We start from the raw sequence: 482,453 nt of genomic DNA, 5'->3' as shown, positions 1-482,453 counted from the left end.
AAATCGAATTAAGCCAGTTTTAGTAACCCAGTATCCTGGCCAAGTTGTACACAAACTCTTGGCCAAATCCAAGCCAACCCAAACATTACCCCAGCCATGGCACCGAATTCCTTGTTGCTCCCCTGGTGCTCCAGTCCTTCCAAAACATGTCTCCACTCCAGGGCTGAGGACATCTAGGCAAGCTGAGATTGACCTCCTTTCAGTCTATCAAAGCCATAAGCTGTAATTCTGCACAGCGATGAGACAATATTAATGACTAATCATGATCAAGTGTGCATTTTAAACCATCCAGAGCTCTTGATCAAGCCGAGCTCCATAAAATGAGCTGTTCTCCAAACATCTTGCATATCTTGCTCACTGCACAGCTGTCTGCTGAGAAAAATCTTGCCCCAGAAGGTTTGTTCAAGCACATGAAACACATTTTTAGCATCCCAAAGGTGTGTGTACTCACAGAGCTGAGAGTGCAACCTGTCTGACAGCAGCTTTCCAGAGAAAGGAGCAGGAAAGAGGCAATGGGAGATGAGATTAGCCCCCACGGAAGGAGGCTCCTGCTTGGAATATCAACACATCTTTTCAGTCTCTCTCATTGTGACTGTTTGTGCTTTTATCAAATTTTCAGTTTGCTTCTTCAGCTACGCGACCAGATGGCTCCCATGCATAATGCACTGAATCATGGCAAGGCTTGAGGTGTTTGTTATGTATAACAGCAAACACATGCACTGGACCAGGTTAAACTCTTTCACAGTTAGCATATGGAACATACTGCATATGGATGGTACTACAGCAGGTATCTATATATATGTACAGTCGGAAGATTGGAGTATCTTTTCTTCTTGCAGGTTGTCAGGAAAATGACTGTCATACCTTCAACACAAATAGCAAGAAATAGAGGCAGTGCGGTAACACATGGCACAGGACAGATGCTAGGCAATTCCCGGGATGCGCAGTGCCTGATGGCAAGGAATCCTGGTGGGCCAAGGACAGGAGGCTCTTGTTCCCCCTCTGATTTCCCCTTGTAGCTTGTGATTAAACTGGTGCTGACACCTTGCCTGGTGCCTATTTGCACAGCCAATAGCCGTGGGCAGTACTTCTGGCCATGAAGCAACTACTGAAAAAAGAGATAACCGCATTGTTTGAGGGCATCTTCGCCTCCGGCATTTTTAAAGTAGAAAACAAACCTGATTGTCTCCTGACTCGCCTCATGCAGATCTGGGGTAAATTCAAGATGCGCCACCCCTGTGAAACTTGAGGGAATAGGAGGGGTGTTTACAAATGCAGCAATCACTGCTCAGCGGAGGGTAAGGCTGTCGGGTTTATACAGAATGTACTTTGTGCCTCAGTGACAAGGCTATAAAAATCACCCTGTAGTTGTCCCTCACTGATATCTGCAAATACTCATTTCTGAGCACTGAAAGAATTGGGATAATGAAAGATGGTTTTTATATACCTAGGCGATGACTGTTTCAGAGCAGTCCAGACTGCTCTGCTGGGACTCAGTGTGAGTAACAGATCCCCAGGCGGTTGAGGGATGTCCCACATAGCACAAGTCGCTTCTGAGTGTGTGTGCTCTGGGTCGTGCCGTGAAGGAGCAGCCAAGTAGCTGGCCACTTTCCCATGACACACTCCACCCCGAGTATTTTCAGGGATGAGAAAATTATCCTTTGGCTGTTTTTCAGCCTGCTTTCCTTAGTATGTACTTGACACGCCCTCAGTGTCCGGAGTGTCGGGACACCTCCTGAGCAGGTGCCGTGCTGGCCTTTGCAGACAAGCGTGAGCGCTGGCAGGCAGCGGGACGCCCGTCAGGGGCTGCAACGGTGACCATGAACGTCAGAACGGCAGCCTGCGCCGAGCGGCTCTGAAGAAGGTTAACGCGTGTTGCCACCACCTTTGAGGTCAGCATTGGGCTCACTCTAGCAGTCCTAGAAATAGATGCCCAAGACTGACTGGGAAGAGGATTTGGCTCTGATGGATCTTGTTTAGCATTCCCAAGAGAGGAAGGCGGATTCTTTTCCTTTTTCTCTTCTAGCCTCTAACCTTGAGTCGGTCTCTGTGGGAAACATTAGTGCATTTGCCAAAAGAGCCGCCACTGTGAGCCAGATGTCCTGCTGGGTCGCACAAACCATACGTACATGTTTCCTGCAAACCATACGTACATGTTTCCTGCAAACCATACGTACATGTTACCCGCAAACCTGCATGTACCATACATACATGTTACCTGTCGCACACACCATATGTACATGTTACCTGCAAACCCAGACCTAATTCCACTAAAGACTCAAGCTAATTCCTCACTGGCAAAGCTAGAGAAAAACCCAAACAAACCTTGAGCCTAATTGCTTGAAAACAGTAGGACACCTAGTGGATTTATAGGGAATATCTTTGGGATTATGAGCAACATTTTGTCATTTTCTTGGCAAAACCGACTATGAACATATTTATAGAGGAATCACTGAAATATCAGGGTTTCTATTTAATAAATTAATCTTTTTATAGCTCTTACAGCCTCCAGTTTGCCTGAAGTTATTGCACCCTATAAAAAGCCAATGAGTATTGTTTGAATGACTTGGAAAAAAAAATAATTATGGGGAACTGGATGGTTCCCAAGGTCTGGGAATGGGAGGAACGGTATTCTGCCAGATCAAAGCCATCCCAGTTGTTCCATGTGACAGCTCTCTAATGAACTTAATGAGCAAAGTTTTATAGTCTGAGCCTGGCTCCCTGGATAATTGTACAGCTTCACAACACACATCGCCATGCTGAGCACAGCCAGCCAGCTCCTAGGGTTGTTGCAGCAGTGAATGAATTGGCCACAGAAATCAAACTGCCTTCTTCATTCCCCAGGGCTGCTCTTCTGAATCCAAATTAGAAGATGATGGGACGTGCGATAATGCTTGCCCTGCTGTCGTTGACATCGTATTTGTCTGGTAGCGACACCAACATCAAGCAGATTTTGACCCTAGATAGGAAATAAAACCCTGTGGCAGGGTGTAGTAAGAGGAAGAAGATTTTGAGCCATGTCTCAGAAATTATATCTTGGCCAGCAATTATCTTGGAGCTGCCAGTATTATCTTGCTAATATGTCTCTGGAGGCAGCAGACACAGACAAGGAGATGTGTGTTGAGTCCAAAATGGATGCAGGAAACTGATGACTTCATTTTGACAGTCATCACAAGAAACACCAAGTCATCAAGTCTGTTGCATTCGATTCCTGTTCCCAAAGCATACAAAAACGTTCCTTCCTTTCTGCTTACCATAATATTGTCCTGGAAAAAAAAACAGTCTTCAAAAGATGGTTAATTTTTCTAGAGCTGCTCCCTTCCCACTCTTCCTTCAGTGCCGCTGAGACCCCTAGAGAACAGCAAAACTGGGATGAGGTTTGATTTTGGATAGGACCCTGTTCAGATCCAGGTCCATTTTATGCCAGGGTTAGGAAAGAAAACGCTGATCTATAGAAAAGAATTCTAATTGGGTCCATTTCTTCTTATGAATTCTTTTCTTCTTAGAGCTGTAGAACTAGAAAAAGAATATAGTGGATGCTGGAATTCCAGTGAGTTATCAACAGAAAAATTCCTATAGACTCCAGGCATTTTCATTACTCCTACCTCTGCCATGGAATTATCTGAAAAATAGAACTCCTTCTACATCGTAGACCCTTTAATTTCATCCAGGGTTTTAAAAAGAGATGGTTTTATTTATTTCAGTGGATGGATTTTATACTTGAAGGCTTTTTTCTGACTGAGACGTCAAGCTGGGGGTAGTGAGTGCTAAGAGTATGCTTTTCTCTAATTTAGCAGCTGGATTGGAAAGCTTGAATTATCTCTGCATAATTGCAATGATTCATGGATTGTTAGAAAATTGCAAAGTATTGATTGGATTTCCCCCTTAGGAAATATTTCTCCTCTGATAACACAGAGTAGGTTCTGTGGCTTTGCTTTTGTCCTTCCTGCCTTCTGCCTCGGGGAAGCCAGCGGCTCCTTTCATCTGGGAAGTGGGAATTTGGGTCAACAGCCATCCAAGGACAGTTTTGAATTATTGCAATTTCTAATTCCAAATCTTTCCCTGTGCTTTGCAAAGTGATGGGCTTTGCAAAGCGTGAACAGGGATTTCAGAGCTGGAAAAGTTGGGACCAGCAGCAAATACTGGCCATCCCTGTTTCACATTCTTCTGTTTCCATGTCATTTCCATGTGTTCTGCTAAGAGCCCTCGACCTTGTTGTGGGAACGCTACAGCCATCAAAGTTGGTGACAAATTTTCGGCTTTATTAGGCCAGGATTTGTCTAGGGGTCTCAGGAGTCGGTGCCAGGAGGGAAGTGGGAGAATGAAGTGAGAATCAGGCATGGGGAGAGCCTGGTGCACAGCGCCTGGGGCTGAGCAGCTCGGAGCTGATAGCTCTGACACACATCTGCACATTCATGGTGCTGCCGAGGCAAAAGCTGGGGCCTTTTTGGCAGCTGCTGTATGAATTTGCAGAACAGAACCATAAATATGCAGTTATGAGTGTGACCTCTGCTTCTTTTCTTTGCTAAATTGAACATCCAAGGGCCAGCTGAGTATCATTCCTTGTCTCTGCTCCAGCTGCTTGGAACATGCTGCCTCCGCAAACGGTTGTGCCTAAGTACAAACTGAAGAATTATGAGAGAGCGCTAATTCAAGGTTTGCAATGAATTTAGTGTTCCTGCAAGGATGACACTAATGGCGATTAATGCAGCAGAAATGCCGGTGCTGAAGGACTGTTCCTACATTAAAAGCTGTCAGTCCCAGAGCACACAGTCCTCTGTTATTTCAGGCCTGACCTCTGCTTTTTGGCCATGTTTCACACGCATGGGAGGTGTCCCAGGCCATCCTGTCACTACAGCAGCGTGATCTGGGAGGGGACACGAAGAAAGAGCAGAGCAGCCAAAAACAGTCTTTGCTGACAGCGACATTTCCTGAGGTTTTGTATATTCTCATCTGGGCTTTGCCTGAACAGGAGCAAAATTAACCCAGGACTGAACAGAATATAAGACTTTAATTTCTGGAACTCCTTGCTAATCCAGTGCTGTCCTCAAGCCCCACCGCCAGCTGACTCCTGTTTAGATGCAAAGTTCTTTCTGCTGTTTCAGTTTTGCCTCTCTACACCATGAAGATTAGAAACAATCAAATGCATTTAAACGGGCTCGGCTAGAAATAACCCCTGCTGCTGCTTAAATACATGGTAATCTGCAGATATTTTCATGTTACGATGCATGATTGGCAAAAACTCCTCTGCTTCGTAATTTCTTAAGTTCAACAAATGATAGCAGTACAGCAATGTAGAGACTGCGATTTTTAGCTCAGCCAGCAAAGGCATTGTCCTCACTTTGTGCCCTAAAGTCTTGCATAGGATGAGCCAGTTCCAGATGAAGAACATCTGCAATGTGGTGCAAGAGGAAGTAACTCCTATGCACATGAAAAATGTAAATAAAGTGTGTTTCCAGGCTCACAAACAAAATCCAAAACACAAAAAGGAGAAGAGCTCTTACAGGAGGATGACTAAAAATACTTCATCTGTGTTATTTTTATTTTTTTTAGAATGAATAGCATTTCTGGAGGATGAAACCAGGCCTGAGAAACGTCAAGTGAAAATTAATAGCTTTTCAACACCAAAGTTGAATGGAGAACTGTAAATAGGATGTGAGATGGAAACTTTAACTACAGAGTTATAAACATACCCCAGCCTCTACGTATACAAGCATCCACTATCAATTTTAATGCACTACCCAATGCAGTGGGATAACTTCTGGGAAGAGCAGCAGGAGTGGGACAAGCATTTTCAGACTCAAGAGTTTGGGCGTTCCGGGTTCATCTGGAGATAAAAAAGATTAATCCAAAGACAACGCAGACTCCTACAGACCTTGCCATTACACTACTGCAGTGCTTTCTGCTCCTGCAAGGTCTGGCCTCGCAATGCCCTGACAGAACCAGCACATGCAATTATTCCCATGGGACACGTGGAACGGGGTCCTGGGGGTGCGACACCCCGAACGCTCGGTGGGGTTTGCGCACCTGCGAGAAGCTGGAGGCGCACGATCTGCCAGGGCACGCCAGAGGCTGACGGCAGGACGTGGTGTGAGCCCGGACCCCGATGCTCCGACCTCAGCCGTGTGCTCCCGCAGAGCCTCTGCCAGCAGCGCTGTACTCCTGTGGTGTGACGCCGCGTGGTCACACGTGTCTTTGTTATTAGTGGTTTGTTTTCTCTGCTCAGAAGCTCTGAGGCAGCGCGAACTATTTATTTTTAAATGCAGAGGATCACGTTATGGTTTGTTATCGTTCCAGCAGACAGTAACTGATGCACAGTGTTGCTGCTGATGCCCAGGGGTTACTTTCCATGCACAGAAATGATAACACAGCTGCTGATTGCAGAGATGGCGAACTTGCTGCTGCTGCTAATGGCAAGCTGGTGGAAAAAAGAGCAGTTTTAAGGGCTTTGGTTTAATCATTTGGACACAAGCGCTATTTTTATCCTCTTCTATTTAGGTCTCAAGCCTGCACCAAGGGAAGACAATGACAAAGCCTGTGTCTCCCATGGCGCAGGTGCAGGCGAGGGGGACTGGCTTTTGGGAAGGGAGAAGTGGGGCAGGCAGCGGTGCGGTGGCAGGGAAGGGGCCAGCGGCCTCTTTGCACCTCCTGAGCTGAATGAGCTTGTTGGCACCCCTGACGCCTCCATCGCGAGCTCAGTTGGCTTCGCATGCCGCTCTTGGCCCCGTTCACAGGATGGATTTGTGAGTCCTGGGGGGTTTCCTGCCAACCTGCCCTGAACTCCACAGCGGTCACGGGCAGCTCTGGGGGGAAGCCATCACCTGCCCACGTACAACTACAACTACCTGAAAGGGGCTGTAGTGAGGTGGGGTTGGCATCTTCTCCCAAGTCACTGGTGACAGAATGAGAGGAAACAGCCTCAAGCTGCATCGGGGGAGGTTTCGATTGGGTACTAGGAACAATTTCTGTAACGAAAGAGTGGCCAGACCTTGGCACAGGCTGCCAAGAGAGGTGGGGGAGTCACCATCCCTGGGGGTGTTCAAGAAACAGGTAGACATGGCACTTCAGGACATGGTTTAGGAGGTCATGGGGGGTGTTGGGTTGGGGGTTGGACTGGATGATCCTAGAGGTCTTTTCCAACCTTAATGATTCCATGATTCTATCATTCTGTGTAGGTGGCAGGAGGACACCCGCGCCGTGGCCACGGATAGGGCTGGTGGGCGCCAGCGAGCGAAGAGGTGAGGTGTTGCTGGTGCCTCTCCGTGCGTGAGGGAGCCCCGGGGGGAGCGAGGAGCATGTCCGGCCACAGTTTGGGCAAAGAAGGTCGGGGGTGGGTAAAAAAGAGGAGGAAAAAAGGTACCAGGTTCCACCGAGATTTGAACTCGGATCGCTGGATTCAGAGTCCAGAGTGCTAACCATTACACCATGGAACCGCTCTGCCTCCAGCCCCTCCCGGCGGCCTCTAGTCCCTTCCCTGACGCAGCCCGCGACCGCGGGGCGGGCGATGCGGGATGCCCGTGGGGTGCCCGCGGGGTGGGTCCGCGGGGTGAGTCCGCGGGGTGTCCGCGGGAACACGCGGTGCCAGGGGCGCTAAGGCCGGGGCGGGCGGCTCACGCCCCGGAAGCGGTTCCGCGCCGCCGCCGCGCTCCCCCGGAAGCACCTGCCCGTGGGCGGGCGGGGCGCGGAGGGCGGAAGCGCTGCGGTGGCTGCAGGGAGGGTCCGGCTCCTCCCGCTCCCAGAGCTCGGCCTCGGCGCTCCCCACCATGGGCACCCGCGACGACGAGTACGATTATCTCTTCAAAGGTAACGGCGGCGGCGCCGCCCCGTCCCCTCGGCGGCCGGGGTGTGGGGATGTGTGTGTGTGTCACCTTCCTGAGGGGGCCCGGGCCTCGGCGGGGGGCGGGGAGCGGCCTCCTCACGGCGCGACCCGCCGCGGGGGATGAGGGGGGGGCCCTCCCGGTGCTCGGGTGTTCCTGGGGCTCGATCGCCGGGGCTCTGCTGGGCGGCATCGCTCATTGCTCATCGCCCCCGGAGGGCTGCGGGCGCCGCTCGCCCCCCTCGCCCCGAAATGGTCGCGTTTGGGCCGGTTTCCCAGCGTTGATCTGCCTCTTGTCCCAGGCTTCTGCTCCCTGCAGGGGCTGAGGAGACGGCCAACCTGCCGGGATGGCGAGCAAAGATCGTCAGCGAGGATGCCCGAGGCTGATAAGGGCTACTTCCTTTTCCAGCTATCAAATAGCGCTGTAAATAAATGGGTTACATGCTCAGCGTTGGTAGATGATGCGGCTAATTTAATAAAGTAGCATTATTTGCTGCCTTCTGTGTTCTCAGCCCTTCACGAGGGGGTGCCTGCTGTTTCACACCCAGCGGGCCCCCGTCCTGTCCTGCACCTCCGCAGCACCCAGCAGAGAAGGGCAGGAATGCCTTATTGTCCAGGACCCACGCCCCTCCAGTCAGCCCTGCAGCAGCGAGTGGGTTAAAATGTTGCAGGTTGCACTGAAGTACTCAGTTTTCGCTCCCTGCCGAGTAAAATACCAGCCTGCTGTAAAGGTTCATAAAGCGTGCTGTGAAACATGTACAGAAATGCTGATGTTTTGAGGTTGACTATCCAGTGTTTTAAATCCTACTGTAAAAGCAAGCAGGGTATTGTTAAAAATAGCTGTTGATGGTATTGTAAATTTGGATTTAGGATTTAGGGTCTTGCTTGTTACGTTGTGATGGTGCGAGATCCAGTGCTTGTCATCATGAAACTTGGGTAAGGTGTTTTTATTCTGTCCCCTTAAGCTCCTGTAATAACTTTGAGGAATTAACATTCTTTTTTGGTGCCTGCTTTATCCAGTTGCCATGTGGAAAGTGGCCTTAACTCTACCTATAAATTAGTCATCTGTACCTCTATTAAAATCAAATTAGGAAGTACCAAGACGGGCCTCTCTTGTCAGCCTGCAGCATTGGCAAGGGCCTTGCTGACCACTAGATTTATTGCATCAACCAATCTTATCTTAGGTACCTAAGTGTGCGAGCTGTCAAAAGCATTGTGTTACTTTTACTTGTTCGTACAATTCTGTCAGCGTGCTTATAGTTAATGTTTTAGCTGTGAAAGGAACACCAGTGATGCAGAGTTTGTTGGGAAAGGTCCTATCTTTTATTAGACCTGCTTCCTTATATAACTGGGAAATAATTAAGCTGGGATCCAGTTATGTAGAAAAGTTCAAAGCTAATTTAGTTGATTGCCCCTCCTAAAGCTTTATCTCTTTACACTATTTCATGGAAGCTGTTGGGAGTGCAGGGAATGCTATGAAAATGGTGCTGTGGAGATGAGCGATTCAGGTTTTGCAAAGCTAAAGCAGACCGCAGGAAGTTGGTGCAATGTCACGTAACTGGGATTAATGTGGCAGCTGAAATAACATAGCAAATGCAGAGAAACGCTAATACAAACTGTGGAAACTTTTATAACTTCCCAGAGGTAACGATGATTCTAAACAAGCTGTCACCGCTCTGGAATGGTCTTGAAATTATTGCAAGTAGGTCTCTGAAATGAATGTCTCCTTACCAGGCACTGGTCAAAAAGGCAAGAGTTAGGTTAAAAACTCTTGGAAAAGGAAATGAGAACTCAGCGGGAACATTAAGCCGATGTTTGAGTGAGAGACATGAGCATCTTGGGGCTTGAGGGGAAATGTAGGCAGGTGAAAACAAAAAGATATAAAGTCTCACAGAATGTGTACACGAGTTTCGAACTGGTGCATTGCCATAAATACTATAAATGGGTTTGAAAGGCTGCACAGATTTATAGAGGAAGAAAAATACCTGTTGGGGCATTTCAGTGTGATGGTTACAATGGCAAGTCTGAAGGTGCTGCTTGTTTGAAGACGCAAGGGCTTGCTAGGACAAAGCCTGTTTGTTCTGTTACACATGATGGTTCTCAGACATCAGTTCTTGATAGTCAGACTGGGTGTTGGTCCGTAAGGTCACTTAGTCTGGTAGGACAGTTCTTCTGGGTTTATGAACTTGAAGGGACAGGGTAGGCTGGTGGGACTGAGTTCAGAGTTTGACATGATTTAAAATAATTGGGTGCTATTCTCTAGTCTAGCTGTCTTTTATTATTCTTGAGCTAAACTGCCATGCATCTGTTTATGTGAGACCTCTTCCAGCAGCCGTATGTCACAATCTGGCTGAGCTTGCTGGTGGGTGTAAACTGAGCCCACCTGTGCTGCTGTACAATTAAATCACAGTACCTATTACAAAATACCCCTCTCCTGACTCTGTTGCAAACCTTCAACATGTGCTAAAGCCTAAGCCTAGCTTGTAAAAAGACAATTTCTGGTAAATTCTACTTGTCCAGCTACACATCTTTGTATTCTTCCATACTTTTTGGGTTTAGTTGAGAGCAGTGCCTGCTGTTCCCAGCACTGCACTTGAGGAAATGCAAGACCTATGAAGTTCAGTTTGTAGAAATCTTGCTCTAATTTTAATGGGAGGAAAATATAACAGTGATATAAGGATATTACTTTATCACTTAGTAAGTTAAGCCTGGCTTAAATGCAGGAACTTTTTTGATTGAAGTAATGTACTTGCAGTGTAGATGAGTAGTTATCAAAGCTACCCTCACTTGTAGAAGATTTCTTCTGTGTTCTCTATGGACAAAGCTTGAGAGCACCTGGAACTCTGGATTTGGGGTCAGACTTTTCATTTCTGAACGTGGACCTGACCTGGGGTGATGTTCAGCTTATTAGGAAAAACTCCAGTTTCAGCTATCTGCTTCCTACTTTGCATCACGTTCATTTCTCCAACTTTTCCCTTTGACGTTGAGGAAATGCTCTGAAACTGAACAAGCTTGTTGGTTTGGGTTTTAGAAAACACTTTTTTTTTTTGTGTGTGTGTTTAGAGAAATTTGTGGGGGAAAGTGGTTGTGTGACACCCATTGATTTCTACAATGGCAGTGAGCCCTGTGCCTTCACTGCATTTGATGTGGGGTACTTTTGTGCTGTAATAGACCTACTGGCTGAGCCATTCTACTACAGAGGCGTTTGGAGGCCCAGCTCTGCGTTACATGTTGTACGTACAGGTAACGAACGACCCCCACCCCAAAGTGCCTTTGAGATGCCAGTTCTCTTTGTGGCAGGAAATGGGTGAATAAAACAGGGGGGCACAAGTGAGGAGGGAGATTGATGTGAGATGTGATCATGTTAGGTTTATCACGAGCTCCCTACAAGGTGTAGGATCAGGTCATCTTATTCATGTTTCCTTTAAACTCCAACTGAAGGGGGCAGGAAGAGCTGTTCATCAGCAGGTTCTTCTGGGGGTCATGAAGATGTGTCCAGGCAAGATCTTTATTTATGTGCCTCTTAGCAGCAGAGCTCAATGCACAGACAAGTGTTTTCAGACATTGTAATCCCTTAGTGCTGTTGTACATGCTTTAAATTGTGGAATATGCAACTTCTGTAATAACTTTTACCATAGACAATACAAACTAGTGGTGCTGGACTTTTCTGTTTTCAGCCTGATTAGGTTGTCAATACCATGTTTCATGAGATAGTTGAAATGTTCAGAAAATACTTTAATTAGGTTTAGAGGTTTAACAGAAATAAAAATTGGGTGAGTGAGCTGGAATGCTGGTGAAAAATTAATAATCCTTTCTTGACGTAGTTCTCTAAATTGCTTTTCATGCAACTTAGGAAATTGAATTCTTATTTTGGTCATCTACAGGAATAAAACTGGAATCATAGAATGAAATTTATACAGTAGTGTGGACTTCGTACTCTTTTTTTGTTGTTGTTTTTCTTCCTCCCCTTTTGACCAAATGTTTTTGTGCTGGTTTGGGCTGGGTTAGAGTTAATTTTCTTCACAGTAGCTAGTATGGGGCTGTGTTTTGGATTTGTGCTGAGAGTAATGTTGATAACCCAGGAATGTTTTAGTTCCTGCTGAGCAGGGCTTAAACAGAGCCAAGGCCTTTTCTGCTCCTCACCCCACCTCACCAGCGAGGGGCTGGGGGGGCACAAGGGGTTGGGGGGGGACACGTCTGGGACAGCTGATCCCAGCTGACCCCAGGGATGTCCCACACCGTATGGTGTCATGCTCAGTGTATAGGGCTGGGGGAAGGGGGAGACGTTCAGAGTGATGGCGTTTGCCTTCCCAAGTCACTGTTACTTGTGATGGGGCCCTGCTTCCCTGGGGATGGCTGAGCACCCGCCTGCCCATGGGAAGCAGTGAATGAATTTCTTGTTTTATTTTGCTTGCACACACAGCTTTTGCTTTACTTCTTAAACTGTCTTTAGCCCAGCTCACAAGTTTTCTCACTATTATCCTTCCAATTCTCTCTCCCTTCCCACCAGGGTGGGAGCGAGCAAGCAGCTGTGTGGCTGGGGTTAAACTGTGACAGCTTGTCTTAAACCTTTGGGCTGGTTAATGCTATAGGTAATCGAATGCATTGATTTAAAGCACGTAGTTGCAAGTATTGAACTGGCACATCACTAAACCAGTGAGATTGACCAGCCTAGTAGCAGTCACCTGGGGCAGGTAGATCACTTTCATGACTTCCAGGATGTGCCAATACAAATCTCCCCTGACTGCAAAGCTTTCTAAGGTGCTGCTCCTGTAAGGGAAGTGCTGGTCCAAAGAAGGTTATTGATGGAGGTTTTCAAGAGTAGGTCTTGTGGCTGAACTTGCTTAAATGTTTCCTCTAGACGTTCCTCCTTGCAGTGCTGATGTAGTAAAGCTGTTAGCTGATGATGCAAGTTGGGTGGTACAGGAGAAAGTCGGAGTGCAGCGCTGGAAGGGCTGTGTGCTGATGGGCACTGCAGGCCTCCAAACAGAGTGGGATTCAGACTGTAAGGTTTGATGCCTGGGGACTCATTGGAATTTAGTGAAGTCAGAGCTTGCCAACTAAAAGCTAGATCGTTAGGTCTGATCACAGGCAGACTGAGCTGTCAAGGTGATAGGGTCAGGAAAAGATATGGAAATATTAAAATCCCTCTATGCATCACAGAGAGATCTTGCCTAGAATGATGTGTGCTGTTCTCACGGAGTGGAAAAGAAATTGAAAAACTCACAGGGAAGATGTTTGGGGAAATGGACAGTCTGTTTATAGGGAAACATTAGAGAGGTTGGCTTATTTAGCTAGTAGAACAAAGCTGAGAGAAGATGCGGTCGCTTTCTGTAAATACCCCAGCGTAAACACCACTGGGAGAAGAAACTAATAAGCTAATGGACACTGCTGGCACACGAACCCCACCATCCGCTGACCGCTAATTTCTTCTGAAAATTAGAAGGCAATTTCTAACCATTAGGAGTGAGTTTCTGGAAGAGCCTAATAAAAGTGTGTGGTGCAGGAGCAATTAGCTTTAACATGGAACTAGATAACGTCATTTCCCTCCCAGAAACTCTTTGCCTGGGATAGTTAGAATGGGACTTGGCATCCAGGGTCATTCCTGCTGTATTTCTATGCTAATATACATGGGAACACTGTATAGTATAAAATATCAAAACAAGGTGGTTTGATAAGGAAAGCAAAATTAAAATTAGTAATACGATCTGAGTGGCTGTTAAAGCTGTTTCAGTTTGTAGTTGTATTCAAAGGGTGATACTTGTTCAGACTGGCAGAAGTGCAGAAAGTGTGAGGAGTCTTAGGCACCTGCTGACATCGCAAGCTGTTCTTGTGTCCCTGTTCAAGAGGAGCTGTGATGGCCCAGTTAAGTAGAGGAAATAGCTGACTTTAAGGAGGAAAGTCTAATATTTTCCCCTTTTAATTGGGACATATTAATCTGGTGCTGGAAACCATTCTGAACGTAAGTGGCATGGGATTCAGACAGGTAGGGAAAAAATCCTGGCAGAAGAATTGAAATGATCAGTCTGTTGTTAAATGACTTAAAGTTGTCCTTTGAAATAGACACTGAACAACAAAAATAGGTTTGAGGGGAATACTTAAAGGCATGCGATGCAACCTGTTAGGAAAAGGAATTGATGTGCGTAGATTGCTTTCCTTGCTCGGAGAAGTTTCTGGCCGCTGCCAAAGCCACTGCTGGCTGATAGCGGGGCTGAGGTGTGCAAAGAGAGTTGACAACTTTTGCCTCCAGGAACTTGTTGGTAACATGTCCCAGTGAATACAAATATGATGTCATCTAAAACTGTGGCCTAAACCTGCCAACATAGTTTCAAAGAGCTTATTTGCCTATGAAAGAGGAAAGCTGTGGCAGTTGGCCAGGAGGTGATGATGCAATTAGGTGCCCTGTCCCCTGCACTAAGTTTATTAGGGTTTAGCATCTCCTGTGCCAGCAGAGCTGTTCGGCCATGTCAGGGCAGCCGACACTGAACAGTGCTGACCTGTCACGTTGGAAAGCAGGATCCTATTTGCATTCAGCCTACGTGCTTGCCACCTACCTGCGCTTGTGATCTTCATAAACAGAAGTGGTTAACAGAGCCACTCTGTGCTTTATGCAACTTCTGTAGCTTGGCCGCCTGCATGCTGAGTCAGCCAGTGGAGGAAGCTGGAAAGATGTTTGTTTTGATGAAGTATTCTCCATGAGGCCATGTTTGAAGCTAGCATTTTCTGCAATTTTCATTTTATGGAGGGCGTTTCAAAGGTGCTGCTCTGCCCTTTTAGTCAGAGAAAATCCCATTTATCAGGATTGTTTTGCGTTATTTAAACAGAAGATGATGTTCAGAGGGTTGCTGTGTGGTGCAGCAGCAGATGGGAGTATTTGCGCTGCTAGACTGAGACTTAGAGCGGGGTTTCTCATGTGACTGAAGTGTGTTTGGTGGACTCATTCCTCTGTTGTACCACACAGAATCTTTAACGCTGTTCTGCAGTGCCTTAACTGTTAAATGCTGTATGTTACCGAGCAAATATTTGTTTTTTTCAAAACAAGCATAGCCCCAACTTTTTTTTTTTTGTCACCTGAGTACACACTCTTTTGCTTTGACCGGCCTTGATTCACTGCTGAACTTTAAGATTAGCCATTCTTCTCAAGGATCATCCTCTTTCTCCTCCATTTCCTTCTGTTACCAGTTCAGTACCTTATCTTCACTAAGGGCATAAGATCATCCCGAGAGGCTCCTGTTGGTGTGACTCAGGGCTGTGAATGTGTTTCATCCAGTGGCCTACATGTTGGTAGTGAGCTTTAAGTTACACTTAAACTTGCACCTTTCAACTCAGCATTACAGCACATTGCAGCAAATCCTCGTAATTTGTTTCTTCCTGTAGCAACTGGACTTTAAACCTTCTGTCAATCTTTTGTCAGGTATAGCTGAATCCTTCCAATTAGTGTGCTTGGCACTGGTGCTGTGATGAGTCAAGCTGGGCTAGGGAAGGAGGAGCGGATGGTGGCTCTAATTCTGAGGCCCAGCGATACCTTGGCAGCATTTTAGTTTCAGGCTCTGGCCTAAAGCGGCCAGGAGTCGCAGCAGCAGTGAGGGACCACGGAAGGGCAGAGTGCTATGGCTCAGGTAACATTTTTAAACTGTCCGTCAGCATGATGGTTGTCTTGTGGGTTTTTTAGGTTTGGTTTTTCTTTCTTCCATTCACAAATTTTTCTGCCGCAGTGGGGAGCCTCTCTTCTGCAAAGGTACGAAGACTATAAAATGGGGGCAGGGTCTGCTGCCTGCCCTGCGCTTCGGCCTTCTTCAGCAAAACAGGTTTCAGTTGCATGGTGTGGCGTTTTTGTTTTGTTTTTTAGTTCTAGTGTCATTACATGGATGTGAAATCCAAACTGTCCCCAACTTTTGCAGTGACAGCCGTGTATATTCTTCCTGGAGGAGGATGTCTTCCACGTTGGGCAAAGGAGACTGAAAAGTGACAAGTAAAAGTCAAGTCTAATGTCTGGTCAAAATGCTGGTGAATGTGGCAGCTCTGGTTTTCTAAAATAATATCACGCTCAGGCAGTAGATCCGTGACAAGGGTGCTGGTTTTGCCATTCTTTTACTTCATGCTTCATTCTGGAAAATAAACGCTTATTGCAGGTGATTGTCAATGTATTATCTACATCTGGCATCTGATTCTCATGTCATTTTTGTCTTGTAGTTGTACTTATTGGAGACTCTGGAGTAGGCAAGAGTAACCTTCTCTCTCGATTCACTCGCAATGAGTTTAACTTGGAAAGCAAAAGCACCATTGGAGTAGAGTTTGCAACAAGAAGCATTCAAGTTGATGGGAAGACAATAAAGGCTCAGATATGGGACACAGCAGGGCAGGAGCGATACCGAGCTATAACATCAGCGTAAGTGAGAGCTTGTATTGCTGAAGAGAAACTTTTGCTGAGGAGGGTAATTTTGGGCCCTTCTGATTCTTCAGAAACTGCAAACAGGGCATTTTTGTATTTTATCTTGTAATATCCACAACCTATGGGGGAAGGAAGCTTAAATATTATTCAGTCCAGAAACCTGATATAGTGTGTCCCTGCACTAACCAATTTACTTCTCAGTGCTCTCATGATGTGTAACTGGAGGCATTTCAAGCCTAGAATGCAAGAGCTTTGAGAGACTCATTTCAATGCAAGTGATTGATAAAGTAATATCAGTGCTGGAGGTTTTTATGAGTGGTAACCTAAGACCAGAAACCCTTCTGTAGCAGTAAGGGGAGACTGCTCACTTTGCTTGCTCATTTAATTGGAAAAAAATAGCATAGCAAAATCTGGATTTAAGTAAAGCTGGAGGTAATTGTGGGGTGGGAGAACACAGCCTGTTTCTTTTTGTGCCTCTCTCTGGTCTGAAAGGACAGCAGCTGTGGCCTTTTGTAAAGGTAATAGATCAGGCTGACATGTTTACGATCCAGTGAGTCACTCTAAAGTCTCTCTATCACTGGCCGTCCCGTACTGCACCCACAGTGATGGGTGGGGGAGACTTTTTAGGAGTAGATCAGAGGTTGAAGGTGACAGTAGCTCCCCAGAGATTCCAGAGCTTCATGTTTGGGATGCAGGGTTTGCCCCACAAGCGTGGGGCTTGGCTTACCCCCTGGCCTCTGAGCTGTCCTGGCTGCTCTGGTGGTCCTGTGGCATAACCCTAGTCTGGACGCTCTGCTTTACCGCCTCAAGTCCTACGTAGCCTGCTTCTGGATATTTTTTTGTATAGCTGTCTTAGTACTAGCTATTTCCTGTTATTGTACAGTAACTTGTCACTTCTAATCATGATGTTTCTTGGTGGTTCTCTAACACGTGTCTTCACCCACAGGTATTATCGTGGAGCTGTAGGGGCATTATTGGTGTACGATATTGCTAAGCACCTCACTTATGAGAATGTAGAGCGATGGTTGAAAGAGCTGAGAGACCATGCTGACAGCAATATTGTCATCATGCTTGTGGGAAACAAGAGTGACTTGCGCCATCTGAGAGCTGTGCCTACAGATGAGGCCAGAGCTTTTGCAGGTTGGTGAACTCAAAATAATTTCCTAATGCTAACTGGCTGGGGATCTGCCTACCTGATCTTAGGTACGCGAGCGTGCTGCTACGAGGAAAAAGAGTGCGGCTGCTGGTGTTCCTCACTGTCATGTGCTGGTGTTTGCCTCTCCTTAATTCAGTCAAGAAGGAAGCCTTGTAGAACATGCATGCTAACGCGGTTCCAAGAATCAGCCAGAGGCACTTGAAGATTTTAAGCCAGATTTAGTCTATTAATTATGCATTACTTTTCTCAGAGAAACTGTCCTATGGCTTTAGGCTTGCGTTCCTTGTATGGTGGTAGCTTTGCACCTGTATATGGCCACCTTTGTACTGACTGATCTGGAGCCCTACGCAGATGCCTGTGGCTGAACAGACTTTCATTAAACCGGCTTTCTGACCCTTGTTACTTAATTAAGATCTGTGAAAAATAATTCCAGGTTCTGTAAATCTTGCCTTGTTTTAGGTGAAATTTCTTTCATCCAGGAGCGTAGCTGGGTATCTTACGCTGAGGCTTGCTGTAGCTGCTTTTGCAGAGCTTATGGCCAGTGAGGATCCCTGCCTGCAGGGGGAGGGCTGTCGTTCCCATCAGGACTAGCCCTGTTAAATAAGCTGCGATGGCATACCAGCAGGTGGGAGGTGGAGAAACTCAATGAGGTTAAAGAAAAATCCAGAAAGCTTCCTCACACAATTCTTCAAAGTGCAGCAGATTCTCACTTTCAGTGATGCAGGAAGATGTGCCTCAAAGTAACACAGGACTGGACCGATCCCTGTGCTTGAGGATGAGTGTGAATTCTCATGTTGGTGTTGGGTGTTGCTTTCAGATCACGTAAGGGGGAAAACCCCACAACTTTTTATACCCATGCATCTCATCAGAAACACCACGTGTATAATCTGGTACAGAAGTTCTTCCAGAGGGGAAGCAGATCTGTGATGTACCCCTCTAATTATGGTATTTCTGTCCCCACAGAGAAGAATGGTTTGTCATTTATTGAGACGTCTGCTTTAGACTCTACAAATGTGGAAGCAGCTTTCCAGACTATTCTGACAGGTGAGTCATCCAGTGCTTTGTGTTTCGAGGGGGAAGGGCAGAAGGCTGCTCAGATAAGATGCAGATAGGCATTTCTTTGCCTATAAGGTGTTTAAAATTTTGCTATTTAATCATTCTTCACAGCCATAAGATTTGGAGGCCAGTTTTGAAGTGTCACTGTTGAAAGGCCAGTCTTGGACTCGGGAATGAACCCTTGTTCACTTTGATCTGCCCCAGGTTTCTAGTCAGCCTAGTTTATGTTTGAGTTTCCCATTTGTGTATGATACAGGGAGTGCCCACTGGAGGGAATTGTCTCATGCAAGCATCAAGTTAAAACAACCATTGTTTATCAGAGGAGAAGTCAATTAGTTGGTTTCCATCTTTAATGGTGACCACAGCAGTTGCCAAGGGAAAAGGGATCAAAGAGTAGAGATCCTTCCTTTGAACAATACTGGTAGTCTGAGACGTAGTGACTCCTGAGCTGCAGGGTAGTCACTGTCACTGCCTTTAATAGTCCTGGCTGGATTTTCGGCTCTGTAACATGTGATGGCAGCGACTGCTGCATTTTTTATGCTCTGTGGATAAAGTACTTCCTTTTTATTTAAACCCTTTTTTAGATAGGCAAAACTTGTTAAGAGGCTGAGACATCCAACTACAACTACGTGGGGGACCTTAACTTAACCATGGCTATAAAGGGTAGGGTAGGAATGCACAAATCGGTGTGGAAATCACTGGCTGTCATGGGACGTTGCTGTGTACCCTGTCAGCTGTAGCCAGGGCATAGTGGGACAACAGTGGCGTGTGCGGGTTTTGCGCTTTCGTCAATCCCAGCTTTGCAGATGCCTCTTAAAATCTCCTCGAAATGTCTGCAAAACATCTGAGAGACTCCTCTGGTTTTGTATGTCTCTCTGTTCTAGGTGCACTAGGGAGTGTCTTTGTTTCCTCCGAGTGCCTCCAACGTGTTTCCCAGTTGCAAATTTAAACTCCCTCCATCCCAGTGTAGCATGTGCCAGGCTACGTGATCTGCTTGGTATGAGCAGCGGCCCCACTTCTAGACTATGTGTCTCTATTAATCAGATCCCATTGCTGTGACACTGCAATCCTGTTAGTTTTGAATTTGTTTTTCTCTTTGCCTGCTAATTTAGGCATTTTTTTAAAAACATGCTAAAAAGCACTAGTTAGCTGTACTGGAACATGCAGGTGAGGAGGCAGCTAGGAAGTTATTTAATGTAACAAAAGTATAAATTCTGTAGCATTTTCTTGAGTTTGAAATGCTCTCTACCCTAGCAGTGGAGAGAGAGTGAGTTGTGAGACTGCTGGAGTATCATCTGCCTGTGTCCATCTGTTTCCTGACCTACCCTTAGTTGTAAGGCTAATGTTTTCCGACAGGTTCTGGTTCTGTTGTGTTTTTTACAGCGGGTTCCTATGCAGTAGTGCTCCTGTCCATGTACTAGCAAAAAAGTAAGTGTGTGTGTGTTAGATGAATAAACGGTGCGTAGGGATGCTTGTCGTCTTGCTGCTTCATGCAATGCTGTGACTGGAACTTGAGTTAATTTCCTCTTCAGCCAAACCGTGCAGTTCCCTTTTAACTTCAGTGTAGTCATTTGGTTGTAAATCAACCTTGCACAAATTTAAAAAAGAAAAAAAAAAGAGAAGTTGTGTGAGCTTACACATTTACTCCCTACATGACTAACTACTGATGCCATCGGAGGGTGGGTGGCTAAGGAGTGGCTGAATGCGATGGTATCGGGGATGCCTGCTGGATTTCCTGTTTTTTCACCTACCTAAAGGCAGTCCTGTCAAAAATGCTCCTGAATTTGGGCATGGATTTTTCATGAGGAAGACATTTTTATTGCTTACTTGTAACTGCTAAACCTGAACCTTCTTCCTTGATGCATTTGTCCTTGGTAGCCCCTCTCCTCTCAGGAGCACTTAGACTGAACTTTGAGGTCAGATTCTGGCCCAATGTGCTGTGTGTAACGTAGGACAGCCTTGCTGCATGCGCTTTCAGTTTTCAGAGGGCGTCAGGGCTCTCAGCTGAAGGTTAGTTAACTTTCATACTCGTTCAGCACCAGCGCTAATAAAACAGAACTGGAAATACATCAGACATTGCTTATCGCCTCCCGAGATGGCTGTCAGGCTGTCATAGCCAATATAAACTGGTCACCTAATTGGACCATTCTGTTCTCTAATGGTGATGGCTGAAGAGGTGGGAAGTTTGCTGTGTGCCCCAGGCTGCTGCCTTACTTCCACGGAGCTGCGTGACACTCAGGCGATACACTGCTGTTGCCATGGGGAAGGAGTTCACCTCTTGGGCACAGGCTAGGCTGCTTCTTTATCTCTCTTCACATGCTTCCAACTGTACCTTTTATTGCAGAAGTTATTTTGTACTCTAATTCACAGAGGTTTGATGTTTTTTCTAGTTTAATTTTTCTGTAAGGGAGAGCAGTCTGTAAGGGGAGAACAAGGAATTAAAGCTTGCCCTCTGTGGACTCTGACAGGTTGTTGAGGCCGTTGCTTTTCCACAGATGTTCCCTCCATGTTGCTCTGACAGTCTTTTGGGTAAAGAGCTCTTGGGTATGCGGACAGGAACCTTGTTCAGGAGGGACTGATTCAACTGTGCTGGGAGAAATGCTTCTGCTGATTAGTGGGCATGTGGCTTGCTCCAGACAGGAGCTCCTGTTTCAGGGAGATAAAGATGAAGTAAATAATGCATTAGCAGCAGGTTGGCTCCATCTCAGCTGTGACTGGCATGCAAAGGACAAATGTTCTGCCAATAAACTTCTCAATAACACTTCACAGCTGGCTTTTTCTGTTAATGATTTGCTTTAAAGGAAAGAGGGGAGCAGTCATCTGAGGAATGTGGTTTTCAGAGCGGTGACCCTGCAGAATCATGGATAGTCTGTGCTTGGCAAGGCTGCCTCCAAGCACAGTGCCTGCGGGTGGAATGCTCGCTGTCCTTTGAAGAAGGAAGCCGGTGAAGCCAACAGGCTTTGCCACAGGCTGCGAGCGGAGGTGGCTGACAGAAGAAGGGGCAGGGCATGCTGCTGCACCAGCTCTGCTAGTATTTGCAGTGCTGGGAACTGCACCGCAGAGACATCCCAGGCTGCTGCCGATGCTTTTCACAGAGCTCCTTAGATCTCTCCTGAACAGGGTGTCGTGACAGGTCTGTAGCAAAACTCCTTTCTCCTCCAGCCCTACTGAAGCTGGTCTGGTTGGGACAGCGATGGAAATTTGTAAGAGTACTTGCCCTGGAGGTGTAGCAGGGGCTGTGTTCAGCTTCTCCACATGTAGATTCTCAGATTAAGCCACTTTGAATAGATGGCTTTGGGCATGGGAAATAGAAATCCATTATAGTTAGCACAGCCTAAGTGAGTATGTGATCTGCTGTTGTTGCAGGTGGAAGAAGTGGGGAGAAAGCTTTTCTTTCCTCTCCCTGTACTATAAAGGACTTTTAGGGGGTGGAGTAGATCTTACATCTAGTCCTGCTGTGGATACCAGATGAGCTTTTGGGGACCTTTCCCTTCTCTGGCTTAGAGTAATGGTCCTTATCCAAATTCTTCTGTTGCAAGATGTCTAGACTTCAAGGGCTGATTGTTGTGCACACAAAGCTGCTTTGTATCATTTGGCAAATAGGAGAGACTGGTATTATAATCCTATCCACTCTGAGCATTCACAGCAGGATAAAGCATCCTTAAAGTAAACTGAAGCCTGCCTCTGTTCCTTGCCTGGCTCTGTGCTGTCTCTGTTCCCCTACTGCATTCTGCTGCCGTTTCATCTCTACGGAGTCCCATCTCCAAGGAAACAACATCACAGAGCATTAACATCAGAAATTTTAGGGATTTTCCTCTTTTGTTAGCTCTGTACACCTGAAAATGAATGAAACATTAGTGCAGGCTGAGCAGACAAGGGCCGGGCAAGCTCCTCCTGGGCAGCAGTGTCACTTTTTCCCAGCCCTCTTACAGTGCAAGCCTGTCTCACACAGTTACCAATTATGCAGTGATGCATTCTGCTGAATGTGCTCTTAATAAGGTCTCATTCGGTTACTGAGCAGAGCATAAAGTGTAGCATCTTCATTAAAAAGCGCATGTCTTCATTAGACTGGCATTCCTCTGTGTCAACCAGCTCCAGCGTAAGCTTTGCCGCTGGGCATTTTGCCCCACTGAGAGCAGGTTTAAGCTGTTCCCACCTCCCCTCACACCAGCACAGCTGTGCGTGGAGAAAGAGTGTGTGGCTGACCCAGGGAAAGGCAGGTTTTAGCCATTTAGGCCATCACCTAGGGCAGTACGCTGTGGCTGCACAAAGGTTTGTGCTGCAGAGGAGGGAGAAGCGGCAGCGAGCAACAAACTTGGTGCTGCTGCAAGTTGATTCAAGCAGCACAGCTGCTAAATGGCCTTGCAGGATTGCCAGGGAGGCCGGGCAAGCAGGGATCATGGAAATACGTTCCCAGAGTCTGGAGGGAGAGGCCCTTTATCAGCAGAGAAATCAAGTTAAGATTGGTTTTAAGGCTTCAAGGCTCACTGAAGATCTTTGCTGTCAGATGAGGGTGTCATACAGAGGGCACCCTGTTGTGAGCCCTTGCTTACAGGGGTGGGAGAAGCGTGTGACAGCTTGTGTTAGCGACCAGTATGAACTTGTGCCGGAAGTCCTTTGGAAAAGTGAGAATTGCTGCTGCCAAAGGTGCTACTAGGGAGCTTCCAGTAATGAAGGTGGCAAGAGCCTTCTCCTGTCGAATAGGAACGGGCAGCATTCTGCTCCTGGAGGTAAACTGGCTCTCTACCCCGAGCAGGGGCAGGGTAGTGGAACTGAAAACTTGCCCTGAAGAATGCAGAGCAGATCTCTTGCAGCTCTGCACACAGGTGCTCTGCTGAAGGCTGAGTGGCCTGCCACAGGGCAAGGCTGACCTGTACCTGCAGATTCCCATGTGGAGTTGCAGGTGGCTTTAAAGACCTGACTTCGTGGAATTCACTTAACTGGTGAAGTTGTTTATGTGTAAGACTGTTGGAAAGAAGAGTGAACTCAAGAAAGGGGGAAATCAGAAAATCCTTTTATGTGTGCAGCTCTTGTTCGGTTGCCTCGGTGACTTGATCTGTAACGGAGTGCCTGTGTAAAATACAGTTTTCTGAACGGTTTATCCCTATCTGAGTCTGAGCTGTCAGTTTGGAGGCCCAACAGGCAGATCCTTTCGAAGTGCCGCTTGCCAAGATTGATGTCACTGTACAGTCCATAGATCCAGCGCAGTATCTACGTGAGGGATCTTTATTTTGCCAGCAGTCCCACGGATGTGTGCAGCCCTGCTCTTGCTCCTCCCGGGGAGCACGGGGCCTCTGCTTGTGTTGGCAGCTTATATCAGCGCAGGGTTGTTGCATCAAGGGCAAGGTTTTCAAGCCTTGTTTGTCAGGGACGTTTTTAGCTCCTCAATGCCATCCCTTCCCATTGTTGTAAAAGCAGGCGCTTAGCTGCGTGATCAGCCCTTGGCAGCAAAGATGACCTCTCTGCACAAGGTTGCTCAACTTCCAGTACAGAAATGATGTCAGGACGTGCGCTAAACAGCAGCTCATTAAAATTCTGAACAAAGGCTACTCACTAACGGCAAATTTCTGGTGGGAAAGACGTGTCCTGGTTTGGGGTCAGGTGAGGCGTGTGTTTGGACAGTCCTTATCCAGCTGATAGGAGACTCCAGACCTCCAGAAGAACTTGGACCTTTGCGTTGGTTCGCCAGAGTTGTCGGCGAGCTCTGCTCATCCCTGCTTTGCTCTGCAGGAGGAGGGAAGTGCGGACACCCTTCTCTTCTGCAGCCTGGGCTTATCCAAAACCTTAGGGCAGGGCAGTGAGCTGGAGCATGCAAATCGAGCGTGGGCATCAGCTCCCTTCTCTCGGGGGCTCCGCTGCTTGGCAGCGCTGCCAGCACGCTCTGCTGTGCACAGTAGATGTGGTGATGTCATTTTAGGGTCGGCTTTTTGCTGATTCTGAAACGCTTTCAAAGTTTTTGTTAAACTCAGGTTTAGCAAGCTTTTTTCTTTTTTCTTTCTTTTTTTTTTTTTTTTTGAACTTTAATGGTTTAAAACTCAATTTGCAAGTGAGTTCCCCATGTGCTACTTTTGGTGTCCTTTGTTTCCTTTCTGGGGGTGCGGTGCTGCACATGCCGCACTCTTCTGCGCAGCGTTCCCCAGTGGCAGTGTGCTGGGAAAGGCACAGGAGTTTAAGCTGCGCTGTTCAATTTATGCTGCAATTTCTTTGTCTGGGGTCCATGTTTCTCCTCTGTAGTTGTGAAGTTTAGCTGCACTAACACAGTGACTTTTGTAAAGCCCTTGTGCCCTGCTGAAGGGGTCAGGTCTCCTCTTTTGGGCCCCAATTAACATTTTCTGAAGATCTAAAAGTGCTTGGATGATAGGCTATTGTACATGATAGGCATGTTGAGGAGAAGAAATTGCTCTTGCAGTCCTATCGGAGATAGAAATGTTGAGTGGTTGTTTTTAATCCCGCTGTTGTCTGCGGGTGTGTCAGCAAACCTGCAGCCACCATCCCCAGAGCCTTGGGAACCATCAGAAGGAATTGATGGGGTACACGATTTCTGGTTCCTAGCAAAAATATTGGTGAATTCTGTCCATTTACTAACTCTTATCTCAAGGGGAGTAAAACAGTTGGTAAAAAATGAAGTTCTTTTGCAAAAATATAAATATTTTATTCCCTGAATATAGAAAGCATCACAGTTGAACTTCTTGTGAACGCTTCTGCGCGTTGCCTGTATATTTCCAAAACTATGGGAAATCCTTATATATTTTATCCCTCGCTTCCCTCAGACTTAGCTTTCTGATGGTGTATTGCCGGTGTACCCATAATGACTAGCTCTTTCTCATCTTCCAGAGATCTATCGTATCGTTTCCCAGAAGCAAATGTCCGACAGACGCGAAAACGATATGTCTCCGAGCAACAACGTGGTTCCCATTCACGTCCCTCCAACCACTGAAAACAAACCAAAGATGCAGTGCTGTCAGAATATATAGAATTGTTCATTCTTTCCTAAAAGGCTGTGTATATTCCCCAGGTCCAAGATTTAAATATATTTGTAATTCTCGTGGTTACTTTCTTGTGTTTAGTTACTGCTTATTCCTTCTGAATTTCTCCATGTCTTAAACACTTTGATTTCAGTGTTTATTAATCTGTTGCTTCTGTGTGGCTGCAGTATTTTCCCAACACCGACTTGTCGGTTTTGGTTCAGTAAATTGTTTGGAACTGATCCGATCTCTTTCCAGCATGATGCCCGCTAGTCAGAGCGCAGACACCTTTAGTGAGCACTTGAAGGCGTTATTCTGCTCCTTGCGAAACAATTACTGTCAGGTTAACTAGGAAAATATCTCTGGGCAGGATAATCTTTCCTTGTCTTAAGATGTTGTGTACTGCATCTAAAGCTTGATGAAGTGCCCATTGCTCTGAAGTGCAATTTTAATGTAAGTTAATGTTTTTGGCTAAATCTTCAGATTGTCAAGTTGAGGATTTTTTAATAGAACATTAGAGGGGGGAGAAAAGAGAACTTCTTGCAAAAAAGCAGCAGGGTTCTCGCTACCTGCAAATGAGCTTTTGTGGTTTGGCACCTGCTGCAGAGGAGGTTGTGGCGGGAGGCAGGGCTGCTGGGAGGCTGGCCGGGGGGTCGCTGGAGGGACTCCGCTTGAGGTGCCGCTTGTGAAGAAAGCAAAAGCAGGAGCTGCGTAGCTGATGAAGGGTCACTCCAACACTGGAACTTGCAGCGTGTGTTTTGTGCTGCCCGAGACTTGGCCTCCGCAGTGCTGGTGGTATCAGGATTTGAGGATGCCTTTTTTTCTTTCGTGGCGCGCAGACCTGAAGGGTGGTGTCACGTATTACATATCGCATTTATTAATACATGCCACACGTATTAATATATTCAAATGCTTGAGTTGATGAATCGCCAACTTCCACAACCTGGCCTTAGTTTTCAGTTCTGTTTCATCCGGTATTTTTAAATTATTCCGGTGATTTGGTATACGTTCCTTAACAAAAACATCTGGAGTGGTTTTCTTACTGGATGCGTTCCTTCTGTGGTCTGTCGCCCAGTACCAACCAACTGTTCCATTAGCTTGTTCAGGGATACATGAACTGTGCCTTCTGTCACTGCACTCCGAAACCGCTGCGTATCGCTCGGCACGTGCTGCTCCCAAACACGTCATTAATGTTGAGATCTGGGGGCTGTGGGCACTGAATTTCCACAGTATTTCAAAGAACTGTTTGTTGTATAAATGCCTGCAGTTATTTACACAATTCCAGGGAAGTAATTGATTGTAGGGGACGTTTCTCAAACTCTGATACGACCCGCTTGGAACATCCAAATCTGGGTAGGCACTACCAGCTGCGTTTCGTACCCAACCTTTCTGTCTTGCGGTGCTCATGATGTGTAAGGCACACGGAAGGCATTGCTGTAGTCGGTCACTTGGTTTTTTTTTCAAAATCCATTTCTCCTCCTAGTATTGGTTCTGAAGATGCTATTTTGATCTGTTTGTAAATTACTTTGTATTTTATGCATGTACTGTATCTTGATTCGTTATTTTTTTAGATTGATTTAAAATATATTCATCCATGATTCTAATAAAGAATTACAGGGGACGACTCAGTATGGTGTTGGCTGTACTTTTTGGGAGAACTGGGATTTGACCGGGAGGTTTTCACTTACTGGAAGCCAGGAAGCTTCTTGGAACAGGCTGTGAGGAGAGGCTGAAGTGGAAGTACCCCCAGAAAAGGAACTGAAAGGGTCATGCAACGCAGTTTTGCCACCTTCACTCAGATCAGGCCTGCAGCTTTTTGGGGCTGCTGCAGTTCACAGCCCTGACAGTTTGGCAGCTTCAGGAAGCTTTTACGCTCTGAAAAGCCTGTGGGTTCACTCTAGTCAAACCTCTGAATAGCTTTTACAAACCTGTTGGTTTGTTTTTGTTTTTGGGTTGGTTTTTTTTCACATTGCGACCAGTCAGAAAATCCTGAGGGACAGAGAACTACCGCCTTCCACAGCAAACGGTTTAAGCTTTTTGATGCCAGTTCGGTGTCCTGCTGAAGAAGTGGCGCGCAGGAGCCAGGCTGCCAGCGAGCCCCGTGCGTGGTGCCCCGGCCGTTTGCTCGCCCACGGAGCGCCTGGGGCTCTGGGGACAAAGGCAGGAGAGTCCGAGGATGAGGTGCAAGACTGGCCCCTCGCTTGCTGTGGGAACTGCTCTCCCAGCACTTTCTCTGGCCAGACTGGAGCATATTTTGGAATTAACTAAATTACCGGGGCAGCCGGGTTCTAAATTCATCAACTGGAAATGCAGGACGAGTTTTACTTTGCTTCCTGTTCCGATTCACGTAGAAGGCAGCTCGGGTCAGCTGTCACGTCAGCTTTGGATTTTGCACGGTTTTATGCAAGACGCTTCCTTCTGCAGCAAGCGCGACCGAGCCCCCAGAGCTCAGGCGGCTGTCGGAGGCCGAGGCCGCCCCTGCCCCACGCAGCGCTGCCGTGCGTGCCCGTGCTTCTTCCGGCGCCTCGCAACAAAGTGCCGTGTTTAACTCCTGGGGTGCTGTGAGATGGCTGCGTGTGCTGTTAGACAAAGTAAGGACTCCGGGGGTTTCTGATGGTGCCTTTTTTTTTTCCCCACACCAGAACTTCAAAATTAATAATAAAACAGGCCTCAGAAATGCTGTGCAATAACTGATGTGGTACTTACGAACTGCTGCAACATGGAATGTGACATTTTCATGCAGTGGTTTGTAAAGCCCGCGTAAGCGACCGACTTCTAAAGCAAAATCAAGTGGTATGTACAGAGATGGAGCTTCTTACCTATTAAAGGCTTTGCTTGTGCTCTGTGGTTTCGTACTGCTCTTTCCTGACTCAGCACCGCGGTGCTCCTGGCTGGCCCCAGGCTGGGACAAGAAGGTGCTTCACAAAGTGCTTTTGGAGAGACGATTCCAGACGTTAGTCCGTCTGAACACTGACCCAACGGGGTATTGTTCCCGTTCAGCCGCTGATGAATTGTTCTCTTCCATAGCTGGCTTTACTTCTGGGCTGAAGTGTCTCTTTGCTAATAGGAGACAACTGATGTAACAGACGCTCTTGGGCTCTGAAATGAGCTTTCTGAGTTTCTGGGAACTCTGCGTAATGCTGCAGAATTGGCTTTACTTGCCAAAAGCTTTTGCTATCATATTTGAAAGTCTCAACCTTAACAATTAGGAAGCTGTTCAGCGAGCGTCAGTGGTTCTGGCGTTTGATGGGCGTTGCGGTTCTGACCCTTAAGCAGAAAGTACATGGAATTGTTCTGCTTTAAAGACATTTTTATTAAGCTAGAATTACTTATTCTATCAGTTCAAACCTGATGAATTTCCAGACTTAAATAGCTTATTGAGTGTGGCTTGTCAAATAAGAAGATTACATGCTGGGCTTTAGTTTACAAGATTTTTAGAACTATGAAGCACAAATAGTGAAAAAGCTTCAATGTGTAGCAGTCCGCTGCGTTGCCTGGGAGTCATTCGTTCCGAAGGTGTTTCTGCTGCAAACCGGTGCGTGTGATTTATCGATGAGGCTCCCCGGGAGCGCCGTCAAACCTGCCGAGCCGGCGGCCGTGTGCCCGCTCTCACCGCTGCTGGGTGCAGTAGGGAGGCTGTGCTGGCCCGTCCTCCAGCGCCCGCCCGAAGGCACGACCACCCGCTGGCGTCACCGAGCGCTGTCACGACACGCACCGAATCGCATCGCATGAGAATCAGAGAGAGGGACCTGGTGCTGGCGCTCGCCTCACGCTGCTCTTTGTAGGTGTGCGAGCGTGCGGCCGGCTGCGTTTGTGCATCGCCGCGGTCGCGCGCCCAGACCCACTAAGGTAAAACTGCTGGGGAACGAGAGCTGCTGGAGGAGTTGTAAGACACGTACGGAGCCAGTTACGTTTTGTTTTAAAGCTGGGCCTTACTTTAAATTAACTCCAAATTACAGTCTGAATTACAGCGTGGTGTTTCCTGAGAAGTCCTGCAGCAGAGAAACCAGCTTGTGGCTCGTAAGCCTGACACCTGTGGGCTTTTCTCGTCGAGGTGGGCAGCCCCTTCGAGACCAGCCCCGTCGCCTAGAGAGCTCAGACCTGAACACGGGCTGGAAGTTTCAGTCTGCAAATGAGTACGTTTGAGAAATACGCTTTGAGAGAAATTAAATTTATTTTGTACAAGGTAGAGTACCTTTGCACAGTGAACAAATATATTACAAATCTGTCTTGCCTTAAAAAAGTATTGCCATTTTGGTGCCTATTGCCTAAGCTAATGCTAATATACAAGAAGGTATTTTTTTTGTAGGTTTTGTTTGTTTGTTTCCTGTTAAGCTCTATACACATTGTTGCATTTGGTTTGAAAATCCAGCTTGGGAAAAAAAAAAAGAAAAAAAGAGGAAAACTGAGCACATCTCTGCTCTCTGGAGTCTCATCGCAAACTTTACAGCAACACACACGCAAACACTGGCCAGGCTGGCAGCTGCGACTGCTTGTGCTAGGTGTCAAGGTAGGTCTCTAACAAGAGCATTCCCTATCGAACTGCCTTTCTCTTGATTATTTTTGAGGTAAGTCTTTCTATTCACGTACATAAAATATATTCCTACTTGCCCTACAAAATAATCGCCTACTTATATCTCAGATAAGGCTTTCCTGGAAAATAAAACTGCTATTGCTGATCAGTCATTGCCCCCATGCACACATGCAGCATCCATGTAACTACTTATGCATTATCCTGCAACATGAAACTCTGCCGCTCTGGGAGCCTGGGGGATCCCTGGGCTCAGCTCGTGGGTTGCGCAGAGGGGTCAGAGCCAACGCGACCACCCGGCGGGGGCCCGGCTCCCCCGGCAGCGCATCGCCGGGGCTCCCCGTGCCCTGACGCCGGCGTGTTGCGGCAGCGAGCCCAGGGTGCTGCGCAGGCTGCCAGCGGCTCGGTACCGCCGTGCCAGGGGCTGCCATCGCCGAGGCGAGGGCTGAGCCCGTCTGCGGGGACGCGGGCTGGGCCCCACCAGGGTGCTCCGAGTGACTCGACGCCTGGTCTGACTCAGAGCCGGGACCAAGCCGCTGCCTCCGAGCTGGGAGGCTCCCTTTACCAGTCCCCTGGACCAGCAGGTTACGCGAGCGATCATGCTTTGAGCAACTGATTGGTGCTGGTTTCGGTCTCGTCTACTCCCATCAGACTGGCGAATGTGCAACAGAATTATTTTTCTTTTATATTTAAGAGGCAATCAACTTGCGACTTCCACGTTTGCCTAATAAAATTACATACTTAGACTCAATACTATTTCATGCTCAAAATCTACAAGGAACTGCTTAACGGCAAGTATTCTACTTTCTAGGTCAATAAAGATTACAAAAAAAAAATAAATCATGGTGGCTTAGTCCAAAATTTTACCATGGGCCACAAAGAGCTGCTGAACCCAGTTTCAGCTCAATTTAATGACATTTCAGGTAGAATCATCAACGGATAAAGTTGCACTACATGGTAATGCACATCAAATTAAAGGGTGTTGTCAATGGCATGCTGTGAAGTGAATCATGATGAGATGGTTTGTAAAGATGGTCTAGAGAAGCCGACGTGTCTGAGCTTTAGGAAATGAAACCAAACCGGGGTTAGTCTGGGAAACCTGCAGCGTCCCGGGGAAGGAAATGACGGTCCATCAGTTTACGCTGCCTGGCAAATCTGGTGGATTTATCTAACAAAATAGAAGCTGTATAAGGAAAATTAAAGCCTATCTGTGCCAACCAAAGTATCGTCTAGCTTGTTGAAAGTGCGGTAAGCCGGGGGTGAGGCTCGGTGTTGAAACTCAAGTCATTAGCGAAGATCAGGGACATCTGCCAAGATGTTACATTTTAAAAACTGCACAGAATGCGTCTGTGTTAATAATATTCCTCTACTCAAATACCCTGGTACTGAATATAAAGATGAACATCTCAGCGCTAATTACCAAGCATGATCTGCACAGGTTGCACATGGTGATGGCAGTAAATGAGGTTTCCAGACAGTGAAATGACAAGTTTCCCTGCTTTTGTTCAGAAAAATGTCCATTTGCATGACAAAGATGTAAAATATATTCCAGCGTGTTCCTAGTCACCTTGTCCCTAACAGTAAAAGGTTTCTTGATGCGGCTGGTAGAAATGTACATCTGTAAGTCCTTCTACTTAGCATGTTTTTGTGTTTTATTTTACAACAAAGCCAGGGTTAGAATACACGCCACGGAGAATTTTTGCCTGGAGCATGTAGACACCTTCCTGGGGTGACGTACTCCAGTCACACGTGGAAGAGGTTCTCGTTAGTTCCTGTTACCCATATAAAAATGTCTTTATAAATAACATCATGCAGCAGCAGTTGGCCCAAGCTGATGTGTTACGGTAGGTCCTTGCGTAAGACAGGCCGAAGTCCCGTCAGCATCCTGCAGCGCAGAAAAGGATTGTCTTCTCTTTTGCTTCCTCAAAGTTTGTGTTTGCAGCACAGCGCACCAGTGAAGTTCATCCCTTTACGACTGCTTGTCCCAAGATGGCCCGTGCGTCGGGCTGTGCCTTACGGGGAGGAGGTCGTAGTGACTAGGAATGTGACTGTTCCTAGGCAGGTCGTATGGATTTTGGAGGTAACTGGCACTCCGACCGCGGGCGTCTTGGACTACGCTGACAGTGGGCTCTGGGGAAGCAACGGAAACTGGGTTACAGTAACTCGCAGCGCTCTCGGAACTACTCTACTCATGCTTTTTGTCATGAGCACAGAACACGGGCTTCCCAAACCACCTCTTCCCCTTGCAGCTTTGCTGGCAGCGCACGGGGCACACCAGGGAGAAAGCCACCAAACGGGCAGGTGGTTCCCCAAGCCCTGCACATAATGTCTTCAAAAGACCAACACTTCTGTGCTTTCAAAAATCTTGCAGCTGGACTTTGCAGCAGTTTAAACCAAGGGCGCAAAGAGGGAACTGCAGCCCTCCTCTGGCGGGGCTGTAGGAGCAATTCGGTGCTGTACCACGCTCACGTCCACACGTAGCGCGGGTCCCCGCCTGGGCCTTAGCTCCCCAAATCACCGCGCTAATGCACAGGCCTCCGCGCCGCCAGCGCCTCCCTGCACTGCGCCAAGGCCGTGCTACTTGTGTCGGGAAAGGAATTAAAAAAAATCAGCATCTACAATAAACCCACGAATGGTTGGCACAGACCTTCTGCCGCCTGCCCCACTTACCAACTTCATAGATGTTTTTATTGGCTGTCGATGAAGTTGGCATTTCTGAATATGGGGACTCCCTGTGACCAGGCGATTTCATTTCCACGTAGCTGCTCTCGGAGTGTTTGCATGTTAAAATGGGGGGGTCTTTAATGGTGGCGTATGGGTTTTCACTGCTGTTCAGAGAACAAGTGCTGGAGCTGCACACAGATTCTTTCATATAATCTGCAAAACAAGAGCAGAGTGGGAGCGTTAGAGTTGTTAGCGTGCTTAGGGTAATGACAACCGAACCTCTGCAGGAAGGGTGGGGGGACATAGGGGGCAGGGGGTAAGGAAGATCCTTGAAGCATCCAGCACAGACACCCGACGCTTGTGCTCTGGGTGTGTCCAGACCATTGCATCCACAACTCACTAGCAGGAACGAAATAAAAAAACCTGCTTGATACCGAAGGTTTTCCTGTAAAAGGTTCTAGTCGTCATTTACTGCAATAGTTAATTTGAGGTGGCAATCCTTTCCCTCCCTCCCCCAAATTCCTAAGGAGCTACGTTTTCATTCGCTCCGGCTGCCTCGCAGCCCCATGCACATGGCCATGGCAAGTCGGCTCTGCAAGCAGGACCTTCTGCTGGTACTTGGCCTGCTGGGCCAGCTACAGGGTGAGCGTCCCAGGGGCTTTGGTCAACATCAAATGCTGTATATTTGAATGCAAAACATTTCCAGCAGGCTTAGAACTGCGTCAGAGCAGCACGTGCGCGTATGTCCCCCGAGAGCTCCCGTTTCTGGGGCTACCCAGCACCAGGAGAAACCGCCGTCTTCATTAAGACTGGGAGGAGGCTGCTCCTGCTAGCAGGGGAGGCTGGGCTTTCCGCAGGGGGGGGATGAGCCTCCATCTGAGCCTCCTTTTGCTTTGCTTTTTCCTTCCCGCCAATGCCATCTACTGCTCCTCTCCCCTAGGCCGGAGAAAACAGGAGGCGGTGACGGAGGAGGCACTACATGGGGAGAACAAGGTGGGCCTGAGAGTTGTAACCACCGGTGTCCCCTGTCGGTGACCCTGGCTGGAGTAGGCCAGCCTGCTGCAAGGTACAGAGCCAGTCTTGCTTTAAAAATAAATAAATAAATAAATAAAAAGAGAATAAATAGGTCTTAACATTGACATTCAAGAACGTGCCATTGCTGCTGTGTGCATCCTGCTGGGCAGTGCCATTAATTTAGAATTAGAGCGATGCAATGAAAGATGAGGCATTTTCTTGTGCTGGGTTACAGTACAAAGGCAGATCCTGGTATATATGAAATACTCCCGGTGAAATAGCGGGACTTGCAAAATAGCTGCAATCCCAGCTGCCCCCGCTATCTAGTATGGGAGACAAAAAGAGAAATTCAGGTTAAGAAATAGACAGACAACAAGATATCGCTTCTCCTTTACAACCCTCGGCTCTGTGCCTATCTGCCCCGTCCTGCTAACTCACTCCTCAGGTCTGCCTCACTCCGGGGTGCAACGCTCCCTCCCTCAGCGCTGGGGTTGTGTCTGTGTGTCTGTCCGTGTCCACCAGCCCCCGGGCCTGGCGCCCTTCGCCTTGGCTCAGCTGGGGGATGGCACCGAGCCGGCAGCCGGAGCAAGGTGTCCGGTGGCGCCCTGCGGCCTGAGGCAAGCGACTGCATTTGTGCGCTCCGATTTCTGTGTGCGAGCGCATTCAGAGAGCCCTCAGCTCTCAGGGTTAGTGAAACCAGCTTGGTAGGAAGCTCCGCTGCAAAGCAAACCAGCTGGACCATGCTGGGACCACCAGGGACGTGAGGGCTGGCAGAGGCCCTGGCACCAGTTGCAATGTTTATTTAGTAATAAAATTACGAAACTCCTCATCTGACTTCAGCCTGGGTAAGATTAACAATGCCTTCGCTTCCAAGTGAAACATGTCTGTTTTGGAACATCTCAGGAGCCAGGAGCCAAAGCAACACAAATATTCCCCTGCTGGGTTTGGCCTCCAGCTTTACCAGCCCCATCCTGGTACAGGCAAGGCAGTGAAAAGCTGTCCCGTCCTGTCCTTTTAATGAGCGATGGAGCAACCCTGCAAGACCAAAGGCTTTTTGTACATGAGTGAGCTCAATGGTATTAGCTTTTGCTATGTATATGACTTAAATTAAAGGTGCCATTCAGTCTAGGATCCGTTAGTGTTTAAAGGTGAGGAGGCAACAGACAAAGACTAACAATTCCTGTAATAAAATGAAAATCTTTAGGCTAAAAATAACCGTGCTATGGGACGGGGCCCCATTCTTCAGTCACTGGGTGAACTGTCTCATGTGGACAAGAGCTGAAAGCTCTTGGCAGTGCCCGAGCCAACACTGGCGCAGAAGCACTCACGGCTTCGGGGCCACGGCCCTGGTGAGGGCGAGAGAGACAGCCCTGAGGCTTCTGTGTCATTCTTAGCCAAAGAAAGGCTCAGCTCTACCTGCCAGCAAGTTACAGCTTCTGATGGCTACTACAAGTATGTAGTGCTCGATAGGAGAGCCTGGGCAGCTTTTAATAAGCCAGCTCTAAACCCTGGGGCGAGAGGACAGGAAGACTGTCACAGACTTGCTTCTCTGCCTCAAGCCGTGCTGCTGAGCAGATGCTCACGGGGCGAAAGGCAGGAGGAGCTCACAAAAGCGGGCAGCATGAATAGGTGCGTGCGGCTTTTGGCCCACGTGAGAAGGAGAGGGCAAAGTGAGCTGCACGTGTGAGCACGAGGCTGTCGGCACTGCGGGGGGGGATCACTACAAAGCACTCCCTGTCGGCACCACAGCTGGGAGGGAACAACCCAAAACAGGGCTGGGTTTAAATTCATAAAACTGTAGATTATAAAAGACTGCTGGCTGCTACAGCGAAACGGGGGGAGAGCGAGAAATCCTGCCCCCGCTGTGCTGTAGCACACGGGACTAGCTGTGTGGGTTGGTGGTAGTTTGTTTGGGAAAACGGGCACATCAGAGCTGGCATAGGCAGAAATCCCAGCAGATCAGCTAAACTAAAGCTAAAATTCACCTGTCGTGCTGCTGGTGCTGACGCTACCCACCAGGCAGATGTCCCTCAGGCTGTAGCCGCAGCCTCAGCCCTCCCCTTCCCAGGGAAGACCAGCGAAATACCACCTGGGCTGCCCAGACTCGTTTGGCCTCTCTCAGGAATTGCCTTTTCCCAGAAGATATCGAGGAACAGCACGCCTAAGAGCCGATTGCCGCTGACGTAAATGGGAACCCTGTGTCTAGCTAGGGATTAGCCCCTTCTCGCCAGATACAATATAATTTACGGAGCACCAGTGTATGCTTGGTCATGTGCTATACACCAGGGAGCCATTAGCCCACAAGATACACCATGTGCAAGATCGCAGAGAATTTAACTCTCAAGGATGTGGAAGGCTCTGAGTTGCTTTGTTATTAAGGTAATTTGAGGATAATTAAAAAGTCTGGCATCAATTGTCAAATTTCATTTCATGAATTAATTTAATGCAGAGCAAATGTATTTAGAACGTCTCAGCCCGTTCACCCTGCAGGCCATGTGGGAGCTCTGGCGATGCCGCCTTGTCACCCCCCCCCGGGTACCCGCGGGGTCGGCGCTCATGGCGGTGCGCAGCTCAGCCCCACCGCGGCACTGCCACCAGCAGCGCCGGCACTCGCTGTAAGCACTTGATGGGCTGGACACGCTAGAGAAATGTGGGGAATAGGCTCTAATTTTGAAGTCCCTGTCTTCTGTGTTGCCTGGATACCAAACACCAGATCTTTGAAGGAGGTGTTATTTTTGTTACCAGGGTCTGGAAATGTACTTGTCCCTCCCACAGACCGGGTTCCTCTCTTTTGCCCTGAATATCCTCTGGCATACTAATGACAAGCCTCGGTACCTACTGCCACGTTTGAAGTGCTAAGGACATACGATGTGCACAGGTAAAACATGCTCTCCTACTATTTAATCACATTTACGGATGACGTTCGGTGCAGCTTGCCTTTCTGGCTGCTTTCATTAATGTGGCTAACCCTCGCTGCTGCTAGGGCAGTAACATAACGACAGCTTATTGCTGCTTTTCAGAGTGTGACACAGTTGTGGGGACACATTCCTGTACAACAAACAAATGAACCACACTGAACCAAGCCCCACGTCCCTGAGGTAAGTGCATTAGTGCTTCTATCTGCTGGGATTTTGCTGGGTGTTGTGCAAAGCATAGGGGTTTTTTCCTTAAAATATTAGTGCCTGAGGTCACATTATTCCACCAGTGCATTGGCATTCATTTAAGAAAAAAAACCCCAACCCTAAAAATAGAAAAGGACTCAGCTGCAAATAAAAGCTTAGAAATGGTATCACTGAACATCATGCTCGGGAAAGAACCTGCTCTGAAAACCTTATGACAGTTCAACCACTGTCACCATGTGCCACGGAGCTCAGAGCTGCCCTGAAGGCTTCCTGCCGCTTTGCCGCCGCAAGGAGCTGCCAGACGCCGTGGCGTGAGCCGGGCTCCTCTGTGGGCGACCCTGGCAAACACCAACCAGCCGTGCCTAAATCCTGGGCCTCCACTGGCAGCCCGGCCGCTGCAGTTCTAGTGGCAAAAGGGACAGCCCTCTCCTGTTTGCCCTGCTCTGGGGACAGCCCCCAGCCAGGCCAGCGCGGCGCAGGGGCTGCGGAGCTGGGGGCCCTGGTCTCCTCCTCCTCGGAGAACTGGAGGAAGCTGGTGGCAGACCTGGTCCACTGCAGTTTGAACCGAGCCTCAAGCCACGGGACCCCCGTGGCCCCTCCTGGCAGTGCATCCCATGCGGCGCGCCGGGCTGGGGTCAGGAGCACCAAACATGGTTTGCAACCACAGGGCAGGCTTTCTCCAGTTAGACCTAGCAGATACAGATCAACCTTAACATGCATAGAAGTATGTGAACACAAAGCACCCGCCTGCCAAGACTTTTTGATGACAGAATCCAATTGTTTGGGACTGAGAATTTCTTTTCTGTGACTGACCCAGCTTAGCAGATGCTGCCTCTCCATCTTTCAGGGCTAACGCAGGACCTGGCAGGGGGAAGAGAGCTGTGCACTGAGCACTGGGGATGTCACCCAACTCCTGGCAGGGGCTCATCTGAGTCTGAGCGTGCCCATGCTGCCACCAGAGCCCCAGAAAGGCTGCCTGACCTTCAGGCTGGGACTGCTGGAAATCTTTAGCCGTCGAAAGGCAGACGCTTCTGAAAAAATCTCGGCTCCTAACCTCCTGCATGTTCAGCTACCGAAAATCCCTGGGAAGTCAGGAGCGTTCCCGTGTCCCCGGTGCCCTGCCCTTGCAGGTGCCAGCCGCGCCTGGCTGCAGCAGCTGGGCAGCCGCAAGGATCAGCTTTCCTGACATGGCTTCTAAGCCTGATTTTGTAATTTCTAAGGCAGTACACATGTAAAGAAAATGGCTCAAAGCCTAAATAATAAAATATGTAGCAGCAGAAAATACATTTCACAGTTTGCTGTTACTGTAATTCTTTTTCTCTTGTTCACACTGGTACCCCACTCTCTGTGACTGAGTCTATGGATGGAAATCCCTACTGTGTGTGTTTAAAGCAGCTTTTAAACTTTGTAAACGCAGTAATTTAGTTTAATCTTGAAATTAATAATTCTGAATAAAAAGAACAACTAACTATACTATAATAAGATTTTTTTTCTGATAAAGGGAATCATTGAAGTAGCTGAAGCCAGTGAATGAGTCAAATATGCACACATATCCCTTTCAATATTGTAAATGTAGCTTTATCGAGAAAGACTTAGTCATGGATTATTGGTTTCCTTCAGTGATTCTGTGTGGTAAGGTGACATTTTAGCAAATATTATAGCACTTTATTTTGTAAACAGCAGCTACAAAGTGATCAGCCTTCTCTAGGCCTGACTATAAACTGATCACCATTTTTTGTGTGGACTAGATTTCAATATTCCTTGTTAGTTCACATAAAGGTCTTGCCCTGTAACACCTCGGCCATAGCAGACCAGTGGGTGTCTTGAAAGCAGCTGTGGGAAGGTACCGTTTCCCCCATTACTCAGCTGACACCAGCTCAAGGACGCTACGGAAAGAGCCTGCGCAGTATTTACCTCCTTGGCTGATGGAGGGACGTTCCCAGCTGGCGTGTACAAACACAACAGCCCTGACGTCAGATCGAGGACCTCAGCCTGAAACCTGCGTATTCCAAATGAGACAGACTCCTCGGTCCATCTTCTGGCCTGCAAGTTCAGTGTGCCAAACCCCAGCCCAGTCAATCAGGAGCTTGTGGGGACCACCGTGCCAAGTGGTCTTGTAGTCCATACATAACTAGAATATTTTCAGTGTAAACCTGGTGGACAACTGAAATCTAAAATCCCTGGGCCTTGTGCTCATGACTCATCTATGATCCCTTTTTAGAACTGCCCTACAGCCAATGCCCACTAATTGCTTTGAGCCAGTGTGACTGGTTAATGTACTGAGTGAGGTCTTTTCTCAAGCTCTGCTATAAATCTCTTCCAGTGAAGGCCATGTAGCAGGGTCAGCTTGTTTTCTTTATTTAAGCTCAGGATAGCTAAAAGAGCCTTACAGAGCTGTGACTTAGCAGGCAAACGCACCAGTCTATCATCAGCAACTGCCACTGGAAAGCCCTTGTAGGATGGCTGATGGGTCCTAAAAGAGCTTCCCCTGGCGAGACAGCTCCAGCTGCACCTCCTGTCCCTGCAGCAAAGCCTCCCTTTTTGTCTTGTGCTGCTTTGCCAAGGCAGGAGCCTACGGCCTCGTAAAGACTTGCATCCGTAAGTCACGGGCCCCAGACATCTGGCTCGGAGTCGATTGCTGCCAGCTGAGCCAGGCAGGCATATTTTGCAGGTAATTGCTCTGTCCCTTCCTGCCTCTGCACAGCCGCTCTCCCGGGTGCTCAGGTCTCCTATCTCACCTCTTCTACGACACCCTCCTCAAACTCTTTGCCAGGGTGACTGCAGGCACTGGATACCATACCTTTGAAGCTTTTTTCCATTATGTATGTGTTCTGACGTCTATCCATCCCACAAGCACCTGCATAAAAATGATATATAATGGAAAACAAATAAATATTTATGTAAATTGGATTGCTTTGACTACCGAGCAGCACATATTCTTGCCTCTAAATTGTACATCAAGGCCCTCATTTAGGGAGGCTCTTAAGCACACCCTCAGCTGTAAGTGCGCACCCAGCTTCAGCGGGGATTCTGTGCACACCTAAAATTATGCATATGCTTAAGAGCTTCCCTGGAAGGGAGGGCCTTCCTGAAGCAGGTACTGCTCATTACCAAGAACAGCTGTCCATCAGGAGAACAGAAAAAGAAAAAAGTCATCTGCAGATACGTTAATTACTGAAACACTAAGTTGGCTTAGTAAAAGAAACCTAAAACGTATCCTTTCAAATCTGAGTCCGTAGGTTACGTTACATTACTCTGTTGCTAATTTTAGGCTTTGTTTCATTCATGGCTAGTATGTAATTTAATTCATAGTCTTAGATTCTAAGGTGTGTACAATCTTTCTAAATCACCTTACGTGACTTTGCTTATTAATTTGTGCAGTTCAATAACTGGTGTGACAATGGTCCCCGAGTGGCTACAGTGGTCTGAAAATGCAGCATCTGAGGGCAGAGAGCTGACAGCAAAGCCTTCTGCCTAATGCAGCTCCATAAGGGCTTACTGCTCCTTACCGAGGCAGAGATAGAAGGGAATGGGAACCTTTTCCATTTTCACTACTGCAAATTATCCTAGATATCAATCAAAAAGAAAATCTAATGTAAGCCTTTAAATCTTTTAAACTATAGAGTCTGATATTTCTTATTGACTGGCAAGATCAACACAAATTTGGTTACTGAGATAGAAATGTCTTTGTGGCTTATGGGATTCCCAATCAAGTAACTAAGTTACGCTGGTAAAAAAGAGCCCTGCAAACAGCATGTCCCCAGGGTCTCCCAGCTATTTGTCCTTGCATGTCCTCTGGTCTGTACAGGAAAAGCTGTCACCACCACTAGCAATGCTGTACCAGTCCCTTCTTCTGGACAGCCTTGGGTTTTTTCTAAGCTAGGAAAATCACTAAATTAGGCAATTAATGTGGTACTGGCACATCAAAGACAAACCCCTTTGCTCTGATTCTCAGAGGGTCCATCCCTGAGCACAGGAAAGGGCTCTCAGATGGGGCCCTTTCCCTTCTGGCCAAGAGTGACACCCCTCCCCCCAAAAAAACATTGGGGCACCTTCTGTTTTGTTTCCCACTGCTCATCCTGAGCCACTTCCCAGACTCACCCCGCTAAAAGAAGATGGAGAGGGCAAGGCTGACGGGGTGATTTGGGCATAGTGGGGATGCACTTTCACCTAACAGCATTAGCTGTGTGCTTTTTTCCTCCCCTGCGTTCTGCCAGGGCAGAGTCCCGAGTGCAGAGGATGGAACTAATTCATCCCTTGGCTCGCATCCACAGGGCTGGCACTCCCCTTCCCAGCTGCGGCGCTCCTGAAGGTCACCCCCGGCGCTCCTGCATCCTCCCGCCAGGGCTGAGCAAGCCTTTGGGGGCAGGAACGCCCAAGCAGTGTTTGGGCCAGGGTGCCTCCCCAATACGCAGGGTGGCTCCCACGAGAAGCAGCTCACGCCACACAGAGCAAGGCTGGCATGCAAGAAGCTGGTGAGCACACAACCCGCGTTACAGGGTGAAGGGAGCTGTAACTGCAAAGAAAGAGCAGCGACAGGGAAGAGAAGGAGACCCAGGCTAGCCCATGGGGAGGTGCACTGGACACAGCATTGCTCCTGTAGTGCAACAGCAGCACTGGAAGAGCCTCTGGCTTCAGCAGAGGGGGATAAATAATGTTGCTCAGGACCATGATCAAGTTCTCCCCAGTAACTTTAAAATATTGACCAGACACATTGGAGTTAGAGACAAAGCAAGCAGCAAAAAACATAGGAATGATCGTGTAGGACAGTGTCCTCATAACTGCTGGGGATTAATGAGATCGTTAGTATACAGGTAATGATGAATAAGTGACTGATCAAAACAGAGGTCACCCACGGAATGGTTAGCTGTGCTCACCGCACAGTCCAGCCCTGTACAAGAATGTTGCATCTGTTCTGAACGTCCCCATCAGATCTTTACAGAAATGTTCCCTTTGCGACTGCAAAGACCTGAACGAAGGCTGGAGCCTTAGGGCTGCTGTGAGGATGCAGCAATATCAACCGGCACTTTTGGTGACTCGGAGGGGAAGGACTCCACCTTCTGAGCATATTTCGTTAGCTCAGCTCCATGTGAGCTCCTGCCAGTCCTATTGGAAATGTCAGGCACGTCTGGAAGGGCTTCTGCAGCAGCAGAGGTCACTGTGTCTGCTCTGAGTAAGCCCAAACTTGCTGTGAGACCCTCCAGGAGGGCAGGCTGCTGTATTAATACAGGGTTTGTCTGAGTGAACCTGACTTCTGGTTCTGAGTCGGGTAACAGGCAGTCCTTGCCCACACTGAGCTGCAAAATAGCACATTGCCACGCTTGAGCTCAGTTCTCGCGTACTCCAGGGTAGCTGTAGAACACTGAGAATCCTTCTGATGGGAGGATGGCTAAGAAAAAGTGGGATACACCTGCTAGGAAAGATAAAGGTAGGGTTGGTGCTGCCTTGGAAGGGCTTCACTACCCCTCAAAGCCCTTCCCAACCTATTCCCTGAGATTCTGCGTTTAGTCTCCTTTTATGTCTGTTATAATTCTGTGGGGTTTATGACCCATTTTTGTGTATTCATTGCATTCCTCAGGAGGTGAAATGAATGATGGAGACATTATTTTTTTAACTGCAAAAGTAGTTAATGTGGAAAAGCTCTCAACAGGCCAGGAATCTGGCACTTCAGGAAAATCTAGGTTTAAGTTTGAAGCTCAATTGTCTGCTGGGGTGAAGTCAGAGTCTCGGCTAGAAATATTTTTCCACACCTCCTGGCTTTGAGAAAAATGCAAAGTCAGCTCTGAATCAAACTTTGTGGCTTTGGTCCTCTGGAATAAATGCAGCTTTGAGTCACTCAAGATGTGCTGCAAATCACACTGTAGTCTTTGCATTGAGGACTGCTGTCAAAAAAACATTACAGAGAAAACCATTTTTGTCTGCAGCCCGCTGTGCCCAGCACTCAAGCTAATGAGTAGGTGGTTTAGGACTTTTGACTTGCTTGGAACAGGAGCTGGGCTCTGCAGTTGCGTATTGCAGACTGGGCTAGAGCAAGAGAGATTAGTCACAGGACAAACAATTCCAGTTCTGCAACAAGAGATGGTGAATAGAAAATGCAAAGACAAGCCATTCCTTGAAACTGGTAGGACTAGGCTGCATTGAACAGGCAGTGACACACAGCGAAGGTGACAAAGCCACCTCTTTTTGGCACCACAGAGCCCCCAAACTCTGATCTCAAGCACAAGACCGTAAGAATTACTTGTGCAAATGCGCTCATCGCCAGACTCCAACTCCATTCAACAGATATGATTATCTCGGTGACAAAGCCTGATATTTGAAGCTCACAAGCAAATGTGCCAGCAGTAAAAATACAGGCTCTGTTCTGCTCCTTGACTTCCTAGTTAGAAAGAACACAAACCTGGCAATTAAAGTTCTGCAAAAGAGGCAAAATACCTGCAGTCTGGTATGATCCACTCTATGTGTTTGTACAGTGGATATATATATGTATACTTTTACATATATATAGTATATATGCATAGACAGGCATACACATGTGTAAGACTCATGTTTTTCTACATAGTTTCTTCCTTTCTGGCTCAGAGCGAGCCCCACTGATATCAGAGGGAACATATACATTGACTTAGAAATGAGTTTATATTGGGTCCTCAGTTAAGACTGAATAGTTTTTCTTCGCGTCACGTATAGCAAACAGCCTCTGGCCGTCTGTCCCGCGCTCTGCCCAGGAAGCTGGTGGGGCTCAGGCGGAGTCACTCTCATGCTTCCTTGCCCGTTTGCTCCCTCTCCTTGACCTGTGCTGCTGCGGCAGCGTGCAGGATGTGCATCTGAAATAAGGACCGTGCTGGATTCTGAAATGGGCTCTTCCTTTGGCCCTGAGGCCCCTCGGTATGAACAGCCTTTCTCTGCTCCCTCAGAGAACATCTTTCCCTTTCTAAATAAAACGCCTGAGGAATGACTCCTGGCTGAGCAAAGGCCAATGATGCAAACTAAGAGCAATCAAAAGGTGTTTTCCAAAGCTGTAAAAGTGCAGCCTGCAAGAGTGAGGAGGGCAAAGAGGGGTTCATTAAAGCACTCATGTGCCTGTCACCTGTGGGATTGCCGTTATGAGATACACCAGCAAACAGAAAGTACATGGTACTTCCAGAAAGCATTCTGGTGATCGTCTTTCAGACACAGGTCGAGAGCTACATTGCTTGGAAGTGAGGAGCTGTGGCGCCAAGCACACAGAAAAGGGCATGATACCACCAACCAGCTGAGCCGCAGCGCTCTGCTTCTGCTAGAAACAGCCTCCTGGCTTCTCCTCAGCTGCCAGCCGCGGCTCCCGAGTAAGGCAGCAGCTTCTCCTTGGGAGCAGCTGCTTCTCCTGCTCTCCCTCAGCTGTGAGATCAAAGGGGAGTCTAAGCCTGGATCCAGCGTGGTTTTCCCCATCAGAAGAGTCCCTGAATCCTTACATCCAGCCTGAGCACAGCCATGACCCTGGGAAGTGATGGTATGCCGCAGGTCAAAATACAAATGGTGTCAGCCTGGGACAGGTCTGGACAGCATCCACTGCTATTTTAACTATTTTTAGCTGAATCCAGCCATGCACACTGCTTGGCTGCTATTCCAACGCATCAGCTGGAGCACCTGTGTCATAAAATTTAAGGCTAAGAGTGGGTTGAGATGTGGTACGTCTCTTTAACTCTTCGGTACCTCCATGCATGATGCAGTTAAAAGGTCAAGATCCCCTTTGTGACCTTATTAGGGTTCACTTATTTTATGTTTATCATTCAAAAGTGAAGTTTTAAACTTTCTTCTGAAATTTGCACGTGTGAGTGGAAGCAGCGGCTTTTATTGCGCAAAAGTAATACCATGAAATTAAAACATTTTGCAGTTTCAAGTAAAAATGGCCTTGATCTGAGCAAGAATTCGATATTATGAAAGCATAAGCAAACATTAATTTTGGTACTGAAAGGGAAGAAAAAAAAATATCTCATTTTTATCAATTAAAGACATTTTGAAAGAAACAAAGAAAAAAGAAAGGAAAAAGGTATCTGGGATGCAAAATGCCATGGAATAAATTGTGACTGTTTTGCTGGAGACCACTAAGCTGAAGTATTTATCACTTCTACATCATTCTTACTGCAAAGGCATTTAGCATCACTTCTACTAGTAACAAAAAATGCATGAATGCAGGACAAATGTGGCACACAGGGAGTTCAGGACCCCGCAAGATAAAACCAACTACAACTAGTGAGCAAAGCAGTAAAATGGTAAGAGGAAAATTAACTCCATCTGAGGAGCATTTGGAAATCCTCACCACCCCAGCTCTCCGTGTTACATACAGATAAGCACAACAGCGGTTCTGCAGCTTATAACAGAGGAGAAAATGCCAATGGTTGATAATGGTGGAAAAGGCTTTGCATTGAAGCTCGACACTTTTGTGATTTTCCTGATGCAGGGCAGACTTGATCTTTGGCGCGAGGCATGGTGTGTGACCAAAAGAGCAGTGACATGATGCGATGCCTGGTGGTGCCTCATGTTAATTCCTTTGCCATGTAAGCTGTGAGATAGTTGACCTTAAAAATCCTATAATACCACTTAATACTGCACTCTCCCTCGTACTGCGTATTTTCAGTAAGATATTAGTAATCCCAGTAAAGGAAAGGGCAAATGCTTTCTGCCTCTGACAAGCCAAACTCCAAGTGCTTAGACAGGAAAACAAATAGCATCCAAAGCACTAAATCTGGATAGGTTTTGAGATAAGAGCTGCTGAAAACCCTGCTAAAACTGAAGCCAGGGAGAATAAACTCAAAAAGGGCAATTAGACTTCACTCCTGGCTTGTTTGCACTGGCTGGTGGTTCAAAATTGCCTGAAAAATGGCTACTGTATGATTAACTGGGAGATAACAGGGTGTAGCTCATGTTCTAGCTCCGCCAGAGGCTCCACGGTTTTACCAAGATGCCAGTATTTGGTGCAAAACTTTATGAAGCATGAAAGAAAAAAAATTTCCCAAATTTGAATTTTTAATGTTCTGAGTTAGTCCTTAAAAAAACATGTATAGAGTAGATGATAGTGATTCAACCGAGCAACCTAGGAAGGGAGACTAGAATGAATATTGTCTCTGCTTTCCCAATCCGCAGTTTGTGGTAAGGGAAACCATATTAATTTCTTGATTTTTCAATGCTGGCAATTCAATCAGAATAAAGACAACACCAATATACTTCATTATTTTAAGGCCTTTATGAAAGGCTGATTTGGATTTGGAATTGCTCTAAAGTCTACTAAAATGATTAAATTGTTTAAAAATTACTGACCTAGTTCATTCAGATAGGTGTAGGGTCTCCAGTCTGCAGTTTCTCTGTCAAGGATTTTGTTACTGAGCTGTTCAAAAAGTATGATAATGGGTTAATGCTGAAATAAATAGACAGTTCCCACCCAAGACTTCAGCCCAATGACGTCACGAATAAAAATGGGAGATGACTGATACCTTGGCCTCACCAGTTCAGTTCTTTATCTGTATGAATTTGACCGTTGATCACTAGCATTAGGGAAAATCACAAAGGAAAGTCACTTCACCAAGCAATGAACACAAGCATGCTGGAAAATACAGGATTGCCTTCAGTAACCAGTAATCACGACTCGAAGGCCTGTGCACACGGAGTGACATGCTGGCAGTTTCCGAGTAACTAATGAAGATGGATGGATCAAAACCACCTACAGAAGCATGCAGATAGGAGCTGCTCGGAACAAAGGGGATTTGCTAATACATCAGCGTATTTAGTTAAAAGAGATGTAATGGCTACAAGGTTTCTCTCAATTCAAGGAAAATAACATCGGCAATAACGAAGCATAAAGCCCCGTGCAGATCTGCCAGCAAAAGTGGAGAGGAGGCCAGGGCTGCCATCCAGATCCAGATACTGTTGGAAAAACAGCTCTTGCAGCGCGGCAGCTGGGACCCTCCGTGTGCCCAGGACGCAGCCGGTGGCGACGTGGCTGGAGAGGGGCGGCCGGGCACAGCCTGCGCCGCCGGGGTGGTACCATCTGGAGCAGGCTGCTGCTGCATTAAGCGCAAGTGTCAATATGCTCTTCATTTTTCTGCCGTTTGTAGAAGCCTTACTCGAGCTAGGTAATGCTTAAGCACAACGTAAAGAGGCAAGCACAGCCTCTGCCTGAGGGATGGGGATTTTGGGGACTTGGAGTAAGCTCACTGGAGCATCTCTTATGGCGGTCAGTGAAAGGAGAGGGGCTGCTGTTTTGGGGGTGCGTGGCTCTGCTAGATGGGGGCACCACAGCAGAAGTGGCTCTACAAAGCGTGTGGTGATCAGGTGAGCCCCACAAGGAGGGTCTGTGAATCACTGCAGTTGCTAAAGCAGCTGAGTTTTCCACCTCGACATTTTTCCCTTGAAAGCCACACCTGCTGAAAGTACAGCTGGTCCTGAGGAAGGGTGACTTCAAGAGCAAAACCCAAGCCTGTTTCTGAAAAATTAAATTTATGAAGCCATCATTGCTCTCCTGTGCCTGCTTCCAAACTGAAAGCCTCCTGCCTCAGTTTCAGAGGGTTCAGCTCTGCAATTTTACTGTATTTAGAAGAAAATGCTTAACAATAAAAGAGATTAAAATTGAAACACAGTGTTCAAAATTACCACAACATTTCATTTTTCCTGATCTCTCATTAATTTTTGCTTAGCTTTTATAATGGGTTTTAAGACCTGGAACAAAAAAACCCTCCACAGATGTGTTGAAGTCTATTGGGATATAAAATCCCAGCTGGTACCCAGCACCTACAGCCACACCCCAAAGGTATTTTCACCCACTTTCACAGTCCTGTTTAACAGCCCTCAGTGCCACAGCCACCCCTCGTCGGGGTGCAGCAGCCCTGCTTTGTCCCTGTGTCTGCAGAGCACCCGCCAGACTCTGAGGATGGCTTTGCAGGAAGCCCAGAGTCCCCCAGCACTCCTGGAAATACCTGAGGATGTGCACCCGAGGAAGGGGGACATGGCCCTGTGCTCTCAGGATGTGCAGCCCCACGTGTCTCCTGAGTCACAAGTACCTTTATGCTGTGTTACAGCCCAGGACCCCACGAAGGGTGAGGTGCACTGTGCAGGGTGCTGTGCAAAGAGACACGATGGCCCAAACCCTCTGTTGGGGAGCTTTCCTTAAAGGAAATACAGCCAGATGGGGAGGGATAAAAGGGCTGTCCCGTGTAGCAGTTGGGGATGCTGCTCTGTGCCCCCTAACGCAGACACAATCTCAGGGCCAGGGCAGTCACCAAGCAGAGGGGTTGAGTCTGCTGCAAGGAACACACCACGACCTGGAAGGAATAACCATGTCATGGGAGGCAGAGAAATACAGCAGGAAGGAGAAATGCTGGGCCAAGAGAGGGGAGGAAGGCATGGGGCTGGGCAGCCACGCGGCTCCTCTGCCCCTTGGTTTAGGCAGTGACCACACTGGGGAGGGCTTGGGGTCAGGAAATCTCTGGCAAAAGTTCCTCTATAACTAGGGCAATGGGGGCCAGCAGGACCCTCCCAACCAGCCAGACCTTCTCCTGGGAGCTTCCCCAAAGCTGGGTCACTGAGGGTAAAGCTGCAGAGTTCCGCAGCCTCTCCCTTATCTCTAGGGAAAGCATCTGCAAATACTCCTCTCTACCAGGAGTACCACATTTAGGACAACTACACTATATATTACAAACTACACATTGACATTTAGAAGCTTTTATCTTATCGCAGAAACTGGGTTTCATTTGGGTGAAGATTTGTAACAACCAGAGACAAAACCTTGCCCTCATTGACTGAATCCTGCTGATTGAATTCCATTGATTCAGGCTGCAGAAAGTGGTCTGATATGTTTTTACACGAAATGTAATCTGCCCTGGCTTAAACAGACACAGGAGAAACCATGGTGCAATCACTGCACAGAGTCACAGGAGGCAGCACAGATAGAAAAGGCTGTGCACACACACACGTGTGCACATACACACACACAGAATGTTGGGTCTCTCTACAAGCAATTGCACAGTATTTTTAGAGCTATTCAGCTGAAGCTGTTACACAAAATAGATTTCATCATTTGCAAAGCATGTAACTGCTCCAAATGGGCTGACCTCCAGCCTGGAAGAAAGATTCAGGACGCAAAATAGCACAAATACACTGACCACTCACACTCACACACACATATATACACATATATACACATATATGTATATACATAAAAAAGTATACACATGGGCTCACACATAAAGATAGATTAATGCCAGCACACTGAGAGAAGCCAAACCCATCTGAAAGGTAGACTCTGGCTGAAAAAGACCCTGCTGCTGAGCCACCAGCACTGACCTTGACAGAGGCATTAATTCAGGGCGGTTCTGTGCCCTGTGCTGTGCGGGAAGTGAAGCCAGATGATCACAACGGTCCCTTGTGGTCCCACAGTCCATGAATCTCACATCCGACAGCACCAGCAGCACAGTGATAGCTATATCTAGTGCCTTGTCCTGTTCCTTCTCATTTTCTGTCTCTATATATTCCCACTAAGGTAACATGTGTCACCAGCTCATTAGGCACCTCTGTACCAGCCACTCTCCTCAAGGACATGCCCAGAGCAGAGAGAAAGTTGATAAAGCTGGTTGCTTGCAATATTTCTAGAGCAATCATTGCCCGAGAGCAGTGGCTGTGACTGTGCATCCTTGCCCCTGGCATGGGCTGCGCAGCTGGTGTCTCCCAGCTGAAAACACAGGAGTCACTTCTTTATCATTATACAGCTCCTTGCACTGCCCCAAAGCTGGGAACATAACCACTGACAGCAGATACACGGTATGGGTGGATGGGGCAGGCAGAGTAAAGAAGCAACGGCAAGGTGATGAAAAGCAGATTGGTTTGTAATGTGGTCGCAGAGGAAGGAGGCCGACGTTCCTGGCCCTACACTCGGGCTGCATAAATCAGCGCAGCCCCACCGATGGCACCGTCACCTTTCATCGCCAGGACTCACGGCTTTTTTATTCATTTCCAAACTTGCAGCAATAACATGAATGCTGATTTTCAATCCAGCTGCACCACTGAGGTCACGCTTATTAAAGTCTTGGAGTTCCTTTTAATAGCTGTGGTTTTTTGCAGGATTTATAAATCAGCTCACAAACCTAAAATTTGGCATGAAGAGCTACGGGCTGGAATGGATTTTTTTAATGAGATGATTTGGGGACATTTCTAAGTTTTTCAGAATGCAGCAATTACGAAGAAATGTGATTATAGCTGTGGCTTTGTGCTACTATCATTTCTTAACACACTATAATTTGTTAACTTTTTTTTTTTTTAAGATAGAAGATAGTTCAATTTTTAGTGTGAAGCAAAATTGCTTTTCTGGAGGAAAAAATAACTTCACAGAAATTTATCCACTAAAAATCCTAGCTTGTAATTTTAGCAATTTGGTTAAAACTACCTCATATCTGGCAACTTTTCCTTTAAGATCAACGAGATAGTGGCAGGAGTAAAGCGCAGTCGTTATCTGCCCGTCTGAAGCAGCTAGATAGATCACAGTGGCAGGCTGATCACCGACATGCCATTTGTCAATGCAGGGTTTTCGAAGAAGCCCATGGTAATTAGGCAAAGAAGCGCTGGCAGGAACTCCATCATACATTTCTCCTCCAAGACAGCAACCGATAAGAGTTTTGCCATTAACTTCCCCGGCTACTGACGTCAGGTTTCCATGGTCCAAGCCCATGGCTCTCAGCTTTAGATGGCGATCCTGAACACTCTGCAGCCATTCTGTATTTGCAGTCTTCGTTTTTCTTGGGCAAGTTTTAGTCAAAGCTACTTTAATGACTCTTTCTGTGGTTGGACTCCTTTTTATTAGCTGGGTGACATCCAGTCAGACTATTTCCAGTGAGGCCTGTTTTGCAGTTTCTAATTTTATGTGAAATCTTTGGTTGAATTTAGAACTTCCTTTAATAGATGTGAATCAGCTGGCTTTAAAAATTCAACACATCTAATAGCAATTGATTTTTACGTTGTCTGTAGAAACCAGCAATACCTGGGCTGTAGCTGTGGTGCTGTTCTCCTTTGGTAAGGAGTGAGGGTGGAATTAAGAGCTCTGCAGAAGAGCAAAGTGAGAACCCTCCATTCGCTCATGGCATACCAGGGTATTTTTCACACACTTTTGCGGCCTTCTGTAAAAGGGGCATATATTCCTGCATTCATGCATAATTCAAAAACCCAAATATACAGCTGGCATTGCAGCACTGAGAGCGGTTCTGTGAACGGTCCCACCAAACGCCCTCCGAGTGAAAGAGGTCTTCGGCGTTTGAAAATCTGGTCTCTAACTCAAGCAATGAGAGCTCCGATGCAAAGACACAGGTATGGAGGTAAGTCTGCATCTCTGTTTATCTACTTTGGAAAATTTTGGTGCAGTAATTCGGCAGCAGTTTCACTTAAATTCATGTATGATATTCCTTGGTAACTCACAGCAACGTTATTATTTGGTGCCGCACATATCATAAGAATAAAAGCCAAACCTACTTGTAGGAGCTCATAGGCAAGGGTCAAATCTTGGCTTTGCTTAAACTAATAGTGAAATATCTATTGTCTTCAATGGGCCAGCAGTTCAGCCGAGCTGACACTGTGGTAGTTAAAAACTTGCGCTGAGATGCAGAAGCCTCTGCCCTTTCCTTAAACCCAGAGACACAGAGCCATTCTCCTGGACCTTGCACAGAGACCAACGCCTGCTGCCAGCCGGAGCAGACTTTAGGGGCACAGGACTGGAAGGGCTTTGATCGCTGAGTCCCTGAGCCCAGCTGCCTTTTACTGCGGCACATCACCACTTAGATAGCTGATTAAGCTCCATTTTAACAGTAATCAGATTTCTTTGTCACATTAGTCTTACTGGGAAGCTATTCCAAAATCTCACTGATCTGATGTGAGAAATCTAACTTCCAGCCTCGATGCGTTCCTGGCCAGTTCATCCTCATCTGTTCTTGTGCCAGCTCTGTCATCTAACTTAAATAGCTCTTCTCCCTCCCAGTGTTTACCCCATTGCATTTATAGATGGCAATCATACTCCGCCTCAGCCTTCATTTTGCTAGATAAAAGAAGCCAAGCCTTATTTTAGTCTCTTCTCATACGCTCCCCCTTATCTTCCCACTTGCTTTTGCCTGCATGTGTTCCAGTCTGAGCACTCCACTAGCATAACTAACTAGTCCTGCATACACTAGGAGGATTTTAATGCCTCCACTCTTACTTGTCTCTCAGCAACTTCAAAGATTTACCTTCAGGACATGTGTAAGGTCCCGAGCAGTGGCCAAACGTCTGTCTGGCAGAGGGGAAATAAGGAGGCAAGATACTTTCCCTCTGGTCCTAGAAGAGATGTGGGAAGGCTTGGCATTCCTTTCCTATGAAGACAGAGCTGTCTCACAAATCGCGGTCCTCAGTGCAATGCTGGACCTTCTAGCTTCCGCTATCCTTGCTCACCTTGCTTCCCTCGGGAAGTACCCGCCGTGTACGCTGAGAAGCACAGCAGGGTTAGTAAATGCAGCCAACAGCACAGGACAGCTGCGCTCGGTGCCCTGCAGCCAGGCTGACCCTTGCTGAGCTGGGAGAGGAAACTGGGGCAGCAGGAAAGAAAACAGATAATATGTGGATAGTTGGGTGAGAAAAGAGGATAGGAAAATGGATATGAGAAAAAAACTGATAATAGAGTGGAGAGAACACCAAGGGAAGAGGAAAGAAAAGGCAGAGAAGGAGAGAAGAGGACAAGCGGGGCAGGAGGAGCACACAAGAGAGAAAGCTGCCTCAAACCAGAGCAGGGCTGCATCTCCCTGTTAGCATCCCTTTGTACCTTTGCCCAAGCTGTCTCTCTGAAAGAAGTGAGAGAGGAATGGCTCCAGTCCATCGCCTCAAGGCATGATCTCCTTTGAGCACAGGGAGGATAATACATCCAGGGCTCTGGCTCAGCAGTTCAGAGATTCCTCTGCCATTTTTTTTCATTTTGCATCTGCACTGGTTCCTTTGTGACCCCAGCTGGCACTATAAAGAAATGAATCCTCCAAGTACAACTTGTGCACATTTCCCTGCAGAAAGTGGGAATGGCACCAGACAAACTGATTTGGAAATGAAACTCGTTAAGGCAGCCATTAGGGGCTTTATATGCTCTTTTGTCTTACTTGGCTAGTGAATTGCATAGACAGAAGAAGCATATTTTTGGCCATCCTCAACTCTTCCGTACTGCAAAGCATTCTCATGAATAAATAAGATGGTGGGAGATCTAAAGGAAAAGTCAGGCCATATATTTTGATAAGTGCCCTAAAAATACCAGATCCGTTGTATTTTCTTTTTTTAAATATCAAGACAACCTGCTGACCGACGACTGGTAGTGCTACTACAAGAAGGCAAGCAGCTTCCAGGCTACTCCAATTGCATCACCTGTGTTTTAAACCTCTTTGGCAGCTTAATATTTGAAGTAGCTCTGTGACAAGATGGCACTGCAGTCTGGGAAATCAGGATAGGTGCTTGCTTTGACCTTTTCTGAATTCATTTAAATAACTGCAACAGGATTAGTGGGCCAGACCCACACTCACGGTGCTCATCCTAAATTTGACATTATGAGCATTTGCACTTCCAATTTGGGGAGCAAAAATGCACGATGCAGGGGGACCATCTACATTGGAAAACATATTTACACATCTGTCTAAACTTTTCTCTGAGAAATCTCTGGAGCCAGCTTTTTTATTACATTTTAATGAGATTTTCTTTTAATACCCAAGAAATGTCTTACAAGAGCACATGTAGAAATATTTTTGCATGCCCTCTCTCGTAGAATAGTGTCTTTTTTGCATTAATCTTGTTCTCATGGCTTTCCAGTTAGCAGAGCTACATTTGGATTAAGGTGACACAGCCTGCAAGTACCATCATTTTTAAAGCTGACAACACTGATGAAATCAATTACATTTCCTTTTTCCTCTGCTCCCTACCCTTTTCCCCACCTTGGCTTATTAAGGCTCTGAAGCAAGAGCTGTTTTACCATTTACGATATCTAAATCTATTGCTAACGTGGTGAATTGAGTAATAGTGTTGCCCATGGATGGTCCTAGGGAATCAATAGCAACCTGTGATAAGTAAGGTACTCCTGGATGTTCAGGCAATGCAGTCTGAATAGCTCTGCTGGAGAGCCATAAGTAACAGCGGAGCTCTCAGAATGCCCCTGGACAAGAGCAGTGCTAGAAGCACCCTTGATACCTTCTTGCAACTATATGTTTGTCTGTGTCAGCAGGAAATTTGTGTGTCTACTGATCTGGGAAACAATGATCTAGCAAAGTTAGATTACTGACTTAATGCTCCATTGATTTACTTTTGTTATATTAACAGATAATTACAATTACCTAGTTATTTATCTTTTCTGAGAAGCAAACATACCTTATAGTTGCTAAGACACAAGAGGCTTATTGACCCAGACAGGCATGTGCTGAAACGCCAGTTACCACAGACAGAGATTATGAAGACACACACAGGGGACAGCGGACCTTTTTGTGTCTGTTAGAGCTACAGTGCCAGGAACTGCTACACTGGATTGTGAAATAATGCTGGCAGACAACAGGACCCAACGGGCATTGCTTTGGTTGATTTCCTTGAACTGATGAGAACATCGCTATGGTGGGGTGGGATAATATCTACCTTACTGGAGCTGTTTCCATCCAGATTACTGGTAAAGAAGCGTGAAGTCACACCACATGAGAGAGTGTGGTAGCTTGGATTGGAAAAGCAATGTACACTGCCGCTACCTTGAGATATATCTGGGAAGAAAACAAGTCATCACAAAACACTTTGGAAGCCGTAATGATTCTTAAGAAACTGAAAACATGCTAGAGACGATCTAGTTTAGAAAACTTTGTTAGAGTGCTGGCTGTTATAAATCATCCCCAGATAAAATATATCCTGAATTATCATGATGTGAAGCTCTTGACTGTTAGCATTACGTATAAGATAAAAAAGCAAAATAATTAATACAGTGTTATCCTTCTGAAGATCTTAAAAAAGTAATTCCTGGCAGTCCAGCTGCTTTGCAGGTATGGGAAGAAATGCAAAACTCAGGAAATGCATGGTGTGCAACAGTTTCTTCCTTAGTTTGAACACATGTAAGAGCTACTGATCAGAATAACCCCTGTAGTTATGAAACGTTTAACTAAACCTTTTTTTCTTGTTACAGAAAAGGTAGTTAATGTTAGAAATCAAGGTGCTATGACCCTGCTGAGGAGTCCAAAACATTTGACATAACTTCTTGTGCAAAGGCTTAGAAAAAAAAGAAGGCTCAGCACTGAAAGGCAAACTTGGGCAGTCACATTGTTATGCTTAGAGACATTTTATCTATTTCTTCACTTTAACTTATGAACACATTTACCAAACAAAATAATTTACCAAGGCATCATATTTATACTGGCAGTTCTAATGAAAACATCAATCCCAATCTGGTTCCAGCTTAATAACAAATTGATAAATAATTCAAAATACCATCAGAAGAAAGGATGAAGAATTTAAACTTAAGCAGTATCATTTAAACAGCCAAGCCCTGTAAGAAGTAAATGAATGGGTTAGTTTTAATAAACCACTGCCTTAAATTGCAGGCAGAAAGGTTAGTTATAGGGAACACCTTCACGTGGAAAGGGTAATGAAGTGCTGGGGTGGCTGCTTGCCTCCATCACCGGAGAACTTTAATGAAGGTTGCAGCAGATGGGTGAGGAAGGACAGGGCGCGGGTGCTGTCTGCGGGAGGGGGGCACCCAGTCACCATCAGGCAGTCTCTCCTTGCCCTCTGTGTTTGCATTCCTGCGAACATGCAGTTTGCTTTGCTGACATCTTGTGGAGATCTAGATTTAGCTTAATTTACTGCAAAATATCCTGTTTCAAGTAAGTGGTTTTATCTGCAGGGTGTCTATTACATAAGTGCTGTGGCACACAGCGGAGGGAGGAAACTGCACACGCACTTGCATATCTGACCGAGCGTTTATTTTCTGCTGAAACGCAGAGCAAATTTTGAGGTCAGCTCTATTTTGTAGCAAGTGCAGAGCCTTATAGTTCTAGCTGTTTTCTGAGGTTACTGCTAACAAAGTATGTCCGATCAGGATGTGATTCCAGAACTAAAGCCTTTGCGTTTAACTTCTTTCAGCTAGCTGCTGCCCAGCACAGCAGCCGGGCTGCCAGGACTTCGCCATCTCTTCTAACTATAACTCTGTGATATTTGCAATAGAATTAACAAGAAACAGATATCTCTTGGGGTCTGCAAATGAGAACTGGGGCTGGAACCCAAACATCACGATCAGTGTATGCCCATCACAAACACAGCTGCTCACATACAGCCTCGAGCCTGCTAATGAGGGATTGGCGGTTCCCCAGGGAAGCAGAACTCACCCCCCTCTTCCCACAACCTGCGGTCCCCACTAAATATAGACACTTGAATCCAAGTCCTTCTGCTTTGTAGGTGAGTGTTGATGGCTGAGTCACCCCAGCTCTCAGCTCTGCCTTCCCCTTTCCCTTATCTGTCATGCCCTTGCTCAGCTGCAGGCAAGAAGGACCAGCTTGAAGAAGAGGAGGCATGGTCCACTGCCTTTGCTGCAAGATAAGAGGGCACATACCGACGGTTACTGTGAGCCAGCTGACACATTACAAGTTCACACCCAGCTTATCTGGCTGTGGCTTATTTCATGTACCTGAAATGAGCTGAAGGAAAAGTCTACCAGACTGCCCTGCTACTTAGCGCAGTCCCGAGTTAAGGAATCTGAGCTCGCACACAAGTCTGCATGACCAAAAACCTTTTCTTCCTTCATTGCATGCAGCACCATATACTTGGAATTACTCCTTCTACACAGTTCCATTTGGTCGATACTTAAGTACCCACCCAGGCTGACTTACCTTGATAGCACAGTCCATTTTCTAGACATTTATTCATGAAGCTCTTATAACTGCTGGCTGGAAATACATCAAATTCAAATCTAATGCTATCTCAGTTAAAAAGAAAAAACCAAACACAAAACCCCCTCTCTACCCAAGGATGAGAATTTTATTCTGCTCTGAACAGTATGCAAAGACTTACATGACTGAAAAAGAAAGGGAATGATTTAAATTAAAACAGAGCAAAAAAAAACCCCCAAAACCCCAAAGGTTATGTTAATGTTAACAGTAACATGGGCAGATCAGCCCTGTGAAGGGATCCATGACGGCAGAGTCCTGCTGTGAGCCCCTTAAGCCTGAGGCTGAGCTCCAGCGGAAGACCCACGAGGTCTGGATGAAGGCCAGAACATGCTGCCACTTGAAAGACCGAGCTCCTGCCCCAAGCCTGCGCTGCGAGGTGACACAAAGAGCATTGGTCCCCATCTTGCAGTGGCAGCAGGACTGTGTAGTGTGGAAACTGGGCATAAGGCCAACCATGAAAAAAGGGAATATGTAAGCACTCTGCAGTAAATACAAACCCAGATATCTCAAGCTACAAAATGGAACTGTTTTCTTTTTCATTTTGTGTGGATTTTTGCCACTTATACAGATTGTCAGTGGGGTGGATGAAGACTCCAAGCAGGAGGGTTCACTCTGCCACCTCCTACTACACGTCACCTGCAGGATCATTTCTCTAAATGTCTTATTTAAGCTGCAGGATCCATGACGCTCTATTTGTATTGAGCTTTGCTTAGGTTTTGGCTCTCAGCATAAGATTCACCCATATCAGAAAGTTGCTGAGGACCATGATAAGACCTCAAGCATCACTTCAGCCCATAACCAAGTCTTTGTGAAAGTCCTGAAAAGAAATCACTGCTGCTCTCCAGCACTATTGCATCGTTTTCCCTTCTGTCCCCATCTCCTTGAATCAAACAACATGCACTTTAAAACCCTTTGTTGGATGCAGCGTACTGTTGTCATGCTGGGGAGCACCATTTTGATTTCAGGCTTATTTGGGAAAGTCTGCTTTCAGATCCATGTGCTGTGGTTAAGTTCTCCCAGCATGGATGGTTTTCTTTGCCACTGGCTGCTGGGCAGAGCGTGTGTTTTGCTGCCACATCCTTCATCCACAACTGCAAAAGAGTCTAAGGGCTGCCCAGGGGGTTCCCCTTCCTTATAATCTCTCTCACACATATGCACGGATTATGCGCATCAGAAGAGCTGAAGATGTAAAGACTAAAAACATTCTCCAGAAATAAATTAATGTGCTGGAAGAATCTACTGTCTCCAGGAGCTAGGGATCTGCATGGGTGACTCTGTTCAGAAACAACATCAACACTACTCTAACAAGAGTAAACAAGCAAAATAACAGTGGTGATTCAGGTTCATATATGTGTCATTATGACACCTATAGGGCTGGATACTGCAGTCATCGTTCAGGTGGAATTCCTGCTGAAGTCCATGGATTTATGTGGGATTATATTAATTGCACAAGTACATGTCCACAGTATTCTGCCCTCAATCCACAGGTGAAGGTTGAAATCCCTGCTACCTCTGCGTAATACTGCTACTGTCCTTCAGTGTCCTCTGCAATGCACAAGGCACGCACGCACCCATATACACACGTGTTCTTGCCATCCAGCCATGCTATGAATCTCTAATTCTTATCTCTGATTTTGTCTTGGTAGTCATCTCCCCATTTTCTGCTGGGGAAGATGCACGTCAGCACCTTTTTCTATCTTTCTGCTCTGTGGAAGTGAAAGGCTGAAAGCAGCATTGGTAAGGCCAAAGCTGGGAAGGTTACTGGTGGGTAGAAAGTTTCAGTAAGAGAACGTACTGGAGGAGAGTCAGAATGCGGCAGGGAGCTTTCAGAAGCCCTTGTCTAGAATTTGTAAATGCCCTTCTAAAACAAAGACCGAAACCTGAAACGCTGCTGATACCTGCAGACAACTTATGATGAGATGAAGATGGAGCAGTGTGATTTCTAACTTCTTAGTCTTCCTCTCCACGCTGAGATAGAGTTTTTCAAGGGGGAGGCAGGAAGAAAACTATTCTTGTGACCTCCAGAAAGAGATGGCTGACCCCACTGAGCTGCAGCTTCCTGAATGATAAAATTTATATTGCTACAAGGACTGCACAAAGAAAGAAAGAAAAGGCCCAGTCTCTGCATCCCCCATCACTGACTGAGATGAACAGGAAGAAAACATCCAGTTTCTTTCGAGAGAAGCCCATACAACAGCACTGACCCAGTGCTGCTCGGGATTGCAAGGACCTGGCAGGTCAGGTTTTTTACAAACTGAGCTGACAGACAGCAGCAATGCCGCAAGGGCAAGAATTAACTTGTCATTGCCCAAGGACCAGAAGACATCCCATGTTCAATGCAGCTGAAGGATGCGATCCCTCAGATATTTACCATGCATCCAGGACTTCAGCCATCCCTAAGATATATTTTTTTCTCAAGTACTTAAGTATCACACGGCATCAGGAGCTCTGGGGTAGGTGGCTGCACCTGAAAGGAATGTGGCGACCGTTGGACAGGGAGACGCAGTGCCCACAAAGACATAACCAGCAAGGATAGCCCTGGGCTGCCAATGTCTTCAAATGTAATGGTTTCCTCTCTATGTTAACTTTGAAGAATGAGAATATCCTTTCTCAGCTTTAGCCTTTTTTCACACTTCTTGCAGAGTGTCAGACTCGGATACCATCAGGTCAGCTGGGAAGTCTGCATTCATGGTAAAATATGGAGAAAAAACAACCACAGGATTTTTGTTCCCTTGTCTGAAAGGAGAAGCTCAATTACTCCAGGCAGGAACCCCCAACCTCAGCAACAGTCCTCTCCTTATTTTGAAATTTTAAAGTTGTGCCTCTTAAGCATGCTGGGTTGCACATACATTAACTGGAAAAGCACAGAAATAAATGAGGTGTAGCAGGATTTGTAAATAAATGGATGAAGTGCCAATACGAAAGAAATGGATCACTGAGAAGTTCAGAACATTTTGCCATGCCAGAGGCTGTGATCTGCTCCCTCGGAACTCGGAGCCACACTGCTGCTCAGATGTGCCACAGTTGTCTTCTGCCCGTTGACGGTCTGGCTCCTCAAATGATGTTGAAATGACAAATTTCAGGCCAAATTGTACTGGCAACTAGCCAAGGATCAGATGAGCCCTCTCTGGCAACACTTTCAGACATTTCTTACCCAAATGGGCAGCTTAACCAAAAGCCTGCAAAGCTAAAATGCAAAAATCAGGGGCAATGGGAGGAAGTCCAAGGCTCATTTTTTATCCCTATCTTGTAGCTATCAGAAGAAGGAATGCTCTAGCATAGGCCTGAGTGGTCTAAATATGAGTTTAGGAAATGGTGTTCAGCAGACAGCCCCTGATGTGTGATACACCATTGCAGGAAACTCTTTTGATATGAGGACCATTGCATGATATGAGGGCCGAAGTCATGGTGCCATGACAGAAAGTCCTTGATTAAGTCCTAGCTGTAGCCAGGCACTAATATCGTTGCCTCGGTGGGAGAGGTTCTTTCCAGGTGCATCTTGGTCAGGGAAGTCCAGAATGAAGCGTCCAGCCATGCCTCCCTGAGACAGCACAGGAGCCAAGTCAGAGCCAGCAAGAAGTGGCTGGGCCTCGTGCATTTTGACTAGAAAGCAGAAAGAAAAAGGCAATGCAGGACTGGGAAAGCAGAGCTCCAACCTCCAACCTCTGCCTGTTTCATGAGCTTGCATTTACTTGGACTTGGACTTACAGTTTCAGCCACGTAAAGGGAAGTGAAGAATTGAACTGCAATCAGAGGGCACCAAACCCCGAAGAGCTCCCCACTAGGGACAGATCGGAGGAAACAAGAAGGAAGTAAAGCCATCTCCTGTCTGGCATCCTATCTGATATTGGCTATTGAGGAACAAAGAAGAATGACAGCATTAAAAAGGAGATCACATCCTCCAAAGTTTAGCCAATCCATCAAGAAAAGCTGTCCTGTACAGCAGTGGCAGAAGATAGAAAGAAGCAAGAAATGTGATCTCAGTATGACTTTTTTTTTATCTCAAAGAGCCTTCCTCTTCCTCTCTCCTGCTTTCATCAGCTCCTGTGAAGAAATTCACACCAGCTGCCCAGACGACAGGGATTGGTCTGCACACAGAAGAAAGTGACAGCGAATAGGACCCCTCAAATCACAAACTGCAACATCAACAAAAATAAAACCTTATGATTGACCCAGTCAATCCCTTTGCTCAAGCAAAAAAAAATCATCTTCTGAAGGTTTCACAAAGGGAAAACTTCTCTGCGCTGCAATAGGAATGCAGCTGGTTTAAAAAATAGAGTTGATGTATTCCACGCGACATATTTCTTGCCTAGGTATATCCTGTATCGTGTTAAGTAAACTTTCGTATATAAAGCAGCTCAAACCACTTTTAAGCTATATTTGCTTTCCTGTCCCTGTCAAGTGTTAAAAGATCATAGTATTCAGGGGAAGAACAGAAGTGTCATTATTTTTGAGGCTAAACAACGCATGTTATACATTACAGAAGCTTGTATTTCCCCAACATAAAGGAATATAAGTCTATATTTGATTAACATAAAAAGACCCTTACCAGAAAGTGAGTAATCTGTATTAGTCATCCTCATGGCTGGAGTATAAGATACGCTTGGCATGTCATGGCCCTTCTCCTTCTGTTTCCGTCGATACCACACAAACAGTGCCAGCAAGACCATAATAATTAGAAGGAGAATAATAATTCCAATGATTGCTCCCACTGAGTGCCTCTCTGATCCAAGAGCAGGGCTAATTTTAGTATAGGGGTTTAATTCTTCCATCATAAGAGCCGCTGTTAAAAGTAATTCATAACACACTGTAAATTGAATCATGCATTTCATTTTTTAAATACTATTTTTTTAAAGCAAGTACATCAATGGAGGGGAAGAGAGAGAAAGAACGAGAGAGAGCGAGCTATTTTACAGGTGGAATTTCACTGTACCTTGATCACATCGGATTCCTTTGAAGCCCGGGCTGCAGTAGCAAGTACCTGTGACATGGTCACACGTAGCATTATTCATGCATTCACACAGTTGTTTGCAACCATACCCAAATGTTCCTGGTGAGCACTCTGGGAAGCCAAAGAAAAAGAGTGGAAAGAATTCTACTTTTTTCAGGAATGGGTGAAACGTTGCCATGGAAAATTCAGTAGAAAAGTAACCCTGGTTTCAGCGTCTCTAGGATAACACCCTAGTGTTAGATTACTATTATGCAGGAGAAAAATATATTTCATGTACAATTTGGGGTATTACTTACTAAGTTGTAACTTTCTGGAAAAGTCATTCAAGACTTCACAGGGATGAAACCAATAGTACGTACAGAGACTTTAAAAGGCTTGATATATATTACAAGGACACAGAATTTAACAGGGCTCAGAAGCTGTAGACAACAGCTTGAAAGAGCACAGCATCCTCCACCAACTCTGCATATTTTTTTCATGGAGGTAGTTGCAACGAAAAGTTTGAATGTACCTTTATATGAACACAATAGACTTTTACCAAAACAAACCCCGCATGCTTTCATACTTATCCCTACTAGTGCTAGAAGATGAATATAACGTTGTAGGTGGAATTATGGAACTGAGCGTCTGAATGGTTTGAGTTGCTCTGCTTCTGTATTAGGATTCCTAATTTAGAAGGAATTTCTACCCTGTCTTTGTATTTCTATCAAAGACAAAATGATTGAGTGTCCAGCTGAGAAATTTATTCACACAATTACCATGATGGGCTATTACAATAAATCTGTAGGCAGCTTACTATACTTCTTGAGGCACTATTCAATAAATTGAAAGAAACAGCTTCCGTCACATCCTACTTCTTTCCACGGAGAAGATGCATTATAGAATGGATGCACACTTGCTATGATTCTTTAGAATATATATAGTTGGTTTTAAGATGTGAGTTCTTGTGTGTCACTGCAAATGTTCTGCACAGTGTGACGATACCTTCCCAATGACATTCTCTAAGTAACTTCTAGTAGCCAAAATTTAATATTAAGTAACGAATAGTAGCCAGTATCTGTATAATGATGGCAGAGAGTATTAAAGTTTTATCTCTTTCTTCCATCTGCAGGGCCCCAAACAAGGAAAAGTACAATTATTACAATTAATGCTCATTCTGATGTTAACCTGTAGCCTACTTAAAATGAATAAGGCCTAAATTTTTGGACTGCACCACAGAAACGATGTCTGCATTTAGGCTTTTCATCTGCAATGCGGTGTGACTGCCCGTTCAGCAGGATTTTGAGAAGGAAGGAGCCGTAATGAAGAGAGACTTTTAGATTAAATAGTAGACAAACAAATAAATAAATACATTCATAATTTGGATAGAAAAGAAAGCCTCAGGCTTTGTACAGAGGTCAAATTATAAACGTAGCTTCTTGTACAAAATCTGCTATGATGCCGTTCTGTTACAGAACTTTGTGGTTTCCTATTTTATTTATGGTTGCAGTAAGGGTGTACACAAATTCACAGTAAGTTGGCCACTCATAGAGGGGTGCCTTATGTAATCCCCCCCAGTGTGCAAATTTGGTCCTGAAATACATGCTTTGCTGAATGCAGTATGGGCAAAAAGAAAAGATGTTAATGAATTTACTTATATGTACAAATACTTTCATAAAGATCCCTGTAGTAAGCTTCAGTTAAGAAGCTTTGACTTGCAATTCTAGCAGGAACGTTACCGTGTTACCTTACTGCCAAAAGAAAGGAACAAACCCCTGTGGAGTTAGTGCCTTGGTAAGGTGAGATGGATTTCACCCTGCGTTTAGAATCCAAGTGCGTGAGAATTTTCTTTTGATTTACTATACTGGACAAACAGGTAATTATTCAACTACAGCACGTACAGTTTCCACTACCCTAATTCTTTGTTCTTAAAAAAAGCCATTTGGCACGGTGTGCTAAATATGCCACCAAGGCATTGACAACAATTACAGTAAGATATGCCAGTACCCTTGCAAGGTAATTGAAGTTCATTGTTAACCGCTTGCTCACTACACAGGTTAAACACAGATCTTCCCAAAAATGGCAAGCAAGATTTTTTCCTTGACTGTTTCCATTGTAAAGATGATTCTTTATTTGGTCCACATCTATAGCCTAACAACTTCTGCAAGAAACCCCCAATATTCCTTGGAAGGGAGAACAGAAAGGACTTCTTTTTTTAACCCTTCGGCCTCCCTTTGTGCCTAGGGAAACGTGATGCTGCTGTTCTCAGCGTTAGCAAGGCATGATGCAGCTTGTGTTTTTCTGTTCATTAGGTGCAAGTTGCTCGGGAAGGCTACATCTGGTCGGCACTGTGTGCAGTGACTTGCTTTTATCTCGCCTAACTTTAGGCTGGGAATGGAAAGGCCTAACTTGCAGAGGATTCACTCCATTACTTTATGCTTAAACAGACTGTCCAGCTTTCCAGAGATGCCCTGTGGGTTATATAAGGTGCCTGGGGTCCCTGTCTTACCAACAGCAACACCTCATTTAAGAGCCTCTTTCTGCAAAGAATTCTGAAATACACCCCCGCCCCCGAGAAACAGGAAAATGAAGTCATGTTGCTACTTACTTTGCTCACATTGTTTGCCTGTAAATCCAGTCCTGCACGTGCACTGGCCAGTGATGTGGTCACAGTCCGCTCCGTTCTGACACTGACAAACATTGGCACAGTTTTTTCCATAAAAAGCAGCTGGGCAACCTTTCAGGAATCAGAATAAGGGAAGACTAAGAAATAAGCTGAAACACAAACTCAGATGCATTATCAGCACAAAATATATAGGCCTATAAATCTATGGATTTTCAGCCTCTGTATATTTAATCACATTTATTCGATCATCTAAAAGCAGAGATACTCCGACAGCCAATTTTCTTGCAGTAGTGTTTCTCATATCTTACAGAATTGCCCCTTAAGTGTTTCAGAAGAATGAAAAACTTGACCCATCTATACAAACTACATTTTCAAGAAGTGAAAGAAGATGGCTAAACAGAAACTCTCTAGAAGGCCAGAGATCGATCAATTACTTGCAAATGAAAGAGCCTTCTTAAAAGGCTCATCAGAATTTGATGTCCTCTTTTGGACAGTGCTGATAATTTGGCACTAGGGTGAGAAACCTTAAATATTTTCCTAAATCAGACCGCATATACTGGGCCTTTAGCAAGCAGGGACATAGACTGTGTAAATTCTGACAATGACTCAATAACCTAAATGATTGGTCCCCTCCTTTATCGACTGCCAAAGGGATAAAAAATACCCCTTGAAAAGCTTCAGGGCTCTTTTCTTCGGGGTGGTGTGACGGTATCACAAGCAAGAAGCAGGTGGTTTAACAGGGGAGACTGCAATACTTGGAAGAGACACGAGGTAGCAGCACATACAACAGATTCCCTGGCACAACAGTGTCTTTGAAAGGCTTACGCTGAGTGCAGTAGAGCCCCGTCCAACCATGAGTACATCTACATTCTCCATCGTAAGGGCTGCACATTGCTCCGTTGTGGCAGTTGCATGAATGAAAGCAATCAGGGCCCCAAAAACCAGTGGGACAAGCTATGAAAATAAAAAAGATTTGTCAGCTGACAAAAAAAAAAAAAAAAGCGATGAAAGTGCGTTAGTGCTGCGGAGGAGCGCCGATGAAGGGAGAACCTGTGAGACACCAGCAAAGGCGGAACTTCGCACTGCAGAGCTTGGCATCGCTGCAGCGACTCCCTGACAATGACCGGTTCTTCCAAGCCAACGACTGCTCTGCACACCCAGGTGCCAACCTGCAGCCTCACCCTCGCTGTCAAGCCCCGGCACGAGGGATTTCTTCCCCGTGCAGGTCAGGCGGCAGGACCAGGCCTTTGCTGCACGTGCGCGAGGAGAATCACTGAACCGGCGACCCTCGAAACTACATTACTCTAAGTGCTCTAGCCACTCTCCCCGCCTTACCGTCATTATCAGTGAAAATAATTTAGACAGGGTTTTAAGATATGGAGGTAATTTAATTTTCTTCTTGATATTCTGGAATTCTTGCATAATAAAGCACAGCTATTCATGGTTTACTTTTGCCATACAATCAACTACTAAAATTACCGCATTCATTTGAAGCACAGAGTGCTACTCAAATTATGTAAAAATGTAAAGAAAACTTCTTAGTGTATGAATTCCCTTCTACAAAATCAGATTGCTTTTGTTGATGGGGTTAATATTAAATTAAAATCCCCAGGTCTATTATATATTTCAACAAGTACAATATTAATACATTTTCAAAAGTTATTTTAAGCCTCCTTCCAAAAATGAATGCAGTAAGTTACAGTTATTAGTGCCAGACTAAAAGATCCAAAATGATGATAACCCTTCAATATAACAACTATATTTTTGCTTTAAAAAGCACTTTCCATTGCTTCCTATTAAAGACATGAATTAATAAGGCATGGTTCCCAGGAAACCTGAAAGTACAGAAATCGTGCCTATTTCCATGTATGCCATTGGCTCCAGTTCTGACGATAAATGCAAGTTTCTGGCATATGACAGACGTCTCTAAAGCCAGAATGAATAGCAAAAAAACCCCTGCTATGACGTAAATCAAACAAAAGGTCACTGAACTCACACAATGTAAAGCTGAACGGGCTTTGACCTAAAGTATTCATGCTATAAGCAACCAAAAATACTTTTACAATGCCTTTGTAAGCTAGAGCTGCAGAGTCTGTCAGTGTCTCCAGAACTGGCTCTGGAGCTGGAGCTCGAATTATGTCCTTTGCAGCTCTGTCTCTCGGTCATTCCAGGTTAACTGGTGCGGAGGGAGGTCTGACCGAAATAGCTCAGGGTATGCGAGGCCAGGTTCCGACAGGAGCCTGGTGTGAGGCCAGGTTCACGTTGGGAGATTTACACTTCCTTTACGAGAAGGTAACTGAGGAAACAGTCAGGTTCCCGCTTTGTTCATCCAAAACACAAAGTAGCTACCGCCACGTCCTTCTGCCTGCTAAACTGGGAATTGTTGCTGCTGAACTGGCCTGGCTCATTCTGTAAGAAAAACCATCTTTTTTCAAGGTTAACAGAAACTAACCATCATTTCCCAATTACATGGCTAAATATAATGAGGAAACCGTGGAGCCTTCTGTCTTTTTTTTTCTTTTTTTCTTTTTTTTTTTCTCAATTTTTGAGTGACAGCAATATTCTGCCTGTGGAAGACATACAATAAAAGTAAAATTACAGCCGTCTGTTTTTATCCGATTCCTACTTTATCACTTGAAGTTTAATATATTTTACTCTGGAATGCTGTCTAATATGCTAGTTGTATCCTGAATATGAAGTAACATTTCTGAATGATAGGATATTGCTTCCCTCTGTGATCTATCTTCAATTAAGGGATGCTCTCAGGAAATGACACTTTGGGATCAGCAAATGCCAATCTTCTACCTGGGTAATTTTGAAGAAAAAATCCTCTATCCCTCCAAGCCCACATTGACTTTTACAATTAAATTACATTTAATGGAAATATTTCAGCTGCCTAATTTCTCAATTCTGGGGCCTTGGTACATGAAAACATTTACTGGTTAATAATTTCTAATGTAATAGCTGAAAGAAAATGATTTCAAAAAATAAATAAAAGAGAATCCAGCTAGAAATTAAAAGGGAGCATGGAGGCTTCTTTTCTGATAAGAGTTTGTGACCTCCAGTTCCTGTAATAGAAGCTAGTAATGGCTTCTGCAAATTCCAAATGCAGAAACTAATTCAAGCCAAAGCTAACTTAGATTAATTAAAAGAAATAAGCTATAAAGAGAGTACGGCACTGGCTGCTGTTAATACTTCAGGGATTTCCCCAGAATCTGTCTCTAACTTTCAGAAAACACTAAACAGGAAAATATGTTATTTTAAAGCGGAGGTGGAAAAATAACACTTTGCTTACTCTGGGAGCAGTCTGTCCCTATCCAGCCTGGAAAACACTGGCACGATCCATCAATAGGATTGCACGTCCCGTTCTCGGTGCACTGACAGACCTCGGCACAGTTCTTCCCGTATTTTCCACTGGGGCAGACTGAAAATATAAGGCAGTTTACTGAAGGCTCTTCATAATGAGTAAGAGGAAGTCATAGGACTTAACATTTAGCAGTTAGAGATAAAAGTAATTACAGCATTTTTCTTTGCTGAAGCCAAATGGGCAAAATTCTTCCGGAAAGAAAGGAAAGGCAGAAAGTATTCAAGTTCATTTTGTTTGCTTACATCCCAGGCATAAAAACAACAGGAAAAAGTCATCTTGGAATCCGTTTTTCTGCTGGCAAATGAATCTAACATAGTTAGACGATTACAATTATTGAAAGGCATTATGGAAGGATGAAAAGAGGAGAGACAAAACAGGGAATAAGGGTTATTGGGAGAGGAAGAGAACAATAAAGTTGAGGAGAATTCAAAGAGCAGCAGCAAACACAAGTAAGTGCCTAGAAGGGATTGATCTGGGGACTTGGCCAAGGGGGTGCCTTGGCGCAAGCCCTGAAATAGGGATCCGCACTGGCTCAGAGGATTACAACTTCAACAATGAGAACAAGAAAAACAGGAAAGGAACATTTGAGGCTAAATATCAGCCTAGTGAAGAAGTCTCAAGAAGATGGAGAGCACTGGGGACTCTTACTTTCAGGTCTGTCGCTAGAACATATTGTGCGACCGATAATGACAGTAAAAATGGACCAAAAGCTGCAAACCTTACTGCCTGATGTGATGGCCTGGCGTACTAGCCAGGGTATTGCACTAGGAGGCCAGTGCCCATGTAATGACTGGTGGCAGATGAGCTTGCAGGGAGAGACTGAAAGAGCTGTAGTCCTTTCCTCTGCTATCCCACCAGCACCACAAAATGCACCGAAGTGCTGCATGATGCAGCACTGCAGTATGGGGTATGCTAGAGTACCTACCTCATCACTGTCCTGATTCCTTCTGGATCAAATGGTGGTGAGGGAAGAAGATGCCCTTTGCCACTAAATACACTAGGTTTTGCTAAAGATCAGCTTTCAGCAATGTTGATGGGAGGCAGGCTCCCAGCACCTCACAGAATCCAATCATGCAAGTGGAGAGTAAACCAGGAGCAAGACTACTCCTTCCGTAAGTATTTTTACCATATAAGCCTGGAGGAAGACTACTCCCACAAATAAATCACATATCCGATCAGTAAAATGTCATGCTTGTCCTTTGGCATCGGTCCAGCTATTCATCTCCAGTACCCTTTGCTCTAGTAAGTGTTCAGTTAGGTTTGCGAATGGTGGTTTCCATATATTATATATACACGTTCAACCGAGAGTCGTTAAACAGATATGCTGCATCCTGACAAAATCAGGGTCTATTCCTGTGGGTCCACCCAGCTTACTCCTGAAGTTGGAAGAAAAGAAACTCCATAATTTTTTTTCAGTGTTATCTTGTAACAGACTAAGCCCAGTGACATAAAACTAATAGACACGTAGATCTTCAACCTCCCACCAAATTATTGGAAATCTTTAACGTTAAGGTTGATGGAGAGCTCTGCTCAGTAATGAATGAAATGTTTAATTTCTGTGCTCTTATTGGCTGTGTTCCCTGACAAAAACAGATGTATTTTCAAAACAAGATAAAACATAGAGTCCGTCTTTGCAAAGAACGTAACAAATGGAGTCGGACTTGTATCCTGGTAAATAATAGTGATGTCAAAAAAGTGATTAAGGCACTTCCCTGAATTATGCAACTGTTTTACCACTTCAGCCATTCTCACTTTCTCATATGTAGTCTCTGCAGGTGACCTCAATCTATCCTGACTGTGAATCAGTCGCAGACCGAGATCCTGAGCTGATTCATTTGTTTTTGTACAATACGCCACTCTCTACTCCCACTATGGCAGAAACCTATGGCATACTATTGTTTTCTGCTTGCATTTATATATTCTATGGACTTATCTGTAGGAGTGGATAAAGTTGGGTTTGGCTTTCAAATTATGTGCTAAACAGAATCGTTCTCTAACTGAAAAGAGATAAAACTAAACACAATATACAGGCACAATGAAAAGAACAATAGTCAGACACAAAGAGAAAGAGAAGGAAAGAAAAGCCCTCGCATCACAGCAAAAGCAAAAACTAAAATGATATGTCAGCCTAGGTTCTCATACATGCTACACCGTTATTCAGTTCTGATGCTCTACATAGAGCGGTGCAATGCAATATTTTTATTGCATCTTTAAGATGGAGACAGATAACATCACCTAAATGAAGGCTGGATTTTTCATACGTACAAAAAAATAGTTCTCAAAAGGCTTACTTAAAATAGGAGCTGCTAAGCACTGCAACATGGAATACTAACGAATCAGGAAAAGATTTGTGATCCAAACACCGATGCTGACAAAGGCAACATACTTGATAAAAGAAATGCTTCGGTTCCATACAGTGAGAGCTGGGGCGGGGTTCCTGCCATGTGAGCACCTCTCAGCTCAGTGAAACAGTATGATGCCCTCCAGAATGCCAACGCAGAAGGACTACAAAACCGATCCTGCCGAAATGGCTGTTCTCATTAATTGAAGTAACCTCGCTGTGGATTGACACGGTGACTCTCTTGTAAAGGTGTGAGATCCAAACACAAGCCCTTTTTCAAATGTCTCAAACATTTTTAAACAAAGTTGTGAGGTAAGGACTAATACCTCTTTCTTCAGGAGCAATCTGATTGTACAGTGCAGACAGCGATGTTAATTAGCTGTAAAAGCTCTGAAGTGGGACTCTGAAAGTCCCTGTGGGATGTCAGGTGTGTTCTAGCAGCGATAACAAGTTATTATCAATCCATCTTCTACGTGATTGTGAAAGATATTCATAAAACAGCTGCTTAGCTGTTTGCTGCTCCGAACCCTTAGCACAACCACGCCAACCCGTGTAATTTCGGGGCTCACACAGCCCCTCGCATGTGCGTGCTGCTGATGGCAGAACGTTCATACTGCCAGTAAAGAGGCGGCACAAGGAGATGAAAATTCAGAAGTGAAATCTTCGTTTCACGTTTTTCTAATGAAAAACATTAATTAGCACTTTTCTTTCTACAAAATAAAGTTACATGCTAACTCATTATGACAAACTGCAACACAAATTGATTTTAATTAGGACATGAATATTTTAAAATTAATTTGCTGGATAGATCAACGTTTCAAAGTAAAACCAGAAGTGCTGAACATCTAAGCAAAAATAAAATAGTTTTCTTAAGAGGATAATTAGCCCTGCTTACACTTTGAAATCTGGCTAACTTTTCACATAAAACGGACAAATCCACCGAAATATGTTCATTTTAATAAATTAATTGGTATAATGTTTAGTTGACTATATAGCACCGGAAAAAGAAAACACAGTTATACTTAATCTGTGTTTAATGATTTTGCATAAGTGCTGTCTGCAATTTCTAACTTACTGAAAAGCAGGTCATTAAAAAGTGTCAGTTCTATTTTGACAGGGACGGTGACTTCACAAGGGCAGTGGCCATTACAAATAATCTCTTTTAAATCTCTGTGTAGAAAATGCCCACAGTAGTATGCAATAACTGAGGCTCTGCAGAATACTGCGATGGTTTTGTTGGCATTTTTAGGAAACTGAAAATGAAACCTGTGGTTAAGAGTGGAATAACTTTCAAAGGTAGAGAAAGGTGATGGACATTAGGGGGAGTTGAAGCTACTATTCAGCTGTGAAAATTAACTCACTTTCCCTGCCTCATTGCAAATTTTCCTGTCTCCGGTACCTGTGTTTGGGTGCACATGATTTTAGCTATTCCCAGTCATGTCCTGAAGCATGTAAATAAGGTTCCATGCATGTTTGGGCTGGTGTACCTGAGCCGGCCTTTACCTCAACTGGTATCTACACCTCCTGCTGAAAAAGAGTGTGTGAAGGTGCCATCGACATTTAGGATATGATTGGTTTAGCAGAAAGGAAAATGAAACCATGGGATGGCTGCTACATTTACAGCAGGTGTCTCATTCCATATTCATTTCAACACAGAGCCGCCAACCTGTTTTATTTATGAAAGCAGGAGAGCAGGAGCATATCATATTTACAAAAGGGTGACTAAGTACCTATTTGCATTTTCTCTCTGAAGTAAAGAATTTCTTGTGATCTAAGCTGCTGAAACATGGAAAAAAGGCAGGAACCTTGTGATCAAGCTTTCTGCAAAGTCACAGACACAGAAACTTAGGGAAGAAGGTGGCATGTGGGGGCTTTGGGCTCAGTACCTTGGTTGCAGAGAGCGCCAAAGAATCCAGGCAAGCAATCGCAGTGTCCGGACACGTGGTGACAAGGCCCGCTGCTGTGCACACACTGAGGGCACGGCTGACTGCAGTGGTGTCCGTAAAAGCCAGGGGGACAAACTGAAGAGAAAACAAAATAAGCTGTCACAGGTTTTCAGAAGATTTCTCATCACTGAGAGCTTGAGCATTCTCTCTCTGTCTTAATCTCAAATCAATATTTTTTAAGTTATAAACCCACCATTTTGTGGACAGCTGAAATTACGAAGCCTGTTGGATTATTCCACATCTAATAAAGTGCGAGCTCTGAGTAAAACTGCTCCTGTGGTTCAAACATTCACACCATCCTACCTCATGTAGGCCCTTGGCTATTTAATAATACAGCCGAGCTCTTTCAGCAGCCTGTCTCCCTCAAGACACTCATTTGAGTCTCTCTAGCCTGCTCCAGCTAACTCTTTTACAAGACATGGGAGTTTAAGATGTTCAAGACCTCATAGCCCACTGGCAGGTATGGTTAATAACACATACTCCAAAGCTTTTAAGATAGGTAGGAAGAGAAACACTGACACACGTGTACAGGCAACAAAAACTCAGAATGCCATTTCCTTTGGAAATTAAGCTAAGAAATCAGAGAAGGCGGATTAGGAAACTCTCGATATTTTACGTCTAAACAGCTATGTGAAAAGCTGATTTCTAAACATATTAGGTGCAATACTTGAGTCCAACTGGGACAGTCACTTTATACATGCCATTGCAGGAGCAGCATCCATCAGTGATGAACAGAATCTAAATATGGTACTTACGGTAACAGCATACAAAATCACCTGATTTGCATCAGTAATCACATCCAATAGCTGCGAAAACTTGTCATGAACTGTGTACTTCATTTGCTTAAAACCTGGATTGAAATTATTATAGAACTTGTACATAGGGTATAGTGCCAGGATTGTGGCTCAGTATTGTTTATAAATGCGTATTGTCACTTCTAAGCACACATAGAATGAAAAACCATCCACTGTCCAAGCATCCAATGCGATAGATAAGCACAAAGAAATGTTAAATTGCAGTAAGTAACTGTAAAAATGACTTTATATGTTTTTATTTTTACTCCTGTGATTCTCTGTTATATGGTCCTGTCTCAGTGGTTACTATATCATGTCCGTTCCATTTCTTCACCGAATGAGAATTTTTCTCTTGGTCTATATGTTCACAGAGGGTGTCAGGTTCTTACACTACTGCAGATTTCCAGCTGGAACTTAGCTGACAGGTTTGTTGATGGTGCACTAGCTATAAAACAACTTGGATCATTCCTGGAGACATTTCTGCAGACCTAAGAGCAGTAAACTATCCCGGTGTCTCATGTAATCCTGATTACACAGACAGAACAAGCTGGCTGAGTGTCATCGCCGGTACTGCCCTTTACAGGCTAAATTTTGTTTCTAAATGAATTTCCAAGAGAAAAATGGGAATGATTCTGAGAACAAACTTAGCAGGCTGAAGCTACTTTCACTTACAGAGGTGTCCTTTTCACAAGGTAGTCTTGAGCCTGAATCTTGCAGAAGAGGTGGGAGCAAGCTGAATTCCCTGGCTGTATGTGCAAGAGAGGCATTTCAGCCACACGAGGCAACAGCAGAAGCAGCCACAGAACCCTGTGCTGTCACCCCAGCGGGGAGGAACATTTCTCCCCATTAGGTCCTCAGCAAATGTCCTCAGGGAGCAGCCTGGTTACCAGAGTTGCAAGCTGGGGGACATGGTTTGCCTCTTGTAGCCTACATGCCATCAGCTGATAAAACTAAGCTGTTTTTTTCATCTCAGAAAGGTCAGAAACTATTAACTTCTGGAAGTTTCGCACTCTTAGGGTTTTGAATTTGTAAAACAATTTCTTCCCCAATTCCCTGAAGCTCCAAGCACCACATTTTAGCCTTGGAGAGTGGTTTTACAGCTATATAGATATGCTGAAGCACCTGGAAATTGGGGTTTATAATGGAAATGCTTATAGGCCATTAACTGCAGCAGTGCTAGAGGTCATTGTTATAATGGCTTTAAATAAAAACTGTCACCTACAAATTATTTTTAGAGACGAGTGTGTTCTAGTGTCAAGTGTAACTGGTAAAATCAAAGGGGATGTAGGTACTGGGCATGCAGAATGTCTTACAGGAAGAACGAGCTGCTGCAGAAAAGAAAGACAAATCCATTTCTTGTTTACACCGGAAGAAGGCTGCGTGTAGTCTGAATCAGTGAATAAGGGTCCCTAAGGGGCAAATGCAGCTTCCCAGATAAAGCAGATGAGAGGATTTTTATCTCCTTGGCACATTTTAATATGTAGCAGCAGAGCATCAGACAGGAGCTATTTCAGGCTGCTGTGTCTCTTTCTGGCATATAAGAAAACACTGTCTTGTTATTTTGATAGGCAACGCTCATCCACTTGTCATTGTGTGATGGGTCGTACCTCACTGTTAATAGGGACCCTGTAGCTTACCACCACTTAACTGCAAATCTGGTTTTGCCCAGATCCTGCCAAGTTTGGTATGCAAAGGTGTTCCTCCTTCTTTCAGGTCACCTGTGACCTCCAGGTGCTGTGGAAGGCCAGAAGAGGAAACACAAGGCACAACTCAATGCAGTAGAGTCTTGACTTCTTGATCAAAAAGCATTTTTTTAGGCTAGCTTTTGCCCTCAGGAAGCCGTGAGCTAAAGCAGCTCAGAAACCTGTGGCTCTGGCTGTCTCGTGTCATAAATGATCATTGCTAATGCTTTGCCACCACAGCTATGGAAAATCTTACTTCTCTGGCACAAGGGTCCTCTGTATCCTGGTGCGCAGTCACAGGTGCCGTCCTCTGGGGAGCAGGATCCCCCGTTCTCACAGTTACAGGAGATGGAACAGTTTGGTCCCCAGCGGCCCTGGGAGCATATATTGTCACAGTGGATGCCTAAAAATGTAAAAGCACACGTTAAGTTTCACACAGCTCACTCTGTTCATTGATCAAAGAAATGTTTGGCTGGACTGATACCTCACAGTATATCAGAGAGCAAACAAAGGAGCCTGGAAAGGAAATAGCTATCCTTTTATCTGCTTAATAAAGTGAAAATTAAGAAAATGCCAAAGAGGTGAATTCTGTAGGTGTTAGTGGGCTCCTGATCAGTCCTTAGCACCGTTAAAGAAACTCTGCATGTCATCTGGGAGATGAAGGTCAGGAATTGCTTTAAAGTCACAAAATATCTCAAATAGCCAGGCTGGAAATACGCAGTTGATTGAAGCCTGATTACTTAACTGTGGTGAATTGGAAGACCAAGAACAAAAGAAAAATCAGAGTTCTGGAAAAACATGTCCAGTGTTTGGATTCTTGAACATATGTAGATTCAGTTCTACGCTGACACTGTGTATTGTTCTCTTCCTGGCTTGGGGTTATTATGCACATTCCCCATATCCACTCAGAGCTCTCCGAGTTCTGTGTTAATGAACCGAGTTCTGATCTAGCAAGTGGCCATATGTGGGCACAGGCCGATCATCTGCATGTTAAATGGAGACTGAGACCTGCCAATCCAGCTCCCAGTGATTCCCAGGGTTGTTGTTTGATATTTATTATTATGAAAAGCGAAGCTTGGAAACACTGAAAGAAGCACACAGCCAGAAAGCTTAACAGGAGGCTTTTGGCATTGTTTCAACCGGTTTTGTTTTAACTGGTGACTTTTAAAAACACCCTTGTGCCATGGCTTGTCACACATAAATGGAATCTAAGGATTTGATCCTGCACACCATCACTTGTCTGAGAGGCTTTTACTCCACTGGGATGAGACAGTACCAATACCTGCAATTAGCAGAGCTATTTGCATGATCAAGGGCTCCATGGATTGAGGAAGGTTTGCGGGATCATGAACTAAGAGAGACATTAAGCACTGCCAGCTGCAGGGAGTGGCATTAGCAGTAGCACACTGTAGATACTGATAACAACAGAAAAAATGAATCACAGGCTGGCTTGAAAATGTTCCCAACATTACCACACCGGGTGCCTTACAACTGCGCCACCAAGATTTGATGGCATACACATGCCCTCGCTACCCTTTCAACATGAGGATGTTCTTTATCATCCATGCACATGTCCCCACTGCATAATGGGATAAATGGAGGCAGGGGCTCTGAGACCCCCAGCCTCAGCCAGAGGTTGGATTAGTGCATCACTAAGGAGAAATACAACCCCAAGTAATTTCCTCCACCTCTGATAACTTCATCTGGATGCTACAGGTAATGGACTGTATTTCTGAAGCTGTGATCTGTACAGCCACCAAACTTTGAGGATTATTAAATCAGCTGAAAGTCATTATAAACACACTTACAGTGCAGTTTCAAGTTGGTTTTATAAATCTCTGAAGTTAATACAGTAAGAAATACTGCAGAGCCAAAATTTCCCTTTTCTGAAGATTAATCACACAATTATAATGTCCCTTCCTAGAAAATCTTAACCAAGTCTGGCAAAAGTACAGTTTGAAACGGGGTTTCTAGTAATGCATGATCATAGCTTTATTTATAAAGAGGCATGGTCTGTGCTGTTAGAGCTTAATAAAAAACACATTAAAATACAGCATAAACATAATACAGGCTCAACCCCTTAATATCTAAGTAAATAAATCTGAAAAAAAGGAATGCAAAAAGAGACAAGGAACATTTGTATTAGTAAAATCAAGAAAAAATATTATTTTAATAGTCTTCCCTACTCCTTTTGAAATCAAATATACCTTGGATTACTTAAACAGTAAATGCTTTGTCTGTGCATTTATGTAACACGTCTACAGTACTCTGCAATGAAAAAGTCATACAATAAACGGTAAATAAATAAATGCATTTTGTATTTATACATACATATATATGATAATTTATAGTTTTGAGAGACTCACTGCAAGCTCCCAGAAATTAAATTCAGACACAAATGTAGAAAAAATGTGTATCTTCTCCTCCTGAATGCAGCATTAAAAATACAATTTTCTCATTGTGAATGGGCTATTTATAAACGGAGACAATTAAGCAGCATTATTTCTCATCTCTTTTGGCAAAGTTTGGGAAAGAATGACATTGACTCTTTTCTCTTGAAAGGTAGCTGAATTAGAATGCCACGGCTGTTCTTCGCAGCAGCAAAGTCCTTCCTTTAGTAATGAATAATGAGGGATATCTTCCCGCTCCTAACGAAGGCAATGAGTCATTGTGAAGCCGATTCTTGTACAAAATGTAAAGGGGGGAAAAGGAAACCTTCTAGAAGACACCGATACGCATTACAGCAGTTATTTATTTATAAAGTTTCAGAAGACAACCAAGAAGGGGCCACCATCAATTCTTTTTGCTTTATATTACTCTAAGTTAATTCTCAAGGAAGACTTCATTTTTGGAGGCTCCTACACACCCTGAGTTGCAAATGTAGACAAGAAGTTAGAATTGCATCTGGACATGTGTGTCTTATGGAATTGCGCTAAAAAAAAGCCCCTTAATTTTACAATCCCCTAGCTTGACAGCATATGAGGGGGGAGCCCGTCCCTCCCAGCTATTTTACAATCGCAGTCAGTGAAGCAGCAAGCTTCTTCAACGTAAAAATGTAATATTTACTTAGGAACTTGCTGATGAACATTTCTGATAAGCAATTAGTTTTCAGTTTCCAGAAATACAAAAAATGCTGAAGTTGACACATCTCTGTAATACCTCATGTTACAACCACAGATTCCTAAATTATGAACAAATTCCTTGTTTCGCAAGCATGATGTAGGAATTAGAAAGACAACTATCAGGAGGAGAAGTCCTTGAAGCTGCAGGAAGCAGTTCTATACATAAACTCTATTGCCTAGATACCAGGAAATTATCTTACTGCCTGAGGCTGTGGTTCACAATTGCAGATACTAGTATGAAATTACAATTCCAAGACCTTCTTAAACAATGTTCTGGGGGTGAACTGTAAATGAAATTCTCGTAACTTACGTAAAATTATAGTTATCCTCTGTATGTGGGCAAAGCACATTTGCACTCTCGTGCTGTAATCCAGAGCCAAGGTAAGAGCAGAGTCCACTGTGGGTTTTAATTCAGCCTGTGAAACAGCAGCCACAAAACCTCCATGCCCCGGAGTGGATTCAGGGTACCGGATTCCTGCAGACACTGTCTGCTCTCCGGCAGGATTTCCTCTGCTGACTTCGGACTGCTCTGACACAGAATTTAGCTGACAGCCCCAGGAGTGGCTTCGCTCCCCCTTCCCCACACTGTCTTCCTCTGCACACACAGTGGGTAGGAAAACCAGTACTAAGCGGCTGAATTGCTGCTGTGTATGCTGTGAAAAACACAATCTGGAATGAACTTAACCCACCAGAGCAGTCATGACTGCACTCTTTTAAGGGACAACTACATGGGAGAGCTGTTCCAAGCTCTTTCTCCTTACGGGCCCTTCCAGGAGAGTTTGCTACCAAGTGGCAAAACAGCTGCTGTCAGGGATGTCGGGAGTATCTGGCGCAACTCAAGTACAGGCTTCCCGAGGGTGAAGCAGTCGGGTTGTGCAGGGATCTTCCAACACAGAGCTGAAGACGGTATCTTGATAAAGGAAAGCAGCAGGGATAGAGGTAGAGGAGGAAGTGTGTCTGGCAAGAGCACTGGCTGACAGAAACTCATCGAGTCACATATGTTGTATGGTAATAATATATATCCTATATTGTAGTGCAGTTCTGCTGCAGAGTGGCTAGGGAGGTGTGTGTCTGGTGACTTGATGATAAGCTTGTGTCTGGCTTACATGGAGCAGTGTAAATTTCTACCAGATGAAGTCAGTTCTTTGTATTAAAATTTACAAATTGGGCTGTGAAAGATCCAGCTAACACCCACACAACCATCGTGAAAAAGAGCAAGGAAAAGGAAAAAAAAAAACAAACCCCAAGCCATGCAACTGGGATGTAAGGCATCTATTGAAGAGCTCCTTCATATACTGCTTCCATTAATAATCTTCAATGGCTTCAATAAAAGTTTGTCAAAGTAATGCAGATTTAGTACTGCCCGTAACTATATCACACTGAAGCACTGCGGAGGGGGAAATTCCTGAAAGCCAGACATAAGACGAACTCCCTTTTTTCCCTCTCAAGCTTGTGCAATTGCACTCATGCTTGGGGATTACGTCTCTAGCTCTTAATAAAGCCTGCCATTGTTTTTCTGCCTTGTCTCTAGATAGTTGGATACTAATACTCCAACCACAATAGAAGAGCAAAAATGGATGGAATAATGAGAACCAGTGGCCTAGTTTTGACCACTGCTATCCCCCTGGCAGTAGCCTGTGCAGCAGGACCTGCACGCTGCCCAGCATCTAATTATTTTTCAGGGACGTAGGAATTTGATAAATTATAGTATGTAGCTCCCTTCCCCCCACGTACTTTAATTTTATATCTACCAGTGTACAACTATAATTATTTCTCTGAATAAGATCTTCAGGGTTTTTTTTCCCCCCAATAGTCACAATCTAAAGACAGATGCAACATCAATTAGCAATGACAGGAATGATTTCAGCAGACATTCGGATCCAACACAAACACTGTGCTCTCCTTCACCTGTCTTTCAACATGACATGAAGTCATAATAATCTCTTATTTCTGGCATTTGAATAGCTTTGGGAAGAACTGCTTTTTATGCCTAAATAGGCATTGGATTTATGCAGGCAATACAGTGGAGGCCTGAAGTTTGGTGAGTCACGCTTGGCTTTGATCTGGACTGCCTGGTAGCTTTTGTCTTCGGCAACACTAATTCTTAGTGGTGGTTTGCCTACCTGTTGGCACAGTATGTAACGGCAAAACCACAACAGCAGCAATACCGCTTCAATAGCGGAAAATAGCCTAATGATTATAGCTGCAAGGCTATTTTAGAGGAGTAATCGCAGAAAGTGGGCCAGCAAGCACTTGGTCGTACTGAAAAGAGGTATGGGAATGTATCACTGAATGTGATCTCTAAATTGGGCTGCTCCTCAGGCAAAACCACCCCTCTGGCCTCAGTCACGCGGGACTGTCCTGCCTGCAGCCACCCCTTCGGCAGCGGTAGCACGTCCCCCACCAGCCCTGGAGGGTTCCTAGGAGTGTGGTTGTCCTGCCAGGGTCACAGCCAGAGTTACTGAGGTCACCTGGACGTCTTGCCTTGGCCTCCTAATTAATATGTTTATTTCTGATAATGATTTCTATGATCATACATTCACATTTTCTTTAACCTTATTCTCTTCTCTTTCCCCAGTACTCTTACTACTGTTACACTTATGTTTTCCCTATAAATTCTATTTAAATCAGCTTTGTATTTGAGATTAGATTGGCGTACTTTCCTAAGTAGTAAATATTTTGCTGCTTCAGTCTATAAAAGGTAAAAGAAAATTCAGTAGGAACATAAGAAAGAACTGTCCAATTCGCTCCAGTTCAGCTGTTCAGAAGGTGTTATGACAGCATACGAACAAGAGTTCATAAAGAATACCTGATGCTTTTCTATCACTTTTTACATGTTCGTATTTATTCCTACCTGAGGCAAACCCTGAAGTATTTGAGTCAGATCCAGTCAGAAACACTACTGTACAATTTGTGACAGCTCAGCATTTAAGGATCCTGAAGAACGAGAAAATCTGCTTGGGGAGGGCAGCGGATAGAAGAAAACATAAAGGGATCTCTCATAAAATTAAATGGAAACATTAAGAATTGATGGCTGCTCATCCAGTCTGCAAATAAGCTATTTTTTTTTTTATATAGTGAAACTATTCAACAGAGATAACAGCAGCCACATTCACATTATCTATGAACTTCTGTGGTGTTCTCAAAGTGTTTTTCTAACAGTGAATTTTTTTCTCATTTTTGTGGTGGAGCCCTCACTTACCTTGCTAAGCATTGCTCACCAGTGGGCTTCAGAGGGACAACTCGGAGAGGGGGAAGAGCATCTTTGGTCATAGGGTTGCCAGGTTGGTGAAGAGGGCTTTAAACTCAAGTTGCCAGGGGAAGGGAACCTCAATCCATCCCACTCCTACCAGTTTGATGCCAGTGCCAGCAAGAGACGCCCAGAGCCTGGAGAAGGATCGCAGGTCAGCAGGAGAGCAGCTGAAGAGCAGCACAAAGGAACTGCAGCCCCTCCAGCCAGTAAATGCCTCTATGCAAACACGCAGAGCATGGGGAATGAACAAGAGGACTTAGAGACGTGCACACGTCTGCAGGGCTGTGATCTTACTGGCATCAGGAGATGTGGTGGGATGGGCTCCTGTAACTGGAGTGTTGGAATGGAAGGATACAGGCTCTTTAGGGCTGTCACCCTCTATGTGACCAGCCGGAGTGCGTGGAGCTCCACCTGGGGATGGATGAGCCACCGGAGAGTTTATGGGTTGGGACTGAAGGGAGGGCAGGGACAGGTGACATTATAGTGGGTGTCTGCTACAGGTCACCCAACAAGGAAGACTGAGTGGATGAGGCCCTCTATAGACAGATAGAAGCAGCCTCACATTCACAAGCCCTGGTCCTCATGGGAGACTTCAACCACCCTGATATCTGTTGGAAGGACAACACAGCAATCCATGAGGTTCCTGGAATGCGTTGATGATAACTTCCTTCTCCAAGTGACAGAGGAGCCAACAAGGAGAGATGCTATGCTGGACCTTGTTCTCACCAACAAGGAGGGGCTGGTGGGGAATGTGAAGCTCAAGAGCAGTCTTGGCTGCAGTGACCATGAGATGGTGGAGTTCAAGATCCTTAGAGCATCAAGGAGGACATACAGCAAGCTCCCTACCCTGGACTTCAGGAGAGCAGACTTTGGCCCCTTCAGGATTCTGCTGGGTAAAGCACCACAGGATAAAGCTCTGGAGGGAAGAGGGACTCAAGAAAGCTGGTTATTATTCAAGGATCACCTCTCCAAGCTCAGGAGCGATGCATCCCAACAAAGAGGAAGCCAGGCAAAAACACCAGGAGGCCTGCATGGATGCACAAGGAGCTCCTGGACAAACTCAAACACAAAAAGAAACTTGCAGAGGGCAGAAGCAAGGACAGGTGGCCTGGGAGGAATACAGAGAAACTGTCCAAGCAGCCAGGGATCAGGTTAGGAAAGCTAAAGCTCTGACGGAGTTAAATCTGGCCAGGGCAAGGGCAACAAGAAAAGCTTCTGTAGGTATGTTGGTGATAAAAGGAAGACTAGGGAAAATGTGGGCCCTCTCTGGAAAGAAACAGCAGACCTGGTTACCTGGGATATGGCGAAGCCTGAGGAACTCAACGAGTTTTTTGCCTCAGTCTTCACCGGCAAGTGCTCAAGCCACACCGCCCAAGTCACAGAAGGCAAAAGCAGGGACTGGGAGAATGAATAACTGCCCATTGTAGGAGAAGATCAGGTTTGAGACCGTCTAAGGAACCTGAAAGTGCACAAGTCCATGGGACCTGATGAGATGCACACATGGGCCTTGAGGGAACTGGCAGATGAAGTTGCTAAGCCACTATCCATCATATTTGAGAAGTCGTGGCAGTCCGGTGAAGTTGCCACTGACTGGAAAAGGGGAAACATCACCTCCATTTTTAAAAAGGGAAAAAAGGAAGACCCGGGGAACTACAGGCCAGTCAGTCTCACCTCTGTGCCTGGCAAGATCATGGAGCAAAGCCTCCTAGAAACTATGCTGAGGTATATGGAAAATAAGGAGGTGATTGGTGACAGCCAACATGGCTTCTCTAAGGGCAAACTGTGTCTGACAGATTTGGTGGCCTTCTATGATGGGGTTACAGCTTTGGCGAGTAAGAGAAGAACAACTGACATCATCTATCTGGACTTGTGCAAAGCATTAGACACTGTCCTGCATGACACCCTTGTTTCTAAATTGGAGAGATGTGGATTTGATGGATGGATGACTTGGTGGATAAGGAATTGATTGGATGGTTGCACTCAAAAAGTTGTGGTCAACGGCTCGATGCCGAAGTGGAGATGAGTGATGGGTGGCATTCCTCAGGCATTGGTACTGGGACTAGCGCTGTTTTAACATCTTTGTCAGCAAGATGGACAGGGGGATTGAGTGCAGCCTCAGCAAGTTTGCCGTTGACACCAAGCTGTGTGGTGCAGTCACACACAGTGCTGGAGGAAAGGGATGCCATCCAGAAGGACCTTGACAGGCTTGAGGTAGCCCATGTGAACCTCATGAGGTTCAACAAGGCCAAGTGCAAGGTCCTACACATGGGTTGAGGCCATCCCAAGCACAAAATACAGGCTGGGTGGAGAATAGATTGAAAGCAGCCTGAGGAGAAGTATCTGGGGGTACTGGTGGATGAAAGACTGGACATGACCCAGGAACGTGTGCTTGCAGCCCAGAAGGCCAACTGTATCCTGGGCTTCATTAAAAGAAGTGTGACCAGCAGGTTGAGGGAGGTGATTCTCCCCCTCTACCCAGCTCTCGCAAGACCCCACCCTGGAGTATCGTGTCCAGCTTTGGGACCCACAACTTAAGAAGGACAAGGACCTGTTGGAGTGAGTCCAGAGGAGGGCCACAAAGATGATCTGAGGGCTGGAGCACCTCCCTTATGAAGACAGGCTGAGAGAGTTGGGGTTGTTCAGCCTGGAGAAGAGAAGGCTCTGTGGAGACCTTAGAGCAGCCTTCCAGTACCTGCAGGGGGCCTGCAAGAAAGCTGGAGAGGACGTTTTACAAGGGCAGGTAGTGATAGGACAAGGGGTGATGGCTTTAAACTGAAAAAGGGTAGATTTAGATTACACATAAGGAAGAAATTCTTCACTGTGAGGGTGGTGAGGCACTGGAAGAGGTTGCCCAGAGAAGCTGTGGGTGGAACACTTCCACCCCTGGAAGTGTTGAAGGCCAGGTTGACTTGGGCTTTGAGCAACCTGATCTAGTGGAAGGTGTCCCTGCTGATGGCAGAGGGGGTTGAACTAGATGATCTTTAAGGTCCTTTCCAACCCAAACCATTCTATGCTCCCATGATTCTGTGATGACTCCTGTGTGAAACAGCCTATCAGCCTAAATGAAAGCTCCATGATCTGGTCTTAAATAATGACGAATAAGCCTTTCCCTGCAGCCAGTGAAAAATTCTGAATTGTCTCTTCTCTCATCGTTGCATGGGCGATTTATGCACCCATTAATGTAAGTGTTTTTCTGAAAGTAATGTACTTACAGCCTAATGCACCTCTGTGGAGCACTAATCGTACCCCTATTTTTAATTATCTAGAGAAAACTCCAGATATGAATCATCCAACTCAAGGTATTTATGCAATAAAAGCTTTTGAGGCAGAAGACCTACCTCACAAGAAATTGAGTAAGTCAAAATGTTTTCTAAAATCAAGGATCATCTGGTTCCTTTTGCTACAGGATATTCGCCGGGGTGCACTATTGCAGGAAGAAAAGTTGCCACGAGCAGAAAGGGCAGATCTTGAAGAAAACAGTACTAAAAGGAGTCAAGCCCTATGCAGTTCTCCTTCTCCTTTAGGATGTGTCCTTCCTATTACTTCTCAAACTCTAGACATGGTTGCAGGCCAGGAAGGAAGAGAAACCTGGGAAAGATCCAAGCAGGCCATCAGCAGGTAAGGGAGAAACTTTTAAGTGGGAAAAAAATGTATTGCGTTCCTGACTTTTAAATGTTCGAGCCCCCAAGCTGAGCCACGAGCTAAGAATGCAGCTTAGCAAGAGCTGCTGTTGCAAGATGTACGACGGAATGCGTGCAAGCCTTTCATGTTTAATAACATTGACTGAAATTCAACCTTTTCTCCTTTGTGTAGCACGGGAAGGAAGATGTTTACAACATTTGTCACTGCAAACACTTCCACCAGTAACATATATATATACAACGTTTTAGCTTGCTGGGTGTTTATTGAATGATCTTTCCTTTTTCTTCTTTTACACAGAGCATGCCAGCATCCAGTATTTAGTCTGCTGAAATGTTCACAAATAATTTTTCACCGCTTCTCACCCACATTTATTTATAGGTGAATGTATTGTACACACAGCCAAGCTTATATATAGAATGCCTCCATATTAAAATGGAAAATGGTTGAATATCTCTAGCATCAAGTTTCATTTTTTAGAACCCATTAAATTAGCATAATCCAGGATGCCATCCAAGCTATATCTTTTCACATAAATTTAAAAGCTGTCCTTTAATAAGTGAAAATAAACCCCAAAATAAATACAAAGATAAATTAACCCGTATCTCTTCTGTGTTTATAAGACTAAATTTGCATGCATGCTTAAGTTTAGCAGTAGGCTTACTGCAGATTCTAATTATAGTCTAAGGGCCTGATCCAACTCCCACTGAATGAGTAGCAAAAAATGCAATTGATTTAATGAAAGGTGAAATATACTAAATCTGGTGTAGGACAAACACAACTAAACCTCACTTAGATGAGAATCTGGAGCCCCCTAGATAACCGACGAGGAATGCACAGACATAATTAATGTCAGGACATCAATGAAGTCTTTGATATAACTTCATAATTCATATTTTTTAAAATTAGTCCTATATCAGTAGGAACCATACTTAAAGGTTCCTGTCAAAGAGAGAATTTTTAAGCACAGCCTGACATTAAAATCTTATCAACTCACTTGAAATTAAGTCAATGAAAAATTAAAGCTAATTTCTAATAAGCTTATGTTACATTCATAGACTAAAGGGCACTTGTCGAATCCAGAGAGTAAGCATACCTTTTCATATGGAAAAGATTTTCACATTTGAAAGGCAGAGGCCAGAAGAGAGGCTAAAATGCACCATTTTAAACTGACTCTAAAAATGTCTAGCTTTTCTGTCTGTTTAAAGCTAATGTAAGGATACAGAATAATCACAGAAATAAATTATTAAGTTAAAAATCTGGGATAAGACTGCCAAAAGTGATAAGTGCAAAATATGGTTTAGATAATGGGATTAGACATCTAGAAAACGCATGTTTAATAGGAACTTACTACTGCTCCGTTCTGATATTTTGGGCTTTGTATTTGAAACCAAAAGAGTAAGAAATACTCTGATTTAAAAAAAAAAACACCCCACAATATTATGAATTCTAAAATACCCTGGATCTCTTCAGCTAAAAACCTGTAGGTGCAAAAAAAGAAGTCCTAGATTTTTTCTGGTTTTAAAGATGTATGGAAAAGTCAGCTACCAACTATATCAGTGTGGTCTTGGAGCTGACCTATTAATGATAACAGAATTAATTTGGCTTCAACCTAGTACAGCTGAGGATAGAACCTGGCCCTAAGATTATAAACGGGATACTGCTGCAATGGAAAAAAGTCATGTTAATACAAACAAAATATATTTTATGGGAAGCTAAATGGAGAGTGGGTTTTTTTTCCCCTTGAAAGTTATACCACCTTTTTGCAAAGAACTCAGAAAAAGTGAAGTTAAAAATACCTCACAGCTCACCGTCAAAGTGGTCACTGTTTCTTTAAAATTCAAAAAGGCCTTCCCTTGAGTAACAGGCTTATCAGATTTACTGAATTAATGTGTCCACAGGAGGGAAGAAACATGTTTCTGTGTTTGAGTGACAGTGCAGATGTCTCTTGCAGCCTGCAAATTCTCACAAACGCAAAGTCTCATTCCTCAAAGCTCACCTTATCTGCGACCAGCTGACGTTTCCTGACCCCATTAACTCGCTTATACAATCACACGTGGAAATCCCTACAACTCGAGACTACCACAACTACCGTACAATATTTCTGGACATGATAAGAGACAATTAGGGTTTATGTTGCTGGCAACATATGAAAGTTGTTGAGGTTGTAAAGGACAGTGGAACATATATTTTCATCTCCCCTATGCATTGGCAAAGAGGGAGGCCGCTCTTATGAGACATGAATGAAGCCTGAAGGTGAAAATTACCAGCACAATAACAAGATGTTTCTTCCTTGCCAGCATATATAATTTTCATACCTGTATATAATTTTCATCCTGATTAATTAAGGAAAATCTATGAGGGGTTCTTTTATAATTAACTATGGGATGCACGCTTCTATATTTTCTGTCCTGCATCTATAGTACCACCCTGTTTTCCCCACACATTTTTGGGTGGTTAAAATCTACTGAATAAAATGTCGGCTTCGCATAGTCAGAAAAGCTACTGAGTAAACTAGCTCAGTGGATAATTGAGATAGCATTGCGACTCCAGTGTTCCATAAAAAACAGAGTGCAATACAAAAAAAAAAAAGGCAGACAGAACCAAGATTCGGATAAGACAGCATTTCAGATTAAACGAATTCAGATAAACAGGATTTTAACTGTCCTTAACATTTACAGGAATGGAATATATCCCCCTGTAGTTCACTTCCTATTTAATCCCACTGTAATATCTGAAAGGTTAACAAAATACACACTGCCACAATTAACTTGAAGCACATTGACTCGTTACAGGGAAGAAATGAGTTTGCTGTGAATATCAGCCAGGCCTGTGGCTTTTCTTTCCGTAATCTGTTTGCGAGCGGGACGTCTGACTGTGAAAGCGACAGAGTCGGGTCTTAGAGACAGGATGAGCAACGGCTGCGTCTGGCTTCCCAGAGAGTCCTGCTAACCTGGCTCAGGTCACGCACAAAGGGAGCACCCCCAGAAATCAGAGGACAGGCCGGCAGCTATGACCAATTTAACTACTGAGGGTTGTACTGAGTGGACCAGCTGAAGGCTGCATAGTAATAACTCGTTGGTATCTGAGAGGAAGCCATTTCTGGTTCGAACCATGCTGCCAGCAGCCACCTAGAGGGGAGAGGACCGAGCTGATGGGGTTTGCAGTTCAGCTTGCAAAACCCATATGGCTTAGCTGGAGCCGTCATTTCCAGAGGCACACAGCGTTACACCTAACAGGAACGTCGCCTCCCCATGCTCTCCCTAGCTTCTGACCCACCCAGCAAGGCTACCAGGGCAGCCACTCCTTTTCTGCCCAGTTTCAAGTTATTTGTTAAGAGGAGCCTAATTGAAATCTATGACCTTATCGCTGTCACTGAGCATCCAGGAGAGGAGGCTGCATCTGGGTGAGATGAGACTGATGCAGCCTCCTCTCCTGGACCTGTTTGCTTGCAAAGGACTTTCCGGAAATGCTCTACTGTGCAGCTTTTCTGCACTTCCATTCCCTCTGGGGATTCAGTGTGTGCAGAACCCTAATTAACCAAATGCAATTAGCACCGAAGCACTCCATTTTCAAGCATTTTTGTTTTAACCCGAATGTACACAATAACACCTCTTTCACAAATGACTAGTATGTTGGGAGCTTTAAGGTACCTGTGTGCACACATACACAGAGACATAGAGCTGCAGGCACAGAAGTGAGATATATCTAAAAGGCGTGGCAGATCTGGAGTGAGAGAGCGCCTTATTAATCTTTAGAAAGCAATCAGTCAAGACTTGATCCTGCTGGGGGCTACACTTTTGCTTTTTAGCCTAGCAATAGATACGAACACACCTTCTTTTGATTTCAAGGGTCCTCTTTATATACGTGAGGTTATGGGCATGCAGTACTGGTGCGTGCTGGAGAACTCCATTCAGTGCAAGGCTGAGCCCTTGTTATTGCATCTGGCATTTCCTTCATGTGGAGGAAAGCTCAGCTCTGCATTGTGTCAGCAGGCCACAGATCCGATTTTGGCCCACATTTGGACAAGTTTCACCTCACTTGTACCACACGAGAGAGCCTTTTGCCAATGAGGCTTTGGTCTCTTAAGCACAAATGTTATGCTTGCCATGCTATCTACAGAGCCATTTATGATACAGTGTGCCCGTGTACCTGGTTGGGTAATTTTCAGCAATAACGACGGGCGCAATCATCTTCAGATCTGATCTGTTACTTCTCCCTTTGGCTGCACATGTGCAATTCCCCACTGAACTTCATGGAAACTGTACGTATGTGTCTCTAAGCAGCTTGTTACCAGTGTGCTTGTTTATGCATACAGCTCCTTTGCACAGTTTTGTGATCTCCTGGCTGATATCGGGGAGGCTCTTCATCATCTTCCCCTCTGCCGGGTACACTCAGCTCCTGAGAATTACCTTCTCCCAGCTGGTACACACGGAAAGGTGTTGTCCTGAATACTAGTCTTGATGGGTGGCAGTCATAACATAGTAAAAGGATGGTAGACTGCCATTAACTTACATTGTGTGCTACTCTTTACATGCCTTTTTTCTTTTCCCAGTCTTCCTCCATGCCCCTACCATCCATCAGTCTCTGAAGGTTTATATCAGCTACATCTTGAAAACCACTTTAAAGAAAATGGGTTCAATCTTCCTCTTGATCTTTACATAGAACACTGACATCAAGAATGAGTCCCACGTGTGGGATGAACATACAGAATATGCTGTTTCAGATGAAGTTTTGTGGCTACTGGGATCAGAAAGCCACGTGAATTCTCTGTCTGGTATGAGTGGGCAGGAAAACCTTCAGATGTTTCACGATCCTGAACTTTTTCTGATCTTTTTCAGGCCATGCCTAATTAGCACCAAATTCAGAAAGCAAAAATTTGAACCTGAATTATTTATTAAGTCATATTTATAAAATGCACTGCAATACACATCATGGCCCAGTTCACAACAGCTACAGATAAGATTAATCTTTCACTGATGCCATACTCCTTAATATGAAAACATAATTATCTAGCTGAAGAGTTTCTTAAATTACATACTTTCAAACTAGTATGAGCAGAATTTATCCTTGTGTCTGGTGGTAAGCCAAGTGGAAAAAACATTGGAAGCAGAACTGACAAAACACGTGTTGGCTCTGCCTGTCTATCAGCATTTCCAGTGCACACCTTACATGGCCCTGTCAACATCTCAAGTCCAACCTGGGCTCCAATACTAATGTAATATTTTCCTCCCTGAAATGTGATCTGAAGAAGGGAGTTCCAGAACTGCAAGGACACATTGAAGGATAAAGTGCTTAGTTTGCAGTAAATCCCCTACAAGTTAATACACAGTTATCTTGCCCAACGTGGAAATTAAAAAAAAGGATATCACAGGATTTATTCTTACCTTTACTTGGAGTCGTTTGTGTCTGTATTTGATGCACATTTACAGATATGCATGGGAGTAAGTACAGAGTATTTGTTGCAAACGCCTTTGAGAAAAAGCCACACCTTTAGTCTGCAAAGTACATTTTCTGCAGTTTCCTCTGGAATGCCACATCCGGAAAGATGTGTAATAAACTTTTAGAGTAATTGTGTATAAAGATATCTTTTTAATTTACTGTACTTTTAAAAACCATTTTCTCCCTTGAACAAACTCACAATGAGCACAGGAAAGCCTACCACTGTTTCTCTGATGATCATCAATAATGCACGGTAGAGTTTTAGAGCCAGATGGATATATCGACGGTAAAGAGGCTCAAAGAAAGATGAATGCAGTCCAGTGAGTGAACAATGCAAGCTGGAGGAGGGGATATTAGTGAGCTTATAAAATGGATTTTCTTGTTGGAAAAATGCCCTTTTCAGGGTTTCATGCCCTGTGTCTTTGAAAAGTAGCTTTGTTGTAAGCAGCGTGTAGAACTTCCCATCTTTGCATTTTATTTAATTCTTAAAAGATTTTTTTTTTCCCATTGGATGTTCTAGGTATGATTTCGTTGCTTGTGCCTCATGCTTCCAGGAGCTGAGCTGCTGTGGTGATGTTCTTTCCATTAGAAAGAGAAGGCATGCATTGGTTTAAAGCATAAGTAAGGCGTAAGGTGACAGTGTCCCCAGTGTTGGCTTCCTGACCAGCCTCCCTTGCTCCCTACATTCTTCCAACTTGTACTTGTTTGAAAAATAATTACATTTTCCAACTGAATTGCTGTTAATACAATTGCATTTTGATTATCAGTGCCACTGGTGGTTCTGCAGTTATGGCAAGAATATAAGTTTATTTCCCTCCAGGGCCTCTACAGAGAGCTGTGGGAGATTAACCAGTATTTTAGGCAGCTAAGTGTGAAATACTGGTTGGGTCAATAACTTGCCCCCTGCTGCTGTTATGCTAGCTGTCAAAAGCTGGCAAAGTGACATATCAGTATGGTGTCAAGTGCAGGTCTGATTGTATTGAGATCTCCAGCCTGGACTCTCCGACTTCACTGAATATTCCTCTCTGCCTCTGTGCAGTCACGAGAACTCTCTGTCAAATGAGCATTAACCTGCTCTCCATAACTACCCTTCCGTTTGATAAGCATGGGAAAATGGGAAAAGCATAAAGACAACATTTTGTGACAAATCTGGGGTTTGTATGATGGAGCAGCTGGAATGACACTTAGCATTCAGAAGACACCTCTCTGCATCCCTAGGAATGATGGCGCTAGGATTCACCGTACCACAACTGCACCCCCGTGCAAAGGGCCATTCAAGGAGAAAAACTCTGCAGGATTTCTAGATGATCTGCATCCCTCCTGAGGATTCTTTTTACAGAAGGCTAAACATCTGGCTCCAGGTTTGGAGCCATCTTCAACTAATCTGAATACAAATTTAATGAATGCCAATTACTGGCACCATCATGAGTGATTTAAATATGCGTTAAGTTCAGCTGATCCTGTCTCAATCTATTATTTAGAAGTTTGCGGTCACAAGTCCAGTGCTATAACTGATACAACGGCAAAGCAAAACAAACCACCAAAGCCTGAAAAAAAACCCCAAAACAACAAAACCCCCAAGGTTTACAAAGGTAATTGCTCATTTTACCTGTCCAGCCCGCAAGACAGCAGCAGTAACCGGTGACGGGATCGCACCCATCTGCATGGCTACAGTCACAACGTTCACTGCAATTAAGACCATATGTTCCATCCTTCCAAAAATATAAATAAAAAAAGTCTCTCAGTAATCAGTTTTTTGTTCTAAATTGTGCAAAATCATCTATCATGTCCCTTTTAATGCTGAGTCGCATTTTTTTAAATTAACATACAGAGAAGATAGAAACAACTCAGTGCCTAACATTTCTATATAGAACCAAATGAGAAGTCACTTTAAAAAATGATGTTCAAGAAAATGCAGATAACACGGCAATAGCTCTGATAAAATATAATGCAAAGTGTAATACATCTACTTGACTGCTAGGACCCCAATCTGTTAGTTACACATGATTTCCTTCAGATCTCCGTAGACCAAATGAGATACTGACCTACTGTACATTTAGAAAAGCTACGTGGACTCTGGCTTTGTAGGGGCCACAAGACCATCCCGGTCGTACTTACAGGACACGGCTGGTCACAGTACTCCCCTTGCCATCCAGGTGAGCAGAGACAAAAGCCATCAGCTGGCCTGCAGGCTGCTCCATTTGTGCAATAACACGTCTGGTTACAGTTAAGACCCCAACTTCCACTTGAACAAGGAATAGAGCAGTCCACTCCTTGCCACCCTAAACAAACAAGACAGAAACAGCATTTGGGATGTTGTCATGACGAAAGCAAGGCAGAGACAGCAAGGAAGGCAGCTTGCACACTGCAGCTCTTTGATTCTAGGACCAGTTCCCTCCTGATCTCAGTGTCAACTAAGACTATTTCGGGGTCAAAGGTTGACCCTTTCATTATGACCTCCCAACTTCATCTACGAGCATCTACATGTACAGAAAGGTGATACAGGTATCACTGTGTTGGCTGTTTACCAGATTAAGGTGCCCAACGCCTCTCTGGGAACTGCTCAGGCAGCAAAAGAGAGTGCAGTACTGTCTGGCAGGCTGGAGAGCTGCTGATCAGTGAGAATGCAAGAAACTTGTCATTTGATGCTGCCTGTTTCTTCCCTCATATTTTTTTTGAGAATACTCTTTAATATAAAGAAGCTATTATACCTAAAAAAAGACCAAGGCCATCATTTCTAACCATTAAGGCTCAAATCTTAACTACCAGCCGCACAATGGCTTTCATTACACTGCAGCTGTATGTAATGGGGTTGAGCAGTAACTCATGGTTTATACACCCTCATTAAATGGGGTTCTACAATGATCCATTAATTCGTGTATGAAATGCCAGGTTTTATCGTTATTTGCCTCCCTTCTGTTTTAGGGCTTATGTATGCCACACAGGCATAGCTCACGCTGGTAATCTGGGGCAAGGCACTGCTACACAGGGAACATAAGAGGTGCTGCACTATGGGGCCACACAGATTTTGCAGGTGATTACTGGACACACGGGTCATGCTCACTGCCAGGCACATAAGGGGGTGCGGACACGTGTGTGGAAGAAGAGAGGTTAGTCTTGCAGTCTCTGGAATGAGCAAGACTTCTTGTTTCCCCAGACAAAGGACAGCCCCAACCTGCTACCCCATGCCGGCTCAAGGGACAGAGGATACCTGCACATGGCTGGAGTGTCACAGCGTCAGGGTACAGCAAGGACGGGGAGCTGAGGAAGGCAAAAACGGCAGACAGCCAGGGCCCAGCTCATGTTCCCCAAGTGTAGGGTTGGCAGCTGGGGTTAGCTAGGAGCCCAGTCCACCAGGAAAGCCTATGGCAGTGAGACCAGTGCAACATCAAGACAGGCAGGCAGTCTGCAGGTCAGGCTCAGGTCTGGCGAGGGCACCACGCCGGGCACAGCCCAGTGCAATGGGCTAAAGAAGAGACAGGCAGGAGGCTTCCTCTGCTCCCTTGCCCAGCTGTGTCACTCTAGGCATGGAGGCTTTTGAGTCCTGGAGAAATGGGGCAGCAAAGTGATAGAGAAGAAAACCCAACAGTCTGGGGACTGCTTTGCATTTCCTTTGGAAAGGACCTGTGGATCTGCCAGCACACTTAGTTCTGTGACCTGTTCTTGCAGCAGAGCAGTTAAGTCTGGCCCCTATTCAGGGCAGAGACAAAACATACAGTCAAGCCCCTGTTGAGTTTCGATACTTGGGCAGACTGTCGAATTACCGACAGGCACAAGAAAATAGTGGCGTTACTGACTGCACAGCTGTGCCACTTTAAAAAGGGAGAAGCATTGATGCTAAATTGCAGACAATTGTTAAATCTGAATTTTGTTTACCTTCTTTGCAATAGCACAGACCATCCACAGGGGAACATGCACCATCATTTTTGCAATTACAAACTGATGAGCAGTTGGTACCATAGGTTCCTGCCATGCAGGTAATGGTGCAGTCATCTCCCTGCAAACCAAAAAAAGTCAGAGTCAGCTAAAGAAACCTGAATTGCAGGAAATTCCCAACTCTGCACAGGGAGGCTTTCTCTTTCGAAACAGTGAACAGTGTGTTATGAGCTGATTGCTGAGTCTTCAGCACTTGAGCAGTCACCGCTGCTTCCCATGATTATGATGCAATTAGTGCTTTGATTGACTTGGAGGAAAGGGACAAGTTTCTGGCGTTCATTCAGCAGGAGGTGGGGAAGTTACAAAAACAAACCTCCTAGAACAGATGTTAGATCATTAAGCAAAACATCACTTACAAAACACTAATCACAAAATATACAGTCTGAAACCGTGCAAAGATTGCTCTGCATTTCTTGGAAAATATATTCTAAGAATAGGGTTGTTTAAAAGCTAAAGGATCTCGTACGTGCTCATCTTCCACAGACTGGCAGAGAGGAAGACTACATGGCAGGTGCATTAGACCTTTTTGATGCATAGCTTGTACCTGCATTTGTTTTCAATTAATTTGCATGAGATTGTGACTTTAGGAAGAACGCTGAACAGAGAGATGTGTATGTCAGAGAGAGGAGGCACACAGAGCAGAACACAGAAACAGACCGTCTCTGGCCTTTTTCTGCTTGAGGTGTGGGGAAAATGAGGGAAAGGAGAGTAATACTTATGTATTACAGAAATATAGAATATTTCAACAGTAAATTATGGTTCACTGTATACACTGATAAGCTTGTGTGGCTGAAAGGAGAGACACAGTTCTTACTAATGTTGTTCACCTGATACAACAAGGGAATTAAAAAGTGAGTACAATTCCTTTAAACCTACTTACTGAGTCCCATAGTCGGGTCTACACACGTTAGCATATACAAGGTATTTTTACTCCCTTTTCTTCTATGTGTAGTCCTGACTTTCACATCACAAATTAGCTCCTAAATTTACTTCTTCAGTGAGTCAAGCTTTAATAATTTAGCTCTATGTCGGAGAAAGCTATCCTACTCCAAAGTTAAATAGCAACTACATTGCACAGTATGACCTATGCCATAGCTCAGGGGAAGAGATATTGGTCAGAAAGTATTTTCGCAGGTGAAAGGCTTCACGGTTTGAGAGGAGGATCCATTTATCAGGAGATAAATGCACAAAATGTCAGCTTCCCTATGCCATGGCAAGTACCTCCAGGAGCCTGTATATCACAGCATCAGACACTGAGACAGTAAAAGGAAATATGAACAGATTTCTGAGCACCATAAACCCCCACATGCTTGCTGTAGCAGTTCTGCCTAGCACCAGTATGACTCATCCTATTTTACACTAAAAACTTTGGTTTAGAGGGAAGTAAAAGAAATGGTTAAAATACATACTGCTCAAGAGTAAATCCTACAAGTCTCGGACCTTTAAGTGAAAGCAGTGTTTGTAAAAGATGCTATCTTTGACCTTGGTGGAGTAAAACAGGTTGCCCTGAAAAGGCCTGGCAGTAAAAGGTGCTGTTTTGACAGCCAGAAAATCCAAAGCACGCTGCCCCTCATTACCCTGCCAGCATGCCTACAGAACAAGCTACAGGAACCCGGAGCCGAGCGGGATGGCAGAGGGGCATTCAGTCTCCACGCCTAATCAATCCTCTGCCTTTCTCCTGTGCGTGACAATTAGACAGCCAATTAGTGCCACTTAGAAAGCCATATCTTGTGTGACTGAAACTCCCAACTCATTTCACGTACAACACAGAACTGCTGGTAGTGCTAATAATTTCTACGACAACTGACCTTATCTCGATTTGAACTAGTGATCTAGAAGTAAAAGAAAATTCCTTTGAGAAGGAAAGTAGAACAGGGTGATGCTGAGCTAAAATATCCCCTTGGGCACCAGATTAACTAAAACAGCACCTGGGCCATGAGTGGAAGCAGGTGAATCAGGTGGATTTCCAGTTCCTCAGCTGACTTTCCTTGACCACAGATCAGCTCATGTTATGCAGCAAGTTCTCCCTGGCCATGTGCGCAACAGGCTGGTGTGGATTGACTGCATTTCTGTAGGCTTACTCCGTATGGAGGGCAGTCAGACACAGATGCTTTGGGTATCCCAAAGAAAAGGTACTGTATACAAGCTAAACATCAGGCTGGTTCATCTTTATTCAACATGCCTTTGAGTTTTGGCATTTACTTTGACATACTATACTTTACTGTATTTTATACTATACCATATATGGACTAACAGAGGTTGGTCATTCTGGCTGTCCACCGTATATGCACTTTGCAAGCAAACCTTCACTGTAAAAAAAAGTGGCTTAATGAGATTTCTGTCCCTGGGTTTGACAAGCAAGACCTTCAGAGCTCTCTGAGTGACAACTGCCAAACACACTTAACTTCTTAATTCCATAAGAGGAAAATGCACTTGAACTATAGCACTGGCTCTAAGATTTTATTAATTATAAATGCGCACCCTGTTATTAACATTTTGAACTTGATTTGGGAGAATGACCTATGAAATTAGATGAATTCAGGTAGTGTTAAAAGTATTCTGCCTCTCTCTCACCACCTGCCCAAGTGAATAATGCCACAATGTATGTCTATCCAGTTGTTAACACATTATATATTCTGTTAAACTGATTTCAAATGTTGTGTATTGAATCTTCACCCTTGCAATATGGTACTTTATATTTCTACCCTATTTAGTAAAATTAATCAACAGCTGTGTTCCTTATGTTGATTATTCTCTTTTCTATTAGGATCGGGAGGTTAATGAGAGTAGTGAAATGCCTGGATGTGGTATACATGATAGGAAGGAGTAGCTAATTCAATCAAACATATACCCCTGAAAATGTTAAAGCTATATTAAGAAATCTAGCTATAAATAACTTGGTATTTTACGTCTCTATTTTCCAAGTCAGAATGATCCATATGGACATCACAAACTTTCAAAAGTACTTAATTTTCTTAATCATATTCACTTAGAAGGCCCAGTTTATGAAAATATACCCCTGAAATCTATCCAATGTATTATTTCATAATTTCAGGGATCAAATCTAACTCTAACATAATCAATGGGAAAAACTCTCTTTACAGGATATGGGATCAGGGCCAGCTCCAGTAAATGCCCTGCTCCATGCGTGAGGCAGCACGTTCCTGCCCTCTGCTTTGCATTAAACCTTCCCAGGCCCCAATTTGTAAGATAGCACCTCAGTACGACCATGGACAGGGTGTCCCACATCCTCACACAGCTGCTCAGAAGCCTTTTTTTTGTTTGAAATCCAAACCTGACGGGAGTATCCCAGCATGGCAAGGTACAGGTGGGAGCAGCACAGTGACGGTGCCCTGTGCTCGGCACTGGGGAAGCCCCACCTCGAATGCTGGGCTCAGGTTTGGGCCCCTCGGGACAAGAAGGGCCTTGAGGGGCTGGAGCGTGTCCAGAGAAGGGCAGCGGAGCTGGGGGGGTTTAGCCTGGAGAAGAGGGGGCTGAGGGGAGCCCTTCTCGCTCTCTGCAGCTGCCTGAGAGGAGGTTATAGCGAGGTGGGGCTCGGTCTCTTCTCCCTAGTAACAAGTGACAGGAAGAGAGGAAACGGCCCCAAGCTGCGTCAGGGGAGGTTTAGATTGGAGATTAGGAAAAATGTCTTCACTGACAGAGCAGTCACGCCCTGGCACAGGCTGCCCAGAGAGGTGGGGGAGTCACCATCCCTGGGGGGGTTCAAAAGACATGCAGACGTGGCACTTCAGGGCGTGGTTTAGGAGACATGGTAGTGTTGCATTGATGGTTGGACTTGATGACCCTAGAGGTCTTTTCCAACCTTAATGATTCTGTGATTCTATCCCTGGGACCCTAAAAAGTCAGCTTTAAATCAAAATGAATGTTGGCAGTAATGTAACACCACCTATATGATCATCCATACCTTTAAGTACTTCAGAAATACTAACTAGCTGTCGCTGAAACTAAATGACAGATCTTTCTAGCACCACGAGAGGTTTGGGCATACAGTTCTTATTGTTATTTCTCCCCTGTGTATTGAGGGTTAGGTCCAAAGAACCAAACTCCATTAACAACTCAGGCTGCCAGCTCACATCCGTCAGCATCAAATATTAATAGACTCATGAGGGCCAGAGCATACATCTTTCCGGATGGCAGTCAATAATATGCCTTGTTTCTGTTCAGGGAGAGGGGAAGATTTTCTTCCACAAAAATTATTATTGTATGATATTAGTAGAACTTAAAGACACACTGCTGCCTTAGGTCTTAGCTGTGTTAACAAGCTCTGGACACTTCAGAAAGTGTTTTCCCTGGATTAATGTTTTCATAACAGATTGTTCTTGTTTCTGTTAAAAATACATCCTTGCTGCAAACAATGAAATCCTTTTCTGGTGTTCAATGCAAAGATTTGTATTTATTACTGTACGCTTTGGATCAGGCCTGTAAATATGTGAAACACATTTTTAAAGGGAAAAAGAAAAAGGGTAGCCCAGACCATAAGGGGATTCAATAACCCAGCAATGGTCAACAACACCTGGCAAAGTCTGCATCCGTACCTGGTCTCTCTCAAAGTTTGACTCTTTAAGGATGTGAAATTAAGAATTTCAGGAAAAGCTACAATCTACAGGAATAAACTTGCCTTGGAGGGCTAAAGCCTGGTTCCACTGAAGTCAGTGGCAAAAGGGAAAATCAGTTTTCCAAGGCCCCTGCAATGCAGAAGACTAACAGGGCTGTTATTGAACTTGGCCTCAAGTTTGCATGATAAAGACCTGTGTGACAGGTTTGTTTGAGTGTTCTTAAGGTTTAGTGTGTCAAGGTGCTGAAAATCCTCAACTACTGTGCAGATTATTAGGGAGGACTGACAACACTGAATGCCAACATATTGGAACCTTTGGTAATCTGTAATGTGACTCCAGCTAATCTGAGATTTTTAACATGGTTTCTGATTTCCTCCCTCTCCCCCTCCTCGCTTGTTTTTTGTGCCAGATGAAGTAGAGGTGCAACACCTGCCACCAGCAACAGGGAAGCTCGATGCCTGGTTCTCAGAGCTCACAGTGCAGGCATTAAATAGAAAGAAGGGCATGGTGCAGTGCCAAATGTATGTAATGATAAACAGATCAGGAAGACAAAATGCAGGTGCTGTTTGTACCTGATGTCTGTGTGTCCAGATAAGCTGATTGGTATGGATTTGGTACATACAAGTATGTATTTGTACATACATACATTACGTGGCACACCAGCGTGTGCTGGTACACACAGCGGCTGTGCACTGATGCAGATCACAGATACAGTTCTGTATATTTACTTATTTAATTCTGACATTTGCAATTAACCCGAAGTGGTTCTCCACAAACATTCCCTCAAGGTAAACATATGGTATCCAGCAACACAAACTGTCAGAACAAACTAATTTCCCTAATGGTGTTCCAGTGGAAATTAATGCGCTCTTCATAAGCGTATTAGCTGCAGCAGGAAACTTTGTACTTTTACCAGTCTTCTCCTCCACCCTACACTCAAGAAATTTATCCATGACCTTACCATACAGCATCTTTAGTTTTCCAGGCATAATGATGTCCTCTGGCAGAATTGCTTTTCCCTCTGGGTGTTACTAATTACTCCCTGCAGATGCTATTATTGGTGCTAATGATAAAATGCAGAAAAAAGGTTGGGGAAGGATCTTGTGTCCTGAACAAGCCAAGCGTTTGGTTTGCAGGTAATCACTAAGAACTGACAAATGTTCCTTTACCCACTTTGTAACATGATATGATGTAGCTATGCTAGAGTTTGATATACATCTAAAAGGGCACAATGGAACCACTGATGGCCTTATTCAGTCTCCTTTTCCCTTTGCCCTTTTTATGGGAAAAGATGGGGTGAGGTGGAAAGGATGGGATAGAGCTTTATGTTTAAAAAGTGACTTTATAGCTCATGACTCACCCAAAGGCACAATCATTGGCAGTCCTGAATGCCGAAGCCTTTCATCAAATCATAAAGCACTTCCAACAGCCATCTGCAAAGCTTTCCCCAATCTGCACCTCGGTGGCAACACACTCCTCTGAGCACGCTGTAAAACCTGGATGTGCTCTAAGGGCCAAGCACAGCTACCTTTGGGAGTGAGAAGAACCTACTGCTTTGCTTCTATAATCTTAGAAGGATTTACAAACATTTACAAATGGATGTCAGCATTTTATTTCACCTCTGAGTTTGTGCTAATATGCTAATTCATATAGTAAATTTCACAATAAATGCCAAGTTCAAAACTGGGCATCTTGATAAGAATTCTTAAATTTGGTGTTCGATTAAAAGTATTCAGCAAACCTTGCACGCAAACAAAATGGAAACTTTATTTGTTATAAAGAGATCAGTAAGTAAATTTATAAATAATGTTAAGTACTTACAGTACTTTATTAAATACTATTTTATTTCATTCTACCGGTTATAGCCAAAGCCTTTGTTACACAAAAGCAAAGCTGGGAGCACTGACTGTGAGGGGAGTAAAAGTTACCACAAAATAGCTGTGGTTTGTTATTTTCCAAATTGTTTGTACAAAATCTGGCTGAACTTTGTGGTTTCTTATTTTATAAACCCAAATGTATTTGCTATGACCTGCTACAGGCTCCTACTGCCGTAACGCGCTACTCCCTCAGTAAGGCCACAGAGAACAGGTTTCTGGCCTGTTGGGCCCCTACAGCCTCTCATTCCCCCACCTGGGTTTTTCTGTTTCCCACTGCACAGCCTCACAATTCATCTGGGGTACATTAACAGTATATTTGGGTTATTTTTATTTCAAAAAAGGTGTACTCAGCCTATGGTCCCAGGGCTGTATGGGTTTCAGAGCAACGATTATCCATCCATCTTCCCAGAAGGGACCTTCCCCATCACATCGACCACGCACCTTGAGAAGCCTTTGGCTACAGCTTAGGAAAGCCTTTGATTAGGATTTGGCTACCTGGAGAATAATTTATACCTATCAGGACTGGAGAACTTGTGCAGCCTTGCAGCCTGGACACCATGCATGCATGTGTAGAGCTAGAATTAACTGCACAGAGCTCACGGTTTCCAGCAGAGTAAATCCTGACTGTGAGGGATTCATTGAGCAGGATGCAAGGATCTGTGCATCTAAGGAGTCAGGCACTGCACGTTGGCTCAGGGTCCTTTCACGCTGGGAATCCAGGGCATATTCGTGTCTGAATATGTCCCTGTGCCACTATCTCATGGGAAAGAGGTAACGGAGGTGAGCTGTGCTGACAGCACTGATGGCAGCAGGGCTGCCCTCATTCCAGGCACAGAGAGGGTTATTTCCATGTCATGCACTGCATGATCCGCGGCCGGTAAACCCGCACAGGCAAGCAAATATACACTGTGTGTGCAACATAGGTCTCATCTTTTGAAGCGGGGGGTGCACAGAACCTCACCACTCTCCTGTCCTCCAGCACCTTAGCTACAGCGTGCTTCATACATCCAAAAGGAACAATGCTTTGGCACAATAAAACTAGATGATGAAGTGCAGCAGTACTCTCTAAGGATAAACGCGGCAAATCCTAGCTTTGTGAGGGTTTTTTTGCCTCCAAGAAATCAAGTGAAAACAAATACAAATAAAACTTCCATTAAAAAATTGGATTTTGCATACTAAAACTCAGCAAACCTGAGCTGGATTTCTGTCATAGTTTTCTATTTTGCGCTAAAAATATGCCCAATATCAGCCAATCATCTGCAATTAAAAAAACCTCCATTCCTACTCTTCAAGCCACCTAAATATGGGCATTAAAAAAAAAGAAAGATAATTCAATAAAGAGAGCAGGCAAGGGATAGCACCCTCCCCCCTGCTTCCCGTAAATCAGTGTAGCACTGTTGCTGGCAAAAAAAATGTAGACTAACTTTACAACACTTGAATATCTGCCTGGTTTAGTATTTAGGCCTTAACTGCAGAGCACTTTAGTGTCAGCGAGGCAATGAATACAGCATCATATAATTAAATGTATTCACAAGGAAAGTAGTGTGGAGAGTAAAAAAGATGATCATCAACCTCTGAACAAGATTTTTTTATACAGTCAGCACTTTTCACCTAATAAAATATCACAAAACACATTTATCCAGGAGGGACCTCTCCAAAAATAGGAGATTGGATTTAGACTGGGTAAAACAACTCCTACATCATTTCCTCGGGACATTTCATCTGGTGAGACGGCGCATCACACCTGAGAGGACAGCCTCCCACAGGCAGCCTGTAATGGAGTACAAGCAACACAGCCAGGCACAGTTCAAAAACAACATGATGGAGGTCAGCGTTCAGCCGGATCAGATGGGTGTGCAGAGCTCGGCCAGCCCCAGCGGTTGCCTACAGGAGGGCAAGATACAAAACCTCCTAATTCTGCTCACAGTGGAGCTGGGGAGATTGTTTATGGAGTATTTCAGGTGGAAACATGTATAACACCTGGGTTTAGATTCAGTTAACGGGAAGATATATTATCCAGGCAGGCCGATCATGTCTATAGCAGGAGGATTACTAATATACATTACGGGGCCAGCTGGATAACCAAGTCCTGTGTTTAGTTAAAGCAATTTAAGTCTGTAATTGGGCCACTTCAGGTTTATTCAGGTGAGGCAGAGAGTAGACTCTCAGAATATTTTAAACTTAACTCCGGGGAAGCTATAAAGAGCCAAACATCTGTGGGGCTCACTGGTGTCACTGTAATCAACTTTGATCAGCTGCTATTCTAAAATGCTCCAAAAAACATGGCTGTATCACAATTAAATGTCTCAAAAGGTAAAATGGCCCAGGCATAATGTGCATTATTTCAAGTTAGTGGAAAATATTTCCATGCCTGAGAAGTATATAGTTGGTACACGTGCTCTTAATGATGTACTCAACAAGCTACTCATGTCCAAACTGTGGGACAGAAGCTAGCTAAGTATGTCAAAGTACTTAAATCGCAGACCTTGAATACTACTGGTGAAGACAAAAAAAAAAAGCTGTTTTCTTCTGCTTTTTAAACAGAAGTGTCTGAATTGGAGTTATCACTATGGCAAAGGAAAGATTTTTGCCACAGCATGTGCAGTTCCATCATTTTCTTTCCCAGATTGGGGCAGAATAGATCAGTGACTAACGAAAGCCTACGTCAGAGAAGCATTTCAGTGCAGTGCCGCGTACTTCAGAGTGAGAATTCAGAGCTGGCTATGACAATTCTGCACCAGCTATTTTATGAGAGTATCTTTGTCTGGAAATTAGAGATGGTTTCAGCTCTGTCCACATAGCCTGAGAGGCTCAGTCCGAGATCTACCTTGTAGAACAATTGTGGCCTCCCGACTTTTTTGTTATAATAAATTTGGGCTCCGGCTGACAAGTCTGAACAGTTCTGCAAAAAGGGCATTGCAAAAGAGGAAATAAAAGGTATCATTTATACTTTCAGCCTCTATGACGTCCTCTGGCAAGAAGATCCACAGCTTAATTATAAATACAAAGGAGAAAAATTATCTTTATTTGTTTGCTTCAAATCCACTGCCTGATTTTTAATTGGGAAACTTCTTCCCCTGTGATAAATAGCAAACATGCATGCCTTCTTCCCCTTACCCCATGGTGTAAGAGACTTCTCACACACCTACCCTCAGTGACCCCTTTTCTAAGCAAAACTGTCCCATTCTTTTATTCTCATTTTATGGGACCCATTTCACAATTTAATTACGCATTCTGTGAAAAGCACTATCTTTGTCTTTAAACCTGCTGTGCAATCATTTAATTGGTTGCCCCTTGTTCCTGTGTTATTAGAAATAGTAAATAACCATTCCTGTTCATGTTCTATGCGCCATCCGCAGCTCCATAGATCTCTATCGTGTCCCTCCTCAGCCATCTGTTTTCTGAGCTGAGTTCTAGCTTATCGAGTCACTCTGTATAGAAGCTATTCCATATAAAAGATGATCTTTGTCACCATTCACTACTTCCATTATATCCTTTGTAAGCAGGAATTGGCCAAACTGTACACAGTAATTTGAGATTTAGATATGTTATGGTTTATACAGTACCACAAAAACGGTTTTTCCATCCTGTTTTGTTCTCTTCCTGATCAGCCTAACAATTCTATCTGGTGCTTTGGATTAGTTTGTTTTTTGACTGGTGCTGAGCACTCATGTGAGTTTTTCAGAAAACTATCCACTGTGATTGACTGATCTCTTTCCTTGAATGGTAGGAATTAAATTAGAACTCCTCTTTTGTGTATTTACTTAACGTTACTTTCCCATTGCCTGTCACTCTGAATTTTTGGACACTGAATTGCAACTTACCCAGTCATTCAGTAACATGAAACCTTTCCTCAAATTCGTTACTAGCATTATATTAGGCAATCCCAATAGTTTTGCATTATTTGCAAGCTTCCTTTTAGAATCCTTCTACAGCTGTACCGTACAATTAAGGACAATGTCCAAGCATGGTCTCAGATCTAAATCTCCCTAGCACGCCCACTGCCTGCACTCACCGGTGCGGTCACTAGCTGAGACCTGCATCTTTCTGTAGCAGAAGCTGCCAGACAAGTTCAGTACATCAGTGCGTGCCTGAACTCTTGTTCACACAGGCCGGGTGGACTGAGTCCAGGAGGAGTTAAACGTGCGGTACACAGCAGGTATCCTCAGCTGGTCTCTTGCTAAGAGCACTGAAGCCACAGGAGCAGCAACGTGGATGGAAAATATGCAGGTATGGGGCTGATGATGCTAACACCTGTGGTTGACCTTGGTTCTGAGCTTCATGATCCACATGTGAGAGGATCAAAGCAAAAAAAGAAAGCATCTAAAAAGGAAAAGATATGTCAACTTTAAGCTAATGGGGTTTGCGATGTACCTTCTGAAAAGCTGGCAAATAACCAGGCAGATGAACAGATATCCCCTTCAAACTTTCACAGATATTCCTAAATCCAAAAACCTACAGCAAAAGAGTTCAAGATCTGGTAAAATATCATTTGGTCTTTGGCATAAGAAAACACACCAGGATTCTGCATTTAAACATGTCTGATTGTAAAGGATAAAGTCTTTTCTTTTGACAGTATAGTTAGAAAATAAAATGAAAACCTAACTTGTGACTTAAATCCTACACTTTGGTGATTTTAGTGAAGTCAGTTTGTAATTTGAACTACCAGGAGAGTCAGCTACCAACACTTTTGTGCACAGATCCACAGATAGTGTGGATAAAGATATATACATTTAGGAGCTTAACAGATGAAAACAGACACTGCTATTGGCAAGCAGTTTATTCCTCTGCAAAATTCAGATCAAATAACTCAGTCTGAACAGAATACTGAGCTCCACTGATTCTGAATGAGGCTACAGGAACGGAAATACAATTTGACATAGCCACGTTGCCAATTAAGGATAAAATACAGGAAAAATGTCAACTGGCAACAAAGGCAGAGGCATCCAGGCTTTCTATATGAAGTTGGTTCCTTTGGACCCACTTATGAAAACTTTGGAGTTGTTCAGGTAAATAAAACTGCAGCAGAGCCCAGAAGTAAAAGTAAATATAAGAAGAAAGAGGAGGAGACCTGGGACTTGCTCACAGTTCTTACCAAATTGTAGATGCTGTGTGTGACTGAATAAGTTCTCATTAGCAGAGGTAGTCACTGAGACAAACTTCACTCTTGTATATCTGGGACAATCGTACTGAGGTAGCAGCTGTGTTCAGGTAAACTTGGGCTGACAAAGTAGAATTTGAGCTGTCACAGACAATTTCTGGAGCCTGTACATTGATAAGAGAGCAGGAAAACAAAATGAAATAAAACTAGTTCATAAAAGGGTCTGAAAAATTCCATTGAAATCAGAGAAAGGGATTCAGTTTCCACAACTGATGGAGACCTGCTGTGTCTTGTGCAACCAGTGACCTTGTTAAATACTCCGGTACAATAGTTCACCTGCTCAAAAGCATATAACAAATGTCCTGAAGTGAGAGAAGACCCTTCATTATGACTCATGCAGCCAGACGCTGCCACGAACACTGTCAGGGTTTAGGAAAACACAGGCTCCTAAACGCCGTGGCTGCCAGTGCTCCAGCAGAACTGTCTAATTGGTCAGTACTAGCTCCGGGGGGAGAACGCCAACAAGCCTAATAGGCAGCAAGCACCTGGTTCATTGATATAAAAATCAATAGGGGAGCGGCTTAGTCTGAAAGCCTGGGAATACACAGGTGGCCTCCCCATAATGATCTTCCCTGTCGGGATCTGAATGTAAGATAGCTTCTGTAATACAGCAGAGCCAGAAGAACCCATTTGTGAGTTGTTATTGAAATACTGGTTTCAGCCCGCACCCAGCTTGTTTGCATTGAGGTGATGTTCTTTGTTTCCTCGTCTACAGGCGGCACCATCTCAGAAGTGGATCAACTTTTCAGAAAGGCACCTGCCATTAAAGGAAGATGCGGTGCAATCCGGGTGGCCTGCAATGCTAATGAAGGGTGCTGTTCCATAAGCTCCGAGTACCTGTGTTGTTTGTCCCCAGAAAAAGTCCTACAGGGCCTTTGAAATGGATCACACAGCCACGCCACCAAGCTTGACCTGAAGCAATGGTTTGTGAAGGAAAAATGGTAAAACGGCTCAGTCTGCCAGCAAATCTGCCAGTCACTGCTGATAGAAATGGGGTTTGTGATGTACGTACTGATCCACAGGGAGCCGGACTGAGCCCAAACTTGTTTCACGCAGGCCACTGCACAGCCAAGAGAAGATAATTTTCAATCTGTACTGACCTGGCCTGAATCAGACCTAGTAGCCTAGCGATGCAAAACTTTACAGTTTGTTATTAGTCCCAATGGCCTACAAAAAAAAAGAACGGCTATTTTATGCACATAGATATGTACTTTTGTATGCATAGAGTGGGTAAGAAAATTCAGAGGTCACCAATGAAAAGTGATATCAAGATGCAGTTCAGAGGTAGTTTTCTTCTGGTCTACGAATACACAGAAATCCCGATAGGTGCAAATGATTCCTTACCAGCTCTATTTATGTGCGGAATGTGCCAAAACATCAGGCACGAGGCATTTTGATTTATGTTAATAAGCTCAGACCTACCAACATGCAGCTCAGCTGACAGAAAAACTTCTGTACAACTAGGAGGTGACAGTTCTCTCATTTCAAGAACAATTTTCTGCCTCACTCTGAATGAGGCTGTACGGAACACAGTGGGTTTTTTGTTGCCCGCTTCTTGTTCCACATCTGCTTGTGAAGTAATTTGTAACCTTTGAAAAAATTATCAGATGAGTGTTCAGGCTTATCTCCATCTAGAAGACACCAAGTTCAAAGGACAATGTATTCCTCAGAGACCAGAACCAGGGAAGGGGGATCTAGGGTGCAGCCATAGTTAATACAGAGGATTGTGACTGACAGTCTCACAATTTCATCTTTATCCACTTTTCAAGCACCATGTGAATATAATTTTTAACTTTTCCTGTCATGGTTTTCCAGTTGCATCTTCCATTTTTTAAAAGTTATTTTAGTTGAATTTCCCGTATCCCTGTCTCTCACTTTACCCCCAGACCTAAAACTCACACCGATATCTGTTACCAAAGAGGCTTCATTTCCTGCTTGCGGACTTTGACAAAACGATCTTCTCAAAACTGGGCAGAACATTTTAAAACTGCAAGGTCTTTCTGCTGGTTCTTCAGCTGCATCCCACTGCATTCTTTGTATCCAAGCAGGGACCTTCCCTCTTGCGCTGCTTCTTGGATCACCATTGATAGTCCTCCTGGGCTGGTTTTGCCTTTCCGTTGCCTGTGTTGCTTTACTTCAAGGGTGGCTGAGGAATTAGTCATGGCTACAGAGGGATATTCCCAAACATCTTGAAATGAAATCTAATAAGAACTTCTGAATAATGAGGGGAAACAAAGGAAAAAATCAATAAATAGGAAAGAGTTCAAAGGCTGGGAGCATGGGAATCAATTTCTTCCATGTCATGACTTAAAATTCAGTCTTTGTTCTGGCAAAATCCTTTCCTTTTAGGGGATGCAAGGCACCGTAATTTTAACTTGGTTATGCAGGGAGAGGGTGATGTGAATTTGAGGTCTTTGAGCCTATCTAAGTCTGCTTTGCTAGCTTGAGTATCACAGGAGACCTGACAGACAGACAGGGTTACCACAGTGGGGTAGGAAAGGCCAAGGGGCTAAGGATAGAAGTCGGTGGAAAACAAGGCTCTTTTAGCTCCACTACTTAGAGGACAACTTGTTTTACTTTCATTAATAATTAATAATTTGCTCACTTCCAGCTACAGCCTACGCCCAAACCCACCTGCACAGTATGGATGCCTTTCTGTGTACCCGCTGCCACTACTGCTGGCCATTCACAATGGTTCTGAGAAATGGGATTATGAATACAAATGGGAAACCAGTGAGAAGAAAATGCATCTTCCTCGTGCATCTAGGTAATTCATGAAATGAGACTGGGCACACTATTTCTGTTGCCTGTAATACTCCAGTTAATTGGACAACTGCTGTGCCAGAAAAACTTCCCCCCACCTACAGCAAGTAAAATTTATACTGGTGGTGGGTAACAAGAACATCTTGATAAAATGGTTGAATTTATTTTATACCTATAAATGAAAAGAGCTCTTAACAAAGGGGGGTAACTGATATGCTCGGTAAATCAAGGATAAAAGGACACAGGCTCTATTGAAGATTTTTTCCCCTCGTCTTTTCTTTTTAAACCTTTTGATGAGGTGCCCTGTTGCTTTGAGATGAGCTTCCACTGAAGTACTTTTGGAATTATCTCAAAGAGAAACGGATCATTTAAATGAGTTAAAGCTCCAAAACAGACCCACTATCTCCAACCTTAGGTTCATTTTTTATGTTAAGAATTTTGTGAAATTTATAAAATAACTTTACTACTGAATCAGGGGCTTATAAGACAAAGAAGTCTCATTCATTTTTTTCCTGCTTCCTTCTGAAGTGGTGAATAATGATACGTTTAGAATAAAGACGAAAGCTAATATGTAGAATAGAGGAAATATTCTGATAAATTTGTATTTATCAATCTTGAGTGTTTAGAAAACACCTACAGGCAATGATTCTTCAAATTCCTCCAGACCTACCTGGGATTTTGGTCCTTCAGGGAAAATTCAATTGGAGATAAGATAAGGTGCTCCTTTCTATTTACTTTTTTTTTCTTTTAGACAACAGAGAGAATTTTAGAGGTGTAGGACAGGAGAGCAGGCTTCAATTTCTTTTAATATAGAGGGAAAGATTGTTTTTCTCTCCTGTATGTTTTTTTTTCAGGGAACAAGAGATACCGTGTGTGCCAGAGGAAGCCAGACATGGCTGGAATACTCAACAGACTGGACCTGTAGGTTCCTTATGAACTCTATAGGTAACACAAAATTATGGTCCTCCTCATTTCTGTAGAAGGGCAAATTGGCCATTTCACTCACTGCGTAGGCATGGGGCAGACTAAGACTTGCCTGAGACTGTGTGTGTGGGTGTTTGTACTGGCTGAGAGATTATCTGTTACAAAGTTTGTTATACATTTGCTATGCATTTGAATAGGTTTATAGCACTATAATATGCATTTATTTTTACAAAGTGCTCAGGCTATTGTTTATTGTGTGTTACAGGGGCTGACTTCTACTCCGAAGTGCAGGCATATACATGTAAACCTTGGAAGCAATTTGTACCCCTGTGGTAGAGGAAGCATTATGTTGAGAAACTCTGGCATACTAGACAAAATTACGGACTTGCAGACCCAGATTAAGCCTGTGTTTCAGTCCTTAAGTGCACAGATTCCCACTGAGCTCAGCTGGAGATATTAATACATAAGCACTTATATAAGGATATAGTTGAAAGGCATTATTTTGTTATGCTTTTAAAATGCGATTTTGATGCATGTCAACAGAAGACGCAAATGGCTATAGATGCACTGTACTGGGATGTCTCTTGGAAAGTCTTAGGGAATCCAACTGACGTTCCAAAAGCTGAAAAACCTTCTAGTAAGAGGTCGTCACTCCTATAGTTCCCATACTTCCCTTTCCTGTGATTGGCTTGTATGGGATCTACCAATATCATCAAGGAATAGAAAAATGTCAAAATGAATTCTTTCATTTTGGTGATGAAGTGCTAGCTTTGCTTGCCAGCATGCAGAGTTCAATAAAAGCAGACAGGTCTTCAAAAAATTGCAGCATAAATAGATGAACTCTTTAAAGTAATATAAGTTCTGTCATCTAGATGTGAAATATAGACCTAAGTGCCCGCCGAAGTAAAAGCTGACCGCACATTCCATAGATAAGTGTTAAAGTTTTCTCAGAGTGTCTTGGGCTGAGAAATGTTTTAACTACATATCTCCTTGCCACAATAGACAGAATGAAAGCGTTTGAAGTGAATCCATTTTTCAAAGGAAGAAAACAAAGCATCCATAAAGAAAGAAAGGCATATCACAGGATGAGGTCTCTAGATAGCTACTGTTTCCAGGAAAGTTGCAATTAGCTGTCCGATGGAGAAGGTGAACTTAGTTGTGTTTCAATAGCATTTATAATTATTTCAGTAGCTAGAACGCTGATAGGTACGTGCAGGGGGTTGGATTCAAGATTTCCTTCTGAGACAGAAGGTCGGGATTCCTGTGGTCTCCTGTCATATTTAATTCATATCCTCTGGCCTTCTTCATCACATTTATTGAATTGCAGGAATAAAATTCAATGAACCAAAAACAAAAGAAGAGAGGACAGGGCAAATCCTGATTTCTTTTATGTCACTACTGCACAACTGACCTCAGTGGGCTTGTAAGAGAGCATCTGAAAGCAGACTTTGAAAGGAGGGGGAGGTACGAGTAGTATAACCCCTCTCACCACCCCCATAATTGCAACCACGTAATTTATTGTAACAAGTGACTATTTGCATGTGGGAGTTTGCAATTTCTACCAGTCAAGAATCTACCATTTTCTACGAGTCAAGGATCTCCCTGTATACTTTTAAAGGCCAATCTTTGTGTACTCCCTGTGTGTTTACCAGATTCCTTATCGCCGCAAATGAGACGGCAGCAGAATGGCTTTTCAAAACCATTCTTCAGAAAAGCATCACTGGCAATTCATCACATGAGTAACTGAGACGCAATCCTCCAATACGTTAAAAATACCAGTTTCAGGTAAGTGCCCTATTTCCCTGCTCATCATGATGATTCCCTGCAATCACCTTAATTAAATAGATATAACCATTATCCTCCCTTCACAAGCGAGATGCAAAAAGCACAGGGTTTCCAACAGGCCTGCAGTGTGGACTCTACTGCTGGAGCATATGAGGAGTAGCTTTAGATACACTTTGTGATTTGGGGAAGAAGATTTTGTTGTGTCTCCTCGATTCCTACTATCCTATTTTTATTGTCCTGTGTGCTGCCTCCAAGGTCTGGGCTGGTCTGGGTATGGTGGTGGATCACTCAGTTTTCTCAGCTACCTCTTCAGTCAAATCCACACACAGTGTCTCCCCTGTGGTTTAGAGCCCCAGTTAAAACAGCATAATCCCCTAGAGTGAGCACAGTCCTATCAGAGCCTCACACAGATAACCTGTACTGGTACCCAATAACATCTTTACAACAGTGTAATTTGTTTTCAGAGCTAGGTATGTGCAGGTCTGGTTGTTAAGTCTGACCCAAAATATTCATTAAAAAAAGAAGACGTACAATGTTTTTAAATTCTATCCAAAACTGCAAGCTCACCAATATTTAGCTTTGGCATTTGAATTTTTGGAAATGTCACAGCTAATAAATAATGTATTATTTTCTGAGCTACAATGTACATTTTTATCTTAAAACTTGAATCTGCTTAACTTCCAAAAATTAAGTGCTCTGCTCACGTACACGTCAACCTATGGGATGGCTGCCTTCCTACTTAATACATTTAATAAAGGTGACCAGATGCTTTGTGTTTTTAATGGCTTGTTCTGCATCCCAACAAAATGTCCCTGTTTTGGCTGCGACTGCAGATGATTCATTCTGAAACCCTGCCCAGCTGCCCTGACACAGCCGAGGCAGGGCACAGTTAAAAAACAGGCCATCTGTGCAAAAGAAGTGGGCTGGAGGAGTGCTTTGTCAGGAAAAGACTGTAATTTCTTGGTCACTGTTTTCTAGGCATCCAGCAACCCAAAAGTCCTGTAGGTCCAACCTCTCTGCATTTGCAGTTAGGTTTTGCAGTTATATCTTATGTCCCACCATGTTCTCTTCCTTCCCCCCCTTACTTAGAAACCCTTCAGGTTGCTTCGCTATATAAAATCCTGTGTAGCTCAAATGTTTCTGTAAAATATAAGATATTGGTCTCACTTTCATTCTTTTCAATCGTACGGCAAAATTCCTGACCCTGTAGCTGCATCAGCCAAGCCTCATGCTAGACAAAGCAAGAGGGATTCATTTATGGCTTTTCTGAATAATTAGCTCTGCCCAGTTCTGTATTAGCATCACTCTATTGTCAGCAGTGCCAAAAGAGACATCCTGCATTCATGAACAGTCGCGCCACTCGCTTGCCGAATCAAGGGCAAAATTCTACCCGCAGGCAAAGGTCCCCATTGCCTCAGCAAGAGGCAGGCATGCATATTTGAAGGCAAAGTCTGGTCCTGAGTGTGTCGTTGAGATAAGCCACTTCAAGCCTTGAGAGGGTTCTGGCCCCCCAGCATCTTTCACATGACCTGCAGGCTGCGTCGTGAAGCAGCGCTGACATCTCCCTGCCCAATGACGGAGCGTACAGCAAGAGCAGCTCGGCAGGACACCGCCGTTCCGGGGTAGGAAGTAAAGGTTCCTGTCAAGTTTTCTTTACAGCCTATGTTCCCTAGCATTTGAAAGAACCGTTGCAACTCAAGTCATCTGGCATGCATACGAATGACAAATATGCTTCAGAGGCAATAAATTAGCAATTTCAAGGCTTTACTTCCCCTCATGGACTAATTGCCAGAGATTATAGTATATTATGAGAAAGCAATGATACTAATGCCTAAATATGCTTCAGTGATTATAGAGCTATCCTCAATAACCAAGCTGTTTAAATGTCAATGCAAGAAAGCTCTTTATTATGAGATTAAATATTATTTTGAAGCATTGCAATAGGAACTTCCCAGGCTTCATGCCTGCAATAATACTGTCTTGGAGCAATGTATATTAGACAAACTATCATTTTTTTAAAACGTGTACAGTAAAGGGTCCCAAAATATTTTGGTGCTGCAAACTTGAGCAGCATTTGGGATAAGAAAGAGGATCTTGGTATCTTTTTATTTTGCATTTATTACTAACATGCTGTTGCCTTCATTCTTTCCTCCACTTCATATTAATCGCTATGTACCAATCAACACTGTATGGAGAAGATAAATTCTTGTTTTCTGTTAGTGTGAGTGGGGAGTCAAACCTCAAACCATTTTTTCTTCTTTTTTTCACACCTCTAAGTACTAGAGTTTTGCATAGATGCTTTTGCAGTCCTACCCCTCACACCTAAATGTATCTGTTTATAGCCAGCATTGAGAGAACCCCTGGAAATTAGATGGAAGCTCCAACTTTCAGGTCCAGCTGTTGACATGAAGCAGAGAACAAAAGTGTCTTTAAGCCATAACTCCAGTTCCACAGTTCTGGAGATGACAGCTGGTGATCACAAGCTCAGGTGTGGATTTAAAAGGGAGGGAGTCTAAAAAGGCTTTAGCATCCCACTAATCTCATATAGGGCTCCCACACTACGGACCTGGAGATGACAGCAGCGTATGCCCCTGCAGAATGCTGCAACATTTTTCCAAGAAAACCCTAAACACTGCAGTGGGCGCTGATGGTAGGATGTGGCTGCTCCGCTGTCCAGATCCAACACGCCATTCCCCTCCCGTGGTTTCTAAAGCTGCCTGGTGCGACGTCCACCATGTTTCATAAATGTAAATCAAAAGAGCTACAACATGGTCAAAGATCATATCTCATGTTCCCTCGTATTTGAAGATATTTATTAATCTCATTTTGAGTTGTAACTTAAAACAATAGAGGTTAAAACTCATCTGGAAGGCTGCACATTTTAGTTGGCTGCTAAATGTCAGTGGAAGCTCTGAAGGTATTGGGAACGTCTTTGAATCTGGAGCTTGATTTCTAGTAAATAGTAATTATAACTAATAATTACTATAATAGTATAGAAAACATATAGGCAGGCCTGTGGGGACAGATCATGTAAAATTAAGGGCACGAGTTGGAGAAAGACAACTGCTAATTAAGTTGTAGTGGAATCCTCTCTGGAAGATATTATTTTTCTTTAGGTAGCATTGTTTCTTAAATATAGCCTGCAGATCTCTCCCATGGCGTGCTTCTGAAGTAAAGAGGTGCTTCATTCCCCCGGGAAATTTAAAAGCAAGAGTTCCATTATGCCCAGCAGAGCCAGGACCGGACACGTGGATCCATGTCTGAATACTTTCTGCTGCAACCTGGCAATCGTTAATTCTCAATTTTTGTTGTTTCATCTTGGCTGATTTCTTCAGCCATTTTATATCTCATCTATAAAATGTAATGCTTGTTTACCTCAGAATGTCTGAAGTTCTTTCTGATGCTCAGGTAAAAGACACCTGCCATATATGCTCAGAAAAGACATAAATTACTCTATCATTTGTAACATTTTAAAAGATCTTCATCTATTAAAATCACAGTGTGACTGACAAGGAACATGCTGAAAGGCCATGAGAATTCTTTTTCTGCTCTTCCAGGCAGACAATAATCTGACATCTTTTTTGTTACATCTTGACTTAGAATATACGATGGGAAACCATGACTTTATCCTTATAACAGTAATAAATTTACGATGCTGATGTTAAGTAAATAACCAGAAGTAATAAGCTGACGCTGCTCAAAGGGGAATTATGTGGACTTATAATAGAATGGGGAAAAATTACCTGCATTTGGCCACTTTTATGCAAATAATATTTGAAAAGAGATTGAAATCCTCTTTAATTTTTTGCAGGTGCCTTGTGAAATGCCCCATGATTCGCAGCTCACACTTACCATGTATCCCGGTGCACACATACACGTCCCCGTGATGCTGTCACAATCTGCACCGTTCTGGCAAGGGCAGGTCAGCTGGCAGCCTTCGCCGTAGTACCCAGGGGGACAGGTTTCATTGCAGTAGAGTCCATCCCAGCCAACTTTGCAGCTACATTCTCCAGACAATGGATGGCAACTAAAGGAGACAGACAGACATTACTGAGATGCGGACATGAAAGAAAAATAGTCTGTAAACAGCAGTAGAATGTTTTAATTGCAGTGCCAGCAAAAGTCACGGTGAGAACAGAATAAACCTGAAAACTGTTACGGTGGGTGAACATAAACAGCCATATTACTTAGGAAGTGAATAGGGATTATGGTGCTAAATACCAGCCCGGCACCTCACTTCCAAACACCTGGGAACTGCCACAGCACTAGTAATTTTACACCATGGAAGTTTATGCCTTCTCGTTCCTCAGTGACAGAGCGGTCAGGCCCTGGCACAGGCTGCCCAGAGAGGTGGGGGAGTCACCATCCCTGGGGGGGTTCAAAAGACGTGTAGACGTGGCACTTCAGGGCCTGGTTTAGGAGACAGGGTAGTGTTGGGTTGACAGTTGGACTTGATGATCCTGGAGGTCTTTTCCAACCTTAATGATTCTATGTTTCTCAAATCAATGTGCCTTGGATGACTGGCATTAACCACAACACGATGAACCCATTCTGTTTTATGACATATATGTGCCATATTATTTGGCTGTAATACCGTGAGTTAAAGATGTTCAGGGTTAGGAGAAATTCTAACGGGTGGAGGAATGCAACCAAGAGGGTTGTGAAGATAAACCTGAGTCCTGTGGCAGAAATTCCTTTTCTAGTCTAGCCTAGCCTAGCCTAGCCTAGCCTAGTTTTAAAAATGAGCGCCACCTCAGCAGAACCTTTCAGCAGGGAGAGGTAGAAAGGAAAGTGCTTTGAAAGGGAAAAATCTCCATGGAAGAGTTTTGCAGGGCCTGTTCAGCCATAGTGAACAGAACTGATCACTACCTGAAGCCTTGGGATTTATTTGTGGAGGAGTCAACAGGAGCCCTGGGACTAAATCTCAGCTGTGCAGGGAAATGAGTGAAGTTCCTTTATGCTGAATAACGAGCATTACTGCCCAACATGAATCCTCTGGCTTTCGTTTCTATCCAGACAATTCCACACTGTGTGAGAGCACACAGAGAGAAAAGCAGAAAGGCGAGTCAAGCCCAAAAGACCGGACAATGCCTGGTCCTTCTGCATCTGGTAGGTGGAAGACTTACCCCTTTGTTCCTCCTGCTATGAAAGAGTTTATCTTTATTCACCATTTTCTCTCTACAAACAGAAAGAGCATCTCCCTGGTTTCCTTAGGGCACTAACTTCTCACAGCAGGACAGCCACGCTGAGGCTGGGGCTAGGAAAGGAGGGGAAGGCTGGAGATGTGTTAAGTCCTGGACTGAAGAGATGGAGGTTTCTGGGGGGTGGGAAGGGACAGCACGGGGGATGTCTAGTTTGTGGAGATAAGGTGTTCAGAAGAGAAAGCAGGGGATGGAGAGGGGATGGAAAAGGAACCCATGTTGTCTGCAGCCAGCTGGGAGGACAAGACTTCACTTGAGAGCTCAGAATGCTCTGAGGGCCCCTGCACTGCAAGATTGTACCATAATAGCACTGTCTAGACCTCTGTGAGAAAGATGAGAAATAATATTGCTACAAATCGGATTTTCTATATTATTCTCAGAACAAGAAAGAATAGAGTTCTGCAATGTGGCGCCTCTCCGTGGGCCTGTCTCTGGGTTTTTTGCCTCATATAAATTATTTATTTCCCTTTATGATTATTGCTATAGTGTAATATTGCAGACATGACTGAATGGGTTTCTTTACACCTATAAAATTAATATCATATATGTTAATTTTCAAGGTAACCTCATAAAATGAAATTTCCAAGTATGTTTCTGGCAATTACTGGTAGGAGAGGTTAGCCACATACTGTTGTGACTAAGAATGATCAAATTGTGTGTGTGTCATACGTTTCATCATAAATAGTGTTTTACTGACTAATTAAAACAATTCATCAGCTTAACAAACTACCATCCAGGAAATTCTTCTGACAAAGCAGTCCCTGAAATTATGGTTGTTCACAAAGCACCTCTTAACATTCAGATGAAAATAATAAAAGCTCGTTTTTCCCCCCTCTGCGTCTATTAATCATTACCTAATAGGAGCAGAAAGCTAAACATCAGAGAAATATTCTAAAGTGGATTTTTTGTTTCCCCATTTTCACTACTACTGCACGTATCATACGGTTCCACAAGAACTGCATCTGTTGGCTAAATTAAATCTTTCAAACATAATATATGATCGTGGCAGTTTGAATCAGTCTATGACAATTCAATTGAAAATACTATACTCAGTAAGTATTTCTACTCCAAGGTTGGCTCCTTCATCAAAATAGACAGCTTTTTTGCATGGGATGCGAGCTATATATTAAGGACTAAAAATCACCCTAACATGCACGCAAATAAGAAGCAAGAACCAAACAGGCTTTGCAGAAGTGTCTGCAGCAGGCAGGGGGCTTGGACTCCAAACCAAGGTCCAGCAGAAGGTTGAGACCATATGCTGCCCCCCTGAAGCCTTTTTCCACTCTGTTATGAGGCTATGAGCTAGGAAAAGTCCAATGCAGTTGTTTGGGTCCCTGCATCCACATAACCTTCCTGTTGAAGCAAGAACAACTTTATTATCAGCCTGAGCATATCAGAGTTTTGTTTTTCTCCTAGGCGAAGCACTTGTAGTCCTTCAGTGCTCTGAAATACTTACCTTTCGTTGTCTGACAGAGTGCTGGCATTGTAGGATTAGGAAAAGTCCCTCCCATAAAATTCCAGGGTTATGGTACCCATAACAATAGTGGTGGGTAGGTAGCAACAGTTGGTGAATAGGCTGTACAGCAGGGGAAGGGAAGCTTCTCCTTGACAGTAGCAGAATAGATCTTCCCAAAGCTTTTGCCAATCCAGACGTTAACACACACCACAGCGTTACAGTAGCGTAACAAGCAAAAGGACCTCAAACCTACATAGCTAGGTCTGAAATGAGGTTGCAGGCTATGTCCAACCAGGGGACAGAGGAGATGTCTCAGATACAAAGAATACAGTGCCCTGAATCCCACACGCTTGTTTGACAATTAAGGTGCTCTGATGCAGTGCTAACTTGAAGATGGCAGCGATGTAGATGCTTAACCAAAATTCAGAAGACAGCTGTTCTCTTCCCAGTCCTGCCAGTGAATCTTGGCCATGTAACTTACTCTTTCTGCCTTCGTCTTTCCCTTCTGTAAAATGATGCCTTTCTTTCTTTGGAATCCCTTTTAAGATCTGCAGCTGATTTCACTAAATAGTACTAATTTATTATTATTAATTGTATTTTCTATTCTGGTATGTATGAACTATTCCAGTAATTAAAGTCATCAGAGTTACACACTAAATATATTGCAACACATGATGTAGAAATAATATATGTATGCACGTATGTGTGGAGTTAGGAATGCTTCTCTCTTATTATATTAGTACTCTGTGAAATTTCACTCTGTTTAAACTGTATACCTAGACATTTAACTATAGCTAGGAAACTCATCTATCATCCAGCCAGCCGTTTATGCATCCGGCCTATCCAGTGAACTAGATGCTAGCTGCATTGAAGTTGAAAAGTTTGAGGCACTTAATGAGGCGAATGTGTTGAAGCAAAGAATAGGAAACACAGTTAGCGATGTGATTTTCTCACATAATTCCTCCCTTCCTGTGCTGAATGCACCTTTCAAGGTCATGAGTCCACATAACATTTGCCAGCTTGGGGTGCCGCGGGTGTAAGGCACTTCTCCACGCCACCAAAAAACTGAAATTAAGGAACACAAACAATTCCCCTGGAGAAGGATCACTTAACGGATGGGTAAGACAATGTGGGGCCTCTGAAAGGACCCCAGAAGGCAACGCCACTAACACCCGCTTTCCAACTACTGGCTGCAAGCAGGAAGGGAACCTTACACTCTTGAAAGCGTTTGGCAGTGTTAGTATTTTGCATTGAATCTTAACAACTTTAATTTCTTCAAATCTCTTGCATAACAGGAAGGAATAGTGTAGAAAACCTAGAGCGACTGCAAGCAGCCAAGTGTTTCTCTGGCAGCAGGCCAAGTAGAGGTGGAAACTGGAAGCTGTCCACAGCGCAAAACATGGCATGAGAAGGAAATTGTTCCATGGCTCTTGCTGCAGTTTGGAAGCTGCTATATGGTCCCTGGCTTTTGAGCCACATTTACAGAAATAAAAGATTATTTTTTTTTTTTAAATTTACTAGCTGAACTGAAAAACAGAAACTAATTTTTGACCTTCATATTTTTTAAGCATCTAATTTTGAGGAAATCTGAGGGAACCAGGTAATTTAACTTTCTTAAGGCAAACTGGGGAAAGAAATGCTTTAGACAGCACAGTCTATTCCAAATTCTGAATTTGCTCCCCACATATCTTTCAGCCAAAACAACTTATTCCCAGTGAATTTCCTGACTTTCTGTTTATACACTAGCACCAGTCATCTTATCTTAATTAACAACAGCCCTAATCCTTTTTTAACAGTATTTGCTGTCTTTTAGTGTCGATACTACATTCAGTCTCCATTACTAAAATGTCCTCTTGCTTTTAAAGAAGTAGCTACAATGAGACTGTAAGGCCGCTACTTCGGCCCAGCACGTCTTCAATGCCAGCCTCATTCAAGCACGTTATAGATTTAGGTCAAGGCAAAACTTCATGTAAGGTCCAGAGTTTAGTCCTTCCAAACTTTTCAGTGTTGAGGCAATATTAGAGCCTCTGGAGATCTATCCATTTCATTAGGCTTTGTCACAGTAGGAAAGTGTCAGGGCTTAAGAGGTCACTGTGTCTTCCTTCCCTTCTCATGCCTCTGACCTGGGAGGGACATTACTGAAGGCATATGGCTCCACACCAGTGTTCAAGAAGGGTGGGTGGCTGAGACTATTCCTGCTATTCATTTCCCTCTCTGCTTTTCAGAAGAGCAAGCCAGGATTATGCCTTTCTGACTGTTCTAAACTGTCTCAACATGGGCTTTTTGCATGGGGAAATTTTTTTAGAGGTGTATCCTACCCTGTGGAAGGACAGTCCAAGTCACCAGCGCATTCTAAATTACCTAATTCTGGGGTTGTTTGAAAGTCCTGTACAAAGTGCCTTTCAGCGTGCTTTGATGCAGAAATTATTGAATGATGTTCTCCAGCCATTACTGTGCAGGAGGTTAGACTAGATGATCACACTGGTTTCTTCAGACATTAAAATAGACAGATCTATGAAAATAGAAAAGCTGATTGTGTATTTCTTAATGTTCCTACCCAACCCGCTCCTCAAAGCCCCCAGAACTTTCCATTCCAGCCTGCTCTCCAATAACCAGATCAAAGGAGTCAAAACCACTGATGGAAATAAGTAAGCTTCCCTCCCTTTCTTTCAAGTGTTTATATAATTATCCTACACACCTAGGTATCACAACAAGTAGCTGACAGTTTAAACTTCTTCTGGGGAAAATAGACGGCTGTCAGTAAACAAATCACTTTGGAAGACCACAGTTCCAGTAATGACAAAGATTCAGGGGAGGAATGGGAGGAGGTGGGTGGGAAGTGTGCTGTATGGGACCGGTTAAACAATCAGTGAAAAGATTTGTTCAGAATATGGAGTGCCTCTGGAGCAGGTCATTTCCCGTCAAATCTGATACTCCTCAGCTCAGGCACTGACAGCACTTTGAGGAGCTCATTGAAAAGTGGAAAGCTGAAATACCATGGGTGAATGAAAGAACTTCTGCAGATCTACAGCTTGCTGATATCTCTTTGTTCCGTAACAGCAGTGATAAGATGTAGGAAAACGGGAGATTTTATCAATGGAGAGGCTAGACTCATTTATTAAGGAAACAGAGATACCATCTTAGTAGAGCATGCTGCAAGTGAAGCTGACGGAGCAGTGATGGGAGGGAAGGCATAAAATATACCTGTCAGACAGCAACTGGGCACAGGACAGGTACATGATGTGTAGGAATGACCACACGCCCAGGAAAGAATTGTGAGATGATTCCATCCTCCCCCCTTCTGAGCTCCTCAAACTTGAGACCTCACCGTTCTTCACAGCTGGATGGTGCTAGTCTGTTCTTTCAGGAAGGATCTTCTGGCAAACCCCCAGAGCATCCCCCGGGTAGTTCTTTGAGTAACCCAGGATGGACTCTTGCACCCTCAAACCCACTATCTTCCCCCACTTAAAAGAGTCTTAATGAATTGAGCAGTTAGCTGAGAAAGAGAAGCCAAGCTCAGCCTTGCCCGTGGCCTGTAGTCCTTCCACTCTCTTTACACCTTCCCGGGAAAATGGGTGCACAGAGAGTTCTGCAGCTGGGAGAGGGGGTGCAGACACACCGTGTCACCTACTGACCAAGAGCATATTCTCACCGTCCAGGACACAGGAAGAACAGCTTTCACCAAGAAGCAGTTTACCTTGCATTTACCGCAGGTTTAAGTCGTGCACACTGGCAGGTACTGCAGAGTAGTGTGACATGCAGGAATTTATACCTTAGCTCACTCTGCAGTAATTCTTGAGACATCCCCTATCCTCACTACAACACAACATTAAGCTTTTGTGTATAATGCCCAGCTCATGCCTTAGGGACATTATTTTTTGCAATGATTTCATTGTGCACAAAATAATCAGAAGTGATAGAAGCCTGTTGTACGGAGCTACCTCTGAGGTGTCGAACAATTTGGATCCTCACTGTCAAACCCAACAGAGCTAGAGCTATCTTTCTGTAGAGGACTCATATCACCAGAATTACAAGGCTTTTAAATAATCCATTGTGAGCTCTGCCTTTCAATTAAGCAAAACCTCACCAGTCACAGTTGAACCTGAATTCATAAGAAAGATCACCTATTTATTTCCGAGACTGAGACGAATAGTGTCTATCTCAAGCACTATTTGCTTGAGACAGATTTGAAACAGATTTGCCTGAAGTTGTTCTGTGTGTATGCGTGTGTGCGTGCAGGCACGCAAATTAGGGGGTATTGCTTGCATACATAATTGAAGGAGACTGTTTATATTTTAAGAGGCTGCAAGATTGCAAGGTATGTTTGCCATCATCAGCAAGACAGTCAGGTCCCTACCTGTCTGGTTTGAAATTGAAGAATGTCCGTATCAAGGGCATATTTGCTTGGGCATCAATTATCCCCACCTCCCTCTGAAGCCTACACAATCCTGAATTGGCTATGAATGCTTAACAGTAATGGACAGAAAAAGGAAAAAATCAAGTGGGAGCTGAGAGGCTTAGCATCTTGCAGGCATGGCGAGGAAATGTGGGCACTCTAGTCCGTCAGGATAGCTCAGGCCAGGGTGGTTTTGCTGTTCAGGCTTTACTGCGTGTGAGGGAGTGAGGAAATCTCCAAATAGCAATTTCAGCAGCTGGTATACAAGGCAAGGAGTTATAAAAGGTAACAAACAGGATAATAGGGAAGAGTCTTAAATTCTTCCTCTTTTCCAGACTCAGAAAACTTATTCAAGCCTGCAACAGGACAGTAAATCCAACCTATCTCATGTTAGGTGCTCAAGTCTGGTTGTGGCTCTAGCTCTTGGTAATGAGAACCTCAATAATCAGGCCCTAAAAACAGAAGAGGAAATAAAACATCAAAACCTGACCTTTTAAATGAGGTTTATTTCGGTTTAGATATATTTGCCTGATATTTGTTTTCCTGACTATTTCACACATACATGTACTGAATGAAGAGCAAAAGTAGGCACACGAGAAGAGAAGAGATGTCTATTTTGACAATGCTGATTTCATTACAGTTCCGTAGACTGACTTGGGGATATTGATTTCAGTCTATTTATACATCTGCCTCAAGTGTTTTCAACAAGGTAATTTGCCACGAGACATAAACTGAAGCAAATTAGGTTTCATTTTTAAAGTCCCCTTGCAGTCTATAGATTTAACATGAAAACCCAATCATAAAAAGAGCCAAAATGATGGATTTGAGTAAATATATCTCTATTTTTTAAACTTCAGTGAGTTGTTATACATACATACAGGCATCATATGCTAGTTCTAATGCCCAGAAGACTGCAGTTACAGGATAAGGCCATATGTCAGATTGCTTCAGACTTTCGCAGAACTGTTGAACAAGTTAACAGGCACATACTTAGTAGCTGGCTGGACTGAGGCTTACGGTTCAGAACCTGGGGTCATTTAAATCAAAGGTTGCAACCCAGAGGAACAGCCTGTGTTCTTAATTAAAACTACAGAGAAAAAGGGAGCAGGTGTAGTTAACTGAATTTCTTCCCAATGCTTTTATTTGACCAGTCTTGATTTGACAGTCCCTGCACTAGTACATAACACGATGTACATACCTGAGAGTGTTGGTAATATTGCAAGGACATCTCTTGTTGCATTTGAGGCCATAAAACCCTTCTGGACACATTCTTTCTTGGCAATAAATCCCTTTAAATCCAGGGTCACACATACACGCTCCATTTACATGGTAACACTTTGCACCATTTTGGCAGTCACATCTTTGTGTGCACTGAAAGCCGTATGTCCCAATAGGACACTCTTCTTGGCACCTGCAAGGAAATATGTGAGACAGGACCCAATCAAATGCTATAGACCAGTCTGCTTATGACTTTTACACGGGAATGTTTTTGTTAATGAATTAAGTACAAAATCATTGCTCTTTTATTTAAGTAATATATTATGAACTGATGATATCATTGGAGCGATGCGATATCTTGGGCATGTAAATTGCCGTTAACTGAAAGTGCATTAATCTCTGTCCAATTATATCCTGCAAAATTTGCATTAGTTAATATTACCTTCGTTAACAAAGTGCATTCTTGTTGCCTGGACCTTGACAATTCCATTCATCAACCGTAAGAAATTGATATAGAATAAGATACTTTATAAAAAAACCCCTCATCTGTTTGCTTTCTCTTTATTACAGAAGGATTGTGCACCTTTTTTAAAAGCATATGGTCCTCTTAGTGATAATGAGGATTGAAAGGGAATGCGGTCTATTAAGCAATATTGAGTAAAGTGTTCTCCAGCAACGTATAGTTTTACTTTCCCTCTATGCTGTCATTGCACCAGCTTTACACCAACTAGGAGCAAATATACCCCTTTGTCTTTTGCATGTGTTCTGAGTAACTGAAGCTCAAATTTGCTTTTCATCTCTTGCTCCAGGGATGCTCAATAGTATAAAATCTCAAGACAAATCACTTTCACACTCCTTAGTGTAGTATCTTCTCCAAAATTGCCAACATTTTTAATATTTGATACACATAAAAATAGAACCTGCAAACACTATACACAGGTTGTTTTAAATTGCACCTTCCATGCACTGTTTAAAATATTTCCCTACTGGATACATTATGAAATCTGCCAAAACGTCTGTTGCATTGTCCTATACAACCAGTTTAAGTGTTCGTAATATTTCCTACTTTGAAAAGCTCAGCTAAGGTCCTAAAGAAAGCAACAGATTCTGCGTTTAACATAATTCAGCGGTTTCAAAATTCTGCAATGAGTCAGTACTAGAGTTTACATGATCCACCGTGAAATACAGATACGCCTTTTCGGTTAATAAAAGAAGAAAAAGAAGCCCAGAAAAGCCCAATTCCCTTATCGCATGGATGCCAGATATTGGAAATTGCCTATCAGCATTAATTTAATCCTGAGCATTGATTAAAGTGTATACTGTAAACTCAGTGGATAGAGGCAATTGTTAAATGTCTTTCTGCAGGTCATTTCACAGCTGGCAGGTGAGAGTTAATATAATGATCAGTAATAAAAGATTAATGTGTGATGCAAGCCAGGCAAAACTGCAATGAACACAGTCAGTGTATAAGAAGAGCATTACTTTTGCAGCTTTGGATTATCACGTTCTACTAAAAATAACTGAAAAAAGCACAAGTCCTAGCTAGTGATTTAATTGCAGCAAGCACCAACACAGTCCCGAGTTACACTATCCAAGTTCAGGAGTCCATATGAGACCCAGGGAAGAGAGGAGCCTGTGACAAACAGGAAGGGAAAGAGCCCGGGGGATCACCAGCGATGCTGGCTGCTGGCCCTGCTGCTCTCAGGGTAGTTCAGCTGCAAAGGAAATAACCAGCAAAGAATGGGTAACGTTAGGACTGAAACGCTTAAAGCAAATGAAATGCAATGACAAACATGTTAAGATGCCTTATGTCTCCAGTGCTGTACACAGCTCTGCTAGTTAGCAGGAGAGCACTGTACTCGATGAGACAAATACTTGGTCAATAGTGCACTATATCATTCTATATTTATAGAAGATGAAGCATTACCTAGCAGGAAGAAAAGCATCTGGAAATGAAATATTGACGACCTAATCCATTTACATAATTAGCCTTTTTCTACTAACAATTTAACCAACTTATTTATTTGGAGATCAAGCAGCTACCACTAATGAATTTTATACAAAGAATAGTAATAATGACTCCTCTGGAATGTAAGAATAATCACAGCAGGAATTAGCTTTCTACTTAAACATCTTTGCTTTGCAACATATCAATCTAATGTGTCCATAGCACCATTAACAACCAGATACATTGTTCAATTAAATTACAAAATGAGCTGCTAAGCCCTAGTTATGTGTCTTGTTTAATTTACATTGCTTTCTGCCTATCTGGGGAGATTCGTATTATAATATCCACTGAACTTTAATATGTACTATAATTATTTGGGTTGGGATAGGATAATATGGCTGTCACCTGTAGAATTAATGGAAGCAATTTCACAAAATATTAAACATAAGACAGCCTGCTTAACAGATGAACTTAGTACATACACCTACATTTTTTCCAGACAAATTTTTTTTTCATGGAATAAAGCTGTAAAGTTTTTTAGGCTTTTCTGTTTGTTTGTTTTGAAGTAATGATCACATTTATGTAGCTCAGACAAATATTAAAAGCCATCCAAAAGACGCTAACCTGGAGATTGCCACTCTGTCGATAAAAGATACAGGTACAAACACAACAAGAAGAGAATAAGACCGCTCACGTTGTTATAACAAATGTGGTATTTATTCTGTTAAGGCTTCATCTTTAGGTTTAATGGCAACATGGAAAACAAAGCTAAAACAGTACGTTCACGTCTCCTGTCAGCCACTGCATTCTTAGACACCCCATCCTCAGCTTCTAACTGTGCTTCTGCTATTATTCCTTTCGAGTTTGTAAAACATACATTTACATGACACATCCAGTCATTTTAGCAGAGCACAAAGCTGCCTGGAGTTATTAATAGCGCTTGCCAATTTGCTGGGTGCGTAGTGCAGTGCCGCTTCCCGGAAAACAGGTAGGCAACAAAGTGTGGCAATTACGCTTACATAGACCTTTACAACCCTTTCATCTCCACAAATATTTATCTAACTCTATGTTATTATCTTCTGCACAAGACGATGAACTGTAGTGTTATATAGTACTTATTGACAATTAAAAAAGGTGATAGTAGATAAAGTATGTTAAGGTTTCATTGTTGTTATTCACAATATCTGTTATTATTATGAGAATTTTTTCAGTGCCTTGTAAAATTTTAAAGAAAACACTGTTTTGTTGTGCAGCAGCATTCTCCTGCTATACTTGCAATTGTACCGCAACACTGCAACGGTTGCATGAGATCCAGAAAGTAGACTTTAAGCTAAAATGGTGCTGACTGATCTGTCCCATTGTCCATGCTGTATGAACACATAACGAAGGAAAGCAATTTAGACTTTTCAAAGCCCTTGTGCCTCCTCCTGCCCTCACTGAAATTAATGGGCAATCTGCCATTAGCTAACTGTAGTTAACAGCAAGGAAAAGGTACACAAGCCTGTTCAGCGCAAACCATTACAGGCAACGCGCGGTCCTAGCCCAAGTAAGAGGCAGAACTCCAACTGAATATAATGGGCCTAAGGTTTTGCTTCTCTTATTCAAGGCTGATTAAAGGCTGGTAGGCAAACATGCTTTAGCCATCTGAGAACCCATCTGAAAGGTGGGAATTTCCAGGCTAACACAGTTTTTCCTGCTGCTAGAAAAGCTTTCCTAACTGCTCGTTTACCTAACTTTCTCCTGTTCTCATTCACCCTTCCACATGCCTCCGTTTCTGCTCTTCTGCCTCTCCCTTCGGTGTCTATCTTTTACTGCCCTGCTCCAGGAGGGGGCAGGTGAGCCACTCCTAAGGGCTTTGCTTGGGTGCAGGTCCACAGTGAGACCTTCCCTTGGATTCTTTTCCACCTCCTCCAGCTGATCATGCCTTATTTTCTCCCTCCCTGCTTCTTTCTTCCCAGGCCACATCTCCCTCTCGAGTCCAAATCTCTCTCACTTTTCTCCAGCTATAGATCTGAAGAGCCCGCACTCCCACTTTGCTCAAGAACGATGCTTGTGAACTCCGGTCAGGGCTGCCCTGTAGTGCCTCCTCTCCTCAGTCTCTTCCCAAGCCACTTTCTCCAGCCCCTCTCGAATGGGGGATCAGCAGCAAAAACCTCTGCTTTTGTCAGCAGGCAGAACTAGGTCTTCTGCTTTCTGCTTGCCATCCTCATCCCCAAAGGTGCAGACAGTTCAGCAACTCCGTTACTATTCTTTTGCTGTGCCACATGCCTGTTGCAGAGCCAGCTCTTCTGCTGCACGTCCTCCCTCGCGGCTGGGGGCTGTATTGGCAGCCAAGCAAAGATGCTGGCTCAGCTGCAGGCTCCTGGCTGGGAGACCCCGACAGCTCTAACGCTGTTGATTCACCTACAGTCAGAAATCCGTCTAGGTCTGCATCAACCAAATGAGGAGTCCCGGAGACAGAGGGCCTCTGTCATCCTTCCTGAGCAAGTCCAGGACTGGGGATGGCTTGCGATTGAAGTGTGGACACCAGTGTAAGTGTCCAGGCTGCTCAGTTGCTTCCTTAAGTGAAATCGTCTCCAAAAGGTGAGAAAGAGAAAGCTTTGGTTAGCAACAGTAGTTGTATGGGAGCCTATAGCTGAAATCATTGTCTCCAGATGGAGGATGGGGGAAGAGAAACACTGATGTTTTCTCCACTAAATTAATTTGAAATAATTAGCATTTCCACCATATTCAACCACATGCAAATCCTGACATAATCTCCAGAGCCCCCTCCAATTACCGCTGTTGACAAAATGGAAACAAGGAACTTCTGCATTTAATGGGAAAGAACACGGCCTTCTGAACCCCAGCACAGTGTCGAAGGTTGGTCTGTTTGTGTGCTATAAAGACTCGCTGATTGTACGATGAAAGCAAGAAATAAGAAAATAATTCCACTGAGCTTTGCTGCACAGAAGTACAATTGTAGCATATGTCAGTATGCTGATACTGGCTTCTTCTGGCTAATAATAAAGGGAAGATACAGGAGGAAGGGCTTTAGCACAGCATACACTAGTGAGCTGTGCCCACGGTCTCTGGAAACCCTGGTGAGATAGTCCAACCCCTAGTGAAAAGTGCATAGGAAAGCTTGTTTAACTGCAGCCTCCCCACCACTGTTAGCCCTGCCAGCAGGATTAGGTGGAGGGCCAAGGCAACATGTGTTACAATCCCACCTTGACTTTGGTGTGTAGTCATTTTGCTAAATCGCCGACACTTTTGCAAAATGATATTATCATCTCCTCTGACTGATTTATGGGAGAAGGCTCTCATTTGTAAATTTTGAGGGTTTATCCCCTTTTGTTGGTGTCTGAGATGGATCAGTGCTGCAGCAGCACAGAGGGGCTGAGGGAAACATTAAACTGCTGCATTGCTTACTCTTGAGGATATTAATGTGTATAAATATAGTTCATTTACATATCTTGTAAACATGTAATGCTCCCTATTAAATTTATCACTGTAAATATCTAAATTGAATTTAATCAATTAAATTTTAGAAGTAATATTTAAAACACCCTGTAAATGGAAAGCATTGCCAATAAAAAGTAATAGCATTGCCACATTTATAATGCTTGAACTGCTTCAGAAGGATGAACCTAATTGGAGCAATAGAAAAGTAACACCATTTTTCAGAGAGTGAGATTGTCCTAGAAGGGATATAAACATTGCCAATTCATGGTTAAAACTAAAGGCTTTGGGAGTTTGATTTTTACCTGTCTCCTATATAGCCAGCTGTACAGATGCATTTTCCTGTCACGGGATCACAGTGTCCTCCGTTGTGGCATGGACAGTCCTGGCTGCAGTTAATTCCAAATGTTCCAGGAGGACACGGCTGTGCACACACCAGCCCCTGGTAAGGTTACAGAGAGAGCGATATTTCAGTCAACATTCAAAATGCGATAAACTTCTATATGCAGATTGGATATCTATTGTCCTTCTTGCTAAAACTAGATCTAAGTGTAGCAGCAATATTTTTTCTGTTTAAGATGTGCTAAAGACAGTCTCAGAATTCTGCTCCCAGGGTAAATGTCTGTCTACCCTGTCTCCAGAAGGGATTTTTCTTGCCGCTGTACAAGCACTGATAATTGTCTTCGTCGGATCTCCCTCATAAACCGCAGCTGTGGCGGCAGAATATTCACTGCCCCTCATATAGATGCAGGAAGGCTTGGGAGAGGTTAAAAGCAACCAGAGAAGGTTACAAAGCTGCATATGAGCTGGTGGGGTTTTTCTGTGAAACAGAGAGTCAGAAAAGTTGTTGGACCTACCCTGGGTGTCACAAAGTGAACATTTGGGAAGGGGGGGATTGTTGGAAAGGCTGCACTGGGAGGATGAAGTTCTGCTAGTTGTGATAGTCTGTGATGATCTCCTCTGTTCAGGCAGCTCCACTTCATCCATAGAAGACCAAATCCAACTGCTGGAGAAGACTTCTACTGTTCTTCAGATCCTACCTTCTCCATCCCCTCTGCCCTCATCCAGCCCCCACTCTCATCTCGTCAAGTAGTACAGAATGGCATCTGCCAGTGCCTAAGCCTCGGAGGAGGCAGGATGGGGGACAAGAGATTGGGGCAGTTGCAGAAGGCCACCAGTGATGACACAGAAGCAACTTAACTCTCCACACCAGCACTGCTGAAGTGATTTTGCAGTGGAAAATCTGCCTAATCCCTGAACACTGGCTGGATGCATCGTCCAAAACCCTCCCAGCTCCTTATCCCCAACCTTGGAGACATATCTCAGCCCCCGACCTGCCTCATATCACCTCTTGATGGCTACCTCCTTCCCCCATTTTATGCTCCCAGCCCTCTGCTCTTCTGCCTCTTTACTCGAGTCCACCCAAAATCCTTGTTGCAGACTCCCTTTGTCCTCTCCTTCATCCAGACCTAAATGTCCATGTTAGAGTTGTTTTCTCCTTCCCTTCCCTGCTTAACCATCCCTGAAAGTGAAGAAAAGACAGACTGTCGTTCTCGGTTGTGCACTCTGGCGCTGCTCATCAGGAAAAGCAATTGCTGGGCAAGCCTTGTTCCAGCTGTTCAGCCCCAAGGCAGAGAACGCTTATCATGGGTTGTGTCTCTGGAGAATTTATCTGCCAAACTCAGGTGTTTTCCCCGCCAAGTATCACATAAAGTCCCCTGCCAAGTACCAAGGCCTTAAAAGGATTTCCCGAGACTTTCTTAGAAGTTGTATGAATGGGGTTTTTTTATGTGAGCAAACATAAAAGCTGAGGCTGCTGGCATCCGGCTGAGTAACTTCAGCCAAAACAAGTCTGGCAGTGCTGTGATCTGAAGATGGGGTCCTATAATGGAATATGTTTGGCAACTGTAGCAAGTGGTGCTGCTGCCAGTGCCATGCACAGTGCACAGGGATTGACAGAAACGGTGGGTTTCTGTCCCTATTTTTCACTTTGTTTTAATCTCTCAGAAGTCTTACTTCCCTAACCAAGCCCCAGGGGCTCTGAGTTTTGAACAAGGCACATATTAGACAAAACTTACACAAAAGATAAAACAGGCACATAATGGCTGCTTTCGCTCCTTGGGGTTCTCGCTCACCGGTTTGCGAAGTTTAGCCACATCAACAACCCCAAAGTGGAGAGGCTGCTCTTCAGTGTCATCATAAAACAGATACTTCAAGCCTTTCCTAACCAGTGATAGGTGGCTCCTTGGCTGTACAATAGACAGGTTGGCCTCAGTTCAAGAACATTCAGATTACAGTGTTAAAAAACCAGTGTCTCTGGACTTGAGTAATACATAACACTATATATCAGAAAATGGAAGTATCCATTTATCTTGATAATAAATACTTTCTCTCTTCACATCTCAAAAGGAACAGGATTTCTATCAACAAATGATGAGAAAGCAATACTCTGTGATGCATCCCCCCGGAGCCAAGAGAATCTTTAGGCGTACTTTTTGCATTAATATGTGCTAAGGGAATCCAAAACATCCTTCTCTGGAGGATCAAATGTCAGACCAACGTTTTCTGCTGCTTATACATCTAATCAGTAAAGTTCACCCCATCAGCACCTTTTTTAAGGCCCTGATCTCATCAGTTTCTGCTTTTGACATTGTTTGCTCCGTTATTACCATTTTGTAGTATAGAAAATATTTTTTTTCTGCTCCATTTTCTCACACACCCCCGTGTTTAAAATCCACATCAGAAAGAAAAATAGACAAAAGTACAAACTGTAGTTGCTTCATAAAGCCCAGAGGCAACGAGAAAGAAGTGATCAGCAGAATGTGTTGTATTAACATGGCACCATGATGCAGAGCCTTGAGAATGGGACTGGGGACCAAACAGGGTGTGCTGCCAGTGACAAATGTTCTGTCACGTAAGGAAAAATTGCTGCTTTCCAGAGTACAGAGATCTAGTCCTTCAAAAGTGTTTCTGAGAAGCATTGTAAATGCTAAATTTAACATCCCTCCCCACTTCCTGAGAGTGCTTGGAGAATTTAATACTGCAAATGAGAAAGATGTATAGAATTAAACCTGTAAATTGTTAATGAGGCCCTAAAGCAGCCACCCACTAGCTCCCACAGCTGCAAAGACACAGAAGTGGAAAAAGCCCAACATCGTAGTATGCTGGAAGTCACATTTTTTTGACTAGTTCAACAACATATGCTGTTAGCCATCATCCTCTTGGTGAGAAACCCATGGGACAGTAAAATCTCACAGGACACTGTTCGTATAACTTGTTGTGCTTCTGGGAGAGTATGCACTGGGTGGGAGGAAGCAGGAGGAAAGAAATATTACAAGTAATAAAAGAACCAGGCTTTGAAGATGGCGGATCCAAGGAAGGACCTAAGAACCCTAGAATCTCCTCCTGTTCAACTTATTGCCTCCCCTCACATATCCCACAGGCAACCAAGCCCCTAAGGGAGCTGAGCTGCTGTTAATAAGCCTACCCTAGAAAAGGATAAAAGTCTCGGCTCATCCAGTAGCAATAAAATCCAAGTGGATTTGCACTTGTATAAATCCAGGGAGAATTCTCTCCTTCCGACGTGATGGTATATTCAATACATATGTGCAGTCTCAAGCCTCAAAATCAGCAAGTAAAATGCCTGATGTCAAAGAAATCCATGGTGTGAAATAAAATGCATGCTGTCTAGCAATCCCATCTCGCTTGCTCGTTTACAGCCCACTCATGTCTCACTTCCCAAACCATTCCAACCACCAAGAGTTAAAAATATAGCATGAAAAAATATTTTTTTCTCTCTCTGTGTACTGAATTACCAGCTTTTCATTAAAACCCTGGAGAGACCCTTTATACTTAAAATCTCAACATTTACAAGCTGAGTGCTTTTACTTATAATTTCAGTTTCTTTCCCCGGAATACTTGATCTCTCTCTTCAATTTTCAGTTATGCTTGTTTCAAACACCAGTTGTTAACTCTAGGGTTTCTCTGGGGACAGAGCAGCCAACAACACAGTTTTCCGGAAAGTCTCTCTGGGCGCCTCAAAATGCAGAGAAGAAACTCCAAGCTGCAAGGAGCCGGGCAGAATTGGGCCAGAATACATGACCACAGATGCTGTGCAGCCCCAGTGCTGTGGTTCTCCTTTAGGGCCTCTGCTGCATCCTAAAAGACCTCTAAAAACTTCCTGCTTTATTCTGATATTCTTATACCTCTTAGTGATTTTTTAACTTTGCAAAAAAAAAAAAAGAGAAAACTCCTGATAAAATACAGGTAAGGAAGAGTACAGCAAAACAACTGAGATCCTCAGAAATACTGGCATGCAGAAGATAAGGGGAGAAGAAAAAAATACCCTAAAAGTAATATTTTTATGTTAATCACTTTATCGATCACTTCTTAGGGGTAGTACTAGGATGGACTGATAGGCCCTCAGAAACATTTGAATTGCTTCCTTTATGCTTTAGCTCCAGCACTCTGTGGGGAAGTACCTTTGCTTTGTCTCCAGGGAATGCCAGCTGGGGGGAAGGTGCCTGCTTTGTCACTTGAAACGGAATAATGTCACCACCACCTTTGCCATGACTGGCCAAGTTAGAGAGACTCTAACGCTCCAGTTAGAGAGAGATTTTCCATCCACAGCTTCCACCAAAACTGATGGGCAGCAATGTTCTTCTCCCGTGCTGCTGCCTGATACTCACCAGAATCCCACGGTTGCTACTTTTTAACTAAAAGCAGCTGTTTGATCAAATGGAGGCAGCATTTGCTGTACTAATCTAAAGGAACATAAACACCTCTCTCAGCCCTTAAATGTTTCAACAGGTAGAAAGTCCACATCAGAAGCCATAGCTCTATGATGATCCTCACAGTCTTCCATGTATTAAAATAAAAAGTCACAGTACTTGTATGCATTAAAACCCAGCAAGATTGCCAAGAGACTAATTGTCAGATAGAGGAAAAATGCCAGGAAATTTAGTACAGCTAAACGGCATGTAGGTCTGTGAGGCTTGGAAAACCTCAAGAGAGTTAATTATTACATTATTGATAAAGCTGAGGACTTTTAAAATGTTTGGCCTTGCTTTCCTGACACAAAGGATTAAAGGTTAGGGCAACTTGCTCTCTGCAGCGCAATGCCTGATGCAAGCAAATCTATTGCAATCAATGGGAATTATGCCTGAGTAAGGACAGGACACCGAACTGGTCTCTGTGTCCTAAGAACAGTCCTGCTTGAAGGACTGCCTGAGCCACGGAATTCCCCCTGGCTTCTCCCTCTCCCTCTCTCCTGAAGGGGAAACAGGATAGTGCTTTTGACAATGTTGAGCTGAGCTTTGAGCTTTCTCTTCTATTTGAGGGCACCGTCTAAGGGTGCAAGGAATATTCCAAGGAACTATAATTCAGAGACAATTTTTTTGCTCTTCTCCCACACAGAAGTGTAATGAGAAGTCACTGCTTGGTTTTCTGGTATTTGTTTAACTCTGTGATGGTTGCTACCAGTTGTAGATGGGTGGCCTGTCTGTGTAAGTGCTGCGCACACATAACAAAGGTGGTTCCAATTTCAGAATTTGTAGACCCTCGAGACAAGATATAGCAGATATGCACCACAGCACACAGGGAAGGTGTCTGCTGAGACAGTGAACAATTAACTCCTTATTCCAACCTCTAAATGAGGGATGAGTATGGTCGAACTACACACCGTCCATCCAGGGGGACAGGAGCACTCTCCAGTGATGTGGTGGCAGACTCCCCCGTTCTGGCAAGGGCAGCGCAATTCACACTGAGCTCCGTGACTGCCGGGGGGACAGCGCTCTTCACACCTTTGAGGAGAAGAAACAAAAACCAAAGAGATCATTTAAAAGAACTTACAGGAAACAATAAATGAGGAAAATCCACAACACAGGTCAATACAGGAGTCCTTATGCAAATTCTGAAACCTCAGAAAGCCTCAGCTGGCATTACCAATTAGCCAAGATTTCTTTTATTTCTGCTAGGGTTATTTATGTGCCATGGATGCAGTCCTGTAAGGATGATGCATGTGTGTAATCTTTACGCCCATATCAAATTCTACCCGTCTCTACGGGACAACTCATATCCATTAAACTAGCCCAGGAAAGTAAGAGTTGCAGGATGAAGCCCTCAATGTGAATTATGTGACATGGCAATAAAAGAAGCTGCAAATAGAATAAAAGGATGGGATTAAAATGCTTGAAATTTCTCCAGTCACTACTAAATGTTAACATTTGCAGTGTATAATGGACTGGCAAGAACTCTGCATCATTTAAAGACTATTTAAGCTCGTTGGGTCTCTCTCAGTACTCATGGGGGACCAGTGTAAGGCTTGTCCCTGGGAAAAACAGCATGTCCTACATTTGCACATTGGTGCTTTTCAGCATCTCTTCTTTCTCTAATCCCAGGTTCTGAAACTACAGTACATTCCTCATTTAACTGACTATCCTCTGTTGAGGATGTTCATACAACATACTGGCGGTTGGCCCTGCAAGTACTTACTGCTGAGAAATGACATACTAATGTCGATGGGACCACTCCTAATAGCAAGCAGAGTCTTTAACAGCGAGTGCTTCCAGGGCTGAGGGCACAAGTCCATGAAGAAATCAGGTACCCAATAAAATTTTCAAAAGGCATATCATTTATTTATGAGGGTTAATATCATCTTTATTTTCTACCTTCCCTTTCATGCAGCTCAACAAATAATATTAGGCTGCAAAAGTATTAAGTCATCTGTAATAGATCTCCAACGAAATTCAGTGACTAAATTCTCTTTTCCCCTTAAATAATTTTGAAAACATAATTACTTCTGAAACTACTGAAAGATCTCTAATGAGAAGTGATGTTACACTGTGGGCAATTTCAAACTTGGAACTATTGCTTGCTGTCCTAAAATTAATATGCAGATTTTTTTGAATCCTACTGGTAAACTGTCAGTGTGGTGGATGGGGATTTAGCTACATGATTCTCGTTAAAGTTAATAGGAGTCACACCGCTAAATCCCTGCTCACTATGCTAAAAATTTACCCCCCAGACAGTAAGCTGATATAGTTAACAGTGATGCTTCCTCAGTTAGATTGAAAGTCAAATAAGTTGGGGATGGTAAGTCCCATTTGATACTGCACTGGACTGCTAATGAGTTGAATGTCCAATTGCTTATAAAAACTCAGCTGTAATTTGGATTGTATTCACATACTGAAATTAGGAACCGGTACATTTGTACAAGCTGGAAAATATAATGGATTTTTAAGTTCACTTTAGCACTAAATTTTATTTTATTACGCAGACAGGTATAATTAGCAGTAAAAGAGATTTCCTTTATTTCGTCTCTCTGAAATTTCGTTACCTGATTTCCACAAAGGAAAGTGTATACTACAGAGATTGTGTAAATTTTGCCAATTACTCATTGCATTAAAAGCGGTCAAAGCAAGGCTGTTAAGTGATGCAGAGTAAAATACACCTATCATTGAACTTACAATACCCCCGTGTATCCGGGAGCACAGTGACATTCTCCTGTTTTATGGTCGCAGGTAGCTCCGTTGTGACATTGGCATTTAAACTGGCAGCCCTTGCCGTAGCTCCCAGGGTCACAGAGCTCTTCGCAGCGCCACCCTCGGTACCCATCTGCGCAGACGCAGGCGCCGGTGATGGGGTTGCAGAGAGCCTCATTCTGACACTGGCAGCGGTTGCTGCAGTGGGGTCCCCAGTGCTCGCTATCGCAACCTGGAAAACATAGAGTCATTTACCTGTATGATGAGGGAAGTGTGTCGCAAGCGTCTCATCTCAGCCTCTTACGCGTAGGTTGGCCAGCAGGCAGTGGTGCTTAACACCGGGAACCTTCTAAAGGGCCCTAAACTTTCTAGGATCACAGAATGGTTTGGGTGGGAAGGGACCTTTAGAGGCCATCTAGTCCAACCCCCTGCCATAAGCAGGGACATCTCCAACCAGACCAGGCTGCTCAGATCCCCGTCCAACCTGGCTTTGGATGTTTACATGGACAGGGCATCGACTACCTCTCTGGGCAACCTGGGCCAGGGTTTCACCACCCTCATCGTAAAAATGAGAACGACCCCCCCTGATCCAGCAATGTACTTCAGCATGCAAGGATACAACAGCACTAGTTATACACCTAAATCTGAGGACTTGTTTAACACCCATATTGGATCAGGACCTAAATCTTTTAATATCCTGTTTCTTAGTGCTCTTAGATAGCTGGAAGGAATGAATTTATAGTGGAATCAGATGTAGAGGATCACATCCTGACCGCAGCGTAGTTAATGGCAGGTAGTAGTGCCAAGCAAATCCTGTAGATTTAATAATGTCATCAAATATTGTTTCTTTACACTGTTCCCATAAGATAATAAATATGATAATCTAAAGAAGGCTTTCTCCTTTGGTGTTGCTTTTGTTGTTGCTGTTTTGGAGGTTTTTTCCTGGAGTAAAGAGATGGTAGGGAAGAAAATAACACCGGAGACAGGATTTGATGTGGCTGCGTAAACCAGGCTTAGCAATGAAGGTATGGAGGGTGTACGTCAGGTAATTTCTGTGCTAGTAACAGTACGTACTAGCATTACAGAAGGGCCCCAAACCTGATGGCCATTGACATGGAGGGGAGGTTCCCTACACAATGCATTAAAGCACAGCGAGAACCCTTCACGTGACAGTCCTGCCTGATCCCTTCTCCTTGTTTGTGGACCATATGCAGGACGAGAGAGGAAAATCAGCGTTACAGAAACAGGTTGATCCCGATCTGCTATAGAAACAGCAATCAGCACCTCATAAAAACACCCATTTAAGGTGTATGCATACTAAACAGCTCAGAGTAAGCACCCAGAGGTTAAGGTTTTCTCAGTAAACGGTCAGCAGAAACCCAAGTATTTCTTCAGTAGTCCTACCCTCCGCTTAGTAGCCTTTCAATATAGCTATGTCAAGGGTGAAGAAAATCATCATTCTATTCAGAACAGAGCTGCTGGCTAAATCCCTGCTAAAGACGCAGTTACAGATCATTTTCCAGGTACAGTTGGTTGTGCTCAGAGAGCTGGTTTCAATTAGGCCAACAACTCTTCTGCTAGTGTAAAATCCAGCGCCATGCAGGAAACAAGTGCGTAATCCCAGCAACAGGGCTATCTGCAAACTCTTTTATTTGCAAACATGTAAACTAATCCCCAGGTGACACTAGCTGCTTCTCAGGCCTGTATCTCTGTTTCCAGACTTAGAGAGGTAAATGTAAAGCCCACTTAAGCCTGAGGTTCTTGTCCTAGAAATTTCATAGACCTCCCCTTCTACGGCAAATGGCAATAAATCCACACCAGACAACTATATCTATCAGTTAATTTTGGCAATCTTTTTTTCCCTTCTCCTTGAGAAGCGGGATGCTCATTGATCAGTCTGAGGCTACTCAGCAGAAAAAGAAGAGAAAAATACTTTACTCAACTGGCATTGCTGATTACCGATTTACAACCTTGTGTTTCTTGAGCAACGGTGTTAAAGGCCAAAATAAACCCATGAGAAGACAATTCCAGGGTCTCCAGAAGGATCTGCAGGGTCTTACAGGATGCACGTGCAGAGAGAGATGGTTTCACATCCTGCAGAAAGCAGAGCGTGCAACATACTCCCGTGCACAATCCTGCTTGTGCCTCACACAGGAAATCTTATTGCTTTGCCTCATTTTTCCCACAGCTGTAAACAGGGATGATAGTTCCTCACTAACACCGCTGGGAGCTGAGCAAACAAAATCTTACTCTTTATAAGTCTTAAATTATTACTGAGAATCTGTGGAAAGAGATGATCTATCTTTATTTCACATAGACATTTGCTAGGACTCTGTAAGCCTTCTGGGGCAGGGAGCAAATCGGCTGGAGCTGGTGGAGTTTCCCAGCAATTTCCGTTCCAGAAACACTGATTTGTTTTCCACAGAACTTGAACATCAAGGGATGCAGTTCCGCACCTCCACAAAGGGTACAAATCTGAACCACACAAGCACAGACGATAGGCCTTTGCGTGGGGAAGCGGAACGCAGGATTCAGACTTAACCCTGCCTGCTTCAGGGACTTGATTCCTACCTTACCACACCTCACATTAAAGCCCTGACTGCCAGACTCTGGATTGCTCTGGGCTGATGCAATTCCAGCTGCAATTAATGTGCTTAATATGAATAAATAACACTCATTAGAGGATGTGACTTGTATTTCTGGTCTTCCATGTCTCAGGTGAGGGCTCCAATCATCAGATTTGTCTGCTCGGTTTGTGTTTTTCACTTTGAAAGAAAGTGAAGGAGAAAGCAAACCTTTTATAGGAAGACAGAACCATTTCCCATCATCAGCTCAAGCATCTTGTTTCACATGTACAGCACCTGCCCCAAAACACAATTCCTTTTCTGAAAACCAATCTTATTTGAACACTTATTTGCTATTTATATTTGGTCCCGTGCTTACTTTCTCCCTGTACCAAATTTCACTCCACAATCTAGCTGAAGGGAAGAGCAGAACGCTGAAGTAAAGAGCAGAAATTCCTCTAATTGGTTGTAAAATCATAAAAAACCCAAATCTGGATAATACAAGAAGCCTGCAGTGACCAGAAAACCAGCTGGCAGTTAGATTTTTTCCAAAGGCTTCTAAGTACAAGGCATCAGTGAGCACACATTGTAACATTCAGTATGTTTAGCCCAAAGTAGCTAGCCAAAATGTTTTAATTATCTATGAAATAAAACAGCTTGGCATACCAGAGAGCTACTGAGAATGTGAATTTCATGGGGATTTATTAGGGAGAGGACATAAAAATGAGAATTAAAGTACATCTGAATGCTCATGGAAGACACAGGAAAAACAGAACTACGGAAAGATGGGGCTTGTACTGGGTCTCATTTATAATGCCTGATACAGCCTTTGCACTTGTTGGGCTCCTTTTCATGTTCCTAAAACTACAAGCAGGTTTTGACTACAGTTCTCTAAATGGTTTGAAACCCGAGTAATAGTATGTGTGTGTGACATACATATAACAAGGCGAACACAGTGTGTGCATATAACCAAGGTGAGCATCCTGTTGTCTCTCTGGTGACGGGATCATTTAGACACAGTGACAAGTTGACCCCGTCTAGATTTAGGTCTTTACCTCAGATGGTAAAGATTTTCTGCTTTTAGCTATCAGTTCAAGCCCTATATGTGACACAGTGAGCAGAGCCATTTAATGCAGTATGAATTCATCCACTGCTGATTAATTGCAAAGGGAATTAGAGTGAAATTTGCTGGCAATGTGTTAGTGTAAAAATTGTGATAATGAAATATCACCCTCAGCTGATTTTACACTGCGGTGATCTCACATGAGAATAACATCTTTGCTGCTCCAAGTTTATCAGTTCCTCCTCTTTTCCCCTTTCCTGTAAGTCCCACGTGGCAGTGACAGACTGTGGAGCTGAAAGTAAACTCTTCACCTGTGTGTTTTCGTTGGGACATTATGTGATATTTATGTGGTGGTAACTCACAGATCTGCACTGTGGTAACTTCAGTACCTTTACAAAGGTAGGCAGATACAGAGTTGATAAGCTAAATCCGAGTAGTTATTCATACAAGTCATTCCACTGAGCTCAGTCAGACCACTCGTGTGTGAGACTACTCAGGTGCATAACTAGCTGTGGGATTGGGATCTAGTAGTTCCAGTTAGAAAATTAAAAAACAGAAGAAACCAAAGCAAGCAAGGCATATTTTTTCTATATACATCAGTGTGGCAAATCCTCGCGATAGTGATTCCAGTTTCTGAGATACAGGGCAAAGCAGCCTTGGAGCCACGGAAGCCCGCTGCCCTTCAGGATTGTCAGCACCGCTCCTCCTACGGGCACAGAGAGGCCACAGCCCAAGCCTCGCACAGTTTAATCCTGCTCTTGTTGATAGCCTCTATGTGTTTCCATAATAGAGATAAATAATAATAGCAACAATATGTGAACAGGAAGCTGATTAAAGCTTACACAAGTGCTATGCTATAAATGCATATGCCATTAAAAATGTCAAAATGATACAGACTTTAACTATACCACGAATATGAAAAGCAACCTGAGAGTGGTGGTGTCAGGGAGGTACAAATGCTCCCTTCAGACACTGCGTGGATGTCAATACCATAAGAGATGAGTCTGAAATAGCTAGCGCTCTCTTGGGAGATGCTACATTAAAGGGAGCTGCCGTATTTCAGGTCATGTGCTACCATTGCCTGGCAAATGTGCTAACTTACTCACTTTTTCTCCTTTGAAAATATGACTAGAGATTAATTGCCACCAATAAAAATGAATATAACTCCGTAAAGGATGATGCTGGGTGCCTAAGCATAATTACAGTTGTCTGCACACAGTAGTATGACAGGTGAGAGATTCATCCCTCTGTGGAAAGCTTGCACGATACAGCAGAAATGTTTTCTTCCTCTCTACATCCCTCCCCCCACCCTGAAGCCTCAGTGGCTTGTTGAAGTGAGGGCTAATTACAGCAGGCTCTGCATATCTGCCGCTATACTCCGGCATGACACCCTGTTACCAATTCTGTCCTGTTAAATACACAACGAGGACACATTGGAAGGGCTGCTCCACTCCCAAACGGCTCTTTTCCCCTCTAGGAATGATTAGTGAATTGCTGTGTTCTGGGTCAATAGAGCTACCCAGTATTTAGTGCAGCAGCACAAGTCAGACAAAGATGAAGCAAACACACAAGTTCAAAAATTCAGCAGATAAATAAAATAAAATAAATCCTGTCCCAGGGAGAGGCAACATTTATCTAGTGACTTATCCCAACAGGAGAGAGTCAGAAGTGCTCTTCCAGTGCTTTTCCATCACTGCACAGATACACCATTAATATGAAAACAGCATCTTCTATCACAGCAGCACCAGAACCTGTGGCCTTAAGGGCTATGCTTATCCTATTCTCATTAGCACAAGCCTGCATGTGCCTCTTTTTCTAGCTAGTGACCAGTCCTGCATTCCAGGTGTGCCAAGTCAGTGGGACATTCACAAATGTTCTGCAGAAGGCGCCGCTCTAAAAAATCGGGTGCTTGCTTTTCTTAGCCTAAGGGCTCGGGACCGTACTTGGCTGATGGTGATCTTCAATTCATCCACGTTTTAAAGGAACCTTCTGCAAATTTGCTAAAGCAAGACTGTAGCTCATAGTCAATAATCAATATTCTGGAATATTTCCAAATCCAGTTTGGAATGCTTAAATGAGATGCTAGCCTTTAAAAAAATGCAAATGGGAAATAAAATTGACTTACTAAATCTAGGAAGACATAGTTTAAGATAGATTATTTTAGAATTTATTTTGAAATTAAGGCTAGATTCTCCCCATAATATAACTGTACTGCTGTAGAATGATTATATGAATACCAATAAAATTGAAATGCAGCCCGAACTCTGGGTGGGTTCTTTTTGGTATAATTCAGTTTTGGAGTCTTACTGAGTTTTAAATGGTTGGCCCAGCGAACGCAAAGCAGGCACAGAAACAGCAAAAGCTAAAACATATGCCTGGCTGTAGTGAATAATAAAAAATTAAAATAATCAATTAGCTTTTTATTCCCTGCACTTAGCCCAATAGGAAAATTATAGTCCCTGTATTGAGCTGATGTCTACTCACTGTACAAACATGATTCATTCTGGCACGGTTCAGCACCTTTGGAAACAGAAGCCCAGCCTGCAGTAGGTTTGAAACAAGGTCCATGAAGAGGGAATCCCCTCACAATGACAGTTCACAGCACTTTGTGGTTGGCTCCAAGCAGCGCTGAGTCCCTCACGTGCTGGCACTGCAGGTAATACCAATACACTTGTAAAGGCATGAGCCAATATGTTGAAAAATCACTTGCTGAACTGCTCGATTCTAAACAACAAAAAAATTGTTTATCTTATGAGACTGTTTACCCTCGGAATTTCTAACACACGTTTATGGACGATGGCTGTCCTCAAAATAACCCAGGTTTTCAGAAATTCCCTTCAAAAACGTTCTTATAAATGCTCAGAGACCAACATTCTAACCCTGTGATTTCAGAATGAGGAAACCTCACCCACACAACAGACACTAGTGGGTACAGGCAGGTTAGGCCACACTGCTCAGATTGCAGCTGATTTTCTTCTTCATAACCGTATCAAGGTACTGATAATCTACCATGCGACAACATGCCTTGCTCAGGTCTTCCAAGTGAGAGAGGTCCTACCTGTCGAAGAAACAAATAGCTTGGATTTCTGAAAAGAAGTATTTTCTTGGGGGGCAATGAAGTTAATAATAGATTTTAATAAATAATTCTGCTCCAAATAGAATTTAGGTTTCTGAACTGTGTCACAGGCAGGTAGTTGGTAGCATTATTCATTTTCCACTGTCAGATGCTCTGTCCGGTCCCTGACAAGTTCTCTGCTAGGCAGAATTTACCATCTCCAGTCTCATCTGCAGGTTCACTCAGTCTATTGGTTTGAGAAATAGCGGAAAGGGAATTTTGCTTAAATCAGTAAGGTAAAACAGTAGGTTTTGCTTGTTAAAGTACATTTTTATATCCTTTTCACCGACGAGCTGGGACACCTTCCAGGGACAGAGCAAGAGCTTGAAATCTGTCAGAGCCCTGTCCTGCACCCGGGGGTGCGCTCACGTGTCCCTGGTGAAAATCCACCTGTACTTGATCAAACCATAAAACCCCAATTTGCAGACACTCAGTGCCACCTCTGGATAATTCATTCCCTATATTCCTCAAAGATTTAATCTGTATTAAAAGCAATCTGCAATTAAAGGCTTCAGGGGCTTAGCAGGACTTCTCTTACAATTGTTCCTAGTCGCAGGCATGGGCCACTGGCTGTTTAATCTCCATGTAGTAAGTGGTCCACGGAGAGGGTGACAGCCTTCTACTCTTAGGCCATTACCCACATGTCAGAGGTTTGAACCGTCTGTGTATCAGCCTGATGACATTCTTGAAAGGATTTTTCATATTCTCCATTTGCTTTTTAAGGAAAAACAAACAAACCAGGGCACATCACACATAAATAAGGCATTTGACTTATGAAGTTGGTGTCACAAAAATAAGGAAATGTCAGATTAAAGGTTGGAAGTGCAACAGTAATTCAGTACTTCAGCCTATGAATTATGATATTTTCTTTAATTATGTGAGCACAGGCTACCGTTTACATGCCCTGGCATTTTCTGTCTTCTCAGCTTGTAGCTTTGCAGCCTTAAGGCTCCTAAACGTGGGTTTCTGGGCAACGGCGTACGCACTAGCATTTTTATTTCCAATGCCAGACTTTCAGTCATGGCATACACAACTATAATGAAGAAAAAGCCAGTCGCAATGTTTACGTCTCTAAGACTGCCCAGAGAATATACTTTGCATATGTAAATATGCATTTGTAAAACTATCCACCCAAGTGGCAAAAACGTGAGGTTCATCTGAGGCTGGCAGAACTTGCAGTCGATCTCATTTTCCAAGTTTATAGATCAGTCTTCATCAGATAGAAAGGAAAAGATGGGAAGGGAACATCAGCCAATTTTTCACCAAATGGATAGATTATTACTCACAGGAGGAAATTAATCTAATGTTGTGCTTGTTTGTTTGTTTGTTTTTTCTGAGAGACAGGAGAACAGCTTTTCATCTTCAGGAAAGATTGTACTGATTCTCTCTGAAGTTCTTTGTCTGAATCAGTTAAGAAACGTGGCTGATTTAGGTCATGATTTAATCTCAGATGATGATCTCATTAGTCATTGACTCTCCAACACGTGGTACCTAATTCAATCACAGCACTTTAGAGACCCTGCAGTTTATTTAGTATCCTCTTCGGAAACATTTTGTTTCCAAAGTAATCCTTGTTTAAAGACCATTCCTACAGTATTCTGTAGAATGCTTAGAACAGTTACCTAGTTGCACATTTTTATTTTGGATAAATGAAAACAAAATCACTCTAAGTCAAAGAAAAGTTGAGTACTTGGATGTCAGCCTCGTCAAATCCCGTAATGAACTCAGGATATTTTGGAAGTGGCAAAATGGGAGAAACAACTTCTACTCCTGACAGATGTCAAAGTGTTGTGTTTTCAGAATTTCCATCATGAGCTATTTTGACAGAGGCTTCAAAAGAAGTGAAAATTAGAAGACAAAAAAAATTCTGAGAATATTTCCTATTTCTTTTAGTACAAATTACTGCTCAGCTTAATGAGCCTTTAACTCTACTGACACTCTAGATGTTACAAGGAGTTTAAAATCATGAAATGCTTCATAAGGGAGCGACAACATTCTACACAACACTGGCGGCTTGTCTTCTCATTATAATTTTTTTAGAGAAGATGCTGCATTCTTTCAAATGTTTTTTTAGTGTCATATTAATGGAAGGCGAAGTCTGTTCTTTAATTAGAATTTTACTGTGGTGAATTAAAAAATACATGGGCAGAGTATCAAGAGCCTAATAAAACTAAATGAAGATACTATCTTTCCTCTGTATGAAACCCAGCAGTCTTTGCTCTGGCAAAACTTCCATCCATACTTCATTATTATTGTCTAGGATGGGATTGTAATAATAAGATCTGCAAGCAACTTACTTCCAAATTCTGTCTTCCAACTGGGTAAAACATTCTCTCTCTCTCTCCCCACCTCAACATCTATAATAGATTTCTGATGTCTTCATTGGCTGCATCACAAAATTTTCCTGTAATGCCTCTGCACAGAAGTACTACTGGTTTTGCCTGCAAGAAGGGGTAGAAATGCATTTGGGTGTGCCTAAACCACAGCAGGATGGGTACAGAAGAGGAGATCAAGCATCTTTCAACAATGAAGAGTTGGAGAGGCCACCAGAGGGGCTCGGGAGTGGCGGCAGCGGCATTGTTCTAAGGAGATTCAAAGAAAACTAAGAGACAGAAATAGAGAGAGGCCTTTGTCACTGGAGGTTAGGAGCTGTTGATACAACATCCGTGCCTGGTGTGAAACAGTTCAAAGGCTTTTTATAAAAGCCGTGCGCAAGTATCTACGTACAGCTACTTGCTATTCTAAATAGTGTGTGGTCTTTAGCTGAGAGCTTAGCAAGGCAGAGTTGTGGGAGCTGAAACAAGCCCTCCTCCGCTTCTCAGTTCACGAATGCCAGTTGACTCTGATACAGTTTAGAGCAGATCCATAGGGTAAGAATGGCAACTGCAGTAGGCTAGCCATGCCGGATGCCCTTCCGTCGCATCCTCCTCAAGCTCCCTGCAACTGGGTATCACCTGAGGAATCTACCATGCTGAAAGTAATCTGACCTGACCACTGAAGTCACCTTTCCACCTTCTGTGACTGCAGAGGGGTGTTAACTGCATAGGATCGAGTGGGATCAACCCCATTTGGCAAAGCTCTCAGGGAGATGTGCTCAGCTCTTTATTTTTCACAGCACATAAACCGAGCATCAGAAGGTCACCCCGCTGATGCTTTGCCAGATATGCAATATACCTTCATTTGCAGTTAGAGCACTGCTTAAAGAAGAAAAGCTTCTCGTCACTAAAATAGCAAGCGTTAGAGAGCACGTTCCTTCTCATTCCCATTCACACACAGGGATCTATGTGTCCCCTCACCTTCGACTGCGTAGGTCAGCATGCAAATTGACACGAGCAAAAAGATTGGCCGATCAGTGGATAAAATGGTACTATCAAGATAAGCATATGGAAGAAATGCTACAGCTAGCTAGCCAGCTTCAAATTATACCATAAAGATTCACCTTCAAGGGGGCGTATAAGCACATCCCTCATGCATAACATAACACAGAGTACTGACTCATCAGTCATTTTTAAGGTGGTCAATAAGCAATCTATTTTATTGCATTGATATTGAAACCCAAAGTAAATACTGTAGATTGTGGGACTTGCTTTTCTTTCCAACAGCATAGCTGTAGAGTAAAAAGAACCTCTTCTCCCCCTTTGCCACAGTCCCATCCTAATATCTACTACCCGTGCACTGCTTTTCAGCCAAATAAGATCAGCTTAAAGAATGTTCTGCCCCAGCAACTGAAGCTAGGAAAAATCTTCCCTTCTCTAGTGTGAATTCTGTTACCTAAGACTTTGGGAGAGAATTAGATCAGCAGAAGGCCTGGTGGCCTTTGAAATGGGGTTGTCTTTTATATCTAAAACAGTTCAAAGGCTTACAAAAAGCTATGTGCAGGTATCCACACAAGCTACGTACTGTTCTCTTTTCTTCTAGGAATACTTGAATTTTCACATGGCTCTTTAATGTTACCTAATGTCTTCAAGATATCTTAAATACACTGCTGTCTTTCTCTTATAAACCATTAATAGTAATGTTCCTTTCAGGCACATAAAAAGAAACAGTTTTTTAAAAAAGCCTTGCCCTGTGTAACCCAGTAGAAACTAGAATGTTCCCTCATCAAAACCACATTGCAAGACTTGGCACAGTCTCTGCAAAACCTTTCTTATATTTACCAACAGAAAATAGCGAGTCCAAAACCAGTGGGGGAAAAAAGGTAAAAATACCGAAATACCGGAATATCATGCCCTCTTTTCACGTCACCCAGGCACTGAAATGGGAGACGTTCTGTCAATAAAGAGATAATCACAGAGGTAGACAAATACTGCGGAGCTTAAATACTGCGGAGTCGAAGCATGCGTGGCTCTAAGTGGGTAGTGTGGATGGCAGAGGACACACACCCCAGCACCAAGAGAGTCTTATGCAGTAAAATCCCCGTGTCCCTAAAGCAGCTCCTTAGACTGCAACACTGCTGCAGCTCTGCTGCACCACTTGTTTAGGATGCTAACGCTGAGAGAGCAAAGCAGCCACAGGTCTTGTAACCTGATCCAGCAGTTTCTACTCACATCGCAGCCAGCAACAAAATGCACAAGCCCCAAGTGCTGAGCAGAAAATAAAGAAGATGCCACTGCCCTTCTCCCTGTGGCTTCCTCGATGTATCGGTAGGGCTTTGGTTTCATTCCGGAGTACTAGGCAGGAAGATAAAATCTTGTCTCATAAATTATTGAGATTGGATATCTAAACCTTGATATTTTATTTTGACTTCTGAACATGTTCAAATGTTTTTCACAGAAGCATAGATTATTGCCAATTTCTAAACCAGAAGTTGCTCTAAACTGGGAAATGAAACTTTTGTTATGCTGTTAAAAACAGACAATTCTTAAACTGTTTTACAATTTGAAAGCCAGGATGATCAAAACTGTTCATTCTCACAATCGGTTGTGGGTTTGCTGAACTGAAATGTTTTGACAAAATCACAACCATATGCAAGTCAGTGCTCTCGGAAGAGTTTCACCCATTGTGGATTACTGCATTAAGCAATCAAATGTCAGGCAGGCAGAAAACAGTAAATCATCACTCCACATGTTTTTTTCTCGTTGTTTACAAACAACGTGTTAGTGCTTCCAACATTATCAGTGGGTCGGCTTCAAAGAAACCACGAAAATTTACCCAGCAGCTCAAGTTCCCGGCTCTGCTGTGTCAGTTCTTGGAGGTTCAGCCTCACTTTTAGCAGTCCGAGAAACTGCCTATGTGAAACAGCTTTTTCTCTGGATTAATTTAATTTTTCTCTTTTTTAGTGACAACTGTCACTGAAAAGTAAAAAGCAAAACAGACGTACGGGACTTCCTGGCTGGATGGCAGCAGGGAAGCGAACGGGATTTTGCTGGAAGAGAACACAGCATCTGTGCATTAAGTTTTTAAATAAATGCCAGATTCCCTATAAGGTTCAGATCTCTACGTTTTCCTGGTAGCAGCAGAGCTATATTTCAAAATGCCACAGAAGAAAAGAGAGGTTTTTAGATGAGACCATCATCGAAATTGTCCACTGACCATGCTGTAGGGTGCCCGTCACAAGCACCTCGGACTCAATCCAGTGCCCGTTACAGCCCGGGAGTTTCTTTCTGTTGACTATAGTGGTCTTTGATCGGGGCCGGCCATTGTGGGTTAAGTTAGTGCCATCTGGAAAATGAAACCAATGCCACAACTTTCATGACTCCTTGGCTAAGCAAGGTTCTCTGCTCACCGCTGAATATCTGAGCAGAGCAAACACCGCATGCACACGCCAAATATTAAATAATCAATGAGAAGAAAATGACATGACCCCAAAGTAGACCGTTTTCCTTGCTGATAAACAGGAACAGCCCAGGGGAACGTTGGACACTGCCTGGTGCTTGTGTAGTAGATGGTGATTTAGGAGTACTGCTGATACACGTACACAAATGTGATGACACAGGAAATTAGCATCCGTTTGTCTCCCCCTCCCCCTTCGGGAGAATTTACTAAATATAGCTCACCCTTTAAATATTTAAGGATATCTGCAGAATGTTGTTGTTTTTGAAAGGGTTCTTTCCTGACTGGATTTTCCTCATCAGACTTAGTAATCAGATTGTTTTATTTGGAATGGATAATTATTAGTTGAATTAATTATTCAGAGTACATTACTAAATAAAATTCAAAGTGTGCTGGTATAATAAAAAAATGACAATATGCAACAACGTGGGTTCTAAATTGTTCAATAAGATCAAAATGTGTAGGGCTTTTGCACATCTAACAGAATTGCCTCCATCATCAATGTCCCACACAAACTGACTAATTATCATGGTCCATTTATGAGTTAGAAAATATATTTTATCACCATTTCATAGAAGGGAAACTGAGACAGTAGAATTACATTAAACTACAAAGCTTCACAGAAAGTAAGCGGTAGCACTGAGATAGAACTGCTCCAAGTTCTAAAGTCTAAATTTATGCTATAAATACTTCATAGTATATTTCTTCACTACATTTATAATTCTGTGCTGAATTAAACATATGAAAAATGATCCTTTTATGTGTACAGAGATTAATTTGTCAAGTATTTTTCTGTGTATCATCAATAATAGCTTTTAAAAAGTGTAAACTTGGTACAAACAACGTCACTGGTACACAAACTGAAGTGGTGTATGGCTTTGGTGCAGGGCTTGAACGTCCTGGGGAAGGTACCCAGCCAAGCACCCCCACGACCTCCCGATCCATGTTGTTTCAGCCAGTTCCAGCTCAGCAAGTGACACTAAGTGACACTCAGGCCTCGTCTACACAGCCTTTGGCAACGTGGCTGCAGCAAGCACCAGCTTATTGAGCTGGCTGTAATCCAGCTCTGTCAGGCAAGGAGGGCAGTGGAGATTCAGCAATGCGTCTTTAACACAGGCGAGGCAAGAATCACCTTCGTACCTGCGTTGACAACCTCATCGGTAAAAGCTCCAGCTACCCTTGGCTTCGCTAGTGCTAGTAATTGAAAAGGCTGGGTAGAAATAACAGAGCTGTCTGCTTCAATCACCCCTCTGATTGCAAAGTGGATGCAACCTTAATAAATGCTTATTCAGCATAATGAGATTCTAATTAAAGATGGCTAAAACAGTAATCACTTCTTCATTTTCTCTAACTGCCATCCCCTGAGCTTCCAGAGTCAAAACAAGACAGAGGCTGGATGCAGAGAGAAAAGGGGCACTTCTTGATCCAAGGCTTTCCCAGCTGTGTGAAGCCTCCAGCCTTGCACCAGAAAATAACAGAAGGGAAATGGAAGAAAATCTTCAAGTCTTTCATTTACATAAATGATATAAAGCAATTCAATAAAAAGGCTCCACTTTATAAGATTCTCTCTCCTCCTTTTACAGGTCCCAGCTCTACCATTCTCTTTAAGGGAACGCAGGCTTCTCTGGCCAAAGTTTGTTTCTCTGTATTTTCTTCCACCATCATTATCACCACGCTGTTTTTTACAGACCTGTGGTGATCTCCTCACTCACTTGGGCTCTAACAAAACAAAACCCATGGTAAGTTAGACGATATTTGCCGCAAGATTTTCCACAGACTGCGCTGAGACCAGGTAAGTTTTGTTTCCGCGTTGATTGCCAGGGTCACAGAACAGGAATTTTTGCAAGCCAAGGGATCCAAAAGGCAGTAAAACTACACCTACATAGACTGTTGGGGCTACTTCAAATATGTGTTAATAAAAGTTGTTAAATGTAAAGAGAATTTAGTTCATATTGTACCAGAAGGACTTGGTACAATAGTCCATACTGGTCTCAGTTAGCAAAGTTTAAATGCTTTCTTGTTCTGTAACTTGCATATATGCAGACTCCTCTATTTGGCACATCCTTAATTTCTGTCCAACTGAAAGAATTCTAACATTTTCTGTCAGGGAGCTGGTGTAAATCTTGAAGAAAGCCTAAAAAAACCCTCTGCTGTTGACTCATTTCACTCATTCCTAGGCGGATCTGAAAGAAGGAAGACTTGAAAGCAACATTATGAGCCCAAGAATTATCCTCAACTCTTGAAAGGCACACGGAAAATTAAACTGGGGGGATCAGTATTAAGATAGTGGAAATTATTGGGTCTGTGCACTTAAAAGATTAAGAAGGTGACTTCCCACTGAGACTTGAGAACACAGGTGCACGTCGTTTTAAAAATCTGCATTTTTAACCTTTTAAATTTGCTAGCAAAGCAAGGAAGTTGTTGAGGAACTGCAGTAAACATGGCAATTCAATCTTCTTCCAGACTATATCACACAACCTTCCAATTCTTTAACCCAACAGGTCAGTCGATCGCGGGAAGACTCTTTGGCAGCTAGCAACACAGCAGCTAAACAGCATGGAAAGCAACACAGGAAAACTTTTTTAGCAACTGCTTAACAAAATCTCTTATTTCACGGCAATGGTGGCTCTGGCCACCAATCTTGATTGTTGTTCTTGAACCCGGTGTCCTGTTCTCCGCTCTTCCTCCTAGGAACTGCAGGAGGACCTGCATAAAAGAGCTAAAGCCAACTTTTTAATAGCAGCCTGGAAAAGGATTCAATTTTTAAAAGCCTGGTATCCTTTTCTGTACAAATTTTAAATACAGAGCTCTACAATCAACAATTAATGGGTGATAACACTATTTTTTAAGTTTCTAAAGCATGTCAGAGATGAACACGGATTTCAAGGTGTTTCTTTTGCCTGCTCTACTCAAGTGACTTCAGGCTAACTCTTAGACCTACAGACTCCTAAAACAATTATAACCTCATAATGCAAATACTCTGAATTTCATTAAAAATCAAAATACCACTTGACTGCCAAGCAACAAGCACTTTTTATGCATAAGCTAACTAATTCCATCTTCTAAGCCTCTGACAAAACAGTAATTGTAGCTTATCATAGCTACACCTAGAAAGATAACCTTGCAATTGATTTCTGCCTGCCCTCCAGTTGCAGGCGAACCACTGTGACGGCTGTTTATATCTCAGTCATGGCAACAGGACCCAGTTGTGGAGTAGGGCTACCATGCTGACAGCCTTTCCACACACATAACAAATATAACAACAAAGACCTTTAAAGCAGACACACTAATTAAAATCCTGACCCACAGCCCACTGAAATGAAAGCAAAAGACACCACTTGTTTTCCAAATGTAGCCTGATAACCCAATTTATCTTCAGATTTGTTCTAGCGCAGCCCAGCTAACTGCCACCCGCAAAATACTGCCAGGCTGAATCTTAGTAAAAAAGATTTGAAACTGTTGATCCAAGTCCTTTTTTTGCTCAAGTCTCAATTATTGTAACATTTTCCTTGTGGGAGATCTTTATTGCGTCCCGTTCGGAGCACAGCTCACCCCGAGCGTCGCTGCCAGCATTCCTTCTCGTGGGTTCTGACTGCTTGAGTACATCCGCCTTATTTTACACTATTTACACTAGCGCTGTAAAATGCTTTATCGATGTCAAGGTTTTACAGCTTAATTTTAAGGCATTCAACAGTTGTGCTCAAAGATATCTGAAGGATCCTCCACGGTATCAGTATGTTCTCAGTTGTCAGCGAGGCCAAAACTGGCAGCTCGCTCAGCCCGCCTGAGATACAACCATAACTCCTTGGAATTAGGGCTTTTAAGAACTCTGCTTTTTCCTGATTCCCATGCAAACCACTCAACCTGTCCTGGCATTTAAACTGAAGGCATTTTTATTTGCTGTTACTTTTGACTACTCTTGGAAATATACTTCAATGAAATACTGTTATTGTAAGACACCTTAAAAACCAGTTTTAGGTCTAGAAAAACTACACAAATTCAGTAATATTAATCTTTCTCACTAGCACAACTGGCAATGATACTTTGATAATTAGCAATGATGTAAATATTATTGCAGTTAAATCTACAGGCCAGTTAATTTTGACTTCAAAACCCGAGAATGCATAGTACTGCTTTCTTATCAGCATTTCACCACCCCATCAAAGAAAAAAATACTTCCTGTGTTACGAAGGACCTTAGCCAAATTTAATTTATAGCAATCGTAATCAAATAGCTGAAGATATTTTCCCCCCTAAATATTTTAGGTTAGACACAGTGGAGCAGTTAAGATTTTTATAAGGTTTTGATCTTGCATTTTGTGAAGATTGGAGGAATTATATTTTACCAAGATGGATTCCCTAAGTTATCAACTACTTACTGCACCCTGACATAGGGGAAGGTATTCCCGAGAACAATAAGGAGGTTGAAAGTGTAATAATAAAGGTGCCAGAGCTTACACAAATAATGGCCATTATAATTCAGAGTGGGCTAATGAAAAGCCGCTGTGCAACACTTGGAAAGTACGCTGTGCATTAGGAACTACCCAAGAGCCTGATGGCAGAGAAAAACAGCAAAGCTTCTGTGAGGGAAATACTTGCACGCTCCGTTCTTGGATCTCCCTGGTGTGTACTAGTTTTTGAGAAAAGCTCAAAGCCATTCATCTTGTATCGCTGGGCCTAAAAATCTGCCATTCATAAATCAGCATCTACAAAAACCAAAAATAAATGCCCGAGATAGCCCCAAAGTAAGTGGAGACAGGGTTTACGTCTGTATGTGCAGCCTGGCTAAGGACTGGTGGCGGCGTTATAACCTCGGATCACATTGTTACGCGTTTGCCTACCTGTAAGGTTTTCCACATGCAAGATTTTATCTTACAAGTGACCAATTTTTTTAACAGTCAAATCACCACATGAGTTTGATGTAACTGGGAATCTGGTTTACCACCAATGCTTAGTAAAAGTACATTATATTATAGAGCACCACCAGTTACCAGTCACACATTTACCCTAACGAGTCATCCTTTTTGCCCTCTGATCTTTCATAGGTGTGAAAGCTCAGAGAAAATACTTGGTTGTGGGTTGAGCCAAACACAGGATTGTGTAGATCCAAAGTATTCCTGCACTTTGATGCTGCTCTGCTCTACTGAATGGGTGCAAGCAGAACAGGAGGAAGAACACATGGGGTGGAATGTATTAGACGGAGAAAAGAAAACCACTGAGACTTGGAGGAAAGAAGGAGAAAATGTATGTAAGGCAAGAACAAAGAGGAAAATAGGTTAAAAGAAAGAAAAGAAAACCTGCATAAAATCCAGAAATAACAGAGAGGAAAATACACAGCCGAAAGGAAAGAAGATGTACATTCCTGCTGTCCTTGCAAACAGCGTTACCAAGGACTCCCTGCTTTAGTGCCCCACATAGTATGTCCCTGGAAATAATGAAGGTCACCAGCGTATTATACGACGTAACCAGCAGTGAGTAGCCCATTACAACCACCACAGAAATGATCAATTTGTTTATCCTCGTTAACCAAACCCAGAAAACAATGTAGCGTGGGGATGGGCTGCGTCTTGCTCCCCAAGGCGCTCATTGCCCAGCCACTTCCTCCCCAAGGCAGGACTCGCCTTCTACTCCAGGATAGGCAGGGAATAATGACTAATGGTAACAAAGCGAATAAGTGCTTCTTGCACACACAACATCTAATGCCTGATTTCCTGAGAGCTGCATTAGCAAGGTTTTATAAGTCAATTTTGAAAACTCAGGGCAATATTAAAAAACTGACAAACGCCACTCGGTCACATCCATGTTGCCACAGTTATTGAGGCCTCTGGAGGGAGTGTCAAAGAAATAAAGCAAATTTCTTTTTTGCTTAATTTGTGTCAATTGATTTCCTATTTTTAATTAATAATTCTAATTATGATGCAGCAAATTTACCCAACAGACACAACTAGTTTAATCAGCATGTATTGATTGTAACAGTAGAATTATCCCAATGTTCCTGACACCATTGATTTTCTGTTGCGCGACTGTAAGAAAACACAAGCTGGACTGACTCTGTTGTCAGCTCACTGCTGATGATCCCTAAGCTATGAATTGGTGCTCCTGACCTTACAAATAAAAACACAGACATATATCTACTACTTCAGCACTTCAGAGATGGAATCTGGTGATTAACTTATGACACAAATAAGGGGGTTTAGTCATAGCAGCAGCAGGAAGCTAAAGCTGGTAGACTGATGTGTAGGAAAAAGCAAATGGTAAGACAGCAGGTAGAAAAGCCTTTCTAAAACCGAGCTAAATAATTTGCTTTAAGTTCCTAATTTTGTGGACAGCCATAAAACATCTACTTAACTTTAAGCACATGCTTAAATATCTGTGGTAGGCACTTCAGTACATTTCTGAGCCCCAGACTAGCATTTTTCCCTACTTTCTTTTTCAATAGCTCCCCTATGAAGGTGCTCATAGGGGCAGCAGGGTGGGCAGCCCATTGACACCTGCTTGCTTACAGCCGACCCTCACTCTAAGGTCACTGTATGGCTGTCCCCATCAGCATCTCACCATTGCTGGCTCCAGAAGTAGTGCACTGGGGGGGAGAAAGAAGACGCAATTTACAGAGAAGGCGTAGTGTGGCCCAAGCAACTGTTTAATCCTTTCACTAGAGTCAAAGAATCATAGAATCACAGAATCATTAAGGTTGGAAAAGACCTCTAGGATCATCAGGTCCAACCACCAACGCAACACTACCCTGTCTCCTAAACCATGCCCTGAAGTGCCATGTCTACACGTCTTTTAAATACCTCTCGGGATGGCAACTCCCCCACCTCTCTGGGCAGCCTGTGCCAGCGCCTGACCGCTCTTGCAGGGAAGACATGTTCCCTAATATCCGATCTAAACCTTCCCTAACGCAGCTTGGGGCCATTTCCTCTCGTCCTGTCGCTGGTGACCTGGGAGCAGAGACCGACCCCCCCCTCACTCCAGCCCCTCTCAGGCAGCTGCAGAGAGCGAGAAGGGCTCCCCTCAGCCCCCTCTTCTCCAGGCTAAACCCCCCCAGCCCCCTCAGCCGCCCCCCAGCACACTTGTGCTCCAGACCCTGCCCCAGCCCCGCTGCCCTTCTCCGGACACGCTCCAGCCCCTCCAGGCCCTTCTTGTCCCGAGGGGCCCAAACCTGAGCCCAGCATTCGAGGTGGGGCCTCGCCAGGGCCGAGCACAGGGGCCCCATCCCTGCCCGGCTCCTGCTGGCCACACTATTCCTGATACAAGTGATACAAGTCATTGAGAATTCCTGTAATTCTCTGCTCATCAAGCTCCAGATTCCACAGAAATGACGCAAAAAGCCACCTGTAGTGGCACAAAGAACTTTTAGCCATTTGCGATTTGAATGTTGCAACTTTGAAAGCGCACAAAGGCTTTGCAGCAACTCTGCTCTGTGCTGTACCCCACACACCTCCCCAGGGACCTCTGCTTTACTGAAAAATGTCAGAGTACAAAGGGACGGCACATAAAATGCAATGGAATGAGCGGTCCTAGTTTTTGGGTGTGGAGCAACTAATAGTTCTCACCTACGATTGCCTCATTTAACAACCTATTGTAGTAAAGAAATCAAAAGCATCGGGAATCCAGAGGAAAATGGCACCTTCTTGCCAGCAGCAGAGAATATGCATGTATAATGGCACCAACTGTAACTGAGGTGGGTTTGAAGTACACCTCTGGAACCCAGCTGTTGCCACGTTTCTATGCAAATACGCAATGAGATCTGAATGCTGGGCCAACTCCCATTGCAGAATGGAGAGGAAAAAACAACGTGGCTGCTGCTGCCTGAATACAGCGGGGAGGCAGAGACGCGTCACGCTGCCCACCGTAAGGAACACAGCACTCTTTTACCTGAGGCGTAGGGAGGAATAGCCCGCGACGGGGACCAGCTTTTTCAGGGAGGTGTGGAATGGAAAGCACGATGTTTAACCTGCTTGTTCCATTGCAGAGCTAATCATAGTCTAGCAGAAGATAATTTACCAAGTTTCTCCATATTTGTTTTTTTCACAATAGTTCACAATTGAAGCAGATTTAGCAGAAAAGCTGCTGTGGTAGGGGTGAAATCACTAATAATAGAAAAAAAATTTTTCCTATAGTTTTAAATCATATTAAACATTTCTGTTTCTGCTTACTCAAACTACAATGTGTCAGTAATAAACATGTGGTTAGACTAGTTAGTTTTTTGGCTAAAATATTTGGAACAGTAAAATTGATAGATAATTATAGTAACAGCTATTTGTTCCCTGCCTGCAGAGTTATGTCTTTTTAAACACAGAAGGATAAGCAGTACACATCATACACTTTGAATAATGAGAAAGATTTCCTATGGCCAGCATTTCAGAAGTGGAAACAGACTGTGGTTTGATACAAACCATATCTATTTATGTAAAATGGGATTTTAATTGGAGCTACTTATCCCCATGATATAAATGAGGCAATGAAAAATGATTGACGCACTCTGGTAATTATTGTTATACCACCTTGCAAACTACAACAAAAAAAACTTTCATGTACATAATGGCTGTTTAAATTTTAATAAGATAGAGAACGGCACTTCAGTAGGCAAAATATTAACGCTACATTTTGGGCAATATTTATATTTAAATACAAACAATATTTAACTGAAAAATCAGAATACGTGAGGAATGCTGGGTGGATTTATTTAAGTGATAAATAGATCTATTTTGGAAACATACAAATGAAAGTGAAAAATGCATTAGCTAGTTATTCTTTGCAGTGGGAAAGCACGAGCATGACACAGCATAAACTCCTCATCCCCCAAGTATAAAAAGTGCCATTGAGGATGATGGCACAGATATATACGGTCTCACAGTAGTCACTGTTGCTGCTTCTTTATTTCTACCTGACAGCAAAGGTTAAGAGCGCAAAAACAGTTTCTGTTCATTATTATACAGAATGAATAGCAATATAAATTCTTAATAATTGTTACACCTGTGGGGGAAGTAAAGAAATTCTGCTCATTTAAATGAAATGAAAGCTGGGCACTAAAGGCAGCCTCCCCTTCTTCTCCAGCGATGGACCGACGCCCCACCAGAACGTAAAACCGCACCGGTTCTCTCCATCACAGCTATATCAGACTTTCCGGAAAACTGAACAGCCAATAAGGCTCAAAGAGGCTATTACAGAGTACAAGACTCCAACAGCGCAGAGACACCAGATGCAATAGTCCCATTAGAGATAAGTCTTCTGAAGATAAAAAAAACCTGCAGAAAAGACTCTGTCTATACAATCAACAAATGCATCATTTGTCAGAAAAGAAATGCCTCGGCTATCTTGGAAAAAAATGCCCAGAAGTCGCTTGTAACACAGGAGTGTATTGAATAAAAGACCAAAGCAGTCAAGACCTTCTGTGGTTATAATCTCATTTGTGCATTGACAGTATTTCAGTCAATAGACGGACATACACTAGCTAAGAGTTGGATTGTGAAAACGTTTGGACCATCATATCAAATTTCATAGCTGCTGCCCTACAAGGTCGGAGTACGGAATCATTATTCTTAATAGGGTGATTGATCAAGCCATAAACCCAGAAAAACCAAATTTTACTTCGGTGTCTCCTATAAAGAGAAATGAAAAAAATTTTAAAATCAATTCATATGTACCATCATTTCTAGCAACCAGACCCCTTTGCATCAGGAAAATCAGCGGCCTACTCTGCATATAAAGCATGATCTTGCTCTAATTGAAATAAACTGCAAGTTCTCGCTCTCTCTTAGGGAAGCAGGGGATAATGAAGGGGAACAGTCAGGTTTTGCAGGGGCTAATTCATAATTCTGCGCCGTTCTGGATGCAGATCACCGCATCCTGAATGTTACTATTGGATGAAGCAAATGCAAAAGCGGAACAGGAAGCTTTGCTTATTCTCCCCCATTTTACCAGCTGCATTTCAATCTATGCCATGAGAGCTTTTCAACATATATGCTTAATATACACCTTCATGGAAGTAGGGTCAACACTGTACACAGGCTGGGTCAGACTCTGTCTATCAGGGATGTCAGTCCCAAAGATTTCTTTTGTTTATTGAGCTTCTCAGTAAACCTGAATCAAGTACAAGAAACTGAATGAAACCCTCAAATCATGTCATAGAATCACAGAATCAGAGAATGGTCTGGGTGGGAAGGGACCTTTAGAGGCCATCTAGTCCAACCCCCTGCCATAAGCAGGGACATCTTCAACCAGACCCGGTTGCTCAGAGCCCCGTCCAACCTGGCCTTGGATGTTTCCAGGGATGGGGCATCGACCACCTCTCTGGGCAGCCTGGGCCAGGGTTTCACCACCCTCATTGTAAAAGATCTTTTCCTTATATCTAGTCTAAACCTCCCCTCCTTTAGTTCAAAACCATCACCCCTTGTCCTGTCACAACAGGGCTTGCTAAAGAGGTTGCCCAGTCTTTCCTCTACTCCCCCTTTCAGCACTGGAAGGCTGCAATAAGGTCTCCCCTCAGCCTTCTCTTCTCCAGGCTGAACAACCCCAACTCTCTCAGCCTGTCTTCATAGGAGAGCTGCTCCAATTTCATTTGGTTTCAGTTTGTATTACGAAACAACTGCACTGTGGAATAAAGAAGAGTGCTGCTGACTAGGGAGTGGGAGTAGTTGGTCTTAAACCACGGCAGGAACTCATTGCACTGCACATTTTTGTATCACATTGCAGACTTCAGAATATAATTGAACTGTTTGGCTTTTGAGTCCCTTTCCATTGTAAATGCAATATTAATGAACCATATTGAGCTTCCCCAAACAATAACAGGGATACAAATAAAGAAGAAAACCCTAACTGTGCTAATTCTATGTGGACCTTCCTAACCTGGCTTTATTTAGCCACCAAAAAAAGAGGAAAAATACCAAAAGTAGAAGACATTAAGAAATTGTGAAACATGGATCAAGGGCATTTTTCTTAAACCCCTGATTTGATCAGTTCAAGATATATACCAGTGATCACCTGGATACAGGGTTTAGCAACAAACTCTAATCATAGAGATGTTGAGCCATGATTTTTTTGAAGTGAGAGTTAAGCTGAGAAGAACTTCTTGACTAGAAGCCAGGGTGCTCAGTCAATTAAATCATCATAAGAGAAGAAGAATCAGACCAAGGGGGGAATGCGTATGTGAACTGTCACCTTGGCGTAGGCTGGAATGTGGCCACAAGGGTAGACTGATGGAAGGATTTCATTCAGCAGAAAGCAGCCCACAGTGAATTGCTGGTAAGATCTCAAAATAAATCTTAGAATATTACAAGCCAAGGTGGAACTGCAGCCTCTGCAGCCTTGCTGTAGCTCACAAGCTAAGCACGTCCTCCTGCCTACCTAGCCTCAGGGGGCTTTCCTGGTCTGAGAGAGGTTCTTCTCCCCATGTTCCTGGGATGCTTGCACAGTGCTAGTGAGGTGTTAGACAGCAGCTCATGAAAACTGGAAGTCGAGTGAACTTAACAAGCCTGGAAAGATTTGCGTGAGTTTGTGTGACTCAAAGATGCTGATTTCCCCTGTAACTACTGTTTTTCTAGATGACAACTTAATGCCTGCCAATTAGAGGAAGGAGAGACTCTGACTGGAACCATGGCAATCCAAAGCAAAAAGGCAACGGTGGGATGTAAGGGATGTAAGGGATATAAGGATCAAGCTGTCTGGCCAGTTGGTTTCTGGGTTCATAGAGGCTATGATAACTATTGACCCACAGAGTACATAAAAAGAGGAGATGGATGCCAAACAGCTCATTGATAAAGGTTCAGCTTTACCACTGATAAAGGTTTAGCTATTTAAGTCCTCAGTATACACAGGGCATTTTGGTTTAGGCTCCCTCAGTAGGAGAGAGAAAGAAACCACCGATCCTCTTGGCACATACAGCCAAACCCTAAACTAAGAGTGGAAAATTCATTGTGAATTCGATAGGTGCCCACAAAGTGCTAAGAAAGAGGAAACCTGGATTCTGCAATGATCCTCTGGCTTACAAGCTACAGTGGTGTGGCTCTGGAACCAAAAATTGGTGGATAATTCATGAGAAGATCTGTGAACTTCCTTCATTCCTCACTTAGAAAGAAAGTTTGTGCTCTGAGAGGTGCTAGGCTCATTCCTGACTATTACGCAACCACGGGAATGGCTTTACAAATGATTATAAAAATCATCACCTAATTCCTGTGGGAGCTCAGACGCGAACAGATCTGCACTATTCTGAAAAGGCATGAGCTGTGAGAGTTGAAATGTCTCCTTTTGTCACTTCACTGCAAACAGATATCTATTGGAATAGGACATCCAAACAGAGCAGTTTTTCCCCAACACCGTGTTCTAAACAAGATTTATACTGGGCGATTTCTGCCTGGCATGGACCAGGCTCCCACATCCCCCTTAATAGTACAGTGCACGGTAATTAAGACTGTGGGTAGTGAGTTGGCTTTTTATACCGTGTAAAATCCATAAACCAAAGCCACTGATACAGCTGCCCACTAAACCTCACACCCCTTTAAAGGCATGGCGAGATCGTCCCCAAACCATTGTAATATTTCTGTTCCAGGAGTTTTTAGTGTTGGTGATAGACGGCCAACCTGAGAGCGGAAGGAAGAGCAGCTCTTAACTTATCCATGAAGCTCGAGCTAGCACAAGGAGAAGAAGTATAAAAGAGTCCTCATATTTAGGTGTCTCCCTTAAGGATGACAGTCTCCATTCCTTAGTGTCCTTATGCTGCAAGGAAAGCGAACGGTTTGTGGCATGCAGATGCACAGGGCTGCAAAGCCCAATGTAAACCTCACTAAATAAATTAAAATCTGACCTAAGCTGGCTCTCTGGTAAAACCAAAACTCTGAACTGAATTCAGATGCTTGGAAATGAGGTGCTGATTTTTTTTCTGGAAATCACGCCAGACTCCCTTCTGCACTTCTGGGTTAATAAAGCATTTGTGGCTCCTCTCATGCTGCCCTCTCGCCTCTGAGAGATACCTCATCAGCACAAAAGGTATCACATTTGCTCTCTATCACTTCTTTCCTTAGAAATTTTCCTTCGCTGCAGCAGATGAGAAACTTGGCAGCGGGGAGGCAGCAGGTGTGCTGAATGCTGCTCTCATCATCCCTCACACTGACTACTCTGGATCATTAGTTATAACTGTATCAGTAAACCAACCAGGGTATGGGGCCAATATTAGCATGTGACTGCCCAGAATACTCGACTGATAACACACTGTTAGGCCAGCATGAAAGAGTGTTTCTTCAAATCGTGTCCAGGTGCCACGCAGGGGTCAGCATTGCCCAGGGACTAATGCCAGTGGGCAGGCTGGATGCAGCCCGCTGATTTGAGAGAATGCTAGATTTGAGCTGTATGGACATGGCCAAGGCTGTGCCAGTTAACCTCAGGGTCAGAAAATCACCTGGCCCAACGACATACCTACTGTTTCCTTGGATCCCTTTGTTTAGCAAACCCTATCTGTCATCTCCTGCTTTATACTCAGATCTTTCCGTTCTCAGAGCCTCAGTTGCCTGCAGGAGAAGCACAACCTCTTGCAAATATTAAGGAGATAAACTTCACCCTCCCTCTAGAAATGCTAAAATATTTTGTTAGGTGGTTTAGATCACCCTGTGTGAATGCTGTGTCCTCACCAGTACTCGCCACTCTGCCAGTTTTTCTGTCATTCACAAATCTTAACTGCAGTGATTTTATATTTTCTTCTAGATCATTAATGTAAATATTGGTAGGAGTGAGTCTAATGCCAGAAGCCCACCAAAAATACACTTGATGATTACTCCACATCGACAGCTGCTTTTTGAGATCTGTTATTTAGCTCATATTCAACTTTTAATGCATGTTATCAATACTTGTATAGTGCTAAATTCTTAATCAGAATATCCTGCAGAATTGAATTAAACATGTTACAAAAATTTGTTATATTTGCACAGCTCTCCTAATTGAACTAGAAACCAAATCTGTGATGTCAAGCAAAGAACGAAACCAGGTTTGTGTAGAATGACCAACTTCTTGTGAAGAGCTAAGCCTCATTTTAACTCCTATCTTTTAATTTTTCATTGATTGAGTCCAATTTGCACCACAATTTATTGTTTTTTTCTCCTGGAGTTAACAATGCCTTGTCCAAAATCTGCTCAGGATTGTGAAAACATGCAAGGTTTTGTTTGTTTTTTATTAAAGGCGTTTTCTAAAATTAGAGGAGACTCTGGAGGAAAAAGACTGAGGACTTGCAATAGAGGCATCCAGAATAGTGACTTAGTTGCTGGGCTGGCATATCAAGAAAGCCCAGGAGGAAGAAGGAATATCTGAGTCATCCTCAAAACCCTCCCTTTTCCAGGTCTCAAGCACAAATCAAAGAGCAACAGGGAACTGTTCACATGCTGCTTCCACGCAGGCAGAGATTGAGTTCAAGCAGCACGACGTTATGCAGGCCTCTTGCTCTGCAGCAGGGCTAGGCGGGAGGGAGAGGCAGAGCGCGCTTCTCGAAGGGCAGGGCAGAGAATTAATAGAGTAGGTTACCGACGTGTGCATTAGCAGCAAAGTAGCTATCGCTTTTTTCTCCAGCTCCCTCTCACTCTTATCCTGTTTTCACAAAGGAATATGATTAAGATGTAAGTTGTTTAGATTCATTTTTAATATCTCCTGATCAAAAGCGGAAGCTTAAATAGCATGTAAGAAACGACTTTGATATTAAAGAGAGAGAAAGCAGAACAAATAGTCTAATTTGCTTCTTGTCTTTCTTGGCTTGGGATTTTGAAGCAGATGTTCACATGCAAACACAAGAAAACCATCTTCAGTCCAAGTCTGAGCACATATCGCATGGTTCAGAGAGAAGATGTACAGTGAGGACTACAACAGCATGCTTCCTGCTGGTAGTGCCCCAAGAATGTCACAGGCAGTGACCTATGTAAATCGCCTGAATGTGGGACGAAAAAAAAGAGAAGAAATCTTTAAAAAGGAACAAAATACTTGAAGTAACCCATACTCCTAAAACATGTGTAAGTATGCTATTTCAAGCATATCCGTAGATCTAAAAAATAGCAAAAAACGCAGACTGAGTATTATAGTAAGATTTTAATGATGGTCTTAAGAGACAAAGAAGGCAGCAATGTTAAAAGAAAGGGGCTGATTTCTGGATCTTAAACTGATGAGACCACGGACTAGCACATGCAAAGCTTCTGATTACTCATAAATAGGGGAAACAGACTCCTTATAGCGCCCAAATTCAAAAGGGCTGAAATGTCAGATTTTCAAGAGGGTTTTGATTCTTTTTGGTCTGCGCATGTATTGAGGAATGAGAGTTAGCTCAGTTGTGGAAACCAAAGCCACACGCAAGGGCAAGACCCAGCCAGCAAGGGATCAAACAGGAGGGTGTGTGATGTTTTACACATTCACTTCAACGCATAACCCGAGAGAAATGGTCTGTTGTAGCAAATGCCAGCACCCTTCCACCTCCCCCAGGACGAGGCACACCGCTTGCCAGCAGACCCTCCCTGTCCTCCCAGACGGAGTCCAAAGCAGGCGGCGAGTTAAACTGCTTGGAAAGAGCGAACCACCTCGCCTCGCCATTGCCCAGGAAGAGAACTGGCACGAACACAGGCACAGGCTGAGAGCTTTCAAAGAGTAATCCCGCCCCGTTCCCTTCAACCATGGAATCATCACAGATGGACATTAGCACTGATCCTAGTATTTTCTATGGGTTTATGATTTTTGAAATGCTTTTTATACATTTAATCTCCGCTTCTTTTACAAGAACCTTAGGAAGATCCCCAGAAACACTTGGCAACTGGTTGTAATGAAGATGGAAGAGGAAGGGGAAGCAGACTATGAATATTAATAGGTAAAAAGACTTAAGGTTTGGATATAAATCTGGGATGCTTGATCCCACAGCAAGACAGTTCTTGAACTCATACCATTTAAAAGCCCGGCCACGTAGGCATGGCTACAGGTCCAGACCACACAGGCATTTGTTATACATGTACATATACTCATCCTCGTGGATTTCATGGAGACATTGCCAGTTATCTGCCTGGCTGTAGTTCTGTGGAAGCCAAAATGTGTCATGGGGACTTCTGTATCCCAGAGGGTCCAAGCACACCTCATGCATCTCATCCTTAGAGCTCGGAGAGGCCTGGTCACACCAACTGCATTCACCATCATATCATGTTATAGGCCAAATACCTCTTCCATGCTTGCTTCTAAATATGTTCAGGTTTCATATAGGAAATGAAAACTTTTTAAAATGTCTCTCTCTGCTTAGACTTGTATCAGTAGACCAGTATTTGCCATGCATTAACCGAGCATAAGCCGAGTGAAAAATCTGGCCCTTCATACCATGGGATATTTTTGGCACTGGGCCCAGATAAGAACAAAAAAACAGTTGTCTGAATTTAATCAGTTGATGTTAGTTGGCAGGGCAAAAAGTCTTTATGCAGGTATTTATTTGTCCCGGCAATAACAAGAATATTGGAATTTATATCCAGGAGATAAGAGAGCTCCTTGTCACTCAAGCACAGCTAACAAGGGAATCGCTATTTGGTACAGACACGTAAATGCCAAATGCTTCATATGATTATTATTGTAAATTCCATTTTTACAACCTCTTATTTTTAAAATGGTCTCTTAATTGATTTTTAATTCTATTTTTCAATGACATTTAACTACATGTGCTTCGTCAACATACCCACGCCTATGACAAAATGTATTAAAGGTGCAAATACTGATACATTAGAGGCACTACCTTCACAGACTGCACTAAGAAGAAGTTCTAGTGCTCTCATTAGATCTTTTGCATAAGGAAATGAGATCAAATTCGTTCTGGGCGTAAGAAGGTGCAGTTCTTCCACAGGCCAATTTGGTCCTCAGAGTGTTAACGATACACATCACCGGCCCATCAGCACACGCGTGCACTGGTCCTTCCTGACAGTCATCGAAATGGAACGGGAAGGTAGGTGAAACAGTCACGGCAGGGTCGTGAGCTCAACCGGCCACAGGGCAATTCAAAGCAACTTCTAATCCGCCCCAGCACAAAGCAGCTGGGGAGTCAATGGCTGCCGAAAATAACGTACTACAACATTTTTCACTTACACGGCATGTGTTACTTATTACAAGGGGCAAAATACAATGCCAAAAATACAAAGTATTATGTAACCTAAAACATAAACAACATGGAGATTCTTTAACAAACGAGTTACAGCTATCTAACTGGTAGGTCAAGCCAGCAGACCAAACCTTAGGAAAGGTAAAATGCCTGTTATAACTGAAGCTGGGAATTACACCCAAGGAAATCTCAATGGTGTTACTGTTTTTTTGCCTAAATAAGGAGTGAGAAATACCCGAGTGATAATTTCCAAGCCTGGGCCCTGAGTGATTACCCAAGCTGAAATTTGGCCAGGATGTACTGGCCAAGTGCTGGTTTAACGTAGAGTTCTAGGTCTTCACTGATCAGAAGAGGTCAGGAAATCTTTTCTACCTCAGCAACACCATGTTGGAGAAAAGCAGAAGGCAAAGTATCTCATGTCACCAGTGGGGTGTTTTGGAGGTGTCAGACAGCACGGCCTGAGCATTGGGCAGAACTGCAGCACAGGGTGCAGCATGAAAAGGCATAGCACTATAAATTGCGTCCATCCAGTTGCCTAAAACACAGGTTTGGGATGGGTTTAGACAGTTAATCACCCAGTTAAAACCAACAAACGACAAAATCCTGGGAAGCCTGGAGCACTGTATGAAACTACCCAACTCCCTTGAGTTTCTGGGGCAGCGCAGGGTTCAGCATCCCTCAGGTTTGGAGTCCAAAGGATTATGTGCCACTCAGGAGAGAAACCATGCACAGGGAAAGGCTGGAACCAGCACCCTCGGATCCCACCACCCAGGGCGCCCTACATTAGCCATCGGATTTGTTTGAAACCACTCACTGTTGTAGCTGCTGTTCCCACTAGTCTCTGCTGGTGCGGTGCTGCGCTCCCCCGGCCCTTCAGAGGTGGCCCTTCCTGACACGGAATGGGGAGGAAAAGGGAGGAGACGAAACAAAGGAAGGGAAGAAGGGGACATGGAGGGTAAAAGAAGGGAAAGGGAGCATCTGTAACCGAACTCTTCCAACAGCTTCGTTACACATATACACTGAGCACACTCAGGGCCTGTCGGTGACAGCTTTGCATCGGCCCTAACTGGCTCCAGGTCAGGCGCGAAGAAGCTGTTTCAGACAAAGAAGGTCTGTGCTCCAGAGCAGGCAGGCACCTGGGGTGGTTTTGCAGGCTGTCCTCAACCTGCAGCCACGGACAGCTGGGAATTCAAACAAATCTGCACTACAAAAATTATTTTCCTCTTTTCTCTTCCATCGAAAATGCCTCTTTTTATAGAAAAAATTATGATTTCAGACTGAAAAACACAATTTCATTTTTTCAACAACTTGATATTTTTTCTGCCAAAAGTGATCTTCCCCCCAAAATTCAAGTCCCCACAGGAAGAACACTATGACAAAATTTGAAATGAGCACCATTGATATATTTTATGGAAAATCAGGATTATAACTGGAAAAATGCCACTTGCTGTGCATTTTTGAAAACACTGTATAACCGCATTGAAGCCAGCAGGGTAACAACAGGTGAAGGCCTGCACATTTTTCACTCAAACTTGTATTTGCTTACAATTCACATACCTTTTACACAGACAAGATGTCATATTGTTATTGGCGAGGCTGTAATTGCATTAATGGTTACAGAAGCAGTGGAAAACACTGGAAAAAAAAGAATTTAGTACTTATCCAATTCCCAAGCTTAACAATTATGGTAGAGGCAGAGTACTTTTGTTGTGGAAGGACCTGATTTCTTAATGTTGTAGAACTCATAAAAACCACAGGACTGGGGAATGACTATATTGATCTTGGATAAGATTCACTCCTGTGCAGAGATCCAGCACAAGCCAGGATATCACATAAATTTTGTTTAAGCCCCATAGTGGGGAATAAAGTGGCACGCAAATCACGCATTATTGCTACAATAATGCTTTGTTCCTAAATATTGCTACTCCTGAGTAAACTACAAAATTCTTTCCAAGATTAGCAAAATAATCCCCATTCTGCAAATAGGGAGCCCGCGACAGTGAAAGGAGATGTGACTTGCCCAAGGTCACCCAGCGGGGCAGCGGAAGAGCTGGGATCCATCCAGATGCCGGAGTAGAGATCTGCCTTCTGCCCATTGCCCTTATATGTGGTACAAACAGAGAGTCGTGACAACTCTTGCCCCACAAGATGTTTTATCTAAAGTGCGTCTTGTAAAGCCTGCTTGCACAATGGGAGCCGAGTGTTCATCACAAAATGCATTCATTAATTCATGCCATTTAATTTAATTTCAGTGAAACCTGATTTAATTAGGTGTTGTATATGTTCTGCATAGATGACTAATGCTCTTCTTATTTTTTTCCTGTGGATACATATTTTACATGCTCTTTTTTCTTTCAGCAGCATCTTTTGCTCTCCTGTACTTCCTCCTATGGGATCTGAGGAAAAGGAATGTAACTGGCATCCCTTTCACCCTTTGATGAAACTAGGGTTCAGATTACTGTCATAATGTGAAGACCAGTAAAAGATCTTTTCTGAGAGTTTTAGAACTTCCAGAACACAGAAAATAAGTAAAAATGAATTGGAAATCTCACAGGCAGCTTTCAATAGACAGCAATGCACACTCAATTAATTAACTAACTCTGAAAAAACCACAAGTGTCCATAAGTGTCCAAACCCTTAAGAACAATGGAAGTGTTTCTTAACACTTTTGGGGGAAAAAGCCAACCCAGGTTGCACTGCACGCTGCGCTTCTGTGCCTCAGCAAAAACTGGCTGTAAAATAGAGTAAACTGTGGCTATATCTTAGGGAACTACAAGTATAGTTTAAGGTCAATCCATTGCTGAACTTGTGCTGATGCCCAAAATAGTAATGAGGAAACACCCCTGTTAAGGTTTCTTGCAGCAAGGATGAAAATCCTTGCTTTATCACAAGTTGGCCCTCTTGTCTTCTGGGGAAGCGAGTACATCGTTGCACTGGGGATCCACCCATTCTGTGTTGTTTCTTTTTGTGTAAACATATATGCACCTGTACATACGAATGGTTACTTTTTTATTTGGCCATAAAGCGCCCAGGTGGCCACTGAAGCATAAAATTCCTCACCAAATTGCATAACTATGAATATTCATGTACAAATTGCAATTACAAGTGCACGTTCTCTATGCACGTACAGTCTTTCTTTTACTACACTTAATTGCCAAAACAGGAAAGCTTTCAAAATATAAGAGAACTGTTGGATTCTGTGTTACTAACTGCCTGCTCAGAGGCTGAATGCTAATCAAGATACTAACCCAAGGAAATGTGCAATTCAGCTTGGTGCTATGAACAGTCTGAGCAAGCTAATGCAGATCCCAACCTGGCTTTCCCAGCTCTTGCACATTCAGAATCCCAGCGGTTCACATTTTGTTGCGCACACGACCACGTGAAAAAATTTATCAACAAACCTTTGAAAGGATTTTGGAATTCAGGTTGGCCTAACAGCAGGTAACAGGGAGAAATCCACTTCTCTTCAGACGGATGAAGTGATAGAAATGCAAGGTAGACCGAAAAGAATCAATTTGTCACGACCAGTAAAAGAGAGCTGAAGCTTATGTTTTCATTTCTGGTACCCAAACTGGCAAAGCACTTCAGTAGCTGACATTTATTGATCATGTAGCCTCAAAACAATGCTGGTGAAGTTTAGAACCCATACAGGCAAAAGACATGCATTAAATATAACAGGAAAGTTCTTAAAATTGCTTTTGATAGCAGAAAAAAAAGAGAAATAAATTCCATTTACAGGCTTGGCATGTGTATGGGAAGCATTTCGCTACATTTGCCAGCAAGAAAGTGTTGGGATTTTGCTGTTCCGTGGCTTTTTCTTACAGGCTAGATCACCATTTTGAGATGCAGAGTGGATGTTGTGCCTGTTAATGTCACTGGCCTCAATCATGCAATCCTTAATCAAGCAGAAATCCCTGCAGCGTTGCCCATATAAGAATTACAGACTTAGTTATAGGTCTTCTGGTGCAGATTTGACCCCTGCTGCCTCCCTGCCACAATAAAACTCCTAAACCCTTTTGGATCATTACTTCCACAACTTGCCAGAGGGCATGGGAGTGCAGCATTTATGGGGTTGCTTTCTGTTTTTAACCAAGAGTTGAGGCTTCATCCAGTGACTCTGCTGGCCAACACAGAACAAAGGAAATAACCTAAACCAGATGCAGGGCTGGTAGGGATTGCTTGACCCAGAATAAATAACTCTCTCCACCAACTCTGCCCCCATGCGCAACAACAACTTGCTAGTCTTTGTTCAGTCATTGCCAGTATGTCCTTTTTTTAGAACAAAAACATAGGTTTCCTTAATGGTGTAAAAAGGTTATTAGGGTTGTTTATTCTAAGCTCTGAAATATATATTCAATTCTCAATTTGCTTAGATGTCTTTTGATTATATCAACATTGGTATTCTGTCTTTGTACTGGTAATCGGAAACTGATACAAAATCAAGACACTCTAGAAAACATGAAGCATTGCAGAGACTGGAGTTGTTTTTCACAGCATTTATCATCTCACCACTTGTTTTTCAGACTTACATTTTCCACACGATTCTCTTTTTAACACACAATATTAGGTGAAAATATTAAACACTTTCCATGGCAGATGATGTCTATCAGAGACAATAAAAGCCATACCCTGCTAAAAATCTGAGCCTGCAATTCACTAAATTACATAATTTAGCATTAGGGGGGAAGGAATATCCATCTGGGAGATTTTGTGCAGAAAGAATCTTTAAAGACTTTGACATAGCCTGGATGTGAACGTACAGGAGGCCAACACCCAGAAAGCCACGTGGGCTGCTTGGGTGACAAATGGAATGACAGTGGTGTCCCTCACAACACACGAAGGAGGTAGGAGACAGGGCACAGCGAAAGAGAGGACGATGCAAATGCTTCTGTTCTGAACACAGATAATGTGAGCTATCCAGACAAACGTACTAGCTGAACTTGTTTCTTGCAATGAGATTATTGTAGGCAAACACGTACGCAGATGAGATTATGTGTAGGTGGAGAAGGAAAGGAGACCAAAACTGATTTCAAGGAGGGACAACCATCATCGTCAACCATAGGCGACAGGAAAAGGAGGGTGAGCACGATGGCATTTTTGGGGGGGCTGGCCAAGCACTATGCTAGAATGATAAATCTGCGATTGCACTGGAGAAAAGGAGGTCCAGGCGGCACCTGGAGCCATGGATTGCGAGCGAGAGGGCCGCTCGCACGTTCATGTTTGTGAAAAGGGGCCCAAACATTAACAGAGATTGAAAGTCTTTTCAAAAGAGCAAGAGAAGGAAGAGGAGTGATCCAGGCAAAAGCAGAAGTAGCTCCTGAATGGCACGAATGGCTTCTGATTTAGGAGATGCCTCAAAGGGAAAGCGTGTGAGTAGGAAGACCATATCTATCTATCCATCTATCTATAACCAGAGAATCATAGAATGGTTTAGGTTGGAAGGGACCTTTAGAGGTCATCTAGTCCAAACCCTGCTAAAAGATGGAGAGCCATGACTACAACAAACACACATCTGTATGTACACAGGCATGTACATGCATATATAAAGACACATAGATATGCAGGTTATAAAAATGTCTACTATATATATGAAATATGTAAAACACACAGATGAAATATAAAATATATGAACAACTTATTAATATACATTGAATATAAATCGTTTAGTCCGAACTGAAATATTCAGGTGTACATATGTGCACTCAGATATGAGATATTTACCTGGATAAAATTCAAAACTCCTTGAAGTCTATACAAGTGCTCCTACAACATTAGTGGCTGGATTGTACGCAAAGGCCATGATTTAAACTGAACTTAAAATCCCCACGAAATCAACAATAAAATTCTTACGGGTTCTCATTTTCCGGCGAAAAGAGGAAGCAAATGTTTAAAATCACACCAGGAGACATTAATTACAAACTAATCTAAATGCATTACCATCCTGTGGTCGTTTGGCCTCAACCCTGAAATAACAACCAGTGAAGTGTGTTCCTAGGTGGAACCAAAGGCCAATTCCAGAATGGGGCTTCAGCCTTCAAGTGGTCTGTGGAGGCTGCTGCATATCGCAGCCGACTGAAGACACCTGAAATTATTCTCCACTGAAATCCATAAGAACACTTTGATAATGACAAATGCCATATGACATTAGGGTTCTTTATTCAAGGTGCACTTCATGCTTTATTTACCATATTTTAACAGGCAATAATAATAAAATAATAAATGGGGGAAAACTATGGGTTTTGCTGTCTTTGTTCAAATTTCTTGGTGTGAGAGAGCAACATGTGTCTAGTTTTTCATATATCCTTGAACAGCCTGAAATGACAGATTGCCCATAATCTGTTATAAAATCTCAGTGCCAGCACATGACAATAGATAGCACCACGGAGCGCCTTGGTTATCTCAAAGGGAATAATTTAACACTAACCAATAGCCAAAGGGTGACCCAGTTCGGAGAGGCCTGGAGAGAGATACATTGCTGGTGGCTGCAACCATGTGTGGCTACACACAGGCACAGTTAAAAGGCAGATTAATAGGCAGTCAGGTGTGAGGAAAAAGGCCAAGGAGCCCTACTGTGGAACACACGGCATTTATCCTATTTTGTAAAGCACTTCATGAATTAACCCAGGCTGGTCTTTTTAAAATAGTGAGCATCCAAAGATTCACACCAGCATTTCTCCAGCCTGATCTGTATTCCAGAACGGTACCACTCACATAAATCTCAGTGTTGTTTTTTACTAGAGAGTGAAAGGGAAAAAAGAAAAGCTGCCGTTAAGTCAATAGGCTGCATTGCACAGCACAGTGTATGAAAGTGATAGTGCTGCGCTTATCATTTGTGCTGCCACCAACTAATTGCTGTAACTTGCACTTCATTATCCTCTGTAATATGGTTACAATAATAGAGAATGACAAATAAGAACTGTTATCTTTCTACTGGCCAGTCTTTACTCGCAGGGTGAGTTCTCATTCAAATGCATCTATCTGGATGAATAAGATTTACCAGATTACACATTGACTTAAAAGGTTTAATTCGAGCGGTGATGGAGAGCTGCCTTAGGAAATATTTTCACAGGCACACGTTGGGGATCTAGCACAAAAAAGTCTGTACTGCCGCTTTTGTACCCACCATGGTCTCCCTTAGCTCTCCCTGCATTTAAGTCAGCAATGCTGGCAGACAGAAAACCTGATTCCTGTGAAACACTTAACATGCCTCATGCCTTCCCTGAACCATGTCTTCCAGTCATTCACACACCAGAGAGGTGGTCTGATTCTTTTGATGTTAAATTAGGAACCGTAACTAATAAAATTGCCTACATTGATTATCAAGCAGAAACAGGCAAAGAATATTATGGATAGGAGAAAAGACTTTGTGCTCTGGCAAGAAAGGATGAAAGTATCTGATCATTAATGTGTGTCCTAGTTAAAGAAAATCCTTTGTTACAGTAGAAAAGGAACTGCAAAAAATCTGAATGAAACATCCAATGCCCACATTATGGCCCCCTGGTCTCTGGTGGTGTTGGGAGCGGGAAGAGCCTCCCAGTCCTCAGCTGTTGCTTCTAAATTCTCTGCAAGAGGTCAGTCCTCCCCGTTGGGTGTAAAGGAGGAAGAAGAGAATGGTGAAGCCATCATTATGAAGTCTTTATTTATGCTAATGACCCTCAAAACCGTCAGTGTGCCTATGCAAAGACATACGGACTTTATGAGACACTGCAATGAAAACCCAGAAGTTTCACTAGTCAGATGAATGCACTTATAAATCACATTTTCTTAATCCCATGGTAGCCTCACATATAAGCGCCTCAAAAGTCAGTGCTTATCCTAGGCAAGGATAAACTTGCGAAGCATAGGCACACACAACATTCACAAATACCACTAATATTTGTCTACAGCAAAAGACATAATTGCATTAAGGCATGCATATGCATAATTAAAGACACCCATAGGTGAAGAAACATTAAAAAAGCCTAACAAAGGAAAATGTTGCTGAACCATTTCTTTCCCAAAGCCTTCCAACCCAAATTTGAGGTAACTAATTGCCCAATAGATACTGCTACGACAGCATCCCATAAAAATGGCTGTGAGGTAGTTCCCATTCTTCCCCCATGCTGAGCTCTCCTTCAATCTTCTTCATTCTTCTAACTCCTGGAGATTTTCTTTCTTTTGTGTTAGGGACATCTGACGCTCTTTTGGTTTTTGCTTGGTTACAAACTAGTTACGACCAAGAATCTCTCTTAGGAAACGGCTCTACGTAAGTGTCCGTCATCATGTGTAAACTAGCGTGAAATATTTAAGGCCCACAACAGACATAAAAGCAAATCTAAACATGACCATGAATCAATGCCTCATTTGTATGATTTCAAATGCTCTGCTAGTTAATGATGTTTTGAATTGCTTTATGATTATTATAACCTCTCTGATAGTTAAATCAATCAAATAATCATTGCTGTAGTTCATCAAATACACACCTCTAGAAAGGTGGTACTTCCCTTGCATACTACTAAGGAAAAATGACATTTCTTTATTACATACATGATTACTTAGTCTTAATATTCTAGAAATGCGGTGAAATAGTGCCTGGGAGGTAACAGTTAAATAATCTTACATATGTTACAGAGTTTCTCATTTTCTTAGCAAGAAAAAGATATGAATTACACCGCACGCCATTATGTACTCAATGGCATGTATTGACTGCAATATGTTACTCAACACCGCTTCATACCAGGCACGTACATACACTTCTAGAAATTCATCCAGCATTTTTTTCTTCACAACTATACTGTATCACACTGATTTTGCTTTTTATTAAACCAGTCTTGCCAAAGCTTTTCTGCATCTATGTGGATACCAGTTTTTCTGTGAACAGCATTAAAAGAAACTACTTGTCTTAGCACTGCACTGACATTATCATGTTAAATTGCCTTAAAATATCACTTGAAACTATAGTATTAGCACAGTAAAATGCTTTGAATTTGTCCACTGTGTCTCAGAAATTGCCCTGGTGTTGAATTACTTCTCATAGCACATTAACAATTATTCTAATAATTGTCAGGAGCAGTGATGGACATTTCATTCTCCTAAATGAGAGGAGATCGTGGCTCCAAGGACACAGGCAGTTTATTAAATTTCATAACTCTTGGCCTTCAGGTAGGTGATGTGGAAGACTTATATCTATACATCAATTACGAGTTTATTGTACTAATAGCTTGTAGGATTAGAGCATCTGCAAGCTGCAGTTTTACGCAAAACTCAAGATCAAGGCTTCCCATGCAGTGATTCCCATTACTGCATAATAAAGATGAATGCAACCCAGTGTTGCCCAGAAAGACCGTTAACTAAATGAAGAAAGCAGTTCAGTGAATGTGGAATCTGTACAGAAGCCAAATCGAACTCCCTCTTATAACTCAGAGATGCAACATTTGGGCAGCTGCCCAAGGAAGGAAAGAGAAGAAAAACCAAGTCTGCATGCATTTTTATTTCTCACTGACTATAAGCCCATGGTTATAAAACCTAACTAAATTCTTGATTTCTTTATATGTGCTGTTCCAGACTCTTTAACCAATGTATTCTTGATTCTAGGAATGTTATTGATATGCAGGCCATGTTAAATGCATGATGATAACTTTGCAGTTAGGGATATAACATATTCCCACTAAATTTCAGTATGATGCGGTCCAAAGTGAAAACAAGATAAAAAGAATTCAGAAGATGAGAACTCGGTGGGTTTCATAATCCTCAGCGTGTGTACAGTTGAGAGGCAGAGAGCCAAATGACCTGGACAAATCTGCATAAAGTTTTTTAGAAAACAGAAATGAATTCCTGAAGTAATCACTCCATCAACACATGGGATTGTATCTCCACCTCTCCCACTCTTCACTTCTGCTTGCAGAAGACTTGCATAATAAGCAGAAACTACATTTGCGATGTACTATGTTTTTTGAGCCTTTAGGATGAACGCTGTTCAACCTGGCTACCTGCGGGATATATTCAATAATGTATCAAAACCGTGTATGCTGTGTCTGATTCCAGGAAGAGAAACAGGGAGCAATAGTCTCTAAACATCAGTTTATTACACAGTTTTCAAATTATAAAGGGCTGAACACTAACGTAACTTCTGCGTTGAATAGACAAAGTAGAGAATTTGGCATTCACGATGTGTTCCACATTTGGCCCATCGCTCCAAGGAAGGTTACCAAAGAATGCTGCTATGGGATGGCTGAGACGCTAGCTTGGAAAGGAAGTTCCATCTGGTAACCAAAAGTGAAATGCTGGTCAAACTGAAACAATGATACATACATGACAGGAGACACCAAACCCTCTGACAAAAGAGGCTGTGGTTATCACAGCTGAACGTGGCTTCAAAACCTGTTCCTGGACTACATGGAAGCATGACTGGAGAGAATCCTCTGGCACACCCCAGGCAAGTGCTGCTCTCTGTAGTGGACTTTACTGTTGGGGTCTTGGGTGCACTGATGGGCCTCGATGACCCTGCCCAGCCTCCCCTGGGGCCCCCACCCACGCTCCCTACCCAAGGACCCAGAGGCCCCATTTCAGCTCAGCCCTGGGCCTTCAGTCCCTGCCTGAGCTACACTGCAGACGTGTTTGTCTCCAGCACTGTCCCAACCAGGCCTCTGCCTGGCCATGAACCCTGTTGATTCCCAGCCCAGGGACTGATATCCTGGCCTGACCTCGGACCTGCCTCGTCGCCATGGGCCTACTGGGCAGCTGCTGTGCCATACCTGAGGATCTCGAGCAGGTCTCCTAAAACAGGGTGTCAAAGAGTCACTTATGTGGAGCAAGCAAAGAAATGTACAAGATGACAATATGCCACACTACACATGTCTGTAGAAGATTCAGTATGTTTTGATCAAGGACCTTCTGTAGATTCAGAAATGGAAAGCTGAGACGTAAGTATTGGTCAGCCACAGAAAAACCCCAAGCTTTACATAGTAGAGATCAAAAAGATGACAAAACCAAACCTAATCAATTTGGCATGGATAAAAATGCTGATGTTTACCGCTAATGCTAATGTTTAATTACAGAGAACTCTTTTATCAGTAGGGGCAAGACCACTCACTGGTTTGGAAGACGTAGTTACTTGCAGATTTGCCAGTATATCGACAGGCAGAGAAGGCATTAACTGTAAACTCATAAAAGTCTAGGGGTGTTGCAAGCAGCCAATCAGGAAAGAAAAACTAAGAAAGAAAGCACCCAAGTAGCTCTTCAGAGCCCCGTTACGAAACCAGAGGTGTATTTCATATATCCTAACAATTGCTCAGTATAATAATTCCATAGTTTAAACTGTTGATGGTATTTTTCACTGAAAACAGGGTTACATTTGTGCATTTCTGAAATAATGTTTTTGAAATCATAGGTCATTTGTTCATGATAATTAGTCTGTGACATCACTCATGCTAATGTTCAACATATGGTCAAATGTAATACGGCACTAGTTATTGCTACATTACGTTACATAATCCAAGTGCAAAACATACAAAAAGTCAAGAAGCTGAAGCCTGCACTTAGTTATGTTAATTCTCTCAAGTATGACGATATTTCATTGCACCTCTTAATAGACAAATCTTTTCTGCATCTCAACTGCTGCTTGGCAGTCTGGATAAGAAAGATGTGGGTGATCCATTCCTGTAGCTGAGATCACACCCTGCCTGCAAGTGCCTCACCAGATGGTCAGCATATTGCATTTTCCCCTTGGTAACATCCTTTTTTCTCCCTGCATCTGGAACTCAAGTAGGAAAATACTTATGTTGTTTCCTATAGTGCTGAGGGTAGGGATGTATCCTCAGCTATTGCACAGTGCAGCTACCCATGTCTATACAGTATCGTGCTTTAAGTTGAGATATATCTGAATTTCAGATTCTGGTTTCTCCCTCTCACCGTCTGTTGATTCACCAGTCAAGTAACTCCTGTCACTTTGATCAAGAATTTCCACAAAACAATTGCTTATTTGATCTCAGGCACTCAAAGTGTTGCTTATTCTATTCTAACGCTGCTTTGAAATGGGCTTTTAACATTCATGACTTCCAACCTGAGATGCCTCTACTAGTTGATCTGAAGGTTTTCTTGACCCCGTTTAAAACTTCTGGAGCTCTTCCTGCCTCTTGTCCCCTAATTAGTCACAGTCCCACTGAAGTCCTGAGCTGACGCTGTTTTCCAGAGAGGCTTATGTCTGAACAAAAAACACTGAGTCATACAGCGGGTTATTGGTGGTTTAACAGCAAGTCCTGTGAGGTATCAGCGCTCCACACGAGGTCACAAGTGTGAGCTGGTGAGATTGTAGTCACTTTATTGTTTCCTTGCTCTGAGCACCAAAGAACGTAATAGCTTTTTAAAAATCCTGTGTTTGCATTAACTGATAATGTGTTCTGGATGGAATGACTTTTTTATTGTAACATTTTAGCAACAGCTTCAGAGCTTTGAAAAGGCATCACTTTAATATGCACAGTGTTCACCTCCTCAAATAGCCAATACTTCTAAACACTTTTCAAAAGAGTTAAAAAATGTGCCTTGTAGTATTTTAGGGGCTCGTTTCCAAGCATTTCCAATTTCTCTAGTAAACAACATCCTGAAATCATCAGTCATTCTGGAGACCACACTACGAAGATAGCTTGGCAAATAGTGAATTCAAATGTGCTGCCTCAGAAATGACTGTCGCTTTTTAAACTGGACACAGCAGTCAAAGGGAAGATCCTTCTAACCCAGGGAAAGAAAAGTTGATGATTGCTTACTGGTTTCGTTTCTATGATAAAAATTAGTTGCAGAAGAATATCTTAAAAAACACTGCATATCAGGAATCTAAATCTCAGAATAGAATAGAATATTTCAGTTGGAAGGAACCAGTCCAACTGCCTATCTTACATTTCAGAAGTGATAGAAAGCTTAAAAGCTGAAGTATCACTGGCTTTAAGTGTCTAAAATGTTTGTGCTGCAACACATTAGATATACCTATGTGGTTCTAAATTAGGTAGTTTGGCCATTGCTGGCGGCACGCATGGCTCATCAACGATAGCCAGCCGTCCTGTTTTCAGCTGGATAGAGTTAAATTTCTGCGTAGTAGCTAGTACGGGGCTGTGTTTTGGATTTGTGCTGGAAACAGCGGTGATAATGCGGAGAGCTTTTAGTTGTCGCTAAGTAGCGCTTACACTGGTCAAGGACTTCTTCAGCTCCCCATGATCTGCCGGGTGCACAAGAAACTGGGAGGGGGCACAGCCAGGATAGTGACCCCAACTGACCCCAGGGGTGTCCCACACCATATGACGTCATGCTCAGTATATAAAGCGGGGGAAGAAGAAGGAAGGGGGGGACGTTCAGAGTGATGGCGTTTGCCTTCCCAAGTCACCGTTAGGCGTGATGGAGCCCTGCTTCCCTGGGGATGGCTGAGCACCTGCCTGCCCGTGGGAAGCAGTGAATGGATTCCTTGGTTTGCTTTGCTTCCGCGCGCAGCTTTTGCTTTCCCTCTTAAACTGTCTTTATCTCAACCCATGAGTTGACTCACTTTTACTCTTCCAATTCCCTCCCCAGTCCCACCAGAGGGGAGTGAGCGAGCAGCTGCATGGTGCTTGGTTGCTGACTGGGGCTAAACCACACCACCAGCGTTGACTGCCAGGCCACTCAAGGAGCAACTTGCAGAAAGCCTCTTCCTTTTTCATCTGCATTACTAACAGTATCTTAACTTAGTAGGTTAAATCTGGTTTGTTTATGTGTGCTTGTGCCGTGATCACGGGCTGAGATAGATACATCCTACATCAGTTTCCAATGTGCAGTTTAAGGCATTGGAGAATTTCACCCCCAGTTATCCTTTGTTAATGTCTCTAGATGAGGTCAAATTCCTCTTCCACTTTTACAAATTTGTAATACCTTCTTTTCTCTCCAGACCAATTTTGTTTTGTCTATAAACCATTAGCTTCAAGGAGTTACTCCAGAGTAACACTGATGTGTGATCAGAATATAAACCAGAGGGAACTGCCTCTGTGTGTTCTCATCTATACCATTCTACCATTCTCCCCTTTTCCCTGTTTTTTTTCACTCTCTCCTATTTATGCGTCCCAGGCATCTTCCAAATCCCTTTATTGGGTTTAGCATTTAACAAAGCAGCAATGAACCCACAGAATTCTCCCTTCATTACTAGCATCTTGCTTTACTCATAAATAGTATTTCATCACAGTGTCAAACTTGTTCCTGGGGAGGAGTATAGTGCCTGTATTTTTATTTACAGGTAATAGATAATAATTTGCAATGAATTCTTTTTAACTCTTCCTTTAACAACACCAACACCACCTCTAACTATGCAACTAGCACACACATACTCTGAGAAAGAGAAGGAATGCAAATCCATACCATAAACTTTAAAAAAATAAAATCCAACTCCACCCACCTCAGTGGTGGCCTGCCCATTAATCCAGCTCCCCAGTACAGAACCAAAGTTTTTAGTTTAGAGCTGCTAAACTAAATTTTTGGGTCATCCCCCAAAACTACCTTTGCCCACCAGCCAGGCTACAGAAGTCCCTGCCTCCATCTCTTCAAAACTACACCTAGGAGGAAAATTGCCCTTTGAACAGCTACGGGGTTTCTACATGCACGGAGAATCACCACTGTCACCTTTCTACATTGTGGGAAGAGAAACTCTTGGATTGTCGATGGCCTAAACAACAGATGAGCCTAGACACTCGGTAGACTGCTGGCGAACAGACCTTACAGTTGTGATATTTTGCATATTCAAAAGTGCACCAATAGCTGGAGAGCTTGTTTTGCTTTAAGACATTTAACAGCCCTATGATATTTATTCAGAAGGACCACCAGCATACCTACATGAAATTTACATTTACATTTGCCAGGATATGGAAAATTGTCTCAAGAACATGAATTTAAACCCTGCAAAACTTATGTAAAAGATTTTTTTCTGTAAATCTATCTAAAATAGACCATTCAGCAGCGTAGGGTAAAGGGTTTATTTGCATGGACTTCAGATGATCCATTTAATTCATGCCTGGCTTTTCTACATCACTTATGCGTTCATCTCAGAACCAAATCATGTAGAACCTTCAGACCATCTACCTTGTCTTGTAGGGCAGCAAAAGCCTTTAAGGAACAATAACCAGGGCACCATATTCCACTATCATTCCATAAATTAATTCCCACTGAAGTCAATGGGATCTCACATAAAAAATCAATGTAGAATGTGTCCCCAAGCAATATGTTTTCTTCAGCCATAGGTTATGTCTTTGGTGATGGACAGGAGTTCTCATGTTGTTGACAATTTTTACATACCTAATTAATTCCCTGAGCTCCCTATTAAAACTGTATGCAGAGTCAAGCCACAGTCTAGAGGTGGCATTTTTGCTGGAGAAAATTCAACCTATTTGATATGTGTTCCTATCACTTTTTAATGAAACAGGAACCATCCTTGACATCTGAGTCAACAGGCATTTCGTCCAAGAAGAACAGGATAAAGTTGACAGGATTTGATGGGAAGTAGTGGATTTTTCTATACAGTACATGGAGAGCTTGCATGCCAAGAGAGTGTCATTGTATAAATGCAAAGCAAAATTTGCTTCATATTAATCTATACAATAAGCTAAACAGAACTCTTGGAGGGCAATTGAACATGTAAGACACAGTGACACAACTGTCTATTATTGATGATGATTTAGGCTGTGAGTAAAGCCAGAAAGCCTCCTGTCTAGATCCCTAGGCTCCTTTGCTCCCAAATAAAAGAGTGCTCTGCATGGGGACACTCAGGCATTACGCACACAATTGATAGGCTTTTTGAAAGTTGCACATAATGACAGCACTTATTCCAGCCAGACACTTACCCATATGCTTAAATTTAAACACACTTAAAACCATTTCTATTCGGCAAAGCATGCGATTAACTTTAGGCACGTGCCTAAAAGCTTTGTTGAACCAGGTTTAAATAAGTAGATATTGCAAGCAAGGAGAACGGACATAAAAGCAGAGCTGGCATCAGCCAAAGCTAAGCAGAGTCAGGTCCCAGGGCCTGGAGGAATGGGATGCCAGCCCAACGCAGACCGTCCCCAACAACAACACAGACTCGGTTTTCACTCAAATGGCACAATGGTAATGAAATGTTACAATCTGTTAGTTTAATGTTCTAACTTAATATGACCAGATGCTTTTCAGGCAGCAGCTCCATAGTGTAAACAGTATCACGGGGTCAGCTCTGAAGGATTAATAAACATGCTTGAAGGAGGATTCAAAATGCAAGCTTTGCTCCTGTTGGTGTGCATCTTCCCCTTGCCTCCGCCTGCCCCCTCGTCCCCCTTCCCTCTTGTCTGCTTGCTCATTAATGGCTCATCTCTGATTTCAGAGAAGTACATGTTAGCTGACACGGGTTTAAACCCTAACTCAGGGTTTATAGCGCTTTCCCCTCGAATCCAAGCAAGACCCCTTCAGCTGTTCAATTATGCTTCAAAGCATGTTCGTGATAATTATTTTGGCAATGTTCCTTCTGAAAAGTCCAGGTGACACCAGGGCTGAGCCGGGGCCTGGAAGAGTCCTGGTGAACATCCCAAGGAGTCTGGTTAGTTCGTCTGTCGATCTGTCCTAGGGACACTGAAGGGGCCAGGGACAGACTGGATGCTCTAGTACCAGGAGTTGCTGCAGTGTGTACGAGGCTCCTTCTTTTGCATTTCCTTGCGGGGAACAAAGAAGAGGGGCATAAAATCTTTCACTCAAGTTGCTGAAGTCTTCATTGTTGCAAAGATAAAGTAGCTGGATAGGAGCTGGAGCCATTTAGCAATTAACTGACATTTTAAAAAACAATTATTTTGCAACATTCAGGCAACTCTTTTTATTATCTAGTTAATGGTAGCACTTACGGAAGCTAATTTTATGTGTAATAAAACTTCATTACTATCCATTCTTCTGAGAGAAGGGGTGCAGAGGACAACTGGAATAAGAAACACATGGTTTCTTATTCTTTATCAGTCATATATGTGTATATGACACATCACAGGTATCTAACACATTCTCCATTTTCCCCCTCTTTTTATTTTTTTTTCTGACTCTGTAACTGCTGTACTCTGTCATGTCAGAGGTCACCTATCAAATTCTACTCTTCTTTTTTTTTTCCCAATCACAAATCAATGATGAGGACAACAGAAGGTTAGATCCTTTCTAAAAATAGCACTGATGTTGCTGTTTGCTTATTCAAGGTCTGCCAAGTCTCTCTCAAGGCAGAGACTCCTAAGCAGCATGTTCCAACTCAGCAAAACTGGGTGCTTGCTGCCCCCCCGATGCGCTGCAGCTGAGGAAAGATGGATTAACTGTCCGCCCAAGCCGCCCTGCTCCAGCCGTCGGGCTCTTGCTGGGTACCATCAGAGCAGCAGTTGGTGTTAAGATGCAAGGAAAACGAAGGGTGAGGGGGGAGCACTGTCACAGTGAAAGGTGACAAAATGACATGGCTTTTAACTCTTTTTCAATCGACAGAGTTGTTCGGCTAGCCCATCTCAATTCAAGTGGATCTGGCTTTTTATCATTGTTATTAGCTTCATAATTGTTATACTCAGAGAGAAAAAAGTGGACAGATTGATATTTCATATGGTTTAGATTTAAAAGCATGAGACTTAAATTTATAAGATTTTATAAAGAAATCACAGATTTGCAGAGTACGCATATTATTTTCTAACGCAAGGAAAGGAAAGCGCAGCAAACCTGAACTGGCTTTGCATAATAATCTGTAAAGAAAGCATGGGGACTTCCTCAGTGGGAGAACTTCAGTCTGTATCAGGTCACTGCATAATTTAGGTGCTTTTCATGGCTCTTCTGCCAGCCTCACCTCACGGTAAACAACGTTATTTTCTACAGGTGAAGAGCTGCAAGCGACTAGTTATAGGTTTATGCTTTAAAAAGTTGTCCACTGACACTGCTGAGGCTTCATCAGCTGACACCCACTGAGAATCTGCTTGTACCACTCCTCTGTAGGCTCAAGCAAAAGGAGCTGGACTGTGTGGAAAAGGCACTTATTAAAACACAAACACTTCTATCACAAACAAAGATCATCTGGAAAGTGCCGGCCAAGTATATTTTGTTCTCTCCTTTTCCTATCTGTTCTAGCAGGACAAGCAAACTCAGCCGTCACTTGCAATGCTGCAAACAAAACAAGCCGGTCTAATTGGACAAAACTCCATCTGGGGTGGGAAGGGCTCATTTACGCCGAGTGAGGATCCCAGACACTATAACCCAGCTATAACCCAAAGGAGGACTTTCCTCTGTATTTTTCATTTCTGGTTAGGTTGAAGCCATTTTATGAATATGTTTAACAACGTGCACCCCAGGGACAGCTTGGTAAACCAAGCAAGAGAGAGAAGAAAGAAACTATAGATCTGTTTTTCAGACGTTACGGTGTATGCTCAACGCAGTGATCATGTCTTTATGCATACCCTATCCTCGCTGTGACGGGGGAATAGACACCTACATTACTGCAGGAGTCAAAGGCGCTGAATGGAGCAGTGATTTAAAAAAAAAAATTTGCGATTTGGACCCAACTGTTTTCCATTCTTTGTAATTACTTCAACTTTCAACATCAGCTCTTCCTGTGAGTACTTCAGTAAGCAAATCAATTTCCCCTTTCCCTGGGAGAGATTCCGTCTAGGTTTAACTTTACAAAAAAATGCTATGTGACGGGGCATTTCAGATGTGTGTTCTTCATCTGAAAACAGCTTTATTCGTTATTTCAGCTGCAGGTATAGGCTGTATCTATTTCCAACTAACTTTCCACAGACGGGCATATTAACCTTACCACATATGCGGTAGTGATATCCTTCAAAAATATAGGAGCGAACTCAAGAACCCCAGCTTTTCGCTGTATATACAGAACTTTCTCCTAATCGTGGGATGGCTTAGGATATAAAATCTTATGTAGAAACCATTGGAAAGCAATTGAAAACTATTTTGGGCAGGCATCGTTACTATCTCAGTGATCTGCGCTGGTGGATTCATGACAACTTCGGCATCCGTAGTAGTTCTAGTAAAATGATACTGCGTGTCTTTGGAACATCTTTGGGAGACACACTTTTTTTGAAAAGCATGTGGCACATAAAGGCTGTGGGGCAGAACAGCATCGAAGTGTGAAAGCACTCAGCTGGGGCAGCCAGAGGGTTGGGTTTCATGCCAAACTCACCCTGTTGTCGTCTTTTAGACCATGCCGTAGGACTGGATGTTCCTTCATGCTAATTTGGTGCAGTCTTACAGCATTTGCTTTGCTTTAATCACATGCATATGCATATGTAAACTTGGCCTAGGATGTGCTAAATGCTTTTCTAAATATGGATGAACTTCTGAATTGGAGCCTTATCACAGTCATATTCCCACCTTTGTGAAATGCAAGAAGCAGTGGGAGGTGGGTTTTGCTTTGCAGTATCATAAAAGTACAATGTTAAAACTGACTTCGTGCCTATTGTACGGGAAATGATCTGAGAGCCTAGCGTCTAAAGAGAAGTGGCTGACCTACTGTGAAACATGAATAATGTCCCACATTTCATGCCTTGGTCTGCCCATCAGAAGGCCTTCTCTGAGATTTAAGTATTGTTTTTATATTTCTTCAGCATTTTCACATGAAAGGTGCTAATATCCCAAACACCATTATTAACTGACATTCATTGCATAGTTGGAATATCTAAAAGCCTGGTGTTACCTGAGACACACTGAGAACCACATTACTTCACAAAGTAAAGTAACTGTGTTGCACTTTAGAAAGTATCTCAACATTTATATAGCTGAAAGAATGATCTAAAACCCACATTTTTAATTTTAAATTAGACTTTTTAATCAAAGTGGTAGATTGAAGCAGCTATACCAAACCCAAATGCGCGACTCAGTTCCTAGTGAGGATATTCTTTAAACAGATGAGCAAAGTTTCAGGCTGAAAAATGTCCTTACAATTATATGTGCCTTCTGTAAGTACACACTATAAAGGATACCTTCTTAGGAATGAGAATTTAAAGTATATTCTTTGCATCAAATAGTGCTGATTTATTTTCTTTTCTGTTTTAGTCCTCTGTTTTTGCTGGACATTTAAAGCCCCCCATGTAAGCATGTTTATGAATTTACTCTGGAAAGTTTTGGTTTTCTGACTCTCAGAGGAGTCAATAAAAGTTTTTATAATGTGTAAGTTTTCCAGTGAGGCAGAGAAAAGAATCTAACTCAACGATCACCGGAGAGATGCACAAGGTACGGCAGAGCTGCTTCTGACACTGATGCATTTGTTCTATATAAGGTCTATTTTTGTCCCTTTCAGCTGCGAAGACTATAGAAGGTTGGAGGTTTGTTCACTCTCAGTGATTCCATGCAGGTTTACATCACTACAGAGTGCGCATTACCAGTTTACAAATTCAGGCCTTAAAACCTCATGAGAAGCCTTGACTATGGAAGTACAAACTTGCCATCCTAAGTACCTACAGGCATAAGCACATGTTTAAGTCTAGAGATTGGCTTTGCGACAGGCGTAGCAGCACAAGCCACAACAGAAGCAAACCAATGTTCACCCTCTCCAGTTCTGACCCAATCCAGTGCCCTTGGAAGTCAACAGAAACCCTGCAGTAAGCTGGTATAGAGAGAGATACAGAAAAAAAAAAAAAAAAAACAAAAAAGAATGAACTTCACTATTCCAAATATGTGGTCCACACGGCACTACCTATTAGTGTATTCTCTATTGGCTGACTATTACACGCTTCGTGACAGGTAAGAGAATTAACTGTTCTACCAGTAGCACACAGAGACCCCACAGCACCTCACACGCATCATTTTCTGCTGATTTCCAGCACTGGGCTGGATCCTTCATCTGCCCCTCTGCCCATCTGCCCTGTTTAATTTCGTTTATTCTTTCCTCTGTGTAATCAAGCATTTGTTTGCATACACCGGGAAGAAATTATTGAGCTGCTACTCTGGAATGCCAGGGCTGAAGAAAGTGAACTCTATTTTACGGCGTATCTTCCTATTTTATGCAGCTGCTGTGATGATTAATCAGTTAATGCTATGAAATACCTGGAATATGAAGGTATATAGCCATATAAATGCAAGTATCCATTAATTATTATTATATAATGTCAAGCAGAGGATGAGGCAGCTAATAGAACCAAAGCTCTAGTATGTACTCCAAACAGGGAGCAAAATTCATCAGATAAAACCAAATTTTCTATTTAATATCTTCGCTAAATCTTTTAAAATTTTATCTATGTTGGGAAACTGTATAGAGGAGTTTTGCAGCCAGACCACTGTTTAACAGCGTCTTCCAAATGCTGACCTGAAAAGTCCTATTTTCCTCTGAGCAAAACGTAGCTGATCCAGGTATTTCAACATTTTGACCCTAGTAGTCTCTTTCAAAATTGTAATTTTTAAAACATTAACGATTCCTATACTATGCTAATAGAGAGAAGGTAAGCTGGTGCTAGGCATCTGCTTCTTGATAATAATTATCACAGTAATTAAGTTTTGTCATAGCTGTTAAAATAAGAAGCCAGTTTTGACATTTATAAGAGTGGCATTATGAAAAGCTGAACTCAGAATTATCTCTTTATCACACGACTAAAACAATTACAGATGTTCTATTGATGTATGCTGTGGTCCTCTTCTCGGCACAATAATTATCTTTTAATGAGCCCACATTAATGTAAATTGGATTCATCAGGAAATAAATTTCACAATGAATGCGAGGCACTCTACAGGTAACCTTTCATGAAAGCAAAGCAAATACTAATCTTGATCATTTGTGGACTAGAGGTTTCCTTTCAGGTTTGAGACAAGCAAAAAAAAATCCAGTTGGATCACAGTGTTTCCTTGCATTCTAGGTAACCTGCAGGCTTCATGGAAATAACTTGAATTTGCCGCGTTTGTAACATTTGCCTTTGGTGGTGGATAATAATGCACATTTTGTCTTGGTTCCTACTTCCATCATGCCCTTATTCACCTCAAAGAGTTGTTTGTGCCATGGTACAAACAGTGGGAGCCTCAGTGCCAAAAGCTGCTATTCTTGGCTGATTCCAGCGACAGCATTCTAGGAATACCTGCTGCCTCGCTGCTTCTGCTCCGCTCTGTACCAGTTCTGCCATGTTCTTAAATGTCTAGAGTTCTCTAAAAATCAAGCTTCACTGAATAGTAAATATCCTGCCTCACATCCACAAAAAAAAAAAAGAAAAAAGGAAAAGAAAGAACAAATTTTTGAAAATCTTATACCGCAAGTAATTCTGGTGCTCACAGTCACTTGACAATCTTAAACAAGCCAGGGTTAAGAAGCTTTATAGAGAAAATCCAAATGTAGGTCCCTGCCTAACGACATTCTTCAATCTGTGTTTTCTGTTTTAATTTTGGTGGAGTGTGAAGATCATCAGTTTGCAAACCAGCCAGTTTCAAAGCATTTAAAACTCAGTTTTGAATGACGTCCTGTTGCTCTTAGAAAAACTGCTATGGCCAACTGGTAAATATCAAACGAGTTGTTAAAAGCAAGAAAACCGGGTTTTGTTCCTAACGTTGATTCACTATTAAAACAGTGAGCTGGAGAACAGGGAATGCCCGCTGCTGGTATCCTTCGACAGTCTGGCTTTTGGTTCAACAGCTGCCTAATGTTGACAGCCAAATATACAATATCTCAATTTTGGAAGAGGCTGGATAGTTCTTGCTATAAGTCTTCAACTGAAGACCGTAATGAGTGACAGAACACTTGTATAGACAAGGTGTGTCTACTGTAAAGCTGGGTTTGTAGCAGAACATGGGAGGGAAGCAACTCCCTAAGCATTCAGCTTAGGGTAGATAAGCCTTTGCTCAGACTGCAAAATGCTGAGTGGCCTGATTGTTCCCACAGTGACTGATAAAGGAAGGGTAAGTAAGATGGGGACAGCCTGTCAAAGGAAATTCATCCTATGGTTAGCTGTGTTCTCCTTGGTCGCTGGGCTAAGCATGATGCACGCAGAGCTAAAATGCAGAAAGGGGTGACTACCTAAGGAGCCGAGGCCGTGGGGCGAAGGTGTGAAGGCAACCTGCCCTAAAGTTAGTTCCCAAACTTTAGACATCACTAGCACTGTTGCATCTAATATTTAGCCTGTGTTCACGCAGCTCATACTGACGCACCTGCACGTCAACCGAGAAATTGTGAGAGTAACATGTATATACACACTGCTGTCACACCGACGGGCTGTAATGCAGACATGCTTCTTGTCTAAGTCAGGAGGCAACAGATGGCTAAAAACAAAGAGAACAAAAGGGAACAAGGAGATGATCCCAGTCAGTGACAGGCTTACCAGTACACTAGATACATAACTGTCATCAGGCTTTTTGTGGGCCTTATCTCCATGCCAGAAGCAAACAAAAGGTCTATGTATTACTTCAGGTCTATTTTGAGGACTGAAATGTGATTTCGTAGGTACACAGGCTCATTTTGGCCTTCTGCAGAGAATTGTTCTCTCTCACATTAGAATATTTAAAATAATATTCATTCAATTATGGTGACTGCATCGGCTATTTTTCCCCCTGAATAAAATGGCCCATGAAATTTGTCAGCATATATATATTGAAATGCATGCAAATTGTGTACATACATTCACACTCTCGCAGATATGGCAGAAGTCTCCATTAAAAAAACATTCATTTTCTTACTGCAGCATTTGTCTGCAGATTCTAAATGTCAATATTATCCCCAGTGAGAAGAGAAAGGAGGTTGAAAGGTTGGTAGTTTTCGAAAGCTAATTGCCATCCGTAAATTGGAGTTACGAACACATGATGCCTTTTGCAGCAGCGAGGCGCAGGAACACTGCAATTTTAGGTCTAGCTGCACAACCCAGAATTTACAGAGGCACGCTTTGTATTACCGTGATCGTCACAGGAAATGAATTCATGTTAATGAGAAGGTACATCGGTAGATAAAAGAATATTCTTTATAATTTAGTAATAATAGACCCTTTGGAATAAAATGGAGAAAAATCCCTGTGTAAAACTGACTTCTGCAGATCGTTCCCTGTTTTCGTCAAGGACTTGGCCAATAACATGAGTGCCCAGCACTAAAAGACAAGCTTTAAGTGATTTTAAGATGTCACAAATAAGAAATAACACTCCATTTGAAGCAGCAGTGATCACCAATTTGACTCCATATGGCATTTTTGTTGCACATCAAAAATGGATGTTAGTCAGAAACTCCCTCCCCCATCTCCAGCGCTAGGAAAAACTGAACACCAAATTTTCTTTGGCACTAAGACAATATAGTGGATGGAGCTGCTCAAAGGTTATGCGTTAGATTTTCACTGCGTGTCACCTGCGCCACTGTGGACAAAACAAAGCACACAGAAATGCACTATTTTTTACCCCAAATGGGTATGCTGTTCCCTTTAAATATAGCCCGTTATCAAAACAGTTTCACAAGGATATTAAATTGGAATTAATCTTAGATCTTCGACACTTTCTAATATGTCACTCTTGCTTTTTTAAGTTTGGCTTTTTAAGTAGACTGCCAACAAATAAGTGATTTCTTCCCACCAGCAGGTTACCTCTTGAAGACGGTTTTCTATGGATGAAGGGAGAAGGGATGTGTTGACAGTCACAGATACCAAGACCATATGCTGTCTAATCTCATCTTGAGCACATACTCTGAACCTCATGAAATCTATGTGATATTTAAATGTATCTACACTACACAACTCCAGATCCATCAGCCTCTTGCCTCATGCTCCTGCTCCACACATATATTCGCTCTGCTAGGCGTTCTACAATACCAGATCCTGCGGGGTAGGTACCTATGACAGTTTGCCGAGTGGTTGCAGGGGCTTTGCTGAGGTTTTCCTAACTCAGGGTTTTGATTTGTCTTCTGCAACTTTACATAAAACAATTCTAACAAGTTCTACCTTGTCTTACCAAAGGCACTGGGCAATGGGCATGCCGTTCCCTTTCAATATCACCGGTTATCACAACAGACAATGATCTGAGCTGAAAAGATGCTGAACTGAAAGCACTAGAATTGCAAGATCTCTGGTGTAAAAGATCTCTTTTGGTTTTTATATTTGAATACATAATAGGTTTATATAAATATATAATAGGTATATATAATATATATTTTATATATAGAGAGAGAATATATGATAGGTATATATAAAATATATAGGTTTATATTGTCGCTGTGTGCCTGCGCATGCTTGCCTGCCTGCCTGCCTCCCAACCTCACTAGGAACTTGTTTTAACCCACTGGCCAATTTCAACAGCCTTTTGCAGGCTGGTAGAATATCCAAAAGTACTGAAGTTCTCAGGCTGCAGATACACAATGAGACAGAAAAGGGTGATTTTATTATTGCCCTGAGGAAAAGAACCCTCTTTGTAAGCGTCAAAGGATGCGTATGGGACTAATCAGTTGGAGGCAAAGGTTTTAAATTTTGTCTCCTGATAATACCCCGCCTATCACAACAAAGTGCCAGTTCCTGACTGGGGCTGCAAAACACTACTGTAAATATTAATATCAACACGGCTGTCTTTGTCTACAGACTAGGAGTTGCAGGGGTGTGGTATCATTTCATAAAACAGCCTTTCTATAATTGCAGAGGGATCACTGCTACAAGGGTAACCCAGACACCAAATCTGACTTTTGCCTCTACTGAGATTACAAGTGTGACAAGCGTGATGTGGAGAAACACACCGCGATGTTAAAATTTCATTCTCAGTTTGCCATGCTTACAATCAGGCAACAGGAAAAAAAGCCTTCAACTGGTAAATGGAGTAAATTTGCTATGGAAATCACTGAGAGAAGATAAATATAGAGTCCTACAATGTAATTTTTACAGTCAATTTTCTCTCTGTAACTGAAGTTTATATCAAAAGAAGGGAAATTACATAAATATTTCATCTGGACTGTAATAGTACTAAATTAGGTGCTCTAGAGATGATTTATATAATGTAGATAGGCTGTCAGTGGCAAATACGAGAATTAGAGTAACATTGAAACAGAATCCTCCCTAATTCATGTACAGTAGTGAGAGCTTATGCAACTTTTAAGTAAACATCTTTTACAGACACTTAAAACAGTTTCAGCCAAGCAGTGTGTTGAAGAGATGTTGCAGTTCTTTCCCCTCATACAGAGACTTTGTTTTGAGAAAATCTAGGGCGCTTTAGTATTAAATCTTACATGATGGCTTTTTATCTCATCTTTTGGGTGAGGACACCGAAGTATGATGTAGTAACAAACTGCACTGGTCCCACGCCAGGTCCGCGGTCAGAACTGGCCGCTGGAGTGGAGGGAAGGTTCTCCCAGTCATGACAGTCAGTCATTTGCTCCAACTACCAAAGGCATTCCCTTGCAAAACAGGGTACTGTGTGAGCCTGCCTCGAGATTCATATCTTGTCCACTGAATACGCAGCAGAGAGACCATCCACTCAGTTCACCTGTCACCAAAGTCATGTTTGCATCCTTGTTGGGATTCTGAATTAGACACAGAGGGAAAAGGTGGATTTTTCTCTTTGACTTACTCCTAAATTATAGCTCTGTTGGAACAATAGGAATGAAAAACTCTTTGAAGATCCTTACCAGATATGTTCTGTTTGGTGAAGACACCAGCAGATGCAAAGGTGTTAAAGCCAATGCCTCCTGTCCCTGCAAAGGGATGTTTGCGGAGCAGGCTATGAAGAGGGGAGGGATAGGTGCTGAAGTCCACCTCCAAGTGATCTCAGAGGGAGTTCAACTCTTGCTTGTGCACCGTGAATTGGGGCCCTAGAGCTCTCCACCTGCCCAATTCCTCAAAGCAGTCTGGAAGTGGAAACACAGTCGGCTTTCCCAGGGGTGCACTGGCCTGGGGTGCTGTGGGGTCACGCTGATGAGGGCGGTGAGTGTTTTCCTGGATACTGTTTCTTGCAGCTGTTAATTCACCTAGTGAAAAACAAATCTGCTGCTAAGCTACATAGTCTCCCTTCTGTGGGCAGGATTGCAATGTATTAAATCATTCAGCAGGAAAAGTGAGGAATTCTGTTACCTGCAGCCACAGAAGTAGCAGCAGAAAAAGCCCTTCCTACAGCCTACACCTCGCTAAGTCCTGTTCTTTTACATTCTTAAGTAACATCTAAAACATCTTTCCCTTATTAGCTGATATTGCAGTAGTGGCAGATGCACAATAAATAATACATTATACAACCGTACTTCAAAGGCCTGAATAGTGCAAGTGCAGTATCTTTCTTAGATTCCGTTTATTTAATGCTTTCCATAAAAAGGGCGTGTGATATTTATTTCTTTATTTTTCAACTGAGTGCTTTGACTGTGTGTTGTTCCAGTTTTCATTCTACTGCTTGGTGACCTGGCTGCCCCAGCGAGTGCAAAGGCCATTTGAGAAATAAAATGGATAGAAATACAGTTATTAATCAGCACAGCTTACTGAAAATGAGCATGCTGCACAGGGCCGAGCCCCAAGGAAAGGAAAAAAGTCATGACATTTCCAGGAATGCCACTGGGAGCTGTGTCGCAAACCTCTGAATAATGAGATGAGAAGGTAAAATGAATGTGGTCTGGGTGGCCTGAGGGGTTAAAAAAACATAAAACCCTGTCTGAGAGGGGAAACTTCCACAGGACTTAGCTGTGCGTTCATGTTTTAAAGGAGTTCTCACAGAACGCCTCTGTTTCCATTCAGTTTTGTCTTCTGCTCAGTGTTTGTCTAGAGTAACACGCCAGGACCTTGCCCTGCGCCAGAGGGAACGGTAGAAGGCAGAACCCCAAAGCCTCTCGAACGAGCTGCAGGGAGGAGGCATAGGCCAGCTCAAAGTAAACCAGTAAAAAGGGACACACCAGGGCCATGAAAGCACGAAACACTTTTATCACTGAGAGGGCTGATAAAGAATCATGCTTCCCAGAGCAGCGGCCTGGGTTAAGACGGGTTGAATCCCTCACTAGTGGCTGCTCTTCACATTACAAACTAGCCCATGAAGCGAAATTATCCAGCAACAGGACATTTAACTCACAAGCAGATAACTTGGGCTATGACCGCCCAGTGCATGACTCTAATTTTAGAACCACATCATGCCTTGAGTGAGACGTGCAATTGTTATTGCTATCAGGTGCACATCAGTGCAGTAATTGTTTCTTCAGCATCAGTCCCAAGGTGCAATATGTAACCGACGTTGGAACGTGGCCCTTGCATCGCGGGCTGGGAGAGAACATTTCTAAACAACCGGCTGCAATCATAAATGAATAACAATTTCAAATTAACAGCCAACTGCCTTTACAAATCTCATTCGTACAAGACCATGACATATTCAAAAGCTCTTGGAGGTTTATATATCCATACACATACAAAAATTGATTTCAATATTTAAACTAGTTAATCGGTTCACAACTTTAATGCACAGTAAATTTTCTTTACTGTATCAACTGTACACTGCAATGGAGATTAAATTAAGAATGTTGTAGCAAAGCATAGACCACAGTTTATAATAGATTTATAAGTACTGTACAGATATGTTTGTCTTTTCTTTTATTTCCTCATAAGCGATGCCATTATGGCTGCAATAATTCTTATTTACTCGACTTCTAGGCTACTGGCAATAGCATAAAAATAGATTTTGAGAATTTATGTCACACATGCATCATAAGAATGCAACAAAAGAGCACAGGTAAGGTTTATTTAGGTTTAGAGCCAGCGTTCTTCACATTCATTTTCACTCTACCGCTGTCTCCGCCAAGAGAAGAGTCAGTCACCTCGCTTCCCAACAGGCTGAGGACCCGGGCTTCCCACTGAACCGAACAGGAGCCGCACTGTAACTGCCTACCTAACTTTGGGCTTAGTTTTGCTACAGAAACTGAAAGCACAAATAAATTCCCACAGGAACACTGTTGTATTCCCGGTATATTCACTCCCAAAACCAAGGAGTTCGTTTCTAATTCAAAATGTACTGTGTGCGACAAGATGTCTCCTTTCAGCTTCGCATAGAGGAGTTCATCTAACAGCACCTAGAGAAACCAGCACTGATCCTGAGAGGGGATCGACTAATACGTTTCTAAAGTAATTGGAATGGCACTGGTGTGGGATCTGGAAACCAGAGTTGAAAGAACAACATTTCAAGTGCCATTTCACAAAAAATAACATCACAAGATATTGTTCTACTTCTGAAGAAGCCTCGCATGGATAGAATTTAATTATTACCTCTTTTCAAGGGTGTCTATTTTCAAAGGCAACGTCTGTTTTCACCCTTGGTAGGTGGAAAAGCGTGCACTCACAACACGCTACTGAGTACTGCTGCTAACATCTACCAGTGGTGCAGGCAGGCCCTCTGTAGGGGTCCTCAGAACTGTGCTCAGTTGTACAAGGTACCAACAGGGTGCAAACCCAACCCATCGTTCCGCTCACTTCTTTCATGCACACCTTTGTTGAGTGACAAAGCAGGAAATATTCATTACCTTCATGTTCTGGGATGTTTGCTTTCAGAGGACTTCCACCTATTATAAATGTTCATAAATCCAGAGTGAAATATTCAATAAAAAAGGGAAGATTTGCAGTTATAGAGAAGAGCTCAAATAAAGTTCATGGTTTCTAAGTCATGCAGCTTTCAATTACCATACCCTTTTTAAACTGTGAAAGATGTAATGTTAATCAAACATATAATTTGCAAGTGTTTTTCTTTAGTAAATGTCATGTACAAGTAGATATTTAGGATGTAATGCACAAAGTAATTGCAGTTGGATAACTTTCCATGGTAATATTTATTTACATTAGAGCAGACATGAGTATTCCTGCAAAAGAAAATTAATATTTTGCATAAAATCCTAACCCCACTGAAGTCAATTCCAAAACTCCCATTGCCTTCCAGGACTAGACCGTCACCCTTTATTTAATTCAGTGTGTTAACTAACCCCTTCCCTCCATATTAAATAAGAGTTAAAAATGGAGTTAGCATAATGGAGCTCTATGGGTGAAATGTTCAGACTCTCTTCATGGCAAAAAATTCCAACTGTTAATGATGAAAAGTACCTGAAAACCAGAAAAGTGGTGAATTCAGACATGAACTCTGAAGGCAGACGTTCCATTCCAGCAGAGTTTCCATTCCAGGCTCCAGTTTGGTGCCTCTAGGTGTATCATGCCACCTTTCAGGGTCCCAGGATCCTTACAAATTCCCAGGATAAGCTGCTTCTTCGTCTATTCAGGCACCTACATCAGGATAGGAGTACCCGGAAACTTTGGTCGGGTCACTCCAGCCCAGGTATCTAAACCGTTGCCACAAGTCAGTCCTGATCTTGCTGGGGTGTTTCTCCCACTGCTACTAGGTATAAATAATAATGAATTATTTTATAAGGCTAATAGCCAAATTCAATTCTACAAAAAAATACATTTCTACTTTCAATACACCAGCTAGAAACTGCTTTATCTAACAGGCAGGGGTCAACGGGAGAGTATTTTAAGCTGAAATGCTGACTGACAGTGATGCCTATCAAGAGAATTGGGGAACTGTCAACACGATGAGGAATTGGATGCACCCAGTACGAAAACAATCTTTACATTCATGGGGAGAGGTTTCATAATGGGACATCCTGCTCTGTGAACTGCAGACTCTCAAACCGCCCATAGAGGTCAACTCTGTGGCTGAGTCAATAGTTGAAAAGTAACTGTGAATCCTAAATAGGGGCTTTCATCAGAAAACAAATGTTCTTTCAGAAATTCTTTGCCAGTGGCACATTTCAAACTTCTGCAACATCCTCTTAGGAAGACTAACGGCTCTGTTCTGCCTGCTGCAGTTATATACACATTCCCCAGCATCACCACCTTTGCCCTTCCCATATATTTTCCTAGAAGACACGTGCAGTTTCTTAGCTGCCGAGCAGTCAGTAAGCAAGAGCATCCAAGCTGGACAATTGGATTCTGGATGTGGGGGCCAAGTCCCCCATGCTGAGGAACAGGGTTCCTCTTCTGGCATACAGTGCACGTGGTAGGATGATGTAAACCCCATCTTGCTCATATATCTCAAATTGTGTTCAACAAGTAGGAGGCAGCTCCGATACTGCACACACAATGTGGCTGCCTTCCTAGTACATGTTACGTGGTTCATGCTGATATTTTCATATAAATAAACTGAACATCATTTTTTTTCTTAAGTTACCACAAGCTACAGAATTTGTGGCAAGGCAACATTTACAGTGAACCCGTCAGCCAGCAATTTGCCTCCACTTGTTTATGTTTACAAAGCATTTCCCACTGTTTCCTTTGCCTGGAAAATTGGTTATTTTATCAAAGCAAGCTATCAGCTTCCTTTAGTACTATCTACCTTAGATAAATATGTGTGGTATTTTATCCCATTTTTCATTTACTTCTAGGCATTTGATTCTCTTTTTTCCTTCAAAATGTATTCTATGATGTTTATATTATTGAGATTGAAAAAACAGGCCTCTAGCTATGCGCGCTATTTTTCGACCCTTTTAAATGTAGCAACTAGGTTTGATTTTCTTCAAGTACACGATATTGTGACCAATCAATGAACTGCTATAGTGGAAGAAGGCTCTGCGGAGAGAGGCAAAGGCTGTGTGTCCTTGAGGCTCAGGGATGAATGAGTGAGTGACTGACCACAGCGATTACAAAGGAAGCTGAACTTCTCTCCACAAAGGGACTCGGAGGGTAGGCTTTGTTCTACATCAACCGGCTATATCAGCTGAGTGGATCAACCACCTGTGTAACTGCTTTTCCTCGAGTTAATCAAAAGAATGCAAAAATATGTCTTCCTGAGTTATCTAGAGCTGCATGGGGAGTGTGTACCTGGCTCAGTTGAACATGGAGTATAAAAAATGAACAGTGAAGAAGAGAACTTTGAAGAGAACAACGGGCTTGAACTGGTTTCAACCCACATACTCCTTCCCAGCAAGTGGGGATGCAGGGCATCGTGATGGTGCACACACTATGGAGGCCAGTAATGGCATTCATGTTTGTGTGATGCTTCAATCATGCACTGCAACTGCTATGCTCTGCTACGTGCGATTTGTGCTTGTACTGTAATTTAAAGAGCATTGCTGTATCACCCTGCTAAATCAAAATGCTGTGTAACTTCAAATAAGTAAACTCTGCATTAGGCATTAAACTCCCCCACGTGTGTAATGTCTGCAAGAACTTGGTCAGCATATACTGGACTCTGGTGAGTAGCCCTTTCACCTCGGCAAGATTCATTAACAAATGCTCACTGTCAGGTCGGGTTTCATATGCCATTGTTTCAGAACACAGCTGGCAGATTACATGGCTTCTCTTACGTGGGGACACTAATGTCTTCAGATTTTGCTCCCACCTCAGTTGTGGTTATTTCTCTCCCCTTTACTCATTTTCTTTTTGACCCCACATTCATCATTCTTGCAGAAAATTGGAAAAAACTCTTTGCCTAGTTTTGGTGACACCAGTGTCCTACTCCGTTTCCACTAAAGCGGGACTCTCCCATCCTTCTCTTTTCTCTTTCTACCTACGCAGCTGCTATTTGCTTTAATAGCCTGTGCTAGGCATAACTCAGCTTGACTTCGGGCAAACCTCGCTTTATCCCTAACATATCCTGACTTCTAAGAGAAGGTTTTGCCTGCTGTTCAGTTCCTTTTTCTATTTCTTACAGATCTGTACTTATTTCTACTATCTGCTCCTTTGATAACTAATACAAAATTGGCTCTAGGGTCTCCAGCTACAAGTTTCTGCCTCTTAAGCTTAAGTTGCTGATTCCTGACAGTTTTCTTAGAATCTGGAATTCGGGGCATCTATCATACAAAATTTTCTGAGTGTTCCAGGCCAAAAGACATTCCAAATGAACTTCCTTAGCTTTGAATATTTGTTTTATAGAGATCTGGTTTTTTTCTTTCTACTTCCCTTGGATTTAAATGAACCAAATGGACATTATTCAGTCTGACGTTATTTTCTATGATTGGGTCATTTATTCTAGCTTCATTATCTACCAATACTACATCTGAAATACTATTTTCCTGGTTCAGTAATCTGTTGGCAGGAATATCTACTATTTCACTAACACTCATTCTTCAAAATATATCAGAGAAATTAAAGCTTGGAAACGATACAAGTCCTAGACGTATTTCTCTCTGTAGTAACATTTGACAGGCCTCTACATATAGGCAGCTCAAGTGCTAAACCTGCAAAACAGATTCCTAGCACTACTCCACTCACAACTTTCAGCAGCCTCTCCCACAGTGATTTTGACCTAAACAGATGTTGATGTATCTTTACTATCTTTTATTTCTCTTAAGACGATCATAACCCTACAGCATAATGCTACCCTGTCAGCTTAGCTGTCTTTTATATATAAACTATAATAAAGTGGCTGTGTGCATTCTATAATCATATAATTACAGAATTTTGTGCGAGAGTCTGCGCTTTCACAGACAACCTCTCTTTGCACACAGCACGTGATGGAACTTTCAAAACTACAAACTGAGTAAGAATGGAAGGAGTCTTGCCTTACAAAGTGTTTGGCACTTCAGACAGCAGCTCTGTGCAGAGTGAGTTTCTCATAAACAGAAGGAACCGATCAGATCCATGGGTGCAGCTGAATCACACCAGGTTTTCCAGGCTGGGAAATTTAAATTCCTCAGTACAGAAAAAGTGGTTTGACTCCTCAGGTCCTTCCAGCTCTCCTTTTCTTCTCCAAAAGCCCATCGGGTGCAAAGGGACTAGCTGTATCTGACCGACTGTTGACAGATTTCCTGAAGACCCCGTGCTTAGTTCCCATATTATAGGACCAGACTCAAATCGGTGACATCATCAGTGCAAGGCAGCTCCAGGCATCACCTCGGCCACCTGGCAGGCGTACGGCCGCTCCCTTGCCGCAAGAGTCTGCAGCGTGCGCCTGGCTGAGGGTCTTGCCTGGCACTGACGTAGCAGAGTCAATCTGAAAGGAGGTTTTTAACTTTGATCAATCGAGGACAACATCCACAAGAATGTTTTGACCAAATTATATCAAATGTATATGATTGCATAGTGCAACAGTTTAGAAACGTGGCAGGAAAGAATATTCTTTTTTTGTGAATGTAAGTAAAACGCTTCCATTAAGCCTACGGGAGATTTGCATGCACATGAAATACAAGATCAATCTACTAGAGTTTTGACATACAAGGACTTTATGTTTACGCGTTGGCTGATGTTTAGCATGCTGCAGTGCAGCAAATAGAAAAGTGTAGTTGAGCTGTCATGTAAGATAATTGATTTTGACAAGACTACAAGTTAATTCGTCACTATTTTGCAACTTATTTGGAAATTCTTTGCAGCAATGTCCCAGAGGACAGCATGTAATCACTTGTAAACTGAAATTAGGTCCAGAGTTAAATATCATTAAATCTCAGGTACAGCCAGAGCTCAGCATGCGACTACTAATGCGTTACCTTCCCTATTACATCAAGGACACAACTGTAGCAAAGGTTATGAAGATTATTGCTCAAGTTGCAAATTGCTTATAACTAGAGAATTAAGTTGAGATGAATTTCCAGGCAGCCTACAAATGGGTGTGAGAGAAAAGCCGCTGAATGGACACCTGAAAACGATTGATGCCCCCAGGCACTCACATTTTCTTGCATTTCTCTTGCACGCACGTACACTTTTCACAAAAAGTGAAATAAAATAAAGGATTATTAAAGCTCATCTTTGTACTAATATAACCAAATTAAATCACTACTCACATAAGCCATTCCAATGTTTCATTATAATAGAGTATGAAGGATTGGTAGATATTTTAAAACTGTATTGCGAAGACCATATTGCTTGACAGTTTTATTGGAGACTGTTAAATAACAATTGCTGAACAAAAGAGTACATTAAAAAATTATGTTGGATACAAATAATTCAACTCCCAGCAACTAGAAAGAATATTTGCATATTCACCTTCTCTCAAGCCACAGCTAATGACCTCACTTTGGCTAGGGTTTTGGGGGTCTTGCTAGTAATTTCTACCAGAATAAACACACAACTGCGGTTAGTATTTGACTTACGTATTAAAGGGAAGGTGGTGGGCACAGTCACAACACTACAGATGGCTTTGTAATAGCAATTTAAGTAATGCCCCATAACAATTCTAGACATTTCAGCCTGAGACCACTGTCTCTTTAGTATCTTCTGGGCTGGTGGGAAAGGTATATCAGTAGATGCTGCTGCTGTTACACAGGCTGCTTCCTGGGACTCCCCACCTACATAAAGAAAGTGCTGGTTGCTCCCTGTCTTGGAGTGTTGTAACCCCTCACTCAGCTGAAGAAATAGTCAGAGCTCCTTGAGAGCTATTGGGATTTATGAAGTATTTGTGCCCTGAAATTGCAGTGGGGAGCAAGCCCTCCACACCCTGCAGTGCTGCACGAAGTAGGTTGCAGAAGCTACAGGCTCTTCTTCCCCAAGGCATGAATTTACTCTACACGTGGCAAACAAAAAGACCTGTCCATGCATGTTTTGCTCTCTGACGTGGAATGTAAACTGCTTCACCAGGAACTAAACTGAGTCTCCACCAAAATCCATCTTGCTTTCAAATAGACAGTACATTATAGTCAGAAGAACTCCTTGATTTCACTAATTACATTTTAATGACCATAAGCAAACAAAAGACACTAGGTAGGTGCCATGTGCCAGGAGACTCAGTGCAGTATATGGTCAGAGTCAGAAAACTAATCATCCCCAGCTGTTCCCACAACCTGCCAGCATCTGAGATTAGTTTGGGTTCAATTTCTAAAGAAATGGAGACTCTGTTCTTTCTAATTAGGCTCTGGGAGCTGGGACACCTGTACTGAAAAGTTATCTGAAAGCAGGCTCTGATGGTGACTATGATGCCTTTCAGCAATAATCACTGATTTTGCAGGAACAGTCTCTGTCCATTACTAGAACTGAAGTGAATACAAATCCTCTTGTGTTTTATAGACTTTTATTTCTGAAATTATAGAAAATGCCTCATAAACCTTTATATATACCTCTTTTTTTGTTCCCCTCTTCTCCTCCCCCTACTTAACGTTCAAATATAGAAATACATTTCTCAAGTCCCCTGGGGCGTCAGCCTGGCATCCTTTGCAGCACTGAATTCACGTAACACAGAGTACATTGAGTAAGTGCTTCTGATTGCCCATCTCTGTTTTTCATTATTATGTGAGAGGGAGACCACAGTGTGACACCAGTGGCACACTTGGCAGCTTCCACTTTAACAGTGACTCAGCTAAGAAAGTAACCACACTGAAGAGTTGTTATTTGGATGCATGTATTGGGTTTGGGTGGCAAGGTACTGGGGCGAGAGGGGGCTAAAGGGAAGGCCAATGTGAGAAGCTGCCAGACGCTTCCCCTGTTCCGACAGAGCCAGTGCCAGCCGGCCCCACGGCGGACCCATCACTGGCCAAGGCCGAGCCCACCAGCAGCAGTGGTAGGGCCTCTGGGATAACAGATTTAAAAAGGAAAAAAATACCTGCATAACCGCAGCCAAAGAGAGGAGCGAGAACATGTGAGAGAAACAACTGTGCAGACACCAAGGACAGTGTCCCCCTGCAGCCCGTGGAGGTTAGTGGGGGAGCAGATACCCCACTGCGGCCCGTGGAGGTTAGCGGGGGACCAGATAACCCCCTGCAGCCCGTGGAGGTTAGTGGGGGAGCAGATACCCCCCTGCAGCCCATGGAGGTCCCTATGCTAGAGCAGGTGGGTGCCCGAAGGAGGCTGTGACCCTGTGGGAAGCCTGCACTGGAGCAGGCTCCTGGCAGGAGCTGTGGCCCTGTGGAGAGAGGAGCCCACGCTGGGGCAGGTTTGCTGGCAGGAGTTGAGACCCTGTGGGGGACCCACGCTGGAGCAGCCTGCTCCTGAAGGGCTGCGCTCCGGGGAAGGGACCCACGCTGGAGCAGCCTGCTCCTGAAGGGCTGCGCTCCGGGGAAGGGACCCACGCTGGAGCAGTTCATAAAGAACTGCAGCCCGTGGGAAGGACTCACATTGGAGCAGTCCATGGAGAACTGTCTCCCATGGGAGGGACCCCACGCTGGAGCAGGGGAAGAGTGTGAGGAGTCCTCCTGAGGAGGAAGGAGTAGCAGGAACAACACGTGATAAACGGACTGCGACCCCCGTTCCCTGTCCCCCTGCACCGCTGGGGAGGAGGTGGAGAAAACTGGGAGTGAAGTTAAGCTCAGGAAGAAGGGAGGGGTGTGGGGAAGGTGTTTTTAAGATTTCGTTTTATTTCTTATTACCCTACTCTGATTTGATTGTTAATAAATTAAACTGATTTCCCCAAGTTAAGTCTGTTTTGCCCGTCATGGTAACTGGTGAGTGATCTCTCCCTGTCCTTATCTCGACCCACGAGCCTTTCATTACATATTTTCTCCCTTGTCCAGATGAGGAGGGGAGTGATGGAGCAGCTTTGGTGAGTACCTGGCCTCCAGCCAGGGCCAACCCACCCCCATGCATAGCCTGAGAAGGCAGACTGACATTTTGAAATACATTAAAGGAACCTTTCTGTGATATAAAATGGTGTTGCAGACTCTTAGCCAAGCTACATATGCAGCTCCAGAGCAATCTAGGGGCATAGCAGAGAACTCAAGGTACTAAAATCCTGCCACTGCTCTGCTTGAGAGCCATTTCATTGCCCTGTTGCAACACCTTACTGTGGGTAAAACAGTAGGCAGCTCCTTGAAACCCACTTTACTCCCTGCCTGGTGGATAACGCAATCAGGAAGGCAGCTCACCATGCGGAGCTGCGAGCTCAGGAGGCCTCTGCACAAACAAGCCTGTGGCCTCTGACTGTGTGAGGCAGACTGGTGGTGAGAGCAAGGGCACCTGGCTCTCTTCCCACCCAGGAGTTAGGCGGTATTGGGGGCAATAAGGCATGGAAGTAAAGAAAAAGACTGGATAAAAGCAGAAAGCAAGAGAAAAATGAGATGGGAGATGATAAAAGACAGAAAGAATGAACCATGGAGACAAAAGGCAGTCAGAGCCTGGGTCCAGCACAAAGGATCATCTCTTAACTTCAGCCTGCTGCGGTAGCAGCATCTCACAACCGGGGTATTTTAGGAACTGGTGATGCTGACCATGCCCAGTGCCCTTCCAAAGAATTTACCCAGGAAAAAACTTAGCCTGCTTTCTAGCCCGTATTTATTTGAGAGATAAAAAAGTTTTAGTAATGTGACATTGTTCGCTGTGAGTTACTTTCTTTAATGAGATACAGGACAGCAGTCAACTACTAAAACAAAGGAACTGATTCATGTTTAATGTGTCCAGAGAATCACTGTGTTGAAAGCCTGACATAAAAGGGTGGATGAGTCAGGAGAAACCAAAAAGCCTCATTTAACATGCCATTCTATATTTACCATTAACTGTCAGATGTCCCTTTGTTAACAACAGGGGGCTGCATGTAAAGTATTCTGGTAAGAGAGACTTTGGACCTTGAAAAGTCTGGCAGCACCATCACCCAGGTGCTACACAAGTTGTCCCTTATGCAGAACATGAAACAATCCCGACTACATGGAAAATTAATTGCTGGGGTCGTACGGGTGATGCCGGTGGGAACGCTGGAAGCAGACAAAGGACAGGGAGGAAGCCCTTTGCTTCGTGGTTTTGAGATGTAATTTCATTAACTATAGGTTAGGCCAAGGCTAGTTATGCATTGATGTTCGCATATAGAGGAAAATGGAATAACTAGCTCAAACAAACCTGTTTCTTTCTCTTAAAAACAAAAAATAACAGAAGCGTAACTTTGTACTATACATTTTTTTCCTGGAGTTTAAAAGCTTTTACACATTTACAGAGCTCCAGTAGCCTTGTAACGCTGACCTGCTGTGGAGGTTTCTGTTCTTTAATCCTTATCAAAATAATGAATATCTGCAATTCATTTCAGAACTGTACTCTGCATTAGGAAGTTAATGTACTGATTAATTTACCTATTTACAGGAAAACAAACAATCCTACAACCGAGGCAGGTCTGTCCACTTACTTAAAATGCAATTCCACACAGCCGCTGCACAGCTAGGATCAGATGCTGGATGTCTGAGGACTGGGTCATGATAAAATTTTAAACATTTCTTCTGGTCATGTTTCTGTTTTTCAAGCCTGCCTCTTCTGAAGTATCAGTGACTAGTTTGACATTTAATTTCCATTTCTGTATTGAAACTAGGAAAATACATGGCTCTAGAGGAAGACACTGAGAGAGAAGTAAATATAAGCTAATCAGTCATGGAGTTCCTGGATGATAATGAACATGTTTCCTATGCGCTGTGTACAGGGAAAGCAAAGTTCAGTTTCTGTGCAGAGAGCTCACACTGGATCAATTAACTACCAAAATCTCATTTAGGAGCTGAAGCTGAGCCCCGTTTTGAGATCTTCAGTGAAATGTAAGTGGTAAAGGAACCTCATAACTCTCCTCACAAAGGGCTGGGCGTCCCTGGAGATGTTCAGTGTACAGACTTCCATTGACAAAGTAATTTTTTCACAAAGGTGCTGTCTCCCACATAGAGAATTTCAAAACACGTGTCCCTCCTGAATCCCATTTTAATGGAATTATAAGGAGAAAATCTCAATGATGAAGAAAAATAGGATTTTTAACCTCATTTACTATAATTCTAACTTGCTTTTCTTGAATGTTTTGAAACTCTGAATTCCATACACCAGGAGCATGACTCATGTACCTGTGCTGATCATTGCTTATTTTATTAAAGAAAGTATTCAATTACAGTAAAGAAATGTGGAAATCCTGTGCTGTGCAAGAGGCACAGGAAGCATCATGGAAAATGATACTGACAGAGTCAGAACATCTCTTGATCAAGACTAGTACTCAGCCCTGACACAGAGCTTTATAATTTCTGTTTTACTTTAACATGCTATACTGCTACTCCTATTTTTTAATGCGTGAAAGACTTACGGCAAAGGTAGAATTTGGACTTTTATCTGCAGCAGAGCGCTGTGTAGCAGCCTTTTATTGCAAGTTAGGAGTGAAGCCATCCTGTACCTTAATTTGAGGAACTGTCCGGTTAAAAGACAACTGGAAGGAGTGTCTTCTAAAAGGCAGTCTTGTTACTGGATTAGAAACAGCTAATTTTTATGACTTTTCACAGGAAAAGTAATGAATATTAAAAATCAGAAGGTTTTTTCCCTCTACTCTTCAACTTGAGGAAAACATCTAAATTTGAGTAACAGTTTGGTTAGTCCAAAATTCCTGTTTCCACTCAGAGCTCTGTTCACCCCTCAGTTAAGACGGCATATGTTTGGTAGAAATATGAGCATCCAGTGTAACAAATTTCTGATGGTACTATCTGAATAGGCTGGCTTATGTACCACGAGAGAATCAGTGATCTTGGTATTACTGGCAAGTAATGTAACAAAACAATTAAGCAGTTTTCTCCTGAAAAATTCAAAAGGGAGGAAGAACTGTTCCATACACTGATACCAAGAGAAGCTAATATTTTCTTTACTGGACCTTTTTTTTAAAGCACTTAAAATAATTTTTGTTTAAGATGGTATTTTAAAGCCCAAAGGCCTTGCACAGGGAATCCAGCAAGACACAGAATAATTTAGAAAAAAAAATTAATTCCTACCTAAAACACAGAGAGAACTAAAACATTATTTCAAGAATCAATTACGTGAAAGAATTAGTACCAAATTCTAAAAGTCCTCAAATATCCTCAAAACTCACCATGGCAAATACAAAAACGATACAATGACAGAACAATTATGCACCTAATGCACATATGGAAAAGTCAGCACATTTAAATATTCATGAACCAAATGTTTATTAAAATTGTCCTAAGTAGCTTCAGAACCAGTTCAAAGCTAAGCACAGAATATACTTGGATCTGTTCAAATTCTTGACTATGTCTCCACTGTAAAGGAAACTATGGAAATTTGGAAAGCGTACACCTTTCTAATTTGGCCTGATGGTTCTCACCTGCTTGTTTCATCTGGGCAAAAGGAAAACCACAACGCCTAGGTCTGTGCTCTGTTCCCCTTCTCCCCCATTACTGCAATACCAGCCCAATCCATAGAACCCCCTATAATTTCATACATCTTTGCAATATCTGTAGTTCCTCCTCTCCCTGTCTCTCCCTTGCCACACCTCCTCAGTATTAACAGACGCCTCCTATGATATCCAGCCCCCAAGGGGCAAAAGACAACAAAAAACCTGTTCCTGTTTCGGAGTACGGCTGTGCTGCCTGGCTGGCCTGGGTGTGCGTGCTGAATGGTAACCTGACAAATCAAACAGAAGAAATAATTCTGAGTTCAATCTGTAAAGCTGCCCTTCACTGTGGAACAAATTTGTGTCTTCCTGCTTTATCCAGACAACACTTTTCATAAAACTTGCAAGAAGTTGATAACTTTGAACTCTCTACCAGGCTGTCAGATTGGTCAGTGCAGGAGACTTGACAGGCACACATGAAGATTACCCAAGTCTCCTGCTGTAATCAGACTAGAAGAAATTCCTGATGAGAATAGTTGTACCTACTATAAACAACTCAGAAATGTCAAATATTGAGTTTAAACATCCGACCGTGTCTGAGTTTCCATTGTCATTTATACGAATCCAGAATAATTCCACTTGTGCAGTTCTGTATTAATAAAACTGTGATCAAAATGTGATCCAATGGTCTCCCAAGATGCAACATGTCCTTTACAACAACAAAGCAAATGAAGCAAAAGAGAATGAAAAGTGAATTAAAAAACCATTGATCTTGCAGATACAAAACAAAGTTGGGATAAATATTAGTGCTGATGATTTCCTTTCCATTATCCACAGTGTGTTTTTCCTCACAAAGAAGAAGTGGTTTAATACCATCTATCACTCATATAATGGATGAAGCGTGAAAGATGCCTTCAAGCAAGTTAGCAGCTTGGCTGTGCCTCAATTTGTCATAGTCATACACCAAGAAAAAATGCACCTCCTAATACATTCAAACATGTTGCATCCGGGAAGAACAACCCAACATCTGGACATCTATAATACAGACTGCAACATCATGACTGCATGTCAAAGTAATTAATTAACATCATTTCTTTCTGCCAGATAGAACACATACATTCACTACAGAACACACAACATTTGAGCTTACTAATTTAATGAGAGCACCCATTTCTTCTGTAGCCGTTTTCATCTGGAAACTCTAGCGTCCAACGCGAAGGAGGTTACGCTCGCCATTTTATAAAACAGTAAATGAAATACAGCGGGGGAAAGGGATAAGTCCAGAATGATGCAGCAGTCCAGAAACGGGGTTGGGAACAGAGCCTAAACTCTTGAATATGAGTAAGGAGTTCTAGTATTGTTGAATTTACTGGTACCCAATGTCCACCCTGTCAAGAGAATTTCCACGGCATTTCAGAGTTTCACAGTGAGAATAGCCACATAATCCTTTGGATAGGCTCACCATAATAAAGTTCCACTCTCACATGCAGAAGATTCCCACGGGCTTTCAGAATACTCTGACCTGCTGCTTATATATTCTATGTTTTCTACCATTTCTAGCAATTCAGTAAGCCCCTTGCTCTGATTCAGAGATCACTGAAGTTACAGCAATAAAATAATTGATAAAATCATAGAATTGTAGAATAGTTGAGGTGGAAAGGGCCCCTGGAGATCATCTAGCCCAAACTCCCTGCTCAAAGCAGGGTAACCTGGAAAAGGTTGCCAAAGACTGAGTCCACTTGAATTTTTAGTATCTCCAAGGACAGACTCCACATTCTCTCTGAGCAACCTATCCTAGTATTTAATCACCTTTACAGTAAAAGCGAACTTTTTAATGCTTAAATGCAACTTCTTGTATTTCAGTGACCTCAGTAAGTTGTGAATCTAAGACGTCTGAAGAGGCCTGGAACCCAGCTGCTGAAGGTGGAAGTTTGTGAGACTGTCTTACTGGTCTCACAGTGTGGTGGTCTCTAAGAAACCCAGCACTGGGCTGCCACCATCAGATTCTATGAATAGCCTAAATAACATGACCACCTTCCCAATACACTTCTGAATAAGCTCTGACAAGAGCAATTCCTCACCTGAGGCTGAAAACAAACTCATTGGGTTCTGATATGAGACTCATATTCCAAGATGCATCATAACCCCACCCAATCTAGAAGGAAGAGTTATGACCCTCTACCAATATCCCCAAAGTGGAATCTGTGGAATTCCAGTGGCCGGAATTTATCCCAGAAGATGGAAATCATACTTGCAGAAATGCACGTACTTTCTTACTGCTATCCCAATCAAACTAGGTACCTGGGAATTGAACTAGATAACCGGGAAGCACTAAGAGACGGGCTAAAGCAGACAATGAAGCAAAGGTTATTCTGGATTGCCAAGAATCCATCAAGCTTACAGTCATGTCTCCCCACCTCCCACGCCAGCAGCAAACTTTGCAATCACTATGAAAAACAGACCTGCCATGCGAATGCTCGTACCTTTCTGCAAACCGGCCTCCTTCTGGAGTTTGTGTTTCCAGGCTTTGAGACTTATTTAGGATACTATCACTGTAAACTAAGTAAGATAGGGTATCAGATTTGGTCCTTGGCTAAAAACTCTCCTGCAGTGAATTTTCATTATTTACTAATACCGCTACATAATTAGAACACTGCACCTCTGAACAAAGGGTTCGTAAAGGTGAGATTTAAGCAGACAGTAAGAAGGGTAAGAAACCCTTACCTCTATTACTACAACAAATATCCATTGTTTCATGTTTAGCTGTTTCTGTTAGAATTTGAATTTTGCAGGCTAATTTAACCCAATCTGCCCTGTATTTGACACACATATTTTTAAGCATTCTGGACAGGGCTTCTATAGCCTAGCAGTCTGGCCTTTGCATGAATAGGCACTGTACGATAGGCAGAAAAGCTATTGAAAATGATGAACTGCAGAGACTTTTTTGTTGAATGACCACCCTCCAAGATCAAAGAATGAGTGTTTTATATCTCTTCTTTCTGGTTGATGACCACAAAGATCTTCCTGATATAAAATACTCTCAGTAATAATACACATATCATTTCTATCTGGCATTTACTGTTGTTTCTAATGGAGCCTAAATCCTTCTTGCACAACACACCCCAAAGCTATGAAAGTGGTTGAAACTTACTGTTACAAAGCAGTTGCGGATGGGAACATCTCTCACATGCTTTCTCTTTTTTACCTTTCTTCAGTGAAGTCCCTATAGTTCTTTGTCGTGGTTTAACCTTAGCCAGCAACTAAGCACCACACAGCCACTCGCTCAATTCCCCCCCGCAGTGGGATGGGGGAGACAACTGGAAGTGTAAAAGTGAGATGGGTTGCGATAAGGACAGTTTAATAATTGAAATAAAATACAATAATTGTAATTGTAATTGTAATTGTAATGAAAAGGAAAATAACAAAGAGAGAGAGAAATAAAACTCAGGAAAAACAAGTGACGCAACCACTCACCACCCACCGACCGACACCCAGCCCGTCCCTGAGCAGCAATCGCTGCCCCCCACCAACTCCCCCCAGCTCATACACTGAGCCTGACGTCATATGGTGACGTCATATCCCTTGGGCCAGTTCAGGTCAGCCATCCTAGCTGTGCCCCCTCCCTGGCTGCGCCTCTTGCGCACCTCCTTGCTGGCAGAGTACTAAACCATCAGTGTGTTACCACATTATTCTCTTGCTAAATCCTGAACAAGCACTGTACCAGCTGCTAGAGGAAAATTAACTATATCCCAGCTGAAAACAGGACATTCCTCAAGCATAAGGCTATGTGTAGCAGTAGGTCTCTTTTTAACTTCACAACCCAGAAACTCAACATGCATTGTTATTATGTTATTATCTGATCCTACTCATCTTTTAGGTCACTGATCACATTTCATGAGTTCTTGCAATTACAAAGAGAGTGACACCCATACCAGTGACACTTGGGCCTCTTCCCAGCTTCCCTTACAAATGGCCCTCACCATGCTTTCTTGAACAAGATTCAGGTCTTTTAAATTCTCTTTTTCACTCCCAAACTTTCTGATATTCTGCTGGGTTAACACAGGTATGTTTAATAAATAAAATCTGTCAGTTTCTCTGCACTGAATCAAGTCTTTCTGAGCTGTAAAGAAATGACTGGAGTGTGTGCTTGCTATAGAACTCACAGTCAGGACAATCAAATGGTAGAAGGAAGGGTTAAGACTGAAGGTGCAAAATGTTTCCAGGAATACAGCAATATAAGTGAACTTTTGACTGTAGAAATTTTCCTTAATGTGCAAAATTTCTGGTATTTCACCTAACATTTTTGTCGGTAACAAAATAAAAACCAACTATTGAAAATGGCACTTTCTCTGCTTGCACTACCCTTCCAGGCCAAGAAAAGGCAGTTTTGGCAGTTGAATGCACTATAACTTCCAGCATCCCACTTCAATGCATCGTATTTAAACATTAAACAGTGTTTATTGAAGCTATAGTGCCTAGGACTACTATAGAATAAATGTTTACATCCCTTCATAAACACTTAAAGGGGGCTCTTTGCTGGCACCAAAAAAAGACAAATGCCACCTTAACCAGAGCACTTCACCTCTAAATCCTTCTTCTGTCGGGTTATCACCACCGGTTCCAAGCATTAGAATCGTTCTCACTTTACTAAATTGTTTGCATGATAAAAAGATGCTCTTTCAACATCTCGGCTTTTCCCATTTGAGGCAATTCCTGGCACGTTGAAGTTTGCTTTCCCTTTATCATTGCCATTCCTTTTGTTCTCTAAAATTCAGTGCCATTGGCACCCTCACTGCCCTGGCTGTGGCATCTCCCACCACCATTCTAACCCCCTCTCCTTCCACTTCACTTTCTTACTCTGACAAAATCTGTAATTTCTACTTGGTAGAACCAGCCAGCAACTGGCTGCACACAAGTCTGAAACTCCTGGTGCCTCACACACAGCATAGCGTTCACGTTGCAAAACATCTGAATTCAGTTATTTATTGTCTCAAGTCCAGTTTTCTGCTCACTGAGCTCCTTTTCTATCCCCAGCTGCTTCTGTCTGTTGTCTCACCTTGCTTGATTTCCCATCTCCCCCCGCCACACTCCTCCTCTGTCATGTCTCAGTCTTTATTTTGCCCTGCTTTTTATTCCACACTTTCATGCATATCACCTTCCCCATGCTCTTCTTGGATTTGGCCTCTGTTCATAACTCTATGTTTGTAATCGGCGGTTATGCTACAACAATCTCCTCTGGAGTGTCAGGTATGATGCTAGCACACCATCTGCTCATTTCTTTCCTTTGGTCACAACACATTTCCTCATTTCGTATGCTTTTCCTTACAGATAACTGTGGGCATCCTACATTCCTGCCAAAGCTAGATTTGCAGTGAGAGCAAAACGCTCACCTGCGAGCAGTGATGGGAAGACTCTGTTCTGCCAAACCCTGGATTTGCAGTCAGATACGCATGTCTTAAGTCCTCTGCTATTTCATTATTTCTCTTCACATCACTGATGCAGGCAACCTGTTTCAACAAACATTCATTTCATTGGGGACACAAGATATCTGCTCCTGTGGCAAACTCTTCGCCGGTGTTTTATCAGGACTATAAATAAGAACCGGGGTATCATTTGAGGGGTCTAGGTGAGGTTTTCATGAGCACAATTTAGCAGAACAGGATTTCTCAGAGAAGCAACTTCTGAAAATATTTCACTTCAAAAGTACGCTGTCGTACTTACAATGGCACAAACACTGGGTAAAACGAAGAAAACTGCCTGAAACTTTCCCATTTTACACATAGTGGTTTAGGGTCATCGTGCCCTACTCTTGGCACTGAGAAGCTCCTAGAAATGCAAGTGACTGTAAGGCTATGGTAAAAAGAAACTCCAAATAAAATTTTTACCTGAGTTTTATCTGTACAATGGCACTTTTATCTCTAGCTTTCATGCTAAAAGAGGTCTCTTATTCATACACAAATATTTTATTGACATGGAAATAACTTTTAAAACCACAAATAACAGAACGATTCAATGTACAGCCATATACCCATCAGGCAATGGAGTAAATCGGCATTATCATTTTCTCATTTTAAACTGTCATGTTGCATCACTTCTGCATACCCTTCTGCAGATCTGATCATCACAACTCTAAAGTTAGTAAAGCTGCCTCCAGGCTATATTTAAATGAAACCCACCCAAAACACCAAGGCCAGCTGCACATTTTAGCTTCCCTCATCTTTAGCAAAGATATTCATCGACAGCTGAGCTCTCACCGCCACCACCGCGGACTGCCGACCTTTTTCAGCCGTGATACAGGCCCAGTTAATCCACATGATGAATATACTCAACTTCCACAGAAATCAAGAAGAAATAAGGACTCTGCACCTTGTGGCAGCTTAACTAAGATGACACAAAATCAGGGTGAAGTCTGAGGAAAAATTTTAGCACGTAACACTTTCCCTCAGCAAAGACACTGCCTACGTGAAACACCGGGTCAGCGAGCAGGCGTAGGAAGGGAGCGGACACGAACGATATGGACTTTGTTTTCGGAAAGCTGTTCACTACAGCAGCCAAAGTATAGCAAAATTATACCCGGCTGCTATTTTTTGAAATAAAGTATTTCAGTATCTTTGTATGTAAATGCTGGAATTTACAGCCAAACAAAGAAATAATCACTAACAGGGAAAGGTGCGCATCTACATGCTTTCCCCCTGCAACCTCTCCTCCCATGTCTAGGGCGCACCCACTGATGCTGGTCAAGTGAATTTACCGACTCTGCCTCAGCTCTCGGGTATCAGTACACAAGAAGCCTTGCACCTAACACTGGGTGATGAATAACTGCTATTTACTGGCAAGTTTTACCTGCTGGGGGCCTGAGGTAAATTTCAAGTCTTATTTCTGAATGAAACCATTTGTTTCCCTTTTTGACTTCAACCTTTAATTACTGCCCATAAAATAGTATTGCAACTAGGAAGAACAGCATCTTTTGAAAAACCCTGAGCGCGGAATGGGGCAGTCAGGCCTTTCCCAGTCGTAGCACACGTCTTCGGAGACAGTTACTCATAACCCAGCAAAAGTCAGAGCAGGCCTGAGGCTTCGCCAGGTTCAGACACCTGAAATAGCTCCCGGGGGATTTCCAGATACCTTAGTGTTGGACAGTGAGCTGAGCTCTGCCCTCTCCAAGCATTCCTTGAAATACCTCACCATACCCACCACAGAGACAAGTGCTTTAGAAGCTTTCCCAAGGACCATTATACCTTTTTTTCTGTTTGTTAGCAAGCAAAAACCCCTGGGATACTTTCGAGTGGGTGTCCACATCGGAGATTTTTGCCTACGCTTCCGGAGAGGGAATTCTGCTCTTTTCTCCAAGTGACAGCTCTTTAGTGACCAGGCCATAAAATTATACCAACGGTACTTTTAAATTGATCTAAAGTCTCTTCATTTGTGTAGTGCACATTTAAAGCCACATTACTGTAAGGTGCTCCAGCAATGAAATTTAGCATTAGCAATTCAGTTCATTAAAAAGGATATTTTAGTAGGTTCTTTCTTTTATAGTCATTACCCTGTCTAAAGTGAGAAAAACCTCGGTCAAATTAATAAAACTAACAACTCATCACACACACTCTGCCTTTCTATGAAGTCTTCTCTGCTCTCACCAGTTTGGCAGCCAAGGAAAGATGTATGTATGTGAGCCAAATTTCCCCTTGCATAACCACACAAAACCTGCACGGGAATGCACTTAGCCCATTCAGTACTAGTAACCATGGTTTCATTTACTGAAAATTATCCTGAAACTGTAAAGTTTTAGTCAAGCAGCAAACCATTCCCCAGAAAAGAGAAAAGCTACATTATGAAGTTCACTTCCAGATGTGCCAGGTGTGCTCGAAGGCCAGTGGGGCTCTGCTTTGGGAGGGCAGGCTGCTCTGTGCTCTCATGTACAAACACCTCATCAACACAATTGTCTTGCTTTGGTTCAGAACTTCCATGTGCAACCCTGCTTGCTCCCAAAGGTTCACGCCCATCTCTCTTCTCTGAAACCTGAGTGTCTCTTCATACTCCCTTTCGCAGCATCAGTCCCTGACAGAGGGCCCTAATGACAGGCAATAAATAAGGTTCCATACAACACGGTTTGCCCACAGCTTCCTTCATCTCTGGTTTTCAGCATGAATTCAGTGTTGGATTCAGAGAGCCAGTAGACTGATTTTCCAGCTACCCAGCATACACAATTGCCTAATAAATCAGTTACATGGAACAGAGTTTCCATACTGCTCATATACAGCTCGCCAGGGGCTGGAGAGTGGGTAAATGTGAGATGATATGCGCAGATAGCCACTAGGTCTTAAACTTGGCCTCTCACCTCCCATTTGCAAGCTATGTGCCTTAAATCAATGTATATCTATAATTATATCAAAATTATAATTATAGAATTGTTGGTTATTCATTATATAACATATAGAAAGTTTACTGTATCATTTATCCAGATCTGGTAAGGCCCCTTTCTGTATGTCTTTTATTCCCAGCTAAGCACTCGCAAACCAGATCACTACAGGCGTGCCTGCTGACCACTGCAGCTGACTGCCCAGACCCCAGCAGCCCCAGGCTGGATCCACACAGTCACGTTCTTTACAGTAATAGAGAAAGTCTGTGTACACAAAAAGACTACATCAAGAGAAAGACTCCAAAGTGACGTTGCTACCTCAGGCCAATTTAGAGGACAAACACTTAGCATGCTGCAGCCTCATCAGCTACTACTCTGGGTACAAATGGGAAGCATGGTTTTAACAGATCATCTGATTTTTACATGACTATTCACTCTATCATGTAACTCGTTATGGGCCCACCTCTTAAACCGAAGCTGCCAAACGCGGAAAGAACTGGATGCTTTAATGGAGGAGATGACCGTGGTAATATTGTAATGATTACATATAACTGTGCAGACTTATTCTGATAACATTTTACATTTTTTAAAAATCCTTATTAGACAACTGGAAGCCTGTTACACTACGTATCCAAATGATATTCTTAACACATCTCTATCCCCTGGTACTCACGTATGTGGTAGGTCAAAACATCATCTCTGTCTAGAACTAAGGAGTATGTTCAGATCACTGATCTGCGTATCGTGCTCTGCTCTGCAGGAGACCTGGTGTTAGGCTTGAGCTTCTTTTTCTTGATACTGGTGAAGCTGACAGTGGTTTTAGTTCACTGAAAGAAGTTCCTGCTGTTGCTCAGCCTGGATGATACTCAATAACTCTTCATCCCTAAATGAGATCCTCGTCAATCTGATTTCCCCCCCTCATCTCCTAAGTTGCCATTCAGATAATGACTTAAGCATTTATCTAACTTAAATAACATAGGTAGTTCGTTACTGACTTTAAAAGGACTATTCATACGCATTAAGTACTTTGCTAGATCAAGCCTTCAGAGCAACGGCACACACTGGAAGAGAGAACTCCACAGACTGAAGCAGACAGAGCCAGGTCAGCTCAATCGGCTCTTCAAAATCATTCGAAAGATGCAGTCTCTAAGGAGGGCTGGGACTGCTGGGGGAAACGATCTGTCACCACCTTGGCTTTAGACATGACCAGCTGATTTAAGGAAGGAAGCCCTTTCCCACTCCTTGACAGGGAAGATGAAGATGAAGGTGAAAAGCAAAAGGACACAGGGTGCTGAATTCCTGTTTTTCACTCACTTTAGTACAAGACTTAGGACAACTGGCAACTGACCTATTCACCATCAATGGATCACATAGAAGAAGCGTAGAAAGCAACTTCTTCCCGAAGTAAATCTTGGATCTACTTTTCCTTTTTCAGAATCAACCCTTTCCCTTTGCTCCGCCCAGTTACTATGGGAAAAGCCAAGGCTGATATGACTCTCATACCTTTCCATAAGCTTGCAGCACCTCCACAGCAGTTAAATGTGGAGGATAAGATCACATCTCTAACAGAGTGAGGAGAAACCGCCACAAACAATTGAGTAGATATTAACGGCTTCAGCAAGAGACACAATATTCCCACCGAATGAAAAATGATGGATTAGCCCAGTTTAATGCAGCCAAATTTTCTGTGTAAAAATATATACAGGACATGCTGCTGTGCTACTAACCGCACTGAACAGCAGCTTGTGTTTACATTTTTATTCCTTGGTTACAGGCTGTCCTGCGTAGGCTGGGCCCATGAAGATATGCTGCTACAGAGACTGCTTAACACATGCAACCTGGGTACGCAAGCCCAAGTGCGTGGGCCTAACATCCAGCAGAGGCAAAAATTAAACACAAGCTGTTTACCTGATTACACCAGTTTAGCAGTGGTTGAAGGGAGCTGGATATTTTTTAAGTTTAAGGAAGAGCAAATTGTTAGAACTGAAGGAGACAGAAATCAATTCACTCTGTAATTGCTACAGAAGGATCCTTTTATGAGCTCCTCACTGGAGCTTGTTTTTATACATTTGCATCTCTTAATATGATGTAGTTGTCACTGAGTCTGCAAATCACATCAAAATTAAGCTGCAATTTGAGCTTGGCTTAAATGAAAAGTGTATTAAAACTTGAAAGTCCACATGCTATGGATATGAAAATGTGTTCCAGCTGAAGCAATAATTAAGCCCGAATCCCAACTGAAGTTTCACAACTTTAAACGGATCTTCAGAAACTGCATCTAAACTCAACAACTGGAGTGACAAATGACATACATGGGCTGTGCTGGAAACAGAAACGTCATACCTGGTTCTGTCGCCTCATTTGGCACTTAGATAGTACAGCCTCTGTGATACAAACCCACAGCATAGACCAACTCCCATACAAGAAACATGAACAGATGTCCTTCAGGGACAGGCCCTGATTCTAAGCAGTGGCCCACTAACAGCTTAGAACAGCTGAGGTCTTGCACCTTTGCACCTCTTTGGTGGACCTTGGTTGTTTCCCAGTCAATCCTATCCTAAAACCTTGAGGACAGAAAATTAACTAATGATTCCAGCAGATCAGTCCCTGACACGAGGCTGAATTTTAGTTGAGCCTGTAGTCTCAAACCAGGAATCTTTACTTCAAACTTTATTTCTTCTTCAGAAATAGTTCCAAACATTTTGAGAACATGGAAGCCAAAATCAAGCCTGAAAAACACCACAGACTCACTTTAAAATATTCTATTTTTCTCTTGAGATTTCTACTGTTGCTTTCCATAGCTTGTCAAGCAACCCCCTTCAGACCTAGCAAAGTATCTGCAGTTCTCATTCAGCACAAGTCTCAGAACTGAAGCAGTCCAGCTGCTCCAGGCCTATACCCTTAAATGTGATCTTGCTGTGATGTTATACTTGCCTGTTGTTATGACGTTGGCTATTTCCGACAAAAAGATAAAGATGAAATAGGTTCTCGCACTTAAGGACAGTTTGTGCAAAACACCCTTTCCAGAGAAAACCATGTTACCCATACGTGGACGTTACTGATCAGCCTACGCCAGACAGCAATATTATAATCTCTCTCCCCCAGGTGACACAGCATGAAGAAAGATGGTTTGGCATTCTTTTGCCAGCATCTCTTTAATTACACTTTGGGCAGGTACTAAATTTTCTCCTGAAACTAATAGCAAAGCAAATATTTTCAGAAACACTTTATTTTTTCATTACAGCCTCTGTGTTTGTTTACCTTGAAATTTCTCAAGCTGGCACACACAGTTTTTGGAAGGTTCTTGCTTTTAATTCAGGGCTCTTGCTCTGAACTTTCTTTCTCCTACCTGTTGTCCACTGTTTTGTGCATCCCCTTCAAACCACAAAGACTGCTGTTAACCTCCCCACAATGAGAGATGTTCATGAGAGTAAAAAAGGTCTTCAATAACATTGCCTGATGAGTTTCAGCATTTTGAAAGAAAGACCACCTTACTCCTTATAGTCCTCATGAATTCAGTGGGAGGCTTTTTTAGATTTCACTGAGGTCTTTTTAGGTGTTTCTTCAAAACCGACTCAGCAACATCCTTAAATACCTGCTTAACTTAAAGCAGATGAAAAGTCCTACTCATGTGTCAAGTTAAGGCTATGCTTAAGTGCTTTGCTGGATCAGGGCCTAACGGCTTGCAAATACAGATGTCTATTATCAAGACCCAGAAGAGGCCAGGTAACCACCAACAGCCAATTATGTTCCTACCAGAACTTCAAGCCAGTATATCATACTCTTTGAAGTTAATTGCTTTGAAATAATTGGACAGGTGAGCAGGTAAGTTCACACTAAGCATTTGCAATTTTCCTTTGTATTTAAAAAAACAACAATGCAGATTGCATGGACAAAATGGGCATGATTTTAATAAAACAAGTTCAAAGGGAAGGGAAAAGGTATGGGGATTTTTTTTAAAGACTTTTCCTTTTAATTTTTAGCATCATTAAAACCTTGAAAACATTTTATTCAAGAGCTTCTTTAGTTAATACCTCATTACTTCTCTTTTTATTGTTATGGTAATCAAGCCTTAATATATTGCAGCTTTATAGCATGAAATCAAGGCTAGGCCTGCGGGCATCGACAGATGTACAACAGCATGCAGTAAAACACAGGTATAGAGGCATGCGGAGCTGAATATGGCACAGGGTTTCTTTATAATTGTTTAGCAATTCATCTGAAGTTATTTTAACCTTGACAACAGATGAACTCTAACACATACCATGATTAGTCACCAGGAAGCTGCGCCAAATAGCAAGTTTTGTGTTTGTTGTCTTACAGACTGAGCTTTAGGAAAGCATAAAACAAAGTCTGAGAAAGATGATTAAATTGTTTGGATTACTACAGGCTGTAGCTGTAACTATTCAAAACATTTAAGTGAGTATATTCTAGCCAAGGGAGAATGGTAACACTGGGAAACTGCATTTAATACCAAAACCTTGCCTCCCCATAGGAAGTCTGTGCTCAGTGTCAGAAGTCATACCCTCTCCTGGCATAGGCAGTCTTTGCGGTGCATCAAAAAGAGAAAAACATTTGCATCTGACTTGTGATTTTGAAGTGACACTTGGACCTTGTGCTGGAGCTCTGCTACGGTTGAATTTCACCCATCGAACCAAATGAGAGTCACATCTAACTTTTAGAAAGTTATAATGGTCTGGTCTGCAGGGTGTTGAAATACCATCTCGAAAAGAACGAGTGTCCCTAGATCTTTTCCAAGTAAACGACAACAGACAACCCCCAGTGTTGGGTAGGTTCCACTTCTCAACACTGTTTTCAGGGGAGATTATTCAGGAAACAATTACAGCTCCTGGGAGATTTTCTAAATTTAAAGGGAGTGTTTTGGCTAGCAATCCCTTGCCAGTAAAATAGTTTCAAACTGCCAACATTAAAAGCAATACGCCTGTGCCTTAAGAAAATCACTGATGTTGAGGACCACATAGGAAAGTTCTATGGCCCCAGGCAGAGCAGGGTGGTACACAGCCACAGCTTCAGTTTATCCAGAGCACAGCCCTACAGGGCCAGCCATTCAGAAACATCCGACAAACGATATTTGTCATTGCAAACACGTAACCTTCATAGTAGCTACCCCGTATTAATGAAGTAATAGGAAGCAAGGAGACACAGGTAATACATAATTCCAGAAGAGTGAAATATGTTTTCCATATTACTGCTGGATAACAGTAAGCCATGACTCAATACGTGGATCATCAATGTTTCTGAAAACCCCACTTAACCTCAGCTAGGCAAAGGCTTCCAGCTTCTCTCTTCCCTCTGGAAATACTCAGAGTATCAATCGTACTGTATTCATCTGATACCTGTTCTATACCTTTTAATGTAAACAGTCTCCTAACAGTAAAGAGGCCATTCATCCAAATCTCTAGTGTCAACTGTAGAGACGAGCAGCTCTCGCAGCTGCAGTAAAAGCTAACTTCTGCGAGGCCATTCACACTGACGAGCACTACGCTGGACACTGCTTGTTCAGATCAGACCTTAGGACAGGAATGCGTGTTGCCGAGCGTGTAACAAATGGAATGAAAGACAATAGGCACCATAGTCCTGCAAACACACTAATTATATTAATAAAATGAAAGCTTAAATTTTGAAGCTAATCCTGGGCTATTATTTATAAAAGTTAACAGGGCAAATTTAATTTAGGAATTGGCTAACGCTTCTCTTTCCACCGCTGAAACCTCATAAATGAAATATACTGGATTGTTGCCCAGTGCGGAAATAAAAGTTATGAATAATGTTTCTATCTCAATCATTGTCAGCGCTTTAATATTCCTAATTACTTTAAAAAGCTAAATATTCAATATAGGAAAAATCTTCTTTTTCTTTTTATCTCCACTTGCAAGATTACTGCAATTTAATAAGAGTCACTGGGTAGTTTTAGTCCATGAGTGTGTTCTGTACTTTGACATCTTATCCCTTCCTCTTCATGATCACAAAGAACGGGGTGCTTGTTACTCTGTGTATGCACGTGTATATAAATGCATACATCTATATGTGTATGTCCATGCTATCATAGTATTTTTGTTTCTCCTTTTTTTAACTTCTCTAAGTATATAAATACTCACTGACTGTTAGGTTAAACATATCTACTACTAAAAATAACCAAAGGATAGAATCAGTTCCTGAGATTCTAGACAATTTCTAGACAATATTTTACAATTGAAGGTACTATTTTTCTTTTTAAAAATATTGTTATAGACAGATATTCAGTATGTTATGCTGCCCAATTTTTCCCTTGTCTACCTGTCAGGTAATCCCAAAAGGTTGCTTCAACGCCCAAAGTATGGCCTTTCTTTCCGTCCTCCCTCCCTGCTCTCTCCCTGTTGCCTTTTCTGCTGTAAGTGAGGAAGCTTCGGCAGGGCTGCAGACAACATACCAGTAACTTCACCAGAGAAGAGTCTGCCCTATTGACTCCAGCCTTCAAAGGTGTTCGTCCCCAGTCACACTTAACACCTTTATAGATCCCTTTTCTGTTATCTTTTTGCTTGGTAATGATGCCTCTTTTTTAAGATCCCAATCAATTTGGGAGAAAGGGAGGAAGAAAAAGCAAAGTGAAATGTTCATTCAGTAAATGATTCGCTGCATCTTTCTCGATGCAGCTTTATTTACTCACCCGACGTACAAATAGACTTCATTTAACAAGCTTATTTCCGTTATGTCAATAATGTATTGGGCCTGCGTTACATAACACCTCTGGTGTTTGTACTAGCTGTTTCATTCCACGATGAACTAATCACACAGAGTTAACGTTATCGTTACCAATTAAGAGAGGTTGATATACACAGCTTCTCCAGCTGAAAGAACTGAAAACCTCAAGTGTGAATTACGCTCCTAGTAAAAGGTGCAGAACTTCCACCTCTACTGCTTCCCCAGCTTCTGCAGTATAAAGAATGTAAAGGGTGGATTTCAAGTCAGAAGGTAGAATCTGGGCTGCTTGAAGAGTCTATGGCAGAATTCCCACTGGCTTCAGCAGGACACGGATTCCGTCTAGAGAGCGTGCTTTCCAAAGTACTCCCAGTACTCCACAAAGTATTTAATGAAGAATGTGTTGCAGTAAAGATTTAAGAGAGAAAAACTTCATAATAGAGCTATGTTATCTATATTGGTATCCCACTAACAGGACCGAAAGCATTAACAGCATTCTTCACTGCATTTAACACTTTTTTTGTAGAAACAAGCAAAAAAGGTGAAGGTCTTTATAGGAAATCACAGAGCAATTGTTGCAAAATAACCAACTGACAACCTTCATTTTTCCACTTAAAGTTCTAAGGCCACTGCTTTATTTAAGGCCTTGATTTACTAGCAACATATACCTTTATCACAGTTTTGTCATCTTTACTCACCACTGGAGCAATCGGTACCTCCCCACCCTGGCTCGCAATGACAAGTGTCAGGAGAGACACATCTTCCATGAACACACTCCTCTGTGCAGAGTGCTGTTAAGAAGAAACAACACGCAGCATTGTAACATAATTAGTGGTTGGTAAACATACAGTAAACTATGCCTCAGAGAGCAATATTTTGCTTAAAAATATTAAACAAAGCAAACACACAAAAAAGAATTACTTGCAAGATTTAATTAATACTAAGTGACCAAAATAAAATACAGGTCCCTTGACAGCGATAAACTCATTTGTCACTTCAAGCCTTTGCACTGAAAGACACCAGAAATTACTTTGGTTAGCAGTTTTGCTTCATAATAACGTTTTTACCAATCAGCAAAGCTGATTTAGGAAGTAGCTTTGTGTTGCTGTACTGAAAACCAGGCTGAACTGCCCAATTCATTTTAAATCAGCCAGCGAACCTTCTTAAAGCTGCGCTGGGCCTGCGTATGAAACACCCTTTCATGGGCCAAATGTTTTCCATCGTCATCTTGGACGTATGAACGATTCCCGCTGCATTTGACATTCTCTTTGGGCTAGCAGATTGGATCATATCTCGAATCTCCACTCAGGCTGCCATCAAAGTTGATGGAAACATTTTGCTGTCTGTGCTGGGGTCATGGCAGACCAAACCCACTAAGCTGTTCACAATATGTTTAAATCCAACTTCAAATGGCAAGTGAACTTTGAATAATCCTATGGGACAAATCTTCCTGCTCTTTACCCATCAAATCACGCGTGGCCAGTGATTAGAATATTGCCTCGTTATAACGACTGCAAGATCCTTCTAGATTAGTCATTTCCTTTCTAGGTTCGCTGCATGTCAAAGTGCAATTTATTCTTATTTCATATCTTGTGTTTAGACAGTATTGCAAGGGCCATGAAATATTGATAGCTAATTCTCTAGTCACTAATTGTCCTAATCTTTTGTGCATTTATTTTACTTGAGCTGGGGTTTGTGAAGACAGTGAGGCATCCTAATCTACAGCTGTAAGATGAAATTCAAGACAGGGTATTAGAAAATAGGATTTTCCAGTAAAGAAGTACACACCTTCATGCAATCATTTAAAAATGGCTGGTTATCAATGACAAGAAGTCCAGATACAGAACAGGCACAAACTTATCATTTGTTATTACAAGTGCATTTTACTAAAAGATATACAATATGGTGGGATAGGGATACTTTGAAAATTCTGCCCTGTTTAGCTTTGTCTAAGAATACGATTCTCACCGATGTAACTCTCACGCATGAATCTTGTAAGAGGTATGGAAATCAAACCTGAGAGTTTTCTGTTGCCTGTATGGACATTTACAAAAATAAATCATTTTTACATCTAAAATGTGCAACTGTTTTATCCTTTTAACCAGGACAGAATCGCAGGTCAAGGCATAATTTGTGAGCAAGAAGGTTGATAGTGAACTATTTCATCGCTCTTCCAAGTAACATTACAATTTCTCATTACTGGTCTAAATTTAGTTGGCTTAGACACACAAACATATCACACCTTAACTGTGTTAATGTAAATATGAAATAATAATAACTAATTAAGCTAATAAAGTTTCCTTAATCGCTTGCCTATGATCAGATGTGCTGACTTCTGTAGTAGTGCTCCTGTCTCTTGGGAAGAGTGTTACGTGAGACTTACAAGCGAGACTCACGATAGTATTCCTCATTTTAAAGCAGTGATATGCAAAACACAAAAAAGCCCTACAGAGGATGCATCATTGTTTTTAGGTGTTTTGAAGTCCCACATAGCTGAAGATGACAATGTTTAATGAACAATTAAAGATCCAAGTAAGGTAAAGACACTCCTTGGAACTGTGGGTTCTCTCATCTCTGGTTTATTAATTTGCTAAACGAGCATCCAGGAGCTCATGAGCATACAGTCATTTATAGCTGTGAAATTTCACAGGAGAGATGCCATATGTGGGGGTCACAGAAATCCCCCTTTTCTAAAAGGGGAAGCTTTGATATATGTCGTTTCATTCAAGGAGGCAAAAAATCAGATGCCTGCATTGTTTCGAATCAGGCCTATAAAGGTCATATTAGGGTACAACTCTAAAGTTTTACCATAGCAAATAAAATTTTGAATTTCCCCTATAAAAGGGAAGTCTTGCCTTCCTCTAATCTTTAGACTTTAAATTAATTTTTCATTCTATTAACATTCACCATAACAGGATACAATGGTCCCCAAGGCATTCTTCACAATATACTTTGTACAGTGGTTTGCAAATGATCTTACTACTTAATGGAACTATAAAAATTACTTGCACATAAAGGTCAAGAAAAATAAAGATAAGTATATACTTTCTGACTCTGTCCTGTTCAGCACTCAGCTAAAGGCCCCTGGAGTAAAGAAAACTTGTACTAATGCACGGAATATAATTCATCCCTGTATAATAGCCCAAGCAGTTCAACCTTTGGAATTCCAGACTTTTTATGTCTGCATTTTCCCTTGACCAATTCTCTTGAACAATCCAGCACCTCATTGATCAGTTTATTATTAGCATTCTTGGCATGAGTTTAAGATCAGTTTCTAGTTTGATTCAGCCTGGTAATAAAATGACCTACATCAAAGCCCTGCCAAAATGCCATCTTTGTAGCAATGCATTTAGCATGACTTATTTGGCCATATTCAAGGTCACACAGCAACTGCTCCTTATCATGGAATAAAGTCAGCAAAAGGGTTCTGTAACAATTCATTTGATGCTTATCACCCTTTATAATTACAGACAGTGTCTTTTTTAACATATAAGGTCAATCCTCAGGGAAATAGACCTAAAGATAAAACTCTTTTCACACCTGAAATAACCGCAACTAGCACTTATTTTTTAATTGTTGTCCTGAATTTGAATTTAGATATACTAAATGGGTTGTCTGTGCCTCCCATCTACAAAGGTGGGAAATAGCCAGGATGCTGTTGAGGAGCACACTGCTAAGCGGAGCGGACTCTTCAGCCTGGAGAATACTTTCACTGCAGAGGCACCACGGGTAGTTTATCCCAGACAAAAGTGGCCACAGTGCAGGGACCCAGAGCTACTCTGTCTTCCTTGGTGCTGCGCTCCTCTGTACGGACGCAAGCTCTGACTTTGCAGGGTTGAACCCTGCTGTACCACGCTGGTTTATATGCACTGTTTTACCCTGCTCATCACTGCATTATCTACCCATTGACTACTTGTACTCCACTAAGCAACGTAACTAACACCTGCCACAACTACCTTCTTAGCTTCTTCCCTAGAGGTGAAAGTGCGTTTAAAGAAGAGTTTCATTCTAGGGGAAGAAGTACAGAGTGATCTAGCTTGGGAAAGTTTTGTTACCTTGTCCAAACTTGTAACTTGTGTATTTCACAAAAGGCGGAGTCAAAAAAAAAAAAGGTGTCTTTTGCTTGAGACAGAATGTGGTAACATTTGCAATGGTCCTTTGAACCTGGAGGAGTTCACAGCCACTGACCCAGCAAGTGCCATCTCCCTCCCACTTCAGCTCGTGGGGCTTTATTGTGCCAGCCGAGCAAAATATCTTCAAAACAAAGACCAGAATAATTGCAAAGTCTAAAGGAGCCCAACGCAGAAAGCAGAAAACAGCCTTCAGAAAACTGCACTCATTCATAGCGGCGTGTGCTGCTGAAGAGACGTGCTGGAGTGTTCTGTACCAGCCAGAGTTTCCTAGGCTCCGCGGGCTTTCTGCCCAGGCATTGTAGTGCAGCCAGCAGGTGACAGAAAGCATAAATAACGGTAGATACATTATAATAATGGAAAACATTGCTAAATGAAGATACAGATGCTACTATAGAGAGCACAGACACAACGAGAAATTCAGGCACTCTCCTAGAATTACACGGAACGAACCGGTCTATTCGGACTGCACACGTGGCAAAAACATCCTGCCTGTGACAGCAAGTTCTTAAAATGATTTTTCTTTTCTCTGCCCTACCGTAGGCAGTCTCTGCCAGTTTTTCTTCACTATACACTGATTCCACCCAAATTCTGACCAATTTTGTTGACTTGCTGTGAACCAAAATAAGACCTGCATTATTTCTGTATGCTGCTGGTATTTTTAACTTCAGGTCATCTAACCAGTTTGCCCCATGCTTGATAGTTGTTGGACTACACAAAGTAGAAATTTAATGGAAAAAGTGATGTTTTCCTTCACTATTTAATATATGTCCTTGGAACAATTTGGGCCATTTTAGCGCATTCCTCCAGTCCCTCCTGCCACTTTTAGGGGAAAGAATAGTTTTGCCAGGTGAAATAGCAGTTATCTCACGGCCAGTGGTTTCAGATAATGCAGAGAGGTCAAAGAAGATGAAAAAAGATGAAAAAGATGCTTGCCCCTTATCCATTAGGAATCTATTAACTCAGGGCCACACTGGTGTTTCTATCTTAACGTACTGGCCTGGGTCCAGGTTGTGCTGCGCCTAGGATATTAGCTTCATTAGATAAGCCTGTAGTCAGCTTTTGGCTACATTCTCTTCAAATGTGCTCTGAAAAGGGAGGGTAGATAGTAGAAGGAAGATGACTACAGCTAATGCATCTAGGTAGGTTTTCCTCATTCTTAGATTATTGCTTATTTGTGGAACGGAAGATTCCCTCTCTAAATCACTGACTTTCTGTCAGGAATCATGCTGATTAGATGGTTTCCTGAGTAATTGTTTCGATGGAGTGGGATAATAGTTCTTTGCATTGCTTAATGTCTATTTCTGTGGTCATCACTCAGGATACATCCATTAATTTATCACCTTGGATAGCACTTTAATGCAGGGTTTAGCAACTTTAATAGATGAAGATATGAAGAGATTTCAAAGCCTGCTCAGGCTTTGAGGAATTTATTGTTTCAGTGTATGGCAACCCTTATTTTTCATCTCCCTCTTGGCATCTGATGAAAGTACTAATAAAAAAAAAATACAAAAACAAGGAGATCAATGTGAGCAAAGGAAAGATGAGACTAAAGATCATAAAACAGCAACAGGTCACAAGATCAACTCCTTTTCCTGTAGGTGCAATTCCATTCCTTTCTTTGGCAGATTTGGAACTAGAGACGGTGCATCTATGCAATCAGCCCGGAATCAATGGTCTTTCTTGTTGTCTGGGACATGGGGAGTCTCTGACCATTGCCTTAGTGAGATATTGATCTGTTGAAGGTAGCAGCTAGGTCGTGTTATCCTCAGTCTTGACATCCTGCCAAAGCTTAGGGAGTAGGCTGTGCCAGAGATGACTTGTGAATGTCTGAAGTAAAAGAATTGAGGAGATATATTTTGAGGATTTTTTTCTTCTCCCAGGAGCAGAATCTGACATATGTCAGTGTCATCACTGACAAAATATCAGCAAATGCCTGTGTGAATCTCTGGGAGGTGAAGATTTGCTAATAAGCATAAAACTTAACGATAGTTTCAGCTCAGGTTTCTATTGCCAGATAAATGGCAATCTGGGGCGCTGATGACTAAGGAGAAGGTGAACACAGTGACTCCCACATTCTTGTCATGGCCGAGTGTCCCAGGCAGATGACACGGGCTAATGTACAGGTCCTGGAATAATTCCAGCCAGACCTCAGTGTTTCAGACCCTCAGGTGTCTCACCAGAGGAATGTTCACATTTTACTGATTACTGGAGGATCTGGCACTGACGAGAACCTAGTTTAGCCCATGTTGCAATCTGTAGCCTGCTGTAGGCCCTGCTCTAGGGAGCAGTTAGGGAAGTGAACAGTGCCAGGGGAAGATCAAGGCAGAGAAGAGACCCACTTTTATTACGTGCCCTGAGAAAAGCAAGACTGGTGGAACACTTTTAGGAATTGCAGTCTGCTTGGTTCTGAGGAAAAGCTGAGCTGGAGCAGCACAACCCTGAGACAGGAATGGCATCGCATCAGTGACCATAAAATAGTGCCAGTGACAGTAATAGAGGAGAAGGTTAGAGCCCCGCAAAAGGAGAGGTCGATGGGAGTCACACATTTAACAGACTCTTTGTGTCATTTTGATGCCCCATTGGCTTCATCTGCTCTGGTAGAGAGAAGGAATGGGAGATGGTACTTACCATTTAATAATGTCTGAACGAGAGCTGAAAAGCAGCCTCCTTGTAGCAGCAAATGTCAGAAGAGCAGAACTGGGGTCAGTAAGCTGAACCGCTTTGTATCTTTGGCTGTGTGAATAACAGAAGAGCTTTGCAGTACTTCAAAGCACATAAAAAGAACTGTGGGAAGGCATTGCAGGACTCTCAGCACTGAAGTGCATCTTCCCCACAAAGTGACAGGTTACAAGGCTGGGTAAAAGCAACACTAATCTGTCAGTCTGTACATAAAATCACACCCAAGCTCTGGCAAGAGGAATGGGGCTCTGGCAAAAGGCATGAAGGAGTTAAGTTTAGGAACCGAGGCAAATGCTGCAAAGACAAAGCATCTCTCTAATGCCTGATTTCAACAGATTCATGACTAACGTCACACATAAAGGGAAGACCTCCGACCAAGGTCAGAGATGACAGTCCACACAGCGATGTCTCCTGCTCACCCCCAGTGCTCCGTAGGGGTAAGGACCTGGGCTTGCGCTGTGGGGTGAAAGGAGAAATTCCACCTTCAGGTGAAATCCCAACCACTCTAAGGTAAGTTACTGTCCCAAACCACTTACCATTTCTAAGGCTCGGTCTTTCTCACTGCCATCACAGAAAGCGAACCTGAGCCCACAGAGAACGTTTTGGAGATCAGCTAAATATTGTTAATTGTTGGTAGTTTAAGGTCTGCAACTGATTTTCTGCATTTTCTGCCATTGTTTCAACTAGAAATAATCATTGCTTTCTACCATGTTGAGAGGAAAGACATGCTGAGATCAATTCTGCTGATCAATGTTCTAATACAATATTATTCTGGGGGATAATTTTCAGCATTTAACTTTTTCTTGTAAACGATTTCCCATTGCCTCACTGCAGGGTTCAAAACAATCATTATCACTAGTTCAAACTGTTAATGAGGTTAAGAGAGATCCTGAATCAGCAGATGAGAATCTATGACCCAGGAAAGCTTTTCCCCTCCTGTGCCCTCTGTCTACTCCTTCCATTTTGGTAAATTGACCAACTCTTTCCAGCAATTTGTAGAAAATACATTTTCACTGTTAATTTTCTACTGGAACTTGATTCACCCAACCAGCAAACTTAATGACAATTTGTCTGCAAATTGTGCTTTATATTGCACCTTTAGAAAAAGCACTACTATCTTTTTCTAAGTAATGCAGAAACATTAACATCTCTTACACATTGACTTTTGTTCTTTCTGTATATGAGGCAGACCTCACTCCACCAAAAGTAAATGCAGTCAAATAGTATTTGCCAGCAGGAGGCTCCAGTTTTTTTGAGGGTGGAAGAGGAAAGAAACAATTCTTCTGTGCTAAAACCAGGAGAAGAATTCCCTAATCATTCTGATCTTAACCTTAGGGGAATTTTTTTTATTGCCTGACAGAATGAAATTCTTGACAGGCTGGCGAAGAGAGGAGAAGCTCATACCTAAAACCCCTGGTCCTTTCAGCTTTCCTGCCAATACATGGAGAAGCAGCCAAAACTTCCAGAAGAGAAAGCATAACCTGATCTACCAAATTACCTGTGATGGCAGGTGGTATCAAACTACACACAGCAGACTCCCAAAGGACTGACTGTTCTCCACTCACAGGTATGGGAATCTTGCCTGCAGCCTGGGCTCTCGTAAGAGTTGTGCTGGATGGGCAAGTGAGCTGCCAGTTGCGAAGTACAAAGTTAGAAAGAGGCTAAAAGTGGGAAGTCAGAAGTAAACAAACATTTCCATCATAAAAAGACTGGAGGAACACACAGTGCCCTACAGCTGAGGAAGGTGATAACTAAATTACAGATGAACAGGTAAGTACTTGGATCACACGTGGCAGAACGGTATGAAACTCCTCAGTTGTGGGATGGCATTTCTAGTCGAGTGAACCTCACTACAGAAATTTCACGAGTATATTACTACTGCCTTGCTTCATATCACAGCTACCCCTGCTGTCATACTATGACTGTATCACTCAAATAGACCAAGAATTTATGGGTTCCAACACTGGCTAAGTAGCTGTTTGATTTAAGCAGTGATAGAGAAAGCATATAGGATAATGTCAAAGAAAATGAGCTACTATCAAAAAACCCAATTTATAACAAGTGTAAGATTCTCAGACGTTCTACAGCAGACAGTGGGAGAGGGATGAGCAGGACTTTGGCCTCAACCATCCAGTAAAATAACGAAGCCATTTGCCTTGTTCTCTGGAAATCACCTCAAAATTAGAGCACCTGTGTATTCTGTCACAGGTTACCCATTCATGGCTTTAAGTGAATTTCTTTGTGTACAAATTTCATCATATTACGGTTCCTGTGAAATATTTATTTTCGGATCTGGTAGCACTGCTATATGTCCATAGTTCTCAGATTACTGACTTGCCCTGCATTGTGGGTCTCATGCCAAGAAAATTCTATTTTCTGGCAGTAAATGACACAGCTCCATTGCTGATTGATTTTCATAGGCAGGGTATGTGCTGTGTGTAAGAGTGAGGCTGGGTGTATCAAAAATGTTCTTCCTAAAAGATCAAAAGTAGATAAATCAAGTCGCCTGGACTGCATGATACTTCCAGCTGTCTTTGCAGAGCAATGCAACACCTAATAAAGCTAAATTACACCAATTCTCCTAGATAAATTTTAGTCCTGTAGCACACTGAATCACAGAATCCCAGACTGATGAGGGCTGGAAGGGCCCTCTGGAGCTCATCCCGTCCCACCCCTGCTGGAACAGGCACACCCAGAGCAGGGGCACAGGGCCGCGTCCAGGCGGGGGGTGAATGTCTCCAGGGAAGGGACCCCACGGCCTCCCTGGGCAGCCTGTACCCCTGCTCTGGCACCCTCAAAGTAATGACATTTTTCCTCATATTCAGGTGGAACTTCCCATATTCCAACCTGTGCCCGTTGCCCCTTGGCCTGTCACTGGGCACCACTGAAAAGAGTCCGGCCCATCCTCCCGACATCCGCCCTTCAGATATTTAGAAGCATTGATGAGACCCCCCTCAGCCTTCTCTTCTCCAGGCTGAACAGACCCAGGTCTCTCAGCCTTTCCTCACAAGGGAGATGCTCCAGCCCCTGGTCACCTTTGCAGCTCTCCGCTGGACTCTCTCCAGCAGTTCCCTGCCCTTCTTGAACTGGGGGGCCCAGACCTGGACGCAGCACCCCAGATGTGGCCTCACTGGGGCAGAGCAGAGGGGGAGGAGAACCTCCCTCGCCCTGCTGGCCACACTCCTTTTCATGCCCCCCAGGGCACCGCTGGCCCCCTTGGCCCCAAGGGCCCGGTGCTGGCTCAGGGTCACCTCGCTGCCCCCCAGCACTGCCAGGCCAACGCATTTCAAATTTCATTCCAGATCAAGCCACACACTGCAACTGAAGGTCACCTTGACGAAATCAAGGGTAGAAGTACAGTCTGAAGATGATGTTAATGTATAAGCTACACTAACATTACTGGGGATGGAATATTTAAATGCAGACACTTTTCGCTCTTCTCACATTTCAGAAGGAACCATAGCAATGTGTTTCAGAGCAACCTACTGAGAAGAACTGGAAAAAAAAGAAAACCAGGAAACAAACCATTGTATAATTATGGGGGCTGATTCTCATCTCAAGCCACCATTTTAAATTGTAACCAACTCTAGGTTGCAGGAGGTCAGCTGATTTAGGATCAAGTCTGATTTCTGAGTAATGTCTAAGTGTCTAGAGAAACTTTCTGCTAATAAGACATGGTAAAATGTACTTTCCTACTCCTGTGATTCACACTGTTGCCTGAAGATAGAAGATGGGAGTTGGAAGTAAAAACCTTTACCTACACTGTCAGAAGCTATTGAAGATGCCTATAGCCCTTTGCTATAAGGTAAATGTTAAATAGCATTTGCATAAACAAAAATATTACATAGTATTTTGTGGAAAAAAATTTTGGATGCTTTTGATAATGTTTTTTAAAGGAATTCTATTTAAATTGTAGATTTTCCCAAAACATGACACCTGTGAATGCAGATGCAGTGATATCAGATCCTAAGGTAGGTACCAGTGACTTGCTTCAGCAGAGCTCGTATATGCACTACACTGCTGTAGCTGAAAGCCTCCTCTTGTTGCTTGCTTGCTGAATACCACATTTAATTTCTTGACAAGTACACTTATAAGGTGTTTCATACACAGCTTCTTACTTTTAATCAGAAAAAAAATCTCTTTATTTGACTCAATTTACATACTTAAGTTGTAAGCTTTTCCAAGTAAGGCTGTCTTTTAGTGGTTTTGCACATGGATTTCTGGGCATTACAGTAATAAAAGTAAATCATAGTATTCAGAAAGGAAAAAATTTGATAAAAAGAAGGAAAGATTTGTGATTAAATAGATTGAAAAAATCTCTTGACTTACTGCGTCAGAGAAAGCGAGGTCTGCAAAAGTGAATACCTTTGTTAGAAATACTGAGCTTAAGATTAATTATTCAAAAATGTTTTGTGATCAAGTCTGCCATGGACTGAAGCATCATGAAAAATTTCCCTGGGGGGCCTTAAAACACCTTTATTAAAGTGAAAAGCATGTGCAACAATACCCAAATATGAAGTGGAACAGAAAGAAAAAGAGAATGTCTGTGTACGCAGTCAGAGAATATCTGGTTCTAGAGGAAGTGTCCATGGCTGTTAGAAGAGCTCTGGCTCTGATTAGCCTTTTTGATATCTGATTAATACCCTTACGCTGTACTAGAGTATGAAGTGTTAACAGATGCTCGTGAAGCTATCAGCCGACATCATCTTCTTCTTTCACTGAGAACAATTAGGGGACCAAAAATGAACACTGATTTGCCAACTGACTCTACTGCAAACCTAAAATTGCCATTTATGTGCACTTTGGGCACCTTTAGTTCACTCTTATTAGACATTTTGCCCTATCACAGTCTTTTTTTTTTTTCTCATGAAGATTTCATGCCATTTTGCTTCACTATCACCCACTTCACTGAAGTAACTCATGCAAATGTCTCAGGAAGGTGCTTTGCTATATAAAGCTACAGAAAGAATTAGTACACCCATACGAAAGCACAACTCAGTTTGCAGATCAGTTGTGACTTCAACAGCATCAACTGGCATTTATTATTCTTGAAGTGTCAACATTACTTAGAAATGGTGTATATCCACAGTTCTTGGCCAAGTTGATGGAAACGGTAACATTCCACACCTTTGAAAGCCAGGCTTCAGATGCAAAAGTGTGGTTTCAACAGGAAGAACTTGCTTCTTTTCTAAAGTCCTACAGTGATCTTCTGCACAATTTGGCATCTTAATACTTCTACACTTTGGTCTAAAGGATTTACGTTTCAGAGTTTAAGCACTTTTTATTTTAATATATGTGATCGCTTTCTACAAATTTTGAAGACTTGTTTCATAACAGAGTACTCAGAGTACTCTCTGTTTGCATTAAGCTACAGAGTAGCTGGCCCATGTTTATAGGCTATCACATATTCATCAGAATTGGACGCAGTTGCAAAAGAAACAGGAAATCCATGGAATAATACATCTATACCCTACCATGAGACGTGGAATATATGCCACATGTGACAAAGCTAATTGGGAACAAAGGGAACTACAACCTTTTTAAATTCCCACCCAGAACACCCACCCCCAGGCATTACCCAGCATTTGAGAAACCAACATCACTAAACCACCAGTTTGGTTTTTCATATGGCAGGCTCTGTGGTATTCCTAGTGTGAATGGCATCGGTATTTTTAAGGGGGACTGCTAAAAGGACGTAATAATTACAGACACATGTTCCAAAAGTCCATATAAAACAAATGTACATTGTGCACAGGAAGATGCTGAAAGCAGTATACTTTAGCCTAACTTACAGCTCTTGGGCCAAATTCATCCTGCCAAGTACTTCCAGCCAGTCTCATTCCTGTGATAGAGGAGAGGGGGAACAGCTGAACTGTAAGTAAATGCACCCAGGTAGCCAAATGCCTCCTCCTACCTGCACAGGTTGACACATTTAGGGCATCCACAGCCATTGCTATATATGGCTGAGAGACCAGAGGGTGGCAGGAGCAAGGTCCACAAACCCTTGGCCAGCCCAGACAACAGCCAACACTGGCTCATCCTTTCCAAGGTCCTGAAATGAGTGAAAAATATTTCAAAACAGTGGTTCACAGCAGCTTTCAAAGTAGTCCCCTGTCACTACTGAAACTAAGAGGTGGAAAGACCAAAAAAAAACTACGTATAAGGAGATTTCATGAGGATCATAATGATGAGTAAATTTTATTAACTACAGTATGGCTCTATGTACAGGGTCTGGCTGGGATAGAGTTAATTTTCTTTATAGCAGCTTGGATGGTGCTGTGTTTTAGATCTGCAACCAAAACAACGCTGATAATGCTAACATTTTAGCTATTGCTGAACAGTGTTTGCACAGCATCGAGGCCTTCTCTGTTTCTCACGCTGCACCCCCACCCCCCCAGTGCATAGACTGGAGATGCGCAAGAAACTGGGAGGGGACATAAGCAGGCAGATGACCCAAACTAACCAAAGAGATGTTCCATGCATTATAACACCATGCTCAGCAATAGAAAGGGAGAGGAGGGGCTTTTGGGAGATTAGCCAGCTTTTGCTCAGGAACTGGCTGAAATCAATCTACCCATGAGAGGTGGTGAGTCGTTGCCTTTGCATCCCTTGTTTTGTTTCCCTCTTCTTCCACTTCTCTTTTGCTTATTAAACAGCTTTTCCCTTGATCCACAAGCTTGCTTTCTTTTACTCTTCCTTTCCTCTGCCCCTGGTGGGACAGGAGAGCCAGAGCGGCTGTGTGGGTACTGGGGTTGACCCACAACAGTGTGCTGTGCTGCTCTTCTGTTGTGTGTGTGTCAGGCACTCTTGTGTGGTATTTATTCATTCTTATATACAGTTACAATGTTTTAAGATGACTCGAAATGAGGAAGAGGGGTGACTGGTGCTTACACCTGCCATAGGTTGCAGTAGCTCTTTTTTTGAGTGAACAAGGAATCTGCCTTAGAACAGTCCCCACAGCTGACTGATGGCTTCCCAGACACCCAGAGTTAATGTGTGACAAAGACTCTGGAACTGGTCAGGGGAAGGTCACAGCCAGAGGAAACTACGATAGAAAAGACGTGGAAAAAGATGCTATCTCAGGTTTTGTACGTACATCAGAAGCTCTTTTTAAAGGCCGTCTAGATTTAGGTAACTTCTTTTCCTCTCTCTCTCTCTCTCCCCCCCTCCTTTTCTGCTAGGCTTTAAAACTTCTTTGAGCACAAGGGAAATAAATCTATTAAATAGGGGAGAAGGATGTAAAGGAGCGGTCAAGAAAACAACTTCAATTTTAAACATGTGTTTCATTTCACACATCCATCTTCTTTCTGACCTATTGATTTCAATAAGTTAACCCAGCTCACCACACGCCTGGACTACTAATGAACTTCAAACTCTTTTGGAGGGAAAAATCTTGGAGTTCTGTGCCTTCATAATTCAATAAAACACAAATGTCCTGTATGTATGTCCCGAAAAACAGTTCGTTCATACATGGGATGGAGAGGGTCTTGTTCTTGTAAGTCTCTGCAAGTGAATGGGTACCAGCAACACAGGAAGGATTGAGCCATAAAGCTACTGTGGATTATCACCAGTGCCCTCCAGGCCATTCTAGATCAGTGCAAACTAGCATTAACAACACTGAAGTGTGTTCAGGCAGGAGGAGGAAGGGGATTTTGAAAGGGAATTGAGACATTAAAGCAGATGCGGAAGTGAGGATGAAGTAGCTGAAGATGTCCATTCAAATGTGGAGGATCTGTGCTGATTTACAGCAGCTGGTGACCAACCTGTCTTTGCTAAAAGTGGGCAAATTAATGGACTAAACTTTGCACGGCTCTTTCTTTGAATTCAACAATGAACTCACATCTATGGCTCTTGTGCCTTTTTTCTGATCCTGCTGAAGCTTCCAAGCATCCAGGCCATTAGCATGAATACTATGAGTAGCTCTGGATCCAGTGTCTCCTTCTGTGTCTATATACCCAGTATTCTTTTATACTGATTCAACTGAGATGGCCTAAAGCTGCCAGAAAAGCTTTTTTTACTGCTACACTAGCAACAGTCTAATTTTTTCTAACTATAATGCCTACATAATTTTTCCTCTGATATTTATTAAGCCCCTTGAGACATTATATAGCTTCAGCGTACCCTCCTTTCCACCTTTATGCTATCCTTATTCCTTTGTATGAACACTTTGTTTCTCCTTCTACTGCATTTCTTCCAGCCTTCCCTTATTTCATTACTACTCCCCACCAGCATCTTTGCAAATCCATCAGCATCCAGAAGCTGCCTGCAAATATAAAATGATGGATGGGAGATGAGAACTGATTTTTTCACCTTCCCATCAAAGAGGTCTCTCCATTATCTTTAGGCTAAATAGTAACCCAGCGTCTCCATCTACGCCACAAAAGGAACTGACCTCCTGATAAGGCTGGTCCCCCTCTTCGTATCTGCATACACCTGCCTCCCAGGGTGCTCACAATGAAGAAGCAAAGGCCTCTGCTGTTTGCAGAGCTGTGGCCTGCATTGCTGCGCTCTGTAAAATGGTGTATTAGACATTGGTATACGGCTCCTAGGGTACCCTCTGCAGTATGGTAGCCGAAGCTGAATGCAGATAACCGGTTCTGTTGCTTTCCTATCAGCCCACCGCTCATTCAATAGAAAACAGGGATTCCTTCCAGTCACCTCACAGTGGTAAGTATGTTGCTGCTGCTACTGTGACGGTGACTACTACTGCTACTACCAGAAGCAGAATGTCTTAATTCCTGTGCAAGTCTCCCCTCAGATGGGAACGCAGGACCCAGACTGGTTTCCCCATATTCTTCACTGGAAAGAGATATATGGAGTCATCTCCAATGCATAAAAAATGACAAATTTCAAAGTGTCTCCTACTGTCATTTCAACTCTATAATTAATAACCCTATACGCAGAATGGCCTTCCACACCATTTTCTTGTGCTCATACATCCCAAATCAGAAAAAGAATGTCCCCTGATACAAAGTGTCTATGTAGCGCTATATCATCTCCCTTCATTTGTGTTGCATTACTGATGTGCAGAATGCCAGACTTGAATAATGTAACAGTAAGGCTCTTGCAGAAAGCACTAGTACCAGCTTTAATGGGTACCTATAAAGGTAAGAAGAATATATTTCCTAAGTCCAGCAGTTTTCAAACAATGTATTTTCAAGTTACAGGAATGCTCACCATGGGGAATTTAAAAGTGAGGTGAGAAGGGGGGGACAACATTTCTTCTAAAATGTTAATGAGCTACTGCCTTACAAAGTGAAAATAATCAACAAATCTGACATATGAACAAACATTATGAATATTCAGGAAGTCTAAGCTGCTGATTCAACATTTTCTAAGAGTGTGCAACTTTTGCACTGATCACATAAGCTATTATTTTTCTTTTCATCATAAGTACACTCTACTGTGGCGGCGGTGTGGTGTTGTAACGCATGCATTGAACTGCAAGTATTGTAATTCATCCAGATGGCAGGAAGCTTTGGAATTGTTACTCCTATGGTACAGATGTTTAACAATCTAGCCATATGGCTCCAATAAGGCAGCCTTTTCAAAGATTACAAAAACTACACTAGACAAGCAGCCTTGTAAATCTGAGTGCAATCCCGAGGTATGAATGTTCATACTGCTACAATATAAAAGCATACATCATACTATGAAGTCGGCTTGTCTATCGGAATTACAGAATTTATGAAACATTATTTAAAATCCTGAGAAGATTCAGATCCCAAATTTGCATAATTTCACCAAGTCAGCTATTAAAAGAACATTCTTCATTTGTTTTAGGAATTCATTAACAGTGTCAGACAGAGGCTAGCTGAAAAGATGGGTAAATAACTACATGCAACTACGGTAACGTCCTTAACCTAGAGTGAACTACCACTCTAGATGACAAATTGAGATTCAACCAGTGAGACCAAGAATTTCTCTATAAAAAGATTTGTCAAAGTCAAGGAGCCCTGATGATGGTTGTGGCAATTGTAATGTGGAAAGCTGAATGTTGAGAAACAGTCTGAGATCGATAATATCTCAGCCAAGAAAGGAAAGAACCATGAAATGGTCAATCTATAACTACCGAGTTTTCGCAGGTTTGAATGGCAGCAAATGAGATTGTTAAATCACTAGTCCTGTCATTGCTACCCCCGTCACATTGCATAGATTTATACATTAGAAAAAGAGTGTACGGTATGAGAGTGAAAAGTAGAACTGTTAAAAGCTAAAATATTTCAATCTATGAAGAAAAAGTAAATTCCCAACTTCGTGTTTCATGGTTGGGTTTTTTCTGCCAAAAAGTCAGATATAAGTAGATGCCGCTTGTAGTCCCATCTTCCTCTCTCTGATGCTTGGGTCTCTGACCCTTTGGTACCTGGAAGAAAGGTCTCTTTTATATAAAACCTCTAGCACAAGAATAAAATTTAAATGGACAGACCGAACAAAGCATTGGTCTCTCAGACAAAAATGTGTCCATTTAGTACACAGGGGATCTTTCCACCTGACATATTCTTAAAGGGAACTATTCAATTACCATCTACTCAAAGGGTAGAAATCCCGAAAGAGCCATGTAATATTCTTTTTCTTTTTCTTTCCTTTTTTTTTTTTTTTTGAGCAGTGAAGTACTCAGAGATGCTTTATCTATCACAGATACTAATCTAGGCAATACAATCTTAAAACATCCTTACGAAAACCTTGAAGGACGGTTGAACCCTGTGGTTGTTTAAAAACAGATTTTCTGCAGTTTATGCATTTGCTCTGCCAAAAGCTTACCTTAGCATACAAAGTATAGTAAATCACAGTTGCTCTGATTTACTACCCAGACGACGCCGTTTGTTTTCAGGGACAGCTCAGTGAAAAGCTATGTCATGTATAAGAACATTCAGAGAAGGGGAATCGTTTTGCAAAACTACCACAAGGGTAGCAACCATTTCTAAGACATCAATGGAAACAAACAATGCAGATGTGCATTTGCAGCATTTTTCAGCTGGTGTTTTTTTAATACCATCGCACCCCCAAAATATTCCAAGCCCTTTATAGGTGCAAAGACAATTTCATAGCCCAAAACTGTTTAACCTAAGTACTAAAGGGCTGGCCAGATGTGTGACTTACATGTCAACAATTTGAATTATTTCACCTTGTGCCTGAATTCCACATTTTACGGGGCAGTAGCATATATAGATGTCAAAAAGGCGAAAAGGACACCAGAGAAAGAGTGGCAGAGCAAGAAGCTCTGGGTCTACCTGATTATTTAGAACTGATGGTAGATTTTATTTGACTTAATCCATTTAGTAAGTCCCAACAGGAGGACAAAGATAAAAACATATATCTGACATTCCTTTAAAAAATAGTAAATGAAAAGGGAAAAGATAAAAAAAAAGTAGCTGAAAGCCTTCACTCCTGCTTTAAAATCCAAGAAACAGTCATTAATAGAGATTTAAACTCAGCCTTCTCTAGTCTAAACATGTCACTGTTAATTACAAAGCTATTTAACTTTTGTAAGAAATAAAGACCGCTGTTAATGAAAGGAGAACCAATTAGCCTTTAATCTACACACTGTTTTTTAATCAAACTTTCTTTTGATCATCAGACTCACTGCGGGATGTGTTCTCTCCTCCCCATGTTGTAGTGGTTTCCATGATTGCTAATGGAATAGATTTTAAAGGGCTGCCTGAGTGGGGAGAACCTTCTCTGCAGGGCTGGAGCTTCCTTCCCTTCATGTCAGTGGGGCTTAGTGGAAGCACACTCATCTCCAAACCATGGCGCCCTGTGACAGCACAGGCAAGTGGAATGGTTTTGATGGTGTCTCCTGACCTCTCTCTTGGGGCAGCTGCCATTAAAGGAGCAGGCACTGAATGGGGACAGGAGGAATGTGGGACAGGAGTACTAGCCTACCTTGGTAGGAAAATAGTGGTTTAAAGAAAGGAAAAGGGAAGGAAAAGGGGAAGGGGAAGGAAAAGGGGAAGGGGAAGGAAAAGGGGAAGGGGAAGGAAAAGGGGAAGGGGAAGGAAAAGGGGAAGGGGAAGGAAAAGGGGAAGGGGCAAAATCAGGGAGGTGCCACCAGGAATGAAACTGAAATCACTGCTGACTGCAAAGAAGGGCGAATGGGAGGATTTGCTTGCTGGCGCAGGAATGTGCCGTGGAAAACCAAAACAAAACTAACGGGAGCAGGGCTTGATGTGTTAGAAACAAAAGGGATGACATGGAAAGGATCACATCGGCTAAATATTTTTGTGCCTTCGAACTGTCGGTTGCAGGGTCAGAGAGTTTTGATGAGTTGGGGTTTTTTTTGTTTGGTTTGGATTTTTTGTTACATGGCTACTTGTGGTATGAAAACAATAAGCCCAGGTATCAAGAATCAGTCATGATGGAGAACTTCCTTCACATCATTTCCCTCTCAGGTGCACTTGCTGCTCACATCTCCCAGGGAGGAGGCCAGGTAGAAAATGTCCCTGAGGCACACACTTTGCATTTATGAACATGCAGATAATGAAATACAAGAACCTGACTCTTGCACATGTAAACAACAGAGAGAACGTAAGTATTAGCTGCACTGTGTCAAACATGGAAGCTCCTGGTCTGACCAGATACCTGCTCTCTGTTCTGCATTAGCAAAACTTCGGTGTGTTCTTTCTCCACAATATAAAGGTAAAATTTGCCTGGCAGCAGCAGAACTCTTGAGTATTAATACTACAAAAAAAGCACTTTAAAATAAATATTAATATCCTCAAAGAATCAGAAAGTCTGCAGAGATCTCCTGTTGTTACAACGAGTAGGGCAATTAAAAAAATAAAAAGCAATCAATAGATTGCAGAAAGAAAAATGAAAATAAATATGTTCTGTGCCAGACAGGATTCTGAGCCACAGAATTCAAGCTCATAATAAAATTATGTGGAACAACTGCTGAAGTGATATTGACACCTGAGAAATTCAAAGGTAAGTACATACATAACACAGGAAGGATTTTAGCAAAGACAATAGGTTACATCGCAAGTTTTTCAGGACTTGAGTAACAGTGCTCCACACTTTGAAAGACCAAATTCTTACTCTCTCTGTAAAATAAGGCTAATTATAATGCCTTATCTCTAAGGGCTGGTAATTTTTCACAGTCCAGAGCCCCTTTGAAGTACCTGTTTGGCATAAAGGTCATTTAAAATGGGATTAGGGTCCATTCATGGTTTTGAGGTGCTCATGTATTACGATATAAGTGCAGTATAGGTACTCAGATAAAAAACCAACAGAAATAGACAGAAATAGCTTTAAAGAACTCCGTCAAGATATTTAAAGATAGCTGGATAATTGTATCATTTTCACATTTATATTATTCTATGGCATTCTAAACCTGTCAATAAAATATGGATTCTGATGCTGATCAAAACCTCCTTGTGTTTTCCTTGTGTCATAATCCCATCCTAACAAGGTGTAGACAAGAGATCCCCAGCTCCACTCTCCTTTTGAGCAAAGTCTAGTAAATGCATTCTGTCTCAGAATACTTAGAAAGCTGCAATACTGAAAACACGTGGCATTAATGTACCGGACATTTTTGATTAACAAAGCTCTCGGGTGGTGCTGAAAGATGCATTTTGCTTTTTGTCCCTCTCAGACTGACCTAACACACTCCAGAGCTTTTTATTTACTTATACAGTGCAATTAGGACCAAGATCTGATACTTGTGAAGCTTTAAAAAGAGCAAAACTATTGACAGGAGCCTTGTGAAACACAATGAGATTTTAACTGTTCTTACCTGAAGTAAGAACTTTGAAAGTTACGAGGCGGAAACTTTACGCTGGTTCTTATCCTATGTAATGGTTCATTCCTAAGGGTGTTCTCAGTTCCCCTAATTCTTTAACATTAGTGGTTACTTGCATAAATTACTCCCCAGAGTAAGGTCTGATTCAAGCAAGTACTCAGGAACTTGATTAACTCCCTCCGCAATGACTTGAGCAAAATTTTTCTTAGGTGCTTGAAATGCATACACATGAAATGACCTGAAATGTTCTGTGTCTGCAATTCTGACTGAAATCAGCGGGACCTGAAGGTTCTGAGCAGTTCTGAAAATCAACCCTTAATATTACTACTGCAATACATCTTTAATTCGCCTACAGCTCCTCCAAAAATTATGTTTGTCGCATCTGAATCAAAGCTCTGTACATACGTATACAGTAGTCTCCACTTTCGTAATATCCAGGGCAGCACTGAGATCTTCGCCGATACATAGTTCTCAGTCCTCTTCGATACGCTGTTTTATAACTTATTCTAAATCACAAGACAGAAAGCCGTTTGACAATATTGAAAATCAATGCCTACTGTTGGAATTATATTTGTGTTAAATTATAGTAAGGATAGCATTCAATAATTATTTTAAAATGCATGAAAGCTTTTGATATTAAAAGCCACAATAAAAAAAATCAATACCTGTTTTGAAACTTGAAATATAACTTGTATTATCAACACAGTACTCATGACAGTCTATCACCATAGCCCTTCCTAGGACTGCTTCTTAAAACATTTCTCCCATCCTAAAGCAAGGGCAAAGAGTTTCTTCAAGAATAAACAATTCATTTCTGCGTATCAGCAAGGTCAGCTATCATCAGGAATGAACAGAACTTTCAGCAGAGCCCATTGTATCTGGTGCTACACAAGAAATTACTGCTGTGAAAACTGCTCTCAATACACAAACGCTAAGTTAACCCAAAGTGATTTCTTCCTACTTGCTAACCCTTCCAAGGCAGTAGTGCCTTGCAGAATGACATTACAGTCCCAGTTCAGTCTTTAAAGCATGTTCTCCCCACCAGGTTCTGCAGTGCACAGAAACTAAAAGGAGTTAAGCATTCCGTAGCTTTTCTAGACTTATCCACAGCATTAGCAACAATACGACATTAGAAAAGGAATATTTACCAGCGAATGTTTAACAGCAAACACTTCAAAACAGTTTGGTTCATGCTAGTTTGTCTGAAATTACCCAAACTGAACAAAATCTATTGTCCCTCATGTTAGATAAACTGATCGAATTTCCTCTGCTGCGTTCCAAGCTCTACGATAGCCCAGAAAGCTCTGCACCTCTGTTCAATTCCATGCATCGTACCACAGGAGCTAAAATGCAAAACCCCACAGTCAGACTGGGATGGTGCTGGGCAACCTCTTTGCTACTGAATGCGTGAAAGTTAAGGTACCAAGTAGCTTGTGAGAACCCCCTTGAAAGATTGCAATTATTAGTGGATGTTTATTAGGGTACTTTTCTGCCTGGAATCAGACTGAATATATCTTGCAGCCTGGGAAAAATTAACTGTTCAGCATCAGCTTTTATTTGGTGCTAGAAATGGACCCATCCTCATCTACCTGATCTTCAGTACAGGTTTGGGTGCAGTATTTCAAATATGGATCCATTTATAACTATCACTAACCCTCCAGTGACTGATTCTTCAAGATTTAGGTGCTGCAGGGACTTCCTACCATAAACCTGGGCATGCACTGATCGCTTGGAAAGGACAGTCGGTCATGTTTGGTCGTGCAATAAAACCTTCCAATCACATGGCGGGGTGAATGGCAAGGACACATACTCGTGAATGGCCCCATAAGAGACTGACTACCACGGGGCTCTCTCCCATTTCATGCAAAAATCTCTCTACTTCAGTCAATGCCCTAGAATGCCAACCCCCCTGCCTATTGTACTAAACTGCATTTTTCTGTACATACCTATATTAGAGTACCACAAGAATTCAGATAAATAGAAGTTATGTGAGGAGACAAAAAGGGAAAATAAAACTAAAATATGCAGGGATCAGCTCTTACCTATGTCTAGTGCACTTGAACCAGTTCAGTATGTCAGTACATCTTGTATAATAGATCTGATCAAAAGGATGAGCGTAAGATTCCTGCACTGTCACAGCGTAGCTAGGAGTAGACAAGAAAGGAAGTGAAAGGGTGCTTTTTGCAACAGGAAAAGCTTCAGCTCCCTGCATCTGCTACTCATCTAACTCCAGTATAATTAATTAATTAATTAATTAATTAACAAAGTCAATAATCTTGGAAGCTTTGGGCATTATCGAAAACCAGAAAAGGGCTTCCTTCAACCACAGCTCTTCCTGAAAGTTTTGGGGAACGCTTCTAACTTGGGCTCCGTAACTGAAATAGGCACAGAGATTTCAGTCTGAGTAATAAACCATTCCCTTCTGGAAAATAAACAAACGTTACTAAAATTCATGGCAGTTTAGAAGGTGGAAAGGGTGTTTGGTTAACTTGATAGGGCAAAGTTTGGAAGAGCAAAGCACCATGTTTTTAAAATGTCCCAGTTGCCTTCCTGCCTAGGACTGTTAATTTTTTCTTGTATCCCACAATGCTAATAAGAGCTCATATTAACTTAGCACTGCTGCACTGTGCCAGCATGATGGGATGCTCACACTTCATTTTATGATGAAGCAGCCTCATTACTTCAAATATTGGGTGCACCAATCAAATAGGATCATTTGGAGATGGTGGAAGAGGGTTTATTTTTCTGCTGCACAAATTTAATCCTTTTAATTTGTAGCAGAAATAACCTCAGAACTATTTGAAAATTGTAGCGTGAGTTAACTGGGATCTAGGTTTGGAACACTTTGACATTCAGGTAGAATGGGATTACCTCCCTTTGTACAAATGAATGGATATAAACCAAAATTGGGCAAATTGGTCAGAAATCACAGATTTCCAACAATACTAAGAATTCAGCCATCTCCCTCCCAAAACACTACTTATTCATGCAGGAGGTACTGTATTAATTACTACAATTATATTGGAAGTGTCTGGGCCTCTCACATGATGCAGGAACACAAATGTAATTGACTTGTTAGTGTCAGTCATTTTTGAGCGTTGCATTGCCCTACAGTAAGTGTGCGCACTCTCTAAGAGACTCATAATCTCAGGTTCTGATCTGGAAACAAGCTCTACTTTATCAGATCTACAATATCTTTGGAGAATGATACTGAAATCATTCTAGGCAGGGTCAAGACCCAGGAATTAGATCCTCCAAGTCATTCATTATATCGATTGTCTGAATCATCCAAGTGATTTCCTTCTCATCAACAGGACTGCTGATGTGATTAAGACCTGTGAGATTGCACCCGTAAGGGAATACCAAAATATTTGCTTGGAGGGTCTGATTGGCTTGAAATCGAAGATTGGACCATTACTGCCCTGCTTGTCATGCCCCTTCTAGACAAGCCAAGATTCTACTAGACGTTGCTCTTGCCCCCATCACAATTTTCTGGGTTTGACAATAATGTTTTCACTTCTACTAATGCCAAAATGTAAAATATTTATATTGCTCATTATTAATGTAAACCAGTAACGCTCACAAATCTTGATTACTATTTTATGATCCTGTTAGTTATCCAGCAATTGCCCTAACAATCTTTTCCCTTTGATTTATTAACATCTAAGTAACAAAGTCATCTTGGTCAGTACAACCAATCAATTTTGGTATTTAATTTTTGTTTCTCCTTGATTGGGTCTCTAGGTTGCTGACTTTCTTCAGACAAATCAATATTTTATTCCTGTGCTCTGAATGCACTTCACCTCACAACACAGACTGCAAAAATCCTATTCCTGAGCAGCCTTTGCTTTGCAGCTGCATTACCTACAGTTACAATTTACAGATTTACAGATTACACTAAAGCAGTTTGCTAATTAAGGCTTCTAAAATCAAAACATAGTGCCATTAAAGTATGATTCCATTTTTGCTCTTGTTAAGAGATTTATCTGGCCAAAGCGCACAGTAAGTCATATTTGTGTGGAGCTAAACCACAGAAGAGAACTGGAAATTTAGCAAGTTAAACTTAAGAGTATAGGAACTTTAGCCTCTGCAAACAGACCCTGCTTGAATGTGAACCCTATCAAAGCTAGTGGGTTTCTATGTACTCATAAGAACTGTCTTGCACAGATCCACTTTTAGGATGAGGACGCTAACAATAGAGAGAACAGAATTACCAGGGCCCTTAATTCTCAGTGCTTTCATGCAGATACACTTTGATGCTGACACGAATTTGGCAGATACAGCCACAAAGTTCAGGCCATACAGAATAAGCCTGCATGTTGCAGCAGGAAGGGCTTAAAACTCAGTCGAAATCTCTACTGGACTTGCTTGACAACAACCAGAAAAAAGTGAGACAGAAAAAGGCCACCGTTTCTCTATGCCTCTCCATGATAAATGAAAATACACCTGTGCAGCTGGAACTACGGAGGAGCTTTCCAAAGTACAGCTGAGCACACAGGCAACACAGGGGTATGCAGTCTATAGCCCTAGCTTTAAAACCAATTCTTCCGGATGATCTAAATCCTCAAAGGCACTCAGAAGTGGTATTTCTGTCATGCAAATCCATGTTCTTTTGTGAGACAGGATAGTATTGAGCAAATGATGGCTCTTATTATGCCTTTTAAATGTAAAAATCTGAAACAACTGGGGGGAAAAATGGCGTTATACATTACCTTTCCCAATGACTGCAAACATTTGGATCATCTGGGTTTAGGGACAGAGCAGTTTTGAGCAGAAGAGACAGAATAAGCCCTTTTAGAATCCACGTGAACAGCATATGTGCCACCATTGTTGTATCTAGATAAAGAAAAGAAAGTATAGCCATTAAAGACAATTTTGAAAAAACAACCTTCTAGGCCTTCTCACCCTTGCTTCTGTGCAAATCCAAATACTGTGGAGTTACTTACAAACTGAAATACTTGATAAAACAATTACCTAAACAGTAAAATTTTTTCAAAAGTGCAAATGCATTCTAAAAGGAATTTATAGGTTTAAACCTACTAAAACCGATGAATTTGATGATTAAGCTACCCAAAATACTGATAGCCCCAATGATTCTTCCAAAGAACGTTTATGATACTGATCATTTTTATGACTGGCTGGCTGTACTGACAAAATAAATAATGGAGGTATTAAAACCATCTATTCTGCCATCAACCTATAGACAAATGGAAGAATACCCAAATACCGCCTTTGATTTATTTAAGTGGGTTTTACAGGTGTCACTACAGCAGGCTGGACCTGAGACAGGTGCTATTACATGACTGAAGGAAAATCAATTCACTTTTCAACTCTTAGATGAGGGATCACGTAGAGTGACAGAGGTCAACATATTGGTCACATTACGCAGAACACTAAACATGAAATAAAAATATTTGCATTGAAGTTGGAAATATATTGTATAAAACTCATTAGGTGTAGCCTTCATCATCTTGCAGTTAAATGTCCTGACTTCTACCTGCTTACTGCTCATTTGGGGTTTTGAAACCAAAGTCGTGGTGTTTGCCTAGAGGTCCTCAATGACAGCAGTCAAAAATACAAAATATGTAGGAAATATGAAGCTGCTTTTAAACGTAACTGCATGAGAGGTGTTAATCTGTTAAACATTAAGTCAGTAAAAAATATTTTTAAATATCCATTTTAGGCATTGACATCGTCACATAATCCACCATTCAAATCAAAAGTCCCATAAATTATTCCTGGCAACAAGACTGTCCTAAAAATAGATTGAATCTTCATATGATCATCTAAAAAATACATGGCTCATTGCCTTATAGTCCAGAACAGCAAAAGGGATGTTAAGGGGTTTGCTCTGCAGGGCACTGATATACAGCCCAGCATAAAGAAGCCATCACAAAGCAGAATGAAGAGCAGAGGGATAGCCAGGAATGCTGATCTGAAATTACCTCCTGATTCAAAGCCTTCTAAGCTAGTTCAAGGGCACCCATTGCCTTTAGTGGATTCCAAGTCAAGATCCCAGTGGGAGTAATAGCTCATCTTTTAAATTATTCCTAGAGCTCTGCTAAACCCAAAGATAGGTCTTAAGCCATGTAAGTCAAATTAATGTTAATTAACATGATTTAATATTGATGTTCCTCATGAAATGGATTTAAGTCTAAGAGTGACCATTCTCTACCTACAGGCTGTTTCAAAGTCCCACGGCAACAATGCAAAAGCTTACTCTGGAAATTAAGCAGGCTGATGAGAAAAGGACATGAGAGCTAGTTCTGTTTATTGAAAGGACATCCGCTACACTTGTCCTAGACACTGCTTCTCCACGCAGGAAAATGTCTTGAACAGCCGCCCTGCAAGTGCGCATGGGACAAAAGTCCAACAAACCTAATGTTCAAAAACTGGGAGCTTCTTTGGGAGTAGAATCGTATTTTCTTTTAGCAGAACATAAAGCAATAGATGTGAACTACCCAAGTATGAGGCTCAACAAAATGACAGACAGCCCTTTAACAAAAGTGTCTTCAAAAGATGCCTCTAATGTATTACACACTAGCTACTGTTTGAATAATACCAAATTACAGAGGACAAATTCTACTGAGCACTGTATCTACAGGTTGCAACCTTTGGTACATGGCAACACTGAACAAAGAGGACTCAGGGAAAGCCGAGTCCTCTTTCTGATCAACAGAAATGGTCAAAGGAAGAGCAAGGCAAAACTGCTTAAGGAAATCCAGTCCTTAAGAGAGGGGGGTTCTAAATCAAAACAGTTCTGTGCTCAGTTTGTTAACTTCTTGAGAACATCAAGAGGCTGGGTTTATCCCTAAATTAGGTAAAGGTTGAAAGACAGCCTAAAGAGAATGAGCCTTTTCTCATTTAACTAAAGCAGCCCTCTATTTGAACTCTGCAGTTCTCAAAGATAGCAATTTGTTCTTAAGAAAACTATGTATCAGTTCAGTTTTCAAACCAAGTAAACACCAAAAGCATTATTTATAAGCCTTAAAAGCACACAGAATATTTGTTTAAAATGTATTTGAAAGAGGTGTAAAATTGTTTTCTGAACTTTTAATGCTAATGGTATTTTATTATCTGTTTATAAATTAACTGCTTTGTGCAATTAATTTTATAACTCTGTAAGTCAGATCATATATCAGAAACATCCAACTCTCCAAATACGGCAGAACCTCATTCATCTCAAGTGTCTCTTTTTCTAACTCAAATGAAATATTTCACTTTGATCACTGTTAATAGAAAAGACCTCAAACCAAAATGGAATGGTTGCTATTACAAGATTCAGAATAAAACTCTAAAAATAGGAGCACATATATTAAAAACCAACATCAAAAAAGAACCCGGTAATGACAGCTAATGTGGGGTTTTTTCAGCTTTTATTGCTCAGCATAATACATACTACATTCCGGCATTACATTTAACGTTTGGAACGTATTCTCCAAGGAGGTGGCGTCAGCCTTTCAGGGGGACAATGCCTGTAACTTCATTAAAGATGTAGCCAGATCATATAAACATTTCCAGTGTCTGCCACTGCCACTCTCCCGAGGACAGGCAGCCTTTTCACCTTAACAAGAAAATAAATGACACCTATAGGTCCTCTATGCAATCCCTAAAGGGACTCTAACTTTTTGTCTCCCTGGGCCTGATTTTTCTTTTCAGGAGTGAAAGAAGTCAATTTAGGTGAAATTTGGCAAGAAAAAGGGTCTTTCAAACCAAAATACAACCTGGTGATTCTTCACAAGTGTCTCACTCTCTGTTAATTAGAACTGATTAGGTTATGTATCTGTTAGTCATTAGGCCAATTTCATGCACCTTGCATAAATTTCAGTACTTCACCTACAATATTGATACAGATCACTGCATCCATCACAGAAGAAAGGAAACACCCTTTCACCGTTAAGCCCCAAATCTTAGCTATAGAAAAACTAGTAGGTGGCAAATCATTGATTTATTTGTCTGTGGATTCACTTTACAAAAACCTTTATTGAGGAACCTGCTGGGGTTTGCAAAGAGAAGATGCAGACAATCATTTAAATCAGATGAAGTGCATGAGAGTGTGGACAGAAGCTGGTTGTTACTGTCTTTTGCAGTTTATACAGGACAAGCTGAGGACGACAGTACCCCACAAGATTGGGACCTACATGCAAAGAAAATGAGACCCCAGAGAATCCTTGCTTGGTGAAGCCAATGTCCTCTAAAGCTTTCTCTAGGTGTTGAGGACCTGGCTTTGGTAATATTCTTGTGAAAGAGGACTAGTGTGTCCTTTAAGTGGCTGGGAGAAAAAAACAAACAAAAAAAACCCCACCACAGATTAAATTTCTGCTCCGCTTCCTTGGCTGCCCGTCTAGAACATTTAACTAAAACTGACCATTAGAGAATTTGCTGTTCAGGGGCAGAAGTAGTGAAACATTTCATTCTGACGCTTCTGTCATAGAATATTTCAAAACACGACTCTGACATGAAATTCAAACAGAACTTCCAGTCCATGGCAAGGCTCTGAATTGAATTATTTTGTCTCATTTTGGGATGAAATGAATTCTGAACCAGGCAAAACACTAATTTGACATCCTGCTGTAATTAGGGAAACCATTTACAGAAGTGTCTTTCACTAACATGCAATGTTTTTAAATCCTTACATACTTTTGAAGATTCCTTTAGATGTCTAAATGTATATGCAGTCGATTAACCTAGCCTGAGTTTTTCCCATAATCTTCCATGCAACAAAGAGCCATGTTAAAAAGCCTTACCTCAAAGTGTTAAAAATTCCTAGCAGATCCTGGTTTTACAGACTACCAGGACATGAAGACACAGAGCACATTAACGGGATAGCAGAAGAAAGCCCTTCAGAAGTTGCTTGGCCCTGTGAGCAATCAATTAGAAAAACAGAAAACACTGGGTCAAAGACAGCGTGTTTGGAGGAGTGGAAACAAATTTAGACACAAATGAGATAAACCATTCTAAATAATTACATATCGTAAGATAATTGTGCTATATCTGACCAAAGACCACTATTCTGCTTTCAGCCAACAGCAAGTGTCTAGGAAAGTGTGTAAGACGAGGGCTGATAGCAATACAGCCCCTTTATACCCTTCCAGCCTCCAGCAATTTGCGACTTTGTGACCTCCTCAGCCACAAGTGGTATCTTTGTGTTTAATAGCATTTGATGGATTCTATCCCCAAAATTTATCTAACCATTTTTGATCTGTTAAAATTTAAATTTTAGCATCAACAACATCTTGTGATGGTCTCACATCTTAGCCATGTACTATATGAAATAATTCCTTTGTTTTCCTTTCTGATCCTCAGTTTCATTTGACGCCTCCTCGCCCCTCTGTTAGAAGTCGATCATTGATTCTCAGACTTTATTTCCCACCATTTCCTACCATATAAACAACATTTTCTTTACATATAGGCTTTTTCTTCTGTTCTAACCCAACAAGAAAGTTCAGTTTCTTTCAGAAAGTTTGATGAAAGACCTTGCAAAAGCCTTCTGAAAATCTGACTGGATCTTCTTGACCCATATGTATACTTCAAAGAGCTTTTAAAGAATTTATAAAGCCTTTACAAAGCCATGTTGATTATATTTATCAAGAGGTTCCCTAATTCTGTTCTTATAGTTTCTACCAAATAGGAAAATCTAGGTGCATCAAAATTAAAATGTATTCTAGTATTCATATGCGAGCGATTAAGGAAAATGCAAGAGAATAATTAAGCCAGAAAACAAGAAGTTGGATTTCACTGAAGAAGCATTAAAGTGACTGAGTGTTTGCTGATTACACTGTTTTAGTCCCTAAGTAGTAGCAAGCTTCCAACAAGCTGCCCTCTGTGGCATTCCTCCCTCTCATCCCATCTGAAATTTTCTTGATAGTTTAGGCAAGGGATCATTTAAACACACACTTCATTTGGCTCCACATCAGATTTTGTTAGAAACAAGCTGTTACGAAAGCTAAATGAGGCCATGAGTTTCAAAACTGATCGGGATTTTTTGGATGCTTCCATTTATGATTAATAACTTGAGATACCATGAAAGGGCTGAATAATACGCAGAACTTGGAATGCATGCTAAGAAACAGGTTGTTTTAATCTGGGTAGTCAAGAACTAAGTACTCCAGCTCAGTAGTCACCTCTGAAAATTGTAGCCATGACCAACAGAAATATTGCCGATGACAGGTAGTGGTTTGGTTTGGTTTTGAATGAAATTGTAAAGCTGTTTTAAACAGACAAACACTTCCAGGAAGGATCAGGTACTGAATACGGAAGCACTGACAATGCGATTCTTATCATCTGAGCACAGAAAAATGCGAGTGATAGAAGAACGAGGAGAAACACCAGACTATGCCCTGGGTTGCTGGCTTCCCTCAACTGACATCTTACACGATCAGTGTGGGAAGGCAGTAGACAAGAAGCTGCCTCTGTTAACAAAAGGTGGTATTTCAGTTAACGGGGGTCTATTTAAATCTCTAGGAGTCATTGTACCAAGGGCAAATTATTATCCCTTACATGCAGGACAAAATAACTGGTCTGTAATTTGTGCTACAAAACCCGTGCTGTCAGTCACATATTTAGGCTTTTCCATGGTCTCCTTAAGCACTGCTCTCTTTAAGGTTTGTGTGCGTCTCTGCCTGGGATTTCAAGAAGGCAGTTCAATACCTGGAAATACTTGGAGTAGGTACTGAAGTCACGACTGCTCACAAATATCCCTGATACCATTTCCAGACACAAGTCTCCTGTCACCTGGAGGTGACATAGATGAGGGGAGAACCAGAGCGGACCAGGACAGCACAGCTGCTTTTCACCATCAGCAGGTTTCCCTCGCAGTACCCTGTGAAGGCTCACAGGCTCATGGCACAGGACCAGTTTGTACAGTTCAGTGCTTTCAAGAGGCCAATCCCAGCAGTGGCACAAGCTCAGAATAGACCAACAAGACGTGCAAAATTGGGATCTTTCTTACCCTACACTTAAGTTCATACAATGGAGTCAAAATTGTCCCAAATTTGTCCTTCTAGCCGTCTTGGCAATGCCAATAAACATCAGCAGGACCCTTAACTTGTCAGGATAAAGCTATCCTATGCTCTCTGTGAAAGCTGACCATGCGCCTCTGCTGCTCAACCGAAGTTCATGCCTGAATTTACAGTGAATGATGGGAATGAAACAAATTAAAACATTCCATGGTGTTTCCTGTAACTAACACAACTTGGAATATAAAAGAACAAAAGCAAAATGTAGAGATTTTCACAGTTTATGGGGAAGTCATCAGGGAAAAGTATGAAGAGCTGCATCTTGAGTCCCATTTGTTTAGTCTTAGCAGCAGCCACCTCTGCTACCTCATTCAGTGAAGTAGGTGCTGTTCAGTATAAATAAAGGAACCAATTCCATTTCCCAAGGTGTAATTTTAGAAGCTTTCTTTTAAAGACTGGATAATTGCACCAGGGTCCTAACTGCTGGGGTGTCTTCATGACTCTCCCTTATATTCTTTGAACCACAGTTGCTCAGTTTTCCAAAACTGGGTGGGGGCTGATTTTAATGGCAACCAAATGTCCAAATCTCTTAAGTAGCTTTAAATTTCTAAGCTCTACAATGTATCAGTGTGAGTCGCAATTGCTACATTGAACATTATTGCAGTTCTGCAGATAGCTTACGAAGTCGGAAGGTTTGCTTCAGTGCTATGCACTCTTATAAAAGCTGTCTTCCACCGGAGTCATTGGGAGTCTGGCTAGAGCAAAGCAGGAATAAATAATGAAGTATGCTCTTCTTAATCTATCAAGTGTTATTTTTGGAAACTCGGGATTGTTCCTTCGGTGCTCTCAGAGGAAAACTGGGTCAAAGTACCACAGAGACATACCACTAGGCAAGCAACCTAGGCTGTCAGTTTAGTTATGGGTGATGAAATATGTTTATCAAGACAAAGGCTGGTGTGTGTGTTTAGGATTCAGAGGACCTATGTTTAAATCTTACTGTCAAAGTCTTAAGGCATGACACCGGGTTAGCAAAGTGGGCTAGACTGAGGTAGGTCAAATTCCACCTGAGTTCTGTGTCTAGCATGTTCTGTAGGCTAGTCCTGAGCCTTCTGAGGCACCTAACCACCATACAACCCTGGCGTTGGAACTTCAGGTGGATTTTAGGACATACAAATTCTCAGAGGACTGGCCAACCCGCCAGTTGCTTTAAGAATAACCTTATTACAAACTGAAAAGTGATTAGATACTGAATTTCGATGTATAAACACATTTGGCATTATCCATCCACTGTATGAGATCAACATCAACACACAAAGAAATGCAGATGCTCGTATTTAACACGCACTTGCACAAACTCAACATCGTGCACACTTGTGCAAAGCACAAGCACCAATCCAAAAAGCTATTATTCATTACAACATTAAATTTCTTTTTCTTAAATAATTGAATAGTTAATCAATAGTCCAGCAGAAATATAATGAAAATATTACATTAACAACACCTAAAAACATTGCTGAAACAGTGCCCAAATCCAGATAATTGCTGGCTCCTTTTCAGAAAGGTCAGCTTGGAAAAAAATTATATGTGATTTTCTGCCCATAATTTTGTACTTGCACTCAACTAGCAGTGTAGAATTGGAAGCCAGCCCTTTGAACATTTGGCCCTTTCAGTTATTAATCCAGACTCAAGTCCACTGAAACGCTAGAGTTCCTTGTAGCCCTGAACTGATCTTCCAGGCCCTGCCAGTTAGGACAGAGAGATGGCTGACATCCCACTGGCACTTTCTGCCATAAGCAAGTTGGCGTTGGCAGGCTTCAAAGGCAAAATCCGGGTACCCTGCAGTATTTCAACAGAAGACGACCTCCTGCAAGCTAAGAAATCTTCCTGGGGCAGTCACCCCTGAGCCCTCTCAACTAAAACATGGTAAACAAGGAAAGTCAGAAAGAGGCACTTTATGCGTTTGCCTGCTTAACCCTTCTAGCCTGAGCTCACCATCTGACCGTTGCCACAAGGGATGGCAGAGGAAGCCAGCCAGTGCTGCAGTGTCCCCTGTACCCATCCCAGTCTTTTTGCATAGTGAAATTTTAAAGCTACTGAAATTGTGTGGGGTGTCACATTCTTGACTGATTTAACAGTATATTTATATTCACTATCCCATGCATATTTCACATATTTCTTCACATACATCACTTCAGAAGAGAAAGTAAGCTGACACACATCAAAAAGCTGATCTCCTGAGAACTGAAGTTAGCTTGCTTACATAGAGCCACCCACCTAATCCATGTTCAAGATGTCAAACAATTACAACATATGCTTCCTTAGACACTTAGACCAACAAAGACCTTGTATCCCCAGAACACCCAGGATAAATAAAGCAACCTAAGAGTTACAGGCATGCCCAGATGAGGAATGATATGTTTCTAAGCATTTAGCTAAAAAACCCCAACCATTTATTCCAACAGATTTTTTTTGCTGTGTTTAAAGAATGCACGTGAAGTTGATCTGAAAATGGGAGTAACAAGCAATGAAATATAAGGATGTTCAACACATATCTGTGAAAGTCAGAAAGAAAAAAGCCCTGTTTGAAAATGTAGAATATCCTTTATGGTTATATTTTTAAAAATTACTTCCATTTGTCAAGAACAATTGGCCCCTTCTTTTTGTCTTCATTTATCTCAGAGGAAAAGAAAATGAAACAAACAGCAAAAAAGTCCCAAGTACAGCGAACAGCTGAGCCAGGGACAAGTTAAGTAACACAGATTGATGGCTGTTGATCTACAGCAGTACTATCACATCCCAATGCTACATCTCATATTTCATTTAAAGACCCGTCTCCTCTTTTCCAGAAACAGTGCAGTATTTATGGGAGAAGGCTGATTTGCAATCCTTGGAGCTGCACTGAGAATCCAGATTTGGTTTTTCCAATTTAGCTTTAAAGTTTGTGAATGCCTTGAACTTTGAAGATAGTAATCCAAATAAAATGAAACCGAACACTGGAATAAAACGAACACTGAAACTAAACATATATTTTCACAAAATGCTGCAGGCAGGGCAAAGCTTTTTATCTTCAGTTTCTTCATAAGACAGTAAGGAAATAATGTTCGCTTCCTCTGCATCTATACCCTTACGAACCATTCTGGTCCCAACAGCATATATCTTCATCTGTTCTCCTCTGGGTTTTCCCAGTGCTTTATCCTCCCTGGCATTCTCTGTTACAACAGTACTCAGGTGCTCTCTTTCTGCACTGAATTTCCCTCTCAGCCTCTTGAAATCTTAATCTGAAATTTTTTTACTTCATAGCTATTAAAAACACTGCCTGGCCCATACAGAATATAACTTTTTCTATGAATGTCTGCTAAATATAAGATAAATGTTAAATCAATTTTTAGATTTCTAATGGCTTAAGAATTAGAGTGGCCATTTAAAAATTGCCAATTTTACTTGAAATATGAGAGGTTTCCTCAGAAGCTGCAATAATCTTTTGTGCTTTCCTGTGCTTCTTACAAGGCATATCTGGAACACTATCAATACCGGAGGAATGGTATTTGGTTCAATCATGTCAAAGCTAAAAGCCTGAAGTTAGGAGCCCACATAATTTATCTGATTTTCAGAGCATGCACAAATCTCTGTCTATCTGAGAATCAGGCCGGTTACTTAGGTGCCAAGAAATGTCTATAAGCTCTTAGGTTTATGCATCCAACATGGAAAACAGGCTGAACAGATCTGCCCTTCTCTAGGACAGAAAGTCGATGATGTGGAGAAGGTCATGGTGTATCAACAAAGTCTTCGCAATTACTGATGGTCACTGCTACGAGTGGACATGCTGCAGAATTATTGCTTCATAACTACCCACCAGCTGGTCACACGCCGTGCTGCTAAAAAGGCACCTACTCAAAGTGCCTAAAGCCAGTCTTCCAAAACACCTCTAACGGAAGATCAAGATGCATATTAAATGTGAGGTCAGGTTTATGCCGAGGCAAAGGCCTGACTCCATGTCAAGGCAAGACTCAGACACACACCAAATCCCTTTCCATGACGTGATTCCCCTGGGAACCCAGCTGTGAACCAGAAAGGAGGAGTGCTGTGCCTAAATGGGTGACTGCGGGGCTCAGGAATACAGAGCACTTCAAGAAGCAAAATGTCTCTGCAGCCTAGACTGAGACTTGCATTTCTTAACCACCCACCACTGAGGGTAGACCTTCAAGCTATATACCAAAGACAGGCACCATGAATAGTCTTCATTCAGCTACAGAGCAGTACCCAACTGCCTCTTCACTAAAATGGGTCTCAACGGGTTGAGACAAGCAATAGCAGCACCTGCAAATGCTCTTCCATAACATCCAAGCCTTACATTTCTGTGCAGAGCAGAGAGAAGAAGAGACTGCAGCCAAAATCCCCAGCAGACCCAAGTAGTCTCCCAAAATATCCTCACCTTTCCAGGAACCATCACAGACACTATTAGAGCAATAACTGGAGAGATAAACGAGAACATGACCCCAGCCTTATTTAATTTATATCCCTATGCAAAGCTCTTGACTCTGCTGTCTCCAAGACCTACTTTATCTATTGTTTGTTTCTTTTAATTTTTTTCCAGGAAAGTGTTCATTAAGGACAAAAGCACCTAGCTTACAGTAACAGGGCACTGTGCAGAGTATCTGTCATAAAGCTGAGAGAGGAACATTCATAAACACACCCAGGAGAGCAAACCCACAAAGAACTGAGGGGCTGCAGAGGAGTATCTTACGTAGAACAAAGGCAAAGAACATGTAAGGGCCAAAGTCTCTACCGCTGTAAATGGCTCCACTCCACTGAGTCCACTGTGCCAATTTGTATCTGGAGAGAATTTGGATCTAGCAGCTCAGTCATCAGATACAGATGGTACTGGAGCTACTCAGGTTACAGCTAGTATTTTCTTTCTGGCAGAAAAACAGTAGCTAGAAAAATCACTATGGACAAAACCAGATCTGAATAACTGGTGCGTGCAACTACCTCGGCTTCCTCTTCCCCCTCCCCCTAAATTTGGCACTGAAAACTTATTTAACTACTTTGAGAAAAAAGGTTAATGAAAATTATATATGAAAGAGAGTTTATGGGGTAATTTTAGGGCTTGGCTTCCATCACTTTACAGATGTACTAATTATGGTTTTTTCCACAAGTTAAGACAAGTACAGCTTTCTCTCGTATTCTTCCTTCATCAATATCATACGTGTACCATATGCTCAGTCTTCTTACTGAGCCCTCTCCATAGCTTGCTCTCAGATCCACAGCACTCAGATGGCTGAGGCTGACTTCCCTATGAGTGCTTTATTAACCCCTCTGCAGAGGCAGAAATAGTGGAGCTTAAAAGTTGCTTATACATTTTTTACCTTAGTGTAACGTAAAACTAATGCAGCTTACTCTGTGTTGAGATTATCTGACCAAATATTACTCACATGTGTCCTGCTAAACAGAGCCAAACATAGCTGAAATCCTCCTCTCCACAAAGTAGGCACACAAGGTAATGGCTGGCAGGAAACAAGCGAGTTCCCCATTTTCCTCTCCTCTCCTATCAGATACAATCTTCAGCACAGTAAAGAAAGCATAAGCTTTGAGCCCTTTGTATTGGTTAGCACCAAACTTGTGGAAAACTTAGATTTGTAAGCATGAGCTAATCTTGATCTCCCTTCCAGCGCACAGCATTAATGAAGGTCTTCTAAGCTCCCCAGAGACTGTTCACCTCCTTCCATCTGCCCCAGTTCTTTAGGTACATGCTGTGAGTCCCATTTCCCTCCTCAGCCATTTTTTCGAACTTCTCAGCATCTTCTACGTCTTGCTGTCTTACACACTGCTGTCCGAAACCCGCTCTGAATAATCTCATTTAAAATTGCAAAAAGGGCTTCTTCCCAAGATCAACAGCCACTTTCCACTTCCCCTGCACAAAACTCACTTCAGGCAATTGTCTCTTGATTTGTTTAAACTGCAACTTAACTAAGTCTGTCTCCAAGGGAACCTGTGCAGTCTCTACTCTTAGCTACCGGTTTTAGCATCTGCTGGGACTCCAGGTATGCCATATGTTGCAGGGTACAGGCTCAAGATCTTGTAATTTGGTGATCCATCTTTACAACAGAAGGAACACGTTTTCTCTGTGCATGAAAATGTTTAAACTTTAAGTTTAGGAACAGTGGAAGCAAGGTTGGTGATTGTAAACTCTCTCCTTGCCGCTCATTAGAACCTTCCCAGCCTGTGCATTACTCTTCTCTCTTAACCACCTTTTCCTCTTCCTCCTGACTTTCATCACACATGACATTGCTTACTTTCATGGCATTCCTTTCTTCAAGTGTGGAAAAGCTGAACTATACTTTATCTCTTCCTAAACCAACACTTGACATCATTTACTACTGTTACACCTGCAATGTCAAAGTTGAAGGTGTTGAACAGACATGTATGAGCCAACTCCCTGTGACAGAGTAATCACTGTCCAATTAAACAGCAGACAGCCGCAAGGATAAATATATAAATGCAGCACAAAAATATTTGAATAAATCATCGATTACTGTTTTATACCCTGGACTATTCAAATAACTCCTGAATTGCTCCTCTCACTGATTCTTCAGGACTGTGTTGAGAAAACACTTTGCAGTAGTCTCTGGATTTTCTACCAAGAGGACAAGAAGATACAGCACATACTGGCTTTCTTCCACATAAAGGTAGAAGACAGACCTTGAATTTCCCTACAACACACGTGCTTCCAGGCATGTGATTGCTGCCCTGTTCTGAATCCCTCTAGGAGAGTGTGTTGCAAGTCAAAACAGTACATGTGTCTAGACTTCTGGTCTTACGCTCTGCACCTTGGAAATTATTTAGCTTGTTCCGTCTTAAGGTATTCTTACTTCACTACTTGATCAAAAAGAGTCTCTGATATGAACTAGGAAGAGGAAGCTAGTCTTGCAACCCAAGCACAAGGGCAGGAACAAAGAGTTTAGCTCTCGGGTATGACAGTGACAAGGGCGCTAAAGAAACAAGCAGAATAGAATAAAGCAGTGTTGTGTACCAAGCACACTTGTCGACCAAGGGCCACGGGTACGCTCTGAGCTGTCCTTGCCTCAGTCTCACCCCTGGTAAAATGGAACAAGTCCTTCTTCCCGACATCCTATTTCTACTGTCATTCATAGAAGAAAAGTCTATGTAAATGCACAATGTAATGGTTAACTGGATTTTAGTTATTTTTCATAACTTCTGCTGTCCAGTCTCAGCTACTGAGGAACGAAAGCCCTCATGCCATGCCAAAGCAGACCACAGATACAACTGAGGTATGGAGATGCAAGATGGTTTGTTTGTTTGTTTGTTTGTTTGTTTAAACTGGAAGCCCACCCACCAGCCCAGTCAGTCATTTTTCAGACTGTTTCAATTCTTTGGTTTGCTAACGGGCAAGTCAAACTTCAGGTGGGAGTAGGAATGAGTAGGTGGGAACCAAAGCAGTTAGAAACTCTTAGAATGTTATTCTAAGAAAATTTGAATATTGGAAGTTGAGTTTTAAAAATTATAGTAAACACGTCTCATTTTTTCAGACACTTTTTTTTTAAAAATACTGGCTCTGACAGAGTATTTTAGCTGTCTTTAAGTTCCTTCTCAGAAGGGTTTGGTCAAAATATCCCCTTCGGACCTTATAACATCTCAATGAAACAGGCACAAAAAGGCCAGCTGGAAATATGGATATCAGTTTACCTCTACACTTTACAATTTAAACAAAATATTTACTACTAATGTATCACCTTATTATCATGAATTGAGAGTAAATTGAAATTTCATGCAACTGAATAGGCTAATTACATACACAGACACATACTTTAAAAGCTAGGCTTTTCATGTTCTTAAGGGTAAGCAATTAAGGGTAAGAGTAACATTTCATAATTATGTCATTGATCTAAATTCCTTTTCATTTTTCTATGAAAGCACTATACTTACATAAGACACATCCAAAGTTGTTCCTATTTCTCAGATCCGCATTTGTTCATATCAAATATTCACCTCATAACTTTTTCTTTTTCAGGTTTTGCCTTCACATGAAATTAAAATTTCCAAAGTCTGAATCTATCATTAACTTTGAGGAAAGTCCTAAAAACTAATGTTTAAAAAAAACTCATAGGGACCTATGGGAAATTCTGTATTAGGCTGGCCTACTAATTAAAATCAACTATGCCATATTACTTCCACTGTTCAAATGTATCTGCCTACAGATCCAGTATCTTTTCAGAATTATTAAAATCAGGAGTAAAAAATCCCAAATCTCCTTCCTCTTTCATGTGGAGCCACGCAGAATGCACTTCTTCAGATTTCAAAGTCCATTAAAACATCACCTTTGAAAACAGATGCACAACCAGGCCCAGAAGTGATTTACACAAGCGAGATGCTCAGATCTGCCAGGAACTGTTCATGTTCAAAGTACCCCCAGCAGGCTCAGCTACGTCCAGTTTGTATCACATATAATTAGGATTCTTCAGACCATAAAATCAATAATATAATTAGTAAATGCTATGTTATTTCTCAGAATCTTGCTACAACTTATCTGTCTTTGATCAAGCAGAGCTGACTGCTAATGACATTTAATGTTAATTAATGAAAATACATGTGATTAAAAGTTCTTTGGAGAATTATCTAATTATGTAGCATAAAAAATGAAGTACGGAATATCTGTAACTGATGCTTACATCAATGACTATTGTTTAGGATACTCTAAGAAGATATTAGGATTACAAGGCATTTTTAGCTACACTTTCTCCTGCCTTACAGAAACACATTCTTGAGCTGGCGTGTGTACAAGAGATGACCTGGTTCAATAATGACTTATGGCTCATTTATAACACCAAAGTCCGCAGGTAAATTCTTCCTCAGCTGTGGGACAGTGCCAACAGACTATTTTATGAAATTCAGCTATCTTTTGACAATGGATGATTGACAGCAAACCATCACGAGTGAAGTTACTGACAAGATAAATAATGGAACCTGAGAGATTAAGTAGGGATTTCAAAAGAATGACTACAATCCTTAGAGAATAATGATTACAGAAGGCCAAAGTATTTAATAATCTCATAGGAATGCAACATTTTGCTACCAATCCCTTTGGCCATTCAAGAGCCCACCTACTGAGGAATATTTTTATTTAAAAAATATTCCCATTTGATGTAACATGACTAAGTGATTGTCAGGCACATGGAGAAACGTGAAAGGAAATTTTTCATTATTATAAAATGCCATGGGATTCACCAGAAACATTGTATCAGGTTTAATATGGCTGTTTCTAAACTAGAAAGGAAGGGTAGAACAAATGCATTGTATCAACACTAAAGGGCAGCTTCTATAGTTAATATGTCATGTCAATTAGCTCCCATTTCCCGAGCCATTTTGGCTTTGATAATATATATCCTAATGCTCTTGCTTAATATTAGCTACATATAGTACATGAACCCCTGGGTTTGGTGAGACTATTCTAATACCAGAATCTGAGTATACACCCCGCTTGCAACTTTTTTTCCAATAGAGATGTGTAAAAAAGGAACACTCCTCATATCATCTCACTTTTCTCTCTAAGAAACATTCAGAGCAGTATAATAATATTCAGAAATTTTAAATATTCTTACAGCAGCTCTATTAATTCCACCTAGGACATGCCCCGCTGTCCGGTGGCACACTACTGTCAGTATGAGCCAGGAAGACTGAACTTACAAGTAAACTAAGGCTTTCAACAATCTGAATTCCTAGGGAAAATAAGAGACATACAGAGAGGGGAAAAATCTTGCTGCATGTCTAGCAGTTTGGTTTAGTTTGAAAGACGAAGTGTGAAAGTGCTGAGAGCAGGATGTTGGCTAAATAGGTGCCACTTGTACTTGCCCCAGATGTGATGGAGCTGGCACGCGGTTCAATACAAAGTGATTAATGATTGCTTGCAATCAGCCCTAGAAATCAATTGGCATTGAGTGACATAATGATTCTATGACATCATAGAGCCTCACATCTGATGCTTGTTCTTGGACACGTTTCTCCTCACGCTGCCATTTTTGGCACTGAGAGTGCCACTGTGCCCACTGTGAGTGAGCTCAAAAAAGTGATGGCCTTTATGATGTTCATGAATAAGCAAGTTTTCACATGAGAGAGGTTTCTATTTCTTTCTGCCAAATTTTATTTTTCTTTTCACTCACGACCCCTCTCATCACCACTCCTCGGCATGTCAAATTCAACTACACGAGTAGTGCACAGGAAAAGTTGTGTATTTAAGGTTGGTCCTTATTTCAACTAAAAATTATGATAGACTACAGGAAAATCATATCAATGAGAAAAGAAGAGAAGGTGCCTCTGCTGGTAGGACCGCAAGTGTTGTGAGCCATGTAACTCTCTCTCAGTTTCAGCTGTAGCACTGTTCCATGAGCAGACTGTTACTTTGTCACTATTTTTGGCACTATCAATAACAAGTTTTTCCAAAGTGACCATTTTAAAGCAATTAATGTTTCTAAATGACTCCCAGTGCCCACTTCCAAATGCATTTAAGGATGCTGTACTTTAAAACAAACAAACAAAACCCAACCAAAAGAGCGACAACAGAAACTGAGGAATAAAGAGCAGCTTCTTTAACCTCTGCATGTGCTGTTTTTCCCTGCCTTAATTACCATAGTGGCCTCCTTTGTTCAAGTTTAATTTTTAAAAATTTTTTTTATAAGGGGGGCAGCAGCAATACATAACATTCTAAATGAAGCCTCACCACTACCTTGTACAATGATTCTGACATTTTTCTATCTCTACACAAAAATGCCTTACTGAATCAGACCTAGAACAGCATTGCTCTTCATATTGGCAGCTCACAGACATCCTATAACCTGTGACTACAACCAGATCTCTCTTGCCCTCTGTCACATCTTAATAGTGAACCTCTACCAGGGAAATTTCACGTTGTTATTCCGAGTGTACACCTTTGCATTTGTTTTATCACATTTCTTGCTGCTACTCCAGTCCACAAGGTCATCCAGTACTTCCTGTATTACAGTCCAGCCCACCCTGGTAATGAGAAACTCATTAGTCTCCTAGATTAAATATGGAGGACCCTTCTATCAAGCAAGGAACAGTCAAGAACTTTGATACCTCGTAGCTTGCCCAGATTAAAATCCCACAACATAATAAATGAGCAAAACCTTAGTACAGTCTACACAGTCACATACAGTGGCTTAGTGTGCAATTTAAATTACAATAGACCCAATCCGAAAGAAGGATTCTAGATTCAAGTATTCAAGTAACCAAATTCTTCTTAATCGCATCAAGTTGCCTTTTAGCATCAAAGGTTTTTTCTAGAAAATGGAAATAGAATCTCTGGGTTCTGCATTCACGTTAATTACAGGCTAAAGAGTATGCATTTCTTTGTGAAGAATTAGCTAGATGCTCATAATTGAATGCATAAAGGTGAAAGTAAGCTTGACAAATCTGCTCCTGTATTTTGTTATTTGGAGTTTGCTGCAGCATAAGTTGTACTAGGAGACAACAGAGAATAACTCTTACATGATAAATAGTCTGTGCAAAGATTTTTACAAAAGTTCTTTGGTCCAGTCCGTAATGTGTTCTTTCAGTGCATGCACACGTGCACAGCATGGAAGGTCAGCGGCCGCACACATGAGCAGTACAGCACAGGCTGGCACGTGCTGGGAATCAAGGCGTCAGCTGACGCATTTGAAGTAAATGATAGCTTAAGTCTTAATAAAAGTTAGAACAACATCATAACTGTCAGAGCAATTTTTCACATCGGTAGTTTAACACCTGAACTATCGCTTATTTTTGCAGCTGAACTATTCCCAGTTTCTATCTGTTCTACTCTGAATCAGCCTCAGTTCTGAGATGTGTCATAAACAATGTTTACCTGAAAGAGCCAAACGTACCACCGAGGTGGAGACTTAATGAGGAAACAGTAGTTTCCATCCCTCCCCACCCCCCAAAAAAAAAAAGAAAAAAGAAAAAAAGACAAATACACTGAGAAAGGTTGGTTCAGTTTCTGTAAACATCTGGGTTGTAAATAACTGTAGGCTTCACAGGCAGAGTAACACCAGACTGTCTCTGACTTAACATCGTAAAGATTGAGTTATTAACTTTCATTTAATGCTACCATAATTTTCATCTTTGCATACGAATATCATCTCTGCATATAATCTTATAGTCTGTTTCCAGATATCTCAGGAATGAAGCAGGAGTGACAACATTCTTATGTCTCCTACTTTTCACAGGAACAACCGGCTGAGCATCTTCACCTGTCAGGCGTTTTTAAAGGTTTTTCGTAGTTTAATAGCAGTGCACAAAGAACGCTTGATTTTGAAATTAAAAACCAGACAACTTATTTAATATACTAATTTTCCAGATTCAAAACAGTTTCATTATTTCCATGGTCTAAGAGAAATGAAAAACAAGTTGTGAGGTGTCAAAGAATAAATTCTTTCCAACGGTTAATCCTTCAAAAAGCCACAGGGAAAGAGACTCAGGATGTAGAAACCATTACTGGAAGACTGATTGCTGACTTCTATCCCTAGAAACAAAGTAGTAAGGCTACAGCTGGCTCACAGAAGCAGGTTAAGTTCTGGCTGACCTACCATGAGGACTGGTGTTCACACTGCAACTCTGAAAAGGCTCTTTCAGAATCTAATCAAACTACTGTTGTGGGGAAGATAAAGTTGGGCTATAATTTTCTAGAAAATACTCTTTAAATAGTTCCAGTCACATTTTTCTACCTGATGTCTTTCCTCGAGCTATTTTGGTTCATAACTATTTTCATTTTCATGAAACTGTCCTTGAAGACGCAAGTGAATGTGCCGTTCATGCCACCAGCTCTTCAGTGCCCAGTTACGGGGGGACAGGCAGGAAGAAAAGCAGGAGCGAGCAGCTGACACCCAACTACAAAGCCCAGGCATGTAGTGAAGATCCACACCCTACAAGGAGCACATGCAACAGGGTGAAATCCCACCCCCCAGCAAAAGTACTAGCGGACACAAGGCAAAGAAAGCACCAACTGACAATCCAACCTCTAAAATTAAAAATATTTTCTACAGAAGCCTAAAGCTTCCCACAGCTGGGCTGGTTGGAACCCAGTATCCAGCTGTCCTCGTTGATATGGAAAACCTGGTCACCCGTGACCTTGCAGCATGTGGATTCTGGCACAGAATCTTAAGGGCAGAGAGTGTCTATAGATTTGTGTGCAAAATATTATGCAGAAGAAATATAGCTCTAATACTGGTAACATTACCTGGTTTTCTTTTACTAAGGAATAAGGTGAAGGAATCCTGTAGAGTGTTGAAGATAGCAAGTCCACACGTATGAACTATTTCTCTTCCTGATGTGGGTGGTGAGCCAAAGAGTTATTAGGGAGCAGGCAGCAGGATGAAACAGGGGCAAATAAATGAATGAGAGTAAAGGCAAGAATAGCCCTGATTTGGATTAGATGAAGATCACCAATGAACTCTTTTTCCTCTTGTTTTCTCCTAAGGGAAATCTCACTTTCCCAGCTTTAATTTAATCATGGGGAAAATATGTTAAGTATTGATTACAACTAGAAACTAAAGTCTTCTACAAGCATGTACGCATTAACACTATCACTCAGACATGACCTGGAAGAAATCCTGTTTGCCTTTCTTCATCTTGATTCCCACTTCTTCTAACGGACTGTCTTATACAGAACAGCATGTTCAAACTTGTCAACATGAGTTTTGGTGATGAAGAAGTCCAGGAGGGAATTTGTTAAAACAGTTAAATTTATGTTGCTTGTGGTGTTAAGCATAACGAAGACACGTCTTCCAACTATGAAAGCAGAATACAATAAAGCCTCTGTGGAAGTACTGTGTATCAACACTGATTTCAATTTACTGCAGTTTGAAATAATACTCCAGTCAAGTCCAAAAGTAGAACTTGGCAGAAACCCTCATGAAAATCCTAAAATGGTGCTGCTTGTTTGTGACCCTTGAGAAATAAAAGAAACAAGTGATACGCATCTGCATTAGATTGCAAAGCAGGAACCGGAAAGTAATGGATGGAAGATTTCTAAAATTGACCCTCTGCCGCTTCCTCCATACCTGCTCACCCCAGGCTGCACTCCCCATGCACTCTTTAGTCTTTTGTCTGTTCCAGATCATACCCATGTCACCTTCTGAAACTCATCAGTATTAGAGAAAGGCAATACATAGTTTCACTTCCCTCAAAGTTCTCAAGATTTAAAAAATGTCCCATTCTATGCTGAAATTAATTCAGACCTTTTAGACAAAAAGTAATAGTGAATGCCTTTGCCACACACCTATAGCTGTATGTATTACATAGTAGCCCCTAAACTTAGAGAGGCTGAAGTTCAAAACCCTGACCTGAATCAAGAACAGGCTTTTGAAACTGAGCCAGTTCCCTTCCAAATGTTGGCAATTTGAGATGAACAGCCTTTCTCCTTTTGACCAGAAATTCACCCTTGTCAAAAACAGTACCCATGCTCTGACAAAAATATAGCTTCCTGTACTGACATCTTCTGATTGAGAAAACATTACCAATTACCCGTACTCATTCTCATTATGATCAGCCATCTTTCACCTCTGATTGCATCCCTAATCACACTTCTGCTCTTTTCAGTGTGACACACCCAGATGTGTATATTCCCACAGAAACCCAGAGGGCAGAACTCATTCACCTCCTGCACGAGCAGCCTGATCTCTCTCTGACAAAATGGTTAATTTGTTGTCCCTTGCTTTCTTTTTATCTACTTCTCATTGATGGGTGTCCTTCTGGGGTATAAACCCCATACCACTATAAGCTCTCTCTTGTAAAACCATTCTGTTCACATTTGTTTTCAAATATAGAAAATTTTTCATTATATTGTTTCACTTTGCAGGTCATACAATATGGTATTATTTTGCTTTATCTGTATCCCTATATATCTACAAGTCACGAGACTCTCATACCAAATTCAAAGACAGAACCCTGTTCTGTTGAACAAAATGCCAACGTGTGATATCTCCTCGCTTCACTGAAGACATTCAACAGCTTAACAGTTCTAGTTAGACTAAATCTAACTTTACACAGTCTGTTTTTATATATAGGTTCTACTCGATTAGTAAAAAGCAGGGATTAACAGCACTATGTCTAAACCTGTAGCTGGGAAATGTGCTCTCTACAGTCAGTAGGTGATGCCTGCCAAGCCTCCTCAGCACCAAAAGGATAGTAAAAGAGTCAGTTTCAGCTAATACTTGGGTCCCAAATATAAACAGACAGAAGATCTCATGCACCCACAGACTAGAGCCGAAGGCTCCCTCTCTACTGATTTCACTCCTTTCATGATGCACAATCTGTAGATGTCCCATTTTGGCCATACCGCTATAAGCAGACGGTGCGAACACAGGCTGGAAGTGTCTCCTGGCTTGGGCTTGTCATAGACACTGTACGAGAAACTCTCCAACTACTTTCTCTGTATTTATCTCTTTATTTAGACTGAAGATCAGGGCACTGGGCATCTTTGCAAAATAATGCTCCTAGATGGTGGACACAAATTTTATGACACAGTTCATAAATCTAAGAAGTCTTTGTATGTTTTTCTTGTCTCCTGAGCCAGAAACTCTACTGTCATCAACCTGCGCAATTTGCTGTTACATTTCCTCTCCAGTGCATTATTCTGCTACATCAGATTTACACTTCTGCTTGCTCCCGTTATGCCCAACAATGCCGGTCCTTTCAAAAACTATTCTGAGCTTCTGATTACAATATTCTGCTCTTTCTCCAAATCAAAACATAATCAACATAGTCCTAAGATGCTCTTTATTATCCAAGTTCATTGTATTTTCTCATCAAACACACTGGATGTCAAAACCAGCCCCAAAGCATTGTCCCCAAGATACCAAGTAAAGAACAGCCATAGTCATATATTCCAATCTTACACAGACAGACGCTTGCTGGAAACCTCCTGGAATAACAACCATTTGTCCTCCAACCCCTCCAGTCACCTGTAAGGCGAAGAACTAGAGAAGGTGCTGAATATTCTGCCTGTGTTTTTGTGGTGAGTTACCAAGTAATGACATCGTTAGAGCATTTAATGTTACAGCTATGTTGCTCCCCTAGCACCTGTCCAGTCAATGCCTGACAGAAGAAGATACATATATTTATAATACACAGCAAAGTGAATAACAAAGAGTTTATATAGTTGTCTCTGACAAAACTGACAAGTCGTAGCTGGCAGCTTTAATCAGCTCCCAGCTGAGCCTGGGAAATTGCAGGGAACAGAGTGCTGACCTTTCTGATGAATTTCTGAAGGAAGGTTAACATTCTGTTTACTTTTTTAATGGGAAGAGGTATCAAGGTCTAAGACCTCTGGATAAAAGCAAGATTCCTACGCAAGAGCCTTGTACACCATGTTTAACAAAGCAATTATTGTTTTATCTAAAACTGATTTTTTAAAATGAAGGGATATGGCTTCATGTTACAGAGATGAAAATGCCTATAAGGTTTAATCACTGCCAGATGCTGAAAATATACTAGAGATGATTTTCATGTCTTGAATATGAAAAATTCAGTAGAATATAGTTTAAATTTAATTTTTACAGGTCAGTGGTTCTTAAAACCACTTCTTTTTTTTTGCAACAAGTATTCAGCTCCTACTTGTTTCATATGGAAACAGTGTGATTTTTCATGTGCATTTGCTTAACTAGTACCAAGAAGACAAATGCAAGTAAAGACTAATGACTTCATCAGATATTTCAAAGTAACGTATAATTTATTACTTTGCAGTACGTATAAAATCTCTGGCATTGGTTTTAAGAACTACTGAACATCTACCCTCTTAAAATTAAGCTCTTTGGAATCACGTCTGATGATTGAGGGATCCAGCAGCGCTTTTCCAGATGTTTCACCGTATGGTTTACACCCCCCTGCAGCCGCTACCCAAACTGACACCATGGGGGACTCCATTTTTCTAAAAAGCCAGAACTATTTTCTGATTAACTGTATCATATCACAAAGGTATCTGCTCGTATTGCTAGCTCAAGTGCCTGCTCCACAGGGATGGCTGATACAGAAGCCTTGCAGGAATTTAGGAAGGCTGGTGACTTCTGTGATTCTGTAACTTGTAAATCAAGCCCAATGAGAGTTTCACAGTAAACAAATTGCAATCCTTTTGCTTTTTTCTAATTGAATTTACTGATGACTTGCTGTCCGCTAATTAAAAAAAAATGAACCCATAGCTTTAAATCACCACGACACATATACTCACACACCCCACAGTTGTTTGCTCAACTAGTCGCTATGTAACTCACTGTACAATTTTTGAAACAACACTGAAGGAACTTAAGTGTTGATTTTTTCCGGAATAGTATAGGATCCACCTGAATGTCCATCAAAAACACCTGCACCGGTAAAGTAGTTCCATGTTCTAGTTTCTTTCTTACTTTCCTCACAGTTCTACTTCAAAAACTTCTGCTTGGTATCAGTGGCAGACATCAAAATTTGGTTATAGGTCTGGGCCTTCCACCCTAACACTCGTTCATATAGCATTATATGAACATTATATATATGTATACATGTATAACGCATATACATAAACATGAGCACAGTGTAACCAGTTCCTTCTGATTGACATCAGTGGAATTGCTCAACTGGACCATTTACCCATTGGGAAGATGACAAAGAACCTCACTGATGCAGGAGTGTTTCCACGATGGTCATAATGGAAAGGTGCTGACCATAATTGCATCTTTACTATTCTGACCTATCTGGTTAAGAAATGTTTCAGGGACATATGTTTTAATGGTGAGGGAAATTTGTCTACGCTTCCCCTGTGAGATAAGGCTGTGCTGCGTTCGTACAGTGAAGCGATGAGGACTACCAGGTAACAGCACGTGTAGCTAAAGCACAATTCCTGCTGGTCTCAGAGAAAGGCTACGTTTCTTCAGCAGCAGAAAACAGCAGGTGAATTGTATCCTTACTATAAGCATGAGACAACGCACACATTGCTAAACAGTTCTTATAAATTGTGATGGATGATAATTCTGTAGCTGCTTCCATCCCCTCCTGCACACTAGTACAGGATCAGCTCAAGAAATTACAGGGCAACATAAAAGTTGCATTAACAAAAAATAGATGTTTGTACTACTACAAAATTAATACGTTGCCACTGCAGACCTATATCCTCATTTAGCTGAGTTACACTCATGAAAATATACAAACAATATTATAATTATCATTATGGGATATCAGTCAACATCATTCCCACTACTTAATGCATATTAAAAATCCACAAGTTGATTTTACACCAATAAATCTCCTAGAGCGTGGGTCAGAAATTATTTATACATATATATAAAACATATATAGAGAGTATATACAACAGCTATATAAATAATTAAGATTCTGCTTATGGTTGAAAGAATCCCCATCCTGATACAGAAATTCAGGATAAACAGAATTTTCCTTAAGATGGTAAAACTCACCATCTTGTCACTACCACTGCTGTTTCAGAGTACCTGTGAAACTGAAAATACTACATGAATACAAGAAGATTAAAAAACATTACATTTAGTTATGACAGCAGCCTGAGTAGTTCAGATTCCTTACTCTTTACGTTAGACGCATGCAAGAGATCCCTGACTACCAAACAGTAGATATTTTCTTATCATTTGTATGAATGCCTGATTTTTCATTTGAATTATGCCAAATGCTTGACCTCTGAGATACTGTGCAGTGCTGTTCCAGAGCTTTCCTTTTCACCTTTGTGTAACTTTTAAATTTCATTGGAATTATAAGACAAACTGATCTGAATGTTTAATCCACATACTCCAGACCGCTCATCATTTGTTATATAAATTTATTATCCATTTCTATTCTAAAGTAAACAATTACTAGCTCTTCAACATAGCCTAAAAAGAGAGTTTCGCTACATTTCAAAACACTCCTGTCACATCTGTCAAACTCATTCAGCTGTTATAGCAGCAACATTTCAAAATTTCTTTTGAGAAATAAATTTTTTTTAAATAAACTGTGTTGTTCGAAATTCATTCAAATGCAAAGGAGACTGTGATTTTAATTGGACTTTTAAAAGTGTTAGATCTGCTCCTAAATCAGAGCATCACCTGATATCCTTCTTACTCGCCTAGGGATGCAAGCAGAGTTCTTGGATTGTTTCAAAGCCTCAGTAGGAGGACACTGATGCAGTTAAGCTAAGGATCCTAATCCGAGTGACTTACGTTGCAAGAAATGCATGCAGAAAAGCTCTACTGCTGTAGTCACAGAACAATCTCGTGGTTTATTATGTTCTTTTCACCAGCCTCAGATTGGAATAACGTCCCTGACTGGAGAAGAGTTCCTTCTTGGTTAGTGAAATCAGAATCAGCTTCCTCAATCTGAATGTACGATGTATAGGTCACCTCGTTTTTTGCATGGAGAACATATTATATAGATCACTCTCGTGGCAGACGCGGGAACAAAAGCAGTAAAATATTTCCTCAGGGTAAAATATAGCTCCCAGGAGTCATAAAGCCTGAAGCAAAAGGTTATTTTACCCAAGACATAAGCTGTATGTTTTATTATTCTTGGGGGAACGCAGTGGTGGTGTTCTAATATGCTGGTATTCCAGTACCCGAGACTTCATCCTACCCGCCCTTTGCAGCCCCTGGAAGCAAAACTTGCTTAATGACACCAAGGGGCAGAAAGGGACGTGAAACAAAGAAGTCAAGAAACCAGTACAGAACCATTTCACGTTTAGCGAAGCACAGTGAAGAATGATGGATGGAGATAATTACCTGCAATCTGTATCCAAGACAATCTTTTAGACAAAACACCACATAAGGTTTTAAAAGTCCAGGGTGAGATTCCGGGTGGTAGTAATTAATGGTAGGCAAAGCAGGCAGTAGTGTAGATCTTTGGGGAGTGGAACAGACAAGTGCTGGCCAGATTTTCTGGTTCATCTGTGTCAACATAAGATGGGGACGACCACCTTTTAGTACAGCCTCCAGCCTTCCTCAAGAGAGCTAACAAAAGCCTTTTGCTGCTCAAAGATCGCAAAGAGCAAGGAAAGAGAAGGATCGCACAGGACTAAATTGAAATAAATAAAAAAAGATTAAGAAAGAGAATATTGAAATGGAATACTAGTGGAAACTTTTTGACAAGAAGATCTACAAAATGTATGGATCTTTTATATAAAATAAGCAGCACAGTCACCAAGACGGAACACTAGAAAACTCAGCAGAGAAGCAGCCCACACTGTCTGTAGAAAGTCCAGTAGGATAACATTTTCCTATTATCTAAAACTTATGTTTGGAAGGATGCTCAGGATCCCAGCTGAGCTGATTATCCACAGCACCAGGTACTGCATAGCTGTGCATGAACGGAGGCTAATAGCTATTACTCTTCTAGTTTAAAAAAAAAATCCATTGAAGTATTGCTACATTCTCTTAGTATGTCTAAATATAATGAATTTTGACATTTGCATCTGTGTTCCCATACTTTGCAGCAGATATTGCTCAGAAATATGGAAATATGCTGAATATGCTGAACAGTTTGGAAGAAAAGGCTGAGGAATAGAGTTGAAAGGATAGGCAAGCCTGGCTCGTTACGGCTGGGCTACCCAATCAGGAGCACTGGATTTATGGCACCTGTGGCAGAGCACATTCAAACAGTCCCGATGATTTCAGGCTTCAGGAGGCTAAGAGGGAAGCCATTTACGGGCACAATTCAGTGTTCATGTACATGTACTCACCATGCACTATTGCTATAACAGATCCTAAGGCACGGTGTGGTGCGTTTGGCTCATCAAAAGTAAAGAGGAAGAATCCAAACACTGTAATAGTGTTTTCCTCTCTGGGGAACTTTACAAAAAAATCAGTTAGGGCAGAGGAGAAAATAATGGCTTAAATATTTTTACCTTGGAAGTGTGCTATTAATGTATTTCCAACTTCTCTTTGTACGGAATGACTTGCATACAAATCCAACAGAACTAGACTGAGCTGCTTCTCACCATGCATACAGAGGTTTGGGTTTTTTCCTCTCTTTGAACAAAAGTAATGAAAGGACTAAATTTTCAGGGGTTTCTTTTCCTTTTTTAAACAGATTTACTCACTGCAGTCTGGAGAGCTTCTGATAGAGTCACTAGGACCCTCAAATTCAGAAACTACAATCTAGGTAGCAATAGGAAAACAAGGACTTGAATGCTGAAACAGGAAATCATAACAGCTTCCCAGAAGTTGAAGGATGGAAGAAATTGATGCTACCCTTAAAGAGAGATGACTTAGGGTATAATCCAGGTGAGGAGGCTTATTCAGGGTGAATTGCATTTATATCCTCTCCCGTCTTACACACTAATGCCCCTCATTCCTGGGAGCCTGTCCATGACAAACTGTATCCATGCCTTAGGGGAAGATGCTGAAGTCAGAGAAGATTCTGAATGGAGAGGCTCAGATCCTGTTTTCAGCCAGATCACAATCACAAGACTCAGTGTTATTTATATGGTGTAGTGCGCAAGACTAAGGGAAGGATGGAGAACTCCCGTGCTATGCAGTAGGCACAAGCACAGAAAATTCTTCTCTGTCCAATTAATATCAGTGTGCCTTACTTCAAATTACTAACTCTGTGTTTGCACCTATGGAGCAGGGATAAGGGTCTATCGGCGTCGGTGATTCTGACAAGATCACCCTGTTCTCCTTTGCCCAGTCCCAAGGAATGCACATTGCAGTCAAGGGGGAGGAAAAGAAGGGGAAAAAAGCAGGACTAGGCTGCTTCTTCAGCTCGTTACATCCTCTTTCACTAGCCATGAGCAACTGAGGGCAACTCAATGCCACGGGAACAGGAACACTGGTCTCCTATATGTGTTATTGTGAATACGAAGCGCTGAAAGTAAGGACATCTTCAGCTCTCAGTGAGAGCACTTTTTTTGTTGAAATATCATTCCTCACTGTTTGGAATGAAACCCATTATTACCAATTAACCTGCTGTGAACCCATATCACTGGCTGAATTGAGCATAATTATTCATCCATCGTAATAGCTAAAGTAAATTTTGGCAATCTCGGCTAACATTGACTTCTCCTTTGGGAAAATTTTCAAAGATGCCATGTCCTTGGTTATGTTTTTAAAACCTTCTTTTGCATTAAGCTGCAACTGAAAATGTATCATTGTGACTCATTTCTTCTTGTTTTTTAATTTTGTTTTCTTTTTTTTTTGCACAAACATCTATAACTAACTCTATTATCAACTGAAAAATTACCTCCACGTGTTCAGAAACCTGATTTTTCTTAAACAAAGTTTTAGCATCGGTAGCCCATGTAGGTTGTCTAAAAATAAAATTTTTAATTAGTTGTTACTTTTCATAGCTTTTTAACCACGCAGGCTGATGAACCACAGCCCTGTGAGCAAATGCAGGCATAAATCTTGGTTTGAATTTATTTCAGGTTGTCAAATGTAATTTACTATGAGAAATTCTGCCAAAAAAGAATCCAGAGGCAAACCTAAGTTGTCATCTTAAATTAAGTGTGGTTCCTTTTTGTTAATCTTTCTATACAAAAGGTTGTAAAATAGTGCATTAAAGATGCAGCAGTCCTCTTTCCTAATAAAAAGCAGAGGTGGAAAACCAGAATAAAGACAGAATGTTTCTCTAGCTGAGGGAACATGTGCTCAAGATGATTAAGGAAATGCTCGCTTGCTCTCTGAAAACTGCAGTTTCTGTTTATTCTTAGGCCACATGCGAACTGGAATGAACAACCTGAACACTGAAGACGAAGAACAACAAAACATCTGCATCAGCTTAGCATTACTTTTCTTGGAAGAGCGATACTCAGAAGGGCAAGTAACACCTGCAGCGATAGCCCAGCTGGCCACTGGATATATCCTGTCCCCTCCAGACTGCACTGGGCCTATGGAACGAACTTCATTAACGACAGGCTGGATTCTGGCTCTCACTGAAGAACCGTTTTACTTTTGTAGTCAAGAAACTCTGAATTATTAAACCATGTCAAAACCTTTGAATCTTTGCACTGGTACCCCTCCTCTCATCACAGTAAGGTTGTTCTTGCCATCAGGGCCCAAATAACTGCTTAGTTATTGCTTTTTTTCCCCCACTGTGCATTACTATCTCCTCCACATCGTCTGTGTCCCTGTTGTTCACCTTAACCATTGACACCTCTTCGCATTTGCTCCATACCCTTCCCCTGGGTAAAACTGTCAAAACTGACCCACAAAGTTAATACCGTTCAGATCCTGCAGAAAGTCTCCTGCCACAGCTCCTTTAGAATTTCAAGACCAAGGCAACCTGTAGTAGCAAAGAAAAGCTCCAGGCATAAACCTGGAGCAAGAAGCACTGTGGGAATTACATACAAATGACCCAACTGGCATTTGAAAAGTGAGAAACAAGTAGTGCGTGCATGGAAACACAAGCGCTTCAGCCATAGGTCTATTTGTCAAAGGAGGGCAGATCTACAGCATTGCTAAGAGCTTCTGTCAGCCAGTTGGGGATTTTTAAAACGGCACCAGCTTGACTTGCACCATTATGATCTGGTTGTGTGTTCCAAGGCCTAAACACTTCCGTGGAGTAAGATAATGCTCGGGAACCAACTGTGTACTTCAACAACCAAAATTGGCCACTCCACAAAATTCACACAAACGTACCTTAAAACTTTAGGTGAGTAAAATACTCCAGATGTGGCTGATCGCCACCTGAGCTACACAGGCTCTTTTGGCTCTCTGGTTCACTGTTTTGTTTTCTAACACTCAGCTTTCTTCTGCGTTTATACCATAGTGAGCAGTCAACATGGCAACAGCAATAGACATATTAATACATATGAACCGAAGCCCACAAATCAGTTTGACAGCCCTGCTGGCTAATACGTTACCATGCCCCATTGCATTCAGATGATACAAACTTAAATGGAAATCATTATACTCTAAACCAGGTGACTAACTATTATTTAATGCAATGTTCCTACAATAATGCCGCTTTGGTACAGATGAGGATTTGTGACTTTTTGTTAGCCCAGCAATTAAACGTATTGTTTTTCATAAAGTAAGGGGATGAAAAAGAGGCTTGCTGGATTAACATGTACCATATTTACCTTTAGGCCTATATCCTGCACATTAGTACATTTAATTTTTTCCTGTGAAAGTGAGACCTCCATTTAAGCACAACACCTCCCACCAAAACACAACAACTCCCCCCAAAAGGCTCCCTGCCCTCTAACTAACCCTAAGGGCTCATTTTCAAATGCAAATTTAGGGACTGCATGCAAAAAGGGAGCGTGGATGGCCTGCAGCAGTGCCGTAACTGCCCACACAAATCAGGTATGTGCACGGATAGTTAAAACCTAATTAATCTGCAGGCACGTACACCTCACTTGCGCACCCCGCTCAGGTACATTTGTGTACAATTGGGCTAGGAAGCTCCCTTATCAGTCTGTAAAGCTGTGCCTTTCTCTGTGCCCAGCTCTCAGATTTGAAACTGGTCTAGGAATTCCTGGGGGCTGAAGACACTTCTACCAGGCTGGTGAAAGGTAATTAAGAAACAACAAGTGTCCCATCAGTTAGCTTATATTTCCTGTAGAGGTGGAAAACTTGAAAGTGTCCAGGAGTCACAAACCGAGCTCAGTAACGCAGATTAGCTACAGCTTCTACCTACAAAGCCCAACCTTTTAGCTGAAATTAATGGAACGGGTGTTTTCAGGTCACTCTTTTGACCTTTAAAATAACTGTCAGACATACTCCTCTGATGTTCAAGCACCTCATTTCTCTGAGTAGGAGTTATGGTCTCTGTTTTTGGAGACAGGACCTTTCTGTATCCCTTCTATGGACAGAATTTTCACCAACAATATTAACCGTCACTGGTGAAAAATGAGTGTCCTACAAGACTCTTCTATCTCCAGTGGTCTAAATGCTGGAGCTAAGCAAGTTAGAGGCACAGGCACTCTGGTTTTAGTCACATTTATATGCACCTCCACTATACCCTTGGTGGTTTGCATAGATTAAAAGACAATATTCTACACAACCAATTAAGATCTTATCATATTAATTGAACTGCCATTATAACATTACCACAAGCCATCTAAGTAATCACTATATGATAACTCCTTATAAACCAGTTCATTGACCTACCAGATGCCTGCAGAAAAGGTAGTTTGGCAGTGTGCCTTGAAAGCTCAGAATCTGACAAATAATTCCTAAAACAATGGACCTTTTCCACCTAAATGAAGCCTCCAACTTATGTGTATGTGTTATATGAGGGGAAAACAGGCGGATTTTTTTCTTTATCCAAATATTTTTGAAGGTTTACATAATATCTAGATACTATAGAGAGGAAAAGAGAAAAAGATGAAGCTGCTACACTTCGTATATACATTATTGTCCATCATCTGAGATCAGAAGGAAGACTGCTTTTATAGGCCAAAGATCCAGGCTCTTATTTAGGACAGGAAAAATCAGGCACAAGCCTGATCTGAATCAGGGTTTTGACTTGATTCCTTCCATTTAAGCAAAGTGCTTTAGTCACCAGGTTAGTCTGCAATATTTTTTCTCATGTTTTAACCATGTGTTCCAGGAAACAGCGTTGTCTTGTTTTGCCATTCAATTCCCCATCAGCTGTAACAAGATGAAGACTCACAAACATGATGTTAAACCTTCCCTCTTTTCCTCCCTTTATGTCCTTCAGCTGTCATGTACTTTTGGGCAAGTGGATCTATTTGTTCCAAGCTACTCTCTGTCTCAGACACCCTGAATGAAAGGGTTTATATGTTTGAAAAATGATAGCTGATATCATGGGACTAAAAGCTATCCAGTATAAAAGCAGAGAAGCCCTTTGAGAACAGGTCAGGGTACAGAAACTCAGGAGGAAGTCCTGGGAAGGAAGAGATTTCCTTTACCCAGTAAAAACAGCAGGACAGTGGCATCAGCCAGACAATCCACCCTCATTTTGATATAATGTGAAGTTCTCTCTTGGAAGAAGACAATCAGAAAAAAATATCTTGCTAGATAGAGCACTGGAGCTGTTTACCTTCTACTTGTCACAGAGCCTTACAGCTTAAGCCCAACAGTTTCAGGAACACTTTGGCAAGCACTGACAGTTACTGCAGAGTATCATGCCATGGTGCAAGGTGGATTGCAGGTGTAGCACAGCTTAGCAAGTAGACAGCTATTTTTCTGCTGCTTCCAAAGAGTTATGCACATTTCCAGCATCCCGTGGTGATCACTACTTGAATTTAATGGTAAAACCAAACACTAAGGATAATTGTGACAAGCCCAGCATACAAGAGACACATTCTTTGAGAGCGTATGTAAGTAACAGATACCTTCATTCTGTGGGATATTCCCCACTGGGTCATATCAGAACTACACCAGGTGAAATATCTTATTTAAATTACTGATTAGTGTACAGTCTTCTCATTTTTTGCATCATTAAATAGTATTTTAAAAAATACTGGATGGTTTCAAACATACCCCTACTGATGGCATGAAGGTTTCTAAAAGCTATTTACAGTTGTCTTGCAACATACTGAGTTCCTGGGAAGATTCATGGAACTGAGGCAGTCTGAGTACTTAACACTTTCCAAGATGTGAACCTGCAAATTTTCTGTCAAAACCCATTGCAGCAAATATGTCAGCAGCTCCCTTCAGTTCTACCTCAACCGCACGTACTAAACGCACAATCTTTTTTCTTTTTTCCATGCTGAACCACCAAAGTTACTAATTCTAATATAGTGTTAATGTCCGACTACAAGTCTTCAAGAAGCATCCTGGATTCTTCAAGAAACATCTGACTTGTACCATAACTAAGTACCTTTTGAATGTCACTGAGTGATATGTAAAATGACTACTGCATGCATCTCCATCCCAGCCTGTTTGTTGGCATCTGGCTTTTCTATCATGTGTAGAATGGCTGTTATCTGAATTTTCACTTATGCAGTACAAAATCTTATGCTGTAGTCAAAAGCTGTTTAATTTACCACCTCAAGTCGGAGCCATTGATTTCAGGTCAAGTACTTCTGCTGACTAAGTCCCTCTATTATGGAAGTGACACACAGGAGACTTCACCAATAACAGATGGATAACACCAAGATCTATAAGGAATAGTGCTATACGGTGATGCAAATCTCAAGTTTCTCTGACATAACATAGGTCGGGCTACTCAGATAACCTCTTTCTTCCCACCTCCTCCTAACATAACAGCTTCTGCCTGCCTCTCTCCTCTTGTTTTCTGTTCCCTCCCATTTTCCTTTTCCTTGCCCTGGCTCTGCTGTTCTGCTCCCAAACTTACGCAGTCAGCCTGTTTAACTCATTAACTTCAAAGAAAACTAGATGCTTTTTTTGTTTCCCTGGTACACAGCATTTTCTCAGTGCTCTGTTATCTGTATCAACCACCTGCATGCAAAGGCTCCTGTACACCAGCCCTGCAGTGCACAAGGACTTCACGTTCACCTCCGCATGAAAGCGGTGGAGATCACGGCAGAGCCAGGCAGGCCTTGCACTTGGGCTTGTTCACTGCTGAACTCAGTGTTGACATGGGAAGTATTGATAACTAACTTAATAAAACACAGTTCTCAAAGAGTGTAAAATCATAGAGAACTGAAGTAAGGATTAGATATTTCCTTTTCTTAATAAAATAATTCCTGGTTTTCTGAATAATTTGCAGTCAAACTACCCATAGCTATACACATACCAGCTCCACTGCCTACAGCGCGACATGCACATCTGTGCACCTCTTGCATATAGACTTTAACGTGAAAGGAGTTCTATTAACACTCCAAGTTAATTAACTTGAAAAATACATTTTTTTGCTTAATATGTGCACATGGTGAATCCAGTAGCACTGAACAGAACACAACCATCGTTCATCTCAGCAGTTCAGCCTGTCACAAGCCATGACAGAGGAACTCAGGAGGTTTGCAAGCGGTGAGAAAACCCTGAGACTGAAATAAAACCACGGACTTCATAAGGTTGGCCATGTTTTCCTTGAAAAAGATAAATATTTTTTCCTAGAATAACTCTCTCTCAACTCACACCAGTGATAGGAGACAAGCTTGATATGACAATAAAAAGTTCAACACGGAGCTGAAACAGAAAGTAAGACCACTAGTATGTTACAAGAACTATAAGAAAATTTAAGCTGGGTAGTCCCTAGAAAACAATGTAACACCTGTAAATCCTACAATATATGCTACAGGTAACAGCTAAATTCCAGCCAGGTTTGTATTTCGTTTTGTGCAGATTCCCCTTTTACATAATGCATGCTCTCAGCAATCATTCTCTGTTTAATATGCATAGCAATTTTTCTTCTGTGTCACTTACTCAATAATTTGTCCCCTTCTACCAAAGAAAAGGAATGTGAAGTCCTAATCTTTCTCTGGGTAGTGCAGGCAGGGAGGTGGGAAGACAAGTAAATGTGTCCTTTACTGAAGAATGCCCAGAGAGAGAGTGAGGTACGCTGAAGATCATAACGGTCTGCACTGGCGGCCAGGAAGAGTACATTTGCAAGGGAATGAGCCACATCTAAAGTTGGTCATCACCATCATCAAAGTTATGATGCATTCATTACTCTTTACTTGTCTAAAATTCTGCATGATACACGACCACAATTTTCTTCAGCTCCACAACGTCTCAATACAGCACCTACCTTTGGAGAGACAGGAACCGAGGCAGGAAATTTTTTACTTTGTAGCTACAGCAACCATTGTAAATACTGCCTGACTGCAAACTCAAGCTGTGATTCAATTAGATAGTAAAATACATGTCAAAGTACAAGCTCTTTAGCAGAAGCAATGAACCTGTTTTAAGTCAGGCATGTAGCATGACAGCTATGCTGAATCCAGCCCAAGAGCAGAAACTGTATTTCAGTTCCGAAGGCGGTGGCCACTTCAGTGAGATGCTGCCTCTACTGCCTGGCTTTCAGAGCGGATATTCTGGCTTATTTTTGTTAAAATAAAAGTGATAGTACTGGGGACTTAAGAGGGGAGTTTTTATTTCAAAAGCCAAGATGCCACCAAAAAGAGTATGGATTTTTCAGCTGGAATAATCTTTCCTTTAGGAGGAAGAGATTTAACATAAAAAAACACCTTCCAACTCTTCTATCTGAACACAGCAGACATTGGTAAGCATTATTGTGCCAGTAAGCTAATACTTGTGAAGATAATGCATAAAAAGTTTCAAAGCTTTACCTCAGGACTTTAGGAAGCAAGAGATAACTGCAGCACAGAAATAACAGCAATTGAGCTCGATACTTTTCTTGCTAAGACCAGCCACGATGGAATTTTACCCTTCCCCTTCTTAATTTTTTTACTCACATAAATCAAAAGTCTTACATTAAAAAAATTGGCAAGCAATCAGTCAGAGCAGACTAATTGCTTCTGCTATTTAAAAAGAACCTAATTTTAAATGGCTAAAGTGTTGTGGTTTAAAGTAGCTATTGTACATGTGCATTAATTAATTTCCTAAGGATTTTTATTACATCTCCATGACACAGTCTAATTATCTGATAATGCTTTTTCCCATGTATACGACAACGACATTGCTACAGCATGTACTTCAGTTGTACTCAAAGAGCCTGCAAAGTGTGAAACCAAAGGACTCAAGGTCTGCCTGCTCCGCTAAATAACACGTCAGGAAACCCTACTGCAAAATCTTTTCATTCCAAAGGGATACAAGAGATAATCTGTCAGACATCATTGAACAACTCACCCATTTTTCATGCTCTTTCAAAGACACAGAGAAAAAGTGAGAGAAAGCACTCGCACAGTATTTCATGCATTTCCCTTCTTCTTGAACTAAAAATGTAAACAGTTCTTTCTTAAACTGGTCCACATAAAGAATGCAAACAGAGCCGTCTGGCAGTCTCTTACCCTCTACCTGCCTGTATTTCTAATACTTAAAATGCTCTTTCGGTAAGTCTAAACTCCGCATCACTGGAGGGGTGTTCTGGCAGGATGTTCTCAAATTCAGGTCTAGTGACTGGCTGTGTAACTTGTTACAGCCAGGACGCGAGGCACACCAACTCTGCTTCCCAAAATCCTGAAGACACTGTCAGAAGCTGAAGAATAAGTCTCGCAATGAACAGGAGAAACACAGACCATAAAACCAGAGCCTGGTCCCTGGAAAGTACCAACCAGATTTGACCCACAATATGCCATAGCATTTTGCCGTTTTCCTCAGTGCTGCTGCTCCACAATGAATGAAGGTAAAGGCTGGAAATCACCACAGTGAAGACCGCAGTGAAGCCCGCAGTTAGGGAGAGGTTCCAGTGGGACTCTCATTCCTGACAAGGCACTGAGAAGAGTCTATTGTCCATCCTACAGCAGAGGTGGTCCCAATTTGGAACAAAGAGAAGGGTGTATACATAGGTACCACCCCCTCACTAAATTCCCATTACCTGGAAGAAGAAGTCAAAGTCTATCAATATCAAAATGAGAAAGATATAAATGTCAGATTGAAAATAAGGAATAGACAAAGGCCCAGGAATCTGCTAATTGAATAAGACACTGCAGCTGGTAAGTGAAAAAGCCTGGATCTCAACTAAAGCAATGGCAATGGGGAACCCAGCAAAATGAATGACAAACAGCCCTCGGGAAAGAACAACTTCTGCATGTTTTTCTTAATTTTAATTCTGTTTAGGAAAAACTCCAGTGAACCCAAATCTGGGCAATGATGTAGACTAACTTCAAATTATTTTCTACTAAATATACTAGATAACAGTAATAGAAGGCTTCCCTGTTAAAGTAACAGTAATTGCTGCAGGAATAGGTACGCATCTGGGCAGGTGTCAGTGGAGAACAGCTATAGAATAATGAAAGTCCAGTCTCACCTCAAACTGCAGGCATCTTGCCTAATGTTAAATTATCATCCTGCGTACATACTGAGAGACTCAGCACTGAAAGTACAATCTACTTGCTTTAGACTAGAAACCAAGCCACAAATGAACGTACCACTGTTGGCCTAAGCACTACGGAGACTGCTTCCCTGAGTTTGTGTGGGTACAAATCAAACAAAATACTGCACAGCATATGGAATATAACCTGGGGGAGGGAAAGCTGGAGAGACAGCAAACTAATTTGTAAAGTCTAGTCTCTGTTTGATGCATACAAGTAACTCCCATTAATGTGAAATCAAGTAATAACACAACAAAAAGAGACTGTACTCCAAAAGTGGCTAGCTGCTGCCCACTACAACCCACTCCTCTGCAGTGTCTGCTGTACGTTCTGCAGTAGCACAACCTTCTGCTAGCTGCTTCTGCTGAATTTAACTACTTAGGCTTGTGCCAAAGACTGGATTCAGGGTAAGCTTGGCATCGTTACTAGGTGAGAAATACACACAAATATTCGGACACATTTCAAGCTTAGTTCTTGGGGTTCTCGGCCCTAAATTCCAGCTTAAAGGAACTTTGAATCCAGCAGACAAGTCAATAAATCATATCGCCAGTCCAGCAGCGTAAGGCCATTTCTCACATGCTTGAAATCCCATCTTCTCCCGGCAACCAGCACAAGGAGATGTCTGGCACCACTTTGCTCTCGGCAGCTGTCAGTCCGCAGCAATGAGGCCACTGTCATGTACTGCAGGGATCTGGATGGCATTACAGCCTCTTGAAGAAGATGCGCACGTGTGAGTATACACACTCAAATCCACTTCCCTGGTTCAATGATACTGCTTAAACACTACTTGCAAAGGTAAGGTCCAAACCTTCCAGATGCTGAACACCCTTAGAGAAATTCTTGCTCTTGGAGAGAAGCAGCTCAGTACTTTACCAGAGTGGGCTACAAAACACGGAAGGAAAAAGGAACATGAACTGTGCATTATTTGTATGAATCAGCTTTCTGATTCCTTGTCCTCCATGTGCTCGGCATGGGCATGTGCCCTCTCTAGCAGAGAAGAGGCTGTAGAGTGAAAATGTGAGAGCAATAAAACATTGCAGCACTTTAGGGGAAACGGCAAGCAATTTCCATTCTATTGATCTTCTCTGGATGTCAATGACACACTGAGATTATTTGGAAAACTAAATTCTAGAGCATGTTGCATGAAGATGCTCTAGTTAAGCTTGTTTGACTGAGTGACTAAAATTTAATCACATTTGTTATTGCACTCTAAGACACAGCAAGGAAATACACATTCACAGATATAAAACTTTCTGGGGTAAAAAGGTGCATTCTTTTTTAGTGGTTTATAAGATTAAAAATTCATTGCAAATTATTATTAAAACTATAGGATTGCAAAATTAAATTTTAGCTAAGTTAGAATTCCCGTAATTGTAAAACCTCTAGCATTTGAGCACTTAACTCATGCAGCAGCTTCAAATGCTGTACAACACCTTCCAAAATATTTCCCCAAAGAAGTAGAAAAATTGCTATTTAAAAAAAATTATGTAAAAATAGATTTTTAATACTGTAATATGAAACTCCTGACAATAGTAAAATCCAGCCATTAATTTGCTTCTTTTCATAATACATTGCCGCTCATGTAATTTTTGCTGACAACAAAGGTGCCAAGGAATTTTCGTGCAAGTTATTTTGAATGAAGACAATTCTTATCTAGTTCTTTCACTTGCTTATAAATAAGGCAACATTGCCAGACATACTGGGGACATCAGCAGTATTTGACAAAAGTGCCTGGGCTCCCTTGAGTCGAGAAATGTCATTACGGCACAGGAGAAAATCATTAGCTGATCCACAAATGATTATCTGACGGTGGGATTTTGTCACTCTCTTCACCACTGTTTGCAAACTCTGTGTTTTAAAATAGTCCTGAAAAAAACCAGTCTGCCCTTCAAATTATGAACCAGGAACCTGAATCAGCCCTTCATGTATACGTACATCTCCGTTACATCCCTTCAAAACGTCAAGACTGTTCTGCCGCATCAAGGATTACAACGTTGGTCCCTCCGTCCTGTAAAACTTGCTTTCCAAAACACTACGCGGACTATCAGTAAGCGCCGACTCATTAACTTGCATTGTCAGACTCTGTTCCTACCCTGCTGCACAGATCAGTTATCTGACATTCTAGTTTTCAGTCATACATTTTTAATAATTTTTAGGAGAGCTCCTCTCTTCTGAAATCTGCTCAGAATAGTTCTTTGATTCTTCAGACTCCTGAATATTAACTTTTTTTTTTTTTTTTGGTGAACTTCTCTGTTACTTCTTTGGCCATTACAGGGAGATCCTTAGGAAGTACAGCGGCACCTTCCTATTCCAGTTCTGCCCGAGATTATACTGACTATCCAAAATACAATTCACATGCTCTTGAAAAGCTGAGCATAGTCCTTTTCTGTCTTCTCTGGCACAAGCACATGTGCATATCAGTTCTGCTCTTCTGCTACTATTGTAATGCTCTTCAGACAACCCATCTGTAATCAGGTACACAGGTAGGCGACGATTCCCAGGTATACCTATAAACCTTGCTTTGGGAGCATTTTGAATTCAAATTCTCCATGTCCTGATCTCTCCAAGTATGGCAGAGTTTAGATAAGAATATATTAAAGATGATGTATGAACCAAGGTCCGAGTCTTTCAATAAGTATCGTTCAAGATGAGAGAGCTATTTAAACGGATTACTTTGCAGAAGAAAAGACTTAATGCTGTGTTATCATAAATCTATATTTCCATGGCAGAGACACTGTAATTTAATAATAATGTTGTTTAGCTTCTATAGGTATAAGGTGCAACCTTGTCTCCTTTCAAATCTATATGGACAGACATCTTGCCTACCTCAAGTAATATGCCATGTAATTCAGAGAAGAATTGTATGGGAAAAAGCAGAATACTAAGCAGCAAACTGTGAAGGAAGCGCATTTTACTAAGAAAAGGATCAAAATAAATGGCCAGGAGGTACTTGACATGACAAGTAACAGGCACTTACTTCAAGCAAGTGGTGTGATTTTTTAATACTACTATTTGAACAGTAAATCCATTGGCAAAACAAAACCTTACTGATTAGGACCTGCCTTAAAGAAAATGACTGATTTTAGCCATTTTTTAATTATCCATCACTGGAGATGGTCTAGCATATGCTTTAAGCTAACTGTATAAGAATATTCAAATACTAATATAGCACGGAGTGCTATAGGTATGGCGTGCTCACTGGAGTCTCCACAGTGGGAATGACACATTCTGGGAGAATGTTTTCACACCATAAAATAAATGAAGAGGCAGAATTCACTGAGCGCAGGTTGCTTTTGCGACTTCCTCAACTGCAAATCGCTGCCTAATGGCTGGAATACAAGTAGACAAATGGAACAAGTAGGTGCCTTCATCCGCTCGACTGCAAAACTAAACCTACCTAAAATCATCAGCTAAGCTGTCTCACTTTCCGGAGAGTTAATACTAAGTTGACACTAAAGAGTACTAATTTATCAAGTTCTGCTCAGCAAAGACAGTGTCTAAGAGATAAGCGAAGTAATATGATCAACCACTTCAGCTACATCTAGAAAGAAAGTCTCTCCAAGGCCTAAAATAAGCGGAAAACATTAGTCAGCTGATGGAAGGCACACTGACAGCCTTGTTCTTAAGCTATTTATCCAAACTGAGCCTCAACAAATGCCAGATTCAGGCCCATTATTTTGGAAAGTTCATAAGGCTGTGTGGCCCAAAGTGAAGAGCAAGACTCACTCACAGCTGATTGCTACACAGAAGAGATAATAAAGGCACCAAATGGAAAAAACCCTTAATTTCCTGGGATACCACATAATGCATGCTCTCAGTTGCAACCCAGCAGAAGAGAATAAAGCTGTGGTCATCATTAAGCCATGCAACTGTGTGCTTTTTGCTCAGTGTAAACCTGGGGAAAAAAACTCACAAACCAAAAAGAACATAACCTTTTTCTACTTACAAAAAAAAATCCTATTTCCCACAAAATGTCACAGTCTGAAATGAATCCTTCCGTACTTTATTCTGTTCTCTCATCTGAGGTCCTTATCAAGGCATCAGCATGCTTGACAGTTTAGTAGTTGAACTAGGTGTCTGACTGCTCACTACACAGCTATCCTGCGTGTGGGAAGCATGTTCCTTTGCTCAGGAATGTATCATTCCAGTCATGATACCTGCCTCCTTTTCATTGCCTTCACTGACCAGCAAAATAAGCTATTGTATTTTAGACCTAAATTATTCAAAACCTAGCTGTGTTGCAACTTGCTAATCTTCTAAATAAAAATAATAATTTGATGCCTAATGAAAAATCATTGAATAGACTTTCACATGGGATTTGAAAAAGATAATAATTCTTATCATAATGTCAGATTTCACTATTTTCTTTTTATTGCTGCTTGGTTGATTTTCTTTCCAGTTTCCTTCATAGCCTCTTTCACTCATTTTATGTAGATGTCCAGTGGGACAGACGGGAGAACTCTAGCCAGCAACTCAATCAGCATTGGGCCTACAGTACCCAGTTTAGCTCAGAGCAGTAGGAAATGCTATTGCAGTTTTTTCTCCAGTCTTAGGAGGAAAAAAACCCCAAAGTCTTGGCTTTCATGTGTTTTCACATTGTCTACTTGTATCAGCTGAATTCACTGCCGAGTAACTTACAATCTGAAATGTTTTCTTAGCAAGTTTGGCTAACTGCTGTTGGACAAAACGGCCACTCATACGTGAGAACTAAGAGTAAATTGCTGAGAAGACAGTTGAAGATTAATGATTAAGAAGACATTAGGCTAATAATGCCCATTTCAGGATTTAATCGAAAAGTAACGACTTTTTTTTTAATGTGGTATTGGACTGGAAATCCCTCTCTGCAGCACCATCCCATGCTTCCAATGCATAGAGGTGAAAAATACTAGATATTAGGGACTTTATCCAAAAAACATTGAAATTAGTGAAAATTTGCCCATTGATTCCAACTGGCTAGTGATCAAGTCTTTAAGGTAGTTTTAATACATATGGGAAAGCGATACGCAAAAGGCAACACACTAACTCTACATTAGGGCTGATCCTCTTAAGACATGGAGCACACAAGCATGCCTTTCTGCCATTCCAGACAAAAAAAAGGAAGCTGTTCTCTCCAGTGGTCAGTGCTGGCACAGAAATGTCACATTCCCTCCATGTATAGGAAAAGGTCAAAAAACTGTAGAGGAAATAAGGCCCTACTGACTGATTCATTTTGCAGGACAAGATGCAGACAGCAGCTGCAGTAAATCTGCATTTCAGCCACTGCAGAGATGTGTTTCATGCAGCCAGAATTTGCAGTCTCTGTTCCATGAGATCGGGGTAGCGGTTTACGTGCTAATTCAAGTACAAACCTAAACCCAAAGCACATCCAAAACAAAGATTTTCTCCAAACCCTAAACTTGACAATATAGCTTTTCATGCCATGTTCCTAAATGTTGAGGTGTTTTTATTGTCTCCAACAATATTTTCTTGGTCCTTTAATATTGTGCATGTGCGGCTACTAGACCATCCTACTCAAAAGAAGCTTATTATTAGCACAAAAGCTGGGTCTCAAGACAGATTTTGTCTTTGGACGGTGGAGGGAGAAGTTCATGCCACTTCTAATACCTGGCCAGCGCTCTGGCAGGGTCCTCCTGGCTCCCTTTGCTGTCACAGCCACTGTTGAGTATGGTGCATTTAGAACCTGAAAAGAACTGAAGAAAGCTTGCCCCAAGATAATTCCCCATGCAGAAGTAAACCACAAAGACAATATTTTTGCTGCTCAGAGAATCTATTTTAAGATATTGGCATTTGATTTAAATAAAACAAAAGCTGTCTGGGATTCATTGTTCTGTCTGCTGAGTAATGAACACCAACATGATAATTACATCAAAATTGATTGGTTTAAAAACGTCTACTTTAATTAATTTATTACAATACTTATAGAACACTTTCAGACAAGGTCTAATGCACCAAGGGTTAAACGTCACTCACTTGCAATGCCTGGAGGATGGACACACCCATGCAAAGAACATTCCCCATTTTAGCCAAGGCAGAATAAGTTTGTGAAGGATTCTTCCCTTCAGGCACTGATGTTGCTTCATGTGCCATGTGTGCTCAGCATTACAACTTGACATTAAATCCTTTCATTAAAATACACTTGTATTAAAAACAATTCCTCCAGACCAATTTTTTTTTTTTACAGCATTTTAGACTCGTGAAGTTGGGAAACCTTGAAAGAACCAGCAAATAGTTAGTTCTTTGTCTCCAGCCAAGCCTAGAAGGAAAATAGAAGTACACTTCAATAGGTGCGATGTGAAGACCAGACCACCCATCAGAGACTAGTACTTCCTTTTTTGCCACCTTGCATTGACAAGGCAATAGTTTGCCTTTCCACACTAGCAAATTACAAGAAATTGGAAGGGGACTTGCAATCTCTGTCGTGCTGACTGGCGTATCTGGGACATAAGGGAGGGTACTTTCTTCCGTTCTTCATGAACATCTAGTGCATCTGCACATGGGGGACTCACAGGCAACCATGAACAAAGTACACATTTCTCTGGGAAGGTGACGGAACAAATAGTCCTGGAAACCACTTCCAATCATACGAAGGACAAGAAGGCGGCATGGATTTATGAGGGGGAAATCAGGCTTGATCAACCTGCTAGAATTCTGTGACGAGATGACTGGTGTACTGGACTAGAGGAGAACAGTAGCTGTTGTTTATCCCATCTTTAAGACTTTTGACACTGTCTCTCTCAGCGTCCCAGCCTGAAGTCCCCATCCTGTAGATATTCAAAACCCAACTAGACAAGCTCCTGAGCAACCTGCTCTAGACGACCTGGGGAGGGGGTTGAATTAGATAATCTCATGAGGACCCTTCCAACCTCAACTATCCTATGATTCTATAACATCTGTCATGAATGGCTTATTTGGATCCAGTCAGAAGGATGGATGAGATGACCTTTTGACATCCTTTCCATCTCTACTGGCTATATCAATATCTGCATACAAAGCAGCATCACAAAGAATGTCACAAATTTTTTTTCCATTCATTCTTTTTTGCCTAGACAAAAGACCTATGATGTGTTCTAGGCATTAAATAGTTAAGAGAAGCAACACTAGTAATTAAGACTGCTGCCCTAGATATACCGTTAAGTTTGTGGCCAAACAAAATCAATTTCTGATCCCTTCAGAGATGTCCTTCAGTAGCCTCTTTCCATTACCCTTAGCTAGCAAGACTGATTTGTGGACCAATGCGCCTAGTGCATTTTCCAGGCTTATGTCAGTTACTTTACTTCCAGTTGTGTGTGAAGGTGTCTCCAATCCTCCGAGCAGGAATCAGAACCAGCTGGATGTTAGGGTGGATCGTGGCCTTCACCTGAAGACTGCCGACGTTTGTATTTTTCAAATCACGCCAAACTGCAATTTTTAGCACAATTTGCTGGCTGAGGATACTTGAAGTGAGAAATAACTTAGATGTTTAACATCTGGAAAGTGCTAATCACTTACAAATTATGGCAAATTTTCCTGCACAAGCCACGTTAAAAAGTGAGTTGCCAAGCAAAAGATCTCAGTTCCAGAAATCCTTAGAACTCATGTTACTTTGGCCAGATAGAAACAGGAGGTTCCCAAAAGCAAAGCTGTCATCCTTCACTGGCCAGAGAGATGTCACAGCTCACAGCTGCAAGGAGAAAACTCCATGCTCTGAAACTGAGCCTGTGCTCACCTTCTGCCTCTGAACCCCGTTCAGCTGACCTTGGCATGGGAACATAGAAACCCTTGGCTTATACCCTCATGTTCGTATTAGCATGTTAGTCCCACCACAACCTCTGAATGAACTGCTGATGTGAAGGCAGCCAAACAGTTTATGTAGTTTCCAGAACAGAGAAAAATCTTTAAGAATGAAAAAAAAAAAAAAAGGCAGCTCTGAATTAAACATTTCAAGAATATTTCACTTGGTAACTGAAAATAATCAGAAATTTAAAAATCAATACATTTAGAGACTTTATGAAATTTAAAAGAAAAATCAGATGTTTAAAAATAATCTGGCAGTAGAAGCTGGTTGATCCAAATATCAAAACGGCTGGCCTGATCTAAAAACTGGAACAGAAGGATCGTTCTCATGTTTCAGTTGTCCAGGTAGATGGAATTTCTATAAATAATGTCCTATTTGCTAAGTTTTTTATTTAAGATTTTCAGATAAGCCTCTATTTTATTCTTCTTTTTAAACAAAGCAAAGCAGCATGTTACTTTTTTAAAATAAAATAGTTTTTATTTTTTTAAATATCTTTTCTATTACTTTCAGAAGTCTCCAAGTGATTTAGGAGAGTACAACCCATATTAGAGAGTATCACAGGCATTTAGGCAAGTGTTAATAGTGGCATTTTTAAAGCCTCTACTTCAAAACTTAGAAGCCTGACAAATAGGAAGTGTTCTCCTTAGCAACAAGTCATGAAGACAATAGGTGAAGGAGAAAAGATTTTTTTACAACACTTTCAATATGTCCTCTCGCAAGAGAAATATTCTTATTTGCAAATTTTCTGTTTCAAGGAAATATATATTGCAACCGATCAATCCAATAACATGAAAATTTATTGTGCAAGAACACAAATTAGTTTAACTTTATCTCCCAATCCTTATTTTCGTCGCTTTTAGTATTACGTGAACATATTTTATATTTAACTTTCTCATTTGTTAGCTGTTTTAAACAAGGAAAGGGAGAAGATGAGAGCTCTCTGAAATCTCAGCTCATAACCTTCTCTTGTTATTTCTTCTGCCTGATGGAAAACCTGGCTAGGGATTTTATTGCTTATCCAAATCGTGGGAAGCACAGGTCTTCTCCTGTGAGGTGGGAGTTTAGACACATGCATTAGCTAGGGAGAGGAAGATTTTTAAAACAGCAAATAATTGAAGCATGTTGATTTCTTAAATTTTCAGACATTTTGCCAAATAATTGAGGCGACAAGAATAAGTTATAATTTTTGCATTAGTATTCACGTGTTCCAGCTGTGACTTGACGCATTGAGCTACGGTCTTCATAGATCTAGATCTAATTCTAGATCTGAGTCGTCAGGCCACCCATCCCATCATAAGGTTTCATTTACAGAGTATAAATATGTCCTTCTACCCAAATATATTGGCTGAAAAATATCAGGCAACTATTTTAACTATAGATACAAGGAACGAAAAAAGTAATCACTAGAATCCTCAGAATATTTGATAATTTTTCAGGTTCTTAAAATAAAATTTGGTAACCTCTACTCAGATTGGAAAGCTTAACTGTGCAACCCACTGTGAGGGCAAGAGTTTTCTTTTTAAAGAAAGTCAGTTTACATTTCATCAACTGAACACAAGCTTTATTTCTTTTTTGTTTAAAAGCAGGAAAGCGTAATGCCACAAAGACCAAAAGCCCTCTGTTGGTATATAAAAAACTGCTGTGCTATTGAGTAAAAGCTTGGCCTGAGTTGGAGTCCATTAATAGCTATCTGTACTAGAAAGACATTCATGTATTTTTGTTTGTTTCTGTTCTCCAATTCCTACCCTCCTAAAGAGAGCCAAAGGCTAAATTGTGCTGCTTCTAGTAAAGATTAAATAGCAAGCAATTCAACTTCTGGCACTACACTTTCAAATATGAAAGGGGTTATGTCATGTAAAAAGAAAAGGGTTTTCTTTGGAATTGTGCATTCTTCTTCTTTCATGGCATGATGAAAGGGAAGGGCTGCATTTTAAAGCTCTGCAGCATTACCAAACTTTGCTACAGTCACACTGTTTGAAAGAAGCCTGGTACATCACCAAAGCTATGTAGATACGTCAAACGATAATAAAAACTCAGCTTTAATTGCTCCTATAGCCAGTGTATATTACATCCATGCGTACAAATAAGTTCACAGATCTGCCCCATTACTTCATGGTACAGGAGGGGGAGAAAAAAAAAAGTCACTTTCACACACTGGTTGTTTACTATGTAGAGTTACCCAGTGAAGAGCAAGAAGAATGTGAAGCACAGCAAGTCCGCAAACAAATCACAGTTGGCAGGTTTTTATTTCAGTCGCACTGTGGTAAATTCAAATAAGCCTAATGAAGTCAACTGTGCTGCTCCAGCCTGACCTGCTATTAAGCAGAGTGGGACAATCATGGTGTTAATTTAGCAAGCTGAAAAGATACATTGAGATATTTTTGCAGATATGGTGATATATAACTTCATTAATACAGTTTCTATTCAAGGTATTTAATTAGCATTATGATAAAACTAACCAAACTGCAAACAATTTCAATTGACTTTGCAGGCTGAGCAGTTATGCCTCTCTGACAGCTATGTGACCGCCTGCAATTCTAATGGCTAGTCTAGCAATTAATGTTCTCCCATTAATCACTACTAATTAACTTCATTGATCCTTAACACTGGGATTTCCACATTAAAGCATGCTGCAAGAAGCATCACATTTGTTATAATATAATATTCAGAGGAAATGAAATAAAAGAAGTGCTGTGTCAGGGGACAAAAATACCATTTAGGCCAGGATGTTAAGTTACATCTAAAAACTATGTATTGATCTTAGCTTTGAGTTTTTTTTTAACCGAGTCTACTCTCTCAAAAAGGAAGCAGCAACACTATGTTACGTGGACATGAGTATGAGAAAACAAACCACACAAAGTTTAACGTATAGACCACAAAGTTACTCTGCAGATATGCTACCCTTGCATAAACTCGATTACTTCAAATATGCAGCCTGAAATCCCCACATTTCCTGAGGTCGTTATTGCTCACTAGTGTCGTTGCAGGTCATGCTGGGTAGGGCTCGGTGCATCACTGGGCAAGACACAACAGCAGTAAGCAACACCACCACACTCATTGCTCTGGCTGCCACAGTCCTAGCTGTGCTGACGTAAAGGCACGGGTTTGACTCCTGATAATTCTGCAGAACTGCTCACTGACGCACGGCTGGCCACCAGCCCGGCTAGCGACATGCAGCAGGGAGTTGGAAGGACCATGTTGAAGGTAAGTAATGTTTTTAAGTAAGGATTTAAAAGATGTTAAGTTTCTGCATCTGTCAAATCTGTAGGAATGGGTGGGGGGAGATACAGATTTTGCAGAGTTTCTCTAACAGGTATCTGAACTTTAAATCATAAAGTGCCAATGAGAAGATAATGTAAGAATTGCAGTGTTAATCAGGCATGGAGACTCATCGTCTGAAGGTAGCACAGCCACTCAAGAAAGAGCAAACTATCAAAAGGAATTAAAGTTACAATGTACTGTTAAACTAGCTTGTGCAGTTAGATTAATATAGCATTGACAACATATTTCTATGCCAGGAGTATACAATAAAAAGCACATGCTGTCATTACAGCTGGATGGTCTTAATAAAATATAAGCTATGATAGTGCATAGAAATGAAGGAAAAAAATATCATGCTTATTTCTTAAAACAATATTGGAATAAACTAATGACCTGAACTGATTCTAGGGGATCCAAGTAGTCTTACTTGTCACATAACACTGATTTACTGTATGAACTTGAGCAACTCATAATCCCCACACAAGTCTCAGGCTTGCCTCCACTTATAAATTTGAAAACTTCTCTTAGAGATATTTCTTTTTATGAAGAGCTTCAGAAGGGAGCACAGTATTCCAGTGTGCAAATGAGGACATTTCACAGCATAATAAACCACCAATAAATGCAAAAATAAATTGGGTGAGAAAAAAAGTTCTGTATCTGGCAAACTTTCTGATCTTTTTCCACAGGCTAGTTGCAGATGGTTTGAAGGTGACACCATAAAGCACATAAAAGAAGAACATACTTTCTCCTGAGCTTCAGCTTAAAGCACTAGCTGAAAAAGAAGTGAATTCATGGTGTACAGGAGTCACTGAAGTTCTTCCAAATCTTCCGTGAAGGCTCTGCTTAACTTTCAAACAGGGAACACATAAAGAGGATGTCCTGCATCCAGAGCAACTCAGTGATGGTGTGGCAGCCAGAAAAGTCCAATAAGAATTATATGAAAGCAAACATATAAAGGTTTTCAAGATCAAAAGTTGTTCATTTGTGAAGTAAATGCCCAGTGTTGCTTCTCAACTTCCTGCCTCATGCCTCTGCATAACACAATCAACAGGGCTTCCTTTGTATTTTAAGTTCTGCTTGGTTGTACATTAATGCACTAGATAGTACTGAGTCATCTGTTCTTTTCTACAAGTAGTGCTGAGGATTTATAGCTATAAAGCAGGAAGTCAGAAGTGACATATATGGGCAAAGTTGAAAATAAGAAAGACAAGGTCATCCACAAACAGCATTCCTGAAAAAAAGGAAGAGGTAATATTTTAAAGAGAATTAATTATGGGAAAGATAGTAATAAACATACTGCAGAGCTTCCATTATGTTCTGGCTACTAAAACTGTTAACGGGCGTAGACTAGAAAGGCTTTGCTCTATTATCACTTAGCTCAGTATTTGGTACATAATTTCAGTATGAATTTCTTTAGTGCCCAAGAACCATCTCAGTCATAACCTGCCCCCTTTCTCAGCAGAGGCTCCAGCGTTTGCTGCTGGAGAGGCCTGGGGAGTTCATACCCCACGGCTGGGTATGTGGAGTGATGCAGCGGAGCTCTCCACAGTTCCTTTCAGTGTACGAGGCACAAAGCAGGGAACGTGTTGAAATAAGAGGAATGTGAAGGAAGTCACAAATGAATGTCCTTTCAACAGGAAGAGATAGAGAGATTTTGCAGAAAGCTGCTTTTTATCATACTGTGCTCAAACAAACCACGGAGAGATCAGATCCTGAGTACCTCTCTTTTGGATACTGTGTGTGAAACAAAGGTTAAACAAACTTTGGCTAGAGGTGTGATGATGCAGCTGCCAGCATTCAGTTAAGCTGAGACATTGTGATTTTAAAGCTACATCTTTTGCAAATCTTCTCTGGCCTTGGGATTTCTGTATGTATTTCAGATGGCTCAGCTTGCAAAGATCTGTCCGATGTTAGATGCTGGATAAATCAAAGTTCAGTTCAGGAGTTGACTTAACTCACAACACTCTGCCATTGAAATCAATGAGACTTCTGAGTCTAATTGAAAATGAACACACATTTAAGTGCTTTCCCATAGACCTACACTTTCCAAAGCATTGCCAAAAATCCACCCCAGGAGTCCCCCTGCTCAGGGTTCACACTCCTGTTTTAGTCACTCAGACTGGACCCTCATCAGAACCTGCACGGATTACTCTGGCAGTGACTCAGTATTCTCCGTTTTTGGAATGGAGAATAAGACTGAGAACATCTGCTGAAGAAGGCAAAACAAAAAAAATCACCAACTCACTGTCCTCTGGCTTTTCTCAGTTACACTTCTTCCCCTGAGCTGCAGCCTCAGTGTAGATTTTGCCCCAATGTAAATGACTAAAGCCATTTCTTTGTTTCAAGACTAAAAAAAAAAAAACAAAAACAAAACCAAACCACCTCATGGGACATCCTATCTGAAGTCTCATCCCAATCTCAGAGATTCGTATCATACCCAGCCTGCTATACCATATCCGCATTGCTTTGGCTGGTCTTTTGTTCTCAAAAGCATTTCTGCGTAGCTTCTACTGTAAAAAGAAATAGAGCAACGGTGTATCTTTGACAGACTGGAAACCAGCAGAGGGTAGGACGAACAACGCCTGCTAGCTAGAGAGGTGGACAAAACCGGAGCTTTTGCCAATTCTACAGAATGTGGTACATTTGCCCCAGGAAAAAAAGATGCTTCGAAACAACATAGTGCAATCTTTGTTGTGCAATGAACTGAATAAAGATCTGATATTGAATGACATTCCATCAAGAGCAGGGGAAGCAAAGAACTGACTTAACCAGGCAGTGCCTACTCAGCCTTAGTAAGCACCAAACATCCTACAGGCATTACCCACAGAGGAGGCATCTTCCTCTAATTCAGAGTAACGTATATCCATCAGCTGAATATAAAATCTTGGTGATAGCGCTACTGCGGCCGGTGTCTGTACAACACTGGGTGTCACATTCTTATATAAGTGTTTGAGGGCTCTTTCCGCAAAAACTTACTGGGTGAGGTGTTCAAGAGGCGCTGATAGAGAACGCTTGAGATATTTGCCTTACGCAATTAGCAACTTCAAAGAAGTAGCTCTGGGTAACAAAACAAACATTTTCAAGATTATAGCACAGCTCTGAGATATAAATATTCTTGCTTTGATCTTGCTTTAACAAGGTTGTCATGGGCAAATTTACCTTTGTAACAATACTCTGCTGCTTGAGAGAAGCACACGACAAAGGTCATCAATTCCCGACCACAAAAGAGACACAGATGGTAAAAAGGTCTCCAAAAGCTAGCATATTCCTACTGCACCACAGCACTAACTGTTTAAGTTACTGGTTTTGCACCTGATTTCACAGGGTTCACAATCCAAGTCTGTATTTGATGTGCATTTTCCAATATTACTTTGTATAAGGAGAACATTTTTGTTTTTATTAATTTTTATTTTTATATATTATATTTATTTTTATTATTTCCAAGTGCTAGGAAAATGGAAGTTAAAAAATAAATTAAAAAACCACTTGCCCAAACTTTGCCTCCTTCCATCTGTTTAGACAGAGTTTTTCACCTGCTTCTCATCAGAAATAGCTACATCTACGTCTTTATCATCTACAATTTGCAAGAAGAATTAACAATTTGATATCTAACTTTAACTTGTCCCCACCAAGTAGACAATAATAGCAGACGACATCTACTAAGCAATGGGTTTGTATCTCATTGCAAATTAAATCAGATCATAGCACCTGGAATTAGTGCTGTCATCAACATTTTCTGTAGGTGAATTTAGTTTTATTGAGGCAAATGGTCATGAAGCCTTTAAAGTAAAATAAAAAATGTTAAATCACTGGAATAAACAAAAACATAAAGTAGAAAACAATTTGTTCGTATTATTATTGTTAAAAGTTTCACTGCTTAAACATGAGAATTTTAAAATACAGATCGCTCACTACAGAACCAAATGGAATAACTCTGGAAAAAATCCACCTGACAGTCATACCATACCAGAAAAAGAAATCATCTTCCTTATCAGAAATGGAATTCTATTAATTATTTCCATTTTTTCACCTCAAAAGGGGAATGATATTAAGAATGTTTGGAATAAGTCACAAATATTTCAGCAAAGTAAGACAAAGTCTACCAATAAACATACACTAGTTTCGTGCTTCTTGAATCAATTTTGCTTATATTGGTGCCGCATAACACAGGAACAGCATGGAAAAACGGTGAGGGAGGGACATGAAATTGGGTAACTCATGACACATTTAAATCTGTTCTGATTCCAGTTGAGTCAAAAGAGTTTTATCACCGATGATGTTCGGCCAGCTCCGATATATTCAGTTGGTAGAGGCTCAGAGCAAATGAGCACATGATTTACAACTGAAATATAAAATAAGGTGCAAATAATATTTGCATAAACTGATTTGCATCTATGAGTCATGTTAATTATTTGCTTTGGTGTTAATAAATAAATAAATAAATAAATAATATCTCATGCTTAGCTAGCACCTCTAATGAGCCAACATCACAAACATCTCGTACCTGGAAGATACTATAGACAGGAGACTGCGAATAGCAAAGGCACAAACTGACTTCACTTCTATGCTAGAACAACACTGCTTGCAGGGAGGAGGTCACTAGGACTTTTAAAATGGTTAGAGAATATCGATTTCACTAGTTCAGAGTAGAAAGCTCTGCAGTTTATGAGAACTATATGAATATGAAAGAGACCTTAACTTCGGTTTACATTTTCTTCTTATTGGAACGGCAATCAAGATGGGTTTGTATTATAAGAAATGTTTAATATTACATGCTAATTGCAATACTTACAAAAAACTCTGACCTGATGATTAGTCATTATCAATCCCATATGGTTGGCTGACAGAACATTAACTACAGCTGGATGTAATATGCTCGCATCAGGGTGAACCTGAACACAGTCAAATAACAACACAGAAATCGCAAGACACCTTAACAGACAGATATCTGTTTTAATTACATATCTTGCCAGTGAAATATTGATTGCAAAAGTGACTGTTCAGGTTTCTCAGCAATATTATTAATAATAATATAATTATATTATTGATATTATAATATGTAGCATTATATCTAATATTAATATATAATATTTTACTATTATATTATTACTATTATTACTGTTTACATTTAATTAATAGTTCTAGTTTTAATAGCACTGTAGGTTAATAACCTTAAAACATATTCTTTTAACTCCCATTCATGAAATTAAAAATAATTAAATAAAACTTAAATTAAAAGCCAACATGCAGATTGAGACGATAGGTTATCCCATCAGTTCACAAACTATAATGGGGATTATTTTTGCAATCATATACACAGAGGTGACAAAATAAAGAAGCATCACTGTAGAATATCTGAAGGAGAAATTCCAGTAAAAATTAGCATGCGCTGACCCTATACAGTTTGCAAACAATTCAATTCTACAGCCTGAGCATTTCATTAAGGCAAATAACATACCTAGTCTAAAAATGGTTACTGATACAGTAGAGATATTGGTGAAAATTAGCCAGCCTCTTTTATTATTTTTTTTTCCAAATAAATGCAATGCTCAGCATGAAGAATATATATGAACACAGTTTTGACTGGAATGAGCTGCTGCAATTGTCCCCTCTAGTGATTCCTTTCATTGTATGATCAGAACCAGCTCAAGTAATTAATTTATAGCTTTCTCTGCAACTATGATTAGCTTTCCTGTGATATTCTTCAATAATTTTTTCTGCCTCTGCATAAGACATGTTCCTCTCAGATAAATGGCCTGATCCTCACCTGTAATACACACAAGGACTTGGCATAGAATATACATCCTATTCCCATAATTAATGAGCAATATGAAATAGTAAATTTGTCAGTAAATACAAATATTCTCTATCAACCACATCTAAACCCATTTTTGTTTTCTAGATTATTATTCCCTCCATAAAGCTTCCCATATTAATTACTAATATATATGTTCTATATTCTTTTAATTTCCTCTTCTACCTCCAATTTTATTGTCCTCTGTCTATATCTTCTGAAAATGGTTTGATACTTGAAATTTTTATTGCAAGGTCTCATGTGGTAATTATAACTTCATTTAGATAGGTGCTCTTAGGTATTGGTATGGTTTGGATTTTTTTTGTTCTGCTATGTGCTTAGACAAAGACACATGAATTTACATTAATCCTACAACTCCTGTTCCCTTTTTTATAAACTGAATACTGACCCAAAGAGCTAAAAGAAGCTGCTGATAATCCACTTGCTGTCATGTACACTGTACCACCTCATATCCCTATCCAAATAGATATCTACCATGAACACTTTTGTCAGCGATATGGAAAAAAAATGGTCTTTCTTTAACCAAATGAAAGAAATACCTGTGGAACCAAAACCCCAGAAAATAAAAGGTATCAAATATTCAAATTTCATATATACATATTTTTCACACACGCACAGAGAGAGCGTCTTTCGTATATGTGTGTGTGTATCTATTTCATATGCCATAAATATTTCCCCCTAAACTCCCATGCTCACAGACCTGAGAAAAGTCCTTCTAATTACGTGAAGAGCTATACAAGAGTGTAATTTTCCTAAACATTTCTCTCACATAACGGAGGATTTCAATATGAAATAGTTCTTAATGATGAACAGGACAGCATCATTTAAAGTATTCCAAGGTTTCAGATGATGGTTCAATTGTAATTCACTGTAAATTATCCCTGCAAAATACGTCCTCATTTTCAGAAGATATAAATGATGTAAATGTGATGTGCTCATCTTGTCAGTCAGTTCTATGTTCATACTGAAATAAACAGTTGCTTCCTAAAACCACGAGGGTCGATGCAGCCAGGGAGTACACCCATATACAGTTTGACTAACATATTTTAAATGACCTGAAAATACGCTTTTCCATGTTCTGACAACAGATACATACATGTACACCTGCTACAGAATGTATTTTTTAATATTCAAGCTGAGGCTTTGAAAGCACCACATGGTATATTTTCTTCCTGATGTACTGATGCATTAAAAGGAATTATGCATGTAAACTTGGCCAGAGCAAGAAAAGACCTTATGTCTTATACTGGGCTGAATTTGATTAGTCAGATAAAGTTTGTAATAAAATGAAAGCAGTGTCAGGGGAAAAAAAATTTAACTCCAAAGAAGAGCAAGACCTTCAGTAATGAAATGTTTCCACCTGAAATCTTACACCAAAAGCAATTTGAATGGTCAATAAACTGCAGTTCTAACTAGTTCATAAATACAGCAGATGTATTAATGCCTGCCTTTGCTTCCTTCACCCTAGTACTGGCTTACAGGCATTTCAATCATTCACGTGAAAGAACAAGGGTACTAGCATTGAGGGGGACTCTATTTCATCTCATCATTTAAACTGCGGCGTAGTAAAAGGAGCCTGACATTCACATACTACAAAGCAAATTAAAATACCGGTCCCACGCACTACTGAAAAGCTGCTGAGAGTGGGTTCAAACAGCAAGGAGAAATTTGCAAAGAAAGTCATATCCAAGTTGAGAAAGGGAGAGGGAACAGACTGGCAGAGACTAACAGGTGAAAAGTGCGGCAACAAGGTACATACAACTACAGGTACCACTATTCAGGTACAAGCCCTGCTGTCAGATACGCAGAGAAGGACTTGCTTAAAGCTGGAGTTATATTATTAGAAAACGACAGGGAGGTAAACTCTCTTCTCAAAAATGGTAAAACACCTTTAACGTGTCTTCATTTCAGTGAAGCCTTCCTTACTTTTTGCCCTAAACTCTCACTTCCTGCCACTGAAGTCAGTGAAGCAATAAAGTAATCAGAGGAGGACAGGACAAAATCTAGCTCGTAAGGAACTTTGTAACGCATGGAGTGGGGGGCCCCAGGTGCCCTAGCACTGGAAGGAGAAGTACCTGGAGATGCAAACAGTGTAGGAATACATACGACTTCTTTTGATAAACTTCCAGTAATAGGCTGGGAATTCATACAAAAAGGAGACTAAAATACAAGGTAAAAATTAGAAACATTTAAAATCCTTGCATGCTTCCATGAGGAAGTGAATTAAGAGAGATACTCTCAGAGTTTCAGATTAAAATTAGTGTATTTTCTGAGACAAAGTCATAGCAGATTCTTTTACCAGTGGCCCAAAAGATGGCCCTTGTGTGAGGCACAAAATTTCCTCCAGGCACAGGACATTCAGGGGAGGATATTTCTGGCTACTTCTAAGTTAGAAGTTATTCAGTTGAACAAAGATTTTTGCCTTTAATTTGAAGCTAACTGGAAAATGTTATCGAGTTATCTCCTAAGCAGATTGAGAATACAGCAGGAAAATCAAATCATGGGATGAGTTTCATGCTCTCTTACAGTAGTGGTTTAAATTTGCTAAAGTTAATGGTGTCTCTGTTGAATTACATCAGCTTTTTACCTCTAAAAGAATATACTAGGATAAACTAAAATATTATCGACTTCTTATCAGCAATCTGCTTTTCAGTGGCTGCAAGGCCAAAAAGGAAGACTATTATTTTAGACACAGTCCAGTGAACCAAGCAGACTCCTACACTCTCAAGAGGTCACAGCTCAAAGTAATCAAAAGGCCTGAAATCCCACTAGATTCCTTGATACTCCTGGAAGTAGGAAACAAAACAGTCACCAGAAATGACTGCTTTTATCTCCAAACAATCTGAAATCTGTGATTCTTCTTCTTAAACACTGATCACAGTCATCTAAATCATATACATCCTATTTCTGGCCTGTTGCTGTGATTGATGCTGAGCTAAAAGATCCCTCTAAAGCCCATTTATACATGGAGTGGACTGAGAGCAGCAAAGGGCTTGGTATGCCAATGACTGCCCGTTCGTTTTGGATGGGCTTCCAGATGCCAGGTTTTGTAGTACAAGCCCTCAACAGCCCAGACTGCAGGTCTCTAAAACTCTCTCTTCTAAGCCAGTCAGCACCATAAATCTCAGAGAATTTAGGGCTGGGAAACAGACAATCTCTACATTTGGAATTCCACTTTCTGGAGTTCCAGCCAGCCATGAACTCAAGGAGCAAAGTCTTTGCATCTACACTTTCCATTATTAGCAAGCACAGGTTTTCCCTGGTATTTACCCTTGCGCTAACTGCCTTCAAAGGATCCCACAAGGAATCAAGTAGGCTACTGCAGGGATTTGATACTTATGGATGCGTGTATCCCAATCGTGACACGCTAGTCTTGCCTAAAATGAAATGCCCCTGGCAATGCAATTCTTTAAGAAGTAAATTGGGAAGCAATAACAAATGGTAGTTAATTGCCTCAAATAAATGGTTCTGGACTGAGTACAAACCATTCTGATTATATAACAAATAAAAACACCTTCCTAGATGGTAACCCAATTCATAAAGTTGGGCAGAAAAAAAATTGATAAACAGTTTTTTTGCTGTCCTGCGCCCTTCTTCCTTGTGAATTGTATGCCACTCGGCCTCAGGCTTTAGCTGATTTATACATGGAGATAGACAAAAGACAGCTAAAGAATACCCAACTTTCCATCCCTTTGCTGCAAGCCAGAGAGGAACCAGTTGCCTTGTGCCTTTCAAAGAGCAGACAGTGAGACGCTCTTTCCCTTTGCTTGTACTTCACAATGAAAAAGGTTGTAGGAGTGAACTGACAAAAAGGAGAAAGCCTAATTCCTACCCGCTAAGTTACTGATTGTTGTTACAAGTATTTGAAAAGCAGATGAACAAAAGAGGCACTGGTTTTGTGCAAATAAGATGGAAGCTGAAAAAGTTCTACTCTCTACCTCCATAGGCATGTTGCTACAAAGATTATTTAAACATAAAGTGTCACACAATTCATGTACAGTTTGGCCTTCCTCACCAGCTCCCCTGGGGTCTTACTGATCTCTGATCTCCAAAGTACACTCTAACCTGGCCATATGAACACCACATGCCACTGAATTCCATCCATCACCTGCTGTACCCACACTAATGACTCCCTGTGGCATTGCTACAGGGTGTCCCCCAGATACAGCCACGCTTTCTTGCCTACCAGTTCTCTGACACCGCATTAGCTTCAATGCAGGTGTCTGCCAGCCACACAAGTGCTGTGGAAGAGAACACCTGGCAACTCCTGACCTCTTTCCCACCCGTTTTCACCCATATGATCCCAGTAAAACCACGGAGTTTACTGAAATTTAAACTCAGGTTTATGTAGAACAGAATTTGACTCAATCATTTTCTTTTCCATTGAACGTGTTTCATTTGATCACGACAAATCAACACTGTGTGATGTAAACTAGCTCATCTTAACCAGAAGCATACTGAATACCCATTCAACATCTGCATACATTGTCAGGTTCCTGCCTGCTCTGCGAGCGCAATTTAATTAGATGAGTAATAAATGTGTCAAATTTATCAATGGTGTAAAATATTTGACTGCAGTGAATTTACATCCTTGATTTGTATTGTTCACAGATGGCTTATTATGGCTAACAGTCTTTACCTATGTATCCTAAATTATTATCATCATTATTATTATTATTGTTTTATTTACATCAATTTGTCCAATTGTCCAGGAAGGAAATACAATTAACCACAAATAAAAAGAAAAAATTAAAAGCTGACTGATGAGATGCTGTTTTAAGACACTCAGTTCAATTATGCTAAACACATTCTCTCTTTGTTGCACAGCACTTCCAAAATAAAGCCTGAATCGCAGCTGGAGTAATATGAAAACTCAACCAAAAGTTTGGGGAAGGATTTTCCACATATCATAATTTCCTGTATTGAGCAGTGATTGAGCATAATGCATTATTTGTTAGAATGATTTCCTTGGTACAATAATGAAAAATATTAATAAATTCTGAAGAAATCATTTTTCTCAAAAGTTTTTTCTTTTTTTTAAAACAGAATTGAAAAACATGAGTCTTAGATATTGAAGTGATTGTGAAAGTCATGCTGTCAACTGGGGAATACAAAAAGGCAAACTCCAGTTTAAAAAGGCTGGCCTGCAGGATTACACAGAGTACCAAAGCTAGCCTTCTCTTCCAGCTCAGCCACCAGAGCAGCCTCTCCTTCTCTGCTGTAGACTCTCTACCAACTGTAGAAAAAGCCCAGAAAAACTGAACGAGGAGAATATTCGGGGCGGTGTTGCTGTGGGCTTGCTGCTGCTACGTGCTACAGCTGGAGACTGAATATCAGACTAGAGGATTTTTGATCTGACCCAGCACAGCCATTGGTATGTCGTTACATTCTGGCATAGCACTCCTTAGTGGGAGATAGTCTCGGTGAATTACCTCCTTCCCACCTCCCCGGGTGCTGAGTTGTATGCTAATATGTTTGAAAATCTGTGCTTAGGTTCCTAAACATTCCCAAAATGTTACGGTTCCTAACATTCCTAAAATGTTAATCCAAAATGAACTAACTGAGCAATTCCTTTGAATTGACCTGGGTTGGAATTAGGCCCAATAAACTCCTGTACTTTCAAAAATCATAACGGAGACTAGAATTGACTAGCACCACTGGACACAAATGCATTCAATATAATCAAGTTGCTACTTCTCATATTTTAATTATAGAAAAAGCATTGTAAAAGTCAGACTTCCATTAAAAACAGGCAGTTTAACAAGACCTAATAATACAATTTTTATCAATAGGAATATTCAGAATTAACTTTCTGTGTACAAATGAGATTTTAAATAGCAGGTTCATTTCTCTGGTGATCTAATTTAGGTTTTGGTATCAAACAATGTTTCAAACACATAAAAAACCTCCTATGGTAAATTTTTATCCCTGATGTTTTCCAGCTGGTCTCTAATAACTATTCCTAATTGTACTTGTTAAAAAGGGGATTTATGAATCTCAATTAGACTGGTTTTACTTATCCTACAGCAATGTTCAGTGCCAACCAAGACCATTTCAAGATAGAAAAAATTTTTTATGTGGGTGACAGAATAATTATGAAAATAAAAAAGAAAATGCCTTTTATACAACTTAATTCTCAGTAATTTTATTTCAATAATCCAAAACAGAAAATACGGCATGCAATAACTATTTTGGGAACTTTCTTCATTCCACAAGTTACAAGGCACCTTTATTACTGGGATATTCAGCTTTGCTTGTGTGCCCTACTGTGAACATAAAGATTTACATCATTCCCAGTGAATCTATTTTAATTTTCTTTGCAAACTCAATATCCTGAATCAGCAAAGTATAGAGATACAAGCTTACTCTGAGCACATGCTGAAGACCCCAGTCAATGTAAATTTTCCTGAAATTCATGCAGGACGGCATCAGCAAAGTTGTTAAGTGTATGCTTATCTTTAAAGTTTAATGTGACTAAATCTTTAGCAGGCAGCCGGTTAGCCCTTTAACTCTTCTGCTGAGCCATGTCCAGCGTTGTGAAAGAAAGGTTACAATGCATCCTTGCAAAACAATGGCTTCCCTCCAGTACCTGGCACATAACTCTAATCCCACTTCTCACCTGGCCCTGGCATAAACATACGCTCTACAAAATTTTCTGTCATCTTACTGTGGAATGCGTTCTTAAAGAGACCCTTTACATCACCTCATTTGCAGGACTTGGGAGGGGACTTTGGCAGTTAGGATTCAGATATTAAACAGTATCAGCTACATCTTTGCGTGACTGTTATCCATCACCCACAGGAACTTAAGCAAAATTAGTAAAAGTGACAATTCCTGCCTCAAGTGCCATGTTCATGAAAAAGCAAAGCTTCCAGAGTCTAATAGAAGAAAAAAAAATTATAAGTGACAAACTCTTTTAGACTAAAATATATCCCATATATGGGAAGAATCTTGTACAAACACATTTTTTTATTAGTCTCCTACAACTTTCCCAGATGGCTGGGTAGTGGCTATTCCTTGGGGGTCACCATATGTTCTTAAATTAGTGAGTTGTGTCTCTGACTAATGTTCAGATCTCCAACAAATGCCCATGAAACCAGAGCTGGAGACCAAGATCCTTATGCATCAAAGAGGGAGAAAGAGGCTCTTCCATGGCAGATTCTGAAAGTCCAAGTCATTATACGTAACATAACGGCCAGGAACATTCTCCTTGGACACCACTACTAGCCAAGACAATAGACTGGGCTGTCTTACTTCTGCAAGTTTCTGTTCATTCCTAGGCTGAATATAGACACGAAAGTGCTATTTTTACAACATTACATTACAACATTGCCTATTGTTGCAGCCAAACGCTTTGGCTTGAAAATTGGACTTCAGATGTGTGTTAAGTAATGCACAATAAATTCCCATCCAAAAGAAAAAGACATGCTAGGGTGCATGCAAAGCTCTGCTCTGGGCACAGAATAGTTAACACATGCCTGCTGTCCACTCAACATTTTCCTTAAAAGCTGCTGTGAAAAAAATCAGACTTCTCCCCGGAAGTATTATGATTGAAAGTAGCAACTTGAAAACAGCGATGTTTTTATGGGCTCCTGGGAAGAGGATTCTCCAGTGCTCAGTAGGGCGAATCCAACCTTCTCAAAAATACTGATCCCATTATTCAGTTTTGGTAATTAAAATGTTTTCTAAATGATTGTTCCCCAGCAGGAGGAAATTGATTAATTTTAATGCATTATTGTATTTTAGCATGGAGCAACTTTTCCTCTTTTTTTCTCCCTCCTTTCATTCCCACCATTTGCTGATGAATTATTTAGATGTGAAGATTTGTCTACTGTATTTGACATGAAGCTTTAGGGAGTAAGCAGAGAAACCCAAGGAGTGCCTCATCATTTGCGAGTTCAATTTCTTTCTATTTGGATATTGATTAGCAGAGCATATATCTTGAGGAAGTGGCTTGACTAAGGGAACATAGATCTAAATGTGACTTTAACAGAATTTATGTATTTAGAAGTGCATTTAGGTGTTTCATTATATGCTTTTTAAAACAAGTTGTTCGTTCGCTTTGGGTTGGTTGGTTTGTTTGTTTTAAACCTGGCAATAGAATCTTATTTAATTTAAATATATTTCAAGAACACTATGAGTACCATTTACAAACGTAGTGCCTCTCATTTAGGCCCAGACTCTGTGCTCTTTAAACGATACCCATTGACTTCCGTCCGCTTTGGCTTAGGCTGTTAGTTACCCACATGAGTGGAACAAAAGTTGCAAACACCTGGAGAGCTAACTTCAAACCCTGGCTCAAAACTAGATCCTGTCCCATCTGAAGAAGAGATGCATGTATCTTACTACTCTATCAGAGCAAGCAATATTTTAAATAATTAAAATTATTTTGTGTTTGTGTTCATCTTTTGCGGTACTTTTGAGTAGAATCAATGCTGACATTGATTTAATAATATTAAATAGTTTCTTGAAACAGTGTTTCTCCTGCTCCCAACATTTTTTTCAATTTTACAAAGGCTTCTGCTTGATTAGAATTTAGAAGAAGGAAAGTCCAATATGATTTTATCAGACAATAAATGTTTGCTTACATATCCAGTTCTATTTTCAAGCAGACATCAGATGGATGAGAAAACTGATATATAATCAGATCTTCTGGAATTAAACTATTAGCATCCAATTGCACAAAATATAGCAACAAACTGGAACAGAACTAATGGGCTTTGGACTTAGTACTAACTGACAGCAGTCACCTCCATCAAATTAAGCGAAGTGAGCAGGTAGACTTGTCTGTAGCTAATGCAAGACGAATTTGCCTAGGGACGCACACAGTACTCACGAGAACTTTGCACAGGATCTTGGCGCACTCCACAAATATGTTAAGATTAAAAAATATCAGGAGCATTAGTATTCCCAGAAAATATGAGGCACTGATATTAGAGGCAACCTTTGAGAAAGCCAAGAACAAGCTTTACCTTTCCTGATTCTGTAACACATCTCTTTTTCTGGCAGTAGATTTAGCCAATAAAAAACAGTAACCATAACATTTATTACTTAATATCAAATTTACTAAAGTGCTCAAAGGTCCCAAGCAAAATGAAGGCCTATATATTATGTAACGACATTCAAAGAAACTGTTTGTCCTAAAAACCTTACTGTCCTACATATCTGTGACGAAAGTCTCCTCTTCAAAAGAACAGCAAGACTCCACTGCAGTTGAATATCCCAAATGCTAGCATTTTCCATCACTGTGGACTTAGTTTGAGTTCAGGTTTGAAACTCAGCTCTGATAGAGGCTGAAAACAATAAGAAGTGACATCTTTCATACAGCAAAGTTATGAATGTATGTTACAGTTACACTAGTGAGCAACACAGAGGCTGCATTATATTTTTGGCATACACTGTAGAGATATGAGTCTTGTGTACAGTTAAGAAAACAGATATTACAGTATGAAGGAGAATGGCATGATGACCACTTTATCCTATTTCCAAACAGCCTTTGAATAATTAGTTTTAGCTAGATGAGAAGAACTCTTTGTCCATTATGAATTCCTACATAATGAATAACAAGCTATTACACTAATGCAAGAAAATACTCATTTATATCAAATGCATATGTCTCTTTTTTTTTTTTTGTATGACAGGCAACACGCAACACAAGACTTCTTTTAATTCATACACAGATGTCCAAGATGTTAGCTGGAAGGAAAAAAAGAGCCTGACTAGCAGCTGGGGTTTCAGTGTGAAATGCAAACACTCAAGTGCTGCTTGCTCTTCGAGTGGATCAGATGGTCTAAATGGGGATCATAACTGCTCATAAGAAGATCTTTCTCACCATGGCTGAAGAATTTACCTGAAGTGACATAACTCTAAGACCGCATTCTTCACACTGCTAATGAGAATGATTCATGACAGCAGATGTACTAACCCTCACACACAAGGAGACAAGCTTATAATTTACAACGTAGCCTCCTAACAGTGCTATTTTTATGCATACTGACTTACACAATTTCTCTCCAGAACTCTAATGCAAGAGTTAAGACTTTATCTTATTTTTTATTTTTCCCACACAATGTAATAAACAAGTGGTATGTAAGCACCCCGGAATATGGAAAAGAGCCACTTTTAAATGAAAAAAGTAACGTTTTCGTAAAGAGAGTCAATGTTCCTAAACGGGTTCACTGAAGTAAATCTAGTGCTAACAAATGTATAATGCACTCTGTTGGCAATGGCAAACAAGAACAAACAAACAAACCAACCTTGAAGAAAAACCCCAAAACAACCCAGAAGCATTAACCAGAACTCTAGTAATGTCTTCTAGCGAATTCAGCATCTATGAAGAACAATGGGCAGCTTTGTTCACTTTTCACTGACAACTGTTAAATATTTAACTCATCCCTATTTCACACAATCACAGAATGGTAGAGGTTGGAAGGGATGGTAGAGGTTGGAAGGGACCTCCGGAGGTCATCTGCTCCAACCCCCTGCTCAAGCAGGGCCGCCTGGTGCCAGTTGCCCAAGACAGTGTCAGGGGTCCAAGGATGGAGACTCCACATCCTTGGAGATTGTAAGCTCACATCCTTGGTTTGTATGATAACATTCCTAGCTTTTTGAAATGTGTAAGCGCCTAAAGACACATCTACATACCCAAATATTGTCTTTTCAGAGTTTTATGTCCTCCTTGTGTGCTACTCCCTCTTCCAGAATTAAGTGGAATTCCTTTCACTCTCTCTACTTATTCCCTTCGGTGCTGTCACCGGTAAACGCCCAAACCCCCATTATTCAAAGCACCAACGAGGCATCTGTTGACTACCAGATCCTCAAAAAAAAGCCCACCTGGAAAGGCACAACTGAAAGGCAGCTGGGGATTGCGTTGCTGAACCCAGACACAGACAAACTCGGAGAATACCAGGCAGGCAGCAGCAGTCCCCAGCAGAGTGGGAGCACAGAGGCAGCAGTGTCTGTGAAGGTTACAACAATGGCCACTCTGAGGCCATGTTCATCCCAAAGTGGAAAAGTAGCAGTGAGACACCAGTCCTTCCCCCTTCTGGGTGCTGCTTCATGCACGATTCAGTAGGACGGAACCATCAGATCCTCACAACGTTTATGTATCCCTTCAAGTAAATACAGTGTGCTATAATTACTGAAATTTACACTGCAACAGCACTTTTTCAAGCTCAGAATACATATTTGCCTTCACCTCCAGTAGTCTGCTCATTGGTAGGTTGTGTATGAAAGTCAGGGCCTATGTCATTCTAGAGAACCTGTACAAACATGTTTCTGTTACAAAAGTCAACAGAACAATGAGTTCTGCTTCCAGTGCACATTATTTTAATGTCTCCTGGCTTTTGAATGCCTGCATACAGAAGAAACAACCTAAACTTATCTCTCTACCACAAGCAGGCAGAGACCCTAAAATTGTATTCCACTTAACGTTCTGTCAAACTGCCCTTCAAGTGGAAAACTTTATCCTTAAAGGAAGCCTAAAAGAATGCTAGGGAGGAAAAGACAAAAGAAAGACTTGCAGGAAAATAAAAGAGCAGGGGAAAAAACAAGGGCTAAAAAAAATTAGGAGGATGTCTGGATTATCTAGAAACCATCAGCGTTAAATGTTGGACGTTAATCAGTGCAGCAGCATCCTGCTAACTATTTCTCTTTGTCTCTCTTTCTGTCAGGCAAAGGGATTTTGCACATCATACACAGATCCCATTCCTCGCTTCACCATTCTCATTTAACTCAATAATCTCTGGGTGAGCCTTTTGTCTGTTTAGTTGTCTCTCTGGCTCCGCTTGTATATTTGCCCAGTTCTGATTCTTTTTCTTGCTCTTTTCTACATTTAAAAGTGACTTTCTGCATCACCCCTATCCACACACCTCTGCCTTACAAGCTATTTTCCATCGCATTCCTTGGTTAACACTGTTTGCCCCTCAGTCAGAGTACCCACAGGTTTTTGCATTTCACAGATCAGAGCAAGAGGAACAAGCTCGGCTCCCAGGCTGCACTCAGATCATCCACAAAATCCCATGGAACATATTTTGAGATATAAATTTCACTTACACCTTTATCAGCCAAAGTGGTACAATATAAATATAAGAGTGCCCACTGCATTCATTCGTTCGTTGACTGATACTTCGCTGTCTTCTGACCACAAACAGCAGATGGTGTGTTGCCATTCGACAGACCTCAGTTTACATAAATCACAACTTCTGTGCTGAAGAGTTTATAATCCAGTGCTAAGTAACAAGTGGATGGATCCTCTCCCGCAACAAGCAGTACCATGCAAATGAGTCTCCTTACATTTGCAGCATACAAATCTTTCCGTGTATTTGACCGTCATTATTTACTATAAATGAATATTTTGTAAACACAATTTACCGCTGTTGTCCTTTCTGTGACTTATTCCCAGGGGCCCTCACTGCAGACTGCATCTAATCAATCCCCAATTACTACGCAAATACATCCTATAGGCCACTGATGTCTTTCCTTTCAAACATGTAATACATAATTAACGACAGCTATAACAGCACCAAAGACTCCAAACCAAAAGAACTTCTCACTGTAATTTACACGTACCACCACTAAAGAAGACTGATTTGTTGGAGTACTTATTATGCAAGGTTTTTTCAGTCTTCTGGAAAAGCAATTATTAGTTCTGGTCAGCACTGTATTTTGCTCCTCAAAACAAAATTTTACCTAAGTCTAAGGAGATTTCCTGTTGTAACATGACCAGGTAATAGGGCTACATCCAAAATTCCTCATTCAGGGAAAGCTTACAGCAGAACAGTAAAAACACCACTCCACATAAGACACACGCACAGCTCTGTCCTGCTGTAACACTACAGCTATCAAAACCCATCATACCTCAACTAAAGATCACAGCCGCAAGTGACAATTTTCAAATTTGTTCCTTCATTCATTTACAAGAAAGGTTTTAGACTTTTTACCTTTCTTTACAAGTAAAATTGAAACTAGGGATTATTATGAAAAGGTGGAATTAATCTCCCTGGATTTCAGCAATCCTAAAGTTAAATGCCTGGCCTGGTCTACCAGAGGCTCCCTCGACTTGGAGGAAGGGGGCTGGCATCATATCCAGAAGGCGATTCATCCTAAAGGTGATACTATCTGCAAAAACATGCCTCCAAATGTCTAATCCCTTTGCAAGGAAACACTGGTATGAAACTCCTCTTTCCCTGGTGTTCCGGTACATGACCAGTCACACGGTGTTTTGTAGAAGGCAATGCATAATAACACTGAGAAGTAAATTTTCTGATGCTTGAATTGTATCTATAAAAAAACCTGATTGGCCCTGTTTGGTTGATAAAATGCCTACCTGAAATATGCAGGAAAAAGGAAATTAGAAGAGAAGAAGGGATGACGAACATTGGACATTTTTACTAAGTTTGAGAAATGGCAGGTGTTATAACATTAATGGTTTTGATTTGCCTTATCCATTTTAACACACAGAAGTTAATATGATTTCAAATTAATCGGCCAGCAGTTCTTTAAAGTGATATTTACAGCTTTTAGATTTAAATGAAGGCAAACAAAAGTATAATTTATGCTATAATAATGACATATAAAGTATCATTGTTTTAATTCTTTAATAGAATTAAGCTAGCTGTGGCAAGTAGATAAAACCCCTTTGAATAGCGAAACACTGCCATAGTTTGTCTTGTCAAGGCTCCTGCTTCTAAGAATATTTATGATTTTACCGTTCCTTGAGAACCATAAATGACACAGCATGTCAATGAGACAGTTTCAGTCTCAGTCTGGGTATTTCCATCCAGAACTAGAGCATAATTCAGTCTCCATCCCCAGATAACCCCAGCCTTTCTCCTTATGCTGCTAACAAAGGGCTTAATACTGGACTTCCTCCTGAGAAACAAATTCTATACCTTGTGCTAACCCCCATGACTTCGCCAAGACTGCATGGAATGAAAATGAAAGCAGCACTTCGTTGTGAATTAAGAAAGCACGAATCAGACCCCAGTGTACAAAGTGCAACGGCAGTTTTCTGGAGTGACTGCCTGTCAAGTAGGTACTAGACTATGATGCACAACTCATTTGACAAACTGAGTGTCAGTGAAGTCACCTACCAGTGTCCTAGGCTGCTACCAAAAGCATGTTGGCTGCTAAATGACTTTATATTCTTTTTTCTTTTTCTACTGAGCTTATTTTAGAAAGGTTGTATATCAATCTGGAAAATGCTGTGAACATGATGTTATCATAATGGTACCATATGCCAGTCGACTACTTACAAATCATCCATGCTTCCCTCTCTTTGTAGATTTTAAAAGCATGATAAAGAACTTGATTGTCCTTGTGCTTACACTGGCTTTACATCAGTACACTTCCAATGTTTTACACTCGTAAAAAAAAAGGGAGAAAAATTTGTACCAAACCCTCCAAAAAACTTTAAAGGCTCTTGAAAATGCTGGTGCCAAATGACAGGTTTTACTATTCAAGTATTTGCCACAAAAATAGATGTGCGTATTAAATATGAAAAAGTAGAATATGCTCCTAAACCACCTTATCCAGTCGTACAGACATAGGTCACATTCTGTAACTAACGAGCTTTGGAGCTTTTAATTTACCTTCCTGTTTCGGCCCCTTAAGGAGGTAACTGAATTCCAACACTCCACCTCGTAGTTTCTCTATAGCTTTTTCCTACCTTCTTTGTTCCAGAGAAAGCAGATTTTCACGTGTTCACAACACTCCATAAACCTTGCAAAAATCATGTACCATAAGACTTGCGATAAAAACAGGTTAGCAAAAGTCTCGATCTTAACAAGGATTCCAAGAAAAAAGGTTAAGGAAAACTTCAGCTGCATATCTGAACTTGGAACCTGGAACCATTTCCACTCATATCTACAGTTAAATTAAGCTATATCTATATATTAAAAAAAAAAATTCACAAATTTCACACTTGGCTAACCTTTAAGCTGTCAGAGTCTGGCAGTTCTCTGGTGCCTTTTTAACTCTTTAAATTTTTTTCGGAACGACTATTAGTGCTCATAAAATGTGTTGGGCTGAAAAACCTAGAAAATTAAGTATGTGAAGTCAGAGCCCAGAACTATTTTTGCTTGGCTACTGTGTCTTCCTCCTCTTCCAGGCAGAGCATATCTCTAGCAGTGAATCTGATTTCAGCCTCATGCCTATTCATTCATTAGCCTTTACAGTCAGGCTGTTACTAGGAGAAATTCTCTGTGCCAGTTCTTATTGCAAAGGAAGAAGTTAGGCCTACCAGTTCTGGTCTTGTTTGCAATCTGGTGCAAGTTGGATGTGCTCTTCTCTCCTGCTGCATTTCTGTGAGCAGGCTAAGTGGTGACCTTCATCTTGAATCTCTCTCCCTCTCCCAGAAAGCAGCTTTCATACAAATTTCAATACTTTCCCTTTAGAGCAGCAGCCAGACAGGAGAAATGGCCTGAAGGGCTTAGCACTACTGTTCATATACTAGTGTTCGTAAACACACTTATCTCAGAGAATTCCAGACTTGCTTTTGGACATCCTGACTGAACACCTTAGGTCCTCTGGGCTGTAGCCCACTGTTTTACAGCTGCTCAGTCTGATCTTCACAAGGGTGTGGAACACACTGCCTTTTCACAAATTTGGTACCTAATCTTTAATTCCTAAGGTAAGGATCACATTTTGTAAACTCCTCTCTATGCACCTACCAATTGTACATCACTCACAGGAATCACATAGAAGTATCATAAGGCAGAATTCACCTGGCAATCTTTAAAATTGATTCTATCTGGGATTTGTCTCCTTTGAGAGTGGCTCTTTTAATTTTCTACAAGCTTTTTCATGTCTCTTTCCTTAACATACAGAACTTCCTCAGTGAGGTTTCAATCAGTTTTGTGCAAAGAAAAGTACCGGCCGCTACTGGAGTGCGGTCAGCCTGCACAGTCAGAACAATGAAGTGGAATTTTTTTCATCTTTTCCATTAACATCTGAACAACCCTTTCTAGGGGTAACTCTGTTATTCACAGGGGTAATTGTAACTATTTCCTTGGTCGCAGGTTTTACATATTTGACATTTTTAGTAATCTGTGAGACAGTCAGGGAAGGACCCAGTTGCCTAAACGTGGGTGCCAAGAGCTATTTCAGACACCCTAGGAAAACCAGGATATCTGTATAGGGCACCAGGCACGACATACGTCTCACAGGACAACTGAGAGCTGGTGGAGCATCAACTAGAAACCAGGAAGGATACCCTGGAGACCCTAAGCTGACTGCAAGACCTGAATCCTACCCGCGACTACAGCGTGGTCTAAAGTCTGTCACCATCAGTGGAGAAATTCCCAGTGACTTCAGCTTTGAATTGGAACTAGACTCTGACTCTTGCAGTGTCACAGTTGCCTTCGCACTGATATGTGGGGGGGGGGAGGGCAGCAGTGTAAGTAACCCCATGCCTCCCAGTACTCCTCTGCGAGACGCAACCAGAATTGGCATATTTGCATAAAATGACAGTAAGAACAGAATGTGTAAATAGGTAATTCAAACCCGAAGTGATACAGGTGGATGGTTTGTGGGAACCCACCACAGACTCTCCATACACCTGGAAGTACACGGAGGCCAACAGCAAGCATACATGTTGCAATAATTAAAATGAACAAACTAGTACAGGCACCATACCTCCACACACCCCGATGCCTGCAGCCCCCAAAGAGCTTATAGCTTTTATATAAAGTAACTGTGAACTGTATAAAGTCTCCATTTAAACTCCTGCCCCAGAGATTTGCACAGCAGTACTGCAAAAAGTAGTAATTATATGGAAGCTTTTTAGTATGCGACGGTATGCAGCACTTCTCTTTTTAAGCTGAACAACCAAAGTAGTATCATAAATATTATATTTAAATAGTAGCTCAAACCACATGGTTTTGAAAACAATAACTAAGCACATGCTTTGCAGGAGCACAGAATTAGAAACGATTTCACAGACATGGATAAAAGGTTTGCAAGAATTGTGATCACGCTATGGAGAAATAGTTTATACAGGCTGTACTTGGAGGTATGTTCACAGTTCCAATATAATTAACTGTTTTCAGAGATTTATAGTTTTGCTGTATGCATTTGCTTAAATATTAATTCTGCTGCCTAGTGTTTAAAGCACGATGGATTATTCAAAGTAAAAATGGCTGAATGCCCCATTCATAGTAAATATGCTTACAGGCATGCAACTTATTAAAAGAGAACACTGGCTTCTATTTGATACTGCTGACTATTAATGTATTTTTAATTGTAGAAAGATCAAATCAGCTCTTTTTCAACAATTAAAAAACAGGAGCAACATAACGCATGCCTAGTATTGTATATTTTACCTCAGGTTTTTTTTAACTAAAATTATGAAATTTTATGAAGTAGATGACCGGCAGACTGGAAAGAAAGACAACACTGACATTTTATTTTGAAAAACAGATAGCAACCACATGACCATTTTTAATGTTTCATATATTGAAACACTGGCACACTTTCACCAGAAAACTTTTACAATTCTGTAACAAATTTACTCAGATATTAACAAGAAGCAGAAGAAAAACTAAGTTCAATAGTTTGAACATTGAAGAAGCCTCCAGAGGCTGTTACTGTCAAATAAGAACCCACACACTTGCATTGAAACTAATTTTGCGAACATATATTGTTACCCTTAAACATGTGTGCTTATTAGTATTTACTGTCTTAATGCAAAGCCAGTTCAGGTGCCTCACACTGACTTTAACAGACTCCAGAGCACATCCCATGAATGTCAACTTGTTCATAAGCTTTTGCAAGACCAGACCCTCAGTCTGTAAAAGATCACATAAAATCAGTTCCTATGATGAGACTCTTCAGTGGTTTGTTCACCTTTACTTAGCACTACTACAAGCAACGCAATACACCTGAAAGAATCCATCCATCAGACATTACTCTGGGAAGGAAAACTCGTGGGATTTAATAACAAAGTGGACATGTAAGGAACATCCGAACAGAGAGAGGGACTGAAAAGCTCTGGCTGCACTCTGAGAGAAGTCTAACAGAATGGGAGGATTCAGACTGAGACTTGTATATCCCAGAAGAAATCTCCACAGAATTAATTGGCCCCGTCATGTGAAATTAAGAGACATAACATCGAGCCACCTGACTTTTCTATTACCAAAACACAGCACTGAGCATGACAGGGCGGGGGGGCGAGGTTCTCCCACATTTGACAGGGTACGGAAGGCAGACAGGCTGCTACATTCTGGTTAATTCATAATTCATGTTACATATTTATGTTCTAAGCCAGGAGGTCATGAAGATACAAACTGTAGACCTCGTTTTAGTTAACTCTGGACTTTCTTCCTGCTGGGGATGGGGAGAGCAGGGGCTAACCCCTGCCTTCACGGTATTCAGTGGTCACAGGGGTTATTTAAATCTCCAATCCCTGTGACACTCTGAGAGATGGCTGCCTTGGTTTCAAAAAATATTGGTCCTCTGCCCACTTCTCTGGGCCAACCAGATGCCCAGTGCTTGCAGATGACTGTTAATAAAACAGAGGCATCAGAACCGTGTGCTGTCATCTGGGGATCTCAGGTGAGCACCGCATTTGGGAGCTGATGTCCTGACACTCCCAAACTTCTCCCTCTTTGTTAAGAGCCACCCGGCAGGCTGGCCAGAGCCCTTCCTAGGCAAGAGAAGGGAACGTTTGGCAGCAGCGAGTAGCACCAGCTGCTCTCACCAGCACCAGAGCGGTGCTCTACCAGCTCCCCAGCCTCAGGAAACTGAGGCGTCACTTACACGCTCCATCCTACAACTTCTGCCTTGTGCCTCTCCCCACCCCGAAGCCCCGCTTCACCCGCAGCCCTGTTAAGTACAGGCAAAGGAAACGGCCACGACCCGACCCGAGCGGCAGGTCCGCTCGCCCGCGCAGAGCGGCAACCCGAGGACGGGGACACGCGGGGACCAAATCTGCCTCCTGCAACCACAAGAAAGTTCGTGCCGACACAACACCCCAGTAAACCATGCGGCGGGGGGGCGGCTTCTGAGGGAAGCGCCGAGCGGGGAGAGCCCTAATAAAGCCGTAAGATCTCACCCACGCGCGTATCTCCTAGATCAACACTTCCAAAATCACCAACGAGAACCCGAAGAAAGATCGAGGAAAGGGACAGAAACGGGAGGCTGGAGAGAGATTGCCTCCCCACGGCTCGTCCTGGATGCCCGGGCAGTTCCAGGAGGAGCAGGGAAGGGGGCTTCCTCCCTTGCAGACAGAGGGTGCAGAGGAAGCTCCTTGCCCCGCAGCAGCGGCGCCGGGAACAAACGGGGCGCGGGGGGCCGCAGCTGCAGGCACAGGGGCTCCGGCGCCGCCACCCCCGCAGCCTCCAGCCGCTGTCCCGACTCGCACCTACCTCGGCGGGACCTGGGGCCGGAGCCTCGCCGTCGGGGCTGGATCCGCGGGGCTGCGGCGGCGGCAGCACGACGCTGCGAGAGGCGGCGGCGGCGGGAGGCGGCGAGCGGCAGCCCGGGCTGCAAGGGCCGAGCCGGGGCCGCTCGCACGGTGCGCCGCGCCGGTGCCGCTGCCCAGGACGGGGAGGCGATGCTGCTGCGGGGGACTCCGGGCGCCTCTTTGGCTCTGTTAGGAAAGTTACCGCGGCCACACGACCCACCTTAAACCCGCCTCCCCGCAGGACCCGGGGGAGGGTGAAGAAGGAGGAGGAGGAGGAGGGAGGGAGGAGACGGGGGTGGGGGCTCGGAGCCGTTCATTTCCCAGCGCAGAACCAAGTCACAGCAGCATCTCTCGGGCTGCCGCTCCGCCAGGCTGGGGCCGCGCTCCGCTCCCCCCGGACCCCTGCGGTACCACGGGGCCAGCTTCAGAGCGCAGAAACTTTCCCGTTTCCTGCGGCGCTGACGCTGATATTTGGCTTATTCTTTCGGTGATGGTTGGTTTGGCATCTCGTTATTTATTTAACCATTTGTTGTTTGAGGGGGAGGGTGATCTAGTCCTCAAGCCTTGGGGTTTGGGTACGCATTTGGTTTTGTGGGTTTTTTTCCTCCGCCCGATTCAATTAAAATACCTTAAACAGACTGAAAGGACAAAGAATCAGAGCGACACCCCGGCATCCCAAGGTTGCCGCCCGAGCAGTGCATGTGGGAATGAGGAAGCAAACTCTATAGCTGAGGCAGAAACACTTGGCGGCTCAGCAGAGGGTAGGAGAAGGGGAAAAACCGAGGCTTCCTGCCTCCTGCAGCTGAAAGAACGGCATCTCCAGAGCAGAGACCACTCAGACTCCACGGATGTGCTTAGCGGGAGATCATGCAAACTTCTCGACTCATTTCAAGGTGCCTCGCGTTGCAACTACACGCACGCCGTTGTAGGGGCGTGCAGACACAGGCGAACACACGCAGCTCTCCGACTGCCTAAAGCAGCCCCTGGATGGAGAGAAGCTGGCTAGAGCTGATATCAGGCAAGACTGAGGGATGCTAATAGACACAGAAAAGCACAATGGAAAATTTACCTCTTCTCTAGCATCCTCTACCGTCCAGAGCATCTGCCCTTGTACTGTCAAATCGACTGCACCGCTGCTGCCTTTCAGGGTGGCTCAGTGCCGCTGGGTGCTCGGGGAGGTGTCAGACAGGGAACGAATTGCACCCCATGGCCGTCATTTTCCTCCTGAAAGATGTACCCGAAGTTATAAACGTATGATGATAAAAATCACTAGACCAAAATGCTTATGACAGGTGATTTGAACAGCTGCACTAACTTAGCTCTTAGCCAGCAATCTTATGCTTCCACAGGCTTTTCAAGATTAAATGCTCCATGTTATGTACTATTACTGATTATTTTCTAATTATAGTAACAATATTGGCCAAGTTCCTGCTTTTTTATCATCTCAGTGCGGAAGAAACATAAGACCAAGTCCCCTTTTGATAATGTACCAAAATGGCTAATAGAACTTTTTTGTCATTGTAGCTGCACACTGAATCCCCACACGGAATGATATTTTATGTACATACGAGGCTGCCAAAATCCTTTGTCCTGCACTGTGTGTTTCTTGGCACGAGGCCACTACATGGCTGCAGGTGATGGCAGAGTTTCACAATGGATGAAGATAGTTTGGGCCAGAATTGGTATGCTGTTTCCATAAAGGACTCCCTGCCATCTTCCAGCCTCCCAAAAAACTTCTCCGCTCCCACCATTGCTTTCGTGCCCCCAGGTTCCCAAACCTTCCCCTTGCTGCTTTGTCCTGGCTTGCAGCCTTCCCAACACCTTGCACCAGCCACCTAACCCAGGAGAACGGGGCAGCAGAGAACGCATGTGTGATAGAGTGGCTGTTGGCTTCCCACCTCTTTTTTGCAAACCCAGCTCTCTCTGCCCTCTCGCTTGCTCCAGAAGGCTATTTTTCTTCATTAGCTATGGTTAAGGCAACCTAACCAGGATCTACAGCACTGCTGGTACCTGAGGAGAATTCATCCCCGTCTTTCCTGACCTGTTTTTAATTATTTTTACAAACTTCCTAATAATGAATATCAATAATAAATTAGCAATCATGTTTATTTATTAAAATATTTTCAATATTTAATAAAATTTAATAGATCAAATTTGAACTAGATTTATTGAATAAAGATAATTAGGTTTTGTTGTTTGCAGAAGAATATTGAAAACACCAGTTGCTCTATACTCCAGCATTGTTTATGACTTGATTTTGTCACCAGTTTCCAGCTGGGGAACTATTTAGCCTCCTTGATTTTTCTTTTTAAAGGTAAGATGTTGTCTGAAATGCATGGAGACAAAACCAGTCTGCTTAAAATACAGTAGCCCAGCTTGCTGGTACAATTTTGTTTCTTTTTTCACATGGCTTTTTTTTGTCTTTCAGAGTTCTCTTTACAACTTTCCAATGAAGTGTCCTGTCAAACTATGACTGCCCTGCACATGAAACAAACCCGAGATATTACATTGCTGTGTGACTGTTTACAGGTGTTTGAGACCAAGCATTCAGCCCTGCTCTTCTTTCTCATGTACGATCCCACTCAGCTCAGTAATTTAATTTAGAAAGTATCGTTCTGGTATTCTCTGCAATATGGTTGTCTACTTGCAGGGCAGCAGACGTTAGTAAACATCAATGGGTCTGGCTATGGATGTGGTTTACATTTGGGGGTGACTACTATAGTACTCATTTATTATTTCTCTATCTCTAAATGCAACCCCCCTCTAAAAAGGCATTCAGTAAAAAACCCCCAGCATTAGATTGCATCTCACTGATTCTAGTTCAGTGGTTCTGTTTTTCAAATGTGGAGTTTACAAATAAAGTTATAAAAAGATGATTTGCCTTTTTTCTTATTACTGTTAACTCAATGAGTCTAGCCTAGAGTTATAACTCTGTAAACTCAAGCTAAATCTTCAAGCTTAGCTAGACTCTTCCATAAATCAGAATGAGCTGTTGAAATTCTGAAGGACAAAATAACTCTTGGTTATGGGTGCACAACCTCAGGTTGGTGAAATGATATCTTTGGTTATCCCCATGCAACCTGAGCACTAACATGAAACTGAGAAAATAATTTGGAGGAAAAGGAAAAAAAAGCAAGAATGCATTAGAAGAGTGACTCTGTAACAGAAAACTGCTTAATAATTCTGCTGATAAAGTGTGAGCCAAGGAAGAATTCATTTCCCTCTCCCAGAGCTCAGCCGGGGTGACAGGAGTTTAAAGAAACACAGCTCTTTCATGAAGGTAAGCAGGTGTGTCCTTCAGTGCAGACAGACAACAGAAGCTTGAAACCACTGAAGTCACCGTGAGCTTTGCCATCAACTTTTGGGGGAGGCGGAATTTTACTCTGGGAGAAGATCTGCTGAGTGAGGTATTGCCACTTGTACAGGCTTTCTCTTCAGAGTCAAATCACCTTTCAAGAGCATTTTTACTGCTTTTATTTGCTTGCTTCTACATGTCTGATTGAGAACCAGTGCCAATCCCCTTTTTCATTCTCCACATGTTACTTTTTCTTAAAGGGGGAACTGGCACTCAGAAAATACTGAATCACGTTATTGTTTGTAAAAGCATCAGTTTTCAACACTCTAAAATTATTACACATTTAATATTAAAGCTCAATAAATTAAATATGCATAATTTGTGTCTGAACGAACAAATTATTATTGAAAATAATGCTTGAAGAAGAAAAACAAAGCTTTTCAGACATAACATGAATTTTAACTTGTTTTTTGTAAAACCAATCGGGGTTTTAGTTTATGCATCATTCTGTTCCCTGCAATAATATGCTGTCTGTGCAATCAGTGATGATAAATGGTACATAATTGTAAACCTGATATTGGTTTTCAATATTGAATTCATCATTCTGTCCTCTTAACACATATTAAATACTTTAAAGAATTTATCTATTTGTTTGATTTATCTGTGATTTTTTTTCCAATATGTAAAATTTATTAGTTTTCTAGTTTTTGAGAAACTAAGAGTAGACAACATCATTAATAATACTGAATAATAGCATTGGCCTCATTTACGCATGACTCCCTTCCACCAATACAAAGCGTCCAAATCAAATACAAACTTATTAGTTTGAGGCAGTGTAGAAAATACAGTCTTAACTAGAGCCAGTTCTGCATGTGTTTTGTTTGACTTCCCTGATCTATCCAAATAATGATTGCAAGAGTTTACTCTCATTTTGAAAGGTAACTCCTGCATTCCCAGAACTTGCACTTCACTTTATTCTATGTCAGAATTGTTGGCTAAACCATCAGGTCTGGAGAAGCACAATGCCTCCGTCCAAAGGGTGAAAAAGCTTAGCTATCCCTCAGAGTTTGGGTCTGCTCCAGAGACAACATTAATTTATCTGTTTTCATATCACGGACCCATTCCCCCCAATACGAAGGTGCATTCAAATTGTCCTAGCACTCTTAATGAACAGGTAATGAAAAAAAAAACCCAGAAAACATGAATCCTGCATGACACCAGCAAAAGTATGCAGAAGCTACTAATCCAAATAGACACTAAGTGTATAGGGCCTGATTCAATTGTGCCAATTGTTTTTTCCATTAACGCAGCCTTTAATTCTGTTGCCCACACACAATGTAAAGGGCACTCAAACTGAGTTAAGAGCTGGCCAGTGACTAGAGTTTTGTGTTAAACACATCCTCTGTGAGGTCAAATTCTGCTCTTAATCACATGTGTATGACCATCGTTCTTAGTAACTGCTATTTTTCTTAGTCAAGGCATCTGCACTGGACAAGGGTGTGAAATTATTCTTTGTTTAGTATGATGTAAATTTAAAAATAAAAAAAATTATTTGATAAGGCTGGAGAAAATAATTACGTAATAATGAAAACGGAAGAAATAGCATTCATTCCACTGAACTATAGCAAATTACTTCAGGGAAAAATTTGATCTAGTAACAAAAATTACAAAAGCAAGTCAGTTGCACACAGCTATTACTCCTTTTATTATAAAGGAACTGGATAAAAGACCAGCCTTTCACAAAATTTACGAAAGGAATTCCCTGCTGCAGGATAGCTGTGACAGCTCTGTTGTATAAAAAGATCAACTATTTTGACGAATCAGAATAGCCTAAGCAGTTAAAATAGCTTGGGTATATTAGTCTCCAGGCTTCATAGCACATGTGGTTTGCTATCCAGAGCAAAGAAAACCAGTTTCTCTGTGAAACGTACCAGGATCCCCAAGTACATGCTGGCAACAAGAACGACATTCCGCCTTTATTTGATTCACAGGATACTGGAAAGTACTGGAGAAGGATATCAGAAAGGATTGACAATCACTCTACAACACCTACATTCTTATTAATGTTAATCAGACTTATGCACATGAACTGAGAAGTGAAGAGGCCCTGCACGATGAAAAAAAATATGAAAAGCAGCATATATAATGCATAATTAATAGCAATGTCATATAGGTCAACAGCAACTACTGTCTTTCTAGGGAGAAATCCTATGTGGATAGCCTAGAGACTAGGGTTTTTTCAGTCAAGAAAACACATACTGCAAGCGAAGCAAGAAACCTATTGCTTCCAACCTCTTCTTCACCTTCTGTTTCTGAGAGTTAAAGGACAATTTAGCCATCCAGCTCCTGTGTGTCCACAGGAGATTCCTCTTAGTACTGGCTGAGGTAAAATCAAGGCTATGGGAGGAACGTAACCGATTCCCAACTTTACACCACCAAACAGGCATCTACAGGTTGAACATTATCAGCTGTATTTGTAATCGGGTTAAAAGCTGTGTAGCCTATTGCCAACGCCTTGAGTTCGTGCAATCACTCAAAGAGCCATTATTTAAAGACTATACACCTGCATTTCCTCAAACTGACGTTGGACTGAATTGAAACCTGCTGGCACTGATGTAAAGCAGTAATACTGCAAGAGGTCTTCTGTGAAGAAATGTAGTGATATTAAGCACCAGAATTTCTCCTTCACTGAAACCCAAAGGCTAGAACAGCTGTGAGCAAGCACAGACCAAAACAGGGACATAGAAAGAGCACCTAAAGAATGCTGATTCACTTGATCTGCCTACACCAATACAGTGAGGTCTGCCAAAAGTCTGCTCCTTCACACAGAAACCTGAGGGACTGCTCTCCCTTAGGAAATCCCATTCTGGAGAAAGCTGACCAGAATCCCAACTGATGGCAAACCAGACAATAAAGTTAAAAGAAAGACTGAAGCAGATAGAAATTCATGTGGTCGGCACTCTGAAACAAGCCCATATGACATCTTCATTTATACCTTATTTACAAGTACTTCTAAATATGCTGTGGGAAATTTATCATCAAGCTCAGCCAGTTCTCCTCAAGCAGCTGTCTCCAGACAGGCATAATGTTAAGGGCAGAATTTAATTCTGCATGAAATGTACTGTTACAGAAACGGGCATTATTTGGACACACTGTGGAATGCACATTGCTCTCTATGTTTCTATCAAAAGCAATTCTGAGTTCAAAGGTCTTGTATTCAGTGAGGAATGGGTTTTATAACAGAAAGAGGAGACAAGCTGAAAGCAGCTCTGAATTTATCCTTAAGATAGATTTCTGCATGAATTTTTACCCTGAAGTTTTAGGAACCAGTTGAATGTGAAGACTGAATATAAACATTGTCTTAACTGTACCCCTTTTCTATGACCATATTTATTTTTAGCCATTATAATTTATTTGCATAAAGGTAGCACCCAGGGTTCTTAATCAAGACCAGGACTTCATTTGATTCCCATATATTCACAGTAATACACAATCTCAACAAACCAATCCAAGCAAGAGCGACGGCAAAATAGAAGAAAAGTAACTGTCTACAGCTGCAATGACAAAGCAGAATAAAACCTGGGAGTTCTGACTCGCAGTCCAAAACTCTGCCAGCTGGGCTTGTGTATCTCAGTACCGTGGTCTACTGTCTTCATCTTCAGTGGGCTCAGCATGGGACTTTTGGGAAGAGGATAATGTGAATTTTTATCTGCTCTGGGATTTTTTGTTACTGCTTTTACCCATCATTGCAGAGATAAGCAGCCTACAGAGCTAGTCCATTCTGCATAAGACTTCATCCTGTTACAGTGAGATCTAAAGACGCACCTTTAGATTGATTGTAATGACTTTTGGACCGGACCACAGATGATTTTATACCTCACTTTCCTACCTGCAAAAATGGAAATAGCATTCCATGCACTGATTAATATTAACTTCTGTACAGAACCTAGGTCTGTACTGCATAGGCTGCAAAAATGAAAAAGATAATAGACATTTCCAAATTTTGGAATTTCGAGGAATTATGTTCATTGACATTTTAAATGGGAAAGAAAACAAGCAAATCCTAACAGAATTTCAAAGAAAACCTGAGAAAACTTGGATGCACAAATTTCTTTTCATTTTTCATCCAGCTCAAAAGGCATTCATAGAATTTAAAAAGTCAGGATCTGCCAGAAGTTTATTTGCAAAATGACAGCATGCCGCAATGCATTTATTTCTCTGTTTTGCCACTTTACAAGGGAAAAAAAATATATTTCTAAGATATTTTTGGTAACATATGACTAAGTAGCAAAATTAAAACTAGGAAATTAATAACTACATGGCATTTCAATCCCATCAACTCTAATCAACATAAATCCATTCTAATTAAAACCTGCAAATCCTAAGGATACTGAAGAGATAGCCCTCTATTACAGGGAGATGGCAACAACAGGCACATTACATACAAACAAAGGGTATGGAAATCTCTGAAAGAGGCAAAGATGAAGCAGTACTAAAAGTGCTCCTATATTTTTAGAATACTGTTAGTCCCTAGTAATCTCAAATTGGTGAAAACAAACATAAATTTTGTCCTTTAAAACTTAAAAAGCACTTTTACAAGATAAATGAAGGATCTGAAGGAAGTATACAACTTCACAGGCTGAAAAAGGTTACCAAGTTCATCACACTCATCAAACCAGAAATAGTACAGTGATGCAAAGCATGTTCTGATCAGCATGATGAATAACACACATCAGCTTAAATGAAAACAATAGAAATTATATAATTGCACCAGAGCCTTTGTTTCAAAGTCTAAACATCTTAAGTGTGTCTTTAGGACTTGATCAAAAGCCCATGAACTTTAACAAGAATCTTTGCGCTGACTCCCTCCCTTAAATCAATTCAGGAAGGTCCTCATCTCTCCTGTGTTCCATTTCAATCTTGCACATACAATTGGCATCAGCGTTTCAGTATGTAACTATAGACGTCATATCTACCTGGTTCTGGTAAACTCTTCCTGTTATGCCGAGATCAATACTTCCCCTCTCCTACTACCGTACTGTCAGGTAAAGAAAGGGATCCAAACTGAGCTTGGATATATGGTATTTGTACACATCTACAGCAGCTAATACTGGCACTTTGGGGTTTAGGGGAAGAACCCATCTTCACCCGGCTCTAAATTCGCTCCTTAAAAAAATGCCTCTTTTGTCTATTGGTGGTTCTTATCCACAACCAGCAGAGATTGCACAGACGCATTTGCTTGGCAGGCAATGGTTGTCACCCTGCCAGTTAGCTCAACAGGAAGCAAACAACCTGCTGACCTTCCTGGGCAAGCAGTCTCTCTGAGGCAAGCAAATGAGATTGTAGTAAGGGCTGTAGCTCAGACAGTTGTTATTCCCAGACTTATTCTACCATTGCGCTGGAATTATGGCAACAGTACAGAACCACAGAAGTATAAAGCCGGAGGGAACCAAAGCCATCATTACATCTACCAGTTTCCAAACTGTAATGTGTGAAGTAGTAGCGAGTGTCATCTTTATTATGTTTTCAACAACCACGGAGACTAAGGGGGTCTGGTGGTCTGTAGAGAAGTCCTGAGAGCTGGCAGTGCTTTGCTGGGCTGGAGAGCCTGGGAATCACTGATTTGGTTACTGCCACAAGGAGCAAGTTACACCTAGACTACTCCTGACAGGTATTTATTTAACTTGTTCTTACAAATTTCCAGTGCATGATACTCCACAATCTCTTTATGCAAACCATGTCAGAATTTAATACAGTGATGCTGTTCAAGAATATTTAATGGTAATTGCAGTTCCTCTTCAAAACTCCAAACTGGGGTGAGAGGCGGGTCCTTCTAATGAAGTAGAAGCAAAATGGAACGCCTCATATATAAATGCTTGGACAGCATAATATTTAGAAAAGCAACAAAATAAAATTGATCATTCTTCTTCATCCTAGCCTATCGTGATGTCCACTAGTACTAAATTAGTAAATAACTACTCCCTCTATGTTTTCCATGTGAAACAATGGCTACAGTTAGCCTATGCTTTAATATGGCATGCTCTGGAAGTGGGGTCTGGAACAGCAAGAGGACTCTGGTGAATAACGAGGACGGCAGCTTTAGTAAGGTTCCTCAGCTATGAGCACACAAACTCTTCAGGTGGAACTTTCATCTAAGTCTCCCTGCATGTCATACCACTGGATCAAATAAACAGGAAAAGCTGAAAATTAGACTGAGATAACAATGTGTTGGGACATAGAAAGATGCTTTAATAGATAAAAGCTACAGTCTCTTTTAGAAAGGATTTTTCCACTTTGTATCCCTATTGTCTGAAATCAGGCCTGAACAGAAGAAGAAAACTTGATAAAATATAGGCAAAAGAAAAAAGCATATAAGAAAATAATGGAAATGCTGTTATAGACTTTGGTGAGTATAAATAGTTTCCGAAATTAAACTGTCAAGCCTGGCATCTGAAATGCTGTAGAAATAAAGTCATTTTAATGGTCAGCCTCCTGCAACCACATAAACATTATCTAGTTCCTTTCACAGCCCAGCATCTTGTAAACTTTTTTTTTTAATCTGACATATGGGGAGACATTAGTTGGAGACTCAAGGGGCCAGAATCTAACAGAAATGGATCAAGAGAAGATAAGGAACAGAAATCAGTGGGAGATATTAAATTCCAAAACTGAAACTGAAGGAGTGGGGCATACCAGAAGAAAAAAAAAAAAGGAGTGGAAAGATAAGATGGAAAATAACACACTGAACTCAATTTTAAGCAAAAATATTAGACTGAAATAATCCAAGATTGTCTCTCCATCTTCTTATATGCTTCTAAAGGTATAAACTGTCATATCTGAAAGTGTTCATGTCACCTGACTCAAAATAAGAACAGTTCTGCCACAGAATTGGGTCTTCTCTTTGGCCTGCAGTTTGCACCAGCAGAAAAACTTTCTCTTACCTGCAGCTGCCCTCGCTAGCCTAGGCCTGTGGGACACTTCCTCACGCCGGTGCTCTGCACTTCCTCATATCACACACTGCATACTGGATGTGGAATCAGGACTAGAGAAAGAGTGGAAAAATATCTAAAATAAGCATCAATATGCAAACTACAAAAAATCAGGCAGTGTCTCACTAGATTAACGAGCGTCTTCCTATTTGACAGGCATTCTCATGTCCTTCATGTCCCCAGAAAGTTCCACATTGATTCAGCTGCCACATAAAGTAGCTCAATTTCTAGAGCTAAACACAAAGTTTTCTGAATAGGATGTGTTGAAGCACTGTCTTATTACTGATCTATTTATAACATCTTAGGCAACCTGTGGCAGCCTCTTTACACCAGGAGAGCACAAGCTCAGCTGATCCTGTTTGGACCATGCATAGCAGCAGCCACTTTATCCCGCGACCTGTAAAGGGAGGACACACAACATGTTTGATGATCTCTTTACATTGGCAGTTCTATGGGTCTGGATTGAACTCTGGGGGGGAACAAGGAAGAGCATTACAGAGTGGGCAGCGCTGTACCTGAAAGAGTAGTCATGTCACCCATTTCTAAACACAAAAGCCTTTCTCCTTGTTCACTAGAAAGAAGCCAAGTCAGCCCACCTCCTTAACTTCAGATATCTACATGCAGTGTTGAAGTTAAGTGATGTATCTCATAACGTCCACGGTGGATTTTCCCTTTGGAGGTCATGGGACAGCCAGAGGAGACAGACTGCCTAATTGTGCAACCCATACTGGTCTCCCCAGGGAAACCCTGTATCCTGGCCCAGACTGTTTAACAGAAGAGTAAACTACTGGGCCAAGGTTTAATTTCTTCCTCTGAAAACATTTTTTATATCTTGTTTTTTCTTAACTTTTTATTAGCCCATTAGACTATTTCCTCATTGTAAAGGCAGTTCAGTCTCTTTCAGAAACTTATAAAACATTACACCACCTGCCTAATATCTTCATAAACCACAACGAAATCTACTATTTACAGTCAAGGGTGATGAACCAAGAGAATGGATCCTTGGCTCAAATCCTGGCTGAGCCACCCAGCTGGCATGTGACCCCCGGCAAATAATTTGATCTTCTTTGCTTTAGTTCAAGCAGCTATAAATTTGGCTAAGCAGCAAGACCTTTCTGAAAAGCACTAGCCTTTGACCTCAGCTTGCATGAGTAAATGCAACTCCAAAACCTCAGGCTGAATGATGCAGCAAATTCTTTTTCAATTATCTACCCCTAGAAACCACGCAGTTGCACACATAACTTTCATTCTCCAACATAATAGGGAATTATGACACATAAACATTGCACTATTTAGCTATAGCACAAAGCTCACAGCTCGTATTTTAACACTTTTTCTTCATTCAGAAATTACAGTAAGCAAGAGTACTACTGTAGGCTCACATGCAAAGGCTATTGCAGCTTGTTTTATTTAAAAAAGAAAAAAAGAGCAAGTACTTGTATTATTCTTTACCTTTGGGCTTCAGATCAATTTTCTTTCTATATATCTATCTGTAATGAAAATAATCCCTAAACACCATCCAGGAAAACAAAACCCAAAAAATGTCTTCTCAATTTCATTTTAAGTCCATCCCTCTAGAAAGTTCTAGGAGGTAGCTTAACGTACAATAACAGCGGAGCTAGGACTGATTAGTCTTGAGAAAAGAAAGCTCAAGGGGGAATTTGTCAGTGTGTATATACTCCCTCTGATGGGAGGCACTAAAGACAGACCCAGCCTCTTCTCAGTGGTGCCCAGCAACAGGATGAAAAGCAATGGCAGAAAGTGAAAAACAGGATTTTCTACTTAAAACTACAAAAAAACTCCTTTATTGTGAGGGTGGCCAGGCATGAAGAGATTTCCAAGACAGGCTGTGGAGCCTCCATCCTTGGAGCTATTCAAAACCCAACTGGACATGGTCCTAGCCAACCTGCTCAAAGAGGAGTGTCTAGAGATGTCCTGTTGTCCCTCCTACGCTCAACTATTCCATGATTCAGCTCACAGAGGGCCTGGCAACGTAATGAAGGCAATACTGGTGTGCATTAAGCTGCAGAATCTGACACTTTAGCCACAGTTATTATCCTGTGACATTGCTAACTGTGACTCATGTGATCAGAGGGGGTCTCATACCAGTTTGTGAAATATTGCCAAAGCAGCACTTTGGCAGTTGTATCAAATACTTGGGACTTAGAGGACAGTTGCTGGTCATCTTACTTTTACTTCAGTTAGACCTTGTGGATGAAAGGAGCGGAGAGAAAAGAACCTTAAATACATATCCTGCTCCCATGGAAGTAAACAAAGAAAAGAAGTGCAACTTAGCATGCAGGAGCTCAGCGTAACTAGAAATTAAACAGCAGTTACTGCTTGTTGCTCTCACGGTTGATGATCCAGGTTCTTCCCATCACTGGGTAAGTGTTTGTTCTACCTGGGGGGGTTACAGAGAAACAACTGGGGTACCAGAGGCTAGTATGAAGGCCATTGGACGTAAGGACTCAGCTTTTAGCAAGGGATGATGATCTGGGTTTCTTTAGGAGTCTGTATCACAACAAAAGTTTTTATCTAATTTGAAAACGGAGCAGCCACATAGTGAACACACTCTCACCTAGCATTGCTCTAACAGAACCATCTTAGCAATATCAAGAACAAATTTTACATAATGACTGCAATATGAAGTCATAACAAAACTATCTAATATTTGTGATGAAAGCCTTGAGGACAATGACAAAGGCACCTATTAATAAGACATTCGGCAGCAGAGTATACCCAGTAGAGCTGGGCAAATACTGCAATCCATTTCCCTTGGATATTAATTTGAATTTTTGAATGGAGTTCTTTTGACTGCTCACATCCCTTTTGTGCTCACTTTCCATGAATAGCAAATGAGCTTTAATAAGGGGAATAATCATGAAAAACACATTTTAAGCTTGAGCATTTGCCAAATGAAAACCTCAAATTGCACAATCAATGGTTAGCAGTACATATGTCATTTTATGAATTTTACACTAAATTAAAAATATTCGCCATTGGTCAGTTTTCACACACTTGCAGTAAGGAAACACAAATAATAGCATTACATACAGAACTCAGCAGCATAGGTTAAAGTATTACTATATACAATTAGGTATACCTGAACTATTTGCTGGCTAAGACTTAGTTCTTGACAATAATTACAACAAAAGGATGTATTTTGAAATTGTGCATTTTTTTCTTTGTAAACAATTAAAAAAAAAAAAAAAAAAAAGAGTGAACTGTTATTTACCCAGGTCTGCTAGGCAATCTGATTTGCCAGAGGACATAACAGTTATGGGTATAAAATCTTTACGATAGCCTTTTAGCGAGAAAAATAAAAAGCACCTAAGATGCACAGCTGCAGTCCAGAAATACAATATGATATAGTTTCCTTTAGTTTCAGTATACATCTCCAAGCTCTTAAGGAAAACCTTTTGTATCTCATTTGAAGAGCAAATCACAACTGTAGAGCTCCCCACAGGCCAATCCCATTTAACTTCTTACAATAGAAGTCTGAGAGGAAATCAAACAGTTTCACCCAGAAACTTCTCCTTGTGATTTTCAAACAGGTAAAAAAAAGTCACCCTTACAATTCTGTTTTCTATTTTCTGTGGCATATAAATACATAAACCTTGGAGCATTATATTGTGCAGCACTGACCCCAAACTTGAGCTAGATATGCTATAGGGAGTAATCCCAATTTGGCAGTGGGTGGAAAAGGCAACTGTTAGGTGTTTCCCTCTCCAACCGCCAATATCTTTTCAACCCGTGCAGGAGCGACAGCAGAGGCCAAGGCACCAGAGGGCATCATTTTCAAGGTAAAAACTCCAACCAAATCAAAGGCATTTTGATGGCAAAAAGACTGGTATGGTGGACTCCTCCTCTGACCTATCCAAATTGTTTTCAGAATTTCTAGTCTAATGAATATAACTATATTTTATTAAAGCAGAAATACTGGAATCCACAAAATAAGTAACACCTGTGAATAACCTAAAGCTCCTTAATCAGCTAAAGCTTAACATTCTAATGACGTTAGTATAAAGGCTCTTTTCCTTTAAATAACATTTGAGATCTCTCATTAGTACATATAGTAAAAAAACTGAATAAATGAAGAAGGGGTACAGAAAATAAGTGAAACAAAGTGGTATACAACTTTGCAATTCAGTGACATAGTAAACTTTTGAACTGCATCCAAGGAGGAAAAGGGTGGGGGAAGGAAAATCAAATGCATACCATGGTAAAAATAAAGTATTGTGATAAATGAATTGCTTTTAGGCTTCCAATAATTGTAACATCATGTAGTTTCACATTCCTGCCATGCATGAAGAGATCTGCAAGCCTTTTTTTATTATTATTACAGAAAAGCATCAGTTCCTAGTTTATTCTGGAGAAGAAATTTGCCTAGTTATGTTTTAAGCAACTCAAAGCAGTTTATTCACAGAAGCTGAAAGGTTGAATTTTAGCCTATTAGGCACGGTAATGGAAGCGTTACAATTTCAACCCAATATCAATTAAATAGTGTCTCCCAGTGGTTGTAACCGGTATTGCAAACTTAAAAGTAGTAACAAGGTTTATGACTAGCTGAAATCCAGTGAGAAAAATCGGAAATCTAACAATGCAGAAATACAAAATAATTTTTTCAGTAACATAACAAGAACATTAGCATGTTCTTTGTGATGCTATGTAAAATAATTTTAAAGGATAAATGGGATAATCCAGATAATCATAGGCCTATCATTCAAAGTGCAACCCTAAGCAAAATTACAGGAAGTGTAATTAATATGGGATTCCACAAAAATAATTGAAGGATGGTGATCTAATTAATGTCAGTTGACACAGGATTACAGAAAATAGACCTTGTGAAAATAACTTGATATCTTTTTTTGATAATACCATCATAGGTTTGTTGAGTAAAAGCAATATTGCCACTATGATAAGAATTCTGCTAGGAACTTAAAGCTTTTGGAAAACCTGCTGTTTGTCAGCATATACACAGCTTTTTTGAAAGCTGCAAATCAGCATGGCATGTATAAAATTGACTAAGGAAAGTTTAACTAATAGGTCTTATAATTAAATGTTCTTTTCAGATTACCTACGAGGGTCACTGCGGAGGTATTTTTGCATACTTCTGTGATGGGGACACCAGGCAGAGGACAGAGCGCTGACCTAGATCATGTCATGAGCTGGGTCCCAGCAAATAACAAATGTAGATATAAACAAAGGTAAAGTTTAAGCTTCAAGCAACAAAGGATGTAAGCCATTCTTAGCAGGGATCCTGGCTAGGAAGTACTGGCTCTTAAGAACAGTTGAAAATAGTGATAGAGAAATGACTGAACCTGAGCCCTCAGCACAATACAGAAAAATAAAGTCTAATTCTAAGACCAGAGTCTAATACCCTGGTTTCTCTGCAGATCATATTACATTCTCAACTCCAATATACACAACACAGTGAGGGTGTTAAGCAATGGCATTCTCTTCAGAAACAAAACACAACAAGATTGAAGAGTTGCAAAACATACAAAACAACCTGTTTAAGTTACCAAAGAAAAAGCAAAAGAGGTCATTAAATGACAGCGTAAAAGCGGAAGAGGAAAAGAAATTTGGTGGGAGAAAACTTTCCTGTTTCACATCATAAGGCAAGAAACAACTTAGCAAATTCAGACTAGAAATGAAGTAATTTTTTTCCAGCAATAAACATAATTAATATTGGTACAGCTCCTTTAAGTAGAAAGTGATTTCCAGCTGGGAATATTGCTGATAAACAGGATAATATAAAGGCATGTGCTACCTCAGTTAAACTGAGCTTCATTGACAAGCTGGCCATTTTGACCTAATGGAATAAAATTCCCAGCCCTTCAGCTGTGACATCGACATGTATTTCATCACTCCTGCTAGAAAAAGCAGAGTTTTTATATGCTTTCTCACAAATGAAGGCAAAGAATTCTACTTCAGAAATGCAGCTACATGTAATGGAGCCATGGATACTGATCTTGATTTTACTTACTTTCATTCAGAAAATACAGGCAGCTTCCCTCATCAGCTGCTTATCTCAGCTGCATGGGAGGAAGGAGACTAAATCTCTAAAAGACACTGAGTATGGGCACCCAGAGCGCAACTGGGCAAGAACTGTGCATGACGACTCTTGATGAGTGCAAGGAATGGCATATTAATCCTGAGACCATTCTAGATGTGGGTACTATTTTTAAAATATTTGGCTTTTACTGAGCCAGCAATGCAGGAGAAGGAATCTGCAAGAGAAAAGACAGCATTTATTCAGTTTTGTATGAGTTAGAAGCAGATGCTGAACGGCCAGCTGCTTCAAAATTGCTTTAAGAACTGAAGAACCAGCTTCAAAGATATGCTATAAGATAATAAAATCTTCCATCCTCTACCTCAGTGATTGAGTTCTTGGGGAAAAAAAAAAGGGGGGGGGGGGGATAACAAACCTTTTTCAAATGGAAAGATAAAATTCCTATCGATTCCATGACTGTGTGGATCCCAGACTTTCATATTGTCTTGTTTGTGTTGCTCCATCTTTTTTTTTTTTTTTTCAGACAGCCTGTATTAGTCCTCATAGCTCACGTAACCCCATCTTTAGGCTGTCTGCTGCAGAGTTGTTTATAAACACAGTAGCCCATCAGAAGAGAATTTGCTGTATACATTTCTGTTTGGTTTTCTGCCACCATCTTAAACTTGGCTAATGAAGCCTAATTTAGCTACGCTGCCCACCTCACAACAGGAGGGAGGGAGGAGGACACAATAACAGGCTTTACAAGTGCAAGGAAGAAATCCATTTGCAAGAAGAAAACCCAGCAGTTGCTTTGCCAGGGCAGAAGCGAGGTGTATCGAAAGATGTATCCATGTGGTGCCAACTGACAAATACTGGTAAGCAAGTGAAAATTAAATGGTCAACAATCTATCATGCCTATATCTGAATACCTGCTTTTGTCTTGTGCATGTTCCATTGCCACATATAGGTGCCTAATAGCCTACATAATAAACTTCCACTTCTGCATTCAATGAGTCTCTTAGGTCATACTGTTTTCAGGCATTTTTCAGATGAGTCAGGCTTCAAACTTGGGAAACTTGAGCCAAAAAGCTGGTATTCTCCAATGACCCAAAGCATTTCTTTGCCAAAATATTAAGCAACTTCTATCAAAAGGTACTACATTGAAATTCTGTACCGCATCTCCTGACGTTTTTCCAAACAGGTAGACCTGCCGAGAGGCACACTTTTCCCAACCTAGCCAAGAACAAACATGGAACTGAACTTTAAAGAGACTTCTCTCACTCATTTAAAAGAAAAGCTTCTCTAGCACTCACTGGTGTTATCCAGGGGAGCACTGTATGATGTAAGGAACAGTCTATGAAAAGAATATTTGTACTGCTTTCTCTCTGTTCTATCATGTTTTGTTTCTCAGGCACTTAATGAAGGAAACTTAATGAAGGAAAATTTCATTTCATGCGCTGCTCTCCACCTTCATTCTTCAGCATTTAATGAGATCTTCTGATACTTAGAACAGAAGCTTTTATTTGAAAACAGTTACACAGAATCTGTTAAAGATGCTCCTGTTGTCCTGTTAGTTTTGGCTCTCCCTGCACAAATTTCTTGCCATGTATAAAGCCGATTACCAGACAAGCAGGAAAGTTTGTCTCTGATCTTCTTGGGACAAACTCGGTTGTTAGATAAAGTGCAAACAGTTCTTTTTGGCTTTAGTGACTCAGCCTTTGACTTCTACTCATATGAGGTTGCTCTCCAAGAGAGGAAGGAAGGGGGCGGGAATGTAAGAATTTAAAAAATTTTCTGACTAGGGTATTAGGAGTAACCATGCAGCTACTCAACAGCATCAGCAATGCATGAATTTAGCCCAAAGGTCTTACATTTTTTCTCTGTGAAACAGTGAACAAATAAGAGCAGTGACCTCAGTCACTCTTATTTAATTAACCTTCATTTTACTGCAGTCATTGAACAACACTGAGTAAGCACGCCGGTCTGTGTTCTTTACTGTGCCAGCAATCAGCATCCGCTACATTTCAAGCTGAATTCAATGTCTTTTCCCCAAAATGTTGTGTTTTTCTTCCCCTTTCCATCACCACTGGTTATTTCATCTTTGTTCCTGCCAAACAAGACCTCTACCATTTTGGTCTCCATTCCCCCTTTCCTCTCACATCTTGCTTGCATAATATGTCTAAAATAATCTTGACTACCAAACCCAAGACCACACTTCAGTCGTCTCTCACTAAGTTATAACACCTCCTCCTCCTCATATGTTTGAGAACTCAGCTTCTGCAAATCAGTTTCTTACAGATGGTACTTCCATTTACTGGCACCAATTGGTTACTTAGAAGTATTAGTCATTGGAGATACACATTTTATAAAACATGTGAAAAATAAGAAAGTAGAATAAACAGGAACATACAGTGACATACTGCCTTGGCTCATTTCCAGTCTTTTTCCCTCATAAGGACAAATACTATATAGCTTGCACCACATATTTATGTTCAAGTGAGGTTATGATGTAGGCAATTAGCTAATATTGAGAAAGTATTAATGTCTTTTTAATAGTCAAAATAACCATCCCCCAACTGCAATACTAACAGCATTACAGCCCTATTTACAGAGCACTGAGTCAGACCCTGGAGCAACGCATTGCGCTCATGACCTGCCACTGCTTTTCTGTTTGATCTTGAGCAAGACTTAATCTTTCAGTGCCTTTATCTTCCCGACTGTAAATGTAAAGAATATTGGTACCTACTGCAGATTAACTGACACAGGGCTTGCCTGCACTCCTCACAGCCCACAGCCCCCTTCCTCACCTCAGCCCCCTGAGTGCTGGCAGGGGATCGCACAAAACCAGACAATCTGAGGAACGGACCTGGGATTTCTCCTGGAAGATGCCGTGAAAGACCACGGAGGTTCACAGAGATGCATTTATGCAGGACTACAGCTTAGGCACGGCAAGACAGCCCTGTTCTGTTCTTGTTCTTCCCTGGGCCCTCTTCAATCCTCCAGAGCCTCCAACCCCAAACCCACGTGACTGGACTTGTAATAGGAAGCCTAAAAACAAACAGAAAAACCCAACATGTACCTTCACCATGACCACCCCAACCTAATGCCACTGCAGCCTAACACAGTCTAACTGGTTCTTCTCATTTGCCTTCCATGGGTACCCCAGCCACTTTTCCAGCATTTTCTCCACTGTCCCCCAAATCTCTTGGTTTTCCCTCACTGAAAGAGAATCTGTCCTCTCTGCTCACCCAGCCGCACAAGTTAGGGCTCTCCCAAGGCTGCCGATGGCCGGTCTCCCCCTCAGCCCCGGCCTGGCCCCAGCCCCTCAGAGTCTCCCCTCAGCTGCGGCCCTGGTCCCCTCAGCTCGTTCCCGCCCGTCCCTCAGAGCCTCCCCTCAGCTCGCTCTTGCCTGCCCCTCAGCTGCTGCCCCGGTCCCTTCAGCTCGCTCCCGCCCGTCCCTCAGCTGCGGCCTCGGTCCTTTCAGCTGCTGCCCCGGCCCCCTCAGCTCGATCCCGCCCGTCCCTCAGCTACTGCCCCGGCCCCCTCAGCTCGATCCCGTCCGTCCCTCAGCTACTGCCCCGGTCCCCTCAGCTCGCTCCCGCCCGTCCCTCACAACTTCGCCGCAGCAGCGCCGCCACCACCAGCCCGCTCTTTTCCCGCCCCTCCGCTGAGGCCCTGCCTCGTGCGCTCGCACCGCCCCCCGCGCCACGCGCAAGCGCCCCGGGAGCAGCGGGCATGGCTGCGGGGCCGCCGCTTCCCGCCATCCCAATGCTCCGCACGGAGAAAGTGCTGCAGCTGCGGGGCCAGCAGGGCCGCTCGGTGCGTGTCGTGCGGGAGCACTACCTCCGGCCCGACGTGCCCTGCCGCAGCGCCCTGTGCCGGGCCGCCTGCGCTCGCGGTGAGGGGGCTGAGGGCGGGAGGCCGGGGCTCCGGGGAGGAGAGGGCGGGAGCCCGGGGGCCGCTGTTTCTCGGCTCACGCAGGGCAGAGCTGGTCGCGGAGGGCGATCCCTGGGCAGTGATCCGCGCGCGGCCGGGCAGGCGTGGGTGCCGGCGCGGGGAGGCCTGGCAGGACCCGGCGGGACCGAGCGCGGGAGCCGAGAGCAGCGCAGGGGGGCAGCGAGCGGGACAAGCGGTGAATAAAAGAGGAACAAGGGCTGTGCGGGGGGCCGCTGGGCTGTGCGGGGGGCCGCTGGGCTGTGCGGGGGGCCGCTGGGCTGTGCGGGGGGCCGCTGGGCTGTGCGGGGGCCGGAGGCTCGTCCCAGCCCTCGCCGCCGCCGCCCCGAGCCGGCTGTAGAGGTGCAGAACAGCAGCACCTAAAGTCGTAGAAAAAAACCGAAACCAAATCAAGGAGAGAGCAAAAGTACTCCTTCAAAGCAAAATCCGTCAGAAATAAACGAGGTGTGACGAGAAAAAGAAATCGAGAAGTTGATTGTTCACAGGATTTGGCTGTGAACGGTTTACAGGCAGGCTACCGAAAGGCTGAAGGGTAATGCAGGTTTCATACTTCCCCACCTTTTTTTAAAAAAAAAATCTTTTAAAATGCATTAATTTCTGCAGGGTGGTGGTTTATAGCATGAATTAAATTTTATACGTACCTGTTCAGTGTTCTTACAGTGGGGCCAAGCTGTTGTCTTGACGCGATTGTAATTCTGCATCAGCAGTTATTTCTGTTAAGTAATTAAATGCAATTGCCTGTATTATATCTGGCCGTTTCAGACACGGGAAGGCTGCCAGCCTCTATAATGTCTAGATTTGTTGTTGTTTTTACATACCATGGTGCTATTATGTGCATCATCGATCATCATGTGACCTTTGGTTGATATTTCAGGGTTTTTTTCTGTTGTTAAATAGCATGATTTATTTGGTGCAAGAAACTGACTGGCAAATAACTAACATAATATCCAGCCTATTTAAATCGATCAAATTATTTGCTTACCTAAAAGAAAAGGTTGAGAATTTTAACTTTTTTTTTTTTTTTGCTTTCTGAATGGTAATTGATTTAGATGTCACTTTTGGTTTATTTTATTATTTATTATTATTTAATTGAAGGCAAAAGGTAGTGTAGTATATTAGTGTTCTGTAGGATGTCAGGACTAGTGATGGTTTCTGCTCCCTGATGTGTTGCATTTGGTTATGAATTCCTTCAGGATAAGTTACAGGCACATACCAGAAAAAAAGTCTTACCTCTCTCGCCATGCCCGACTTCCCCTCTTCTGGACTGCAGTGTAGATTGTGCTGTAGATGAGTATCAGAATATGTCCCTTTGTAATTGTCCTGGGTAACTCAGAGGTGAGGTGAACATTTGTTTTCATTCCTGACTCTACACGGTGTGCTGAGCAAACTTATTTCATGCACTGTGAGCGACTGCCTGCATAAATCATGTCTACAGATACGTGTAATGGTAATGCTGTGCCTGCTTAGAAGTTATTCTGATCTAGATGTATAGGTTAGGGAAGGACAGCTTAATATGGGCAGATTACATATAAATCTTCCAAGTGACATTTCACTTTTAATGCTCTTCTGAATTCTTAATAAATACTAGCTTTTCTGTTGCATTCTGCCATCATCCATTATATGTCTCCAGTGTGGGACGTAGCCATGTTACTGTGCGGAATTGCGCCTGATGGATTCACACTTCTCGTAATCAGAGTTAATAAACAGATTGTCCTGTGGCAGCTTCTAAGAAATACATGAAAATAACCTGACTTGTCAAGATCTGTATACTTTTATTATATATAATTTGCCTGAAGTACAGTAAGTTCAGCAGTTCAGTGTTTATCAGTGTTTATAATATCATAAGGGATAAATAGACGTTGAGAGAAAATGCCGTGGAGATCTCCCCACCCAAAAGGTTATTGGGTAGTCTTTGAAATATCTAAAGGGATTGAACTCATTAATATTGAGGGACATTTTAAGATGCCATCTGTGGTGAGTTGGTTGTGGTATTTTGATGGCATATTCCTACGGGATGGAGTCTCTAGAGAAAATTAGCAATGATCATTAATAGTTTAGATTCAATAATGTCTTCTCTTTGCAGTAGCATTGCTTTTTTTCCATGTGTACCCTTATCTGTATTCTGTTATGTAAAGATGTAGAAAAAGAGCCTGCTGTAGATGGATAGTGTTGAACAGAGAGATCAGTGGAAGCAGGGTAGCAGAAGTACCCATAATCCTACACCCTTTGAAAATCCCATTAAAGGAGTTTCTGTGGCAGGTGTATAGTCTTTTTTCGCATGGAAGTAGAGGAGAAAGGACTGTTACGTGCACTCTTGAAGTCACATCCTTTTCATAATGAAGGTGGATCTTTTTCAGTCACCCGGATACTATTTGCACTAAATTTTGGCATCAGTGGATGTGAAAGGGTTCCGTCACAAGTGTTAGGGGTTGTACCACAGAGTTGTACCGTAGTAGCCATAATTTTGTTCATCAAAGGTATACATATCTCTTTTCCTAAGGATACATAACTCTGATTTCCTGACATCTGAAAGTAGTTTTAAGTAACCAGTATTGCAAGTGAAGGTTTAAACCTTTAAACTCTGAATTATATTTTAGATGGCAAATTGTTATCGGATGATGTTACACATTATGTTGTCCCTGACTGCAAGGTTGTTCAAGATTACCTTGAGATTCTCGAGTTTCCGGAGCTGAAAGGTATTATTTTCATGCAAACAGCATGTCAAGCTGTGCAACATCAAAAAGGACGCAGGTACTTATCCTATAATAACAACCTATTTTTAATTTAGATTTAAGTAAAGATACTAACTTTGTAAACCTGTATTTAAGCACAGTAACCCAAAGTCAGCAAATATGCTGTGCTTAATTTGTTTTTTGGCCTTTCAAGTATCTTAATGTAATTTTACAGAAGGGAAGGAACTGTGATCCTTTGTGATCCCTGGACACCAGTGCCTGTCAGAGTTTTCACTTGATAGGAGCGATGTTAAACCTGTAGCATTATTAACTAATCAGATGGCTTGTGACAGGAATTAAGGAGACTTTGCAATATGTGCCAATATGGGACATGTTTTTGGTTTGCTGTATTAAAGACTGAGCACTTGTCTTTGGGGAGCAATATGGTATTTACATTACCAGATATTAACCCATGTATTGCCGTAGCATAGAAGAGTGCAATTTGCTGTCAAGGTCTTCCTGTATTTCCAAAGCACAAGAAATAGATCTTGTCCCAGAAGTGACAAAATAGGTTCCTGAATACTTATGATGTTTTGTGGGGTTCATTGGAAGAGGAATATGTTTAAAAATGAGAAGCATTTGTTACAGAAATTAGAAAAGCTTGCTTACAGATGATGATTTAGGTTTTATCATCAATGGTGTAATTTAATGAATGCATTTCTTTGTGCATGACAGTACTTCTTGAGTTTTTCAGCTGTGTTTTCATGTGGAGTTAAAATAGCATTATCAAAAGAAAGCACGAGCCTATTATTTATCTTTTTCATATTCCAGACAGTACAACAAGTTACGAAATCTAGTAAAGGATGCCCGTCATGACTGTGTTGTGTTTGCTAATGAATTCCACCAGCATTCCTATTTGCCAAGAGAGAAGGGAGAATCCATGGAGAAATGGCAGACCAGGTTGGTTTGTTTATTTTAACTTCTGTAGTACTGTGCTGGCCAATATCATGCATTGGATTTAGGAATATTAGCATGCCTCGGGTACTTGAGAGTTCATGCTCTTGGCTCTGCTTAGCTCTGGAGCAGTTCACAATAACTGAAAGACTAGATCGTCCTTTTAGGATTAAGAAAGCGTCAACATTGTTTTCTTAGGAAGATAGACAGAAACATACTTAATTAAAAGCAATAATCCTAAAAAAGGTGGATTATTTTAAAGTTACACAGCCATTTTAAATCTATTTATTATGCTTTAGCGTAATAAATAGATGGTGCACACCTTATTGGACTCTTAGACGTAGGGTTTGATAGCCTGCAAACACCATAGCACCAGAGTCCTGGCAGTTCCAGCTTGCTTTTTGCGACCTTTCATAGACCTCTAGGATCATCAGGTTGGAAAGGCCTCTACAATCATCAAGTCCAACCATCAACCCAACATCCCCAGGCCTCCTAAACCACGCCCTGAAGTGCCGTGTCTGCACGGCTTTTAAATACCTCCCGGGATGGCGACTCCCCCACCTCCCCAGGCAGCCTGTTCCAGTGCCTGACCGCTCTTGCAGCAAAGACATTTTTCCTAATATCCAATCTAAATCTTCCCTGACACAGCCTGAAGCCGTTTCCTCTCGTTCTACCTTTGGCTCAGAGGAACAATACGTTATGTTGCAGTTAGGACACAAATGCATGTACTGGGGAGGAAGCGTTTAATTTTCCTCTGTTCTCTTGGTGCTTATATATGGCACATACAAATTTTTGCAGGTAGAAGGTTTATGTAGCTTGGTGTATATATCTCAAAAGTATACGTGTTAAACCAAAATCTCGTTTATACGAAGCTTGCAAATGTCTTGCAGGTAGCAAATGAGATATGCCAGAAATCTGATTTCAAACTTTGCTTTTCCAGGAGTATTTACAATGCAGCAGTCTGGTATTATAATCACTGCTTGGGTCAGATGCCAGTTGTTATGGTAACAGAAGATGAAGATGCTATCAAGCAATACGGAAATGAAACAGAAGGAGTGTTTGTGATTTCCTTCAAGGTAACATGCCAGAAAAATAGAAGAAGGTTTCCTTTATGCTGCATCAAAATGATGAAGCAAGTACATTAAAACCCAATGTATAGTGCAAATCATTTTAGAGTTTACGTTTAAGAAGACTATTGATGCTAACTCATGTCTTCATTTATCAAAGGAAGCAAAGATGTCAGTCATGGGAATGCCATAAAAAACGGGGGCAGTGAGCAAACCAGAGACTGAAAAGAAAAACAGCAGCTCTAAAGATAGAGGTCATCTTTCTTATGAGCCTTTTTCATTGTTTTCGTTGTTTTTAAGGAATTTGGCATTGATGAGCAATGATCAGTTACCTCAGCCAGGTGTCTAAATCTGTAGCGCAAGCAGTCCATAAACAGCTGTGCCCTAAATAGCCATCAGCATTATTCTACCAGTTTACTTTAACCTTGACTTCTTAGGATACTGTGATGCATGAGCAGATAATTCATTCTTCGTTTAGCTGTTGATCTCGTACCACTTGTATTCAGTGGGATATGTGGATGGGGTGTTTTATGTTTAGCTGTGAAAAGATGTTGTATAAAAACAGGACCAAACAGATTTACCTTAAAGCTACATAAAAATGATGATGCTTGGGGTTTTTTTAATTGCTGTGAAGCAATAGAAAGCGGCCCAAATGTAGCGTACAAAATCATATAAAAGTGTAAAAATAATAGTGGGTTGCCAGTTTGATTTTTCTGCTGTGGCACTTGACAAGAAGGATGTAGCCTGGATGGGTATATTGGTAATAAAAGTTAGAGAATCTCTAGTCTAGGGTGCTACCTTAAGTCATTCCTCCTTTGTTGTATTTAGCAAATGAGTTAGGTTGAATCTGGAACAAATCTGTGGTGTTCAGAGCAGACACATCGTTACCACCGAGAAGTGCCGTTTGAGTATAGCGTGTGAGACAGCTTTCCCATTATGGGCTTTCTAAATGTGTTCTTGAAAGAACAGAGACCTCTAAATACTTTCATTTTTGTTTATGCATGTGCATACAGAATTACTTGGATAACTTTTGGCCTGACTTAAAGGCTGCCCATGAACTCTTTGACTCTATACTTCAAGCTCGGCGTGAACGGGAGAGCGAAAGCCAAGAAAACAATGGAAAAGAATATCCTGAGCACTTACCTGTGGAAATATTGGAGGCTGGGATCAAATCTGGAAGATATATACAGGTAATCTGCTGTAAAGAGAGCATACACAGAATAGTGCAGTCTTGTGCTTGGTCCCTTTAGTTGCCTGACTTAGACTGATTGGATAAAGAAATATTGCTATAGGGGGAAGAGGGAAAGAAAACAAAGCAAGAGTAAGAGGATGGAAGGGATTGGGTTTCTCAAAATATTTCCCCTACTTCACCTTGTGTGGGTTTTTTTTCTCTTGGAGAAGTTAAAATGAGCATTTGTTACTGGGGATCTTAAATTTCCTATGGATTTTTCTTCTGGTTGTTGTGTGATATACCTGTAAATTGAAAACTAGATGTGCTAAGAAGCAGCTAGACCTCATTCTTAAATATAAATAATGCTCAAGGGCAGCATTTCTTACTTCATTTGCATGGAGATCTCTCAGTGAAATTAATTTATGGTTTTATGGCTGTTCAGGGCCTTGGTATGGATTGTTGGTGGACAAGTGCCCTTCCCTTAAATATAATTTGAAGAATTAGAGGTAGTAATTTGTTCCTTTCTTGACCATTTCAGAGGCAAGCAAGGCGAGAATAGAGAATGAACAGAAAGACTGAGGTTTTTCTTTCTTGTAGGAATAACTCCACATTCCATGTTAAGGCAGGCAGCAAAAGTAATCTAATACTGCCTGTGCTTTGAATAAAAGGACTGTTACCATGTTACAATTAAAGTGAGCACTTAAAAGAACTTACCATTCTTATTCAGAAGTGAGTACTTAATGTTCTGCATCGTACATTCTCCCCCTGTAGAGAGAACAGTTGTGTTCAAAATAACCTACATATCAATAAAAACTAATAATTTATGTAGAAATAATTGTATAACCTAAAAGTTTATACTTTAATGTTGGCTATTTAGAGGTGTGACTGTTTCATTCTGTTATTTTCTTTTAGGGTACGCTGAATGTCAATAAGCATAGAGCACAACTGGAAGCTTTTGTTCGACTTCAGGGGTTTGGCAGCAAAGAAACAGGTGAAAAGACAATGAGAGGTTTTCCTCAATGCCTTTCTGACACCACCTGTGCCTTTTACACGAGGCCACGCAGACATATGTATGTAGCTGTTTGGTTACTGAAGATGATGAAAGCTAAGACAGTCCGATGCTTGGGTTATTTTCATGGGCCAGAAAGGAGGCTGAAGATGAACCCAGAGGGTGTGCCTCACGGGAGAGCAATACCCTTCACGTCCTCCTTCCTCTTTCTTAGTACCTTTGGCCACGTTGTAGACTCTTGTCCTACCAACAGGTTTCCCCGGACCTTTTCTGCAGTTGAATACTGATGTGAATTGTTATCTCTGTGCTTTGCTCTGACTTCATCTGACCACTCATTTGACTGAAATAAGCGTTTGCGTAGATGTTGGCAGGATTAGGAAGCTGGTCATTGTCAGCATAATAGGAAAAATGCCTTTTGGATCAGGTTGGAACGCCAGTATTTTCTTTCTGGTATGAGTTAGTAATAAATACCTTTGAAGGAACAGCCCGTTATCCTTGCGCAGATACATTGTCCCAGCTTTCACTAATAAGTACTTTCAAATGTTCCTGTGACAGACCCTGCGGCCAAACCAGTATTCAATATACCAATAATTTTTTTAAAACTTGTTTTATTTGGGACCTTCCTCAGAATCCTGTGGCAGTGGTTTCCACAATTTAACTGTGATGTGTATGTGTCTTTAAAGCTGCTGCCTAAGAGCAATGAATTAATGGTAGCTTATGCTGCTTTTTGTCCAAGAGTTCACTTACAGAATTGCTTAATATCTCCCTTAAAAAAAAAAAAAGAGTAAAAGGTTTTCATTTTCTTGCCAGTAGTCTTTTTTTTTTTTTTTTTTTTTTTTGGAAGAAATCATACTGCAAATGTCATTTTCTGTTATTTCAGCAGAATGCTGCCAAGAGCGGAGGGATTTGAATTTTTTAGCAGTTTATAGTTCTATTTCTTTTTATTTTAAATTTAGAACTTCAAAGTGACATCCTTATTTATGGGGCCAAAGCTCGAAATCGTGCGATCCACGGTGATGTGGTAGCTGTGGAGTTACTGCCTTTGCATGAATGGAAAGGAAGGACCGTTGCCCTTTGTGAAAACGAGACTGAGGATAAATCGCCTGCCGACACCACGGGTGACCCTATGCCCACAGGTAAAGCAGATGGCGTGGTACGGTGGTTTAAGATTGCCTCACTTCCTTGGTCCAAGCTGTGTTGTACTCCTCATTACATAGTCCCTTCCCTTCATTTCTGTGATTATCACAATTTTTGCACCGTAGTAAATTTGAAATTATTATCCCAAACTAAAGCATTCTAACATATCACAATAAGAAAGGCACTAGATTCTTTCTCTTTATATATGTGTGTGTGTGCAAAACCCCCCCCTTTGTTTTTTTCCCTTTAATTTCATTCTCAGAAATAGCTGAATTATTGTAGTTATCTTCCTAAAATACTGAGTTTGGAACACTTTGCTACGCGAACGCGTGCTGTCACTCTTCACAGCTCTACAAGAGACGAACTGCCATTCTAATACAGACCAATTTACCAGTGTGTGCACTCAAGGCCTCCACTGTCACTGTTGATTATACAGAAAGATAACAACATCCTTTTAATTCCTCGATGACAAATAACATTCAAGATGAAAAGATGTCTGCAGAAGTGTCCAGCTCCAGTTACAGTGTGACACGGCCATGTACCATGGGAACTTCGGGTCTTATTTGAAAATAATACTCTGCAGTAGCATCTTAAACATCTTCAAAGTTTGCCTAGGTCAGAGTTAGAAGTTTTAGGAGGTTAATTCTCTTCCTGCGAGAAAATGTTGTTTGATTTTGATCTTTGCTATTAAAACTAGAATTGGCCACGTTTCAGTACTAGTGGGAATCTCACTGAATAATTTGTATTCTGTATCAACTGAAATCTATACAACGAGTTAGTCTCCACATAAATAAAAGCTCATTAAAATCTGGCTGCGCCAGCGATAATGAATAACAAACTTGTATTGTTGTCTGCATACCATATGTTGTTAGCAATTGTCATACAGATTTGTGGACACATTAGTTCATCTTACAAAGCAATGAATCTCCTCTACCTCCCACATATTTGCTTTCACGTTCCTGCTTAACTCTTTAGCGTACAGCCAACAATGTTTCTCTTGTTAAAAGGTAAAGTTGTTGGAATCATTCAGAAGAACTGGAGGGATTATGTGGTCACTTTCCCCTCTAAAGAAGAGGGCCAGTCTCAGGGCAGAAATGCTCAGAAAATCCTTGTTACGCCTTGGGACTACCGAATTCCCAAAATCCGGATCAGTACCCAGCAAGCTGAAGCATTACAGGTAATTTGACACAAGTGTGTCTCTGTGTTCTGACGAAGTTGTGTGGGTGTTACGTGCTCTAATGATGTTTTCCTTGGCAAAAACATGGGTAAAATTATAAATAAAGTTAAGTCTGTGAGAGTAGTTCAATTTCTGCCTTGAAGGAATGTGTTCAATTCCTGTCAAAACTGCGTCAGCTCCAGGTAATAAAGCTTATTTGAGTTCTGAGTTTGGGCCACAGTCCAAGTACCCTGAGCATTTATCTACTACTTGCTTTGGGGGTTTTTTTGATAAATTAAAGGTCATATTAGGGGTATAAATTGTAATAACCCTTGTGGCTTTAGTGGATCTATGACTATATATAACTTTGAAAGTAGTAAGGAGAGCTTTTCAACAAATTGATAATGAATTATGATGAGCCTGCCGTTGCTCTAGAAGGAAGAAACACGGTTTTGTTCATTCCCAGCTGCTTTTACCTTGTAACGTTAAGTACTTCCTCACAGCCAAGAAGGAAACTCCAGTTGTGTCTTTTCTAGTATAAGAATATTTGTGTACGTCTTGGTTTTGCTTTTATTTTTTATACTTTAAGACAGACATTCTCCATATTCTAATGCCAAGTGGGTCTTTGCTCAGGAAGGAAATGTAACTGTCGGGATTTGTTTCTATGCTTCTCATTGTGGGGTTTTTTTAACTTTCTATAAAGTTTTTAGAGTTGCCAGTCTCTTTGGTAGAGTTGTTTGCCCCTGAAGGAGTATTTATATTGATTGCTTGTCAGGAGCAGATTGCTGTTCCAACAGAATTGTCTTGCTGCAGGAGTATAGAGTCGTTGTGCGTATTGATTCTTGGGAATCAACTTCTGTGTATCCAAACGGACACTTTGTGAGGGTTCTGGGAAGAATTGGAGATCTGGAGGGGGAAATTGCAGCTATTCTGGTGGAGAACAGCATCTGTGTCGCCCCTTTCTCAGAAATCCAGGTTAGTCTTTGTGACTAGACATGTTATTTTCTGTTGATTTCCAGGGTCTTGTTTCTCAAGGAGGGGGAACCTCCTGCAGCTGAATGTCTTAGTTGCCAACAGGTTTTTGAAAGCTGAGAACTATTTATAGGTTATTTTTCTGGACTTCCTTTTGGAACAGTGGTTCTGTAGATACTACAAATTTTCAAGTCAGGAGTGATTTTAAGACAATATGCTTGCTATGAGGAGAAGATTAGATACTCTTAATTCTACTTTGGGGTAGACTTTTAAGATATTATTGTCTTTAATATGTGTTTATGGTGTGGATCCTAAAGGCCTACTGAAATCATTGTCTCAAATCCTTTTGTCGTCAACCGGGAGAGGAACCAGCTTTCATAGGTAAGTATTTGACCATACTTAAAATTAATTGCAAGAAAAAGAATACAAAAAGCCCATATACAGTAGGGATGTTTGCCAGAGATGCACTATCACTACAATAATATCAGTTGTTAATAATATGTGTAGCGTTCTTTTAAATTCTGTTTCATACTTTCTGTGAAATAAATGTAATCGACTGACTTGGAAGAGGCAAGGAAATTTGTCTAGGATGAAAAAGTGTAAAACAATAATAGAATAGAAAAGGAAAAGCTAATTGAACCTAATTTGTTGGCTCCTTTTTGTAGAAAAGATACAACTGTGTGTTCATCCATAATGTTTTTGTACAGATGAGTGAAATGCCCGTGAGTTCTTCCAAGAATCCATGGAAAGTGAACCCAGAGGAGGAGAAAAAACGTCTTGACTTGAGAGATACGCATTTGATATTCAGCATTGACCCAAAAGGCTGCGAGGATGTGGATGACGCGCTTTCCGTTAGAGCTTTGCCTAATGGCAATCTGGAATTAGGTGTCCACATTGCAGATGTAACCCATTTCGTGGCAGCAAATTCTTACACTGATGTTGAGGCCAGAGCGAGGTAAATGATTTGCTGAAAATTATAGAAGTTTTGGAGCTCAGAAGTTTGTGATGCTACCTCTAAGAAAACATTGAGAAACACTGGAAGGAAGGAGACATTCTTTCTTCTTCAGTGTCATTGAAACAGCTTATTAAAACTAATGTATAACTAACGGTATTCTGCCTTTCTTTGGATAAAATAGGCCTGCTGGGGAAGAAGCTGCGTTCTGACCTACTGCCTCACCCTTTTACTGTGAAATTACTCTTTTCCCCTAAGTTATGATTTAAGTTTATCTCTCCCTAACCACTACGGTTTGCTTTATAGTCTACTTTAACATTTTTGACTTGAAGTATTTACAAACCGCTCATTTGCATTCCAAGGGGGGAGAGTCTTCACGCAGAACATCGAACACCTGCAGAACAGAATTAAGTCTTACATTAAGTCAGTTCCAGAGGTATTTGGCAGGCCTATGTTTCAATAGTCAATTTTGTGTTTTAATATGCCAAATACTCCATTCTTTTTTTTAATTTTATTGCCACTGTTTTGAACTTAAACTGCTGAATCACCTTATGAAATGTGTTCTTTGTAGGTGCAAAGAAATGTAACCTGTAGAGGCAGCAGAGCTGTTCGGTGTAGCCATGAAGGCACCTCTTCTTAGCTGGGCGTGTTTTGTACAGCCCTAGTTCTGGCAGTTGAAGATACCGAGGAAGGCAAAATTAGGCTTCTCCTATAGAAATAATTATTTAAATCATTTGACTGTGGTATTTCACATGGGTGTGTTCTGTAGGAATAACCTTTTAAAATCATGCTACGTGTCTGGTTTCGCTGAAGCTACGCCTATAGCACAAACTGCTTGGGAGATGCACACCAATGAGTCCTTGTGAGAGGAACAGTAAATAAATGTATTTTATTCCTCAGGGCAACAACTTACTATTTAGCAGATCGTCGTTATGACATGCTGCCCTCCGTCCTGAGTGCTGACGTATGCTCTCTTCTTAGTGGAGTTGATAGGTAAGATTTTGTAATATTTCTGAGGAAAGAGATTTTTGCAAGGAATTTAATTATCGCTACCAGTCTCTGTGTGTGTCGGTTGGTTGGACATTTCTGCATTGTTACTAAATCCTCATTTGAAAAATAGTGTTCATTAAAAAATGCCTTTCAATTCTACCGCAGTTAGGTAGGGTGAACGCTTTCTAATACTCTACCCTGCCTAAACACATACGTGCGCTGAAGCGTTTTGTTTGAGCGGGACAGTCCAGCTGAATGTAGATGTACTCTGTGCAAGCTTCAAACCGTAACAGGGAATCACTGAGAAATCTGAGGTTGGACTTTTTCTTTAAACGAGAACGATGCATTTCTGAAATCATTAGCTGTTCTCACGTTAGCCCACGAGAAGAGCTCTTGTCATATTTATCTTTCATCATTGTTGAATCTTTTCTTGGATGAAATGAACTACTGACAGAATAATTCTGATGCCAAAGCAAGGTTTCCTGCCTATATGAACCTCGTTGACGTTTCCAGAGAGCGCCACGAATGACTTTTCATGTAGACTTTTTTTTAGAGTGGGAATTAACACTAGATGTTACACGCCCAACTCTGTAGTTCCACGATCAGTTGTACAGGGCGTAACGCAGAACTGCTGCTAGGACAGGGAGAGCGAGGGCGGTTCTTCCCCAGCTGTGACCCAGTCACAGATTCCCAGTGCTGCTTTTAGGCTGGCCTTAGCGGTTGCGTCACCGTGTGCTAAATTGATTCGGCTGGGGGGGGATGTTTATTTTTTGCAGATTGTGAACACTTTGTGGGTGCTCAAAAACGTTACCTTATGTTCCCTGTTCCATAGTAACTGCTTACGCACTTGCTCTTGGAATTATTTGTTGCTATTTGTAAGCGAAGTAGTAGGGAGTCACAAAAAGCTGAAATAGTGTTATACAATGACTGTATCTTGTCCTCCAGTAGTGTTTACCCACACCCTTGGCAATTTGCTTTGTATTTAAACAGTGAACTGAAGGTGAAGGCGTCCTTGGCCTTCTCGTGTTCTGTCATTGTGGATGCATCTGCCTAATGAAATCAAAATGAGTAAAAATAACTATTGCAGCATAGCTGTGCTTTAAAACAGATGTGGCCTTATACCTTCGGGGTACTCTGCCTCAACAGGTGGATTGAAAATACTGCTGACTTGGTTGGTCCTCGTTTATGAAGTTGTGCTAGACGAGACTAAAAGGCAAGTGCGTTAATTAGTGGCGTTGCTGAACACTGGTCTGTTTTGTGATGAAAAAGATGTTTCTAGTGGAAAAAAAACCAGAATGAAACTTGTAAATTTGTAACAGTTGGATGTGCTTGAAATGACAGCGTAAGTCACCCAGATCTGTTTACAGAACTGTGTTCTTATCTTTAAGGTATGCTGTGAGTGTCCTGTGGGAACTAGACAAAGAATCATACGAAACGCTGCAAGTCTGCTACAACAAAACCATCATCCGATCCGCATACAAGCTGGCTTACGAAGCGGCACAGGGATTATTAGATGGAGATGCAAGTGTTGGGGGTGACATCCTGGAACTGAAAGACTTGGATGAAAGAACTCAGCGGAAGAAGCTGGATGAACTGGTTTGGGCGATATCCAAACTTACCGATATAGCACGACACGTTAGAGCGAAGCGGGACAGCTGTGGTGCTCTGGAACTAGAAGGGGTAGAAATCCGAGTGCAACTGGATGATAAAAATAATATCCACGATCTCATCCCCAGGCAGCCACTGGAGGTGCACGAGACTGTAGCGGAATGTATGATTCTGGCCAACCACTGGGTGGCCAAAAAGATTGCAGAACATTTTCCTCATCAAGCTTTGTTGCGTCAACACCCTCCACCACGGCAGGAGTTTTTTACAGAACTGCGGGAGTGTGCCAGTGCCAAAGGTTTCTCAATAGACACACGGTATCTTTTATGACTTACCTTAAGTGCTTTAATTAAAGATAAGCAATTAACTGTATGGCTATGTTATCATCACAGAGCATTGTGGTTCTCAGTATCAATGTTGATAGACACTGTATAGCAATTCTTAAAACAGAATTTACCCTAACCTTTCCGTAAGCAGGAGGCGATGCTCTGAACAAGAGAGGCAGCCTGCGTTCTGCTGGCTGGACTGGAAATGGCCATATCTGAATCATTTTAGACATAGCTAAAAGCATTTGTTCAGTCAGTAGGCAGTGGTTGAGCTCTGTAATAGCCTTGTTTGCACCCTATTTCCTGTAACAGCACTGTAAGAGAGTACTTGTTTAAATGCCATTAATTCTGTGCAATATAGTCATTTTAAATGACTCAAAATAATTCCAAATCACTTTGTCAGGACACTGTGAGGAGGCTGTGAGCCTCACCATATTGGGAGGCATTGTTTCTGGACTCCAGAGAGCGCAAAGGGCCTCAGTAGTGCCTCCGCTTATTTGGATGTCACGTTGGCCCGCTTGTGCTCCCCTGTACAGAAGAGGTTGCAGACTGGCTCACTGTTTCCCCTGCCCTGCCCAGAGTTGGGGTTTGCTCCAGCCCTTCTGGGCTCGTCAGGCTGCGGAAGACAGGCCTGTTAGCGAAAACTGGCGTTTTTTCTAACCGTTTTTCTAGAGTGGAGCTGTTACTGAGCTGTGGTGAAAGTTTTAATATCATTCTGCTTGTCACTCATGTATTAATAATGATTAGTAAATTGTTAGGAGCTTTTGTGTGCTCTCTTTAACTCCAGGCTATTACGATCAGGGATAGTGTAATTTTTTTAACACTTTTTTGACAGGTCTAACAAAGCATTGGCCGAGTCTCTGGACAAAGCAAATGACCCACTGGATCCAATTGTAAATAAACTGCTGCGAGCTATGGCCACTCATGCGATGTCCAACGCGTTGTACTTCTCGACCGGCTCTTGTCCTGAGGACGAGTTTCATCATTACGGTATCTCGCTGCTTTATTTTTAGTGCAACTCGTGTTACTGTTCCTGAACTGCGGGGGGAGGCAGTTGGTTGCTTTGGTTTGCTTATCACCACTTCCTTTTTTATTTGTAGGACTTGCCTTAGATAAGTACACTCATTTCACTTCTCCAATTAGAAGATACGCTGATATTGTTGTCCACAGGCTCTTGATGGCAGCGACTCTGAAGGAAACTAAGGGAGACGTTAAAAATCATGTGCTCACTAATAAGGATCTCGAGGAACTGTGCAGGCACATTAATAACAGAAACCGGGTGAGATGGCCATTGTGCGTGTCTCTGTACGCTTGCATGCTGCCTGACGGTGCCTTTTGGGGGCTGCAGTGACATAGTATCACTTCATTTTTATTTATAGTGCTTTTGGGGTTTTTTTTACTTAAATCAGTTTTCTTCAGAGAGTGGTGGTGAAAGTGACTTCATACCCCACCTGTACAACATGTAGGATTTCCTTTTAGAGGTAATTCTCCTAGGGGACAGGTAATGGGAAGAAGAAACTATGAAAAACAAAGCCAAACAAGCTTGTTGAAATATTTACTTAGGTGGTTTTGTCTTCTCTTTTTACGGGGGGTGCTTGCAGGCAGCCCAGCGTGCTCAGAAGCAGTCTACTGAACTCTTCCAGTGCATGTATTTCAAAGACAAAACCCCAGAAACAGACGAGCGCTGCGTAGCGGATGGTGTTATTTACTCAATTCGAACAAACGGTGTGCTTGTTTTTGTACCAAGGTGAGTCGATTAGAGCTTGGACCGAGCTTAATAAGACAGAAGTGTTACTCATGCCATGAGGACACCTCTGGTCCTTGAGAAAGGAAGTGTGTGTAGCGTGGCCTGGTGTTGTCCGATGACTGCGGTTTAGGTGTTTGCAGTAAACCGTAAGCAGGGCTTGGCTGTGCGTTGATTCTGAAAAGGAGTTCCTGTGAGGCTGTGGTAAGCCCGTGCTGCACAGTATGTGTTTACTTCAGAACATGAAAAGCAGCTGCTGGGGCAGAACCATGGCTGGAGTGTTTATTGCCTTTGGGTTTTTAACCATAGCAAGTGATCATTTACTTAAAGAAAGGGCAGTATTAAATTTCCAGATCACAAAGTGTGCATCCCTCAGCCCCCATTTCCTTCAGCACAGACTAGTTTGCACAGGCAAGGAGCACCTTCTGCACAGCTGCTCCTCGTAGGCAGCAGGGAAAGCAGAGATGAAATATTTACACTATTGCTTTTTATAGCAGTTGGGCTTTTATCAGTACCTGCCTCTCAGCTCAGCCTTCCATTTATCCAAGTAGGAGGCAACTCTTTGCATGAAGCAAATACCTTTTAACTTCCGAGCTTGCAAATCTGTATTTTATAGTATAGTGAATGTGTTCTGCTTATGTTATCAGCTGACTAGCGAATGATGTAAGAGGGAACTAGTCCGCATAGAACTGGAGAGCAGTGCCCCTCGTAAGACATGGGCAGCTCTTCCACCTTTCCTTTCCCTTACTGGCTCTGGACACTTGGATTAGTTAATGATCTTCATGTTTGCGCGTTCCCGGCAGCAACACTGGCTACCCGGCTAGCTAGCAGGTGCAAGAGATGTAAGCATAAGAACCCTCCTGTAAAAAAAAAAAAAAAAAATTCTACAGGGACGTTGGGTAAAGCAAACCATTCCGTGAATACCCTGGACTTCCACAAGCACAGCCGGGCTGCTTGATTCTGGCCACAGGCTAAGCTTGGAGATAAACCCACCCGAGGCAGGCCTGTCGCCTCCAGCATTCCAGCTAGCCGGGCTGGGACATGGGGCAAAAGAGCCAGAACTTGCCCAGCCACAAAAGGCTTCTGCCTGGAGAACCCAGCGCTGCTCTTTAACTTCTTTTTAATGGAGAACTGTTCCCTCACTGCGCTGTTTGGAATAACCTGTAATGCTGCTCTGCTTCCCTGATTGGGCTGTTCCAGGCTCCACCCAATACATCAGACACAGAATTACTGACTGTTTCGCTTTGCTGCTTTTGAAACACTTCAGTCAGGTCTTCATGCTGGTTTTGTATGCTGCTGGGGTTTCTCTGACGTGGCAGGTCCGTGTCCCTGCACCAGGACTATCAGGCTCCAGCAATTGCCCCTTCGTGGTGCTTATATGTAATCTGAGCGAGCCGCCTGTTGGTTTCAGTTAAGAGAACTGATAAGGGTGAAAACGGTTAGAGCAGCTTCTGTTGTCTCATCTCGGGTTTTTTGTAGATACGGAATCAAAGGTGCTGCATATATGAAAAACAAAGAAGGCTTAGTCATCTCTTGTCAAGGTGAGAGGAGCTGCGAGTGGAAGCCTGGATCACTTCACCGCTTCCAGAATAAAATTACTTCCACTACAACCACTGGAGAATCAGTTACATTAAGCCTTTTCGATCACATTACAGTGAGTATTTAATCTGAAGGGTGTAAAAGGAAATAGCACCATCAGAAATAAGATCATTTTTGTGTTGCTTTTAAGGTGAAAATACTTGTGCAGACTTCTCGCTGCCACGCCGACACGATCAAGCTTGAAATAATCAGGAACGTGCCATACCAGACTTCAGACGCGGAGGCTTCCCCGAAGAACTTTCATGGCGTGAAATCTGACTTGGTAAAAGAAGTCAGTCAGTCTGCAGAAGCAGCCCAGCGTGCACAAGAGGAGGCGCAAGTCGAAGTAATTGATGAAGACTATCAGGAGTACTGCCAGACCAAGGGAGCGAGCTTGTACCAGCTGCTGGAGGAGATCAGGGACTTGGCACTCTTAGATGTTTCAGCTGACATTAATTAGAACTTGTTGCTGGTTACAGCTCATCTGCTTGTCTGTGCTCCTGCTCACTCTGTATGATTAAGTTGGGGTCATTTCTAAAAAGCAGCGTATTTAAATATTCAAGAGTCTTTTTAATAAGAAACTAAATGTCTATTTTAAATAAGGTTTATTTTTATCTGAAGATGTATGAGTTTTTAAAAGATTTTATACCTGATAAATCTCATCTTCCAGACTAAAGACTGTGGTTCTTTTAACTGTCATTCAAAAAGGTACTTGCCCACATTGTCCATAAATTCAGTTCTTAAAACCTAAATCTTGCCTACAGCTGTTGGCTACCTTCCACTGTCATTCAGCAAGTTTAACTCCTAGCTATAAGGATATAAAATGTAAACTCCTTCATGCTAATCTAGAACACAGAACCTGTGTTTATTGAAATCCCTGCACAGCTGGCAATAAAACATGGTGACATGACTGACCTTCACCTGCAGCAAGTGCTGCTCTTGTCTAAGGTCAGGTTCTGTTATGGACAAGCCACCCCTGTGCTCTGGGAGAGCTGTACCAGGATGGGTGTTAATGCTCATTCCACAGAAGGGAACAGTTATTGTGCAAGGAGGAAAAACACAACTGGGAGAAGAGGATAAAACAGAATCGGCCAAAGGAAGGGAAGTAATGTGATAAAAGCCAAAGCACGTTTTGCCGAGGGGCGGTCCTGGTCCGTGAAGCGATGTCTGGCTAGCACCAGGGAGGTGAAGGTTGGAGGGCCTGTAGGTTAACAGCCTCACACAACAATTTCAGGTTCAACTTCCAAAATTTAATTGCTTCCATTTCATAAGAAAAAGATACAGGTACTTAATAAGCAAGGTAAAAAAAACCATTCAGCCATAGCACTATCTGCTATTATATAGGCCCTCTCAAAGGGAAAAACAAACCCAACTTTAATAGAAACTTCACCTGTCAATAGCCCAGTTAATTCAGTTTGACATCAGTTGTAAACAAAATCCAAAGTAGGGTGAAAAAGTCATTAACATTTCCTAAAGAGTGTTGGGGGGGGGAAACGGGGGAGATGCCTCGAACACAGGTGAAGAACTCTGTCCCAGCTCTACAGGTGTCATGAAGCTTCTGCAGTCAGTGCAGAGCACCAGCAACATTTCAGTGTAACAACAGTACTTAAAACACTGGGGTCTTTCTGTCAGGGAAGTCATTTGAAGTAAAAGGTCCAGTTACTGCTTTTCCCCAGCACATTCCAGTTCTGTATCTCCAGCTTCAGCTTCTGTAACAGCACCCTCAGCTGCAGCAGCACGCATGTCTTGAGTAAGGTCAGCGGGATCCTGAGTGACTGGGGTGGTAAACTCCTCTTCTGAGTAACTAGTGGAGAGCTCTGTTGAAGGAAAAGCCAAAACAAAAAACAATTTTCTACCATAAGAAAACACTCTTGCTGGGTGTTTAACTGCAGTTTCTATCACCAGAATCGGTCTGCAGGAAAGCCAACTCCAGAGATGACCAACAAGTTGAGTTTCATTTCAAAGACAAAGCTATCACAGCTTGCCATGATGACTAGGGAGAGTCGTTCTGACTTAGCTTTGGAGGAGTCTAACTGCAGGAACCCAGTTTAAATTTGAGAGTTACACATTTTCCTACTTACTAGAAAATGTATCGCTACCATTCCCTTTACCTGCCTCAGCAGCTCAGCTGTCCGAGCTTCTCAGGCTACCAAACTTAACATTAACACTGAAGCTACGGAGTTGATTACCGTCATGATGCGACTGGCTGTTACACTGCATCTTTGCCTGCCTGCGCTCCAAGGCCAGCTGCCTGTTCTTCTTGATTCGCTCTTGCTGCTCTTCCGTGAGAGTTGTGCCAGGCAGAGAATTGAGTCCTTCTATATTTTCAGGGTGGGAAGGCACATCTTCAGTGGCTGTATCCAGGCCGTTGCTTTCCCCTCCACCATCTGGTTAAAAATGAGGGGGCAGAAATCAACACTTTGAACGCAGATATATCTACTGCTAAGTATCTGTCAAGAGAACATTTTAAAAGCATTTCCATGTTCTACATTTTACAGTTGTTTTAACAACTGAAGATCAGTCTTTAACTTAGTTTTAATGGGCAATTTTCCACCTAGGTCCGCGCACCTGACATTTGAGGTGTACAACAAATGCTTCTCAGAGATCCCAAACACACAACAGTAACAAACACCTGAACTGAGGCATAGCTCTGCGTACTAAGTCACAATCACGCGCTGTGCTTAAAGGTTAAAAAGGGACAGTAAATTCAGGCAATCCTTTCTGAAAGGATTCTGGATAATTGTCTTCCCACCCCTACCAATACAACCCTGTCCTTTGGGAAGGGGCAGGACTAGTTACGGGAATCAGACAGAGGTTCTAATGTAGATGCTGAACAGTCAGTTCTGACTTGAGTGTGCTGCTGTTATGGAATATTTACTCCCTTGCCAACATAAGCACAGGCACAATGGAGACACTCTAACTCCGTTAGACTTTACCCACCAGCAGAGAAGCAGAGCACTCCTTCACGACTACCTAAGGCCAAGTATCCTTGTGCCTCCGCACCACTTTAAGCCTGTGAACAGCAAAGTTAGCCGACAGCAAGGTTTTGGTTTTCAATACAACACTGTAGTTGAAGTTTTTGTTTCAAAACTGTAAGATACCTGCTCAAGTTTTTCAGCTGAAGACTGGGCAGTTGTAGCAGTACACTCGCTAACATGGCTCAAAACCAGATCAGCACCATGTTTAAATACAAATGTATGGAACCATCGCACAGAAAAATCTGATAACTCTACAGACACTGTCGGCAGGAACCATTTTGCTTTACTGTTTGTGGCTGCTTACGACTGCATTCCATTTCTCACAAATGCAGCCAACAGCGAAGAGAGCCACACATCGCTAACTGCCCAAAGGGAATCCCCGCAGGTGAGGCAAGGTTATACCGCTGGTGAACTCATCCACCAGAACACCCTTCCCAGGCACTGGCTTGTCTGGAGGCTGAGCTTCACATGGAGACAAACTGGACAGTGAGAGGCAGTTGCTTCAAGAGACTCACAGTGAAAGCATGAACACCTGCAAAGGGCCTTAGGACCGACTATGAAATGCCCTCATTTCTGCTAATGAAGTTTCTTTCAACATACTAGGTGAACTCTACTCCCTCTTACTACAAAAAAGAAATTGTTTATTTCTAGTCTATCTAAAAATATCATTGACTGGAAGAGATTCTTGAATGATTTACTAGTTAAGTGGCTGGATTTTGATACTGGAAGGAGAAATACTCGATAGCAGCTACAGGCCAAGACTGACAGCCATAGCAGTGCCTGCAAGCGTTAACAAGCCCCTGTAAAGGCCACAACAGCCTGACTGCCCGGTGACAGCCTGCAGTATAAACAGTAAAATGAATCTTGGACTCCTGCATCAGTAAGATCCCAGAGCTCTTCAGTCCGCACGCTCATGGGATTACATTACAAACCGGTATGTTCACTTAGTAATTGCAGGTTTGGGGATTTTTTTGGAACAACATTTCTAACAATGCTGATAACACCCCCCATTTTCCACTTCCTTTCAGTATATCATACACTTCTATTTATTTTTACATACATACGTAGCATTTTAAGTCCAAGTACCAGTTCAGTTTTGTAATCATAAGTACCACAGAAACTTGGTGTTACAACAGAGGACCACTCAACTACTACTTCTACATTAGAAAACGTACCATGATCATTGATTTCTGGTCAGTAGAGGGGAAGTAATTTTAAGCACTGAACTACTGAAGAAGCAGCATAACAAGCATACCTTCATTACTTGTGAAATCTTCATGTAAAATAGGAAGATCAAGTCTAATCCGCTTTAGGCAGGTCTGCAAATTAGAGATTAAAATACTGATATTTCATCTGTAACGAAATCTTTTGTGCAATGTTGCTATGTTTTTAATACTATGCCCAATTCCTCTTTACACTCTATTACTCTGAAAAAAACTACTCCTTTCACTACACGTGTGTTTGACCCACAACTTCCAACACTGTGGATCATTTTCCTAGTCCTTCATCTATCACCTCTCCAGACGAAGCGACATTCTTCATGAGCCTTCCTTTGCAGGTTCAAGCATTAAAAACCAACTGAACAAAACTGCCAAAACCAGCCAGTTCCAGCACTCTTAAGCTAATTACTTTGGTTAAAGATGTCCTGAAAAATTGAAGCCAATTCTGTGAAGTATTAATTCAAAAAAAGAAAGGTTCTATCTAAATGTGAACTTAAATACTTCAAATACTGGAAAGAGGCTTTTTTAAAAGAGAGAGAAATTAATTTAAACAACATTTACTCCTTAGCAGTGTGCACAACTTAATCCTTCTTTTGTTGCATAATCACTCTCCTAAACCTGCCTCTCACACCATTCAGTACTGCGTGAAGAGAGACTGACAGAAACAATGCATACCTGAACTTCCTTTTTGTTTCCCAAAGACTCTACTTTGTCAATAAAATCCTCAAATTGCAATTTTGGAAATAATCTATGAGCCCAGTGTTCCATGTGTCGTATGAGTGTCTTCAGGTCTTCTGCCTAGAGCACAAAACAAGATATCCAGCTAGTAAAAGTTGACTCACCAGACTGCAGAGGGAAACATCCCAGTAACATTCTGAATATATTAAGTCTCTGCAGCTTGAAAGCCTCTTGACAATTTAAGTAATAGAGTGCGTGGGTAGCCTTTCCTCCCACAATCAAGTCTGTAAGTGCAATTTCAAGCTATCAGAGGAACGGTGATCTGAGTCCAGGAGAAGCATTTGCATACACCATAAAACATCTGACAGGCTTCTGAGAAGCAGCCCTTAAGCAACCTAGGTCTGAACCCAGGCTGAAGAAATCCTTGGGGCACAGCTGGCATTTATTTTGACATTTGGAACACAGAAAAATGTACATCTAAACCTTATCCAGTAAAGACTTTTGCTCAGGTCAGCAGCATTGCCTAGTTCTTCAGCTGTACATGTCTCCAGTTGTAAAGAGAAAATTTATACCATGAGCGTTCTCTGTAACACAGAGGTGCACAGGCATCCTTGCAAGCATGCCGACAGCCTAATGATATTTAAAGAAAAAAAATGAGCTTTGTCTGTTTAAGTGTATCCAAGACAATTGAGACAGTTGGTAGAGAAAATACTGCTTTCTCTTTGCTTAAGTGGTACGTCATGCTTTTCTTCAATATTAAAAACTTTGGGATAGGGGCGGCACAAAAGCCAGATGCTTTTCACTAACAGAGGAAGCTGATCATTAAATGAGATGGTAAAGGCGTTCCAGATGTAATGGCAGTCTTATAAGTCTGTTTCAGTTTAAAAAAAAATTATTTCTTTTGGACAATACAAAGAGTCAGAGACATGATATTCTAGTTTTGAAGTAGAGGGAAAGTTTTAAGATCAAAACTTTAGATCAAAACATGGATTTTGTTAAAACATTCATGTATGTTTGTTTCTGGGATTTTTTAAATTAAATTTGCAACTACAAACCCCAGGCTACATTCAAACACTGAGAAAGCTGGCTAACCAGAGTGTAATATCGCTCTCCCCCTATCAGACGAGCAGCCATCTATCAAGCCTAGATTAGCCTCCCAGGAAACAAAACAAAAGCCTGTCTTACCTCGTGCCCCTTACCCTTGAACTTTACATTGTCAAACACATGTCTCAGGGCTGGAAGTCCTCTTTCTGAAATTAGCCTATTAATAGGAAATGAGTAAAGTTATTTGAAACTCGTACTATCTTTTTCCAGTTAAAAACATGCAAACAACAAAAAAAAACCCCACAACCTCACATTCCTTTCAATAGCCTAAAGCTACAGAGCTTTACCTGAAATGTGTACAGAATTAGAAGTCGTTAAGAAACTGCACAAAATAGGATGAAGACTCTGTTAAGACCGAAGACATATTTGGAAAATTCACCATACTTATGTTCCTAGTCCAAGGAGCTTTGTTATTTTGATTACATGGAAAGTCAGTTCTTGTACCCATATTGGCCAAGTAAAATTAGTTAGGTGTGTGACCAGAGCATCATCCTGTGCTATCACTACTTCATCAGTATATTTAAAATAGAAAAAACTGAAAGCTCAGATTCTTTCCATTGCTTATAAAGAACTTACACCAGTTATAGTGGTAACAGTAAGGACAATATTAAAACCCTTTATCACTATACGGAGTTTATCCAGCTTGTATGTACGTCAGGTGTAACTAGTAGCTTACAGTCACCATTACACTGAGGTTTTGTTCTGAAGCACACTTGTATTAAAGAAATCTACAGTACTATGTCTGAAGCAAAATAAAAAGACTCAGCTAGAAGAATCCTATGCATGGATAATAAATGTATCTTAAATTATTAGTCATGTATTAAGTTGCAAAGAGACTTCAAGAAAGTTAGATTGTAACTTTGTGTAACAGCATTACACAAGCAAATTTATTACACAAATTAGAAAAAGTTATGCCACAGCACACAAGAGGCACTTCCATCTCCAAAACTCTTGATCTTTGGCTTGGCCGTGACCAAGCAGGGATCACAGTAACCTTAAATCATTCCCCCAAAGCCATACACTAAATTCATCACCACAAAGAAACACTCTGTAAAAAATTACCTCTGGGCATCTAGTTTAGGAATTGGTCTTTTAACTGCTTTCCGTGTAGCTACAGCAGAGTCCTTTGTTTGCGACTGCTGGTTTCCATCTGGTTCCAATAAAGCAAGTAACATACTTTAAGGATATAATGCAGTTGACATCGACTAGAGTTGCATCATGTAAATTTTAAGTTTCTACCCCATCAAAAAGGCAGCACAACAAGCAGGTACACTGCTCCAAACAAACATCTGCATATTTCACCTCTCTTGTCCCACGAAACAGGTTAAATATAAATCTGTCTCTTCAAAATATACCAAGGAATCAACTTTTCTAGCAAAGTATGCTCCTTGAGAGGAAAATTTCTTCATTTTAGAACTTTTATACTGTATTTCTGATCAGAAATGTATTAAGAGTAGATGTCGCTTCTAAAAGTTAAGAAACTCAAATTATCAATAACATTGATAGGCTTGTCCCAAAATTTCCACTGATAGATCTGAAAGACAGACCTACACCACCAGCATTGCCTTCAATACATAAAGAGGCAACATGTGACCACAATCAATGCGTCTTTGAGGAACCAAAGTCCATATACTTTTTGATTAGGGCCAGTATATATTATTTGGCTGCAAGAGACAAGGCCCCACTGCCCAGCTCATCTCAGAGCTAGTAATTAGTTATCATACCGATTTCTTGGTTTACTTTTTGTTACTTTGGACATCAGGAATTCAGAAGTTTTTCTTTTCACATATCAAGGAATTAAATCTATCCAAAATCTGATTTTCTAGTCAACAGACAGAGCAGGGATCAAGGAAAACATATGTTTAACACTACAGGCAAGTATGAGTAGAATTAAATAATAGTTACAATCTTTATAATTTCTGTTAGCTTGTTCAGTACACAGTATGATCTTTTCAAAAATAAATAATTAAGTTTAACTGTCCTGAAGCGTCTTGGATTTGTCCTAGGTCATATGCTTTACAAAATCTACCGCCATCTCCCTGGAATACTACATTCACTCTTACCTCTTCTGAAATTCAAATCATAAAGGGTAACAATAGATCACCACTTTATAGTTACCTTTACCAACATTTTGTCAGAAGAGCTTGAATTTTACAAAGATTCATTCACGTGTGTATATATTTTCACGGAATCTACAAAAATAACCTTCTCCCACAAGCTCGGAAGCATCGAATCAATAATAAATTTACGAATTGCTTTCTTAACTACACAAGGCTATTTTTATGCAGTAAGCTCAAAGTAGTGAGGTACAACACCAACAATGCTGATTTCACAGCATTTCATTGTCTGCAAAATGGGATCTTTAGGGGTCACAGGGGTTCACCTCCATTAGCTTGAGCCCATTCAGCATCATCTCTTCCTGGAGAGGCAGGAGGTGGAAGAGGTGGGAACGTTTCATCTTCTGTATTCTCATAATCAGGAAGATCAAACAAGTTGTTCTCTAGAGGATCTATCATTGCCACAGATAAACTTTTTTTCCCCTCCTGCAGGAAACACCAAATGCATTTAAAGAGAAGCAGTGGGAAGAAAAGGCTGACTGCCATGGCAGCAGCTAAACATCAGTTATACACAACATGTCTACAGCTTTTCCAGAAAGACATTTGCCAACAAGAAAAACCAGCATTGTACAAATGAAGTAGCAGATAACCACGCAGACGGGTGACACAATCCAGCCTCGCCAGGCCGGATAAGGTAAGGGTTTGTCCTGTTTCAACTCAGCAAAGTTACCTGGGAGCGGCAGGTACGGGTCACAGGAATCAAACAAGAGACATGGATTTCTAACCGAGGCGCTGATCGAGACAGCTGTTTGCCACTCACATCCTCGACTATCAAAAACTACGGGGGGGTGGGGGTGGGGGTGATAATGCCTCTGATTTACAGCTTACCCACTTAGAAACGAAGTCTGGACGAGGATTCCCCCTTTCCGGCTCCTTAAGCAAAGCTATTCCAGAGACTTTAGCACAACCGGGTTCAGGATGACCCGGTCTCACCACGGCTGCGTTCTCAAGTCTTCAGGAACAGCTTTTTTAAGGCAAACTTGTCCCTCGGACGGTTTTAGCCACGAGAGGACACCCAGGCAGCTCCGTCTACACTGACCTTCGGAGGTGAGCTCCCCACCTGAGGGCTGAGAAACCCCCGGGAGCCGGAGACTGAGGGAGGCGAGGAAGGACAGCCAAGGAGCTCGCTGGGGTCTCCAGAGCCAGACCTCCAGAGCTACAACCCGCCGGGCGCCCCTGAGGCCCCGCTCCCCTCACACCGCCGCAGCAGCCCCGCGGCGCGGTGAGCGGCTCTCCCCCTCCCACCGGCGGGCAGCGGGGCGAAAGGGGCTTCTCGCCCGCCTTCCGAGGGCAGAGTCCTGCCGCGCACACCCGAGCCAGGGGCGCTCCGGCCTCCCACCGGGCCGCCTCCGCTTCCTGCCCCGGCGAGGGAGGGCGGCGGGCGGGCACAGCACCGGGCGGGCAGGGCGGCGTGGCGGAGGAAGGCGAAGCGCCGCGGGAGCTCCGCATCTCGCGAGGCCCGCGCGAGTCGGCTGAGAGCGGCCCGTCGGCTGCGGCGGCGCGCATGCGCAGCAGGACGGCGGCGCTTTTGGCGCCAAAAGCCCGGTGGGCGGGGTGGGGCTGCTGAGGCGTGCGCGGAGAGGGGGCTGTTGGTCTCCTCACAGCTTTAACCAGTGTCATCGCCTCAGGCGAAAGTTGCTGGGGACGGGAGTTTTATTCGAAGCATCTAAGGTTGCTAGGCCCCACCTTCAGTCAGCCCACAAACCGGGATCTAAAACGGTGTATGTTGAGCCCTTCCTCACCTTCCTACCTCTGAGGAAAGCACTTCAGGCCAGGTAGCCATCCCAAGCTTCTCCCCATACAGATGCCTGCTACAGCCTTCTGGTAGTTTAAAACTAAATATTTGCAGTTGTCCAGGCTGCAATAAATACGCTAAGCCCTCTGAGATTTTGCAGCTGTGTGCATAGAACACCATTTAAGGACTTGGACTGCAGGCTGCAGAGACAATAGGAGAGAAGCTCCGTGCTACGGTCTCCAGTGCTGTTGCTTCTGAAAAAGTCTGGGTTTGTATTTTTACAGGTCAGTCCATAGACGTGTATCTGACTTATAGGCTCTTCACTTAAGCAAAATGAGAGAAATTAATGTCAAGTCTTAATACATGAAATTACTTGGTTTTCCCTTATTTCTCTATAAATTTGAATTTGACATACAATGTTTCTGGGAATTTAATGTATTCCTTCTAATATGACAAAATCAATTGCAGTAACTTTCCAGTATAAAAAAAATATATTATCCTTTAGTCAAAATTATTTTAACGGTTAATGTTTAAAGTGTGTGTTCCCAAATGCAGCAGCATCTTTTATAGTCAAGAATACATTAAATATAGGGAGAACGCATTAATGGATTTCTTAGCACTAATCCATTTATCTTAATTTTTTAGATATGGCCAATTTCCTCAACTGACTGAGGCACATGAAGTATGAAAATAAACACAGAGAGATACTAATAATTATAGATCAAGTGCTGCTAATTTCCAGCTCAAAACACTGTAAAGATTTGTGTGATATAAAATTACTGAAAATCAAATGTCTATATGATGAACTCTTTGTATTGAAAATAATAGTCACTCTTTATCTTAAAAAATCTTTACAACATATGAATCAGGTTTTGGGTGTAGCCTGAATATCTTATATGTAACTATTGATGTAATGTGTCTTTTTACTTAAATGTTTCCCTTAACATTTATTTATTTTTGTCTGTGAAGTAACTGCATTTTAAATACTTAGCTAATGTCAACCAAATTTACTAGAGAGCGCAAGCTTTCAAATTTCCCTTAAGTCCGTGTACATTTTCCACAAAATCAACCAGTAACTAGAAAAGAAATAATATAGTGGGGTTCTCTGAGAGCAAAGGCAGGGAGAAGGTAGTATTACTTTACATGGCTGGCCCGTCTCCCCAGGTCAACTTGTTGGCATGAACAGAGCTCTGTCCTGGGCAAGTGTTTTGTCTTTGCCAGAACAGGTAGATCACAGATATGAAAAGTGCTGGAAAGGTATAAAAAACACTATACAAAGATTAAAGCAGAAGATCACTTACAATCTCTGCAGAGGAGTACACTGTTATAAAACCTACCGTATTTATGCAACTTTGATTAATCAATATTTTTGAAGAGTGTTTAATTAGAGTCTGGACTTGATGACGTAGGTGGTTCTTTCCAGTCCTATGTTCCTAATTAAATGAAAAGCATATGCTGGCAAGCATTGATTATTGTTTTTTCCTCAGGAAATGAATTACCAGCCACATGCTGATAAAATAATAAGTCAGGGAAAAAAACTACCATAGCTTGCCTATGTTCTAGAAAACACTTCTGGTTTCTAGTTTAGGTGAAATGGAGATATTGCTTCTTTGTTTCTGTATTGAATAGTGTCATTTCATTAGAAAAACTGCAGAAAATTAGCACCTTATTTTATATTTCAGCCTCCTTTCCTGTTTTATATTACACATAATACATGGCAAAGAAAATCTGTAAAATGGATAATTGGCTACTTCTACATCTGAAGGGTTTTACTCCTATGGGAGTAATACTTGTTCTGCAGAAACCCTCTAAGTATTATGTTGGCAAAGCTGTTTGTGCAATAAACACTAGGCAAAACCGGTACCATTGTGGCTTAGGAGAGATCACATCTTAGGGATTTAGTGAACTTCAGCTGTTTGTGATTTAAACCTTGCTAAACTAATCTAAATTTTATATTAAACAGTCACCTTAAACATTAATTTCTAAGCTTTTAGTATATTACTAAACTAAACAATTAAGATTGTGATCTGATCCACAGTGTTTTCCATCCCTGCTTCTTGCAGAAAACAAGATATGCAAGAAAGCTCATCATCTCTGGCTGTTTGAAAGTCAGTTTGTCTGTCAGCCCCCTTCTAATAATTTCTGATCCTGTTGGCCAATTTCAATCAAATTTGAGTCAAGCTTTTTAAACTCCATGGCTTATGGTACCTATTATTTCCTTAAATTGCTCTGTTAGACACTAAATAAATGTAGTAGTATTAAATGTTACAAATAAAATTTTGTGTGTACATGTTTTGGCAGGAAAATATGCGGCTTTATGTTGCAATCAAGTTTTAAAAGTTGAGCTAATTTAGTGATGCAATTAATGTATCTACTAATCATGTTTTCGTTTTCATGCAAGAAACTAGATAAAACTCTGGTTTACATGAAGGAAAAATTTGGTAATGAAGACGAGTCTCTGATCCATTTCTATTTACAGGGACATATTTCAGCTCTGTTTTAGCAAGCAGTGGTGGAATCAGGAAATCAGAACGTCACCCTGCTGAGAAGTCTTTCAGAGATTACACTACCTTATATTTTCTATCTTTTCTTCCATGATTCACCCTCAGAAACACCTGTTTGTAAAGCAAAACGCAATTCCTTCCACCAAGATGTTCAAATTCCCAAAACATGTGTTTTGTTTTGGCTGGGGAAATATGCTTAATTTTCAGTTGCCAATACACTGAAGTGAAATCTATTTGTTTCAAAGAAGTTCAAACCAACCTATGACGATCTTGAAACATTTTGAATGTGCTATATAATCATATAAAAGAAAACTTGTCATTCAGTATGCCTATATGGATTGGTGTGACAACCATTATAAAAAAACAGCAACAAAAAACCCCAAATGAGGTGTCTTATGATGCTCTGAGTAAGGGCCAGAGGCTGCCCAGCTCTGGGGTCTCGCTAAGGTTTCAGGGGTATGATAGTGCCAACGGAACTTGGCGGTGGCAGCAGCGGTGACACAGAAATGACTCCTGCGGTGGCATCAATCCATACGCCCCTGACTTTATTTCTACATTCAGCGGATTCAAAATGCCTTTGTTTTTGTGCTATAGGTCAAAGAGACTTTACAACAGAGGAGTCAGTTCAGTAATTTTTCAAGGGTTCCACGTTTGCGGTGCAAGTATAAAGTGCTCCAGAGGAGGGAGCTCTCCCTTAATAGCTGGAGCTGGATGGAGGGAGCGTGCCTTCCAACGGGAAAGCTGTAAGAATAGTGATTTAATCTTTTCTACTTTAGAAATGGGTAAGGTATGAGGAACGATATAGTATTTCCGCATAATACATAGGGAAGTTTGTTCATAATTCCAGTTGCTATAAAAGCATTAATGACTACTTTGATTAAAAATATCATTTTACTTTTGCAAACCACAGAAGATTACAACATACGGAATTCAGAGTGGTTCTTTATACAAAGTATTTACAATATAAGTTTTGTTATGGCAATACTCTGCACCATTACTGTCAGCTGAGTCAATCAATGTGTTCCACACTCCTTTATTGCCGTGTTTCAAAAATTCTGCATACCAAACCCCCTCTTTCAGTAGATATGCCCAGTCATTCATCTGTGCAGGCTTTTTTTCTGATGGAGAAAACCAGACAACGTTACAAGGAGAAAAATAGTTCAAACTCTATGTGAAAATTCACAGTTTACAACTGAAATTCTTCTTTGTTCAGTCCAAATATTTAATAGAAAATAAAATCTTGCTTGCAATAATCTTTTCAGAGGAAAAGAGGCCGTACTTTGCAACATAGTAGAGGAACTGTAGTTGCATAACTCGCGTGGGCAATCACAGCATAGTGCAACTGCAAATATACAGGGCACGTATAGTAACTGTGCATTCGATACTTGCCTAAAACGCACATGTTCTCTGCAAAGGAGTTCAGTGTTTCAGACAAAGGAGTCCTTGCGTTTCCCCACACACAGTGTATGTGTATGGAGAAAGCCAACCTCAGCTGCAACTCCACGTCTGCTTCAGAAAAGAAGTCTGATTTCACCATAGGAAGACTTGATACTTCATGAGTTATTGTAAATGCTAGTCGTTCGGTTTTACTAGAGCCCCTTAGTCCCATGGCAAAAAAAGGAAAGGAAAATAACATATAATTAAAAATTCTCAAATAACTCTATAAATCCCTATGTCTCATATTTTACTTTTTGGCTGAATCAACTCATTGGAGTATAAAACCTGTCCACAGTTGTGAAGAAGTTATTAATTTAAGTGATATATTCATACATCTGCACTGTATGTAAAAAAGACCATATTGCTTCAAAAGTTAGGGAATCTCAGCAAAACCTGTGTTTTATGGAATGAGTGATAAAGAGCAGGTGAGTGAGAACCGCTTTGCAAGATGGAGGTCACTACCCTGGCACGGAGGGCCCCGGCGCAGTGTTTGATGCGGCAGGAGCTTGCGAACAGTTCCCCCTCCTCGCCGAGGGGCATGCATGCAGCCCTGATGCTGCTGCTGGAGCCGCTGCCTTGCAGGGAGGAAAGGCATTTCTAGGCTTTGATCACCTTCTGCTCCCAGGCAAAAGACAGAAAGCACAGAAATATAATACCAGTTACAGTGGTTAGATCTGGAACTGCCAAAACACCTGACTTTTTCACTCTTCTACCCAGTACCAAGCCATTAACCACCATCTCAGCACCCAGCCACTCGGCACTGCTAAAGCTCTTGGCTCACCTGTGAGAGATTTCATTTACCACTTAAGCAAATTTACGAGTAACTGTGGAGTCTTTTGTTCTAGGTGAGTCGCATTTGTTGACAGACAGAGAGCGCTGCGTGGTACAAAAACTTACTGGAGCAATGGAAACGGCTGACTCACAAAGCAGAAGAAATCCGCAATGGATTCCTAATGGAGACCTTCTCAGGGTACAGGCCTTAAAAGAGATTTCATCTTACTTCTGCTGGATTCAGACCACATGAAATGAATCTTCCAAAGAAGCACAAACTTTACCAAGCTTCTTTACAGGTCTCAGCAGTAGAGGCAGGATTGTATCGCCCAGAAAAATCGAATACACATAACTCCTTTGCCCAGCAGAGCTGTCACCAGACATCATCATCCCGCCCGTTTGCCGCCGCTCCCCCAGCGGTGTCCCTCCGCTCCCCCCGCCCTTAGCGCCGCGGTTCACACCTCCTCCGGTATTGCATGGCAGACCTGTTTTCAAAAAAATCAGTTCTTTACAGACGTGTGGAAGCAAGCATTCATCTTAAATCCCAACATGGGAGGCTTTTCTCAGCAGTAAGGCTGCTTTTCTTCTCTGAGACTTTAACCTTGTATTTATGTTGTTCTCCCCAGAATCACCCACCGAAAAGAGGCACTGTTCTTTCCACGGAGCGGCGTTGCAGCCCGTCTGCCTGACAGCTCCGGACTTCCACATCTAACCTTAAAACTGCTAAAGCAGCAGTGGGTTCATAAAGCACAATCCCCATATACAACGATTTTTTTAAAAATTTACTGTATAAATCGTACTTCCTCAGCCATCCATTCTTGCTTTTGTACGCCAAAACGGAGAGCTCCTGGAAAACAACGTTTTCTTGGTTATATTTTTAGGTTCACTAAAATAACGTAATTAACAAAAACCTAGAGAGCCCCAAAATCAGTGAGAAGCATGTCAGAACATCACAGAAACGTACACGCATAAAACCATCACCCCGTTAACATGGAGACACGTGCGATGTGATGATGAAACCACATCTTCCCATTCGTGGCGGCTGCGGCAGCGCTTTGCCCAAAGCGGCTCGGGCGTTTCATTTTCATACTCATTTTACTATTTATAACTCGCAGTTTGGTAACTGTAATCCTCAGCTTCCATGTTTAATTCAGGCATTTATTTTGGGAAAAATTTAGCAGCCGTTAGTACCCCAGCCGAGGGTTTGCGTTTTAATTATCAACAGCGCGGGTCCCACGTCGGGGCACGGTCATGACGGCGGCGGGGATAAACCAACGGCTCCATAAGACTTCGCTGTAGCGACAGGAAAACGGTGTCGCTTGCTGGAAGCAGCGGTTTTTATTAATCTCTGAGAGAATTCTGAAGAAAAAAAAAAAAAACAACACCGAAAAACTTGAAGATAAAGCCATAAACCGCGGCGCCGGCCCCGAGGGCAGCGCAACGCCTGCAGCTGCGGGCAAAGCCCGCTGAGGGCAGGGCGGCGGGAGGGCTTCGCTCCGGGCACTGCGCGTGCGCCCTCCCACCGCGCTTGCGCAGAGGCGGGCCGGGGCGGTGCGCGCAGGCGCAGTCCCGAAGAAGGGCACATTTTGAGCCCGGGCAGTTTCTCCCGTCGGGAGGTGACGGGAGGGAGTTGGGCTCTGCTGCTTCGGTCTTCGCTTCTTCGCTCCACTCCGCCGGGGGAGGCCGGCGCTGGGCGGCTCGGCCGGCCTCTAGCGCACAGGCACCTGTCTCCTACTGAGGAGGCTGCCGGCGGCGAGGGACACCGGCGGCGAGGGGAGCCCCCAACTTTGCCCCGCCGCAGGAAGTCCCTCGAACCTGGCCGGAGCGGAGCCGGGGCTCCTCCGTCCGTCACTCGCCGCGCCGTCCCGGGTCGAAAATGCCGAAGAAGAAGCCCGGGCCGATTCAGCTCAACCCCGCTCCGGATGGCTCCGCCGTCAACGGGACCAGCTCTGCAGAGTGAGTGAAGGCGGTACGGGGTGGCCGGGGCTCCGGCAGGGCTGCCCGCGCCTCGCGGCGTCCGCTCTCCCGCCTCCCTGAGGTGGCGGGCGCGGCCGCCCTCCGCCGCGCTGGGGGGAGGTTTCTGCGGGGCTGCCCCCGCCAAAGGCGGCGGTGCGGGGCCGTGTGGCGGCACCGGCGCTGCGGGGCTCGCCTTCTCCCGAGACAGCCCTCTTCCTTCCAGCCGGCACGGCCTGCTTTCCAGAAAAATCAACATTATTGATTCCTGGGGTGCGTGTCCCCGCCGTGGTAGCCGCCGACAGGCTCCTCAGCGGAATAAGCGGGTGGTGTCTTCGGCAATAAACAAATTTCTGTCGGATGTGCAAGGTGAATCAGCAGGGGAAGAAGAGAGGAAAACTTGTATAACTCTTCCTGTAGCCTGTGATGGTACCTGCTGAACTCTCAGATTATATAATTATCTATTATGTGCCAAATCATACACTTCCAATAGCACACCTCATAAATGTGTGTGGAAGAAATTATATTGAAAACCACAATTTTGTAGAAAAGGCATTTTCTTCTTCTTCCTCCTCGGCTTTAAACTAATGCTAGTTTCAGTAAATCTGTTTTTTAGTAACCGGTATGTAATGTTAGGCTTGTCAGTGAGTGTGTTTAGAGAAAATGCTTCTGAGCTTTCCTGTGTGTAATACAAACATTACACTGAATAATTGTGTGGAAGGTAGGTCTAAGCTAGTTGTGGGTACGCTTGGGAGAGAAAACAAAAAAAGGCTAAACATCAGATTGTTACATGTTGCCTGTGAAGCCTCCCTTGAGCTTATGGATCTGGGTGAGCGTGGTGGCTTCAGGTATGCAAGTACAGTGCCAGCACCTTAAAGTAACAAAGTGTTATAAAAGGTGTTTCTTTGAGGTTAACAAGTCTGCGTTCACCACTTACTTTTTAGAATAAGATGACGGACTGGCTCTTAACTGAGCCTTGAAGCAAAGATGCATCTGGGAAGAACAGATTCCTGCCCCTGTATGGTCAGCTCAGTCTTCCCTTGGATGTGTAAACTGAACTGTGATGTGCCAGTGTACTACCCTGACAGAACTGCAGTGAGACGTACAAGTCTCAGGCTTTAAACTGTTTGCATGTATTGTTGTTGCCACATGTTTCAGACAGGCTCAGATCTCATTTAACCACCCAAATATCTTGGGGTGGGGGGGGCGGGGGGGAAATTCAGCATGTAGGAGCTCCAGCTGTGACATTTCTAGCAAACTCTTTTGATGATTAGCTGAGAGATGAGCTGTTTAAAAACTATTCTTTGGCAGGAGTTACTGATTGTATCTAAGCATTATGATCTGAATATGATGCAGTTTTTTTTCTGGATTGATGGGAGAAAATATTATTTTTAGATTTGCCTGTATAGCACTTCCCAGCTGATTTTCTTCAAGGTAGCCAGGGATACGTGGATTTAGTCTTCAGGGAGTCCCTGTTGCGTATTAGTCTTGTTCTGTAGAATAAATCTGATATGCCTATCACTTGCCGATTTTAGTACCTGAAGTTAGTTAATCACCAAACATGCAATATATTAAATACTGTATTTCTTCACTCAAGAAGTGTCATTAATTTTAAATTACATTTACATGTCTGATAGTTACTTGTTGTAAACCTCTGGAGACTCATGGGAGTGTTAAGTCTTGTTTATACTGATGAACTATGTTGCTTCATTTTCTGTTTTGTATGGTGGTTTTTTTTGGTACATGAGTCTCCTAGACTTCTGCTCTCTGTCGTAGACAAGACCTTACGCCTGGTTTTTGCCAGGCTTAGAGATGTGTCAAGTATTTTTTAAAAGAAGCAGCTTAGTGAAAGTAAATCCGGCAACCTGTTGTCCTATAAACAATAAACAGACAGAATTAATTAATTGTGGAAATATCCCCTCATCCTGCTAATATTAAGTCCTCATTGTGAAAGACTTCAAATAGCAAAGAATGGTTGCATCAGAATTTGAAAATGTTTTTGGAATTAAATTGAAGACTGTTTTGGGGTTTTTTTCTTAGTCTGTAAGATGGTTTGTTTGTTTTTTTCCTCTCCTGCTCTGGACTTTTGTCCCTGCCTTTGGTTACTGCTTGAAATCAACAGTAGAGGTGTTTGTCAGCTGGTATATACTGTCAAGTGTTTTGAGTATGCTGTGCATCTGTGGACTACCATATTAACACTTTCTAAAGCTCTGTTCCGGTGGAAGTCTCCAGTTACTCATTTGCTTCCACCACATACAGACCTGTCACTTTGCAAATTATCCTGGATGCTTCCCTCTTCTTTTTCAGAGAAGAGAACCTCTCAAGAGAAAGAATGAAAAGAGCTCATATTATTTAGCTAAACAAAATGAAGATTCAGAGCGAGGTGGTATGTTGCTGTCTGTAAATTCATGAAGGACCTAAACATCCAGAAGAAAGGAAGTTATTTAGGCCTAAAGGCAATGCTGGCACAAAATCAAACGGATACAGATTGGATATCAGTAGTTGTATGTTGGAATTCGGAAACTTTCTAACTGTCAGAGGTGGAAGGTTCTGTAACATACTCTGACAGGTATTTGACCCCCAGAATCTCTTGCTAGTTTTAAAATATTGAAAAATATTTTTAGGAATGAGTACATCTGATACTTAAACTTCCTGGCAGAAAGGAAGCGGAAAGGGAGGAACTGAAAGAAGGAGAAGGGACTGGATGATTCAGGATGTTCTGCTTTCCATTCCTGTCTTGTCCTCTGTCTTCATCCTTATTTGGTGATGGGAACTCATTGACTGGAGTAAGAAAAAGCTTCCAGTGTGAGGTATAGGGCTTTAAGGAGTGTGTGTGTGAGGCCTGATTCTCACTTGCATGACTTCCCCCCTGCCCCTGCATACCCTGCCAGATACTGTAAAGGAGAATTAGGGTACTGACAATTTAAATATATGTATATTGAATATTTTAATGAAAATGTCGCAATGTTTTTCCCTGACAGCAGTTTTTGTTATTTGTAGCGATCAATTATTTACACAGGATGTTGTGGTTCTCTCAGGGGTGTTCCAAATCCCTAGCTGCCCTGCTAGACAATAGAGACAACTTAATAGAAGATTTTCCTGTGCTGTGAGCTTCACTTCTGTTTTTGACACTTCCTGCTGAGAAGCAGTTGCACAGAGAGAGTTGAACCTGTGCTGCTGCTATTGAGCTGCATGTTGCTTCAGATCATTAGAATGAAATCAAGATGATGTTGTCCAGCTGCAGGTTCAATTTAATTCTGGTACTTTTGGAGCTGTGCAGTTATACCTGTGCAGAGGTTTTGCACAGGAGAAAAACAAACAAACTTGAAAGAAAGTGAATAAAAGGAATACTTCCCTTTAGACTGAACGTGCTGGGATAGTTTATAGTCTCAATAGCCAGAAGAAACAAGAAAAAAAAAAATCTCCTCTTTCTGTTCCTTTCAAACTTCTGACTCCCTGTCCCTTTGAATATCTGGCAGTTGGTACTCAATTATCTAGGTTTCTCTAAACCCAAGCTAGACCCAGAACATGAAGTAGAAGCTCTGCACAGAAGCAGGAGCGTAGGACTTGAGCTAATGCCACTTTCTGTATTACAGTAAGTTTTCCACAAACAAGTTGTCAGCATGGAAGGAAAGCTACTTCATGTCATTCTTTAATTGCATCTTTACAAAAAACGTAAGCAGAGGGAAGGGTCGTATTTATAACAAGAAAGTTAATTTGATGTAAAATGCCAGTGGAGACAAGGTACAACTAGTTTTTAGCTTGCTGTAGGTAGTCAGCTAAATGCTGGAGAAGGCATGTATGGTGGTATGTACAGACCATGCTGAAACAGAAGTTCCGCTGTCTTGTCTGAAATAGCATTTCATGTTGAGGTACATATCTTAAGCGTTTGGGGTTTTTTGTTTGGGAGGTTTTTTTTCCCTGGGTGAAAACATAACATTGAACCACCACCTAACTGTTCTCTCGGGTGGCAGAATGGACTAGGGGCACCTTATTGTTCCCTAACTTTGGTTTCTGCTAATGTTTTTGACAAGTCTTATCATGGCTCATCACTGAATACCTGAACAGCCGATGCTATTAATACATTACGGGCATGTCAGATTCTTGCTGATTTTTAATTGCTTTGGCTTCTTAAAATTGGTATTTAATGAGATCAAATAAATGCTTGGGTCATTTTTTTTAAATTCAAAACAAATTTCTAACTATGATTTTGGCTGAGATGGTGCAAAATGCAAGAGTTCGAGTTACAGCCTTGTAATATAAATTTAAAAAAAAATCAGTACTTTTTTTGTATATATCAAAACCTGTTGTCTGTAAGCTAGTCTGCATAATGAGCTCTGAAGTGTTCAACTTCTCAGGAAAGTGCATTAAAATTTATTAGTTTAAATGTCCATGTCCAGAAGTATACCTATAGGAAAAAAAATAGATTAAACCTGTGCCTTGAGGTCCTAGATGATGTTTAATGAAATAGAATGTCTTGGCATGTGATGTAGGCTATATTCACAGCCTGTTTTAAAAGTGCTTGCTCAGAAAAACAAAATAAGTAGTAAATACATTTTGTGATAGAGCACAGCAATCCAATGAGCCACCAAATGAGCATTATAATTATTTTATTGGTTCCTTTGTCTGTCATGGAAGAGATTACTACTGCAGTCAAGATTGTGTATCAATGTTTGTCACTGTTTAATACTTCTAATTACAGAAGACTTTACGATTGCTTTTCCTGTACCTCAGTTACATTTGGATATGTCTACTAACTGCTCTAAAGCCTTACTTTGTACCTTGACTGAGTAAATAGGCAACTTCCCTGTCTCTGGCGTTATATCTCGACCCTTCCAGAAGTGCCCGGAACTTTGATGAAACTTAAAAATGAAAACAGTTTTTTTAAATTGAGTGCCACTGACTCTTTGTGTTGTAGAAGCATTCACATTGAAAAGGTGGTTGGGACTCAAACATTTCTTTTTATCTGTTTAAAGAATTAAAAAATGTATAAACTGTGTGAGTGTGTTAGCAACAACTGGTATCTCCCAAATCAAGCCAAAGCTGTGATCTCTGCTTTGGGAAGACAAGGCCAAATAAATCCCAGATGTACACAGCAAGGTGTAATATGAAGTAGAATGAGCAAGGTAAGATTATATTCTTGGTGAGGAAGGCTAAGGACAGTATGAGTGTTCTTCTGGTTTGCATTTAATTAGCTAAAAAAGTAAACAGAAAAGTAGAACATGGAATTTGCGTCTTCCTTTAATGTGCTGTAAAGAAATAGGTCTTTGAGAGGAGTTTAAGAAGATATTGTCTATAGGATGTGACCTGAAAGAAGGTCCAAAGGCAACTGTGAGAGAAAACAGGCCATCAGTTATGGTGCTGCTGTTATTGGTGGTGCTCACACCCATGATGGGCAGGTTTGGGTTTTCTCTTTTATTTTTTTTACTATATAATACATCCAGGCATTAGAACAGCTCAAACCAAAGAGCAATTCGTAGAAATGGATGACTGGCAAAATCCAGTTATAGGCTAAGAATTGGTATTAATTTGTCAGCTCTTTTGTGTTGCTTCTTGCTGTTTACCCTGTTTAAATTGCATTAAGGAAGTGCCTGAAGAGCTGGCATGACCTCCAAGTTCAACTGCCTGTATTTGGTAGTCAAAGACGACTTTGGAAATTATGCAAAACTGATTTGAACTTCAATTTGTATGGCAATTTGCAAAATAAATAGTTGCTTACTTACCAGGCATCTTGAATGTTCCTGTTTTTCAATATCTTTCTCAAGGAAACCACTTTGGGCTTTGTAGGAGTAGAAAGGCAGATTGTCTCCCATCATCTCTAGTGTGGGCTCTTTTTGTTTCATTTTGATTTTTTTTCTGGTCTTTAAGTTTGCATTGTAATGGAGTGGCATTGAGGGGAGGAGTGGAACCAGTGGGCAGTAGACCTTGTTCCAAGAGGATGTGTCTTCCATGGAGTAAGTTTTTTGTGAGTTTAGGTGAAATGGAAGGAAGATTTTCAGAGTTGTTCGTTTTAATGCTTGCTGGGTCTCTTCTGCCTTTGTTTTAAGGGAGTTTTGTTCTTTGTTTTTAAAACCAAAAAGTCTCTGAGGAGGGGCAGCCCCTCTGGAATGTCTTTGACTTCAGAGGAGCTTCGTGCGTGTGTGGTGTTCTGGAAGATTAGGCCCTGGAATTCTATGACTGATCTGGCTGGATTGCAGTTGCATTGAATGTGTATATTGAATTACTGCAAACTTGTAAATATTTTTAAGGAAAAATTCAAAATGTTTCGTTTTTTCATCTCCTCCTAATGAAGGATTAGCTAAGCTTACAAATACATGTTGTATGAGAATTTTAGGCAGGCAGTAGTAAATGCCAGATAATTCCAAGAAAACTGTGAGCCTTTCTTATTCACTAAATCTTCCAAATTTTGATTAAAACATACTCACTCAGCATTCTCTAAGTGTGCATGAGCCTGTCCCTAGTCCTTCACTGAATTAGAAGTAGCATGTTAATAGTACTTAAGAAGCTAACAGAACATATGATCTGTTATAATAAAATAGTGGAAGGTAAGAGCCTGCATCACTTTACTCTGCGTGCATGTGCTGAAAGATATTCACAGCTAGGGAAGTGTACGTGGCTAGTACAGAAATCAACATAAGTGGTAAATTGACCTGTGCTGGTCTTACTTGATAGGCAGCTTTTAGTATGCAATTATGGACGTAGGAAGGACTTAAGGTGCTTAATACTGAGGTAACAGTAAATACCAAGTCTTGCTATGTACTTATATTTAAGCATAATGACAGTAATGGAGTCATCCTTTAGTTATTATGATGTTGTCTTTGTTCAAAAAGCATATATCAGTTCAGGAGAGCTAAAGAAAAACTGGCTGTAAAAAGAAATGTTGTGGCATTCCAGTGAGAGGAAAGGTAGGGGAAGTGCAGGCTGTAAATACGGATCCAGCCACTTTTTCTTTTCTGCCCCTTACGGCACCAATTCTGTAGCTGGTTAAAAAGCTGCAATTTCACAATTAAGCATGTGCAAGATCCTGCTCGTGGTTCAGAAGTCCTCTTTGCTGTGCCTGTGTCTTCCTGATGCTTCTTTTCTTTTCTCAGCCAGAGCAGCACATGCACCTGACTCACTGCAAGAGCTGATACCTACCTGCCAGGGAGGCCCCACTTAGTTTTTGGAGGGCTGTCCTCTTGCGCTTGCAGCAGCACTGATGTAGCCACATGCTAACTTAATTGGGGAAATAATCTGGCTGAAAACCTGCAGTATTGTTTAGTTAATTTTTAAATGAATCTGTTACCTGGATTGGTTACTTAGGAGTGAATGGCGAGGGGCAGAATGAGGCCGAGCCACCTCCTTTGGCAGGAGCCCAGGCTTTTGCAGGACTAAATGACAGTATACTCGGAGCCTGAGAGATACTAGTGAGAGGTGCTGAAATTAAGTAATTACAACAATTTCTGAGTAGCACATCTTTTAATTGTATAGTCTCGGGTCTGTGTCTCAAGGGGAACAGATTACCTCTGAGACCTTCCAGTGTTATCTAGTAGCTGAATAAGGCTTTAAAAAAAGACTTGAAAGGGACTAGATAAACCCAGTATGTAGCTGAATTATTTACTGGCATAACAACAGGGCTGCTGTTAATCTGGGCAAAGGGTCTTTGCTTTAGCACTGGCTTAAAAAAAAACCCAACATGAAAATTGTGGGGAATTTACATGAGACAGGAAATAAATCAGCCACTTATTTAGTCAATATTAACTTATTTATTTCAGTGTATACAGAAACATTTCTAAGTGAACTGGGGAAGGGATTTTCTTTTATGTATGGTAAACCTAGATGTTCCCTTTAAATTGTCGAGTTGCAAATTTTCCAGTAAAAAAACCCTCACCCTGCCCCCCCCCCCCCCGCCCCCCTTGCCTGTGTTACCCTTTTTACAGCTGCATTTGTTCTCCCATCATTGCCTTGGGGATTGACTGGGCTTTATAAAGTGTGCAGATTCCACTGCCAAAACACAGAAATGTCTCTTTGAGGAAGCAATCTTAGTTGGCAAAATCAGTTTCTAGCTTGCTGAATTTTTGGGGAACAGGTTATTTCTCTCAAAGATTTCTTAAAATTTTTTAAGGGAAGCAATGGAATTTTCTTTTTTCTGAACACTTACTAATGTGTTGCTAGAAATTAGCAATCAGATTACTTCTGATTTGATCTATGCTCACTGTTACTTAGACAAAACCTTATTTGTCAAGCTCAAAGATCTAAGCAATCTTGCTTTGGAACGTATGTCCGAGGCTTTCTGCCAGTTAGTGCCCACAGGAATTGAACAACTGGGAAGGACTAATTCGCTGCTCAGTATCTCTTTGCAAGCATCTGTTGAAAAGCCGTTGTCTTCCTGAGTCTTGTCTGAACGAGAATGAATTCCAGCAGAACTTCTGCCTACTGACAGCGGAGAATGCTGTCCTTCACCTGGATTCAGTTGCTTCACGGGTATCCAGCAGAAGTATGTGGTGGTGTCTGTGACTGGGTGACATATGCAAACGGAGTAAGAACAGAAGCAGATTATTGTACTTTACAGGCTGAGAACTAGGACAGCGATATTGCAGCAGTGTGTGATTCTTTGGATGAACAAGTATAATCTTAAAAAAACAAACCAAACCAAAACTATGGGTTTTTAAAACTGTTGAAACTTCCTGGCAACTCTTCTTTCTTTCAATGTTTTATACAGCTCAGCATTGTTCTGTGCTTTTCTAGAACTTTTTTCAATGTGAAGATGAGTCAGCAGATTCAATGTAGCAAATGGAACAATTGCAGAATGCATTTTTCATGGGGAAAAAATATTCTGTCTGGATATAGATGTGTGTGTTTATATGTGAATATTTCTATATGTATTGGTCCAGTCTATACATATATGAAGTAAAAATTACTAACTTTATCCTCTAAATGGCAATACTAGTAAATATTCTGTGCTATGCAGTCCATCCATTTCAAATGTAGGCAAAGATCTAAACCTTCCATCCATGGCTCTTTCTGAATCCCAGTTATGAGGAGTTTTTTATGTTTTCGTCTGCACATTCTGGCAACTTTGTTTTCCAGTCCGTGATGTGTTAACTTTTGATGAAGCTTGTGCTTCTGTGCTCCTTGCTCAGCTCTTGCACAGAAAGCATCTCGATTCTAATCCTGGCTTTTCCATGGGCCTTTTAAACCAATTAATCGTTTTTTTAATTGTAGTGTCTCTGAAAGGCTATGTATCTACCACATAAGGGAGTCATGAAGATGCTGTTGCCATTACTGTTGCATGTATTTATCCCTTGTTTTTATAATTAAATCTAACTTGGAGTTCAGAGACATGAAACAATGGAAAAGCAGGGCTTGTGTAAATATGTGTGTTAGCTGATGATCGGAATTTTATAACTTCTATTTATCCTCTGCATTGTTTTAAATACCTGATAAATAGGTTCCTTTTTATGTCCATAAGGCAGTGTTAATTGCCCTGTGGCTTTTATCTTCTGGTTGCATGTAGTGCTGGCTAGGAAAGATCAGTGGTAGGTGCACAGATATTTTTGAAAGCGAGAATGAGAACTTGGATTTTTTTGTTCTGGGGATCCGGCTCTTGAACTTCTTATTTTGAGATGGCAGAGTTTATTTGTGGCAAACTTTGAACTCAGTGCTACAGTATGTCCTGAGGAAGCCTTTCAACTGAGCACAAAAACCCCAAACCCACCAGTTGCATTGTTTAGCCACAGAGCTAAAATACACGAAGGGGGTGCCTGAGCCTTGCTGGCAGCTGCTGCCGACCCCGGGATAAAGGGCTGTGACTCCAAGTGGTGGCTGGGAACAGCTGCAAAGAAATTGGTAGGAAGAGGCACCCAGGGCGTGAATCTGATACCTGCCTGTTTGTGCCCCTGCTTGCATCTGTGGCTTTATTCTCTTTGGTGAACATGATCCACAGTTCAAATATGTTATTTGGCATGCTTCAGCTTACTTAAGAAAAAAAGAGTCTGAAATGTTTAATGGGATAGGGGTTAGGCTAACGCGAAAGAGGGAGGAAGCTTAAAGCAAAGATTCTGACCCAGCAGCTCAGCCTATGAGGAGTTCTTGAAGTTAAGTTGTCTCATTGATGGAGGCTCAACAGGAGACTTGAAGTTGTATCGCATGATCGTCGTTTCTTTCAGCTCTTAGAAAAATCATAATTCTTACATTGAATTAGTTTAGCAGGATACTTCTTGGGACAGAACAATACTTTTCTAATAGTTTTGTTTTACATACGTTTTACTCAGAAATAGATTTTTTTTTTTTAATCAAATTGCCTGCTTCTTATTCTTACTGGGTAAATTTCTTCTGGCAGTATTACACCTCAAAATATGTCCTGCCATGTCTGTTGCATCATGAAGGTGGAATGGTATTTTCCGATGCTAAAATTCATGCTAGAAATGAGCAGGTGTATTGGGCCATCATATCCCAGGTCAGGGCAATTTATGAAGGGCCTCTAACATGTTGCAAGAGTTGAAAATAAGCAGGAATTGAAAAACAGTGTATTCTTCCAAAAAAGTCTCCTTTGCACTTACAGTGAGTTTGAATCTTTTTGAGTTGTTTTAGCTGCAAGTTTTAGGAGGCTACACTGGAGTTAGCACAGACAGAGGCATCTAAGCTATGAGACTACTGTAATTACTTTTATCTTCCATGTTATTCTGCAAACTGTTCTTTGTTAAAGTTAAATAAAAATTTGTCTTATTGCCCAGGTTTGGCACAGTCATGCAAAACAGTAGTCTGCCTTTTCAAAACCGCAGAACGTCTAAATGTTCCTAAGACTTTATTTCAGCTCCCTGATTGAGGTTGTGCATGGAAATTATGTAGTGAACTGCCTGCTTTCTTCTCTAAACTGACAGTTGTGTAGGCTTGGGGAAAGCATTACTGTCACTGTTCTGGAAAACAACCCCCAAGCCTGTATCCTCGTGTGACAGTAGATCTGAAAGTGAATGTACTACTTTATGCTTTCACTCACACTAATTGTTCAGCTTGCAAAACTGATAGTAATAACTTTGAACAACTATTTGACAAACTACCGTTAAAGACTATATCAGACTTTTTTCCTTCTACCATATTTTTTTCTCTCTCTAAAGTAGACTTCAGGGTTGAGTGCATCTTTAATGTAGCCTTTAGGGTTCAGTGTATGGTTAACCTATCGCTAATGGGAATTAAAGAAAATTCCATAGGATTTGGACTATTATTAGTATGAATTGAGAATAAGGATTTATTTTCTTATTTTTTTGACACTATGTACTAGCAGGCTAAAGGCAGCATTGCTCTTCTCGTTACTGGTTCAAAGAGAGCAAGTATGCTCTAAAATGTTAATGCATCTCTTCCAGGAGTGCTTTCTTCAGTGCTGGGGCGGCTGCCCTCAAAAGCATGAACTGAGAAGTCTCTTCTTGCCGTCTGCCCACCTTTGTGTATAGGGTGAGAGCGCTGTGCAGAATCTGTTATTCCCCCTGCCCAACCTGCGACTAGGAAATACAGGTTTGCTCTGTAGCCCCGAACTTGCTAATTCATACCTGCAGTGCTCACCCGTGTGTGATACACATGTTTACAGTGGTTGTAAATCATGGGGGGTTTCTATGTTTAAAAGGAAAGTTAATATGAAAAAACCTACAACCAAACCTTAAGGGAACAGTATGACAGACTCAAAAAATGACCTGGTAAGCTGGTGCAGGGATGGTATTTGTGACATGTCATATCTGTTCAGGTTTGAGTTTGTGGTTGAGATCACGTGCATCTCTGGGAAGCAGAGAACAGATCACTTGGTCCAGCAGTAACTAGCAGTGTTGCTGTGCGCTTACTTTCTTTTGCTGTTGTTGCTACCCGCTGTTCTTTTTCCTAAGCATCCGTTTTTGGCCATTATCAGGAGGTGAGATACTGGGATAGGTGAGACATTTCTGAAGGTCTTAGGTGAGCTGCTATCCAGGTGAGGTGGCATTGAGTCTGCCAAGCTCCCAGTATCCCATGCTGTGATTCTCCTCAGAAAACCTTTCTTACCTCTGTGATATTCCACAAACTGGCTGTGGAAGGGGTGGATGTGGGTTTTTCCAGAATGTCAGATTGCAGTTATCTTCTGGCCTCTAAAACGGGGATTTTGCAAAGTGTAAATTGACAGGGATGGAGGTGAAGCTTCTCCACACACATCGGGGGGTCGTTGTTTTGTGGGGAGGTGGCGTGTGGCTGTGCGTATCTGGTAGGAAACTGCACTCAAGTTCTTTCCTGTGTTCTTTTTAAACTTTTGAGGTTACAGAAATGCTGCGTGACTAGGTGGAGGACACTGCACTCTCAGCATGCTTCCTTGAGTACAAAAAGGAAGAAGTAATGTTGACTTAATAGGAAGGACCCTACCTGATCAAGTGTGGACGGAGATAATTCCCCTTCTAGAGCACCTGGTACCTGGTGCTGCACTGGGAGAGGTGAAACAAACAGTTCCTGCAAAAACTTGCCTGATTGTATAATTTTTAACTACCCATTTAGTCTGGAAGAGAGAGATCTTGGAATAATTGTGTCTGAAATCCAGACACTAGGCTTTCTACAGTGGTATTGTCTGCTGGCTGTACAGCATGCTTACCCAGTTCTGCTAGCTGAGTAAGAATATATTTATTTATAGTGTTCTGTGAAATTACACCATTTCGTTAACAAATGGAGAAAACAGCACTGACCTCCCTGTGGCTTCATTCAGATGATCGCATTACGAAAGCTGGATTCTTTCCCTAGTGCAGTATGTTTAGTATGTGCTTGGCTTTAAAACTGATAGCAATAAATTAAATGATAACCTAGTGCTTTGGAGTAGTGCTTGGAACAGTGAAGCACTGAGGTGATTTGATGATTTCCTCCTTTGATGGCACTCTGGCAAAGGCGGAGTGCTCTGACAGTGAAAAAACAACTCCAAGACTGCAGCAGGTAATGGTGATGAATTTTAATAGGAATCTTTGTCTCCGAATAAAAGTTTTATATAAGATTAAGTAACTACTATGCTCCTTCTGGGGGCAGACATTAGCACACTAGCATGGTGCTACTTTTAGCTACCAAAGGTTCCTGAACTTTTCCATGGTGTCCTAGTGATGAAGCATTCCCTCTTCTGTATTTTGGATGTATTGGTGTTTAGTTTCATTCATAAAATTTCATATGTAGTGTTTTACCTTTGCACCTGTTTCTGTATGTGCTTTGCACTGCAACTTGGCTGTGATGTTTTTAGACGGTGAGGGTCCAGTTAACAGTCATAGTTACTGGCCGGGGGATAGTATTCTCACAGTAGTTCAAGTTCAAAATTGAAACTAGGAAAGTTCTGCCTCCTAGAAATACTGAGAGTAGATTACCAGCACCAATTTTATAACAAATGCTCTTTATCTTATTTACATTTGAAATAGGTTAATATTCAGTGCTTCAAGCAGAGGACCAGAATGAAGAAAATAAATTCTGTCCTGATGTCTCTTATGCAATTACAGTAAAACGAACTGGAGATGTTGTTTATAGCTATGTTCTGAATAGTAATTCTGACAATGCATTTATCGGGTTAATATTGTTCACAAAGTCTTCAAATCAATTTACTTTACAGTTGGAGAACTGGTCCTGAAAATTTCAAGTGAGATCTGAGAACTTTGTTGCTGTCATGGTCTTGCATGTCACTGCAAGTAATGAAGGTTTTGCCGTTAGAGCATAGGCCATTCTGGTGATTTTGCTGGTGGCCACGTTCTAGATGGAGAAACCTGATGTGCTGAGGTTCATGGGACCAGTACATTTCCATCTGTGAGAGCCTTTGGAATCTTCTGACTAGTGTTTGAGCAAGGACCCCAACAATAGTTTATACTTCAAAGCATGGAAATGCCTGTATTTTGAGTGGATGCCAAGTTTATTGAGATCGAAAAGAGCAATGGGGGGGGAAGCCTTACACAGACATACGTTAGACTAACATAAATGTGATAAAGGCCATCCTAGCAAATTTTTTGTTTCTAAAGCATCAGCATGACCGAGTGTTTTGTTTCATCACACTAGCATTTTGTCTGCTCCAAGTCATGCGCTCAAGCATCTCTGTCTCCAAACCCAGAAAACCCCTTCTGCTTGAGAGAAGAACTGAATAGTTGTTTTAATCAAAACAGAGCAAGGAAAGCCTTGCTGCATCCTCTTTCTGTGTCTCTAGTTTCTTTATTTTTTTTCACATGAGCAGCCCTGCCTTCTTCAGCAATCCCCAAAATGACAGCAAGTTCCTTCTCAAAACTTGTAAATAAAGGTAATTTGTTGCTGTGGCTTACTGGACCAGATTTTTTTCAAAGGACACTGAAATTTCCTGTTAAGTTCAGACTTTTTGGGGGAGAGTTTTGTTCCATTTTGGCATTAAGTCCATATGCAGACTTCAGAGAGAGCTAAAGGTAGTGTTTGCTGAGCTCCCCTGAAGATATGGCCCTGTATATCAAAGGGCATTTAATATTGAAAAGTTAGTTTTTAGGAGCTTGCTATATTTGGATTTCAGAGATGTTTAACAGCAACAGTTTTGTTGAATTATTTGGACATTCTTTCAAATTCTGTTGTGTGCTCTAAATTGCCTTGGATCTCTTTTTAAAAGAAGCCAGGTAGTGGATGCTGAGCTTTTGTCTATGTGGCCCTAACTTCGGTGAAGCAGTGATACAGAATAATAGGTCTGTCTCTGCAAAAGTTGCATCCAATAAAACAGTCTCATTGATTTAATAAGTTTTGTAGGCCATGTTTTCTGGGCAGTCATGATTTTTGATATAAGCACAGGGTAAAAGCAGGTAAGTCACTATGACAAAGTTTATTTTTAATGGCTGAATGTGAACTATAAAGTTGTTCTGCTTTTAATATAAAGAAATATTTGAAGGATATTATCTTGGTAAGTGGCCCCCAAGATATCGGGGATCTCTGTTCTCCATTTCTACTAGTTGTGTAGGGCTTCATTGCCAAATCACCCTTGCTCAGGGTGAGCGTTTGGTGAAACTTGCTCACAAGTGTTGCATGATAATTTTATGCTTGAACTGTTAAAGTGTCAAAATAACAGACTGAACAGAACTCACATTTCCATCAAAGGTCTTGTTCTATTTCCTCTATTTAGCTCTTCTAAGCCTTATCACTTCCTAAGTTAGCTTAGCAATTGCATCCTGTCTGACATATTTCAACTGATAAATGAAGTAGGAGTGTGTCATTGCTTAAACTTTTAGAGTGATGGTGTAGTACGGAAGAGCTGTGAATATTTATATGATTTTTTATTTGCCTCGATTAAACCTTAGCCACAGTCAAACCAAGACTGTTATACTGCCTGGAAATGCAGGCTCTCTTATGGACGAGTTGAAGGTTTCATCCTATAACTCTGTCTTTCTGAGTCTGGGCGTTATTTGTCGCTGCTTCTTGGAGAATCAGACTTGTATCATCTCAACTGACCAGCACCTTCCTGGGCATTTGGTGAATGTATTTTTGTACTGCATGTTTTGAAAGTGGATATTTTATGAATTGATGAATAGAAATAGCTTTCTTGATTATTTGTGAAATTTTATTTTTAATGGGAGGTGCTTTAGCCTCTGAAGAAGTCGATTCTATTCCTCAAGTTTCTCATCTTAGCAAGACTTTACTCCCTGGGAACATTGCATTAAATTTAGCTAAGCAGAACAGATATTTGTTGTTAATTATTTACTCTTGCAGCAACTCATTGTTGCAACTGGAAGCAAGAAATTTTAAATGAGCTTTTAAGTTGTCATATTATTGGAGTGAAGCATTTTCATAGGACCTGAAGTTATTTTAAAAAATCTTCCTGGGAAACTGAACTTCTGCCCGTAGTCCCAAATTTGACGAGAGTTTTGCATTTCTGTTTTGTATTGCTTAATGATGTTAAACCTAGGTTTCTGGTGGATGTGCCCTTAAACAAGAGAAAAGGTAATCTTAAAACATTTGGGCTGTTTTTTTCCAGTTTAGCTGGGGAAAAGAGACTTCTGTATTTGCACAGGCTGCGTTTTTAATGCATATTGGTTTGGCTGTGCTTGACAACTTTTTACTGATATCTAAATAAGAAGCTTCTGAATGGCTTATTAGATATACAGATACGTGAAAATCAGTAGATAAAACATTTGGACAAACTCGTAGGAGATTACAAAAGTCTTTGAAAATGCGAAACTAAAATTAGCGTGGAGTGATGTGCTGTGATTCGTGAGATCCCTGATCATAACTGCTGAGTCATTAAGCCACTCCTGTAGGTAGTAAAGCTTAACATGTGTGAATTTGGACAGAACCTCAAAGATGGGGAAACTGGATATTGTCTGTTTGTGTTTATGTCATTGTTTTATCTGGAATAAAATACTGTTTACTTAAATCAGAGTTCCAATAATATGTGTCTTATAGGGTGACTGTACAAGTTGGGTCCTTCTAGACAATGTATATAGGTGCAAAAATGTAGTGGATTTAATCTCTGACCTCAGTGCTTCCTCTTGCAACACTGCTGAGTAAGCTCAAGCAGCTTAATGATCAAACTGTTCTTTCCCTGTTGTACAGGACAAATTTGGAAGCGCTTCAGAAGAAGTTGGAAGAACTAGAATTGGATGAGCAGCAACGAAAGCGCCTTGAAGCTTTCCTTACCCAGAAACAAAAAGTTGGAGAGCTGAAGGATGATGACTTTGAGAAGATTAGTGAGCTGGGAGCAGGAAATGGTGGTGTGGTCTTCAAAGTATCTCACAAGCCTTCTGGTCTCATAATGGCAAGAAAGGTGAGTGCCTCAAAAATAGGAACTTAGGGATGATTTTTATTAAGGAGGTTGTCCCTCATGAAATACAGTGACTTTATTTAGAGAAATAAGTGGTGTTGACCCACCAGAAAAAGACTATTTAATATCAACTTTCAGAGAAGTTGATGTTTTTCAAAAAATAGGAAAGGTTGCACTTGCTTATCCTAGACTTCCCAGTTTTTCAGAAAGTGTCCCTTCTGTTAGTAATGAAAGGATTGGCATTCATTCCCCCTTTTCTCCACCCTAAAACCCCCCCCTCCCCATTTTGACAAATACAATCTTTTCTGCTGGTCATATATCCTTCAGAGAAAATGTGGTAGGCTCACTGATGAGTAGAAGGCCTAAAAGAAGCTATGGAAAGATGTAAATTAGGGAAGAGTGACAATATCCTGTATTCTGGGCCATAAACATAGAGGAACAGAAAAGATATCACCTGTCCTAAGATCTTCCTTCCTAGCTGCAGGCCAGAAAAGAGTCTCTGGATGATACCAGGAAAAATGAGAACTGAAAAAAACTGAGAATGAGGGAATACCCTGGAGTACAGTGACATCTCATGTTTTATAGTTTCATCATGGGGTGCAGGTGGCTTCTGTGCAAAAGGTGGTACTTCTGGCAAGAGCATTTTTCAATGGTTCAGCTTTATGCTTTACAACCGGTGGCAGTTGTGACCTAGTTGTTAAGAGAACTGAAATTTTTTTTTTTTAAACTGAAATAGCTTGATGTTTTAATTCTCATTTTGTTTGTGAGGAGCTTTCACTTCCTCTCAGTATCCCTGGGAACCAAGAAGGCTAAGGGAGATGAATCTGTGACACTACCTGATTATTTCTGTTTGGGTATCTCATGCCTCCTCCTTCCAGGAGCCAAGTCACTTGCACAGGTGGCACTTGTTATTAGGCAGTGCATCAGGGGACATGCTGTTGCACTGCAGTGGGTGAGGTGGCAGCAGGGTGCTGCAGTTCATGGGGAAACATAACCTAGCCTTTGAGAAGGATGAAACATGGGTCACACTCAAATCCCAGACCCCGTTGTTATACTAGACTGAAAACTTCCATTTTTCAAATTGAGAAGTTGAAAGACTTCAGGTTATTTTTTTTTAAAGTGTACACTGTCATCTTCAGCAAAACAAAAGGGAAATGTGCATGTACTGACTTTAAGAATAAACCGTGCTCAGTACAGTGACAGTTTGGAGAGCAGCAAAGAAAAATGCCCACTTCTGAGGTGTGAGAATTATGAAATATATAAACCACTGAGGTTTTCTTGAACTAAATCAATTTAATTGATTTTTTTTTTCACCTACTGTGGGTTTAACAGGAAATTTTGCCCCAATTTATTAATATTGGATGCAACCAAGATGTTTGTTTGAACTGCAATTTTTCTTTCCTATATTGACTAAAATTTGATTTCCATAACATCACTTAATGTTCCCTTTCACAAAAGAAACACAATTCTTGTATTGTATGAGGTAAGCAGTCTAGTGGAACGAAGTAGTTTATGTAGTCTCCCTTCAGATTTAGATTCAGTTTGGGGAGTTTTTAATTTGAGGTTCAGCCCATTCCTTCTGCTAGTGCTTTACAGACACCTGTGCAGATATTTTTCAGCAGCTGCTTCTGAGTCAGTATGCCTTTGACGTATTTCCTTTAGAGATTTGTTAATGGCTTTTCTTCAACATAAAGTGCTTCAGTTTCTGAACTATCCGTAAAAAACCAGTTAAGTGAAGAAAATGTGCTGGGACAGAGAGCTTCTGCTAGAGAAGTACTTTGTGAAATCAAGAGGTGGAAATCCCACCTTTTCATGGGTGCTGATGTTTCAACTTTCTCATGCTGTATTGTAGTGTTTTCTTTTCCCTTTGCCACTAAGAAAATCAGGATGGATTGTTTTACAGTTAAGCCATAGAATAATTCTGGTTGGAAGGGGCCTCAGAGGGTCATATAGTCCAACCTCCTGCTCAAAGTAGAGTCAGGGATGAGATTGGAGCAGGCTGCTCAGGGCCTTATCCGGCTAGGTATTGAAAACCTCTCTGAACAACCTGTTCCTTCTGAACAGCACTTTACCACTAAGAAATCAATAAGAATGGATTATTTTACAGTTAATTCATCTAGAGATCAAGCCGGCTATTCGAAACCAGATCATTCGTGAGCTGCAAGTTCTACACGAGTGCAACTCTCCCTACATAGTGGGCTTTTATGGAGCTTTTTACAGCGATGGAGAAATCAGCATTTGCATGGAGCATATGGTAAGTAAGCTGTCTTAGCTTGAAGTTGCTAACAGACCATTAATGCAAAACCTGAGCATCCACAGGACTTAGGTTAACAAAGTAGACCTTTCTGCATGAATAAAGAATTAAATGCAGTTGTTCTGGATTTACTCTGCAAATCTGAGGCTGGGGTTAATGTGATCTGTTTTATCCCCTTCTCCAGTATCTGCTTTTCTGTAGAAGTTTAAGCTGTACAAATGCAGCCTTCCAATTGCTTCTCCTTTATCCATGGTCCTTTTTGTTTTATTTAGAAATGTTTACTCAATTCTGCTACTTGTTCTGATTTGGGTTTAGTTCTGCTTTTATGCAGAATGGACCAGATCACTCTGATGCTACAGCTGTGTAGTCCTTAGTAGCTATGATAATGTGAATCTAGTTTATTTTTGTTTAGATGAATCTGTACTTTGTCTCCTTTCTTCAAATTTTACAGAAAATGGAAACATAAAGAATAGTGCATGGGATGTGGACAAGCCCAGAAGGATCTTATACAATTTTTAATGGCAAAAATATATTTAACTGTGTTTCATTTTAATAGAAAAGTACACATTCTTCTTGACATCTGTTTGCCTTTCTCTAACCATATGGAGCCAAACACTAAAAGTAAATTTTCTGTAATTAAAGGACAGTCAATTTTTTTGCCTCACTTGCTTAGTAGAGGATGTTTTTAACAATATGAAATACAATAAATCTGAACACCTTTTTGTTTTTTCCCTGAAAAAACTGTTTCTTTGGAGAAAAACCTTATTTTTTCTGGAAAGTACATGTGATTGTTTTAATGCTCCTCTGGTCTTCTCTTACGGAAATTTTTAGAAGAAATCGATGGTTGCCTAGGAACAAGTGATCATGATCCAGTTTTTAAGCATGTGCTAGCTGAATGGAAGGTGTGCATACCCCAAAATATAAATGACTATTGGGAATTATAGAGAAGTTAGTTTGTCAAAATTGAAAACAGTAATGAAAAACAGGAAAATTGAAGCTAAAAATGACTGGGCATTGTTTCAAAATACGTTACTAAATGTCACAAATGTGCACATCCGCAATTCCTAAAACGGTTGTATGTTGACACATGCCAAAAGAGAGATGATGGTTGTATAAACATATGTGGAAGTAAAAGGCCTAAAGAATTTCCATCTATTTGTCAATGAGAAACTTCATAGGAGCGATCGGGGTATGCAAGTTCTTAAGCAGGGAATGCTGCATCTGTCAAGGAGTGATATATCTGACAGTAGACATCTCTTCAGCTGAAAAGGCGGCAGTATGAAACCTGGTGTTTTAGTGCTGAATCTGGTCTAAGACAGACTGGATACAAGATTTTACACATAGAACAATTGATTGATCAGATATGAAATAGGAAGAGAGGGTGGATTATTTAAACTATAGTCTTAATTAAGGCATTAAGCTGTTGGCTCAATGCAGACCGTTAGGTGGAAGTCTCTGGTCTCTTTTTGGATAAAAGATTAGATGAGAATCTCCATTGTCTTTTTTGTACATATCTTTCAATTACTGCCAGTCAAAATTCTTATTTTTAACAGTGAGTTACAAAACGTAAGTATGAATATGAACAAAAAGTTGGAGGTGGAAAAGGCATGGAACTTGAAGATTTGAGTCTTCGGTATTTTTAGGTCCGTAAATTCAAAATCAATGCATAACTTTGCTTAGCAGCGGGTATTTAATGGGCAAAAAGATTGGAGTCTGCTCTGGAAAGACACCGGAGGTTGCAGCCAACACTGGGCAATTGAACTGTATTCAGCCGCTTTGAGGGCTGGAGCTAGTCCACAGGAAGGGGGGAAAAATGTTTCTTTTGGTATGAAATCTTTGTTAATATACTGGTGTCTCAGCAGAGATGGCTGTCCAGGGATGCAGGCTGGTTATACAGGAGATTTATATAGATCTTTTTTTTTTCCTCTTGGTGTATTTTTAATCAAGTGTGGTGTATGTGGGTGTATTTTACAAAAATACATGATCAAATAACTATTTGTATACTTTCCTTCTCATAAGAGTTCTAGATTTTATTCCTCAAATAATAAAACTTTCCCTTCTAGCTTTTCACTTTGTGTGTTAAATGGTGATGAAAACTTCCAGAGGATAGGTTAAGGCGGAAGGCAATTACTTTCTCGAGCTGGACTTCTGTCTGAGTAGTGGTAGATATCAAATGCTGATCCAGACAAAAGGATATTGTGTTTTTTAATTTGAGAAATAACTTTTTAATTTCTTCTTTGGTTGTATACTCGTTACCCTAGAGAATCTAGAACTTAGGCACAAGCCTATTGTTGAATCAATTGCTAAAAATAAATAGCATTTTTTTACAGTTTTCCTTCTCAGAAGTCCTTAGCAACAGTGGAATATATTTGACTTCGGGGGTGTGCGTGCATGCGTTCAGTTTCTTCAAACTAATAAGATTAGCAAGACACTTACCATGAAACTTTAAAATAATTTCTTCCTATTTTGGCTCTTTGAGAGCTGGGCCAAATCAACCCTCCATCCTTGGAAGTTGGCTGAGTCACCCCGGATATGCAGAACTAAGAGAGGCCAACTTTCTCTGTGTAGGATTTATCTGGGGGATGAGGGGAACAGGGATCTGGGTTGAATTATGATCATGGGGTGGTACTAGCAGACATCATGTTTGGGAAGAGAACTCTGTCTTTTCCCATGTGATGAATATTTGTCCTTGTAATCAGGATCACAAAATCTTCTATGCCTCTTCAGTCCTCCTTACTCTGTCTTTGGAGAGAGAATCATGTGATGGCTGTGACAAGGAAAAAATGCATGTTATTGTGTTGGTCTGAAAGTTACAGAAATCTGTAAAATTCCTGATGCTTCGTCACCAGCTGTTTGCCGACAGTACTTCCTTAGTGAGAGCCAAACCATGGAAATACTGGTAGGGAAGATCATTGTGTGAAGTGTTTACTTAAGTGGATGTTGTTACTGGCCGAATGTTTGTTCAAAATAAACATAAAACTGACTAATTCCTACAGAGTAATGATTTATTTTTTTCAGGTATGCACCATAACAATGTTAAACATGAAAAGCAACATTTTTTTCCTTGCTGAATTCAGGCTTCCGGCTATGGTCTTGTTTAAAAACGTTTTGGAGTAATTTGATTAAAGCTTGACTAATCAAACATTCATTATTAGGATGGCGGCTCCTTGGATCAGGTACTGAAAAAGGCTGGAAGAATTCCAGAGCAGATACTGGGCAAAGTTAGCATTGCGGTAAGTGTGTTCATCGCTCTCAAAGACTGGAAGTGGGTACGTTATTGTCTCGATGTGGCAATACCAGCTCCAGCAAGCTGCCACTTTGGGACTGAAGGATGAGACAGACACATATTACCAGATTAAGTGCGTTGCTTTCTTTTAAAAAGCAGTCTTTGTACATGTCACTTGGTAGCTCAGGGCACTGGAATGAGTAACACATTCTATTGTGTTTGCTTTGATTTTCTGCTTTTGTATCAGCTGATGCTTCTGGATAAGAACAGAATTAACATTTCATTAAAAGTTTTTGAATGTTACTTTTTTCTATCTACTGTGTGACAAGCTGTTTATGCAAAACTTCTGGTAAGGGGTTTATTGGCTCTGTTCTAGTCTGAGCTGCAGGTAGAAATTAAAACAAAATATTGATCTGCAGCAATTACATTTTAGGATTTCTGTTATGTTGCATTTTTGTACAGACACAGCATGCAGTTCTCTTCTGTTTCACAAATTGAAACTCTTTTATTTGTCTTTAGGTAATAAAAGGACTCACATATCTGAGAGAAAAGCATAAAATAATGCACAGAGGTGAGAGAAAATCTGACATTGTGACTTTTCCTGAAATAGAATTCTTACCCAAGTTAAAATACATGCTTTTTCTATGATTGGTTCTTTATGGTTCAGCATGACTTCGGTTCAGAGGGTTTTTCTCAGGTAGTACAAGACACTTTTTTTTTATCCAAATGACTTACTATGGCTAATCGTGTATCTTCAACTTCTGCTATATCTTACTGGGTTTATAATCCATGCTAAAACCTGGTATGCTTGTATTATATTTTCACACAGAACTTCTGTCTATAGCTGCTTGCTGCCAGAGTGACTTGGCCAGCTGGGAGTACGTGCTAGAGCTGGGAATCTGACTTAAGACCAGATATACTCCTGTAACACTGAAGATAAGAATATGTTGAAGGACCTGAGTGATTCAGACTCTGTTTCCCTTAAATATCAAATAAGTATTCCTGCATTTTCTGGGATGAGAACAATGCTTTTTCAACGCAAAAAAGTACATGATAAACTTCTGGGTAAACACAGACAGGTACAGAAGCAGAGGCTGCAGTCTTGGACAGTACTATGCACTGAGGAAGCTCTCGAACATTTCTACCTGCAGCAGTGGCACTCGAGCCAAGCAACCTATTGCCTGGTGTAGCTGCAGTGAAGATACACCCCATCTGGCATAGCTGTGGGCAGTATCTTTCTTAGAAATGTCAGCACTTGAAATGAGGCAACATGTATGGGGGAAAGCTCTTCATGTAGTTTCCATTCCTGTACTCGGTTAAGAGAGGAAGAGAAGCAGAAGACGGTTAAGGTACCTGTGAATGGGGTTTTGTAATGGCGTAATTAATTCTTTATCAAGAAAACTATATTAGAAAGCATTGTCCCACTGTATCGTTCTTCGTTGCAGCTGCTAGTCTTTTGACAGTAACAGATCTATGAAGTGTGACAGCAGAATCTTTGGAGAGACTCAAAATGAAAACCTCTGACCTAAAATTAATTTGACAGTTCACACTCATTATTGCCTTTAAAACTTCTAAAAGAAAGTCACTATTTCTACCAGCTGACTTACATTCACATGCTATTTATAGATCTCGCTCATGCAGATTTTCATCCTTTTTTATACTTAAGCCACTTTAAAAACATGGTGAAGCTATGTTAAATGACTGTGGTGCTTCCATGCTCCTGGGGTCTTTAGTTACTTTACTGTAAAATAAATGCCCTGCCTTACTTTCAGCTTATACTTTCCCTTTTTAAAATCCATCTCTTTCATTAATCTGTTGCGAGTTTCATTGAACAAAAAAATGACACTTGATATGGTAGAGAAATCAATTTACATTCATGTCACGAACAACGGAATTTAAGACTGGAGATGGAGCGTTTCAGGTTTTTGTTTGACTGGCACTGTTCATTGCCGTAATCGAGCAATATGTATAAACCACGCCAACTGTTCGGTGAGTTTTGTACCATCTGAGATCAATCTTCAGATTGTAAAAACATCTTCACCAGAGGCTAATCTGAGTCGACGTTTGTTGGCTGGACCAAAGAGTGCTGATTAAGCAATCCTAGTTTATATAGTCTGTTGTAGGATCACCTTACACATGAAGTGTAGAATGTGTTTATTACGCATTTCTGTTGGGTTTTTGTCTGGGGTTTTAACACAATCAAATATAACTCCCTTCTGGAGAAAGGAGGCTGGAGGTAGACTCTGTAAAGATTTCTGATAGCAGTTGCAAAGTTAGTTATTTGTCTGTTCAGAGCATGAGGGAGACTCCTGGGAAGGAGATCATCTTATTTTGGGACATAGTGGAAGTGTGTTGTATCTTGTAGTCTTCAGTTCAGCCACGGCAGTGGTTTATTACCATGTTGGTTGCTTGGAGTTTTTTTTAGGTTGTCCTTGTTCACCTGGCTGCTGAGGCAGCAAACTTCCCCCCCCCCCCTCCAGTTTTACAATCTGTAAATCTGATGAATCCAAAATAAAGCCCTTCTTATGTTGTATAAGTGCAGCTCTTACCCTCGCAGTATTGGCTACATCAGAGATGACACTTTAAGTGCATGGACCAACAAAAGTTCCTCTTCTACATTGCTTCCAGTGTTACTGGATTGAATGTTCCCTGCAGTGTAAAATTCTATGTACAAATAATGATTTTTTATTTTTTCAGTTCAGACTTCATGCTGTGCTCTGACAACATCAGGAATACATGACCTTGTACACTTTTTGCAGAAACTTTCATTGAAATGTGTGATGTCTGATACGGAGGGAGCTAAAACAACATTTTGGAAGCTGATTGTAGCTAGTGCTAGCAGCTAAAAGGAAAACCAGTGAGACCAGTGTTTTTGTCTCTTGACATATGCAGCCAAACTTGCTAGCTCCTGTCTCTGATACTGTCAACCAGTCTGTCTGTTTTACAGGTTGCCCTTTGTGCATTATTTGTGGATCTCCATATGTAAGTTGGAGCTGATGTATAAGCCGGCACACTAGTCTGAGCTAGATTCAGCTCCCTGCATGTCAGATACTTGAGCAAGACACTGTCCTGCAGTGTGAAGCTCTCTTCTGGAGGTTGATGCTCAGCTGTATACTGGCTGTGCTGTTGTGTGGTCCTCTGTGATTAAGGAGGGACTGGCATGTGGAAAAAATATAATACATGAAAAGTAGGTAGTCTGACATGGTGTCAGTAGGGTTTAGTGTTGTCGGAACATGCACAGATAACGCACGTCTGAATGTTAAACGTGGCTTCAAAATGAAGGAATAACATGTAACTGTACTGACTTCTCTGCTACTTGATATATTAGATGCTTGGCCTTTTTGTAACTGAAAAAAAGCTTTTTACATTGTAATTTCTTTCTCAGGCTTTTAAAATTTCTTGTGTGTTAAGACCTCTTGGAGTCATATGGCCCTAGGTTAAGGATGCTACCAAGTGAAGCCAGGTCTGTAGTATAAGAATGGCAATGTGTTACTCTGGGAAAACCCTTGTAGTGCAGGTGAAGCTTTCTGGCAAAGTTATGCTTTTCCAGACTGCCTCTTTCTTGAATCCCCTGTGAAATAAATAGTACTAGTAAGAGCGCATTTCTCCTGGTATAACTGGGTTGGCATTACTTTGGTGACACAGCTATAATAATTGGAGATTTTTGTGGTTTACTTTCTCTAGCCCCTGTAGCTTGCCCTCAGTGACCATTTAGCACTGCACTGACACAGTGTGACCAACATCTGACACGTACTGTTCTCATGCATCCTGTCCCTGGGGAGAAATGTGTGCAATTCAGTGGGCTTGGTTCGGTAAGGTTTTTTGGTTTTGTGTTATGTTGAGAGTGGGAGACTTAAACGAAGAGACATCCTCGCTAACCGTGAATATGTAGCAACAAGAGGCAAAAAAAATTTGTTCTTAAATCTAAAGAGAGCAAGGCTTGGATTAACTTGTTTTCAGGGAGGAGTTGATTCCATTACTATGTTTTACTACTTGTGTGTGACATAGCAATATCAGCAAGTTTGTAATATTGACCTGGCCACTGAGATTGCCAGCAAAAGTAGAAGTATAATGCTATAAAACATCAATGAACAGTAAGATGCAAAATGTGAGCTTTTATGTTTTTATTTTAAAAAAGGAGCTGTTTCACATCAAAACAGCTATATTGCCTACCCAGCAAATAAACACACCATTCTCAGTATTTTTAGCTGGGGATTTTTTTTGATGCAATGTAATGCTATACAGTAAGATGGGGGGCAGGGGAGGAATCTGTGTATGGGATCCCTCCTTTGAAAGTCATAGGTATTCAGCTTGGTTTTGGTTTCTTGACTAGTCTCACCCATTAATGTAGATTTTATAAGTCAAGTGTTTGTGCCACTGTTTTTGTTGCACTGTGTATAAATCTGGGGAAAAAAATCAGTCGAAATCAGGTTGTCAGGAGCTTCAGGTAATGCTTTATTTGTCTAGCTCTTAGTGTCCTAATGAACTGTTCAGTAGATTAAGCGCATACAGAGCTGTTTAAGAAGACCTATTTTTCTTGGGTTATGCAACATCATCGAAGTACAGCCTTTAAGATAAGAGATTGAGTCTCTTTTGAGTAGAGTGGTGAAGGTCTGTATGTTGATGGCAGTTGAGGATGGTTGGTGCAGCTGAGATTTTGGCATCGTTGTGGGGCAGTAAAAAGAAAAAAGGACTTAACAACATCCCCATGGGACAGAAATTCACGGGAGTGCTTTCCAGGGTAAGGATTCTATAAGATGTGCATGGGTTTGCTGTATTGGTCAGCAGAAGCTAGCACCTAGCATTTTGAATGCAAGAGGCTGCTGTTAGACAAATTATAATGCTGATCTGAAAGAAAAGAACAAAAAAAAAAAATCAGCAAACTTGTCAGTGGCACATTTGCTTGGATTGAAGAAGTAATGACAGTCAAAGGACTGCAAAACACCAAATGGAATATGGGTAACTGCTCGACATGAGGTTCAGTTTAAACTGCTTCCATGCACAGATATATCCTGGAATGACTGTGATCTCTGAGAAGTACTCACTTGTCGTTACAGACACCTCAAGGAAGAAGTCATTAGGGCTTATTAAAGAAGGAGTGGAAGAGTAGAAAATAGTTTTTCTATAGACTATTAGCTCACCTGGACCACCATGCTTTGTTTTGGTCCTCTCTGAAAAGACATGATAGAATTTGCAAAACTTCTGAAAGACAAGCAGGTGGGATACAAAGCAGGCACAGAACAGGAAGGCGTGAGGAGTGTGACTATAGTAGATATTTTCATATCTCCTATTCTGTTAAATAAAGATACTTGTAACAGAGAATGTTATAGAAGATGCTACTTCTGTGGTCCAACTGACCTTGGGTAATACCAGAAGGCACTAAATGACAACTCCAGTTGCAGCCAGCAGCTCCAGGGTAGGTGGTACCACACAGCAGGGCTGCTCCCAGCGGTCTGTTCTAGTGTGTTAGTTCCTAGAGTATTGTCACCAGATTCTCCTGCCTTGGGAGACTGAAATGGATTGGAAGATACCAATAGCGTGCTGCAAGGCATATATTCTCAAGTGTCTGGCTAATCAGTGACTTCTGTACGAAATAAATTCTTGCCTGATGGTGGTGTTATAATGTCCAGGGCTGCCTCTCCTTCAAAATGATCTAGGTTTTTGCCTGCCAGGGAGAGCAGGGCTCAGGCAGAGGAGGCATAACTTCTTTACAGAGATGGATGAGACATCCTGTAGTGTAGATCCTGGAAACTTTTGTATTAACCAGCTCCCTCTTCAGTGTGTTGTGTCCATCCCTCTGGACTGGCTAAGGACTTCTCTAGAATTAAACAGCTCTGTTTCTGTGTTGTCTAGGATGATATATGAAATGTCCTTTCACTTTCTTTAAAACCTAAATGCGTCAATTAGGTAGCATGCTTGGCCTTCCTTTCTAGATTTGTTTCTTGCAAGTTACAGCGTACATCTTGAAGGATGCCATGGCATTCCTGCTCCATTTGGCAATACAAATCTCTGGTTTCCAGAGAAACTGATTAAGTGCTCAGACACAGCATAGTGTGCTACATTTAGAGGAGTGGAAAGACAGCAGCCTTCCAAACATCACACTCTGATCACACTGGGCGCCTTGCGAGGAAAATGGAAATGCTCAGGGAAAGGCAAGCTTTATGTAAGGCTCCAGTGAGGAGTCTTGGCTTGCTGTGCTCTTGTAAGAAAGGCATGGTGGGGGATTATCACCTGGAGAAATGCTGAGGGTAAAACTTGAGTCTTCAAAAGACCAGGTGGATTCTAGCGTGTGTAAGATGCTTATAAAGGGAATGTCGTTTGCTTTGTTGATGGTGGAATGCTAATGTTGTTTTTTGCCATTTAATTATGAACATGAAGTACTCATGAGCTGTAGAGATAAGCGAGGATTTATGTCTTTGTTCAGAATCAAGCTAGTAGATGTGCATAGATAAGCAGTACAAAACTAAAGGCCATATCTGTAATTTGTTCAGGCTCTGCAGTGCTTCCAGTGTATTTTGCAAATATTGTTTTTTCCACCTTGCTTTTACCCGGGACTCTTAGGTGCAGATTCCTGTGTAGCTGGGAATCTCTAATCTCCGCTGCCTGCTTTACTGCACCAACATCTGCTTGGTTTTGGTGGGGTTTTCTTTCCTGCTGGAATTTTTAACTGATAGGTCAATCTCCTAGACTGAATTCTTCCTTTCCATCATGAAGTGTACTTGTGGTGAGGTCTCTGCAAGTAGTTAAAACTTGTGCAAAGGAGGTAGACCTTGCAGAAGGTTCAGCTGTCTACCCAGAAGGCCTCTAAAATCGCTTTACTGAAGCCCTGCTCCAAGGTAACCAGTGTGTAACGTTCTGTTTCCTGCCTGGTAAACAGCTCTGAAAACTGCCCAGTACCTCTGTGGTGCTTCCAGGAGGAAAAAATCTATTAAGGAGAACAGCGTTTGTAACCAAGTGACTTTCCTAGGGATGGGGAATTAAAAGTACGCACAAAATACATGCCCATATTCTTCCCCCTCCATAAGGAGGAAGATTGTACCTGGTAAAAGCAGCTGGGATCTCCTTTGTGGTGGAAGGAAGATGCACACGGGCACACAACAATCTTTTTTCCTTTTTTCTTTTTTTAAAATTATTTAGTTATGGGAACAATTAATGCCCTGTATTATGACCAGGGAATAGTTTGCATTGGATCACTCTGGATTTTCTACAGGCTGATGCTTGCTCCAAGTAAAGTGGACAAGCTGTAGGCTTGCTGTCCTGTAGCTGAGCCTAGAACAACTTGTACGTACAGAGATCATCACAAAACACTGTTTCTGATGTGCCTGGACAGTTTGTTAGCTAGAAGGGTGATGTCAGGAAATGTAGCCACAAGTTCCAAAAGTAGGTAACTTTATTCTAGCTTTGTTTTGCCCTTTAAAAGGAGGCTGGGGGAGGAACGGCTAAAATATAGTTTTGTCTCCACTTCCAGTCTCCATGGATCTTGTTCAGTGAGGCATAACCTGCATGGAGATCTTTTTTCCAGTGACGAGGAGTCACACTAGTATCACCTTTCCAGTGACATCCCATTGACACCACAAATTAAGGCCAGTTCCTCAGGCACTGAAACAAAAGCTACCTGGAATATATTTGTGTTTAAAAGTGAAAAGCAAATGAAAATACGCTGCAGACTATAGGCCTCTGAATCTGCTCATGAATGGCAGGGTCTAAAGTGAAATTCTGACAGGCTGAGCCGATCGCTTTCTTCAAAACCAATTTGTAGTACCCTTTTTTCTGTAGCATTACTTTGCAAATGTGAGCTGTTGATTACTTCTTTCAATAATGCATTGGTAATGACCGGCTAAGCAGCAAGATACAGTAAAAAAAAAAAAAGAAATTCTTACAGCTATAAAAGAAACACTAAACAATTGTTCTCTCTGTATCTTTGCATTCACAAATAGCTGTTATTAGTTGCCTAGCTACCAGTGACCCTTATTAAATTTCCATTTAGAAAAAGTGATGAACTGAAAATCATGAGGGGATTCTATCACAGGTAAACAATCTCAAAGTATTTTAAATGCAGCATTTCAATAATAGGAGCATTATTTTTTCAGAGTTTTCGAAAAATAAACCCAACAACAACCAAAAACACCCCCCACACCCCCAAAAAAAACCCAACCCAAACAAAACCCAGGACAGTAATAACACACTGCAAGAACTGTTGGCAATACAATGATTCATGCTTATGTACATATGAAGGTGAAGTTAGGGATGATGGTGTGGCTGCTGTAATTCATTGACCTTTGTAAAATAAATATGTAGGGCCTCTTTATTGAGTACTTCCAGGCAAAAGAACATCATTAAAAAGGAGTTGTGCCGACATGCACTTTCAAATTTACCTTGTTAGTCATTCTGAGGAGGATGTAGATGCCCAGACTTAATATTTGAAAGCCAAGAAACAGGGTGAAATAAAAACTTAAAACTAACAGCCATTTTGCACTTGTAAGTTAAAAAATTCTTTTATCTGTATTTAAGCAGAGAGCCTGTGAAATGGGCCTGGGTAGGGAGCCAAAACGCTGGAGTATTCCCAGGGAAGGGGTAGAGTCGTATAACAATTAAAAGGGAAACAGAGTGAGACACATGTTATTTCTCACCTTCCATGTTACTTTCATTGTTAAATTTCCCATTTTATTTGTTATAAATAATCCATTCATTTTTTTCCAGATGTTAAACCATCTAACATCTTGGTAAACTCTAGAGGTGAAATCAAGCTTTGTGATTTCGGTGTCAGTGGACAACTGATAGATTCTATGGCAAACTCGTTTGTTGGCACACGCTCCTACATGTCTGTAAGTACAGATTTTATAGCTTTGAGTTTACGTTATGGTAGAGTTATCACAATGCCAGTAATCAAACAAGAAACCAACTATTGCCGTTGCTACTGCTGTTCACAGTTCAGCTCTTCCTGTGTTCCAGGAATATTCCAGTATCATATCAGATGGTGAAGGGTGTGTGGGGGGGAAGAACTGTTGCAAGAAAAGCCAAGCAACTTGGAATATTTTATAACACTACAAAAGAGGTGCAATTGTGTCTGTGTTGCAGAATCCAGTCAGCTAATGTGTTTGAGTTTTGTATACGTGTCTCCCCACAAGCCCAGTTATTTTAGGTTTGCTTTTCTTAAGTGTAGTTGTCTTTCCACTCCAGCATTTTGCTGCAGTCACTTACACAGGCGAGCTGCTGCCTTGCTAGTGATCCTGTTGTGACTGCTCCTGGGAACCCAACGTGGCTGCAGCAGCGGGAGAAAGCGCAGGAGTGGCTAGTGTGGACAAGGCCATAGCAGCTAATCTGAGACTATTTACAGAGTGTTCTTTATTCCTGTGCATGAGGAATACCTTGAAACTTCCTCTTCAGAGGAACTCTTTGCATTATGTGAAAGTCACAGTTAACGGAAATAACAGATCTCTTTGTTCTGATATAGTCACCTTGTTCAGCGTACAACCAATTAACTCATACAGTCAGAGCACTCAGATTCTGCTGTAGGATTGAAACTGTGTGGGCTTAAACTTAAAGGAAAAAAGCATAATAACGCTGCTTCTGCTCAGCATGGGACCAGCATTTCAACAGCAAAGCCAGTGTTCTCTCTTTGCCATTTAATATGGGTAACATACATGAAGTCAAACCGTGGCTATGTCCCCACGTACATCTAGGGGCTGTTGCTAATTAGCAAAAACAATTCATAGCTCCATCTCTTCTGGGCCCTTGATGTACTGCTGGCTTCCCCTTTTTCTCTTAGTAGAAGGAACGAGAGCAAAGTGCTGCCTACCTTCAGTTTTCCACAATTTATTGTTTCCACCAGACTGAGATTTAGCGTTGTTCTCTGTCACCATATGTCACAGACCAAGCAAGGATGGTGATTGTATTTATGTTTAATAGTGTCTGATGTACCTTTTCTTGGTATCCCTTAGCATACTTTTTCAAATAACAGCTAGAGAATTGCTACATGCCAAACAACAACCTGCTCTAACAAATGGGGCTGTGCTCAATCAACAATGCTTAACTTGAACATATTTTCTAGATTTTTAACTATTTTTATATAACTACTACTGTGTGTTTTTTCTGGGTTGTTTTTTTCATCATCCTCTCACTTCTTCCTGTACACTTACACTTTATGAAAATCTACTGTGTATCTTTATTTTTGGGCATCTTTATCCTGTGTGTAGCAACTGTGTAGTTTATGCAGATGGTTTTGGAACTAGCTGAGGAAGGACACTGGAGAAAGCTCAAATATAATCTCGGTAAATGTTACAAAACTAATTGAACAAAACTCTTCCCTCTGCCATAATGGGTGATAGACTTAACCGTAATAGTGCATTCTTATATTCTATGAAAAATAAGTTTGAAAATATACATTTTTCCAAAATATGCATATAGTCGGGCAAGAACCTGCACCATTTTTGTAAAATATGGGCTTGATTTTTAAAAAGAGAACAGAAAAACAAAGTGAACATTTTCTTTGAGAAGTCTTAGTAAAAATGGATGCAAGGATGCTGTAGACCAATGTACTAAAATTTGCAGAAACCATCTTCAGCATTTAGCATAGTATTGATAAAGCAAGTGCAAAAACTAAGCAAAAAGAGAGAGTTAAGAACTGAAGTGTAAGATTAGTCCTAATGCAGAAACTGAAGATGGGTACACTGATCGGGACTGGGGATCTTTGGAGCAATGGGATGGGGATATCCAGATCTGATTTTAATCATTATTCAACTGACCAAAAAATCACATACCTAAATATCCTTCCAGAGTTCGAGTCTCTTAAGAACAATTCAGAATATATTTTTAGCTGAGTCTGTCTTACCTGCATACATTTTTTTGCTGCTTAAATTAACATGTGTATATAATCTATCCAGAACTTGTGTTTGTGTTCGTCCCTTTCTAGTTTGTTTTTTCCTGAGGAAAAAAGTAAGCCTATTGCCTTTTTGTTTGTCAGGCCATGATGTGCAAGTGGTTAAGCTGGCAGAACACGTGTCTATATTCCTAGCCTGTATATATTTTTCAATCATTATACCTCCAGGAAAGGTCTGTGCCCTGCATAATACTTCATCGTTCCATTTGTATGTTACCTTTTATTATCATTTCAGTGGGTTATAAAGCTCAAGAGTTTATTTGGAAATTATTTGAATATGGATCTTAAACTGCAGCATGCATCTACATAGTAGTCCTTGTATAAATGCATTTCTGCTATAGGGAGCTATCAGGTCTGGTATCAGCTGAGAAGTGTCACAAACCACTAGGTTATTCCTGGAGCACCAAGTCACTTTTGCACCTATATAGAATCAATAAAGTCACCTTCCCTCTCCTTCCCAAAGCAGAAAACCAAGAACAGCTTCTCAGGGAAACGAGGTGAATCTTCAGTTGCCCATACTAGTTTTGCTTTCTTGTGCTTTAATTAGCCCATCATTATCTAAATGTTGCAACATTTAGATATTATGTTGAAGCCGTAAACCAGCAACATAATAGCATCATGTTCAAAGAGCCTGGAAGTTATTTGCAGGGGTGGTATGCAATGTTGTTGGAACTTCTGGAACTCCAGATAGGGTATTTAAAGAAAAAGATCAGTAAGTCACTCATTGGAACATGGACCATACTAATAAGTTGGGGTTTCATCCTTCATTTTATCCAGGCTATTGCAGAATGCAGGCATTTTCCTTCCTGTTACAATACTGTCTCCTCTCTTGTTTCCTTTTGTAGCCGGAAAGACTACAGGGAACTCATTATTCAGTGCAATCGGATATATGGAGTATGGGGTTGTCACTGGTAGAAATGGCTATTGGCAGATACCCAATTCCTCCACCTGACTCTAAGGAGCTTGAATTAATGTTTGGCTGCCCAGTAGAGGGAGAGTCTCCGGTCACCGAGACCTCACCCAGGCAAAGAACACCTGGCCGACCAGTGAGCTGTAAGTTACAATGATCTGTTAAGGTCTTTCCTAATAGACCCTTCTCTGTCAGCTTAAAGGTCTTCCTTACCTGGTACCGATCTGCATAGTGTGGCTTCAAACTTTCAAAAAGTCAGGGCTTTAAACTTTGAAAAAATCAGGATTGTAGTGGGCACCTGGCTCAGTCTCTCTCTGAGGAGGTCCCTGAGTTTGAGAATCAAGGACTAGAGGTCCTCTTGTTGATGACTGAGCTGTTCATGAGCACTGTTAAGATCCTATTCTGGTGATAGGGTTCATCTCTCCAAGATGCAATGCTGGTCAAAGTACACTAGGACAATTCCAAGTGAAGTTAATGGTTTGGATCAGACCTGAAAACAATGTTTCCTGGAATGAAAATATTACCCTATTGCTGTATCACTTTTTTCATATAATCTACTGGATGCCATGTAAGAATGGAGTGTATGACTGTTGGCTGCTTAAAACACCTCTACCACAGGAGGAAAATAACCCTCTATTTTTCCACTTCTACAATTTCTGTTTAGCCTATGGACCAGACAGCAGACCCCCAATGGCAATCTTTGAACTTCTTGATTACATCGTCAATGAGGTAATCGGCTATTTGCACTCATACTAATACAATTCTAAAATTTTAAAGCTTTCCAGAATTTGAGGGGGTGTGGGGTTAGTGTTAGGGTAAGCCAGGTCTTCTGACCTTTTATTGCTGCAGTATGAGACAAGCATCCTTGTTAAGTGTGTTGGCTTGATTTTTAAATCAATCCCAGGAAAATTTTAGTTCCCTTCTCTGCATCGTTTAAGTAGGTCTATGGGTTTTCTAGCCTGGATCGTGCAACCTGTTATGGCAGTTAATAGCAAACTGTACAATCAAGTATATACAAAGCTGTTTTTTTATTTAATTTTAGTCTTATGAACAACCTCACTTATATGCTGTATCTTTCAGGTAGCCTTGGGGCTTATCTATTTGATAGAGACTGGTATTTTAGAATTGATAGTCTGTTTCCAATATTTTCACAAGTGCTACTGAAATTCACATGACTCCACTGCTTTTGTCCTTCCAAACAAAAAAAAGCATGCTCATGTTAGCTTTCATTTGTAACAGCTGGATAATGTAATTGTTCCAGGTGAGTGAATTATTAAAAAAAGTGGCTGACACACCTATTTAAAAAGCAGGGTTGGTGCCTAGGCTCCTGCAAAGACTAGCACTGCTTGTGCTACTGTACGTGTACCGATAAACTGCTGCTGTTTCTCGCCTGCGTGCACAATTCTCCTCTCACATTACAAGCCTGTTTTGTATATTATGTAACGCTTCAATATGACAGCACCAACTCTTGGAGCAGAGTTCGCATTGGATTATTTAAGATACTGTGGTCCTGCTCTTGTAGCATCCCTGAGGAGGTGAGTTTAAGCTGAAAAGCTGCAGGAGTTGAGAATTTGGCAACATTATCTTCTGCCACCTCTGCTGTGGCACAAGCAATCTTCAGCATGAGCTGCTACCTCCAACAAAGTCTGTACACTGGCAAGGAACTGAAAGCAGGCCGTGTCTCAACTCTGTACGTACAAGTAACCCAAGTGTAAGTGGTTGCAGGACCTACGGTGTAACAGTGAAAACTCTGATGCTATAGCAAATGTCATGGAGAACCAGACAATAATATGCAGGTTTATATAGTACTTCTTCTGAATTCAAAAAGAATTCTGATAATAAGAACCTGAACAAACTCATTCCTTGGGACAAACTATTTAGATGGAAAGGATTATGGAACTAATGATGTGCAGGGCATCTTCCCTTCCCCGAACTAGAGATTAGTAGTGAGGAGAATAACGCAGTGCTAATTACTGCCAGCTGCTCTGAGCCTTCTTTAATGACAGCTCAAGGCTGTGTTAACCCCAGTCAGGTGCGTGTGTGGAGAGAGAAAAAGGCACAACAAAACCCACCGCACATCATAGAAACTGTCTCTGGTCTGATTTATTACTGGAACACCTAAAATCCAGCAACTGTGAGAGTAATAACCAACATTAGTCAGTAATAATCTTGGCACCGTTACTTTTATACATCGTATGACAGCACATCCTTTGTTTCTGTGCGTGGAAGCTGAAGTCTGCCCGACGATTGTTTCAGAGCTCAGCTTTGAAGGAAGGCCTGGGTAGCGTTAGGGTTTTACAGCTTTGCCCAGATAAGGGACGTACAGTCGGTAGCTCTCCGGGTAGGTTGCGCATAATTGTGTGTTATTTATGCTGAACAACTGCCAATTTTCTAAATTATTTTTTTAGCCACCTCCAAAACTGCCCAATGGTGTGTTTGGTTCTGAATTTCAAGATTTTGTTAACAAATGGTGAGTATTCTCTCTATGGCTATGTTGCAAAGGGACGCATTTGGGATCAGCCCTGCTGTCTTACTCTGTCAGTAACTTGGCAATTAGAGTCCCTACTTGTAGGTCACAGCAAATGTGGAGTAATTTCAATTAGCATAATCCTCTTTCTCCAACTGTTAATGTGCCTAAAGCTCATTTTACAGGCACCAGCCTGACAGCATATGCATCCAAAGAGAGCCCCAAAGCTGAGCGGTGTTCCCCTCTTTAAGATACGATCTCTGCTTGTGTGTGCAATGAGACTAGTGCTTTCTCAGTGCTCAAGACACCATAGTACTTACGGACTCTGACAGTACAACACAATTCTAAAGGAGGATCCTTGCTTTTAAGGGTGCCTTTCACAGCATTCTGCACCATATGGAACAGTCACCGCAGAAGTCTTGCAGGCTCCAGATGCTTTTTTTCTTTGAGTGCTTCACTGAACTAACATCTTTATCACACCAGTCATTCTCCCATCTATTACTTTTCCAATTGCACTTCAGTGATACCTGCACTGAACCAGGACATTCAGTGCTAAGGGAGGCAGTTCACTGTAGTTTGAAAAGTTATTTATTAAAAGCTTCATATATTTATTTACCATTTCCAAAAGGAAGAACAGTAATGCAATAGCTGTACTTGACACTGACCTTGAAAAGACTTGGGTAAAAGAAACTTGAGGGATAAAGCAACCATACTGTTGAGGTTTTGTTTAAATGGGAATTTGATCTCTCCAACTTGGTTATAGACACTCCTGCCCCCACTGAACAGTGTCGGGCAAGTCAGGATTTCATACCTAAAACTACACCTGTGAAACCTACAGCAGGGAGCTGCTTACAGACCCAGATCTGTATTTGAGAGGCACTACGTTACCTAATGCTTTTATCTAGAGTGGTATCTTCTTGGGACCAAAACAGTATAGCAACATGATACAACTTGATCTTTATTTTAAAAGATAATAGCATGTAACTTGTGTAACACTTTCTGTTTTCCTAGTTTAATTAAAAATCCTGCTGAGAGAGCTGATCTGAAGCAGCTGATGGTAAGTGTAAGTCCTGAACTTAACTAAGAGCTCTTTTCCATGCAGGCTGGGCTCCTCAGCTGGCCTGAGATCAGGATCAGAGCATATGGTGCAGGGTGTTGCTTGTGTTAGGGGCCACAAACAGCTCAGTTTGAGGGGGGCCGCTTTTCTGATCCAGCGGTTACAGGGCCTCAGGCTTTCAAACACTCCTAGAGCAGGGGCTGTCACGGAGACCAAAACTGGTCATTTCTGGAGTCTGTCATTTGATAATTACAATGAATAGATGACCTTGTGCTATTAAATTAATTAGCAAAAGAATTCTCTTTCTTGGGTTTATTAGTCAGTAATAAAGTATATACATTATTACTTTTAAGAGGAAGAAAGAAAAAAATTCCCCATACCTTATGGACTAGTGAAATACACTTCTTTCTTCTGTGAAACACAGAATTTGCCGCCTCTTTCACCAGCTTTGCCTTGCAAAATCTCTAGAAATGCTAGACACAGACAAATCTGGCACTTTTTTCTGCATTAAATGACCGTACCAGTTTCAGTGGCTCTTTTCGTGGCCTCAAGTGTAATGGTAGGATGCAAGTTCTGCTGCTGAAAGTTGTTTTGCCTGCCCTGATCCTGGTGTACTGTAAAGGTGCAAAACACAGTCAGCCTCTTGCTGTTACAAAAGCCTTTCTGCGCACAGGCAGGTATTTTCCAGAGTAGTATCTCAAGTGTCTGAGTCATATCCTTATCGCATACTGTGGTGCAGGTACTCCGCAATAGGCGCTGTGTAGGCAGTACTCCTCTGGCATACTTTGCAGTGTGTAGCTTTTCACATGCTGGTGAGTGCAGTAATCCTGCAGAAAAGCTCTCCTGGTCACTTCATGTGGTTTGCCAAATCTTCTAGCTAGCTTGAGTACTGAAAGTAAACTGGATTTATTGTATTTCATGTTATTCAAAATTATTATTGAACAGATTGAGTGCTTGAATAATAATATTCTTCTCTTCTGCTCAGATTCATGCTTTCATTAAGAGATCTGAAGCGGAGGAGGTGGATTTTGCGGGGTGGCTTTGTTCAACCATAGGCCTTAACCAGCCAAGTACACCCACGCATGCTGCTGGAGTCTGAATATGGAAAAGCAAATCCTGTACTGTACATCTGTTAACAACGATGCTATTTTGGTCCTATTTCCTCAGCTTGTACCTGTTCAAACACGTATCTCGCCTCTTAAGGAAGAATGTCTTTATAGCATGTGCCAAATGGTTTTGAATTTTGTCATAAACTAATTGGTATTGTATTGGATTACATTCGTTTACTGACCAAAACGTTAAGGTGTTTAAATTACAGTGCTTGCAGATTTTAAGTGATAATGGATATTCTTTCTTAATGAAAATATCACTGGGGGCGCTTACCCCTAGCTTGTTTGAACTTTATCAGGATTCTTTGTAAATTGTTGGTACTTCAATCATGCTTACCTAATCTCCCACGCAAAAAGGGTTAGGGATGCTCCAAAACGGTATCTGTCGAGCATGCTTTTGCTGCTGCCAAACTGCATCTGAAAGTTAGGCCTGATGGTTCCAGTTTTGCTGTTTAGAGAGATCTCTTTCCAGGTGAAGAAGGCAAGAGCTCTGCATTTCTTGGAATGTACAGGGCAATATTCTAATTGTAGACATGTTCATATTTCTGTATTTATTTTTAAAACATATCATCATACTTGGATTTAGTGATGTCTGTCTTTCTAACTGATTTTTTTAAAAGTTAGTACTTGGAAGCATCCTACAGAATCAAGACAGATCCAGGCAACTTGCTTTCTTTTAACCTAAAAATTCATGACAACTGTGTTAGTGTCTGAAGTGTATGAAGATCCTCTATTGTTTTATCTTCTCAGATGTTTAGCAATGGATTCTCTTAATAAATATATTATCAAGTAACTTCTGGAAGCTTTTTTATAACTCAGACTTAACCAAAGCCTAAATCTGAAGTTGTTACTGCATTACATACCCTTTTTCTATAAACTTTTCCATAACCATGCAACATCCTTAGCTCCAAGAGGTATAGGATTGTGCCTGTACAATGACATGTGAAACAGGGCTTGAGTCAGTTGCCGCTGCAGTGTGTTTAATATCCTGTACACCAGGTTTCTGTGGAATGTCTGAGGGAAGCCTGACGGCAGCGGTTTTGTCTGCGCAGCACTCCCCTTGCACGGCCTTGGTGCTCCGTTCGGTGCTGTGACCCGCTGGGTGGGGTGGGACAGGCGCTGTCCTGGGGCAAACCAGCATTGTGGCACAAAACGCAGGAACCTTGTGATCCACCCAGCAGAGGGAAGACCTGCTTGCCTGCATCTGTCACTAACCAGCAGTGACTGTACTACACTCACTTCTTCAGCTTTTTTTCCTTGCAAGCTCAGCTTCTGGCAGTTCCTTGGCAAGCTCATTGCTGTTGCTGTACAAGGGAGGAGGGAGAGCGGGTACAGCTCTGTCTCCTCAGCACGAAGTCTTGCTCTCTGTAACAGCTATGCTGAGCAGCGCTATAAAAAGTTTAGCTCCTTGAAATGACGTTTTGGACACGGAAATGGCTGAAGTTCCTTCCCAAATGGAATCCAAATCATTCTAGACATGAACTTCCACTTAGCGAACGGTATCGAGTATCAGAGGGAAGGATTGAATAGCCCCCAACCTGTCAGCACTAGGAAATGACTCACTGACACATCCAGGCTTCCTTTGGCTTGTCTTCCCTTGAAGGTGGCTGCGAGTAGTGACAAGGCTGGCTAGTCACGTATAAAGCTCAGGGGATTTTAATTATACACACAGACCCAGAAAAACAGCAGCACTTTTTACTGTTTGGTAAAAGAAATATGCAGTATGTGAACAGCAACTTTTTAGAGATTTAAACCCCCTTTTACTTGTCTGCTCCACGTAATTTTAACAACAGAAGCACAGTACAGGTAGTAGTAGGGCACCAGGTAACGTACTTTATTGCAACATGCAACAGAAATCATCCACTTTAATCCAAAAACAAACAAGGGCCTCATTAGCCAAAGGTAGCAGGAAGAAAGAACGTAAAGTATATCCACAGAAACTACTCTGAAACATGCTGGGAACAAATAACATTTTTCAGCAGTCAGAATTAACCTTTGGAGATGAAACCCAGGAGCAACGGCTCCAGAGTGTGATGTGCCCAGAAGCAAAGCAGAGGCGGCGCGCGGCCCGGCTCTCGGACAGGCGAGGCGCTGAGCGAGGCACCCCAAAGGTGCAGAGCAGCGTAACGTGTGAAGCAAGGAGAGGCTGGCTCCTGAGCGCCTCACAAACCAGCTCTTCACACGCATACTTTCGAGGAATTATTTGATAGTTTTGGCTCAGAATTTATTTTCTTTTAATTTTTTTTTAACCCATGAGTCTTGGGAAAGCTTTGCTACATCTCCTGCACTTGCATTCTAAGCTCCTTCATTACGCCATCCAGGCTTCGCTAAAACCAGATAGTCTTTAGTAGAGGATGAAACTATATTTACATTCCAACATTCAGTTTCCACCACTGCCAACCAAATAAACAGTCTCTCCTCAAACAGTGGCAGGAACTTGGGGGGGTTGAATCAGCTATTCTGCCCACACCCAGGAGACGGGCCGCTTTTCCAGGCACCTTTCCTGCTCCTGAAGGCAAACTTGACAACACTATTTGTTCCGTGTTCTCTGAGCGATGCCAGAGACAGCAACAGCACCTTCAGACACAAGTTGTGCAATCAACAACCCTGGATGTAGCTGACCATTTTCCCAGTAAGACAACTGACAAAGTGGCGGGGTTAGAAGATTACTTTTAGTGGCTTTAATCAACAGATTTGGGTTACTGTGCTTTAAAACAAGTCTCCAGGAACTGATAAAATAACCACGTGGCCAGACAGTGTCTGCACTCCACGAGGAGAAAGAACACGTTGTCTATCGGTGAGAGCAGCACTGGTTTGTCACTGTACCATTATTGCGGAGGGGACTCCAAACCACTTTCCATTTTATAATTAAAACTCCTTATACTCCTCCTTGAAGCCCACGTGAAAGCAGAAGGTAGACTTGCATTGATTCATGAAGTTACTGTGAGGGAAAAAGAAACTAACACTAATTTTAAAATAATAGTTCCTTATTACAAGTGAGACGGGCCAGTTCTTCCTCTACAATCTGTGGACAAATGAAAGGCTAATTGGCTGCTACTCTGAAAGAGCAAGAAATAGAAAATACTTCACTGTTGGAGTCAGACTGACCGCATTTAAGAGCACCAGTGGGTACAAAGAGAAGCCACCTTGATAGCGCGCTCAAAATTAGGGTGACGGTGCAGTACCTGCTTCTCCCAGCGCAAGAACACTTCTATCTCTGTCCCATTTATGGGGAGCGAGAGTCCAGTTTTCCCTATGACCGAGACCACGGCAGCTGACAGCCCGCAGACAATCCTGCACACCTCTTTTCTCCCTGCCCGTCTTAAATTCCCAGTTTAAGCAAATGAGGTTATAACATAATCATTGGTTCAGCAACCAGCCTCTGTGGCCTGGATTTATTTTTCAGCATCAGGAAATAAGAACAGACGAATTATTGCTTTTAGGGTACGTGTCAAATTAGTCTGACTTGATGAATGACTTCTCCCATCCACATATAAAGATGTAGTAAGCTACATTAGGTTTTACATACGGAACAGATTATGCTACATATTTGTGCAGCAAATTTTAATTCTTTTAACATCTAAGTGAAGACGTGCCAAGCCTGTGACATTCATGTGTTCGAGTGTAACTTCCCTGGGCTCCACGAGCCTCGTGTATCATACAGCTCATCTCCATGTCTACAACAAAATGAAAGTCAGTTGGTGAATGTTATATGAACGAAGAAGAAATTCCTGAGTCTGTACTAAAAACCAGCTCTGACTTTTTTCTCTCAAGAATCGGATTCCTCCTCCTCCTCCTCCTCCTCCTCTTCATGGTCTTGAAGACTTAGGTGCAATTCAGTTTGATTGATAGCAGCCTCGTTGTCCATCTGCCCAAGAGTCTGTCACAATAAAAGAGTTTACCTTGCTAATTACCAAGACCAGCAGGGACACCAAACACTTCTCAAATCACTCTTCCTTACAACTGTGCAGCCACAGCGTCTTTTAGGAGCCTGCTACAAGACCTGCTGGCTGCAAAAGCCCATCACAGCGACGAGCACCACACTCTATGGAAGTTTCAACTAGTTCAGGCCGACCATGTATTAAGTAAAAAGCTGAGAGGCTTTCTGTCCCTCATCCCCTACGACCAGCCAGCTGAACCAGTGGGGAATATCGGCCACAACGCTCAGTAAACGGCGAACTGAGGCTACGCCAACATAAAGGTATGTCCCAACCTCCCTGGAAACAACACGCTGCTTTCGGGATGGGAGAAGGCAAAACCCTTGAGCCATAAACCAGCAACGAACCAGAGAGACTTTAGAGCTGAGCCTTTCAGTTAATGGGCCGCGTAACCAAGGCCAACGTTAAAGCACCCTGAATGAAACGCCGACAGGCGCTCACATCGGGCCCCCTCCCCTCTCCCTGTCACGCTGACACACCCCACCTCGGGATGTGGCCCCCGCTTTCGCCCGGCGGGGGCTGCGCTTACTTCTTGAGCCTCCTCTGCAACCGCTGCGGGAGGGACCGATACGCTCCCCTCTCCGGACCTGATCATGGACTGTAGCGCCAGCTCTTCCACCTGCAAGCAAGGGCACACAGACGCCTTTGCAATCATTTCTTGGTCTCTGAAAGTATTAAATATTTAAAATCTAATTAAAACATTTTTGGATAATCAACAGCAAAGCTTTTAAATGGCGTTTCAGCAGTGCACAGCAGGACCCCGCGCGTGATAACGGCTGTTTTGCGGGACACGCGAAGCCCACGGAGGCCACGGCACAACCCGGACCCCGCGGCTCCTTCACGGCTCAGGAGCATTGCCGGCCTTCCCCGGCCCCGCCGCCGCCCTCCCGCACCCGGCCGCCGCCTCCCGCGGCGGGACCGGGCCGGCAGCAGCCCCCCGCACCCCCGGGCGGCCCCGGAGCGGCCCCCGCCGACCTTGAGGCGGGTGAGCTGGTCGTGCAGCGCCGCCTTCACCCGCAGCAGCGTCTCCTCCTCCTTGCGCAGCTCCTGCAGGCGGCTCAGCATCCTCCGCTCGCCCCGCCGGCGAGGAACGGGCCGCCGCAGCGCCCCCTGCCGCGCGGGAGGACGCACCACAGCCGCCGCCCGACGTCACGCCGCCGCCATTTGCTCGTTTCCGGGCGGCAGCTGCCACCGCGTGGCCGCTTATCGTCATGTGCTACATCAGAAAAGGGCTACAACCCAGCCTGGGCGGGGTGGGGCGCGTTAGGGGCAGGCGGCAAAGCGCATCCCCGCCTTCTCAGAACCGCAGAACCATTGAGGTTGGACAAGGCCTCCAGGACCATCCAGTCCAACCCCCAACCCAACCCCCCCAGGCCTCCTAAACCATGTCCCAGGTGCCACGGCTGCACGTTGTTTGAACCCCCCCAGGGACGGTGACTCCCCCACCTCTCTGGGCAGCCCGGGCCTCTGCTTGACAGCCCTGTCAGTGACATGTTCCCTAATCTCCAACCCAAACCTCCTCTGGCGCAGCTTGGGGCCGTTTCCTCTCATTCTGTCACTGGTGACCTGGGAGCAGAGACCAGCCCCCCCCTCACTCCAGCCCCTCTCAGGCAGCTGCGGAAGGGCTCCCCTCAGCCCCCTCTTCTCCAGGCTAACCGGAGGCCTTACACCTCTTTGAGCAGGTTTTAAAATTGAAACTTTTCAAGAACACCCATCAGAAAAGAACCACATCAGACAAACATGACATCATCTCTCTGTTCCAGACTTTATTCCTTGTAAAGCCATGGTAAAGTTTTCTGAACGTAAGAGCACGAAGGACTGCTCGGGGTTTATGCTTCAGCCTTGGCCTTTGCAGCAGTCTTGGCTGCGGTCTCTGCCCTGGGCTCAGCCGGGCCCTTGGCCGCCAGCTTGGCCTTGGCCTTTGCCTTCTTCTCCTCCTTAAGTTTGTGCTAAAAAAGAAAAAAAAAAAAAAAAACACTCATCAGCATATAATCCGAAGTACCAAACCCAGCTGTGCCTCCGCCCAGTTCCCGTGCTCGCTCACATTTTGCGCGTGGCGCAGAATGGTGTTGCGTCGCATCGTTTTGGCGTAGGGGTTCAACTTGATCATGATTCTCAGATTCTTCAGCGGGTTCTTCTTCAGGACCCTACGGCGAATCTTCTTCCTGAAAAGAAGAGAAACGAATTGTGAAGTGAGACTGCGCTACGAGTTCTGCTCAATCCTCCCCTGAAATCTGAGGAGCCGCGATTCCTAGTGTTTATACTCAGAAGCTAAAGGAATCCCAGCCCTTTGTGACATCCCAGTGCAGGGACATTTCCGACCTCGCTACAGAGCCTCGCGCTTGGCCATTTCTAAAGAGACTGTACTTCGCGTTTGTTAGGTAAAAATCATTACTTGGGAGCGCGCAGGGCCTTCTGGATTTCCTGGCTTCTCATGATTCTTCCGATGTCTGTATTGGTCATCTTATGCATCGGCAGGCTGCGGAACAAACGTTCACAGTGTGAGTTGGATGATAAAAACACGCTAGTTCAAGGAAAATAAGCATTCAGGGAACAGTACTGGCATTCATCTTCCACCTCCGCACGGGAGAGCCTGTGACACTCCCGGCTCGCTCTCCCAAGCCTCTGTCGTGCCGCTCAGGTGCGGCCGCTGTTGGCTGCGCTTACTTGTAGTCGCTCTTCAGCGTCGCAGCTTTGCGCCAGGTGCCGTACAAGTCATCCAGCTTGCGGAAGGCGCTCTCCGTCCAAATGCAGAAACGCCCAACGTGGCCGCCGGGAGCGAGCCTGAGCAGGTTCAGCTTGTTCACGTCGAGAAGAGTAATTCCTGTAGAAAAACCAGACAAAACCAATCCCTTTCGCTTGGAATTACAATCGAGGCATGGAAGACTAAGAAACAAACAGATGAGAAAGTACACAGGAGCAGACGTGGGCTTGTTAGCTTTTACGTTACAGTTACATACGCTATTCAGGAAAATACTGAATTTTAAAATCATCATCAGCCTTTTTCCAGCAACAAACTCAACAGCCTCATTATAACTGCTCCAAGCGCAGTTTATGGATGGTGACAGCCATAAAATTTGTCAAACATCCGCAACATCACCAAAACAGATCCTTAGAAAGAATGTATTTAGCTACTTCAGCAAGTCAGAACTTCCACAAAATCATGTGTTTCAGAAACACGGACCAGTGAAGTGGAATCTCATCATTCTAGGCAGCCTCCCGACAAAAGAGTACGCAGGCTCCATGGTAAATTTACCTGGGATATTCCTGAAAGCTCTGATGATACCATTGTCCTCGTTGTAGATGATGCAGGGTCCCCTGCGCTGGATGCGACGGCGATTCCTCATTTTACCCTTTCCGGCCCGCATGCGCTGGGAGGCATAAACCTATACAAAACCGGAACTTGTGAATATTCAAAACAGCCCAAATACCATTAGTACGACACAATAAAACTGCCTTAGTCAGAACTTCACAATCATCACTGCTTGTCTGAAACACGGACCAGTGAGAAGTTCATCATTCTGAAGAGTCAAAAAACCCAAAAAAGCGATGAGCCCTGTGCAACACTGAAATGAAGACAACTAAATACAGAGGAAGGCAGAATGGTAAGAAATTCACTTCGCTTAAGCTTTTTTTTTTACTGTTTCTTGTAGTTGTTACCAAGGGATTTCTACTGGCATCAAAACAAAACAGAACTATTTGGAATTCCTACTCTAACAACAGCAGAGTCGAATCACCTGGGTTTCGCTCTTAAGAACACACCTTATCAGCTCACCTTTTTGATGTCATTCCAAGCTTTAAGCTTCTTCAGAAGGAGAACAGCTTCCTTGGTCTTCTTGTAACCCTCCACTTTGTCCTCAACAACCAGAGGAAGTTCTGGGATCTCCTCAATGCGGTGGCCTAGCGAGGGTTTCACAAGATGCAAAGTTACTTGGCTGTACACATTTCTCAAGGTTATTGCCTCAGAAATGATACAAAACGATGAAATTAAATTCATGATCTAATATTCAGGCGAAGTAACTACAGTAACTACAGTAGCGAAGTTTCAAGGGAGTCTCGGGGGTCTGCCTCAGACAGTACTTTCCGTACCTGAGTAAATATTAAGCAGATCTTTGGCTTCCACAAACAGAAACCAAACCTAACTGCCATGCGATTCGAAAGTCCAATTTCAGTTTCCATAAGCCGCATGGACAAGATTGGTGTCAGCAACGCACGCAAGAGCGCCTCAGCATCTCCTAACTTCCACCACCACATAACCACAAAGCACCTTCCCGAGCTGTGGAATGGACTGCCTCCCGAGCTCTTTAAAAGGGGATTTAGTTAGCCACGATAAACATTTCGCATAATCACGTGGTAATAGATACTGCTCAGGCAACGTAAAACTGCAGGCAACCGTTTCCAGAGCCGGAATTCCCACCTTTGGACATGACCAGTGCTGGAAGAGCGGATGCCGCCAGCGCGGAACAGATGGCGTAACGCTTCTGAGTTATATTCACTCTACGGTGCCAGCGCCGCCAAATCTTGGTTGGGGCAAACATGCGGCCTCCACGACACATCTACGCGCCAGCAGTTAAGGACAACCTTTTTGAGGCTTCTTTTTCTAGCGTGACTCTTTCATGCTTGCTCAGTGTTAATTGTTCGTCAACCATCTGTACCAGTACGCTGACAGCAGGCAACTGTCACTGAGCACAGAGTAAGACGCAAATTACGACATCACAGCAAGACGGTATCCATCGCGGGATTCAAGATATCCACCACTTTTGCAGTGGAAAAGAAACCGTAATCAGTGAAAGCTTGTTTGTTAAAGCGAGTCTGAATTTGCATGCAGACACTTCTAATCCCATTACAAATTTCTCAGGCTCGGCAGTGCAGATCTCTGTAGGCAGCCATTACCTCAAGATGTAGAAGATCCTATTTCACGTTTAGATACTTAAAAGTAATTTTTCTGCTTGACGGCTTCAGCCGTACGCCTGGCACAAGCAGCAGCTATTAAAGGATACATTTCCGAAGGCACCCTGGCCGGAGCGGTGAGTTCCGCCACCTCGTACTCGAGGAATACGAGCAACGGCTCTCCCAGTACCCCATGATTCAGCACTGGTCTGATGACCTGCAACAGAAAGACTTTAATTCAGATAGTAACAACACTGCAATTTTCATAAAGTCACTGACGGGCAGAATTCAGGACCGCAATCAGAACTTCCACTGTTATCATGTGTTTCAGAAACACGGACCAATGAAGTGGAATCTCATCATTTCAGCAAAACAAATCCTGATTGGGTGAATTAACTCTTACCACATTAAAGATCTGCTGAGGTCAGAATCAAGTATGTTAATGTACTGATTTCTAAGTGTGAGCCTCAGTTTGAAGGTCTCAACCGGCACTGCTGTTCCCCGCGGGTTAAAATGGTTATGTGAAACACCATCAGAAATGAACCTGAAAACGCATGTTCCTGGCATTAATTTCTTGGGGCGCGGCAGCTGTTTGCACCTACTGGCTTCTGACACAACTCTAACAAATGCCCATTTGCAGAGGTTTCTTCTTAGCAAATGCCTCAGCTAACTGCCTCGTGTGGTCAACATGGAGCAGGGGTCACAAAGCGTGGGTTTTCATCACCATTTTCTACCTGACACACTGTCATTTTGTGTTCTTCTTGCAAAGCATGTAGATTCCCCTCAAGGACCGAGGCGCCACATTACTCTCAATAATACACATTTCAGGTAAGACCCCAGAGTACTCCAAGCCTTCTACAACACCTTGCTGTTCTCCATAATAATGATAAAAAAACCCTGTATTTGATACAATTTAAAATCAGACTGTTAATAACCAGAGCAGTTGCCTTGCCTTCTATACAGAATCCCACTGAACAGCTCTTATTTAAATTCTGCATTTGTTTCAATCTTAGCCCACCTATGTTAAAATAAAACGCTAACAGAAGTAGTTCCATCCATTCTGGGACAATCCATACCTGCAAGTTCACTGACAGCGTAGGGCTGCCTGTTGTTCTTGCGCAGATTGGTGTGAACGAAGTTCACGATGTCAGGGCGAATGGGAGCCTTGAACACAGCAGGCAAGGTGACATTTTTGCCTGATGCTTCTCCCTTCTCAGAGTAGACGGATATTAATGGTCGAGCACAAGCCTGAAAAAGAAAAAACTCTTCAGCACAAGTAAGGTAAATTGCTAGTATTGGAATCCATCAAATATTGCTCAGAACGAAGGGGTCTTCAGTTCAACAGTGCCAGCACGCTGACAGCAGGCAACTGTCACTGAACACTGGATAAGACGCAAATTACATCATCATAGCAATAATTTTCACTTAAAATAGCACTCCGCAGCACTATCCACATTCAGAAAACTATACCCAAGGTTTGAAATTCAATAGATTTTTAAGTCATCTGGGTAAAATTAATACAGATTTGAATGTCTGGGCTCTTCAGTAACACCCTCTGAACAACTTCCCATCTACTATTAAATAAAAATCTCCACAAAACCCACCTGTGTTTATTCAGTTTACTAAAGGCTTGTTATTGAGATTACATTTAGCAGTTGAAATGCTGTAACCAACTTCTCTAGTACAATCTAGGCTACAGGCAAACAAACTTAGTACCAGTGAATTTTTTGTAACAGCCAGGGCCTCTGAACAATCCCTGGTGCCTCAAAATTTGAGAGGTGAAAAATGCATCTGCTAGCTGCACCAGCTTCCTTTCAAGAAAACTGATAATAGTTTGCTGAACAGCACTCTTTAGAAAAGTCTTCTAGCATTATACTGTATTTAATGTTAACTGAAGGAGCTCATGGCAATAATACATGCAAAGGATCTTTCTCGCCTTTCCCATCCACAATTCACTTCAGAGAAGTAATAGCAATGACGGTATGCGCTGTGTTTTTAATGCTGGTTACTAGCAGGGCACTGACTCCTGGAGTTAGTGCAGAGACTCCAGCACAAGCACGGAATAAACTTGGTCAGGTCGAAGGAATCAGATCACAATCCGAACTGTACCAGCAAATTGTTCATGTGCAACCTGGTTTCAGACCAAGGCCTCTTAAAGCCTGTTTCAGAGTAAAAAGGTTAAAAAAAAAAATTAATGCATGTTACAGAGAACGTTTACTCAGCGTGAGCTGAAAAGCTGCCGTGAGGCTTTGCTTGGGAGAAATACGTGAGAAAAATAAAAAAGCCCTGCCAGAAAGCGCCGCGGGGCCCATCTCCCGCAGTGCCCGAGGAAAGGGCGACTTCCAGCGGACCCAGCCGAGCTCCCGCCCGCCAGCCCCTCCTCAGCGGCCCCTCCTCAACAGCCCCCCATGGCAGCGCCCCGCGGCTCGGTCCGGCCCGGCCTCCCCACGCCGGCTCCACGCGGCCGGCCAAGGCTGACGGCTCCAAAATGGCGGCCGCCCCACGTCTCCGGCCCACCGGGCTCCCCGCCGCACGGCCCTGCCCGCCGGGCCAGGCTCCCGTCGGCCCTGACTCGACCCGACTCCCGCCCCCTACCCCAGCCCACCGGCTGCCCCCGACCACCGCGGCCCGCGCCTCACCATGGTGGCGCCGGCGGCGGAGCCCCTCTGCTCCCGCCCGTCTCCGCCGCAGCCCCGACCGGAAAAGGAAGAACGCTTCACACCCCCTTCGCTATGAGCGATGTCCTGCCGCGCCCTGCCTGCTGCCGCACCGCCCGGACGGCTCCCGACCGGGAGTCTAACAGTACAATTCCCTGTAAAAATATTTCTCACGTATCTACGGCACGTGCCGCCGTGCCCGTGCCCATCCCTCCCCCTCCGGGCGCCTCCGTCGCTCTCGGTCACCTCCCAAACCGGGGGACTCTTTTCTGGCGGAGGGATTCGGTGTGACGCATCATTCACGCTCACAGAAATTATAAAATTTTTAAGAGATTATCCTTTTTTTTTTTCACGGATGGGCCTGAAAGGGGGATACACGTGACTAAAAATCCGCTCTTGGCGGCGGCGAAGAATAATTTTTTGACTTTTAGGCCCACCGCCCCGGATGTAGTGCCGGGGGGGCGGGCGAGGCGGGCGGTTCGGATGTGGCGGGCGGCGATGGCCGCGGAGCGGCGGCGGCGGGCGGCTGGGGAGCTGTACAGCCGCCTCCTCCGGTGGGTCCGGGGGCTGCCGAGCTGCACGGCCGCCCCCTCCGGCGGTCCGGCCCGGTCCCGGCGGCTGCCTCGCCGCGGGGCTGAGGGGGGCGGCTGGGCGGGGGTGCCGCGGGGGGCCCCCCTTTGCGGGGAGGCTGCTGAGGCTCTGCTCGTAGACCCGCGCTGTTGTCATTTATGCAGTTACACTCACTGTTTAATGAGGAATACAGAGGAAAAAAAAAGCTTTGTGTACCTAAACATTTTCTTTTTCTCTCAGAATATATGAAGATGGAAAGGAAAGTATCCCTGAGTATCCCTATCTCTTCGAGGTAAATATATACGTGAAAATACAGCCACGTAACCGCAGTCTCTATGTTTAAAACATGCAGCCATTGATCAACAGCTGAGATGTGTGCGGGGTTACCGCGTAAAAAGGAAAGTTTACCTCAGTAATACCTCCTCAGATCTGCCTCTCCCTCAGGATGGAGGCGGGTACCCTGAGCGCCGCCCTCCCGGGCCGCCACCGGCCTTCGCCTCCCGGCTCCCTCCTGCCTTCCCCCTGATTTGTTGCACCTGTTAAAATTTTACCATTTTAAGCACTTTCTTAAAATGATCGTAAGGATCGAGTACATGCGAGAGGGTTACAAAGTGGAGGTTGTGTGAGGTGCGGTGTGTGGCTGCTGGCAGGAGAGGAAAGAGCTGGTGCTGTCTCAGCTCCCTGAGGTGGTATTTTCATGCAGATCCTCAAACTTGCAGCTTCTGATGGCATGTTTTTTTATCTAATTACTTTTATAGGGAATGGGATATATGTGTGAAAATGGCAATTGCTTCTAACAGCTTTTGGAACATGGGGATGGCTGGAAAATCTCTAATGCTGTTGTATTAATCTTGGGATTTACACGAGTTTGATAATAGTTTGAAAATAAAACCAGGTGGTGATTTAAAGATACAGCAATGTGGAAAACTGACTAGATGTGAAGAATCAAGCAATACTTCTCAGTGTGTATGGAAAAGCCTAAGTAAAGGTTGATATTCCTTCGTTCTTGAGAGCAAGCTTGAGTTACTTAATGTCTCCAAACAGTGTTTAAAGCTTTAATGAGACATTCAGAGAAGTGATCAGTTGATATTTAATGTCACTGTAAATGAGTATTCTCCATCTCAAGGATATCTAGTGACTGCAGCCACTACTTGACAGCAATGATCCCTCATACCTCAGATTATCTGAAGCTTTGTTCATCGAACCATACTTAAGTTTCTCACAGAATCAGCCTGTTAGAGATGAAATACTCCATGCTGGTTAGTGGAAAGTTGTTGCATTTTCACAGGTGATCTGATTCCACCTGTGGCATCTAATAACTCTGTTCTCCTGAAGTAAGAAAGCCTTAGATTCATGAATGGTTGCAATAGGGTTGGAAAACAGTTTGTGGAATTAGTTAATTTTGCAATTTCTGGTATTAAAGAATTGCTGAAATGCAGCATTTATATGTAGTGTATTAAAAAGTTTTATTTTTTTTCAGACTGACGTAGAGATTTGTCTGATTGGTGGTAGTTGCAAAAGTCCCATTGAAAGATTTTGGAATGGAAACACTACGATCTATATTTTACAGAAAGCAGTAAGTGTGTACGTTAGTTGTTAATTTTTTAAATGTAATCTAGACTTGAATTCCCATCAAATATTTTCATGTACCTTGCATTTTTTGACTTAACCTGTGCATTTCTCTTAAAGCAACACAATGAAGAAAGCAACCCGGCGGAAGAATCACAAGCAGATGATGCCATTTATGCCTCTGAGCTTTTACCGAAGAAAGGTTCAGGACCGGCGGGTCTTTCTGTCAGAAGAGCAAAGTAAGTGTCAGAGGTCTGCCTCCCCTTTTGATGTAATTTTCTTCTGCAACTTTTGTTTCTCTTCCTAATATACAGAACCTGTATTATTTTCAATCCCCCAAAATGAAATTACTCACTAGTTTAGTGCGGAGACACAGCCATTTTTCATCCTCCAAAATGGTCTCCCCTGGCTAAAAGTATTGCTAACAAAGTAGCTGAAGTCAAGGTGCTGGAAGAGCACTTGTGAGCTGTCCTCTTAGGTTAATGGGCCTGTCTGGGTGTAGGTGAGCAAAGAAAGATTACTAGGACTTCAATGCTTGTTTCTGTAAGGCTTCTGTTAAAAAAAGAAAAAAAAAAGGAATAAAAATCTGATCAGGGTCTTTGGCTGTTACTAAAATACCAAGATGTGATACCAAAACATGGTGGCTGGTTTGCTTAAGTTGCTCATACTTTTAACATGCGTAAAATGTAAAACTGAATTATGATTTCAGAACCATTAAATTAAAATATGATAATAAAAATATTCTCAGTTATGATATCTTACCTCCTCCTTTGTGACGTCCTTGCTCTACCCATAAGATGAGATATGTAGTCCTGCATTCCTTTTGTAAAATGATTTGACGTCTGCTAAGGAAGCACGGTACATGGGAGTTAAGTTTTATGTGAGTGATAGATTTAGCTATACTTGCTGCCATCTTATGTTTTTTTCCCTGTTCGTATTTCTAGGCAGTTGATTTCCTTATATACAATGGTACAAAATCCCAACATGACCCACTTGAAGATAGGTGACCTGGTTGTGCTTCCTCCCCTCTGGATAAGGTGTGATGGTTCCGATCCTGAACATACTTGTTGGCTGGGGGCTGAGCCTCTCAAAGCTGGAAGCAAAATCACAGGAATCAATTTCTATATGGTTACATGTGACGGTAAGGTTATAATGTTACACACAGAATTAAATGAGGAAGGCTTAAAAACGTGGGAATATTAATGTAGTGATGCTGTCTTTGTCTTTTGTGTGACAAAGTTTCTTCGTTTTTAAACAAGTAGGAGAAAAAAGAGAGAGAGAAAACATGTTTTTAACCCATGCCGTGTGGGGTAAATAACTTTTTAATATACTAATGCAGCAGTGTCTGTGCAGGCCTACCTTCGCTCAGGGGCAGTAACTTAGCAAATTGAAATTGCTACCATTCAACTTCTTATCCAAGTAGTGACTCTTACTAAATATTTATATGTTAACACCAGCTCTTGTTACCACAGGACAAATGAAAGAATGCCTGCCTTCTGAAGGATGACGCGAGTTGTACTTGACCAAATGGAGCATCTGGGAATTAATTTTAAGTGCTGAATTTGAATTGTGTCAGATGTTTTTTTGATTCTTACTTTCCTTTCCTAGGTCCTACGGCTGATAAAACCTGCTTTGCGAACCTGGAGGAGCTCAAAACGGCACATAAAATGAAACATCGTTCATCTGTTGTAGGTTTTTACAGTCTATCGTGTCTCCAATCTAAGTTTAAAAACTCTGGTTTTTGAATTTATGATACAGGTTTTGGGAAGCTTTATAGACTCTATTTAAAATCTCATCTTACTGTGATTCTACAGTGTAATAATCTCTTTTGACGTAACAGTTGAGCTCCCTATGTTGTCATGCATTTGGCTGATATTAGACCTATTTGTATGTGTGTGAAATGCTTTTAAAAATGTTTTGCACAGGTACAGAACAATGGATGTGGTGGCGGTTTTGTTGTTTTGATTTTTTTTAATAATCTGTTCCTTCTAGGTGATGACAAAAGGATTTGTGCGGTATGAACTTATTAGAGCTGCTCCAATAGAGGACACAATTGCAGAATCTGAAAGCAATGTATATGTTGATATTACATGGAATACTGTAGAAAAGATTCTGGAGACACCCCCGCTAATTTCAGCTGCCACACTGGTAAGTCAAGAAGGAAAAAAACAAACAAACCTAAACTCTTCCCACGGCTTACATTGTGAGTCGTGCGAAGGAGAGAAAATAAGAGACTCTTGACATTTGTGTTTATTATTCTTCATATAAGCAGCACAATGTGTTCATAATCTAAATTACACAAATGTGCATTTCACTAATGAAAATTTTAGGACTCTTGATTTCTAAAGTTTAAAACTGACATAAACTTCTGGAACTTTCAGAATATTACGCTGGAGTCTGGGGACCCCAGAAGTCCTGTATATCAGCTATATAGAGAGCTGCAGTTTCTCCTTGTAAGTATGAGAAATTCCAATTTCAGATTTACAGGGAACAGTGATTTTACATGTTAATAATTTATTTAAAACTTCAGCGGGCATTTCAAGCTTTTAGTTTAGAATAAACTTTGAGTTAACTTTTAGGAATCTTGACTACAAAGAGGACAAATCATGAACACGAAAGCCAGGAAATTCGAGAATTGTCTGAATTCATGGTTAGCTGTATGGTTCTTGGAGAAGTTACCTGCAGTTTTAAGAGTGACACATGCAGAACCTCCAACAAGATCTGATTTGTGTTATTTGGGTCTTGATGGTGCCTTTAGGCTTTGGCTGAAGGTTTGAAGACAGGCGTGACTGAGTGGCCTGAGCTGTTGGAGTCCGAGTCAGCTGTTGAACTGGTCCAGGAATTTCTGACTGGTAATTGATGCTTGTTTACGTGGGGAGAGGGGGGTGTCACATTTCACAGAAATAAAAGGAAATTCCATGTACAATATTTAACATATTGGAATCAGAGACGTTACTTTCTATGCTATAACTACCTGCACATAGTTAACTAGGTTAGTCAGTACATCTCTGTCATTGTTCTGTGTCATAATACCTTGTAAAAATTGTTTCTTTATAAAATGACACAATTGTGTTTAAAAAGCAGTTGAGGGAGTTCTGGATGCGTTTTTCACATTATGTGACATGCTAAGTGTCCCTTCGGTGGTGGAAAGCAATACTTTGATGATATCTTAAAATGAAGCATCCAAAATTACTGATTCCTTCTGAAAACTGTTGTGAACAATATGTGTCTGGCCAGAAGTTTAAGGTATTAGAAAGACAACTCTAAAAAGAGAATCAGATGTAGGGATGCACCTAACTTTTTTTAGTATGTAGATAAAACTTGGAGAAACAGACAAAAGCTCTGACAAATACGTGTGGAAGAAAAGCCGAGACGCTTATTAGATTCCTCCTTCATCCATGAAAGTTAGCAAGTTAATGCTTAGATAACAGAATGCAGTAAAGGTGTATGGGGAAAATTGTAGCTTATAATACAAAATACTAAGAAATTATATTTTCAGGCTATATGCTTATCCAGTAAAAACAATTTTGAAAGTGATAAATTTTTGTCCATTAGCCATCCAGTAAGTGAATTTGTTCATTATGGTGGGCCCAGGGATTTATACAAGTGGCTGGATGATTTTTTTTTTTTCCCATAGTGATGATATTTTTTTTTTCCTTTGCTAGATTTAAAGAAGAAACTGGATGGATATTGTATATCTGGAAACAGTAATGAAGCAGAGGTATATGCAATTTCCTACCAATTGCCCTGTCATCTTGTTTCCCTTATAACTGCGGTTATTTCAGATTTTGACTAAGCCTTGTAAGTTATTTATGTATATGTGTAAATACATAGACATGGAGATGTAAAGAAAGACAGATCTCCTGTTTCTGCTGGGTAAAAATAATGGCGGAAGGTATTAGAGGCAAAATTAGGAATTCCACAGCTACCCTCTAACAGAAAGTCCACTGCAATTTTTACCTTCAGAAATCCTCCCTCTCTTTTAATTCTAAAACGTCTACCAGCATCCATTAACATATTTTATATAACGTAATGTTGGGAAGCTATTTTGAATTGCTTTTTTCCCTTCCTTTTTCACTACCAAAAGCTTGCAAATTGAACTGTGTTGTATCAACTGCAATTACACTCCCTTGTTTTAACCACCCTGTCATCTCCTAAAGCTATCAGTCTCATGAGCTCCTAGTTTCTTTCAGGACCTCCGACCTTTGTGCCATTGTGTTCTATTGCTAATTTGCTTTTCTTGCCTAATTTAATGATTTTGGGCCAATTTAATGGTATCAGTTGGATATCTGTCCTATTTATCTGGAGGTTTATCATATTCCAAAGCAATGGACAAATTTAAATTATAAAAATGTCTTCAGTTATGTTAAGATTTTTTCCCTTTCAGTCTACAAGAAAGGTTTGGGTCTCTCTCCTACGGAGAGGGAAGTTGCTTTTTGTTCATGAGCTAAAAATTTAATGATTTCTGTATTAGCTAAGGCAGAAATATTCAGGATCAGGAAACCAGGAACATTTTTCTGAGAATACACATATGACCAAAGCCTCCTGGGGTACTGCTAGGTATACATGCAGTTATTTCATTATCTAGGAGTTCAGTGTCGCATAGGTTGTGTTCTGCATTAGTGCTTGCTGGACTGTATCCTTGCTATTTACCAACGCTCCGTCCATCCTGGCACTGGAAGGCGGAAAGGACCGTCTTGAGTGAAGCGGCTGGTTCTTAGCTGTTCCAGGCAGTCTGGTTGAGTTCTACTTGGCTGTGAGCAGAAGCCTTTCTGACAGTAGGCTTCAGTACCTGGTCCAAAGCTAGCAATGGTCCAGTGTGACAATTCTGAAAAGAATTAGTCTCACTTTTAAATAAAAATATGCTTCCAAATTACTCTGCAGTAGTAGTTTCTGTGCAGTAGCTTCCCTGGAAAGGGGGGGAAATTGGCAGTGCACCCAATTTTGATGTCCGGAGGAAATTCGAATACATAAGGTCTTTGAATCCTAGGCAAACCTTTTTTCTTTTTTTCACTTAAGACAAACTCCCTCTTTCAGACAATCAAATGTGACACTGCTGCAGTGGACAGTTCAATAAAATCGATCTTCAGTGAGCGAGGAGACCTGGATTTTGCTGAACAATTATGGTGCAAAATGAGAAGTAAGTGTACTGAGGTATTTTACCTCAACTGTTATCTTTTAATCCTTCTGTCCTATCTACTACACTGTCTTGCTTTCTCAGTGAAGTGAATATAAATTTCTCTGAGTTTTAAGGACTGATCAGCTCTTCCGAAAATTGTTTTCAACAGGCTTTTTCTAAAAGAGCCAATTTTAGGTATGTAAGATGATATACTTTCTTACAACTTATAAAAGTAGACCAGCATCTAGCAGGAGGTACTATATTTAATTTTATTTGATTGTAAAAGGTACTAAACGATCGGCAGTACTCACTGCTCTAAAACTGAAAACTTTATAGATAAAAGCTTTTGTGTTTCTAGATCTGAAGGACAATTTTTAAGTTGCTAAAGCTGCACACAAACTATATAATTCTTGTAATAGCACTCACAGACCTTCAGTAAATGAATTTTTATTTATTACTGATTTTTCAGATTGCTAATAAACTTGTTAAGCTGTTCCAGAGATTATAACAACTCCGTTCTGTCTGAGGGAAGGAGTACGTAACTTCTAAACCCCTTGCATTCCTATTAGTGCAACCACTGTCGTTTGAATCGACACAAGATAGCTAAAACGCACTGCGATGGCTGCAGCGTGTCCTGCTTAAGGGCAGCATCGGGTGCACAGCGTGTGGAGGTTTGTTCTCCCTTAGGGAAGCAGTTATTTGGATTAATAGATGCTAACAGTTCATATTCTAGATAGATGCTGTTCAGTTCAATTTATAAAATGTGTTGAGCTGCAATGTGTATGGAGAGAATGTAGCCACGATGTGATATATGACAATCTGCTTCTGCCACGTGCTGATCTCTAACAGCCATGCAGTTCAGTAGTCTCTTTTACTCATCATTTCTTCAGAGTAACCCTTTTTAAAGTCATGAGATGACAAAATTAACAAAAAGCAGTGTGACCCCCCCATTTCATCTATCATTCTTGAAATGAGGGGTTTAGTTCCTGCAAGTATGCGTTGGCCTGTTGTTATTGACTTAACAGCCAGAGTGCGAGCCTGGGTTGATAAATACAGTATTGCATCTTCTTTTCTTAAGGTGTCAATTCCTATCAGGAGTTGATAGAGTGTTTCACACTGATCATAAAATCCTTGGAACATGGTGAGATACAGCCATGGGTAAGTATTTGTGTTTCACAATAAATTTTATAATATCGAGTTCTTTGAAGTCAAATGTCACTTCACTGCTCCTCATTTCTGTGTTGTATTGTTTTAAAATGACTTTCACACACCTCAGTTTGCCTCTCTTTCCATGGTCTTGTACTTCTGAACAATGTTTACGATGTTTTGTACACAGCTACATCACAAGAAAACTTTTCTAATTTTTAGATTCATCAAGGGAGCAGCAGTTTGCTAAGCAAATTGATTCAACAGTCTTATCATGGAAAGATAGAGGTCGTTTCCCTCAGTGGCATCATTCCAATTCAAATGCTCTTGGAGATTGGTTTGGATAAGATGAAGAAAGATTATGTCAGTTTTTTCATAGGTAAGCCTGATATCTGTTAACGTGATTAGAAATTCCAGATAAAAGGTACTCCGTGCATGAAATAATGAAGTTTTTGGTAACCTTGATCTCACTTCTGTTCCCACCTGCTGAAGTGCTGTCTCCAGCCTCCTTAGTGATTGTACTTTTCAGTTGTATGTGGTTTCCATATTTTAAAAATTAATTTGTTTCAAATTAACTATAGCTTGCATAACCGTGTATTTATTTTTTGATTTGAAAAAATCTTTAGGTTGAACTTCAAGTAAAATGAATACCAGATTTATATAACTGTGGACTGTTGTTTTTCTTATCTCTTTGCTGGAGGTGAAAAAATAAGACCCTCATGCTCTTTCTGTCTTTTCCTTTATGGTCTACGTGGGTTAAAAGGAAATCAGGCAAGGGTATTTCTATGTAATAGCTGTGTTTGTACAGCCTGTGGTATTTAGAAAGATACTGTTGATTACTGTTATATATATTATACTGGAAAAAAAAAAGTAGAAAGATTATTGTCAAGTACACTTTTTCTTCAAAACCTTGTGGCTTTGTTTTCAGCATTACAGCTTGCTTTTTTTTTCCTGAATCTGTGGGAGGGGTGTTGTGTTTTACCATTGTTGTTACCCACCTCCTTTTCCTTCATCTCTTCCTTTCTTAATTTCTTTTTTGCTTTGTCATCCTGTTTTCATCCTTTGTTTCATTTGCTGTTTTATTGTCACTGTTTGTAAACCTGTATGTCCCAAGGAGGGTGGCTGTCTCAAAGTCTGTGGCAGGTTTCTTCATTGTGCAGCCTTGGTGGTAAATAAAATAATCTCTCTGCTGCACACTTTACAGTTTTTTTTTTTCTTGTTTTGAAGGAGTAATCATGTCAATAAATAACATCGCAGTCCTACTGACTCTGTGCTTTGCTTTTGTAGAAGTCCCTCTTTGATTATCTGAATGTGGCTTATCTTTCATCTGACACTGTGTAGTAAATTCTAATTTTATTTCCCCCCCGCCCTGTTCATTTTACAGGCCAGGAACTGGCAACATTAACCTTCTTGGTGAGTTGCTTTATGTATTTATTTTTACTCTGAAAGCAGTATAAAGTAGAGCACACTTTGCTGCTGGTGGGATGCGAGTCATGTCGTTCCTATGAGCTGAGAAACTGAATTGCAAATCATGAGGACGGGACAGTACCCTGCAGAAACGTCATTACGCTGTTCCCTCATTCATATGTTATTTCCTAAGTGTCTGTTATGGGTCATTGTCAGGCAGGACAGTGAACCTCTCTTCGTACTTTGATAGCATGGAACTTTGTTCTGACTCTGCCAGGCTGTTCTTAACCTTTTGGCTTCTCAAAAGAAGCAGGAAAATTATTTTGGTGTATTGAGGGTGTGTTATGTGTCTGTAGAAATTGAGTGTCCAGTTAAGAGCGGAAGCTGTTTGCTCTTCCAGGATTACTTCATCTCCACATCAGTAGATCTACAAGAACAAGTTCATCGTGTTCAAAAGCTTCACCATATGCTGGAAATAATGGTCAGCTGTATGGTCTTACTTCAGTTTAAACATGAGAACCTCTTCCCTTTGACACAGTAATTATTTTGTTTTTACTACTTGCTCTTTAAATGACAGTAACAAGTAGATTCTCTTTGACAGTTGTAAATAAACTCTCTTCAAAAAAGAAAAGAGCTACCCTCCTTAATGTTGATGACTACAAGACTGCAGAAGTAGCAGTTGGATCTTCCTGTTAAATTTTGTTTTATGGCTAAAATTGAAAAGCAAAGGAAATTTGTAAAATCTGAGAGCATAGTTAACTTTGCACGAGGTTTATGCAGCATTTCTCCAGAGTAACTAGTTGATTCCTGTTGTAGAATTTGCATGAAGTATTACAAGGAAAACCCTCTAAATGAGAAGCACGTGTTTCAACTGCCGATCAGACCAGCGCTTGTCAAGAAATTCTATCAAAAGTAAGCGAACCTTCGATCTTTGCAGCTTTCGCTGTTGGATGTGGCTGAATACCTGACTGAATTTTGACATTTCTTGATTATTCTGTCAGTGATCACCCAGAAATATGGAAGGTGGACATAAGTAGTGGGCATGGGCAGAGGGAGGTTAAAACAACGTGGCAAGTCAGTACTAATCTGCCGGTGGAACATATGACAACAAACAATACAGGTAAGGGGTATTTGTGGTGACGTGAAATAATGAAAGTTCGCATTTCAAATTCAGTTTTTACACTGGGTTCGGTGGATCTGAGCTACTTCTTACTTAAATCTTCAGCAAAAGCAAAACAATGTTTTATCTTTTCGTAAAAGGGTGAGACGGTGTTTATAGAATGCAGAAGATTTTCACCAAGTGGTGACTTTCTGCCTTCTTAACTTTGAGTTGTATTTTTAGAGTTAAAATGACAGCATAGTTCCAAATATGATGATTGTTAAATATTCTGCACAATATCTTATGACTTACTTTTAAAACCTTTGCCAGTGTATCTGAGAATGGGCTTGAAGCAAAGTTTGCCTGTTATTGAATGCTGGCCTCTAGTCAGAGAAGCAAGCAGGTGCTAAGGAGGGAAGACGTGCCTTGCTGCAATCAAATGTGGAACAAGTGAAAAAGCATGAGAACAGGGAAGAATTAAGTGTATAGATTAATATAGAAATAATTTGCCTTTTTGAGGTGAGGTTTGATACAGGGGAATGCTTTGGTAAAGCTTTCCTGTCACGAAGTGCTCCTTTCAGTAAAACTGAAGTTTTGAAACCAGTCCTTGAAGCTCCTCCAGGAACTAATCTCCACCATTTCTCTTTCTAAGAGTAGTGTCTGATCGCATTTCTTTCTCTTGTCTGTGCAGGTCTCCTTTCCGATTCCACAGTTAATGGAAGCAGTGAAGAAAGAATGTATTTTATTACAATGGCGAAGTGCAGTCAGGTGCATTTCACATAAATGCGTGTTACTCTGCAGGCAGGCACTTGAAAGGTACAGTAAAGAGGCAAGTTCAGTAGTATCTGTGTCCCAACAGCATATTTAGAAACACTCTGTGATTTGAAGAACAGTGCATTGTACAGAGTTACTTGCTTTGGTGTGCTTGAAGTGTGACGTGCGCAGCCTGAGTTTGTCTGTACGCATCTTGTTTGTTTATAAAAGTGCAATTATGAACAAACAGTATAACTATTTTGAAAACATAGAAGATATTTTGTATATTTACAAACATTCAATAAAGTTCTGCACTTCGGGGTTTTAAATTTTAATTTTTATTGAATAAGAATGCAATTGGACACTGTTCAAAGGGTGAATTATCTTAACAAAACAAGCAATATTGCCACATTTTCCTAGTGTCAGTGACGCTTCATCATCCAAATATATTTGGAAAGCTGTTCACCGAGAGCATTGTGAACTCCTGACAGTTTGATTTTTCTTTGTCCCTGTGTTTATATTTTGGAGTATTCTTGGATATATTTCTCTCTCCTCTTCAAATTCACTTTTTCCCCTCATTGCAAAGTATATTATTTTAACAGTGTTGTCTTGTGTTCTTTTGCATAATCTTCTGAAGAACATGTTCAGTGTAATTGGCTGGGCATAATCATTTAAATGTGTCAGGATTAATTCCTGGCAGTTGATTAGATAGTGTATGTAACGTTTTGGTAGTGTAACTTTAAATGATTACATAGTGTAGTGTGTGCTGATTAGCTAATTTGAGACAGAAACATTTTGCATAAAAGGAACTATTAACTATTGATAAATAAGAATAAGGAAAACCCCAATATTCATGCTTTTTATAAATCTATAATGTCTGGTTTCTCCTCAGTATTTCTTATCCCTTTCTTAATATTTCATCTTAATAACTATCAATTTAATAGCTAAAGACTTTGAAGAGAAGCTAAGAACAAGGTCGTTTTTTGGATTTATGTACTGCTGCTCTGCAGTCAGTATGTGCACAGGCAGTGCTAAAACCGTAGTGCAAGCTTGTTTGTTGCTTTGCTTTAGAGCACTCATTTCAAGCACAATGGAAGGATAAATACAGCCAGATGGCCACATTCTGGAACAAAATTTTTATAATCATGTGCTTAACTTGTTCCTACCTGCAGTAGAAGTCAATCTGAGGAACTGGAATATTCTCGAATTATTATTAAAAATTCTGGAAGCACTTGGGTTACTTATTGTACACATTTCTGTGTGTAATATATTATATAGTCGTATAAGGTAAACCTAGTTCCCTGTAAACAAAACTAGAGAGAAAAGAGTCCTTGGTTTAAATCTGGCACAGCAGTTGTCATCTTTGATTAATCACTTCAAATAATTTTTCTCCACACCTAAATCGTAAGGCATCTATTATCCTAACTTTTAGACATGAATAATAATAAGTTAATGTTTAAGCAGTCCTTTTGCAATATTTAAACCTTTTTGCACTTTAAAATTATGTGTCTCTCGCTCTTCAAATAGCAGTTACATGCTAATTAAAAGTCTGTTGATAAACAGACTGAAATCAGAATTTGCAAACAGCTTTTAATCATTTGAAATTTCTACTGGCAAGATTTGAATCACTTTCATCTTAGCTAACTTTTTTAGGTGAACAAAATGTATAATAGATTCCAAAACAATAACATAAAATCTGCTACTTAACATGAGTAGAAAGTAATGCAGAGAGAAAATATACTTTGGGTTTTGATAAAAAAAATTAAATTATGTTTTGGGAATTGAATAGAAAATAAGAGCGCTAGGTGGATAGGTAAAGTAATATTTCTTTATCTTTACAGTGGTGTAAAAAGCGCCATCTGTGGTAAACTTTAATCAATATAATAAAGCCGTTGCATTTTATTTAAAATGCAAAATGGAGATGTGTGTAAGCATGCAAACTTATCTATGATTTCGAAGGTAGAATATTATTAGGACAATACTGGTGAGTATGCAGAGTGTGAAAACTGTAGGAAGAACAATCTCTGTCACCATTTCCATGTGCGTAATCAGGGAATCTAAAGTTTGAGAAATGAGTAATATGTAAGAAATTTAATCTTCTGGAGCATACTAATTGCTAACGTAGACTTAACACAGGTTAAGGCTATTTTTGAACATTTACAGCTAAAATTGTTTTGTTAAATGTTGGCATTGGCATAAACAGCAAATAAAACAAACAAAATTCCTAAGTCTGCAAAAGCTGGAGCAAATCCGTGACAGTTTTGCCCCTTTTTTTTTTTTTCCCATTCTAAGGTAAATTTTTGAAGGGATGTCAGTGCTCAAAGGGCTGCAGAACCGGTGCTTACTACGAATTAGTGTCAGAGCGTTAGCAGTGTTCTGCTGTTCCTTTGATTTTTATCCGCAGGGCCCCCCCCCAAGGGAAGGGTAGAAAAGAAAATTGTCAGAGAGAAATCCTTGGGAAGTGCTTTAGCATTTTTTTGATTGTTTTGTAGCTCTTTGAAAAATGAAATGAGTTTCATGTTGTAGAATTTTACTTCACAGATAAGCCTCAGAGAGTTCAGTAAACACAGTTAATTCACACAGAACACATCACTCCACAGCTGAGGCTAAGCAGGATAAACTTCGGATGACGGCTTTGACATTTTCTACAGTGTGGAATTTCTCTCATCCTTCTTATGAGACTTTATAATACTTATTTCATCCTTCTTAAAAGTTTCAGAAATGCACTGCGGTAGGCTATTCTCGTAGTTCAGGAATTATGAAAGGTCCTGAATTACACTGGGAAGGTGTTAAGTGAGGTGGATTAGCCTGGCACTGTGGAAACTGCAGGCAGAGTCTGCGGTATTTACCCGTTCTTGAGCAGCTGCTGTAAGTTGTGCTGTTGCTAGCTGTGTTACCAGGAGTATGAAAGAGCAGAAACGTGGCTTAACGCCACCTTAGGCTAGTCCTTAGCCCATTTTTTTAAATAGTTTTGTTTTATGTAGAAATAGAGGTTTTCTATCTGCATGGTTGTCTTGATTTCTCTGGTTTTGTTTTATGTTTGAAAGAGCATTTAGCACTTTACTTATTTTAAGGATAATGCTGTCATCCCTAGGCTTAATTTTAAAGAGTAAATCTTACAGTTTGTGTGTTCCGTTAACATCCAAAGTTGATCTGTTTAGCTACAGTGATTTTTAGTTGGAGTAAAGACATTTTTCTTTAGAGGCTTGTTGTACTTGAAAGCTGTTGTGCTTTCAGGGAGAAAATTCCTTTTAGGACCTGCTAATAACAGTATTCACAGAGAAATTTAAAATCTGAAAGTTACACGATAAGCTTCTATAAAACGAAACAGAAGATACGTAATTACCTGTAGCAAGGAGCTGGTGTGTGGTAGAGCAGGTGTCCATGGCCGCCTGGTGCCAGTTTTCCACCTGAGAAGGTTGACATGCAGCAGCTCTGTTAGACTGTCATATTCTGTCTCATTCACAGCAGCTTCTTTGTCCCTGAACATTTTTCCACTACAATTCACCTGAAACTGTTTTACTCTGTCAACACATGATTTTCTGAAAGTTTCTTTGTGTGTTTGTGGTTTTTATTGCAACATATTTCTAATAGTTAATTGTTCAATAAAATTTTTAAAAGCGTATAATATAGTCCATATTATTTTCAATGAAGTAGCACGTATGTGTAATTTTCTGCCTAGAAATCTGACAAAGCACTGGTAACTTATTTAGAATTTTTGTTCACATCAGTAAGGCCAACGAGAGTTTGTGAAATGCTTTAGGAGCAGTAATTGAGCTTGTTTCCACTTTCTCAGTCTCTGGAGGCCTCTGAATTTAACACATCCCTCATCTACAGAACCACAGTGTCTCATTTTGTGTACCGTATTCATGCAGGTTGTTTCATGAAATCCAATGTGATATTTGCCCATATATTGAAGAAAAAAAGAGAAAGAAAAGAAGAATAAATTAGCAATTGCCATCACCTCTCTTGGGTTTGGGAATCCATTTGCACTGATAATCTTTTTATAATAGTCAACGGATGCCTTGGGGTATCGTGGTTTGTTCCTGTTTTTAAAATCAACATGATAAAATCCAAATCTTTCAGAGAAGCCTTTGTTCCATTCAAATTTATCCAGCAGCGACCAGGCAGTATAACCTTTGACATTAACACCGTCGTTCAGAGCTGAAAACAGGGTACAAATGATTCTGTTAAAATTTTTGCCTATGTTTGTCGTCCTTAAAATATGGTTCTGTAAGTGTTTTGTTTTATACCAGAATGAGGTGGGGAGAGGAGAGGAGGATGGAAACTGGCAAAGTATACGTTAATTTAGATTCTTTGAAAATGCTGTCTTTAGCTTAGAGGTACTAAAGCGCTATAAGAATGGTTATTAGGTGCAATTTCTCCTTTCTAAAAGTGGAAACTGATGATCTCTTACAGTATTAAATTGCGTGTAGGTTATTATATTTATTAGCATCAGCACATCTGGCCTGATTGTCATGTTTGTGAAAGTTTATTAGTCTAGTTTGACCCATTTGGGTCCGTGAATATTTCTGTATGATGTAAATTACAGGAGTAAAAAATAATCAGCAGGTGAAAACACTCAGAAAGCTTATGCACTAAAAAGATGTTTTTAAAGTTACCTTTCAGTATTTCATTAATGTATCCTTTCAGATACTCTATCCGCCACTCATCACATAGCTGAGTACACTGTACCTTTTCAGAAACTCCATTCTCTGTCACATAAATGAGAGGGTTCCCATACTGTGTCTGCAAACAACGATGGGGTTAGGCCAGTTCGTATAAACAGAATCACCTTATTTTGACAGAACATGAAATTCTTAGTAAAATGCATTAAAAGCAATTTTCTGGACTTACAGTTACCTTTAGTAGGAAAAACGTGTAATTAGGAATTTAAGTTAAGTACAGGTTTTATTTTAAAATTAATGAATTCTGTAGTTTTTTGAATGGAAAATAAGGTGGTTTTTTGGCAAAGAAACTTCCCAAATATATAGGTAAAACCACTGAAAATCCGAAATAGTATAAGTGCAGCTTCTGCGTGTAACCAGACATTTTTCTCGCTTCTTTTTAAAGATTTACTCGGTAATCACCTTAATGAAGTTGAGTAATCTTCTGAATCCCCAAGGCACAGAATATAACCAGTCAGGTCCTGGAGCTGGCCATTTTGGGTCCACCAGCTCAGCCAAACCACAGTCGGTGTGGTAACCGGACGTTTGTAGAAAGGGAAAGCTCTTCTCTATAACGTAACGAGTAGTAAAATGACCTATTCCCAGGAAATCCGATGTGCCTTTGATATAGGTTTTCTCTTGCACTGAGAAAGTTGGTAATCTTGATCTCCCCAGGCCCTGCTGGGCGCTCTTCCTACCTATCAAAATAATTACAGGAAACATACTCCTGAGGAGCACAGAAATATGTTTTCTTTACCTCACCAACAATAAATAGGGTTTTCCTGAACTTAGTGCAGAGGGCAGTTTAGTCTGTTTGCTTTTTTAAGATGAAATAATCTTTCATCCTTTTGGTTTGGAGAAGGAAGCTGGGTACAATACATGGAAAAGACAGTGAATTAAAGTGGGTTTTTTTTTCCCAAAGAGCGCGGTAAACATCATCAGAATGCTTGGAAACAACACGACAAGAACAGAAGTGCTTTTTGGCCGCGTACGTTGCCCATCTTCTTCATTCTGGGAAAGAAAGTTAGCAGAACGCTGCAGAAATGCAAGCTTTAGTGATGAAAAACTGCTGGTTATTTGTGCTTAGGTGGAAAATCCAGAAAAATATTTAACAACTCCCTGTCTTGGTTAGGCCCCTAAAAATGGACTATGAAAAGTGAGGTAGGTTGTTTGTTCCCAGTTTGGAGCACTCAGATGTGCAACTGTTGGGCCGCAACAGCAGCTCAGCTTTTCAGTTCGAGTGTGTCCCCACGCTGCTCAGGAGCTGTGCCTGTCCCGTGGGCTGTTTGTCACTTAGCCCTGTCTCGCCTGCGTCCTCGTACTTGGCTGCACTACGTGTCGGCCAGGGGCTGTTCCATTGCAACATGCTGTAAGCGCGTCATTGCTTCACGTTACAGCTGGTTACTGGGGCTTACCTACGTAATTCTTCATAATTTCCGGATAGTCTCCCCTGTAGATCGGATTTGCAAACCACCCCAAATGAAACTGTATGTATCTTTCAGCAGCGTCTCTGGCTGGCTGGCTGCGTGGATCCACAGGTTCACCCCAGCCACTGGTTAGGGAAATTCCAACCATACCTTAAAACACAAAGTGACAATTCTGCAGTTTCTGCGTAATCTTTCAGCCCTTAATATAAATAGAAGTATAATTACAGAACGAATCCTTGTTACCTTGCTGCGCTCTACGCCATGTGTTATTGTAAGAGTGCCACACCTTTGCGTGGGTCTATAGGTTTAAAAAAAAAGCATACACACATTTTAATGCTATGCCGTAGTCAGTATAGAAAGCTAGTGATGATCAAAAGCAGGTTTTGCACTAAATATTTGCGTCTGAAAATATGACATCTTTTTTTATGTATGTTGTGGAAGCTTTCATTTCATGTAAGATCTCAAAAAAGCATTTATGCAAGATTCCTTCCCTAAATTCCGGGAGGTCCCCGTGAGGGCAACACGCAGCACTCGGTACAGTGTCCTGTCTGGCGTCTTCAGATGTCTTTGTCGTTATTCGGGCAAATGAAAGTTTATCTTTACAAGAGCTGGCCTTGCTGAAGTCACTCGCAAAATTCAAGTCCGTTTCAACAGGTCAGGATTTTACTCCTTGTTTCTAGAATAACCTGGATATTTTCTTCCTCAACCAGTTTGAAACATACTGTAAAAGAGACGCTTAAATTATAAGGAAAAGTTTAAGTTGTTTTGACTGTCATTTCATGCTACACCTGAGTATGTGCTGGTGTTTAAAGTTAGGTCGTAATTTTGATGTGTTGTTGGACATGGCATCGCTGCAAAGCTAGATTTCTGTTTAAAGAGCAGAATCAAAAAAACCTTAATCAGTCTGCTAAAACCTCTTAATTTACACATAATTCAAAGAGCAATTTTAGTTTTTACTTTAATTATGTGGTGTGCTGCTTTGTATGCTCCGCATCCGCCGAGCTTCAGTCCTGGTGCGTGTTCTCCTGTTTCATAACCCTTCTCAGCAACTGCCTAAAAATACACAGAGTTAGTTATTATTCTTTGGACAGCAGAGCTAATGAATTTACTACCGTCCTATGGACTTAGATCCTGTGCTCTTCTGCGTGGTCTGTGCCTCTCTCAACCTCTCCAGCCCCCATTTTCCTTCCCCTCTGCGTGGCTCCCATCCACTGCCCCACTGCTGGGTCGATATTATGCTGTGGCTTGTTGGATACGTGTTGGTGTCTAGCATTTAGTGGACTGACTCGCCAGCCTGCTGTTCCCTGATGCCATGCCTGAAGGGCGGGTGAATAACTGCCTTTCTGACTTGTGTGCCTCTCTCCTCTCCAGCTGGTGATTTTTCAAAATCTCACTGGAATTTCGTGTCTTGAAAATCTGCCCTTGTGCAGAATCTGGCCACTGAGGCTTCGGGGCACAGAGGTTAATGGTGTAAGTCTCTCCCTCTCCAATTTTTAACCTACTTTCCTGTAGTGTTGCTTCTGCAGAATTTTGGGAACAGAACCGTGTGTTGGGAGTGATTGGAAGGAAGACTTACCCAAGGGTTACTAAAAGTAATCCAATGTTTCACACGATCGCCAAACTTCTCAAAACACAGATTTGCGTAGTCATTGAAATAATTTATCATGCTTATATTTTGCCAGCCACCATACTTCTCTTGGAGAGCCTTCATAAATAAGAATTTCAAGAATCAGTAGTGCTATTTAAAGTTCAGCTGCCTATTAACAAGGACTTTTATTTATATTTCAGTAGCTCAGAAGGAGATTTTTCAAAACTTCAATGTGTATAAATTACAATGTATATAAAATGCAGAGGAAAATAATTATAAGCCCGCTTAAAAGCTTGCAGCCGTCTTTAAACATTTTTCTACAGAACACATAGTCCTTAACCATAGAAAAAACCTCCTATCAGAAGCAGCATTTCTATTGGACATTTCCCTAATTCAAATGTTGTCTAACCTGTGGAAGATCCCAGTGGTAGAGGCTCACAATGGGGATAATATTGTTTTCCAGAAGACTGTTAATTGTATCATTGTAGAACCGTATTCCCTTCTCGTTCAGTTTCTCTGCTGATGAAACGCACAGACAAGAAATTACCTGGACTGTTTTCCAAATGACTGGAAGACTAGAAATCTAAAAATTGTAGGCAAGGAGTTTTACGTTACAGTGGTGGCCTTGCTGTAATGGATGTGTAACGGTTAAACTCTGTTCTGCAGGCAAAGAATCGGGAATCTATTTAACAGTAATGTTAAACAACTGTAGCATACTTCGGAATAAAATTTCTTGCTTACTAATACTGGTAAGAATGCGGTGAAATTGTTATGCTTACTTTTGATGCCAGTGGGCATAATCCGAGGCCATGAGATAGAGAATAGATAGTGATTAACTTTCAGCTCCTTCAGTAACTGGATGTCATCCTGGGAAAAGAAAATCCAATTAACAGATCTCAAGTCCAAGCAGAATAACTCTTCAGTTATTCATCTATCTTAAACACTACTGAATGCAGAAAATCTCTAGAAGAGTTGCACAAAAGAGGATTCCATCAGTTATTTTCTGGCTCTTTCTACTTAGTATACTTCCTTTTTCACCATTTTTTTCTTGACTTTGCAAAAGAGTCTTGTAATGGTGTATTAACAACCATGGGAACAGAATAGATTCACCATCAGAGGGTGGGAAAATGAGTTGAGGTGTTCTGCAACGCAACTGTATTTATGCCAGAATTCGTAACATGCATGTTTTAAAAAATAATATAAGCCTGTAAATCTTGACCTCAAACGTTTCAGCCTAGGTACAAGCTACTGATTACGCAGGCTTTCAGTTACTGTGTCATACCGGAGTTAGCGCAAAAATAAATTCAGTATAACTACACGTTCTTCTTCTAAGAAAACATACATCTTCGATAGTAAATGAAATTAGAAATCGATGGTGTATGAGCCAATGCAAAGAGAATTCTGATGATGAAAGCAAGTAGAGGAAGAGTGCTTTTATATAGAGGACCCTGTAACTGAACACACAAGCAAATTGTAGAAAGTGTCTCAAATTACAAGCCTGCAGCAGTGGGTAAATGGTGAAATACCACCATTTATGCCTGAATCCTCTCTGAAAAATAGGTTCTGTGATCATCGTGTGATCTGCAACAGCCCAGTGAGCCTCAGAGTTCCAGCCTCGCTGTGGGTTTTTATCAAGCTCTTCTTGTTTGGGAGTGATCAAATGAAATCGCTCCTGCGTTTTCCCATTTTTGGGTAGTAAGGCATAATTTGTCTCTTTCCGCTGAGTTCTCGCTGGGACCTCTGGTTCTACCTTGGGTTTTGTGTACGTGGAAAAACCTCAGTGCAATATAACTTCTGCCAAATGAGTCGGAATTGCAGTTACATAATATTGGCTTATCACGGCCATTTGGCCCCTCTTGCTGTGGGTCTGGCTGTCCTCCAGGACAGGAATTCTAAAACTGGTTTTGATAGTTTTAAGCTTGGAAACATATTGCTAATAGAGCTGCGTTGATTATTTATGTGTTATCCATTCAAAAAATGGAAAACATTCAGACTGCATTTTAAAATATCTGATAGTTTTGTTCTTAAATGCACATAGAAAAACTTTAAAGCTGCTCAAACACACACACAAAAAATTATGTTAATTTTATTCAAAGCTCAAATGCTTTCTTTGTTGTTGTAACTCAGCATTTTGACTTCCCACAAAATTTGCAGTATTTCTTTGGACACAAAAGTCCTGAGAAACAGACATATTTGGGGAACACTGTGGTATTATTGGTTCCATGACATTCTCAGGAAGTAAGATTTTACTGAACTAATTGAAAATACCAGCCTTTGGCGTCCTAAGTTGGATGTGGCTGTAGAGCGACTGAAGCATTTCATTTTTGCTGTTATTTCAAAATGGGAAGTCAGTGTCCTGAGATGCTCCAGACTGTTTCCAGAGGGACAGTTCCTCTGTAACAATACCTTAACTTTGTAGTAGCCGTCACATGCTGAATCGCCTGTTTCATTTCTAAACACTTTCCCTTTCTTGTGAGTAAAAGCATCCCAGATACTTGGTCCTTTCCCATCCTTGTCCCAGGCCCCTTCCGTCTGGTATGCAGAACTTCCAACACCCCATAAAAAACCTAAAGGTAAAAAGAAGTGAGTTATGATTTAAACATTTTCCTGCAAAACTGATCTTTGTACTAAATTTTCATATGAGTAAGTTAATTGATACACCTTTGCAGCTGCGTGGCCTGGTGTGAAACGTGCGTGACTGCCTGCCTACTGAACAGGAGGCCAATGGTTTCTATGTGAAACTTTATTGGTGCCTAAAAAGGGACTGTCTGGAAATGCGGTACAGACTAAAGGTGTCCTTTTCTGATGCAGTGAAAAAGGAATCAAATTTTTTTATGTATTAAACCTTGTTACTATCAGTAGTACATTGATAGCATGGCAGAAATGTCTTACTGTAAGAAAAGATTAAGTTCCCACATCATTTCTGCTTGCGAGTTTTTTAGTCATTACAAGTTGAGCTCTTGTTACGTAAAATATATAGGAAGATTCTGGATTATTTTCCTAGTATTATACTAAAGGGCATGATTAATCCATGTTAAAGCTTCTTAAAAACTTGAACATGAAAACAAATCAATGTCTGTATCTTCTTAGTTTTGATTTTGGTTGAAAGAAATGTGTGAGTGTGTATAAATATCTGTTAAAGAATGCGGTTTCCTAAAGCAGTACTGAAGAGTGAATTAGGTAATACTAAACAGCTTGAAACACACCCAATGAGATTATTTCACTCATGTTCATTTCTTAAGTTAGGTGCATAACAAAGGCTATTCTTAGTTTATAATTCTTCATTAGTTGTGGATAATTTGAGATAAAAGAGAAGAGTTCTCAGGTGCGATTGGTTGTCCTGTACATCTTATTCAGTCACAGGCAGGAAAGGAAGATCTGGATATGAAATATTAATCTATTAGCATTTACTCTGCATTTACTGTCTGAAGCGGCTGTCTGAAGTGCAGGGCTATGTGAATCCTTGTATTTCCAGGGCTGGGTGCAGAAGATGGTATTAACATACATTCTGCAAGAGCCTGCATTTTTGTTTCTGCCATTTCCCTGGAAGGACAAAGAAAACCTTTCGGTAGCTTTCTTATGCAAAGAGACGAGTGGATCTAGAGCATTATAAAACCACAATCAATTGTAGTTCAAAAGTACCAGCTGGAAAAGTGCCATAATAGAAAGAGCCTGGATTATTCTTTGTCCACTGGAAATCCTCCTCCGCTGTATTCAGCCGTATTAGCGCCATGAGCATATACCATATTGTCAAAATGTAAGTCTTCATCGCTGTTAATTTCATCAGTGCAAAGTGTTCTTTGCAGGTTCCCACCTGATAAAACAGAACAGCATTGTCAGGTGTTGCCACTCAACAAAGCAGGCTTAGGGTGGTCAAAAGGGAAAAGCTTGTTTTTTCTGCTGAGCAGGTACGATTTTCGGCGAAGGCTAAAAGCGGCGCTTGGGCTAAGTGGAAGATGCGGTTAAGCTTCTGGCGGGCTGCTGAAAATGAGAGAATGAAGGGCAAACTCGTAACTATTAGAAACGCTCCCTGTATATTTCCCATCATGTCACTTATCTTTACTATATTCTGAAAGTCTCTGTTGGGAGCTGTTCTGCTCTGGATTTCAAACTGTCCCACCAGCGTCGGTAACTAAAACCCCACAAGCTGTTACTGTGAGTGGGAGCAAGAAATAAAAGTGATTACACTGCTACCATCTTGCCACCTAAATATGTAATGGAAACAAACCTTGTGGAAGTCGAAAAGGAAAATTAATACTTGCAGTTGTTGAAGTTTCAATAATTGTGGCTTTTCTTGTGATTATGTCCCTTTTATCCAGTTCCAGCATCCATTTAAAATGCTACTATATATTCACTACATTTTAAACTGTTAAATCAGGTTAAACTAATGGTGGGGTGACCAATTTTAACCATTTTAAATAAAGTTTCAGAAGGGCTTCATAGAACAGCACTGTTTTCCCCAACTTTACACGGTTCCCAAAGGATCCATTTTGCATTCCTGAGCCTCTGTTGGTGAATTTCAAGATGGGATCAGGAAGCGAGGAGAAGTAGAACAAAGATCTTATTAAAAATAATCATATTTTGCATTAGGGCATTGTCTAAAAAGTAAATACACCTGGAGCTTTGAAAAGCAAACTGAGGTCACAGGATTGGACACTAAGCCAATCAGTTGGACTGCTTATGTGAGACAGAGCATTTAACAACCAAAGGGTTCCCAAAAGCAGCTAAATGAAGGTCTGAAGATGCCACGTCCTTGCCTGCCTGTGCGAAACCAGCCTTGCTGTGGTCTTTCTGCAACATGCAAGAAGGAAACTGCAAGTCACACAACATTTATGTGCCAGGGGAGGGTTAGGCTGGGCATTAGGAGAAGGTTCTTCCCCCAGAGGGTGGTGGAGCCCTGGAACAGGCTCCCCAGGGAGGCATCACGGCACCAGCCTGGCGATATTCCAGAAGCACTTGGCCAAGGCCCTCAGAGACACGGTGTGAATTTGGGGTGTCCTGTGCAGGGGCAGGAGCTGGGCTTGATGGTCCTTGCGGGTCCCTTCCAGCTCAGGGCATTCTGTGATTCTCTGATTTCTTCTCATCAGCTCCTCTTGCACAGCCCTGGGGCAAGTGACAGGATGAGGGTGGACAAACCACCTTCAGTAGCAGGTGACCGACGGCGAGCCCTCTGCATGCTCCTTCACCGTCTCTGTTAGGAGGCGTCAGTAACGGCAGGGACTGGCTAAACACAACTAAACAACAGTTCATTTCTGACTCGCTTTTTACCATGATTTTTGTAGCATCTGTCTCTCACATGTAAGAATCTAGGACCTGCGCTGAAGCCTGGTGGGAATCTTTGCATTGACTTCCCTGGACTGTAGGTCGAGCCCCTAGTGATCTGTGACACCTGATCCAAACAGCCTGTGCAATACCGGTGCTGCTAGCAGGTTGGTTCCTGACCAAAAGGAAAAAACAAGTTTGGCTAAAACCAAAAGGCGAAGGAACCACTTTACAGAACACGGAATAAATGTATGGCCTCAGAGACCTCTTGTTCTGCACTTATTAAAGAGGATTCAATATCTCCTAATTAACACAGGAGCTGCACAGCTGGTTTGGGAGAATGTAGCTACTTCAACACCAAAGGCCTTTAGCCTCCAGTTAAAAGTATCTTCACCTCTGCATTTCTAACGTGAACATTTAGATTGCAAGGGGAAAAAAAAAAAAGAGAGCAGACTACAACCATTTTAAAAGTCATCGCGTTTAAATACTCTGGAAGTATTTTTATTTTCAATATAGGAGGTTGCAGATACATGCGATTTTAACTTAGACATTGACAGTCAAAGCTAGCTCTTCAGCCTAGTCGTGAAGTTAGTTAAAACCCTTGTTACCCTTCGTATCCTTGTGAGCAATGGCTGACAGCCACGTGAAAAGAAGCAAGAACAGCGAATGTGCTCCGCGAGGTGTATCACTGCTTTCTGCAGCTGAGGCAGTGCCCCATGGGAACGGGCCTGCCTGCTTTTGCAGGGGTGCTGATAGTTCTGTTCCAAAGTTAGAGCATAGCTTTATTAATATTTTAGGGTGTTTATTATGGTTTTAGACATTTGTAACGACCTGAGTCATATCTTGGGTAACTCATTTGCAGCTAGGAATAACGGTTGAATCAAAATCAGTACGTCCTTTTGCCCTTTGGCCTGATAACTGTATTAGAAATCATTTCAGTACTTCAAGAATTGCTCAAGCACAAGAAACACATTTTTAAACAAATATGATTTTACAACACCCTGTGTTGAATAAATAGTCTTATTTTATATGCAGTTCATTATGGAATATTCTACCAATTTTCTTTTCAAGTGAATACATGCTTTTTGGAACTCTTCGTTGCTCTTTTATCTGGCATGTACCTTTACAAATACAGTAGAAGAAACAGCTATTGGAATAGTGCAAAAAAGTTCATCAAGGTTAGACTCTAAGTCTAACTGTAAAACACCCTTTTGACTCTCTTGTTCTCTAGCAGCTATATTACCTCCTACCCTGCTTATAGATTGATTATTTCAATTTTCCCCCCTTTCTGGCTTACCTGGTGTTCTTCACAATGGATGTGTCCCAACTGGGAGACTCCTCTGAACTGCCAGAAATTTGCCAGGGCATTCAGAATAAATTTACTTTAACGGAATAGTTGCATGGAATTATTCCAACTGTTACAAAAACTCAGGAGAAACATCTAGTTGAAAACAGCATTTTGTTCGCTTACAGCCAAAACAAAAAAGAACAATCCTTTTGTATTCCCAGCCAGTGCTGCAGGAAAAGGTTTAGCTTAACCATACGGATCTTTTAGCAATGAGGTATTTTCCTTTGTAAGCAAAATTAGCTTTGCGAGTGCTCTATATGTTCATTTATAATTGCACTTGCTTTTCAATAGGCTATTTGTAGACATTTTTCTCTTGGTGCAAATGCCTGTGTCCTAGATGGTATTTGGCAGGGACATCTCACTGGGAGATTTTGTGAGGCCAAGGGTTTTTGCTTTTACATGGCATATTTTTGAATCAGATATTCAGGATGCAGGCTTGTAAAATAATAAAATGCTTTTTCTTTTCTCTTGTTTCTAGAGGAATTCCTCATGGTGATGCCTTTGTGGAAGAAAACTCTCCCACTCTTGGAGGTCGGCCGCTCAGCTTGTGCTACAGCTGTTCAGTCTCTTAGTTCTGTGAGTTATCATTCAGTCGCCCCTCACAGATAGTGTGCAATGAAAAGATTATGACACGAGCAAACCCCTTGCTAGGGCTTGCTGGGCTGAAAGCATGTGCTTTCAGACATTGCTGCTCACCTGGCTTTCAGGAATGAAAAGCCTTTTTTTGTGCTAAGAGGGAAGGGGATAAGCCTCCTGAGAGTAGCAGTGGAGGTTTCTGCTGCTGCGCGGGAGGCCTGAGGTAGGACAGAGATGCTGCAGAGGGAGGCTCTGGACAGCACTGATACAAAAAGCTGTGTGAACCTTTCACCCATCCACCATAAGGGAAGGGGGTCTGTAAGCAAAGGGGGTCTTGCAGGAGAAGCAGAAAAAGCACCAGCTCTGTGTGCTCCAGGTAGTTGGGCGGCTCTCCCCCTGCTGCAGCGCACCCACTGGCTGGCACTTGGGCTTTCTGTGAGTGCGTGACTCATGACCATGGAACCTGCTATCCCATGCCTTTAAAGCTATACAGTTTGTAAGCAAATTCCCCTTTATTTATTCAGCTGCTTGGTTTTGTCTTTTTTGGTTTTTTTTAGAGCAGTACCGGTGCCCTCTCGTGGTCATTCCATGAAACAGCCTTAACATTAAAAATGTTGCCTGGTAGCATAAAATAACGACGTAATTCATACGCTGCCTCTGATCTCAGAAGTGAAAACGTGCATTGAAACTATAGAGGGAATATCGTCAGGAGCTCCTTGTTCATCCATGCAGGTCTCTTGGTACGCTTGCTTGGCTTCCTGCTCATCAGGATGGACCATTTTGAAGAGTGGAGGAGGTGATCCTTGAAAATCAACCAGCTCAGGTGCTTTGTGATTTATGATGCACATAAAAGACGGTACCGGCTACATAGGTCAGCTTAAGGCACATTTTTAAGTACTTGCTATAGATTTGTCATGCTTTATCTCCTGCAGAGCTGGGTAGGGCAGCATGCAAGAGTCGCTGCAGTGCTGCGCGATGCTAGAGCTGTTGTCATGGTTAGGGGTGTGCATTAGTCACTCCTTGATAAATCACAACTGCATCTAAAAAACACACCAAAAACTCTCTCACCAGGGAGATCAGACAGAAATCACACAGGGAGTTTGTATCCAGCTAGGAACCGAAGGCTCCCTGCCCAGTGCCACAGGTACAAGCCAGTCTGCTGCTTTAGGGACTTGCTCGTGCATCGCTGAAGTAATTTGGTGAATTGCCATCACTGCCTTCAGTGGTCAGGAGGAACAAGCCCTTGGTGTGCATGAAAACATGATTCTTTCAAACTACATTTAGCACAGGCTGCTAGAAATGCGGTACTGCTCCACTCTAAGTTGTGCTTACGTGGGTTTTCTTCTCTTAACGCAATCTTTTTCTGTGATGTTGTTTCACGGTTTCCTGCATAAACGCCCAACTTTATGAAAAAAAAAAGTAATGAGATATTTACTTTGCTACAGCTTGGTAATTTTTAGAAGCACTTTTTAAAATGCGCTAGAAACACATCAGGGCTATAAAATCTTTTATTTTGTTTTATTGGTAAAAAGAATGTTAAAAAAAATGTACTCGGTGGAGTCCATCCAAAATTGCCCAGTGGCTGCAGTAAAATAACCTGGAAAGTAGGTTATGCAACTGGCTTACTGCGGTGGGCTGTGAAGTCAGGGGAGAGTCACGACTGACTCAGTTTGTGGATTATCTGCTGTTCACTTGTCTGCAGCCTGGAGTGGATCTTTATCCATAAATAATGTAGAAATTTATGTTTTATCTTGCTGTGGAATACTATGTGATGGTATCACAGAAACCTTGGCACAAACCCCACAGTCTTAAATGAATTGATACTTATCCCCCCACTTTATTTTCTCTCCATGCTACACTTCGTGTTGCAAAACCTCTTATCTCCAGATAGACAATCAGAGAGGGAGTCACCCCTAGGGACAGATACCATAAAACTCGTATTTATTTGATTTTTGCTTTTAGCCCTTATGTTTTGCCTAGGTTGATGAAAAAGTAGAAGCTGTCTTTCCTAATTCCCTGGCAGCTGTTCAGATGACTAGACCAAATCATCCTCATACAATTACAACCTATCTCCCCAGCTTCCTGATTCTTCATTCTTCCGAGTTGCACTCCCTTTCCAACCTTGAATAGGCCTTTTCTGTCTCACAGAGAAAAATCCTTTCTTATTATACAGTGACCAGAAAAAACACAGCATTCTTCCAGTGTGTGGTCTACTGCAACTACCCTGAGATACTGGAGGTTTTTCAAAATCAAAACAAAACCCACTTACAATTGTTCTTGGAACAAGAACACTTGTATAACTGTACTTTTATTTTTCTGTGTTACAAAATGACTTTCATTGCATTATGTTAGCTGGTTTTGGAAACCTTTTTTTGTCTAACGCTCAACTGTACTAATGGCCTGGACTTGCTTTTCAGAGAAAAATAGAAATGAGGATGCCTTGCTTTACAATCAATCATGTTGCTTTGACTTGAAGCAGTTGTGGGGAATATAGTTGTTAATAGAGAAGATGTTCGGAACTGTTTCTTATGACCAAGTGAATTCTAAAGGCGGAAAGGAGTGTTTGGAAATGTAGGAGATGCATTTTATTGTCTATAAAAAGAGATCAAGGACACTGAAGACTCACTCAGCTCTAAAAAATCCTGTTTCTGAACTTGCATATACACACCAGGGTTGCCCAGTAACTTTAGAATAAAGATTGCCAACTTTTCCATGCTTAGAGCCATTTTTATTTCTTACGTAAATGCTTTTAGCCAGACTGATGTGATTGTGTTTGCACGGCTCTGCCCTTTACCCGATAAACTCTGGCAGACCTGACCTTGTTATATGCCTTTTCCCCAGCTCCTTATGCCATCAGCTGACCTGGTCTGCAGACAAGCCTGCCTTCCCTTGGACTGCCAGGAGGCTCGACACCCCTTCCGGGGCATCTGGGATGCAATGCGCTGATAACATTGGCTGGCACCGTTAGCAGAATTTTACCATGCAACTGTTTGGTACCCAGTTTGACAGAGATACCTCTGCTGGCCTCCCACTGTTCAGGATACCAATCTTCTTGTATCCTGGGAAATCCGTGGGCAGCTTCTGAAGACAGTCTCCATTTAAGAAAACCTCCAGAAGTCTGGAAGTTCTTGTGTTTGAACTGTGATTCCTGAGATGGGATCAAGACAGGTAACTCTGAAACTTACACCATATTTGCTTAGCAGTTCCTACACTACTGTGAAAGCTAGTGCTATCCTATTTCATGCCCATTGAGCGCACTGAATAGCTGTTATCACTAACCACTGGTTTTACTGGGGTAATTTTTTGGAAACGCTAAAATATTTGAGAATCTGCCATCTCTGTTTTGCAAAGAAAGGTTGTAAGATTGGCAAGGAGAGGGTAAATCTGCACAATCTATTCTAGTTGTACTAAAATCTCAGATTTTAAAGGTGTCATTTTCAAACGAGCTCTTAAATTGTATATTCTTAATAGTGTTTCTTGGTGCACGTAGAGAGGTGCAGAGATGTCCCCTTTTTGTGTTCTCCCAAATGGTCAAAACTCATGAGACTTTGCACTGATATAGTCAAAGGTGCGTACCGGATTTTGAATGCCCAAGCTCAGTGGATGGTTGAAAATCCCAACCATGATATATAATAACTGACAGATGTTATAGATACTCCTGGGTGCAATGGAAAAGGTCACAGAAGTTTGCTTCTAAAAATCAATTTTAATTTCTCTTTTCCTGCTGACAGCTTCATGCTAAGAGTTGGCCCCCATTTGATGTGAACACTGAGAAGCTGCTGCAGGCTACCACTGATTGGAATTCACTTGTATTAGTCTAATTGCATGCTCCACCATCATCTGTTTGCAATCACAAAGAGGAAGCTTCTGAAGCTTGGGAATGAGAGAAAATGAAGTGTCTTGACAACTACAAAACATCGAGAATACTTTTGGAGGTTTTCCCATCACTGTTTGTGAGTGTGAACACAAAGACATAGCAATAGTTTTTTTTCCATTCCCATCTTTACACTGTGCCCATAACATAAATACACATAACTAGGCAGAGTGAAAATTGATGAAGGTGCCCAAGTGCTGTGAATTGACAGTGAGTAAGAGTTCATGAATTGCTTTGGAAGGGGTTGGATTAGCTCATTACTAAAATCAGACAATTGTTCTTTCTGTGGATATTCAAATTAGCTGATGAAACATTCAAATTCAGTGCTTCTGGCTGTCCAGTCTAACTACTAGTTTTAATACATGCCCCTTGGGCATTTTATTTTTAATGCTATCCTAGAAGGTATGACATTAGTCCTTTTCTCATGCAGCAGGCAGACACAAATTATAAGGAAATAGACGGATGAAGCACCTTAATAACTAAAGACACTGAGGCTAGTTTTGCTTCTGTTCAGGTCTAGAGGTTTAGGCTGGAGAGAAAAGTTGAGAGCCTTGCCGAGCATTTAGCCATGCTCAACCCAGAGGCAGCATTGCACAGCTCTGGAGGAGCTTGGGGAGAGTCAGGGGAGTGCCAGGCTGACCCTGGGCTTGCTTCCTCAGTCCCTTCACCTGTGAAATGGTTGCAATGCTGATCACCACCCTCTCTGCAGACTGCTTTGAAAAATGCTGGTGGAAAGCGCTGCACAGGGTACCAGTGAGTTGGAAATCTGTTATTTATGGATGAACTACTAATCTAGTTCAGCGGTAGGGATCTGCCTCTTTCTGCCTGGCTGGTATATAGAATCATAGAATCGTTAAGGTTGGAAAAGACCTCTAGGATCATCAAGCCCAACCATCAACCCAACACCCCCAGGCCTCCTAAACCATGCCCTGAAGTGCCATGTCTACATGTCTTTTAAATACCTCTGGGGATGGTGACTCCCCCACCTCTCTGGGCAGCCTGTGCCAGTGCGTGAATATGTGGAGAAGAGCAGCAAAGGCGTGCAAAAGATACTCTGCAGCCTCAGGATAGCTGGCAATGGGACTGGAGTGTCAGGTCTGCGAGGGAAAGGAAGACTTTACTCACATGAGCACAGCCTGAGAGAACTGCTTTCTAAACTGCCAGGCTCCTTATTTCCTAGGTAAACTCATAAACTTCTTGGGGAAGGTGTGAAGATGAACTAGGATAATCTCAACTCTTGTACAGCTGGGGGGAGTTCTTATAGCGACAGATTTTTGGTGGCATGGCCTGTAACTTCTTGTAGCTTACTTATTAAACCAAAACCAAAACAAAACAAAAAAAAAAAGCAATGGGTTTTACTTTTGCCTTTTCAGGGTTAAATTTCAGGGATGAGGCCTTACTAGTGCTCATTAGCAACTTCCACTCAAGTAGAATACCAAGTGATACCAATGGAGATTTAATGTATTCTTAAAGTAGAATATCTGCCCTAATGCTTTGCTGTGTTACGGCCCCTTATTGTTCTGGGGGCTGATCCAAAGCCGACTAAGTCGGTAGAAAGTGTAGCTAATTACATCATGGCTTAGGTGAGGTTCTGAGAGCCTTTGTCACTGCAATGTGAAGGGATAAAATTTCAGGAGCCTTTTTTTTTTTAGTTTTGGTCAATGAAAAAGAGGAATAATGGAAATAATTCATTGAAACATTGGCGTGAATCAGAGAATACATTTATTAATGTTTAAAAAAAACAACAAAACAAACAACCTTGAGCTGAGATTGAATCCAAGCTCAGAAAAGCATGAGGAGGTGTAACTAGAAGCTTTATAAGATTCCCATCTTTAACTTGACCAGGTGTTGGCAGTAAGATGATTATAATTTGCACCTTGTGCAGTATCTGTGGCAACTGTTACACCGCCAGAGCTTCCTCAGGCATGACGGTGAAGCAACATTGACTTCTGTTTCCTAGTGTACTATCGAGCCTCTGTGCATTCCTCTGACAGGCATTTTTGCACTGAGCGCAGTTCAGTGAGCTCAGCTGAGAGCATCAGATGGATAGCAGTGCTCAGTCAGGCTGAGGAAGCAGGTGCTTCTAAACTGGGTTAAATACCGATACAAGGCTTGCAAGTTTCTGTGGATTCTGAGCTTCAGCACAAATTCCTGCAAAACTGGAACATCAGTGAGCTTTCAGTGCAGCGCTCTGGGGATGTCCACTTTTGGAGAGAAAGCATGATTCATTGTGTCTTGCTACTGAACTCATTCCTCCTCAAGCTTCCCTTCTGTAAAACAGGGCTGACAATACAGTCTTCCTGAGAGACTTAGCTGCAAAATATCTTGTGATCCTCATGCTAGAACAACAAAATAATCGTATCCAACTCTTTGAGGAAAGCACCTTTTTTCCCCCCTGCTGTGTTTATACAGCACGTAGTTGAGCGAAGTCCGTGTCTGCAATGGAAGGTCCCTGGTGCCTTTACAACCGATTTGTATCAAGCTGTAGTACTAATACAACTAAAGAATAATGGTGGGTGGAAGGATGGACTTACCATCTAGACCATAGCATCAACTCCTATCTACCTGAATTAGAGGCCTTGCCTTAAACGAGGAGGTGTTACAGTGGGGTAACTTACATTGTGAATTAAACATCTTGTTGTAAATCCAGAGCAGAAGATAGGCTGGACGGTAGTTCCAGTTAGGGATGATTTGTTTGGTTTTCCTAAACGTTATAAACTTTAAAATAGTTTTGAATTAAAGAAAAAAAAAAAAGCCATTCTAACTAAAAAAAAACTGTCTTGGTCCAACACAGGTGGTAGCAGTGCCAGTGTTTGAGGTAGCTGCTTCCTAGGATAATAATGGTGGTATTTTTAAAGGTGCTGCTAAGCGATACTTGAGATCATGTTTGTTAACTTTCTTTTTACTACATCAAATCAAAAAAGAATATTAGTTACAGTCATTGCTGAAGTACATGAATTTGAAAGACTCCAAGCTGATTTAACACATTTAAAAAAAGAGCTACGTTCTTTACGATGAATCTTCCAGTTATGCCAAAAACACAAATTCCAAAATACATTTGTAATAATAGTAATACTGCTAAAGCCTCCAGACATGCCAAATTTCCAGTGGGGTGGATATAAACTGTAAGCATTGTGCATTTTTCTTTCAGCTGTCAGATCCTCTCCTCTGAAGAGAGTACCATTGAAGAACAGGTTGAGATAAGCAATATGGACCAGAAGAATATAAAGAGATCCCGATGGCTGTCAGAACAGTAAGAATTTTTTTTTAAATACTTCTAACATAAGCATTTTCCTGTAAGAGTATAATGTAAACCAAGCAGTATGACATAGGGAATCACAAACTCATTTCTCTGGGAGGTTGTGCAGGTGGGATTGCAGGCTTGCGTAAACTTGAAAAGTGGTTTTCATCCTGGTGGAAGAACTTGAGGTAAAGTTTTTTTCTACAGAGACAATGTCTCAGAAGAAAAGTTCCTTGATTTGTAGCTTAGATCCAAATCAAAAGGGTGGGTGCAAATTGTCTTGTTTGTGAGAATAATGATTATGTAGTCCCTGAATTAAGGTTTATTTAAAACTAAAGTGTATTTAAAACTTTTGCTGATGGTTAACTGCTGAAAAAGAACATTAGCACTGTTGTGTTTCAACAAAAATCCTACAAACATGAAGCTGTTTCAGGATTTTTTTAGCCAGATATGACTTTTTTGTTTGTTTGTTTTAAGTGTACATAGATAAGCACGTGCATGCACACTTCTAAATAAGGGCATGCAAACAAAGGTAGGCAGTAATCTTTTTTTTTTTCTTTTAAATTGCAAATTTCAGTGGGAATCTTCTGAAATCAAGTAAGCTGGGAATAATTTCATTCCACCCTTGCTCTGCTACATTGCTTGGCTCTGAAGGAGGCCTTGCTTGTTGTTTGCCCAGTGGTCTTTGAAGGAGGTGCTTTAACCTCAGAAAACAAGGTTTGCAAATGCTATGGATGATCCTGAAAGGAAACAGATGGTTTCTCAAACACAGAACTGACGGCAGTGGAAGTTTTGGACCTTTCTGTCAGAGAAATGGGGTTTTGTTACCATTGGTTTGCTAAAAACAAGAATATGTTATACTCTATATTACATTCAGATGATCTCATACTAATCAAAACAATCTTGTGGGACTTCTGATTCTGATTAAGCATTTGGGCTGAAGGGACCGTGCTACCATCCTACCTCATTGGCAGGGGTTTTGTCATGAGACATTTGTTCTGTTTTTGAAGCAAATATTTCTGTGATAAGTGTTATATTAAAACCCACAAGGATATGAATAATCCTGTTTTCAGTGAAGAGTTTAAACTGCATGCTATAAATAACACCAAGGCCACACATTGACTCAAAAAGGTAAAAAAAGAAATACTGAATAGCTCTGTTCATCCTGCCCACTAAATGGGGTAAGGCCGTGGGGAAAAAGGTCTTTTAATTGTATCACACAGGAGGAGTGAATTAGGGCTACACAAGGCAACCTTAATTCTGGTGTTTCCAGCTCTTGAATACTTGACTTTTCAACCTTAATGCAGGTGGGCAGAGAGGTTGTTATTATTGTTTTGTTTGTCATCATACAGCTAAATTCCACTTGAAACTACTTGGTGTTTTAAAATTTATTCTGCTAGTGCATTCCATTTACTTAGTCGCAGCTGCTGACTTTTAAACTGAGCTACGAATGACAAATTCTCCCTTAAAAGGATTATTTTACTCATTGTGAAGTGAGGCTCTTAGCTGCCATCTTCATTTCTTTCTGGTCATAAAACTCCAGCCATCAGACAAAGATCAGCAAGTCTCCTAAAATGAATAGGCGCCCCAAGGAAAACTGAATAGCCTCCAAAGCAATTGTATCGAAGTGACATCAACGCTCAGATATTTTCATCTTGGCTATTCCAACAGCATTCAGTCAATAATGGGCAGCAGAGCCAGTACACGCTGACTCTCTTTATTGCTCCCCCACTGGGAACATGTCTCTCTGTAAGGGACCGGCAGAAAGTGGTAGGTCCAAAATCTAAACAACTTTGTTCCGTATCGAAAGACTTGCCTTCAAAGTCCATGCAGTGCACTGTCATCCTTCAGCCAGAGCTTGCTTAGGGAGCAACGCCGTGCCGAAATTCTGCCTTGTGATCCTTTAAGTTGTCTCATCATTAAGTTCTCTGGCTGCTGGGCATCAGCCTTTATGGATCTTAGATACCTTTTAAGTGTTGTATGGCCAACTACCACCTGGAAATCACTCCTGATGCTGCTACTGACCCATCCTGAGAAGCTGAATAATTCATTATATCTATTGTATTCAGTTTCCCAGTGTGGGATATTGTGATGATAATGCTGATCTCCACTTTCAAGTGCTGTAAGAGCTAGAGATTAAAAATGACCTTGAGCATCTAAGAATTTTAGCTCTGAAGTATTACTGGTAATTCTCTAAGATCATTCATTCCTTTAACACCACCTAAAGGAATCCTAGCACTATAATCCCTACTTTGCAAATGGGAAGTGGATGCACCGGGCAGGATAAGAACTTGTTTTGTGCTTCCTTAGTGTAGCAGAGGTGGGATAGGAACAGAGAAACACACTGATGTTCTTGGGCTGGGACGGTTTAGCTCTCCTCATCTGGATTGTACCTTCTGGGGAGAAAGTCATTTTCCCCAACCTTCCCCATCTCCTTACTAATGTCTTTCCATGTAGAAATAATATTTGGAATCTGAGATTGTGCCTTCTGAAGTGGTTTCCATCTTGCTCTCCTCCTAAGAGAACTTCAACCTTATTTGAATGATCATGTTCAGCTACATGTAATTTCAAATCCATAAAAAGCCAAGTCCCCTTGTATTTGTATACACTGCAGCAAAATGTACCTTTAAGGAGAAAACATTGCTTCACTGTGACTATCTGAATTTATTGGCTATTAGAAGTCTTAGAGTGTGTGGCTCGCATTTTAGAACTCTGATTTCAAGCTTAATGTGGTCAGGAAATATAAAAATACATTTATTTATGTCATCTACTAAAAATCTCAACCTATGTTACTGCTAGTCTAACCAAATCTGTGTTTATGTTGGAGATGAATGATCGGTTTGTAGCTGCCTGTGTTTCTAGCCAGGCTGAATGGAATGATTCTGCAGCAGAACTATGTGTGTATTTTTTTTTTAACTGCTTTTTATTTACTGCATGTGGCAGCTATTTCCTTCCTCCCAGAGCCCACTGCCCGTTCTCAAGGGCAGTGCAGCTGTCTGACTCCTATCAAGCTGTGTACATGGAGTGATGTGATTTATTGAACTGTTCAAGGTCATCAAAATTCAGGCAGATATGTCATTCCTGCTGATACCTGTTCGCTGCTGCAAGCTTGGGTTTGATCTGCTTTTCCAGGTCTTTGGAGCCTGCACAATAGCAGCTACTTTGGCTGATATTTGCACAAGCTTTCCTTGTTATTAATCTTTAGGAAAATATCTTTGAATGTAATTTCTCCTCAGACATTTGATAACTAGACATTCACACAGGATGTGAGAGCCCATTCTGTCCCTCCGGTAATAGCTGGTTAGGAAGAAGCTGCCAGAATAGCTGCTGCCAAAGGAGAAGGATCAGGCTTCAGATGTTCTCCTAAAAGATGCACAAGCTTTTTAGGGTGTGACGTTCAGTGGTCCTGAACAGCCACAACATGTCAGTGAAATGATCCACTAAAAGGTGTTTTCCACCCTGAAAACTAATTTCTCGAGTCTTTTCCCAAAGAGGTGGATGAATCTCTTGTTTCTATATCCAGGGCTGGGAGGAGTTCACTGCTCTTACCGAGCACAGAGCGAAGGACAGAGCTGCTTTAAATCTGAGCAGACAGTGATTCTGCCTGCGCCAACAGGCCTTGTAGCTTTTTGTTTTCCAGCACTGCATATTTTTTTTCTGCCCTGTTCAGTTCAGTCTATATGAATTTCTGTCCCAATGGCAAGCTACTTTCTAGTGCTTACAACATTTTGTCACCTACCTGACGTGTGGAGCCATATGTAACCAAGCTGACAGAAGCTGCTTCTGCCATGAAGCAGGGGAGGTATCTCCATTCCTGTTGTGCTCCACCAGCTTTCCTGAGATGTCCAGCAATTAATTATAAGGACTCAGACTAAATTAACTTAAAATGCAGTCACCCCTTCTGTCCCTTCTTTATGCCTCAGATTATTTTTATAGGGCTTTTTTCAGAGGTCACAGGCACATAGCTGTATTGGAGAGCGCACTGTCTCTAGTGGGCTCGCCAGGACAGGAGGGCAGTAACTAGGCAATCTGCAGAGGCCCCTTCTAACCTGTGCCATTCTGTAAGCTCCCAGTTTTACTGGTCATGCTTAACAGATTTACATGCAAGGATAAGAAGGTGGTGTTCATCATCAGAGACCCATCCAAAGGAGAAAAGGTTTGGAAACAGCTGCGCTTTGCACTTTCGGGTTCTGCTCTAAATTGAAGAACGAGGAGAAAAATGTGAATATAAGTGAAGCTAGTAAAAGATAGTGAGAAAGGACTTGGAGGAGCTCTGGGAAGCCTCTTGGAAAGAAAATTAGGGGTTTGAGTCTTTTATCACCAAAGGTAGTACGTAACAACAGATCAAATGTTATAGGAAGAAGAGAAGACATCTTGTATAAAACACCCAAACAAGTGACTTGCAGTCTCTTTTTGAAGGTGCCTAAAACTTTCCAGTGGAGAAGGCTACATCTCTGCAGCAAACCGTAGCCTTCTGACAACAGGCTTTTCTGTCTCAGGCGTGTTTCAGAGGTTCTGCAGAAGTAGCCTCAGACTGCAGCTGATTCTGTGAAGCACAGGCTGGGAGGAACTGTCGTGCATCGTGCAGACCACATACGCTTTTTCTGCAACAGGCGCAAAGTACTCTGGTGTCATTTTTCCAGTCAAAGGTCCCTTGATAGACACTTTGCAGGAGGACATTTCTCTGTCAATCTAAAGTGACATATTTGAGTAAACGGTGTCAGATGGGCTGCAGCAGCTTCCCTTCTGTTACCTTCCCTCACTTGAGCTTTATTTTTGGTTTTGGTACACTTGGACTGTTCTTGGGATGAAATAATACACACAGCGATCTCAGCTGACCTTTTATGTACCGTAAGAAACAGGTCTGGCTCCCCTGAGCCATGAATGCAATTTTTTGGATGCAATTTCCTGGAGCAGGTACAGCTGAGACGCTTTCATTGCTGAGACCGGCTCTGCAATGGGCAAGCCCTCCTGGCATCAGCACACTTAACCTATTTGTTCAGCAAATTTCCCATCCTGTGTAGGTGGACAATGAATACTAATATGATGCAAATGATTTCCTTTTAAATGTGAAGGCCCCTTGATTAAAACCACACTGTCCAGGAACTCTGGGTCTGTCCTATTCCCATTGAACAAAACGCTCTTGTTGCCTTTGACTTCAGTGATTGTGGGATCAAACTCTTAGTTTCAAATAGTTTGCAAATAAAATTTTTTTGCCTCTGAAACTGAGGGTGAATTACTGACTCAGTAAAGAAGGTGTAAAGAATACAGAGAAAAAAAAAAGCCAGGAGGATCTGGAAAAAAAAATCACAGAAGGAAAAAAATAGCGTTAAATATCTTGCTTGAGACTCTAGAAGTTTGTCAGAAAATCAGAAGCTGAGGCTGGTGGAAGATATCATGGGAATTCTTCTGATATAAGCAGGAGGAGAGCTGATGAAAAGCTAAATTACTATTCCTGGAAGAATACTGGAACTTCCATGATGTCTTGGGTTTGAAATACTCCGAAACGTGGTCAGGGTCATGCAGCTACCTTCCTAGCTGCTGGGGAGGTTATACTGGGGATTATACACCTGGTAAGGAAATAATGTTTTAAGTATCTTTCTTTGGGTTTCCATGTCTTACCTACATTGCTTCTCCCTTCATACATAAAGACTCTTAAAACAACATTCATATGTGTTACAGAACTGAAAATAATAAGGGTGTACAAAGTTGGGTAGTTCTTTCATGAGGCTATTTTTTAATTCATATTAGCATTACTTCAGTTAAAAAAATCATCTATCTTATCTATATCAGGTATCAGAGCGCTGCTCATACTGCAGTTTTGGTATACTGTTTTAGATCATTTTTACTGAAAGAAAGATATTTTAAAATTATGGGAAAGGTTTCTCATTCTAATAAGTATTTTCTGATTAAGATGTACTCGTGAGTGCCATCACCCAGCAAACAATCCTAATGCTCTAGTGGGACCATAAATGTGTGTAGGGCTACCAGCCCATGCAATCCTGTAGGCAGAGTTGGGGTCTAGGTGATTTTAAATGCACTGCTTTGTTTGCTGTAGGAATTCATCCATCTCTGGGGTAGAACTTCCAGCTGTTTTAACAGTATGCATCAAGATTAGTAGCCAAGTCTTGTACATTCTCAGCTCCTCATGCCAGCCCCTAAATACCTATCACAAAAAAAACCCTAAACCAAAACCAATTTGGATAGGCCTTGTTTAGGAGCGTGCTTGAAAGAAAACCAGCCAGCAATAATGCCCACCAAGCAATTCCATGTAGAAAAACGTGACAGCACAGTAATAAAAGGCTTTAACACCAACTGAAATGGAGAGTCTGTTGTTCTGAATGGGCTGTCTCTGGAGTATCCACTTTATGAAAGTTCTTTGACTTCTGTAAGGATTTCTGTATAGGTTAGCTGTAAAGTAGCCTAGGTCTCCTGGGCTGCTTTGCCTTGTCCTGCCACAGAAATCCCATCTAACAGCGCTGGTTTGGGAAAGGAGCCATAAAGGGAAAAAAAAGAACAGGCTCCTTTTGTAGCTAATAACTTCCTTTAATTGGTAATTAAGCTGCCTGCTACTTATAAATGTCAATAAAGGTCAAAATATTTAGAAGCAGAATCATTTTAGTGGCTTCCCATTTCTCATTGCATAAGCTGCCTGCTCAGACCACACACAGGCACATTTGAAGACGGTTAAGATTTCAGAGACCTAGTCTTCCCACCAAATTCTTATATAAAGTGGCCCAGAAGGGGACAGAGCAGCTTTAGTCAATAGGAGGGAGGATGTGAACCGAGTCTACTGGGTGAGCATTCCTCACATTTTGGAATACCACCGCAGGCGCTGGGGCTGAATCAGACGAGGGGCTGGCCAGATGGTGCACTCATTTACTCTTTAATTCAGGGAAAGGGAGTTGCATCTGATCCATGTGCAAAATGACTCAAGAAAAAACTGCCTGGTAACAGACTAAATACCAATTGCAGCCTGAAAATGAGAATTCATATCAATCCTGTTGTTTCTATTGAGCAGAGAAAAATACAGAGGGTTCTCTTGTTCCCTGAGTTAACATGTATGAACACTTACATTCACTGCATGAATTTGCTCATTTTGTGAGCAGATTCTTCCCACCGAAATTATTCAGTTTACAAGGGGGCAAGTGAGGGGACATTTGGCTTTGAAGAGTGCAGAGAAAATATTCCCAGAGGGATCTTTGATCTTTTTATGGTGTTTTCTTTTTTAAAGTGTGTGTGTCTAGCAGGGGCATGGCAGTTTGGAAATCAGAGCAATAGAGGCTAGACTTTTGCATTACACTTTCAGAATATGGCCTTCTTTTAATGCTTTCCCAAAACATCTTCAAGAAGCTCCGAGTCTAACTTACCATTCCCTGAGCTTGCCACATAGGACGGGGGCCGTGTGTGTGTTTTTGTGTGTGGAAGTACAAATACATGTATATTTGAAAACAAACCTTGCCTTGACGCGAGGTGCATCTAATTCCTGCCTCTCACTGTGCTGCATCTAGGAGCATACATCAGTGCCTCCCCCTCTCCATGACCTCTAGTTCTGGTTGACATGAGACCCGTGTTCAGACAAGCCCAATCAGAAAACACGTTCCTCAGCAGTTGTAAAGGTTAATTGTCCCTTTCACGACAGATGTCCCGATAAAGTCCCTTGCCCTCTCCGGTGATTCTGTGTGCCAAATGTGTTGCATGTGACATGATCATCACCAGAGGGGAAGTGGCAGCGTGAGAGTCTTGGTGAAAGAGTTGTCACAGTCCCTGCGAAGATGTCAGCTGATTACAGATCTCTGACTTTTAGAGAAAGCAAGAGATTTGAAGTCCTCTTCCATATTTCAGTCCTTAGTGGCCAAGGACTCCACAGCATTTTCCTTTTGCCTCCCTCTGGCCACTGGGAGGACCATGCAGTGGTGCTTCGTTGAATCTGGAGGTGAAGTGACCAGACAGCTTGTCAAGTAGACAATGGGAAACCGATGATCCTCTGGTCTTCCCTTCCTGCCAGGCTGAACTGGGGATATTGGTGAGGGTGCAACATGCACCCAGCTCAAGTTTACTCTTGGTAGCATCAGGCTGGATGGGTGGGGGACTGACCTGAAAAGGGATGGTGTCCTGTTGGCGCATTCACCCTGCCTGGGAACTTCACATTCGATCCACCCGCCCCAGCTAGGCACGGCTATAATTAGAAGCAAAGATTCCATGTGTGTAAATAATAATGCCAGCCAAGATAAATCTCTGTGTTTTCCTGGGGCAGATATGCTTACTGGCTGCACTCTGCGATCTGTATTATTGGTTAACTAATAAGGCATTGCTAGTTTTGCATATAAATGTGCTTATGCCATAAAACTATCAAAACAGGGAAGAATGAGGCAGTCATGCTGTATGTGAATCTTGCTCCCTTGTTTGCGCTCTGTGTCAGCCGCAGATGTTTTCTGCAAAGATTTTAAGGAAACGGCTGTAAAGAGCAACATTACATATCCAAGTGCCAGCTTTCAGAAGTCAAAAATGCTTCTCAAAGTCATGAGATTGTCTTAGAGACCATAAGCTTAAAGCAGATAGATATACTTTCAAAATTTGTTGTTTGCTTTGTGGTTTTGAGCCATTAGAGAGTTTTTACCTATTTCCTTCCAAACTTTTATTCTGTAATTGTGGTGGTTAGAAGCTTCTTATTAAAAAACATGAAAACAGAGCACTCTGAAAATCAATTTCATGACTTCAGAAGCTGCTAATTTGCTAATAGTAACATATAATTATCCCAAAAGAGCAATATAATTCTTTGACCATCATACCACAAAAAATATTTTGACATTAAGAACAGAAACATGAATAAAATAATATTTTGAGACTTTTATTTGACTGATACTTCATGTATCATTTATATAGCTTTTCTACAGCAGGTCTAGATCCCAAGATCTCCTGATGCAGTGTGGAGAGTCCTCCAAGAATAACTTTTCTTGACCCCCCCTCCCACCCCTTGCCAGAGGTCTGGTTTACAGTGCGGTCCTCCAGACTCTAGCAATAGCACAAATGAAGGGGTGCTGAGCTTCAGCAGTTAACGGTGCTTCCATCGACCCAAAAATGCCTCCTGTAACCCTGCTGTCAGGACTTGGGGGTCTCAGCTGGCTGTTCTTTGGTCTGTATTGCTTCATCTTTCATAAATTCACTCATAATTTGGCTGGGGGCAGTATTGTGTATGCGTCCATCTTGTTAACAGCCAAATATATACAAATGAAGGTAAACACTCAAGTAACTTAAACTTTCATTTTCATATTAGAGTTTCTGTAATACGATTAGGGTTTGGACTCATCCTTCTGATAAAACTCTTCCACAGTGACAGCGCAGCCCTGCACCAAGCAGCCAGCAAGTGCCAGGCTACCCGGCGGTATTTCTGTCTGCGCCTTTCGGTCTGCCCCAGCCCATCCCAGTGTCCCACATCGTTTCACCTAATAGAATATGCAGATTATTGATGGAGGAGTAGAGGAATGGGAAGGGTCCCATCACGATCTTGTGTATCTTCAGTAAGATTGAAGGAAGAAGCAAAAAGAGGGTAAGAAAAGGAAGACAGGCAAGATTAAAAAACAAAATAATAAAAAAAACCAGAAAGAGGACAAAAGAAAATAATTCTTAAGTGAATTCCAGTACTGATTATTCTTGCTTAAAAATCTGTATATTTTCCTGGGATATATATAAGAAGCGGTGAATGAGTGGGGAAGAAGGTATGTACCAAACTGCTGTAGCTACTGTATTTGTTCCTCCTTCGTCTGGGCCTTCCCAGGTGGAAATCTGCCCTGCATGTACCATTGGCATGGAGTATCTAGCCCGTCACCCCCGGGCATGTGCTGTACACCTGGTGTGCACCAGACGTACACAGAGGCTGCAGAGTTCACCTGTGAATGCCAGTGGTTGTTCGTGCAGAGCAGTTGCTGTAACCAGGCATTTGGAAGTCCCTGGCAATCAGCTAGAGCTTTCAAATTCTGTCCAGATGAAATCTGTAACCACAGAGGGGGAGGCCTCCGTATTTTTCAAGACCTGTGGAAGCCACACACCTGCCAAAGTCATGCCAGGATTGCTGCCTGATGACATGCAGAGGTCACGGTGGCTGTTGCAGTGTTCTTAAATGCGTGTGCAAAGTAGTTCTTTTTTCTACTCAGTGCATTGACTCGATGCCTGTGCACCTTCTACCTGTACCAGGATGGGGGAGGATAACAAAAAAGAAGTTAGAAGAGATGAAGGTGGGAATCTCCTTCAGATCTCATCAGTGCTACTTAGCATCATACCTGTTATCTGTCCTTCTCCATTTAGTAGCTTAGGTGGACACCCCCAAAAGAGCTGGGGCGCTCCAGGCTGGCTGCCCAGGAACCCCAGGAGTGGTGGCATGAGTTGGCCTCTTCGTTTGCCTGAGCCCGTCTCCCTGCCTTGCTGCAAGTTTGTGTGTCGTTTAGGCTGCGGCGGGTGGTGTGGAAACACTTGTGATCACTCATTAGGAATTCTTTCCACAGTTCCTTTCTCTTCTAATTCACATAAATAATAAATCACTGCTGTCAGTTATGTAACCCTGCGCATCAGCAGCGCAGCTTAGCTCTCGCATAACACTGAGCAGTGACAGCTACAGTCAACCAACAAATGGTGCCGCACATTTTCCTATACGGTTTCCCAGCACTGAGCGTATGATTTAGATTCCTTAGCCTCTAAAGTACTCCACTGGGTGTCCTTTAATATTGCATTATATTACTCATGATGCATAGTCGATTCCATTGCTTCCATTTACTTTAGCAATGATAAATGTCAGAAACTATACGAGAAGTTTATAAATTTTAAGTGCTTTGCAGGCAAGTGTTACCCAAGTGTTTGTTACTGGTGAAGTGTAAGGGTCATGGAAAAATTGCTTCCAGAATCTTGGTTAATGAGTTTCAAAATAGGGTAAAATTAATGAATTCTTTATGACTAAGAAGTATATTAGTGTCAGGACTTTCTCTTCTGTAGTAGTCATCGATTCTGCACAGTTAATATTTAAAAATGGTTACAAGAATTTAGCAAAAAAAACCCCAAACACAAGAAACTTGCAACTCAGCTTTTCTCACTGTAACATTCTCATGATGAAGTGTAAAGTTCCTAAAAACTTTCTGTTGAGCTGCAGGAGCTAGCAGTGCTGCTCCAGCGGGGTTTGAGCGTCCCGGCCCAGATGATGTGCCTGTACGGAAAGTAACGGTTGAGGCAGTTGGAGTGAAACCCTGCTTTGGTCAGGCTGGTGTTAATACAAGTCTGCGTCATCCCCCCTTCCTTGCATTCATCGTATCACAGTGTGGAGCGAGTTGGAGGCTGTGCGTTGTGGTCTGGCAGCGCTTTCTTCACCGGGAATGATTTGGCCAGCCTGTGTGTTACTGGTCCCTCTGGCTATTTGTTGGCCATGGATTAGCCACACTGTAGGATGTAAATAGGTCTCCTGGCTTGTTCTCTCTGCTGCTGAAAGTGGTAAACAGCAGCTAGTAAAGTGGGAGGACAAAGGAAATTGGGAAAGAGTTAAGGAAGCTTTACAGGATACTGTTCTCCCAAACAGTGAGGTAGAGCATTCAGTGAGAGGAATACGAGATGTTGGCTTTACTACAGAGAAGTGTTAAACCTTTGGGGATGGAATATACTCTGCCCAGAGACGTTCATTTTTATTTAATCATCGCAGGAGGGCCCGCTCACGTCCTGCCTGCCTCAAAGAGCTCACAGTCTATGAAATTAGTCCGGAGGAAGTAGGTTTTGCGGAAGCCCACGCAGTGCTCGTTTGGAGGGTTCAACATCTTCACTCAGGCATGTAGCCTGGGCAGTTGTGTTCGTCTTTCACAGTGACTTTATAGCCTTTGAACTGAACTTCTCGTGTAGGGTTAATTAATTTACCAGTTGCTCTGAAGTGCCAGACACAATTCCAGCTTTTCTGGAAACTGTGAAGAGCTTCTGCGTATCGCTTTCTGAAGGTTCGATAGCTACATCTTCTTTGCAGGGGTAACTTAAGCTGTCTACGGCCCTGCCGAGGTAGCCTAGCTTGAGCGATAGCAGGCAAACAGCAAAACATTGCTGCAGCAGCACAGGCTGATCAAATTAGTGACTGACGAGCTTTGCGAACCAGTTCTCCCGACCTGACCCTTCCTGCTCCCATCAACCAGTCGCTTTAAGGCAATAGAGCCACCGTAAATGACCCCCGAGGCATGGAAATGGGCAGCATGAATTATAACGCAGTTACTGCCAGAGCAAAGGGGATTTCTGTGAGGTGCAAAAGATTACCTCCAGAAATGCAAACGTTTCAAGGGGCTCGCGGGCGGCTCGGAGGAGCGAGGCAAGCGGTGGGGTCTCCAGTTCTCCTTTGGAGGAGAGCCCTTGCCTTAGAGGTTGCTGCAGTTTGATGGGCCTCGCTCGCCGGGCAAGGCCCGCGGAGAGGCCGCATGATGGCAGCGCCGGCCCGGGCTGCAGCCTGCAGCCGCAGCGGAACACAGAGCCACTGTGCAAGGTAATCTTTAGCCTGGCGTTCTGCTGCTGCAAGCAGCCGCTGCAGCAGGTCAGGGTTACTTTAAATTAGACTTTGGCATTTTACTTCCCTGTGGTTTGTGTTTCCCTCCCTCCCCCCCCGAGCCCAACCTTTGTGGGGGTGGTGGAAGAGGTGGGAGCCCAAGCGGTAAAATACGACCCAACAAGAATATAACAGTTTGCAAAGACTCCTTTAACTGCAAGACATATTCAGACTGGTTGCAAGCTGGTAGGAGTCCATGCAGAGACTGCGTGAGGCTCGAAAGTAAATATGCAATGAGGCGATGGGCTGTGTTTCTCCCAGCCTTCAAAGCTCTGTCTGTGAAAGCATGTGAATGATGGGCGGTATGGAAGATCTTTGAAAGCCTGTAGCAAAAACAATGCATAACTGCTAATATCAGATCCATATGGCATCTGGTATAGCTGTACAAAAATATTCATCTAGACTTTCTATTCCTTGCAAACTGTGCTCAGATTATATACATTGTCCCTATTGTGCATTGTAGGGGATGGGCTCTTTCATATGCCAGCGCCTTTATGGCTTTCATTTGTTCACAGACCTCCCACTAAGCGACTGCTGATTGAAAACCTTTTTACTTTCTTGCCAGGTTTAGTAAAAAGGGCTTGGTGTACTTAGTGCCTTTGATCTATCTGGGATGAACATTTTCATTGAAAGAGGTAGATGAGTCATTCTGTATTTGACATGGAGCTATCTTGGAATACCTCTGGGTTTGCCTTTTCAAGCTCTTTTATATTTTTTTGCATGTGGCTATAAATATTTTGCTCTGCGAGAAGCACGAACCTCTTTTCTGGAAATGAAAGAGCCCTATTCCAAATAGGAAAAACACACTTAGCTAAGGTTTGTGCAGTGCATATTTAGTGGTAGAAGGTGCTGTGTTGGCCCTGCCTTGCTTTTCAATACAATATCCTGCAGTGTGAAATGAATGGCTGTATTTAGAGGTATCTGGAAGTGATGACTGATGTTTGGAGAAGTTACAAGGCTTTTCCTTTTCCACATGAACTCTCCAACCTGGCATTTCCACAGCAGTGAAATACTTCTGGGGCTGAGATCATCTGATTATTATTTCCTGTGTCATGTGCTGAATTTATTATTTTGTTGAATATTACAAATATATTCTTAAGTTGCCTGAGTTTTGGATTCTTCGGCAAAGTTCACTGGCACAACAAGGATATTGGACTTGCAAAAATAACTTTTTCTCCTTGGGGATTAAGTAGTTGTGATTAGTGAATGAAGGTCCCAAATGAAGGAGGGAAGAAAAAGCAGGGGGGAGGGGGAAATTCAGTGAAAATGCTATTCCAACATCCTGCCGGCATGTTATATGTAGTCAGTTCAGGAAAAATAGAAATTTGTATTTTTGTCCTGAAAACTTAAAAGCCAGGAATTTGGACATTTAATTTGCTCCAGTGTCCAATGTTTTTTCTCTTCTCTTCTCTTCTCTTCTCTTCTCTTCTCTTCTCTTCTCTTCTCTTCTCTTCTCTTCTCTTCTCTTCTCTTCTCTTCTCTTCTCTTCTCTTCTCTTCTCTTCTCTTCTCTTCTCTTCTCTTCTCTTCTCTTCTCTTCTCTTCTCTTCTCTTCTCTTCTCTTCTCTTCTCACACAAATGTGTTCACTTTTTCCAATCTAGGATTATTTCTGGTCAGAGCAGAAGCACAGTGTTGTTACTGGGAATTGCACAGGCCAATAATGGGCTCATTGCCTCAGAAATATTTTCATGGAGATTTTTTAAATTTTTTTTTAATACCTCTGAAAACGAAAACAGAACCGAGACTAAAATCTAGTAAAAGCTCTTCATATAAGCATCTGCATCCCTGTGGAAATTAAAATGCGTGTGCACTCCTTGCAAGACCAGTAAGTATAAAATAAGGATATCAGAAATAGTGAGTGTCTTCTCATATCTAAATGTCATTCTTTAAAACCGGATAGAATTCTCTACAAACTGATTCAAATGCCATGTAGGTCTCTCAAACTCTTAAGCAAGGCCTGTTCAGGGCTCTTCTTCAGCTTACAAATGAGGGGTGGGGGAAGAAACAACGTTTAAAAAAAACATCTTGGCATCTAGATACTAGTGATTTGTCTGTTTGTAACACTGACCGTATTTCTTCCTCACTTGTTTTGGAATACTGCATGGTATGCAGGTCTTCATTAAGGGATATTTTGTCCTTTGGCTTTTTCTATACATGGTTACACAGTAGCCATCCGTTCCTAACATCTGTGTTTATTAAAAGCTTTCCAATAAATCTGTGCAGAAAGGAACCGTCCACATTTTCTGAGTTCTGCAAGAGATACTGTGATCTTTGTGATGAATTGGTTAAAGATTATCCAGCTGAGATGTTTGGGTTTTAGTTAGATCTTCAACATTACTACTCATCGCCCCAAAAGTTCATTTAAAAACGGAGGTTCAGGGGACAGGCAGTGCCTCCAAGCCTTTCTAGGACACCAAGTGCACCCTCCTGGCTGAAAGCCCATTAAACAGGGAAGAGTTAATACAGCCAACATTTGTGCTTTACACCTTAACTGTGCTGCCTGGAGGTGGCAAAAGCCAGCGAAGGCTGCGCCAGGGGTGTTCCAACCAGGGCTGCTTTCCAATGAGAAAATCTAAGGAGCGGCTTAGAGAATAAGCTCTTTTGCCTGTTGCGTCACATCCCCCGGTGCCGCACGCTCCTGCCGCGTTAGGTGAGTGCTAGTGGCTGGTGCATGTTTCCAGACTTCACACCAGCTAAGAAGAAATGTACTGGCACCAATGACCGGCATCGGATTTTGTGCGGTATTGTGTACTCTCCAAGACACGGCCGTTCTCAAGGCGATTTTTGACTGCGTAATTCTAGCCACATGAGGTTGAATGCCTCTGATTGTGGTCTTGGAACCAAAGCCCTACTGACTACCTCAGTGTTTTGGAGGGACCTCGTGAAGACCTCAGCAGTATATGAACCAGAGGCAGCAGCTATATACAGCTATATTTTCTTGACTGAGCAACTTAATTTAACTCTTATGCTGAGCATGTTTTCAAGCACAGTTTCACTAATGAGCTAGTAGGGTGGCAATCAAATCCTCGCAGGTGATGCCAATCTGGGCAGAATTGTTGGTTAGTGTTATATAGGTGCAACCTGAAAGTATTAAAAGAGCTGATGAGCTTTTATTGGACAGATGTATCTTGGAAACCCTTATGCAGATGACCTAAATTTTGGGTAGCTCACCCTATTCTGGATGCCCATAAGGTCCAGCGGTTATGAAGATGACCTGAATAAGTATGTGGATTTTGAAACATTTCACAAGATCAGCTTTTGATCAGTAAGGTAATCCTTAATCTTGTGGTGGTTCTGCAATATGGTCTGTGGTACATTTATTATAGACTAAATTCTCAACTTGATCTGGGTCACACCTGTCATCAGAACTATACATCTTCTATGCAAGATTTGCAGAAATGGAGGCTGGTGTCCTCCAGACTTCCAGATTCAGGATTTATCTACTGTTTTTCTTTGAACAGCTTCTGGTAACATTGGCAACAGAGCCAGCAATAATTTATATTGGGATTGGGAATGTTGAACAGGTGTGAAGGCTTTGGTTTTCTGAGGTGGCTTTTCTTTTGCTCTCTGGTGCTGAGAGTGTCTTGGCCAGGTGGAAGGAATTCACTCTCAGTGCCAGGGAACTGGGACTGTTTTTGGAGGTGATAGTTACTCGACCTGGAAAGTTGCCTAAAGACTTATGAATCAGGAACTGGTCACCGTACAATTAAGCTTAGTCAGATGGTGTTAGATCATAAGCCGTGATTCTTTGGGGCTGAAAGTACTGCACCTCCAGTTTTTCCCGCTCATGGTCACCAAGAAAGGAAAGAGACAAAATCTAAACTACAGACCTAAACACGCTCATATGCATTGTCCATACATCCATTCCATGTTACCATGATGCCCTGTGCAGCCTTAAAAGATGTTATCATTTGTATTCAGGAAAATAATGGTGGCCGCTGAGAAGCGGCAATTTGCTGCCAGTCAGGGCAGATGATGTTATCGTTGATGAGAATGGCGTGCTGCACTGGTCAAGTGCTACAACGATAGTTGTGTTAGTAACTTCTTATCATTAAAGCAGTACAACCAAGAGGCCAGTAAAGCTTCAGTCCAGATGTTCAAAGTGCAGAGGCACTGAGAGGCTCTTTGGTGGAGTCAGTAGAGAACGGACTTTGATACATGACTGTTAGTGAAGGAATAGTCTTGGGGTGAAGACAATGAACTATACCTCGAGAGATCAAGATTCACTCTCTGGTTCTTGGGCAAAGGATTTATTCTCTCTGGCAGTCACTTCCCCATCAATAAAACCGTGGTGTTTTGTTTCTAATACCAGGGAGAGCCAGTTTTCATGAAAATAAGGAAATGTCTTGCTCCTTTCCATGATGTGAAATCAGACTATCGAGGGTAGTGTATCATAATCTTCAAGTTCCTAAAGCTCCCATTTTCCTGAAATAAGTAGTCCTGAACTGAAAGTTTCCTGGGAATTGACAAACATTTTGCTCCATTTCTTTTCTGAATTCTAAGGAAGTCAGTGGGAAAAATGCTCGGGCCCTGTTTTGAGGGGGTAGGTTAGAGATGTTGTTATCTAGTTAAGCTCCATTGCTGGGATTTTTATAACATTGTTTTTCCTTTCTTCTCATTTGTGTTTTACATACAAGTCCTGGTATTTTGGTTTAGCCCACAAACAACATGAAGCTGCTTTGAATGCCTTAATTTTTCCTGCCTACTGCAAACCAGACTTTTCCCCAGCATCAATTATCCTGAAGGGAACTGCGTATGTAAAACCACACCAAAAAGTTTGAAGCCCATATAAATGTATTTTCATTTCTTCTAAAAGACTGTGTTCTTCTGTGTGTGTTGTCTTTGGGTCACCTTGTTTTTCCCAATCGCAGATGACTTAGCTGGGGCAGAGGTACTGTCCATTATACCATATTCTTCCTCACGGTGGTCGCTATGGCAAGCAGTAGGAGATTTAGCGGTTGCCACTGAGGAGAAAAGAGCTGTCTAGAGCTTGTGTAGGGCTTCTCATTTTTATTCATGCCACGGAAACCCAATCTAGAACTGAGGTTATGACAAACTATTTGCGTGCAGTCGTCTCTCCCAATGACCAGTGCACTAATGCTTGGTTTCTGGGGAGAAAACTTTACCAAGAACAGACTTTGTTTAGAGTGAGAAGAGTGTTTGTCTGACATGTTTGGGTCCATTTAGCTGGGATGGCTGATGGGAACACTAGCTTCTGTCCCAACAGCAGGGCAGCTGTGGAAGGCATTCCTTAATTGCCCCAGTTTACAGCCCAGCATTTTAACCTGACCTGTCACTGATTTCAGTTTGTTATTACACAGGGTTGTAAAATGGGGTGGGTACAACCCATCGGCTATGTCTGCCAGCGCCTGGCAGCAGAGCCTGAGCTACCTCAGGTGGTGATATCTGCAAGGATGGGTTAGCACTTTACAGGACAAACCTTCCTTTGCTTGCCAAAGCTCCCTCTGAAAGAAGCAACCACGATGGTGTGGCAGCACAAGCATTAGGGACTGAGAAATAAATGGTATTTAGATCTCTCTGTTATGCACCTGTGCCATAATGTCAATTTTTATTTCTTATTCTTTGTTTCTTACTAAGCTGCTGGCCGCAGGAAGCAGGGAAAATATAGTCAGGCGGAAGTTCAGTCCATACATGCTCTGATGTTTGCATTTTCTCCCCCAAAGCATTTGCTACTGGGAGTCGCTGGAGACAGGATGCTGTTCTATATGGACTTCTGACCTGATGCAGGTTGACTGTTTTCCTGCTTTTAAATACTGTAGTACTGGATTTTGGCCAGATCTCCTAGGGCCCACATGAAGATAACAAATCAAAATGTCTTCTCCAAGGAGCAAACAATTTAAGCAGAAGACAAGAAAGACATGGGAACAGAGACAGCCTGGGGAGTATTAAGAACAAGTTTAAAATTTCCAGCTATTAATGAGAAAAGGTCTTTCATTTTTCATCCAGCTCTGGGGAGGACATCTGAAGAGCTTGGATTTCAGTTTCACAGTCTGGGAAGCCATGCTGGCAGGATTGTTGTTTATCTCTCCTGAGAAACAGCATGTTTCAAGTTGATTCTCTATCGAATAAAGGTTTAAAAAAAATATTTTGTTTGCTGCTTTCTCAGCTGTGCACAGCATTTGTCTTCATCCTTTGCTGGTATAATATTATAATAGTTTCTTGTAAGTGCTGAGCCTTTACTGCTGACAGCTGCTGAGAAATGATGCTGTCATGAATCATGCTTGCAAACACAGTTCTGTGATGTGACCAGTTCTCGGCCCCCGTAATTAACAGCCAATTACTTCCTCTCAGAGAAGCCAAAACTCAAACATGAAGATGAAAGAAATAGTGTTGTGGAAGCAGCGGTAGCAGATGTGTTGTATCAGTTCCTGTGTTCTTTACAAACATACACGATACTGCGGACCAAACTGAGCACTTGTTTACGTCGATAGGCAGCTCAGAAGAGTGGAAGGTCCTAATACCAAGCCTGGCTTTGGCCATCTGTGCTCGGAGTGCATGAGGAAAGTGAAAGGGAGGAGGGAGGAAACGTTCATTACTACTTCAAGACGATACAGTTGCAATAATAGTAGGTCACTGCTTTGGAGTTTCTTGGCTATTCCCTCAAGGTAACAGTCCATATTTATTAATGGGGATGTGTGGACATGCATAAGCACACATATGAGAGCTGTGTACTATGGATGCCAAAAAACCCAAACCAGAATGTTTGCAGTCCCTCGGCTGCAGCCCTGCCGGCTCTTTTGTTTAACCAGGGGACCCAAAGCTGAGCCTTTTCCATCTGGAGTTTGTGTGGCAGAAACCAGTGTGGTTTAGAAGACAGAGCTGGGGAATGGGAGCCAGAAACTCCTGACCAGAGCCTGCAGTTAGTAATTTACTGAATTTTTGTCCTCTTTATAGATTATTTTTTAACAGAATTTCATTTTTGTGGTTCACTCATATACTATGCAGGAATCATTTCCTAGGAACAGATTAGAGCCCATAATGTGTTCTTAAACTTTTTGCTTCCTATTTCTTTCATCACTTGGTGTTTGCAGGACTTCACTGGGCAATTAAACTGCATGGTGATGATCCCATTTCCTGAATGGCTGACTGGGAGTTTTTAAGTAGGAAGAGTTAAATCAGGATTTCAAAAGGACTCTGCTGTGCATATTTCATTATCAATCCTCCGCATAGTCCCTGGTTTTGTCAACATAACATTCATTGGCAATGTTCATTAATATTATGAGATGTAGACAGAAATAACAAGTATCTAAAAATAAGCTAAGGTTTCTCTCTTATTTGCTTTTATCGTAGCTGGTGTAAAGGGGGGGCGGTGCCGCCAATCTCTTCCACAAATATGTGACAGAATTTTAATTAAAAATGAACAGTAATCCCCAAACCATAAGAACAAAAGTGGAGCTTTTACTCCACAAGCCGAAGTTTTAAAAGCATTACATGGTGAAATTGTCAGCAGAGGTGCAAAAACTTGTGAGCATTTGAGACTTCTGCTTCTTTCTATTGAACAAAATAATGACTTGAATGGAAATCTGCTGACCCGGGTCAAAAAGCACCGTGAATGCTGTTGAAATAAATGTGCATGCGCCATGAAATGCACATTCTTAATCTTCTGCAATATTTTTTAGCTCTGGATCTCTTCAAAACTGCTACTGACTGTCTGGCTTTAGAGCAAGCTACTTTTCTGCCTCTACCTCTTCTATAAAATGTGTTCAGAGCATTTACAGCAGGCTGTAGGAGTTAGTATTTCTATAATTCTCTAAACATTTGAAAATGTAAAATATTTGCAGATGTAGTGCCATATGTAACTACATAGCAAATTTTTATTCCTTGTACACTAAATTTCTGAAGAGTAAGAGTCTCTTGGCTGGCTACTTCTCAGCTGTGAGACTTTTAAAGGTCTGTTTTGGGGAATGAGTCATAAGGACTGCTCCCAAGTCACAGCTTTACCACCTCCCGCCCTGTTTTGTTGTCCCTTTCAGATCAATAGTGGTGCAAAGTGAGAGTCTGCTCCAGCCTTTGTACCAGCAATCACCCTGTGTTCAGCTGGTTCTGTGATTCATGCTCCGGGATCAACAGCAGTTCAAAATGGATCAAGGACCAGGCTTTTTTGCCTTTCAACCTTTTGTAACTCTGTACCAATGCTTTCCTCTGCAGTTGCAAAATATCTGTGTGAATCTGAAAGGCATGTGAAAGCGTCGCCCACCTGCTAACCCCGTCAGCCTGCCCAAAACTAGGTTTCATAATGTGTCATTTGTCTTATTTTCCCCAGTACTTTCCTATGTCTAATTTGTTCACTCTTTCTCTCCCCACCACCCTTCCTCCACAGGATTCTAAAAGTTTTATGGAATTTAACATGGCCTCTCACCCTTTGTAGTTGCGTAACGCTAATGAAATAACTAACAGATCATCAGAATTATCAAAGTGGATTTATGGAGCATATGGCATTCAGATTCAGACCGTCTGGTCAGCAGAAATCCCCCATGTTTAATGAAAAAAAGAGAATGTTTTTCAAAGAGGGAAATGCTTTGGATGAATGCAAGAGCTTGAGAAAAACAAAAAATTGACTTCTCCAGTTAAGTGTGCCTGTAAGGGGCGTAATTGCCTTCCCTTCCTATCTCTGTACGGCTCTAGAGAAACCCACTGTCAGGCGTTTGCTCCTGGGCCACTTCCAAGAGCCACCCCAAGCCAATTCCTTTCTGTTTAAGATTTTGCTCGTGTGTTTCCTTCCCATTTATTTTCACCTTCTCTGCCACTGGCAGCCCAGAAGAGAAAACAGCTTATACTGCTAACAGTGACTGGGAGGTGATGTTGGGTGACAGAGCTGTATCTGTGACCTGGCGCAGGGGGGGATGTGATTGAGACTGGTCATTTCTCACCATCCCCAACACGCCTGTTCCAGGGGAAGAGAAGAGGTTTTCAGCCCTTGCCATTCGTATCAATCTCCCGCCCTGTCAGGCTGCCTGGATATCTCGCAGTCTCACAGGAAGGCAAACCTGGAAGTGCATTTCTGATTTTGGAGATGGCTTTGGTTTTGTGTTTCTGTTGATTCGTTGTTTACACGAACACCTTTGTCAGTCTTCAGTGAGAACTGGGTCTTTTGAGCCCATTTCTGAGAATCTTGTACCTGCAAAAGTACCAGTGATTGCCCTGGGGCTGCCACTCACAGCACTGCTGGCAAAAGGGGTTCATAAAGCAGAATTACCGCTTTAAACCTTCTACATCCTTGGTCTTTTAAAAATTATTTTAATCAGTCTATTTTAGCACAAGCTGTCCGGTGACATCCTGGTCATTTAAAAAAAAAAATCAACAGGAAATTCTGAATGTGAGTCATGCCTTTGTCTTAGTGTTTTTCAAGGATTTTTGGAATTTATTAAAAAAAGAGGAAAGGCAGAAATCCTTGATGCTGACAGAAACAACCACAGAAAGTCCATGTATTGAGAAGTCAGTCAACAAAGAAAGAACGCCTGTAAGCTCCAACTATTTACTTGATATAACATCTTTCTAATTAACAAAAAACCACAAGTCCCAAAACCCAGAGTGAGACTGAGAGAGACCTGGTGGCTCTGCTATTTTTATTCTACCTGAGAAAGCTGAGTTTTATCGTTTGCTGAGAGAAAAGGTCTGCGCTGTGGGACACTGCAAAACCCCAGATGTTTGTGAGTATCAGATGCTTTAGGAACCACATACATGGATTAATCCTGTGCTCCCATCTGGAGTTTACAGACTCCTGATGAATGCATTAACAGTAGCTGCCAGCTCGCTGTGTTCCAGGGGCAGAAGTGAACTGCTGCGGAGCAGTATAGAAAACGGAAGCACATTAAGAGGAACTGGGACTCTGCAGAGGCTCAAGCATTCTAGAAAATCCCCGTTATATGAATTTACAGTGTTTTCACCTTTAAACTGAACGTTGCCTTTACTACGGAAATGGAAACCTTCTGTATGGTAACTGGTCAGCAGCTGTTAATTTGTGATCACAGGCCTTTTATCTTAATGGCTTAAGACAGGGAATCCTTCTGAATCACACACAAACTACCCATGGCCTTTAACAAAAAACTTGTATCAAAATAGTATTTAAAATTTATTGTAGTAAACCATACTTTTCCTTGTCCTTTTCATGCTTTTCATCAAGAAGCAATAGAAACTATACACTGGGATTGAGACGAAATCATATAACATATAAACAGGTTGTCCTGAAAGACCTGAAGTCCTTTCCCAAGACTTTTTTGGGAAGTCCTTATTCTTGGGAGGGGCGTCATCCATTTTCTGTGTGAGACTGGACTGCTAAATGTTCACCCTCAAGTTATGGACTTTTAGCTGATGAAATACATTTGAAATAAAAGCGAAGCTGGGTTCAGGCTGGGTTGAACAATGCAGCAGCACTGTGACCAACGACAGCAGCCCTGGAAAACCAAGTCAGACTCTGACATGGCAGTACTGTTTTAAGAATAACAAAAACTTAAAAAGGGAAATAGTCTTGGGTTTTGTCAGTTTTGATTTCTGGCACTGAAATCTTGCATCCCAGCCATGTTTTTAAGTTTTCCTTTGCAACTTCAAGAACCACATTTTTCTTTTCTTTTCAGCAAAGTAAATGCTGAGTTTCTTATGAAACTGAAGACAGTATCAAATACAAGAAGACTGTTGGCATAACCGTGAGTGCAGGGAACAGTACAGCAGCACGCTGTTAGAACTCCTAACTGCACTCAGCGTGTGGTGGGGTAATTCCTCTCCAGCCTCAGACTCCAAAACGGGCATCTTGAAGCGAGGGATAAAAGCACTATCTGGCTAAAGATGAACAAAGGGTTAACTCCTGCTTTCTCTCCCTCCCTTTGCCTGGGTGCTTAGAGGAGACTGAGAAGAAGAAAGGAAGTATGTTGCAATTGCAGAGGGAAAACTGCAGTGTTACAGACGTTTGTGTTAGTGGGCTGATCTGGGGGTATGTGTGAGGTAAAGCACAGGCTGCTCAGCGCTGCTGGGAGGGCTCCCACTGGTAGGAGGGGGAGGTGAGGCTTCACAAACCCTCCTGCGGGCTAGTACATGCTTGTACCATTTGGGAAAGGTAAAGTGCTTAAGCCAGTGGTGCTCTGTCTCTTCCTCCTCCTCTGGCAATGTGGGAGAGTGGGCATCCCAGCAGGTTCCCCCAAGGCTCCAGGAAAACCTGTGAGCAAAGGGGAGTCACACAGCGGGAGAGGGGCAGGTGAGGTGGGACTGCTGCTCAGGGCTGCCCCACTGGGAAATAAAGCACAGCAAGTGAGGGTGACTTCACAAGATCACACTTCTTGGATTTAAAAATGCTCTTACAGATACACCTGGAGTTACCTTATTCTGGATGTTACCCCTGAGGAAAGGGGCTGGCTTCATCAGTTTGCTTGTTCTCATTTATGAAACGCTACCTGAGAGCTGCTAAGATATATGTAAGGAAGCAGTTCAGCAGTTTTTGGGGAGAAGGTAGCCCTTGTCCTTCTCTCCGAAAGAAGAATCTCGGGTGCTGGGCCCTGAAGTGCAGGTGGAGGTGGCTGGATGTGTGTCAGTGGCCGAGGTACCAGCAGATGGTGCTCAAGAACATGAAATGTTCTCCCAAGGTTTTGAGGGTTGTTGAGCTTTTGAGGTTTTTTGCTCCAAATGGCTTCTAGTGTACAGCACTATCACTCAGCAGCTTTGTCATCCTCCCCTCCAGAGGAGTGGAGAAGCAGACTTGGCTATTCAGGAAGCATTCTGTGTTATTTTGCAACAAGGATTTAAGAAAAAAACCCATGTGGCTAGGGCAAAGGTCCAAGTCAGAGTGCTGAGACAGGACAGCAGCCCACAACCAGCGCTGAAGAACGCAAGAAACTGGGTGTTCAGGGATCATTCTTCTCCTGGTTGCCACCATAAGTGGCCATACACACGCAGAGCAGCAGGGAATGCAGCAGAGCCTTGGCATTGTGCTGCTGACGCATTTCTTCCAGAACATGCAGATTTGATTTACTTCTGTATCATTCCGACCACTTCGTTTGTGGCTCAAATCACTCTGGTGTGGGGTGAGGGAGTCTGTTCAAGGTAA

At 42.0% G+C, this 482,453-nt stretch overlaps 9 protein-coding genes, 1 long non-coding RNA gene and 7 other non-coding genes across 28 annotated transcripts; 5 read left to right on the top strand and 12 right to left on the bottom strand.

Annotated features, from left to right (window-relative positions):
• Window positions 1-7,361: 7,361 nt before the first annotated feature.
• On the bottom strand, window positions 7,362-7,433 carry TRNAQ-CUG (transfer RNA glutamine (anticodon CUG)). Its single transcript has one exon. It is a non-coding gene; the product is annotated as a tRNA-Gln (tRNA).
• A 231-nt stretch (window positions 7,434-7,664) lies between these two features.
• On the top strand, window positions 7,665-27,013 carry RAB11A (RAB11A, member RAS oncogene family). Its single transcript, XM_064456064.1, has 5 exons — window positions 7,665-7,803; window positions 16,010-16,205; window positions 17,155-17,348; window positions 18,328-18,408; window positions 25,255-27,013. The coding sequence occupies exons 1-5, from the start codon at window positions 7,764-7,766 to the stop codon at window positions 25,392-25,394; spliced, it is 651 nt and encodes a 216-aa protein (XP_064312134.1). The 5' UTR covers window positions 7,665-7,763; the 3' UTR covers window positions 25,395-27,013.
• A 2,527-nt stretch (window positions 27,014-29,540) lies between these two features.
• Window positions 29,541-339,650, bottom strand: MEGF11 (multiple EGF like domains 11). 7 transcript variants are annotated; one of them, XM_064456057.1, is made up of 27 exons: window positions 339,122-339,650; window positions 321,105-321,259; window positions 250,729-250,841; window positions 246,694-246,817; window positions 244,024-244,125; window positions 242,387-242,487; window positions 222,130-222,222; window positions 135,930-136,176; window positions 134,108-134,264; window positions 128,769-128,905; window positions 123,055-123,267; window positions 114,656-114,830; window positions 93,657-93,777; window positions 91,899-92,062; window positions 91,390-91,492; window positions 74,581-74,727; window positions 71,789-71,923; window positions 67,490-67,618; window positions 65,020-65,148; window positions 64,177-64,305; window positions 61,572-61,700; window positions 61,188-61,421; window positions 54,348-54,466; window positions 46,011-46,077; window positions 39,517-39,573; window positions 32,587-32,793; window positions 29,541-32,046 (listed from the first exon to the last, which is right to left on the bottom strand). In XM_064456057.1, the coding sequence occupies exons 4-27, from the start codon at window positions 246,807-246,809 to the stop codon at window positions 31,886-31,888; spliced, it is 3,372 nt and encodes a 1,123-aa protein (XP_064312127.1). In that variant the 5' UTR covers window positions 246,810-246,817; window positions 250,729-250,841; window positions 321,105-321,259; window positions 339,122-339,650; the 3' UTR covers window positions 29,541-31,885. The 7 variants fall into 7 exon arrangements, 6 of the variants coding, with proteins under 6 accessions (XP_064312127.1, XP_064312129.1, XP_064312130.1 ...); XM_064456059.1 differs by having other exon boundaries at window positions 134,144-134,264; window positions 339,181-339,650; XM_064456060.1 differs by lacking the exons at window positions 46,011-46,077; window positions 54,348-54,466 and having other exon boundaries at window positions 339,181-339,650.
• LOC135314260 (uncharacterized) lies at window positions 33,523-37,703 on the top strand. The gene is made up of 4 exons (XR_010373699.1): window positions 33,523-33,646; window positions 36,340-36,472; window positions 36,615-36,692; window positions 37,564-37,703. It is a non-coding gene; the product is annotated as an uncharacterized LOC135314260 (long non-coding RNA).
• Window positions 339,651-340,015: 365 nt separating the features above from the next.
• DIS3L (DIS3 like exosome 3'-5' exoribonuclease) lies at window positions 340,016-358,277 on the top strand. Of its 2 annotated transcripts, none has more exons than XM_064456054.1 (17): window positions 340,016-340,212; window positions 342,866-343,019; window positions 343,772-343,900; window positions 344,835-344,970; window positions 345,975-346,151; window positions 347,045-347,123; window positions 348,098-348,277; window positions 349,286-349,455; window positions 350,248-350,409; window positions 351,114-351,361; window positions 352,259-352,351; window positions 353,737-354,270; window positions 355,115-355,269; window positions 355,380-355,558; window positions 355,881-356,026; window positions 357,503-357,677; window positions 357,753-358,277. In XM_064456054.1, the coding sequence occupies exons 1-17, from the start codon at window positions 340,050-340,052 to the stop codon at window positions 358,059-358,061; spliced, it is 3,189 nt and encodes a 1,062-aa protein (XP_064312124.1). In that variant the 5' UTR covers window positions 340,016-340,049; the 3' UTR covers window positions 358,062-358,277. The 2 variants fall into 2 exon arrangements, with proteins under 2 accessions (XP_064312124.1, XP_064312125.1); XM_064456055.1 differs by having other exon boundaries at window positions 340,018-340,133.
• A 552-nt stretch (window positions 358,278-358,829) lies between these two features.
• Window positions 358,830-367,164, bottom strand: TIPIN (TIMELESS interacting protein). Its single transcript, XM_064456056.1, has 8 exons — window positions 366,527-367,164; window positions 365,965-366,124; window positions 364,644-364,731; window positions 363,663-363,738; window positions 362,475-362,597; window positions 361,835-361,898; window positions 359,791-359,988; window positions 358,830-359,418 (listed from the first exon to the last, which is right to left on the bottom strand). Exons 2-8 carry the CDS (start codon window positions 366,095-366,097, stop codon window positions 359,261-359,263), a joined length of 840 nt encoding a protein of 279 aa, XP_064312126.1. The 5' UTR covers window positions 366,098-366,124; window positions 366,527-367,164; the 3' UTR covers window positions 358,830-359,260.
• LOC135314493 (small Cajal body-specific RNA 14) lies at window positions 360,794-360,931 on the bottom strand. The gene has a single exon (XR_010374024.1). It is a non-coding gene; the product is annotated as a small Cajal body-specific RNA 14 (non-coding RNA).
• A 6,549-nt stretch (window positions 367,165-373,713) lies between the features above and the next one.
• Window positions 373,714-413,504, top strand: MAP2K1 (mitogen-activated protein kinase kinase 1). Its single transcript, XM_064456053.1, has 11 exons — window positions 373,714-374,101; window positions 390,602-390,812; window positions 392,917-393,063; window positions 396,219-396,296; window positions 396,809-396,860; window positions 404,990-405,114; window positions 408,014-408,221; window positions 408,743-408,807; window positions 410,487-410,548; window positions 411,557-411,602; window positions 412,588-413,504. Exons 1-11 carry the CDS (start codon window positions 374,022-374,024, stop codon window positions 412,699-412,701), a joined length of 1,188 nt encoding a protein of 395 aa, XP_064312123.1. The 5' UTR covers window positions 373,714-374,021; the 3' UTR covers window positions 412,702-413,504.
• Window positions 413,505-414,392: 888 nt separating this feature from the next.
• Window positions 414,393-417,766, bottom strand: SNAPC5 (small nuclear RNA activating complex polypeptide 5). Of its 2 annotated transcripts, none has more exons than XM_064456051.1 (3): window positions 417,625-417,766; window positions 417,179-417,268; window positions 414,393-416,591 (listed from the first exon to the last, which is right to left on the bottom strand). In XM_064456051.1, the coding sequence occupies exons 1-3, from the start codon at window positions 417,712-417,714 to the stop codon at window positions 416,481-416,483; spliced, it is 291 nt and encodes a 96-aa protein (XP_064312121.1). In that variant the 5' UTR covers window positions 417,715-417,766; the 3' UTR covers window positions 414,393-416,480. The 2 variants fall into 2 exon arrangements, with proteins under 2 accessions (XP_064312121.1, XP_064312122.1); XM_064456052.1 differs by having other exon boundaries at window positions 417,179-417,314; window positions 417,625-417,717.
• A 629-nt stretch (window positions 417,767-418,395) lies between these two features.
• RPL4 (ribosomal protein L4) lies at window positions 418,396-424,520 on the bottom strand. Of its 2 annotated transcripts, XM_064456049.1 has the most exons (11): window positions 424,443-424,460; window positions 424,179-424,351; window positions 422,616-422,787; window positions 421,650-421,756; window positions 421,067-421,205; window positions 420,425-420,549; window positions 419,906-420,035; window positions 419,317-419,473; window positions 419,045-419,128; window positions 418,694-418,814; window positions 418,396-418,598 (listed from the first exon to the last, which is right to left on the bottom strand). In XM_064456049.1, the coding sequence occupies exons 2-11, from the start codon at window positions 424,179-424,181 to the stop codon at window positions 418,479-418,481; spliced, it is 1,158 nt and encodes a 385-aa protein (XP_064312119.1). In that variant the 5' UTR covers window positions 424,182-424,351; window positions 424,443-424,460; the 3' UTR covers window positions 418,396-418,478. The 2 variants fall into 2 exon arrangements, with proteins under 2 accessions (XP_064312119.1, XP_064312120.1); XM_064456050.1 differs by having other exon boundaries at window positions 424,179-424,520.
• Window positions 419,790-419,860, bottom strand: LOC135314481 (small nucleolar RNA SNORD18). Its single transcript, XR_010374012.1, has one exon. It is a non-coding gene; the product is annotated as a small nucleolar RNA SNORD18 (small nucleolar RNA).
• LOC135314482 (small nucleolar RNA SNORD18) lies at window positions 420,107-420,174 on the bottom strand. Its single transcript, XR_010374013.1, has one exon. It is a non-coding gene; the product is annotated as a small nucleolar RNA SNORD18 (small nucleolar RNA).
• On the bottom strand, window positions 421,271-421,370 carry LOC135314483 (small nucleolar RNA SNORD16). Its single transcript, XR_010374014.1, has one exon. It is a non-coding gene; the product is annotated as a small nucleolar RNA SNORD16 (small nucleolar RNA).
• LOC135314480 (small nucleolar RNA SNORD18) lies at window positions 421,836-421,907 on the bottom strand. The gene has a single exon (XR_010374011.1). It is a non-coding gene; the product is annotated as a small nucleolar RNA SNORD18 (small nucleolar RNA).
• Window positions 422,853-422,953, bottom strand: LOC135314485 (small nucleolar RNA SNORD16). Its single transcript, XR_010374016.1, has one exon. It is a non-coding gene; the product is annotated as a small nucleolar RNA SNORD16 (small nucleolar RNA).
• Window positions 424,521-424,546: 26 nt separating the features above from the next.
• Window positions 424,547-436,463, top strand: ZWILCH (zwilch kinetochore protein). The gene is made up of 18 exons (XM_064456048.1): window positions 424,547-424,750; window positions 425,007-425,058; window positions 426,247-426,342; window positions 426,456-426,574; window positions 427,280-427,476; window positions 427,944-428,023; window positions 428,328-428,483; window positions 428,717-428,788; window positions 429,094-429,187; window positions 430,001-430,056; window positions 431,373-431,475; window positions 432,533-432,612; window positions 432,823-432,979; window positions 433,985-434,013; window positions 434,408-434,544; window positions 434,824-434,919; window positions 435,009-435,127; window positions 435,798-436,463. The coding sequence occupies exons 1-18, from the start codon at window positions 424,680-424,682 to the stop codon at window positions 435,887-435,889; spliced, it is 1,806 nt and encodes a 601-aa protein (XP_064312118.1). The 5' UTR covers window positions 424,547-424,679; the 3' UTR covers window positions 435,890-436,463.
• Window positions 436,464-437,800: 1,337 nt separating this feature from the next.
• LCTL (lactase like) lies at window positions 437,801-447,310 on the bottom strand. 3 transcript variants are annotated; one of them, XM_009507986.2, is made up of 13 exons: window positions 447,184-447,310; window positions 445,948-446,108; window positions 444,321-444,408; window positions 443,951-444,060; window positions 443,530-443,658; window positions 442,911-443,006; window positions 442,197-442,251; window positions 441,942-442,103; window positions 440,950-441,224; window positions 440,482-440,608; window positions 439,824-440,023; window positions 439,206-439,269; window positions 437,801-437,916 (listed from the first exon to the last, which is right to left on the bottom strand). In XM_009507986.2, the coding sequence occupies exons 1-13, from the start codon at window positions 447,308-447,310 to the stop codon at window positions 437,801-437,803; spliced, it is 1,710 nt and encodes a 569-aa protein (XP_009506281.1). The 3 variants fall into 3 exon arrangements, with proteins under 3 accessions (XP_009506281.1, XP_064312115.1, XP_064312117.1); XM_064456045.1 differs by lacking the exons at window positions 439,206-439,269; window positions 439,824-440,023; window positions 443,951-444,060; ... (1 more) ...; window positions 445,948-446,108; window positions 447,184-447,310 and having other exon boundaries at window positions 443,530-443,654; XM_064456047.1 differs by lacking the exons at window positions 439,206-439,269; window positions 439,824-440,023; window positions 442,911-443,006; ... (2 more) ...; window positions 445,948-446,108; window positions 447,184-447,310 and having other exon boundaries at window positions 443,530-443,654.
• Window positions 447,311-482,453: the final 35,143 nt, after the last annotated feature.

The sequence above is a fragment of the Phalacrocorax carbo genome, chromosome 7, assembly GCF_963921805.1.
Source record: "Phalacrocorax carbo chromosome 7, bPhaCar2.1, whole genome shotgun sequence".
NCBI classification, from domain to species: Eukaryota; Metazoa; Chordata; class Aves; order Suliformes; family Phalacrocoracidae; genus Phalacrocorax; species Phalacrocorax carbo.
The sequence above is the reverse complement of the archived record's forward strand: the minus strand, read 5'-3'. Positions and strand labels throughout refer to the sequence as shown.

What these genes read in the sequence shown, in the direction of transcription:
- LCTL (XM_009507986.2), bottom strand. Translation starts at nt 447,310, where the DNA reads ATGAAGACTTACATTTTGACAATATGGTATATGCTCATGGCGCTAATA. An exon ending in CAGCACACCACATAATTAAA is followed by an intron (nt 442,252 to 442,910) that starts GTAAAAACTAAA and finishes TTAAACCTATAG; the next exon opens with ACCCACGCAAAGGTGTGGCA. An exon ending in ATGGCGTAGAGCGCAGCAAG is followed by an intron (nt 442,104 to 442,196) that starts GTAACAAGGATT and finishes TTGTGTTTTAAG; the next exon opens with GTATGGTTGGAATTTCCCTA.
- MAP2K1 (XM_064456053.1), top strand. Translation starts at nt 374,022, where the DNA reads ATGCCGAAGAAGAAGCCCGGGCCGATTCAGCTCAACCCCGCTCCGGAT. An exon ending in AACGGGACCAGCTCTGCAGA is followed by an intron (nt 374,102 to 390,601) that starts GTGAGTGAAGGC and finishes CCTGTTGTACAG; the next exon opens with GACAAATTTGGAAGCGCTTC. An exon ending in TGGGCAAAGTTAGCATTGCG is followed by an intron (nt 396,297 to 396,808) that starts GTAAGTGTGTTC and finishes ATTTGTCTTTAG; the next exon opens with GTAATAAAAGGACTCACATA.
- MEGF11 (XM_064456057.1), bottom strand. Translation starts at nt 246,809, where the DNA reads ATGGTGGCACATATGCTGTTCACGTGGATTCTAAAAGGGCTTATTCTG. An exon ending in TTCAAGTGCACTAGACATAG is followed by an intron (nt 242,488 to 244,023) that starts GTAAGAGCTGAT and finishes CTTGTGATTTAG; the next exon opens with AATAAGTTATAAAACAGCGT. An exon ending in GGGGCTCTACTGCACTCAGC is followed by an intron (nt 64,306 to 65,019) that starts GTAAGCCTTTCA and finishes GATTCCTGAAAG; the next exon opens with GTTGCCCAGCTGCTTTTTAT.
- RAB11A (XM_064456064.1), top strand. Translation starts at nt 7,764, where the DNA reads ATGGGCACCCGCGACGACGAGTACGATTATCTCTTCAAAG. An exon ending in TACCGAGCTATAACATCAGC is followed by an intron (nt 16,206 to 17,154) that starts GTAAGTGAGAGC and finishes CTTCACCCACAG; the next exon opens with GTATTATCGTGGAGCTGTAG. An exon ending in TTTCCAGACTATTCTGACAG is followed by an intron (nt 18,409 to 25,254) that starts GTGAGTCATCCA and finishes CTCATCTTCCAG; the next exon opens with AGATCTATCGTATCGTTTCC.
- RPL4 (XM_064456050.1), bottom strand. An exon ending in AGCACTGGTCATGTCCAAAG is followed by an intron (nt 420,550 to 421,066) that starts GTGGGAATTCCG and finishes AACCCTCGCTAG; the next exon opens with GCCACCGCATTGAGGAGATC. An exon ending in AGCTTTCAGGAATATCCCAG is followed by an intron (nt 419,474 to 419,905) that starts GTAAATTTACCA and finishes GTTTTTCTACAG; the next exon opens with GAATTACTCTTCTCGACGTG.
- ZWILCH (XM_064456048.1), top strand. Translation starts at nt 424,680, where the DNA reads ATGTGGCGGGCGGCGATGGCCGCGGAGCGGCGGCGGCGGGCGGCTGGG. An exon ending in CTGTACAGCCGCCTCCTCCG is followed by an intron (nt 424,751 to 425,006) that starts GTGGGTCCGGGG and finishes TTTTTCTCTCAG; the next exon opens with AATATATGAAGATGGAAAGG. An exon ending in AACCTCTTCCCTTTGACACA is followed by an intron (nt 434,545 to 434,823) that starts GTAATTATTTTG and finishes TTCCTGTTGTAG; the next exon opens with AATTTGCATGAAGTATTACA.
- TIPIN (XM_064456056.1), bottom strand. Translation starts at nt 366,097, where the DNA reads ATGATAGATCCTCTAGAGAACAACTTGTTTGATCTTCCTGATTATGAG. An exon ending in CCTAAACTAGATGCCCAGAG is followed by an intron (nt 363,739 to 364,643) that starts GTAATTTTTTAC and finishes TCCTATTAATAG; the next exon opens with GCTAATTTCAGAAAGAGGAC. An exon ending in AGATTTCACAAGTAATGAAG is followed by an intron (nt 359,989 to 361,834) that starts GTATGCTTGTTA and finishes ATTTTTAACCAG; the next exon opens with ATGGTGGAGGGGAAAGCAAC.
- SNAPC5 (XM_064456051.1), bottom strand. Translation starts at nt 417,714, where the DNA reads ATGCTGAGCCGCCTGCAGGAGCTGCGCAAGGAGGAGGAGACGCTGCTG. An exon ending in ACCAGCTCACCCGCCTCAAG is followed by an intron (nt 417,269 to 417,624) that starts GTCGGCGGGGGC and finishes CCTTGCTTGCAG; the next exon opens with GTGGAAGAGCTGGCGCTACA. An exon ending in TTGCAGAGGAGGCTCAAGAA is followed by an intron (nt 416,592 to 417,178) that starts GTAAGCGCAGCC and finishes TTATTGTGACAG; the next exon opens with ACTCTTGGGCAGATGGACAA.
- DIS3L (XM_064456054.1), top strand. Translation starts at nt 340,050, where the DNA reads ATGGCTGCGGGGCCGCCGCTTCCCGCCATCCCAATGCTCCGCACGGAG. An exon ending in AATCTGGAAGATATATACAG is followed by an intron (nt 346,152 to 347,044) that starts GTAATCTGCTGT and finishes ATTTTCTTTTAG; the next exon opens with GGTACGCTGAATGTCAATAA. An exon ending in GGGTGACCCTATGCCCACAG is followed by an intron (nt 348,278 to 349,285) that starts GTAAAGCAGATG and finishes TCTTGTTAAAAG; the next exon opens with GTAAAGTTGTTGGAATCATT.